The sequence below is a fragment of the Mauremys reevesii genome, linkage group 3 (assembly GCF_016161935.1).
Source record: "Mauremys reevesii isolate NIE-2019 linkage group 3, ASM1616193v1, whole genome shotgun sequence".
Taxonomy (NCBI): Eukaryota; Metazoa; Chordata; order Testudines; family Geoemydidae; genus Mauremys; species Mauremys reevesii.
The window spans coordinates 123,339,550-123,916,265 of record NC_052625.1 but is presented as its reverse complement, the minus strand read 5'-3'; the positions used below and the strand labels follow the sequence as shown (position 1 = coordinate 123,916,265).

The 576,716-nt window shown below is 42.1% G+C and overlaps 3 protein-coding genes and 1 long non-coding RNA gene across 6 annotated transcripts; 2 read left to right on the top strand and 2 right to left on the bottom strand.

Annotated features, from left to right (window-relative positions):
• Positions 1-74,132: 74,132 nt before the first annotated feature.
• Positions 74,133-79,316, top strand: MARCKS (myristoylated alanine rich protein kinase C substrate). Its single transcript, XM_039532473.1, has 2 exons — positions 74,133-74,611; positions 76,364-79,316. The coding sequence occupies exons 1-2, from the start codon at positions 74,513-74,515 to the stop codon at positions 77,105-77,107; spliced, it is 843 nt and encodes a 280-aa protein (XP_039388407.1). The 5' UTR covers positions 74,133-74,512; the 3' UTR covers positions 77,108-79,316.
• A 76,600-nt stretch (positions 79,317-155,916) lies between these two features.
• HDAC2 (histone deacetylase 2) lies at positions 155,917-201,657 on the bottom strand. The gene is made up of 14 exons (XM_039531993.1): positions 201,445-201,657; positions 188,258-188,370; positions 187,527-187,644; positions 185,774-185,848; positions 185,185-185,323; positions 179,896-180,037; positions 174,494-174,586; positions 174,296-174,404; positions 171,811-171,951; positions 163,253-163,361; positions 161,709-161,839; positions 160,586-160,741; positions 156,259-156,316; positions 155,917-155,997 (listed from the first exon to the last, which is right to left on the bottom strand). Exons 1-14 carry the CDS (start codon positions 201,494-201,496, stop codon positions 155,967-155,969), a joined length of 1,467 nt encoding a protein of 488 aa, XP_039387927.1. The 5' UTR covers positions 201,497-201,657; the 3' UTR covers positions 155,917-155,966.
• Positions 201,658-202,066: 409 nt separating this feature from the next.
• LOC120401770 lies at positions 202,067-204,803 on the top strand. The gene is made up of 2 exons (XR_005596719.1): positions 202,067-202,805; positions 204,115-204,803. It is a non-coding gene; the product is annotated as an uncharacterized LOC120401770 (long non-coding RNA).
• Positions 204,804-272,196: 67,393 nt separating this feature from the next.
• Positions 272,197-541,715, bottom strand: HS3ST5 (heparan sulfate-glucosamine 3-sulfotransferase 5). 3 transcript variants are annotated; one of them, XM_039531219.1, is made up of 6 exons: positions 541,607-541,715; positions 492,309-492,346; positions 489,214-489,262; positions 406,374-406,575; positions 276,308-276,446; positions 272,197-273,673 (listed from the first exon to the last, which is right to left on the bottom strand). In XM_039531219.1, exons 5-6 carry the CDS (start codon positions 276,412-276,414, stop codon positions 272,743-272,745), a joined length of 1,038 nt encoding a protein of 345 aa, XP_039387153.1. In that variant the 5' UTR covers positions 276,415-276,446; positions 406,374-406,575; positions 489,214-489,262; positions 492,309-492,346; positions 541,607-541,715; the 3' UTR covers positions 272,197-272,742. The 3 variants fall into 3 exon arrangements, 2 of the variants coding, with proteins under 2 accessions (XP_039387153.1, XP_039387154.1); XM_039531220.1 differs by lacking the exons at positions 406,374-406,575; positions 489,214-489,262; positions 492,309-492,346; positions 541,607-541,715 and adding an exon at positions 296,531-296,595; XR_005596388.1 differs by lacking the exons at positions 272,197-273,673; positions 276,308-276,446; positions 406,374-406,575; positions 489,214-489,262 and adding an exon at positions 489,521-490,094.
• Between the last annotated feature and the right edge of the window lie 35,001 nt (positions 541,716-576,716).

Below are 576,716 nucleotides of genomic sequence, written 5' to 3'. Positions count from 1 at the left end.
AACTTTTCGTTGTGACTACACTGGCAATGTGTGTTTTATCTGAAGCTGCTGCCCTTGCGGCTTTTAGGGGTACCCCCTCCACCCCCATGGAATGCCTGAGCTAGATAAGGAGGGGATAGAAGAGGACTCAATATGACATGTTCAATGAGATCCTGAATCAGACTGCGAGCGGAGGGCATGGAGGGTGAACACTGCAGACAGCCTGGAAAAGGAAAGAGTGGAGAGGAGAAAGGCCATGAGGAAAAGGAGAGGGAGATGCACCCAGGACACAATAGGGCCTCTCCAACAGCAAACACAGATGCTGCAGACTTCTGTGAACCTTCAGGTTCACCAATCCCAGGTCACCTCCCTTTGCAGTACATGGAGAACTCCATTACCGCACCTCCCTATGCCCACCCCCATCCAACATTCCACATGGCATCAGGGGCTATATCCCTACCTTGACCACTCCACCCTGGGGGAACATTAAGGACAACCACAGCTTCCCATACACAGACCTGTGAAAGCCACAGTTGCCGAACATGTAGCCAAAATGAACATGACTGTTCTTTCCCCTTGTAAAGTTCTGCTTTATTAATTTATTAAGTTTTTAATATAGTTGCTTTTAAATTGCACAGGTTTTTATTTACGTTCCTTTTGTTAATGAATAAAAGTCTATTATTTGGAAAACAATTTATCTTTATAAGTTCCACAGCATATGCTGCGGAGTGCCTAGCAGTTCTGAAAGCACCCACTTGTTACTGTGCAGTGTGACACAATTTAGGATCAGTGACAAAGTGTAATAATCAGAAATGTACATCAAACACCACAGAATTCTGAACAGGCCCCAAAACAGCAGGGCCAGGTAAAGCACAGTACATTCCTCAACCACTGTTTGTCATCCCAAGGCTGCATTATGCTGCAATCCCACCAATGAGTGCTTATTTCTCAGGGCCAGAAGTGACACTCCACCATCTGCAGCTGCTCTGTGAACACTACCAACACAGCAATCTGTTCTCCAAGAAATCCTCATGGTCCCCACTGATTTGGTTCTTCTACAAGTCTGCATATACTGGAGGATCATGCGCCATGTGCTTGCAACACTTACAACAATAGTGCAGAGCTGTACAGGCCCCATGCTTCCGTCAGAGAAGAGATTTTTTTTTTTAAAAGGGCCTGAAAATTATGGGAGATAGATGACATTATGGCTCAGGGACAGCTACACAGTGGTAAGTTGACACCCCTTCCTTCCAGTCACTCCTGCTTGTTTCTGCTCCACCATGCATTGTCTGAACTGTCCAAAAGACTGTATGCAGGACGGTGGTAGGTTGCTCACTGGGATATCTACCGACAGCACACTGCACTATGCCTTGACACGAGTGCTCCTGGTGAGTACCCGCAGCACCAGTGCAAGGATCCAAGAATGCACATGCACAAGCAATAAACTAACTGCAGCAGCTTTATGCCAATATAACTTGCATCAACCTACATTTATAGTGTAGACATGGCCTTCGTAAATAGAAACAATGAATACATCGATGAGTCAAGAATTAAAATGTAGAATATTAAGGAGACTTAAAGGATTTCACTTTCAAATAATCCTGTTATTCTTAAAGAAAGACATTTAAATTTCCACATGCAGAAGAACATCAAAGCAAAGCAAAACAGCTAGAGCTTAAAGCTTATTTGATCATTTTCCAGAATCAGAATTATATAATTTAATATGTAGGCACATGCACGGAGCCAAATTCTTTTCTATTCTATTTTTTTCTATTTTATAAAATAGAATAGTGGAATTGCATTATTTTGCCTTATTCTGCAAAGAATCAAACTTAGCAGAGTTTATGGTTTAACTACAGCATAAAAATAAAATTCAGCAAATGTCATGGCAGCATATCAAACATTTAATGCCAGGTTCCCTTATGTTCTCTGCTTTGCTAAAGTGACCCACCCATCAATTACACAATTTTGGAGTGATATTTTACTTTGTAATTAAAAATGAAATTCTTTATGCTTGGTATTTTGTGGAGCATATGTGTAGAGCAATTGCTCCTGGTGGATCAAATAGAGAGTGTGTCTACTTTCCAGTCCTCAGCAACATACACTCTCAATTTTATTCTATTAATACTATTCATCTAACACATGCAAATATTGTTTAAGGCCCCAGTCCTGCAGGAACTGCACAAGCGAACCCATACACCCAATGTTATGTCCCACCAAAGTCTGTGTGATTCCCCCCTGCACAGATTTAATTTCAGGACTGGGATCTTAAGGAATTTTGAGAGAACCACACCAGATAGCAGGAAAAACAAGCAGTGTGATAACATTAGATAGTGGGTCAATGGTTCAGGTGCAAAAGTGGGATGGCAAAGAGATCCCAATAAAATGAAAATTGATGGATGGAAAAATAGTGGTGGAATGCACTATATGAAAAATGTCACCACTGCTACAGTCTATGAAGGAGCATAAGGAATCGGAACATCTAGTCTCCATACTAGACTAAATTTATGTCAACCATTAAATAGGCATGAAACTATTTATGGCACTTTTGTTCTGAGCTTTTTAAAGCCTTGTCTACACAGAGGTCTTGTCTATATTAGAAAATTTGCACCAGTATAATTAAAATCAGTCTAGTTACAGTCAGGGCTGCCCAGAGGGGGGGAGGGCAAGTGGGGCAATTTGCCCCAGGCCCTGCAGGGTCCCCACACGAGATTTTTTGGGGCCCCTGGAGCGGGGTCCTTCACTCGCTTCGGGGACCCCAGAAAACTGTTGCGGGGCCCGGGCCCCCGGAGCTTCTTCCGCTCCGGGTCTTTGGTGGTAATTCAGCGGCGGGGGGTCCTTCCGTCCCAGGACCCGCCACCGAAGTGCCGGGTCTTCGGCGGCGGGGGGTCCCTGCCGCGGGTCTTCGGGGCACTTCAGCGGCGGGTCCCGGAGCGGAAGGACCCTCTGCTGCCAAATTACCACCAATGCCGGGGCCTCCCGCCGCCGAAGACCCCCTGAATCCTCTGAGCGGCCCTGGTTACAGTGGAGTAAAGCCCTAATATAGCTGCACTTAAATCAGTTAGTGTCTGTATTAGGAGTTTGCACTAGATCAAGTTGAGTTACACCAATGCAAGTTTTCTAATATACACATGGCCTAAGAAAACATATGAGTTTAAGTACATAGATGTAACTATGCCACTGCAAATGTCCAGTGTGCACAGTGGGGCTTACCTCAATATAGCTTGATTCAGTGCCCCTCCATATCTGCATTAGCACAACATGTTTTCTTAATAAAGACAAGCCCTTAGTTAGAAAAAATTGCTTTTATACAAACTGGCAAGTGTTATCTTGCATTTAATTAATTGTGTAAGTCATCATGACCATGTGTTCTCTTCACATTTTTTAGCCTGTTTCCTATAGCAATTCACCCATTGTTAAAATGGAGGAGAAAGCTATCAGCTAAATCAAGTCAATAAAACACAGGGTCATTATTTTTTTCATTTGCTTTTACAACTAATTGTGTGTTTTGAACACTCAGCACAGATTGTGTTTTTAATCTGCTTACCTCATCAATACAGTGTGATTTTGAGCTCTGTCACCTTGCACTCTTAAAATAAATAAATAATCAATGGTAAAGCCACAGTCTAGGCCTGTATATTCTATAGAATGATCTACGCCATAGAAAATGTCTTTTGCCAGATGTATTTATGCCTAAATTTTATAGTTGTACACTTCACACTTGGAAGCACAGCACTGGTACTGGAAAGATTAACAGCATGAAGTGTGAAAAACTGAAATACCACAGAAGAAATTGATCAGCTTAGAACTGTCTCTTTGACTCAAAAGCATATAGGTCATTTCATATGGAACAAAAAAACAGCAACCAAGAGATGTCCTATGGCTCAATAAGTTTTTGTTTAAGCTGTTCTGCAGTGAATTAAGCATTTATTAGATCGTCATGCACAGCTTCTGTGAAGGGCCCTCATTTGTTCAGTGTTGTCATCCGAGGTTTGATCCTGCAAGGTGCTGGGCACTCTGATCCTGATCCACTCTAGCCCTTAGTACATGCTTATCTTGGAACTACTCATGTCTTTACAATTAAGCATGTGCTCAAGTGTTTTGCTGGAACAGAGCCAGAGCACTCCACACCTTGTAGGATCAAGTCCCCACAACATGTCTGCAACTGGTAAGTTCCAAACTGCTAAAACCAGTGGTACACAGATAAGATTTCTGCTTCCAAACTCTTGTATGCTCTCTTTACCTTAAAGCTGTATAACTAGTTCATACTTCTCCCACATCTACATACGACATTTTGAATTGCTTGAACTATAATATTTAGTGATTAGTAGTAGTACTACTGTAGCATTTAGGAGCCCTAGTCATGGATTAGGACCCCATCGTGCTAGGTGCTGTACTAACACTGAACAAAGAGACAGTTCTAAGCTGATCAATTTCTTCTGTGGTATTTCAGTTTTTCACACTTCACTCAGTCCCGGAGAGATTACAATCTGAGTAGAGTACAAGACAAGAGACGACAACTCTTGGTTCAAGATTATCTCCTCCAGCTTCAGTTTATTTAAAATGCTCTCCCCTCCCCCAACAACATTCATGCTTCACTATTTTATCCATCCAGTCCAATGTTAACCAATTTGGATATACAACGTACTGTGTGGTCTCATACAGATACTAAGGCCACATAGTTTGTATACTCACTCACTTACTAGACACTTCAGTGAAAGGCATGACCTCTTCATAGAGAGAAGCTTGCTCTTAAATGTGGATTTAAACCCATTCTTTTTACCTTTGTTAATCAATATTCCATCTTAGCTCTAAAATATAATTCCACAAACATGCACAGTTTCAGGAATGGCCTTCATTTATATTCTGACTGTAAAGAAATGCTATCACATCAAGTGCATTTGTAGATTGCAATGAATACATGGTGCTAGCACACAAATGTACTTAAACTGCACAAGAAATCAGTCACGTTACAAAATGAACCACAGACATAATGCAGGTATGTACAATATTGGAAATGCAAAAAAATATTTATACTGACCAAATCCACTAGTTTTGACAGGAGATTTCAGTTTCTGTTGTTAATCTCCTGTTCTCATCCAAGAGAGATATGCTGCAGATTTCCCTACTTAGTTCATATACTGCTGCTGTCTTCCTTCTCTGTTCTCCAGACTGGTTGCTGAAGAGTAAAGAGCATCCTGCCTCCTACTGAATCTGAATCATGTATGAGTTAGCAGTGTCCTTAGCTGAAATTTCTTGAATTTTGTAAGTTTAAGTCACATGCTTCATGCTATTTAACATAGTTATGGCCAGATGCCCTCAGTCACATGCAAAACTCCTTAATTAATGCAGGCATGTTTCAACAGTTAGATGACCCTCCTTTTCATGCTCCAAGGCCAGAAAGGACCACTGTGATCAAGTAGAACACAGGCTATAGCACTTCCTCAAATAATTCCTAGAACAGAGTATATTTTGTATTTTTTTAAATAAGGGCAGTATAATTTCCTTTTATTCACAAAGCTTTTTACAAAACCAGATGCTTCCACTCCTTCAGTGTTTCCACTGACTTCAGAAGAGCCTTTTGTTTTTCTGAGACATTACAGAGTAAGTACCATGCAATGACAAGCAAATGGGACTTTTCAGCTTCTTCACAGGGCTATGGGATATTCATTGATATTGTACCATCTTATGATGACATCAAGGAAATTATTTAGTATCAGATAGGAAAGTAAAATATATGGGAGACTTCTATTCGTGTGTTTATAATGATAATCCTGTAATATCTCTGAAAGTAATGAAAGATGAATACCAAATGCCTAGTTTACACCTAAAACTTAGGTCAACCTGTTACACCCCTAATAGATGTAGTTAAAACAACCTAAGCTCTAGTGTAGACACAACTAGGTCAACAGAAGAATTCTTCCATAAACCTACATATTGGCTTCTCACGGGGAAAGATTGACTAGAGCCAAAAAAAAAAAAAAAAAACCCAGCTTCCATCACTGTAGCAAATTTCTATACTACAGCACTACTGTGGTGTAGCTACAGTGCAGCAGTTGTGCTGTTGTAGAGTAGATATACCTTAAAGGGCTGGTTTACACTCACAAGTTACAGTAGCATAGCTACTGCTAGACTAAATCCTAGTGTAACCAGTGCTAGGTTGACTGAAGAATTTTTCCATCAACCTATCTACTGCCTCTCAGGAAGGTACATTACCTATGCCAATGGGAGAACCCCTCCCATCTCCATAAGTAGTGACTACACTGAAGTGCTACAGCCGTGCTGCTGAAGTGTTTTAAGTGTAGACATAGGCCTGGTCTACACTACAAAAATAGGTCAACTTAAGCCACTTTGCATCAAACTTGTTTTGCATGTGTCTACACTTCAATTTGTTTCCCACCGATGTAAGCACCACATTACATCAATGCAGTAACACCACCTCCTTGAGTGGTGTTGAGCCATGATTGATGTACTGAGGGTGATGCAATGAGAGTATAGATACTACATTACCTATGTCATCCTAACAGTCCTCCAGCACCTGTGCAAGTGCTGGAGGACCCAACTAGGGGCAGCGCTCTTCTTGACCTGCTGCTCACAAACAGAGAAGAGTTAGTAGGGGAAGCAAAAGTGGATGGGAACCTGGGAGGCAGTGACCATGAGATGGTCAAGTTCAGGATCCTGACACAAGGAAGAAAGGAGAGCAGCAGAATACAGACCCTGGACTTCAGAAAAGCAGACTTTGACTCCCTCAGGGAGCTGATGGGCAGGATCCCCTGGGAAAGTAACATGAGGGGGAAAGGAGTCCAGGAGAGCTGGCTGTATTTTAAAGAATCCTTATTGAGGTTGCAGGAAAAAAACATCCTGATGCGTAGGAAGAATAGTAAATATGGCAGGCAACCAGCTTGGCTTAACAGTGAAATCCTTGCTAATCTTAAACGCAAAAAATAAACTTACAAGAAGTGAAAGATTGGACAAATGACCAGGGAGGAGTATAAAAATATTGCTTAGGCATGCAGAAGTGAAATCAGGAAGGCCAAATCACACTTGGAGTTGCAGCTAGCAAGAGATGTTAAGAGTAACAAGAAGGGTTTCTTCAGGTATGTTAGCAACAAGAAGAAAGTCAAGGAAAGTGTGGGACCCTTACTGAATGAGGGAGGCAACCTAGTGACAGAGGATGTGGAAAAAGCTAATGTACTCAATGATTTTTTTGCCTCTGTCTTCACAAACAAGGTCATCTCCCAGACTGCTGCACTGGGCAGCACAGTATGGGGAGGAGGTTACCAGCCCTTTGTGGAGAAAGAAGTGGTTCAGGACTATTTAGAAAAACTGGATGAGCACAAGTCCCTGGGGCCGGACGCGCTGCATCCGAGGGTGCTAAAGGAGTTGGCGGATGTGATTGCAGAGCCATTGGCCATTATCTTTGAAAACTCATGGCGAACGGGGAGGTCCCGGATGACTGGAAAAAGGCTACTGTAGTGCCCATCTTTAAAAAAGGGAAGGAGGAGGATCCAGGGAACTACAGGCCAGTCAGCCTCACCTCAGTCCCTGGCAAAATCATGGAGCAGGTCCTCAAGGAATCAATTCTGAAGCACTTAGAGGAGAGGAAAGTGATCAGGAACAGTCAGCATGGATTGATCAAGGGCAAGTCATGCCTGACTAACCTAATTGCCTTCTATGAGGAGATAACTGGGTCTGTGGATGAGGGGAAAGCAGTGGATGTGTTTTTCCTTGACTTTAGCAAAGCTTTTGATACGGTCTCCCACAGTATTCTTGCCAGCAAGTTAAAGAAGTATGGGCTGGATGATTGGACTATAAGGTGGATAGAAAGCTGGCTAGATCGTCGGGCTTAACGGGTAGTGATCAATGGCTCCATGTCTAGTTGGCAGCCAGTTTCAAGTGGAGTGCCCCAAGGGTCAGTCCTGGGGCCGGTTTTGTTCAATATCTTCATTAATGATCTGGAGGATGGCGTGGACTGCACTCTCAACAAGTTTGCAAATGACACTAAACTTGGAGAAGTGGTAGATACGCTGGAGGGTAGGGATAGGATACAGAGGGACCTAGACAAATTAGAGGACTGGGCCAAAAGAAACCTGATGAGGTTCAACAAGGACAAGTGCAGAGTCCTGCACTTAGGACGGAAGAATCCCATGCACTGTTACAGACTAGAGACCGAATGGCTAGAAAGCAGTTCTGCAGAAAAGGACCTAGGGGTTACAGTGGATGAGAAGCTGGATATGAGTCAGTGTGCCCTTGTTGCCAAGAAGGCTAATGGCATTTTGGGCTGTATAAGTAGGGGCATTGCCAGCAGATCGAGGGATGTGATCATTCCCCTCAATTCGACATTGGTGAGGCCTCATATCTGGAGTACTGTGACCAGTTTTGGGCACCACACTACAAGAAGGATGTGGAAAAATTGGAAAGAGTCCAGCGGAGGGCAACAAAAATGATTAGGGAGCTGGAGCACATGACTTATGAGGAGAGGCTGAGGGAACTGGGATTGTTTAGTCTGCAGAAGAGAAGAATGAAGGGGGATTTGATAGCTGCTTTCAACTACCTGAAAGGGGGTTCCAAAGAGGATGGATCTAGACTGTTCCCAGTGGTACCCGATGACAGAACAAGGAGTAATGGTCTCAAGTTGCAGTGGGGGAGGTTTAGGTTGGCTATTAGGAAAAACTTTTTCACTCAGAGAGTGGTGAAACACTGGAATGGGTTACCTAGGGAGGTGGTGGAATCTCCTTCCTTAGAGGTTTTTTAGGTCAGGCTTGACAAAGCCCTGGCTGGGATGATTTAGTTGGGAATTGGTCCTGCTTTGAGCAGGGGGTTGGACTAGATGACCTCCTGAGGTCCCTTCCAACCCTGATATTCTATGATTCTATGAAGGTCCTGTGGTGAGGACAAAGAAGGTGTTGGGAGGAGGCCATGGGGAAGTAGCCCAGGGAATTGTAGCTGTCATGTAGCTGTTCCAGAAGGCACTCTAGACAGCTGCAGTCCACAGGGCCCTGGGCTGGAACCCAGGGTAGAGGGCGGGCCCGGGTTCCCCCCAAAACCTCCCAACTCCTGATCTAACACAGGAAGATCTCTGAGGCTAGCAAAATCAACCAATAAGCGCAGGATCCACCAAGGTAGAGGAGGAACTTTATCACAGTATATATATTAACACACACATACATGCATAGCTCCAAAAAGTCCTTCAATGACTATATCTGTAATACACATATTATACATATTAAAAGTACTCAATAATGCCAGTAAGGTGGTCTACTGATAGCACTCTGGGCTGTATAAACAGATGGCATTTCGATCTTTTTTTCTAATAAAGTACCCAAACTTACCCCTTCCATGCTGTTTGCCTTTATTATTAACTTAAATGATAAACAATCCCTAGTCTTAGTTTCCTTCGTTTGATTGTCCCTAGGATTTCTGCCTGCCTGATTTTCCCCTCTGCCTCAGAAAGGGCCTCAAATACTTTTACACTCCTAGGTTATCACTAATAGGACCAACCTGATCTGGCTGCCGGGGTGAGTGAGCAGTATAGTTATATATCTCTGAGCAGGGTCCCAGGACCTGACATTCTGTCACAGTCTGAAATGTAGGAAATCTGTACTTTAATCATGAATTTTTGTTCTCTCCCTAGACATACATTATATATAAACTCATATTTGATTTGGCATGGATAAAATTTAAATAAAGCCACAATCATTTGTCATGCCTGAGTTATATAAATCCTTGGAAAATGGTGATCACAAAGGTACCTCTGACCCGACCTTAACATCTGCCATCTCAATAAGGTGCCTGTCACCTAAGTAGCATCTATCTTGGAGACGTATACTTTTAAGAAGACTTCTCTTTTAAGATACAGCCTAGTAAACTACTGCCATAGAGGGAGGCTGAGTTACCAGGGAGGTTAGAATAGTAAAGCAAACTACATTTGGGGCATAGCATAAACATCTGCTATGGCAAGGCTTCCATCATACTGGTCAGGTGAAGTACATTGTGCTCATCTTCATTCAAGTCAGAGCTCATGTCATAAGGTTAAAGCAGTTTCATGGGATTTCCCCATCAAAATCTCCCCACTCTCCCCCACCCCACCCCCAAAGGTGAAGGTAGTGGCAACATCTGACATTACAAGGATGAGAGGACACACATATATACGGGTGAGGGAGATGGACTGCCATGTTTGCACTTAAGACCTTCTTTTGTGTGTAATTTGTATGAGAGTTGAATGCTGGAGCCAGAAGTTAGGAAAGGCCTTGTATTCTAATATAGGCTAAATCAGCATGGTGTTTTATCCCTACTTGCATTCATTTGGCACAAAGGTAAATGACTACACAAGGTGGAAGCAGTGTAGAATCTTTTCTCACAGTAAAAAAAGTGACATTAGATTGTGCCTTTCTCAGACTAAAAGAGGGGGTTATAGATACGATAATGTCTAATAATCTAACAGAGACAAAATGAGTAAAGTAATATCTTGTATTGGACCAACTTCTCTTGGTGAGAGAGACAGAAGTTGGTCCAATAAAAAAATATTACCTCACCTATCTTGTGTGTCTAATATTCTGGGACCGACATGACTATAACAACACTGCATATCATAATCCAGGGATCGGCAACCTTTGGCCCGTGGCTCGCCAGGGTAAGCACCTTGGCGGGCCAGGCCGGTTTGTTTATCTGCCGCATCTGCAGGTTCAACCAATTGCAGCTCCAACTGGCTGTGGTTCGCTGCTCCAGGCTAATGGAGGCTGCGGGAAGCGGCGCGGGGCGAGGGATGTGCTGGCTGCCACTTCCTGCTGCCCCCATTGGCCTGGAGTGGTGAACAGCGGCCAGTGGGAGCCGCAATCACCGAACTTGTGCATGTGGCAGGTAAACAAACCGGCCTGGCCCGCCAGGGGGCTTACCCTGGCGGGCTGCGTGCCAAAGGTTGCCAATCCCTGTCATAATCCAACAGACATTTATCTTTCTCCTGGTCAATAGGCTAAATTTATTGAAATTACACGTGGGATGAAGTTGGCTCAGTATATCTTGCAAAGTAATCTTCAGCTTGCTAGAGGTACTGTGTTGGTGGAAGCTGTTACAGAACTTGGAACAGGGCACTTGGCTAGAAAATCTACCAGGAAGAGGGATTTGCAGTGGTATAAGGTGCCCTGAGCTTCCTCCTCATCAGAGAATCTATAAAAAAAGTCAGGACAGTCCTAAAGTGGACAACACTAGTCTGGAAGAGAACATAAAACTCAGTCCCCTTTCTGCCAGCCTCTACCAGGGAGCTTCTGTGAAATCACCAGCAGAGATTAAAACTGTTCTCTCTTGGTGGAAATGCAAGGAATTAATCCATCAGGGAGAAAAGGGTTGATTTGGTGCAGAGGGGTGCAATTTACAATTCCCTGCATTAGCAAATGTGAATTTAGCCCTACAATATTAAAGATTGTGGATTGCATTATGTTTTGCTTTCCCAGCATATTTTGGAGCTGAGCTATTAAAAACCCTAATATTTTTAAAGAAAGTACTACCGGAAGTAACATATTATAGTAATTCATGCACAAAAATTATTCTGTGGAGAATGGTATACTGGTAGTTGTGTTAAAATTGGAATGACAGGTACACTTGAATGTAATACCAAACTGCCTTAATACATTTACACACTACAATTAGGGCAGTACAGTACACTGAAAAGTATGTGTATGTAGATCAATACGTCATTCCTTTTAAAAGACTATATAACCAAAACAGTTAGTTTCACTATTGAGGCCATTAAACCTTCTATAATGACAGATCTATGCCAGCCAATTCATGTGGAATACTGGGGAACTATATAAAAATAATGATTTTTGTTATTAAAAATGGACTTGTTTGTTACGAAGAGTAACTAAAGCTTGCAGTGCCGAATTAGTAGTTAACATGAATAAATGTTATGTAGAAGGAGAAACTTATTTTTGTCCTGGCAAAAGCATCAGAAAACTATTAGAATCAGTAAAATATTTTATCCAGAACTGAGAAGGTTTTGCTGTTTCTTGTGGAAACTATTTTGCAGCTGCTGACCATTTGTCTGAATTAACAACAGACCTTTATTTCAACTTGGTTTGACAGAGTATATATGCTGGATTGCTCTGCAGGGTTTTCCTATGCATCGTGGCAGTACATGCAAATGTCAATTATTTTTTTTCCTTTTAGTAGAGCTGGTCAAATAGTATTTTTCAGATACTGAATTCAGTGAATTTTGAATGTTTTTAGCTTTACAAAACATTCACAAACCAGTTCCATTAATTTAAACTTTACTTGATATTTAACTATTGTGTGAACATCACAGGAAAACAATAGGCAACCTGTGAATTATTTGTGAAGTATCTGATATTGGCGACTGGTATTCAAGCTTTAAAAATAGTCCCAAGACTTTCCCACTTACCTTTTCTATTGACCAGCTGCACCACTGTTAGCAACATAGGGAGCTCTACAGCAGACCTCTCTCCAGCCATAGTTAGAAATGCGTCATTGAAATCTGCTCAGAACAGAGGAGGCTAATTGACACTGTTCTGAGAAAGGCTGATGGCACATGAGAGCAGTCTACTTTAGGATCCAATGTTGCTAACACTGGTTCAGCTGAAGTGGTTTTAGTGTCGGTGGGAATTTTGGGGAAATATTCTGTAGTGTAGATAAAGCTACTGTGACAAGGACACCCTTCTCCCATACTGCCACATGATCAATGCCCACTATATATAAGGGGACTGGCCTTATCAAAATTGGGTAGAACACACTGTAGAAGAGTCAACTCACCACTGACATGCCCCTTTGAGGTTGGGCATGGCATAGGAGAATTTCCTCATGGTGTACTCTTACTTACAGTTGCACTGGTCCTGCTGTGTTCCACCTCTTCCCATGACTCAGCCTTCCAGCCAGGTTGTGCTTCAGCCCCACTCCTTCCAGGGTAACAGAAGGTCCAACAGTCCATGGTCCTTTCAAAAGGTCTTTTGCCCTCGCTGTGCCTCCCCACCCGCCATGATCCTCTCACCCTTCTCTCAGGGCTCTAAGTCATCTTTATCCCTTCTATCATGGATCTTCACACCTCCTTCCCAGTGGCTGGTAGAGGGACCCAGGTCCTCCCACTCCACAGGGCTCCAGTCCAGGAACCCTATAACTAGGGGACAAAGTCCTCTCCTTCAGACTTCTTGCTGCTGCCAATTTGGTCTTCTTCTTACCATAAGCTGCCAGCAGGCCTCTCCCATGGCCTCTCTAAGTTAATTCTTCTTTCAGGGCCAGGACTCACAGGGCTCTTCCCTGGAATCCCCCCACTACATCTCAAACTACAAATACAAGCTTACATCAACTTCTGCTCTTCTTGGTCTTGACCCTTTGTGCTAGGGTGACCAGACAGCAAGTGTGAAAAATCAGGACAGAGGATGGAGGGTAATAGGAGCCTTTATAAGAAAAAGACACAAAAATCAGGACTAGCCCTATAAAATCAGGACATCTGGTCACCCTACTTTGTGCCTCTTAAGTTCCCCTTGCTCCATTCATCCACTTAATACCTCCCAGGGCTTGGAACTCCAGTTCTTGCCCTTTTATTAGGGTTCCTCATCACCAGAGCCTGCTCCATATCTCTCCAGGCCTCCTGCCAGACTCCTCTAATTAGGAGAGAATCTCAGGGCCAGCTTTTCCCTGGGCTTCCTCCTGAACCCTCCCACTCTCTCCATTCTTTGTGCCAAGAGAAGGACTGCAGCATTGTTCCCTCTCTCCTTGCAGCCCACTTCTAATTTGTGATTCCCTTCTTTAGTCACTACTCAGCTCCTTTGCAAGCTAGTCTTCATCTTTAATTCGGCCAAGCGCACCCTCCAGGTGCAGCTAAGGGGGTTAATTGGCCTCTCAGATCCACATTAACCCTTTCAGAACTAGCAAAGGGTATACACCACAACATGCACACATATTTACTCTTAACTCATGCACTCAAAACATCCAGGCCATCTCCAAAGTAGCACAACTGTACAGATACACATGAGCTCAAATACAGTGTCATAGCTCTGCAATATCAGATATAGAACCAGGGGCCAAATCCTAAGCATCCTGTTCTGTTTAAACAGCAGAGTATTCCCTCAGCCAGGGGAATTCCCAGGTGGCACAGAGGTGTGTGTATGGGGTGTGGCTGAGCTAAAGAAGTTGTCAATCCCTGGCTACAGAAGTAGCCACTTGGCTACTCTTAATTGTGCCCCAGCTGGCCAGAGGATCCACGAGACAGGCGTATAGCCACATTTAGGTCCATCGCCTCCAGGCTAGAAGGTGGAAAATTAAGTTGGTTTAACTAAGTTGGTCAGAGGTGTGAAAAATCAACACCCCTAAGCGGCACAGTTAAGCCAACCTAAGTCTCCATGTAGACAGAGTTAGGGCGACAGAAGAATTCTGTGCCACTGTAGCATTTAAAGTGTAGATAAGCCTTAAGTCTGAAGTTAAAGGTATCACCACTATTATGAAACATACAGATCAACCAGACCCATCTGTGTGCATAGCCAATGGCGCCTGGGCTCCTCAACATCATATGGGCCTACCTTGTGCAGTACCAACGTCATAGATTTCTTGAAAGAGAAGAAATAGAAGGGCCTGAGCATAGTAAGACACAAAGCCAGACCTCAAATAAATACTTTGGGCCTGTATCTTCATTCTCCACTGGTCAGCACCTTGTTTGATCATGTACAACTGTGCAAAGTGAGTGTTTAACACCGTTAAACAAAATTCTCTACTTACATGGATTTTAGCATTCTGTGACTACACAAGGGGCAGGGCATTGAAGAATCAGGCCCCTGGCCTCAGGCATTAAAATACATTAAACAAATACTGTCTGAAATGGCTCTTGTGCATATAGTATTTGTTATATAGACAAACAGCTAGTATTGCAGGCTAACAGGATTCCAACCAACCAACATTTTGTTGCAGTGTCTTTTTGACTAGTATAGACTGGACACAGACAGAGTCATGGTCTCTCTCACACCTATTTCCTATATTTACTTACTTTTTCACTCATCTTTCCTTTTTTCTTCCTCTACCCACCTTTGCCAAACTTTCTTATCTCCTTTTCTCTCTCTGAATTTGCTGTATGGAGCCATGCGGGTCCTGCAAGTAATGTCATGCTTTAGACTAAGAGTTGTCAGCGCAAACTAGTGTCTCGGCCCAAGTGATTCTGACAGCTCATCAGCAAACTATGTAACAGTCCAAGACGTAACTTGAAGGCTGCAAACACTACTTCTGAGGGGTGTGCCAAGGAGCCAGATGCTGCAGGAAAAACATCTGGAGCTTTTAATTGCATTTAAGAAAGAGGAGGAGGAGAAAATTATGATGCGGTAAAAAAATGGCCCACAGCATAGTTTTAGGAATAATGACAAACATTTAAAATATTTTCTTATTTAAAATACTATAAAAATGTATGGATCCAACACTTTTAACTCTTACACTCAGACATGATAGCTGATGGGTAAAAAAGATACACAATGGCCAGAGGAAGTATTGAAGACTCTGAAAACTTTCCAAGGATGACAGCTTAGACCTCTGTAAGAGTTTCTCAGAGATCCTTATTTAAAGAAGAAAATATTTTATATTTCAGCAAAGAATATGCTTCCACAAGGAGGGAGAGTAAAGGTTCAGTACAAGGTGAAGCAACCAACTGGAGTTGTCACTTTAGGTGACTCTCTCTCTCTCTCTCTCTCTCTCTATATATATATATATAAAATGACTTGGCTATTTGTCAATAGAAAGCAATTTGTCCCATGAACCAGAAAGAAACTTAGAATATCCTCTTCAGTATTATCAAATATATCTTCCTTCAAGAAATGAACTACAAGAGATTTGCCTTTCTAAAGTGTTTTTTTTTCATCTTCTTTGATCAGTTACAGTTAAATGGCAGTAAAGCATGTCATCACCAATCTATTCAGAATGGCAAACATATTTTTACTCTTAGGAATAAGTTTTCTCCAGCAGTCAAATTATCTACAGCACCTTTTTATTACTTTATTATTTCAGTAGCAACTCTCCTTGCTATTACAAACTGCATTACTGCCAATTTCTTTTCTTCTCTACACAACAATTTCATTTAAATGTAAACCTGTAAACAAATAGTTGATTGAACTGCCCAATTTTCTGTTCTAATACTGCTCCAGTAAACACTATATAATGCTTCTCAGATGGAAGCCTGCTCCTCAAATAAAAGACACCAAGCAAGAGTCAGATTTTTAAAGGTGTTCAGATGCCTAAAGAGTCTGAAAAACACCTATTGGGATCTCCAAAAGAGACTAGGTACTTTATCACCAATGAAATCAACAGCAAGTACCTAGGTGCTTTTGAAAATCCCACTAGGCACTTATCTGCATCTTCAGGCACCAAAAAGCTTTGAAAAATCTGGCCCAAAATTGCTCCACTGTAGTTCATAAACTGAATTAGTAGCTCCATCAAAAATATTAAGTTGTTGAAAAAAGTAGACAAAGGCCAGCTCCTCAGCTGGTGTAAATTCATGGAGCTACTCTGAATTAAGTGGAATTGAGCAAACTTACACCTTCTGAAGTTCTGACCTTTTATATGGATGTGGTGTCCATCTACATTTTAATTACACATAAAGTTAACAGTGGCTGTTATTTAAATTCATTTGTGACTCACCTGTGTTATAATTTGTTTTGGTCCAGTTATGCTTTAGAGGTTTAGATTAGGGTATCTTTTATAACCTTCTTGTAAAGTTGTTTTGTTCCATCCACAGAGACTGGGTCCACCAGTGCTTTAACATGGTTGAGCTGTACTCCAGTTTAAAAAAGTGTTAAGTTTTGTTATTTTCATAGTGTAGACAGGGCTTAACTGTCTCCTCAGACTGCCTGTGCTCAAACATTACAAAATTGAGATGACAAATGCTTAGAAAATGAAATTCAATGTCACAAATGTATTCCTTGACTAATAGATGTATCGTCGTCACTAGAACACTAGTGGTGACAGATTCACGTCTACTGAAAAATTCTGATGCAGCACTTTGTGCTTGCTGTACCTGCTCCCACTTTATAAGACCACTGCTATCAGTTTGGCTAGTACAGAAGAAGTGAAGTGCAAAAGGGTGTTTAAAGCTAGCCACACTTTTAAGGAGTTTATTTTTAAAAAATCAAGTTTGTTTGTATGGGTGTAGATGCAGTACCCCTGAAATGTGCATGATCGACAGACCTGCACTGAAATCCTCTGTTTATCTACAACAGGTACAGCCTGGCAGCAGCTACGTGAGCAGTGCCCTTCCAGTGTGCCCGAACCTTGATTTGAAGGGAGGCAGTAGCTGAATCTTCATAGCAATCATTGGCCAAGGGCACCAATTAATGCCAATGGTGAGTTTTGCAATGTTAATACATAGTCCATTTGGAACTGGACTGAGACCACCATGAGCTACTGAAGAGCTCCCAGATGGTACAAATCTTGCTAATTATTGATTTGAAACTGGGTACAACTAGTACAGTCCTATAGACCTTTTGCTTGTCTATATTTCTATTTCAGTGACTGTCGTCACTCTTTCCATGAAGAATACAAAAAATTAAACTGTTTTCCAACCACAATCGTCCTCCCCTACTGGCAAGAGTTTGTTTATTTCTGGTGACATGAGAAGGAATTACGGTTATCAAATATTTGTGAAAGTTGAGGCAAGTCTGCTAACATCCTGGTACTTCCTGGTTCATATTCAGTAGCAATTGCTATGTCAACATGCTCTTCTAATGCTCAGGACACCTGTGTGCTCCCTTGTATCGATTCATTAAAGGAACAGTGTTCAACAGACTCAAACAGCATCTGTGTGCTCAGAGAACTGAATGCAAATAAGTGTGTTATTTACTAATATCTGTATCAATGTTAACAAAAATGATGATTAAATGTCTTGACATTCCCTACTATTTTTATGTATCCTTCTTTCCACTGAAAGTCACTACCTCTCCCCTCCCATACTGCCCAGAAAATGCTTTGCAACCAAACAGCAGAATTCTAGTCCAGTTACCAGCCCCACAAGAACCCTTCTGCCAATATCTAGGCTAAAGACCCTCTTCCAATCCCACTCTATTTTCCCCCATACCCATCCAAAGCTTGCACTCCTGCATACGCTTGCTAACCTCACCTCTCTATCACTCCCATACCCAGATCTGTCGCCTTTATCACCTTCCCAGAAAACTAAAAAGTCATGATCAGTCTCCCTCCATCCCAGCTCATTTCTGAGGAACTTTCTCATCACGACGAGAAGATCTTCTTTTATGGGGATTGAGGGGAAATAAGGGTTGTGGGCAGGTCAAGGGCCTTCTCTTCCCTTCTGTCCCAACGGCATTGGAAGGTTAGTAGGACAACTCATACGCACAGTTGGTCCCAGCAGCAATTTTTTTGGTCCCCCAAGGGACCTATATGACCAGTAATTCAAGCATTCATGTCTCTACTTTCACTGCAGCAGAACAGGAAGTGCTTCTGATATGGACAGTCTGTGCGCAGTCACTACGTTCACACATGTATGAGAATGTGAGGGAGAATGTGTGTCCCCCTGCTGCAGCAGGGAAATGACAAGAGAAGATTTACTCTTTGCCTAAAAATATAAGAACGAACAAACTTGGTGAAATGAAAGGAAGATTAAAAAACAACAAAAACATACATTTACAACTAACCTTATTGACCGTGGCCCTTCAAATACCATGAAAAAAAAATGAATAAGCACCACTCTGATATTTCATTATGTGATTTAATCAAGATCAGGACCCTATTGTGCTAGGTGCAGTACAAACACATGCAAAGACACAATCCCTGTCCCGGAGAGCTTTCAATCAAAGCCTCCCCATTGAGGATAGCATCCCTATTCGGAAAAGTGTTTAGTCAGTAAGGGTACATCTACTCTACCCGCCAGGTCGGCAGGTAGCAATCGATCTATTGGGGATCGATTTATCACCTGTAGTGATCCCTGATCGCTCTCCCATCGACTGCTGAACTCCAGCAGTGCGAGGGGTGGAAGCAAAGTTAACGGTGGAGCTGCAGCCATCGATCCCGCGCTGCAAGGACGCAAAGTAAGTAATTTAAATTTGATCTAAGATACATCAGCTTCAGCTATGCTATTCTCATAGCTGAAGTTGCATATCTTAGATTGATCCCCCCCAGTGTAGATCAGGCCTAAGACTTTAAGCAAGTGCTTAATGTTCAGCACATACTGAGTGCTTTCATGGATTGGGGCCTGCAGATGAGTAAAATTTTGAAAAGCACCTTTTTTACTTAGGCTCCTAAATCACTTTGGGGCTTTTGAAAAAGAAATTGCCCTATATCTCTTGAAGTAAGGGCCAAATTCTGCTCTCAGTTATGCCTATTTGAATACAGAGTAAATCCACTCACTCGGGATTCATAGCAGCATAACTGAGAACAAAATCTGGCCCTTAGCATGGAACTTAGCTGTCTTTAGCACCGAAAGGTAGCCCACTCAAAATGTGTCATTCATTATAAAGCTATATAAGTGAACTAAAAGGAGTGTTGCTTATACCTTAGAGAAAAATATGCCTGAAATATTATACCAGTGTGTGAACATTAGCAATGTTTTGAATAACAAATTCAATAAATGTGAAATAGGTTTCAAAAACATTGTTACATCCATCTAATCCTTGTCAGAGGGAAAATGTGGGAACAGAAATCTGACATCCTGATTCTAATATGAAACCACTTCAAGACAGATAGCAGCAAATATATGTGCAGTTAATCTCCCATCTAGGAAAATGAAAGCATGAGAACAAACACTAACTTCTCTCATAGATAGCTGACATTGGTGTAAATCACTTGCACATTAGTATGTTATTTTCATTTAGAATTATGTACTAAGCTATTTATATAGCCTAGGATTCCTGCTCAAATCTATTTAACAGAAATATCCATGAGCTTTACCACTCTCCAGAAATACAGTACAATGGAATTATTCTAGTGCTGCAAAATGGCTCACTCTTGCTATACAAATCACTTCAGCAGGCACTAAATCTGACTGCAGAAGAAAAAGCTTGTGAAAAGAACTATCCTTTCAATAACTCAGGTTCACAAAGATTTATCAAATTAATGGAAGGAAGGAAGAAAAAGTGGATGAGCTTCTGGAACGAAGATAAAAATCTCTGGCTTTCACACAGTTAAAAATAAGTCAGCTGTTATTTGCAGTTATTAGGTGCCTTTGATTGATGCCCTGGAGTTCCCAGTTGTAAAGGGGAGCAGAATCTAGACAAGGAGAACAACTGGTCTCAGTTACACCAGTCACTAGTGTAAATCTGTTGAGATCAATGGAATTATCCCCAGATTTACAGCAGAGTCACATCAGTCTGACTCTGAATGTTTGTTACAAGTGAAGGTATTTCTTTCCCACTTATTGTAACGTACGTCTGTAAATGGCTGCTATGCTTAAAGAGATACTGACCGACTTATTTTGTTAAAGCAGAGTGGTTGGACAGCAGAGTTTTTAAAAAAGTTTTCAATTGCATCTGTATATTTAAATGTCCCTGAAACCACCAGCTAGCTGCATGTCTCAACACTACAGTCATTTGTGGAAGGAGGACAGTGGTCAAGTGCTCCACTGTACTGGCCTATCCCCACTACTCTGGGCCCTGCAGAGGTATCTCTTTAGGTACAGAGTTTGAGCTGGAGGAGGAGGAGAAGCAGGCAGGCCAAGGAGAACACTGAACTCCTCTAGCCCCGTGGAGACTCCTGGAAAGATGAGATAGACTGGACCTTTTCTCCTGAGGTCCCCCATCCGGGTGGTATGGGGCAGCTACAGGTAAGAAGTTGGGGAGGCACGGGGCTAGATCTGGTGGAGAGGCCCAGGACCTCTATGTCTGCCCTCTTGCAGATTCTCTAGGATTCATGCTGATCCCTAAAGATCCATGAGGCTTGGGTGTGCCTACGCTCACCTTATTCTAGGGTGAGCAGAAACTGGAGTGACTGGAAAGTCACTCAGAGGGGATCTTCACGCAGACTTCACAGCTTTGATACCCCTCCCAAAGGTATTGCCATGGGAAGGGATAATCCAGGCCAAAATTATGAGGAAGGATGTGGATCTGTTCCATTACAATGTCAGAGTTAGCCTCAAATGAAAATAACACCTGCTACAGAGCCTTGTCTTAACTAGGGAATTCACAATTATGTAAATGCCTCTGCACGTGACCTACTCAGTAACTTCCCCGAGGAAGACACAGGGAAGGCCCTGTCTTTCAGGAGTACAGCACAGCACATCTATAAATGAAGACTGGACATCTTTCCAAAGAGATGCTTTAGCTCAACCAGAAGTAGGGGTTTGATGCAGGAATCACTGGGTGAGATTCTATGGTTTGTGTCAAGCAACTAAGTGAACACAACAGTTCTTCTCTCTCTATTTTCTTTTATTTTTTTTTACTATTTGTTTTGGTGTGGTGGCCCCTTTCTGATGTGTGTATGTTAGAGATTGTGTTGCCCAGGCTTGAAGTTCCTCACTTGCTATAACCATCTGCTCTCACTTCCTTTCTGTGTTTCACTGTCTTCTATTCTCTTTGCTCCCTCCTCCTCTTCAGTTTTCATCTCCTACGGATTGATAAATTATTAACTAAACATTGTTTCATACAGTTTAATGGGACTTATAGGATCCTCTAATCTTCTCTCTTAACTCTAAGGATCTCAAAAATAATTATACCATTATATATAGCTCATTAGCTCAATAACTTTAACATTTCAAAACATTTCAGTCCTCAGGAGACTAAACATTCCAGAGAAGAGCAGAGGAGCTGGACTATGGTCCCTGGTGGCTGTGGTGATTGTAGTGGATTGGGTGAAGGTTTTTAAATGGCAATCTGGCATGTATCTGGAAGGAAAAAAAGGTGAAAAAATCCCAAGGTCTGACCTAATCCTGACTGAGGAACTCCTCTCAACGCCACACCTGACAACCCCTGACTGACCTGAACATGAGACCAAGCAACACCAGCCAAGCACTAATAAAAAGGGAAACCTCTAACTACTACTCCACCTCAGTCCACTGGTCCCCCACCCCCCAAGCCTAGTCCAATCTCCCAGGCCTGCCAATGAAGGGCAACTTTCACTTCTTCATCAATAGCTCAATTGCATATTGTAAATTCTTCCTGACCCCTTGACCTTCTTCAGACCCAGATGAGCCATGAGATGATATGATGACGATTTTTTAAACACAACTCAGCAAAGGACACAAACAAAGGCAAGGAGCAGATTCATTGATTGATTCACCAGATTCCAGGCCCAGAACCCCAACACAGACCCCAAACCATTGCTCACAACCTCCTGATTTCTCCCACCATAGAATGTCTCCAAGAACCTTTTTAAAGCAAGTTTTTTTCATTTTTTTTAAAAGCAGTCTTCCTCAGTTTAACACCTCCCTCCACCACCACTCCAATGTTTAATTACCTAATGTTTAATTACCTTCTTGCAGAAAATTGCATCGTATTTCAAGGTTGAATTAAAAAATACAATATAAAATAAGCGGTATTTTTCCATTTTTTTTTTTGTTTTTTTTTTAAATATTTAGCATTAAAAAAAGCAAATGTTTCATTTTAAATTAAATTATTCCAGTTTTGTTTTCAGTATTTTTATTTCAGTGTGTGCTCAAGGTTATTTTTGTTTAGCCTTGTGGCCTGGCCAGACTCTGCTGGCTTGCTGGCTGGTGGTTCATGGCCAATTTTGGCTTGCATTGAGCTACAGTTACAGTGATACACACAATACTTACTACAACTTGCCAGTACTCAGGTTCACTAGTGGGTTGGGCCAAAAGGTATATAGTGGTGTGGTTCATTGGGTGGGGGACATTGCACTGTCCAAAGTGAATCACAACATAAGGGAGGCTGGGGGGGGGGGCTGGGGGCCAAGCTGCCCAAGCTGCCCCCCAAAGCAGCCAGCCCAAGAGCCTGCCTGGGGCCCAAGTGCCAAATGCCAAAGCCCTGGGTGGTGGGTGGTGGGCTTCAGGCCCTACCTCTGGGGCTGGGGGCTGGGGGGTGGCCTTGGGCTCTTTGTGGGGGGGGGGTTGGGGGCTTGGCCAGGGCAGGGGCAATGGGGCTTGGGCAGGCTTTGGTTCTGGTCCCGGGTCTGTGGTAATTTTTGGGGGTGTAAGGGGTCAGATGGCAATGGGGTGTATGACGGACCTGGGGTATGGTACACCCTAATGTATGGCTGGGGCCACACCTATGGAACCAGGGGAAGGGACATGGGCAAACCTCTCCTCCAGGAGAAAAGGGGCCTGTGCCAGCCCAGCCATAGGAACTCCCTTCAAAACCCATGTACCTGTATGTACCTGGAGCTGGCCTGGAGGAACCAGCTCTGAAGGCCTGACAGAGGCCTGGCCTTAAGGCCTGAACTGGCCTGCCTGCCATGTGAGGGATGTGAGGGAGAGCTTAGCTGGGAGAGGAAGAATGGAGTATGGGACCTGCAGGCAGAAGCAAAGGGCAGAGAAGGAAGCTGCAGGCAAGAAAAAGAGAGTGGAGGTGGAGGAGGAGGGGAGAGAGAGAGAGTAAGAGAGGACAGGGGGAGAGGAAGGGAGGGAGGGGCCAGCAGGAGAGAAGGAAGGGAACAGAGGGAATTGACTGGAGTAAGTAAGTAGATGGCAGAAAGGAAGACCAGGGGAAAAACCAGCCAGGAAGAAACCAGGCCTGAGAACCCCCAAAGAGAAGGGATGGGGATTATGGGGGTTATGGTCAGAACTTTGTTTTGGATTTGGATTATTGTTTTTGTTTTAATAAATCCAGAGAGAAGGGAGATGAGAAAGAGAGTTTGGAGCAGGAGAGAGCCTGGAGAGGAGGGAAAGGAGGGGGGAGAGGGGGGCCTACAGGAGGGGCAGCAGAGGCCAGGAGAGGTGCTGAGGGCATCCATCCTGTTGTGGCTGTTGTGAGGTGAGTGATTGTGCTGGAAGGGCAGCTGAGTGGAGAGCCTAAAAATCTGTAGTGGAGGCTAGCTCAGCTAAATCTACACTGAGGAGGGACAACTGAGAGGGACCAGACAGAGACAGAGAGTGGGAGGAGGGAGGGGAGGGACTGAGGGATGAGAGCATCAGAGGCTGAGATGAGAAGAGAGGGCTGAGACACTGGGAACATCAGAGGACACTTTGACACCCTATCTTCAGCATTTTGTCCACTGTGAACAACTGGCAGAGTGATAAAACCTGAGTCACTCAGAGTCAGAGAATATTAGATTCAGTTATGACACAGCTGATCAAATACACACCTGATCTGGAGACTGGACAAGAGACGATTCAGAGGCTTTCAGCTTGTACTGCTGTACAGCTATTTGGTGCTGACACAGGAGCTGTCAAGCAAGATGAATTAAGTCAGAATTAGATTTAGGCTCAGATTTTCTGAGCCACCTAGGGAATGTGGACACCCAGTTCCTATTTATTTACTTAAAGTGCTTAGATAGCAATGAGATCTCAGTGTCAGGGTCCTGACTGAGCTCCCCTTTGTGGATGCTCATGAGGACTAATGTCCCTAGGTCTCCCCAATAGCGTAAATCCACCTTCCCCAGATCTCCATCTTTATGGCTGCTCCAGTTTACAGTTTTTCTCTTCAGGACAAGTGCTGGTTAAAGCAAGTAACAGACTTTGCAGAGGGATTTCTAAACCAAACACTTTACCTCATAGACAAATCACAAGAGACACACAGCTCTGGGCAAAATAATAAATATCTGTGCACAGTTCCTTCTCTGGGTATGTCTGCGGTGCAGTAAAAGACCTATGGAACAGCCACAGCTGGCCCAGGTCAAACGATTTAGGTTCGCAGGGCTTGGGCTACGGGGCTATAAAATTAAAGTTGTAAATGTTCAGGTCAGGCTGCAGCCTGGGCTCTGAGTCCGCATTCAGGGTGAAGGTCTCCAAGCCTAGGCTCCAGCCAGAGCCCAAGGATCTACACTACTATTTTAAGCTCTGCAGCCTGAGCCCTGTGAGCCTGAGTCAGCTGACCTGGGCTCTGAGACTTGGTGCAGTGGGTTTTTCAATTGCAATGTAGACATACCTTCTGAGTCCTCACCACGCTTGAGTAGCCTTTGGGTTTTAGTAAGTGCTTTCAGGGGTCCCTGGACCCTATTTCTCTTTCCTTCCTCCAACATAGTCTTGCCTTGTTCTATCTGGAGACCCAGCCACTAAGAGCAGACTTTGTCTTTTTACAACTTCCAGCCCCCTCTGGCAGGTAACCCTTTTGGACAGCCTCAAAACTGCCATCACGTGATCCATTGTTTGGTTACCACCGTTGTGATTTTTGGACCTAAAAGTTTACCCTAAGTTCAATTGTAAAAAGAGTGTGAACATTAATAAGCTGTTACAATAAACTATACCAACAAATGTTAATGGAAAATAGGTCAAGTTATTTTCAGTAGTAAGTGATACTGTTCAAGAAAACCAGACAAAAATTGAATTAATCCAAACAAAAAGGGCCTGCTTATATGGTTCAATGACTGTTGAAATCATTGTTGGTAAAAACAGAAAATGTGGAGCCACAAATTAATGAACCTAAATTGGTGTGGCAAATATTAGGCCTAACTGGTGGACAAAATAATGAGGGGATGAACTATGTTGCCCTCTTCTTCCCTTTTTGGGGTTCTTAAAAAGAGACTTGCATCCCTGTGACAAAGTGGGAATGTTCTTAATGTGTTCTTTGAATACTGAAGGGGGAGTATTGACCTGGGAAGGTTGCAAGGGAGTTTTGCTAGGACTGTCTGCATTGGAGGATGGGAGACTTTCCTTGAGGGAGGATACCTGAGCACGTAACAGGAAAACCCAGGAGGGGGGTTGAAGACTAGGTAACACCTCTGCCCGGGAAACTGGACAAAGGCTGGGGGAGGAGCCTGGGGGAGGCTGAGTGAGACGGCTGGAGGGAGTTTCAGTTTGGAGCTTGCTGGGACAATGGAGGGGAGCCCAGATGGGCTCTGGCCTCCCAACAGGGCTCTGGCCTCCCTTCCCACCCTCCCCCCCCCAAGAGGGACCTAACTGAGGGGGTCCAGTTGTCTGTATCTGCAAGACCTGTCTTGGACTGTGGTCCTGTCGTCTAAATAAACCTTCTGTTCTACTGGCTGGCTGAGAGTCACAGTGAATTGCAGGAAGCCGGGGGTGTAGGCCCTTGTTTCTCTCCACACTCCGTGACAATCCCAACTCAGCTCATCTTTCCTGACGCCAACACAGAAGGAGCAGACCAGACTGAAAGACTTTCTTACTGAGAGAAAAGCCATTAGACCTTGCTTTTGTTTAAGGAACTTTGTTTTTCTTAAAAAAATCATCATATCATGATAACATCCTCTCCTCAGCCTGTCAGTAGGGATGCCCAGTTGCCAGCACCACAGAGATATATAAGATCCTGTTCTGTCTGCCTTCCTTTTGTATTACTTTTATGCTTCCCCTATGCCTTCCTCCTATCCTCTCTCTCACTCTCTCCGCATTTGATCAGATTTTGAAATCAACTGCACTGCATCAGCATAGCATTGAGATGACCACAATCCTGCCCTGTCTAAGGAGAAAAGACCCAACCACATGATGATGTCCCTTACCAGAATGTGAAATAGGGTCCAAGCAACAGGTGTCATGGTTGACAAAGCATCCATTTGTAATGGACCCAGCCATTCCAAAAAGTGTTCCTAAAAGTCTTATTTCCCCCATCTTCTATATCCTGTTTCTCCTCCACCTTGTGTCTGTCTGCCTGCCTGTTAAAAACAGAAGTAACTGTCATACATCAGGACTCAGTGTAAAATTAACCATTTCCTTTTCACTAAAAAGGTTGCTTAAACAAAAAAGACTGATGGTTTGCCTCCAAAAAACCCTGACTTTAAAAAGTTCTAATTAAGTTTGCAATTCCAATTGCAGTACAAATACTTGTTTTAATTTCTTGTTCTCGCTTGTGTTTGATCAATAAACTTTCAACTTTTGAATGCTTTTGGGTGTTTGCCAAGAAACTGAGTAAACCATGCCTCTGTAGAATAAAAGCCTGAACTTAAGTACCATTGTTTTAATGTTGGACAGTGAAAGAGTTTATAAACACCTCTAACTCTTTCAGACGTTGAGATCAATATACCACCAGTCACCTCAAATCCAGACGGAGGGGGAAAAAAAAAAGATTTATTGCAGCTTTTGCCACACTTTAGCATCATTTAACTCACTACACTGAGACCACTAGATACATTCCAGAAGGTCAGAGTCCAATACATGTGAGGGGGCAAACTCACAGTCAAGTTACCACGAGATCAGTAGGAGCAGGTATTGCAGTGGGAGCACTCCTGAGCTGGGGGAACCCAGTTGCATAGACAACTTCCTTTTCCTGTGCTTGGGTTAAATAAAGGCTGGGGACCAATCAGGATTCTCAGGGTTTCACCAATCAGATCCCAGGACTGGAGTCTTCTGTCAGAGTTCAGCCGGTATTGTAGCACCTTTTAGCAGGTCACTGGGTGGCAGGTTGGGATTCTCTAGCTCCTAAGAGTGCCATGGACCAGCGTTCAAGACCTGCAGTCCCTGACACTTGGGTCATCCTGCAACTAATGTTACTGCAAGTCCCTAAAGCCAGAGATGTAGGTGGCAACCTAACAGGGATTTGTGGGTAAGTGAAACTATTTGAGGGAGAAACAGAATGTTATGGTAGAGCTAAGCAAGCTCAGAAGAAATGAGCTACTTCTCTGATCTATGTATATAACCCCCATCAGCCTTAACAGGAGATAGAATTACAGGATTAGAGCAAAATCTTGAATTGTAGTGGTCAGAGATGGAGAAAATCTGTCACATGTATCCATCCTCCTGGCAGTAAAGGGTAGGAGGTTTTTTTGGTAATAAATTAATGCGGAAGGCAAAAGAAACAGAGATCAAAGAAACTACACAGAGAAGCTGCTCAGAAAATATCCAGTAATAAAAAGACTACAAACAAATAAAAAAGTGAAATAAGATTATGACCAAAACCTAAAAAATCAGGAGGTTCAAAGTTAAATTGATCAGTCCAGCCTATTTATTAATGTCAAGCATTAGGGCAGGGGTTGGCAACCTCTGGCACACGGCTCACCAGGGTAAGCACCCTGGCGGGCCGGGCCAGTTTGTTTATCTGCCGTGTCAGCAGGTTTGGGGGACCGCAGCTCCCACTGGCCGTGGTTCGCCGTCCCAGGCCAATGTGGGAGGCGGGAAGCTACGGCCAGCACATCCCACGCTGCTTCCCACCGCCCCCATTGGCTTGAGGCGGCGAACCACAGCCAGTGGGAGCTGCGGTCCTCAGAACCTGCCGACGTGGCAGATAAACAAACTGGCCTGGCCTACCAGGGTGCTTACCCTGGTGAGCCGCGTGCCAGAGGTTGCTTACCCCTGCGTTAGGGCAACCAACTCTCAGTTAAGGATGGAGAGTAACTATGGACTTGTAAAATTCTGGCTTGTGTGTTACCAGTTTAATATTATTTAAACACAGCACTTTTTCATTGTTAATTCCATCTTTATTTCCATAGAAAGTTGGATTTGTATTAGTAGTAAATCTTTAATAGAACTGTGCATTTAGGCTTTCATTATAACACATTTACCGTGTTAAATATGTCTTTTGATATGCATCTTTGAAACACTGGTGTCATCCATATTAATTACACAATGCACTGCAATTACTGCACTGTATATTTCAGTCAAGCTATGACTGAATAGCTAATAGAAATATGGTAAAATGCAAAAATGGAAGCTGATTTTTCATTTCTTACTGGGCTTTAGGTTTTCATTTCTAAGTACAGAAAGCACACAGATTACATTTGAATAAGTTGCTTTTTTCATTTTTTACATTTTAAGACATTTTAAGTGAAAACTAGTTTATTCTCTAAGAGCCTAATCCCAAACCCTTTGAAATCAACAGAATGACTCTCACTGACTTCAAAGGGCTTCGAAACAGGCCCTAAGGCCCAAATTCTCCCTTTCAGCACACACCCTGAGTCCTGGGTTGTGCACTGGGAACCAACAGGAAGGATTCCTCTCCTATAAGCCATGAACTCACAGCTGTCACAGCTCAGTGATTGCAGCAGTCCTTGTGGTCCTAACATGCCCCCACACAGGGAGCCATCATGGAGTCAAGCACTGCACAAGAAGAGCTTAAGCTTAATTAGCATATATTTCACACACACACACACACTATACTGAAAGAACATTATTAATGTTGCAAAGTCAAGTTCATTCCTTGAATAGGGTGACCGGACAGCAAATGTGAAAAATCGGGACAGGGATTGGGGGGTAATAGGAGCCTATATAAGAAAAAGGTCCCAAAATCAGGACAGTCCCTATAAAATTGGGACATCTGGTCACCCTATTCCTTGAAGGCAGATATTTCTCATAATGCTCAGAGGCTACTCTAGGAGGTTTTTTTCCTATTTCATGCGACAAGCTGCTTTCCATTCACCATAGTCAATTCATAATATACATCATCTAGAAAAAGAGAAGTGCTTGAGGTGCTGGGATACTGTCAGGAACTCAGCTGCTTCTGGGCTTGGTTGCCTTGCTGGGCACTAAGTGACTTTGCTCCCTGATTAGTTAGAAAAGCCATCAGATCACCATTTTAGCCCTTTAGCAGCAGCAGAACAGTGGCTGCTCAATGCCCGCAGATGGGCCAGACCTGCTTCCTGTCCAGTGCTTGCTCTTCCCCTTGCCTGCTCCACTCCAGTCCTAGTCTCTGTATGCCTCTGAACTCCTGATTCCTAACTCCTGGTTCTGACCACTGGCTTGTTGTCTGACCACAATTCTGGCTCTGCCTTTTAGTTCTGTTCTGACTCCTGGCTCCAACCCGCATCTAACCACACCTCCATTTCTGCTCTCTGATTCTGCAACAACCAATAGGCCAGACTCCTTATCAGACCAATAGGTGCACCTCAGTGCGTGACAATACCACTCCCCAATTTTTGTGTCATATGCAAACTTTCCATGTGAATATTTCACGTTTTCTTACAGGTCATTGATAAAAATGTTAAATAGCGTAGAGCCAAGACTAATCCCTGCAGGACCCCACGAGACACTTACAAGTCCCCATTTACAATTACTTTTTGAGTCCTAACCACCAGGTTTTTTTCCCCCATTTTATGTGTGTCATGCTAACTTTATATCATTCTAATTTTTAATCCAAACGTTGTATGATACCAACTCAAACATTTTACAAAAGTCTAAGTATATTACATCAGATGTCTTACATTTATCAACCAAACGTAATCTCATAAAAAAAAATCTAGTTTGACAGGACCTATTTTCCATAAACCTATGTTGATTTCCATTAATTACATTACCCTCCTTTAATTCTGTATTAATCAAGTCCCGAATCATCCGCTCCTTATCTTGCCCAGGAACGATGTCAGGCTGACAAGCCTATAATTAGTCAAGTTATCCTGTTAACCCTTTTAAAAAAAATGGTACAACATTAGCTTTCTTCCAGTCTTCTGCAACTTCCCCAGTGCTCCAAGACTTATAGAAAATCAACATTCATGGTCCAGTGAGCTTGTCAGCCGGGTCTTTTAAAACTTTTGGAAGCAAGTTATCTGGACCTCCTGATTTAAAAATGTCTGTCTTCAGTGGCTTTTGTTTAACATCCTCCAGAAATACTAGTGGAATGAAAAGTGTGTTATCGTCACTATATGATGAGACCATATCATCTGTTTTTCCGCAAATATGGAACAGAAATATTTATTGAACAATTTCTGCCTTTCCATCTTGTAATGGACCAATAGCATTGTCAGTATTCTTTTTGTTCTTAATATATTTTAAAAACTCCTTTTTATTGTCCTTAATGCTGTTGGCCATCTCATTCTCCTTGTGTCCCTTTGCTTCCCTTATCAATTTCCTAGTTTCTGATTTATGTTCATTATTATCAACTTCCTCTTTCTTCTGTTTATTTTATACATAATTTTATATAGCTGCCTTCACTTCCCCACTGAACCAGGTCATATTTTTTAGCTAATATGGCCTTCTTTCTTGATTGTGGTATTATGGATATTTGGGCATCGGATACAGTGTTTTTTAAACTATTCCCAATTATCATTCACATTTTTCTGTTTTAAATTCTCTCTCAAACCATATTTGTCCATTTACATAGGATGGAATTTAAAATCTCTCTCAGTACTGAAGTCCATCTGGGAAAGGTTTCTGTAGAACACACACCAGCTACCTCAAAGACTTGATGCCTTGAGATACTAATGTATCAGTGCCTGTGGTGGTGGTCATGGTGGGGAAATGTTTGCCCCTCACTGAGAAAAGAGAAAGAAGGAAAAAAGTGCTCCTGAGTTGTACAATGCTCCCAGAATTCTGTGTTCAGTGAAGGGTTTATATAAGGTGCAATAAATAAGACCTAGGTCCACACATTCTAGTCTTTTTGGTTTCCATCTGTGGTATATGAAAGATGAGTATAAAAAGAAATATTGAACAGCTGCCTCATTTACTGAGACTTATCCCTCCTGTGCCTTTAATGAGGCAGGGGCACAATGGAAAAAAACAGTATGTGTTTAAAGGTAGCTGGGACCCCCCTGTGTCCTGAATATATTTCATCACAGGAGATGATGCAACAATGCTCTGATCTCAGCAGCTGATACCCCGTTGCTGCCTGGCAGCCCCCAACTCATTCTGACATCAGACAGCAGCAGAGGCAGGTGAGCCACAGGGAAAAATTATGGGTAAAAAGATCAGGACCAGGGAGAGACCTGACAAGGAGAAGAATAAAGGTAATCCCCAAAAAGAACTGTAAAAAGGAGGAGTGACCCATGAGGGGACTCCCCAAGAAGGAGTGGACTGAAAAGAAGTGGACAAATTTGTACACATTTTCACAGACGCAGCGAAAGGCACATCACAGGCGAAAGGCCTGACACAAAGGCCTGACACACAGGCCTTTCGCGAAAGGCAAAAGGCCTAACACAAAGGCCACGCAACCGCCAAACTTCAAGGGCCGGCTGCACAACATGGAAGCACTAGAGCTTCTCAGCTAAATGGTTGTAAGAATTTTGTTTACATTTTTTGTCTCTAATTTAATTCTTGGAAATGGCTTAACCATTTCAGCTTAAACCTTCAAAACAAGTCTGCCTGAGGCAGATGCCTGGCATGGAGAATTTCTTCCCAATCTGAACCATTCAGGCTAGGTTATAAGCAACTGAAAACAAGGTGTTATAAATGGAAGTGTTGGACAACCTTAACTAATGGCCACCAGCTCTGCCTATAATACACACGCACACAAGGACCTACCACTGAATTTACAAAACTCCATTGCAGAAAATAGCCCTGATGCATTGTTCAGTTCTATGGGCTTAAACTATATGGAGTAAAAATTGTGACATTTAGTCAAAAAAGAGAGAGAATAATACTGTGAGAGATTGATAATGTCTTAAAGACACAAACGTAAGTGTAAACTAAATAGATTTTGTAATAATCAAGTGCTCACACAGATTGCAAAGATGCAAGGGAACAGCATACGTATATATAATATGGGATGTAGTTGCGTCAACCGGGTTAAAAAGTCCATGGGGTAATTGAGGCTGTGTCTGCACTGAGCTTTTTAACCAAAGATTTCACATTATTTCTACTCCCAATTAAGCACCAACTACTGGATGCTGGGGTAGACTGGCTGCCAATATTTTTCCCACTGTGTCCCCTAACCCTGCTCAGAGAAAATCCACTTAGCACACATGTGAAAATGCCAGTAGCTCTTCCACTGTTCCTACCACTGATGGAGCTCAACCAGTGGTAATAGCCTTAAAAAAATGGCAAGTCTAGTCTAGACAAAGCTTTAGACACATAAACCTGGTTGTGGGGGAGTGTTGAAATATGGCTATGGTTGGAGAAGTCTAAAGAGCTGAAAAGAAATGCAGATTAGCTTTACAGAAGAGACCATTTAGAATGCACTGCAAGAGAGAAATGTACCAAAAAGAAAAACGTGAAAAAACTGTTATGTATCTCCAGGGCAGCCTGAAAGAATGTTTGTTCACATAAGGATCTATGTAAAAAGAGTAAAATATTATCCACAGGGGATTTTAACAGCCTAGACATAGCTAGAATTAGAGTGGGGATATGATCAAATAAGGGTGCATCCCTCTGAATATAATACGGGATTGTTTCCCTTTAACATTGTGCAAGCATCACAATCAGAATCTATTCTGGACTGAGTTCTAGGAAACAATCCAGATCCAATAAATCAGATAGAAGTGGCTGAATATCCAGGGAGTTGCTATCATAATATGATGGTATTTGAAAGACTCACTCTGGAGGATGATGCAAAAGATAACAGAAAAAATATTGGAGTTAAAAAGAAAGTCTTTGGACAGTAAAAAGATCAGGACCTTTTCCAGCCAGGCTTGCAATGAAATGGGACTTATCTCAGACAAAGGAAACAATCAATATTCAAATGATATTGTTCACTGCTTTCCAGCAGAATCTCACATGTAGTACCTGCAGCAGGAGGTAAGTCTCAAGTGATCATTTTACAGTCCCTCTATAGGGTTAAACACAACTGAAGATACCACGAGAGATAGTTCTGCTGTTGGGCTTTTGAAATTACAGAGATGAAGAATATTATCCAACAACTGTCCTTGAACAAGTCTCCAGGACCTGACAACTTCATTAGAACTCAGCCATAATGGCTGTACTTTGAGAAGGGCTGAATTTCTGAGTTCTCACGAGACAAACAACTATGTTAGTCATATATAATTCATTTACATAAGAAGGTCCCTGTGTTATATGTTTTATATCACTTCTTATTGTTGGCAATAAAATCCTCATCAAAATTTTGGCGAGGACGTAGGAAAATGTTCTGTCAGACTCCATTAATATAGATCAGTCTGGTTTGCTCTGCATAAACCAGAAGATTATCTTCTTCATGCAAATGGTGGGTTTTTTTACGTCTGTATACAGCATTGGTAAGACTGATACTGGAATACAGCATACAGGTCTGGCATCCACATTTAAGAAAAGATGTTGAAAAACTAGAGGTTGGAGAAAATAGCCATAAAAAGTGATGAGAGCTGGAGAAAATGCCTTACAGTGCCAAAGCAGTAAAGAGCCCAATCTGTTTAATTTATCAAAATGAAAATTGAGAGGTAACTTGATGGCAGTACCTTCTTGGGGAGAATATAATGAGTGCTAAAGTGTGCTCTAATCTAGCAGAGAAAGGCATAAAAAGAACAAATGGATGGAAGCTGTACTCATACAAATTCAAATTGGAAACAGCAAGGGTGCTTAACCATTGGCACAAACTACTGTGACAAAGTTCCTCCTCTACCTTAGTGAGCTCTGTACTTATTGGCAGATCTGCTCACCTCAGTGATCTTCCCCACACTCTGGGTCAACTTCTCCTGTGTCTGATCAGGAGTTGGGAGATTTGGGGGGAACCCAGGCCCACCCTCTACTCTGGGTTCCAGCCCAGGGCCCTGTGGATTGCAGCTGTCTATAGTGCCTCCTGTAACAGCTGCATGACAGCTACAACTCCCTGGGCTACTTTCCCATGGCCTCCTCCAAACACCTTCTTTATCCTCACCACAGGACCTTCCTCCTGGTGTCTGATAACGCTTGTACTCCTTAGTCCTCCAGCAGCACACCCTCTCACTCTCAGCTCCTTGTGCCTCTTGCTCCCAGCTCCTCACACGCACTTCCTCTCCTCTAGCTCCTCCCTTCCCTGACTGGAGTGAGCTCCTTTTTAAACCCAGGTGCCCTGATTAGCCTGCCTTGATTGGCTGCAGGTGTTCTAATCAGCCTGTCTGCCTTAATTGGTTCTAGCAGGTTCCTGATTATTCTAGTGCAGCTCCTGCTCTGGTCACTCAGGGAACAGAAAACTCTTTCTCCAGGGGCCAGAAGACCTCCCTTTGACTCCTCTGCTGTAGAGGGTAGGAAGGAGAGGGCTGCTGTTCCTGTTGCTGTTCCTGCTGGGCCCTCGCTGCTGCTGCTGCTACTGCTCCAGCTGCTCCCCTGGCTGGGCTAGACACCACCACCCACCCCCTTTCTCTGCTATCTGCTTGCTGGCTGGCTGGTAGATTCCCCCCACCACCACCTTAGTTGCTGCTGTTACTCCACCCACAGCCCCTTGGGGGGGGAGCTGCTGGCCTGCTCCCCAGAGGAGGGGAGTGAGGGACCCCAGCTCCAGCCCTTGTTGCTGAGGGCTCCACCACCACCATCTTCTGAGCGGGGTCCCTCCTGCCTGGCCACCAGACCACCACCTGGAGCTGCTGGGGCTGCTGTGTTTGCTGCTGGGGAGCTGCTGGAGCCCCGAGGAGGGAGAGGAGGAGGAGAGAGCTGCCTGCTGCTGGAGGACCTCATGGAGACTCTGCGGACCACCGTGGAGGGGGCACTAAAAGACTGAGTATTTTTCAGACTGTGCTCTTGTGGTGGGGGTTTGGACTGTGTCTGTTGGGACGCCGGGGGTGTGGTGTGGAGCCTGCCCCAGGTCCATCCGTGTCCCCCTTCGCCCCCACCACCATCGTTGCCCCCTCCACCACCCCCGCTGGCGTTTTTCCATCTACCTCATTCTCCTGCCTCTGGGACTGAGCTGCTCACCTGGCTTGCCACGCCCACTTCCACCATTTGGGCCTGCAACAGCAGCAGCCACCATTGACTTTTTTGCACAAGTGCCCGTGGGCGCACCCCCCACCCCCACCCCCTTGGCCTGGTCCCCTTTCCTTTGCCGCATTTGTCTGCCCCACCCATTTCCTCTGTGGCCCTGACTGTCCTGCCCCAGCCCTGCAGCTACCCCGTGGTCCCTCTGCTCCATTCCTAGCTCGACTTTCCCCCCCCAGCCCTGTGATCCCCCAGCCCTGATTGGCCCCTCCCCTCGTGCGCCCATGCCCCCTCCCATGCGCTTGTGCCCTTCCCCCATTTGAGTTTGCCCTTGTTCACTGCACCCCCCCTATGCTGTTAGCCCCCCTGATCCCCTAGTGCAACTAGAGGAGCCGGAATTCCCCTCTGGGTCGGTGGCCTGCCACCCTCCCGCCCCTTGGTCCTTGCTTGCTCCCCTCGGTCCTTTAGCCTTCCTTTTCTGGCACCCTCCTCCCCTGCCTGCAGCCTAGCGGGGAGGGGTGGTCGCCTCCTTTCCCTCCCCTCCCCTCGCTGTTTGTCCCCCTCCCCGCTCTCGTTATGGCGGGGGACACGGCGGGGGAGACCCCTCGCGATGCTCCCACCACCCCTCCTCCGGAAACCCCCATGTCCGTTCCCCGAGCCTCTACCTCGACCACCGCTGCCAGTCTATCTGTCACCGCCCCCGCTGGGGCACCTGCAGCGGCAAGTACCAGCGAGACGTCCGCTGCTGCCACGTCCCTCGCCCCTTCCGATTCGGGGGGGGCCCCCCCAGCCGGTGGGAAAGGTCGGGGTGGGAAGAAGGGTAAGGGCCCCGCTAAAAAGACCAAGCCCTCCATGGCAGGGACTACCCCCGCTGCCACGGCCCCACTACCGGTCGCGGCATCCCTCCCCGCTGTTCCCTCAACCAGCTCCGCGGGTGTCCCTCCCCCGGCCCCCAGGGTGTATGCCCAGGTGGCGGCGGCCCCCCCGCCTGCCGCTGCTCCTCCACCCGCCGCTTCCGCTTCCATCTATAGCGGCCGGGGCCCCTTCCCCACCTTGACCCGGAAGCACGGCGTCCGTTGCCTCCTGGTGCCCGCCTCGCCCCACGTGGAGAACTACGTGCGGGCGTTGGCGAGGGTGGTGGGGCCCACGGCCATCGTGGCGGCCTCCAAGATGTACGGGAAGGTAGTCTTCTTCCTGGCGTCGGAGGCCGCCGCCCAGGAGGCGGTAGAGACGGGTCTGGCGTTGGGGGGCGTGTTCGTGCCCCTTGAGCCCTTGGAAGACCTGGGAGTCCGCTTGCTCCTGACTTCCGTCCCTCCCTTCCTGCCCAATGCCGCCCTGCTGCCCGCCCTTTCTGCCCTGGGGCGCCCTATCTCCGTCATCAGCCCTCTCCCGTTGGGCTGCAAGGACCCTGCTCTCCGTCACGTCCTCTCGTTCCGCCGGCAAGTGCAGCTTCATCTGCCGCCGGCGGCGCGTGACGGAGAGGCGCTCGAGGGGTCCTTTGTGGTCCCCTACCAGGGAGCCCGCTACCGGGTGCATTATTCAACGGGGGAGGCCCGGTGCTACCTCTGCCGGGCGATGGGGCACGTCCGGAGGGACTGCCCCTTGGCCCGGCACGGAGGAGCGTCCGAGACCCCCGAGCCCCGGCAAAGCACCGGCCCTGTCACCGCCAGTGGCCCTGGCTGCCCAGCACCTGAAGCTGCCCCTCCTCCTTCTCGTTCCGCCGCTGTGGAGGAGGGTGTGGCGGAGATACCGCCGGGCATGGGAGAGGGCCCGCCCCAGAGAGACGCCTCCCTTGTTCCTGTTGCCCCTTCGTTGCCTCCCCGAGTCTCTGAGCCGTCGCCCTTGCCCCCAGACCTGACCCCTGTTAGCCAGCCCCCGGATGATGCCATGGAGGGCTGGTCCTTAGTACAGGGGAAGCGGGGCAAGCGGAAGGCTCAGGCCCCGTTACATCTTTCGGATTTGGAGACCCCCCGGAAGAGCAGGAAGGGGGTCTCTGATGACGAGCCTTCCGCCTTGCTCCCTGACGACGCCCGTTTTGTGGTGCCGGCTGGGCACGACGTGGCAGCACCGGACGGTGACGCTGCCCCTCCTCCGGGTCCTTCCGAAGAAGCCACCGAGGAGCCCCTCTGCCCCCTTGCCATCCAAGCCCCGCGAGTGCTGAGGTGGGCGTCGCCGGGTGTTGGCGGGAGGGCCCGGGGTGGCGGACGGCGATCTCCCCTCCATCTATGAGGAGATCGAGGCCCTGGGTCTGACCCCAGTTGCGCAGGGGGAGGACGACCCTTTGCTAGCGGGCCTCGATCTGAGCGACCTCACCTCGGTCCCCCTGTCCCCGGGTTCCCTACCCCTGACTGATGCTTCTGCTCCCGCCTCCGAGGGTCCCCTGGGGTCTTCCATCAGCCCATCTGCAGGTGGCACCTCACTGACGGCCGCCGTGCCCACTGAGGCGACGGCCGGTGCCCCGCTACCCAGACCCGATTCCCAGGGGTGTCCTCTGGGTGTGGGCCACCCGACCCCTGGCCCCACCCTTGTCCCCTCCACCTCCCGTGATGCCATTGCCGCCCCTGGGGATACTCCCCAGGGCACGACCTTAGTTGTTTTTCCCTGCCCTGACCCATCAGGGGCTGCTGTTCTCCTTCCGCCGCCCCCTGTTGAACTGGGGAGCGGGGCGGGCCGCGTGGCATCCGCCCATCAGGCGCCACATCGAGGGTCTGCCCCCTGCCTGCCCGCCTCGGTGGGCCACGGGGCTGTGACGGGGGCCCCGCTGGGGGACGGTCGTCGATCCGTTACCCCACCCCCCCATGCGCTGAGGGAGGAGCTGCGGGAGTTCCTTGAGGACATCCGTGGCTCCCGCAACAGTCCATCTTGCGCCCCAGCGGTGGGGGGATTTCCACCTGATCCTCCGGGCCGCGAGGGCCCTCATGGGGGAGGGTAAGGGGACCGGGAAGCAGGCCGCCGCGGCCTACCGGCGGGTCTGTTTTTTCCGTGACTCTCTGCTCACCTACGGGTTTGGTCACGGATTGCTGCGCGGCCCGACGGAGGCCGTGGGCATGTCTGCCGGCGAGGATCCCCCCCAGCACTCCTCATGGCGCCGATCATCTTTGCCACTTTGAACGCCCGGGGCTGTAGGATGGGTCTCCGCAGGAGCCAGGTGCTCTCCTTCCTTCGGGACGGGGGGTACTCTGTGGTTTTCCTGCAGGAGACCCATACGGATCCGGCCGCTGACGCTAGCTGGCGGCTGGAGTGGGGGGACACGATCTACTTTAGCCACCTCTCGGTTCGCTCGGCAGGAGTGGCGACCCTGTTCTCCCCCGACCTTCGGCCTGAGGTGCTGGGGGTCGCCGAGGCTGTGCCGGGCCGCCTGCTGCACCTCCGGGTCCGCATGGAGGGGCTTGTGGTTAATCTCGTCAATGTCTACGCCCCGACATTGGGCCCGGAGAGGTTGCGTTTTTACCAGCAGGCATCCGCCTTCCTCGGCTCCCTAGATCCTCATGAGTGCCTGGTCCTGGGCGGGGACTTTAACACCACCCTCGAGGAACGGGACCGCTCGGGGACCGAGCAGTGCCCGGCCGCCGCGGACGTCCTCCAGGAGATCATCGAACGGCACTTCCTGGTGGACGTCTGGCGCGACCACCACCCGGACGACGTCTCGATGTTCACCTTCGTCCGGGTGGAGGCCCATCGGTCGCGCCACTCCCGGCTGGACCGCATTTACTTGTCACGTTTCCACCTTTCACGAGCCCTCTCCTCCAGCGTCCGGCCGGCCCCTTTTTCGGATCACCACCTTGCCACCGTGAAGGCCTCTCTCTGCGCGGAGAGGCCGGGGCCGGCCTATTGGCACTTTAATAATAGTTTGCTGGAGGACGTGGGCTTCGTAGCGTCCTTCCGGGAGTTCTGGCTCGCCTGGCGAGGGCAGAGGCGCGCCTGTCCCTCGGCGCGGCGATGGTGGGACCTGGGGAAGGTGCGCGCCCGGCTCTTCTGCCGCGACTACACCCGGGGCGCCAGCCGACGGAGGGATGCGGCGATAGAGCAGTTGGAACGGGAGGTTTTGAAGCTATAGAGACGTCTGGCCGCCAGCCCCGAGGATCCATCCCTCTGCGGGGCGTGCCGGGAGAAGCGGGAGGAGCTCCGGGCCCTCGAGGATCATCGAGCCCGGGGTGCCTTTGTTCGATCCCGCATCCGCCTCCTTCGGGAGATGGATCGCGGCTCCCGCTTCTTCTACGCCCTGGAGAAAAGGAGGGGGGCCAAAAAGCACGTCACCTGCCTCCTGGCGGAGGACGGCACCCCCCTCACGGATCCGGTGGAGATATGCGGGAGGGCCAGGGCCTTCTACGCGGCTCTTTTCTCCCCGGATCCGACCGATCCTGCCGCTTGCAAAGTGCTCTGGGACGGACTCCTGACGGTCAGCGCGGGCGACCGGGACCGGCTAGAGCTGCCTCTCACTCTGGCCGAGTTCTCGGAAGCCCTCCGTCGCATGCCCACCAATAAATCTCCGGGCATGGACGGGCTGACCGTGGAGTTCTACCCCGTGTTCTGGGACGTCCTTGGCCCAGACCTAGTCACCATCTGGGCCGAGTCTTTGCGGGGCGGGGTCCTCCCTCTCTCGTGCAGGCGAGCCGTGCTCGCCTTATTGCCGAAGAGGGGGGACCTCCGCGATTTACGGAACTGGCGTCCCATCTCGCTCCTCAGCACGGACTACAAAATCGTTGCGAAGGCCATCTCGATGCGGCTAGGGTCCGTGCTGGCGGACGTGGTCCACCCGGACCAGACCTACACCGTCCTGGACCGCACAATCTTTGATAACTTGTATTTGGTCCGGGACCTTCTGGAATTAGGGTGTAGGGATGGTCTGTCGTTCGCCCTCTTGTCCCTGGATCAGGAGAAGGCGTTCGACAGGGTGGACCACGGGTATCTCCTGGGCACTCTGCAAGCGTTCGGCTTCGGACCCCAGTTTGTGGGTTTTCTCCAGGTGCTGTACGCTTCCGCGGAGTGTCTGGTCAGGCTCAACTGGACCCTGACCGAGCCGGTCAGCTTCGGGCGAGGAGTACGGCAGGGGTGTCCCCTCTCGGATCAGCTGTACGCTCTGGCGATCGAGCCCTTCCTCTGTCTCCTCCGTCGGAGGTTGACGGGGTTGGTGCTCCGGGAGCCGGAGCTGCGGCTGGTCCTGTCGGCGTACGCCGACGATGTGCTCCTCGTGGTCCAGGACCCGGGCGACTTGGTGCGGGTGGAGGCTTGCCAGGCCATTTATTCAGCGGCCTCCTCCGCCCGGGTCAACTGGGTCAAGAGCTCTGGCCTGGTGGTCGGGGACGGGTGGCAGACGAGCTCCCTCCCACCCGCGCTTCAGGCCATCCGGTGGAGCGCGGGTCCGCTGCTCTATCTTGGCGTTTACCTTTCTGCCACGCATCCGTCTCCGCCGGAGAACTGGCATGGTTTAGAGGGCGGGGTGAGGGCGCGGCTCCGGAAATGGACAGGACTACTCCGGTGCCTCTCTCTCCGGGGGAGGGCGCTGGTGCTGAATCAATTAGTCCTGTCCATGCTCTGGTACCGGCTCAACACCCTGGTCCCGGCCCCGGATTTCCTGGCCAACCTCCGGACGGCGGTTCTGGAGTTCTTCTGGCCAGGAACGCACTGGGTCTCTGCAGGGGTCCTTCATCTGCCCCTGGAGGAGGGGGGGCAGGGCCTGAAGTGCCTGCGCACTCAGGTCCGCGTCTTCCGCCTCCAGGCCCTGCAGAGACTCCTGTATGGTGCGGGTAGTCCGGCGTGGAGCGTATTGGCGCACGCCTTCCTCCGCCGCTTCCGAGGGCTCCGATACGACCGGCAGCTCCTTTATCTCGCTCCGAGGGGCCTTCCGTGAGACCTCTCTGGGCTGCCGGTCTTCTACCAAGACCTCCTCCGGACCTGGAAGCTCTTTTCAACGACCAGGTCCGTGGCGGCCACCGTGGGGGTCGATCTCCTCGCGGAGCCCCTGCTACACAACCCCCAGCTCCGTGTGCAGGTGGCGGAGTCCCCCGCGGTGCGCCAGAGGCTGGTCTTGGCAGGAGTCACCAGGGTCGGAGACCTCCTGGACTACGACCGGGGAGACTGGCTGGATCCCCTGACGCTCGCTCAGCGCATGGGGCTCTCCAGCCCTCGTACCCCCCGGCGCGTACTTCAGGAGGTGAAGGCCGCTTTACTGCCCGCTGCTCGAGTTTACCTCGACCGGGTCCTGCGAGAGGGCACGCCCCGCCCACCTTCCACCCCGGGCCCTGTGGACCTTTTTATCGGGCCCCTGCCCCATGGACCCAATCACCCCCCTCGCCCTTTCACAGCGAGCCGGCTGCCCGATCTGCAGCCGGTTCTGTTCCAGACCGTGCCACGAAAACATCTGTACATGCTTGTGCTCCACACGCTTCACTACCTCACCCTCGCATCCCGCCCCGATACGAAATGGCGGGACCTCCTGCCACCTCTCGAGGGTGAGGAGCCCCGGTGGGCCAGCCTGTATTCTGCCCTAGTCCCGAGGCCCGCCGGGGATGTCAGTTGGCGGCTCCTTCACGGGGCCGTGAGCACGGGCGTGTACTTGGCGCGGTTTACCCCTGTCCCCAACACCTGCCCCTTTTGCGGCGTGAAGGAGACCCTGGCACATGTTTATTTAGAGTGTGCCAGGTTGCAGCCCCTGTTCCGGCTCCTCTTGGATCTCCTATTGCGTTTTTGGTTGCACTTTTCCCCTCACCTGTTTATCTATGCACTCCCCATCCGTGGCCCCACGAAGTCGCGGGATCTCCTTATCAACCTCCTCTTGGCCCTGGCCAAACTGGCCATCTATAAAACCAGGGAGAGGAGGTTGGCCGACGGGATTTCCTGCGACTGTGGGGCCTATTTCCGCTCCTCTGTCCGTTCACGCATCCGGGCGGAGTTCCTCTGGGCGGCGTCCACTGGCTCCCTTGACGCCTTCGAGGAGCAGTGGGCGTTGTCCGGGGTTCTCTGCTCGGTGTCCCCATCTGGTTCCCTTCGTTTAGCCCTATGACCTCACTCCCGCTCCTGTTTTTTTCATTTGTTGTCCCACGTATTTACTTAGTGTCCCGGACCTGTGGATCCTCCCCTTAGGCTGGGGGGAGGTCCTTTAGCAGTGGGCGGGCTTCGCCCGCCCACTTCCTGGATACTAATAGGACCAGACTCCTGTACCCCACTGGTCTGGGTCTCTCACACTACCAAGGGACATGGTGGACTCTCCACCTCTTGAAGTCTTCAGATCAAGACTGGATGCCTTTCTGGATTATATGCTTTTGTCAAACACAAGTTATGATTTATGAGGAGCGGCTGAGGGAACTGGGCTTATTTAGTCTGCAGAAGAAAAGAGTGACGGAGGATTTGATAGCTACCTTCAACTATCTAAAGGGGGGTTCGAAAGAGGATTGAGCTAGGCTGTTCTCAGTGGTGGCAGATGACAGAACAAGGAGCAATGGTCTCAAGTTGCAGTGGAAGAGGTCTAGGTTGGATATTAGGAAAAACTATTTCACTAGGAGGGTGGTGAAGCACTGGAATGAGTTACCTAGGGAGGTGGTGGAATCTCCATCCTTAGAGGTTTTTAAGGCCGGCTTAACAAAGCCCTGGCTGGGATGATTTAGTTAGGGTTGGTCCTGCTTTCAGCAGGGGATTGAACTAGATGGCCTCCTGAGGTCTCTTCCCACCCTAATCTTCTATGATTACCGTGTTCATTACAGGGGTATCTGGATGAAATGTAATGGCCTGTGATATACAGGAGTTCAGACTGGATGATCCCTTCTGGCCTTAAATTCTGTGAATTTATGATAGTGTAAGCTACAAGGGTATGGGCAGCCTACCTACCGGTTGGAGCTGAACCTTGTTTAGCGGCTGTGGTGGAAGTTTCGAGTAGTGGTGGGCAGGACCAGATTTACACTTTATGCACTCCTAGGAGCAGCATCTTCGGTGCCTGCCCCCTCCCCTGCCTGTAGCTGACATTCATGTTTTCTGTAAAAAAATTAAACAAAAAGAAATATAAATGATAATTTAAATATTTATTTAATAATAAAAAATACATGTAATTAAAACAATCACATAGGCCCACTCCTGGTTTCAGCCTTGTGCGGGGGGTGCTGGCACTCAAGGCTTCAGCCCCACAGCCCTGTTCCCAACTTCAGCCTGTGGGGGGTGCCAGAGCTCAGGGCTTTAGCTTCAAGAGGAATGCTGGTTTCAGCACCAGCGTTCCCCCTATAGCTAGAGCCCCAAGGCCTGGCACTCCATTCCCCAAGCAGGGAGCGTAGCTGTGGGGAGCCCCAAGCTCCAGCGACCCCCACAGGGCTCAAACCGGAAATGAAGCTGCACTTCCCCCCAGGTCTAAAACGCTGAGCCCTGGTGCTCCCACGGGGCAGAAGCCCTGAGCCCCCTGCCTGGAGCCCCGGCACCCTGAGAGTCAGAAGCTCCAACTCTCACACACATACACACACCTAGAGCCCTGACCCTCCCCTGCAGCCCCAACCCCCCATGTGGCTGAAGTCTGTAATCTTTCCTTCAGAGTTACAAAATATTTCAGAGTTATGTACAACCTCCACTCCCAAGGTGTCTGTAACTCTGAGGTTCTATTGTATTAACTTTTTAACTTTTAACCCACTTTTAACTTTTAGGCACCCCTAGAATGCTGGCACGCCTAGGAACGTGCCTATTGTGCCTAATTGGAAATCCAGCCCTGGTGGTGAGCATATATCCAGGACTCAGGTACTAGACTGAGGGTAAAGCCAGAATGGGGGGTCAATGAGCCAAGCCCAGGGTCAGAACTGGAGTCAGGATCAGAACACCAAACCAAAGATAAGCCAAAGTCAGTGCTGAGAGAGCCAAGACAAAGGTCAGAACCAGAGGCAGGAGCAGGACAGAGAGGCAGACAAGACTGGAGCGGAAAGGGGTTAAGACTGGAACAAGGCCTTGAAGCAGGCGGGAACAAGGGCTGGAGGCGGGACCGGGGCAAGTGTAGCTGCGGGTGTGGTACACATTGAGCAGCACCTGTATTGCTACCACTGCAAGGGCTCAAGTAGAAGGCCGCAGGATCTCTTGCCCAATCAGGAAGTACAGCCATTTGGAGAAGGCTCATTGAGCCCAGCTGAGCTTGCGGGGTTGTCTAGTGACCAGGCTAGGAGCTGTGCTCCTAACAGATAGTTTGGACAGCCACATCAAAACTGGAACTCTTCAAGGAATATTGGAAGAGGTAGCAAGTGGCAGTCTTATTTCCCTTCCGTTAGCTCTGTTATTAGTACATTTAAGTGGCCACAAAAGGCAGATACATCTAGGATCTCTTCTGAACAGACAATGGTTGAGATTTTCAAAGCTGAGTGAGGGATATAGCCACACAATTCCCATTAGTTTCAATGGGAATTGTGTGTCTAAATCTCCTAGTCATTTTTGAAAATCTCAATCTTCTAAACTGGATATGTGCTGGAGAAATTTCCTAAAAGTTCCCACCAGAGTTAGGTGAGAACCACAGTGCGACAGGGATCTAGAAGCCTTCGTCATTTAAATATCTTTTGTTTGTTTGTTTGTTTACTGGATCTATCTAACTTTTCCCAAAATTCAGATGCATGCAGATCTGAGGCTTGAGGTCACAGAGATGGACCAGAGAATGTAAACAAGTGACATAAGGGCACAGACCTTAACTAGGAATGTTCTAAAATTTAGTAGAAATTAGAAAAGATTCTAAATGCTTTCTCATTTCCAGACAGATTCATGATGCTAGGAAAATTTGAAAAGGCAACATACTAGGAAATTAGTTTAAATCATAGGACAAGGTTAGAAGCTATTTTAGGGAATCGTGTAAGTGTAATAATAAATTATCACTTTCATCTTCAAAGTACTCTTTACACATTAACTGGTTATTCCTCAAAACACTCCTGTGAGCAAAGTAAATACACTCCAATGCAGACAAACCGAAGCCAGGTCTATGCCTGAAAATTAGACTGACCTAGGTACATCACTCAGTGCTATGAAATATTTTGCACCCTGTACCGTGTAGTTAGACCCCACTGTAGACGCAGCTACATGTAGACTAGAATTCTTCTGTTGACCTAGCTACAACCTCGTGAAGAGGTGTATTACCTACATCAGCAGAAGAACACCTTTCATCGATGTAGGAAGCATCTACATTACAATGCTACTGTAGCACAGCTACAGTGCTGTAGCTGTGCTGCTGTAGCTGCTGTAGTGTAGACAAACCCTGAGACAGAGATTGTCCTGCTGGCCAAAGGTTCTTCTCTGCTGTCTCCAGCCATGCACCCATCCTGAAATTCCACAAACCCCTATACATATGCCGTTCATCCAGTGAGGTTGTTGGCAATTTAGAGTGGGGTGGTTTTTCCTCCTGTTGGTCTGTGCTCACTCTCACAAATCCATTAGCATGCACACCATAAGAAGCAGAAAATCATTTGTCTTAAAGTTGTGTAAAACAGCTGTGGACCCAATGAATAGGTAATAGCACTGGTTGAAAATTTTCTCTCAATGTTTTTTTTCAGTGGAAAATTACTGTTCCACAAAATACAATGTTCAAGGAAATTTTTTCTTCAAGGTTTGTTTCTTATCCTTATGAAAACTGAAAAAGTTTGATGAAAATGAATAACTATTTGTTTTTGTCAAAAAAATTGTCAGAGGGAAAAGAATAATTTCCCAGCTAGATCTAATGGATATTCCTTGCTGTGAATATATTTCTTGGAGAGTGGAACCATATATGTTATTATGCCCATACTGCATTTTTACTTAGAGACTTGTCATCCTCTATTATTGTATCAAGGGTGAAAAAGACTACTCTAGGGGAAGGGGGAAGGGATCTGAATACCCTGTATATTTTTTAATCATAAAAAATGATGAAAGTACATGCCTGCTGTAATAGCATCACATTTTTGGCTTGTTGATTAGAACCTTGTATTTAGAGTTTGCTTGCAGGGAACAGGATAATGTTTAAAAAGGAAACTTTTTTTTTTCTGAAAAAGATAAAAGTCCTGTTGCTTAGATTTTACATATTTATCCTGGCTTGCAAACCAAAACTCCTGTGACATTGGTGCCAACTGGCAGAGAGCATAAGAGGTGCTTTGGAGTTTACATGGAACCCTAGGTCTGATGATTCCATAATAGTGTGTGTAGCAGGGTGGACCCTGCTCCGGGGTTTTAAGGGGTTAGAAACAGCTTGGCAGGGCTTGAGAGCTGCTGCTCTCAAGCTGAGCTGATTAGAGAAGTGGCTGCAGCTGGGGGCCATGCCCCAAACTGAGGAGCAGGGCCTTATAAAAGGCAGGGAAGCCAGGAGCCCAGACAGTCTCTCTCTGGTGATAGAGAGAGATGGGCCTAGCTGCTTGGTAGATGAGACAAGGTACCTAGGGTGAAGCAGGGCTGGGGACAGGCTAAGGAGCTGGGGAGCTCTGGCCTGGAAAGCCCCAGGCTGCGGCCTAGCGGAGGGCAGAAGGTACTGGGAGGTTGCAGAGGGCAACTTCAGGTTAGGCCAAGGCAGCAGGTCCAAACCCCCTTTGCCAATGATGAGTACTGGATACTGCAGTCTGCCCCAGAGTGTGGGGCTAGATAATGACTGGCAGTAGCCACTACTGAGGTGAAGTGGGGATAGTAGGGTGGGGGGTTCCCAAGGAAGGGGAAACCCAGACAGAGTAAGAAAGGGGTTATTGCTAGGGGGCAGCACCCCAGAGAAAGGGGCACCGGGTCTAGGAAGGGATACGGGGGCCAGAAGAACAGGTGGATCACGGGCCTGCAGAGGGCGCTCCGGAGCTGGACTGAGCTCTATTCGGAGAGCAACCAGTAGGAGGCGCCGCAGGGGTGAGTCCAACCCGTTTACAGTGTGCCAAAGGGTGGCATGGGAGATCTCTATCAACAGCCAGTAACGCACTTTTTGGTCTAATCCCTGCAAGATGTATGTACAGATGATATTGAAGGAGGTAAGTATCTATACTGGAAATTATGTTCGTAAAGCCTTGAAGTTAAAAGCAGGTCACCAGGAGGTGACAGGCCTTGGACAATTTATGTTCAGGCAGGCAATAGGAGATGCTTTTGTCTCTGTGTCTAGTCGGGTGTATATTGTGCATTGTGTGTCTCAGACTGGAAATCTGTTTGCATATGGAGACACCAACTAATCAAGATTGCAACATTGACAAAAGATTGCAAAATCTGCAAAAAGGAACATGCTGCGGAGGGGAGGGGGATTAAAAAAATCAAAGTACTATTTTGAAATTTCTGGGGTTCCAAGGAGCGAGCCAGTAAACTTCACCAAGGAGATGAACTGCCAGAGGGTTGTGTCGTATGAAAGGAGAGTCACAGCCTACCTGACTGGAAGATGCTACAAAGACTTTGGACGAGCTAAATTTCATTAGACAAGACAGAAAATCACAGGAACAACACTACGATCCACCAAGCTGAGTTAGGTGCCTAAATTCCCTATACAATGAATGGGGGGAAATAGCCATGTAAGAATATGACCTACAAAAGCCAGCATGCTAAGTGGCTCCCTGCCTAAGTTAGCCAATGGGAGATGCCAACCACAAAGGTGTGTGCTAAACCCTGCTCCTCTCTGAGATAGATGCCTCAGGCTTCAGGGGGGTGCCTATCTCAGCTAGCAATCCATGAACAGGAACCAGCCACCTCGAGTTAGACACCTTATGCACTTCTTGTGAGAATGAGTTACATGCCTGCCTCACTTCACACATATGGTCTGGAGGAGGAGGCAGTGCTCACTTTATAACTTTTACCCTAGTGGTTAGAGCACTCACCTGGGATGTGGGAGACCCAGGTTCAATTCCTCTCTTTGCCTGAGGGGGGGGAAAGGATGTACACAAGGATCTCCCACCACTCAGGAAGATGCTATCAGGATTGAGCTATGGGCTATTCTGATTCAGGGCTCTCTGAGTCTCTCCTTTTGAAGCTGTTCCACTGTGGATGAAGAATGAAAAAGACACTGGAGCAGAGGGAACGGACCTTGGGTCTCCCACTTCATAGGAGAGTGCCCTAATCACTGGATATAGAGTCATTCCCATTCCCTCACTCTCTCTCTCGCTGGCCCAATGATTGTTTTAGTATTTATCCTCAGTGGATTAGTCATTGGGCCAGAGAAAGAGAGAGCGTAAGACTCTGTAGTCCAGTAATTATGGCATCCCGCGTGCCTGGGGTGGCAAGCCGTGGGGGGCGGCGTGAGGGCAGTAATTCGGTGGTGGGTACGCCAAAGGCAGATCACCCACAGAAACGCCGCCGAATCCGCATGACCAGCGGACCGCCCACAGAAACGCCGCTGAAGCCGCCTGACTGTCGTGCTTGGGGTGGCAGAAAACATAGAGCCTCCCCTGTTGGTGTGGAATCCTTGGACTACCTGAGAGCAGAAACTGAGGGCACTCCCAGTCAGGGTCACCCTATTAAACTTATTTTTCCTCTATGTGGCTTGGTTTTGTTTGTTTGTTTTTAGCTATTTATTTAGGAAATTTGAACAGGTTTACAAATCCTTGCAAAGTAAACATCACAGTCAGAACTGAATCTAGCAATAAGCCAACGGAGAGGTCTCAAAATATAATTGCAAATAGGGAATCACCCTCCAGTGGGGTCTTGCAGGGATCAGTTCTTGGCCCTACACTATGTAACATTTCTATTAAGGACTTGGGAAAAAAGCATAAAATCATTGTTGATAAAGTTTGTGGATGCCACAAAAATCTGGGGAGTGGTAAATAAGGAAGAGGACAGGTCACTGACACAGCTAGGCATGAGCATGGGTGGTGGGTGAGCCCCGCCTTCGGGAAGGCTAGCACCCCAGCCCCACCCGAGGCCCCGGCCTGGCCCACCAGAACCTCAAGACACCCCTTCACCCCTCGGAGCCCCGAGCTCCTCCCACCCGCCACACCCCCCCACATGGCCGGAGGAGCCCTGGCTCGGCCAACCACAGCGCTGCCCCAGGCTGCTGGCCCGACCCACCCCCAGGCCGGACCCAGCACCACCCCGGGCCATCCCAGCCCTTAGTCACTGGCCAGAGCTGAGCCCCCACCAGCTTAAGGGGAGAGAAAGAGGGAGAGTGGGGCCTCAGCGCACAACATGGGTGGGTCCACAGCCTGGGTTAGGGTTGGCTTAGCCTGCCCTGACCTTTGATTCCCGCCACCCATGGGCACAAGTGAACAATATGCATTTTAATATGGCTTAACATAAATATATACATCTAGGATCAAGGAAGGTAGGCCACACTTACAAGATGGGAGACTCTATCCTGGGAAGCAAAGCCTCTGAAAAAGATTTGGGGGTCACAGTGAAGGATCTGCTGAACATGAGCTACCAGTACTATACTGTAGCCAGAAGAACTAATGGAATCCTTGGAGTAGAAAGGTTATTTTACCTCTGTATTTGGCTCTGGTTCAACCGCTGCTGGAGTACCGTCTCCAGTTCCAGTGTCCACAATTCAAGAAAGATAGTGATAAAATTGGAAAGGATTCAGAAAAGAGACACAAGAATGATTGAATTATAAGATAACATGCCTTATAGTGATAGATTTAAGGAGCTCAGTCTATTTAGCTTAACAAAAAGAAGAACACAGTCTATAAGTACCTACATGGGGAACAAATATTTAATAATGGGCTTGCAGGGAAAGATATAACATGATTTAATGGCTTGAAGCTGAACCTAGACAAATCCAGACTGGAACTACAGCATACATTTTTAACAGTGAGAGTAATTAACCATTGGAACAACTTATCAAGGTTTGCAGTGGATTCTCCACCACTTCCAATTTTTAAATGGAGATTGAAAATTTTTCTAAAAGATACTCTAGCAATTATTTAGGGAAATTTCTCTGGCCTATGTTACACAGGAGGTCAGAGTAGATGATCACAATGGTCCTTTCTGCCCCTGGAATCTATGACTTATTACAACAGTGAGGTTTTCTTTAGAGGAACATTATACACATAATTATCAGATCTCTTTATTTAACAGGGTGTTACCAGTTTACATAGTGAACATCTTTACACTGCCCATGACAGGACATTTCTAGTTATTTTATTAAATAGGGTGTAATCTCTGCTTATACATATTTAACAAGACAGGCATCTCTATCAAATGTTAATATTAAAAAAAATTGGACGAGTGTGCTGACTTTCTTGCAGGTATTCAAATGTACTTTTTGTGAGAATTAGATACTTAGTTACCATTTATTCAAGTATCTATCTGTCCCCTGACTATTTTGCTGGGTACATAATTAATGTTTTAACCTTTCCATAAGAAAAAATCTCCATTTTTTTTAGACATTTCATGTAGTTGGACTATTTTTCTATTTCCAATGAGAGGCTAGCAGCTTCTAGCAGATAAGAGATTAATTCCTCACTTTTGTGTGAGCATTTACACTAAGAAGCCCCAGGAGGATTACCAAAGAATCATTTGGTAATAAATATCCAACAATTTGTGACACTTGGTTCCAAATTGCATCCCAGTACTCTCTAATGTCTGGACACATCCACCATATATGCACAAAATCTCCTCTTTCATCACAACTTTTCTAGCATTTATCCCCATTCAATCTATTTGTTTTTTAACCTGACTTATGCTCTCATTTCTATGTATGACTCTCTTTGTGACTGCAAAGAAATAGAAACATCACCTAATTCCAATCCCATTCTTATCTGCCAGTAGGACCAACTACCTGAGTATAATTTATATTCAAAACCATTTCTCCACTGCAGTGAAAGGAATAACGTAGAACAACATCTTGCACTCCATGGAAAGAACCACAGAATGACACATTTTCAGTCTGTCGCCCATTGCAATTAAAACACACGGGACCCACAGTGGAAGATAGTTCATAAAACAGAGGATCCTTATAGAATAGAGCAGGAATCGGCAACCTTTGGCACACAGCCCATCAGGGAAATCCACTGGCGGGCCGGGACAGTTTGTTTACCTGCAGCTCCCACAGGCCGCGGTTTGCCATTCCAGGCCAAAAGGGGCTGCAGGAAGTGGCATGGGCCAAGGGATGTGCTGGAGGAAAGCGCCCCTCCCAACAAAAAACCAATGAAAGTGGCTGGTATGTTCCCCAAAATTGACTGGGAGTGGCCAGGAAAAACAAGAGGTTCCCCCCTCACATCCTGCAGATCATTGGGGTTCCACAGAATGCCAAGGCCAATAACACATAAGCTCTATGCCTCATCATTGACTTCTGTGCATCATGAATGCATAGGAACCACATTCCCCAGGCTACTTGCACTACCAGCTTTCCTAGAACAATCAATGAAGAAGAGGAGTGGTTCCATAATATGGAGGGAACCCACGGGAAAATTAATGCACCTCAGGTTGTATTATTTTTTGTGGATTATCTGAACGGCTTGAGGCTGGGAGTGGGGAACAATGCATATTCCTTCCAATTTCATCCTTGGTCTTCCTGCTGCTGCAACTGGCCTTCCTCACCCCAGTACTACTATAATATTTCCCTGATCCCGAAAAAGGACTCTTTGAAGGATCTCAGGAGAGGAGATGGTGCCACAGTGGTAGCTGAATGCCCACAAGTAGAGGGTGAGCTGCATGCAGAGGGCTCCATCCATTTCTACTCCATCCTTTTCCAAATAAAACTCCCATTGAGGACGGATGGTTTAGTAGTTGATAGGGCACTGAACTTTAACTCAGGAGAAAAGGGGTCAATTCCAGTGTGATCTTAGGCAAATCATTTATTCCAGCCCGGGCCTCTCCTCCTCTGTAAAATGGGGATAATACTTCCTACTTCACAGGGGATTTATGAGGCTAAATACATTAGTGATATAGAGGTAGTATGGTGGCAAAGGCCATAAAACTACCTAGACAGAGTAAAAACAGACTCAGGACTCTTTCCATCCATTTTTTTTTCAATCAAATATAACATCTATGCTTAAGCTGTTCATATCACCACAGTCTGTCATGTTGCAGAATTGCTATGTAGAAGTTGAGCTCTGATTAAAGAGCTTTTTATGAACTGTTCTGAGTGCAGTATGTCCTGGCTACATTAACCTCCCCCTTGCAAATTTTCCCAGTATTGGTACCACTGCTGCAGAGAGAAAGGATGCTTTTAAGCTTAAGGCACTTGACTGGGAGGACTCAGGAGATCTAGGTTCAGTTCCTATCTCTCCCAGAGAGATCTTGGGTAAGTTACTTTGTCTCTTTATGCCTCCGCTCCCTATTTTTAAAGTGAGAGTAACAATGCTTCCTTTGTCCATCTCACCTATTTACACTGTAAGCTCTTCACGATGGGACAGTCTGTCACTATATGTTGGCTGAGGACCGTGTCACCATAATGCTACTAATAAATACAAATAGTAATATTTGTAACCCAGTAAGAAGACAAGCAGCATTTAACTGGCTCACCAACATAATGAGAGTGGAAGTTTAGATGGGACCTTAGGTTCTCTATCAGGGTTTTATGGCATAGTTACAACACAGTTCTCAGAAAAGCACCTCCCTGACTACATAGGCCAGGTGTACTTTGCTAACTAACTACTCTCACAATTAATCAGAACTCAAAGCATTCCATCACTTGAGATACTAGCACTGTGAAGGACATTTGAAAAAGATAACAATACAAACCTACCTAACAACACTAATAGACCTGATAAAAGCACAGGGCTGTGGTCCAGCCCTCATTGATGAGTTTTGCCATTGGCTTCATTGTCAGCCGGGGCAGGACCTAGATCTATTAGGGGTTGATTTTCCATTTCTAATGCACCCACATACCAGTGGCAGCTTTGTAATGCAAGGAATGCAAGTTTTGGCTTTAATCTTACACATGTGCTGTTTCAATTGTTTATGATCTAGTAAATACCAAACTGTTTCTTCATGTATGTAAATGAAAGGAATAATCTAACAAATATTTAGTGATTGTTACCAAGAATGCATTTAAGAAACCTCATCTGCAGTAAAGATATGTAAATACACATGTTGAGTCATACAGATTTAGAGGCAGATCTTGTTTATTTGCCCTTATCACTTTTAGCTGCAGAAAGTTTGTATTACTTGGAAAATTATTTGTATAAGATAAATGGGTTAGTGGGTCAGCGCATAACAGATATACATGGGTATAGACATAGCCATACAAAATCCCTATTTTTGGATGTGCAAAGAAAATTCTTTTAAGGGAAAAGCTGGAAGTGCTTGAATGGCGTTCTGTATCTCCAAATTAACCTATAACCCATTAATTAAAAATTACATTAATTAAGAAATACAGCCCCAGGCAATGCTTCTAAATGATATATTGCTGTTAGCTTGCTTGAAGAACACAGTAACTGTTCAAATGGAATTGTCACTGTATGACAAGTATATAGCATTTTTATAGCTCTCCTAAAGGTGAATGTTATGTAATAAATAAAATTAAAGGGAGAAATGTTTATATGGAGAGATTTCTAAACTAAGAAAATTATAATAAAACCAAAGAAGTTCCTCTCACTGGTATGTGATCTTATCAAACATGAGTGGTCTATCTGTTGCCTCCCCCACTCTCTGCACCCACTCGTGCTGCTTTGGATTATCCACCACCAGAGCACCAGCATACTGCATCTGGTGAACAGAAATTAATGTCAATCAGCACCATATCTAGAGTACATCTTCCCTATGTCATGAACTGAGGACAGTTTCATTAGTCTCACTGTTAATTTTGGGATACATAGACTTGCAGAAATCACAGATCTTCACCCAACATTGTCTAGGCAAACTTTGAAAATTAGTTATATAGGGTGGACTTTGGCAGGCATCATTCTATGGGGAACCCTCCCAATGAGATCAGTTCACTGTGTATTATGCACTTGTGCAAATGACCAGAGAATCCATCTCCTACTGCAAATTGTGCTCCAGAATGTGAGGGTGTCTTTTTGTTTTGTGTGTCTTGTCCTTGTGTTTGTGAAGACATCCTTCCAACTTAGGCTATGTCTACACTACAGCCTAAGTCAGCATAACTTATGTCACACAGGGGAATGAATAAACCACCCCCTTTAGCAACATAAGTTACACAGACATGAGCGCTTCTGCAGTTCATGGAGGTTGTTTTACTATGCCGATGGGAGAGCTCTTCATCAGACACGCTGCAGCAGTGCAGCTGCATTGGTACAGCTGCGCCACAGCAGCACTGTACGTGTAGACATGGCCTAAACCAAGAATAACTAATGCAGTGTTGTCTTCCTGAGTCTGGAGACAACCTGAAACAATAGCTCAAAAAAAAGTGCAAACATTCCTCTTCTTCTCACTCATTTGTAGATTCTGAAGACTAATGAAGGCAATTTACATCTCTTAAAAGAAACATGATTATCCCACAGTCCCAAAAGAACTCTAATGCTGGTTTCCAAATCCCTCAGGCTCCCAGCCAATTCCGATAATTAAATTGTGTATTTACAATACAAAACAATACAATACAAAAATCTGCATCCCTTGGAAAAGTGAAAATTTAGAGCAGAGTAAAATAAACTGTGTTTACTATCAGCATAAACAATGCAAGGAAAACTTTTCTTACTGAATTCTTCATTTTCATATTTAATTCCATACAAATGTGCATTTTTTAATTGCCCTGAGGCTGAATTTCCAGCCGACTGTGCATCAGAGTATCACAGAAACTGTGGGGTTTGCAGCAGAATTTAGTTCCAGCATGTTGCCATATGTGTAGTGCCCTGGGAGGGATCTTAAAAACCATGGTTCTACCTGCTCTGTCTGGACATTGAAAATTCTACAGCACCTTTGGCAAGAGTTGTGATTTTCCTCAATGGCTTTGGCCAAAATTTCTCTTGCCATAATTAGTGTGCATATGCTGTAGGCTGGATGGTTGCAGCTTTCCATGCTATGGGCAGCTGCATCTCAATGCTTTTGCATATACAAGATGCACAGTGCTTGAGAATGCCAGGAACCGGAGTATATAAATGTAAGGAATTATTTATATGTTACTTGAAATTCATTTAAAAAAAATTTTTTGTTTAAATGTTGTTGTGTTTTTTCAACGTGTTTGTAATTTTAGATTTCAAAATATTTAAATGAGTCCGATCAAATGTTGGTCTGTTTCTGGGAATTTGTCATGGTAAGTACATTAAAGCTTTAAATGGAAATGTTTCTGAAACCAAAAAAATGTTACTGTAGGAGTGTAGCCATCTGCAAAGTAATCTAAAAATCATGAAAAAGAAGAAAATGTACATGAAGTATATTGGACTAAGAAAGAAATAGGGATTTTTGCCTGTGTCATGACAACCGTTTCAAGTTTCTCTCAAGGTTTTACGCATGCCAGCCAAATGATTTGGATACACTCCAAGCAAAGGCAATGAAGATTCAAAAAGAGGAGTACTGTCAAAGGAGCAAAAAGCAGACACATTGCCATTGCCTTCAATAGTATTACTATTACCATAGTGTTTTGCAGCCCTTGTTATGGGTCAGGACCCCATTGTGCTAGGTGCTGTACAAACGGAACAAAAATACAGTCTCTGCCCCGAAGAGCTTACAAGAGACGACTGTGGTATCAAAGCACCAATAAACTAACTGTTGTTAATGTTTCATGGCATCGCAGCAAAGGAGAGTTTGAAGGTGGATAAGGAGGTGGCTTTGCGGGAGCTTAGTGGAAGTTCCTCCTAAGTGTAAGAAGCAGCATAGGAGAAAGCACAAAGATGCTTGTTTGAAATCTTAACAAGTGGGCAATGGAGCCTGCACATTATTGGCTGACAGAAAGGGGGACCAGGATTTCACCATTTGTTTAACCTCAGCCTATTGCTGAATGCCCAAAAGATGGAAAGAGACTGGCTTAAACAAGCATGTGAATGTGGAAATAAGCAGCTTGTAGGCTAGACAAACAGCAAATATGAAAAAGGATATTTATATGGGTTAAAAAAAAGGATATAGATGATACAGATAATGAAAACTGATCTAAACAAAATGTGTAATAGCCAACAGCTATCCAGTACATTCATAGGCCAGGAAGGTGTAAGCTTTACCAAATCATTGGGGTACTAGTGAGGCTAGTAAGGTGCCCTGGTATATCCTTCAGTAGCATACCGAATGTTTTATATGTCATCTGGTGAAAAGAAAACTGACTGTAGGGGAAATTGCCATCTGTCTTTGTCAATAAAAGGCCACATTTGTTGCTTGAGCAGTAAGACTTAAGCAAGCCATTTGCAGCACAGTAGAAAGAAAGTGGGGGATCACATCTAAAGTGTGAGGAAAATATAATTAAAAAGGAATAAATAAAAATTACCATGACATATTCTATTCTATACAGATTTTTATACAGAGGGGATAAAAAAAATTAAGGCAGGTGTCCACATTAAACTTATGATTTTCATAGCTTCCTAGGGACTCCTTTCAACAAGATTATCTCAGGTATTGTTTTCTCACAGTTAAATGCCATTACTACTGTACACAAAAAACGACAGTGAAGATTTTTCCTTCCCAAATCGACCTTTAATACATCATCCTTTTTCCCCATAACAATCATCATAATGAATCTAGTCTACTAATGATTAGAAACTCTTTTCTTTCCTCCTTCCTTCCTTAATATAGATGCAGACACTGATTTAGTACTGGTATAAATCTCAGTGGTTCAGACACAATCCTGTTACTCTGTTAACCCAACAGAATTACTCTCTATCTATAATTGTAGCCTTGAGGTATGTCTACACTGCAATTAAAAAACTGGAGCTGGCCCATACCAGCTGACTGGGGCTCGCAGGGATCAGAGTAAGAGTCTGTTTAATTGAGGTGTAGACATGCAGGCTCAGGCTCTAGAAGGTCCCAGAGCTCAGGCTGCAGCCCGAGTCTGAACATCTACAGAGCAACTGAACAGCCCCATGAGCCCAAGAGCTAGCTACAGGTATTTAATTGCAATGTAGACATACCCTTGGAGACTGAATTCTTGGGCCGGATCTGAAACATACTGAAGTCAATGAAAAGGTTTCAGTTTATTTCAGTGGGCTCTGAATCAGGCCCCAGACCTCAATATTTTGGAATTGTGTAATTTGTGATTTTTTTTTAAAGGATAAAGACTTTTTTAATTATAAGGAGTGGATGTGCGTGCAGAAGAAAAATCTAGGATATATGTTTTAATAGTAATAAATCCCATTTATTTAATTGCTTGGCTAACATAACTAATTTATTATTAGAGAGATAAGGTGGGTGAGGTAATATCTTTTTAAGGACCAGCTACTATTGATGAGAGAAACAAGCTTTCAAGTTTACACAGAGTTCTTCTTCAGGTCTGGGAAATGTACTTAGCCCTGGTCTACACTATGAGTTTAGGTTGAATTTAGCAGTGTTACATCGATTTAACCCTGCACCCGTCCACACGACAAAGCCGGTTTTTTTCGACTTAAAGGGCTCTTAAAATTGATTTCTGTACTCCTCCCCGATGAAGGGTTTAGAGCTGAAATCGACATCGCCGGGTCAAATTTGGGGTAGTGTGGATGCAATTCAACGGTATTGGCCTCCAGGAGCTATCCCAAAGTGCTCCATTGTGACTGATCTGGACAGCACTTTGAACTTAGATGCACTAGCCAGGTACACAGGAAAAGCCCGGGGAACGTTTGGATTTCATTTCCTGTTTGGCCAGCATTGCAAACTCAGCAGCACTGGTGACCATGCAGTCCCCCCAGAATGTTTCTACATTCCCCCTATCATCTCTGTCCCTGAGGTTATCGCAGATTAGAAGGTGAAAAAACCACACTCGCGATGACATGTTTTCCAAGCTCATGCAGTCCTCCCGCACTGATAGGGCACAGCATAATGCATAGAGGCAAACAGTGACAGAGGCTAGGAAAGAATTGCTGTGTTTGCTTAACAGCAAAAGTATCATGCCTCGCTAGCGATACTGCCTGAGCCAGGTCACTGTGTCAGCCTTGGGCGGGAGCATGACCGCTTTGTGAGCAGGAAGGCCATAGATATAGACATTGCATTAGGTAGCTTCTGTAGCTAGAGAAAACATTCCTGTGCATTCAGCAAAGTCTATGGCAAAAAAAGAGAAGCCCCGTAGTGTAGTGGTTATCACATTCACCTAACACACAAGAGCCCTGTAGTGTAGTGCTGATCATGTTCACCTAATATATGAAATGGCCCGGTTCAAAACTGGGTGGAAACAGGTCACTGTTCCTTTTTCTGACTCCCCTCCTGCATTGTTAGTCTTAGAACAGACCGCGCTGTGAAATTTTATTTTGAATTATAGCAATTATGAGTTAAATAATATGGAAGCTCTCTCTCAGTTATAGTCCCGGGCTCCTTACCCTTTCAGCTGCTCTGATAAATTAACATTTTTTTAGGGGAAGGGGAAATTTTTCATGAAGCCTTTTATAGGGACTAATGCTATCTAGGACTCTGAAATAATCTTAACGTGGCCCATAGAATGCAATCCTTTGTTCTGGATTTGTCATTCCACAAGTTGAACTGCTCCTTACTACTGTCCAGGCTTCATGAGCCATGGGAGCAAGGGGCAGGCTAGGGTAGGTGCGACCGTGCGGTGCTGCCGGCTGGGCAAGCAGCCTGAGGCAGAAGCCTCCAGCTCACATGATATTCCAGGCAGGACTGAATCTCCATGAGACAAAACTTATAGAAGAGAATGACCTGGAGTCACTCCCAGGTCTGCCAGCTGAGTGGGGCTCACCCCACTGCTGGTCTGGGGCTCCATCCGCCGACCTGCTCAGCCCACTGCCTGCCTGGGGTTCCGATCATCCAGGCAGGCAGTGGGCTGAGTGGGTCCGGTGGACGGGACCCCTGAAAAAAGGCATGAAACGATTGTCTGCCGTTGCTTTCACAGGGTTGGGGGGGTGACGACATGTACCCAGAACCACCCGTGACAAAGTTTTTGCCCCATCAGGCATTGGGAGCTCAACCCAGAATTCCAGTGGATGGTGGAGACTGCGGGAACTGTGGGATAGGTACCCACAGTGCAACACTCCAAAAGTGGATGCTAGCCTTGGTACTGTGGACACACTCTGCTGAGTTAATGGTCTTAAGTGGGGACACACACAATCGACTGTATAAAATTGATTTATAAAAAATGGTCTTCTATAAATTCGATCTAATTTCATAGTGTAGCGATACCCTTAGGCCTGGCCTACACTAAAAAGTTAGGTCAACCAAGCTACATTGCTAGATTTGACAGGTGTCCAGTTTTCAATCAGAACGCCTGGTTGAAAAGGGTCCCTGGCGGCTCCGGTCAGCACCACTGACTAGGTCACTAAAAGTCCATTTGGCTGCAGCGTCCGGCATGTCCCTCTGACTTCTAGGCACAGAGGCAGCCAGGGGGCCAATGGGAGCTGCAGAGCTGCTTCCTGGGGCCGCCCGGACACCCCTTCTGCACCTCAATCCCCAGCCCTAGCCTTCAGCCCCCTCCTGCTCTCTGAACCCCTCAACCCCATCCCAGAGCCTCCTCCTGCACCCCAAACCCTTCATCCTCGGCCCCACCCCAGAGCCCTCACCCCCTCCACACCCCAACCTCGTGCCCCAGCCCTAAGCCCCTCCCAAACCCTGAAAATCCCTGGCCCCACCCCAGAGCCTGCACCCCCACCCGGAGCCCTCACCCCCTCCCAAACCCTTGCTCAGGGGTGTAAAAAATCCACATCCCCGGGCAACATAGTAAAGCAAACTTAACCCCCCATTGTAGACAGTGCTGGGTCGATGGAAGAATTTTTCCGTCATCTCTCAGGAGGTGGGATTACCTGCGCTAATGAGAGAGCCCCTCCCATCGGCGTAGCTAGTGTCTACAGTGAAGCAGTATGGCAGCGCAGCTGCTGTGCTGCTGTAGCGGTTCAAGTGTAGACAAGCCCTCAGAGCGCTGCAGCTAAATACAAGGTGGAACAGATTGTTTAGCATAAGTAGTTAACATATTTCAAGGGACTATTCAAGCCTGTTAACTCCTCTCCAGTCAGAAGGGGGAAAGGAGAAAGGAAAAAAATGTATTATTATTTACAGTTACACCTAGAGCAGTGTTTCTCAAACTTGGGACACCGCTTGTGTAGGGAGAGCCCCTGGCAGGCTGGGCCAGTTTGTTTACCTGCCCCAACCGCAGGTCCAGCCGATCGCGGCTCCCACGGGCCAATGGGAGCTGCTGGAAGCAGCACAGGCTGAGGGACATACTGGCTGCCACTTCCAGCAGCCCCCATTGGCAGGAGCGCTGCCAGCTTTTTTGTTGCCCTAGGCAGCGAAAGGTCCCACCCCTGAAATGGTGCCCCTGACAGAGGCGGCGGAAGGTCCCGCCCCCGAAATACCGACGAGGACCGGGGTGGCTGCCGCCCCCCCAAATGTTAGCGCCTTAGGCGACCGCCTAGGTCGCCTAATGGGTTGCGCCGACCCTGCCCATTGGCCCGGAGCAGCGAACCACAGCCAGTGGGAGCCACGATCGGCCGGACCTGCGGACGGGGCAGGTAAACAAACCAGCCCGGCCTGCCAGGGGCTTTCCCTACACAAGCGGCATCCCAAGTTTGGGAAACACTGACGTAGAGGCACCACCAAAGATCACAGCCCCCTTATGCTAGACACTCCACAAGCAAATGGTAAGAGACAGTCCTTGCTCCACAGAATTCAAAATGGCTGGCAAAGATAGTATTATCTCCATTTGACAGATGAGGAAATGAGGTACAGAGAGATTAAGGGACTTGTCCAAGGTTACACAAGTAATCTACATCAAAACCAGGAAGTGACCCCAGATCTCTTGAGTGCCAGTCCAGTGCCTTAACCACTGGCTCCTTCATCCTCTCGAATACTTTTAAAATGTCTTCACTTCATCACACACAAAAATAAATCCTCAATGAACTCTTAATTTACCAATCCCAGAGCGTTAGAGCATCTACATCTCTGTCACACATTTCTGACACAAAGAATTCTATTTGCTCCCCTGCCCCCCATTGCAGCCACAACACCCATTAATAATAATTGAATTTATTTGTGAATATGAGGGAGAACATTGTGAGCCTGGGCCTGCAAAAGCCATACTAACATGGCAACTGGACTTCTTACATACATAAGGATTACTCACCTAAGAGTTTGTAGGGTCAGATGCTACATAGATACTGACAAATAATAAATCTTGAAACCAGGACATGCAGGTGTTGTACAGTAACCTGAAAATATAATGCAATACAATAAAAACATTAAGATTTGAAAAGAGGCAAACAAATAGAGGAGAGAACAATTATAAGAGCCAGGTTCATTGGTATTCTCCAGCTGTTTCACATTGCTCCAACAATACAAAGGAGAGGTAAATCTGAATTACTTAGCATGAATTATGATGAGCCAAAGGCTGGTCTGCAAAACAAACAAAAAACTAACAAAACAAAAAAAAGCTTGGAACTAAATGGCCACTTCCATTTTAATTCTTTTGTTTTTCTTTTTTTTTTTTAATATTTCAGTGCAAGTCCGTGGGCAGACACTCTTTTTTTCAGATTTAGAGTCTCCTTAAGTGTTTTACTGACTTCAGCTAAGTAAAAAAAATAACTATAAGCTTTGAAATATATTTTAAATGTATAGATTATATTATATTGAGATATAGTTACAGATGTATTTCTCTACCCCAGCAGTAAGCTAAACTGATGTAAACCAATTGAAACCAATGTAAGAATGTCTACATAGGGTTTTGCACTGGTTTAACAAATCGCCATCCCTGAGTGACATAGTTATACCAACCTAACTCCCAATATAGACAGCACTATGTCAACAGGAGGGCTTCACTTCTCTTGGGAGGTGGATTAACTACGCCAGTTGGAGAAGCTCTCCCACACTGGCATAGTAGTGTCTTCATTGAAGTGCTGCATCTACACCTCTGCAGCGTTTTCAGTGTAGACCTGTCCTAAATCAGTTTAAAATTACACCTCTAGTTAAATCACTGCAACTCTGAATAAAGACAAGGCCATATAAGTGTTTCCCTTATGAGTAAAGTAGATAAAGTAAAAAGAATGAGGAGTACTTGTGGCACCTTAGAGACTAATAAATGTATTTGGGCATAAGCTTTCGTGGACTAAAATGCATCTGATGAAGTGGGTTTCAGCCCACAAAAGCTTATGCCCAAATAAATTTGTTAGTCTCTAAGGGCTTGGCTACACTTACAAGTTGCAGCGCTGGGAGTTACAGCGCTGCTCATGCAGCTGTGTAAATGTAAGGGCTGGGAGTGGGCCACACCACAGCTACCAGCTGCTGCAGTGTGGCCACACTTGCAGCACTCAGCGCTGTATTGAGAGAGTGTGCATTGCAGCAGCACAGCACACACACCTAAAACACGTTTTGGCGCCGCGCTTTGGCGCTTGAGGAAAGGGAAGGAAGGAAGGAAGCGCGGGGTCATTCTGTTCCCTGTTCGCCAGCCATGCATCGCATCACATTCATCCAGCATCCATTCATTCAGCGGCGTTTTGCGTTGTTGTGTTTCTGTCTGTTACTCTCTGTCAATGTTTCTGGCAAATGGGCAAATGGAGCCTGATCTGCTGAGACTCTGCTGATGACAGCACAAGCGTTTGCAGTCGAGCTATTCCTTCAGCTCCAGTGTGACAGTGAAGTCCGGCAGATGATATCAATGAATGGATTTGTGCGCGGTGCTGCTTGCAGGCTTGCGGCATTCCACGAAAAATCAGCGCCGTGAGCGCGCGCTTGCTGGCGCTGGACTCGGGAAACTGTGGGGATCACATCGGGATGAAGTCTGGGATGACTGGGGGTCTGTGTGAGCAGACTGCAGAGAAAGACTTTCGTTTGAGAAAAGCCACTTGTGTGCCCTCACTCTGGCTGAGCGGGCGCCAAGATTGGGAGCTGCCCTGCCCTGGGGAAAGCTGGTGTGGCTTGCAATCTGGAGATGGGGGCAGAGAGAGCTACCGACCGGTCGGGCCGGAGTTTGTCGTGGTTTTTGGGTGTGGTGGAAGATCGTTGATGCAAGTTTTTGAGGCAAGTTTGCAATTCCTGCTAAGAAAGACCGTAGACCTGGGGAGCGTGCAGGACATTGTGGATGGCTTTGCACAAATGGGTTTCCCCTAGTGTCCTAACTGTGGAGATGGGATGATATTCTTCGGCTATTCCTATTCCATCTGCCATCTTAACGCAGAGGGTAGTGAGGGTCTCTCTCTATCTCTCTGTGGGATCACTCACTTGTGGATCATTTTGTTATTTAGGCAGGCAGGCTGGAAGGGCATGCAGCATGAGGTGCACAGTGCAACAGTGGAGGAAGGAGGAAGATGGCAGGAGGACATTTTCAGGACAGACAGGGGGATGGAAGGATGACCCATGCAAATGCCCACTGTGCCCACCCCGAGCTGATCCCCCCCCCGCCAGAGCCAGGACCCTTGTTAGGACAGGGAAGCCCCTATACAGGCTGCAGAATGAGGATGAGGGGTGAGTGCAGAATGACGCGTTTAGGTGCTTTTGGAGTGTGCTGGAGATGCTTTTTGAAAAGGCTAGAAGGGAGAAGGGCAGCATAAGCAGCATCCCCCAAGGTTATAATCCCTAATGTAAGGAAGATAATATTTGTGAAGGGGTGGTGGAATTCAGGAAGGCTGAAGAAACATTCAGGGAGGCCTGGAGGATAGGAGGCCAGCACAGGAGAAGAGGGCAGCACAGGAGAGAGCAGGGCTGCTGAGGGGAGAGGGCTTCAAGATGAGGGAGTAATGTGCCAGAGGGGCCTTGCATGCTCTTGCATTTATTGGTTGCTGCCTTGTTATTTTATTATCCTTAATATATTATTTATTATATTGATTTTAATAATACTTTTTAATAGCTTCTTTCATTTCTTTCTTTTACTAGGCTATTTCAAAAAAAAATTTGCTAGAATAGAAAAAGAAATTTCAAAGCCACAAAAAAACAAAGACAGAACACACACAGACACACACACAGAACAACAGACACACAAGGGCAAGGTGTGTGGGTGTCACAACAGTAACAAGTTTGCATACAGTATGTCTGGTAATTTGTGCTGCAGAATGATGTTTGGTGCAGCTGCACTGTGTGTGGTGCAGGGTGTAGGGTGGTGGGGTTGGTAGGTAGGTTGGGGGGTGGGGGGTGGTGGTGGTAGGGTTGGGGGAGGCAGCTGGTGGTGGTGGTGAAGGGATGCTGGGGAAAGGTGGTTGAGCTGACATTGGGGCACAAGGCACAAAGGGCGGGGGGGGGGGTGGCAGTTGGCAGTAGTGCTGTGCTTGCACCTTGCAGCACTCTGACTGCACTCAGGCTCCAGCTCCAGGATGCTTCTTGCAGCTCCCAGCTTTTTCCTTTTTCTCTTTTCTTTCTCTCTCTTGGCCTCTCTTCTCTCTCTTCTTCTTTCTGCTTTCTCTCTCTACTCTCTCCTTTTTTCTTTTCTCTTTTGAAATGAGATCTTTTCTTTTTTTTTTTTCCTCTTTCTCTTTTTTTGAATTTTTTGAAAACAACATTGATGTGAAAGTCCACACATCAGTCCACACCAGTCATATCACACACAACACACACATTAACACGATCAGTTGACACTTCACACTTCTCACTTTTCTACAGACATTCTCACTTACACTGACTTGCAGGCTCTTCTCAAGTTCTCACTTGCAGAAAAAATGAAAAGAAGCAACGAAATGGTGAGGGGGAGAGGGAGAGAGGAGTGGGAGGGCAGATGAGAGGAGTGAAGTTGCTTCTGATCTTGAGAAGATAGAAGAATCTCTGAATCTCTATGCAATCTCCTATCTCTTACTCTTTACTAAAGAGTCTCCCAACATTTCAACAGAGTCAGACTTTGGAACAGGTTTCCCTACTGGGCTCACGAGTCCGCGGGGGGCCTGTGGGGCCTGTGTGAGCAATGTGGATGCGTGCCTCCCGTGCTGTGGCAGTGGCGACAGTGGCTGGCCTTGGCCACTGGGCGCGGACACACCTGTCCACTGCTCTGGGCTATACAGACACCTCTGCTAAGCAGCTGGGCTGAGCATAGCCGCTATGCTCTGGAGATGAAGCTCTGAGATAAGAAGCAGAGAACATCGCGACGTCATAGCACACATATCAACAGCATTCCATTCATCCACTTCCTCCAGCCCGCATTCAAACCCCCCTCTCTCCTTCCGAAACACAGTCCTTCTAATAAAAGCCGCTGCTTTACCTGTAACCTGTAACTGATTAACTGATTGCATGAGGCAAGAGCAGTAGAGTGCAAACTGATGTGCAGAGTGCTGAACAGGAATTCTAAGGTGCCACAAATACTCCTGGTTCTTTTTGCTGATACAGACTAACACAGTTACCATTTGAAACCTGTAGATAAAGTAAAACTCTCTTAGGGCAGGAACCTTGTCTTTGCTTTGTTCATACATTGCTTAGTGCAATGGCTCCCCAATCCTGACTTTTACTGCTAAAATATAAATAACAGTTAGAACTTCACTGCTTGAGCCATATACAGTAACTGGCATATGAAAAGGTATTTTACTAATATATATTTGTGCATGTTTATGCTTTCAGTCTGAGCAGTTGTTTGTTTTGGGGGTTGGGTTTTTTTGGGAAGGGGATTTTATTTTGGTTTGTTAGTATATTGCAAAACAAAAAAACTAAAGATAGTTACTGGAGAAGTTTTTGTTGGTTGGTCTAGAAAGACAAAACACTCTACAATGCCTACAAAAAAAATCTGAATCTTGTTTAGTTCCCATCTTTCTAGCACACTGGACATACACATAGTTTAGATCTGATTTAGCAAACATTGTTGGATTTATTTACTTAATAAAACGTTGGCAAATATTAGTAAAAGGATTGGCCCAGGCTGCAATAGCTGCAATAGAGATTGCACTGTATGAAGCTCAAAGAAAGCTTGAAGAAACAAACAACTGATAGATCATTAAGAAATCACAATGCTGAGAGTTGGGACATCATGATATGTGCATCTCTTGAAACCAGGAGCAAAATTTTGAAACCATTTTATAAATCTTAATTTAGTTTTAGAATTTGAGACTTGTATTATCCAGATTATAGTCCTGTTTCTCAGTATCGGAAAGTATGTATAGTTTAAAACATGACTGAAATTACTTTATCCTGTCAGACTGAATGTTCCCTGGGAAGGCAAGATGTTTTCATTCTTATGTATATGCTACATTGATACTGTGTAACAGTACAGGATAATAGAAGAAATGGCTTCAGGGGAGGCTGATGCACAGAGAACATTCTCTCTCAGTGTAAACTTTGATTATCTTTTTGTTTGTTTGTTGCTTTCTTTACATACAGCAAAGTTCTCTGTGCATCTCAAAACACAAGCAGACTTTTCAGTGTGTTCTCTGAGTTTAGATAACTATTGGAAGGGCATTCTGGGAAATGACATTCAACTGAGCACACCAAGCAGCCCACATTGGTTCACAGTTTCTGTAATGCTTTCCCCCTACTTTCAGCTTCCATAGTTTTCTTGAATTTGTGTTTTCTAAGGGCTTGTCTAGGCTGGAACAAAAGGTGTCTTTGAAAAATGTGTTAGTGAACTCTTTTAATTAACATGTTTTAAAACCCTAGTGTTGACAGGGTAAGTTGTATTTTAACACATTCATCTCAACCAGATAATGTGTTAAAATACAACTTGCTCTGTCTACATGTGACAAGTTGAAACATTAAAAAAAAAGTTAAGAAGTTTAACATCTTAATTAAATCATGTTCGCTGATATATTTTAAAAATATATATCTTTTATCCTGGTCTAACGCCAAAAGTCACTGCCATTTATGTGGTCTGCTGGAATTTTGAGAGCTAATTCTGGCTTTTTGCTTGTTGTGTGGGCTTGGACAAATTATTTATCCTTTCTCTCAGCGTCTCCATATGTCAAATGGAAATAAAAATATTAGATCCACTAACCACCCCAAGCACCTCAAGAAATCTGTTACCTACAGCCAGGCACTCAACTACCAGAATATGCTCTGAGGAGAAAGTGCAGGATACACCCTTTAACACACTTTAAAATGCCTTTAGCAAACAAGGACACTCTACCAGAGAAATAGATTGCATCATGGTACAGGCCTCCCAAATATTCCAAGAGAACCTGCTTCAATAAAGAAAAAACAATAACTCTCCAACCACACAGCCCCTGTTGTCACCTATCACCCCCTACTGGAACTCATATGGGGTATTATTAAACAATCACAACCCATACTCCATGAAGACTACGTCCTGAAAGAAATCTTTCCTGAACCCCCTCTTCTGGCCTTCAAACAACCCCCACAACCTCACCAAACTCATCATCAGAAGCAAGCTCCCCACAGATCAGGACACACCAACTCAAAGTGGCACCAGACCCTGCTGTAACAACAAATGCAAAACCTGCAGACATATCTCCACTGCTACAATGATCAACACCCCCACAACACATCTTTCAAGATCTGTGGTTACTACATGTCTATCACTACATGATCTACCTCATCCAGTGAGCTAAATGTCTCAACATGTGGGTGAAAAAAGACAATCACTATTCTCTCAAATGAACGCACACACAAAAAATGATATCACCTGTTGGTGAACATTTTTCACAAAACTATAACTCTGACTTCTCAGTCCTCATTCTTGAAGGAATGTGTACCTTCAAAAGACAAGCCTTGGAGCTTAAATTAATAACTTTGCTATACACCAGAACTCATGGACTTAATAAAGACACTGGATTTACTGTTTATTATAACAATCTGTAGCAACATGGACTAATTCATTATCTGTTCCAGCTTTTATTTAGCTGTGACACTCTGGTTACCTTTCCCAGACCTGAAGAAGAGCTCTGCCTAAGCTTGTGTCTCTCACCAGCAGAAGTTGGTCCTATAAGAGATATTACCTCACACACTTTGTCTCTCTAATAGCCTGGAAGCAATACGGCTACAACAACACTTGCAACATGTAAATATCAAGTATTACTGAGAAGGAAGATCACTGCTGGTTAGAGAATGAGACTGAAAGTCTATAGCTCAAAGTCTGGTGCACATATGATTTGTTCTGTGACCTTGGCCAAGTCATTTCACCTATCTCTGTCTCAGTTTCCATCTCTATGAAATGAAGATAATGAAAATAAATTCACAACAAGAGTGTTGTGAGACTATTTCTAAAGTGTTTTAGAAGAGGCAATGTGGTGGCTCCATGGATAGAGCATTGGACTGCAAGTCAGGAGACCCAGCTCTGCCATCGCTGGCTCTGCCTCTGACCTACTGTATGGGGTCTTGGGTAAGTCACCACTTCAGCTCTCTGCCTCCCCTTCCTGTCTTGTCTATTTTGTTTGTAGGCTCTGCAGCACAAGGATAGTCTCTAAATAGGGGCTGGTCTACACTTAAAAGTGTTACAAGTATAACTATGTTGGTTAGGGGTGTGATTTTATTTATTGCTGACATAGTTATACAAGTAAAAGACCTACTGTAGATGCAGTTATAACAATAACAGGTGTCAAAGAATGGTATAATTTATTTATGTACGCAAACCAGAACAGGCTATATCAGTGTAACTACTATATTACAGGTATAACTGCATCCACATTAAGGGTGGGAGCGTTTTGGTTGTTTTGGGGTGGGTTATTGTCACTTTTACTATACCAGTATACAAGCCCTATGTGTTTGTACCATGCTTAGCTCAACTGGACCCCAATCTCAATTGTGGCCTGTAGATGCTAATGTAATATTAATTTTCATATCCTTGAATGAAAAGCACTATATGCAGTGTGCTATTAGTGTGTAACTGTTTAAACCCACACTACGTAGTGTTGTCTCAACTGATCTCCCACGCTAAAGAAAGAAAAGCTAGCTCAGTATTCAGATGAGAGACCGCCAAGCAACAGAAACTGAGGCTAGGCCTACTCTACAAACTTTTGCTGAATAGCCATGTCAGTTAGGCGTATGATTTGTGACTCAAATAGCTGTGCCAACAAACCCCCTAGTATAGATGCAATTATACTAGCAAAACTGGCTTTTGCTAGCAGTATAGCTTACTTCACTTGAGATGGGGCTGAAAAAAAGGATGCCAGTTCAAGCACCGTTACGCTGACATAAGGGTCATACACACTAGGAGCGCTTTGCTGGTTTATCAGAAAAGCTTTTCTAATTTAGATTTGACCTAGGATGTTGCAGGAAGTGATGAGGTAGTCATAGTTGAGGTGAGATGAGATTCTGTGGCCTGCAATGTGCTGGCCAAGGGATGTGCTGGCCGCCACTTCCCGGAGCCCCCATTGGCTTGGGACGGTGAACCGCGGCCAGTGAGAGCTGCGATCGGCCGAACCTGTGGACGCGACAGGTAAACAAATCATCCCGGCCCGCCAGCAGATTTCCCTGATGGGCTGCGTGCCAAAGGTTGCCAATCCCTGGACTAGATGATCACAATGGGCCCTTTTGACCTTAAAGTCTATGAGAATACACTATGGTATATGTGTATTGTTGGGAGTGCTGTCTTTTAGATGAAACATAAAACTTGTAGGTTTTCATAAGAGTAACAGTCATAACCTTTGTGCCTGGCAAACTCCATACTTCGTTAATTACATGCTGCCTTCCCTGAATTTCTCTTTCAATTTCAATCTGATATTACAGCATCCTTATTCACTTTATCTCCTAAACTGTATATTAGTGCCATTAGATAGCCTAAATGATCCCTGTGTATAGTTTGTATATTGATTAGTGAAGCACTTTGGGATGCTTTAGGATGAAAGGGACTGTATATGAATTTAATTTATTGCACCTTTGAAGGTGATTAGTGCTGCTCATGTTAGAAGAATACAATTGTTGATCAATAGACTGGTGTATTTTATTTATTTTTCATTTAGTCATGTAAATTGCTAATTGCCAACAGTTTAGAAGAATAAAGATTCTACCCTAAAACATATGTGTGTGTTGGGGGCAGAAGAGGCAATGTGTGATGGTGGACAGCCAGAAGACTAGATGGAAGTGGTTTTGCTAAGGGGTTAAATTTCATTCTTCCAGCTCAGAATTTAGGTTATCTGCAGGGTTTGTTGGGAACTTGTGGGAGGGAGTGTATGTGTACTTTTGAGTTATTTAATTGGATTGTTGTACAACTGGTTGATCAGCACGTACCATCTGTACAGAAGAATTTGTATAAGTAATGCTGTCTTGTTTTACTGTAGAGCTATAAAATACTGAGATGACTGATGCCTGGAAAACATATTGGGATCACAATACATACTCCATCATGACTCCTACAATCATTCTGTAAAATACTTTTGTGATATTTCTCTAAAATTCAGATGAGCTGGCATATGGAATAAAGGTTTACCACTATGCCTGGACAAGGGAAAACATGGATTTTTACACTGATTTTGCAATTCTGGCTTACTCTCAGGCAATATGACATCAGGTAATATACTAATCCAAACAAATAAAAATGATCTAATTAAAATCAAAACAAAAAGGGATCTATAAAAGGCTAAAATTTCTTTGCAAACAGGACTAGCACCATAAGGAACCTGGCAAACTGCCCCGGCATCACATTGCTTTCACTGCAGGGATATAAGATTTAGTGGGAGACCTCCAAGGTTCTTTTTCATGACAAATTGTCTCTGTTGTGTATCAGTCAGTAGATATAGACGCCCAACAGGTTTTACTTCCCCAGTGATGACAATAAACACTCCTGAACAGCTTTCTCTTTGTCACTGTTATTCATTTGCTGTGTTAATGCTTAGGGACCTCAGCTGGACCAGGGCCCCTTTGTGCTAGGTGCTGTACAAACACACAACAAAGAAACAGCCCCCTGCCCCACAGAGCTTACAGTCTGATACCAGAGACAACAGGTGGCTGCAACAAATAGATGGGGGAGACAAAAGGAAACAAACAGAGAATTTTTTTTAAAGTTGATGTTTAAAACTAAATATACACAAGTTAAGAGGGAAGGTACTGTACATCTGGGGTCAGGCTTGAGTTATGAGGGATTACACATATCGGTTACAAGGATCACGAGATACATACATATCACATAACCAGCATAGACCCAGATTGGGGTGCGGGAGTTTTTAAAGCTTCAGTGGATAAGTGGGCTCTTGTACACCAGGCATGGAATGTATTAAGAGTCCAAGTCAGTATCAGTGTAGTGAATAAGTACATGGGTGGGGTTATACTAGTCAGCTTGATTATGGGGTCCCTTGTTCTTCCTATGCTCTGGAAAGCTCCTCTCTCACCATCAGAAGTTGATCCAATAAAAGATATTACCTCCCCCACCTTGTCTCTCTAATATCTTGAGACCAGCGCAGCTACAACAATACTGCAATAAACTCTCTCTTGCCTTTCTTTCCTGCCTGAGATGTAAGAGAAAAAAACTTCAACACCCCACTTCCCTGCCCCCCCCATTCCTTCCTCCCCTCCCCTGGTATTCACGTCTTTTCCTCTCATTCATTTGTTTTCCGTGTTGGAAATACCTCGTGTCTGTCCCCTGCATTCCCCCCTCCCCTCAGACTAGTCCAGCTGCCCTTTCACATGCTTCCTCTGGAAGCCCAGGCACGGAATCAGCCCACTCCCCCGCTCGCTTTTCCATGCCCCGGCTCCAAAACAGCCACACTACTAGGATCGCAATTCGGGTTAGCTGCAAAGGCATGGAAACTCCTTCCCGATCTCAGCTGTGGAATCCCGCCCCTGCAGCCACCACTCCCATCTCAACCCCCCCGCAGCTACAGCCACAGCGCCAACTACTTCTCCTTCCCCCCGTCCACCGCCCCCTCCATGGTAGGGGTCCATCTGCTCCGCTCTGTCTCTCGCTCCCTCCCCCCACCCGCTTTCTCACTCCTCCTCCGCGCCTCCCCCTCCCAAACGCTCCGAATCTTCGCCGGCCGTCGCTACGGAAACCAGCCGATACCCAGTAAATGGGCACCCTGCAAAAGCAATGCAGCCGGGTAACAAAGAAGCCCCCCCCCCCTCCATGGGGTTCTGCAGCAACATCTCAAGTCCTTTTGCTCTCTGTGCATATATTGGAGGAGACGCGTCTTGCCACATAGCTAGGATCCACAGCAATTTAACACAGCAACCACAAAAAGTGCAGATGGAGGGTATTTTTTTCCAGCTTTTCTGGTGAAGAAAATCAACAGCCTCCTCCAAAGTGCATTTCACAAACGCCTGGATGTTACTGGATTTGTCTAGATTACGTTTCTGTTTGGGACTTTCCCATTTACACAAAGGGGTTGGCTTCCTTCAACCATCACTGCCGATAGCCTGGCCAGCGTCTTTTCCCTTAAGGGCGATAAGATATGTTTGCTGGCACGATGCACTTCTGCAAAAAACTATTTACATCAGCTCTGGGGAAATATAACTTGGTGATTGAATAAGGCATCAAACCGAAGCAGGGTGTATAAAACCAAATCGTTACAGACGCTTTTCAGCTTGGTTTCGAAAAGAAAGATAATGATTAAACCAAATAAATCGAGGCTGGTACTAAGCGTTTTCCGCGACGCGATCCGTTTTCCTTGAAATGCAGGAGGGAAGTTGCATTTGAAATGCAGCACAAGGGAGAATAAGAGCTTGATCTAAAAAACAAATGCCCCTTCGTGTGTTTTGCCCCCAAGAAATGAAACATTCCCTTGACTGAGTCTCCTCTTGCTACAAATAAAGGATTGTTCATATTAGGGTTATTGAAATGCAGCGAACATACAAAGATCATCAGATTCTGCAGCACAATGCGATCTTTGGGGTCAGAAAGGTGGGCGGTTTGGACCGGTGTCTTGAAATCCTGAACCCTGGATTATTTTAATGGTTGTAACATTCTTGTTTATAAACAATTTGGACATTTTGAGATTTGATCTTTTTTTTAAAAGCAATTCCATCAGTTTTCCTCATTACTGCTCTTTCAACAGAGGTTTAGGCAGCCTTTCCCATCACTATAATTTATCCATTTCAACTGAAAAAAAAACAAATACCAGTCCATGTAGACCTAGGCTGTCAGACATGCAAAAAGCCACTCCTCCGCACCCCCTAAAAAGAGATTCGGATCCCTTGTATGTCACGCAAATCATTGCTGCTACTCATGTATTTAGCAGCAATATTATTTCAAGCGAATTAGTATCAAATTACCTCTTATAATTTGGGGAAATCACAAATATATCCCTGATAACGTCGCTTCATCCATTAATTTAATGCATGAAAAATCTAAGTGGTAGCCGCCTCAGAAAACAGTTTTTAAAAATGCAAATCAAGGATAATCAGACAGCAGAATTTAATTAGACCCGTAGGCTAATTACAGAATATTTTATTTCAAGCTAATACTGCTAGGGGGAGGGGTTTGATTCCGCTTTTTCGGCCGCGGCTGCTTTTGCCATTTTCAACATCTGGCCTACAGACCTACTAATTTCAACTCGTGATCTCGTTTGGCAAAACTCGAACTCGATCTACGTGATTTAAATACCTTCCAAATTGGAGCGATAGAACAATTGCAACCAATTAAATCAAAAACTCAAACCTCGCACAGTATCTGTTGATCTTCTACAGCAGAGGGTGGAGGGGGGCGGGTGGAGTAGGGGAAAGAGGATGAAATCACAAACACACAAGTCAAACCATTGTCTCTAATTTAACACAGAAGCAAATGGGGGAGAGAGACAGAGACACACAAACAGAGCCACTGCAAGTCAAATGAAATCCCATTACAGTGTTAATTCACCTCCGAAAAGAAAGGGCAATAAACCCATGCATCATCATTTTAAGTGAAGAAAAAAGAGTGCATGCATTTTTCCATTACTTTATTTATTTTCGGGGTATTAATTATCAGTCAAAGGCTGATTTCAAATTATTGCAATCGCGGCTCCATTGTTCGCTCCAATTGGAAGCCCCACCCCCTCCTTTGTCTGGCGGCGCCGTGATTGGTCGGCGACGGGCGGGGGGTTGCCGTCAGCGCTCGGAAAGCCCATTCATCTGTGCACTTGGGCGTTGGACTCCGCATCTTATTAGCAACCAGGGAGATTTCTCCATTTTCCCCTTGTCTACAGTACGGCTACAAATCTGGGATTTTTTTATTACTTCTTTTTACTAAACTTGGGCTCTTTTTTTTTTGCTCGACTTTTTTCCCTCCTTTTCCCCCCTTCCTCCTGTGCTGCTGCTTTTTGATCTCTTCAACTTACATTTTTAAAAAGGAGTGCATATAAATCGGTTCTGTTCTCTCTTCTCTTCCCCCCCCCCTCTGGTGTGTGTGTGTGTGTTGCCGCTGCTCGCCCAGTATTTATACCAATCCAACGCTCTTTGTTTCCCCTCCTTTTGGATCTCTTGAGTTTCTTTGTTGAATAAGACAGCATGGGTGCCCAGTTCTCCAAGACCGCTGCAAAAGGCGACGCCGCTGCTGAGAAACCTGGGGAAGCAGTGGCTGCATCTCCTTCCAAGGCGAATGGACAGGTAACCTACCCCCTTTTTTAAACGGCAAAACTTGCATGCTTTGCAGCCTGTTTAATTTTTCCTCCCCCCTCGAGGTGCCTTGAGCATATTAAATGGAGACTATGGCCAAAGCCTTTATCTTGAAAACTTAATGCAAAGGAATGGCTTTTTCTCTGTTTTATTGGGGGGGGAGAGGAAGGGTTCTATAGACCCGATTTTTTTTAATGGAGTGGAGTAGATAAAAATCACTGGTGCGTTATTTGAGTGGGGTGCAAGCTGCTCGTAAACTGAGGAATGTGATACTGGGTTGGCTTTTCTGTCCATTCAATCTCCGTGCATTAGCTTTATTCTCCTGAAGACGTTTGTCTGTGAGTAGCCAAAAACGCCCCTGATGGGGGGGGGGGGTGGATTGGTAGATAGTAGTATGAAATTTGCTGTCTGCAGTGCAAACTGGCAGTGGCGAGGTTAGGGAGGGAAGTGGCATGCCCGGGGGTACCCTGTTGGGGAGAGCGCTGTGCCTCTGGGCGATGGCTGGCTGGAGAAGGGAAGGGGCAGCGAAGCACGCTCTTCTCCATATTGTTGCATGCCTGCCTCGCCCCTACTCCTCTAAGGATCCGGGCTCAACCTACGATTTAAACCATGGGGGACTGACTTGCTCTGGGAGGCTTTTCGCGTCACTCTGCTTGTTTCAACACAGTCCGGACTTGGGGGATGGGGGTGACTCTTGGCGTTGCACTAACGTGACCCTCATCTCTGCCACCCCCCCTCCCCCCGGTGCAACAGGGGTAGCGGCGCTGGGCGCACCGCCTGGGCTGCGCTGGAGTCGAGTGGCGCCTGCCTCTAAACACCGGGCACCCCCGCCACGCCTCTGAGCAGCAGCTGCTGCTGGAGCCACTGGGGCTCCGTCGTCCTCCGGAGAGGCTTGAGACTCGTTAAAAATGCAAATGCAGCGAGAGGCGGGGGCGCGTCTTTTAACCAGCCAGCAGGGGGAGGGAAGCCACGTCTTTATTTTGATTTTATTGCTGGCTGAAGGGGGCGTGAAACGGACGCAAGGACCGAGGCGAGCTTTGTTCGCCTTTCTCCTCAGCTGCGCTGCTGCTGGACAAGGCGTGCGCGAGCCCCGCAGCCCGCCAGCTGCTCCCCTGCCCCCTCCTCTCCGGCCTTCTCCCGCCCGGCTCTGCAAGCTGGAGTCACAGTGCCCTCTGCCGGCGGAGAGCCGCTCTAGCCCGGCCTGCCTGAGTCCCGCCGGCGCTGCGGTGCTGGGAGGGCTCGCTGCCCTGCAGGGGCTTGCTGATGCGTTGGCTTTTTCAACCACACAGGAGTCCCCAGCGTGCCCTATGAAAGCAGGCGGGGGCGTGGCTTGTTGCTGCATTTCCAGTGCTTCTCCAATGGGCTGCGCTCCCGAAACCTGGGCTGGGGAGAAGGCAGGGATGTGAATTTTGAAAAAGCTCCGTGCTGCCTTCTTCTCTCCAGAGGAGCAATGGCGAGTCTGCCCATTGCAACTGCTGGCTTACGACCCCACTGTTTCTGTAGTTAATCACTTAATCTGATCAAATCCTCAGACTAGTATAATTGTTCAAATCATGCCTTAGTATTGGCATAACATGGCAAGTATTCTTAAAACAGTCCGTACTGTCTGATCCATCCAGTTTTGTCTAAGTGCAGACTCTGGTTAAGGGAAATGAGCTGTTACCTGTCAGATGACCCTGTTGAGCTTGGGATATGGCTGAGAAGCAGATCTTTCTCCAATAACACTGAGTTGTTTTCTTCCAGGAAAATGGCCATGTAAAGGTGAATGGTGATGCCTCTCCAGCAGCTGCTGAGGCAGGCAAGGAGGAGGTCCAAGCAAATGGCAGTGCACCTGCTGAAGAGACAGTGAAGGAAGAGCAAGCCTCTTCTGAGCCTGCCTCTGAGAAGGAGGGAACAGAAGCAGAGAGTACTGAGCCAGCCTCGCCTGCTGAGGGAGAGCCCTCCTTGAAGGCAGAGGAGGGGGCTACCCCTTCTTCCAGCAATGAGACCCCGAAAAAAAAAAAGAAGCGCTTTTCCTTCAAAAAGTCCTTTAAGCTAAGTGGCTTCTCCTTTAAAAAGAACAAAAAGGAGGCTGGGGAAGGAGCAGAGAATGAAGGTGCAGCTGCCTCTGCAGAGGGAGGGAAAGATGAAGCAGCTACTGCCCCAGAAGCAACAAGCAATGAGGAGGGTAAATCTGCCCAGGAGGAGTCCTGCGCTGCTGCAGCTAGCGGCACAGAGGAAACAAAGGAGGAGACTGGTGACTCTCAGGAAGCAAAATCAGAAGAGACAGCACCAGAGAAGCCTGCGGGAGAAGAGGCCAAGCCTGTTGAAGAGCAAAAGCCTGAGGATAAACCAGAAGAGGCACCAGCTGCCTCTGCCCCTAGTGCTACAACTGAGGCCACCTCAACTGAACAAGAGGCACCCAAAGTAGAAGAGGCAGCACTTCCTACACAGGAAGTCCCATCTGAGTCTAGTCCAGAAGCCCCACCAGCTGAATCGGCAGAGTAAACATGGCAATTTTGAGATAATCGAAGAACTTTTCTCCCCCTGTTTGTTTGTTGGAGTGGTGCCAGGTACTGGTTTTGGAGAACTTGTCTACAACCAGGGATTGATTTAAAAGATGTCTTTCTCTTTTTTTTCTCTCCCCACAGATCCCATCTCAAATAATTCTGTTACCACCATTCCAACAGGTAGAGGGGAGACTAAACACCTCCCTCTGCCTTGTTCCCTTTTTTTTTTTGCATCAGTATTAATGTTTTTGCATACTTTGCATCTTTTATTCAAAATGTAAACTTTCTTTGTCAATCTATGGACATGCCCATATATGAAGGAGATGGGTGGGGTCAATAAGGGATATCAAATGAAGTGATAGGGGCCACAATGAGGAATTAGTGATGCACATAATTGCCAAGAAAATGTGCCACAAGAAATGATGTAAGGGGTTAGTCTTTTTTAAAAGAAAGTTATTACAATGTATTTTGTGAGGCAGATGTTCTATAAGGTTTACAACACTACAAGTCTTGACTAAGAAGGAAAGGAAAAAAATCAATACCCAGAAAAAAAATCATAGTCTTAGGAATTCATTTAAACCATAGGAACTTTTCACTTATCTCATGTTAGCTGTACCAGTCAGTGATTAAGTAGAAATACAAGTTGTATAGGCTTTATTGTTTATTGCTGGTTTATGACCTTAATAAAGTGTAATTATGTATTACCAGCAGGGTGTTTTTAACTGTGACTATTGTATAAAAACAAATCTTGATATCCAGAAGCACATGAAGTTTGCAACTCTTTCCACCCTGCCCATTTTTGTAAAACTGCAGTCATCTTGGACCTTTTAAACACAAATTTTAAACTCAATCAAGCTGTGATAAGTGGAATGGTTACTGTTTATACTGTGGTATGTTTTTGATTACAGCAGACAATGCTTTCTTTTCCAGTTGTCTTTGAAAATAAAGGAAAACTCTTCAGATGCAATGGTTTTTGTGTAGCATCTTGTCTATCATGGTTTTTGTAAATACTGGAGAAGCTTTGACCAATTTGACTTAGAGATGGAATGTAACTTTGCTTACAAAAATTGCTATTAAACTCCTGCTTAAGGTGTTCTAATTTTCTGTGAGCACACTAAAAGCGAAAAATAAATGTGAATAAAATGTATAATTTGGTTGTGTTTCTTTTATGGATCCTCTGATAGCTATAAATGGACTACTAAGTATGGCTTAAACTTGCATAGAAAAGGATCTTGTGTGCCATTAATGCTATCTTTAGAAATGGTTTAGAATTTTGGATTCAGTAATATTCCAAGTCTTTATTATGAAGAAATTTATAAGCAATATCTCTAGATGGCCTCTACTTCTTTGAACAAAAGACTGGAAGCCAATCTGAGAACATGATGGCATATTAAGACTGCCATTGCCCAGGTTCCATCTTGGTTTAAGACCAGTTGTATACAGCAGACTCTATTCCTACCTCTTAAAGTTAATATTTGACTTGGATTTTATTGGGTAGGGTGTTTATTATATGGTCTTAGGCCAAATTTTTCTAAACTGGTTGCCTAGAGTTAGGCACTGAAATAAATGGTCCATTTGTTTTGTTATGCCACTTCTACTTGTCTGGTTTTAGACAACCAGTTTGAAATATGTAGCATAAAAACATGTTTTCTTGCAGTCTGCTCACATTTAAAAGCAATATTTTTCTCAAACATGTTACTCCCAACTACAAATGAGTTACAAAGGGGATTGCTAAATTTGTCTATAAAAATATTAACTTGGTGCTTGCCTTTAATTGTTCGAATGTTTGGCTAATTTCCAGCATATTGCTCAGGGCATGTTATGCCTTAATAAAACAGTAGGCTTATGTAAAAGTAGTAATGGTGTTCAGAGGGTGGAAATTGATTCAAGAAACTTTCTCCTAAGTTTATAGGAGAGAGTCTAGTATTACACTTGCTTCCATCAAAATTTTCAGCAGACTCTCTTTCTTTGGAAGTAATTATGATTCATTTTATGAGAAAATGGCACATTAGCACCTGGTTCCCAAAAGAACTGAATTAACTGCAATGGATTCCTGCTGAATGCATACTTATTTTTATTCAGCTGTCTACCATTTTAATTTTGGCTTGTATGTACTCTAGTCACCCTGGTATTTCTCTATAGTTTTAGATATGTATTGATTATGATGCTGTAATGGCCATGGGATGAAATAAATGGATGTAAAATGAGATCCTCCACACCAGTGTCATTCTTGGAGTACATCTATTGAAGGTGTTCATTTTATAACCATTTTACTCAAGGTTTTTATAATATGGTTTAAAAACAACAAAAAACTGTTCAAGACATTTGATGTCTTGGCCCTATAGTCAATGCCATTTTTTTAATACATTCCTTTATATTTAAATCCAAGTTCTTTGTTTTAAGAAAGGTCTGAGGTGGTGTGGTGTTTTTTTCCCTCCCTCTTGTCAAGTTGTCAGGAAGAACCAAATCACTGCGTTCCCTTCGCAGAACAATAGTCAATACTTGGTGAATGTGTTTTAAACTGCTTACCAAGAAAACATTTTATTACTATGTAACTATTGCAGTGTTTCAATAAAAATGCTAATATTGCTCTTCAGTAATAGCTACTGTAACTGTTTCTTTGCAGTTCAAATCCATTTGAAATTAGATACCTTTGTGACTTGCAAGAGCTGTTGGAAACCTTCTGACAGGATTAAACAGTTCTCTTAGGCTAAATCACAATGCTTTTTTCTTAGGCAAAATTCTTACTAAAATCAGCTTTGCCTGAATAAGGACTTCAAGATTCAGCCCCTTAAAATTTATTATTGGATTAAAATGAGGGGGCTTTCTTACTCATGGTTAAAACTCATTACCAAAACCCCCTTCAAATTCTAATGTCATGTCTAAGATGCATTTTAAAGTCTCCATAATAGCAACATTTCTAGTGAAGTGATCCATGTTGAGTATTTATCCCCAGTTCATGAATGGGAAAGTGTAATGACTTAATTCATTTGATTTCACATAAAACAGATGGGGGGGGGGAGGGAAGAAGTGTAATTTAAGCTATATCCTCCATTAGAGTAGGTCCATCTTCCTATGTAAGTGTATACAATGTTTTCTGGAAATCAGTAATGCTCTCAAACATTTCTGCTGGTGCACTTAGGCCCTCACTAAAAAAACCCTCCTCCTATAGGCTGTAAACATTCTCTTAAGTTTATGCCTTCATTCTGTGAGGGGGAGGATTTGTTTCCAAACAGTTTAAAGGCAAAAACTTTAATGACAAGCTCATTCTAAATGGGCGTTCCAGAAGTAAAACTCAGCATTCTAAGTTCAACAAAGGTTTTGTTTTTGAAGTGAGGTATTATGTATAACCCTGCTTTTAACTTGAGAATACAACTGTAGGTTTGACAGCTGCCCTTACCGTAACACCTCCCAGCAATAGTAACTAAATTCAGTGTTTAGTAACGTGTACTGCACAGTGAGGGTGGCAAAATGTCCTCTTTCAAGATCCACAGTTCAAATGTTGGTTGAAAGTCAATTTTTAAGAGGTTGAGTACTGTGTTTCATATACAAATATGCAGTCCTTGGAAGCAGCCTAGCTGTAGGTTATGACAATTATTCTTTACCACTATTAATTCACTAAGGTAGAATGGAGTATATTTTAGTTTCATGAAGTAGGGAGCAGGTGGAAATAGTATGTTTTTATAATGAACTTTAGGCAGAAGGGTTGACATGTTGGCCACCTACAGTTCAAAGGAGTTCACCTAATTAGTAATGAGAGTGAACTCTTGCAGCTATAAGTAGTCCAAATGGAACATGCTTGTTGGAATATGCAGCCCAGTGTACCTTGAAAAAGTAATTTAGGAGGTGGTGCTATAGGCTACTACAGGTGGTCCAACCTTTTGGTCCCAGGGGCCAGATGGTAGGGGTGGGGCACCTCTGGACCACATACAGAAATACATGTTCCAAAAAATGGCATCCTCCATGTAGTGTGATGACATGAGCACTGTGGAGGATGCTATTTTATAGAGCAGATCTGCTACTGGGGAGGGTGGATGTGTTTGGGGGCTACATGGAACTGGCTTGTAAGGCACCATTGGCCCACCCATAGTCATTGCTGCAGTTAATGTCATATCTGCATTAGCTAGCCTTTGGAGAAATTAAGGTTGCGCTGTGCTATGGATATCCAGTGGCTGTTCATATTTGAAGATCTGAAAAAGGCAGCTCTAGCACTGTGGTGTGCTTCATGAACAGTGTACCCAGACAACTGTTTCTTCATGGTCAAGTGGCAAAGCAGTTAGCCACAGATATCTGTGTGGTACAGCTGCAGGATAAAAAGGCACACAAAGTTTGAACAGAAGAGAGCCTGAAACCTGTTAAAGCACAGAACTGGGAGTCAGGAGATTTGGTTTTTTTCCATTTCCTGGGTCTGCTGTGTGAAAATGAGCAAGAGGCTTCACGTCAAAGTGACTGTGATAATATGATAATGATAACGAACAAGGGTGATGTGAAGGTTAATTAATCTTTTCAGAATGTGTTGAAATCCTCTTACAGAAGGCACTATAAATATTATCTATACAGTTTTTACTCCATCTTCATGTTAAAGGATAACATGACTGGCCAGAACAGAACTTTACTACATGATAGTTTAATAGAAAAGACACATATGATCCATAGAAGATCAGCTCCCTAAGCTTAAACAGAACTTAAAAGAGGTCAAATCATTACTCAGGCAAAATGGATATAGGAGATGACAATTTTGCCTAAGAAATGCAGATTCAGTGTAATTTTCCTAGAGGAAAGCGTAACAGTTTTAGCAAGAGAGGGGTTGCAACATGCAGAAGTGAGCTATTAAAGTTACCAGGGTTAGCTATTATATCATTAGTGTATAGGTAAGTATCCCATACCTCACTTAAGTTATCACATATCTCTGTGTATGAGTGGAGCTAACATGGAAACAGAAAATTCCTTTCCTTCTTTGAACCTACTGAGTGACATGGGCACCATTTTTTTCTTGCACTGTAGTGGGGTTGTGAATACATTCCACACCAATTTTTATTTATTTTCTTCCTCAGTCCCTTACACTCATTCATGTGGCTGTGCATGTCTTAGCCTCCACCTGAGAAGAGCTAGAAAAGTGGAGCCCATCAATACAGCTTCTTAAAGGCTTTTTTACACTACATCAGATACCTTGATAACAATACACTTTTAATACTTGTTGCTAGTGTGGATGTAGACACCAGGGTGAACTGAGGTTTGTTTTTGATAACTGTACTAGCCAAATGAAGCTATAGACAAAAAAGTTCATAGTTTAATTTTTATAACATAGTTCTCTGGAGGCGGGGTGGGGAATGTTAATACATTGGTCAGGAAAGTCATGCTAGATCAGTGGTTCCAATAACTGCAAAAAGTGATTCTTGCTAGCATAAACCAATTTAGTTAGCTCAGTGCAAATTGTGTGTAGACCAGCCTAAGCATTTACATTTGATCACTGAAAAGATACTCTGAAAAGGTGATTTAGAGTGCCCAGGAAACAAAGTCCATCCAGTAACTAACCGTTAATAGTAGGCTTCCCTTTGGAAGAGAGAGCACTTTGATACACAAAGGTAGAAGGGCAATGTACACAAAGCCTTTGAAGAAAACTAGATTTCCCTCTGCTACTAGAACCAGAGTAGAAAAGAGAAACCATAGTTTGTTAGGCATGAAGCCACCACTTTTTCTCTAGGAAAACTACAATTTTAATACAAGACACAGAGCCTCCTCTACAATGCTAATTTGAAGCCCATTAGAAAATCATTGTGGAAGCAAAATCCAAAATTGGCTAAGATTAAGAAAAATATTTGGACCAGACAGTTGTTTTCCCATTTATGTAATTCAGGAGCCTGTTCGAGCAGTTTTGATAAATACTGCCCTTTCAAGTAAATTGAGCACCAAATAAAGTCCACCTATGTATCTCTCCATAATCTTACACAGTGATATAACAATGGGATGGAAATTAGAAAAGATAAATGAACAAGAGTGTTTTTTCCCCCCACTAGTGACTAGAGGAACTGGGTCCCATTCTTATGTCTTTTCAACACTCTATATTTGAGTTCAGTTCCTAATCGAAGTCCAGGTGGAAAACTTGCAAAAATAGCAAAAATAACACTTCCTAAATCCTTTAAAACTATTTCTATGGATACTGCTTCAGATTAGTAGAATTTTGTTTTAACATCTCACCATCTGAGATTCTGGCTGTTTAATATCCCAGATTACTGAATGCCGGATAGAGAAAAGGTATTATTGGAATGTCAAATAAAGATACAATAATTTACAGGTAGGATTTTCCAAAGCACTCGTTGGCCTAATTCTTTTCTGCTTTTAAAAGTCCCACCCTAAATAGTTCTAGAGCTAAAATAAAAATTAAATGTGTTAATAGATATATACCAGTACATCCTGACATTCATATAATATGTGAGAAAATGATTCTTTGTGAGTAAATTGACAAACCATGACACACACAACCAAACTAGTGACATTAAAAATGGGCAATGCTGCTGTTACAAGGCCACTTGGTAATGAAAATGAAAATTTACACTAATTCCTACAATAGGACCAGGGGTGAAGGTTAGAATCGGCATCTGGGGTCACAAGACACTGCCAGATACTCCTATATTTTTCCCCTGTGTTAAATGAATTTGGTGCTTGACAACCCTGTAGACTAAAGTACAGTATCTTAAAAAAAAAACAAACAACCCGTTATAAGGTGCCTATCAGAGCAATTAGGTATATTTTACATAGAATAAGTTAAATTTTAATAAATCGCTGATATTTAATTGAATCTATCCCTCTAAAATAATATGTCTAGAAAATCCCTCCAAAAGTATATATTTTCTTGCCTATATGCTACCGGTGTAGAGAGAAGTGACACCATATCATTTCAGGATTATAGGTGAAACCACCAATTTTATTGTAAAGCTAGGAAAAGTCACCTTTCCAAAGACAGAGCAGGATCGTCAATACCCCCCTCCAGTCCAAGATGAAGGAGTTCAAGTCTATCCAGTCTGATGCTCAGAATCGCCAAAGTAAACATAATATAATCTAAAGAAGCTTGAAGAAGGACTTCTGACTTCATAACAGTTATGTTATACGAAAGCTATGATAGTCACTTACACCCAGATTTAGGCATTGCTCTACTCAACATTGCAATGCCTAAACTAATTAAAGAACCTAAGGCTCAGTCTACACTTAAAATTTAGGTTGATATAGCTACAGTGCTGAGGGGTGTGAAAAATCCACACACCTAGGCTAACATAGCTATGGCACCCAACACCCAGTATCGACACAGCAAGGTAAACAGAAGAATGCTTCTGTCAACCTAGCTACATCACTTAGGGAAGTGGAGCACCTACAATGAAAATCCGCTGCCATCAGTGTATGCTGCCTCTATACTATAAGCTTGCTACAGTGCCATAACTATGTTGTTGTTGCATCTATAGTGTAGACACACCCTAAGTCTCATTTTTGAAAATGTCTAAGGGTACGTCTACACAGCAGAAAAAAAACCCAACAAAAACCAACAAACCCACAGTGCAAATCTTGGAGCCTGGGCCAACTGACTTGGGCTCATGCAGCAAGGCTAAAAATAGCAGTGTAGACATTTGGGCTCAGGCTCTGAGACTCAGTGAAGGGGGAGGGTTTTAGTGCCTGGGCCCAAGCCCGAATGGCTACACTGCTATTTTTAGTTCTGCAGTGCTAGTTCAAGTCAGTTGACCCAGGTTCGGAGACTACTGCCATTTTTTTTTTTTTTTGTGCTGTGTAGGTGTATGCTTAGGCATGTAGGCGTGTAGATCCTATTGAAAATCATTCTTTAGAAGTTTGTCCCATAAAAAAATTCTCTATAATTCACTTACCATGTATAGCCCAGAGCAACCAAGTGCAGGAAGCATCATTTATGGCTCTAAATACAGGAGATGCCAAAAAGGTCCCTGGGATTTCAGGAGCAATAATATAGTTGTTTATATTTGTGGCATGGCTGGGATGAGGAGCACAGGTAGCTGGTGTTACTCCGTTTAAGAAGAAGCAACTGGTTCAAAGTTCACAGCTTAGTGCAAAGCATAACAATAAGGCTATCACCGGAGGAAGAGTTGAATGCTAGACATTACCCATGGCATGGAGCAAAGATGCAAAGTGGTGATGGGCGGACCAGTTGCAAGTGAGATTCTTACATCCTGCATCGACTCATTGGAACATTCACATTGTAATGATGAGATAGTTTAAAAATGAAGATAATAAATCAGTGAATGGTGGTCAGATCCCCACTTCTTAAAGCGGATTAATGCTGAGGGTGTGGTAATAGAAGGCAACTGAACACTGGCTCATCTGAAAGGGTTGGCTCTGAAACCAGCCTAGTCACCTCCACTCTCTTAAAAGTGATTATTCCAAAATACCTATATTATTGGAGTGTCTCAAGTCAGCTGTAAGGCCTTATTTTGCTGGCTTCTGCAGAAGCAGAAAACAGACAATCCCTGCCCTGGATGGCTTGTAATCTGAATGCCGAAAGGTCAGGCTATTTCACTTCCTACTATTGTTAAAGTCACCAGTTCCTGTTTGTGTTATAGCTTGATTGTGATTTAAAGAGGTTTCTTCTATCTATTTCCATTTTTTAAGCACTGTGAGACTGGCTTGTACCTTTCTTTTCATACCTAATGCTGCTTATCTTCATAAAGGTTGAACCATGATCCAAAAGACTGTATCATCAGAGTTACTCAGTGCATGGATAGCCCTGGATGTTTTCATAGATTCAACAGTGATGAACATGATAGAAACAGATAAGATTAAATTAGAATTGGCCATTGAGGGGAAACCCTTAAAATGAAGGGAGTGAAAAAAACACATTATTGAAAGCTCTTTAGTGACACTATGAGGCCACTTTGATGTAATGCAATTGAAATAAATTTCACTTTTAAATCTGTCTGTTTCACACACTATCAATCAGGAATTAATATGATCAGTGTTTTTTGTTTATTTTGGTTCAGAGGGGTTATTTTGTATGTAGAGATATAACCTTTCCTTTTTAGAAAAATGTTTTAGCTACCTGAGGATGATACAATCCGTTGATTGAAAGTTGTAGTATTAAAAGGTACAGGTTGGAAGTTGAGATTTTTCCTCTTTTTTTCCTGATTAAAAAGGCGTTTTAAGGATCTAATTGGTTCCCTGAAAAGTTTTCACCCTTAGCTGTAAACAGTGATAACTAGTCTGGTGAGTTCAAGTTATACTTTTTCTCTGACACATGCTTGCTTTAAATATCTGTTCTAACCAATATGTTATAAAAAGCAACAGAATTTGCTGGGGACTTGCTTCAGACACAACTACTCAACTCCTCTACAACTGAACTGAAGATCTAACATGATTTGGGGTTTTTAAAGGATACTATCAAGGCATTTTTCATGTTATAGATATCAAAGTCATCCCTGAGCTGCATTTGGCTTATCAGGCTGAAATTATTAAGGCACCTCAGTTTCCATAGCCAATGATACACAATGGAATGATGTGGCTAGCACCATCTTTGACTCCCTAACCTGATGGATCAGGTACTCATTTGCATCTAAGTGGCCTTTCTGTGTGAGATCGAGTGAAATGCAAACCCACGACCCTGGGATTGTAGATGAGCACCAAAACTATTCAGCCATGTGTGTATATATAGCTGTTGTAAAAGCTTCCTGGAAATATGAAAGTGAATTTTTTTATAAACATGCTTTCTCAGTTATTTATTATGCATACATGGCCTTTAGTTTGTTAGGCTGTTGCCACACTAGGCATTTCAGCCATATCTGATAAACAGGCATGGAACATAGCTATCCTCGCTGCTCCATTTCACGTGATATTGAAAATGATGGTCCCACCTGTTAAGACAATTAGCTGAGTTAGACACTGGTTCTAGCAAACCATACTGGACTCTGACAAAATGGTCTTATCCATAATAACAATTTTAATAAATTCTCCCAACTCTGCTCTTGCACCACTAATATAAAGCTCCTCTGATGCTAGCAATGGTAGGAGTGGTAGTGTAGGCTGTCTGATGGCATTTCTACCACCATGTTATCTAAGCCTGCTCTAGTGGTAAAAATGCTGGTGGCTGATGTATATTAATCCTTTCGATATTGTTAATATCATTGGAGAGCAATGGCAGAGCATTTTCCTAAAATTGTCAAGGTTGGCTGTGCCTATCAGCCCTTGAGGTATTTAGCACGCTTTGCTGCGAAGTGTGTTGGTGTTGTCTATCCACAACAGTGGGACATTTTTGTAGAGGGAGCATGAAGAGCTATGTTTGACACACATTGTTTAACAAAGCTGAAAATCCTAATGTAGACACAATATCAGGTCAGGGATTTTTAATAGTCTCCAGGTGACAGACATTTTTCCCCACCAGAAAAAGACAGACAGAAAGAATTTGCTTTGAAAACAAATCACATATATAAAGAATTATACAGACTTTGCAACAAAAAAAAAAGAACATACGAAAAATGTGGGCAACATGTAGGGCCTGTTTCTCTGAGGGGTAATTCTACATTTGGTGGAAGGAAGACATTTTTCTCTGACAGGTTGATTTTAAAAATAACCAGCAGCAGTTTAAAGCTGCTCCTAGGTTTGGAATCTAAGAGTAAATGCCAGGGAAATGGATTAGAAGGGAAAAGGCAGGTGAGGCAGTCAAAGGTACATTTATCACATGCCTGTGCAATTTATTGCATGGCTGTCACCTACACACATATTATATGCAGATAAGCCATATCTGCTTTATACCTCAACATTTTATTGTTTTTATATCTAAAGAAAGGGAGAAGAGCAGTGGAGAAGAAGTATAGATTGGTCTGGTGATTCAAAGTGGTTTGAACCATCTGTGTGTCTACACACACCCAGAGAGCAGATCAGGGCAACTGAGGCAGAAGGTCCCAGAAACATCCAATTGAAATTTTCCTGAAACTTTATAGAAAGCGAGTATTATGGGTAAGCAGTTTTGCATGTCTCACATAATCATAACTTGAGAGCTGAGCCAATCACAGCTGAAGGGTAAGGAGGCTATAAATAGAGGAGCTGAAGAAAGTTCTGTATTGGGTAATCAATGCAAGACCAAGGGAGGTGTTTGCTGTCAGCAGGATCTCAGCACCTGTAACATTTTGGCTACAGATTTCTCATCTGACTACAGGCTGATGAGAGCAAGTCACCTATTAACTAAACAACTGAATGTGGCCAGCATGAAGGAGCCATCAGACTTTTGCTGACAAGAGTAGCACTTAGATTTCTGACTGAGATGCTGTCATTTCCTTTCAAGCCCTGAAGAAATTCAGGTGACACATACTACATTTTAGGTCACATTACAGACTGAGAAATCATCTCAGAAAGAAGATCAGAGGGGAAAGAATGTGTTTAAATGTGTTCAATAAAATACCGAAGTGTTAGTGTTATGCTAAAACTCTGTTGTAATGCAGATGTTAAAATAAACAATCATGACTGTGTATAACAATTGCAACAGAGTTGTAGAATTCTGTATAGGAAGAAACATTAGTAGATTTACTATCTAATGGTTGTGGTTTTAAAAGTTACGTTTGTAAATAGTATTTGAAATATTTCTATGTGTTTATGTACATCAGATGTCAATGCTTGTATCCTAAGCAATTTTGTAGTGTTCTCTGACACCTCCCTTCAGGGTTCTGACTCTGTTATGCTTTCCAAGAAGTTCTGAAAGGACAGAAATTCTTCAGCAAAAGTTAAACTGTGGTGCAGGAAAGGATATATAATAGTAGTTGTACATAATTTACCTTATCACCTGTCCCATATACACATAACATTAATAGTGCCAGATTTGGTTCTTGGGTGTGCTCATTCATGTAGCTAACTTGGAACAATGAGGAACCCCAAACATACATCAAAGGATGAAATTTGGCAATAAGAAATTTGATTTTGGCATTATGAAATGTTAATATTATTTTAATATGGTCACAGGTAGAATCCCTGACCAAGACCGGGACCCCATTGTGCTAGGAACTGAATATGCGCATAGCACGAGCCAATCCCCGCTCTACAGAGCCTTCATCTAAGAAGACAAGATGGATAAAAGTACTGGAGAATGCAATGCTGTGAATATCACCTCAGTGATGTTCTTATGTTCTTATGTTCAGTCATTTACAGGTTGAGATCAAACCAAATGTCTCTCATTCAAACAAAAATGTCTGCCAGAAAGTCAACCATCTAGAATAGTCTACAGTCTATCAGTAGTAAAGGTGGTATATAGCTGAGTATTGTTACAGCCCATATTCACTAACATGCTGAACGTCAGAGTGGGCAAATCAGAGCTAGGAAACTCATGGGCAAAAACAAGCAAGTACTCAATCCCCTTTTGAGACCTCCCTTTCAGGAGGGTCCTCAACCACTGAAGAACAGTTCCATTCACCTCACAATCCTTAATCAGATGTACATGTGCAGCTCCATATGGAAAAAGTATTAACATACACATTAGACTGAGGAAGGTCTCTCTTTCTGAGGAACACTGTCTTACTGTTGTATTAGGTTCCACAGCATATATAACCATATATCTAGGAGGGCGTATAGTACTCAGTTTGGTGTTTTCCCTGTTGTGGAAAATCAATCGTGTGGTCGATTTTCCACAAAATCCCCTAATTAATAACTCAGTAGTCACCTATGCATAAATCTATCCTATTTGGGAAAGATGCGAACAATTATCTTTGTACATCACCTTTGATTAATTGCAGGAGTGTCAGCACTCTTGCCTTGGGTTTGGGGGAACTGCTGTGAATTTGCACATTCCACAAACTGTAGCACACTACTTATATCTGTTCAGTGCATGGATTAAAAATCCACTGGTCTCTGTTTTATGTCATCCTTATCAGTGGGCACGCGTACACTTTTGGATTGAACAGCTATGACTCTGTGTAAACATGAGCATTTCCACACAAAACCCCATAACTGAATAAGTAGTGTGTCCACAAACATTCATATGAACAGAAATTGGTCATCTGAATGAACACAAAACAACCAAAAGGAGCACAAATACTGCCAAATCCAATCACAAGTTAGATGAAGTCAGATGTAGCAAACGAGCTAATGAACATGTTTTCCCATTACTTGATCAGTTCTGTTTATTACAAAAACCTCTTAAAAACATACTTCAGGAGCGGATATTAGATACATGGGGTGGGGGGGCAGAAATCATCTACTTATAGTTTCATATAATTATTTTCATGTTTGAATTATTTACTTTAGTCAGCAAAAATTTCTCATGGAAATTTGCATAAAGCTATTTTGCCCCCACTGAGCTATTCAGCAGGAAACACCTTTGAGCCACAGAAATACATTTGCTTATATTTTCAGGGGTGTCAAATGAATAACTAGCTGATTCGGGTGAACACAACAATAATTCTGTCTTTTCAGTGGCTCAAAATTCTTAATTTATCCACCAACACCAGCTTCCACTTAAAGTAATGAGAGAGACCATAAGAATGGACATACTGGGTCAGACCAATAGTCCATCTAACTCAGTACTGTCTCTGATAGTGGCCAGTACTGGCACTAGAGTGATCCACCTTGTATTCTCTTCCTGGCTTCTGGCAGTCAGAAGTAGGGTTGCCCCAAATATGGAGATGCACCACTGACCATCTTGGCTAGTAGCCATAGGTGGACCTATCTCATTTTTTTTTTAGCCAGCACAAAATCCCATGGCAGTGAATTGTGCTTTGTGTGAGAAAAAATACTTCCTCTTGTTTGTATTAAACATGCTGCCTTAATTTTGTCAGGTGACCCCTAATTTTCCTATTGTTTGAAAAGGTAAATACTTCTCTATTTACTTTTCCCACACCATTCATGATTTTACAGCCCTATATCACATCCCTTCCCCCCACCCAAACCATCTCTTTTCTAAGCTGAACAGCTCTCTGGCTTCCTTGTATGGAAGCTGTTCCATACCCTGGATCATCTTTGTTGCCCTTCTCTGAACCTTTTCCAGTTTCACTATATCCTTTTAGAGACAGGATGACCAGAACTGCACACAGTATCCAAGGAGTGGGCACACTATGAATTTATATAGTGGCATATTAATATTTTCTGTCCCATTCCTAGTGGTTCCTAACCTTTGGTAGCCATTTTGGACCGCTGCTGAGCATTGAGCTGAAGTTTTCAGAGAAATATCCATGATGACTCCGAGATTTATTTCTTGGATGGTAACAGTAACAGTTAATTTAGAATCCATCATTTGTCCAGAACAAATCATATCAAACCAACCTAATAGCCTTCTTTGACAGGGTAACACAACTTGTGGATAAAGGGGAAGTGGTAGATGTGGTACATCTGGACTTTGGTAATACTTTTATTACTATCTCACATGACCTCATAAACAAACTAGGGAAATATGACCTAGATGGAGCTACTATAAGGTGGGTGCATAACTGGTTAGAAAACCAACCCCAGTAATTATCAGTGGTTCACAATCAAGCTGGAAGGGCACATTGAGTGGGGTCCCACAGGGATCAGTTTTGGGTCCAGTGCTGTTCAAAATCTTCATCAATGATTTAGATAATGGCATAGAGAGTACACTTATAAAGTCTGTGGATGATATCAAGCTGGGAGGAGTTGCAAGTGCTTTGGAGGGTAGGATTAAAATTCAAAATGATCTGGACAAACTGAAGAAATGGTCTGAAGAAAGTAGGATGAAAGTCAAGAAGGACAAATGCAAACTACTTCACTCAGGAAGGAAAAATTAGTTACACATGTACAAAATGGAAATGACTGCCAAGGAAGGAGTACTGCAGAAAGGGATCTGGGGGTCATAGTGGATCACAAGCTAAATATAAGTCAACAGTGTAACATTGTAGCAAAAAAAGCAAACATCATTCTAGGATATATTAGCAGGAGCATTGTAAGCAAGATATAAGAAGAAATTCTTTTCCTCCTTCTGCACTCATATGGCCTCAACTGGAGTATTGTGTCCAGTTCTGGATACCACATTTCAGGAAAGACATAAAGAAATTGGAGAAAGTCCAGAGAAGAGCAACAAAAATGATTAAAGGTCTAGAAAACATGACCTATAGGGAAGATTGAAAAAATTGGGTTTGTTTATTCTGGAGAAGAGAAGACTGGGAGAGGACATAACAGTTTTTCAAGTACTACATAAAAGGTTGTTACAAGGAGGAGGGAGAAAAAATATTCTCCTTAACCTCTGAGTATAGGACAAGAAGCAATGGGTTTAAATTGCAGTAAGGGCAGTTTAGTTTGGACATAAGGAAAAACTTTCTAACTGTTGGGGTAGTTAAACAGTGGAATAAATTGTCCAGGAAGGTCGTGGAATCTCCATCATTGGAGATTTTTAAGAGCAGGTTAGACAAACACCTGTGCAGGGATGGTCTAGATCAGGGTTTCTCAAACAGGGGTCGCAACTTGTGTAGGGAAAGCCCCTGGCAGGCCGGGCCGGTGTGTTTACCTGCCCTGTCTGCAGGTCTGGCCGATTGCAGCTCCCACTGGCCGTGGATCGCTGCTCCGGGCCAGTGGGGGCTGCCGGAAGCGGAGGCAGCTCCCATTGGCCAGGAGCAGCGGTCAGGGGCTTTTCCTACACAAGTGGCGACCCTGTTTGAAAAACTCTGGCCTAGATAATACTTAGTCCTGCCTTAAGTGCAGGGGACTGGATTAGATGACCTCTCAAGGTCCCTTCCTGTCCGACAATTCTTTGATTATGGATGGGTAGTTGGGATTATTTTTTCCATTGTACATTACTTATCAGTGTTGAATTTCATCTGCCATTTTGTTTCCCAGTCACCCAGTTTTGTAAGATCACCCTGTAACTCTCCACAGCCAACTTTGAACTTGAATAACTTTTGTTTGCAGTTAGTGTAGCCATATTGGTCCCAGGATATGAGAGAGGCAAGGTAGACGAGGTAATGTTTATTGGACCAACTTCAGCTGGTGGAATATACAAGCTTTCAAGCTACACAAAGTGCTTCAGGGTGCTTCCCCACTTCCTTCCCTAGACCAGAAGAAGAGTTCTGTGTAGTTCAACAGCTATTACTTTCCTCCAGCAGAATTTGGTCCAATAAACACTATTACTTCACCCACCTTGTGTCTCTTGTAATTTTCCATCATCTGCAAACTTTGCCACCTCACCATTAACCCCCTTTTCCATATCATTCCATCCATCCATCCAATTAATGAATGGAAATCTGTGCCTCAGAAATTAGGCCATCTGGGGCAGAGGACCAGGAAATGTTGATCAACACTGATCCCACTACAGACCCCTGGGGGACACCACTATTTATCGCTCTCCATACTGAAAACTGTCCATTTATTCCTACTCTTTCTTTCCCATCTTTTAACCAGTTACTGATCCACGAGAGGACCTTCCCTCCTATTCCATGACTACTTATATCAGGGGTAGGCAACCTATGGCACGGGTGCCGAAGGCGGCACGTGAGATAATTTTCAGTGGCACTCACACTGCCCACCTCTTGGCCACCAGTCTGGGGGCTCTGCATTTTAATTTAATTTTAAAGGAAGCTTCTTAAACAGTTTAAAAGCCTTATTTACTTTACATACAACAATAGTTTAGTTATATATTATAGACTTATGGAAAGAGACCTTCTAAAAACATTAAAATGTATTACTGGCACGTGAAACCTTAAATAAGAGTGAATAAATGAAAACTCAGCACATCACTTCTGAAAGGTTGCCGACCCCTGACTTATATCCTTAAGAGCAGTGGTGGTGATATTACGATATGATTATAGCATAATTATAATGTTTTTAAGGCAGGAAGTGACATCATTGGTTGTTCTTTACTCCTCACATAAGAAGACTTCTGGAAACACCTGAGGAACAAAGACTGGACTAGGGGAAGTGCTGGACCCAGATTAAAGGAATTTCTAGCCTGTGTATGAAACCTGGGGATTCCAAGCTGTAAAGCAAGTGCAGCATGTCCCTTAAGAATCTGCAGCCTGCTTGTATCATCAGCCAGGGTGAGAATTTGCTAATTCATATCCTATCTTGCTAGTATTTTAGGATTAGTTTGTGGTTTTTGTTTTACTGGGTAATCTGCTATCACTTAAAATCTAACTTATTTTTGCTTTATTTAAACCAGTGAGTTTGGAGTGAAGTGTGTGGGAATCTTAGCTCACATGGGCTGTTGCATATTCCTCTCCACACTGGGGGGAGAGGGGGGCCCATGAACTCTGAGCTTACATTATACTGTTCCCTGTGCAACGCAAGCTGGTATAATTTTGAGTTTATACTCCAGAAGGGGTGTATGCCTGGGGAACTGAGAGTTACCTTGGCTTTAGCCTTTCAACTGTTGGTTTGTTCAGTGGTTAGTCAGAGAGCCTGCATGTAACTGCAACTGGGTGCATCTCTACACCTGTGTGTATGCAGGTAGAAGTGTAAGACCAGGAGTGTGTCTGTAGCTTGTCACAGCAGCACAGTACTGAGAGGGAGCCCAGGCTGGTGGGTCAGAGGGCTCAGTAATACCCCAGTTCCAGGTGGCACCCCCCGGGGAACCCATCACACACATCCCATGCAATGCACTACAGCATTCAGGGCATGATTTTTAAAAAAAACAACCACAAATAAAAAACAAACAAAAACATAGCACTGAGTGAAGTAGCTAAGTCAATTTAATTTTTAAGTGTTCACCAGGCCTAAGTCTCGCAGCCTGTCTCTTTCCCCAAACAAACAATACCAGTGTCCTTGGCAGTAGTCATCCCTTTCCTTATCACAAAGTCTATGACAATGAAGAAGAGAAGCTGGAATAGAATGCCACTCCATGTCTCCGCTCTCTGTCCTGATGCAGCACACAAACTTTTCACACAAAGCTTTTTATCCAATTCACAATCTTTGCTGGAATCTTCTAGAGGGCTTTGCTGTGGATACTATCAAATGCTTTTGTAAAATCAAGGAAGTCGCTTCTCAAGAAGCAGAGCTGTGGAGTCCAGTGGGGTTAGGGTGCATTTTCAGAGCTGGGGGTGCCAGGCCTCCCTTACCTGAGCCCCCAACCTATGTATCCACCTCCTCATAACCTCCTCCCCTCACTCCAGCCCCAGACCCTCTCCTCCTATTCCTTACACACCTCTCTCCTCCCAGAGGCATTCACGTGTCTAATTTCCCTCCGAAGGACTTTTATTACATTCCACCCAAAATAAAATTGTCACTCACAAATTATACTGACCTCCACGACCTGAGTCCAAAACTCCTTTTTTCTTATGTGGTCATAGTGGGCAGAGGTTCGTGATTAACATAACTAAAGATAAGTTAAAGTGAAGGGCAAGTTCATGGCCATCCAGAAACCTGTGATCCATCCAATCATTAGTACCTCACAATTTAACAGTACAAAGCAGTAGAAGGAAACAGTTTGTGTGTGTGTATTTATATATACAGGCAGAGGTTGCAAGCCTGTAACTCAGGCCTGGTCTACACTACAGAGTAAGGCAGCTTATGTCGACTTAACTCTGTAAGGCCTTGTCTACACTACAAGACTATTTCGAATCAACTTAGTTCGAATTTGTGGATTCGACCTTATGAAGTCGAATTTGTGTATCCATACTAAATACACTAATTCGAATTTCTGAGTCCACATTCACGGGGCCAGCGTCGACTTTGGAAGCGGTGCACTGTGGGAAGCTATCCCACAGTTCCCGCAGTCCCCGCTGCCCATTGGAATGCTGGGTAGAGCTCACAATGCCTGCTGGGGGAAAAAATGTGTCGAGGGCGGTTTTGGGATTGGGATTGAACCGTCATTGAACCGTCAATCACGCCCTCCCTCCCTGAAAGCGCCGGCGGGAAATCTGATCGCGCCCTTCTCTGGTCAGTGACAGCGCGGACACCACAGCACTGCGAGCATGGAGCCCGCTGCGATCATCGCTGCACTTATGGCCGTTGTCAACTCCTCGCACCTTATCGTCCACCTCTTCCACAGTCAGCTGCTGAGAAATTGGGCGAGGAGGCTCCGGCAGCGCGGTGAGGACATGAAGTGTCAGAGTGGCACAGACCTCTCAGAAAGCAGGGTACGCCGCGCCGTGGAGATCATGGTGGCAATGGGTCAAGTTCATGGTGTGGAACGGCGATTCTGGGCCCGGGAAACAAGCACGGACTGGTGGGACCGCATAGTGCTGCAGGTCTGGGATGAAACAGAGTGGCTGCGAAACTTCAGGATGCGTAAGGGCACTTTCCTTGAACTCTGTGATTTGCTGGCCCCTGCCCTGAAGCGCCAGGACACCCGGATGCGAGCAGCCCTGAGTGTGCAGAAGCGAGTGGCCATAGCCCTCTGGAAACTTGCCACGCCAGACAGCTACCGGTCAGTAGCGAACCACTTTGGCGTGGGCAAATCTACCGTGGGGGTTGCTGTGATTCAAGTAGCCCACGCAATCGTTGAGCAACTGCTCTCAAAGGTAGTGACTCTCGGAAACGTCCAGGTCATCATAGATGGCTTCGCCGCGATGGGATTCCCAAACTGCGGTGGGGCTATAGATGGGACTCACATCCCTATCCTGGCACCAGCCCACCAGGCCAGCGAGTACATTAACCGAAAGGGCTACTTTTCAATGGTGCTGCAAGCACTGGTGGACCATAGGGGACGTTTTACCAACATCTTCGTCGGGTGGGCGGGCAAGGTTCATGACACGCGTGTGTTCAGGAACTCTGGTCTCTTCAAACGCCTCCAGGCAGGTACTTTCTTCCCGGACCACAAAATAATGGTTGGGGATGTGCAGATGCCTACAGTGATCCTCGGGGACCCGGCCTACCCGCTAATGCCCTGGCTCATGAAGCCCTATACAGGCGCCTTGGACAGTGAGAAGGAACTCTTCAACTACCGGCTGAGCAAGTGCAGAATGGTCGTGGAGTGTGCTTTCGGACGTCTCAAGGGGAGATGGCGGAGCTTACTGACTCGCTCGGACATCAGCGAAAAGAATATCCCCATAGTTATTGCTGCTTGCTGTGTGCTCCACAATCTCTGTGAGAGCAAGGGCGAGACCTTTTTGGCCGGATGGGAGGTTGAGGCAAATCGCCTGGCTGCTGTTTACGATCAGCCAGACACCCGTGCCGAGAGAATATCCCAGCGGGAAGCGCTGTGCATCCGGGAGGCTTTAAAAGCTAGTTTCCTCGCAGAGCAGGGTAACCTGTGACTGTCCACTTGATTTTAAGAGAGCCTGATCATGGGCCTGTGTCTGTATGTGTCGAGTTAGATCTGAGCTCACAAACCCGCTTCTCCAAGTTGCCCCCACTTCCAAAGCACGTTTTAAAACTAATGAAATGTAACAGTAATTAATAATAAATCTTTCGTTGACTTTGCATTTCTGTTCCTGGGTTGAAACATGGAAGCATACTGTGCTGGGTTCGATGTGCACTGATGTACAGACCGCTTGTCCAGTACAGGACGGACAGCCTCCTGCTCCTACATAGGTCTGTGGGGTGGGGGACGGTTTACAGTGATTGTGCATGTAGGGGTGGGTTTGCAGGAATGGGTGGGTTTGCAGGAAGGGGCGAGGGGTGCCGTCTTTGGATAGGGGTTTGCATGATGGCTGTGGGCTGTGGGTTTGGGCGTTGGAAGGGGTGCGGGGTGTGGGGGACGGGTGAGTATCTGTCCCTGGATGAGGGCTCTTTTTGGGGCTCGTGGCTACGGTCGAAGTGCATGGTAAGGGAAGCCTGCCTTTACATTCGGGGATGGCAGGCGCCAGGACCCTGGACAAGCATACAAATCAACGAATGACCCGGGGCAGCATACACCACACAGACTGACCCTGGTGCCTAGTGACTGCAGTCTGTGTGTGCCCTGCAGTTGACCCTGCCCCCAAGTCTGTACCCTGGTAATGTGGGCTATGCACTGCAATTAAAAATCTCCCCCCCACACACAAAGTCTTCTGACACGAGAAACGTGACGGAAACAGAGAGTAACAGCAAACCGCTTTTAATAATGTTATACACAGTGGGGGGTTGAAACTTGGATTTGGGACTGGGTGATCCTGTAAGGGAAGAACTTGTACAAATTTAGAGCGCGAGAGGTGTCTTGTACATTAGTGCTCTGCTGCGGTGCAGTGACAGTTCTCACGGCCCCTACCGCCCCTCCTTGTAACTTTGGGTGAGGGGGGGACAGGACTTCTTGGTGTTGGAGGGCGGATGCAGATGCAGTGCAGAGGGGCTCTCTCCTCCTGCCTGCGGTCCTGCAGAACATCTACAAGGCGCCGGAGCGTGTCCGTTTGCTCCCTCATTAGACCAAGCAGCGTTTGAGTCGCCTGCTGGTCTTCCTGCCGCCACCTATCCTCCCGTTCGATGTGTGTGCGATGCTGCTGACACAGGGTCTCCCTCCACTGTCTCTGCTCTGCCGCCTCGGCTGTGGAGCAGGCCATCAGTTCCTGGAACATCTCGTCCCTAGTCTTTTTCTTTCGCCGCCTAATGTTAGCCAGCCTCTGCGAGGTGGATGACGGGGCAGTCCGGGAAAGAGCCGAAGCTGTGTGATGGGAAAAAGTAAGTGATTTCCTTGAACAGATACATGTTTGCGAACAGTGAACACAGTCTAGTCAGTTTCTGTGAAGAAGACCATACAGGGCACCTAGTCTCACGAGATCTCAGGACAAGTTCGAGATTTCGGAATACGCTTTCAGTGGTTGCGGTCTTGCACAGGAGAGACGCCAAGCGGGGAGGGACAGCTGAATCCGTCTAGCAGCCAGTCCTGGTAAGCCTTACAGTAGAGTCTGCTTAACAGTTAATGGATAGCTGTGCCCTCCCGCTAAAGGCAATCTGGAAAGCATAAAGTCTGAGCCTTTTCCAGCCCCTCCCGGCAGTGCACGGGAAAGATCACTGTATGCTTTTCCTCTGTGGCCTCCAACACGTGGCTGTTAAGCGAGGGTCATTCTTATGCAAAGTAAAAGTCTACCATGCACAATAGTAACAGTACACTAATTGCCCTAATTAGATGCAGCACTTCCAGAACGACATTACCCTGAGGCGTGTCACTCGGAGTCAGAGAGAGCGGATGCTAAGAGAAGCCCTGCACAGACCAGGACCATATGCTGCCATGCTTGTCAAGGCGATGATTCCCCTTTACATTAGGATGGCCTGGCGTGGAAGAGTGTGCTTCCACGGAGCACCCAATAAGGCACCTCTCCCCAGGAACCTCCTGCTGAGGCTTTTCGAGATGCTCTCTGAGAGCTTTTTTGAACTGCCCAAGAGGATTATTGCTCTATTCCTATATGTGTCGACCTACTTTTTGTATAGTTTGAGATTTAAAATTTCTTATATAGTATTTCTATTTTTTATATACCTGTTTCTTAAAAAATAAATGTTTCCCTGTTTGTAGCACTTACCGCCTGATCCTTCCCCTGAGTCTGAGTCCGGGTTAACGGGCGGGGACGGTTGGTAGGGGATCTCTGTGAGGGTGATGAAGAGATCCTGGCTGTCAGGGAAAGTGGGAGTGGGTTCGCTGTCACCTGCGCCGTCCTCCAAAGACCATTCCTCATCTTCCCCATCGGCGAACATCGAGGAGGAACTGTCCCGGTACACTATTCCGTCCTCGGAGTCCACCGTCACTGGTGGGGCAGTGGTGGCAGACCCACCTAGAATGGCATGCAGTGCCTCGTAGAAGCGGCATGTCTGGGGCTTGGCTCCGGAGCGTCCGTTTGCCGCTCTGACTTTTTGATACCCTTGTCTTAGGTCCTTGACTTTCACGCGGCACTGCATCGCATCACGGCTGTATCCTTTGTCTTTCACGGCTTTCGAGACCTTCTCGAAGGTCTTCGCATTCCGCTTGCTGGAGCGCAGCTCTGAGAGCACAGACTCCTCGCCCCACACAGTGATCAGATCCATGACTTCCCGGTCAGTCCATGCTGGGGACCTCTTTCTATAATGGGATTGCCCGGACTCCTCTGCTGGAGAGCTCTGCATCGTTGCAGGTGCTGCGGAGCTCGCCCCGATGTCCAACCAGGACGTCAGATTCAAAGTGCCCAGACAGGAAAATGAATTCAAATTTTCCCGGGTCATTTCCTGTGTGGCTGGCCAGAGAATCCAAGTTCGGACTGCTGTCCAGAGCGTCAACAGAGTGGTGCAGTGTGGGATAGCTCCCGGAGCTACTAAGTTCGATTAGCATCCACACCAAGCCTAATTCGAGCTAGCCATGTCGAATTTAGCGTTACTCCACCTGCCGGGGTGGAGTACCAAATTCAAACTAAAGAGCCCTCTAGTTCGAATTAAATGGCTTCCTGGTGTGGACGGTTGAGCGGTTAGTTCGAATTAACGCTGCTAAATTCGAATTAAAGTCCTAGTGTAGACCAGGCCTAAGTGTCTACACTAAAATTAGCTCCCACCAATGTAAGTCGCCCATTACACCAACTTAATGAGATGCATAGCACTTAAGTCAATGTAGTTAGGTTGAGACAGTGTCAGTGTAGACACTGCATTGCTTACACTGAGGACAGGTTTCAACTACAGCCGGGATCGACGCTCTGAGATTGATCCACCGGCAGTCGATTTAGCGGTTCTAGAGAAGACCCACCTAATCAACAGCAGATCGCTCTCCACTTGACCCCTGTACTTTACGCCCGACGAGAAGAATAAGGTAAGTTGATGAGAGAGTTTCTCCCATCAACCCCCCATGGTGTAGACCCCGGGGTAACTTGACCTAAGGTATGTCGACTCCAGCTACATTATAGGTCGACTTACTGCAGCAGTGTAGACATAGCCTGACTTTGCTGCCTTTCAGAAACCATCCCACAATGCCCCACCTTGGTAGTTAAATTGGTGGAAGCACTCCTGGTGAGAATTTGCACCACCAACACAAGAAGTTAGTGTGTATGTGTAAAACTGATTCAATTACTGCGGTGGTTATTCATCGACGAAACTTAGATTGACTTAGTTTTATAGTGCAGACTTGCCCTCAGGAAACACTGGGTCAAATGACCCCAAATTTAGACTAACATTACCCCCACATCCCATAAGGCACACCAAATTTCAAAGCAATTTGATTAACCATTAGAGTTTTAGAGCATTTACAAGAGTCAAATTTGAAGCATATAAAATAGCTGGAATGGAAACCCTCTAGCCTTTTTCCTGTATTGGCACATGTGCTCTGTAGGAAATGTACATTTTCTTAAATGCAGTTCTCAGTTTGGGTCCTCCAAAGATTTAGTGGGTGCTGACCAATTTGAGACCATTTTGAGCCATATCACACCAATAGCTTGATCTCTAGCTCTGTGAAAAAAGAAAGCAAAACGAACAAACAACAACAAAAACACACACAAAAAACCCCCACACTCCACCAGAAACTTTTTTAAATGGCTATTTTCCCCAGCTTATTATCTCTGGAATCCTTAGTTCATATGACCTAAAATCTGGGTCACTAAACCTTACATGTACCCTCCCATGGCACACCAAATTTAAAAGAAATCCAACTACATGTGTCAATTTTAACCTTTAAACAGATGTCTTGATGCAGCCTTAATTATAGTGGCACTATCATTCTGCTATAAAGAAAACAATTGGACTGGACATTGTATGGATTAACAAGCTAATGATATAAAACAAACACCTTTCAAAGTGCAAAAGGATTCAGTGGATGTCTAGACTCCCTGATTTATCAGTAAAATTGACAAAAAATTTGCTTCATATTTGAGTCATTTATGGAAAAAAATAAATTGAGAATATATTTCAGTGATAACAACAACAGCCATAAGACCTTTCTATTGCTGTTTAATTCTTTAGCTCCTTTTGTTTTTAGTGTTGTCTAAATGAAGGCTTAGAGGGAATGTCTTGTCTATAAAGCATCCAGAAATCTTTACTAAGGCTTTTAACTTTTGTTGTGCTGATCACACAACACTATCTATGCGGAAGTGAAACTGTAGTATGGAAAATTCATATCATTCTCTCCGTACAGATTAGGAAGCATCAGCAGAAACTGATTTTAGTTCCTTTTTTAAATACATGGGTTTTTTCCCAAACCACACTTTCTACGCCCCCACTTAAAAACACTGAACTATTTTCTGCTGTCAGTTACATCCACTCAGCAAATGGGTTTATACACATGTAACAGCATGCAAGATATCTTATGGGGCTTGATTTTCCAAGAAGCCCTGAGCACCGTCCTCTGAAAATCAAGCCCCTTTAACATATCTCAAGCTGAGCACCCCAAAAATGGAGGCACTCAAAATCACTAGTTACCTTTGAAAATGTAAGCCAGATGGTCTGGCTTGTCCTCTGCATGGAGTTTACATCCTTGTAAATCAGGAATGCAAGGGTGAATCAGGCTCTTAGGACAAGGGAAAACAAAAACATCAAAATGGGATCTGTTGCTAAAGATGATATAACTGACATTTTTATTGTACAATAGTAAAATGTAGTGTCTAACAAATTTGAATATAAATTTATCCAATACAACTCTCTCTCTGGCCTAGATACTGTCATTCTTTCATTATGCTAAAATGAGTAAGTAATGTGCTTATGAGTTATTAGGTCTTGTGATACAGAAAATCTACTGAAGTAATTACCCTTCCCCAGAGAGGTATTGAATTTTATTAACATTTTAGATATTAAGGGAACAACACAGCAAAATAAATTTTATGTGATGCTTTGAAAACTGTGTTCATAAGAGACAAGCAATCAACAAATTAACAGATTTACTGATACAAATACTCACTGGGCTCCAACTCTATCAGTCTCCCCCATTGGCCATTCTAGAAGCGGGAGGGTCAAACCTTTCTGATTTCTAATTATGTAAAGCTTAACAATCCACAGTTGTCAAACTGTCTCCCTCCATACAGGATATAGGACAGCTCACAAAGTAATAAGGACTTCGCTCCATTATTTTGAAGAGCATACTTATAATTTATAAGCAACAAAATCTAAAGGGAGCTATATTGGTGTTCTTCTCACGTAAAAAATAACAACTAGAGCATAAATTATAAATGGGGGGTGTTTTAAAAAAAAAGAATTACAGATAAAAGGTGTTATCTAAGTCAGAAAAAAACCAGTGGATCAGATGTTTGGGTGCTCTATGATAGATTAGTACAGGGGTTGGCAACTTTTCAGAAGTGGTGTGCTGAGTCTTCATTTATTCACTCTGATGTAAGGTTTTGCGTGCCAGTAATACATTTTAACGTTTTTAGAAGGTCTCTTTCTATAAGTCTATAATATATAACTAAACTATTGTTGAATGTAAAGTAAATAAGGTTTTTTAAATGTTTAAGAAGCTTCATTTAAAAATAAATTAAAATGCAGAGCCCCCCGGACCGGTGGCCAGGACGTGGGCAGTGTGAGTGCCACTGAAAATCAGCTCGCGTGCCACCTTTGGCATGTGTGCCATAGGTTGCCTACCCCTGGATTAGTATCATTACCTTGTGCAATTACACCTAGTCTTGCCAGCCAATGGTGCCATCTAGGGGGAGCCTCATATATGGGTTTTATTCCACTAGTGTAGATGGCATAGAGCAGCTGGATCAACCCTGGTGAAATCCTGTTTCTGTAATGGCACCTTGAGACAGTTAGCCAATGTCACAATCTGTCAGAATCTGGCCTAATGGCTGGCTGGCCCAAGATGAGGGAAGTGGCACCTATAGAAGAGTGGTGTGCCCCATGGTGGCTGTGGGTGGCATAGCAGATCTTTCCTCTCTAGCACTCTCTATCAACAGTAGCTCTAGTTCTGTGGTGGCCTTTTGGCAACTTAGTCCTCTGGTCAGAGCTTATTTTAGTTCTACCCCTTCCAGGGTAACAGGAAGTCCAACAAATAATAATAGTTCTAATCCTTATATTTAGTCTTCAGCACCAACTCCTGGCCCCATGATCCTCCCACCCTTCTCTCCAGGTTTTAAGTCATCCTTATCCAACTACAACAGGGTGGCTTCATGCAACCTTCCCAGTGGCTGGCCAGGCATTCTTCAGACCTTTTTCCCAGACCTTTTGTAACAATCAGTGCCTCCCAGGGGCAGGGGGAAGTTTCCTTGTGCCACCCCCTGCCCCACACCAATATAAGACCAAGACACAATCAGGCCCTACTAACAAGGTTCACGTACACACAGGCATGTACATGAACACACATTTCAGTCCCACCTCATTTTTTCCTCCCAATAACTATACATGCACACCCTTTTTATGCCTATACTTTTTGGCAAAAGACCTTCTCAGCTTGTGAGCTGAAGGTCCAAATTCACTGATTTCCTATTAAGCTCATTAGGAGGATCTAGCCTGCAATTGCTTCTCTGCTGATTCTGCGCTGCCAAGCCAGCTAATTCCAAGCTTGGAAGCCAACAGAATTGCAAGGTTATATCTCAGTCAAGATTATTGTGCTCATAATCTCATTGGGAATATACTTTTGTTTGATATGTATGTCTAAAGGAGTACCTGAGGCCTAAGGGCAGGAGAGATAAAAAAAGATTTCCCTCATACATAACTTCAGAAGTATTACTTAATTACACTCATAACTTGTCAGGATCCTGAAAAGGGCAGTCATGACCAATGGTCAGAGCAGGGTCAAACCAGAGATTGAGAGTAGCAGAGGAGTCCATAGTCAGGTTCTAAGCCAGGTTGATACAAAAGATCTGAGTCCAAGCTAGATTTCACGATCCAGCTCAGAAGACGAGGTACAAATCAAGGCAAGGTTGAAACCAGGAGTTCAAGAGCATAAAGCAGGAATGGTCATGGCAGTTACAGAGGAGCCACACTGTTACTTGGATAATTCCTGGAACATCACTTGGATTTATATAGGGTGGGAAGCCAATCAGGAGCCATGCAGCTGCCTGTCAGACCCTGATTTTTTAAAAAAAGGCTTCAAAGGTGATCCTGGCAATTACAAGTCAGTAAGCCTAACTTCAGTACCAGGCAAATTGGTTGAAACTATAGGAAAGAATAGACTTATCAGACAAAGATGAACACAATATGTTGGTTGAAGAGTCAATACAGCATTGCTAGAGGGAAATCATGCCTCACCAATCTATTATAATTCTCTGAGGGGATGTAAGGGGGTCAACTCACTGCTAGGGTGCCTCCTTGTGGCTGTTCTTAGGATTAGCTCCTTCCAGGTCCAATGTCCCATTCTGTCACTTGCTAGTGCACCTTACCACCTCTCTCTCTCAGTGACTCAGGGTGCTCTTTCTTCATGGCTTGGCCTTCCAGCTCAGTCACTGTAGTCCTTCCCATCCAGCATATCAAAGTCTCTCCATACAAAACTTTGGTGAGGGAGTTTGCAGATGATACAAAATTACTCAAGATAGTTAAGTTAAAGCTGACTGCAAAGAGTTACAAAAGGATCTTATTAAACTGGGTGACTGGGCAACAAAATGGCAGATGAAATTCAATGTTTATAAATGCAAAGTAAGGTACATTTGAAAATATAATTCCAACTACACATACAAAATGATGGGATTTCAATTAGCTGTCACTACTCAAGAAAGAGATCTCAGAGTCATCATGGATAGCTCTCAGAAAACATTTGCTCAATGTGCAATGGCAGTCAAAAAAGCTAACAGAATGTTAGGAACCATTAGGAAAGAGACTGCTAATAAGACAGAAAATATCATAATGCCACTATATAAATCCATGGTGCATCCGCAACTTGAATACTGTGTGCAATTCTTATTGCCCATTTAAAAATATATGCATATATAGAACTGGAAAAAGTACAGAGAAGGGAAACAAAAACAATAAGATTAAAAAGACTGGGATTATTCATTTTAGAAAAGAGGTGACTGAGAGATGATATAATAGAGATCTATAGAATATTCCACTGCTGAATAACAGAGTGCCAAGGTTGAAGTGCATAACTATTGGGCGTTGGCATCCCATGTCATTCCAGCCAGTTTTCCAAGGAGGTGGCTGCACATTTTGACCTTGTAAGTTGGTCACAATATGTGAGAATTCTATTCAATGTAACGCCTAGATAGACAGGGTGACCATTGAGAACTATGTTCAGTCCTCTGCCTGTTTATGCATGATGTAAGTAGAAGACACTTGATACAGTCTTACTTCCACTTGGTATCAGGCGCCACTGATGATAATAATAATAATCAGCCATAGCTGCCATATCTGCATTCAGAACACTCTCAAGTATGTCAAGGGAGTGTGACTGAGTCCTGAGGCATGTCATCTGCATAAATAAACTTGCGAGACCCGGTATATGGTAGGTCATTTGAATATTAATTGAATAATGTTGGAGATAATACTGATCCTTGTGGGAGGCCATTCGATCAAGGACAGTCAAGTAGAAATACATAGAAAAACGTGGATTGGGAGGGATACCTGATGGGTCAGTTAGTGCATCCTGTATTGCATTGATCATGATTTCATTATTTCTGAACCATCTTCAATAGACAGATATCTTGTCTAAGCCTTACTGTTCTAATGACAGGTTTCAGAGTAGCAGCCGTGTTAGTCTGTATCTGCAAAAAGAACAGGAGTACTTGTGGTACCTTAGAGACTAACAAATTTATTTCAGCATGAGCTTTCGTGGGCTACAGCTCACTTCTTCGGATGCATAGAATGGAACACCTATGCATCTGAAGAAGTGAGCTGTAGCCCACGAAAGCTCATGCTGAAATAAATTTGTTAGTCTCTAAGGTGTCACAAGTACTCCTGTTCTTTGTCCTAATGAACGTGATTCCACAATTTCCAATGGAAATTTCTCTATTGTGTAACTGTTCTTATAAAGTTTCCCCTTAACATTTAACTTACTTTTCTCTGCTACAGTTTAAGTTCATTATTTCTTCTTTTGTTGTCATTGACTAATGAGAATGATTTGCTCTTGAACTATTCTCTGTCTAGTTCAAAAAAGAAGAACCTTCATTAAAAACCAGTTAAGGTTGCTCAAGCAAATATTACACCAAAACAATCATAAAAAGCAAGAAAATCTGTAGTTAAGTGCTCAACCACTCCTTGTAACCTGCAACTGTGATTTTGTCTTCTCCACATTACCTCATCCTCTTCTACAACCTATAGCTCACAAACTTCCTCTTTCCATCTCCACAAAAAAACAACAACAACAACAACCCACACCACCTTATAATTTTAACAATGTGGAGTGGATGTTTTTATTTGTCTGGCCTGTTGAATTAGTATTGTGTTGAAGTACATGATTCGTGCATGCAGTACAGTTTTACTCGATGGTTGTTGTTTAAGCCCGTTGTGCTAGCAGATGGCATTGGAAAATGGAAGTTGTTGATGGATCTGAACAGGTTTTTTTTCTCTCAGAAAAATTCAATTAAACTACCCCAAATAAAGGAATAACTCTTTAAGGAATATTCTAGTGTAAATCAGTGTTGCTTCAATACCAGTTTACACTAGACGGGGACTTGGCCATATGTATTTAATTTTGAAATTTCAAAAGTGACCTGTGTGCGTGATGTTATCAGAATGTCTGTGTATTTGAAGGTTGGGATGTGTGGAGCTTTGATTATGTAGCTAGAACAACCCAAAGTTATGCAAGAAAAAAGAGAAAATTTTCAAAATTGGACAACTGAAAAATGTTTCTTCTGCAAAAAGTTAGTAAACATGAGAAATTCAGTTGACCCTTTAAGAGTTATTAGGGTAAGTCTGTGGACTAAATTCAGTCAGCAAATTGTAAAAGTGGAAATCACAACATAACGCTAACAATCGAGTCACTATCTCTGTAACAGCAGCTAATGTGTTTACATACATTATATTTCCCTCCAGTCTTCCTTTCTTTAGACTGAACCCATCCAGTTCTCTTAAAGCTTCTTCACTGGTAAAAAAAACTTTTAAAAGTTCCCAATTTATTTATTTTTCTTCCCCTCCCCTCTTTCTTCTGAATTTGTGTCTAAATAGTGAATATCATTTTTTAAAAGACAGTGCCCAAAGCTGAATGTAGCACACTACTTCAAGTCTGACCAGTGCCACATAAGGGAATAATAGATGTTCCTATTCACACAGCCAAAATGTACTGTAGAGTTTGCCTCATATTCAACAGTGTTATACTACTGACTTACAGTCAAGGTAGCAGATGAAACTTTTCTTTCCAGTACAACTCCATTGAGGATCATCTAATCAGTTATCCACTGTAACTCCAGATCCTTCCATATGATACAGTACTCACCTTCTTTTGACCTTTGTGCATTTGACTATTCCTTCCTTTGTGAATACCTCTAGATTTGCCTATAACGGTTTTACATTTGACTGATTTCAGCTTATTTCTCCAGCTTATTAAGATCATGCTATATGATAAAAACATATTCCAAATCATTTGTGATCTTTCCATGTTTTTTAGATTCTTTGGAAGACAACCCTAGGCTTTCTGCAGGATTTTGGAGATGGAGCGAAGGGTGGAGCCTCTCTCTGCATGATTCTCCTCTTCCTAGCCAAATGTCTTAAAGTTGCCACGGTTTCAAGCTTTAATAATGCATGTCATATGCCTGAAATATCTCCTCATTCCCTAGGGTGACCAGAGGGGAAGTGTGAACAATCAGGACAGGGGGTGGGGGGTAATAGGTGCCTATATAAGAAAAAGCCCCCAAAATCATTCCCCTGGCCAGATTTTGTCACTTTTTCCTGTTGAGAGTAGCCAGTTGGAAGCTTCAGGAGGGTTTATGCATTGGGAAGTATTATCCCTCACATCATTCCCTGTTTGTAGGAGAACGACTGACGATGCTCTGCTCCCCAGCATGCCTGGCCAGCTCTACAGTCCACTAGAGTTGGTCAGGAATTTTTTGACAAAACATTTTTTTCTCTGGAAAATGCCCATTTGTCAAAATAGGGACTTTTTGAAGGACAGGGTCAGTTTTGACAATTTTTTCATCAACACATTTTTTGAAAAAAGGTGTGAAACAATTTGTGACATTTTTTTAAATGAAAAATTCCATTTTTCTCCAGAACTGGTGTATGCATTTGTGGAGAGAATTAGGATAAGAGTTTATGGAGGCTTTCTTCTTTACAGGAGAAGGAACCTGTGACATGCCGCCATATAGCTCATAGCACTGGAGCACAACCAGAAAACATTGCAGGAATGTTTTAACCAGAATAGGGCCCAGCTGTGTCTGTAGATTTGGCTCCATTGTCTAAATCAACCTTGCATTTCACTGAGACGAGTTTTGCATGGGAGCGGGTAGCCTATTCACTGACAGTATTGGCTCATGTTACCAGGAGTGAGGGGAAGTCCATCCAAAGAAGTGGACGTTCCATTCCCTGGAGATTCCCAGGTATCAATATAATTAGTAGGAAGCATCCCTCTACTCCCCAACAGCCCATTAACACTCCCATCCAAGAGGAGAATTTCCAGGATATTTTGCAAGATAAACCTTGTAGAATTTCTGGGCCCCATAAACAATGTCCATCAACAATACTTGAGAGTGGGGCAGTGACAAGATGGAGACAGAGACCTAGGCAGTTAAAAAGATGTTGGTAAAAGAGAGACTGTAGTATGGTAACTGCATAAAACAATTTCAAAACCAAAAATCTCACAGTCCGGAGAGGAAAGATACTGAGTTGTTTGTGGATACTGTAGAAAAGTCCATGCTATGTTGTGTCTGGATATCAGTGATGATACTGCATGTGTTGGAAGAGGCTATCGGCTTCTGCAAAACGCTTTAAAAAAGGAGGAAGTAAATCTGTTGCCAGAGATTCTTTGTTTGTCACTCTTTCTAGTCTCTAGGGTAAAGGGAAACAATTTATTCCTGTTTTGAGCCTTGCAACTTAGCAAAGGAGGATAATTTTCAGTGAGTTTAAATAAAAATGATTGTAGAAGGTACTTCCACCTCCAGCCTGTTTCCAAAGAAGCTCGGAGGCCTTTCTAGTTCATGTGCCCTCTGACCAGAAACGTCAGTAGTTCATTATTCTTGAAAAAAGGAAACTAAACACAGACTCTGGCCAGACCCATGTGGTGAAGATGAAACTGACCGATGTGCTTTCATTCTCTGTATGTGTTCTCTTTAGACCTACACTGTTAACAGCTTTGTCTTTTACATTCAGTATAATTGGTCACATCTTCTCTGTAAACAACGGACAAATGTTATTACTTCCCTTCCTTTTTTCCTTGTTGTATAGTCTGTTACTTATTGTTACAGGATGCTTCAGTCATTATTCTATGATGCTGGAAATTAATAAAACAGAGCATTCCACAACTAATGATTACATTATTGTTTCCTACATATCCAGTACAAGTTAAATCTGAATAGTCAGATACAATGAGGGGCATTTGGAACATTCAGATATTCAGAGTTTTGTATAAACAAAATCCCATTTAATACAGTTGTTCTTACATTAATTCAAGCATTCATGGATTATATATTTTGGGTTAACCTGCCCCTCTTTCTTTCTCCTTCTCTTTAGCTATAGATGTATTTACATAAAGTTTCTATCCCTTCTGGTTGTGAAGATAACCTTTAGAATGTAAATAATGGAATGCTGGGTTAAGTCTGGAGCCAAACATATGGAAACAATAACACTAGAAGTAAGCTGTCTTCATTCATCTCAGCGGGATGCTAGCAATGAAGTCTGGTTGTGACAATGTAAATGCTAAAATTATTAACCATTTCACTACTATGTTTGGTAAGAGAAAACTCAGATAAAGTATTTAATCTTATGTAGTTGGGTACGTATGTCATAGCCTGAGATTCTTCTCATTTGCAAGGATGTGCCACATAACTATGATTACACGTTTAAAATGCATAAATAGCTAATCTGTATTTTGATTTTGAACAGATTAATCTGTTTTTGACTGAGTTATTCTGCAGGGTGAGTATTTATACATATTTCAGAATTAAAACATTGCTCATGTAAGCTAGCTTTTCACAGACGATTTCTCATAGGAGATTTTTTTTTTCAAGCAAGCCATAGATTAAACTTAATCAACATATATATGGAGAGGAACATTCTGCTCAAATGCCCGTCTTCATGTTTTTCCCCTGATGGTAAGATGCCAGTTTATTTACAATGAATGAAATACTCTTTGTCAGCAAACACTGGCTCAGTCCAAGGAAGTTTAATGCACCATTCTGCCTCCTCAAAGGATTCACTAACCAGATATGCAGAATTCTCTGACTGATATTGGTCAAGCTATGCTGTCTTACTTCTCTACAGGGATTTTTGACGTGGATGTTCAATCACAGTTAACATTTAAAGCAGGGGGAATCTTGAAGTACAGTTTTATGGCAGTTACAGGGAGAAGCTATATTAGAAAAATGTCAATAGGACAACAGACTTTCAAAAGCAACTGGATGTTGTGTGCAATTTACTTTGCAATGCACTACATTGTATTGCCCAAATGCTCAAGACCACACTCAAGGAGTGGAGGACTGCATACTATCTGTCCCCACGCCCAGCGTCCCAAGCTGGAGTGGCGGCAGAAACTGAGTTAACTGGGAACAAGAGTGGTTTGCCCATTGTCCCCTCCAGTCACATGAGGAGTCCCAAGAGGAAAAAGAAAAGTCTGGCACTGTACTTTTTCCACCACCCCTCTTCCCCCACACTACTGACTTTCAGGGGAAGGTAAAGCCAGGGGGAATCACTGGTAGCGTTGCTCCAGAGATTAGGCTGTGTGCATGTGAGGGTAATAACTAGGCAACAATGCAGCTTGGAATTAATAAAATTACACCATTTTATACTAGGTGAGAATATGGCCCCTGATTCTGAATAGATACTTGCTCATTTGATGATAGAAATTCAATACTGAATAGTGCCCCCAAACGTATTTTTAAGGGTATGTCTATAGTACAAAATTAGATTGATTTTATAGACGTAGATCTTTAGAAAGCGATTTTATACAGTCAGTAGTGTATGTCCCCACTAAGTGCATTAAGTCAGCAGCACGTGTCCTCAATATCATGGCTAGCATCGACTCACAGAGCGGTGCACTGTGGGTAGCTATCCCACAGTCTCCGCTGCCCATTGGATTACTGGGTTAAGCCTGATGGGGCAAAAACATTGTTGCAGGTGGTTTGGGGTACATGTCAGTCTCCCCTCCCTGCATGAAAGCAAAGGCAGACAATCATTTCGCACCTTTTTTCCTGGGTTACCCGTGCAGACACCATAGCACAGCAAGCATGGAGCCGCTCAGCTCACCGCTGCTGTTGTGAGCATTGTAAACACCTTTCACATTATACTGCAGTATGTGCAGAACCTGGCTGGAAGTTGCCAGCACGAGGATGATTGTGAGGAGGACATGGACACAGACGTTCCTGAAACCCTGGGATGTGGCAATTGGGACATCATGGCAACAGTGGGGCAGGTTGATACAGTGGAACGCTGATTCTGGGCCTGGCAAACAAGCAAAGACTGGTGGGACCACATAATGTTGCAGTTATGGGATGATTCCCAGTGGCTGCAAAACTTTCGCATGAGTAAGGCCACTTTCCTGAAACTTTGTGATTTGCTTTCCCCCACCCTGAAGCACAGGAATAACAAGATGAGAGCTGCCCTGACAGTTGAGAAGTGAGTGGTGATAGCCCTGTGGAAGCTTGCAATGCCTGACTGCTACTGGTCAGTCAGGAATCAATTTGGAGTGGGCAAATCTACTGTGGGGGCTGCTGTGATCCAAATAGCCAAGGCAATCACTAACCTTCTGCTATCAAGGGAAGTGACTCTGGGAAATGTGCAGGTCATAGTGGATGGCTTTGCTGCAATGGGGTTCCCTAACTGTGGTGGGGCGATAGATGGAACACATATCCCTATCTTGGCACTGGACCACCTTGCCAACCAATATGTAAACCGCAAGGGGTACTTCTCAATGGTGCTGCAAGCACTGGTGGATCACAAGAGATGTTTCACCGACATCAACGTGGAATGGCTGGGAAAGGTGCATGACGCTCACATCTTTAGGAACTCCGGGCTATTTGAACAGCTGCAAGAAGGGACTTACTTCCCAGACCAGAAAATTACTGTTGGGGATGTTGAAATGCCAATAATTATCCTTGGAGACCCAGCCTACCCCTTTCTCCCATGGCTCATGAAGCCATATACAGGCAGCCTGGACAGTAGTAAGGAACAGTTCAACTATAGGCTGAGCAAGTGCAGAATGGTGGTAGAATGTGCCTTTGGACATTTAAAAGCTCGCTGGCGCTGATGGCTGACTAGGTTAGACCTCAGTGCAACCAACATTCCCATTGTTATTGCTGCTTGCTGTCTGCTCTATAATATCTGTGAGAGTAAGGGGGAGACATTTATGGTGGGGTGAGAGGTTGAGGCAAATCGTCTGGCAGCTGATTTTGAGCAGCCAGGCACCAGGGCAATTAGAAGAGCAAAGCTAGGTGCACTGCGCATCAGAGAGGCTTTGAAAACCAGTTTCATGACTGCCCAGGCTACCGTTTGGGAGTTGTGTGTGTTTCTCCTTGATGCAAACCCGCCCCCTTTGTTGATTTCAATTCCTTGTAAGTCAACCACCCTCCCCTCTTTGATCACAGCTGGCAAAGGAAATAAAGTCATTATTGTTTTGAAAGTATGCACTCTTTCTTTATTAATTAAAAAAAAGTAAGATAACTGACAAGGTAGCCCAGGTGGGGTTCGGGAGGAGGGAAGGACAAGGCCACATTGCTTATTGTAGCCACACTGCAAATCAAAACTGTTTGAATGGCAGCCTTCTGTTGCTTGGGCCATCCTCTGGAGTGGAGTGGCTGGGTGCCCAGAGCCTCCCTCCCTGTGTTCTTGGGCATCTGGGTGAGGAGGATATGGAACTTGGGGAGGAGGGCAGGTGGTTACACAGTGGATGCAGTGGCGTTCTGTGCTCTTGCTGCCTTTCCTGCAGCTCCACCAGATGCCTGAGCATGTCCATTTGCTCCCCCATTAGCCTCAGCATCACCTCCTGCCTCTTCTCACTGCACTCACTGCATGCTTTCCTGCTCTCTGTCATTGTTTGCCTCCATGCATTCAGCTGTGCCCTATCAGTGCAGGAGGACTGCATGAGCTCAGAAAACATGTCATCGCGAGTGTGGTTTTTTTGCCTTCTAATCTGTGATAACCTCAGGGATGGAGATGATAGGGGGAGCATGGAAACATTTGCACCTGTGGGGGGATAAAAAGGGAGAGTAGAATTTAAGAAGATACATTTCTGAGAACAAAAGGGAGACTCTTTCACAGTGAATCAAGCAATTCACAGCAGACAGCACATGTGCTTTAGGTACAAGGTTGCATTTTGCCTTTTATATTGAGCTCCTGCTGGTATAGTGACACATCACAGATGGCTGGGCAACAGAATTCAGTTTCCAGGCAGCCATGGTAAGCCAAAGGGTATGTGGGATTGGCTTCTAAGGCCTTCATAACATGTGGGAATGGTTTCAAACTGCAGCACCCACCTTTTCCATAGCAAGCAATGTCGGTTGGGTTTGCCATTTAAAAGGACAGGCTGCGGTTTTCAGGTGGACGTGCAGTACACCCCTCCCCCCATCCCACTACGTGGCTATTCTCTGGAATGATCCCTTCATCCCTCCCCCAACCGTGTGGCTATTCTCAGGGATGATCCTTTTTAGCCAAGCGCAAACAGCCCAGCATGAACAGGGTCATTTTACTGTTCCCTTACAAAAATTCCCCTATTTCAACTAGGTGACCATGAATGATATCACTCTCCTGAGGCTAACACAGAAAGATATAGACCAAATGTTGGCTGAATGCAACCAAAACCTAGGACCATTCGCTGCCATGCTTTGTGCTGCAATGATTCCAGACTACTTGCTACTGGCTTGACGCGGTAAAGTGTCCTACCGTGGGGGACGAAATAAAGCAGCTCTCCCCAGAAACCTTCTGCAAAGGCTTTCAGAGTACCTTGGGGAGAGCTTCATGGAGATGTCCCTGGAGGATTCTCACTCCATCCCCAGACATGTTAACAGACTTTTCCAGTAGCTGTACTGGCCGCAAATGTATCCCAAGTCTTCAGGGCAAATCAAACATTAAACACAATTGCTTTTAACCCCTGTAGTGTAGTTATGAATGTGTACTCACCAGAGGTGCCTTCTCTGGCTTCAGGGTCTGGGAACCCACTTTGGGAGGGTATTGGCTCCAGGGTGATGAAAAGGTCCTGGCTGCCAGGGAGAATGGATTCTCCGCTTGCCTGCTGCGCATTCTCCTCCTCCTTCTCTTTCTTATCCACAAAATTATCCTCCCTGTTGCGTGAAACTCCCCCCTTGAAGGTGTCCACGGACAGTGGTGGGGTAGTGGTAGGGTCCCCCCCTAGAATGCCATGCAGCTGATCATAGAAGCAACACGTATGGGGCTCTGACCCGGAGTGACCGTTTGCCTCCTTTGTCTTTTGGTAGGCTTGCCTGAGCTCCTTGACTTTCACACAGCACTGCTGTGTGTCCCTGTTGTAGCCTCTGTCCATCATGCCCTGTGAGATTTTGGCAATATATATATATATATATATATATAAAAATTTTCTTCTTTTTGATCGGAGTTTGGTCTTCTCCTCATACAGCAATCAGAGCCCATGTCTTCCATTTGGTCCATGCTGGAGCTCGCTTGCGATTCTGGGACTACATGGTCACCTGTGCTGCTGAGTTGGCCATGCTGACCAAACATAAGAACATAAGAACATAAGAAAGGCCGTACCAGGTCAGACCAAAGGTCCATCTAGCCCAGTATCTGTCTACCGACAGTGGCCAATGCCAGGTGCCCCTGAGGGAGTGAATCTAACAGGCAATGATCAAGTGATCTCTCTCCTGCCATCCATCTCCATCCTCTGACGAACAGAGGCTAGGGACACCATTCTTACCCATCCTGGCTAATAGCCATTTATGGACTTAGCCACCATGAATTTATCCAGTCCCCTTTTAAACATTGTTATAGTCCTAGCCTTCACAACCTCCTCAGGTAAGGAGTTCCACAAGTTGACTGTGCGCTGCATGAAGAAGAACTTCCTTTTATTTGTTTTAAACCTGCTGCCTATTAATTTCATTTGGTGACCCCTAGTTCTTGTATTATGGGAATAAGTAAATAACTTTTCCTTATCCACTTTCTCAACATCACTCATGATTTTATATACCTCTATCATGTCCCCCCTTAGTCTTCTCTTTTCCAAACTGAAGAGTCCTAGCCTCTTTAATCTTTCCTCATATGGGACCCTCTCTAAACCCCTAATCATTTTAGTTGCTCTTTTCTGAACCTTTTCTAGTGCTAGAATATCTTTTTTGAGGTGAGGAGACCACATCTGTACACAGTATTCGAGGTGTGGGCGTACCATGGATTTATATAAGGGCAATAATATATTCTCAGTCTTATTCTCTATCCCCTTTTTAATGATTCCTAACATCCTGTTTGCTTTTTTGACCGCCTCTGCACACTGCGTGGACATCTTCAGAGAACTATCCACGATAACTCCAAGATCTTTTTCCTGACTCATTGTAGCTAAATTAGCCCCCATCATGTTGTATGTATAGTTGGGGTTATTTTTTCCAATGTGCATTACTTTACATTTATCCACATTAAATTTCATTTGCCAGGAAATGAAATTCAAAAGTTCCTGGGGCTTTTCCTGTGTACCTTCCTAGTGCCTCGGAGTTGAAAGTGTTGTTCAGGGCGGACACACTGGAGCACTCTGGGATAGCTCCCAGTGGCCAATACTGTCGAATTGCATCTGCACTACCCCAAATTCAACCCAGCAAGGTTGATTTTAGTGCTACTTCCCTCACCAGGAAGGAGTACAGCAGTCAATTTTAAGAGCCCTTTAGGTCGACGGAACGGGGTTGGTTGTGTAGATGCATTGCTTATAAAATCGACCTAACGCAGGTAAATTCGACCTAACTTCATAGTGTAGACCAGGGCTAAGAAGCCCTTGATAATCTCTGGGTTCATTCTTGGACCTTGTTTACACTAGGCTGAAATTTCCAAGCATTGCTACATCCAGCTCCACTCCACTTACAATAGCAATAGTGGACCCACTAGTGTAGGCAGTGCTCTGGTTCTACCACTGCTTTAAGCAGCATGGTACAAAAAGCCTCCTGAGAAGAAATAGCTGATTTAGGGCCTGATCCAGAGCCCTCTGAAATCAGTGGGGGAGTCTTTCCATTGTCTTCAATAGGTTTTTCATAAGGCGCATAATTAAAATGCTGGCGGCTGCCTGCAGTCGTGTGTACACCAACGCAGGCTCTTGCTGGCACCAGTGAAGAAGAACCAGTTGTGGCAACTGTGGGGAAATTTGTACAGAACTGGCTATATAATGCAGTTTCTAATTACTGACCATGTATTTAGCCTAATGGTCTCCTCTAGCCTTCCTTAAGCTGAGAACTGCCATACATCAAAAATTTTTAGTTCTATGGTTAGTAATTTCTGAGATAAATTAACTTTGAGTTATAATAAATATTTCTGATTTAAAAAAATTGTTATATCATTGTAAGTGGTTAACATAACTGTGATCATTTCTCTGTACTGGCTTCTTGGGGAGAGATGGGGAGCTTGTGATTTCTCTCCACCTCCCCACCCCCTTTTTTTGGCTTTTTATCTTTTGTACTTTTCCCCAGGAGACAAACGCTTGCAGATCACTGGGGTGTGGACACTCAAGCCATTATCCCTTTCTCCTAAGAATGCTCCCTTCTCTGGGGGCAAGAGGAGAGGTGCAGTGCTGCTATGTGGGATCTATACTGCCTAGGGGTCCCTTTGCACAACTAGATGGGGAAATCCTTTAGAAGCTGGTGACCCCATTTTTTTGGAGCAGCAAAAAACACCTAAGAATTGGGCCCAGTCTCTTCAAATTAGAGTTCAGTGGCAATTGCGCCATGCTGTCCTATTTCTTTTATATATATTCTGTAGATAGACAGAGCATAGCAGCTTCCTTTCACAAGCACTAAATTCACATACCTATTTTCATAGGCATGTAAGGCTTTTGATACAGTCTCACATGACCTTCTCATAAACAAACTAGGGAAATAAAACCTAGATGGAGTAACTATAAGGTGGGTGCAAAACTGGTTGGAAAACCGTTACCAGGGAGTACTTATCAGCAGTTCACAGTCAAGCTGGAAAGGCATAATGACTGGGGTCTCACAGGGATCAGTTCTGGGTCCAGTTCTGTTCAAAATTTTCATCAATGTTTTAGATAATGGCATAAAGAGTATCCTTATAAAGTTTATGAATGATAATAAGTTGGGAGGGGTTGCAAGTGCTTTGGAGGATAGGATTAAAATTCAAAATGATCTGGACAAACTGGAGAAATGGTCTGAAGTAAGTAGGATGAAAGTCAATAAAGACAAATGCAAAGTACTCCACTTAGGAAAGAACAATCAGTTGCACACATACAAAATAGGAAATTGCAGCGATATAGGAAGAAGGGGACACACATCAGGGCCCAGATGGGGCTCTGGATGATCACTACTTCCCACCACCCAACACAGATGTAATGAGGTTAAGTGGTGTCTGTATAAAGAAATTAAAACTACTGATTGTTCCTCAAGACAGGCTTTTAATGACTTATGACTATAAATGCAACACAGACAGAATAGGAAAAGAAAAAGTAAAGACCAGCATTGAATAAGAATCAATATAGATGACAAATTATATTGCAAACAAGCACAAGTACAGGTAATGTTATGCATTAGCTACTTATTACTATAAAAGTATGTCCTGAACATTGGCAGTTTTTATTGATGACAGGCACGAGTACATTACTCATTAACTATTAACCTTACAAGTTCTATTCCTGCCCTCAATAACCACAAAGATACTATAAATTGATTAACAACTTTCTACTATTTCTAAACAACTTAATACTAGTATTAAACTTTTACTACTATTTTTAATACTGCAGCATTAATATAATCTGAGATCAAATTATCCCGACACTACCATTCTTAATACTATAGTGTCAGTACAACTTGAAATCAAATCAGCTCGAGCAACCCAGACTTCTTTACTCTGTTACCTTATTCTACATGCAACCAGACTATTTTACTTTAGAACCTTACCCTACTGAGAATATGTTACCTTTCAGTTGACCGCTCTTTGCACTGGCTAGATACAGATAGTCGGTGTGATTCAGGTTTCCTTGGTTCAGGGGGTGGGGGTTAGACCGATCAAGAGAATAACCTCTTAGACCAAGACACACACACATACACCTGAGGCTCTACACATTTAATCTCATCTGCCCGCCATGCTTTGAAGCAGGTCAGCCAATCAGGTTAGGCCAAATCTTCGCTTTAGCTGTATAATTTATGCTTACTTATTTTCTTGTAGCCAATTGTTGTTTTAGTTTTATAAGTTATGCACAAGGAGATAACTTACGTCCATATAGCCCATTATCTCGACTGTGGTTTTACTAATAGCCAAATGTTCTTTATTTTTTTAAAGTTACAAGGACATCACTTACCTCTAACTGGACTATTGTCTTGATTGTGGGTAAGTTTATTTTGATGACCTATGCCTGAAGGCCTAGTCCATCAAAACCACATAGAAATCAGTTCTTTGGCTGCAGCGTCTCTTAACCACAAGTTTCAAAGGTGGTCTTAATAAGCCATACCCCTGTGCATGACCTATTTTACCATATAGGAGTCAGCATAAAACGTCCGGTTGCCGGTGTCTTTTGACCACAAGTTGCAGCTTAATTTTACAAAGCTTGCTCTCTAAAGCTTCCGGAAGTTTTAGGCCTAACACTGGCAATACCATTGTCATTTTAAGCTTGACAACACTCTTGTTGAAATTAATCACATAAATGATTGTCTAGAAAGGAGTACCACAGAAAGGATCTGGAGGTCATAGTGGATCACAAGCAATTATGAGTCAACAGTGTAATACTGTTGCAAAAAAAAAAAAAAAGAACATTCTGGGATGTACTATTAGGAGCGTTGTAAGCAAGACATAAGAAATAATTCTTCTTCTGTACTCTGTACTGATTAGGCCTCAACTGGAGTAGTGTGTCCAGTTCTGAGTGCCACATTTCAGGAAAGATGTGGACAAATAGCAGAAAGTCCAGATAAGAGCAACAAAAATGATTAAAGGTCTAAAAAATATGACCTCTGAGGGAAGATTGAAAAAATTGGGTTTGTTTAGTGTGAAGAAGAGAAGACTGAGGGGTGACAGGTCAGTTTTCAAGTACAGTACATAAAAGGTTGTTACAAGGAGAGGGAGAAAAATTGTTCTCCTTAACTTCTGAGGATAGGACAAAAAGCATTGGGCTTAAAATGCAGCAAGGGTGGTTTAGGTTGGACATTAGGAAAGACTTCCTAACTGTCAGGGTGGTTAAGCACTGGAATAAATTGTCGAGGGAGGTTATGAAATCTCTATCATTGGAAATTTTTAAGAGCAGGTTAGACAAACACCTGTCAGGGATGGTCTAGATAATATTTAGTCCTGCCTGGAGTGCAGGAGACTGGACTAGATGACCTCTCAAGGCCCCTATCAGCCCTACACTTCTGTGATTCTATAAGAAATATCACCCCTAAAGGTACAGTCCTATGATCCAGCTCTATAACTGTATTCTCAAACTGGGAAATAAAAATACTATATTCTCAGAGCTCCAGCTTTAGCATTTCTATCACTGCTAGACAGTGGACAGAGTACTCAAACTAACCCTGTAGGAGAAGGTTCAATTTATGAGGTATAGCAGTTAGAAATATCAAATCAGCAAGAGATTTTCATGTTAATTTAGTGCTTGAGAAAGGTTCCAGACTGACATCTGATAATGTAATACTCTATTTCAGCTCCCCACCTGTGCTTTCTACTCCCAAAACATGAGCTTGCTCACCTAAAGGGTTTTCTCATAAAAATATAATGTTTTGAAGTTGACATTTACAATTCTACTGTGTTTAGATAGCATTAATTTGTAAATGCAGATGTCTAAAACCTCATCCATAATACAGAGTTTCTTATATGACTAGTGACGGAAATGACAAGAAGCTTAAGCTTTAATACATGTCATTAAATATGATAGAGGTCGCAGTACAGTGTTTTCATTCACAATCCTCACCTCACCTCTGAAAATTCCTGAATGCAGTTTGTCTTCAATAGTGAATACCAAGCGGGAGCATTGTGTCCCCAAAATACCTATTACTCATTCTTCATAACAGGCAGAATAAAAAGTTCAATATAATTTAGGGTTAGTATGCCTATGACGATTAAATATTCTGGTTTCCCCTAGAACGAGATTCCATGTCACCAGAGGGCAGTGAGAAAAGCACTCTGTCATCACATACAGTTGGGTTTTGACTAATTTCATTTTTTCTCCCCAGTCATTGGAACTCTATAATTTTTCCAGCTCTGGTGTTGACTCACTATTTTACCTTGGCCTCCAAGCTCCTGTTTGTCAACTGTCAGTCTGCCAGAGTTGTCAGCACACATCCATTAACAGACTGTTGATTGTGGCAACTATTTCTGCCAGTGATCGTTAATGCACATTAAAAAGAAAGCTCCATAATGTTCACTAACTATTGAAGTTTGACATTTACAACTTAGGCCTGTCTATATAGTGCTGGCAGCTACATTTAACAATAATACTTAAGCATGCTTCAAACATAGTTGTGTCCAAACAAGGTTCTAACCAAGTTCGGCCTACCGGCATAGATGGAGCCAAACTGTTGTTGCAGGGTTAATAATGTATGTTATCCCAAGGACCTGACTCTCCCACTCCACAGTACTAATAATTCACATTGACTTCAGTGCATTCTCTACAGCAGAGAATTTCATCATTATTTGAACCACTGTGACCTGTAGTGGGAAGTGCATCCACACTAGTCTTGCTGGCTAGTTTAATTCTTTTTGGCATGTCCACATATAGCACTCTCTCTGCATTGTGGATACCTATCCCATGAAATTACAGGCTGGACTTACTCAAAGACAGAAAATAATCGGTAAACGAGATGTTGCAAATTGCACAGAATAATTGTTGAAGGGTTGCAGGGTGGTAGTGTGCTGGGACGATCCCTTTCAACAGGGCTGCTGCAATTACCTCACTTTCTGTGCACTGGCACAGAATGATCTGAGGATACAATGGAGATGAGCCTTGCTCTGAGCAAGTGTTACTGCAACAGAGTTGGCAATGCTTGTGCGCTACTGCAGGAACTACTGCATGTGGAGGTATGTTACAAGCAGGGTAGATGCTTGCAAGGCTGCTTGCAATTTCAAGAGTCACTTCTATTCTGTATGCAGTGTTGTTGTAGCTGTGTCGGTCCCAGGATATTAGAGAGACAAAGTGGGGGACGTAATAGCTTTTACTGGACCAACTTCTGCTGATGAGAGAGACAAACTTTCAAGCTTACATATAGCTGAAGAAGAAATGTGTAAGCTTATCTCCCTCACCAGCAGAAATTGGTTCAGTAAAAGCTATTATCTCCCCACCTTGTCACTTTTATTCTGTAGCAGAATACACAAATTAAAGAGACATGTTATTTAACTAGTTATATATGTTGTCTCTCTCCATACTGCCCAGCTAAACTGAGTTAGAAACTGGTTCAGCCATATCCAAGTTTAAGCCATTCTTAAGCATGGCTGAATATGCTGAAAGCCCTGCATAAATGTCATTTTAAATCACATTTTCTAAAATCACAACATCCCTTCTCTTCCAGGGCATTCTTATATTTTATGTTTCAATAACAACATTTTTAAAAAACCCATGGTATTTTGATGTGCTTCTATGAGGATTTTTCTTTTAAGCTCTGGAACTCTGTGTTAGAGAGAAACCTCAAAAAAAAATCAATATTGCTTCACAAAATGGATGCCTAAATAAAAGATCCATGCTAGGGAATTTCTGTACTGTACTGGAGTGGAGCTAGAGGCCTTGAGAATGACCTGACATGGATGTTATCAGGACTTTGTCCAGATTGTTTTCCTCTGTGGGAGACATCATTTGCTGGGTGTTATTGTTATGGCTAATTACCATCCCTTTCTGGGAATTACAAACAGAAAGATATAAAAACAGGCTGAAATGTATGCAGTGGCAGTTTCTGACAACAAGCAGGCTTCTTATGGGCCTCTTGCAATAATGTAACTTCTTGAACTATGCCCGCTTTGGAACTAAGCCATTTCTTCAAGTAGAGGTGGCCCCACTGACCTCTATATGTGCACGGCTGGAATTAAAGAAAATAAAAGCCCTCTCAGAACTCTTTGGGCATGTAAACCTCAGTCTGTTGTTCATGTGGCTCCAAAGAGGAATGGTTTTAATCCAATAGGACATACTTCATGAAATATGAACGGCTTCAGTTTCTGAGTGAAAAAGCCAGAGGGAGGACACCAGTCTTTTGTCTCCTGCATGGAAGAACCATCCCTTTGTGTGTCCAGCCTCAACGATCTCAGCTTTCAGCCAGGTCAGGGAGTTCTGACATTCTAAAGACCACCACCGAGGGAAACTTAATAGTTACTGAAATCTCTGAAGTCTTACTCTGCTGTTTTTGCAGAGAGGGGGGAAGATTCCAGCCACCTATATCTGGAAATCTTTCCACAAAACACTCTGTTGTACTATTCTCACAATAGATGGTCTGTATGTGTAGTTTAAATGCTTAATTCTTGGTCACAAATATAAGGAGGATTCTTGAGACTAGCTGTTAGAATTTTAAGCGCTGTACACTATCTTAAGGAGTTGTTGAAGCCTTAAGCATAGGTTTCATTTTTTTAATCTCTGTGCTTATGGAGGCTCATGGAGGATGGCATTTCATTCTCTGAAGGAAAGAAGTATAGTGATCTATCCAATATCTTTGACAAGGGAGTAATGAGTCAGATCCAGGAACTCTTTTGAACCAGATCCTCAGCTGATCTAAATGGGTGCAGTTCAATGGAAGTCATTAGAGTTTGCCTATTTATATCATCCGAGAATTTGATCCATAGTTTTTAGTGGAGTTACTCTGCTTTTACACTAATATGAGAGTAGAATGTGGCTCATCCGCATTACTGGATAATCTATAACTCCCTCTCATTTTGTACCATATATATTCCCTAATTAAACAGTTTGAAGACCTTAAAGAGCAGTTTGGTCACTGAGCCCTTCATAAACTTTAATATTGTCTGCAAACTACTACTAATTCCTTATATACTGTTACGTAATTAAATCTTCACAATGCACTTGTGTAAGTATTACAATCTCTATTTCAGAGAAGGGGCAACTAAACAACATAGGGCTAGAATCCCAAAAGGACTCAGGCACCTAACTGCCGTATTAGTCACCTAAATCCCAGCATCAGGCCCCACTGGGATTCACAAGAGCCCTGCTCAGCTACCAGTGAACCTGTAGGTGCCTAAACTGACTCAGCATCTAAATTTTTGCAGAAAAATTCCCTAGTTGCCCATGTTTCTTCCTCTGCACACTGCAGCCTCAGGTAGGCATCTGGACACCTAAGCCCCAAGAGCAATGCACAAACCAGGGAAAGATAGGTATTTCTCCACCTAACTCGCCTGGGGAGGAGGCAGCCCAATCTGGAAAGCATGCTCAGAGTTTGCCTACTGGATTGGGCCTTTTAAAGCAAGCTAGCAGGTGCTATCTTGTAACTTTTAATCAAACAGTTATGGTATTCACCTGGCATGTGGGAGACCCCTGGTTCAAGTCCCCCTCATTGGAGCAAGGGGAGTGGATACTGGATCTCCCACATACTGGGTAAATACTCCAACCACCAGGCTGCAGCACCATTCTTATGCTCATGCTCTTGCTCTCTCACCCAAATGATTCTTTCAGAATGGAATAGCTTCAACAGCAGACACAGCGAACCCAACCTCACAATAGTCCAAAGCTCAGTAGCTAGGGCATGTACTTGAGATGTGACAGCTCCCTGTTCAAATCCCATTTCCCCCTTAGGTGAAGGGGAGACTTGAACTGGGGGGGGGGTCTCACATCCCAGGTGAGTACCCTAATCACTGGGCTAAAAGTTGTAAATGAGGTCATTGTCCTCCTCCTTCCACCCCTAACCACTTCCTTACTAAAATGTCATAGGCGCCTAATGCCAAGAGAGGGTTTGCAGCTGTGAATCGCTAGCAGAGAAGGTTTCTCTCTACAGCTGGGTCTTAGGCACTGAACTCCCTGAGAGGATCAGGGCTTAGGACAAACCCCTCACTTGGGCACATCCCATTGCCTAGTTTAGGCAGGGAGCCACCTTGCATGTTGGCATTTGTGTATCTCTCCCCATTCATTGTATAGGGAGCCTAGGCAACTAACTCAGGCTTTGTGAATCCCAGTGATTTCCAAGGCACCTAAAAATTAGTGTGGTGATGCTCAACATTAACAGTGTTCATTTTAGCAGTGAATAGACTAAAATATGTCTAGACTATTAGGCAGACATTTTGGACCAGAAGGCCTCTCTTTGTTACTAATACTACTTAGGTTCCTATATTCATAATCAGAAATGTACAGCACTGGGATGCTATTGAATCAGCATCACCACTGCCTCTTTTGCCGAGTTATGGCTCTTACAGGCTCTCTCAACACTGCAGGTAAAAAACAGTTGATGGCCATCATTGTTATGGCGGTTTTATAATAGTTGTAATATGGTTACAAGGAACAAAACAATGTTCACATCAATTTGCAGCAGGAGAGGATGCGGCCTATGGCCTTTACAAAGAATCATACAGTGACAAATATTAATACATGGCTCCACTTTCCCATATGGCTGTCTTTTGGTTGCATCATCCAGCATGTTCATGAAGCCCAGGGATGCTCTCCCTTGTTCACTGTGGCACTAGGTAACTTTCACAGAGAGTCAACTATAATCCAGGCCAGAATGACAATCATTCATCTTCACCATCTCCATTGCCCTTTCCCATTCTTGGTTATGTGCACAGGCAGGTCCTGAGGATCTATTGATTAATCAATCATTACTTTTCTAATTATTGTATATCGCCCTCCTGCCTGCACTCTCCTGATAACATGACATGAGCAGAAAGCCGTTTCATTCCTCGTTAGAATGTAGCTTTGGTAATTGAATTGTTTTATGGAGAGGGCTGGAGTTCTGGTTGCAGCCATAGGGCCCAAGCCATTTTTGATACTTCCGTCACCACTGCCTTATGTTAGTTAGGCATGCTTTGCTCCACTGAACTCCTCCAGCATCTCCACTGTACAGCCATTGTACCTCCAGCAGTGGCTTCGTCAGTTGAAGGGTACAATAGCATACAAAGTAGTGCTTCTCCTTCTGTGTTAAGCTTGTCATGCAACTATTTTCCAGATACTTGTTCTTCAGTGTGCAGCAGGAAGATAGAAAAAGCTTCTGTATTTATATTTAGCCTGTCACTTCCATTGGAGAGGTTGCAACCCAGTAGGAAAATGTTATTTCTACTGCAAATCTCACTTCCCTCGGAAATCCCATATTATTCTAATGAATCACCATAAAGATAAACGAAAAATGTCCGAGCAGGTATTGTGTCTTAAAAATACACATCTTCTTTACTAAGCGTGCAGTGTTCTCCAATAGATACCATATCAAATCATATGCACATTTTACCAGTGATAAAGTTCTTATTTTTCTCCAAGATGTTTGTCTTCAACATGTAAATGTAAAGATTGCACTGGAAATTTTTGTGCAAACATTTCTTCTCCACATCACCTCTCTCTATCCCTCATCTCCAGTGCAAAAGTCTGCAGCAGATATTGAGCCAAATCTCAACGGGTGTAAATTGTTGCAGATCCACTTACTTCGATGGAACTCTGCTGATTTACGCAAACAGACAATCTTCTTCACAGACTTCTTTCCAGTGTGCATTTAACCTTATGTCCTGAACTGATGCACTTCCTCATGTTAATAAAGGTTCCAATCTTCAAAGTGAGATCCGCTTTGTTGTAGTTTATTTATTACTCTTCTGTTTTATTTTGAACTGATTGTTCACAGTGAATAGTCCAGAAAAAGACAGTCAAATTATTTCAAAAGTGATCAGTTAAGTTAGGCATATTGAAAATTGTATATAGCCTGTATGGGTGGATTTAACTTCTAAATGTAGCATAACTATGTCCCTGTCTAAACTAGGAAAATAGATCGAGTTAAAACATCAATGCAGATAGGGTTTAACACCTTTAAAAATATGTTAGCCACTCATGATTAACCCTAGAAGGAGTCTAGGGTTGACCTCAACCGACTAACAGGATTTAGCATCTTTAAAATCTATCAACTTAGTAGTCAGATGCACATTAGTTGGATTGTGTTAGCTAACACATTTTTAAACATTCCCTTTTTTCCTGGTCTAGACATGACTTAATAGATTGTTGACTTATATCTTGATGTGAGAGGGTTCACTCACCACTCTGGCACCTCTTGTTGGCTGTCTTGGGAATTAGCTCTGTGTGTTAGTGCGCCCTCTTTGGGTGGTGCTTCACCACTGTCACTCCTGCTCTAGGACCATGTCTCTCCAAGGACTGCAGCATCCTCTTCACTGACACAGCCCTCCAGCTGTGCCACATACTGTGCTCCTCCCTTCCTGGGGAGCTGCAGTCTGCTGTGCAGCCACTCCCCTTAGTGGCTACTGCAGTGAATTGTCTGGCCACTTCCTCATGGCCCCAGGATCCTCTTTGCCCATGCCTCAAGGCCTCAGCCTGCAAACTCCAGCAGCCATCCAAGAGCTATCTCCCACTCCCCAGGTTCCTGCTAGCAGCACTGCTCCGTCCAGGGTGCTGGCAGTTCACTCAGCCCTCCAGAGACATGGTTCTTCCTCCCAGGGCTCCCAGCAGTGAACTGACTTCCTCTGCCCCGCAGCTCCCTTTTTATATGGGTTTGCTTGGCCCTGATTGGCTGCCTCCTGCACTGCCTCCTTAGGGCTGCTTTTAACTTCTTTTCTGCCAGTGAGGGGCAACCGCCCCATCACACTTGATTTAAGGATCCTTCCAGAATCCTCACACATACCCAAATCCTGTCCCTTCCCAACTTCTCTGTGGATAGAGTGGCCACTGTTGTTGGATAGAAATAAGGGAAATCCACATGAAAAATATAATACAAGGCTTTATTTGAAGGGACATTTTAGGAGAACACCATTTCCCTTAGCGTATCGTGTATTTTTCTCGCAGATATACAATGCAATCACCATACGCTTTAATTTAATATTTTAAATGGTCAAGGGACATCCCTTTAAATAAGGGACAGGTGATCACCTATGTGTGGACTCAGAATCTGAAATTCAGCAGGATCAGTCTGATCTGATCTAGCCCTGACCCCACACAAAAAGGAAAGTCCATGCAGAGTGGGGTGTTTTTGTGTGTGTGGGGCGGGGAGAGATAAATAGCCCTGCACACTGTGCACAGCTGTGTTCTTTGAGGGCTTCATCTGTATGGACCTGTGATTATGCAGTTCCACCAGACAAAACCCACATACGACTGAAAGAGTTCCCAGTGGCAACAGAGGCTATTTCCAAACGCGGAGTGCAGAAGCAGCCACTCACCACTCTGCTTCCCTTCTCCAAATAACACTTGACCAAAACCCATTTACTTGAGCTGTGCATAGGGAGGGAGAATTTCACGTATGGAAAAGACTTATAGAATTGAGCAGAGAATTATATCCTTTCTATAGGATTTTAAACCATCCTTTTGATTTTAATAGAGAATTACATCTGTGCTATAGAATTCTATAATATGGTTCAAAAACACATACAGAGAGAATTATATTCTCTATTATAGTCTATGGGTTGTTAGGGTGATTTCTATCGAACTGTATTGTTTTCATCCCTATTAATTTGCAGAAGACTTTTCCGTAAAGGTTAATGCCTATCATGATCTGTTTCCTAAGATGTTCAAACCAAGTGTTTTTTTTTTAGGTCTTCAAACTCTCTCTTTAGCGGTCTGTGTCATTGAAGTGTCTTACTTCCATTTCAAGATCACAACATGCTATGCTGTATCTGACTTATTTGCTTTCAGGGAGTGAGACTGGCAGAAATTATTGAGCCTCATGTTGAGGCGTTAAAAATAATTTTCAAAAATGTAAAGAAAGAACCTCAGCGTAAATGTATCAGTTGTTAATATTTTGTCCCACATTGTGCATTGTCTTTCAGTATCTGGAATTTAATATCTTGGCCAAAACCATTTTCTTTAGGATCTTTTTCTGTGGACTGCTTTTAACTGTGAATGAGAATCACAGTGGTGCCGTGAAGAACAAGTTAGAAAAAGAGTGTCACTGTTAAAATACTGAATTTGATAGAAAAAATCAAGAGATTTGCTTTAATGAGTATTGGATCAGGCTTTTAAACTTTATGCCTCACTTTGCCCATTGGGAAACTTATCTAACTCACAGAGATTTTGTAAAAATTCATTGTTTGCAAAGAGGTTTGAAGATTCAAGTACTAGGTCTTATCACTAGATCTAGTAAATCGGCAATGCAACTAAAGATAAGGTGTGTATAGAGAAGAGGAAGCAGGTATAATAAAATAATAATAATAACTGCACACTTCTCTGTTATATTGGAGAAACAATAAAGATTCAGGAAAGGACATTACATGATGGGAAAGAAAAAAGAGAGGATGGAAAATTCATAAATAAGCAAACATGCCACAGAATCACCACTGCAAAGTCTGAGACAATAGGACATTTGGAAAACATCTCCGTTTCTGGCAAAGGAAAACACTGAAGGAAACCAACTATAGACCTCACCAACATGAGAAAATCAAAGAATATACAATGATGGAAAATTACATAGAAACAAAAAAAACTGAATCAACCCTCTTCCCACAAAAAATGTACAGGCAGAAGTGAGACCAGAGGTAATGAGCAGAACCACGCATAGTAACTAGATCACAACAACAGCTAACAGCAACTAATGTTTCTCTGCCTGCAACAAAAGCAACCTGAAACTAATACCCTAGTTACTCTGTAAGGAATCTACAACAACATATCAACAGCCCCACCATCCGGTATCAAATCTGTAGACAGCGCTCTAAGCAGGATGGCTGCAATACTGAAGGTACCGCAAAACTGGGGATTCTATAAAACAGGGCAGATTCCCAAACTTTATTGGTTTGCATACCACTTCCTTAAAAATAACAAAACATAATGTTTGAAGTACCACACACAATTTTTTCTCCTTTTTGCACACATTTATTTTAGAATGTAATAGGATTAGGTATTTATGGATTCATAGTAAAATAAGTTTTGAATCTGGCTGCTGGAGATCTGCCTGGGTGGGAAATTAAAAGAGAAGGGAGTTTGACTGAGGGAGTCTGAGTAAGAAAGTTAGAGGATATGAGGTTTAGAGCTGGTCAGGAATTTATCAACAAAATGTTTCATCAGCAAATGCCAATTTGTTAAAAACCACAACTTTTTGTGGGAACACATGGTTTTGATTAAACGTTGTCAGGAGAGGATTCTCAGGTCCAGGATGGAACTTCTGGTCTAAATCATAGAGACATGAACCCCAAAACTGCCTGGTGGTCAAGATGCTCACTTGGAATGTGTCACAGGTGTGCCCAATTCCAAGCAGGTACTTGAAGCTGCCATATGGTTTTCCATATGCCAGGTGAGTGCCCTAACTACCAAGCTATTGGCTACTGTGGGGTGAGTGGGTCTCTTTCTGATTTTTTTGTGAAAAACTTCAGAGGGTCTCTGTTTCATCTTGGTTCAGAATGGGAAAATTTCAAAAAAAAAAAATCACAGAAAGTTTCACAAGGTGGAAAAACTGTCCCCTCCCACCCATCTCTAGTGAGGTTAGACTAGGAACTTATCTACACTTCCGCTTAAGCCTATGTAAGTTACGTTGCTCAGGGGTGTGAGAAAAACCATCCCCCTGAGTGGCGTAACTTACATTGACTTAAAGCAGTGTCTAAACCATGCTGTGTCAGCAGGAGACACTCTCCCGCTGAAATAGCTTCTGCTTCTTGTTGCGGTGGAGCAATCATGTTGATGGGAGAGCGCTCTCCTGTTGACATAATACTTCATCACCAGGCATGATACATTGGCAGCAGCGCCGAATTAGCATGGTACTGAAGACAAGCCCTGAGGGAAGTGGTTCTGGCTGGAGTGCAGGGGCCTGTGGTGGTGTGTAGAAGGGCAGTGGGATTCAGCGGGGAGGTGCAGGAAAGTGGAGGAGTCTTGGGTGGAAGTGGGCGGCTTTACCGGGACATCAGGCAGCTTCAGGATCCCAATTCCCTCTGTGCCAGGGAGCTCTGCCAGTCCCACTGCAGCCCCTAACCTCTCTGGAGAGTCTTTCCCACAGGTCTCCTCCTGCAGTGGTCCCTGGATTCACAACTCCTTCCTTTTGGTTAAGGGATTCCACAACCGTTCTTCATGGGGCTGGGCTGTGATTCAGACAGGCTTCACCACGCCACCAGCATCATGGAGCCCTTCTTGGACTCACACACTTCTTCTCCTTGGTTTGAGGGCCTCCCAGTCGTCCTTCTGGGGGCTGTGATTCAATCAAAATCCTAGTTTAGACAAGGCAGTTAGAAACAAGTGTTAGCTTGTCGAGTAAACACTACGATGGGTTTATTAGCTATGTGCCCACCTTTGTTCCCAAATTAGGATTGTCCTGTTCAAATATTGTTTAATGGTGCGTTTGGTTTTAGTTGCATGATGTTATTTGGTGACTAATTTTAGAGAGGTCTTATAAATCTTTTGTATTAGCCATTGTTTATCAATATCAACTGTAATTGCTGACAGGCCCTGGACTATGGTCTTTCATAGCCACAAAATACTGTTGTATGGCCTTTTGGTCTCTATATTGGTGGACTAACACAGCAGGCAGAATCCTTGGAATGACCACACTGGCATGAACACAGAGCATATATTAAAAGTGGGTACAGAGCCTGCTCCTCACTGCTGCTGCTGATTCAAAACCCATTTCCACCTTCTCTGCCAGGCAGGAAGCACATCCACACCCTGAAGCTCTTTTCAGAGTTACTTCCTGAGAGGGGAAACTTTCCCATCTAGGGAGCCAGATCCAAAGTTTAGGGGCTGTTTGTGGATGTGTCACATGCAGAAAAAGCCAGCATGGTAACTCTCTTATAATACTCTAAGTTTGAGGTCTGGCCCCCACCCTCACTCTGCACCAATAACTGTGGTTATTTTTAGGCTTGGTAGAATTCGATTTTTAATTTTTTATAGTATCACTGGAAATCAAAGGTGACAAGGAGGAGGCAAAGGAAGGAGAGGATGACAGAGACAGTGCCAATGGTGAAGATGACTCCTAAACCACTGGCGCAACCCCCCCAGCAAGGCGCCCACCTGAGATTGAGCCTGTCACCGGCCCCTCCCCAGCCTCCTTCTCACTGCCCACCCACGTGTTCAGTGTTGTCTCCTGCCGAATCCCTGGCTTGCCCATAGTTCTGTTAAATGCCTTGTAATTTTACTCTTTTAATTTTGATACCTCTATGATTTAACAATTAAAAAAAAGTATGGTTTTTACCTGATGCATCTACCTGTATCTGTCCACCTGGGAGTACCCTCTGGCCCAGCATATGCAGTGGCATCTGCCACAATGGAGGGAGATAATGACAGAGCAGTTGGTGAAGGGGACAAGAAGTTTTTGGTGCAAGATGCATGTCTCATAGTGCACTATAGGGTTTGTGCACTAGCAGATATTCTACTCCTGGAGCTGAGAGTATAATTTCTCCAAATGTATTATCAGCTGGGCTCAGTGGGAGGAGCATTAGCCTGCTAAACCCAGGGTTGTGAGTTCAATCCTCAAGGGAGCTACTTAGGCATCTGGGGCAAAATCAGTACTTGGTCCTGCTAGTGAAGGCAGGGGGCTGGACTCAATGAGCTTTCAGGGTTCCTTCCAGTTCAGGGGGGACAGGGAGGGATAGCTCAGTGGCTTGAGCATTGGCCTGCTAAACCCAGGGTTGTGAGTTCAATCCTTGACAAAGGCCATTTAGGGAACTGGGATAAAAATCTGTCTGGGGATTGGTCCTGCTTTGTTTGAGCAGGGAGTTGGACTAGATGACCTCCTGAGGTTCTTCCAACCTTGATTTTCTATGATTCTAAATACCAATGTTTATTTCAAGTATTTTTCTAATTTTTATCAATTTCCACTTTCACTGTTGCTCAAAATGATGGGTTTAAAACATTTTTTATTGATTGATTTAAATTTCCACAGTTGTGGGAAATCATGGGAGGCGATCAGTCAATTTTTTAATGATAATAGGCACTGAGATTTAAAAAGTTAAAGCTTTATAATTGTTAAACAATTATTACAACAATTAAACAAATTGTCAAGATCACATGTCAAAATATATAAACATGCTTACATCAAATTCTAACAAGCTTTCAGGCAGCATTTTTCTTGCGTCACCTAGCTGTAAATTTCAATTATTATTTATGGAAACATTTTTAGTTGGTTTGTGTGTCAATAGTGAAGTCAACATTTACCAATTTACCAATTTATCAATAAATATCTAATATTTTTATGCCTAATTATTATTGGTGAAAATATTTTTGTATGGCTTTGTGTGTATACAGTGAAATTGATATTTACCAACATTTAACAATAAAAAAAATTTAATACTGCCAAGCCTAGTTATTTTAGACTCTCTCCATCCCTAACTTAACAGTTGAACATACTTTAAGTACTGTTTTATGCAATAATTGAATTTGAAACTACATGGGCACGTTCTTCAATTTCCGTAACTATTTCAGTCTCCACAACACAATTAGTGGTGGAAATGATCTTGACAATAGTATCACAGACAAGGTGAATGTCACAGTAGGAAATCAAAGGTGTTGTTAAGTAACATACTTATGTGAACAGTTGTGTAACCTTTCAGTGGGCTCGAGTTTACTTCATTGCCCTTCTGCTAGTGCCTAAAAACTACTCCCATAGAAAAGCACATGGAGACCCAGCATACAAGCATTGAGCATTTTCAACAAGGATTGCACAGGGTTAGTCTCCCCACAATCAAGTCCAAAACAAAAAGAATTAACTTAATTCTTAAGTACCAACTTTATAAAATCTTATATTGATGAAGATACATCATAACCTAATGTCTACAATAGCAAGGCTGCAACAATAACTTCCCTCCCCTTGCTTGCAGAAATCTCCAACTGGATTCCTTACAGACTCTTTTTCCTCCTCTGCTGAAATCACTCAGTTAACTAGTCAACTAATTAAACCACTCAGATTAAGTATATAAATAAAAAACCCCATTACAAGAAAAATACAAGTCTGAAAATGATAGAATCGTAAGACTGGAAGGGACCTTGAAAGGTCATCTAGTCCAGTCCCCTGCACTCATGGCAGGACTAAATATTAGCTAGATCATTCCTGACAGGTGTTTGTCTAACCTGCTCTTAAAAATCTCCAGTGATAGAGAATCCACAACCTCCCTAGGCAATTTATCCCAGTGCTTAACCACCCTGACAGTTAGGAAGCTTTTCCTATTGTCCAACCTAACCCCCGCTTGCTGCAATTTAAGCCCATTGCTTCTTGTCCTATTCTCAGAGGTTAAGAAAAAAAATTTTTCTCCCTCCTCCTTGTAACAACCTTTTATGTATTTGAAAACTGCTATCATGTCCCCTCTCAGTCTTCTCTTTACCAGATTAAACATTTTAATCTGGAAAAGAGAAGACTGAGAGGGGATATGATAGCAGTTTTCAAATACAGAAAAGGTTGTTACAAAAACCCAATTTTTTCAATCTTCCCTCATATGTCATGTTTTCTAGACCTTTAATCATTTTTGTCGCTTTTCTCTGGACTCTTTCCAATTTGTCCACATCCTTCCTGAAATGTCTCTCCCTGAACTGGACACAATACTCCAGTTGAGGCCTAATCAATGTGGAGTAGAGCAGAAGAATTACTTCTCATGTCTTGCTTACAACACTCCTGCTAATACAACAGCATTACACTGTTGACTCATGGTCCACTATGACCCCTAGATCCCACATTGCTTGTGGCCCTACGCAGTTGTTTCCCATTTTGTATATGTGCAATGGATTGTTCCTTCCTAAGTGGAGTACTTTGCATTTGCCCCTATTGAATTTCATCCTTTTTACTTCAGACCATTTCTCCAGTTTGTCCAGATCATTTTGAATTTTAATCCTATCCTCCAAAATACTTGCAACCCCTCCCAGCTTGGTAGCAGCTGCAAACTTTATAAGTGTAGTTTCTATGCTGTTATGTAAAATTATTAATGAAGATTTGAACAGAACTGGACCCAGAACTGATCCCTGCGGGACCCCATTCAATGTGCCCTTCCAGCTTGACTGTGAACCACTGATTACTCTCTGGGAACAGTTTTCCAACCAGTTATGCACCCACCTTACAGTAGCTCCATCTAGGTAGTATTTCCCTAACAGCAAAATATAAATGGACTTTTTCCCCATCATCAGATTTAAATAAGAAAAGAGTTGGTGAACCATACTGGTTGAAACAATTTAACTAAAACAGTTTGGCTAAAATCAAACAATATTCAAAGTATATGATTAAAATTAAATAAAATAGTTTTCCCTCCCAATTTTCCCTTTCTATAATTAACACTGCTAGGGCACCCCTGTTGAAAGGTTAATAATATTATTAACCTGCTGCAAAATGCTTCAGAGTTAGGGGGAAACAACCTGGTTTCTGTTCCTGTGCCTCAGCTTCTCCCAACCCACATGTCCTTTTGTAAAGCAGCTGCTCTGACTACTTGCCCTCAGTAGAGTCTGAGTCCAGTTAAAGGAAACCTATTTGCCCAAAACTACCACACCCAATTATAAAAACTTCTGGATATGGAGCACTAATTGTGCATCTGTCTAGCAACAATGACCCAGACAACTCATTCCTACCCCCTCCCCACTTCTCAATAGACCTCTTAAAGAGAGATCTCCCCATTAGTCACATTAGCAGCCAGCTTTAATTTATCCCTTTCTCTGCATTATCTGATTTGTTCTGCTAGGGTTGCCTTGGCATAGTGGCCTTCTTGGAGTCCTGCATCATAGACTATCAGGGTTGGAAGGGACCTCAGGAGGTTATTGAGTCCAAGCCCCTGCTCAATGCAGGACCAATCCCCAACTAAATCCCCAAACGGTCCCCTCAAGGATTGAACTCAGAACCCTGGGTTTAGCAGGCCAATGCTCAAACCACTGATCTATCCTTCCCCCCTATAGAAGGTCAGGGCTGGAAGGGACCTCAGGAGGTCATGTAGTCCAACCCCCTGCTCAAAGCAGGACTAATCCCCAGATGGCCTCCTCAGGGATTGAATTTACAACCCTGGGTTTAGTAGGCCAATGCTCAAACCACTGAGCTAGCCCTCCCCCTATCATCCAAAGAGCAGTGTTGGTGTGATGTGGGAAGGAGAAGGGCGTCTTTTTAAAATACAGGGGAAGATTTTCATTCATTCTCTCTCTCTCTCACTAAATGATTTTTGGGTTCTCCAATTTTAGATACCCATACCTGTAACTTCATTGTGATGCTTTCCAGGTGTACCCAGGGTTGTGAGGTGCCTTGCTACCACCTGTCCTTATTGGGAAGAAGCCTTGTGTGCGCAAGCCCTGGTCAGCTCCCTAACACCCCACAAGCTCGATACTCCTCTCTGTGTACATAGGCTTAGAGCATCCTGTGGTGTTCAGCCCTTTATCCACTGGACACTCACAGAATCACCAGAGACGCTGTCCCCAAAGCAACACTACACCACAGTTTACTAGTTACCCTTTAGACTCGAGCACTGCTTAACATGCAGCACTTAGGGCAGGTCTTCACTACCCACCAGATCGGCGGGTAGAGATCGATCTATCAGGAACTGATTTATTGCGTCTCATCTAGACACGGATAAATCGATCCCCGAACGCACTCCCCATCGACTCCGGAACTCCAGCTCATAAGAGGCAGAAGCGGAGTTGACGGGGGAGTGGCAGCGGTCGACTTGCCACTGTCCTCATGGCCAGGTAAGTCGACCTAAGATACCCCTATTTGCGTAAATGAAGTTGCGTATCTTCGGTCGACCTCCCCACCCCCTAGTGTAGACCAGGGCTGAGATTTGTTTATGGAGAAAACAAGTATAAGTTTATTTAATGAAAAACAGATTCATGTGATAGGAAGCAGCAATATTGGAAAGAAAGGTTACATATAAAAATAAAATCATTACATGCATTCTAGAGCCTAGACTCAACTAACAAGATGACTCAGCATGCTAATAGACTTCCAATGTAAGACATATACAATGGTCAGCTAGGGACATAAATGTCTTGAACCTCCTGTCCGGTGGAACCTGTCTTAAAGGCAGGTCATCCAGGGATGGCATATCTTAACTTTAACTTCAAGGCTTTAAGAACATAATTTCGACTCTCTCTCGCTATTATATATATATCTCCTTACATATTATCTGCATATACATTTCCAAAGATTAAGATGATCAGTGTGACATAGGTTTTCATTAGACACCTTATATGACACTTTTGGCACCAAGAGGTCCTTGGGTCGCACCCATCCAATAGGCCTAGGTCTTGAATAGCTATATCATATTACATAAAATATATGTTAAAAACACTAAGATTGTAATGTTAAGCACTCAGGAGCCTGGAAAATTTCAGCCTGAATTATTCAAATTTGACAAAGTTATAAGAAACTGAAAACAGTTATAGGCATTGCTACCTGTGCCACCTATAATATATGTGAAAAGTGTCATTTGTCCCATTTTGGTCGGTATCCCATCTACACTCTCTTATGAATTGTACTATTTACAAATAGCCATATTTACAATTGGAGAGCAATTCTCAGTTCTGTGTTTAAAAGAGTGTTCTTAATGAGGTCCTCTGAATTTCATTTCTAAGTTTGGCCCTGTACAGCCCAATTATGTTCACATAGGGAATGTCTACACTACATTGTAAACCGGGGTCTGTGGGTTCCTCCTTGTGGATTCAGTGTTTCTAAGCCCATGCTGCACCACATTGTAAAACTTGTGTTTATGATTGCTGGACCCAGGTCTCATAACCATGGTAATGCATCCATACTGCACTACCCAGAATTTCTGACTTAGATTTCAGCGTAGCAGCCGTGTTAGTCTGTATCCATAAAAAGAACAGGAGTACTTGGCACCATAAAGACTAACAAATTTATTTCAGTACCCCCATAGACGTTCCTCCATGCGGGGATGGGGGCACAGTTTTGGGACCTCTGGTTTATTCTCTGGGAAGGAAAGGGGTTAACTAAAAAAAAGGAAAGGGAACTTGTAAAGGTCTCCCAACTAATCTTGCAACAACACCTGAAAGCCTGCAATAAGAAAGCCCCCACCTCTTCCCAGAGGCTCCTCATAGGCAGTGTTCATTCACACAGAGCACTAGCTAAACACATTTTTTTAAACAAATAAAAATATACGGATTTTTTAATGTAAACAAACAACTTTGTTTTTAGAAAACCTTTCATGGTCTCCTTATGCAGATTAAGGAAGCAACAAGGAGCTAGAATAGACTAAGGAGCTAGAATAGACTAAGGCTGGCCACATCACCTACCTCCCTTCAGCCCCTTTGTAGATCTCATTCTAGATTTTCAAGAGTGACTTGTGATCTGGGTTGTCCAAGCTGAGAGACCAGGGGGACCTGATTTTCAGAACAGCTGAGCATCCAACTCTCTAAAAATCAGGCCCCTTTAAAACAATTTCAGGATGAGCATCCAAGGTCACAAGTCTCTTCTGAAGAAGTAGGCTACACTAGGCTTTGCTGTTGACTTGGGAATGAAAAACATCCAGCAAGGCAAGGCAGAATAGAAAGCTGATGTTTTAAGGGTTTGCTCACAAATGGATTGATTCATTTATTTATACTCGAGATGTACAGTGTTTGCTGCTGGTGTAGTTAGCCCTTGAGCAGTCCACATAAGAGGCAGGGCACAGGTGCAAAATGCATCTACTATTTTTATTGTTGCCAGTCGCTAGAATCCATCTTGTGGCACGTTCATAATTTTTTCTGAAACCTCTCTCAATTTAGATATAAGAAATGTGTGAAAAGCAAACAAATTCCTCATGCTCTTCTCTCGATGCTGTTTTTCTTTTTTAAACAACAGCCAGTGTTTTTGACATTTGTGTCTATATCACATTCTGTTATGCTGATAACGGGGTCTATCTGCAATTTAGTGTCCGCACAATCCCAGCAGCACTGTCCTTTCAAGGATTCTTTAAGCCTGTTACCATTCACTGACCATGGAATAAAACTGCCAGAAACAGAACATACCTACACAGTCATGTCCATTTCAGCTTAACAGTTTTTCCACTCACATCCTGAAAGGTTAAAAAGCATATCAGTACCTGAAAATAATAATAATAAAAAAAGGCTGGCATTTTAAAATCCAAGGTGCTGGAGTCTTTTGTGCTTCTATTTGAGCTGTTGGCAGACTTTTGAGTCACGATTTCAATCACCAGCCAAACACATGCTAATGAAAAAAGAATGAAAATTGCTGATTCATAACATTTTAAAATGTTGCTACGGTGCTTGTTAATATTCAAAATCTGTGAAATTTCCATGATTTCTCAATCTATCACACCACAGCAGAGTGTTTGCCTGGCCAGGGCCGCCCACAGGATTCAGGGGGCCTGGGGTCTTCGGCAGCAGGAGGCCCCCGGCGCCGAATTGCCGCTGAAGACCCAGCACTTCGGCAGCCGGTCCTGGGGCGGAAGGACCCCTCGCCGTGGGTCTTCGGGGCACTTCGGTGGTGGGTCCTGGGGCGGAAGGACCCCCCGCTCTGCTGCCGAATTGCCGCCGAAGACCCAGAGCGGAAGAAGCTCCGGGGGCCCGGACCCCACAAGAGTTTTCCAGGGACCCTGGAGCGAGTGAAGGACCCCGCTCCAGGGCCCCCAAAATAACTCTCATGGGGGCCCTTGCGCGGCCTGGTGCAAATTGCCCCACTTCCCTGCGCCCCAGGTGGCCCTGCGCCTGGCTCATCATCTCTTTTTCTCTGAGCTGTTTCTTTACTCCCAGAATGGTGATTTTTCTGCCTTCAGTTGGTTGCCAACATGAAAAAAAGTCTGGGCTTAAAGTACTGGCTCTATTTTGTAGTAGGCATAATAAAGCAGCGCTGTACAATACAATCCATAGTGATATAGAATCCTTTCATCTACCAAGTCAGTCCTGGGGGACATTTTATAGAATCAAACACTGAAAAAACCAGCATCACGTACAAAAAGCCTTTAAAGTAGATTTAAAATCAGGGAGCAATGCAGCATATGAATGATCCATGTAGAGATGGTTTGGTGAATGTGACATGGAATTACTAGAAGCTTGCCCATAGCTCACTCACATTTTGGTTTTTTGGCAGTGCAATCATGGACTATTAGGCCTAGACTATTATTAATTCATATTTCCAATCTGGGAAGTTTTATTTTTATTGCTGCCCACTGTTGGCCAGCTCAGCTATCTAGTTCTGCCAGCACATCAATGTACAGTGAATGCCATTTAAAATATATAGCATTCCCTAGAGTTAAACTAAAAATTTGTCAAGTGCTGCAGTAAATTTAAGTACCGCAGGTAGTAAATATCCAGTTTTTAATGGTGCCATCTGCACTTGTCTTCTCATCTGCACATACAATTAAGCCAATGTAATTAAGCAGGAGTGAAAATTAAATAAAAAACCATTGATTAATAATTATTATTATTAGAAATGCTTTCCAGTAAAATAGTGAAATTGTCATAGCAGGTTGTAACTGAATGCAGCCCTATATTCACACCCTGCATACAACTGTAATAATCTTAGTACAAAATATGCCTTGTGAAATATCATTTGAAAACTAACTCACTGGTTAATATCATGGTGAAATGTGTGTAACAACACTATACATAAAGTTATGAACATGAACAGAAATCATGACTGAGGTGTGTTTACCAGGTAAGTCTGGGGAGTGGGTAAACCTGTTTGTCAAAGGCAAAGGACAAGCTGACATCTCTAGCCAGGTGTCAGCAAAACTGATAGGCAATCACTTGTCAAGTGGCCATTCTTTGGCAAGGAAGGGAGGCAGGAACAATCAGCAATCATCTTAGCAAACAGCTCTGTCCTCACAGCAAGAATGAACTTTATCTAGAGGTAATCTTCAGGAAAATGCATTTCAAAGGGTGACTGAACTATAAAAGTGAGGGGCAAACACATCCCAAGTTCTCTCTCCCTATCCACCTCCCTCTCTCCTTCAACTCAGAAAACAAAAGAGAGCCTCTGGACTTTGGGAGCAGACTCTAACATGAAAATTTGGTCAGTAATGTTACTGGGAATGTGATAACGGCTTTCACCTTGAACCAAAGCTAGTTCAAGTTAAGTACAAAGAAAAAATTTATCTTTATTTCTCCTATAACCATTTCTGACTTTAGTGGCTTGTATTGGTACTCACTTAAAAGCTCGCTCTCTCTCTCCGAGGTTAAATACACTTGTTTTATTCTCTAATCAAAACTAATCCAGAGTTGTGTTTAAACTGAATTGTGTGGGTTGTAGGCTGTGCTAACAGCATAGGGCCAGTATAGCAAGTGCAGCCTAGGGGCTGTCAATCAAGGTGTCCATTGGGTTACCTTTGCCTATCTGCACATATGTAGAAGGGACTCCTGGCCGGAGGAGCGCGGCTCCCCAGGTCCTGTTGTGATTGTGATTCAGGGAAAGGTTACTAGTACTACTCTGCCTAGCACCAGTTTCTTATCTTACCCAGTAACAGTTTCTGATTTGATAACCTGTTTCTCTGTATTGCTTGGTCAATTGATAATCTGTATATATTGTACATTGTTACCAGTTCTTTGGGAAGCAGGCAGGCAATCTAGCTAAGGATGTGTGTGTGTGTTTGTCTCACAGTGACTCTGCCTGACCAACAGAGCTCAAGGGCTTATGGTTTTACTTTCATTTATTATTTAAAATACTTACTGAGGACTCAAGAATTTTGTTATCAAACCAGGTGGGTAGCAGGAGGAACTCGCAAAGGGGCACTATTGCTTTGACAGGGAAAGGCTTAGAAGTGCGCTCCAACATGAGTAACTCCATTTAAAGTAGTAAACTCTTGCATATTGATCCCCTTAGAGGGGCAATGGACCTAAAATCTCTGAACTGTCCAGGAGAGTGGTTGACAAGTGCGGAACACATGTTTTTGTGGAAAATTTGGGACAGGGAGTGTGTTAGGGTCACCCTGTAAGTGGTAACCCAGGCTGGTAGAAACTAGAATGTGACCAGAGTGTTTTGGCAGGCTGCAGCTATATACAGACACTCAGGGTATGACGGCCGTGCTTTTTGTGAGGGGCCCAGGTTGGCACCTACAGTAGCAAAGCATTATGAGACACTCCAAGTTGAAAGACAAGTGGTGACACAGCCACTCACAGGTCTGGATTGTACCCCAGAATGTCAGAGGTCATCAGTAGTGACATCCCTAGCCCTAACTAGACAAGAGTTTTTGGCTGTATTGTAACTCAATGCGATTGCCAGTTAACTCAAACTAACACACTTGTAAATGCAAACATAGACCGTCTACAGATGTTTGTTTCTGATTGTGTTTCAGCCAGAACCAGTAACAAATGTGTGTGTCTTGAAAGAAATGTTAGTGGAATGTCTACATTTACATTTACAATTGTGTTAAGTCAAGTCAAGTCAAGGCAAGGCAAACACTTGAATTATGATATGACCAAAAATAGTCACAATTTATATTGGTTCTGTTTATAAAGGATTAATAAATGGCTGGGTTTTTTTTTAAATAAATGGTTAATCAGTTGTAATAATTTGTTATACAGTTCAACAGGTTACTTATAATTATGGCTTATAACCATCAACACCACCTTTTATTGATGTGCTTATAGCCATCTGTAACACGTTTGCAACATGCTTGTAACAGCTCTTAACCATTTATTAACCCTTTAGAATCTTTTATAAATATAAAGTTAATATAAAGTGTGACTCCAAAAAACTAAACTAGATATGGCCCTTTGGTGCAGATTCAAATAACCTATCACTCTTTTCAAGCACTAACAATTGTGAACACTGATTTTAAAACCTGTGCAAAAAAGCACTGGGGTTTGTGCCTGTAAATTCTACCTGGTCTAAGTTAGTTTTGGTGTGTACTAATTCTATTATGTGTTCATTAAAGTATTATAGTATTTATAGCATTCCAGTTTTTACAGATTTTCTCTGATAAATTACCAGGTTTTTTTTTAATTAAAGAAGTGTTTTGTTTTTTTTAACTGATTAACACTTGTTTATCAGTCCACTCAATTTTTTTTCCCCGAGTACTTATTTTTGTTAAACATTAATGCTTTATGCTATTGTTGTGTCCGGCAGCTCTGAGACTGAAGCAGTTCTGCATTGTAAAACAAAGAATGCACACATGGTGGAGATTGAAAAATGAAACAACATTAATATCGCGCTATGATTGGCTCACAAGGAGATGCTGCCTGCCTATTTCTTTGAGCCTATTTAGTGCGTCACTGAATTTAAACAATCAATGCTCCACAGATAAAGATAAGGTAAAAAGAAATCTATGTCTGAATGCCAACAAAAAAAATCAGTGCTTAGAAATTTTCAAGAAAAATAAAGATGGGAATGAAGAGGATGCATTGCCCTGCAAGTACTGCAGCATTGAGGTCAGGGCTCGCACTGACAGAATCAAAGCGCATGTCGAAAGCAAGCGACACAAGAATCTGAAAGAGCAAAGTGAGCTTTGGGATAAACAGTTAGGAACTTGCACCAGGGCTTTAGCAAAAGAGAGGTCACAGCACGATTGTGTCAATGAATTTGTGGGTGCTCTTTGTTTTGCCAGACCACCACTGTTAATTGCGGAGGGGTGTATTGGTGACTTTGTGTGACAATACTATCCAGCAGTAAAAACCCTTCCTAATGCAGACAACCTCACTCGTAAGCATCTGGAAGAAAATGGCAATGCTTTAGTATTTAAACTGATAGAATGAATTGATGGAAATGTGGTGTCTAGTCTGACAAGTCTCCTGATGCTTTGGACCGCCCAATTCTTGGCCTTTTGTTTTCATTTTTTTATTTCAAAGTGAATAAACCCGTATTGTTTTGGGCTGATGGGACATTCATTCCCTCTGCTGACACCTGTTTTGTCAACACAGTAATGACTGATATGTTTGAGATGTACCAACTAACTTGGGAAAATGTGGCCACAACTAACACAGATTCTGTTGCCTATATAGCTAAGTTTGCACAGGAGGTTAAACTCAGTCAGAAACCAGAGCTGCTATGTACTACCTGTCCTGGTCATTTGACTAACATTGTGTTGCCAGCAGAAGAAATGGAAGATGTGAAATCTTGCATCATTGGATTCAGGGCCATTTTCAAGCATGCAAACAAGTTGAAGGCTTTGTGCATGAAGAGTGCAGAGCTGACTGCTGACTATTTACATGTGAAGTACAAGCTCAACCACCGGTGTGCCACAACAGGGGTAGATAACGTGTGGACTGTGCTAAAGTGTCTTTTAGATCATCCGGAGCTTGTTGGTTCTAAAACAGAAACTCTGAAGAGAATGGCAAATAACCAAAATGACCACCAGATTCTGCACACCAAAGTAATGTTCATTGTTGGAAACTTGGAATCACTATATGACACACAGAAAACACTGGAGTTTCTCCAACTACTGCCAACACATATCCCAATACAGATGTTTCCTGAAAGCCAAAATCTCAGATGAATTGAGCACAAAAGCTGCAGGAGAAACATGACAAGAAAGCCCAGCTGTTTCTGGAAATTCTTCGAACCCCAGAAATCAAGAGAACCAAAAAAAGCATTCCAAAACCTTCAACACAATGCTCAGTGAAAAATGGGAGATGACCGTAGTCCGTAATCTAAACCCTGAAGTGTTTGGTGCCAAAGATTCTTTTTGGAATATCATCCAGGTATTGCACCTGTTCCTCAAATAACATCAAATATATGGAGATATACTGATCTCATAGAACTGGAAGGGACCCAGAAAGGTTATCAAGTCCAGCCCCCTGCCTTCACTATCAGGACCAAGTACTGATTTTGCCCCAGATCCCTAAGTGGCCCCCTCAAGGATTGAACTCTCAACCCTGGGTTTAGCAGGCTCAAACCACTGAGCTATCCCTCCCCTGTCCTAAAGGTGAATTTTTGCAGCAGACTACAACCATTATGCCAGGAGTGTTTCAACCATTTGCCACTAAAAATGAAATTTCAAATCTGAAAGGGGAATTTACTACTTATATGAATATGCCTACCCTGACAATGTGAAACTGGATATGCTTGCTTTTTGGAACAGTCATCAAGACACACTTCCCAACTTCAGCAAAGTGACACAATGATCTTTGAGTATATCCCCTGGATCTATTGATGCAAAGCACTTATTTTCAAAGTTGGACTACTTCCAAGACATCAAGAGGCTCAACATGACTGATGATACTTTGAAAATCTGGCCCTTAGTTTAACAATAAGACTGGTTATCTGTATGCACATTAACAACACTGACAGTTTCATCAATCTTAAACAATAATGAACTAAATAAAACTGTGCGCTTTTGGACACAAACTGTTCACCTAGAAAGGTGAGGAAGGAGTTTTTCTCCCCATGACACTGAATCATAAAAATGTAGGGCTGGAAAGGATGAGAAGTCATCAAATTGAGCTCCCTGCACTGAGGCAGGACCAAGTTAACCTAGACCATCCCTGACAGGTGTTTGTGCACCCTGTTCAAATACCTCCAATGATGGAGCTTCCACAACCTACCTTGGAAGCCTATTCCAGAACTGAACTATCCTTATAATAAGAAAGTTTTCCCCAATATCTAACCTAAATCTCCTTTGCTACAGATTAAGACCATTATTTCTTGTGTTACCTTCAGTGAACCTGGAGAACAATTGATTCCTATTCTCTTTATAACAGGCCTTAACATATTTGAAGACTATTACCCATTGCCACCTTAGTCCCTTCTCTCAAGACTAAACATTCCTCTAAAGATTTTCTAAACCTTTAATCATTTTATTGCTCTCCTCTGGATGCTCTAGTTTGCCCATTTCTTTCCTAAAGCCACAATACTCCAGCTGAGGCCTCATCAGTGCCAAGTAGAGTGGGACAATTACTTCCCAGGTCTGATATACAACACTCATGTTAATACGTCCCAGAATATTAGCCTCTCTCACCACTGCATCAAACTGTTGACTTGTATTCAATTTGTGATCCACTGTAACCCCCAGATCCTTTTCAGTACTACTGTCTAGCTAATTATTCCCCATTTTGTAGTTGTACATTTGATTTTTTCTTACTAAGTGAAGCACCTTGCCCTTGTCTTTACTAAATTTCATCTTGTTGTTTTCAGAACAATTCTCCAATTTTTCTAGGTCATTTTGAATTATAATCCTGTCCTTCAGAGTGCTAGCAACTGCTTCCAGCTTGGTGTCATCTGCAAATTTTATAAGCATGCTCTCCACTCTATTCCCTAGACATTAATGAAAATATTGACTAGTACTGCACCCACAACTGACCCTTGCAGGACCCCACTAGCTACATCATCCAATTTGACAATGAACCATTAATAACTACTCTGAGTGTCTTTTAACAAGCTGTGCACCCACTTTACAGCAATTTCATTTAGACCACCTTTCCCTAGTTTGCTTCTGAGAATGCCATGTGGGACTGTGTCAAGAATCTTACTAAAAATCAAGATATATCACATCTACTGCTTGCCCCCTATCCACGAGGCCAGTAACCCTGTCAAAAGAGGAAATTAGGTTGTTCTTGACAAATCCATGTCGACTCTTCCTTATAATGCTATTATCCTCTATGTGCTTAGAAACGGATTGTTTAATACTTTGTTCCAGTATTTTTCTAGGCATCAAAGTTAGGCTGACAGACCTATAATTGCCCAGGTGCTCTTTGTTTCCCTTTTTAAAGCTAGGTACTGTGTTTGCCCTTCCCTAATCCTTTGGAACATCCCCATCCTCCAAGAATTCCCACAGATAATTGCTAACTGTTCTGAGATTGCTTCAATTAGTTCCTTAAATACCCTAGGATGAATTTCAATCTGAATACATCAAAATTATCTGAATATTTCTTTAACCTGTTCTTTCCCTATTTTGGCTTGCATTCCTTCCCCCTTGTTGTTAATATTGTGGAAGCCAGTAAATAATTAACAAGGGTTTGAAGGGATCTTAATGAATGTCAGTTACTTAGCATGAGTTAGGCTAGCTGTGACCCTAATGACGTGAGATTTGTAGAAGCAAGATAATGTGAGACAGAGTGAACTGTGTGAAAAGTTATTACGACCTTGCAAATATGCAGGCTTGCTTTTCTTAGTAGTGAGATAAATAAGATAGCAGAAAGGCTTATGTATAAACAAATGCAATTGTTTTCTCTTTACTGTCTCCATGATTGCTAGAAATTGTCTGTAACAAAGGTATAAAGGCTTGATGTAATTGTTTACCAGTTGAGAGACCTGTCCGGGACTGGGGCGACCCTGTGTCCTATGGCACTCTCTCCCTCCATTGTAATTACTGGAGAAATAATAAAGTATTTGATTTTGCTGCACCCAAACAAAAAGCGAGAACTGAGTTTTTCTCCGACAATATTAATTGTGTTGAGTATCTGATTACCATTAACTCTGTTAGTGAAAACTGAAGCAAATAGGCATTAAACACCTTAGACTTCTTGATGTCATTAGTTATTAGCTCTCCTTCCCTACTAAGTAGCAGTCCTACACCTTCCTTCATCTTTTTCTTGCTCTTTATGTACTTAAAAGGCAAAGAGAGATTCTTTATGTCCCTTTCTAGGTGCAACTCATTTTGTGCCTTAACCATTTTGATTTTGTCCTTACCTGTTTGTGCTATTCTTTTGTACTCCTCCTCAACAATTCATAGAATATCAGGGTTGGAAGGGACTCAGGAGGTCATTTAGTCCAACTCGCTGCTCAAAGCAGGACCAATCCCAACTAAATCATTCCAGCCAGGGCTTTGTCAAGCCTGACCTTAAAAACCTCTAAGGAAGGAAATTCCACCACCTCCCTAGGTAACCCATTCCAGTGCTTCACCATCCTCCTAGTGAAAACGTTTTTCCTAATAGCCAACCTAAACCTCCCCACTGCAACTGGAGACCATTACTCCTTGTTCTGTCATCTGGTACCAGGGCCGGCTTTAGGCCGATTCAGCCCAAAATGCCATTAGCCTTGTTGGCAACAAGGGCACACTATTGTCTCATATCCAGCTTCATGTCCACTGTAACCCCTAGGTCCTTTTCTGCAGAACTGCTGCCTAGCCATTCAGTCCCTAGTCTGTAACTGTGAATGAGATTCTTCCGTCCTAAGTGCAGGACTCTGCACTTGTCCTTGTTGACCCTCATCAGATTTCTTTTGGCCCAATCCTCCAATTTGTCTAGGTCACTCTGTAACCTATCCCTACCCTCCAGCGTATCTACCACTCCTCCCAGTTTAGTGTCATCTGCAAACTTGCTGAAAGTGCAGTCCACGCCATCCTCCAGATCATTAATGAAAATAGTGAACAAAACTAGCCCCAGGACCGACCCTTGGGGCACTCTGCTTGATACTGGCTGCCAACTAGACATGGAGCCATTAATCACTACCCGTTGAGCCTGACGATCTAGCTAGCTTTCTATCCACCTTATAGTCCATTCATCCAGCCCATACTTTAACTTGCTGGCAAGAATACTGTGGGAGACGGTATCAAAAGCTTTACTAAAGTCAAGGAATCACACATCCACTGCTTTCCCCTCATCCACAGAGCCAGTTATCTAGTCATAGAAGGCAATTAGGTTAGACAGGCATGACTTGCCCTTGGTGAATCCATGCTGACTGTTCCTGATCACTTTCCTGTTCTCTAAGTGCTTCAGAATTGATTCCTTGAGGACCTGCTCCATGATTTTTCCAGGGACTGAGGAGAGGCTGACTGGCCTGTAGTTCCCCGGATCCTCTTTTTCCCCTTTTTTAAAGATGGGCACTTCATTAGCTATTTTCCAGTCATCTGGGACCTCCCTGATAGCCATGAGTTTTAAAAAATAATGGCCAATGGCTCTGCAATCACATCCGCCAACTCCTTTAGCACCCTCGGATGCAGCACATTCGGCCCCATGGATTTGTGCTCATCCAGCTTTTCTAAATAGTCCTGAACCACTTCTTTCACCACAGAGGGCTGGTCACCTCCTCCCCATGCTGTGCTGCCCAGTGCAGTAGTCTGGGAGCTGACCTTGTTTGTGAAGACAGAGGCAAAAAAAGCATTGGGTACATTAGCTTTTTCCACATCCTCTGTCACTAGGTTACTCCCTCATTCAGTAAGGGGCCCACACTTTCCTTGACTTTCTTCTTGTTGCTAACACCTGTAGAAACCCTTGTTACTCTTAACATCCCTTGGTAGCTGCAACTTCAAGTGTCATTTGGCCTTCCTGATTTCACTCTTGTATGCCTGAGCAGTATTTTTATACTCCTCCCTGGTGATTTGTCTGCTTTTCTGAAGTTCAGGGTCCGTATTCTGCTGCTCTCCTTTCTTCCTTGTGTCAGGATCCTGAACTCGACCATCTCATGGTCACTGCCTCCCAGGTTCCCATCCACTTTGTTCTAGAAATGCTTCAGCCACCTGCTCTTCCTGATTTGGTGGTCTATAGTAGACACCTAACAAGACATCATCCCAATTCTCCTCCTTTTATCTTTACCCAGAGTCTTTCAGCCTCCCACCTCCTTCTGAACCTCAGAACAAGTCTACATATATTCTTGACATATAATGCAACACCTCCTTCCCTTTTTTCTGCCTGTCCTTTTTGAACAAGCTATACCCCTCTATACCAATATTTCAGCCATGAGATTTATGACACCAAGTCTCTGTGATACCAATTAAGACATAATTTAGCTTATGTAAAAATACTTCCAGTTCTTCCTGTTTATAGTCCACATACTCCTTGCCTTTATGTAGAGGCATTTAAGATGCTGTGTAGATTCCCACACAGATTTCCTTCTTGTTGCTTCTATGACCATATTGCAATTTCCAGGTCTCCCCTCCCTCCTGCCCCTCTCCAAGTTCTAGCCCTTTATTAAGGTTATCTTTTTTAATGCTTACGTCTGAGCTTTGGTCACCTGCCCCCTTTGAACCTAGTTTAAAACCCTCTTCACTAGGTTGGTGAGTCGGTGCATGAAGATGCCTTCCCCCTTCTTGGGCCCTTACACTCAACTGGAAGGATGGATGAGAACACAACCTGCCCCCACAAGCCTTTCACCCTCATTTCCAGAGCATTGTAATCACTGGTGATCTGCTCAGGCAGTATCATTAGTGCTCAAGTGGATGAACATCATGGAGTAATCAGAGTGACCGATGAGCCTTGGCAACTTTTAACATCTCAGATGCAGGCTCCAGGAAGCATACCACCTGGAACATCATGTCAGGTCAGTAGATGGATGCCTTCATTCCCCTCAGAAGGGAGTCCTCGACCACCACTACCCTTCACTGCCTCTTCTTGGGTGTGGTGACTGACAGCCTCCCAGCCTTAGGGGCTGGTAGCTCCTTCTCACTTCCTGCAACCAGTACACAGCATGCTTGTTCTTGACCTCATGAACGGGGCACTGGGTGGGGGTGTAGCACTGTCTACTTCCCGAGGTGGTTAGCAACCAATCTTCTCCCTGAAAAGAAGCCAGTTCTCCATCCTCTTCTGGTACTGCTGTAGTCATCTGTAATCTAGCATCCTCCTCCCAGATGTTGCCATGTGTGTCCTCTTGAAAACATCTGCATGCTATGCAGATCCACCTCCACCTCTTACCTGTTTTCTAAGAGACGTCACTAGCAGACACCTTTCATACTGGGTGGTTCCCCATTTGGCTTTCATTGGTGAGGACGTGCAGGCCGCATTTCCAGCAAGTCAAGACCAGTGCCTAAGTGGAAGCCTCCAGGGTCAGGATGCTTGTCTGGTGTGTGGCACTAAAGGCGCAGGGAGCTAGCAGTGTGGTTGGCAATGTGCTGGTTTCCCTCCCATTATGGGTTCCCCTTGTAGAGTACCTGCAAGTTAAGTAAAGTTAAACACAAAAAACACCCCCCACTGCCCTATCTCCATTGTACAATTAAGATTTTTTGGGTTTGGTCTTCTAAAAAAAATACTAAAATAAATAAAAAAAAAATCAGGTATTAGCTATCACCAGAAACAGAATACTGAACTTGATGGGCATTATTTCCCCTGTACTATTTAAAAGAATTGTTTTTCCTACTGATGAAGTCGGATTTTTCTTCCGAAATATGTGCTGTTCTTCCTTGGGCTTAAGTTAGGGTGGTATATGACAGCTAAAGGGGAACTATTTAATTTGTCTGGTCATACAAAACAAATGTAAAGCAATGTAAATGCAAAACATTAGCAAGAACACTGGTTTCAATTGCTGTGTCATCAGCAGGATCTATCAAAAAAACAGAAAACATGCTAGAATTTTACAACTAAATAGAGCTGTAGCAGAAAACTGAACTTCAGAGGGTGTTCAGTTGTAGGATCTGATGTTTACAACATAGAAATATTTTATATTTTACATGCATAACAATCTGTCCACACTAATGCCATAAAAAATTGTGTAGTGCTTTTTGCAAAATATTAATCATCCTCAGCTCCTATTAGAACTGAGGACAATCCTCACAATCAGACTTTCAAATTCTTTACTAACTAAGTAGGGTTTAAAATATACCACCTGAGTTGTAGCAGAGAAGCTAAGAGAGAAATCACCGTAAGCACTGGCTTGGAGTTAGTGAAAGTATAACATCAGCCATATTAGTTGTATGGTTTTGGGGTTGGTTTTTTCCTTTCTTTTTTTTTTTTTAAAGAAATTAATCTTTTTTTGGGGGCGGGGGTAATTGGTATTTTGTGAAAATATTTTTAGGAATTTTTAGGATTTAGGTATTTAGGAAAAACAGTAATTATTTCTCAGTCAGGTAGAATTAAAAGCCAAATTGAGCAAATCATGAATTAGTCTGAATCTCTGAAAGCTAAAGGGGTGGGGAAGTTTCCTTTTTCCTTTAGGCATAAACATTATGAATGAGATTAAACCTTTGGGCAATGCCTTTATAGATGAGACAAGAGACTCTAGCAAAGCACTAAAATGTATAGTTGGGCAAGCTACAGAAATCTGAGCAAGAGGCAACAGCTCTTAAAAGAAAATTTTTCAAGTTCCCAATGCTTGCAGAACTAGAGTAAAATTTCGAACAAATACAGAAGCATTACAGAAGACAAGCCACAGGACACTCCTCATTCATTATATTTAATCTTTAAATAACTTTTCAGACATTAATCTTCACTAGACGAGTATGACTAACAAATGGGGACATTGAGGCAGAAAGATGAAGCAATTCGCTCTAGGCCACAAAAGAAGAGCCATGATTAGAATTCAGAATGCCTGGCTTTCACTCATGTGCATAGATCACTAGACCATGCTTCTGAAGTCTAAAGATGGGCCTATGCCAAAAAGTTTGATTTTTTTCCATGATTGTGTTTGTGAAACCCATGCTGGCTAAGAGTGGGCCTTCTACAGGCTAGAAGGCAAAAGTTTGTATGTCTGCTTTAGAGCTGGTCGAAACTCAGAATTTCCATTCTGCAGGAAATTCCAAAATAGTTAGTTCTTTTTTAGAACAAAAAATAGAATTTTTGAAACTTCCACAGGAAGGGAAATTTGAAAAAAAAAGTTTCAAAATATTTCAAAAATTAAATTGAACCTGGGGATCCAAGCGCATCTGTAGTTCCCTGATCTTTTAGGCTCCCTACCAGACTGATGGAAGCCTTGGCAGCCCCCAGGGTTTCCACTCTCCTGGCTCCACAGGAAGCTTGGAAGTCGTGAGAGCCTCGTGTTGTGTTTGCTTGACTGCCACTGTCATTGCCTAACTGTGCTGTCTACAGCAATAACCTGTTTTCCCCCAAGTGGGGACAGTTAATTTAGAACCCAGCAATATATACAAATCATTCTTGTTCTTCTATCTACTGTGTATTCTAATTGTATTTATGCACATATTGCAACCATTTCACAAATTCAGCACATTTTAATTCTGGGGGTGTATGTGACCAGTATGTCTACAGTAGGAAGACTGAGTATAGTATCTATCTGTATATACTGTTTAGATAGCAAACTTGCTTATGGCATGTTGAGGGTTGAGTGATCCTAATAGTATCTTTTAGTGCCAAATAGCGGCATTTTCACATGAGGGAGCTCTAATTGCTAATTTACTCAACATGGTTCTCCAACAGAGACAAGACAGATATATATTATACAGGTGAGCAAAAACGGATGTTCAGCACAAGACAGCCTATGCTCTCAGGAGAGCTATTTATACATTTATAGCTTTCTTGAACTGCTTCCCGTATTGGATCACTTCCATCTGCAGTTTGTATATTAAAAATAGAATCTCCTTTACTCTCATCCCAAGGTAAAAATGAATAGCATTTGCTGACACTTGGTGAGTTGATCAATGTATTGCTGTCATTATCTCCAGCAACTTCTGTTATACAAGTGGGTATAAAAGGTTGGACAGATGAGGAACAAATAAACTTTGCACCCTGCGACACACAAAGAATATCATCTCAGTCTACACTCTTGGAGCAGTTTTGTGTAAGACTACTGTCAGCACTAGACTTCCAGGTACCACAAGTGACTTCCTCTTGGCCAGCATAGCTCCCATCACTGGTGGTACATGAAGATGGATTTGACACACTTTGCAAAAGTGGATGTAATACTGACCTAGGAGGTAGCATCCTAGATTTTTAATCACTGTCCCTGACTTTTTGGCAATATTACCGCAGTTCACTATTTCTTCCACTGATTGATGCTTTACTTTCGTAGTTAAATGACAGATTGGAAATTTACAGTAAATTTGGCTCCGTTTTAATGGCTTTGCTGCCTGTATATTTTAGCAAAGACAATTACACTGAACTTCCTCGGTTTCACTAACCAAGTTTATCTGATAAACCTCAGGGACCAGATCCTCAGCTGGCGTAACTTGTCTTAGCTCCATTAGTCATAAGAGCACTGGTTCTGAGCTGAAGCCGTGATGAATGTGGCCACAGGAAAACCCTTGGGTGAATGTGGCCACAAGAAAACCTCAAACTAGAGCCCTTACTGAAGTCAGGGGGTAATCTCTGATAAGTTTGTTAGCATGGGTGTAGGTTCTTTATTGTTTTAACATGTTTTCTCTGTACAGCTTTTACTTTAAGAATAAATGTGCTTGCTTAGAAAGCACTGTTTGGTAATTTAACTGTGGCAGTTACACTGTGTACAATCTCTGAGGAGAAAAGTTAAGCAGATTGTCTTAGGCAGCGTGCCTTTGCTGTGGAGATCACAATATAAACAGGGAGCTATGCAACCTGGAAACCTCCCCCCAGGACAGAGAGATGCTGGTATCCACCCAAGAGGTGATGACTGAGGAGCTGGGACCCTAGAATGGCTGCCCTTGCTGGACCACAAGGGGGACAACCAGTCTCCAGAACTTGGATAATGGGGTCCCTTTGAAAACAAAGATGAGACCAAACCCATTATACTTATTATGCCAAGTTCTACATAAAATAGAATCTAGGAACAAAGTATCAAGTTATCATCTATAGATTAATTTGTCCACTTAATACAAGCATCCTGGTAACATTGTTATAGTATTTTTTTTAAACTACAATAGGTCCAGAAGTTAATAGAAAATAATTGACAAATATCTAGAAATTCACCGTCTTGTAGCTAAATGCAAGAAAGCATTTACAAATACCAGTAAAAACAGTAAACCAGTTTCTCTGAGTTCTCCCATATAAAGGCTCATCCTATTTGCAAAACTATACTTACACATTTTAATTTTTTTTCAACTATACAAATATTTTTTCTGCAGTCTGTGGCAACGTATGTTTCATCTCCATGTCATTAGGTTAAATTTTGGCCCACTGTGTCCAAATGCTCAAAGTGGAATTACTAACTACAGTACTAAGCTGAAGAGTTTTTTAGGACCATACAGATTAACATAAATCCTTTTATTATAGTACTCCAGTCTTGGAGACAGACAGCCTCAAACCTTTTAGCCTCAAACCTTCAAAAATTCTCAGCTTTCTCCTTAGTGACAAGGAAAGGAGATAAATTACTTGGTCTTGTTGTCTTTACTACAAACTTTCTAAAGATGCCATGAATATGAAGAGGGATTAATGCACAATAATTCTTATTAGTGGAAATCCTTGAACTATAAATCAACAGGAAAAAGACCACACAGTTAAACTGCACATTTCCCAGGAGAGGGAAGAAATGGGGAAAGGGAAAGAAAAGAACAGTATTAATGAGTATTTCCTTGCAAGAAAGGATAACGCTACTCTTAGTGAATAAAGTGTCCATACAGTTTCACCACATTTCTCTCAAGCTGGCTGGTATGGAGATTATTCATCTAGAATGAGGAACCTATAAAAAAGGATCTAAAATTCAGGTGCCGGCATTGACTAATTGTTCAAAAGGAGAAAAAAAGGAAAAACAAATTAAAAGGTTTTGTTCAAAAAAAGGGATATGGTTCTTTGCAGCTTGAAGTTCAAAGGGTCAAAATGGATTTTGCAGTACACCCAATCCTATCTGCAGGACTTAGTTGCTGGTTAAAAAATTAATCCATAACAAGACAAATACTTTATATACTCTGCTGCTAGAGTATAAGGTATTTGTCCTGTTATACAATTCAACCAGGAGGTTCAGAGTTTTAACCTTCTGCTTCCAAATATCATGCTCGTACATCCAGGCACAATGTCCTCATACCTACTTTTCCATTATTTACTGTAAGTATAATAGGTACATCAGTCACTGTTTCATAATCCATGTACTATGAGTCATTACAACGTGTGCAGATCAGCGTATGTACATACAGATTGTCCTCTTAAATCCCCCAGCAACTGACTGTTTATCTTTACTTTAGATGGAAGTGCTTTCTAGATAATGCAATGATGGACAAAAGAGAAACAAGTACAATTTTTTTTTTTAATAAAGATATAATTACAAAAAGGTAAAATCAGCTCAGGAAAGGCAAATTAATAGATCAGTTTAGACATTTAACATAATAACTCACATCCATTTTAAATACTATTACATAAAGCATGGTGAAGAAAGGAATTTCTGCTTCATAATTAGAAAACTCACAATACAACTTGCCAAAAACCAAAACAAAGCCGAATGAAAATAAATACAGTCCATGCCAAATAGTACAAAATGAAATCAGCAGTCTCTCTCAACAGGAAAAAAAACTCTTCTTCTTTTAGTATTTTCCCACTTGGTATTGTGTTCTGGAATTGGTGCAAGGCCATCTTTAATTCAAGGATTGCTGAGCAGTTCTGATTTCGCTCTGTTCAAAGGCAAAAAATATAAACTATTAAACAGGGCATAATTTCATTTTGAGACTAGCTGTTGATAAAGATGCAATTAGAACTACCCACCACACATTTTAAGCCTTTGAAGTATTTTAGTAACTCCAGACACTGATTTATAACTCACATTGATATAGAACATATCTTCTGTACAGATGGCTAACTGAGGAAAAGCCTTGAAAGTTAATGAATGTTCTCCAAAGCACAAACATTTTATAGTTTAATACTGAGGGGTTTACCCTTTGGTGTCTGTCTTTTCACCGCTGCTGTCCTTGGATTTATCTTCCTCCTTTACATCTAAAAACAATTAAGGAGGAAAAACACTGTCACACTTGAAATATTTGAAGACTCCAGAAACACAATCTAATTTTTTTTTAAGACGGGGGAGGGGAGAGGGGGGGAGGAAGAGGAAATCAGGAACCTAGGCTGCTTATTTGCAAATTACATCTTATTAAATGAACAATATACCATAGCTTATGCCATCAGCTACACAGAACTTTTTTCATTCACACTTCATTAGACCTATACAAATTACTAGCTTCAGGATCTGAAACCACAGTGGGCAAAGATCTTCATTTAGAACAACACTCCTGGACTGTAAGTACTGTTTCAGCATCTATACAAACATGCACTTTAGATTTTATTAGTTTTTCTTCTTCAGTGTGACGGGAAAGAAAAAACGGTTGTGAGATGTGTTGCTCACCATTCTAGGTGTACGCACGTTCATGTGTGTGGCCGGAGATTTTTGCCTTAGTGATACCCGTAGGGCCAGCTGTGGCGCCCGCTGGAGTATCGCACTCAGGTGCCGCCGGCTCTACACCCTTTCAGTTCCTTCTTGCCAACAACTCTGACAGAGGGGCAGGATGGGGGGTAAGGTTATGGACATGAGGAACACATCTTGAAGAACAAGAGTTATGAAAGGTAGGTAGCCGTTTTTTCTTCGAGTACTTGCTCATGTCAATTTCATTATAGGTGACTCACCAGCAGAATCAACGTAGGTGGGCTCGGAGTTCACAGTCTTGCAGCTTGCAGCACTGCTCTGCCAAAGCCAGCATCGGTTCGAGCCTGCTGGGTCAGCACGTAGTGAGACGCAAATGCATGGACGGACAACCAGGGGGAGAGCCTGATAGATCTCTTGGATCAGCACCTGCACCAGGAAGGCTGATGATGATGCCTGCGCCCTAGTCGAATGAGCCATCACGATTGCTGGCAGGGGCACCTTTGCAAGCTCATAGCAGTAATGGATGCAGGCTGTGACGCAAGACGAGTCTCTCTGGGCTGACACCACACAACATTTCATCCTGTCTACGACAGCAACAAACAACTGCGTTGACTTATGGAACGGCTTTGTTCTATCAATGTAGAAGGCCAGAGCCTGTCTGACATCCAGGGTTTGCAGCCTGCATTCCTCATCTGTCGCATGAGGCTTTGGGCAAAGGACTGGTAAGTAAATGTCTTGACCAGTGTGGAACTAAGAAATGATCTTGGGCAGAAAAGCTGGGTGTGGACACCGCTGGACCTTGTCCTCATAGAAGACTGTTTAAAGCAGCTCCGACGTGAACACCCTGATCTCAGACACCCTATGAGCCCAAGTTATAGCAACCAAGAAGGAGACCTTCCAGGAGAGAAGCAGGAGGGAGCAGGAAAGCCCAGGGTTTGAAGGGGGGGACGCATATGCCACAACAGCACAAGATTCAAGTCCCAAGGGAGAACTGGATCTTTGACATGCGGGTAAAGGTGCTCCAGGCCTTTCAAGAACCATGTCGTCATGGGATGGGCAAAGATCGACCAGCCTTGAAACAGAGGGCGGAATGCCGAAATGGCCGCCAGGTGTACCTTGGCTGAAGATAGCAACAGGCTCTGGAGTTTAAGGTGCAGTTAATAGTCCAGGATGTCCTGCAGCGGGACCTCTTCTGCACACAATGTGTCAGTCCGAGGCCCAACATATGAACCGCTTCCACTTTGCCACATAGGTAGCCCTGGTGGAAGGTTTTCTGCTGGACACCAGTGGAGCACTCCTGTTTGTCCACGCAGCAGCGAAGCTGTCAAGTGCAGCGATGACAGGTTTGGGTGTAGCAGGTTGCTGTAGTTCTGGGATAGCAGATCCAGCCAAAGAGGTAGCTGCAACGGGATGGCTGCCGAAAGACTCAGCAGCATACTGAATCAGTGTTGACTAGGCCATGCTGGGGCAATGAGAACAACAGATGCTTGGTCTTGCTTCACCTTTAGCAGTATCCTGTGGATCAATGGTACCAGCAGGAAGGCGTACATCAGCACTCCTGACCACGGGATCAGAAAGGCGTTGGACAGGGAGCCCGTGTCCCTGTTCTGCAGAGAACAGAACACATGGCACTTTCTGTTCTGCAAACAGGTCAACCTGGGGAGTCCCCCATCTGTGGAAGATTAGGCTGACCACCTCTGGATGAAGAGATCATTCAAGGCGAGACGAGAAGGTCCTGCTGACGTGATCTGCCAGGACGATCCTGGTTCCAGGCAGGTGGGTGGCTACCAGATGAACGGCATGCCGCACACAAAAGTCCCAGAGGCTGAGTGCCTCCCAACAAAGGGCCGAAGATCTGACGCTGCCCTGCCTGTTGATGTACTACATCGCGGCTGTATTGTCCATCGGAACCTGCACCACCTTTCAGGTGGGGCAAGAAGCCTGGCAGGCCAGGCGAACCACTCTGAGCTCCTGGATGTTGATATGAAGGGCTAGATAATTTTGTAGTCAGCGGCCCTGAGTGCTGAGCTTGCCCAAGTGGGCTCCCCAGCCCAGGTCCGAAGTGTCCGAGACCAGGGGTGGGAGACAGGGTCACGAAGGGAATCCCCTCCAGCATTGACTTGGGATCCAGCCACCAGTCCAAGGATGAGAGGACGTGGCTTAGTACTGTGATCACTCAGTCCAGGGCATGCCTGCTGGGGATATAGACTGAGGCCAGCCACGCCTGCAGAGGCCGCAGATGAAATTGGGCATGACTGACCAGGTATGTGCACGCAGCCATGTGGCCCAGTTGCAGGCATGTGTGGGTCGTGGTGAGCGGATGGCTCTTTATGTGGGCAATCAAGTCTGACATGGCCTGAAAACGTGCTTCTGGAAGGAAGGCCCTGGCCTGTGTGGAGTCGAGAACCACTCCGATAAACTATATGCGTTGAACTGGAATTAACATGCAATTCTCTCTGTTTATTAACAGGCCCAGATTGTTGCAGATGGACTGCATCAGATTGAGGCTCCTCTGGAGACCTGCCCTTGATGAGCCAGTCGTCGAGATATGGGAAGGTCCGGATCCCTCGACGTCTCAGGAAAACTGCTACAGTGCCACACATTTTGTGAACACCCTGGGAGCTGAGGACAGTCCAAAGGTTAGCGCCATGAACCAGAAGTGGTGCCTGGCCACTATGAAATGCAGGAAATGCCTGTGCCCTGGGAATATGGAGACATGAACGTAAGCATCCTTTAAGTCCAGAACGGCGTACCAGTCCCCTGGATCCAGGGAAGGAATGATGGAGGCCAGGGAGATCATGCGGAACCTCAACTTCTTGAAGACTTGTTGAGGCAATGCAGGTCCAGGATGGGTCTGAAGCCCCTTTTGGCCTTCGGGATTAGGAAGTAATGGAAGTAGAATCTTCTTCCTTCCATGTCCTGAGGAACCTCCTCCACAGCCCCCAAGACCAGAAGCTACTCAACCTCCTGAACCAGAAGTTGCTTGTGAGAAGGGTCCCTAAGTTGGTGACGGACCTTTAAGGGGGCTGGGAGCCCCAACTGGGGAGGCACATTCGCGTGGCTCCGGAGTAGCTTGGCGGGCAGGCCCAGGTCCCTTGGTAGATGATTCCTGGGCCTTCTTGCTTGGTGCTGAGGAACGCTTCTTGGCTTTCTTTGGCCCTCGGTGTGACCTGCCCGGAAGGCTCGGAGGCCGGGCAGCAGGCAGACTCCATCAGGAGAGCCCTGAGGTGGATAGCCTGCTCTTTTTGGTTGTGGGGCCAAAAGTTTTTGCAGATCCAGCACCGCTCCTTAACATGGGACCCCTCCAAGCACTTAAGGCAGCTGTTACAGGGTCGCTGACAGGTATAGGCCTGTTGCAGTCCGAGCAGGACTTAATCCCCCGAGACTGGGGCATGCCCTGCCTGGGGCAAAGTCCACACTGGGACTCTAACACTTAACACTATTATATGCAAATTATTTACAAAGGCCCTAAGGCATGAAGTCCCAGGCGGAGAAACCGCTAGCTCTTGCTAATCAAGAAAGGCGCTCTGACTGACCACCATGGGCGGTAAGAAGGAACTGAGAGGGCATAGGGCCGGCGGAGCCTGATTTAGAGGGCACCACAGCCAGCCCTACGGGTACCGCTAAGACAAAAATCTCTGATGGCCGTGCACATGGACGCGCGAACGTCTAGAATGGAATCGACATAAGCAAACACTTGAAGAATGAATGTTTCAAAAGCACATTAACTCTTTGTGCTAATGGTTGTAGGGCATCTTACCGCTAACAAAATTCACTTTAAGAAAGGTGCAATCCTATAATGGGTTAAAGGGAGAACACAGTTATATACGAAATTATGCTCTTACCAGTTTTTTTGTCCTCTGTCTCTTTCTTGTCTTCTTCTATTCTGGCTTTCTTTGCGCCTTTCTTATGATCTGCAACATTTCGTCGTCCACCCTCGCCTTCATCCTCAGAATCAGAGAATTCTTCATCACAGGCTATTCGCTTATCAGATGCTCGAACTAGTATTAAAAAAAAAAAAGACTAAAGGGATTCAGTTTTACTGCAATAGGTCTTTCATAAAGGAATCACAATGAAATTGGTTTTGAGCAACTGATTAGGAGACCAACAGCACTTTGCCCTCTAATCAAAGGGAAATAGAACTATGCCCAAAACATATGAGGAGACTCTGGGGTTACTTTCTAAAATATAATTATAAAGAAATGTTACACAGACAAGTGAAAATCCAGTTATTTGGTATTGCTTAGTAAGTACTGAACAAATTCAGAAGCAAGGGGATTAACTGCAGCAGGGAAAAGTGTTCTGATTACAACAGTTAGGCAACAGATTAAGATGCCAAGAAGAAGCTGTGCAGCTACCACTACTGATATCATGCAAGGTTAAGTGAAGCAGTTGTTTCTTAGGTATGGTTTAGAAATAATAAATATCAGTCCTTACAATCATATGATCCATACAACTTAAACCTTATAATAAAAAAACAAGTTAAACCTGTTGTGATTAATTAAGAAAGTGCTCTCACCACCCATGTCATATCGACCAAGTATTCAAGAATTGTTTTTAGATTTTTGAAAAATGATCTCTCATTTAATGCAGGACCTATGTTGATTCACTTAATACTGTTTCTGAAGGGACATGGCATTCAAATTTTTAAGAGGCTGTCATCCGTGTTTCCTTTGGGTTTGCTGTTGTTTTGGGAAGACTTCTGGGGCCAGATGTCTCAGCCTGGTCAAACTGTTCTTATGGCAAATTTAGAATAAAAGGGAGCCTCCTCGATGCTCCAGATTGTTGATCCAGCTAGAAGCCAGGTTAGCCTAGGCTCTGGCATACATCAGAACAGCCTATTGAGCTCAACTCAACTGGAGTGGCAGAAAACAGCTAACCAGAGGTGAGAATCTGGCCCATTATGTTTAAAGTGGCCTTATTCCGGGGGCATATTCTAACACGACACCTAAAGATAACATTTCCTACTAGAAATGCGTTTGTCTGGATCTTCTCCATCCTCATCTCCACTATCTTCATGAACAGCATCCTCAGGAATGGCTTGCATCTGTACTCCAGGTGCATGAGGCAACATACGCAAGTTCTCAAATAAGCGTTGTCTGCAAGTGAAGTAGCAGATGGAAAAGTTGTTAAATATAGGGAGAGATGTAGCCTTTGCTGCAGTTTCTGGATATTTAATCATAAATGCAACAATTTTAAAGTTGACATTTTTCTATAATTCTTCTGCTTAAACCAGTTCTATTGTGGAAAGAGTGAGATTTCTCTTTTAAGAGGGGAGCAAGGCTCCACTTATTACAGGCTGGCCAGAAAAGTGGTAAATTCATACCATACTGTTTACTAATTGCAACAAAGGATGTTTTACACAAAAGTTTAATGCTTGAAACTATGGCCACGACCAGACAGATTTCAGATGTTAACATGATAACTAAACATCATAACCACCTGCTCTGTGGAGTGGTCATAAGACACATGTTCTCATGTCCACAGTTATTAGTTTGTCCCAACAACATACACCAAAAGTTTAGCTCAACGACCTTTCAAGAAGGAAAACCAACACTTACTGATTTCTTATACAGAATGGAAGTGACTTTTTCATTCTTACAGATATTTAAATTGTTTTGACATTATTGCTGAATTAAGAACAAAACATTAATGACGCATAAATCCTTACACATAACATGAATTATTTGAATGACACAAAAAGAAACTTCTGCAGGTTTGTTATTCAGAATAAAATGCTGGATGTTTCCCATGAATACAAATATAAGCCCTTTAACACTGACCTAAGGTGATTTACAACTCCTTTAACATCCCAAATGATTTGCAGACCATGACTAGACTTAAAATTACAAATACATTTTAGAATAATATTTGAAAATATTTCTCTTCCTATTCTGTGATTAATTCAGTGTTCTGGATTTCTTCTGCTAGAATGGACATTATAAATTCCTAAAGCAGTTCTACTTTACTCTGCTTACACTTGTTTGGCATCATAGAAACAGAACCCTGAATTCAGGTCACGGCAGATAAGCTTTTCCTACATTTTTATACTTTTCACAGCAAATCTTCCCTCTATGTTCAAGCATGAAAGACCTCATGTTAACGGAAATAAAACAACTCTGCACCAGAAGTGGAGAGCAATAGGATTTGAATGCAGTTCTCAGCAGAGTCTGCAACTCATGTTTCGTGCTGGCACAAGTCTTGTCAAAAACAATCAAGACTAATGGTGCTTACTCTTTAAAATCAGTATCTTATTGATAAAGACTACTCACACTACTTTATGACTTTAAACTGAATCTATGCTTCAAAAAGAAGGCAAAGCAAATCTATTTCCCCCTAAGTCATTAAAACCACCATCACTGCAAACGCTGTGATCCTAAAACAGTACACTATATAAATAAAAGGAGCTCAAGATGAGGTTTGATTAGGTACGAAATTTATAAAGTATTTCCACCAACAAAAGACTATGATTTTTAGAGTTTCTATTCTCAAGGTAGGGAACAACTACTTACTTGATCTTCTCCATATACTCTGGTGTGTTCTGGTTGGTCATATTTGATGGACTAATATGCAGTTTGAAGTCTGGTCCGAAATACTCAAAGTAGTCATTGTATGGTAACTCTATTAAAAAAAATATTTTTTTTTCAGCCACCTAAAAAATCTCGTTTTTAGACAGCTTTTTATACAACTCAGACTGCATAACTGGACTTTAAATAACATACTGGCAAACTTTCAGGTATTGGATGAATATACAACTTAGAACGCTTTTAAGTATAGTAGAAAACCACTGTATAGTGTTTTCCCTTCAAGTTGCTCAACAAAGACGACGGATGAACTAATGTTTGCTGGTGGAGAATCCAAGATTGAATCTGCATCTCAGGCATAAGAAACACGGATATCTGGGTAATGAGACTCAGCAGAGAATGATTTCAATCCCAGTGAATGCAGTATAGGAAATCTCAATGGACAAAATTAGATTTGATTTCTTTAGCCATAAGATAGGAAACAAATACTGGAACATTGCAACATGAGGTAACCTTTTACAGAAAAAAAATGCCTAAAATTCCCATTGTTGGGAGGAAAGATGTGATTAACTGAGGACAACTTGCCATTAGTCATCTTCACTATAGTTGAAGTCAAAGGTGAACTGTCAGGCTGGAGGGAAGTTACTAGTGGAGTTCCTCAGGGATCGGTTTTGGGACCAAATCTTATTTAATCTTTTTATTACTGACCTTAGCACAAAAAGTGGAAATGTGCTAATAAAGTTTGCGGATGACACAAAGCTGGGAGGTATTGCCAATACAGAGAAGGACCGGGATATCATACAGGAAGATCTGGATGACCTTGTAAACTGGAGTAATAGTAATAGGATGAAATTTAATAGTGAAAAGTGCAAGGTCATGCATTTAGGGATTAACAACAAGATTTTTTGTTATAAGCTGGGGACGTATCAGTTGGAAGTAACAGAGGAGGAGAAGGACCTCAGAGTATTGGTTGATCACAGGATGACTATGAGCCGCCAATGTGATATGGCTGTGAAAAAAGCTAATGCGGTTTTGGGATGCATCAGGTGAGGTATTTCCAGTAGAGATAAGGAGGTGTTATACAAGGCACTGGTGAGACCTCATCTGGAATACTGTGTGCAGTTCTGGTCTCCCATGTTTAAGAAGGATGAATTCAAACTGGAACCGGTACAGAGAAGGGCTACTAAGATGATCTGAGGAATAGAAAACCTGTCTTATGAAAGGAGACTCAAAGAGTTTGGCTTTTTTAGCCTAACCACAAGAAGGCTGAGAGGAGATATGACTGATCTCTATAAATATATCAGAGGAATAAATACCAGGGAGGGAGAGGAATTATTTAAGCTCAGTACCAATGTGGACACAGGAACAAATGGATATAGATTGACCATCAGGAAGTTTAGACTTGGAATTAGATGAAAGTTTCTAACCATCAGAGGAGTGAAGTTCTGGAACAGCCTTCCAAGGGGAGCAATGGGGACAAAAGACCTATCTGACTTAGACTCAGCTTGATAAGTTTATGGAGGGGATGGTATGATGGGATAGACTCATTTTCGCAATTAATTGGTCTTTGACTATTAGCGGTAAATATGCCCAATGGCCTGTGATGGGATGTTAGGTGAGGTGGGATCTGAGTTACTAAAGAGAATTCTTTCCTGGGTGTCTGGCTGGTGAGTCTTGCCCACATGCTCAGGGTTTAGCTGATCGCCATATTTGGGGTCGGGAAGGAATTTTCCTCCAGGGGAGATTGGCAGAGGCCCTGGGTTTTTTTTGCCTTCCTCTGCAGTGTGGGACATGGTTCACTTGCTGGTGGATTCTCTGCACCCTGAAGTCATTAAATCACAATTTGAGGACTTCAATAGCTCAGACACAGGTTAGGGGTTTGATACAGGAGTGGGTGGATGAGATTCTGTGGCCTGCATTGTGCAGGAGGTCAGACTAGACAATCAGAATGGTCCCTTCTGACCTTAAAGTCTATGATTCTATATCAGAGAGTGCTCTCAACCAAGCACATAGAGATTTTTCTGCTCGTAAGATCACAACTTGATTAACATGGGTATCAACCCACAGCATCAGTAACAGGGAATGGTTTACTGTGAAAACTAAAAAGTCTCCTGATGGGTAATTTAATTCATATTCTTGAGAACTTATTGCCCATGCACCTCCGTAGAAGCACGTGAAGTCTTGAATACCAAGAAAGTATGATGCATTCTATTTGCTATATACAATGGCCACATTTTCTTGTATAAGTACGTAAGAGACCTATTTAGGGATGAAGCAGTATGCTATCTCCCAATGCCCTTGATTGCTTCATGAGAATCAAATCATTGGGACCGACTCTTGGAAGAAAGCTCTAGGTAAAGAACCCCTCAGATTGATTCCAGGCATCAGGCTAGCAGTAGGAGCTACTGAAATAAGTGGGCCAGCAGATTTTGCCACAAGGCTCGGGGGGGGGATGGCGTGGGGGGTAAGATATCTGCTTTTTTGGGGGGGACGGGTCCAGTGTAAACATGTGTACACCATAGGTCAACTGCTTTACACAACTGTTGCAGGTTAACTTCAGTTGTTACAGAAGTTGGGGGCTTCTGGTAGAGGTGGTCTCAGTTACCTGGCATAGGTTTAGCTTTGGGATACAGAAGATGATCAGATAGTGCACACCGCATGCAATGGGGTAGGAGTCATTAATGTGGGGGAGTGGGGACATGAAAAATACAACCTCCTCCCAACCCCCCGACAGAGAATGTAAATTCATCGGATAGGAACAGCATCCAGAGGTATCCAGGTGGCCTCAGGACATTGAAGATTCCACAGTAGTTAGTCCAGAGTCTGATTATGCAGGAGTGTGGGACCCCATGGGAGTTCATCTTCTCTGGACTACTAAAGAAAAGATATTGAGTGCTGAATATACTGACACATCATCACTGCTATACAGGGAAGCTCTGACAGAAAGTAAGTAGGGACAGGACAAGCATGGCAATGAGAAATCTGAATGGCCAAGGGAAAACTAGTACCTGTGAAAATTGGGAAGTCGCTTTTTTAATCTATGCAAGCTCTATTTAGGAGACATATCTGGAAAAAGCCTAGTGTTATTCAAATATATGGACTTAATCTGAAAGGCATTTAATACATTTGGGGGTATAGCTTGTTTTAACTGGGATAAGCAGCTTGGACTGAGGGCTGCAATGCAGACAGGAATCTGGTCGTACATACCACATCATACACTGTGGTTAGAGGGGATGACACCACAGAGCTTAGGTGTTCAAACTGACAGTGGCCTATTTAGTCCTCTGAAAGCCCAACAGAGACCCCAGCCTCGTAATAACATTTGCTGGGCATTTAACGAAAACAGTTGTTTTTGGAACATCTGCAAATTTAGACATGCTTGCAAGATGTGCTTCAGGCCCCCAAGGCCTGTAACTGGTACAAGTTGCAGGGAAATTCTGGCAAAAGACTGGGGGTAAATCAGGTTCACCTTACATACCTCTGGGTCCAGGAAGAGGGCAAAGGTGATGGACCAGGAAAGGAGCAGAGCAGATGGCAGTGGGGTGTTGGAAACAGCTTTGTTTCCAGTTAGGCTTGAAGCATTAAGGGTACTCACCTTGGGGATTACCTTAACAGGACAGATGGAAGAGTATTTGCTGTTTAACATTCCCTATAGGGGCTAAGAAGTCATGTAATGTCCAAAAATTTGAAGTCCACAGATGAGTTGGGTCACATTGTAAAGAAAAAGACCACAAAGCAAATAAGTTCTAACAGAGTAGCAGGGCCATTCATTCATCTGAGAAACCCTTAGGGTCTTCCCCTGGGCTTGGTTCCCAAGAAGGTACCTAGAGAATATCATTTGATTCATCACCTGTCACATCCATAGGGTAGTTCAGTTAATGAAGTGATAGATTATGTTCAGTACACTATTTCCCTCATGATGAGGCTGTGCACATGGTTAGGGCTTGTGGCGCAGGAGTTGCTGTCAGCAAACTGACATCAAGTCACCTTTTCTATTGCTACTAGTTATAATAGGAAAAATGCACCTTTTGGATTTTGTTCTGAGTAAGTTTTATTTTGGTAAGTAGCTCCCTATGGGATGTTCCAGGCTTGGCATTTGAAAAATTTCAGCACAATACTGGAATGGGTGATTGCACAGGAGCCTGATAAATTACTTAGATAACTTTTTGTTTGCAGGCAGGGCAAATTCTGAGTGTGCACTAGCCTGCTGACCACATTCTAGACCCTGGCTAATAAACCGGGGGTACCTCTGGAACTGAAAAAAGAGGGACCCCTCTACTAAGCTGACCCACCTGGGGCCTGAGTTAGATATGTGGACTATGGTGTATGCAGACTCGCCTAAGATAAGTGGGGGGAACTTCTGGGATTGATTGTCAAGGCAAGAGTAGCCAGGAAGGTTACACTGTGAGAGCTGCAATCTATTAATAGGCATCTTAACTTTGCATGCTGAGCGGTGGCCCCAGGGCAGGCATTTTGCATCTGTTAGTGGCCACCGTAAGAATATCAAAAGCCAACCGTTTTATAAGAGTTAATAAAATAATGGAGTATTTAGTAGTGTGGGAACAGCTTGAGTAATTTTAACAGAGTGTCTCTTTGGAGGGAGGAACAGATAATAGGGGCAGATTTAAAAGGTTCACTCAGATGCACTGGGAGGAACAGACTTCAGGGTATTTTACCAACGCAGGTGCTGTGCCCACAAACAGCCCCCCAGTTGGACACAAACTGGAATAATAAAGGGTACAACATTCCTTGAATTCTTTTCCATTTCAGTGGCAGTGCTCTTTGGGGAATGGATTTTACAAAGTTTCTCCAAAAGTGGAGTGGCAACATGGCAGAAGTACATATCAATCACTAGTCCCCTACGTCGTCCAGGGTTATGAGTCTAAAGGTTATACTAGTGTTTAAACTTTAACGTGCTGCAAAACACGTAACTGTGATTGACAACGGTATAGCAGATTCGCTGTCCTAACTTTCGGACCTGCCACTGGGAGCCCACAAGGTACCCGCACAGATGCTAGTAGCACTCTGGTACTGTGGTGTACGATAGCTCTTGGGGTTGTATGAAGATCGGTAGTGCAACAAACATTTAGGGCTTTATGACAGGTGTTTTAGCAATTTTGTGCAATTTCAGAGGAGGGAGGGCTTGTCTAGGATATGGCACATTCCAGAGGACCAGATACTTCAGTACATGGGGTCATTGGCAATCTGTGGTTTGACATCATCTACCATCTCCAGTTACCTCTCAGGGCTTACATTTGCCAGTAGAATTAGGGATTACCCAAATCTTTGTGATGGATTTTTATTTCACAGGTTTTTAATGGGGTGGTCTCAAGACAGCACTATTCAGACTCTGAAGAGCTTTGGGGCAAGTTCTCAACAAAATATGCAAAAATGGACAGGAGGTGGCCTTGTTCAAGGTTGAATTCCTAGTGATGGGTTGTTGCATTTTTGAGCTTTTAGAGTCAGAAAATTAGTGCCTGAGTCAGTAAGGGATATTCCAGGAAGGACTTTGAATGGAAGGATTTACAGTAAGAGGTGTGAAAGGTCATTCAAACCTTGAGGATGTCAAAAATAGATTTGAGCAGGCAAGGAGAGTCCATAATGCTACAGGAGGGTAGTGAGGCAAAGATTTGCCTAGTAGAAGCACTGAAGGAATTATATAGCAATGAGACCAGGTGGAGACAGGCTCCTCTTTATTCATGGGGATGGAAGGCCCCGCATAACATACCAATTTGTTATAGTTTTAAGAAATGGGCTTACGAAGTTGGGGCTATTGATGCATGAATTCCCACCCATTCTGGATGGGGGCTGTGACAGCTGCGGCTCACTTAGGGCTAGAGTGATTCAGGCAACTGGACAATGGCATTCAAATGCATATAGGTCACATGTGAGACCCAAAGCAGAGAATCAAAGCTAGTTTTTCTGTGTTTCCAATTCCAGAACCATGCAAACAGACCAAGTGAGCAGTGGTGTGATCTGCAGGCATAGGCAGGCTTCTGGGTCATCTGGAGGATCACATCTGGGTCTAGGCAGTGAGACAATCCTGAGCTGGCATGGAAGGAGGGGCATTCTCAGGGATCAGCCAATGCCCCGGCACACTCTTTGGCAGCTCAGGAGCAGGAACCAGATGTGATTATTGTTCACCTCTGTGAAACCGATTTAGGATGGCAAAAGGGGGTTGACTTAATAGAACAAAGAGGGGTTTTGGGCAGACAAAAGATCCCGCCCCCCCGGGGTGATGATTATTTGGTCTGACATATTGGGTGCAGGGCATAATAGGGAGCAGTGAAGCCTCCAAGGGTGAATAAGACCAGGAGGAGTGCAAGTAGGAAGGTGGCTAAATTCATACATCACAAGCCCCTTTGGTTATTCCACATCTAGACATACCTTACTAAGCACCCATGTGATTCAGGGAGGATGGGGTACACCTATCCAATTGGAAGGCAGATTTATTTTTGTCCAATATTAAGAAAGGAATCAGTGAGTATCTAGGAACCTGCCAGAAGTTGGAGGAGGTAGCCAAGCATAACTTGCACATGTCCAGTGCAGGAACTTGTTATGGAAGGGGTACAATCATTGCATAAAAAGGAATGGAAAAGGATGTAAAGGGAAGCATCCTTTAAGAGAGCTGAGGTGGGGGTTGGAGCTCCTACATGTTACAGCAGAGATCCAATCCCCTCTCCTGCTCTCACCCCTTTAACCTCTTTCAAGGGAGGACAGCTGGGACCAGGCTGAGGCTTATGCAGCAATGATTAGGAAAACGATTATGACCCTGCACTGTACAATTTATTTTTGAGTACTCCCAGATATTTTAAGTGAATAAAGTTGCAGCCTAATTAAACCACATCCCTTGCCTTCTGCTTTTCTTCCAGCATGGCCAGACAATGAATCTACAACCCCGCAGCGTAAGAATCACTGTTGTCTGGGCAACGAGAATCAGCACAGAATGAAACACAGAACACTTAAGAATGAAAAGCATTGAAATCAATTGTTCCTGTTTGTGTAGAAAGGGGACAAAGGGGCATGAGTGTGTTTGGGAAGCTTGAGGGGAGAAAGCAAGTCTTTTTAAGGACAAGGTTGAAGGAGATCGTGGATAGGATGCGTTTTGGGCTTGTTAGCCTCTTAAGAGTCTGTGAAAAGGGAACTCAGAGCTGTGTACACATGCATCATTCCTTTAACTCTTCCGATAGTGTGGGTAAGGTTGATTCACTATTACAGCATTTAGAAAAGCATTAACCTGCAAAGAAAAATTTGAGGTGAAAAGAACCTGAGGACTACAAATACCAAAAAAAACCCTAAGAGCAATGTGAAGGAAGAATGCATTGCCTATACTGGCTGAATGGGATCACTTCACACGTGAGACAATGCAACAAAAAAATCTTAAAAGGTAGAGAACAGTAATCATTCTGTTCCTTCAATTGCTTTTGAGTAACAGGATGACGCAGAGGAAGAGTAGGATGTAAAGTGCGTTTCCTAGAGGCTTCAGAAGACACAGGGCAGAATCTGCTTTCAGGAATAACTAAGTCAAGAGTAATTCTACTGAAGTCAGTGAACAGAGATGAGAGAATCTAATGTCTAGTAAGAAAAATGTTGGAATTAACAAAACCTTTTAAAAACAGAGGAAAAAGGCAAACGACCAAGCCAACAAATAATTTTGAAATTTTACTATAAGCCATTTCAAATGTGGTCTGAAAGATATATTGTCCCAAGTCAAGACTGTTGAAACTTCTGGGGTGTGTATCTCAGGGTTTTATACTGCTGCCCATCACCACAGTATCTGAGTGCCTTCCATGAAAAATCAATACCAACAGTAAAGTCCCTAATATGGATTTATGTATTAAAAAATTGGGTACAATGGAAGAGATGCAATCAAGAAATTTATGGTTAAGATCAAAGGTAGCTTAATTTAACAAAAGTGAAAAACAGCATATTTGTTTACACCAGTGGCTCTCAACCTTTCCAGATTACTGTACCCTTTTTAGGAGTCTGATTTGTCTTGGGTACCCCCAAGTGTAACTTAAGAATTACTTGCTTACAAAATCAGACATGAAAATACAAGTGTCAGCACACTATTATTGAAAAATTACTGACTTTCTCATTTTTACCATATAATCAATTGAATATAAATATAGTACTTACATTTTAGTGTATAGGGCAGTATGAGCTCATTGCCTATATGCACTTTTAGTTTGTACTGAATTCACTAGTGATTTGTATGTAGCCTGTTGTAAAAATAGGCAGATATCTAGATGAGTTGATGTACCCCCGGAAGACCACTGCATATCCCCAGGGGTATGCATACACCCTGTTGACAAAGTACCAGACTCAAGGTCTAAGAGATTAAAACAAAGTTGCACATACCAGAACTATATTAAGTTCCTGAGGGATGCTGGATTTTAGGTGATGACAAATTTATTTGCTACCCATCATGAACTGGACTAATAAGTTTAAGAGTAAGTTTGGTTCTGATAACATGTGACAGAAAGCAACTTCACAATCCTTATGAGAGTTTAGACAGAAGAATATATTTCAGAATTAATATTTACCATTAGGAATTTCACAATCTAAGGCAACAGCAGTCTCATATGTCCAACATCGAGCAACATTACGAATAGTATATCCTCCTCCTCCTAGCATCAGCAGTGGTAAGTTAAACGTCTTTACAACCTCCACACATTTAGCATGACCTACCAAAAAGATTTAAAAGCAAATTAAAAAAAACAACTATTAATTTCTATTAGAAAAGTCAGATGAACCTAATTAAAATGAAAGTTCTAGAATTAAGCTTCAGCACAGCACTTTTAGTTCTTAACTGAATTAATGTCATTGAACAAAAATAGATGTCAGGATTGGTAAATGAGAAATGGACAGAACCCGAGGCACAATATTTCCATCTTAACATTTTCTCCTACTTTGCATTAGCACCGTTGCAATTCTCTCTTTTCCAAAATGTTGTCTTTTTTATAACTTACATAGGCATGCAAGGACAAATACAGGGCCAGATTCTTGGATCAGCGCAGTGCAGGAGCCAGAAAGGAGTAGGCTGCAGCTACCCGATCCTCCCTGGTTCCATGTTGACCCCAGCACACTTTTGAGCAGACCTTGAGCTGCTCTGGAGTATACTAGCTGATTAGATCCCCAGTGAGCCATATGGCAGTGAGAGAGCATTATTTATGGGGACAAAATCTCCATCTAGGGAGAGAGAGCTACTTTCTACATCTTTTGTGCTGCTGGAATGTCACAGAATGGACCACAGCACAGTTCAGGATCTGGCCTTCACTCAATGATTATTTTGAGAACAGTCTTGTGGTTAGGGTATTGGACTGGGAATTGGGAGATGTGGTCTCAGTTTTCAGAGAGCTGAAAACTTCATGTATGACCTTAGGGTACGTCTTCACTACTACTCTGGCAGGTGCTATGGAGTGGGCAGCCATGATGGTCCCCTGTCTCCTGGTGCCTGGGGTTGTGGCCACTCCTCAGCTCCTTTTGACTGCTCAGGCAGCCAGTAATAGCCAGCCAGGTGTGGGGGACCCAGCTCCAGGGCTGACAGAGTCCTCATAGAGCAGCGACCACAAGTGGGGGGACCCTGCCAGCACACAGCCCCTAGCAACCACCCTGCCTACACACAGTCCCAGCTACCCCTCTCCCTGCACCATGCCTGCACACGGCACTTAGGTACCTCCTGCCTGCACCCTAAGCAGTTTTCAAACTCTTTGAGATGCACACCCCCCATCTGAGTTATAATTTTTGGTTGCTTTCCCCCCACTCCTGCCAAAACCCGAATGGGCGGGGTGGCCTGCTGAGGTGAGTCAGGGGTTGGAGGTGCTGTTCCTTACCTAAGCTCTGTCCCCGCCCCCAAAATAGTCAAACTATGCCTATGCCCGAGGGGTTCCCCCCTCACAACCACACCCCTGAGTTCCCCCATCCCCCGCTGGGCCATGGAGTTTTTACAGCATGTTGGGGGGCCTCAGGAAGAGAAGGTTAAGAACTCCCGATCTAAGAGACTTACATCTTTCAGGGAAACTTGTGTTCCTAAGTATGTATCTAGCTAAACCTTTAAGAATTGTCATCTTAAAGAAAACTGTGATGATTCAAATAAGTTTGAAGAATATGTTAGTGACTACTATTACAATGAAACAAGAGTCGATGTAATTTTTTTTCTTTCTTTAGAAAAGTGTACTAACAGAATTCAGTAAGTATCAAAAGAATGTTACTTCTCCTCCCCATTTTGCTAATACTAACATATAACTTTAGTTGTACAGATTGAGAAAGTTTTTTTTATTAATTATTAAAAATCAAGAGAGTTCTGGGAAATTTAATAACGTGGACAAATATTAAAGTAAGACACAGCACATCTTCGTTTACTAGCAAATTCAGTGCTGCAACTAATATTCTCAATTCAAGAAGATAGCTAATTTGGCATACCGAAAAAGTATTCACAGTTAAATATAGCTAGTCACATCACAAAGTGAACCCACGGTTGTAGCCTATGTACATTACAGAAATTTAAATCCAGCATAAGATTGTGGAAATCATACATTTGGTGCATTACCCCACAATCTAAAACTGAGTTGCACAGATATGGAATAAAGAGGGAAGCCCAAGGAGTTCCAAACCAAAATGAACTAAAGAGATAATGAAAAAAACAAAAATGGAGTAAGAAATGAGACTAGGAATAATAAGATAATACATAAAATCTAAAGAAGAAATGGTTATGGAAAAGGTGGAAATACAAGTTGCTTATTTTAGTAAATGGATGTTGATGGGAGAGAAAAAACAACTGTTTCTTGACTGGTAACTCTTTGGCTACCAGTCTCATTCACGATGACAGGCGGTAAATTGGACTGGTGGCCAGAAGAGAATGAATATCTGACTTAACTTGCCAACTTCAACCTCTCCCCCTCAAACATATTATTTGATAGCGACTTGGAGAATGAAGGCTCCCTTCTCCTAAATAAAAATTAATCAAACCCATGCATTCTACCTAACAGGCATTATTGTGCATCTGTGAGCATTTTCTCTATTGTTTACCTTTGACAGTAAGATTAAAACACCCCAACCTGTCACCAGATAACGAGTCGGCTCCACACTGCAATACCACAGCACTGGGCTGGTACATCTCCATCACTTTGGATATGATCTATATATAAACAATATAAAATAGCAAATCTTAAATTCAACCTCACAACAACCAGGCAGTTTTTCAAATAGGGTTTAGACAATACTCACTGGCTTGAATATCTGCCCATATGATTCATCATCTATACCATCTCTCATTGGAAAATTAACCGCATAGTATTTGCCTTTCCCAGCTCCAATGTCCTACAAAGGAAGTTGAAAAATACAGTACTACTAAAGAAGATAATGCTTACCAAATCATAGTAAACCATGTGTCTTAAAATATGTGCTATTATTAAAAAAAAAGCAGCTTGCTTAATTCCCTATTCTTCTACAAGATCATTCTGAAGCATGAAATGTATGTGCCAAAACTAAAATGAAGAAAGTGTACCATCCCCAATATATTGATTTTTTAAAAAAAATTAATGATTAAGAGAGCAAAAATACCTTTATATGTTCCTCCATAAAAATGGAAGCTTTTAAAATAGAAGAGAAACTGTACTTGCAGAATGGAAGGGAGTAACCAGCCATATGGCCAGTAATCCCCGCCCTCCCTGCACCAATCCCCTGGTTGACTGATGCATGGAGTAACAATGAAACCTTTAAAAATAAGCCATACCTTCACATCGATATAAAATGTGCCATAACGGTCTATTAAGTGACTGATATGAACAACAAGAAATAGATGCTTCCTTTCCCCTAAACAAATGCTTCCAATTAATTAAGGAGGTAAAAGCTTCCAAAATAAAAGTAAGTTTACTAATAGGTCTGAAAACCATAAGCCAGAGGATTTTTGTAACTGGCTTGACACTGGTCAATTACTGGAGAGCAGAATACAGCAATCAGTTATTATTTTAAGTATGTTGACCCAGGTGCAAATTTTACTGGGTTAATTGAAAAACACTGTTGCCGCAAATTTTACAGTAAGCCAATTTGGGTATTTTCCAGTTTTTGGTAATTGAGCAGTTTTATTGGTAGTACAATCTGTCACCTGGAGAAACTGCCTATTTTTTTAAGAAAGAGCCAAAAACGACAAGGTGAACTCATAGAATACTAAGTGGTGAATGATTCTCAACCCCTCCCCCACTCTCATTCACTATCAGCATGCATTTCCCTTTTGATTTCCCCGAGCTTTAATTACAGTATTAAATTTGAAATGATAATCATGCACATAAGATGCTTACTTAAGTCACAAGAACAAATCATCTAAAAAAGCAGGTTAAAAAAAGTCTGAAAAAAAATCAACAGTTCAACTACTTATATAAATACTGAGGTTCTGAGTACACAGACATCTGGACAATATTGACCATAGCACCCAAGACACACATTTTCATTTTGATGACTGTCAGACTAACATTTTCAGAGGGCTATGTTGGTATACACTGAACTAAAAGCTACCATCTTTTTCAACTGCATCAGCCTAGGTCACAAATATGCGCATCTGTGTATGCAGCACTAGGTAGATTCTCAACTGATTTATCAAGGCACACTGTGAAACAAGAGGGTCTCTGCAGGCATCCTCCAAGCTGAACAGAAGCCCCAGTAGGCTTAACCCCAAGGGAGCTGATGTGGCTGAACTAGAACCCTCAGGAATTCAAAAAGCTGGATAACAGAGCTGAGAGGAGTTTTCTGCATAGAAAGTTTATTCATCAAAACATGCAGTTTTGGGTCAATCTGAACAGGAGGTACTGATTTTACCCAATAGCCAAGTGGTTAGAGAATTCACCCAAGCTATGGGAGACCAGTTCAAATCCCCATTTTGCCTGATGGGGAACTTGAGTCTTTCATAGTGCAGGTAAATTACCCAACCACTGAGCTATAGGTAGGGCCTTTAGTTTTTCCCAGGAATTTATCAGTGTTTATTACCACAACAACAAAAACAGGTGAAAAATGAGTGCAAAAAACCTTAATTTTTCTGGGTAAATATCGCGGTTTATTTTGGTGGATGAAAAGACAGGGGAAAAAAGCATTCAGTAGATTAATGCTTTGAATTCCATTCATCAATGTGGTTTGCCGCAGAACTAAAACAGAACTAAAAACATAATGCCACCTCTGAGTTTAAGAAAACAATCTCTCTCTAATCCCCAAATAAAACTTTTCATTTGAATAAACAGTTTACTGTTGTAGACTCAGAACTATTAGCTTATAAATATTTAATAATTGGGCCACATCACTTGCAGCACGTACACTCAGCTTCATCTTTTTCTCCTGTTTTTGTTTCTTTAACACTTTCAAATATTTCCTCAGGTTCTGAAACATATTCTGATACAAATTTTCATTTTCTTCCCATTTTAGTGTATCAAATCTTTAAACCGTTATCTGCTAACAGCTTGAAACGTGTATGTGGTGGGCATGAGATTCATCAGTCCATTCAGATGCGCATGCACTTCAGAGCTTGCACAGGTGTGTTTATTGTGTATATCTTCTAGACTAATACATAGCCTTCCTTCATTGCATATACAGACTAATGTATTATCGCAATCTCTCTCTCTATATATATAGAGAGAGATACATATCGATTAATCTCATGCAATGTATTTTCCTAATAAAATAAGTTATTTTGTATATATTTGAATGATACAGAAGTAGGGTGAAAACTGGAAAAAAGGGAAAAAAAAACCTTTGTAACACCTGGGAATTTTTTGGTAAAAATTAGTTTAAACTGAAAACGAAGGGGCTTAGCTTTAGGATATTCTGGGATGAGTCTCTCTCAGTCTACCCTTAAAGCCGTTCAACCAGTAGTGGTTAAAGCACTCACTTGGGAGCTGGGAGACCGGGGTTCAAGTCCCTGTCCCACATCAGGCAGAATAAAGATTGGAACCTGAGCCTCTTACATCTTAGGTAAGTGCCCTAACTACTGGGTATAAAGGGGGCAACACCTCCTTCAGTGGTTTTGTGAATGGCATTTTCAAGCTTCCTTTGCTTTTAATAAAAAAAGCAGTTAAAAATGCCAGCAATCAAAATGAAATATTTTGTGTTGAACAAAGTGTTTTGGTCAACCTGAAATGTCTTTTTTCCAGTTTTTTGTTCAGTTGAGTAAACTGAAATTTTTGTTTTGGATGAACCAAATTTCTCTTCAATATTTTCGTTCAGATATCAGACAACAACAAAAAATCAATTATTTGCACAGCTCTACAGAGAGGACATCTAAAGTAGAAAGATGTTCTTTCTGATGGACACAAGCGTTGTTCTACGTTTCAATGGAGACACCACCTCAATTTTGGAAATTAACTAGAGAGAATATGTCAGAGGGAATTAAAACCTGAGCAGAGCCCATGGACATTGACAAACAGAAGCTGATGGTTTTGATGCAGTCTGTGGGAGCTAAGAGAAATACTATACTAAGCAGCCAGCTGCAGCACAGAATCCTGACTCAAGGGGGAATGTTTGTTAATGCTTACTTTAAAGGGCTTCCTTAAGCCTTCCTTCTGTGTTAGCCTTATATGCTCTTTTAACAGAAAAAGTGAAAGCCTGACATTCTTTTCTAATTGGGATCTGATAGCTAGAGGAGAACTCTTAAGAAAACATCTGCATCCATATACATTACAGTTCATTCCAAAGGACTATTTACAACCAGTGATTATGATTGTGTGGGATGGAAGTCTATCACAGTTGAGGTATCATTTGTCATTCTGAAGGTCCACCATGAAAAAAATACTACGAACAGAGAAGATACTTTTCTGTTTTATTTCAGCCATCTAAAGCATTTAAATCCTTTTGTCTTCAAGGTGGCTAGCTAAAGAATACAGAAAACTTTATCAGAAGTGACTTCTCACTGACAACTGCAAACTACCCAAGCCTTCAGAAGAAATATGCCTTCGTTAAATAATGATAACATTTTGCCATTACAATAATCTTGTTTTAGCTGCTTTTTATTTGAATCAACAGTACCACCTTGTGGCCAGTCAAGTTATGTCACAAAAATACGCACCTCTGATTTCTAGAACAAGAGATATAGAAAGAATTTAACAAAACCAAGCAACTCTAGAACTGTGGAATTGCCGCCAATAGCCAGACTGAGATGGACAGTCAGCGCATTAGTGACAACATTTAACTATTAGTCTCCACAATATCCACTGTGAATCATCAACTCTTACTCCCAGCTCCACCCTGGGATACTGGTGATGTTGCATCACATAAGATCTCCTGGAGGCATCGCAAAGGTGGCAAGAAAATAATGGTGCCTACCTACCTTTCACAACAACGTTTCGTGCAGTTCTGAAAACTTTAAGAACAAGTTTATGCCCTTTTGAAAGTTACAATTAACTCCCCAAACACAGCTGATGTCCCTGACATAGCACACACTGGGGTGTCAGAGCAAGACTCTGATCCATAATGAATCTGCATATTAAAGAGTTTACAGCCAATAACATACTATAGTCTTACTACTGTAGGTATTCAGCATACATTTCTAGAGTTAAAAAGGGACACCTTTTCAGATCACTCACAATTCTAACAAGTTTAGGGGTATGTCTACACTTAAGACTAAAGTGTAGAAACCACTTCTGCAGATGGGAAGGATTCTCCCATCAGCACAGGTAATCCTACCTCCCTGAGAGGTTGTAGCTAGGTCACCAGAGGAATTAAGTGTTAATACTTGCATTTTTACAGTATATAGTTTACATTAGAAACCAGACAGAAATTCTTCCGTCAACCTAGCGTACATGGGTACGCTGGTCGACTTAACTATGCTACTAAAGGGTGTGTATTTTTCACACTCTTGACTGACATAGTTAAACAGACCTAATTTTCTAGACTAGACCAAGCCTAGAAAGATTTTTGTTTTTTTGTTAAGTAAGTGAACATGCAGGGCCAGGAGATCAGGTTCCTAATCCCAGCTCTGCAATAGACCCTGTAATCTCTTGGGCAATATACAATCTCTGTGCCTGTGTTCTCTAGGTCTATTTACCAACCTCACAGGAGTTGCAAGGCTTAATATGTTAATATCTATGAAGTGTTTTGGTATCCTTAGATGGAGGGCACTATAAAAATGCAAAGCATTAACACTAAACAACATGAGACATGTCTTCCAACACATTTGGCATTTTTCAGATACACATAGTATTGTACTGTAAATATCAAATTTTGATTGTGACAGATAAAATGTTCACATGTCAAAAAACGTTATCTGCAAAGAGCACCTATTTTTCCTACTATATGTAACATGGTTGAAAATTCAGAGATCAAATACACTACATCTTTTTCCTAAAGAAGTGCCAAAGTCTAACTGATGTAAATCATCTATATTTGAAACTGAACTATTTAGTAAGCAGCTTGTCCATTTCCATATGGGTTGAGTTAATTTGCTAAAAAAGTCCTGAAGATTTCCCAGGCGAACTCTGAAGATTTGTCAGGGAGCTGAGAAATCCACAGAATATGGCCCTTCCCCCCCACCCCCAATTTAATTATTGTGAGAAGAAGGAATTATGACCAAACACTAAAAATGAACATTTGCAAGAAAAGGAGAAGTAAAGGCTAGTTTAATCAAGTCGTAAATTCACATTTGACCTTACCCTTAAGTCCCCTGTGCCAGGAAAATATTCACCATATTTATGGAATGATACTGTCATGACACGGTCCGTTGTATAAAATGCTTCTTCAACACCATCACCATGATGGATATCAATGTCAATGTATAACACTCTTTGGTGATATCTGGAAAAACCATACATATACATGTGAAAAAAGGATGCAAGAGAAAATGGCGTGATTTGAGATAAGTCAGTGCTATGACATTCAGCAGTCAGAATGTAAATATAGCACAGGAAAATGAAATCTTATCTAACCAAAAGCATGATAATAACTGAAGCTACCATATCCATTCAAAAGAAAATAAATGAAAAAACAAAGATCAATTGATTCATTTCTTCAACACCAAAAGCATTCGACATTTAACCTCACTCTGTCACCCAGTAAGAATCTACATTTTGCATCCTCTTCCCACATTCTGCCCCCCCCCCCCCCGGCCCAATCACCACCACTGTTGTGATAACTGGGCCTACAAATTTACCCAAATTGTGAGCTCAACTGTAAAGAGAGAATAAATGTCACAATAACGGATAACGAATGTTGATGGGAAAAGGTGCAAAAGCAAGATAGAAAGACTGAATTAGTACAAACAGAAAAAGCTTGTTAATGTAACTCAAGTATTGGTAAGCCAGAAAAGTTTGAGACCAGAAATCAGTGAACAAAAATTGGTATCTTGGAAACCAGGCTTAGCTGGTGAACAGAATGAGAGGACACCCACTACTCCCTTCTGGAGTCCTCAAAAAGAGACTTTGGCTGGGGTAGGCTTTGAAGCACACTATTGTAATACTAACTGAAAAACAAGAGGAGAAGGAGCAAGTTCCACCATCATGGCTGCCTCCCCCACAATCTCCTGAGACCCTGGACCTCCTTTGGCATAATCCTGAAAAATGGCGTGATAAGACTGGGACTGAGACAGGGACCCAGACATCATCACTACCTCTGGTGGAATCCTGGCCACCACCTGGGAAGGGAGACTGTCTCTTGCATGCTGTCCCTCCAGGTCCTTTTCCTTTCCCACCTTATTTCTTTTCTTTCTTATCCCTCTAATAAAAGTCTGGATTAGCTGGGCAAGACTATAATGTTGCAACACCACTGTACACTTGTGACCAGAAAAAGGCAAATAAATGCAAAGCCGAAAAAATGTGATGCTAGCACAAAATTGCCATGGCTTGGAGTGGCTGATAAGACTGCGTGCCATGCCTGTTTTCTAGCAGTGAGGTTGTACATAAAAGTAAACACCAGAGACAACAGCTGCATTTCCTTCTTTCCTGTTCTCCATCCCGCCCCCTTTTGTATGCACTTGTCTAGGTTAGTCTTCTTTGGAAATGGGATTGGGCTTTAATAGTAGCAGCAGCGACAACTTGAGGCCATCCCAAGTAACTACTTCTCTTTCCCCAAAAAGACAGTTATTAATGTCTTTAATACCATCTAACAGACTGTGAGACAAAAGTTTTTTTTCTTTCTAAAAACTCTCCTGCTAAAAGGAAAGGGAACAAGGGATGTTGCTAACATGAAAGTGAGACGCTCTTAACCCCCATGTTCATCCTTGTAAAATGATCGTGTGGTATTCAACGCAAAGTTTGTCACGTTGGGTGTCTTCAGAAGGCTCATGATGTATTGAGCATTGTTATTCTAGTGATGTTATAGGTTATAATTTCATGTATATAGTTATGATGCTGAAAATGTATCCTCATGCTTAAAGCAAAGTCAGACAAAAACTCTCCAGAAGCAGAGGGGCAGTTCACACCTCATCAGGGCGTGGATGGGACAAACCCAGTCCAGCTTCACAAAACAAAAGGGCACTGGCCTAGGCAGCAACAAAACAATCTGTTAGACTCTCAAGGGAGTATCCCCCATACTCTGGTCAGTTTGGAACTGTGATGTGGTATGCTCACCTGACTCTGAAGGGGCGACAAAGCAAAGAGGGAAGAAAGGACATGAAAAAAGGGAAAGACATTTGCCATGCTCTCTCTCTCTTCCACCTATATCTACAGAGACCACCACCACCAAGCAACTGAAGCACTTATTAAAGGGGAGAGCCTGGCTGAAGAGCAACCACCCAGCCTGTGGTGAGACACATCTACGTTTGTAAGGGCATTGAAAGTGTTAAGATCAGCTTAAAATGCGTTTTGCTTTTATTTCATTTGACCAAATCTGACTCATGTTTTGATTTATAATCTATTAACTATAAAGATAGATTTTAAGTAATTTGTTTACTCTACCTGAAGCAGTATACCTGAAGCATAACTGGACACTGCAAGACGGAGGTTCCTAGGGCTGTGTCTGGGACCGGAGATATTGGCTAGTGTCATTTGGTTGCACAATCCAAGGAGCAGCTTACATGCCAGAGGCTGTGTGAACAGCCCAGGAGTGGGGGTTCTCACAGCAGAGCCGGGTAAGGCTGGTTCCCAGAGTCAAGGATTGTAGTGACCTAGCAGATTACCGGCCCAGATAACACCAGAGGGGACCGTCACAGAAAGCCTTACTTAAATGTTTTACATTTCAAATGCTTTAACTTTTTCCTTCTTTTCTGTATTTTTAATAAAAGGTTAAAATTATGTTTAATGGTGTATTTGCCATGATACTAAGCAGGCGGAGTCTCTGTATACCAAACCCTGAACCTTGCTTAACACTGTTTAATGTTGGACAATAACAGGGTCATATGGGTTATGTTAACATCCTTGACTCTTTGGGCCCATATATTCCATCTAAATTAATACACTCATCTTCCCTTTCCCCTACTTTTTTCTTTTTCTCTCTCTTACTGAGATCTGTTCCAGCCCCTTCTCTCCCTTTCCTTTTCATAGTCAATCTGTTTTGTTCACTCTGTCAACTTCAGACATTTTCTTTCAATCACCTCCATAAGCATGGATTTTACAATAGAAAGCTTCCCACTCATGCTGCATGTGCTAAAGGAATTTTCCAAGAACACACTGCCAGTAAATGTAGAGAATTACTTTAATTCAAACGATATAGTTCCTGTGAATTCCTAATCTTATAGTTTGTCTCCCTTTCACCACATCCTCAAATATGAAGTGTTTATGCTTCCAAGTTCATTTAACTTAATACATAAAATATTATACAACCGGAAACCTGTTTAAACCTACTAATAAAGTTTCAAATAATCTAATATTTCTCAATCCTTGGAGACATGACTTTTTATAATATTGTGGAATAATGTAAAATAGTGAGGTCTGAGAAGCTATATACTGAAGCTTCTCATGAATAGGCACAAAGCAAAGTTTCCTTTCATTATGGTTATAATGAACAAGATTACTTTGCTCAGTCACATGAGATGATGATTGGAGCCCTGGTTATTGCTGGGGCTGGAATGCAGGGCTCATGTCCTGGGTGCACGTGAAGTATTCAGCAGAGTGGGAGGTTTGGATTGTGGAAGCCAATTAATAATTAACAAGGATTTGAAGGGATCTTAAATGTATGTTAGTTAAGTTAGCATGAGTTGGCTAGCTGTGACCCTAATGATGTGAGATTTGTAGAAGCAAGAGAATGTAAGACAGAGTGAACTGTGTGAAAGTTATTACGACCTTGCAATGTGCAGTCTTGTTTTTTTCTAGTAGTAAGACAAATAAGATAGCAAAGAAGCTTATGTATAAACAAATGCAAATGTTTTCTTTTTACTGTCTCCAGGATTGCTAGCTATTGTCTGTAACAAAGGTATAAATGCTTGTAGTGATTGTTTACTAATGGAGAGAGACCTGTCCGGGACAAGGGGCAACCCTGTTTCCTAGGACACTCTCTCCCTCTATTGTAATTACTAGAGAAAGAATAAAGTATTTGATTTTGCTGCACCCAAACAGAAAGCGAGAACTGAGTTTTTCTTCGACAGGATATTGACAGACGTTCTTCTCTTTGCATTCTCCTTAATTTTTTTAAACACTCTTTTACTTGTGTTCTCACAGATTACGGCAGGGATCTCAAACATGCGGCCTGCGGAGTTATTTGCTGCAGCCCGCCAAGCTCCCCGCCCACCTGGAGTTATTTCCTGCGGTTGCTGAGCTCCCTTCACCAGCCACCCCCTCCCCATGCTGCATCCCCGCTCCTCTGCCTACCTTCGGGTGCTTCCTGCCGCCAAACAGCTGTTTGGAGGTGCTTAGTGCTTTCCAGGAGGGAGGGGGGAAGAAGCGCGGAACCGCGCGCTCAAGGTAGGAGGCAGAGAAGAGCGGGTCAGGGGTGGGGATTTGGGGAAGGGGTTGGAATGGGGAAGAGGTGGAAAAAGGCGGGGCCTCATGGAAGGGGTGTAGTGGGGGCGGGGGCTTTTGTATCTTTACATGAAAAGGTGTCAGTGATGCGGCCCTCGGGCCAATGTACTTTTGTGGCCCTCGTGGTGATTTGAGTTTGAAATCTCTGGATTACGGCTTTCCCTTTCCATCTCAACTTGATGTGCTTGGCAGATTGGGGCCCTCTGAGTTGAAGAAAGAGACAATCAAGTACCTAGAGGTTAACTTTCCTAAGAGATGTTGTTTACATTTTAAATAAAAGAACAGAGTCAACTTAAAAATATACCTATATACTTCCATCTGAAAATTCTGTACTTAAGTGTTGTTACAAGTAACCCCAAAGGCTACTGGTAATTGAAAGGTAATTTTTCTTTTTTTTCCAGTCTGTTTATTTGTATGTTGGACAGCACTCTGCGTAATCACTTTCGCTGTTTTGTTAATGGTCACTTCCATCACTCCTGTACTGTTGTAGGGGATTAACTGTGTGATCTTCTCCAAGAGTGCCCACCAATAACAGCAGCAGCAAAGCTAGAACCAAAGAGGCAGCAGGCAGGTGTGCAGAGAGAAAGAGAACTCAAAGGAGTGGGGGGGGGGGTCCTGATTATGTGTACTGGTGTTGCCCTCATGCTCCCACAAAAGATCTTTATTTTAAAAAGGATCATGGAAGAAGAACCTTGTATTTTTTTTTAAATCTCAGAAAATATGCTCTAATAGGAAAATTTTATTTTTTTAAAATATGGACAACTTCAAACTGAGAAAGTCACTTTACAGGAAAAGGTAGGTGTCCCTGTCGGCTTAGTAGCTCTAAATTAAGCCCTGCTTAAACTTTTATTTTCCTTGCTTGTATGTGCTTTAGTACGGATTTCTTGTTTAAACCCTAAATGGGGATAGATTTTTTTTTTTAATTCACATTGTGCTGGTTCAATGTATGCTATGAAAATTCAAGCCACCTTGATTATTGTGAATTTCATAGTAACCTTTAAACGTTTTAACACCAAGTTTTCTGACATCTTTAGATCACAAGGAGAAACTTACTTCAGCAGCTCTAGGATAGCAAGCACAATATCATTGACGTAACAGAAACCAGATGCCTCTGACTTCTTAGCATGATGGAGTCCTCCAGCCCAATTAACAGCCATGTCAGTCTGTTGTCTATTTAATTTTACTGCCCCAGCTAAAATCATTAAGAAAAAAAAGTTAAATGTCTTTGAAAGTACTGGAAAGAAAATTGATAACATTTCTTGTAACAAGATTATCTCTTCATGCCACTTCTTTCAAGTCCATTTTGGACTTGCAGTTTTTAGAAAAAACTTTATATTACTATCATATTTGGTATTAAACCATCTGACAGATCTGATGCTTCACACAAAGCCACATACCACACACATTACTATGATCAAGTGCTCAAAAGCTTGTTTCTCTCATCAACAGACTATGATCCAATAAAAGATATTACCTCACCCACCTGGTCTCTCTACTATCCTGGGACCGACATGGCTACAACAACGCTGCTTACGACTAATAAAGCATTGTACTGATTGGTTTTAATTGCTACTGCCATATTAATATATTAAAAAACAAAATTAAGAAAACCACAAAGCCCAGGTAAACACCATATACTTACCAACAGAGCCTCCTGTTGACAGCTGGCAGAACTCAAACAGTCCATCAAACACAGGACAATCTTCTCCAACATTAACTGTGTAAGAAAAATGTTGTTAGTTTTCAAGTGCATAGTCCTAATATGTGCAGAGGTATTATAAACATATTACTCAAAAACACTCAAATATAACCAGTAGTATGGCTATTGTTCAAGTTCAGTTGACATTTTCATTGCATTCCATATTTCTAGCAGTTTAGTGATTCAACTGTACATTATACATTATGTACATTGACATTTTCAGCATATAGATGTACTTTTTAGGGACCAGAATTGCTTGTAGATGAATGAATGAACCTGAATTGTTGCTTAAGGTATTTAAAATTTTACACACAAGTCAGATGGAGTAATCTCTTTTACTTCTAGGAAGAGCTTTGACTAAATGTGTGTGTAACAAGTTTTGCAATCCCATGTAATATAACCTCTTTGTAAAGAATCATAAATGACACCTTCAAGTATTGTAGTTTATTTATTGAACAATTTCATATGCACTTGTGACATGCCTATTATTTCCCTCAAATTAATTCTTAATTTTAGCCAACTTCCCTCCAGCTAATAAAGGCCAATTCTAATATTCAGCTCAGTCTTCTTTTCACCCAATAGTTTTTACTTCTCCCACTCATTTCTGTAATGCTTCTTCAAAGTCAGGGGAAGTAACATTTCTCTAATCCAGTGGTTCTCAAACCCATTTTTTTTCCCCCCCGCAGACCACTTGAAAATTGCTCAGGGGCTCGGCAGGCCACTTAATGATCTTTCCAAATGTTGTTTGTATTGTTAGCTAACTATTGTAAAGCGCTTTGGATAAAAGCGCTATATCTAAAAAACCCTCAATAATAAACGGGTTTTGGTTCTACAAAGAAAAAGCACACAACTCATATTTTAATATCACTAGTCTTACCTTTCTAATGCGATGGATGTTCCCTCTCTCCCCCACCACAGCAACCACAGAGCTGAGGCTGGGAAAGAGGGCTGTCTCTCCCTTGCAGCCACAGCCCTGGAGCGAGGGAAAGTTGCCTCTTTCTCTGGCCACCGCAGTCTTGCATGTCCCAAATTTTCCCCATCCCCTCTTCTCACCCCAATGCCCCCTCCCACCTACCCTCTATTCCCCCCAAGGCCACCACCTCACCTTACATGTGCGTCTTCTCCAGGGTCCAGGCACCTAATTAGCGGAGCCATGCCTGCGTGGCTCCACTAATTAGGTGGACGGCCCTTCATTTTCTTGTGTGCAGCTGCCCAGGCACGCACCTTAGAGGGAACTATTCGCAGATCACCTAAATGGAGCTCTTGGACGACCACAGTTGGAGAACCTCTGCTCTATTCATAAAGCTCTTATCTTAGAAGATGTTTTAATTTTTACAAGCAACTAAGAACCAACAATCGTTAGGAGTGAAATCTGCCAGAGTACAATGGACCTACACGTAGCATTTACCTCACACTTAAGTTCTCAGAATGGTGTGTAGGCCTTCCTCAGGCTTTGTATTGGGGAAAATTTGACCCCATACTAATAACTGTATACTTGAAGAGCATTTGATGTTCTGAGTAGTCTTGAGACAAAAGCTAGAAGCTCTTTATAGATTGACGTAAAGGAGAAACAATGTCATGAACTCATTGTTAAATATTTAGACAACCAATGCATGTTCACTTTATATATAATGGAGTACTTAACAATCCAGTACATGAATAAATAATGTAGACTTAGTCCAATTTGGAGACTTACATCTCTGCATCTGCTTGCTATATTCAGACATATTGTCTGGCCTTATTGATCGAAGAAATTTGATGTATTCATCACTGTGGTACTTGGTCATTTCTTCAGCCGTAGCTTTATGGGGTCGCTGTAAACAAGAAAGTACAATTAATTTTACCATAACAAAAAACAATGTTGCAACAAATCTCAGTTTTAACAAATCAGATTAAATCAGAGACAAAATTCATGCAACCAATCTGATCTACCTTAAAGGGGTTATAAACAGACACTGGAAAAACTCGGTATTCTAAGCATACTTGGGTAGAGAGTAAAAGTGGCTACAACTCCTTTAATAAAATTAACATGCAAAATATTTTTAGTGCGGCCTCCATTATATTTTGCCAATTGTTGTGCTGACATAATTAATGATGGCAGAAATATTATATATTACCTTGAAACAAAAACATAAAAAAAACAAACTACCCACCCTACCCGCACGGGCCTATCACAGCTTTTCTGCCACATATGGGTAGAAAGCTGTGGCTCCTGTGTAAGTTGAAAGGTTCTGCTTCATTTTAAGTTACCAAAGACTGGGAGAAAAGAATGAAGATTAATTAATGTTTCCCAAATAGAAGAGGAAAATATCAGCTTCTAGAAATAATTCCTCATGTGTAACGGGGGGAAAAAGAAGGTTAAAAATGGCTGTATCTTTTAAAAGTAGTTTCAACATTTTCAGTGTCCAGACTGCTGCTTATACTCACATAAATTTCCATTTTTCTGTACAAGCCATAATTTAGCAACAAGTTGTGAGTCATACGGATCCTATGAGGTTTCATGGGATGGCCCTGCCCATAATAATAGTTTCCAATATCACCTATAAATGATAAACAATTATATTTAATTAATATTATGAGATATAACTTTTCACAGCATTCCCATCCCCCATATTTATTTGTTAATTATTTCTTCTAGTTGCAGACCTGCATACAGAGATAGACATAAAAGGGTTCATTTTTTAAATTTCTCCAACCAGGTTTGGGAGGGGTCACTGTGTATGAGATGTGTCAGAATCTTCAATTATCTTTAACACAGTGGTTTTACAGCATGACACGCAGAAGAGCTGGGCAGCCACATGATGTTACTGGGTCCACTGGAAAAGATGGATATGGAGCTTTATCAGGGGAACTGTTCCATAAAAGGGTCTGCCTCCTCCCAGAAGCAGCCACTCCCAAAGCAACTACCAAGGAAACCCACCAGAGGCAGCTCCGACCTGAGACACCCACTACCACTCCAGATAGGCTTCTATGGTGGCAACTATCTAGAAGCTACTGGTGCTGTCAAGAGAGACTACCACCAGCACTGCCAAGGTCAGCAGCCAGAGGAATCCTCATAGAACCAGCCACAGGAGGCAGTCAAAGGCAACCAGGTAGATAAAAATCAGTTTTGGGGGGGGGGGGGGTGTATTTTTTATTCTGTTTAAATTATTTTAAGTTTTTCTTTTAAAAAATAAGCCTGCTTAAATTTAAATCTGAATTTAATACAAAATATGTTAAGGCTTTATCATATAACCTCTTAAAACATCTAAATAAAAATATCAATATACTGAATCCACAAGCCTATCAAAAACTTTTGAGTTAAAGGCTGCTTTTATATATAAAGAAAGAATTAGGGGAAACTAACTTTTAAGCTCAAGCTTTATAAATATGGCATAATGGGCCATGTACTGTATTAAGGGCTTGTTTTGTTTAACAACAACATTTCTATGTTATTTTGTGCATTTAATTGAATTCCAGTTAACATCCTAATGCAGCTTGACACAAATTATGAGCAAAAAGTTTATTTCATAAACAAGCAATACATCATTTACCATTTTCTAACGTACTAAAATACACAATTCATATAAATCTGAAAATATTAAAGATATATAATTGCTAAAATAAATGTATATTGCTGTAGTGTACCCTCCTGGGTAGCAAAAAGATGTACCAAATCTAGTGTAAAGGCTCTATTTAGCTGAAAATGAACATGTTTTAATGGTCATACCAATCAATAAGAACATACATTTGTTTAGACAATACTGAAATACAAATGGAAAAGTTGATTAAAATCAATTACTTACATCTAGGATTTCTACTTGGTGATTTAAATCAATCCACCCCACAAAGAACTAGAGTGACCAGATGACAAGAACGAAATATTGGGACACATGGGGGGGGATGGGCGGGTGGGGGGGTGGGGGGGAGGCAGAGCCGAAGCAATAAATAAATAAAAATGCCCCAAGCCAACATATCGGGACAAAGGGACAAAAGGTGTCCCGACCATACATCCGTCAGGATGTGGGACAAACAACTGAATATCAGGACATCTGGTCACCCTACAAAGAACCAAGGGAACTACTTCAGAAGCAAAGGGAGAAAGGAAGCCAGAACCAGGAACCCTCAAGTGAAAGAGGTGTGTGAGGAAAGAAGGTGGCTACAGCTGTGGACTGAAACAGAATAGGAAGAAACTAACAAGCCCAAATGGAGGAATAAGATAACGGGAGACAGGAAACTTTGAAGAGGACTAACAAGTGGACTCCACTGGTGATTAATCTTCCTATTATGTTGTGATCAATTACTGTAACTCAGCTAAGCCAAACAGGCAAGATCATTTTACATGAACTTGTTGCTTGAATTAGAAAGAGATACACAGTCAGTTACTGTCTGAAACAGGAAGTGAGTTGGATCTAAAAGGCACCTTTTTAATTGCCAGATGACTTGCAGTTCCTGAGAATTCCAAATTTAAGCTTTATTCAAGTTTTCTTTTCTTTGTAACCTTGCTATCATAAGGTAATAAACCCGATAGTTCTGCGTAATGAATTTTCTGTATCACCTATTTTTGCCTTGTCCATTGTGTAAAATAAATGTTATGCCTATAACCTTGGATTCCATTTTATTTTTGAGGCTTTTGATTCTCAGTGACAGAAGATAGAGCAAATGTTACAAATGTCAGAAACTAGTTTTGATTTAATTTATTCAGTCCTAATGTCTAGAGAGCTCCTTTGTCAAATATTTAAGACAACCTTAAGTGAATAGCTTTGGGGTGCCAATTAGAAGTTTCAGAGTGCATCCTAAAAATCATTCCTGAAAAGACATGAGATAGAGGTATTTAAGAAAAAAAAGTCCGTCACAAACTGCCCCTTAGGATGCATATTTTACATATGTTTTGTTTCATTCAGAAACATTCCCCTGCACATTGCCCATTTTTTCAGAAGCTTATTTCTTTAAAAAAGTAAAATTAATCTTTTTATTCTCTCTAATTAACGTGTCATTTCACCTTCAGAATCAAGCTTCTTTTGGACTTCTCAGCTGTATGAACTTTCACCTTAATATAAGCACGTGAGCAGCTCACTGACTGGATATGATTACCCTTTGTGTTACCACCTTCCTTTATTTCAATACACAGAGCAGATCAGCTTTCGACAATACAGAAGCTCCCCCACTTACGCAAGGTGTTCTGGAATGGAGCGCTTGCGTAAGTCAAATTTTGCATAAATCGGGAACGTATCTCCGACAATTACGCAAAAAAAAAAAGCAGCTTATGGAACTTATGGAACTTTTTCCATAAATCCAGATTTCCGTAAGTGGGGTTTGCATAACCCGGGGAGCATCTGTATAAGCATACTACCGCTACTTAGGTAACTAGGGCATTACATAAAATTAATAGGGTTTTTACTCAACAAGTTTAATGGATAAAGAAAAAAGTTAGATAATTTCTTTAGTTCTTAAGGATCTAGATAGATAATTCTCTTATATGAAGGTCACCACCTTAGTTCTTACTGCATATCAGACTAACATTGGACAGAAGTTAAGATCAATAATTTTCCCACTTTCACATTTCACAGGCCACTTAGTAAGAAAGAACCCCATGGACCCATCTCCCCTCTCAAAACTTTCTGTACTGTGGACCATCGACTCCCTCAACCGTTTTGAGACCACTGACTAATGAAAATTCAAATTTAATGGTTATAGTAGGCACTCTATTATGTGTATTTTTAGTTCTCATATTTTGGCATTTAGCACAAAAAAGGTATGCTACTTTATTATCAGGGACATGAAACCTATTTGATGGTCTACAGGCATTTTTTTTTGGCAGGAATAGGTGACGACTGGGTGGAAAACTATTTACACTTAACCTGAAAAAGAGCTGGCTTGTCTCTTGTACAGCTGTTGCCAGTTGTGAACCTTAGAAAGTAGCCTGTGGGAGCAACTGCAAAAGCAATAACAATCCACAGTGGAGAACGGCTTGCTTCCAATGGCACCAGATTTTTTTTAGTAATTGACAATTTGTGCACCTGCAGACTAGAGACCATGGCAGGGCATAGAGAAAATTCTCATCTTGAACATAACTGCATTATAAACCATATATTGCTTACCAGATGACAGCCAAGACTTTGAACTTTTACCAAAGAGAAGAGCCACTGCAACTATGGAGTGCCAAAATAACAAGCTCAGACTATTCCACTGAGGAGGAGGCAGACACATTCTATGCCAGGTCAGTCCTTCAGTGGCTCTCAGCCAGCCCCCAGGTAAAGAACACCCCCATAGCTGATAGGTGACAAACTCAGATATTATTGTGGCTAGGTCCGTACTGGAGACAGGAATCATTTTCAGGAAATTGTACCAAACTGGCATTGCTGTCTTGGTGTCCATGAGCGAAGATGAACAGAGTAAAAACCTCAAATTAAACTAACTTGAGCAGACACAAGCATTTTAATGAGCCAAATTTATCTACCCTGAAAAAAGTGCATCATCTCTGTTTTATTCTGATATAGCTTGACCCAGGTTGTTTTTGCTCAAGTCCTAATATTTTAATATAAAAAGACCCAACCCAACACCCTGAAATCAACAGAAAGACTCACCAACTTCTGCTGGAGTTGGATCAACCTGTAAGGGTACACTTACACTACTGTGAAAGATAGGCAGAATGGCCATAGCTAGCCTGGGTCAGCTGACTTGGGCTCACAGGCTTTAACTACAGAGCTATAAAACTGCAGCACAGATGTTCAGGCTTAGGCTGAAGCCCGGGGTCTGAGATCTTGAAAGAGGGAAGGGTCCCAGAGCCCACGCTCCAGCCTGAGTCTAACAGCTACACAGCAATTTTATGGTCCCATGAGCTTGAATTAGTTGACCCCAGCTCTGAGACTCGATGCTACAGGTTTTTTATTGCAATGTTGGCATACATTAAGTGAACAGGAATCCACTCTGTTTGGGCCTGATGAAGAGGGCACTATAACCTTGTCTACACTTGCGGTGGTGTGTAGGATACACATATTTAAACAGACTCAGACTTTAAGGTCAGAAGGGACCATTATGATCATCTAGTCTGACGTCCTGCACAATGCAGGCCACAGAATCTCACCCACCCACTCCTGTATCAAACCTGTGTCTGAGCCATTGAAGTCCTCAAATCATGGTTTAAAGACTTCAAGGTGCAGAGAACCTTCCAGCAAATGACCCGTGCCCCATGCTGCAGAGGAAGGTGAAAACCCTCCAGGCCTTCTGCCAATCTGCCCTGGAGGAAAATTCCTTCCCGACCCCAAATATGGTGATCAGCTAAATCCTGAGCAGAAAGGCTCCAGGAGCTTGGAGGCAGCGGGGAAAGACTCTGGCAGCTCAATGATGTCTTTCACTACAATAAGGAAAGGCTCTGGCAGGGGGAGGCAGAGGAACACTACACTGCTAAATATAGCAGTGTAGACATGGGAGACACTATTTGTACATGTAGAGTCGTGTAGGATATATACCCTAGGGTTCAGGCATGGAGAGCACAGTACTTGCTTAAGTCTCACTGTCTAAACTGATATTTATACATGAACTAACTGGGCGTGCAGTGTCTGTACTCTACATGCCACAGTATGTGTTGATGTACATACAGACAAATACACAAGTATTGGGATGGCTCGGTGAACTGCCTAAGTGTGTTACTACCATATTGATGACATAACCGTGTACCAGAGAATTATGCTAGCAAGAGCCCCAAGGGAAAATAAACAGTTGCACATCACAACACTATAGGTTGTCTGAGAAGACTGAATACAATCACCTTAAAGCAAACCATTACACTTATACTAGGTCCTACAACTAAACAGCCCATTATAATCAGTGTCAAAAAGTCTACTAACAACAATGCAATATTTTAATTAAAAAATTCCCCTGGTAAGAGATCAACCACCACTGCAATCATATCCAGGCCTGAAGCTTGATTGGGTTATAAGATACTTTAGACAGTAACATGTTGCTGGAATTGGCTAACACACCTTACCAAATGTTACCATATTTGGTAATCAGGCAAGCATCCTCCAGAGTAATATATGCTGCTGAAAGTATAGGTGAAAGACCCAAGCAGGTAAGCATTTAGTTTTATGAAACTACTGCTGAACCACTAAATCATAAGGCTTTGGGCCAGAAATACAGTCTGGCACTTAAGGAGCCAAATTATTGCACAATAAAGCCTTTGAATAGTATATTTTCTCCAGGTGTTAAAAAATGCATCTTGGAATGCTATTTATGCTTAATAAAAAGAGTTTACATTTCCTACTAATCTTCTAACTTAAAAACAACATTTTGGAGATTAGTAACTAGGGCAGTGTTTGAAATAGAGACCGTATTACTGATTTTTTCCCCCTCAAAAGGTTAATGGATAAAGAGACAAACAGAATTAAAAGCAGCATTCCAGATCATTGAGTAAAATTAAGTATTTCTACTCAGTCCACCTAATTTATTTTTTAAAGCCTCTAACAGAAAGAACTTATAAATATATATTTCAGTGTTCAAGTCCTTCTGAGAAGGATGTGTTTAAGAAACCTGGGATATTTCAGAAATGCACAACAACATGGCAAGCAGAAACACCTTTTCGATCACACATCACCCTTCATGAAACTTAGGCTGTGGCTACACTTGCATTTCAAAGCGCTGCTTTGAAGCGCTAAGTGTAGTCAAAGCGCCAGCGCTGGGAGAAAACTCTCCCAGCGCTGTCCGTACTCCACCTCCCTGTGGGGAATAACGGACAGCGCTGGGAGCGCTGGGGCTTTGACTACACTGGCGCTTTGTAGCGCCGCAATTTGCAGCGCTGCAGAGGGTGTGTTTTCACACCCTGCTGCAGCGCTGCAAATTTGTAAGTGTAGCCAAGCCCTTAGTCAAGATAAGTATATGTTTTCATTTAAAAAACTTGTCCTGGTATCCTCCATAGATGTATTCATCACATCTATGAACCTTTACTTCAATTTGCAAGGAAGTCCTCCTTTCCAGAAAAATATTTATAATAAATTTTACAAAGTCAGTTTAAGCACCTATATGTGAAATGTAAGCAGTTTGCACATTTGGCTAATAGGAATATAATGGCATTTTCCTTTTAGAGGTAAAAGAACAGCATTAGAAACTGTAAGGGGACAAATACCTCAGGCCTTGTCTACATTTACGGTAGCATCTAGAGCAGTGGTTCTCAAGGCCGGTCCGCCGCTTGTTCAGGAAAAGCCCTTGGCGGGCCAGGCCGGTTTGTTTAGCTGCCATGTCCGCAGGTTTGGCCGATCGCGGCTCCCACTGGCCGTGGTTCGCAGCTCCAGGCCAATGGGGGCTGTGGGAAGCAGCAGGGTCGAGGGATGTGCTGGCCGCCCTTCCCGCAGCCCCCGGAGCGGCAAAACACGGCCAGTGGGAGCCACGATCGGCCGAATCTGCGGACACGGCAGGTAAACAAACCAGCCCGGCCCACCAGGGGCTTTCCCTGAACAAGCGGTGGACCGGCTTCGTCAATTACTGATCTAGAGTACAGGCATTACATGTGTAGCTCCATGCCTGCAGTAAGTCAGCTGCATTTACACATTTCAAGTGACAAACGTGGCTACCTGTGGCAGCAAAAGATTGTAGAAATGTGGGTAGCAGTGTGGAAAGGCTCCAGAGCAGCGAGGAACTGCTTGGCACGGGCAGGCAGCAGGACACTACGCTGCTGAAAATAGCAGTGTAGAAATGGGAGCCACTGCTTAGGTGTGTAGAGAGAGTGTAAGGTATTTACCTTAGCATTTAGGTGTGCAGGGCATTTTACTCATCTAAGCCATGCTGCACCCAGCGGGCCGGGCCGGGCTGGTTTGTTTACCCTCGACCCTTACTGCAGGCTATTTATACCCATCATAGCTGGGCGTAAAAGTGTCTGTACTCAACACGCTGCTGTAAATGTACACATAACTTGATGACTACCCTAAGACCACATATTCTATCACAACTACTCTGGTGACTTCTGCACATCTGATTTTTGCCAGTGTAGGTGAGTCTCTAGTAAGCTGGAGAAAACTATAGAGGGGAAGGAAAGAGAGTAAGAAAATCAAGAGGAGGAAAAATGTAAGTGAAAAAAATTAGAGACAGTAAAATAAGAGAGAATAGACAAAAAATAAGATAGCAATTTCTGGGACAAGGCATAAGGGACTCAAGGGGGAAATCTACCAGTTTGTCACAAAAGCGTTTCAGCAAAGAAAGATACAGAGCAATTGCTTCCAAGTCTGGCCAATATCAATTATATGGTTGTCAGTCACAAATAACTGCACTAACAGTGCGACACTGTCATGCACAAGAGTTCTTCCAAGCATAAATTGCGACAAACCAAATAGAAATTAAAAAATAAGGTTTGTTTTCTGCCCCTGCATTGTCCTCATGTTATGCTATAAAAATGGAATACCAATGGAGACTAGATGTCCTAGCAACTTTTTTTTCCGCTTCTCCCAATTTGTCTCACAGCATTAACTGAAATTAAAATATTTCAAACTTACAAAATTACTATGCCACATTCTGAACTCTGAAGTACTTACTTTAAACTGCATATTATACTTGCCTACAACAATGCTCTCTTTGGAGTAGATATGATCCTGAATTTAGAAGAACAGTTAGCAAGAACTAACAGGTATGCACAGGTTTTGGGGGGCTTTTCCAGATTAACTCTTTCACAGTAAGTGCTAAATACCCATAGTTCCCCATTGAATTCAATGGGATCTACTACCGTTAACTATTAAAAAAAAAAAGCTTGCATATTCAGTAGCTACAAGCAAGCTTACAAAGCAGCCAAGTCTGTAGAAGCACTTCAATAGGCTGCATCTTTAGTAAGCATTTTTATAGCAGTAGCATAAAGTTTCTCAAGTCAGTTCAGTAACAAGTACAATTAAGAAGTCAGTCTTACACTAGTAGGATCAGAGCCAAAAAGAGTATACCACATTTTGTAAATTAAGCTACATATAAAAAAAGTTATGTATGCACAAGACATAAGGCAATACATGTCTGCTCAACTGAAATAAAATGTGGCTACTACATTACCATAACATACTTCCAAAACATTACACTTGAAGTAACTGTGCAATTATTTCGACTCTTTTTTCCAAGTGATAATTTACTCCCACATATTCAATTCCATATGAAAATTCTATGGTTTCTACTAAAGTCATTACAAATGTATCTAGAAAGCAGTGGATAAATTCATGGTGCAATATTTGGAAAGGTAGTCAGCCAATCCTGGGATCTGCACATTCACTTCAGTCTTTTCTATTAGTTGTGCATCCAAAGATTTTTCTTAGCATGTCTTAAACTTGCCAGCATAGTCACAACTACAATCGAAGACCAGCCTAGTACCACTATAGGAACACAGCACGAAGGCTGATGTATGGGTTTCCAGACTATTAGGCACAGGACTTGGAAACATGTATGAAATAGTTTTCAGTTTTAGAATACTTTACATATGCATATAACATGCTGAACTGTGGCTGATTTACTTTACAAATGTTCTTGTATCAAACGGGTTTAGTCTTGCCTACATGGAACATATTCCAGCCTAGATCTCTACAATATCAGTGCAGAAGGGACCTTTTAAACATCCATATTAAATTACGCAAGAAAGATAATCTAAAAATACTTGTAATATGTTTGCCTATGATACATCAATGACCTGGAAGAAAACAAAATCAACTCTGATAAAGTTTGAAGCTGACAAAAGAATTGGGGGACTGGTAAATAGTAAAGAGGACAGGTCACTGACACAGAGTGATCGGATTGCTTGGTAAACTGGGAGGCAAGTCAACAATGTATGTTTTAATATGGCTAAATGTAAATCTAAACCTAAGTATGGGATATAATCCTTGTTCCTGAGTGTGTACAAGATGGGGGACTCTATTCTGGGAAGCAGTGACTCAAATTTTTTTGGGAATAATCAGCTGAATGTGCGCTCCCAGTGCAATGCTGTGGCCAAAAAGGCTAACACAAGTAGGATTAGAGAGGCTATTTTACTCTTGTATGTGGCACTGGTGCAACAGCTGCTGGAGTACTGCAACCTGTTCTAGTATCTACATTTCAGGAAGGATGTTAATAAATTGGAAAGGGTTCAGAGAAGAACCAAAGAATCATAGGATTAGAAAACATATCATACCTACAGTAAGAGACTCAATGAGCTCAATTTATTTAGGTTAACAAAGAGAAGGTTAAAGAGTGACTTCATTGTAGTCTATAGGTACCTACATGGGGAACAAATATGCTAAAGGGCTCTTCAATCTAGCAAAGATATAACAAGATCCAATGGCTGGAAGTTGAAGCTAGACAAATTCAAAAAGAAAATAAGATGTGAATTTTTAACAGTAAGGGTCATTAACCACTGGAGCAGTTTACCAAGGGTCACATGAAATTCTTCATCTCTGGCAATTTTAAATCAAGACTGGATGTTTTTCTAAACTATGCTCTAGGAATTATTTTGGGGAAGTTCTAGGACCTGGATTATGCAGGTCAGACTGCATGATCACCATGGTCCCCTCTTACCTTGGATTCTATGAATCTACTCATCAGCTGCAACTGTGCTAGTTACAGTATTGTTAGAAACTGTACAGTATGGTTCTACAAAACTGTGCTTAACCACTTTAATAGTTCATTGTATCTAAGCACTGTTCTAGTCAACCTGAACAAGGACCTAAGAGACACTTGTAAAACAACAAAATACCATTTTAATATACTATATTGTCTACATCACACACTATGCCCAAGCTTCGATTCAGGTTTGAGCCCTCCACCTCCCTTCCCTCCACACACAAATCAGTCTGACTCAGGTCAGCAAGCACTCAGGACCATGCTGGAGTGAGTCAGAGCCCAAGTCTCACCGTATTTGCACTGTGGATGCAGCTGAACCCACAGAACCAAGTCTAAAGGTCTGCATGGGGCAGCATGGACACGTTAGCATGGCTGTGAGATCCAGGTCCAGCAACTGTCAGGCCAAGTTTACAATACAACCTATATGCTTAAACACAGGCTTGGGAACATTGAACAAGAACAGGTCCCATAGACCTGAGTTTACAATGCAGTGTGCACATACCCTTAAAGCCAATTCTGAAGGCTGGCAATAGAATGAATTTACTCTAAAAATAGCATCAGTTCAAGTAAAATAATGGTCCCTTCACTGCAGTTAGCCTACAATTTGAAAGACAAACTAGGGTTCTTTCTAGCTCAACACATCACCACCAGCAATAAAAATTTTGCAACATGGACTTAGTTAACAACTCTGTTACAAGCGTAAGCTGGAGTAAAATCAAGCTAGTTCTCCCATTGCTGAGTTTTGCCATACTAATGAGACTTAAAGGTACCAAGACTGTCAATAAGACAGGCAGATGTTAATTTCAATTCATACAGTAAGCAGATTTTCAAAGTGAAATGCTGATTTGAAATAGTAACTTTTCTCTGCCAATAGCCATACTAAAATTATTACAAAGCAGGGAAGGTACTATATTACATCTTAAAACACACTACATTGAATTGCAGTGCCTTTTTTATACCGTAATTTTTAGTGTACACTTCTTGACTTCTACATATTTTCAGAGAAACAAAGTGAAAATTAGAAGCAAAACTTAAATGAAGGAGCCATGTTTCTATACAAAAGTCTTTGACACAACAAACTGCAAAGAAATCTTTAATGAACTCCAGTTTGATGTTGTCAGTTACGTGTAAGTTTGCATCCACCCACAGATGTACTTCCCTATCTGTTGTTGTATTTTCATATTACAACTTTTATATCATTTAAGGTTGTGAGCCCTTTTCCCATTACATACAGTAGGAAGAATATTTACAAACCTCTGTAGGTACAACACAGCATAGAAATTAGAAGAAATGCTGAATGAACTGTAAGTGAATTAGGAACTTTTCCCAGAGGTACTAGAATTAGTTTAAAAAAATTTCTCTGATGAGCTTTGCTAATTTCTAAGTGTGCAGTTTTGACTTATTACATTTGGAAAGAAAGTCAAAAACAACCATTGACTTTGGCACTTTTTTTTTTAAAACATGAAACCAACATTGAATAAAGTCTTCTGAAAGGTTCTAACCCAGATGAATACCAGGAATATTGATGATCACAGTAGACAATGGGAAAGATACTCTGACAGAGCCAGAAAAATGTTAAAAAATTAGGAGTCTGAACAGTCATGAAGGAAAATACTGAGTCTCCAACTGATCACAGGAACATCCATTTTCCTGGAAATCTGAGGTGGTGGTGATCAATTTGATCACTAGTTCATCACCCTGCCAACACAGAACTGTCCCTTAACCCAGTGCTTTTTTCTTCCCCCTCCCCCGTGTAGTTTTTCAGCTGTGTAGGGATCCAAGCAATGGTGCTTACAATTCTTATGCTACTATTAAAACGCCAGAGTATTGCACTCTAATGAAACGGTATCTATATTTATCAAGTAGACTTTGTTTTTTCTGATACATTGACACAACTGTGTACCTACATTTTTAGTTGCAAGACAGGCAAATATAAACAAATATCAATGCAATCTTTCCTTGAGCAAGACTAACAGTGCCTACTCTTCTACCAGAGAAGTCAGATCCCAGTTTGAGCAAAATGCTCCTTAATAGGGGCCTCCTTTCCCCCTTATGCTGAACAAAGAAGCAGAGTGAAGGACAAAGAGAAGGGGGCGGCAACCACACAACTCTGCCTGACTTGGCAGCATGTTAGAAACCCTGACTAGGCCCCAACAAATCTGCCATTTTTCTGAATAGACAAGGTAGGTGAGGAAATCTCTTTTGTTGGACCAACTTCTACTGGTGAAAGAGAGCTTTTGAGCCACACAGAGCTCTTCTTCAGGTCTGGGATTTCTGACCAACCTGATCTACCACAACAGCAGCACCTAGGCTGGAGACACTCCTCTCCATATCTCAAATTATGACAACGTATGTAATGCAAAGCAATCTCATCACCTTTCTTCGCTACCTCAAACACCAAAATTCCCAACTGTCAAGAATAAAACCTACCCCATGCATCTTTATTTATGCAGAAATGTAGCCACAAGCAAGTAATCTGACCAATAACTTTAGCCTAACGCTGCGAGCAGAAAATCAGCGAGCAAAGGGAACTTTCCTGCTCTGTGTAGAGTGGGGATTTTTGCGGGGTGGGAGGCAGGGAGGTTTCCACCTTACGGGGTGCTGCAAATACATGAAACTCAATGCAAAGCATCCCACGTTTCAAACAAGGCTTAGCTATGTATTATTGGTCAGACCAGTCACAAGACGTAGTTTGCGGAATCGATGAGCAGGGGAGCACCCCGAGCCCAGACGCGCAGACACATTCAACAAACCGTCGTGCGCGCAATTGTGTTTTTCCCCGGCCGGGAGGCTGCCACAACACAAGGGGCAGCCGCCGCGGTTCAGCGCCCTCAGCCACCCGCTTCTCCGTAGGAGACACGGAGGCCGCCAGCGGGAGGCTCCCCAGCCGCTACTCTGATAACGGGGGCTGCGATCGGCCCCAGCAGCCCGCAGCCGCCGTCCCCCGGCGGAGCCGCCACCCGCCGCGCCTGGAACCAGACACCCCGCGCCGGGGCGGCCTGCGCGGGGCGGGGGGGAGGCGGGAGAGCTCCCGGGGGGCTGCGATCGAGACGGGGAACCCGGGCCCCGGCCCCGCCGCTCACCGTCATAGTAGTAACAGACTTTCTTCTTGCCGCCGCCCTGACTGTACGCCATGGGGCCGCCGGGAGGCCGAGGCCGAGCCGGGCGGGAGGGAGCTGAGCGAGCGTGAACTCGCGACGCCGGGGGCAGCGGCAGCAGCAACGCACCGGCCCGACCATCAACAGCGGGGAAGGGGGACGCGCCCACTCTGCGGCCGAGCCGGGGGGAGGAGGTTGGTGCGCGTCCCCCCCGCCCCGCGTCCCTCGCCCCGTTCGCCCGCCGCCCTCCAGCGCTGGACGCGAAGCCGCGCGGAGAGACTCCCCCCCCGGCCCGAGCGGGAGGCGATGGAAGGCGCCCCCGTTACAAAGGAAATGGGTGTGGGCCCCACCCTCCGCGTTACACAGTGGTACAGCCCGCCTGCCCGCGCGAGGTAGCGGGCGACGTGCGCTCTCCCCCTCCCCACAATGAGGCTGGCCTCTGGGCTGGCGCATGCGCGAAGCCCCCCCCCCCCCCGGACTATCGGTCTGAATCCCGTCGCGTGTTCCAGGGGGAGGCGGGGTTCGGGAGGGGGCTGCGGAGCGCCCGCCGGCTGCGCGCGTCTGACCCTCCAGCCCCGGGGGAAACCAGCTCCCGCAGCACGCAGAGCTCCGCGCCCACGGGCTGCGGTCCAGCTCCCTGCCTTCCCCGCCCTGGCAGGCAGAGCCACCCCTCGGGGTGCAGGGGGCCCCGCTACACGGGCTGCGGTCCAGCTCCCTGCCTTCCCCGCCCTGGCAGGCAGAGCCACCCCCTGAGAGCTGGGCTGGCACCAGCAAAACACGGTCGCTGGGTTGGGATGGGGTGAAGCGGGGCCGCCCCCAGGATGGGTGTGCTAAGCTAAAGCCAAAGAGTTCAGCCCTAGGGGGGAGGGGGGAACCTATAACCTGAGCTCCACTGCCCAGGGCTGAAGCCTTTGGGCATCGCCTTTCGGCCTGGGCGGTGGGGCATGGCCTTCAGGCCTAGGCCCTAGCAAGTCTAATGCCAGCCCTGGCAACTCCATTAAAATGGGGTCATGATCCACTTTGGAGTCCTAACCGAGTTTGAGAACTGCTGCACTAGGGATACCCAACATTTGCTATCTCTAAAACAGCTGTGCATGCACCACTGCATTTACTTCAGAGTGACGTGTTGTACAGACTGGTCAATAAGTCTGGCAAAAGGTTTACAGCTGTGCTACAGGCACTGACTTTCCAATGTGTTGGAGGGTGCTTGACCCCGCCACCTCTACCCTCAGCTCCACCCTCCCGTCTTTCCACCCCATTCCACCCCCCAAGCACACCTTGTACTTTCTCCTCCCTCTTTTCCCCCCAGAGCCTCCTGCATGCCACGAAACAGCTGATTGCAGCAGGTGAGAGGGGAAAGCACTGATCAGCTGGGCCTGCTGGTGGGTGGAAGGCACTGTAGGGGAAGAAGCGAGCTGATAGGTTGCCAGTGAGTGCTCAGCACCCGCCACTTTGTTCCCCGTGAGTGCTACTGGGCTGGAGCATGCACGGATTTGGCGCCTATGAGCTGTGCTCAGCTTTACTCAGATGGCCTTAGCGTATAATATCAGCCATCAATAGATTGATACATCTGTAAAATGCACACAAGCGGTAAAGGATACTCTAGGGAATTAACAAAGAAAGAAAATAAAAATCTCAGTATAGGTTTACTTCAGTGACTGTCACAAGCAGTATCTGCAGTGTCTCTTTCCAAAATGCATGAGTGGTTCTCTTTTGAACTATACTGTTACTGTGAATTCATGAAAACACTTCCATTTCAACATGTGAATATTTTTCATTTTCACGAATGTCACTATTTTACATGTTTTTCAGCAAGAATAATTACTCATGAGGGTGCCTTACTTATACCATGCCACATGAAATTACATCAGATGATTTTATATGAGAAAGCATTAAGCGGTTCTTTCATTCAGAGTAGTGTATTAGCTAACATTTTTCCAGGTATGATAACTGCACGTAGGCAGAGGGGTGCTTTATGCTTTTCCATTCAGAGTGCATTTAACGCTATCATAAAGGCTGTATATGATAATTGTAATTATTGACACTGCTGTTATTCCTATGTAAGATCATATAAATGTCTCTTATACCTAGGAAAAGCACGATCCCTACTTCTTGTATGTACAGTAGCCATGATTTTACAAAGTAAACCATGTTGCACAGCCAAGATTGAAACAGGGCCAAATTTTCCATTTCTGGAGCTTTGTGATCAACTTGCCCCACCCCTCTGGTGACAGGACACACAGTACGGTGGCCATAGAGGTCCAGAAGCAGATTGCTATAGCCATCTAGAAGCTTAACACTCCTGACCGCTACAGGTCTGTTGCTAACCAGCTTGGTGTTGGCAAATTGAGGGTGGGAGCTGTGATGGTGGAGGTTTCTGAGGTGTTCAGACATGTGGGTTACTCAAAGGTGGTGAACATAGACAATGTCCCTGAAATAACTGATGGTTTTGAGTAAATGGAGTTTCTTACCTGCGCCAATGCCATGGATATAGGACTCATGTTCCCTGGACTGAGAGTTAAGCAGAATGCACAGCCTTCACACATAATGCTAAGATGAAATTTACAAGTGATATTGTTTAAAAATTCAGACCATTTTAGCTTGGGGCGATGCAGTTACTGTGGTTTACTACCCTTGGTTTCTTAATCTTTTCAGGCATGCCACTGGAGGACATAACAATCCTGGAGGTTCCTGTCTGCAAAGGGACATAGGAGCAACCCACCCATGTATACCAAAGATGTTTTCAAGTTTATGGTAACTGAGCAACACATCTACAAATGGAATGGCTGGTGACTTACAGATGGAGGCCCGGAAGACATGCCCTTTCCCAAAATGTTACTACCCATCTGGAGTGCCTACTCTGGGAAAAAGTTTGCAGCTATCAGCACCATGCATTGGTCAAAATTCTTGGTGGGATTAACAGGGTGTTGTGCTAGCATCCACTTGGCTTACTGCCTCCCTGTAAGCTGCTGAAGTCTCTCTGCATTCATGCAGTTACCCGGGTGCAGCTATGGCTTATGATATCACCTGCTCAGACTATATCTACCTATGGACCACAAACAAACACACGGGACAATACAGACTCTCAGAGAACTGCACAGCCATCACCGCCCCCTCCCCCCCTTTGCCAGCACATTTCTGGACTGCATACAAACCCCCTCCCCGCCACATACACACCATATTTCAGACAGGATTTCCCATCCCCCATACAGTTTACAGTTTAGCTTGATCAATTTGTACAGTGTGGCTTACTATAAAAGAAAGCAATATAAAAGTTCTTATTTTTAATACCAAAAGCACATCTTTGTAAGAATGTGAGAGTATCTAGTAAAAATGTCATTGTATATGCTTGTGTTATTGCTGTTTGCGCTTTCCCGTCTCCATTTTGAATTCTACATGGTGTTGGGAGTGGGTGGGAGATGTCAAGGCGCTAGCATGCATTCTGCCATGAGCAGCTACACGCTGCTATGGTGGTATGTAAACAAAATTGCATTGGGTCATAAACCGGAAATCCTTCTTATTCATGTATTAATAACACGGGACATGGAGCCAGAAACTTATCAGATTCCAGGACTACTACTGATTTTTCTGTTTCTTCTGGTGGTTTTGCGATGGGCTTCTCTTCTGGAGGGGGATGGTCATCAAACAGCTCCTCCATGTATGGACCTAGGATGTGCTGCAGCTGCTCCAGTGGTAAAGCCTCATAGGTCATTGGCATCAGCACCAGTCACTTTGCTAGCCTGATCCAGCAGCTGCTGGCTCCACTGTGGTGTATTAAATTTGGGGGTTAGAAGGTTGATCAGGCCACTGTGAACTGCTGTTGGCTCAGTGCAGTACCCAGACCCTGGGCAAAGTCCTCGTAAAAGAGGCAGGATGACAGGGAGTTCCCAGAGGTGCGGTTCTCATCCCTGGCTTTCCGATTGTCACTCTTGAGCCACATAATTTGCTCCCTGCACTGATCACCAGTCCATTTAATCCCCAATGCTGCTAGCTTGTCGGCTATTTCTTGTTACACAGGTAATTTCTGCTGCTCTTACCAAAGTTGGACATTTTGCTCACCTCACACCAAAGATTTACCGGTATCTGACTAGTCCCATGACCAGGTAGCAGCATGCTTTGCAAAGAACTTCTTGTTGGTGGACATAGTCAGCTCAGGAGAAGGTTCACTCTGCTTGCACTTCAGTGGTCAGAATAAAATGGAAAGGTTACACACTGAGCAGCTGAAGTTGAACCAGGGGGCTGCTTCCATTTCCTGGGAGTTGACTGGCCAGTATTGGGATAGAAATGGCAAGGAACATTGGCTCCTTGGAATAGCATTGACAGACTCTCAGGACACAAGTCTCGGGACCTGGGCCCAAGCTACATCCACATTGTAACATGGATTTTGGCCTGAGTCCCAGTGGGATTTGGGCTCAGACCTCTCCCCACCGGGTCCTGAGGGCATATTGGCATGAGTCTGACAGACTTGTGTGTACACGGAAGGGGAATCCGGGCTTGAGCCTGGGATGACATTGCAATGTAGGCCTACCTTTAGGAGCCTATCTCCAGGAGAGGGACTGGACTTAAGATACTCCACTTTGTGAATCACAATGATTCACAAAGCCTGAGTTAGGTGCCCCAGGCTTCCTATACAATAAATGGTGAGAGATAAGTGCCTAAGAACGAGAGCCATAAAAGCCATTCTCTGCCTAAGCAAGCCAATAGAAGATAATAACAAGGTGTGTCTTAAGCCCTGTCCCTCTCCCAGAGATAGGCTCCTAAAAGTTTGTCTATACTTCAATGTAAGCCAGATTCAGGCTCAAGCCTAAATCCCCCTTCTAGATACCAAAAGTTAGGTGTCGTGACACTGAGTCCCTTTGTAGATCTGAGTATTGGTGACTACATTTAAGACTCCAAACTTAAGAGTTCATATTAGTCACCAAAATGAGAAGCCTAAATTTCAGAAGTGCTGAACACCCATTGATGTCAATAGGAGCTGTTGAGTACTCAGCACTTTTGAAAATTTGGCCATTGATCTTGAGCCTAAATAAGGATTTAAGATCCTAAATTTAGGCATCTGGTTTTAGTTATTTGTCAGGGTTTCTTGATTTATTTATTTATTAGACACAGAACAGGCACCAGAAATATTCTGTAATCCAAATGAATACAATGTAATTCTCAGAGGCCAACAACAGTACCTAAAAAGGCACCTCTTTGGATACTTAGATGACATACATCACTCACCAAAATGTATAGCTTTTCAAATAGAAATAAGGTCTTAGTGCTACCCCAGTTAAATCTCATTTATCCATACAGAGACCTACTTAGGTCTTGTTCACCAAAAGATAGCTGTCCACCATGTATGTGAATCGGATACAACAGAAAAATATTATGAACCACCAGCCATGTTATATAAACAGCATTCTCTAACAAAGTTCCTCACTGTAAATGTATGTTAAATAAACCTAAGGCACACTGGGTGAGGCCTGGATTTTTTTACTTCATGCTGTAGAAAAAGGAAACACAATGTGTCATTCCATGGTCAAATGTTGTATGCTACATATTTGCCATAAAAACAATGTATGGCCCTATATCTATTTAAATGTGATCTGGGTAGAGTATTCTCTACCCAGGTTTTCCTCATGCATGGTGTGAAGGAAGTAAAATTGGGAATTACCGTGTCGGAAGATAATTGTTACAGCCACTTCATAGGTGTGGCAGTGGTGCCATATTGTAAAATAACAATCATAGAATCATAGGGTTGGAAGGGACCTCAAGAGGTCATCTAGTCCAACCCCCGCTTGAAGCGGTATCACTGAGCTCTTTGACCCACCAGCCTGGGCTCCCTCTCACACTGTGCTGCTGTGACAAGTTGCAAATTGCTCCAGGTTTGCTCTTTCACCAGCATTCACACAGGTAGGGACACATCCAGCTGCAGTCACATGCAGGTTCTCTAACCACCAGCCTCCCAGTCTAGGACCCCAGAGCAATACTGTCCTGTCCTGGTCCAATCTGGCCAGTACAGTATATGAATTTAACACCCGGTCTGCCTCTCCCTCAATGTGAAGAGGACCATGCACACTTGTAGTAACCAACCTGAGATTTTCCCCAGACCCCTTAGTCAAACAAACCGTGATTGAGATTAAAACATAAAATAAGTTTATTAACTACAAAAAGATAGATTTTAAGTAACTATAAGTGATAGCAAACAGATCAAAGCTGATTACTAATAAATAAACAAAACCACAAACTAAGCTTAACATACTAGATAGGTAAGATATGAATTAGCAAATTCTCACCCTGGGTGATAAACAGGCTGGCAGATTCTTGAGGCACAAGCTGCCTTGGCTTTGCAGCTTGGGTTTCCCAGGTTTTCATACACAGGCTAGCAATCTCTTAGCCTGGGACCATCACTTTCCCCCCTGTTCAGTCCTTATTCCTCAGGTGTTTCCAGGTGTGTTGTTGTAGGGAGAGTGAGTTCCTGGGGGAATCCTTGTGCTTGTGTGCATTTCCTCAATTTCCTCAATAAGCCATTAACATTGTTTGGCCTGTTGACTGTTGTACCTGAAAGGCTGCTTGTGGGTGTTTTCAGCCTCACAACATGTTTCAGTAACGCATACATAGACAAATTTCATAACATCACATATAACGATAGCACATACAATCCAATGAGATATTAATGTCTAACAGATCAAGACTTTTAGAATGATACCTCACAAGGCATACTTTGTTCAAAACATATCCTAATTACATGACAGTGGTGAATATTGGGGTGCCAGGATGTCACATTCACCACTACTCTGCAAACCACTGTGAATACCAAGCCACAGGCCATAGGCAAAAACAGTGAGGGCAAGGAGGAGGAGGAGGATGGAGGACAGAAGGTCCAGCTATGCTGTGAGCCAGGACCTGTATGATACTCCACCACAGTCCAGTCAGTTGCAGCAGTCGAGCATGGATGAGCCTGATGCAGGGAAAGGATCCTCATAAGTGTTTACATTTCCCATTACAGTGATGGCACCCCCCAACTCAACAGGACACAACAATTGACTTTTCATTAATTTACTCATACTAGAAGAGGTAGCAGTACAACACAGAGAAGTAGAGTTAACTGCTTTTCATTGCACCGTGGAGTTAGGCAAAGGGGGCCATGTGGAGCAGTTTTTTTATGTACACTGGGATGTCCCTTGAATCCTCCTGAGAGATCTCAAGAGACTTCCCTGGAGGTACTCTGCAATCCTTTCCTGAAGGTTTCTAGGGATGGCAGTCTTATTTCTTTCTCCATGGTAGGACACTTTCCCATGTCAGTCAGTGATAACTTTGCAGGCACCATGATAGTACACAGACACCAGCAGAAGCTGTGCTCTCTATGCCTTTCTTACCCTCAGGAGTCAGATTTTAGGTAAAATCACTATTGCCTATGGCACCAGTATTCCATGCCATTGCCCTATACTCGTTTCACACAACCGAGCAATTCCCTCCTCATTTCCCTCACCCTGGCAGCCCATACTCATCATGGCTTATGCTGTGACTGATGCTGTGCTCAAACACTCTGCAGTGGAAGTGTCAATAAGCATGTCTTGTTTAAAACTTTAGGGGAGCAAGGGAAGGAGATTCTGAATCTTAACTTTTACTTTGTGATGTGACTATACAGGCAATGGTACCTCTGTTTGTTTTATATACAGCTTCTGCCATTGTGGCCTTGTGGGATTCCCACTCCACACCTGTGCCAGATAAGGAGAAAGAAAAGGACCTGAGATGACCTGTTCAATGAAATCCTGCAAACTAGTGCTGCATCAAACCATGAGCAAAGGGCCTGGAGAGTGAATATTGCAGATAGCCTGGAGAAGGAAAGAGCAGAGAGGAGAAAGGCCCAGGAGTCCCAGCAGGAAAAGGAGAGGGAGATGCATCAGAACATAATGTGACTTTTCCAGCAGTCAACAGATGTTACAGACTCTTGTGGACCTAGTGGTTGAACAATCCAGGATTGACTTCCCTCTGCAGTCCAAGGAGAACTCCATTGCGGGACTTCCCTACATTCCTGCTCAACATTCCACATGGCATCAGGGTTCACTGCCCTGCCCCTACACCCCAGGGGACATTAAACACAACCACAGCTTCACAGACATCAACCATGGTTTTCACGTCAGTGTATGTGTAGCTAAAATGGACATAAATGTCCTTTTCCTTTCATAAGTTCTGTTCTATTATTTTATTGAATTTGTAATGTATTAGCTTAAAATTGCATGAATTTTTCTTTTCACTGATTTTGTTACAGAATAAAATTCTATTGTTTGGAACATAATTAATCTTTGTTAGTTCACAACATATGCTGTAGAGTGCCTAGCCATTCTGAAATTACCCACTTTACTTGTTGCTGTACAGTGTGACAACTCATAGGATCAGTGACAGAGAAATAATCATAAATGTGCAGCAAGTTCCACAAAATTATTAGCTACATTGACAGTGTTATAGTGATGCATGTACACCAAACATTACACAGTTCCTAACAGGCCTCAAAGCATCAGGGCTAGATAGAGCACAGTAGCTTCTCTGAGCTGTATTGCTCCATGTTGAACTCTTGCGTTTGGCTGTTCAAACTGAAACAGCCTTTCCACCTCCATCCTAGCAGCAACTTTTCCCCCTTTGTTTCATGATATTATGCATGATACAGCAGGCAGCTATAACAGTTGTAATATTTTTCTGAGATCCAGTCTTGTGAGTGAACAATGCCACCATCCCTTCTAATCACGAAAAGCATGTTAAATGGTCATTCTGCACTTGCTGAGCTGGCAGATGAATCTCTCCTTGGTGCTATCGAGGTGTCTGGTGTATGGCTTCTAGAGCAAGGGGAGCAAGAGGTAGGCTGACACACTATTGGCATTTCAACATTCCCAATGATAATCCACCGGTCAGGAAAGAAAGTCCCTACTTGTAGCTTTCTGAAAAGTTCTGTGTTCTTAATGATGTAAGCATCATGCATCTTCCCTGATCAGCCCACATTGATATTGATGAAGCATCCCCAGTGATCCATCAATACTTCCGTAACCACAGAAAAATAACCCTTTTTGTTGACATACTCTGTGGCAAGGTGGTCTGGTGCCAAAATAGGGATGTGCGTGCACCATCTATTGCTCCCCCACTGTTCAGGAACCCCACTGCTGAAAGTCCATCCATTATGTCCTGCACATTGCTGAGAGTCACAGTCCTGTGTAGCAGAAGACAATTAAGAGCCCTGCATACTTGCATTACAACAGTCCCAACAGTGAACATAAGAACATAAGAACAGCCGTACCAGGTCAGACCAAAGGTCCATCTAGCCCAATATCTGTCTACCGACAGTGGCCAATGCCAGGTACCCCAGACGCAGTGAACCTAACAGGCAATGATCAAGTGATCTCTCTCCTGCTATCCATCTCCATCCTCTGACGAACAGAGGCTAGGGACACCATTCTTACCCATCCTAGCTAATAGCCATTTATGGACTTCGCCACCATGAATTTATCCAGTCCCCTTAAACATTGTTATAGTCCTAGCCTTCACAACCTCCTCAGGTAAGGAGTTCCACAAGTTGACTGTGCGCTGCGTGAAGAAGAACTTCCTTTTATTTGTTTTAAACCTGCTGCCTATTAATTTCATTTGGTGACCCCCTAGTTCTTGTATTATGGGAATAAGTAAATAACTTTTCCTTATCCACTTTCTCAACGTCACTCATGATTTTATATACCTCTATCATATCCCCCCTTAGTCTTCTCTTTTCCAAGCTGAAGAGTCCTAGCCTCTTTAATCTTTCCTCGTATGGGACCCTCTCCAAACCCCTAATCATTTTAGTTGCCCTTTTCTGAACCTTTTCTAGTGCTAGAATATCTTTTTTTGAGGTGAGGAGACCACATCTGTACACAGTATTCGAGATGTGGGCGTACCATGGATTTATATAAGGGCAATAATATATTCTCAGTCTTATTCTCTATCCCCTTTTTAATGATTCCTAACATCCAGTTTGCTTTTTTGACCGCTTCTGCACACTGCGTGGACATCTTCAGAGAACTATCCACGATGACTCCAAGATCTTTTTCCTGACTCGTTGTAGCTAAATTAGCCCCCATCATGTTGTATGTATAGTTGGGGTTATTTTTTCCAATGAGTATTACTTTACATTTATCCACATTAAATTTCATTTGCCATTTTGTTGCCCAATCACTTAGTTTTGTGAGATCTTTTTGAAGTTCTTCACAATCTGCTTTGGTCTTAACTGTCTTGAGTAGTTTAGTATCATCTGCAAACTTTGCCACCTCACTGTTTACCCCTTTCTCCAGATCATTTATGTGGATTTTCAAACTCCAAAATGATTTTCCACTGACCGGTAGCAATCTGGTGTTTCACCTTTCCACAGTGCGATCACCGTTCGCTTCTCCACTGTAAGTGCAGCTCTCATTTCGGTGTCCCTGCACTGGAGAGCTGGGGTGAGCTCAATGCACAGATCCAGGAATGTGGCCTTGTGCACCTGGAAGGTCTGCAGCCACTACTCATCATCCTAAGCCTGCATTATGATGCAATCCCACCAGTCAGTACTCCTTCCTTGGGACCAGAATTAGTGCTCCATCATCTGCAGCTGCTCCATGAAAGCCACCTTGAATTGGTACTCACTATGTCCCACAGCATTCTGTCCTCCGTCCTTCCGTTCCCTTGCTGATTCGAGTCTTCTTGCAGTTCTGCAAATATCTGAGGATCGTGAATCCTATGCTTGCAACCCTTATGACAAATAGTGCAGAGCTTTGCAGGCACCACACTTCTATCAGAGGAGGGCAGCGAGGAGGGCCGCACGGGTTTGTGGGATTTTGAAAAAAAGGTGCAACAAATGATGTGCTAGAGATGACATTATGGAATGGAGATTGTTGCACACTGGGAAGATGACCCCTTGCTCCCTGTCATCCCTGTTTGATTCCTTTCATTCCCGCCATTGTAGGAGCTGAATTCTATAATGTACTATGAGAATTAATGTATGATTTGATTTCATCCTGTCAGCCACCCTTTTTGAATAGCAGAAAAGAATGACAGACCAGAACAATCCTTCTGACTGATTATGGTCACCTTTTGTTTTAGGATAAGTTATAATGTCTACTATGGTTTCCTATATGTATTACAAATTAGGCACTCTAGTTAAATATACATTTCTTTGTTTTAAGGTTTAGTAAGTAAAAGACAGGATTCTCTATTGTGTCTATGTTAAGTAGATTAGAGAAACATTGAAGGCAAGGTTTAATTTGCAATGCCTTTCTGCTTGATATAAAATACTACTGTTTGTATTCTCAATCTGTTTGTGTGAATGAGGATGTATGCATCAGGAAAAGATAAGGTGTAAAGGCCATTGTTATAGCCAGAGTCAAGGAAGAAGAAGTAAAGAGACATCAAAAAATCATCAATGTGCATCCATAATGAAGGGCAGATTGATGACCCTGAGGTAAAGGCTGGCACCCCTGAGAACAGTTGATTAAATACCCTCTTGGAGGTGTATTGGAATGTTTACACCAATTAAGAAGTAACTGGTCCATAGACTTCAACAAAGGAAAAAAACCTATAAGAACCAGGGAACTTGGGTTCGTCTTGCCACACTCCAGGAGCATCGGATCGTGACCGACAAGAGCCCAGCTCCACACTCGTGCTCAATCTAACTGGCCATTAGATTGACTCGAGCTACAACAGACTGGTAACTATGAACATCACTGGCAGGACTCTGTGTGTATGTGTGTGTGTGTATGTGTGTGTGACTAAAAAGCATATGCTAACTGATGTATTCTCAATAAATGCTGTGTATTTACCTTCCTCTATAAAAATCCTGTGTGCTTTGTATGAGCATAACACCATGCACTACCCAAAAAGACTTGATGGGAATACCTATCCATCATGAACTGCACTGTGCATTGATACAAGCACTCCTGGTGAGTATGTGCACCACCAACACCAGAAGCCAAGTATGCACATGTACTAACTGCAGCAGCTTTATGCAGATGCAACTTGCATGGACCAAAGTTTGTAGTGTAGCCAGGACCTGAGACCACAGTGTTGTCAACCTTCTTCCAGGGCAGGGGACAGACTGGCAGCAAAGCAAATGGGAAGTAACAATGCCTAGATCGGACTGTAGGAGAGCACTGGAAAACAAATGGTCCTCTTTTAATAGGACTATTGGGCCAGTGATAACAGAAACTGGTCCCATGAAGAGGAAGTGAGGCCTTCATTGTACAGCCATTTCCCCAATGAAGTCATTACATACTGAATATCAAATGTCAGAAGAACAGTCATTAGAAAAATTATAAAGGATAAAGTCCTGCATGTTAGTTTTGTCTTTTCTGTAAATACAGTACTTTCTACCATTTTTACTGGATTAATAAGGGAGTAGTTTGTTGGGCCTTACCCCTTAGTCACAATCTGAAAGTATGTCTTACGTTATTTTAATACTGCAACAATAGCTTAGTGCAAATGCAGGCGCTAACAGAACACAATTTTTGTGTTAATGGTGAGGATTTCAATGATTTCTCTTTGAGGGTAGGCTAGTATATTCCCTTACATATCTAATATTTCCTGGTGGTTCTTGCTTATGTATGGCAACATGATACATCAACAGTATATTTTGCTAGGGGCCACAATAACTGCCCCTTGAATTGTTCCTGTAATTGCCTGAAGCCAGTTCCCTGTACATTTGTGTGTCTGACAGCCTTGATGGCCTAGAAAAGTCTGTGTGCAGTGTACAGCACAGTTCAGAGATTGTGTTTATACAGAGCAGTGAAATAGTTTCCAAGAGCTCTGATGCATCTTTTTTTTGCTCTTTCAGCATAAGTGTTTTAAAAAGCATAGTGATAACTCATAAATACCATTTTAAAATTAATATTAAAGTGAATAGACAAGAGATCCAACCGGCAGGTGGGATTTGAAAAAACAAGATGATAAAGTTACACTATAGTAATAATCAGGTTATTGTAATTTGTCTCCTCAAATGACTTTAGAAAACTTCAGCAGTCCATTAGGAAATGGGGCACAGTCACCTTCATAAGGACTTATATGGGTCTTGCTGGCTTTTGGAATTGAAAATAAAGGCTCTCAATAACTATCTGAGTGTTCCATATTTTAAATCTTCCAAGATGGTTTACTTGATTGCAAAAGAAGATGGCTATAAATTATGCTGGCTTTCAACAAGATGAATGGATGATATTATGTCTGAAGATGCCTCAGGGAAAAGGTAGGCATGTTTTTAAATTAGAAAGCCTTGCAGATGGGTGTGATTTGAAAGATCTACAAAAAGTAACTATCCATCAGATAACATCTCTTTCCCAGAGCCTGAGATCATCATGTAAAGCTTGTTATATTTTCTATTATTTCTGTTTATGCTTTGTTTTATTCATTTTCAAGCTATACACCAGATTTGGGGAAAAATAGACTAAGGGACATGAACGTGTGGAAAAACGGCCAGACTGATCATCTCAATGTAAAAACCAAATTTCCAGAAATCCACTACCTGACAATCACTTGTGTTAGTTGATAGTTTTCTGAGCCGCCAGCTAACTTTCTGAAAGAGGTTGAAAGGCAGGCAAGTAAGACTAGACATGGGAAGTTTCGATTTTTGATGGGAGGCAATGTTTTGAACCATTAACTATCTCCATTCAGTTTGTCTGGATTTGTATTTGGCATTCCTGTTTCTAACTAAATGGAGTCTGATTTGGCCATTAGGAAAGACATACAAGTTCAATTCCTTACTAATAACCATCATGAAGCACAGAAGTCCATTGTGAGCAGACAATACTTTTATTTGCTTTCAACCCTATCTTCTAAATCCCATCAGATTTATGAACACAAAGGCAGAACCTTGGCGTCTGCTTTGACCGCACTACAAAGGGGCCACAATATGTCTTAACAAGGCAGTTGGGGATATGTCAGCTCTACAGCCTCTGTTCTCAGCCCCACAGTGAAAGAGATTTGTCACTGGTTGGAGCACCTTGTGTTCAACAATCTCCAATTGATTAACAGCCCCAAGGGGTCATTACAGCTGGTAAAAGTTAGAGCAGCTCTTAGGCTGCTGAAACCTGTACTAGCAGATGAACCGGCCCTCAGGATTGACTAGACCTTGGGTGTTGTGCCATGCACAGCTTTGCTGAACCCAAAGTTCTGGCCCATGGACTAAAATTCTGATCTGTTATTTCCCCTTCATTTTAGGTGTTATTACTGAGGTCTGGTCTACACAGTTAGGTTGACATAGACTACACAGTTAGGTTGACATAAACTGCCATATGTGGACCTAATAATGAATATGTCTATACTACCAGGTCCCTCCGCCAACATAACTCACCTGCTATGTTGATTGAGTTACTTCACCTCTGCGAGAGGCACAGTGCTTAATTTGATGTTGTTAGGTCAACATAGAGGCAGCAGAGACACTGCACTGATTACTTCAACTTTACTGGCCTCCAGATTTTGTCCCACAATGCTTCACTGTGACTGTTCTTGTAAATGTTTTCAATTCTGCTGCACAGCAGCCAGATACACAATAAACAGCCCCTCCTCTGTTAAAGGACCGTGAACTTTTGAATTTCCATTTCCTGATTTTTCATCATGGAGAGCTCGCTTGCCCAGTTGATCATGGCGGCTCCATGCTCCAAATGTGCTCCAACCTGGAGTACACAGGAGGTGGTGGATCTCACTGGTCTGTGAGGAGAAGAGGCTGGGCAGGCACAGCTCCAATCCAGCTGTAAAAACATAGACATCTATGCCAGGGACATGCAGCAGTGCTGCATGGAAAATCAAGGAACTTCGGCAGGTGTACCAGAAGGCAAGAGAGGTGAACAGCCCTATAAGAAGTTGCATGGAATTTTTCACTGACAACCCCACCAGAATCCCCAAGAGCAGTGTGGATACCTCTGAGTATTCGGAGTCCTGGACTAGCACAAGCAATGCTGAGGAGGTGGTCTTGGACAAGAAAGAGGAGGAGAAGGAGAATGGGAGACAGGTGAGCAGGGGTCCATTGTCCCAGAGAGCAAGGAGCTGTTTGTAATACTGGAGCAGCCGAGTGTGATTCCGGGGAAGGAACATCTTGTGAGTATGCAATTCCAAGTAATATTTTGGGGTCATGTGTCCTTATATTCTATTTTTAAATTAAAATTAACAAGGTCAGGTGCTGTGGCTATTTGCTCCCCAGTGGCCACACCAGCTAGGCAGAGGGTGCCCCACAAAAAAGACTGTTTACGTAAACTGGGATGGCCTGGGAATCATCCAGAGAGATCTTCAGGAAACGTTCCTGGAGATACTCTGGAATCCATTGCAAAAGGTTTCTGGGGAGGGCTGCCTTCTTTCTTCCACCATGGTAGGACACTTTCCTATGCCACTCCCGTATTAATTCTGCTGGCATCCTTGCAGTACACAGCATAACAACTTGGCCTGTACCTGGATTCTTGCAGCATCTATTCCAGGGGTCGGCAACCTTTCAGACGTGGTGTGTCAAATCTTCATTTATTCACTCTAATTTAAGGTTTCGCGTGTCAGTAATACATTTTAACAAGGTCTCTTTCTATAAGTCTATAATATATAAATAAACTATTGTTTTATGTAAAGTAAATAAGGTTTTTAAAATGTTAAAGAAGCTTCATTTAAAATTAAATTAAACTGCAGAGCCCCCCGGACCGGTGGCCAGGACCGTGTGAGTGCCACTGAAAATCAGCTCACGTGCCATAAGTTGCCTACCCCGATCTATTCCCTTGCCCCCTCTGTTACCCTTAGGACAGTGATATCAGTTAGGGTCACCTAGGGGAGACGGTGGTAGTTTTCATTTCAACTGCTCAGATCTCAAAAAATAGTGCCATTGTGATTTTCTGCCCCTTCACCCATGGTTTCTAAAACATGGCTGTAGTTTAGGTGGGAGGGGTCACCATTGACCTTTGTAACTGCAAGCCTCAAGTGACAGCTAGCAGCAGTGACACTGGGATGGGGGGGCGGGGCGAGAAAGGGAAATTTTGTGGTGCCCACTTACTGGTGCAAGCAACTCTGCCTCTCTGGCGCAGCCTCTGCCAAGGCTTGCAGTTTGAGATGGTCAATGCTGATCCCTGATCTCCAGACAATATCCATGTTACAGCTGTGGGCTGCCCACCCAATGTTGCTGATGGTCTGGCACCCATCCTCCAGGGCCATACTTACGATGCCTGGTACAGCAAACCAGTTCAATGAATACCTTGTGTAAATGAAAATGTTCTACCTTGTACTTCTGTGAAACAAGGGGAGTGATTTTTATATAGCAACTCTGCACTAGACCCTGGGTCTGCACTGACAATGGTTGCTTTGTGCTTTCCATGGCTTACAGCTGAAAGCGTGGCCTTCAGCTCTTCCTCCACACCAGCAGAGAGGCTGTCCTAGATTAAAAGAAGGCATGAGAGAACATGTGATGATAAATTTAATGAGATTATGAACACCTCTGGGGCAGCGGACACTGAGCAGAGAGCATGGAGGACTTCTCTCTCTGAAAAACAGGACATGGACATTGTGAGGAGAAGAGCAGCCCAGGATCATGAGTGTGGCAGGCAGCAGGAGATGCTGGGGATTCTGAAGGAACAAATAGACATATTGAGGCTGCTGGCTGACCTTCAGGAGAAACATCTTGAGGCATGACTCCCTCTGCTGCCCCTGCAGAATGACATTCCAACATCACCGTATTCCCTCTCTCCCAAACATTCCAGGAGGTGAGGTGGGGGTGGAGGGGAATGCAATGTCTCTTCCACTCAACTCCAGGGGAGGGTCCTAAGAATAAAAGCCACACCTATGATGAAATGTGACAGGCAAGGCCACTGTGCTTTTAAAGACAAGATTAATGTGTTTTTCCTCTCCCAATTTTATTCCATCATATGTCCAAGGTTAAATTCTATTTGTGCTTTTTAAATTTCAGTATATTTGTGTGATAAAAGTCCATGTCTTGAGACTTAAATTATTATTAATTTAAAATGGGAGGGGAGAGAGGATGGACAGAGACACAGGCAATGAAGGAGATGTGCTGGAGACAAAAACCCAGCAGGCACAGCAAGGTGCACACGATGGGAAGGTACAATACAGAGAAGTGGTGCACTTTATATAGGTCATTACTAAAACAGGTTTTCAAAGCCTCCCTGAGATGCACTGCGCCATGCTGAGTTCTTATTATAGCCCTGGTATTTCATTGCTCAAAATTAGCAGACAGCTTATCCACCTCTATGCCCCACCCCTGTGGAAACTTCTCTCCCTTTCCCTCACAGATATTATGGAGCACACAGAGGCAGTGATAACAATGGGGATATTGCTTTAACTGTGGTCTAACATAGTGAGCAAACTGCGCTAGTGACCATTCAAATTGCCAAAAGCAAATTAACCACCATTCTGCACTTGCTGAGCCTATTATTGAACTGCTTCTTGCTGCTGTCCAGGCAGTTGCTGTATGGCTTCATGAGCCATGGGAGTAAGGGGTAGGCTGGGTCTCCCAGGATCACTACTGGCATTTCAACATCACCAGTAGTTATTTTGCATTCTGGAAAGAAGTCCTCGCTTGAAGCTTTCTGAACAGACCTGTGTTCTTAAAGATGCAGGCATCATGTACCTTCCTGGATCATCCCATGCTGATGTCAGTAAAATAGCCCTGGTAATCCACCAGCGCTTGCAACACCATTGAAAATTATTTATTTCTGTACTCTTTGGCAAGGTGGTCTGGTGCCAAGATAGAATGCATGTATATCCCTATCTCCCCATCACAATTAGGAAATCCCATTGCAGCAAAACCATCTGCTATGTCCTGCAGCTTGCCCGGAGTGACAGCCCTTCTTAGCGAAAGGCAATTAATGGCCCTGCATACTTGGATCACAGCAGCCCCCAGGGTGGATTTACCAACTACAGATTGCTACCAGTGTGGGATCAATCTGGCATTGCAAGCTTCCATGGAGCGATCGCCACTCACTTCTCCACTGTCAGAGCAGGTCTCATTTTAGTATCACTGTGCTGCAGGGCTAGGGAGAGCTCCGCACACTGTTCCTGGAAAGTGGCCTTGCGCATTTGAAAGTTCTGCAACCACTGATCGTCATCCCATAACAGCATAATGACGCGGTTCCACCAGTCAGTGCTTGTTTCTTGGGACCAGAAATGGTGCTCCACCATGTTCAGCTGCTGCGCGACTGCCAGCAGCAACCGGGAATTGTTTCATTCTATGGCTTCCAGCAGGGCTGTTTGAAGGACACTGACTTGTTACGCGTGGCAGCTCCTTTCATGGCTCTGGAAATACTGCAGGATAAGGTGTGTGGTGTTTGTGATGCTCACAACAATAGTGCACAGCTTAGCAGGGTCCACGCTTCTTGGGGTATGGAATACGTGCAGCTGTGCCAGCCTTTTGAAAAAAGGGACAACATGTTATGGGTTGCAGCAGTTGAAAGCAGGAGAGGGAGGGAAAAAACTGCATCATAGGACGTTGAAGTCGTGTTCCCAGTCCCCCCTGCAAGAATGTTTTGGTCCCATGAGGCATTGCAAGCCCTTTCCCAAGCCCCCTGCAGTGAGTTGCACTGTGGGATAGCTACACATGGTGCACTACTGTCTTCATCGATGCAAGTGCTGCTAGTGAGGATGTGCTCCATTGATACAAGGAGTGTGCTGTGGACATGCGCTACTCACTTAATTATTGCAGCAGCTGATATTGACTTAACTGAAGTCGACTTAAGTTTGTAGTGTAGACATACCCATAGATGTAAAAGCCGAGCAATTAGAAATAACTTGATTTTAAACCACTATGAAACAGAGGACCAGATTCTCTCCCCAGATCAGACCCCTTTACACAAAGCTGCTAGACACTGGCTATGTTTGTCTAGCACAGTGGTTTTCAAACAATGGGGTGGGCCTCCCAAGGGAGGTGCAGGAATGTGTCCAGGGGAGGCATGAGCTGTGTGCTGTCAGCCCCAGGTGGCTGGGGATCATGCACACCTGCAAGGTGGGCATAAAGGGGACAGCTGGAGCCCCGCTTCCCCAGGGCTGACAACCAGAGCGCCACCACTCATGCTTTCTTCCCCCTGACCCAATCCCTCTCCAGGAGGCAGCCCGGGCTGTCTTTTCCCTCTCCAGTCCTTCACCTGGAGGTGACAGGGTTCTGGCTGTCAGCACTGGGGTGGCAGCACCAGCACAGAAGTAAGAGTGACAATGGGATGCTAAGTCTGCTGTGAACAGTGATATTGACAAATACAACTTTTCACATTGCCATCCTTACTTCTGCACTGCTGCTGGCATGGCACTGCCTTCAGAGCTGGGCATCTGGCCAGCTGCTCTATGCTCTGCCTTCAGAGCTGGGTGGTGGTATATGTACTTGTGCGTGTGGGTGGTGGTGGGGGGGGGCGGATAGATGACTACAGACACAAAGGGGTGGGGATGATCATATAAGTTTGAGAACCACTGTTGTAGCAGGTAACTTTTCCAGTGGCAGAAAGCAACCAGTGGGCATAAAGCTAGTGTGGTTGTTCCCATGCCCCTTACACAGGATCCTGGACTGTAAGGGGCATGCCAGGGATACGAGGGGAGAATAGCCAGAGCACCACTCTCCAGCAATTCTCAGCTGGAGGATAGTCCTTTGGGGAACATTGCCAGTAGTAACAGCTGCTCTAATCTTTGCAAGGTCTGGAACTAACAGATGAGCCTAGAGAATAAGGTAGCATGGCCTGCCCTGCGCTCTTGCACTGAGCAAATATCAGCACAGGAAACACTATGGGCCTGACTCTGTGTTTGACTGACAGCATGATCTTAAGAAAGCCACTTTTCCTCCTGATTCCTGATCAGCTGTTGGTTCCTTGACCAATCAACAGTGGGTTAAATGTAAAATGAAATAAATCGGAAACTCATTAGCCAGTTTAACTTATCAGTTTTTAAATCAATGTAATTAAATTGGTGCGAACCCCAGTGTGGACACTTATTTCCATTCCAGAATCCCAGGGGGCCACACTGAGGTTGCTCAGTCAGGGCAAACTGCAAAGAATGGCACAGACAATCCCCCAAACTGGTGGTTATTCTAATATTTAGATTCACCAATCCAGCAACAAAACAGCTTCTACAATACCTTATTGGTTACCCAGAAAAAAACAAAACACAGCTCCCTTAAAGCAACCCAGCCTTGAGCTCCCACCCAGACAGCCAAGTCAAATACGATGAGTATTACTGAAAATCTTGTTCATCATATACAAAGTTATACCAATCCTAAAGGATCAGACATATTACCCACGAGGTTAACGAATATTTTACATCTTACCCAAATACACCTTTTACAGCCAATTCTTATTAACCAAACTAAAATGTATTAAAAAAGAAGAGTATTGGTTAAAAGATCATTATACAAACAGATATGAATAAAGTTCTTAGGTCAGTTTCATAGTAGCGATGGTGAGCTTCAGAGTTGCAAAAAATCCTTTCAGAATTAGTCCAATAGCCAATATCAGGGTGATCCAGAATGGAACTGAACTTGTGACTCAAACGTCCCCGATGAAGCAAAAGCATATCTGAGGTAACAGGATCAGAGCCCAAGAGTTTCTTTTATAGATCACTGGCAGGCTATGGTAGCCTCTTGACAGCAGGTATTCCTTGGGTGAAGAATAGTGCCTTTGAAGTAGAATTACCTATTTCCTATGTATACACAAATAACTAGCTGCATTCATTAGCATAAGAAGCTCATAGACCATTTACTACAATCTTCAAAGAGAAATATAAGCAATGACACTATTACACCCAAGTTTCATCTAAGTGTTAATATTCCCTTTTGATCTCTGAATCAATAGATATAGTAACAGACAGGAATCATCTGGTTACATTGTTAATCTCTAACAAGCTATAGGTAAACACAGACCAATACAGTCACTAACTTCTAACAATACAAGTTTACATTTCCAAGCTCTAGCCTATCTAACATGAAATTGCCCTAACTACCATTTACATACTTTTCTAACATGTCTCCAAAGGTTGAATTTGGGTCATGTAGCCTGCTAGTTGTTTAACCCTTCCTGGCTTAATATCAGAGAGTGGCATATTTAGCTTTAATATGAACTGATTCTCAAGTGACTTAAGCTAAACTGAAATAAGAGACTGTCCACAGAGTCATTTGCATCAGTTGTAAAACTGGTTTAAATTAAACTGATGCAGCTCACTCATGTAGGCAATTGAAGTATATCAGTTCAAATTTCCTATGTGATTCAGTAAATTGCCACTACAAGGTAAACTAAAATACATGAATCCCTTGAGTCTGTAGATAGTTCACAGTGGGGAGGGCAAGACTGCTGCCCTCTAATTTAATTGTATTAGAGCAAGGTAAAAGAGGAGAGTGGGCAGAGAACAGGTGTGTCCCAAGAGATGTTCAGCATGCAAATGAGATGCCTAGATAAGCTCTTTGGCCTTATGAGCTGTGCAGCTGCGGGTAATAATTTATGAACACTGTATCTTGATTTGGTTATTGTACTGTGTACCATATGCAGATATTGTGATAATTTATTAGCAATATTGTCAGGATACGTACTCCAGGACGAGGAGGTGAATCCTGATTTGCTCCTCTCCTCCAACACTTGAAGCACAATGCTGGAGCCATGGGTTGTGAAGTGCTGGCTCAACCTCCTATTCGACTTGCTAAATAGGTTTCTGCAGGAACAGCTCAGCCTTGTGAAGGGGGAAGGGAGAGGAAGAACAAAGCTCCAGAAGGGTTTGAAGACAAAGACACTCTTTCAAGGAGGCCAGGAGGAGACAGAGGCAAAGAATATTGGGGATAATCTGACTCCCAGACTGGCCGTGGGGACCCTGGGTAAGATAGGCATACCAAAGTCTTTAGGTCAGATGGATACACGTATGGACTGTTTTGTGCTTTTAGAACCCTTTTCTCTAATTCTATGCTGTGTTTCTATGGCATGATTAAACAATACTTTGTTTTATAAAGGCTGTTGAAGGGTCAGAGCATCTGAACTGAAGAACTGCATGTAGCCAAGCCCTGTCAGACCTGATGATGTGGTGTACTGAAAACTATATGAAAATTACAAGCTCTCACTTTAAGTGGCAACAGGTTTCCTGGTCTTGGTTGCAGGCTGGGGGGGGGGGGGGGCTGTGTAGGGAAGTGATCTGGGTCCTTCAGAATATATAATTTCTAACTCTGTATATCTGCCGTGAACCTAATGGCTGAGAAATCACAGCTGGTACACATGGGATTCTGACTCAGAGGGGTGACAGCTTAAAGCCTAAGACCTGAAGGAGGTCCACTCAGAAGAGGGGACAGAGGTACAGCCATCCCTGAACTGTGACAGGGTCAGTCACAAATCTGGTTGAGTGCTTCCTCTCTACCACTCACCAGATTACTGTGGGAGGTCCCAGCTTCTGGATTCCCAGGTGTTTTAAGCTTGTAGAATCTATACAGTCCAGCCACTGCCTCATCTTGGAGTCTCTAGGCACTTTCCCACGACACACCCAGAATCTAGCATCCCCAATCCGAGAGCTGGAACACACAGTCCAATTTCTTATCCTTTCCTCAGACTGACCCATAGCTTCAACACACTCTCTCTCATACTTCTCTTGCCAGGCATGAGCCTTATGAGTTACATTTTAACTCTCTCAGGAGCATGTGGTAAGTGTGGCATACAACACACAGAGAGACACTTTGCTCAGAAGACTAACACCATTGCTCTCTTACTTAAGACATAAAGAACAAAAAGAGTAGACCATTTAGAAAACAACAAGCAGCCTAAATGCAATGCCCCTCACTTGCTCCTTCACTTGGGGGTCCATCTATGTTCAGGGAAGCAAGGCCTCTACATGCAGCTCTTTTCAGCTTGAGCTGGTGAAAAAAGGCCAAAGAAAGGAGAGCAAATGGATCAGCTTCTGCCCTATTATAGCCATCTAGCCCCTCTGTCCAGTGACCTCCTGATCAGTCTCCTTTGTTGACCAAAGAAAGACCTCCTATCAGATGTCTTAATTGCCAGGCAGCCCCTCCCCTGATAAACTATTTCTCCTGGTTGGAAGACAGTCAGTTGTTTAGGTTGATGGCAAAGCAATAACAGAAGAGGACCCTTGTTTGTTATCTCTTTGACACCAGCCTTTGGAACTTCAGTCCAACATGGAGGCAAACAGACAACAGAGAAGGCAGAGGAGTTGCACATGCAAAATGGAGTTTACAGCTTGATAAAGATATCTACAGAGAGTTCATAATCTCACACAGAATTAATAAATTGTATACCGAGATTCCCCAAATTATTCTAGGGCCCCAGGCATTCAAGCACCAGTCTGAGGTAATATATCCTCCCCCTCACAACAGAGATCCCATTCCAAACATCCAGTACATTTCTCCCAGGTCTCAGCTGCAACTGCAGAAGAATCCCCTTTCCCCCCAGGCCCTCCCTCCTCATCACACACTACATACTTTCTGATGTCTTCTGAGAGTGAACCTAGAGGCCTCTCACTTCATTCCAATCTTCTAGAGCAGTGGTCTCCAACCTTTTTAGGCCCAATATCACTTTTTGAATTTAAGGATAACCCAGGATCTACCTTGCCCCTTCCACAAGGCCCTACCCCTTCCCCAAAGCCCTGCCCCACTCACTCCATCCCCCCCTTCTCCATCGCTCACTCTCCCTCCCTCACTTTCACCGATCTGGGATAGGGGGTTGGGATACGGGAAGGGGTGCGGACTCTGGGCTGAAACCAAGGGGTTCACAGTGTGGGAGAAGGCTTTGGGCTGAGCCTGGAGCAGGGGTATAGGAGGGGGTGAGGGGTGCAAGCTCTGGGAGAGTGTTTGGGTGCAGGAGGGGACTCTGGACTGGGGCAGAGTGTTGGGGTACACAAGGGAGTATGGGGTGCTTGCTCTGGGAGGGGGCTTAGGGCTGGGGCTTGGGGTGCAGGAGGGGGTTTGGGGTGCTGGCTCCTGGAGGGGGCTCAGTGCTGGGGGTTGGCATGCATCCTTCCCCCAGGCGGGACTTACCGTGGGCGGCTCCCAGTTGGTGGTGCAGTAAGGTTAAGGCAGGCTCCCTGCCTGCCCTGGCCCCACGCCCCTTCTGAAAGGGGCCAATGTGGGAGGGGAGGCAGTGGGCACGAGGCTCTGCATGCTGCTCCTCTCTGCAGGCACTGCCCTCAAAACTCCCATTGGCTACAGTTCCCCATTCCCTGCCAATGGGAGCTGTGAGGGTGGTGCTTGCAGGCAGAAGCAGCACCTGGAGACTCCTGCCCCCCCACCCCCCAGGGCCGCAGGTATGTGCTGGCCACTTCTGGGTGCGGTGTGGGGCTCCCTTAGCGACAGCCCTGCTATACCACTGGAGATTGCGATCGATTGGGTAAGTCCCCAGGATCGACCCCACACTGCCTGACCAACCTGATTGCCTTCTATGATGAGATAACTGGCTTTATGGATATGGGGAAAGTGGTGGACCTGATATACCTTGACTTTAGCAAAGCTTTTGATATGGTCTACCACAGTATTCCTGCCAGCGAGTTAAAGAATTATGAATTGGATAAATGGACTATAAGGTGGATAGAAAGCTGGCTAGATTGTCGGGTTCAACGGGTAGTGATCAACGGCTCGATGTCTAGTTGGAAGCCGTATCAAGTGGAGTGCTCCAGGGGTCTGTCCTGGGGCTGGTTTTGTTCAACATCTTTATTATTTGTTCAACATCTGTATGATGGGCTGGATTGCACCCTCAGCAAGTTTGCAGATGACACTAAGCTGCAGGGAGAGGTAGATATGCTGGAGGGTAGGGATAGGGTCCAGAGTGACCTAGACAAATTAGAGGACTGGGCCAAAAGAAATCCGATGAGGTTCAACAAGGACAAGTGCAGAGTCCTGCACTTAGGAAGGAAGAATCCCAGGCACTGCTACAGGCCGGGGACCGACTGGCTAAGCAGCAGTTCTGCAGAAAAGAACCTGGAAATTGCAGTGGATGAGAAGCTGAATATGAGTCTGGTGAGACCACATCTGGAGTATTGTGTCCACTTTTGGGTCCTCCGCTACAGAAAGGTTGTGGACAAATTGGAGAGAGTCCAGTGGAGGGCAGCAAAAATGATTAGGGGGCTGGGGCACATGACTTATGCGGAGCGGCTGAAGGAACTGGGCTTATTTAGTTTGCAGAAAAGAAGAGTGAGGAGGGATTTGATAGCAGCCTTCAACTAGAATCATAGAATCATAGAATCATAGAATTCAAGATCAGAAGGGACCATTATGATCATCTAGTCTGACCTCCTGCAAGATGCAGGCCACATAAGCCGATCCACCCACTCCTTAGCAAGTGAACCCTGCCCCATGCTTGGAGGGAAAAAAAAAAAGGGCCATAGCCAATCATTCCCTGGAGAAAAAAATTCCTTCCCCCCAAATATGGTCAGCTGTCAGCTGAACCCGGGCATGCGGGCAAGACTCTCCACTCTGGAAAACAAAATATACACATCATACCATAACATAATTGACTATATGACGTATATCGTTATCCTATCCCCCATCCCCCCTCATAACTTTTCTAATCTTAATCTGGTGGTCGTCCTTGTCCTTCCTTCCTCCCTCCCTCAGTATTTCACAGTATTGCACTCCCCTGATGGTTAGACCTAACCGTCTAATTTCAAGCCTGAATTTCCTGACTGACAGTTTATATCCGTTACTCCACTCGTGTCACCGAGCTGAAATGCTTCTTGAGTTCTCCTTCCTATTCCTTATTATATTTATATCTCTATTTATCCTCTCTAATCTCTCTCTTCCTTCTTCTATATTTCTTTTACAGCTCCAAAAAAAAAACTCTCCACTCAATCCTCCTTCCATTCCTCATTCCCTTCTTTCTTCTTCTACCCCTTCTAGCCTTCTTTGAATTCATCCTTCTTAAACATCTTCAAACTTAAACAACACAAAAACTGCACAATACACTTACCAGCTCTGTCTTACCCTTATATAGCAGGACACTATAACCCTTATAGCTACTCCTATACCTACGCCTTACTAATGCAAACCAAGACCGCATTAGCTTTTACATCCACATCACACTTCTGCATCATCATAGTCATCTTCAGGACTTTCCAGGACCTTCTCCTCCTCCCTTCCTCCACCTCCTCCTCCAAGTCTCCCCCAGCTATAACTAAAAGTTTCTGTTACATATCTAAATACACTTCTAATACTCCAGTTCTCACTATTCATAATCATCCTGTTACTAATATTTACAATTACATCCAAATCTTCCTGGAGAATATCCCTCCCCTCTTCTTTATCTTCCCCACTCCCCCCCATCTCATAAACTTTATCAGCCTTTCCTCTCTTGGTCTAAATAGATTACATAAAATAGACCCAATAAATCGGACCCAAAACGGAGCTTGAACCCCTTCCACTGGTAACTCCACAACCGCCCCCAACCCCTCTTCAATACCCTTCTCTCCTTCCTTACCTCTTAACCAGCTCCTTTCCACCCTCTCTCTTTCTTTTATTCTCCATCTTTTCCAATTTAACCAGTAATTCTTCATGCGGTACGTATCAGCACGTTACTGAGATCCAGATATAATCTTCCATCTAAAAAGGTTGTCTAAAAAAAGAATTCTTCTCTCAAAAAGTTCTCTCAAAGAAGGAGATTCTATCCAGTTGTTAATCTAATCCCCTATAACCCAAACTCCATTCTCTTTCTGCTCTTTTTGCCATCTTTTATTCTTTTTTTTTTCATTCTCTTTTACTTTTACCTTTACCTGAACTACCTGAAGGGGGGTTCCAAAGAGGATGGAGCTAGGCTGTTTTCAGTGGTGGCAGATGATGGAACAAAGAGTAATGGTTTCAAGTTGCAGTGGGGGAGGTCTACATTGGATATTAGGAAAAACTATTTCACTAGGAGGGTGGTGAAGCACTGGGATGAATTACCTAGGGAGGTGGTGGAATCTCCATCCTTAGAGGTTTTTAAGGCCCGGTTTGTCAAAGCCTTGTCTGGGATGATTTAGTTGGAGTTGGTCCTGCTTTGAGCAGGGGGTGGGACTAGATGACCTCCTGAGGTCTCTTCCACCCCTGATATTCTATGATTCTATGACCAGTCGATTATGATTGATGGGTTGGTGACCCCTGTTCAAAAGATTACCAGTCTTTTCCTTTTTTTTTTCTTGAGTGGAGGTTAAAAAAACCCATAAATCTGTAAGGGAAAGACTGTTACCCTCTTTTACCCCACAGAATTGTACCTTCGCTGGCTATTCTGCAACAGAGGGAAGAATTACTGTTGCACAGGCCTTTTAGAGGCCTAGTTCTGAGAAATTCTACACCTCAACCTGGGGTTCCCAACCCAAATCGTCTCTCTTTGTTCCCAAATAATACACAGACATTTAGGATCACATCCTCAGCTGAGTTAGGAGCCAAGCCAATTTACACCGGCCAAAGATCTGTCCCAGTAACATTACATCAGATTCCCAGACCAGTTTTAGCTAACTCCACTTTGGTTTGCTCCCAAGTCCCAAACAGGTATGGCTATTCAGTCACTATCCTCTTTGAGTGCCTGCTTCCACTATTGCATACAAATCCAAAGTTTTAATAATTCTAAATACCACATCACTCGCAACTCAGGCCTGTGCCTTTGAAACACAATAGAAGTTGATGGTGAGTGTAAATGGTGCCTCCTCCTGGCCTCTCTGAGGATTAGTTCACAAGATTGACACCACTTCCCGCTGTTGCATACCATCTCTCTACCTTTCTATCTGGTTTGCCGCCCCTCTCACTCCATGAGCTGCTGCTGTTACCTAAGTTCCCCTAAAAACCAACCCAGGGTCACACTTGTATTAGTTTTATTACAATGCCGCTGTTAGGTCAGATAGAAAAGAGATGGAGCTTATTCATACATGCACACATTCACGGCATTCATACCCTCATGCACCCACACGCTTACACAGGCAGAGAGTTATCGGAGACAGCATGGAGGCCGAGAAGCCAAAGCATGGTAGATCTGGTGTGTCTGTCTGCGGTCACGAATCCAGGCTGCTGAGAGGGTCAAGAAATAGGGGCTTGTGTCCATGCCTTCTTCCTCTTATTTTTGGAACTGGGCGGTTCCTGTCACGTACACTGAGTTTCCTTTCTGTATCCCTCACAGAGAAGCATTCCCAGACCAGTTCCTTTCATGCATACCAGGTTCTTTTTTTCTTTTCAGCACTTCATGACTGCCTTCTCAGGGCAGATTATATCAGACACACCTGTCTCCTGTCTCTTGTCTCTGGGCTCCTCTCTCCTTGCAGTTCCTCTCCGCCCAGTCCCACATACACTTCCTTGTTCACACTCTCGTTCACATTCTCTCTGAGGGATGCAATATTACAAAGCTTGGAAGTTCATACAAGTGGCAACCTGAAAAGGCCACAGAGCTTGCAAAGGTTACAAAACTTAAAAGGCTATGCTAACAATAACTGAAGTTACAAAGTCTGCAGAACTTAATGATACAAGTTACAGATCTTACAATTGCATTTGAGCGGAGGCTTTACATAACAGCTGCTACCTCTCCATGACTCAGCCCTCCAGCCAGGTCACCACATGCATTTTCCTTTTCTGGGGTACCAAAGGGTTTCTCCAGCAATCTTGGGCAGTCTTCCTATTTATTGCCTGATGGTGACACTCCCTTTGAGGCTGGCAGGGGAACCCAGGCCTGCCCTCTTCTCCAGGTTCCAGCTCAGGGACCCTCTAGCCAGCAGTCAAGGTCTGTTTCTTTCTGGACCTCACCACTTTTCTGTGAGCTCCATTCTACCTTCCTGGTTTCCTTCTGGGTTTGCCAGTCCAAACACATCTCCCTTCTCCAAGGGAGTGATGCAGATTTTCCCAGCATTCCCATTTCTGCTGCCAATTTCCTATTTGTAGTCCCAGCCCTGCTTGTTCCTCCTCAGCTAAGTTTCCCCATTCAGTCAGGGATTACTTAGCCACCTGATTCCTATTGAGTTAATTAGCTTCCTTCTTAATCTTTATTAACCCTTCCACGGCAAGTGTGGGGTGAACACCCCATCATAATAACCCATCAGAAAGACTTTACCTTTGACCTAAACTGTAAACTCCAAAAATTATCTCATATCTATTTTCAACATTGCCACTAAACACTTTCTTGATGACAGCATAACTAAGTCTCTTTTTATTCCACCATACATAGCCAGAGGGCCAAAATCTGCACTGATTTATACGCTAAGTAGTCCTAGTCAGAGCAGAATTTGACATAGACTGCTTAGTATGTAATGTGACAATGCTACATCACAGTGTGGTAATACTATGATTTCACATCACAAAAGGACACATTTTTGAACCAGAGAAGACAAACATTTGATGGAACAATTCTGGCCACTCCTCATTACACGGCTGAGGGAGAAATACCAACAGATTTGTTTAATAAGTGGCTAATGACAAAATCTGTAGGGAAAGAAATATTTTCAAACTGCTAACTTATCTTATAATATTATAGAGAACAGAGAGTTAATTTAACAGCTATGTATAGCAAATGGCACATCTATGCTACTCTAAACAGTGTTCAGATTCTCTACATTGTCCAACTTTTGATGGTTGACAGCGATGGGCAGATTCTTGTACCAGAATGTTGTTTTACCTTTTGTGAAAGAAGAGAAAAAAACAGCAAAGCACTTTTCCTTGAAGGGTTTTTAGAGAAAATTCCATTTCTTTCACATTCAATTGGTACATAAAGACAGGGTCAGTCTTGTTTCAAGCAGCTATTCTAAGCTTTGAAGTGACTCTCCATGTGGAATGTTTTCTACATCAAGTGGATAGAGACAATGGAAATTTAAATAATGAACAGGATGGGTTTTTTGTTTTGTTTTAAGCCCCATTTTAGTATGCAGACTGTATTCTGGACTACAGGAAGAACTCTGTGTACATCTGTCCCTGATAAAACACAAAGCAGAAACACTTCAGAAGTGTCAGAGGAACATAGATAATTAGCTGATTCACCTTCTTAAAAGTACAGAACATAAAGACAACATTCAGCATGTTAACTGGTTGAAGCTACTCATTGAGCCCAATAGTGCAATCCTTATTCAGGGTCCCATGCATCCCTTCAGGTCTGCACACAAAGAATATGCTGCACCTTAAAAAGAAGAGGGTTCTATCTGAACATGATGCTGTCTCATCCCTGATGCCTCCCCCCGAACCCTTTAGAAACCACTCCTGGAGACTCTAGACATTGCAGTGTCACACAGTTGTAAGAAATGACAGGCCGCCACAAACCCTTGGGGGAAATCAACTTTCCCATCTGTACCGTATACCCCCTTTTAGGGGTTGTCAATACTGGAAAATATCATTGTGTTAGAATGCAACCAACAATAATACACCTAGGGCCCAATTCCAATGTACACTAAGGCCCTGGCTTACTGGTCTGGCATGTAAAGGGCTCTTAATGTGGATGTAAAATAGTGGGTGAAAATTACACTTCACTTGCTTTATATCATGTCATCTGGTCATGGTTAAACTATGATCAGATACAATGTTAAATAAACCAAGTGTTAAGTCATATTCATGATCGCATTAGTCACAAGGACTCCTCAGGATCATGTTCCAATGCAGTGTGACTTGTTAGTGTAGACAAAGCCTTGGGGCAGGGTACTGGGGTAAGCTGTGTGTCAGGGAATCGCTACACAGTTCCTGCAGCTGCCATGCTGTTCAAGGGTAGGCAGGCTGAACAGAGGCAACATGTATTTGTGTGGATGGCTTCTGGGGGGAGGGATAGCTCAGTGGTTTGAGCATTAGCCTGCTAAACCCAGGGTTGTGAGCTTAATCCTTGAGGGGGGCCATTTAGGGATTTGGGGCAAAAATCTGTCGGGGGATTGGTCCTGCTTTGAGCAGAGGGTTGAACTAGTTGATATTCTGAGGTCCCTTCCAACCCTGATATTCTGTGCAGGTCCTGAGGGAATCGGCAAGTTAATTGGATGGAACCCCTAGCTTCTTCTGAGGGAGATGAGGTCAAACTGGAGCTCCCAAGGAAGGATTCTAAAGAAATTCTGTGCTTCTTCCCTCTTCAACAGCAGTGAGGCTCAGTTATATCTGTACAACCCTAGTGACTTCAATGAGGTTGGATGGGTGCAAATGAAAGCAGAATTTTGCCCTGGGAGTTTTGTTTGCATTAAACCTGGAGGATTTGTCCTTAAAGTGAGTAAAAGTTGTTGTAATAGTTGGTGGAAGTGGGCAACTAGAGCAAAAATAGCATTCATGAACATTTGTTAGCTTTTTAAATATCTGTTTGGTTAGATCTTTCTCTTACCAGGGGGTTACATTGGACAAAAGAAAGGTAGTGATAGTCCTTTAAATTCAACTCATCTGAGATGCTACTCCCATTAGATTTTACATATGATCATGTATGCTCTTGTGGGTCAACTCTCCCACAAGGGAGTCTGAATACACATATATATGGTATTGCCAACCCCAAATAGTTAAAAAAACAATCAGGAGTAAGGTCCCAAAAAACCCCATGAGATTGGCTTAAATTTAAAAACAAATAAATAAATAAATATTGGGTCCTTTTTATTTATCTGCTGGTTTTTATGTCTTAAGGATGCACTCAGGTCAAATTTTCAAACTTTTCTCTGCTACTATGAGGACAAGAAGCTTACTTTTTATTAAAAAATGAAAGCTGAGGTTCTCACATAATCACTTGTCTCCAGGAACCGGGGCTTAAAATAAAACATCTAATATTCAGAAGGTTGGTGATATTGTATGCTTTCAGCCATTGGCCACGCTTCTCTCTTTGCAGTGTGGGGAGTCACCATACAGCTCTGCCCTCCCATTAAATAAGGATGTGTGGAACTCCTCTATTCAAGCTTTCTGCTTCCTATGTAGGCACACAAAAACTGCCTCATGTGGTCAGGGCCGCCCGGGGGGTGGGGGGGGGAAAGAGGGGCAATTTGCCCCGGGCCCCACAGGGGCCCCCACGAGAGTTTTTTGGGGGCCCTGGAGCGGGGTCTTTCACTCGCTCCAGGGGGCCCGGAAAACTCTTGCGGGGCCGGGCCCAGGAGCTTCTTCTGCTCCCGGTCTTCGCCTGCGGGGGGTTCTTCCACTCCGGGGCGGAAGGACCCCCCACTGACGAATTACCGCCGAAGCGGGACCCGCCGCCGAAGTTCAGCTCGGTCTTCAGTGGTAATTTGGCGGCGGGGGGGCCCTTCCCATTCCGGGACCCGCCGCCGAAGTGCCCCGAAGAACCGCGGTGGGGGCCCCCCGTCGCCGAATTACCGCCGAAGACTGCACTTCGGCGGCGGGTCCCACTTCGGCGGTAATTTGGCGGCAGGGGGGTCCCCGCCGCGGGTCTTTGGGGCACTTCGGCAGCAGGTCCCGGAATGGAAGGGCCCCCCGCTGCCGAAGGCCCCCGGAATCCTCTGGGCGGCCCTGCATGTGGTCACTGCAGGACCAATTTTTAAAGTAAAATCTACTCCACTTTGGGCATTCTGTGATAACACAGGATAGTTTAGGATTTGACTCTAACAGAACAAAATCCAAACAAAGGCCCTCACTCTTAGTTTATCTTCTTCTAACTCCTTTTGTCTGGGGAACAGATGAGCCACAATTTTATTCGTTTTCAGCCTTACACTCACATAATATCATAAGTGGGTTTTTTGCTGCTGTGGAAGTAGAGAAAGAACTGACAGGGATTTGGAGGGGATTTCATATTCAAACAGTCTCCTTGTGTGAGCAAGAGTCAGGCTAGCTGTAACCCTAATAACGTGAGATTTGTAGATGTAAGGAGTGTGTGAGGCGAGTGGGAAAGAACTGTATGAGAAGTTGTTGTGACCTTGTGTTAGATAAGTATGGAATGTAGACTATAGTCTAAAAATTGTTGAGGAAAATAAGATATCAGGAGGACATATGTATAAACAAAATGCAGCTGTGGCGCATTATTGTATGTAACAAAAGGTATAAATGCTTGCTGTAATTGTTTACCTGGAGAGAGACCTGTTCTGCTGTCTCCCTCCACACAATTGCTAGAGAAAATTCTCCGACACTGCCTTGACAATGTAATCAGACTGAGATACAATGTGATAGTTCTGGTGCTTCTGAAAGTGGAAATGTCATAGATGCAAGACCACATATTCTTAGAGTTTCTGAAAGCCATTTTAAGAAGAAAATTCTAAAGTTCTCTTGCCTTCCTTTTCATCTGGAGGAAGAAAAACTACTCCATTATTTTTTATTCTCTTTGTTGTCCTTAATGTCAAATCTGACTCTAAAAGTTTAGTTTTCTATTGAGATCCCAGTGCCTGATAAGCATTTGCATGACAGCAGAGATGGTTACTAGCCATATTGCACCCATCACCCTTCCTTCCATAAATTGGAGAGATGATGATGGGCAGTCCTTTTTTTTACCATTTTGCTTGCTGCCCCTGCTGGTCAATCAGCCAGGTTACTAGCCATATTGTACCTTCCATCGTTTTGTACCATTGGCTGAAAATAGAATCTGTGCTCATTGTCCCCACTTTGTGTGATGAATTAATAAGAATGCAGGAATAAGACACACACTGACTAGTGAGAAATGAGTGGGGAGGCAGCCAGCAGCTGCTAGATGATATGACACAGACACAGGACAGTGTGGTGTGTGAGAGAAGCCCAGCATCTGCTAGTCAGGGGCACTGAATCTGGAGCTCAGCCCCTGTTGCTATGATGAGGATGGTTACCAGCATATTGCACCATCCATCCACCAGAAAAAAATTAGCAATAGGGCTGATTTGTCCCATCAGCTGAAGCTGATCATGAGATAGATTTTCCATCATTTTCGATCAGCTTATGCTGATGATGAGGATGGATTTCCATCTTTTGTACCATCAGGTGGGGAGCAAGGATGTTGGTGTTGAGTGCTGCACTATATCGCTCTGCTGCAGCATTTCAGTAAGATAGGTAGTGACATGTAAGAGAGAGGATTGAAGCATTTGGAAACCGTTTAAAGAGCCATTAAAATCGATATAAGTGCCTGCTACTATGAGACTTCTGTAACAGTCTTTCCCTGGGCAGTCAGCTCTTTCTGTATATCACAAACCTTTTCTTATAACCCACTAAGTCCTGTTCCAAAATGTTCCCTTTTCCCCCCTTTTATTTTGGAATTCAGGGTAATGAAGGCAATCTGAACTGAATTGAGTCTGTGGTAGACTTTGGAATGATGCCAAGGGCAGTGATGCGACTGAAACAGCTGGCAAAGTTGATTGTTTTAAAGCTTCAGCATTTGTTTTAGGCATTTTTGAGCATGATAATAAAAGGACTTCAGAGGATGTATTATTGGTCCAAATAGGAAACTACCTTACAATGTATTATAAATAAATAAATATCCTATGACTTTGATAGATGGTGTCATAGGGACAATGGTGTCTTCAAAAGAATGGTCAAATTAATAAAGCACCAGATTCTGCTCCCATTTACACCAGTCCAAATCTGTAGTAATTTAATTGACATCAGTGGAGTTACTCTGTATTTTGTCTGGTATAACTGGAAGCCGAATTTGGCACTAAATGAAAAGGCCCAATAATGCAGACCAAGAGCCTAATTCTTTTTTTATGTATACCAGTTTTACACCAGATTAATCCCTATGAAGTTGCACCTGATATTAGTGAAAGAAGAACAGGTCCAAGCCTTTAGCAAGATAAAAGCAGAGGATTTGATTCGCCACTACATCGCAGTTCTATGCTAGTGTAACTCTACTGTCATGAATGTAATTACAGCAGCAGTAAATTGGTGTATAATGGTAGTGAATCAGGTCCAGATTCTCTTCCATTATCACACTGTATACTGAAGCAACCACTATGAACCCTACAGAATTTTACAGTAGTTACCCAAAGCATTCTGGGACAAATCTTGCCATTCTGTTCAGCCCCACTGTGAGTTTTGCCCAAATGAGGAAAGAGTAAGGAATGCATGATGGAACCTAAGACTATAGTAAGTTGTAGCATTTAAAATAATTGCAGAAGACTATTGTAATTTATATTTTTGTAAGGGTAACCATAGGAAACATTTCCACTTCCTATCAATGATTTTTTTCAGTGGTGCAGTACATCCTGTTTGTTCATGCACAATATTTCACTATACGTTTCCAAGAAAAATGAACACAAACACAAAATGCTATTAGTTTATATTTTCTACTTAATGAAAGCATGATAGAATATGTATTTGAAAATTTGGTAAATTGGAGCATTGTAAACATAATGGGCTAAGTTTACCCCTAGTGTAACACCCTTAATTCCTTATGCCAGAGCTGAATTTGGCCCTATGAATCAGCAAACCTTAACCAACAGAATAAGTTACTGAATGTCTATTAGTAGAGGCTTAGCCTACTCAATATCAGAAGTGAGAATGTGATCAGTTGTCAATGAACCTAATTTTCTTTTGACCTTTTTTTAAGTCCCTTTTTCATGCAAAATGTATAGAGGGAATATGCTTGAGCATTCCAGTGCTGCCGTTTTACTTTTATATTTATTTTTATCATTGTATAGTTATCAGCTCTTTTTCTTTCTGTCTTTGACCCCAAATGATTCCCTCTTACTTTACATTTTCCTTTATTCTCACACGATAAAACAAGTGTTTGATTTACAGTAGCTGAAGCAGCAATCATAGCCTAATTTTTTCTTCTGACTGAGTAACCCTGTACTTGCACTCACATTTCTAAGTAAAAAAAACCCCCAAAATAAAAAAAACCAACAACCCACAGAGAGCAAGATAATATAAAGGCAGCATTTCCCCCTCACCTGGGAGAAGGGCAGCATTTACTATTTTCTTGGCTTTGTCCTTTGTCCTCATTGTTCATCTATTTAAGAGCTTTTTGCCTGTCATCTTTCATGGGATGTGAGCTTGGCAGGATCCAAATGCCACATGCTACTATTTTTACCAACAGAACTCCTTGGCTTGTGTATGGCTTTCTAGAGAAACTGCAGTTTGTGATCTTTTGGCTCAGCTGGCTTTAAAGCAGGGGCCTGTAAGAATTGTTTGGAGAGTCTGTAATGAGGCGGTGCAGAGAATAGTAGTGGGCTCTCTCACCCTTCCGGATGGCACATGGGATAGCTAGGAATACTATTAAAATGTCTCAAAGTATCATTCAGTGGGTGAAATTCTCTCACAGTAAACTAGTGCATACATGCTTCAGATCTTAAAATGTACAGTTTCTTAATTCATTTATTTACTCCACCAATATTTTTTTCTTGCAACTCCTTCAAGAGGAAACTTGAAATTTTTCCCTGCCACATACTGGATCCCCAAATTTGATTTAATAGAGTATGCACTTCTGTCTGATGTGTATGAGTGCTGGGCTAGTAGGTGGATGGGACTGGGTGGTGATGGTGTACACAGGTCTCCCTGCTGTACCACAGCACAGCTGCTTTGAGGTGAACTGAGTATCCCTCCACAGTGCTGCTGGAGTTGCCCAAATGCATTGTTTTGGATGACTTCTGTGTCCATATAGTCAATGACTCGTTTTGGTTAGTTCAGGATTTCCAAACCGCCTAGGATGACCAGATAGCAAGTGTGAAAAATTGGAACAGAGGGTGGGGGGTAATAGGCACCTATGTAAGAAAAAGCCCCAAAGATCTGGACTGTCCCTATAAAATAGGGACATCTGGTCACCCTAAAGCTGCCATAGCAACCATGACTTCCTAGCTGGTTTATGGATTGGACCATAAAGATGGCTACATTCCAAATTTTGGGGCAAATCCTCAGCAGATATAAACTGGCATGGCTCCGTTGACTTCAACAGAGATATGCAAATTTACTCTAGTCCCTTGCTTTTTGGCCAAAATTGGACATACCGGGGTGGAGTGGAGATTACACTCTTGTTTTGGACTGACCACTGCCTTCAAGTCACACGCGGCTTCTGCTTTTGTAAACTGCCAAACTGCTCACAAGTAAGCCACAATCACATGTCACCATAACCACAGGATTTCAGCTGCCTCCCTTGCTCCAGATTGCTTTTCAGTCCAGCTTAGAGAGTCATTTGTAGAGCTGAGTGAAATACTGAATTTTCAGTTTTCAAATAAATAAATAATTGGAAAAATACCCGACACAAATGAAAATGGTAGCTTTTTGCCACCACCTCACAGACAAAACTAAAAGGAGGTGAAGAACATTCCAAATACAGAATAAAATACCATGACCATTGGCCACCATATTGGCAGTTCAGCTCACAGACCAGGCATTGAATCAGCATGGAAAATGACCCACTCTTTCCTGATGAGAGATGGTCCATCTAGGTCAGGTCCAAGAGATTTTGTCACTGCAATATAGAGAGTGCGTTTATGTTGTACTGTAGCAAAACAATTCAAAACAACTTTATGGCAAGGAAGGTGCTTGATAACATGTTGATGTAGATCGGCAAAGCGAAGTACTATGCCATAATGGACTGCTCTTCCAACATTAGGCACAGTGAAAAGGTGTCATTTATATTAAGATTTGCTGATGACAAGGATGACTGTATCCAAGCAAAGGAACACTTTACCTGGTTCCAATCTGTGAACGACTTTACTGGAAAAGGTCTAAAATAACTGTTTATGAATGTTTTGAATGAGAGTAAAATAAAGCTTCAGGACTGTTGTAGCCAAAGCTACGACAATGGTGCAAACACGAAGGGAAGAAACAATGACGTTCAGGCAAGGATCCTTGTACTAAATCCAAGAGCTTTCTTCATGCCTTGTGGCTGCCATTCCCTCAACCTGGTTGTGTCAGATGCAACGTCATCTTCTTTAGAGTCAGTATCTGTCTTCGGAGTACTGCAGAGGACAGATGCCCGGTTTTCAGCATCACCTATCAGGTGGAAGATCCTCATGGACAGCATTACAAATCTGACCATGAAGCCACTAAGTGACATTCACTGGGAGAGCTGGATTGACAGTGTAAAGCCAATGAGGTACCAAGTGACTGAGGTTTACAACTCCCTGATGGAATTGGTTAAGTTATTCTTAAAATTTAAGAAGTTTCTATAAGCTTAGAGGAAACTAATTTTTATTTGCTTATATATGGCATGAATAAATACAAATTTACAGATCCTATCATGCACATTTATCACCTTATATGACAGGGATAAATTATGCATGAAAATCATACATCAAAGTTGTGAAATGAGCTACAAATGCAATAAAAATAAGGTATTCAAAAGTTTAACACATGGAGGGGGGCAGGTGCTGAAGACACTCTTCGCCTGGGGCCATTTGGTCTAGGGCCAGCCCTGCAGCCCTTACCATATTGGAAGATTGTTATCAGGTGCCTTCTCAGTCTTCTTTCCTCAAGACTAAACACATTCAGGTTTTTAACCTTTCCCCAGAGGTCAGGTTTTCTGAACTTTTTATCATTTTTAATCACTCTCCTCTGGACTCTCTTCAATTTGTCCATATCTTTCTTTAAAATATGGGGCCAGAACTGGACACACTACTCCAATTGAGGGCTCATCAGGGGCGGCTCCAGGCACCAGCACGCCAAGTGCGTGCCTGGGGTGGCAAGCCATGGGGGGCGCTCTTCCGGTCGCCGCGAGGGCGGCAGGCAGGTTGCCTTTGGTGGCATGCCTGCGGAGGGTCCGCTGGTCCTGCGGCTTCGGCGGACCTCCCGCAGGCGTGCCGCCGAATCCGCGGGACCGGGGACCTCCCGCAGGCGCGCCGCCAAAGGCAGCCTGCCTACGGTGCTTGGGGCGGCAAAATACCTAGAGCCGCCCCTAGGCCTCACCAGTACCAACTAGACCGGGACAATTACGTCCCATGTCTTACATACAACACTGCTATAAATGCATCCCAGAATATTAGCCTTGTTCACAACTGCATCACATTGTAGGCTCATGTTCAATTTGTGATTCACTATAACCCCCAGATCCTTTTCAGCAGTACTACCATGTAGTTAGTTATTTTCTATTTTGTAGTTGCATATATGACTTTTCCTTTCTAAATGTCTTTATTTGCACTTGTCTTTATTGAATTTCATCTTGTTGATTTCAGACCAATTCTTTAATTTGTTAAGGTCATTTTGAATTCTAATCCTGCCTTTGAAAGTGCTTGCAGTCCTCCCAGATTGGGGTCATCTGCAAATTGTATAAGCATAGTCTTCACTCTATTATCCATTAATTAAAAATATTGACTAGTACCAGACTGAAGACACACCCCAGCAGGACCCCACTAAATATGTCCCCCCAGTTAACTTAGTTATGCATATGCTTACATGCTGTCCTTAATACCAATATGGATGCTTTCCTGAATTGACCCTAAATACTGCAGCCTTTTAAAGGATGTTGCACTACAGGAGGCATTGTATATCTGCTTGTAGTACAAGCCTTGCAGAAGCTTCTGCTCAGCTCATGCACCCTGCACAGTCCCCCATGTGGCTCCTTCCATCCATAAATAATGCTTTGTACTTTATCATGTAGTAAAATATAGGAAAAGACGTTCTTTGGGTATTTACAATCCCCTTGGTCAGCCACCATGCCAGAGCCATAACTACAACTTTCTTTATTGTTTGCTAGCTTTAACTGATTATCCTTTTTATTACTGGCTGCACTTGAAACCTTTAGAAAATAGAACAAAAAATATTCACAGTATTAAAAATTTCTCCAATCTTCATTGTTTGCTCTTTTTAGTGTTGTTTATTGAATGATTACATTACCATTAGCAGATAGTAATTGAAGTATTGAAAATGCAAATGCCTGCAATATCAAACAAGCATATTTGACTGACAAAATTTAATTTAAATGCATGTAATGATTGCTCTTTTTGTGTGCATAGAATGGAGGATAATAGGGATACATAACGTGTCCTACTTAGATTAATTAATCTATTTATTCAACAAATCAAAATGATGTCAGTAGTTTAGTTACCAATATGGAAAGATAGGTGACAGCCGAGCATATGGTCTGCAGTTAAAATAAGCTTTTCTGTTGTCTGTAGAGTCTCTCTCTGTTGTTTGTTAGTTTACAATACACCAACAGCAGCTTCTGGGATATTAGAGAAAAGATTATGAATTGTTCTGAACAGAATAGATGATCCTGTTTCTAGAACAGACTCACAAACATAAGACAAACATAAGGCTTAAAAATAAAATGAACACTGTGTTCTGTGTCCCTTTTTTTTTTTTTTTTTTTTGCAGTGAGTTAGATTCTGGACGCAAAATTCCCTTTTACTACTGAATAACTCCCACTGAAGTCAAGTTTCAGACAGTTTTCTTTATGATCTCCAACATAAAGGTAACCAGAATCATATGGAATAGCTCCCTTGCCCCATTTATGGATTCAGCAGAAATCATCCATCCCTCATCAGGAGAGATCTGGAGAGAGGTGAAAGCTCTAATCACCATTCAGGGACCCTCCCTTGCACATATTCCTTCAGAATCCTCACTGTAATTACAAAGACAAATGAAAAGTGCTCATTTCAGCTGGGTGCAGTTGTGGCAGAAGTACATGTTGTGTTCCTTCTTTCTTTTCTAAACAGTCCATGATAACAAAACCACCTTCCTAAACCACAAAGCTAATTGAATTGGAGTGTGTACAGTACATACCATGATATGTCTAGGCATGAATAGGAACGCCAGATGGAGATCAGTATTACATGTTTACTTTGGCTTAGTCATTGCATTATTAGTGACCAATCAAATGGAGGCAATCAGTAATGAGAAAATGGTGGCAGCAGTGTCAAGATAATGAAACAAAAGTGTTTGAGAATTCTAGATTACATATCCCCAGGGACTAAATCTATTGTTGAGACAGGAGAAAGTTTTCACTTAAACTTTGCCAATAAGGAGAAAGGAGAAAAAATAAATATCAATTTTTTTGTTGCAAATGTTAAGAAAACAAGGTTTTTAAAATGTTGGTATGTGCTGGTTATGCTACTGTATTAAGGCCAGATTCTGATACCCTTTTGCTGGGGAGTACGTTACATCATAAAAAATACTTCTCAATATGAGTAAAGGTGAATTTGACCCTTAGGGTATGGCTTCACTTCAGATTTAACTCAGGTCTGAGACCCTGGGTTGGCCTACCTCAGGCATGAGCAGCCATACTCCAATGCCAGACTTAAATTACTGCACCAACACTAGTGCTGTACTTACCCTTGTGAGGTGCTAGAACTTCTGTAATCATATCCCAGGGATCTTAACACAGCAACTTTTCCACTGAATTGTGGGAGAACCTGTCTGTCCTTCAGGGCACCTGGGGGGAATTGTGGGAAGGCATTTTGAGATTAAGTGGTTTAGCCTACACACACACTGCAATGTGAGCAGGTTAACAGCCTGAGTGTCTGTAGCATTCTGACTTTAGCCTATAGGCCATGGTGGGCCAGCTAGACTGGTTGTAAATCTCCAGCACATGCAGGCTGGAGGGTTTTGTGTTTGGATGGGAGCCAGGTTAGAGGCAAAACCCGAAGAAGAGCTCAAGTTAATTCCGCAGCGAAGACAAGCCCTTGCTTTGTTAAGTGCGTGTAGTAAGCTAATCCTTGGGAGAAACAGAAAAGCAGAGTATTTCTTTATTGTTATAAGTACTGTATTGTAGTAACAAAGCACATTTAAGCCTTATCTACACAAGAAAGTTGCACTGGTTTAACTCAAATTTGTGTGGACACTCATATCAGGTTAGGAGTGGCTTATTTTGGTTTAGCTTAAACCAGTTCCCAATTGACTTAAACTAAACCAAGGAAAAGACACTCCTATATGTAAATAAGAGTGTTTACACATAGGTTTGCAGCAATTTAACTCTCTAGGTTTATATTCACACCTTAGGTTACATCTGTGTGGCTTTCTTGTGCAAATCACAAGTCACTGTAGATACAGGACTCAAGCACTGGAGAGTGTGGGACCAAATCCTAAGGGGCATGGAGACCTTCTACTCCTTTAAAAGGTAGCTACACGGCAGCCTGACCAATCCTGAGGACAGTCAAGTAGGCGTAAGAGAGTGAGGTTTGGACCTGGAGGCCCCCAAAAAGGATGAGGAAGCCCATGAAAGAGAGTTTGCATCTTCCTTCACCATGTCTCTGTTGGTCCTGACTTTCTTTCTCTCATACCCAGCGGTCCTGGTGTATTGCCTGGTGATGCTCACATTAGTGGCTGCTCCTGACTGGGGATTCACACTGTCTATTCTACTCTGTATCGACTCTTATAGACTACCTTTGGGAGCTCTAACCATGAATATTGCACTCCCCCACAACACATAATAAAAAGTGCTTAGGGGGCCCCCTGGAGCTGCTCGGGGCCATAAGCAATTGTTTACTCTGCTTATGTCTAGTGCCAGCTCTGTATTCTCCCCTCATTACCACAGTATCTGAATGCCTTCCAGTAGTGCATTAGGCAATGTGACTAGCATCTGTCACGTGTGGCTTGTTCTTCTAGTATCTTCTAATGAGGAGACTGGTTTCAATATAAACCCATTATTATGAACAGAAACAATGCACAGACAAAGGTACCAAAACTTTCCACTCTTCTGTGCAGCTGCAGTTTGTGTCTGCCCTGTCCTGGGCTGCTTTGTTTCTCTCCAGCAGGAAGTGTGTCCAAGGAAACCAAAGACTGTATCTAGAGCAGGGATCGGCAACCTTTGGCATGTGGCCTGTCAGGGAAATCCTCTGGTGGGCAGGGACAGTTTGTTTACCTGCAGCGTCCACAGGTTCAGCCGATCGCGGCTCTCACTGGCCGCGGTTCGCCGTTCCAGGCCAATGGGGGCTGCGGAAAGCAGAGTGGGCCGAGGGATGTGCTGGCTGCCACTTCCCGCAGCCCCCATTGGCCTGGAGTGGCGAACTGCAGCCAGTGGGAGCGGCAATTGGCTGAACCTGTGAACACTGCAGGTAAACACACTGTCCTGGCCTGCCAGCGGATTTCCCTGATGGGCCGTGTGCCAAAGTTGCCGATCCCTGATCTAGAGGGTACTGCAAGTGTGGCATCTTTACGCTTCTTGAAGAACTTTGTAGCATTGTTCTTTCTCTCATCTCCTACCCAGGGGGAGAATTGTGTATGCCGTGTAGCATTTTATTTTGGTAGGGGCATTTGTTTTCTTTTGATGTTTTAAAATGTACTCACAGCTATGTGTTTAGGTGACAGAAGGCAGGTCAAAGAAATGTGCCTTGCACTTGAAGTGGAAAGTGATTAGGTTTGTGATGAGCCTTAGATCCTGTGGGAGTTCATTCCACAGTCTTGGAACAACTTCTATGAAAGTTTCTTGCTCAGAGAAGGAAGAATGTAAGTTCACTAAAGGAGGGAAGATTTAAGTTCACTGAACCAGCACCTCTTCCAGCCAACCCCACTTGCTCTAGACTCCCTGACAGAATGGTGGGTGCAGGTGGCTTGTGCCACTGTACTCCCCTCTCCTGAAAAACTTTGCTACTGATGGCCCAGAGCCTGGGTTCTGCTGCAGCCCCATATCTCCTTTGCTTGGGATACATTAACCTAAATACATTAGTGCTAGTCTAAAACTAAGGTCAATGAGGAGGTATCAGAATATTAAAAGTTTCTGATAGTAGCGCCCAATCTTGTGAGTCCCATTCAGGCAAAATTCCATTTGAAGTCAATGGGAGATTTGCTCAAGCAAGAAGGGCAGCATTGGACCCAAAAGAAGGAGTCCGTGTGCTGGAGCAGATCAGTGCACATATGATACAGTAATTATTTTTCTTCTTACCCTAAAATTCCTGAAGCAACATTACATTCATGCATAGAAAGCTACTCAGATCAATGCAGTAATCCTCTCCAGCCTAGCTTTCTTTACTCAGGTACAGCTTCCCACTTCTGAGTGTAAGTATGACACCGACAGACCCCAGTGGACAGGATCAAACTTGGGATCTCTGAAGGTAAATGCATGAGCCATGTGGCTCTTAGCTAAGGCTGTAGAGCAAACTCATTAATCTCTAAGTGGTCTCAGTACCACTAGAGGGGACAGAACACCAGACCCAGGAGGTGTGTGGGATACATAAGCACTCATCATGTTTGGAAATCAGCCAAAAATGAGTGAATGCCTTGCAGAAAATCTGAGATTTCTATATAAAGAAACGGGTATTGTCCAACTCAAAATGGGAAATCTGTTTTGTTTATCATAAAGCTAACTTTACATTGTTTTCCTTGTGGGGGAGCTCCAGTAAAAGAAAAGTGCCAGGGGGAAGTCCACTGAAAAAGAAGCATGCAGAAAAAGAATATTCTCTAAAAATGTCAATGAGTAAGAGAGTTGCTTCGAAAAACCTCTAGCTTGCATGTAACAAGTCAACTTTCCTTAGCTTATATACTGTCTTTCCAAATATGACTTCTAAATAAATATGCACAAAAATAATATGCAATCCGAATCTCTGTACTGCCTTTAGTGTGTCTAGTGGCTCTGTCATTCTGTGTTCTTTGCAAGTGTAGAATTTATTTGAACCCATGTTGTCCACTCTTTCCAATTTAAAGTAAGTACATAAACAATAGCTCTTCAGTTAACCCAGTGTGAGTTCCCTGCTACTGTCCAGTGAAAATAAAGGTTTAATTGATTTAAATTGCTGAAGATCTTTATGGTTATGTGACACAGAAATCATTTTAGTATTTTTTAAAAAATTGCTGCTGGGCTTTTTTTAGCACTGGACACAGCTCATCAAAGCTTTACACATGTTGTATATAAGAATAAGCCCACATTTCTGAATGTGTCACTGCATTTTGAGCTGTAGGTTTTAAAGATTTTGATAGTAGGTTAGTATCTCCCAAATCTCACTGTTCTTGTTAGTATGTTGGAACATCTTTTACTTTTAGTATTAGAGAGAGTTTCTCTTTCTCTCTTTATTTCTTCACTTCAAGAAACATTTTTACATTTATCTACTCTGAATAATAATTGCCATCTATGAGCCCAGCTACTGGAGAATTTTTAAATCTGAGATCAATCTTTCTTAAAGTATTGCCACCCCTTTCCCAAGAGGAAGTAGATTTCAACACCTTGCAGGTCAGTTTCCCATTTGGAGAAGAAATTGGTGACATGGAATCAGGGAATTTTCTTAGCTTAGTTTGTTCACTTACAAAATGTACATAAATCCTGTTTCCTTGACCACAGATGGGCGCATGCTGCACTCAGACAACTCTCTTTTGGAGGAACCTCAGGTCAGGCAACTCTGCTCTTTCCCAATCAGAAGGAGCTGTCTTCAGCCTCTGTCTCTCTTGTGATCTCACTCTAATCTCACAGTTTAACATGCATCACACTGCTCCAGCCCCAGACCCAGCCTATCGTCTTTACTCATGTGAAATCCTATAGCCCCAAACTTCTCTGCTAGGACCATGTGGACTTCATAGATGAGTCTGAGCATCAGCTCACCTTTGGGGCAGCTGCTTTGCAAAACTGGGAAGGTACCAGCAGAGTGGAAAGAAGGGATAGTTATCCTGCTCTATAAGGGGAAAGGCCCACTGAGTGTGGTAGCTTTAGGCTATAGGCCAATAACTCTGCTATCTGTCCCTGGAAAAGTCTTCACACATGTCCTACTCACCTGTCTCCAGCCTCTCTTTGTGAAATACCATCACCCAGAGCAATTGGTTTCCACTGGCAGGTGATCTATAATGGATGTTATACTTGCTCTGTCTTTTATCTGTGATCCACGGTGAATTTAATCAGCCTTTGACAGAAGCATATATAGACCTAAAGGCAGCCTTCAATTCTGTCAATAGAGCTGTTCTGTAGAAGGCCCTACATTATCACTACAAAAGTTTTTTTTTCTCCTTTGATAATAACTCATCTTAAATAATTAGCCTCTTAGAGTTGGTATGGCAACTTCCACCTTTTTATGTTCTCTGTATGTATATATATCTTCTTACTATATGTTCCATTCTATGCATCCGATGAAGTGGGATGTAGCCCACGAAAGCTTATGCTCAAATAAATTTGTTAGTCTCTAAGGTGTCACAAGTATTCCTGTTCTTTTTACAGGGCATTGGTGTTTCCAACACCCTTCTGAGACTAATTCCAGATCTATAAGACTCATGGGCAGGGGCACACTGGTGGACCTAGAGGTCTGACAGACTTCATACTAGATACGGGGTAAAGTAGGGATGTATCCTGACCCCAACCAGTAAAACAGCTCTCTGCAAATATCAGTATAACTGTAAATTCAACCTCTTTTACCAACATGGGTTTTGTGGATAATGTTGTCCTCTTTGGTTAGGATGCACTGGAGAGTGTCCAACATGAAACAGTTGTCTTTGGACTAAGAGTTTCTTGGGCAAAAACAAATATCCAGAGTGTTGGTGCAAAAGTTGTGATACAAGACATCTGTATGTAGTGGATAGCTAAATCTACCTATGCAGTAAGCTGCCAAATGTGTGCTGCCAGTCAGACATCTTAAGGAGAATTGTTTAGCAGTCTCAGCAACGAAGGACCATGGAGCCAGAAGGGAAGAGTATATACAAAAGTGCAAATTTATCAAACCTGCATACTTCTGATACTCTTCTATGGAGGTGGAAGTTACTTAAACAACACATCATGTGATTAGTATCAGTGGGGTAGCCGTGTTAGTCTGGATCTGTAAAAGCAGCAAAGAGTCCTGTGGCACCTTATAGACTAACAGACGTTTTGGAGCATGAGCTTTTGTGGGTGAATACCCACTTCGTCAGATGCAATGACGAAGTGGGTATTCACCCACGAAAGCTCATGCTCCAAAACGTCTGTTAGTCTATAAGGTGCTATAGGACTCTTTGCTGCTTTTATCATGTGATTAGACACGTGGTGCTGCAGACCTTTGCTAAGCATACTGTTGTTGTTTGCAATACAAACGGGTTTAACTGCTGGACAGAGAAGAGTACTTTAACCCACTCAATCTCCTTAACAAGTTTGTGGTGCTTATATCTCAATGAACCCTATTGTGCAAGCCATTTGCACCTTTCACTATAACAGTGTAAGTGCAAGGCCAATTTTATAGTCAGTTTCAGTGTCACCATATGTCAATTTCTTGCTTGCCAGAAGACCCATATAAACATCAACAGGAGAGAAAAATCTTTTAAATGTATTTTTTAAAACGAACAATCAATTCAGGACATACCATTTAAAGTGTGCTCTACCAGGCCCCAATCCTGCAGACAATTAAGTGTGCGAGTTAAAGTGAATTTAGTTAATTTACTATTTTAAGTAATTTTGTATTAAACCACCATGGATCTGGCTCTGGTGGCTACAGTTTCAAGCTCAGAATGGAAGTGACCTCTGTCATTTGTCTCAGATCTAGTGTCTCTAGGAACACATGAAGACCAAGGATAGTAACACAGACATTCACAATGTCTAATCTGCTTTATGAATTTTATTACAGTCACCAACAAGGTTATGATTATCCAAGCATATAAATACCCATGCACAAGTTATAGCTATAGCTATACTCACATCCCCCTAGATAGTCTTATGGTCTGATGGGTTCTTCACAAATTGATCATCAATAAAGAGATGGTTCCTGCTGGAGTTTTCCCGATGGTAACTCATTTTTCCCAGTCTGGGCATTCTCTTTTATAATGTGATTCTGACTATCCCTAATACCTAGCATATGTGCGTGAAAGGGGCAACCCTCTTTTTTCTTATCTGTGTTGTGTCCCCCAAGAATATTGGGGTACTCTGTTTTTCATAGGTTTTTGTAGTTCCTTTTATTCTCATTAGCATTTACGCACATCATGCACCTGCAGTTAGAGCACAAGTTAGAGAAATGTGACAACCGGGTATCTTGTAATAAAAAAATAATCTTGCAGTTAATTTTTCACAACACCCCTCCATTGGCCTGGAGGTGGAACAGGTTTTACCAATCAAAAATCCATGAACGAGGTCAGGAAAGAATGTAAAGCAAGGGGAAGTTGGGGACCAGAACACTAAGATCCAACAGAAAGATGATGAAGGTCTATGGAGAAAACTCAGTTACAGGTCAGCAAGTAACCTCTTAAGTCACTCAGTCTTCTGCTTCTTAAATTGTGCGGCCTGATATTCAACTACTCAAAAAACTACCAGGGTTTCAGAAGTGATATATGGATGTTCCAGTTTAACTGTGTCAAATTTCCTTCAGCTGCTGTGTCATGCGGTCCCTATTGAATGTCTTTGTATTTTTCAGTGAACAGCTACTGTACCTCACCTTTGAAGAGTTTATTTATAGTCAGATCTAAAGGATGGCAGCATTTTAGGTCCATGAGAGGAAAGCAAATTATGTCTACAGTTTCAGATTACAACTTTAGATTCTCTGGCCAAGACATTCTAAACAGATACAAAGTGTAAATTCTTCACTGTTATACAGGTTACATATACTAGACTAGAAATTAATGTCTGTGACCTACAGCTCCAAAACTAAATTAATATGGTGTCACTCTTAGCTTAGTTGTTGCTTGAAATGAAGGAGCTGAGTGGGTGGAGCTTATTGGGATAGCACCTAATTTTCTTTATTCAGTAAAAATTTCTGATTTTCAAAAACCAGAACTGAACATTATTACTAAAATTTGAAAAGTTTAACCAAAAATGGATTTTTACCAAAACTTTCAGTTCCCAATATTTCATCAAAAAACCAGGAAATATAAAAAATGAAAATTTGCTAATTTTTTTTGTTTGTTTTTGATTAAAAGCCATTGGTCATCAAAATTACTTTACAATAAAACCTTCTAACTAGCTCTAATATTGCATATATTTCCTCGAGCCGGAGTGACTTTGGGATTTTCCTATGCTTTTGACAGCACTGATCTTCTATAATCTTATGTTTACTGCAGGTTGGTCATTTTGACTCTGATTCCTTCCATCCCTTCCATTGATAAAGGAGGAAATTCTAAGCTCTAGACCTGCAGTGGAAATGTATAAAACATAATTGCTAAATCTGGCAAGACTTCATGTCCTGCAAATTCTTCTGTTTGAATGTCTCTATTCTGCTCACATTGATAGTTTTCTAGATTTTCCTCTTCATCCCAACTCATGGCCTTTATATATCACAGTGCTCAACACCACATTGGTTTGTTGCAAATTAGCTGTCTGGAATGTACCACACACGTCCAAATCCTCTTCAGTTGGAATGATCCATAGAATCCTTGCTTTCACAAAGTGTCCTTCTCATGGTCTGATATAAAATATTTACATTCCTCTTCTCTTCCTTTGGCAGCCACTGGCATCTTTTTGGAGTTAACACAGAAGAAAAACGATTGCATTTTCGGAACCTCCATAATGGATTTCTAATGGGAATACAACCCACAACCTCCTGCACTAAGGTAGTCTTTCTATTGACTTCAGTGAGCTCTGGATTAGGCCCTTAAAAACACAGACCACTGCCACTTGAACTAAAGGAGTAGCTTCATTAAGTCATAGCAGTAATAAGCCTTTATTCTTTATGAGGACCCACCATTATAGGGAAATATGACACACTAAGCTGGTGTGTTGCAGTTATGGGGGATCTAGACACATGTTTGACAGACATATGGTCAAAAGGCTGAAAAGGTTTAATTGCAAAAGAGTTAAAAAGATGGAAAGCTGACCCCACTGAAAAGGCAGCAGAAAGGTATCTGCTGGCTCAGAGAAGAGGGAGGAGAGGTAGCATGCCACTACAAAGTATTTTGTGTAAAGTCATTCTGATTTGCAAAATAAACTCTATACCAGGAGTGGCCAAACTTACTGCCCCTCTGAGCTGCATACAAAAATCTTCTAAAGTTCTAGAGTCAGAGCGCATCTGTCGGGGCTCAGGGCTTCAGCCCTGTGGGAGGCACCTGATGGGGCTTGGGTTTTAGCCCTGATTCTGCTGAAGCCCAGAGCCCTGGCAGGTGCACCCCGTGGGGCTGAAGCCCCGAGACTCCCCTCCCCGCTGGGCAGAAGCCTCTACCTCACCAGCCTGCTGCAAGGAGAGGTCCTGAACTCCGCCCCCGCCCCCACACTCTGATAGGTGGACAACAGGGTGGGGGGACTCCACAAGCCGCACTTTAATGTTGAAAGAGCTGCATGTGGCTCACGGGCCACAGTTTGGCCACCCCTGCTCTATACTTAATCCACATACAATTCTGGATCTGCAAGAAGGGAAAGAAGCTTCTATCTTGGTTTCTAGTTTGCTAATGGGTCATTATCACCTTCCTCAACCTTTTCTGAACTAGCAGAAACACTCATATCTGCTTTTTGGTGATACCAGTTTCTGGCTTACATGACTTTTTAGCCTTTCAGCTATATGTTTGCCTGTCTGACCTTGTGACCTCTTGAATTTATGAGATTTAACAATATGACCCCAATCCATTGTGCGGAAATGCAATATAGCCGTCCAAATTATCAGATGATATATTAGTAAGGAAGATAGAATTAATATAAGTTTAATTTGGTAGAGAAGATGCACTTAGAAGTGAATGAAATTCAACTGATTCACTGCCACAGTTAGGTCAAGATGTTGACAGAGGTGATGGTTTGACTTTTGGATTGTATGAGTTTTATTACAAATAATTACCTGATGCAGAACAGGTGCCATCTCTAACATGCCATCTGCTACCTTATCAGGATAAATGTAACACTTTGAAGCTTACAGACATTTTGCCATTTGGTATAAGTGCAGTAATTCTAAATTTCAGGGAAAGAAAGTACTTATGAAAGTGCTTTTCTCTTAAACTAACACAGACTTTTATAACCACTAGCAAATTTCTCTGATATCTGTCTAGTTTGTTACATGCTTCTCATTACTTCAGTATTCAAATGTAAATATTAACGAATTTACCTTGGCAAACCCCCAATATGTATGAAAGTGTTATCCCCATTTTTCAGATGGGGAGCTAAGGCACAGAGAGATTAAATGACTTGCCCAAGGTCACCTAGGCAGAATATGGCAGAGCCAGGAATTTAATCCACATCTCCTGAGTCTCCATGCAGAGCCTTAACTGCAAGACAGGCCTAACTTAGGTGTCTAAAATTAGAAACGTCCATATTTAGGTACTTATCTAAGCAGTTTGATGTTGAGATGAGACCCTGCCAGTGAGACTTCATTGATTTTTTGAATGTAATATTATGTAATAATGTAATATTACATTCTTAGTGCACTAACTAGGAAAGCCACCTATCAAAATAGTGTTACAACTTTATTTATCGTTTAAAAAATAGCTGTGGTACTAATACTGATTTTGTACTCCCCTGCTAGTTTTCCAGACTGTAAAAAACAACAAACCACTGACAGCTGTGCATTTGTCACATGTTAATACATCATTCATTGCAAGACATATTTCTCTGCCTGCCCTTTAGACCTTCACCACTAATGTGAAACTTCCTTCTATACTTCATGAGAATTTAATTGTAATGCATCCCTTTTGTCCGCCCCAGCTTTAATATCTTCAAATGACCTCTCTTATTATCTCCATTAGTGAAACATGACCATGCTTCTCTGCAACATGGCTACCAATCCTTAATCAAGACTCCCCTCCTCTCTTTTTTTGCAAGTGTTCCCAAATGATCTCTAAAAAACCCAGTACCTAATATTTTTTCTAAAATTAAAGTTGAACTAATTGGGCTATAATCTTCTGGAGTACCCACAGGACTTCTTTTAATTATGACATTTAGCTAGCCAATTTCCTATCTTCGGGGTCTCTGTTGAACTTACATTAAGTGATCCTTTTCAAATTGTAGCTATTTTTTCCCCCAGTTAATAACATCCTTCACAATCAGAATCCTTGGATATGGAGGTAGGTTAGGTCCTTACGCCAGATTTATTTGATAAAATAAAACTGTTCACAGGTGTCGACATCACACAAATCAGCAGGGAAGCAAAAGAATGAACGGGTGCGGAGGTCAAAATAGCCTCTTGCCCTAATTGGATCTGGGCCAGGTTTGATTCCTACCAGTTGGCTATGGGGACACCTGTATTGCTGCTGCACATTCTATGTCTATTTTGCAGCTTAACAGAGGCTTTCAGTCTCTGGGGCTGCCAAGCCAGTGTCTTTCATGAACACTAAGAGACAAATCCTAAGGTCTATTTATGAAGCACTATGGGAAGTACTAGCCCCAGCCAATCATAAAAACTAGCTTTGCATCAGGCTCACTGATTGTGCAGATGATTGGTTTGGTGTATAACGTACTCAAACGCAGTCATGGGTGGATGGTACAGCAGTGCTCATTGGTGGAGTGGGGTGGGGTGGGGTGAGGGGAATCAAGAAATAATGGAAATGGGTTCCTGGTTCACTGATCAGACCTATGCACCTCATGGTCTTGTCTCTGTTATGTCTCCAGGTTCAAATAAACCAATGTACTGTGACAAAGTTCCTCCTCTACCTTGGTGGGTCCTGCACTTATTGGCAGATTTGCTCACCTCAGTGATCTTCTCCACAGTCTGGGTCAACTCCTCCTGTGTCTGATCAGGAGTTGGGAGGTTTGGGGGGAACCCGGGCCCACCCTCTACTCCAGGGCCCTGTGGATTGCAACTGTCTATAGTGCCTCTTGTAACAGCTGCATGACAGCTACAACTCCCTGGACTACTTCCCCATGGCCTCTTCCAAACACCTTCTTTATCCTCACTACAGGACCTTCCTCCTGGTGTCTGATAACGCTTGTACTCCTTAGTCCTCCAGCAGCACACCCTCTCACTCTCAGCTCCTTGTGCCTCTTGCTCCCAGCTCCTCTCACACACTTCCTCTCCTCTGGCTCCCGCCCACCTGACTGGAGTGAGCTCCTTTTTAAACCCAGGTGCCCTGATTAGCCTGCCTTGATTGGCTGCAGGTGATCTAATCAGCCTGTCTGCCTTAATTGGTTCTAGCAGGTTCCTGATTACTCTAGTGCAGCCCCTGCTCTGGTCACTCAGGGAACAGAAAACTACTCATCCAGTGACCAGTATATTTGCCCTCTACCAGACTCCTGTATCCTCTGGGTGGCGTCCACTGGCTCCCTTGATGCCTTCGAGGAGCAGTGGGCGTTGTCCGGGGTTCTCTGCTCGGTGTCCCCATCAGGTTCCCTTCGTTTAGCCCTATGACCTCACTCCCGCTCCTGTTTTTTTTCATTAGTTGTCCCACGTACTTAGTTAGTGTCCCGGACCTGTGGATCCTCTCCCTAGGCTGGGGGGAGGTCCTTTAGCAGTGGGCGGGCTTCGCCCGCCCACTTCCTGGATACTAATAGGACCAGACTCCTGTATCCTCTGGGTGGCGTCCACTGGCTCCCTTGATGCCTTCGAGGAGCAGTGGGCGTTGTCCGGGGTTCTCTGCTCGGTGTCCCCATCAGGTTCCCTTCGTTTAGCCCTATGACCTCACTCCCGCTCCTGTTTTTTTTTCATTGGTTGTCCCACGTAATTAGTTAGTGTCCCGGCCCTGTGGGTCCTCCCCTTAGGCTGGGGAGAGGTCCTTTAGCAGTGGGCGGGCTTCACCCGCCCACTTCCTGGATACTAATAGGACCAGACTCCTGTACACCACTGGCCTGGGTCTGTCACAGTACCCTCTTCTTTTCTACAGGGGGTAAAAGAGAAAATGAAGGTGCACATTTTCCCAGAATTTCAAAAATTTGAAAACACAAAAAATATTTCATTTTCTCAGTCAACATTTGAAAAATTAAAATATTAAATTAAAAATTAAGATATATTAATTGAAAAAAAATCTGGAAAAGGAGTAATTTTTATAAAAATCAATTTTTCAATAATAAACTTCAGATTTTTGATGAGCACTAATATAAATATGATTATTTTCTCTAAAGTTTTATAGGACATTTCCATAATAGAGTTTTGGGGATGAGGTCCTATTTAATTATTTAGGTGGGGCTCGGTCCTATTTCCTCATAGATCCCCTTTTGCTAAAGTGTCTTCATCCTAGTTACATTCCTAGTCTCGCATCTCTACCTGACTTCTCTGTTTCAGACATATCAGTTGAGAAATCTCTGTGGGCCGTGCTGGTTCATTCAATACAAACATCAGACCATAACAACAGCCATACTCAGTCAGACCAATGGTCCATCTAGCCCAGTATCCTGTCTTCCAACAGTGGCCAATGTCCAGTGCTCCAAAGGGAATGAACAGAACAGGTAATCATCAAGTGATCCATCCCCTGTCGCCCAGTCCCAGCTTCTGGCAAACAGAGGCTAGGGGCACTAACTAATGCATGGTTTTGCATTCCTGCCCACCCTGGATAATAGCTATTGATGGACCTATCCTCCATGAGCTAATCTAGTTCTTTTTTTGAATCCGTTATAGTCTTGGGCTTCATAACATCTTCTGGCAAAGAGTTACACAGGTTGACTGTGCATTGTGTGAATAAATACTTCCTTTTGTTTGTTTAAACCTTCTGCCTATTAATTTCACTTGGTGACCAATCTTTCAAGCTATCCTTGGAATTCTGCCTGATTGCTGGGATGTCAAGAAGCAGGGACTATTTCTCCTAATGTCATCTCCAGAGACCTGGTCGTGGTGGGGGTAGTGCAGAGTGAAGACAGACACTATCCCTTGAGAAGCTATGGGGTGGGTGGGCAGGTGGGGTAAGAAAGAGAAGAGAGACAGAGGCAGGGGGTTGCAAGTGTAGGGAGAGGCAGGGTTTCTTTTCTCTCAGGCTCAGAGAAGGCCTCCATGGCTGTGAAGCACAAGTGAACTATGGAGGTCCTAACATGCCAGGGCCAAGGATTGGCCTTAAACTCACATGAAAAAAAAATCACAGTTTGGGCGCACTTGGTGATTCCCTGTCTGTAAAAGTATTTTCTGATCTAGGGAAAAACACTTCCTATCATCTCTGCTTGCACAAATGGATGTAACTACCCTTTCAATGTCACAATAATTAACATTTTACTTCTAACTTTCACCCTTGAGATTGCGATTACTTCATTTTTTTGGATCAGCTAGGGCCTTTCATCATGACAATTCTATTTGCCTGGGAAGCACCTAGATTCCATAGCGATGTTCACTATAGAAAACCCTAAGCTAGAGAAATAGAATGAATAATTTACACAATACTCCCATTTTCCATGTTTTCCCTAACCATATACAATTTCTCTCTATATATATTCTGTTGTGTGGATATGGATATACATATATAAATATTTACACACCCGCTCATAATATGAATTTATTTTTACATAGCATCCTTCATACGACGTATCAGAAAATGCTGCACACTGCAAGGTAGAATAGTGAGAGAAAGCACTTTACAAAGGTTGGTGCAGCCACTCTCATAACAACAGAACTGGAAACACGTCACTCACAGATGGATTAGAGGAAAAGAAAATAATTTATTACAATCCATTTTCTTCATCTGACTTCACATTCCTTCAATATGTGCTTTTTAAAATTCATTACTTTTTCCGCTACCTTTGGAACCATGCTTAATGCCCTCCATCGCCTTATATTATGATTATGGCTGGGTAGTAGGCACAGGTGGCTCAGAAGATTCATTCTTCATATTTTGAGCCCATATCCAAGAGTGAAAATAGCACCAAAGCTGTCAAACCTCACTAAAAAATAAACAAGTGTTTTGTCCAGTAATTCATGCTTGTCAATTAAAGGATGCTCTATGCAAATGGAATGTGCAGAGTGATTTTACCCTCTAAAAAGATTTACTGGACATGTTCAGCTGACAATTTTTCAGATGTTTATAAATTATCCAAATATTGGTTCATTTTTATAGGGGTAGTAACAGGCCTCTTTCATCCAAAAACTATCTGCTGGAAAATTTGGAGTTCCTGCTTCAAATTCTGGAGGCACTACTGCTCTTCAAAGAAACAGCTAAGGGAAAAACTAACATTGGCAAAACTACCTATTTGCCCCTACATTTCACTCTTAGATAAGTGGCTGAACCATTTTTGCTGAAATGTTGTGGAAAAATTCACCTGAGGCGCAGAGCAAGCATGGAAAACAGAAGCAGAATTGGCTGCAGATGGAAATTATGATTGAAGATGTCGGAATAGTGCAAACAAAAGAAATTATTTAGCTGGCTACTTTTGAAACTTCCCCAAAAATCTAATCAGAGCAAACTATGACTTCTTTGCAGAACATGTTATCTGCTGGGAATAACTTCAGAATTTGTATTCATGTCTGTATTCTCAAGCTGATTTCATAAAACCCCACTGCCTGAGAGAAGTTGGAAAAGGCAAATTACATTGTTTTAAGTGATTTTTCACATAAGATTTCCCTGTGCTCTTTCCTGTGGTTTCAAACATTATAAATGTTATTAACAAGACTTTTTGCGTCCTGACAGTTTGCCTAAATTTCCCCTCTCTTTTTTTAAAGTAACATGCTAAATGCTTCTTTTCTCTCCTCCTTTTGTTTTACAGTCTTTAAATATTTGTAGAACATCATGTCCCATGCCTCCATCACTTAGTACACACTTTGGCTTTTAAATAGATCGGTGGCATATACTCACCACCATTTACTTTGGTCCGTGTAATGATTGTCACTCCTATCTAAGTTACTTATATGTATTACTGTAGTACCCAAACACCTGCCAATCTTTAGTGTATTTGTCCTCACAACTCCCTGTGAGGTAAGGAAGTATAGTTATCTCATTATACAGATAGGAAAGTGAGGCTAGCAGACTTGCCCAAGGTCACACAGCAACAGGAACTACTGTCTCCCAAATCCTAAGCTAGCGTCTTAACCATTGGACCATCCTTCCTCTCTGTAAGCCTGCAAGGATGGTTACATTGAGGAGGTTAATCCTACGACATCAGAATCAATGGGGATGTAAACAGTTCTATTAGTTATAATTGGGCCCAATTCTCCTTTCACACCAACATAGCTCCATCAGCGTCAATGGAGTTAATTCTGATTTACGCAGCTGCAAGTGAGAGAACGCTCAGGCTCTTTAGGTGCAAACTAAGGGCTGGGGGAAAGCTGACAGGTGCAGAGGGGCACATGGTTACATACATAACATAAGAACATAAGAAAGGCCATACCGGGTCAGACCAAAGGTCCATCTAGCCCAGTATCTGTCTACCGACAGTGGCCAATGCCTGGTGCCCCTGAGGGAGTGAACCTAACAGGCAATGATCAAGTGATCTCTCTCCTGCCATCCATCTCCATCCTCTGACGAACAGAGGCTAGGGACACCATTCTTACCCATCCTGGCTAATAGCCATTTATGGACTTAGCCACCATGAATTTATCCAGTCCCCTTTTAAACATTGTTATAGTCCTAGCCTTCACAACCTCCTCAGGTAAGGAGTTCCACAAGTTGACTGTGCGCTGCGTGAAGAAGAACTTCCTTTTATTTGTTTTAAACCTGCTGCCTATTAATTTTATTTGGTGACCCCTAGTTCTTGTATTATGGGAATAAGTAAATAACTTTTCCTTATCCACTTTCTCAACATCACTCATGATTTTATATACCTCTATCATGTCCCCCCTTAGTCTTCTCTTTTCCAAACTGAAGAGTCCTAGCCTCTTTAATCTTTCCTCATATGGGACCCTCTCTAAACCCCTAATCATTTTAGTTGCTCTTTTCTGAACCTTTTCTAGTGCTAGAATATCTTTTTTGAGGTGAGGAGACCACATCTGTACACAGTATTCGAGATGTGGGCGTACCATGGATTTATATAAGGGCAATAATATATTCTCAGTCTTATTCTCTATCCCCTTTTTAATGATTCCTAACATCCTGTTTGCTTTTTTGACCGCCTCTGCACACTGCGTGGACATCTTTAGAGAACTATCCATGATAACTCCAAGATCTTTTTCCTGACTCGTTGTAGCTAAATTAGCCCCCATCATGTTGTATGTATAGTTGGGGTTATTTTTTCCAATGTGCACTACTTTACATTTATCCACATTAAATTTCATTTGCCAATTTCGGTTCGGACAAAGACATCCCTTAGTGGAGGATCTATTAACTGGGATTCTCTATAGAGAGGACAGAAGTTGTTAAAGAAGAGGTAGAAACTGAAGAGAACAGTCAAATGAAAAAGAATACAATTCAATTACATCTGTAAAGGCAGACAGCTAAAAAGGTGACAAATTTTATAAGTGCTTGTATACAAATGCAAGAAATCTAAATACTAAGATGGATGAACCTGGTATTAAATGAGGATACTGATATAATAGGCATCACAGAAACTTGGCAGAATGATGCTAATCAATGGGACATGGTAATAACAGGGTACACAATATATAGGAATGACAGAATAGGTTGTGCTGGTGGGGGAGTGGCACTGTATGTGAAAGAAAGCATAGAGTCAAATATAGTAAAAACCTTAAATGAATCAAAGTGTACCATAGAATCTCTATGATAGAAATTCCATTCCTGAATAATAAGAATATAGAATACACTACTGACCACCTGGCTAGAAAGATGATGGTGATTGTGAAATGCTCCAGGAGATGAGAGCGGCTATAAAAATAGGAAACTCCATAATAATGGGGGATTTCAACTATCCCCATATTGACTGGGTACATGTCACCTCAAGACAGGATGCTAAGATCAAGTTTCTAGACACCATTAATGACTGCTTCTTGGAGCAGCTAGTCCTGGAATCCACAGGACAATTTGTGACTTAGTCCAAGGTGGAAGACAGGATTTGATCCAAGAGGTGAATTTAGCTGAACCGCTCGATAGTAGTGACCATAATATAATTAAATTTAACACCCTTGTAAGGGGAAAAACACCGAAGACGCACACCACAGTAGCATTAAACTTCAAAAAGGGAAATGATACAAAAATAAAGAAGCTAGTTAAATGGAAATTAAAAACAGAGTGAAATGCCTGCAAGCTGCATGGAAATTTTTTAAAAACACCATAAGAGTTTCAAATAAAATGTATACGCCAAATTAAAGACCACAGTAAGAGGACCAAAGAAGTGCTGCAATGATTAAAAAAACAATGTAAAAGAAGTAGTTAAAGGCATCCTTTAAAAATTGGAAGTTAAATCTTACGGAGGAAAATGGAGAGGAGCATAAACTCTGGTAAGTCAAATGTAAAAGTATAATTAAGCAGGACAAAAAAGAATTTGAACAGCAACTAGCAGAAGACTCAAACTAACAGCAAAAATTTTTTTTAAAAACATCAGAAGCAGGAAGCCTGCCAAATCAGTGGGGCCACTGGATGATCCAAGTGCTAAAGGAGCACCAAGGGAAGACAGGGATGTTGAGATGAAGCTAAATGAATTCTTTGAATTGGTCATCACTGCAGAGGATGTGAGAGAGATTCCCACACTTGAACCATTCTTTGAAATGACAGATCTGTCCCAGATTGAGGCTTGCAGTGCACACTGCAGCACCATGTACACAAGCCCAGAGAAATTAGCCTACATCCATTTGGTATTCAGGCTGGGCCTTATGTAGTCATTTACACCAGTGCAATGTTAGTATCAAATGCTACCAATCAAATTTGACAGCATTTTGCATTCACTGCACTATGTACACTAGTGGTGGGCAACCTGCAGCCCACGGGCTGCACGCGGCCTGTCAGGTACTCCGCTCGTGGGCCGCGAGACAGTGTTTACACTGACTGTCTGCAGGCACAGCTGCCCCCAGCTCCCAGTGGCTGCAGTTCGCTGTTCCCAGCCAATGGGATCTGTGGGAAGCAGCAGCCAGAATGTCCCTGTGGCCTGCGCCGCTTCCCGCAGCTCCCATTGCCCAGGAATGGTAAACTGCAGCTACTGGGAGCTGCGGGCGGCCGTGATTGCAGATGGTCAATGTAAACACTGTATCACGGCCTGCAAGTGGATTACCATGATGGGCCTGGCAGAGGATTACCCGTGGGTTGCAGGTTGCCCACCACTGGTGTACATAGAAGTAGAGAGTCAGACCTGTATAAGTTACATGGCAACAGGGAGGAAGGGGAGTGCAGAAGGAAGAGCAGCTAACAGAAACATACAGACTAAAATGTGTGTGTGCGTGTGAACACGTGTACTTTATCATATTTTTATGGTTCTCATTAAAGACAGATTTAAAAAAAGTTCAACACCTCATCAATATAAAAGTCATTATGAGTCTTTTTTTTTTTTGTATTTCCTTCCCCCCTGACATATCTGTAAAAGCCTGTTGTCTTCTTCTTAGTCCCTTTGGCTAGTATTAACTTGTTCTACTGTCCTTATATTTTCCCTACAAGTACTAACTGACTGTATATTCTTATTTGGTCCCCACCTCACTTTTGCTGTTTCCATTACATATTTTTTATTTTATTCCCATTTCTCTTCAGGATCTTATTTTTGTTGCACTACTATGCTCAGGTGCAGAAGTGTTTGACACCTGAGGGTTATAGCTGCAGGATGAAACTGATCAATCCAATTCAGTTTCCTTCTGCAACTGGCTTGACATGTAAAGTGGTTTGGAGCCTATGAGTAGCACAATCACAACCTATTCCCATCCTGCCTATCATCGCTCCTTCAGCATTGAAAAGTTGATGTGTGCCTCCAATTACCCCTGGGCTTATTAATAGCAAAGTTGCAAGCAAAACTCAAAGTCCCAAGCTAAAGCCCACAGAAGCCAATTCAATCCTCTGATTTTGACAGACCACTCCTAGCCATAGCTGCCTGGAGTCTGCTTCCGCTGTAGCCTTCTGTTTTCTGAGCAGCCTTCTAAGTCCCTCCACCAAAGCTTCTTCTCTGGCTCTTTCTGGAGACCAGCTGCCCTCTATCTGGCTCCATCACACAGGGGCGGCTTTAGGCATTTTGCCGCCCCAAGCACGGCAGGCAGGCTGCCTTCGGCGGTTTGCCTGCGGAGGATCCGCTGGTCCCGCGGCTTTGGCGGACCTTCCGCAGGCATGCCTGTGGGAGGTCCGCCAAAGCCGCGGGACCAGCGGACCCTCCGCAGGCATGCCTGCAGAGCCCCGCAGCAGCTTGCCACCCCAAGCACGCGCTTGGTGTGCTGAGGCCTGGAGCTGCCCCTGCCATCACAAAGCTGTTAATGAGGCAGAGGTGAGCTGGACCTGTTCCCCCTTAAAAGGCCCATTCTACCCTGTGACAACCTCCTTTTAGTAAACAGTTCCTAGCAATGGCTCAGATCCACTTAGTTCCCTAATCCCTGGATTTAGGAGCCTCCTCTGCTGCCTGAAAAGGAGGGATTTGAACAGGGATCTACCACCTTTCAGGTGAGTGCCCTTAACCACTAGGCTATGAGATAGTCTGGTAGGGGATTGCCTTAATAATAATAGCATCACAACACCTAAGACTCTTTATGGATCCAATCCAATGTGCATATCATACAACCTGATCCTTCTTAGCTAACCCTTGTTCAGTTCTAGGAACCTTTTGCCATGCCCCCAGCTTCTCTAATAATTTTGGCATGGATTATCACCCCAAGATCTGTGCAGACCTCCACCCACATGAATAGAATGGGGCTCAGCCCCCTCTGTGGCACCATCCCTCCCCTTTGTACAGATCCTGTGGAGGCTTCTTCCTAAGTCTAGGAACCAAGCTAGGGGCAGAATTGGTGAGTGAACTGGAGAGAGGAATGAGCAGACTGGATGCGAGGCTGGCAGGGATGCAGCGTGTTAGTACCCACTGTAGCCCTATGCAGATTCCATGGAGAAGATTATTATTAGAGAACACTTTTCAGTGGCACCTCCTTCCACCATAGCCTCTGTTAAGTTAAGAACACTGTATTTTATTCCCATGGGCTCTACTTCCATCCCACAGGGAAATTTTTTATTTACCGGGGGAGGGGAGAGAAATCTATTTCAATATTTTGAAATGGGTTTCCCAGTAATGACTGCAAAATCTATGGAATTAATTGAACACAAAGTGCTACTGCATCTCCAACTTGATTACATGAAAAGCTGTGTGAGTTAAAAAGGGCATCACGTCTGCTGAGTTGTAACTAATAAAGAGCAGTTAAGAAAATGAAATGAGAGCACCAGGGTGACTTGAATAAGCACTAATGCTTATTTTATAATGCATTATCAGTGAGCAATCTTCAGCCCCGGTAACATGGCAGTTCTGCCTCTTGACCAGCAGGTCCAAAGCAGTCAGGTTTCACGGTAGGATCCAGGATCTTACACAGTGCTGACACTGCAGTTAAATACAGACAGATACTGTACTGCAGAAGCGTACCTGGTCCACACACCCTCCCTGAAATAAAAGCAGCTAGATTTCCTGGCACGGCTGCTGCACATAGTTGTATTCAGGATGTTCTTCAGTTCATACTGTCTGCCAACTTCTACTGACCATGCTTACTCTTCTTAAAGGCACAGACTTTGGTTTCCTATTACATTCATATACTCCAGGGGTTTGATAGTTAATTATTAGTACTGGAAGCAAATGTGGCAGCTACTATGTACTCAACAATAGCTTGCTATAGCCTGGATCAGCTTAAGGTATGTCCACACTGCAAAAAACCTGGCGTGTTCTTAATTCGGGTTAACTAGCCTGAGTTAAAACAGCAGTGAAGACACAGCAACTTGGCTTTTAAACTTGGGTTAGCAGCTCGAGTTAAAACCTATAGGGGAGTTTGGGACTGAATTTGAGCTGCTAACCTTAGTTAAAAGCTGAGTTGCTGGATCTTCGCTGCTCTTTTAACCGAGGTTAGCTAATAAGGGTTAAGAACACATCTTTTTTGGCAGCATAGACATATGCTTAGACAAAAGCATTGGTATGAAGATTTACAAAGGAAGTATTACCAGTACCTCAGACATAGTGTGAATCTAGGAAATAATTTGAATGGTTTATCTTCTGTTTCACAAATAGACAGTCTGATGGGGCCAATCATACAAGCCAGGGGAGGTTACCTCACAAGTACTGCTCTTGGCAATTCTACTATCCTCCAGGATGGAAAATTTTCAACATTTTTACCAGAATCTGAAGACAATGGTAGTTGTTTCTCTCGTTAATCTGGTGGACCTTCAGATTAAATGGCTTTGAGAAAGTAAAATTAATGTCCCATGAGATGGAATTCATAAATGTTACTATTTCTGTGTAACCAAGTGTAGCCAATGTATGAGTGTGTCATATTGTGTGCCAGCTCAGTGGACTTTTAGAAAAGTGAATATTAAATGTTTCGTTCTGAAAGCGGCTATACAATTAATAGCATCAAGCAGGCTAACCTGATTCACCTAAGTAGGAATCCTTCCCTCAGAATTCCTTAGCCCCAATTCCCTATTATCATTGGATAACTCCATTCTTAGGAGGTTGATTAGATAGAAGAATATGTAAGCAAAAGAATGTACCATTAACATTCAAGATTAAAATAATATTTTGTTTCCCTATCTTGGTAGTGACAAACTTTTTTATTATTAAAATGGAAAGAATTAAAATAAATCTAATTTACCTTTCACTATTGAAGCTGATTATTAACTTTTGCACTTCACCCGCTTTGGACAATGAAACTGAACAGGTCTGTTTTATTTCTGTTTATAATCATTTTCCCTTTCCCATAGTTATACATTAGCACGGTGCTGCTGTGTTTGTGTTTCCAACATTGCAGAGGAATTGAAAACAAAATAATCTACATTAAAAAAGGGAAACGTCCTTTTCTTTTTTTCTTTTTTGTTTTGGTAACAAAACTTGCATTTTGGTCCTAAGCTTCAACAAATAGTTTTATTTTTTTCTGGCTTTTCTCATTTTTGGTCATGACCTCAAAAAGAGGGCTGTGTCTTTAGATATGCATCCACAACTCATACTGATGTCAATGAGAATTACACATCTTTGGGCAGAATTTTAACATTTTGTATTTTTTTTTAAAGAAAATAAAAAAAACCTATAAAATAAAAGATTATTTCCCAGCTAGATCCCAGCCATTTCAATCACTGTGGTAAATCTGAAACTACCATTTCTCCTCGAAAATAAAAATCTGTGTATCATTTCCCTATTAGAGTGGAATGGTTCTTTATGAGCAACTGCAGTCTACCAGAGACATTCCATGTGAATAATGTTTTGCTTCCTCCTGCTGCATTATTAGTGGCCTGCACAGAAGGTCTTATGTCAGCTGGATTGTTTTTTGAAGATGAAGTTACAGACACTGTCATGGCTAGTCCCACCCATTGTGACACTTCTATTTCCTTTTTCATATACTGAAGTTATTGCACGTTAATTCTTATATTTCTCCAAGGGCTAGGGATAGAGATGGTACCTTCACAGTTCAATGAAGGGGAAAGTCTCTCATCTTTAGAAAATCAGTCAAGGAATTGAATGTCAAGAGTTTCATACATTAAAACACAGTTGTTTGGAATTCAGGCCAGAAATAAGATGTGTGTGAGTCTCTGTCACCTTTAATTTTGCTTATCTAATCAGCTTTAGGAATAAAATGAAAAGATTTGAAGTTTTATTGTTTTACTGTTATGTAATCTGATATTCCGTACTGCATTTCTCGGACCTGATCCAAATCTAGATATTTGGATCAGGTCCGAGAATACCCACTTGCATCTGAAGAAGTGGGTATTCACCCACGAAAGCTCATGCTGCAGAACGTCTGTTAGTCTATAAGGTGCCACAGGATTCTTTGTTGCTTTTACAGATCCAGACTAACACGGCTACCCCTCTGATACTAGATATTTTAGACATTGCCTGAATCCTGATTGATATCTATACACCATTCAGACAGGTGTTAGTAACAGGCCAGCGGACACACTGACCAGTGTTGAGTGCATGTATTTTTAAAACATGGAATCAATAAAATATAAAGCCATTCAAAAGGCAAAAAATATTACTCTATTCCATGGCATCAGGATCTGAACCCAAGACTCAAGCAGAGAGTCTGGCTATTTAAACCACTGCCTCCTTTGTTGTCTCAGAGGGTGTACATTTCAAAGAAAGCTCTGGTCAGCTGGAGAAAATTTTCATTAAAACAAAATTAAATAGAATTAATTGATAAAATGAAATTGAGCTTGACATTATGACAACTCTCTGTCCCAAAGTCATGCCACTGGGCCAACTTTAGCAGGGGTCTCTGAACACCAGGTGATCTTACTTACCATATGTTAAGCAGAGTGCAGCAGATGGATGTTGGAAGTTCTGCCTTTCCTGCATTTTTTCTTGCTCTTGTCAATCTAACCCTTAGGAAAAAGGCAGGTACCCAGACTGATAACACGTGCATGTTCTCTAATGGGTTTACTTTTATGAGCGTAATACTGCAGAAGGTCATAGAAGGTTTCCCCCTATAAAAAATAAATACACTCAGCAATGGTTGGTATTTCCTAAAGCTGGTTGCAAATGCTTGTCTGAAAGGGGTCATGATATTGATCAGAATTCAGGCAACATACAAAACAGCAAGATGTTGATCAGGTCATAGAAATGCAGAATGATTTATAATATGGATAGAACTTCTATGTAAAGGAAAAATCTAACAATAGCTAGCAATAATAGTTAGGGACTCCCATTGCAATGCCCACACCTTAACATGTAATAACATGCTTGGATCTTCAGTAGCATCATGAAGATCATTATATGACCCCCTGAGACACATTACTGCTGGAGCAGCTATTTTATATAATGATTTCATTCTATTTTCTCCATTATGAAGCAGGTCTCCCTACACTGATCTCTAATATTTTAGGGCATAATGGTGAAAATGTGTAATTTTTCTGCTATAAAAAGTACACCATTGTTGCAGTCACAACAGCAGCTTGACTTTACAAGTCAGAACTTTCCTGGTGCATAGTTCTTACTGCAGAACTAGCTTCCAAGCCAATTTGCAAGAAACAGAAGAAAAAATATGGTATTCAGCCAGCTGAAGTCTATTTTGCATGTATGAAGTATGACAGCATAATTGGACTGGGACCATGAACTCATTTTACATTGACCACTGAACACACAGCCATCAGAACATAACTTTCAGTCATTGCTGACCTGGGCTGGCTTTGAACGAGTGACATAGAAGAAAAAGACACCGCAGCCCACTACCCAGTCCATGAGCCAGTCATTCTCATTTAAATAAACATTCAAAAGGCTAAAAAATACTTGTGCTACTACAGTGCAGTTATAATAGAAGCCCTTAAAAGTCAGAGGCAGGGCCTGTGGGAGTAAAAACAACTCTACAAGGCCCAAGCTTCGGTGAATTTAAATTCTAAATGTAATTAAAAAGTTACATCTTTTGTTATAACTAGCCTCATTGAGTGGCCAGTTGAAGCCTCTTTCCCTTTATACATTAACACTAAACAAACTCTTTATTAAAGAAGATTAAAAACAGACACATACCAATTATTTTACATTCATGCTTCCATTTATCAACATTCTTAGCTAGCAGAGATAGTTGGGTCAGTCAGTTGCATTCAGAGTGTTGCAGTTTGAAGGGCTAAAGATGTTGCTAGAGTCTTTGAAAGGAAGAAACCACCATCTTGGGAAGGAACTACCCAAGCAGAGCTATCCTTAGCATTTTTTAGTGGGTTGTGAAAAAAGCTTCACCTTGCTAAAAACCAGGTCCTGTTCATGATTATCACACCACAATATTCAACACTGGTTTTGGGGAGAGTGACTGAGATGATTCCTCGGGGACACAACCCAAACTCAATTGGCTCATTTTACATGCAAATTGTTTGTGAGCTGATGTAGTGGCTCGTTAGTGCCTCCAAACTCTAGCTGTAAAAGCCCAGCTGCCTACCCCCTCACTGGCTTGGCAATCAGTTTAAATCAGCTTTTACTAGTTAACATTTGCATGGCTATTTTCACAAGGAAAAGGGACAGAAATGTATTATATTTAAAAAATGAAAGCTGCGATTCATCTGTACAGAACTCAGAATCTGACTCTGTTAACAAGAGACCTCCTTCAGCTCATCAGAGCTACGGGAAAGTTCAAGACAGGGCAATAATTTGTGAGACTGTCATTGTCAAAAGATGGGTTCTTGGTACTCACTTCTCCAACAGTCACTGTGTGAAGAGAAGCTGGGGTCTTGCCCTTTTTCAAGGCAGTATTGATCAGGGTCAGCTCCAGGCACCAGCCGACCAAGCACGTGCTTTGGGCGGCACCTTGGGGAGGGGCCGTGCTTGGGTTTTTTTTTTTGGTTCGGCCGGGCGGCGCTGGAGGTTTTTTTTGTTTGTTTCGGGCGGGCGGCGCTCGGGGGGCGTGTTTCAGCGGCGCTTGGGGGGGCTTGTGTGGCGCAGCGCTCGGGGGGTCGGAGGGCTTGGGTGGTGCAGTGCTCGAAGGGGTGGGAGCTTGGGCGGTGCAGCAATCAGGAGGGGGGGGGGTGTCAGCGGCACTCGGGGGTGGGGGCTTGGGTGGTGCGGCGCTCGGGGATGGGGGCTTGGGCGACACTCAGGGGTGGGGGCTTGGGCGGCGCAGTGCTTGGGGGCAGGGGCTTGGGTGGCGTGGTGCTCGGGGGGGAGGGGCGGCACAGTGCTCACGGGGGAGGGGAGGTGTTATGGGGGGCGGCACTCTTTTTTTTTGCTTGGGGCAGCAAAAAAGTTAGAGCCGGCTCTGGTATTGACAATACACTCCAATAATGGATCCAAGACCCACTGGCATTAATAAGCCAAGCAATGCATTAATTTATTTGATATATTACAGCTGGCACAACTCCCAGCCCTACCAAAACATCAGTGCGTGACCTCAGCAAAAACTCACACAGCGTGGGACTCTGTTTTTGTTCTCTCTAACTTTCAGCTCTGCTACCACCGAGACAAACCACTCAAATCTGAGCAATCTTGCCTGTGAAATAATTTGATATATTGATCTGGGTGTGTGATTTAGCCACCCAAGTTTGAAAATTGGGTGTATAGCATCGATTTAAAATGTTTGGGTACAGGTGAGTGGATTCACAATCTTACAATTCACAAACTTCCTGGGCCCTAAAACTGAACTCCTAAATGCATGAAAATTTAAGAAATAAAATTATGTAGACCACAAAAATTTGGGGAGAAAAATCCATAAAAAATCCCCCAAACCTCCAACCTACATTTTTAGAGGAGCCTTGCACTTTCCCTACTTGAGCCTCAGTACCGCTGGGTGTCCAGGATGATAGAGAGATGACTCATTATCAATTGTCAATATCAACCAGGTAAATTTGGGGCTCCTAGACTTGTACTGAGGATAGAGAAAAGGAGAGAGGCACAAGGGCCTCCTGAAGATTTATTTTAGTAGTGATTATCAGACCATGATCGACAACTTACCTCAGACATACCTATCATTCAGCTGAAAAGGGTGCAACAGCCAAGCTAAACATGAACGGTGTGTCTTCAGTCTGGTGAGTTGAGAGATTGCTTTTGCGTCCCCCCACCACCCAAAAGATGCAAATATATAATGTTAAATGACTCAATGGATTCAAAGTGTTAAAATGTTTAATTTACACTTTCAGACAGGGATATATACATAGTTAAAAGTCTTTTTTTATGTTGCAGATTGTTGTGCCGGGTAGAGTCAATAGGAGCTGGGACAATCTTGTTAAAAGTGCACAACTACGTTAGAGGATTTAATCTGAATTTTTGTTTTATGGATTGTTTAGCCTTCATTTTTACAGCCTTTTAGAAAATAGGAACTATACAGTGTCTCTAGGGGACTCCAGTGCAGTGAGTTAGCAGCTGCAGCTTCATTTAACTGTACATCACGTTGCAATCATAAGCTAAAACAAAAAGCGCTCTTTCCAGGATGAGCACTCATGATCAATTTGAATAGAAATGATTCACCCAGAACTTTGGAAACAGATCGAAGTGGCCAAAATGAATTATTCACACGTTGGTCCTGAAGAGGTAAATACCATAAGGTCAGAGCTGCTCAAACCAGTTATGAATATTTCAGCACAATCTTCAATTAAAATAGGGGTTTGAGTTATGGATTTTTTTTTTTTTAAAGAATGAGTTCTGCTGTTTTACTTTTAACCAGCCAATGTCAACAATTCAGTTGTGTTAATGTTCTCAGCTGGGCTTTGGGTGCTGTACTCTTTCAGGCTTCTTTGGACAGCAGAGCCCTCATCCATGCATGCTCTTTTGAACCAGTTTTGCCCAAGAACTTGTTCTAGATTTGTAAATGAGGGGCCTGATCCAAAGTTCATTGAAGTTAAGTGTCTTAGTAGCCCAAGGTAAGTAGCCAACCCTGTCTGTGAGCTTCCTGGGGAATGCAACCACAAGAATGCTCTATATTTCAAGAGTGTATTTCCTGTTCAGCAGAGGCCATGTAGGACTAGTTTGGGGGTGACAAGCTGCTTCATTACATGATCATCCCAGCCCTCCAGCAGAGCAGTAACTCCCAGGCACAAATGGATCTCTTCTCTTTGCCTTTGTGCATCAGGGCAACAGCAACCTGCCTCCTGACTAGGCCAGGCCAATGAGCAGCCCCCATACGAGGCCTTCTGGGACCTGCTTGCACCTCCAAAAAGGCCTTGTCAGTTTTAAAATGGATAGAGCATTATGTATCTAATCTGCATTGGCCTGCTAAACCCAAGGTTATGAATTCAATCCTTGAGGGGGCCATTTAGGGAACTGGGGTAAAGATCTATCTGGGGATTGGTCCTGCTTTGAACAGGGGGTTGGATTAGATGACCGCCTGAGGTCCCTTCCACCAAATAAATTAAAAAAAAAAATTACTATTGCAGGCACAGTGGCCAAGTGGTAAGGTGTCGGTCTTGTAAACTGAAAATCATGGGTTTGATCCCTGTCCGTGCCTGACCCACTTAAGGTGGGTGGGTTTCCCAGGAAGAATTGCTAGGATAATTTTCAGGAGGAAGGATAGCTCAGCAGTTTGAGCATTGGCTTGCTAAACCCAGGATTGTGAGTTCAATCCTTGAGGGGGCCATTTAGGGATCTGGGGCAAAAATCTGTCTCAGCAGGGGGTTGGACTAGCTGCCCTCCTGAGGTCCCTTCTAACTCTGATATTCTATGCTGGATTGTTTAAATGCCCCTAATTCTGCTTCAGTACCTGGGCAAGTGAGATAGTTCATTAGATAAAGCATTGAGTGCTTTTGCTGTTTAAACCCATCACCCATCCGGCCTTCTCAGAAGACTGCCCAATCAGCTTGGGAAGAAAGTGTGTGTTGTTTACAACACTAGCGCATATGATTAAAGGTATGGTGAGACAGTTAGCAATCGCACACAGAAGACTTAAAAATCACTTGTTTAGAAAACAGATTCATTCAAATCACTGAGCAGGATAAACAGCCCATGGGGAAAACTTTAGCTTATTATGAACTGAGCTACCAAATACACCACTACCGGAACTCACAAGATTTGAAACTCTGGATACCTTCCAAAATAGCTGTCTCTACACATCATTCACACAATGGTTCTAAAAAGCTCTCTTTTTAAAAAAAATACAATTTTTAATTGCCTTCATTTTTTTCTTATAAATGCTTAAGAGCAGTACAGTATATATAATATGAAGATACCCAATTCAGAGCTAATTTTCCTTCATTTCCTGAATGAACACTTGAGCTATATGTGTATGTCAGTGGTAGCAGCTCTATGGCTTGTTTGTTTCTAGGCAAACCTCTATATTTTCACTTAAAAGCAGAAATACCACAAATGTTTTCTTTGATTTCTTCTAAGTCTGTTTGTCTCTCTGTCATTTCATTTTTTAATGACTGCTTTGCTCTTCTGATATACCTGGTTATAGACATCTTTCACCCTCATGGGCAACTGCAACTGAATTAATTATTGCAAAGTGTTGTAACTGAACAGCAATAATGTTCTTTGAGGTGTGTATTACACCAGATTTCCAGATGGTTGAGTTTTTTAATAAACTCAACTTCAACTCATATATCAGTTTTCTCAACTGTCCAGAAATCAGGTTTACAAGTGCAAGTCTCTCTCTCTCTCTCTCTCTCTCTCTCTCACACACACACACACACACACACTTTTGCCTCTGGGATCACACCAATATACATCAGACAGCAGAAGGTGGAAAATAGTTGCACATATAGTAATTTTAATCCATTCCATTTTTAAATACCACAATAAATTTAATTTTCACAATAAATTAAATAGCCATATTCAGTTTACAAAATAGAATTACTTAGTGTGAAACCAGTATTTACAAACAATATACACTATATACATGATGTTTCTCTTTGTTGACACACAAGCATAGAAGAAAAAATTATTTGATTTTTTTGACACATGATTGACATGCTACAAGTGACACCATGGTCCATACAATAAAACAATAGTGCAAACTCACTACAGAAACTTTGAACCAATGTTGTTTGTACGAGATAGGATATTCTTTTCAAATAATAAGAAAATAGTATTATCCAGTTTCACTGTAACAATTCATCATTGTATTTAAAGTGTCAGTATTCCTTTAGCAAGGTGCATACTTAATATAGCCTGCATGTTATACTTTCCAATATACCCTCACAGCTACACACAATTCCAAGGTGAATTTGCATGTTCTAAACTAACATTCTGTCTGGGTCTATAAATGTGTCACATAAGAAATGTTATTGAACAAGAGGAACACTGACCCTTTTGCACAGTATCTGAATTTATTCCCCTAAATACTAACTTGTCCTTTATTTGTATAGCTTAAAATGATGCAACTATGTAGAGAGTAAAGTTATGTTAGTTACTACTCTGTAGAAAAATTGATCCCACCTTATATTTGGTCACACACTGCATATGTACACGTATGCATGAAAAAAAGTTAGTTTGATAGTTGTGTCTATGAAAAGTGCATATTTTTACTCTAGAAGAGACATTACTGCTTGTCTCCAGGTGCAACACATAGTGTTGTACGAAATTTAGTTTAGGGCCAGTTAAATGTCCTCCCAGTGATCTGGTAAAATTTTTGATTAAAAGGGTGAAAGAATTTGCGCAATTTGGTAATGACAGAGGAATCCACCTCTGGATGAATGCGTCCCTTGCTACCCGCCAGGCACTTGTTAAAGACAATGTTAAATCGCAAGCAGTAAAATCCTCTGGTGGCATTGAAGTATAAATTGTACTGACTTATCCTTGGAGGAAGATTTAGGAACTTCTCCACCAGCTGCAGTTCTGGCAGTGGTTCTGTAATGAGCCGATCTCCATCTACAATATGAAACTGCTCGATTGGAAAGTATTTTAACCATCTCTCCAGATGTTTTGTGTAGATGCTGGTTCTCACTGCCTTATACTTAGTGTTCACTTCGCAGGTATTAGGATCAATAGCCAGCTTCTCAAATTTGTAGTAGGTTTTATTCTTTCTTTCTTTCCCCTCCAGCACCTGAGTGTAATCAGAAATAGCTCTTGTTGTGGGTTCCCTGACAATGATCAGTAATTTGATGGATGAGTTCATTTTATAAATCCTTTCAGGTACCTCCTCTGTGATAAAATATGCAGGGCTTTTCTCAATTGTTATTTGATGAGGGTAAGAAAAAGGCATTTTTTTCCTGTACCATTCAATACCCTTGGCATAGTTCTCGTCGTTATCAAAGAAGTGAATTTCTTGAGAAGCTTTGACCACTGCAGGATGGAGGTTCAGCATCTCAAGCAGTGCACGGGTGCCTCCTTTCCTCACCCCAATTATAATGGCCTTAGGGAGCTGCTGAACCAAATTGTGAAGTCGGATTTGCTCTTTACTGGCATTGCCCTTACGGAACTCATGTAGCAGCCCACGCTTGAACTGCAGAGCTCGGAGTGGGATCTCATCTTGGCCATGGGGTCGAAATCGACCATCAATGGGACAAATGGGCTGCAGCCTGAAATCAACAAAACAGATGAGATTTTGTCCTGTTGTAAACCATAATGAACATATGTTTGCAAATTATATTTTAATCCACCTTTTATTAAATGGGGCAGACAGTCTGTGGCATTTTTAATTTTCTTCCAAATTCCTATTCATCAAGCTCTTAATTGATAGCAGCATGTTCACAGCACAAGAAAAACAAGTGGCCTGGGTCATATTAGCACCTGCTTTACAACTAGATATTTGACAGATCTGGGCAATGTGCTTTTAGTAGAAAATCCTGAAACAAACAAACTGATTCCAGAATCCTGATGTGTAGTACTATTTTTGGAAATAATATCTTGTCATTTAAGGTATTTATGCTTTCAAAATGCTATTAATAACCTAAGATATGGAATAATGAGACAATTGTCAGGATTCCATGCTACAGAATACATCACAATCCCTGAAAACACTAATGTTCAAATTTGCACATAATATCTATCTATAGCTATATCTATAGATGAGCATTACACAACCCCCCCACCATATTAATAGAGCATTATTAAGGTTGAAAAGTCAAGCACTGAAAAGTTAGAAAATGTCAGAATTAAGTGTGTGCGCATTGTGATAGTCATTATTTATATGTTTATATAATATTTTACACATTGCTCATAATGGGGGAGTGTGATTTACTAGGTTTTTATTAAAAAGCAAACTGAAAAAGCAGAATTTCCATCATGTGGCATCAAATTGACACCCATGTGGTTCATCTGCAGACTAGGAACCTTTAGAATCACTGCAGAGACTTCTGTCACTTGAAGTAATAGTGGGTCTAATAGCAGTAGTATGTTGTCATGTGGATCAGCACTTGAGGATGAGACAGCACAGTTTGCCTGCAGCACAGTTTGCCTGCAGATTTCACAGCTATTTGCTGACAGCAGAGGAATAGTAAAACTCAATAATCCTGGGTTCTAGTCCAGCCTCTGGAGGGATATGTGCTCTAATGAGCAGACTCTTGTGTTTTTGCCCCAAGCAAATTTGACCAGTACTGAAGTGAGGCTTACTGGCCTTTAGTTGCCAGGTCACGTCGGGAGCCCTTTTTAAAAATTGGCATCACATTAGCTATCCTCCAGTCATTTGGTACAGAAGCTGATATAAATGATAGGTTACAAATGATAGTTAGTAGTCCTGAAATTTCACATTTGAGTTCCTTCAGAACTCTTGGGTGAATACCATCAGGTCCTGGAGACTTATTACTGTTTAGTTTATCAATTTGTTTCAAAACCTCCTGTAATGATTCCTCAATTTGGGACAGTTCCTCAGATCTGTCACCCAGAAAGAATGGCTCAGGTTTGTTAATTACATTTCATGCCTCAGGGCATAAGATAAACTCCTGAAGGAGTCAAGAAGGAATTTTTACCCCACCTACAGAATCACATAATTGGCTATCTATAGTTTTAACCTCCTCTGAAACATCAAGCATTGGTCACAGCTGAAGGCAAGATACGTGCTTAGGGGTCTGATCCTGTGAGGCACTGAGTCCACCTGATAGCACTGAATGCCTTCCTCAATAGTGGGACTGAAGTGAATGGAAGAGGAAGGGACCTAATCACCTTGGAAAGCATCAACACCACATAGGGATGGGGCCCAGGTTGGCCAGTAGTCTGATTTGATATTGCAGTTCCCATGTTGTTCCTATGCAGTTTTACATGCTCTAGCTATTTTGAATAGAAGCATGTCACAGTTTTACACTTCGGCCATATTTTTCCAGGGTAAGGGGTGAGTAGGGTCATTGGCATAGACCTGTGTACACAACCCCAATCTGTTCAGACCTAGGCCTTACCCACAGGGAACTCCAAGCTCTGTTTTCAGTCATGCTTCCAAAGCTGGCATATATCAAAGCAATCCCACGTCGTTCTTAGGTCTCAAAGACATTATCTGTTAGGGATAGGTCTGTTACATCCCAAATAGTTTCTCAGGAGTGTGCCTGGTCAAGAGTGCCAAATACTCTCTAAATTCCTCTCTGTGAATTTTCCACTGCTCTCAAAGAAATCACTTGCAGACACAACCTCCTTGTCTGGTGCATTCAGCTCCAGAACATCATGGCTAATTAACATAGTTAAAATTCTCAAACCCTGCAGCAATCTTTCACGTGCAATAGGATTCAAAACTCGATAAGCAACTCTGCAGGCTCATACATAATTTTAACTACCACTGTCGCACATTAATTGCTTTTCTGTAAATTTAGAAAAGAAGATACATAAATACATCATAACTGTTTTGCTGAGACTAGAGGTCAATGCACAGATGCACACATACAAAAATGAGCTACTGTAATGACATTTGTACTGTATGCAGCTTTATTCCTCCTCTGAAAACAAGCACCAATGCACACAAAATACAAATAGACAGATAAAAATACTTTGACTTGGACAAGCAGCACCTCTCTCCCTTTTCCCATTCCCTCCCCACAAAAAGGAGGAAGAAATAATGAAAATCAATATTAAGGTGGATAGTCTTTCTATACATCAGTAGGAAGATCTATACATTTGGAGATCTATACATTTTAAGCAAAAGAGGAGAAAAAACCCCCAGTTATAATTAATAAATCCAGATCCATTTATAATTAAGACTGTGACTTATGCCTGGTTGTTTAATTACTTACCTATCCAAGCTCCCAACTCTGGCAACTAGATATAGGAGACTTCCAATAGCAAGGCTGCCTAGCACAAAGAGCTTCTGTCTCAGCAACGCCTGCTGTTTGAATAGCATGGCCCTCCATCAATCTTCAGGACTTCTTCAGTCTGCAGGGACCAGAACACATAAACCACTCATCAGCAAGTGGCAATACACTGGCTAATGTTTATTAACAGGCAGGCAATCAATTCTTACAAGTGATTAAGCCTCACTTGCAAAAATCTTTTCAAGCGGCATTGGTATTAGAAAAAACTTGTTTATTTTGCTCTTTTTCTGCCACTCATAATAAAGCCAAGCAACATATCTAGGAAGTGGAACTTGCTATTTAATAGCCAGTTTAACTATGTTCACCATTACTCGGAGAGGCAGTGTCCAGTGGCTAGAACCTGGGGATTGGGAGTAGGGGTGGCTCCAGGCACCGGCACAGCAATCACGTGCCTGGAGCGGCAAGCCGTGGGGGGTGGCATGTCGGTCACCATGAGGGTGGCAGTCATGCAGCCTTCGGCGGCGTTTCTGCGGGAGGCCCGCCGGTCCCGCGGCTTCAGTGACGAATCGGCAGCGGGTACGCCGAAGGTGCGGGACCGGCAGATCACCCGCAGAAACGCCACCGAATCAGCTTGACCAGAGGACCGCCCACAGGCATGCCACCAAAGGCCACCTGACTGGTGTGCTTGGAGCGGCAAAAAACATAGAGCCGCCCCTGATTGGGAGTCAGGAAAGCAAGTCACTTCTCCCTATGTATCTTGTTTCCCTTCCCACTCTTTGCCTGTCTCGTCTGTTTAGCTGGTAAACCCTTTGGGGGCACAGACTGTCTCTCATTAAGTGTCTGTACATAGCCTATTACAATAGGAACCTGATCCTGATTGAAGTGTCTACTGGACATCTGCACAGCTTGTGGCAGCCAGCATCCCAATCTGGGCTGACAGACTTGGGGCCGCAAGGTTTGCACTACCACTCTTAAATAGACAGCGCTTTGAAGTTTTGGCTCAGGCTGGAGCTCGGGCTTTGAATGCTAGGGAAGGGGGTGGGCTTCAAGCCCCAACCTCCAGCCCAAGCAGTATGTTCAAAGTGCTGCCTATAGAGCTATACTTAGTGTGCTGGAGCAAGTCCCGCTGCCCCGAGTCTGTCAGCCCAGGCTGGGCGGTTCGCTGACGTGGGCTTTGTAGACATACCTTAAGGTGCTTCTGTAATGCTAATAAATAATAATAATAATGTCTGGTAAAGATATAGGAGCAGATCATGGCTCCAAGCCTTCATTTAGCCTGTAGTACTGAATTCTTTCTTATTTATATGACAGGAGCCCCACAATAATAGTCCTAAGATCATGGCTGTATAGTGCTAGGCACGGCACAAACACAGAGTAAGAGCGAGTCCCTGCCCTGAAGAATTTACAAAGGAAATATTATTGTTCTCTTAGGGAAAAAAGAGATGGGGAACGACAATACAGAGAGATTCACTGATTTGCCCAAGGTCACAGAAGAAATCTATAGCACAGATGGGAATTGAACTTAAGTTTGAGTTGCTGCCTAGTGTCGTAACCACAAAACCATCTTTCCTCTTTCCTTTTTTTTTATTATTATATTTTTTCCTAGCCTTTCAAAGTTAAACACAAAAATGCTCCCAAAATAACGAATTTTAGATTTTAAGCAGTGCAGACAATCCATAGCTTGAGCTTAATATGTGAACAATTTAAAAGTGAGGAAAAAATATACAGATACTACATCTCTGTGTAGATTCATTATTACTAATTACTACTTTAATTAAATTCCTTTAATAAGGAATAGGTGAGGGGCAAGAAATAATGATGATAATGAGAGCAAATTTCCATAGGTTTGCAGTCTTAAATCCTACACTGCTGCTTTCTGTAGATAAAATAAAGGTTTCAGTCTTACAGTAATTGGTTCTGAATTTCAGCTCTCAAGAAACATACACGATCCTCCCCATATGAGAATAAGACATAGTCCAAATGTCCTCCCTTGTCTAGCCACTTGGATCCCAATGGATTAGTCATGTTAAGTCATATCTGCAGGCCTTTCCGTGATTATGGAGCTATGCAGGACATAGGAAAATTAAATTACAGATAACTTGGCTCCTGAACATAGATTCCATAGGGTCTCATTCTTTCAGTAATCATGTTGTCCTTAACACACACACACATCTATCTATCTATCTATCTAATGTGTGTATGAGTGTGTATGTTAAGAGGCTTATTGGGATTCACAATTTCTTTAAAATGTTTGTACCAGTTTTGTGTGTTTGTGCAAGAGAGAGTTATAGAGGAAACAGTTGCATCCATTACCAACCAGGATGAAATATAATGGCAGCTTACGTATTTACATTTCACACATACATCCCATTCCCATTCCACCACTTATGAATTACTCATAATGTTTGCAAACATATTCATTTGGGGTGAATTTCTTTCAGCTCAGAGGTGATTTATTTTTAAAGTTTTCATGAAAATTTGTCCAGCCAGTTTTGAGTTTTGCATGTATTAAAACAAAAATCCCACTTTCTCCATATATTTCTATCAGAAATGTGGTGCATGCCTATCTAAAGAGTAGAATGAGTTTTGCTCATACTTGATTTGTTTTTTGCAGATCTCCTTGAGACCAAAGGAACCAGCCAAATTTGAAGGAAATTGGTTCAGTAGTTTTGAAGTTATAAGAGCTGACCTTTTTTGCGCACAAGTAACAGTTTCGTCTTTTATGTTTCTTTGCTCAATCGGCAGCTTAGAAACTTGCAGGGGGAGGAGAGAACACAAGCATAACAGTCTTTGTTATTAGGTTTTTATGCTCAGCGTACTGTAGCTTTGAATGTTAGGAGCACTGTGAAGAAATCAGGCATAATATAAATTTTCAAAAACGTTGAAGGCCAAATTAATTCCTGCTGTAACTCCCTTGACATCAGTAGAGTTAGAGCAGAGAACATTTGCCCCTTAAAGCCCTAAAATCCCGCTTCTAGCAATGCCTGAAAATGCTAATTCACATGACACCATCAGAACTCCAATTTAGTTTTAAAAATCATTTCAAAGTGATTTCCTTCCTCTGAATGGTACACTGCTGTCTAATCTTTGTCTGCCTTTTGGCTCACAAATTCATTTGAACAGGAAGCACGTCTTTATTTATTTATTTTTTTAACAGTGTGAAGACCATTGTTGGTATGGAAAACAGAATGAATAATTAATTTATACACCTCGTCTTGTAAGTACATCAGGAAGCCCTGGATAGTGATGGTGATGAAAGCACTTGTAGCTCCGTAAACCTCATGTAGCTCAGAAGCATAGACCTAGAAACCCAAGAGTTCTATTCCCCCTCTGCTGGTGACTAGTTCAGCAGTATGTTAGCACTTTCTGAGCCTCATTCAAAGCCTACTGATGCTGACTTGAATGCAGTGAGTTTTGGATTAGGCTTCTAAAACCCTCTCCATAAAATTACAGTTACACCTGAAAAAAGTACGGGGAAGTAGTTAAATAAATATCACCACCATGATTTTTACAATGGAACACGGTTTAGAGAAGTAATTTCTTGACATCTGAAATGACTGCATCTTGGAATAACTAGTTGTAAAGCATATAAAAGTTATTTGTAGTCCTATGCAACAGAGGAATGGGTTCAAGAATTAGTTATAGTTAAACCACTAAGTAATACCAACCGAAATACAATTGAGGTAAAAAATCCTTCAGACAGGAATGTTACAAAAACTTAATATAGCAGCACTTAACTTTTGAAAGTAAAGAAATTAAAACCCTCAGATTCCATGGAAGCTGTATAGTCTCTAAAAGTATGCACACCCTCAACTAAAAAGAAAACAGGAAGATAAGAAAGGAGATATGGCAAAGTGGAAAGACACAAGAGGCTATTTGAACCAAACAAGTGTCTTTCAGAATTTGTTATTGGAAGCTACAGAAAGAAGCATAAATTGTGACAATTAAAATATAAATTTGCACGGCTCAGCAGGATCTTTAAGAGTAACCAACTGACGTCATAAAAACAACTAACAATAAGTGGGTTAAATATATCAGAAGCAGAAAACCTGCAAGAAAAGTGGCGGTTCCCCCAGGAAATAAAGGGAACAAATAAGAACTCTGTAGAGAAGTTAAATGATTTTTCTACATCGGTTTTTATCACAGAGGATGTTGGGGAAATACCTTTATAATCAAAGCCCTCCCTGTCCATGTCCACCTGAAGGAGCACTCTCCCATTGTGACCACAAAATCCCATGACAGCTACATTACAATGAGAGAATGGAACTGTTTACAACTAGGAGAATGAATGTAGCAGACAGAATTGTCCCAGCAACTGGACCATGAGTGGGGAACTTCCTATCACAAGAGAGAACCTCAGCAGTTTCAGACCTAAATGCAAATCCCATTGCTGCAGATTAGCCTTTCTCAATAATTTTGAGGAAATTAAAATCCAAGCAAACTACTCCTACCTATTGGGAATGGAAGAGAGAGATTTTGTGTTTAGTATTTAAAATCTTGTGAGGTCTTAGATATTATGTTGATGGCACGGTGTAAGGCCTTAGATAAAACTGAGCTCAAGAATTTGTGCCAAAGGCAAATTTGAACGTCACAAAATTATATTTACAGACCAAGCCCTTACCCTTCTATATGATATTATTGCATATATTCATATAGGCTATTATAGTATAGACATACCCATATATTTAGATAGATATGCAGAGAGATGGATTTAATCACAATGAAATAAGCAAAGGCACTCACTGGATTTTCATGAAACAGTCATGACACACATAAAAAGTGGTATAAAATTTCAAAAAATGTAATGAAAAAACATCAGCATTTTTCATGATGAAAGAAGGAAAGAAATTTAACTATTATTGTTAAAAAGGATTTCTTTGTATCAAATTTATAAATTAGCTAAAACAGATATTTTGCACACCAGCAGGGGTCATCTGTTGACCAATAAATATCTGCCTACATATATTACAGAGACAAGGTGGGTGAGGTAGTATCCTGGGACCAACATGGCTATATTACAGACAGATCTTTGAATCTATTGATAGTTTAAAATGTGGTTAATAAGAAATGGAACAAAGTCCTTAATACCTTTTTCTCTCTCCTTTCACTTTCTGTGTTCTTTTAATTATAAAGACACACAGCTCCGCGAGTTGTTCACGGTGAGTAAAATTCATACACCTCAAGTAGATTGGTTTTGTGGGAGGAGCTATATGGTGGCCGGAAAGGGAAAGAATCCACTCCCCCCATAAGTGCACATGCTGTAGAACAGTTTTTGATCCCCTTCATTGCCTGGGTTGGAATAATGGCTGCAACCCCTCCTATATGAGGGTGTGTGGTCCCTGGATGCACATAATGGCAGACACACTAGCTATGACCTGCCCCTCCCTTGGCCTACTCTAAACACCCACTTTGTGCTGAGTGGCTGGTAAGCAGACCTAGTATGGAATCAAGCTGAGCAGCAAGTGTAGCATTCTCCTTGCACCCATTCCACAGGTGCCCATGTCTGAGCAATTAAACTATAGCAACATTACTGAAGCTGGTGAATTGCATTAACAGAGAACTACTACACATATGATGAGTAGTAACAGTATTTTTCATCAAAGGGCAGTTGATAAGAACATAAGAACGGCCATACTGGGTCAGAAAAATGGTCCATCTAGCCCAGTATCTTGTCTTCTGACAGTGGCCAGATGCGCCAGAGAGAATGAACAGAATAGGACAATTATTGAGTTATCCATCCCCTGTTGTCCACTCCCAGCTTCTGGCAGTCAGAGGTTTAAGGACACCCAGAGCATGAGGTTGCATCCCTGACTATCTTGGCTAATAGTCATTGATGGACCTAGCCTCCATGAACATCATTCATCAATATATTAGAAGGAGTGATGTAAGCAAGACATGAAAAATATTTTTTCCACTCTACTCAGCACCTATAAGGCCTCAGCTACACTTCAGGAAAGATGTAGACAATTTGGAAAAAGTCCAGAAGAGAACCACAAAATGATTAAAGTCCAGAGAACGTGGCCTATGAGGAAAGACTGAAAAAAATAGTTTAGTCTGGACAACAGAAGACTGTATGTAAAAAGTTGTTATAAAGAGGGGGGTGATAAATCTCTTTATTCACTGAGGACAGGACAAGAAGTAATGGATTTAAATTGCAGAAATGAAGATTTAGGTTAGACATTAGGAAAAACTTCCTAATTGTAAGGATAATTAAACACTGGAAGAAATTACCTACAGAAATTGTGGAATCTCCATCACTGTGGATTTTTAAGAACAGGTTAGGCAAACACCTGTAAGTGATGGACTAGGAAATTCTTAGTCCTCCCTGAATGCAGGGGATTGGAGTAGATAACTTGTCATGGTCCTTTCCAGTCCCACTTTTGTATGATTCTATGTTGATAGTTACTTCATGAATGGTCTCGATAGGGACTACTCGCTGAATAAGGTACTACTTAGTGTGATTAAAGGTGTCAGAACATAGCACCTCATTAGCAATTTTTAAAATTAAAAAAATTGTTTTCTCCCACTGCTTTGAACAATGTGCATAGATAACTGCTCTAAAATGATTATTTTTCTGTCAAAACTGCCTATCCCTGAATAATATTTTCATATCTTAAATAAGACTTCTTAGCTGAAACTTGGATGCTCTTCTATTAATAAAATCTTTGGAAAATATTTAAACTAATCACCCTCTTAGCTATTTTGAAGACAGTGAAGCCCATTTTATCTAAATAAGGAGAGAGCTTGGCATTCACTGGAATTCAAAATATTAAAAGCAGTTAGAAGCATTGATGTAGAAACCATCAGCAAAGAGCCATTCATGCTGGAAATATGTTTTGCCAGTAGACTACACTCCCAGTTGAAATTTACAAGTAGATTTTCCCTGTGCTGCTTTATCAATGTGTAAAAATTCCAGGCTATGGGATTATTTATTTATTTATTTACACAGACTCATGCATGTAGAAGCATGCTGCTCAAAAGAAGGTTGGTAAATCTCACGCTGTCTTTGCAACCTAATCTCAGACCTTGTTTACACTGGGCTTTTTGCACTGGCATAGCTACAGTAATGTAGCTGCACTGCTGAGAACCCTTGTTGTAGATGTACTGCAACAGTATAAAAAGTGACTTGCACCGGTGGGGCTTTAACCCAGTTTTTAAACCAGGGTAAGCCACATTGGTGCAAACCACTTTTTTGGAGCAGTGCAGCACATGTACAAGTTGGGGTTTGCATCGGTGCAGTTATACCAGTGTAGCTGCCCTGTGCAAAAACCCAGTGCAGACAAGTCTTTACCATGCTCTTCTTGAAATCTTATTCTTCCTTGGCTTGACTCTGTCCTCTCCTGGCTCTCCTCTTACCTCTCTAATTGCACCTTCAGTATGTCCTTTGGAGGATCCTCCTCACACTCCTTCAGCTTCCTGTAGGAGTTCCCTTTCTCTTCCTTGGTTCTCTTCTGTTCTTCCTCTTATCTTTATTCTTTACACCTTATCTTTGGGTAATCTCACCCATAATCACAAATTTAACTATTATTTATATGCTGACGACTCACAGATCTACCTCTGTACTCCAGACCTGTCTCCTGTCCAAACTAAGATCTCAGCCTGTCTCTCTGACATCTCCTCATGGATGTCTAGCCATCAGCTCAAACTCAACATGGTTAAAACAGAGCTCTTAATCTCACCCCACCTCGCCTGCTTCCTTGACTACTATGGACAACACCACCATGCTGTCTGTCACTCAGACCCATAACCCGTAAGCTTCATCTTCAACTTGGACCTCCATCTAGGTTCTCATATCCAGGCTATGTTTAAATCTTGCTGTTCCTTTCTACATAACATGGCTAAGACATAGCCTTTCCTACCCAGATCCAGACAGCTAAAACTCTCATCCATGCTCTCATCATTTCGCATCTCAATTACTACAGCATCCTGCTCTCTGGCCTTGACAAACGCAATCTTGCATCTCATATCCATTTAGAATGCTGCTGCAAAGATAATTCTACTAGCCCATCGTTTTGACCATGGCACCCTTCCTTGCACTGCCCCCTTCTCTATGTTATCAAACATAAACTTCTTGTCTTCTTTTTCAAGGCTCTTCCCGGCCTATCTCCATCCAGCCTATCATCTCTCATTCACTCATTCAAGATGTCAACACTTGCTTCCCATTTACCAATGATGCCAACCTCCGTTGTCCACTTGTTAAATTTTCAAACAAGAATCTTTGTGCTTTCTCCCATGCTGCCCCTCACACTTGAGAGGAGCTATCTGTAAGCACCTGCAAATCTACCTCGTTATCCACCTTCAAATCTCTCCTTCAAACTGTCTTTTGCTGTGATGCCTACAAAAAAGTTGACAGTAGCTAGGCTGCTGCTGTGCTGACACCACCACCTACCCTGCTGACCAATGTTGTCTCACTGCTTCCTTGTGTTCCCCCATCTGTCTGTATCCATCTGTTGTCTCGTGTCTTATATTTACATTGTAAGTCCTCTGGGGGCAGGGACCATTTGTTTGTTCTGTGTCTATCCTGCACCTAGTATAATGGGGTCTTGATCTAGGGTGACCAGACAGCAAATGTGAAAAACTGGGACAGGGGGTGGGAGGGGGGTAATAGGAGCCTCTATAAGAAAAAGACCCAAAAATCGGGACTGTCCCTATAAAATCGGAACATCTGGTCACCCGAGTCCTGATCTATGACTGGGACTCCAAGGCACTACAATGAGGAGGAAGTGGCCTCTTTTTCTGTCAACACAAACCAGTAAATACTTCTGCTCAGTCAGGGTGGATTTGAAGTGTGGAATCAGCTTTAACCTGCACATAATCTTTCAGTATGACCCTTTCACTGCTCGCATGGTGCATTTAAAGAAATATATCTGCCAAACATGGAAAAATGAAGGCATGACAAGGCAAATAAAGTATTTCTGTCTATAAATAACTTGCTCACTCACTTACACACTCTTTTTTGCAGAAAAATATAATTATTTCTCGAGGCTAAATGTGTTTTCCCCTCATTAAAAATTATAAATGAGCAAAACACAGGAAATAAATATCACCTATGGATCAGACAAAGAAAAACAGCATGCGACAAGACATGTTCACTCTGCTTCTGCAGGGATGGGCAAAGTTAGGCTGGGATTTGCAGTGGTGCCAGGGGATTTAGATGCCCAATTCCCATTTAGAATCCTGTGGCACCTTATAGACTAACAGACGTTTTGCAGCATGAGCTTTCGTGGGTGAATACCCACTTTGTCGGATGCATGTAGTGGAAATTTCCAGACGCAGGTATAAATATGCAGGCAAGAATCAGGCTAGAGATAATGAGGTTAGTTCAATCAGGGAGGATGAGCAATGCCCCTCTGCTATGTACATCGGCCAAACTGGACAGTCTCTACGGAAAAGGATAAATGGACACAAATCATATATTAGGAATGGCAATATACAAAAACCTGTAGGAGAACACTTCAACCTCCCTGGCCACACAATAGCAGATCTTTAGGTGGCCATCCTGCAGCAAAAAAACTTCAGGACCAGACTTCAAAGAGAAACTGCTGAGCTTCAGTTCATCTGCAAATTTGACACCATCAGCTCAGGATTAAACAAAGACTGTGAATGGCTTGCCAACTACAAAACCAGTTTCTCCTCTCTTGGTTTTCACACCTCAGCTGCTAGAGAGGGCCTCATCCTCCCTGATTGAGCTAACCTCGTTATCTCTAGCCTGCTTCTTACTTGCATATATATATCTGCCCCTGGTAATTTCCACTACATGCATCCGACCAAGTGGGTATTCACCCACAAAAGCTCATGCTCCAAAACGTCTGTTAGTCTATAAGGTGCCACAGGACTCTTTGCTGCTTTTACAGATCCAGACTAACACGGCTACCCCTCTGATACTTGACACCAGTGGGTGGGAGGCACTGGGGGGGGAGGGGGAGCACCCACTATTTTTTTCCCGTGGGTGCTCCAGCCCCAGAGTACCCATGAAGTTGGCGCCTATGGAGAAGACCTCTTAAGAGCGCTATTTGAAACTTAAAGATCTGTGACATTCTGTGGTGTATAAGCTCTGAAAGCCAGGAACACACTCATACACTGGGCCAGACTGTTCAAGTGACAGCTCTCAGGCCCCATACAAGAGGAAAACAACGGGGAGCGGGGGAAAGAGGGGGAGCTCATCTCTGCAGCTTGGTGTTACAGAACTGCATGGTGCCCAAGAGCTCTTACAAATGAGCTCTCTGTTCCCTGAGCAGTACTCCGTCCCATTCTTGAGCCATTTGTCCTTCTCCCATTGCGGTAGAGCAAGCTGCCAAAGTTACTACAGCCTTGGGGCTTTATCATCTCTCTTACACGGCCCCAGCTTGGAGGAGAGACAGATGTGTTCCTGCGCCCGTGTTAAATAAAAAAGCGAACAAACTTGTTGGCAAGAAAGGCCAAAAGGGGTAATTTCTTCTGCTCCTGATCAACTGTGATAGTGGGAGCCGCACTTGAAAAACCATTAGGGGATATACCCCCATTGGAAGAAAGCATCCTTCTCCTGTCATCAGCATGTGACACCTTTAAATTAACTGGACCTGATTCGTCTCTCACACCAGTTTTACACTGATTTCAATGGCATTACTCCCAATTGATGCTGGTGGAATTAGGAGAATTGCTAGCTTGTGACACAACTTGATTTACACAGTGATTTGTTATATTTAATTTCTTCAGCTTGGTTTAGTTCCTTCATCCTCTTTCCTGCTGACAGTTGCCACTGTGGCATATGATACCATGCTCAATGGTCATCAAACACAAGATGCATGAGTTAGCAGTGAGCCAGTTAAAAGAAAAAGATAGAGTGGCTCTAGCTGTAAAACTTGTATAATTTATGCAGGAACTTGGAATAACCTTGGAGCTATGCAGTCTGTGTTTGCAGTGGACATCAGTCAAGTTATCCATCTGGTCTGGCTTTGTCTGCTCTTGGCTCAGGTGCATTACAGAACCCACATCCTAGTTCCTTTGGGGATTATGGGATGGCCTTAGTAATGACTATGTTGTAAGAGAGAGGAGTGTGGATGAAAATCGGAATCAACACAAAATTAATTAAAAGTTTAATTTTCATTGGCTTTGAGCTATATGCAGACATCTTTATATAATACTCATATCCAAACAGACACTTGTACTTTCAGTAAATATGGAATAAAAGCACAATCCTAAATCCTAAATTAGGGCCAAACCCTGTTTCCCCTGAAAAAGTAGGTTTGTGCAAGGGTTCTAGATATGTGGTGTTTAGATACCATGCTGATCAATACCCTGTACATGTCTCAACAGCTGGAAGAGCTGGTCTAGAAATGATAAAAGAACATTCACAAATAATTTATTTGCCAGTTGAGGGGGGAAAAGAATTGTGAATTATTTATCAGGTCAATATTATTCAACCATCAATAGAGCTGGGAGAATAATTTATCAGTTTACTTGGGAATAATTTATTCATCATTTGATGACAGCAGGGAGAGGGCTGGAAATTAATGAAATTAACTATATTCAGTCAGAGACAGCTAAACAGGGCACTGACACAGGAGCTGAGGACATGGAATCCTCTCCCCAGCTTGGTGGCAGGCTGTGGAGCAACAGACTGAGCAGCCGTTTTTCAGTTTCTACTATAGCTTATGGTTAGTACAATATCATCCATTCCTTTTGTTTCAGCATGTGAGGGTTTGGGTCAATGGATCTATGTAGCTGTTGGGAAGTTATGTGGCCACACCACCTCTTCCAGTTCCCCCATTACCTATGCAAGGTTGGCACCTGAGCCAACACCCATTTAAGTGAATAGCAGGACTCACTGATTTCAGTGTCATTGCATCAGGCCCCTGGAGCATGCTAGCACGTAGCTGTATTCCACAGAACACTATAGTTACAGAGGCCCCTGTGCAGCTTCCCAGGGCACAACTGGACAGCATTTTGAGCAAGCTTCCTAGCCCAAGTTGACAGACTCGGGTTAGTGGGCTCACGCTAGCACTGTAAAAATAGCTGTATGGACACGGCTTTGAAGTTGTGGCTCAGGCTAGAGCTCAGGCTTCGGAGACCAACCCCCCTCCCTAGGCAAGAGCCCAAGCTCCAGCCTGAGCCGCAACTTCAAAGTGCTGTCTATGCAGATATTTTTGGAGCACTAGCACAAGCCCCGCTAGCCTGAGTCTGTCGACCTGGGCTGGGAGCCTCGCTCCAATTGCTATGTAGATGTACACTCAGTGCCTTAACATCTTTTGTCGGGGGCCTACCCTGCAGCAGAGTCAGACCTGGTCTACGCTATACATTTAAATCAACATAAGGCAGCTTACATCAACCTAATTATGTCAGTGAACACACTACAGCCTTGTCCAGCCGATGTAAGTGCCCTACTACACCGACATAATAACCCCACCTCCACAAGGGGCATAGGGCTTGTGTCGGTGTAGTTAGGGTGAGGCAGTGACTGTGCAGACACTGCATTACTTACTATGGCTGTTGGCTGTCTTGTCAATTTCAGGGCTCCATGCTGGAATCCTGAAATTGACAAGAAAGCTGGGCCGCTAGAGCCTGCCTGTCCCTAGCTTCCTGCTCCCTGCCAGGCTGCACCTGCCTGGCTCCTTACTCAGGGAGGCAAGAAGCCCAGGCGGCTGCTTCCTTCTCCCAGCAGGGAGGTGAGACGCCTAGATGGCTGCCCTCACCCCACTCCTGGGTGCAGCAAGCTGAGCCTAGCTGAGAGCCCTGGCTCTCAGCCCCACACACTGCCCCGCTTTAGTCGTGGAAGTGTTCCTGGTGAGGACACGCACCACCAAGAGAAGGAGAGTAGTGTGGACATCAGCCACGGTGGTAATTACAGCTGGGGCTGTAAGTCAGCCTAACCTAGGTAGACTTAAGTCTGTAGTGTAGACATGCCCTCAGTGCAGTTGGCCCTGATAGAAACAGTTCTGTGGGCCTGCACCACCTGCTTGATTGCAGGAGTTAGCAGGCTGATAGTAGAAGCAGCAGTTGAGAGACTTCTCAATGCACTCCTACTTTAGAGCGGTGCTTGGTCCTGTCTCTGCCTACACCGTTGCCAGCCTTGCCCCACCCTGTAACTGCTCCTGCTCCAGCCCCCAGCTTCTTCCTAATTTCTTACTCCCACCTTCAAACCTCCGCTACACCTCCTGACTGTGAATCCAGTTTACCCTTCAGCTTAGGCTTTGGTTTCTGACACCAAGCTATGATCCTCGGTTTTGCTCCTGGACCCATCTGGATTCAGCTCTAATTGATAGCTGGAATCTTGCTCCAACTAGTACATCAGCCCGCCCATGACTCAGTCGCCAACACTTCAGTCACAGAATCCTAGGAACATAGGGCTGGAAGTGACCTCAAGAGTTCATCTAGTTTACCCCCTGTGCCTAGTCAGAATCAAATACACCTAGATTATCCCTGACAGGTGTTTGTCTAACCTGTTCTTAAAAGCCTTCAATGACAGGGATTCCACAACCTCCCTTGGTATCCTATTCCAGTGTTTAACTACTCTTACCGTTAGAAAGTTTTTCCTGATAGCTAACCTAAATCTCCCTTTCTGCAAATTAAGCCCATTACTTCTTGTCCTTCCTTCAGTGGACATGGAGAACAATTAATCACCATCCTCTTTATAAGTTTCTTAACATATTTGAAGACTGTTATCAGTTCCCCACTCCTGTTAATAAACCCCAGAACGACATTTTTTTTAACTGCATCACACTGTTGATTCACATTCATTTTGTGATCCACTATAACCCCCAGATACTTTTCTGCAGTACTCCTGTCTAGCCAGTTACTACCCATTTTATATTTGTGCATTTAATTTTTCTTCCCTAAGTGCAGTAATTTGCACTTGTCTTTGTTGAATTTAATCTTACGGATTTCAGACCTTCTCCAATTTATCAGGATCACCTTGAATTCTACTCCTGTCCTCCAGTACAGCTGAGCTGAGGTTGGTCACTGCATTTTGGGTCTTAGATACCCATGAAGGGTGGGGCGTTATGAGGCAAAGGTTTTGGTCCCATATTTCTAGGCAAGTAAAGCAAAATCCTCTCTGAAAAATATCTTTGATAAGAAGTTGCTGTACATGAAAATGAAAACACATTTCAAAAGAGAAACCATTTCATTTTGCAGCTGTAGAAATTAAAGTCTTCAATGGGTAGATAAACAAGCTAATAAGATCTACAACATATCTTGCAAGTTCGGTTATGAAATTGATTCTTGTAGTGGTTAGAAAGCACCCATATTCAAAGGTAAATAAATCCTTGCCACCCTCTCCTCTCATTGCACGTGTTCTCAGGTTTGTTAGTGTGCACCAATTCCAATGACAATCTTTTTTAAAAATAATGTTTAGGTTTGTTTAATTTAACAGCATCTTCTTTAAACGTGGCTGTGGAGGGGAAAAATTCACTTGCATTCTGAGATGTGTAAAAATATGCCACAGCTGTAGAAAATATTCCACTGGTTTGCTTTCAGTTTGCCTTGCCACCACTCAACAAAGCCATAGCAAATCCAACCTGAACAATAACCATCAGCAACAGCAGACTGCCATTAATAAAAATCAAAGGAATTGCTTATGTTGTATTATTATCTCAGAGTATAACAGCTGTCATAAAAAAATAAGGAGGCCGGTGGATGTGAGCACTGGAGTCTGTTCTCCCTTCAGTGTGCTAGGTTTAATGGAAGATATGTTTGTAATTTTGGGAGAGCTAGACACCCTTTATAAAAAGACTCAGTGGAAAGAAAACTACTAGCTTATCTACTTCTATCTATCAGGATTGTTTTGCTCTTTGTTCCTTTGTTAACCACAAAGTGTAAGTGCTGAAAATAAAACAGAAGGAAAGTTTATGAATTATACACAGTCGCAGAGTTTATTACTGATCTCTACTCATCCTCTTGGGAATCATTGCAGGAACAGCTCTGAGCAAATTCCAAATTTTCAAATGGGCTCTCCATTTCTTTATCTCATTCTGCTTGTGATATTGTGCATAAATTATTTATCATAGCTACCATTATTTCGTTAGCTTGAGTTGTCCTCTGGCACCGTGTCTGCAGAATGATATTCACTCTGCATTTGCAATTACGAAACTTAAAAGAAATCAGTTAATTCTTCCTCTGTTCAGCGCTCTCATTTAGCAGAATGATGTGTTAAGGACTGAGATGTGAACTGAATTTCATTCTGACCCTGAATCTTAATTACTCTTTTAATCTTGCCGTTTCATTGGAATATGTAACTAAAGTTTATATAAGAAATATATATTTCTTATATCTCTTTTCCTTCTTTTTTAAAAGAGGGATCGGGTGGGAAATAGGTTTTTTCCACATCATAAAATTGTCATTAGTGCTTCACTGAATGATATGCTGGTAAATTTAGAACAGGCTTCTCTCTTACACATTTTAAGCCAAATTCCTTGAAGGTAATTTTTGAAGCAGTTCCAATCAGAGCACCCCAATCTCAAGAGTATCTGAACAGAACTGTTTCTCAATTACTTCCTCTTAAAGTGTGTGAAAGAGGCACCTCGTTGTTTCTCACTCCAATAAATAAAAAATATTCTTGAGAAAATCTTGTTTATTCTGGTTGATTTCCTCTCCTATTACTCTCATGCTATAGCTATGGCTCTTCCCTCTTCCTCTTACACTGCTCTATCACTGACACAGATATAATTTCTAGTTACCAGTGGCTGCTGGAGATTTCCATTTAAAAAACATGCATTTGTAGTTTTGCATCTAAAATAACAAGCTGATGTATTGCAGCAGCAGCCTGATTCAGCTTTGTCTTGTATGCTGCAGAAAGGGGCTCAGAGTTCTGCTGATGCAGACCAGACTCCTCACACTTGAGGAAGTGCCCACCTGGGGACACAGGCATTCCACTCCTGCCCCCGGCACACACCAATCTGGAGTCCTCCTGTGAAAGAGAGAAAGGTTGGTAGCTGGAGAGCAGGTGATCTGTGTCTGATTCAGGTTTACCTATAGAAAGCACTCATGATGAGGCAACGAGGCCCAGATCCAACGAAGCACTAAAGCATGTGCTTTAACTTTAACTTTAAATGTGTGTGAAATCTCATTGACTTGAAAGAGACTCTTCATGTTTGAAGTTACAAACATGCTTAAGAGCTTTGCTGGAATGGAATGTGCTGGAGAGAGTTACTTCTGCCCCATAGCAGCAGCGGACTGTGTTTCTCACCGGAGGCAGCTGTCAGTACACATTATAGGCAGCAATGCCTTCTACTCAGATGGGCCATTTACCTTACATCTCCACAGCAGACCTCATTTTCTGCAAGTGCAGCATCATGACCTAGATATAGCAGCAATAATTACTACACTGCCTGAAACTTTGTTAATACTAATGGCCTCTGGTAAATTATTTCCTTTGTCTTCCATACAGATCTTTAGATCATCTTAATCTTTCAGTCTCTGAAGTTGTTTCTCTCCTCACCTCTCCATGCAAATTGTGGCTATTTCCTATCTATCTTATTTTTCCATTAGAAATAATGATGTTTTCTGGGTACAGAGATAAGGCAAAGCCCACTTGCACATCCTTTACTCATGACACGTTGTACTTACTTTTGTGAGTAACACCACTAAAATCAATACAGTTATTTTTGACTGAGTGCTACTCGTCATGAGTAAGAGGTTAAGAACCTAAGGTGAAATCCTGGCACCACTAAAGTCAATGGCAACACTCCCACTGTCATCAATGGAATCTGGCCTCTAGAGAATTGCTAATGGCATAGGGAGTCTTTCACCTCCAGGTTACCGGTCTTTAGGCTGGCCATTAATATTCAGCTCTCGGAATACATTATAGTGACACCATGGCAATGTTTTAGGTGTGCTAATGGAGTTGTCATCTTGTGTTTAAAAATGAATGCACATGTAATATATAAGCTGGCAGAAAGGTAGGACTGAGTTGGGATTTTAAGCACAGAAAACACAAATTGCATTTTTTAAGGCTCACTCTACATCTTTAAATATGCCTTTCCTTTCATTTTGCTTCCCGCCACCCTTATTGGGTTTTTTTTTTGGTGGTGGGGGGTTACTGCTTGTGAAAGATGTAGATATCGTATCCCTGGCCACACACAAGGTACAATCCAGACAGCTCCAGTACAAGCTTCCCCAAACTACCTCACCAGTGTACCTCAAACCTACCCTAAAAGCACTGCCTGTAAAAGTGAGAGACCTGTGACTATGTTAGGCAAACTCACCGGCCTCTACTGTTATTTTGTCCTGCCACTGCCCTTTCCACCATCTTTCTCTTGACTCACTTGCTACATTTTGTCTAGATCTTAGAATGTGAGATCTCTGGATCAGGTGCTGTCTGTGTTATTTGTTTCTACAGTGTTTAGGGTAACTGGGCTCTGATCAGTGTGTACAGTTCATAGGCAGTAATGTAATTATAAATTATAGTTCAATAGCTGAGACTGCTAACAAACGGCACCAATTCTGATTGTGCCCTGCCTCTCACTTTATGCACACCCAGATCTGCAAGCCTGGGGAACTAGACTTATTTAAAAACAAAACAAACCATTTTTCAACACACACATGCAAAAGCAGCCATACAGCTAGCAGTCAGTTTGTACTTCTTGATGCACCAGGCAAGAAAATTATCGGACTCTTTCATCTCTTAGAACCTTAACAGCTTCTTTCCATCTCCAACAATCACAGAATGCTTGCCTTTGAAATAGACTGTCTGAGCTGAATATTTACAGGCAGCATTTCTGAAGAGTAATATTTTGTTTATAGCATAAAGGTAAAAAAAGTAGTGATTTTGTTGCACATTTCTGTGCATTGTTATTGTAGAAGTTACAGAAAGGGGGCTATTCCCACCAGAGTAAGACAACCATTGTTATTATTTTCTTTTGTAAAGGATTGACTATAAATGTTACATAACAGTAACAGCTGTTACGCTGATCCTTTGAACAAACAGAAGATAATGCAATTGAGCTTGCTTTTGGCAAAGGATGGTCAGTTCAGAGAGACGTCTAATGCTTTAAATTAAAATGTGGATGAGTATATTTGATACCAGTTCACTATTGTGAATTTTAATGCATTCATTATCCGTTATAATATTATTTCCTGTACATTTCCCCCAAAGTTTGCCACTTTCAGTGCCTTGTGCCAATGGCTGTTTCTCAGCCTACACACATATCAGCTTGGATAACAAAATCACGCCAATAACATTTCTTTCCTCTTGTCAGGGGTAACTGCCATCTCACCACCAAGAAAAATAGACCACCCCACCTCCCTCCCACCCAGACAACACAAGTTGAATCCTTAGCTAGGACCCGCAGTCCACTGAGCGATGCCAACCAGCAGTGATATTTCCACTCCCTGGTAGCAGATCTGATTGAAATTCATAGGGAAAGTGTAATTCTGTTTCTTTTACTGTTTTGGGGAACAGTACACAAAGCAAACAACAAAACAAAACCCAAACATGATGTATAATTTACTTTTTAAAAAAATCAAGTGACGTGTATATTTTGTCATAAAATCTATATGTTTACCAATACCTGACCTTCAGGGGCAGGGGGAGACTTTGAAAATAAACAGTTTTTTTCATCACATTTTTGTTTTTTAAAAAAGGAATTTCAGTGGTAGAGTCATGATCCCATAGAAGTTTATTGCAACGCTGTGCTGAAAGAAAGATTCTCAATGAGTTTATTGGCTCTCCAAGGACCTTGTGGGCCTCCTAAATTCCAGCTCTGCAAAGGCTATTCCATATTGTAAAGAGGAAGAACCATCTCCTCTCTGCAGAATGACAGATTAACTTCTTCTGGTTCCCCTTTTTTAGCTCTGCAATATTGTAAGTGGATGTCAAAGAGTCCAAATTTGCTAATTCAGCTTTTAATTTATACAAAGGTGCTCCACGCAGACAGGAAAAGAATAAGGTTCATTTATTTATTCATCCCCAGCCATTTTGTTTGCTTGTGTTAATCTAATAGGTTAGCTTGTTGCAGCTGACTCTCTCAGCCCCCAAGTTGTTTGCAGCATTGGTAAACAACAGGTGCCTGTATGGAGGAAATGGCAATTAGGCTCTTGGGAAGATGACACTGGTAACATTGAGGCTGATTCCTTTACAGCTGCATAGAAGACTTTTAAAAAAGTCTGAGACTCCAAATTACCAGGCCTTTGCTAGCTCAAATCTGTTTCAGAGGTGGATTAGGGAGAAGAAAGTTATGACTATGTGACCTCAAAATTATGTGTTTCCAGACAGTAGTGAGCAGAGAAAGGCCAGATCCTCACAGATTATACCACAATAAATAAAGAAATCCCAAACACAATGACAATGGGTCCATGGGGAGCTGTCTTTGACAGTAATGATTATGAGAAAGGCAAGAGTGGTACAGAAAAGATCACCCCTAAACTATTAGGTATTTTTTCGCTTTTAGGACAGCCTCTCTGAAACCCTGCCTGACTTCCTAATATTGGAAAATAAAATAAACCACCAAACCAAACAGTAATTAGTCATAATCAGTAGGAAGTAGCTCTGAAATTAATTAGGTATGTGCATGCTCAGCATTTCTCAGGATCAGGCTGTAGGTGACTTTGGACAAGTTACTTGCCCTTGTGAGTTAAAAAGAAAAGGCAGAATTCCATTATAAAACAGATACTGCAGCTGAGCTCTGCTATCCTGAGTAAGCAATTTTTAAAAAATATGGTTGGAGCATTAATTTCTTTCTACTCTACAGGAACTCCTTAGGTTCCCAGCAAACTGTGAAAAACCTCTGGTGAATGATACCACATATAGCTCCCTCTTGCCACCGCCTTCAGAATTCTGAAGCAGAGATAAATCAGCTTCAGTGCTTACTAATGTTTCCCCGCTCTTATTCAAGCTCACTGGTGTGAGTCTGAGTTGAAGGAGGTGATTCTCAGCCACTGTAAATTGTTGTAGCACCATTGCCATCAGTGGAGCTGTGGTGATTTACATTTACCAAAGAGCTGGCCATTAGGGTTGTTGGGTTTTTTTGCACCCAAGACCATGTATATCTGTCATTAGTGCATTCCCCCACCCTTCCTTGTGAATGAGGTAAATAATTCATTATAATCTTTCTTCATAGCCTACATCTTCTTTGACTGAATTATCCCTACTGCCTTAAAAGCCCTATTGATTAATTTAATGGACCTTTTATTCTTTCTGTAGCTGAAATATGTCTTATCTTCTTGTGTTATCTTCACTTTCTATTTTAGATATTCTTAGACTCATTCTGCACTTTCCTGCTCTTTTTGTACCTTGTATACCAGCTGAGACTTTGGTGATGACATCACAAGAGGTTCTCAGCGATGTTCAATCACAGGCAGGTCCCTCCCCAGCTGGTAGCTGCCAGTCACTGAATGCACTGTATAGCCTGAAGATATCTGCCTTATGACAACTGTGAACTGCAGTTGTCACTCAGGAAGCAAATTTGGGACCACTGGGCAAAACATTCTACCCCAAATATCAAAGCTGAGGGAGAGGATTCCTCAGTGATATCTGGTGTAAAATTAACCTTTATCATTATTAGAAAAAACCTGAACTGAGTTGGTCCCTTTTCCTGCCTCTCCCCTTTGTTGGAGACTTATGGAAGTCACTCCTACCTTTAGGCTGCAATAACTCCAGTGGGCACTAGCAAAGGGAATAGGGAGAGGACTGAGATGCATGTATGGTGGTTTGGTTATGGATGAAGGTGGTGAGAGAGAGCCAGGAGCTAATGTTTAAAAGTTAGGGCTTCTCCTTCCTCAACTCCCCACATGTTGAAGTTTCTTTAAAACTATTTTAATATTGTAGGTGATCCAACTTCATAGCAAACTGTGGGAGACCACAACAGATTCTCCTTAATAACAGTGCTAAATCAATAAGTCATACTGTGTGCTGTTTACACTATATTGACTATCTGGGCTTTTTACAAGTTTCCCATCTGCCTAAGGCAATTTGTGTGTTGATGTTTAGACATGACTGACATAATGCAATAATCTTGCTTATTTGTTTGCTTTGTAACTATGTAAGATGCTGACAATGATTATCCCAATTGATTGAGGGTATGCGTTTGTTTACTGTGTCATAGAAAGTAATAAAGATGCTTTTTTCCCCTTCAAATTATTGCTCCAACCCCTTAATGAGAATGTTAACGTATTTCATGAGCTCTGCTCTTTACCAAGATACTAATGAATCCTCAAATCCTATTTGGTCAGTTTTGGAGTACTGACTACAGTATCTGGAATGGAAAGCCTCTTCTCCATTCTTTAGCAGCGTGCTGCAATATAATGGATTGATTTATTAAACTGTCTGTGAAAAGAAATCCCCTTCAAAAGAATATATTTCCAATATTTGAATTCAAAACCTATCAAACTCATTAAATAAACCCTCCTTGTTGGAAATTGGTGCCTCCTGATGGAGAGAGTGTGATGAAAAAGTGGTCTAAAACAAGTAAATACTAAGAATAAATCAACATGTACACAAACCTGGTGGCAGACTAAATTATCTGTGCACTGAAGCTCAGAATTTAAGACAATTCCTCTAAATCAAGGGATTCTTTCTGATGAATCCTATTCCCAGTTCCCTCATGTTAGTAATTTGGCTATTCATTGGCTATTTATACTGGATTGTTTTAGTTGTTCACAGATATCAACTTTGGGTTATTTAGAGAAAATGACATATGCTTTTCCTAGTGGAAAAAAAAGTCATTGCTTTAGTTTTGGTGTGTCTAATTACAATAACAATCTCTATCATATGCACCATCTACTCTAATTACCCAGAGAGTTGGCAGTATTTAACAATGAAGCAAGGAGTGTGCTCCAGTGGCCAATTAAAGTTTTCTTTGCGGATTACTAAATCATGTCTCATCAGCTCCACTGACCCAGAGGTGTTAATCTTCACCTTGTCGTTCTAATCTTAAAACAAAATTCTGCGGATCAAGAGTTGCAGAACGGTTGAGTTAATTGTTCCATTAGACTGATGCCGTCCTCAGACCCATGTCCAATAATAGACTATTCCTTGAGTTTCATTACACACCATGCCATAGATCACAAGAAGCAGTGAAAAGCCACTGCTGCAGACATTTGCAGTAGGTTGCCAGTAGTTTGGATTCTGCTCCGTGCTTAGCTGTAAGTCATTTTGCTGTAATTATTTATGCTGCATGTTCATATGGAAAGTGCCTTATGCTTATTATACATGGTCAAGAGAAATTTTAGCACATAAAAAAGCAACCACAACAGTAATATAATCTATAAAGTAAATAAACCAATTAGCTACCCTAGTACTCTTTGAGTAGAAGGCATTCAGTGTTCCATGGGTAAAGGACAATAAGACATAGATATTTACATTGCTTAGATTCTTACCAATTCACAAGATTACAAGAATCATGTAGAGCAAGATGAATGGGGTTAATAAATGTTCCTCAACATTTTAGTGATTTAGAAACCAAATTTTAACCATGGTCACTCTATGTTTCTATTTGTCTTTTTCCAAATAGTCACACAGGTGAAATTTTGTTTGTATGAATGTTAACAGAAAACTATTCCTGTATTTGTAGCTCAAATACATTTCATGAACGCTCTTCCCAAGCAGCTTCTCGTTATGATATGAGCTGGATAGGGGAGGAAATGGGGACTGGTCCTGGACCAATTCTTTCATGGGCTACGTATTTCTATTGCTGAGCACACACACAGAGAAGGATGGGATCAAAGACATAACAATTTTACGAGGGAGAACAGTTTCTGGTGGGTTACTCAACTGAATAATCTTTCCTTCCCCCACAATATCTCCTTTCCTATCCATCACCACCTCTATAGTTTCTTTCTCTTTCTCCTTTACCAATCAGATACATTTCTCCCTCCTCTCCAGTCACTCCTGCCAATGCCCCCAAGATGATAGGTCTGACACTCATTTTTCCCTCCTCCCAAGTATGGATGGAACAGGTGAAGACTCAGTGGTGTTTTATGCTTTGTTGTGTCTGGATCACCTGCCATGTAAGGTCTCACTCTAGTGACACAGGGTTAATTAACAACCTCCAGCATTATTGTGGGTGCTTTTACAACATGGTTTCTCAGGCTGCTCCCCAAATGTCTCAAATAGTTACCTCAGGAAACTGAATATATCTGCTAGCACTTTCATATTGTTACAAGTGGCACATTGACTTCAATAGCTCTTTGGCATGTGCTGAAAAGCTTTGCTGACTCGGGGCCTGAAAAGTATATTTTTCTTCATCACCTCTCCCCAGTGTCAGCCACCTTTTCTTTTTAGTTCCTCCAAGTCAGATGGCTGCTCCTTTTTTGCCCCACTGCATTCTCTCCTGAACATAACCTGAAAGATGTTAAACATTAAGAGGCACAATTGTTCTTGTTTTTACCAAAGATTTTGCTTAACAAAATGAAGCTGCTGGGCAGTTTCCTCAAGACAACTGATACCTCATTCATATGTATATGATACCTCATTCATATATATATATATATATATATATATATATATATATATATATATATATATATATATATATAATATATATATATATATTGTATCTTGAAGACTTTTTAAATAGTTTGTGTTTGAAATAAAAGCAGATAGACTATTATGTTTGCTCTCTTTGCCTTGTGCCTACAGAAGGCACAAACCATTGTCCGGGATTCAAAGCCTTTCCTTTTCAAAAGGGACAAGTTACTGGCACATAAAGATGTGTTGCCTAGAAAAGTGGCCATGCTGGATCATTTGAATGATTAATTTAAACAAGACACCTCAGAGATAACTTGGTTTCCCCCATTACTTATTTGGGGTCCAACACCACACTACCGGCCACAGGTCTGCCTCACTGTCTTCCTTCAAGACACTCCTTAAAACTCTTCTCAGTGGGTGAGCAGCTGGGATGCTGTGACCAGTATCACCTCACTGTTTCCTTGTGCTCCCTCATCTGTTTATTGTATCCACTGGTTGTCTTCCATCTTAGACTGTGAACTCTTGATATCAGGCACCATTTTTGTGTTCTATGTTTGTACAGCACCTAGCACAATGGGACCCTGATGCGTGACTGGGGCCCTTAGATGCTACTGCAAGACAAATAATAATAATTAATAAGTTACAAATGGTGCTTATTGTCATGAGCAATTTCACTGAAATCACTGGGACTACACCTGGTATTACCCTTGGGCAAATTTTGGGGTGGCTATATATCCTGTAAGCCTCCGCCCAACACTGTACCTGATCATCAGGTATATAAGCAGAATGTTTTTTGTTCCTAGCTTGACTCAAGTCATTTCTATGACTCCCCGTTATTGTTCCCAGAGAGGAGAAGTATGAGACAGTGCTGGAAACTGGGGTAGACAAACTAAAATTGCGTATGCAAAAACATTATTGTGAGGCAAGTAAAGTGCACGATAAGTAGTTAATGTCTTTTGTACATTTTTTTTTTGCCATTTATGTATTTTTCAGCAGACTTATAAAATGCATCAGTTGTAAGGGTTTTGTATTTCATATTTCTTGATAATTTCTTTTATTGTAGCACTTCACTGAATGAGTATCTCTGAGGATTATGTACAGAAGCTAGTGGTGGAGTAGTTTTAGCTTTTCCCTCTATAAGAAACTCTGAATTTTAATAATATTAATGCTGCAAAGTTGTGATACAAAGTTAAAAAAAAGGCAGGATATTAAGATAGCAAGGTACATTTTCACCTTAACTGTGCTTTCCTTTCCTTTGTTCAGATTGCATGAGAACCACAATGGTATTTAAGTCTCATTCATGTCTGAGATGTCCTTGTTTTGCTTTTTTCCCTCTTTAAAAAGGAAATAACTATGTTTACAGTTCCCACTATGGCAGCAGCTGCTCTTTACAAACATGGGGATTGATCCAAATCCCAATGAAGTTAACATGAGTCTTTTCATTTACTTTAATAAGTTGAGGATCAGGCTCCTGGATTGTCCCAGCAAGTTTCTTAGAGGGACAAGCTTTGCAGTAGGCACCATGGCACTAGAAGTAGGAGTGCTGCCAGGCTGATGTAATGTTCTGGGTGCCAGGCCTGCTACAGCGATATTTTTAATATTTTCATTTCTACGTTTTTGTATGTGAAATGAAATAACTCATTCCTCTCCCCCAGGAAACTCCAGCTGGGGTTGAGGAGTATTTCCCAGCCCACATGGAGACAGGAGGACATCAGGGGTTTTCTGCTGTTCACGGAGAACAAGTAACAGATAGTGGTAGAAGGGCACAGTGATTGTGTGTAGGGATCTGAAACAGAGAAGCCATTCTCACAGAAGGAGTGATGTCACTCTCACAGCTAGCAGTCTGTGGATGCACAGCTCTAGTGACTCTAACAGGGAGCAAAAAAGATGTGAAAATAAATGAAGCCTTTAAGAAAGTGCTCACAAAAAGTCTTCCACAGAGATGTTTTAATGAAACCAGATCTAAGATAAGAACCTTCCTGAACCCTTCACCCAGCTTTCAGGCTAAATATAAACCTTATTTGTCGTCCAGGAAAGTTCATCCCATTCTCTTCTTATCTTGAGGGTCTGAGCTACAATACTCTCTTCCACTATTCCATTAAGTCCTATTGCCATTTTTAACGAAGGGACACGAGATGACATAGTGCAGATCGGGGCCTCTGTTAGTCTTTTAGAGATTATAAGTAATGGTATGGGTCTTTGTCAGAGTCTGGGATGATTGCATTATCCACAGTAGCAGAGAGAGGAAGAGAATGAGTCAAAGAGCCCTCATGATGTTTGGAATCAGAAAGAGAGATGAAGAGTTAAATTGAGTCTGAGCTTGAAAAATAGTTCAGGTTTGGATTTAATTCCATGATGGAAGAAAGTTTAGGCCCGTTCTTGTATTCTTCTGAACTGTCTTCCACGTTACTAGTTACTAACTATTCAAACACAATAAATAGCATATGCAGAGTAGCCCCCAAGATGCTATGATTTCTATTCTGCTAGCCCTTTCCTTGCTCTCAAAGCTTGTTTCATGCCCATCTTCCTTTTGGTGGAGGAACTCCTTTGACCCCATCAATGGTACTTCTTTATGGGCAGCAGGGATTGATCCCCTCCATACTCTTCCCTCCCTCCTCCCACCCCATGCCCAGGTTCTTGTAGAATTGAGCTTGTATTGTAACAGAGCTTTGTTGTGCTTGAAGTTTTTTTAAATACATTTAAGAATACAAGCTCAGTTCTGCAAATTTGTCTTCTTTAACGTTTGATTCCCTTTCTCTACCATGGCCTTTTCCCACTGACCAATTTTCTCAAAGAAGAAATTGTGAACATCAGCTGCACGCAGCATGGTGTCCATATTACCTCAGTTAAAGAAGGAAATTTTATGTCTGGACATGTGTAGCCTTGTGGAAAAAGGTCTTATTTCACTCACTGACAAGCACAGCCGTATGGCTAGCAGTATTTCCCACGGGACGGCCTTTTTTTTTTTTTTTTTTTTTTAAATCAATACTGACTCTTGACACATTTTCATTTACATCAGCGCCTGGCTTTCAGTCTGGGCACAAATCAATAGCCAGCTTTTAACACTGCTCAACTAGTTTGTTCTATGTAAAAGATGAGAGATTTGCCTTAAGTGGCTTGTTTTTTCCACTGGGCTGCAGGCGGACTATCCACCATTAGCACACTGTGATTCTTGGGAAGGAAGTTTGAATTTACTTAACTGTTCTTTCTGTGACTGATCAGAGGAGCTTGAACTGTAGCATTAATCACATGATATTTTCTTCATCACTACTTACAGTCAATTGACTTTGTACTTAGTGAAAGTGTTTGAAGCAGTCGACTCAATGTTCTAGAGGGCAAGAAGTCAATAGGAAGAAGAAAGATTTAGTTTCAAAACATACAGTACATGGCCTTTAAAGCTGAAACCATGCCAGATATTCATTGGGTGCTTTATCATGCTGCTGATGTGCTGTTAGTGAATTTTTGTTGCTTGCATGCTGGACAGAACATGGTGGTATCTTTACTGAAGTTCCACCAAAGAGGTATGACATCCACATAATCGCACATCTGTTACTTTCACTGAAGGTGCAAATGCACTCAAATCTACAGATGGGGTCAAGGGGTCAGGTAGTTTCTCCAACTTGTGCTGCTTTAGCAACTGTTTAGTTTCATTTAACTTGTCTTAGTTCAGTTGGGGACAGACATGTTCAGCTGACACCTTGTGTTCCAGATACACTGACGAACCTTACTCAGATACAAAACAAGTACCAAGCCTATAATGTTATCCAAATGCTAAACAAGTATGCATTTGCTCAATAAATCATTAATTTTTTAACAAGTACTTAAATATGCTGTCAATACCTTTGTAGTTCATGAAGCCACCACAGGGATTTTTCACACTAAAGGAGTGTATGAACCATTGGATACAAGAGTCCAGACTATCGATTAGTTGAATGTGATATCTTACAATTGCTTTTCACTAAGAGTAAACTTCTAGTGAAGCCTGATACATGAAATGGTCCATCATGACTACTTATTTAAAGTACATTTTAGAGATGCCTGACCAGATTCTAGCCCCATCTTTTGACTGCTCTGCACTACTCAGGTGGTATAAAGCAGCGTAAAGCCTGGCTTTATGGCCTCGTTGGGGATTCTCCTTGCACAAAGGGAATCCCTGGATGGCACAGAGCCAAGTGTAGCAGCTTAATGCCTCCTCTGCCCCAGCTCCAGATGAAGGGAGAATTCTCAGTGGAAAAGAGATCTGGGATGTGGCAGAGTAACTCACTGCTCTGCCTATCTCTGGCTGATGGAGCAGCCCTGGGGTCTGTGGGCAGCTGGGTGTAAGACAGAACAGCTTTGGGACTTTTTCTGAATTTCACTGGGGACCAGACTTACCCCAGGATATGGGAGCCAGAAGGATGGCATAGAGTCATTTTGGCCCCCATTGTCCTTTTTTGGTCCTGTGCCAAGCACAACTCAGCACTCACAAGATCAGGCCCATAAGTGGCTAGATCTTAACTATCTAAATGGATACATTAAATAAAGGTTAAGATTTTGTCACAGTTATTTTTAGTAAAAGTCAGGGACAGGTCGTGGGCAATAAACAAAAATTTACAGAAGCCTGTGACTTGTCTGTGACTTTTACTAAAAATAACAGGGGGGAAGGGAGCAGGGCTGACCTCCTGGTGTGGGGACTGGCAGCTGCAGGGCCCCCGCTGTCCTGGGGCTGAAGCTGAAGCTGAAAATGTCACAGAGGTCTCTCTGTGACAAAATCTTATCCTTACATATAATCTTAGAACTATGCATAATAACACAAAGTGCCCAATGGTGAGCATGGAGCCATTGTTTCCCCTGTCATATTATTAAACAAAAGAATTACACTTTTCACAGTCTAAGCCAAGGTTCATGTCACGACTTAAGGAGTTTATTACTTTCAAAGGATAAAATTAGCATCCCATAGAAGGAAGGCATTTATAAAATGTGAGCATTTTCCTCTATAGACAGATGTAGTTGTCTGTGGCTCTAGCAAAATTTCAATTGATTGGCCCATATTATATGAAGCAGCTCTCAGTCTCACACTGTGCAAATCAATTTTATTTAATAGTTCAAGTTTTCTTGACCTTTGTCTTTCAGGAGTTTAGAGTTACAGGACAACATGTTTTTTTTCCCATTGGAAGACATAAAAGCGGTAAAAATGATAAAGATGTGCTTTCAAGGAAATTCATAAGGAAAATTTGCCAAAGCTTTCCAGAAATTCACATTCTGTTGTTTTTTTAAACCAGACTAAACACACTGAAGTGGAAGAAAGTGAATATAAGTGTCCATTCAAAAGTGCCTACTACTAATATCTTTTTATAGATAATAATATTAGTATGTTTGAGTCAGAATGAAGAGGAAATATTACCTACATTCAAAAACAAAAGTTTATCAAAAAAGATTTCAACTAGACAGTATCTTTCAGCTAACACCTTCCCACATTTACTCTCTGTCCAAAAAATAAACTCACTTTCAAAAAATGTACTCACCTTCAAAAAATAAACCAAACCCTAAACATTCGAGAGTCTGGAAAGAGATTCAGTCATTTCCTCTGTGCCATACAATCCTTCGCCACTCAGTCACCTGGCCTGTTTTACAACACCCACCCCACTAAGCTTTGTTTTCTAAAACTTGCAAAAATGTATGAAAATCTCAAATTATAAGTAAATTCAGAGATTTTAAAATCAGATTCCCTGTGCAAGGTACCCATTCCCAAAAGAGTATAACATTTACACACACAGTACAGCATACCTCACTACAAAACCACCAACAGTCAGATTTACGAGGACATTCCAGCTGTTTCATGCTGCTCAGACAATACCAGGTAAAATGGGTTTACTGATGCTTTATGTCATATTGTGAATCTGGCCCACAAGAAGTTAGCTGCTATCCAATATAGTTAAAAACACAAAGTTAAAGCTATATACAGCCAAACATAATTGTACAACACCATGTTATCAATATATTTGCTTCTATCAAATAAATAAAACATTCACTTTCCATTAATAAAAATACTTTTCAGCGCCACCAACACTATAAGAAAAAAATATTCTGATGTACTGTACCCCAAACTATACCTTTTAAAAATCTTTAGTCTATTTTTACTAAACACTTAAAAATTTGAACAGTACACATCCACCAGCAGATTTCTATTATAGAACAAAACAAAGTTAAGGTTCAAAATTTGATTCTACTGTTGGCCAGCCCAGTCTTCCTTGAGATTTTATACAACTATTGGAAATATATTAGAATATAAAATAAGAACATAAGACTCGCCCATACTGGGTCAGACCAAAAGTCCATCTAGCTCAGTATCCTGTCTTCGGACAGTGGCCAATGCCAGGTGCTCCAGAGGGGATGAAGAGAACAGGTAATCATCAAATGATCCATTCCCTGTCCTCCCCATTTCCAGCTTCTGGCAAACAGAGGCTAGGGACATCATCCCTGCCCATCCTGGCTAATAGCCATTGATGGAGCTATCCTCCGTGAATTTACCTAGTTCTTTTTTGAACCCTGTTATAGTCTTGGCCTTCACAGTATCTTCTGGCAAAGAGTTCCACAGGTTGACTGTGCATTGGGTGAAGAAATACTTCCTTTTGCTTGTTTTAAACCTGCTGACTATTAATTTCATTTGGTGAGCCCTAATTCTTGTGTTATGAGAAGGAGTAAATAACACTTCCTTATTTACTTTCTCCATACCACTCATGATATTATAGACACCAATCTTATCTCTCTCTCCCCTCCCTCCGTCATCTCTCTTCCAAGACAAAAACTCCCAGTCTTATTAATCTCTCCTCATATGGAAGTCATTCCATACCCCTAATCATTTCTGTTGCCCTTTTCTGAATCTTTTCCAAGTCCAATATATACTTTTAGAGATGGGGCGACCACATCTGCATGCAGTATTCAAGATGTGGGTGTACCATGGATTTATATAGAAGCAATATGCTATTTTCTGTCTTATTATCTATTCCTTTCTTAATTACTCCTGCTTGCTTTTTTGACTGCCTCTGCACATTGAGTGGATGTTTTCAGAGAACTATCCACAATGATGCCAAGATCTCTTTCTTGAGTGGTAACAAGTAATTTAGACCCCATCATTTTATATGTATATTTGGGATTATATTTTCCAATGAGCATTACTTTGCATTTATCAGCATTGAATTTCATCTGCCATTTTGTTGCTCAGTCACCCAATTTTGTGAGATCCTTTTGTAGCTCTTCGCAGTCTGCCTGGGACTTAACTGTCTTGAGAAGTTTTGTATCAGCTGCAAATTTTGTTACCTCACAGTTTACCCCTTTTTCCAGATCATTTATGAATATGTTGAATAGGACTGGGCCCAGTACATACCCTTGGGGGACATCACTATGTACCTATCTCAATTCTGAAAACTGACCATTTATTCCACCCTTTGTTTGCTATCTTTTAACCAGTTACCAATTCAGGAGAGGACCTTCCCTCTTATCCCATGACAGCTTACTTTGCTTAAGAGCCTTTGGTGAGGGACCTTGTCAAAGATTTCTGAAAATCTAAGTACACTATATCCACTGGATCCCCTTGTCCACATGCTTGTTGATCCTCTCATCATTTTCTGTGCATGTTTGCAGTGTTGTTGTTGGTCCCAGGATATGAGAGAGACAAGATAGGTGACATATTTTATTGGACCATCTTCTGTTGGTGAAATACAAGCTTTCGAGCTACACTAAGCTCCTCTGCAGGTCTGCAAAAGATAACCAGCTAAATACAAGGTGGAACATATTGTTAAACAGAAGGGATAACACATGTCGCAAAAAATCACTTAAATTGAAGTGGGCAATTAATATTTGAAGTCACTGGACAAAGAAGAGTTAATAGGTTATAAGGTTTGTAATGAGACACAAAAAACAGTGTCTCTAGTCTCTGATTTTTGGTGTCTGACAGTCATGAATTTAAGCTCCCAGGCACGCCTTTTGAAGGTGTTGGGAAGGTTTCCTTGAAGGATGAGAACTGAGAGATCAGATACAGAGTGATCATTTTGTGAAAAGTGTTCACCGCAGGTGATAAGGTGTTTTTATCTTTTATCATTTTTCTGTGTGAGTTCATGCAAGAGTGTAGTGATTGTCTAATTTCATCCATACAGCTGCTGTTGGGGCATTTGATGCACTGGGTGAGGTACACAACATGTGATAAGCATGCGTCATATTCATGATCTTGAAAAGTCTCAAGAAGAGTTCTGTGCAGCTCAAATGCTTGTCTCTTTCACCAACATTTCCTATGAATATGCTTTACAATCATTATTAGATATATATATGAATTAACTTGTGCAGCATTTGCTGATCACTGACTTTGGAATTAGGTTCTGTTTAATGTGAACTGTTTAAAATAATAGTAATAATAAAAATGGACCATCTTGTTCTTTTGCTTACACCAGTTTTACATGGATATAACTCCATTAACTTAAAAAATGTTACTCCAAATTTGTACTGGCATAAGTGAGAGAAGAATCAGGATTATTATTAAAATTCTTCATATTTTTAAAAAAATCATATTTGACAGGAACAGAGAAAGTGCAATACTGGTTCAGACTAGTGATCTACCTAATCCAGTATCCTGGTTCTAAAAATAGCAAATAGCAGTTGCTTGTAATAAGGTATATCTGAAGTGGACAGTTATGGAATAACCTACCCTAACCCCTTCAGTTAGTTGCTGGATTATGACCTGGAGTATGAAGGTTTAATCCCTATTGTGCTTTAAAATCCTATTTAATGTAATATTAACAGTTCTCGAATTATTATTAGAAATGTCTGTTTTTTTTAAATCCTACTCAGCTCTTGACCTCAATGTATATTGTGACAGAGAGTTCCATAGGCTAATTATTTACTTCTGATTCAGCTGATAAAACATCCTACAATAACAGTAGGATTAAGTCAGCTTTTGCTTTCATTAGCATGCAACTGAAATAGAAGAGAATGATCTCATCTCAGAAGATATACATGGCAGCCAAACTGACCCTGGCACAAAAGCAGAAATGGGCCAAACCGAAAACACCTTTTTGAACACCCCTGAATTTTGGTCAAGTTGAACTTGGAATGAAATTTTGCATTTGGCTCCATCTCTCTAGTGAGTCAACTGAAGCACTGGATTTGAACAACTCAGAAGTTTAGGCCATCTGAGGCCTAAGGAGGGAGAGATCATGGTTGTAATAGCAAGGAAGGCTACTTTTCTGAGGCAATTTTTTTTTTAAATATTGTATATATTATGGTCACCCTTAAAAACTTGCCAATTGGCTGTATAACTTTCCCTTGGTATTTGCAGCTCAAAGTATTTCTTATAGTAAGGACAAGGGATTGACAGAACCAGATTTTAAAGGTATTTAGGCACCTAAAGATACAGATAAGTGCCTACTGTGATGTTCAAAAGCACCTAGGTGCCTAAATACCACTGATTTCACCTAAATAGCTTTAAAAATATGTCCCTGAGACACTATGATGGGAGGGGAAGATAGATAGATTCAAATGAATATTGCAGGTGCTCTGTCTGATGAGGTAACTACATCTGCTTATTGAAGGTAAAATTGGTAAGTTTTAAAGCTTAAAGAAAGGTAACAAGTACATTTACATACTATTTACATAATAGTGTCTATCTAATCTATCTATGTATCTATTGGGATCTCAGGGGACATATTGCAGGATTTATAGGGGTCTCAGGCTAATTTAAGAGACAGGAAAAGCCTTTAAAAGCCACACAGTGTGATGAACTCTAGGTTGGACATCAACAATCAAGAAACCAACTGAGTAATAGGTCCCTGCGGAGTACAGGAGAGAGTGCATCTGACATCCTCTTTTCAGAGTCCAAGCACTGGCTTTAAATTCCTTCCTTTTTCCACAAGTGGGAGTGGATTAGGGAAAACACAATTTCCTTTGCCATAGACGAATTGGTTTATGTGTATGTGGTGGTCGGAAGTTCGGGTACGCTCTCCACCTCTGCACAACTCTCTGCTGTCAAAACCCAGGGACTGAACATTTTTTAAAAAAAAGAGGTTTCTGTGAGCCTGCATTTGATGATGAATTGGTCGGCCGACTGTGGAACTGACACTGGACCTGCAACTTGTTGCAGCTCAAAAGGTCACTGATCATTCTGACTTTTTTAAGGTTACTATAATTTATTTACTAATATGCCCTCTGCTGTAGAAAACAGATGACATGTCCTCTGCCCCTTTCCACTCACGCTGATGGAGAGGCGCACAAGTGTGCCAGGTGTAAGGCAGCCGCTCTGCAAGATGTTGCCAACTCACTCAGAGTTCACAAAGCCCCACATCAGGCATACTGTGGGGTAACAGGGTCACGCCTGTCTTTTTGTCCCACAGAAACTGCACAGACTCTACCAGTCGTGCTTTCACAATGCCATTTATTTTGAGTTCCCTCTACCACTACAGTCCCCATGCAACAGTCTGTTTATAATATCCTTGCTGCTTTAGGCCCTCTTATCAGGACCTGAGGCAAACAGATGTCTTCCTTCCCTGAGGCCTCTGTGGGTATGTCTATACTGCAATTAGACCCTGCAGCTGGCCCATGCCAATTGATGCAGGCTCATGGGGCTTGGGCTGCAGGGCTGTTTCATTGCAGTGTAAACATTCAGGCATGGGCTGAAGCCCGAGCTCTGGGAGTCCAAACTCGCGGGTCCTAGAGCCTAGGCTCTAGCCCAAGCCCAAACATCTACACTGCAGTTAGACAGCCCCTTAGCCAGAGCCCTACAAGCCTAGGGTTTTTAATTGCAGTGTAGACCTACCCTGTGTGACTGGGCTCAGCTGATGAACTAATTAATTCTTTATCCCACCCAGCCCGCTAGCCTGATTATCTGATTACCTCAATCAGCTTTCTCTGGGGAAATAATTGGCCTCTAAGTGATCAGAGTGCAGCTCACCTGTTTGCTCCCTGCACTCTGTCACACATGGATTGTGGTTTAATTTTTTTGCTCTCAAAAGCATATGCATGTATCTGTAAAGGCTGCTTCTGAAAGCACATTATCCCCAAATACACATAATAATAAACTCTGATGTAGTGGGCTTAATCAATATATTTAATTAATAAAACTGCTGTGATAATTATTATATCTATTAAATAACCCAAGAACAGAGCTCCTTTATTTGATTTTAGGTGAGGGACTCTATTCAAGTCCTGCTAGAAGATTTCAACCTGTGACATTTGCATCTTCATATTTTAAGTGATTTAAAAAGCCACACATTTAAAAAAACATCTCATTAGAAGGGATATAGTAGGCCAAATTCTTGGCTTTTGCTAACACCATGACAAGAAGTGCATTCTATTTTCCTTAAATTTTTCAGCATTGTACCTCCTGTCCACTTTTTCCTTCTGCCTCTCCAGCAATTATCTTTCCTTGTACTTTCTGACATGACACATACTCACCCTAATTGAACATCCAAATTACAGTGAAGAATATGCATTTTCTGGACTCTAGCTTTCATGCATTATTAACTGCACTGACAAAAGACGTCCATATAACAAGCGAGACATAATGGGGTTCTACTAACATGACGTGGAAACCATGTTCTGTGCCATTTGTTTTGTGCTTATTTTGATAGAACAGAACTGATGGAGTGTCTTTGGATACAATGCAGCAGAAAACCTGCTCTTTGTCAATTATCAATTGTACAGAGAATTTGTGTGTCCAAAATAAAGGCTACAGCAGTTTTAAAAAGTAAGATCACATCCCAGAATTAGGGATATGCCTACATAGGCCTGATCCCACAGCCCTTATAGGGACAAAACTCCCATGAACTCCAATAAGGACTGCCTGTTACAGTGTAGCCAACTCTCATGATTTTATCATGAGTCTCATGATATTTGGCACTTTTCTTAAAGCCACAGCTCTCAGATTCATAGGATCTTGAGAGAATCTCAACTTCCATTAAATAAAGGAAGGAAGGAGGATCCTAGCCTTCATGGTTGTGGAGAAAAACTTGCAAACCTGACTCAAGTGCACCCTAAAGGTTCAAAAACAGCTTGCAATTAAAAAGCCCTTCCCAAATTTATTTTAAAAATAGCTTATGATTTTTAAGCCACTCATGATTTGGGGGGCCTGACTCATGATTTCTGAACCCTTGTGGTTGGCTGCACTGGTTTCAAGCAAATCCTCTGGCATGAGAAAGCCATGCAGATGGCCAAAACAATGACAGAATTGGCATATTTCTGCCATGGGGAAAGCAGCAGAGTGGGGACCTGTTATACAGAGGGCCCCCTAACCTCTGTATGACACAAAGGACAGCTCCAATCTGCAGACTGAGAATGGGAGCGGAGTAACGCAGAACGGTCAGTGTATGCACAACTATACTGATCCACTGGCAACACCCAGCATAGCAGGGTGGGGGGCTATGGACAACCACTGAGGAATGGCTCTGTAGCCTCAGGACAGCATTTAATCCTACCTGATGCCCATAGAACACTCCAAATTTAAGCCTGGTTTGGGCCTGTATGAGTATTGTCTAGTTTCCTGTTGACAGACATTTTAAGGTGAATAGTTTAATATTAGTGTCTGTCCTCCTCTGATTTCTTAATGAAGACTTTATCCTCTGGTACCAATGTCTGGCCATTGTATACCTGGCCTGAATAAATGATGTACAGCACTGCATAAAAATGAGCCACAATGGGAAATATCAGAACCAAAAGGATGTTTTTTGGGATAGGATGGCGATGTGGAGAAGGCACTGCAATAGGACTCGGGAGAGCTGAGTTCAATTTCCCATTTTTCAGCAGACTTCCTCTGTGATTTTGGGCAAGTCGGTTAATCTCTCTGTGCCTATTTTACCCATCAAGAAAGTGAGGATAATAAAAGTACTTTCTTTCTTCCCCTCATGTATTTAAATTGTAAGATTTTCAGGACAGGGGCTTTGGTATCATGTACAGTGTTGAGCATGACCAGGCCCTGATCTGAGGAGGAGGCACTAAATATTGCTATTAGTAATAAGTATAATGCTTAATATACAGTAATGTTGACAGCGTACATATATACTAAAGTGTTTGAAACCAACCAAATACTATATATAGTCTTCTCTTTCCTATTAAAGACATGGGCCGGATCCTCAGCTGGTGTAAACTTACCCAGTACCATTGTCTGCAATGGAGTGATGCTGATTTACCTCAATTGAGGATCTGGTCCATGGTATTTACTGGATGTTCTGAGTAGTTCTTAGTATTTAAAAACACAGGCTTCCTTGACCCTCATCTATATTATTTGATTAACATAATGTTTTAAATGTTAATGATCACCATTTCTTACCACAAGGCAAAACCCATAGTGCTCTGAGTCAAAAGGATAGTACTGCGGGGGGAGTGGGTGAAGAGAGGGAGAGCATAGCATGGTTGTTATTTAAATAATTATTTTCATTATGTAAGGACACATATGTCATGAAATTTAGAGCATCTGCTATGCATTAATTCCTATCCACAAAGTCTGAGGTAGCATACTGTAGGACCTCCATGTCAACATTTTGAGATCAACATTGTGCAATCATTTGGGGAAAGAGTAGGAGTGATTTTCTTCTCAGTAAAAGCAACAATAGCTACTTATGGGAAAGGCTAGAGATTGGGTTGGATTTGATTAACCTATTCCTTGTCTTCTGATTCAGAGAGAGGATAATGAATGTATAATCAGTCCAGGCTATTTTTTATATTCAGGGGCTGTTTCAAAACCAATTAAATAAAGCAGGTCATAAATTATATAGACGTGATTAGATTGTTATGCTGATACAAGGAAATTGTGTACTGCAATCATTCTGCTGTACAAATAATTACAGGAAAAGCTCAGTATAAGGAGACATTGACAACCTAAAAATCACACTTCTCTGAATTTCTTTTACCTACTATCATTAAAAATCACACTTAATCATTGTAATGTAAGGCGATTAAAGGAACAAAGACTGGCCCAGATTCTCTGCTGCACTCCGTACAACGAAATGGGGAGTATCATAGTGTTGGTGATAGCTTCTTGATCTGTGGTGTGTTCCTGTACCAACCACATCAAGAACAGAGCTTAGAATGACTTGGGAGCTGCTCTAATCTCCACTAGCTTGTATCAGTCTCCTAGGAACTACACGAGTACTGAATGTTTAACAGCTGCCATCTGGGCTGACACAAGGGCTTGAACCAGGGACCTCCAGAACTAAAAATGTATGCCCTTCTAGTGTGAGCTAAACGGTAAGGCTCATACTATTCCTACACTTATGGCAGCATGTAGAGTAGAGGAACTACATATGAAGCTACATGTGGCAGTGAAGGTCAGGCTGCCTCTACACTTGTCACTGTGGTGTGTAGCTACATGCGGGGTAGTGAAATGCAGTTTGCATCCACACCTGTCACTGTGATGTGTAGTTACATGTGGCAGTGAAAAACTCCTGCAGCAGGGAGGCAACCAGGACAGTCTCCATTGCCAGACCCTTTCCCCATTGCCTCTCTGCTGCTGGAGCCTTGCCCCACTGCTGGAGCCTTTCACTGGGGGCAGGGAAGGCTCTGGTGGGAGGAAGCAGCAGGACACTACACAGCTACAAATGGCAGCGTATACAGGGGAGGCACTGCTTGGGTGTGCAGAAAGCCATGTAGGGTTCAGGCATGTAAAGCATTCTACTTGTGTAAGCTGTTACTCTTTGCCTATACTTCTACTGATACCTGTGCTAGCGGGGCGAGCAGTATATGCACTCTGCACGCTGCCCTACGTGTAGTACCCTACGAGCAGTAACAAAATCACATCAGAGCAGGCATAGAGAGGCATGTGACCACTTTCATGACACATGTTCCAGCCGTGGGTGACCAGACAGCAAGTGTGAAAAATTGGAACGGGGGTGGTGGGTAATAGGAGCCTCTATAAGAAAAAGACCCAAAAATCCGGACTGTCCCTATAAAATCGGGACATCTGGTCACCCTAGTTCCAGCTGTGCTTCTAGCAGAGGATGGCGAAGGTGAAGATAGAGCTAGCTATGCTGTGTGAATGGCCCTGGGGAACTCCCCTTTGTCAGAAGAATTCCCAACCAGCTGGTTGCTGCTGGTTTTTGTTCCTTTTGCACTGCCTGAATTTCACTGTTTCCATTTTATGGTCAATTAATTAGCCATTTAATCCTTTCTTTGTGTGGGTCTATTCCACAGCAACAGGGCAGAGAAAACCATTTCTCACTTTTATTTTCACATATGCTCACTAACTGCTCCATTTATTTTGGGATCCAGTTCAAAATTGCTTTCCGTGTTTATATAACTCTCCCCTCACTTCTTCCAGCCTGCTGTGTCTCTCACATCTTCTCTCTCTGTGCTCGCCTCTCCAGTCATTCTTCTGAGGTACCAGTCTTCTCTGCAGCTTCATCTGGAACAGTTTTCCATATCTCTTTTGCCACTACTCAGATCCCATCTCAAAACATGTCTTTTCTCCCTTGTCTAGTTCTCTTAATGAACTCATCTCTCCCCCATTACTGGCATCATGACTCAATGCCTTATTTGCTTTTTACATCAAACAATATTTTTTCTCTTCTGTTTTCCATAATTTATACCACAGACTCTCCACTGTCTCGTATTATTCAGTTTGGCAGTACAAATTGTATGAAAGCAGCTTCTTACAATCATATGGCTCCCTTTTTCTGTGCAGTCCCCTATTCATGACATGACCTCCCTGACAATATCTACAAGCCTCCATTCTATCCTGTCCCTCTTAAAAATCCACTTCTGCTGTGCTATTTACCAGGAATTGAGTTGGCTTTATATATAAATTGCCCATTGTTGTTGTTCTTCCCTTGGCCTCTGTTTTCTTGTCTGTCTCTGTGTCACAGAGGCCCCTTGGCAAAGGATCCACTCTTCTTTGCAAACAACTCTTGTTTCAGACCCAACAAACTCATTAGACCAAAAACCTGTCTTGCAGGGTATTTATCCATAAAGGGTAACATGTAAGGTATCTACAGAAAGCTTATATCTTATCAAGGCTCAATCATTGGGAGATGCATGTACAGGTAATATTTAAGAAATAATGTCAGTATATTGGAAGTATACTTTATGAACTTGGAGTAATAATTAGTCACCGGGGCGAATATGTCTCGGTTATAGCCTATTCAAGCAGGAGGAAGTTGTCACCCCTCTCTGGTGAGCCAGTGACATTATGCAAGGCTCAATTGTCTAGCCTTACTCCATCCCTAGACTATCAATGAAAAACCATCAGAGACAACTACAAACAACTGAAACCATGTGGAGGTAAAAATGGTACATTGTAACAGACAGGGGATCACCCATCTATCAGAGAAGACAAAGGGCTGTTTCAGTATAACACAGAGAAAGGAGAAGCACTCTGGATGCATTCGCTGAGGAAACATCTTGTGGAGTGTTTCCATCACTCTCTCTTGTTTCTTGTGGAATATTCTCTCTTAAATAAACCTACTTTTGTTTTATTGTAATACTCACAAGTGCTATATGGTTCACAGGAGCGGTGGTTTAATATAAAACTAGTAAACTGGCGTACACTGTCCCTTTGGGTGCAGAGTGTTGGGGATTTCTGTGAGGAGCCAGTGTTAGGGACTGGATATCAAAGGGGAATGCTGCAAAGGGACATGGGGATTGGGGTATGCCTATTGTTAACCTGCGAGGTGAAGAAAAGCTGGCATAGCCCAGAGGAGAGTGCTTGCATGGCTGTAAGGTTTATGGCATTAGGGAGATAAACACCCAGCCACCATGAGCAAGGTTATCTCTTGCTAGCAGCAGGGGGTAAAAACGTGACTCACTGTCACTGTTGTAGGTGCCCTAAGAAATGTTACAGTCTCCTTAGACTGTCTGCTTCTCAGAGCAGACACTATCCTTCATGAGTGTTTGGAACGTGCCTACCACACCATGAGCACCATTGAAATAATAACATCAACTATATTTTACTGAAGCATATAAGGTCCCATCCACAATATCTGGTACATTCTGAAATAGGTTTGGACATTACTTCTTGAAGGCTTTTAGGTTCCAGCAGCTGCTGTCTTGTGTGGAAAAAAAAACGTTTAGAACTATTTGCTGAAAACCATTAACAAAGCTAGGGAAGGAAAACCAAACCAAACCCTCTCATCCATCAGACCAGCACCACAGCCATGTTACCTTATGTTGTGTCTTGAAATGATCAACTTGAAATCCAGAATCCAAGAAACTGCAGTTTGAATGTAACCTAAAGGTGAAACTTCTAGTTGCAATATAAAATACTTCAGCAACATAAAACATTCTAAGAAAGTTGCATACTGAACTCTTCCTAAGGTCACCTAAAAAAAATTCTAAACAATTAACCTTTGATTTGACCTGTTTCGTGGACATTATCTTTCACCAAATTTTACAATCCTAATTAGTATTTAGCATTTGTGCAAGTCTCTGTGATTTAGGATGCTAAATGATATATGGGTTCAACAGAGTCCTCATCTGAAGGACAAGTATTTTAGTGCATATGTGACCTGACCCAAAGGCTATTTCCAGCAGTTTGTCATTTAGTACAGGGAAGGTTAGATAGGTTAGGATGATTTATGATCTTTCATGCTCTGAACCTAACAGCACTGTTGAGCCAATCCTATGCCTTTCATTAACTGTAAGCAGCTATCTTTTGTTAGTAAGTTAAAATGCATGGCATTTTCCTACCTGTTACTGAAGAAAAAGTGAAAGCTTTTAATAAGATAGAACAATAAATCAAACCTTTATTGTTCAGTCAGTGTAAGTCTTGATGCAATTTTTATTTGTTGTATTTACACACACACACACACACACACACACACACACACACACACACACACACAGAGAAATGGGGCCAAATTTTGGAAGGAACTTCAGATAGATATCTGACAACACACCAGAAAACTACTACATACCAAACAATTACTGTGATGTGACTGGGAAAAAGGCAACAGAAACCAACATCTGCAAGTGAGATTGAGGCATAAAGGGGGAAAAATGTATGGGGTGGACATAATTTGGTGAAAAGGGGCTAAAATCCACGTGCAAAGCATGAGCAGATCCTCATTATCACTCTATGCTAAATGCATTGCTCACAGAACAAAAGCAAACTATTTCAAATATGAGATGAAATAACTTATTTGCATAAGTACTTGGGTGCACTTATCTGCTTTGTGGGACAGGGAAGTGTATTTTTGAGCAATATCTCCTACATCCTTGTACATAGATAGATATTTGGACTAGAACATGAGAAAAAAAATCATTCAATTTTTTTGATGAAAAATGGCCTTTTTTCTAAATGAAAAGTTTTACAGAAAATTTTTGTTTCATTTGAAATTTACTGCTTTTTTTGATGAAAACCAATACCCTTTTATTTATTTGTTTATTTATTTACTTATTTATTGAGTTTTTCTTCAGAAAACTGGAAAAAAAATCTATGGAAATTTTTGAAAAAAACCCACATTTTTCAAAATGGAATTTAAAAAAAAATTTTTTTTACCAGCTCTTGTCTAAATAAGAGCAGAGAGAAAGTGTAAATAAACATGACAAGACCAAGTTTATATGAAAAACAATCATGAACATTTTTACCGGTAACTTCCCCCTTTTTATTGAAAACGTGTTTAGATACAATTTTTACAAAAAGGCATAAACATAATGTTAGGTACCTGATTCAGCTCTAACACAGAACTCGGTTGAAATCAATGAAGTTAGCTTTGTTAAAAACCAATGTGAGAGGAGAATCAGTACCTTTGTGTGTATTCTGGAGCCATCTTTTGGGGGAATGCATGGGGTTTTCCAGGGGAAAAGCTTTTTAGAGGAGATTCTAGTATCTACAGGCAAGCAGAAAAAGTATATATAAGTTTGAAAGCCACCGGAAAAGAATTATTCACCTGATGCTAACATGTTTTATCAAGGTCATTTTAGATCCCCAGTGACATTGCTGGGGAAAGATTGAAATTTTCCAATCAAAAAAGCTCAAGGCAGAAAACTTATTAAAAAAAAAAAAGGAAGCAGCTATGAAAATTGACACACATGCTACTAAGGACAGTGAGGAATCCCCAGGCCTAATGAAATAAAACTTACTACCAAATCACACAGGGCTAAATTTGCACCGTGCAATCTACTGTGCTATCCCTTCACGCCACAGGGGAAGTAAGTTCCAGCAGCCCTTTCCTTGGCCCACCATACTTCTCCCTGACCCCGCCTCAGCTAAGCTGTGCTGCCAGTGTGTTTGGGGGAATGAAGCCAAGGCTCCACCCACTTCCTGCCCCTACCCACCCACCCACCCACTCCTTGCTCACCAGTGCAGGAGAGGGAGTAATGGTCCTCTGGGAGCCATTCTCCCCACCCATCCTGGCAATGTGACTCACACTGAGGGTTTCCAGAAATCAGTGTGAAGGACACCTTTTGCCCCCTTACATCTCTGCATGAGTGTATATGCCAGCTCACAAATAAGTTCATTATCTCCAACAATCTTCATACTAACCACTGATACTAAAAATACACTGTGCTTCATTTTGACTTCTATATTATAACACAGGTCCTTTGCAAAAGCCTTCTAGTTCTTGACTCTATTGTGTCCAGGGCATGACCTAATACTTTCCTGTGGAGGCCACTCTGGTATCGGAACAGTATTGTGCCCTTGAAGATGAAGGTCACTTTTATGGCAATCGTACTTCCTATTAGCTGAGGAATTAAAAAAAAAATCACTATGAATATTTGACGGTATGTTCTCTTTTTGCATTGAGAGAAAGAATGGCATTGAGAGGTAAAGGCATTGACGTGTGACTCACAGATACTCTGTTGAATTCCTGGCTCTGTCACAGTCTTTCTGTGTTAGCTTGGGTAAATTATTCCTTATCTGTAAAATGGGGATAGACTGATCGTGCAAAGGCTTTTGCATGTGAACAGTTTCACTGAAGTCAATAGTTAATTACATGTGTAAGTTTTTGCAGGATACAGCAGGACCTTAGACCGTAAATTACTGAGGGCAAGAACTACCTTTTACTATGATTTCGTACAGCATCTTGCATGTTGGGGTCTTGACGGTGTTTGGGGCCTCTATGTGCTACTTACTACAAATAAATAGTAATAATGGTATTCCTATGCCCCACTATCAGTGATGAATCCAGGGCTTTACTTATTATATTCAGAACAAAAAAACAATCCCCTGAACGGAAAAACCTCCTTATCAACATTTAGAAGATGCTTGATTAAGGGAAAATGTACTGGAGCTCACAAGAATAGAGAATCTAAAATCAAAATTAAATGTGTTACATTTTATGTTAAAAAAAGTGGTATTTGAAGCTTTAAAGTCACCTTGCCTTACACTGATATTTTATAAGGACCACTTCTGAATTAAAATTGTGATTGACAGACCTTTCTTAGACTTCAAAGACAATACAATAGTTCAAATCTCTGATATATTTTTGAAGTCTACAGAAATTAAAGTCTGTCTTTGTTTATTGCAACTGATCTCCACCATTTTTCCCCACCAGCCCAGAATCCTCTGACTTTCCCATATCAATTTCTTCAGTTTTTACAATTTGTGTAATATTTTTAACAAATCCATAAGACTGTGGCATTGAGAAAATTCCTGCAAACAGCACGGAATCCTGAAATATGTGAAATTAGAATGGCCTTAGGAAGCAACAAATCTATAAAACTTTAAATAATAGACGCAACTTTCTGTTTCAAATGACCTTTTACAGCTGAGTGATAAGTCAGACTATTTGGTCTGTAAAACTCCTTCACATTTTTCAAAATTTCAGCTGCCTGAGCTTATGAAAATTTAGAATATTTAAATTTTTTTTCTACCAAAAAGAAAGTAATCTAGTATTTGTCAGAGGAATAAACTCTGCATTATAACTTATGTTTGTTAGCAAAATGCAAAGAAGGGGACTAGAAAATAAATGATATCCTAAACCTATCAGAATAAGGTATATAGTACAGTCATATGATGTATTTGTATTGTAGGAGAGAAAGAACTGGATCCACTTGTGCACACACAAAATTGCAGTTTCACATACATATGGGAACATGATTCAGGCTGACGAAGAGTGAAATGCTTTGCTGTGCCCACAGGTAAGGTAGCTATACGCCAGTAGTTCTCAGACTTTTGTCCTGGTGACCCCTTTCACATAGCAAACCCCTGAGTGCGACCTCCCCCCCCTTATAAATAAAAACACATTTTTATATATTTAACATCACTATAAATGCTGGATGCAAAGCGGGGTTTGAGGTGGAGACTGACAGCTCGCGACCCCCCATGTAATAACCTCGCAACCCCCTGAGGGGTCCCGACCCCCAGTTTCAGAACCCCTCCTATATGCCATCTTTATACCCTCCTGATTCTGGGCTGTTTCCCCTGGGGTGGAGATGCCTCAGGATAAGTTAGACATCCCTGGGGGTCTCTCCCTATGGGCTGCCACACTGACTGGAGTCTCCTCAGTGTTATATGTTATGATACCTCTTGCCCCCAGCCCCACTCTTGGCATACCCCCTACATCAGGTCTTGCAAAGGTGTCTGTGAGAGGCAGACTTACAGCTGTCTTCCACCATGCCCACACCCAGGGGCTCCTTCCTCTGGTTGGATAAGAGGCGTTTTATCCCTTCAGCTCCTACTGAAGTCAGTGGGACTAGAGATCACTCAGCATCTTTCAGGAGCCCGTGATCTCTCTGAGAGAAATCCTGACACCATGGAAATCAAAAGGAGTTTTGTCTTTGACTTCAATGCAGCCAGGATTTTATCCTTGGTTTCCTTCCTGAAAAATGTATGTGTGTTGGGGGGTGGGGAGCAGGGTGAGAAGGGGATGCAGAAGCCAGTGGGTAGGATAAGTGGAGGAGGAGGATCTGTGAGGGAGGGGGTGAATAGATGCACAGGAGGAGGAAGGCAAGAACTGGGATGGGAGTTGTACAGATTGGAGCAAATGGGAGAGAGACAGTCTAGGTGCATGGGCAGGAGAGTCTATAATCTCGAGAGAGCACTCCCTTACAGAATGTATTAGTCCTCAGTCTCTACATTCCTTTGCTGTCAGCAAATAGCTGTGAAATCAGCTGGCAAAATATGTATGTCATCTCTTCTCTAGTGAATGGTCAACATACAGGATAACAGCCTTCTGCAACCACCAATTACTGCGTTAGTACAAGTGGTAGACATAAGTGTCTGAATTAGGCTGATGACCCAAGTTGAGGGTTGATATAGTTCCAGGTGAACAAAATTAAATTTTTATTTATTTTTTTAAAATTAGGAAACTGCATTAATATAACTGTTGAAAGAACATTAAGGTTGCAAAGGACTCTAGAGCTGGGATTCAAGCACTTCAAAGTTAGGATATGCCAGAATTAAGGTTGACCATACAACCTTAATTTGACCTCCTTGTGCGTATGCATTATGATATAGTCTTTAATTACATGATTACTTGCTATTTTTTCCACAGGATCCCTTCCTCATTCAGTGCACAGGATAGATGGTGCTCATAGAATGAATCAGTGTTGTGCACAGAGCTGGATGGGAAACGTTTTTCTTATCCTGCCAGAATGTTCAATATTAAAAAACAAACAAACAAAAATAACACACCATCCCAAACTGGGATGAAAAGTTGAAATCTTGAAAATGTTCATGAACAGATAATCTGAAATTTTTTTGGGATCAGTTCAATCAAAATGTTTTAGTTTAATACTTTCAAAGCTTTGCATTTTGATTTCAACATTTAAAAAAAACAATTTTGAAACAAAAAGTCATGTTGAAGCAAAACACAAAACTTTTTGTTTTGAAAATGAAAAAATGGAATGTTTTGACAATTTCAAAACTGATTTATTTATTTTGAATAAGGAGATCATCAAAACCAACCCTTTCCCATGAACAGTTTTGGTTTAGATGAATTTGCATTTTTTTGATGTAAAAACTCTTTACTAGAAAATTCTTGACCGCCTCTAGTTGTGTAATGAATGTGGCTATTGTCTGTAGGCCTTCTGCGTCATTTGTTGCAAAAGTTGGAAAGTGTGCAGTGAATGTGACAGAGGACTGTAGGAAAAGAAACAGTAGTCTGGTTAAGAAGCTGAATGCCACTCTGGAGAATTGGATTAAATCACAGGCAACCTCAGTTCTGGCACTTCCTAACTTGAGTTTGCAACCTTAACATTCTTTTAACATAGTTTTAATGGATGCAATATTATTTATTTATATCTGCCATTGAAAAGTGCTTTGTAAGCAGAGACTGTCTTAGTTGTTAGTTTCTCAGGCTCTAAACTTTCATGGCAGTGTCAGTTCAATATGGGAAAAGAGCAGAAAAAAAATCTCTCTACATGTTTCTCCCATGTACGGTATTACCCCTCTGGTCCTGCACCTAATCCTGGACACGTGTAGATTTTGCCTAATATTAATAATAGAGCTGGTCTGAAACAGAATTTAAATTTTCACAAAAGACTGTTCCCTAATTTTATTTAAAATTTTCATGAAAAAAATTAAATTTCAACGTTTTTGTAAACATTTTATTGAAAATGTTGAACATTTTAACACTTTCCTCATCAAAATATGAATTTTCTCCAAAAGAGTTGTTGAAGTGAATTTCAAAAATCTTTGACCAGCTAGTTAATGTTTGTAGGATTACCTGAAGACATTAAGTTCAGACATTAACAGAGATCTTTCTTTTGCCCTTCTCCAGGGCTTGCCTATCCAGTTTTTGTACTATTATAACTATATTGGATTCTAACTGATAGAGTTATAGCAGTAAAAAAAGGGTATGTATACTAACCTAAGATTTCTTGTTTTATGTTCATTACATTTTTCTGGTATAGCATTACAACTGATCCAAAAATATGGGAAAAATGTAGACATTTTCAGCAAAAATGTCCTGCTTTTAATATTAATTTTTAATTTAATTTCTGACCATCTCTAGTGAACATCTAGTCTTCCATGAACAGTATATTGAAATTACCGCATCACAAATCTAACTAAGACATGGATGGGGCATACTTAACATCTAGTCTTGCTTTCCAACACATGTTCACTGTGCCAAACACAAGTCTTTTGTTAATCTGATTGCATCTTATTGTACCAGATAAATTTTTAAAATGTTGTCTATCTTAAGAGGGCAGACAATTATAGAGTAGAGATTTAGATTCAGGTGCAATTTGGAATTTATGGACTGGTAGAAGCATTTGTGAATTCAAAAATATTTTTTGTTAATCTACAGGGTTTGTATAACTTGTATCAATTGGTCCCTTAAACACATACACCACAGATATTGGTGAAATGCAGGAAGCTCTAATTCAGAAAAGATAACAAGAAGCAAATTGAAATTTTTTAAAATTTACAAAATTGTATCTCAAAAGAAACGAAGCCTTCTTCCTAACTGGTAATAATTGAGCCTTTGAGTTGAAAAAGAAGCTTCCCAGAGAGCATTCACATTGACTTAAAAACTATTTAATTTGCTAAATTTTCACGTTGAGAACTAATGTTCATGAATAAACTGCTCTTCCCTTTTCAGACAAATATTAGGGCTTGTTAAAAGAGAAATTGTTAGCCACAACAGCTGCTTAAACAGAGCTGCCTGTGAATGTTTTAATAATTGAAAGCTGTGTGCTTTGGAAAGACAATTTAGGTAACAATGAATTTGAAATCTATCCTCAGTTATAAATAGGAAAAAAATATCTACACTGAATCTAGAATGACAGTTCTGTGAACTCAAAAAATGAATATTAACGGATGGTGTTATGGCTGCCATCACTATGATGCAATATGAGGCTGGTAAATGAATCCATGCAGGCATAGTCTTTTATCAGATCGGTACCACAGGTGACATACAGCTACAAAAGGGGGAAAAAAACCCAACAGGGTGTAATTATCTTATTATTTTTAATTCAATTTGAGACAATGCAATCAAATTGTTTCTTCTGTCATGGAAAAAACACATTGGGTGAAATTCATTGCTGGGGTAAATCTCATGGAGACCTTCTGCTTTATTATTAACTATATTGTGAGAGTGCCTAGACACCCTGCTCCGGAATGCAGCCTCCATTATGCGAGGCAATGGACACACACATCATTAAAACACAGTTCCTGCCCCAAAGAGCTTACTTTTGCTCTTTATTGTTTTTGTTGGTGTTTTAACTTGAGTCATTCAGCCTAAAGGTATATGGTTACTTTTTTTATGTGTGGAGAATATGACGACGTATTTTTCAGGTTATAGGACAAAGTGAACCTAGGTATTATGCATTAGGAACACAGGGACATACAGGGTTGCCAACCCTCCAGGATTTCCCTGGAGTCTCCAAGAATTAAAAATTAATCTTCATTAAATAAAGATTGATGAAACCTCCAGGAATACATCCAACCAAAACTGGTAACCCAGGTACTGCAATAATGGCTCATACCAGTGGTCTATCCAATCCAGTATTTTGTCTGGGTTGCAGTGAAGGTGCAGAAATGCTGAATTCATCAATTATTAGATACCATGTCCCTCCGGGAAGTGGAGTGACCCAGACCCAGCCTGCTCTGCTTCTCTGGCTCCCTGCGGAGCAGGCTGAGGATGAGTCGCTCTACTTACCACCACCAGTGAGTGCAGGGAGCCCGACCCCTCCTGCAGTCCTCAGGGGAAGAGCTGGATGGAGTGGGGATGGGGTTGGGGTGGAGAAGGGGCAGGAAGAGGCAGGTCAGGGGGCAGAGCAGGGGTGGGGCTTTGGGGAAGGGGTGGAGTGGAGGCAGGGCTGGAGAGGAGCAGGGTGGGAAGAGGCGGGACTGGGGCGGAGTAGGGCGGGGGCCATGTGGAAGAGGCGGAGCAGGGGCTGAAGCAGCAAGCAGCTGCATAGGGCACCAGGAAATTTGGTGCCCCAGGTTTTCTGGTGCCCTACGCAGCTGCATACTTTGCGTATGGGTAGGGAAGGCCCTGCTATGCCCCCAGGAAAGTTTCTTCCTAACCAACAAGAATTAGATGTTGGTTTACATCCTTAAGCATGAGTCAGTTCTTTCGGAATGATGCCTAATATGTGGCAACTCGATAAAATATTCTTTGCTTTTTCATTGACAGATATTAAGTTTTACAAATTTTTGAATTTGTGCAACTATATGACTCATATAGCTATAAGGAGAATTATTTCATTTTACTTCAAAACATACACACACACACAACCTTGCAATATTTACCAAGAAAACCGGAGCCATTTTCAGTTGTGTCTATTAGCTTTGCTTGTGTTTCATAGTTTGTATGTGAGACAAGGAATAAGAATCTTCAAAAGAAGTCACTATAAAGTGAGTTGAATACATACATTACATACAAAGAAGTGGAACATTCCATTTAATATTATTTTAAAGTTACTAATATGAAAATGTTTTCTTAGTATTAAAGTTTCTTCTTGATTAATGTTCTAAAACACTGAAATCACGGGAGCTACACCAGCGATACTTTGAAATATTTTTTTTAAACACTGGCTGCCACTACCTATAAGGAGTTGGGATCGCCATTAGGCATGACACACAATGCAAACCTATGACTTGTCAAAAGAGGGGAAGAATAGAAATGTCACTGCAGACTTGGGACTTCCTGAGCATTTTAAAATGTACACATTTTTCAAACGAGAGACTACCGAACGCTCCACCTGCACTGTGCTTGCCATCTGTTCATCTTTGTGGCACAGAGAGATTTGATTTGAAAAAGGTTTCAGATGTACTGTTGCAGCCCAAGAACTATCATTCTAAAGAGGATTAAAATCACAACTAAACTTTGACTTTCTCATTATCACTGCTGCGTCTAATTACTTTTATTTTAAGCCAGGCATATAATGGCGTGAGACATTATTTTAAAAATATGAAAATATTAATTTTATATATAAAATAGCATAAATAAATTCAAACAATTCAAATATTTTCTGATTTTATTTTCCGTTAGACAATTACTTCAAAGCATTCCTCAACACACCAGCAGATACATGAAATGTATTATATTATTTATTATGGATTATTTCTACAATGCCATCATTGTGCATGGAATTTTATACTAGAGTTCACTCTCTAAGGCAGGGGTCCCCAACGCGGTGCGCCCGCAGGGTCATCTAAATGCGCCTGCATCCTGGCCGGTGGTGGAGCATCCACCAAAATGCCACCGAATTTCGGCAGTGATGCCTCTCGATGATGCCGCTTGCCGCTGACAAGCGATGTCATCGAGAGGCATCGCCGCCGAAATGCTGCAGAAATTCGATGGCATTTCGGCGGATGCTCTACCACCACCACGGTCCTTCGTCTGGTGCCCTCCAGACAAAAAAGTTGGGGACCACTGCTCTAAGTGGTCAATCCTGCCATGTGCTGCCCCCATGAGGTCAGTAACATCAATGGGAACTCAGAGCACTCATCACTTTGAAGTATCACACCCTATATTAGGTTAATAACAGATGACAGAGTCATGTTGCAGGGAAAGGACTGGATATGGAATACAGTAATAGTTCATGAGATATGCTTTTGTTACACATTTTTGTTTTTTCTTAATGATTTGTGTCACAGTTCAGCAAAGGTACCCACTCTAGACTCCTGGCTCCATAGTCCAGCAAAGGTACCCACTCTAGACTCCTGGCTCCTCAGCTACATCTCTGTCCCCTTCCTGACCATGGCTTTTTGAGGCTGCATAGTTCCCCAGCAAGCCAGACTGCCTAACAGCCAGCACCTGCACTTTGCTTACTCTTGAAAGTCTATGAACAATGTAAGCCAACAGTTACAAGTTACCACCCAGATCTTTCAAAGCAAGCACATTTATTCCTAAAGTGAAAACATTTCACAGAAAACATATTAAAAACAATACAAGAACCTACACACATACTAAAAAACACAACCCACTTTCAGCAGGGGCTCTGGCAGGAGTCAGTCCTTCCAACCCTTCCCTAAGGTTCTGTCCATTTGCTGGATCAGAAAGAAGACCCCGAATCAGTTTAAACTCGGGCTGTTTATCCAAACGACCTTTCTTTGTCTGTTGGTCCCCAGAGAATCCAGTTTGAATATATAAGAGCCTCTCCACGTGGTGGTACTTCTCTGAGTCTGCAAGTGTTACAACCTGAATAAATTTACCTAATCATGCCCCCCCCCCACATTGTTCTTAGTTCTTAGAGGGCTGTGGTCACCCTCCCTCATGGAATTGCATACAATCCCTGGCCACAATGAAACTTAATTCAGTAAGATCTCCCAAAGATATTGCAGGAAATTGCAGTATCGTCACAATTTGCACCGGTCATTTTTTAATGATCGTGAATATATTATATTAAAGGAGAAATGTCTGGGAGGAAAGATGAAGTTGCAGGTGCAAAAGCTGTAGTTTTGGTGGGTTAACTGAATGTAGAGTTTACAGACCCATGAAAGCATTCCAGGTATATGGACAGCAGAAGAGAAGGCTTAAAATTGCTTATGGGAGGAGACCAAAGGATTGTCAAGATGTGTCAAGTTGGCAGTGTTGGTAGGGAAAGTGGGGAAGTATTAGGAGATGAGATGCAGGCATAGACAGCACTGTAAAGATAAGGTGAAATCAGGGTCCAATTGAAGACAATGGTAGGTTTGCTGTGGATTACAGTGGAGATAGGATTTTACCCAGAGCCCTGAAAATGAGATATTTGAATCTGAAGCACAGGGATATTGGAAACCAATGCAAGGACTCAAGGAGAGGGTGATGTGAGCAGAATATGACAAAGTAGCCAGTTACCACAGCAATGTGTGAAACAAACCACCTACATGAAATAGCAGGGCAGTAACAGAGGGCAAGGAACATGATTTTGGCTCGTGAACTTTAAGTAAAATCAGAATAAATAATTTTATGTGATCTATGTTAATATGTTTCAGTGATGTACAAAGCAAAGTATTTCACTATTCTATGGACATGGATGGCTAATGCTTATTGACAGTGTAGAGACAGATAAGCTAGTACTACAGTATTATTTGACTCTAATAAGCAAATGTGTAAGATTCCAAACTTTCAGATGCAGATCTAAACTGAAACAAATCTCGACACCTTTTGAGGTTAGTCCACCATGATTGCTCAGTTCCTGCAGGGAAGGTTCTCTTGTTCTGCAGTAAGCTGGCAGGGCATATTTCTCATATTACAGACAAGAGCATTTAAGCATATTTTATTTATTTACTTGACTGCTTGAAAGAAAAAAATAGATTAATCACAGCAATGGTGGAAGAAGCATCCTAAGGTTCACAGTGCTTTTGATTAAAGTCTGCTAGATTGAATTGTAACTTGAAGAGTTTTGTTGTTGTAATGGCTTCCTGCAGGGACCCACCTGAGTGGTCTGTGTGCTTTTTCAGTAACTAATGTATTATTCCCTATGTTAGCTCCCTTGCTGTTATCTTTCTTTTTTTTTTTAAAACAACAACTTGATCATTTGGATTTTTTATCCAAAAGTTTTCAAACACGTTGGGAGCCCTGACACAGGCTTTACCCTTTCACCCCATAATCCCCAACAAAGCCAGCTCTTTAATTCCTCTTGTGACATTGTCTGATTAAAATATAATCATGCAAAGCATTATTGCTACCACTGCTATATAATTGCAGCAAATCTTATACAAAATATAACTCATGGCCAGAAAGGGTTAAGCAGCTTGCAGGCTAACTAACCCAAAGTGACCTTTAAAGACATGGTAGAAAGGTATGTGAATGGTAATTAGGGCCATTCATGCTAAGTAGGCTAAAACTTTGAAATGCAAACCCATATTGTTAGAAGTTAGAAGTGATACTAATTGTGTGTATCTTTGATGCTAGCATGTAAACAGACAGTTCCTGTCTGTCCCTATAACTATTAATTCAAAAATCAAAAGGGAATATTAAAGAAAGAAAGAAATAATTGGAGATATACCAATCTCCTAGAACTGGAAGGGACCTTGAAAGGTCATCAAGTCCATCAAGTCCAGCCCCCTGCCTTCACTAGCAGGACTAATTTTTGCCCCCAGATCCCTACGTGGCCCCCTCAAGGATTGAACTCACAACCCTGGGTTTAGCAGGCCAATGCTCAAACCACTGAGCTATCCCTCCCATCATTTAGATGAATCTTGGATAAAACAATGTCATTGTCTATATGTCTCTTTGAAGTTTGTAATAGACTGCCTAAAGGATAAAGTGCCCTATGTTAATTTGTGTAACTAATTACTGGTGGTGTTTAGAAAGCAAAAGGTAACATCAAAAACCTATTATTTACCCAGGACTGTATGGGCTAGAAGTGAAGGCTAGAACACTGTATAAAAGACCTTTGCATCCTGATTCTGTCATCTCAGATCTGCTTAAGGTTTCATTCAGTGGATACCTAAGCCACAAGGACTGAGATCCCAGTTCTAACTGGATCACCCTGAAATATAAACATTGGCCTATAACCTATGGACTATTTCTGAAAGAACTCTTTGCAATTCCCTCTGCCATGTACGTTGGCCAAACCAGACAGCCTCTATGCAAAAGAATAAATGGACACAAATCAGACATCAAGAATTGTAACATTCAAAAACCAGTAGGAGAGTACTTCAATCTCCCTGGACACTCAATAACAGACTTAAAAGTCTCCATTCTTCAACAACAAAACTTCAAAAACAGACTTCAACGAGAAACTGCAGAACTGGAATTAATTTGCAAACTTGACACCATCAAATTAGACCTGAATAAAGACTGAGAATGACTGGGTCACTACAAAAAATAATTTTCCCTCTGTTGATATTCACCCCTTCTTGTCAACTGTTGGGAATGGGCTACATCCACCCTAATTGAATTGGCCTCGTTAGCACTGACCCCTCACTTGGTAAGGCAACTCCTATCTTTTCATGTGCTGTATATTTATACCTGCTTTCTGTATTTTCCAGTCCATGCATCTGATGAAGTGGGTTTTAGCCCACGAAAGCTTATGCCCAAATAAATTTGTTAGTCTCTAAGATGCCACAAGGACGCCTTGTTGTTTTTAAGGGAACTGTGTTGTTTGGTCTTCTGAGCAACCAGTAAGGTAATAAGCTATTTTTTGCTGGCTTGGTAAATCTAAGTGTATGTCTACACTACCCACCAGATCGGTGGGCAGCGATCAATCCAGCGGGGGTCGATTTATCGCATCTAGTCTAGACGCGATAAATTGACTCCTGAGCGCTCTCCCTTCAACTCCTGTACTCCACCGCCATGATAGGTGCAGGCAGAGTCGATGGGGGAGTGGCAGCAGTTGACTCACTGCAGTGAAGACACTGTGGTGAGTAGGTCTAAGTACATCGACTTCAGCTACTTTATTCACATAGCTAAAGTTGTGGAACTTAGATCGACCCCCCTCCCCCCAGTTAGACCAGGCCTAAGTATTGGAATATCCACCAGCTTTTTGAGGATTGTCTGCCCCATTCTTTGCAGTTCACCCTAATTGAGTGACCACAGCTGGGACCCCAGTCAGACCTCTGTTATCTTGTTAGAGAGAGAAGGGAAGGTAGTTTGCTCCCCACCCAAAAACAGCAGGGCCCAATCCCCCCAATATTGTGTCCACCTCTCCCACTACTTTCAAATTTCACAATACTCTGAGGTAGGAGAACTCACAGCTATGGATATGTCTACACTTACAGCAGTGTGTGGAGTACAGACACTGCATGCCCAGCTAGCATGGCTATACATAGCAGCATAGACAGTGAAGTACAGCTTAGGGGGGTAGAGTGCCCCAAATGCTTAAGCCCCTAGGTTACATACTCTACATGTCTCTCTACAAGGCCAAGGCCTGCCACACCTGCACTGCTATTTTTAGTAGTGCAGTGTCCTGCTGTCTTTCTGCTGCCAGAGCCTTTCACTGCCATGTGTAGCTACACACCACAGTGACAAGTGGGACACAGCCTGCTTTTCACTGTGGCGTGTAGCTACACGTGTTGAACCTGTAACCTATACGATGCCGTGAATGTAGACATAACCACGGAGGCCACATATTTTGGTATAATTTAAGGTGTGAATTCAAATTGATATAGTTATATGGATGTAACACCCTGGGTGGGCAATCTTGTTTCTGTATAAGAGGGACTTTTTCAGTTTAGCTTATGCCACTTGGTAAGGGGCTTTAGCTAAACAGAAAAAAGCCTCTTTTATAATGTATCAGAGGGGTAGCCGTGTTAGTCTGGATCTGTAAAAGCAGCAAAGAGTCCTGTGGCACCTTATAGACTAACAGAGGGGACTGGCATACACTAGCACTCACAGCCACACCCTGACGGGGGGTTAGTTACAGTATAGGAAAGCCATCAAGTACTTTTCGGATGTTAAAGCCCGTGTGATCTGAATGTCCAATTGAGAGACGTTTGTGTCCTGTTTCACTTGAAAGGGGTGAGTTAGCCACCTGGCTGCCCCTGGAAGAAGCAAGATTGCAGTGTACAGAGCACAATGCTCCTGAAGACCCAAGATTTGGGTGTGAAGAAATAGGCACTGGCCCAACCTGTAAATACAAGAGTGAGGGGAAACTTCCTGCTGGAGGCAGATGGGTACGATGCATGCATACATCTCCCCTTCCACAGAGGATTTGCTTCTGGAGGTAAAAAGAGATAGATAGCTGGGGTTCATAATTAAACTTCTTCCAACCTTCCAAAAATTTATTAATCAGTGCAAGGGTGAAGTCAAAGTTCAGGGCTGGTTCCCTTTTAAGGAACATGTTCTCCCCTCCCTAGTGAGCAATACATCTTTTTGTTGATTTTTAGTGCACATTACATAGATTCTACATATTGCTCCTGTATAACACAGGCCATAGAACTTCCTCAAAATAATTACCAGAGGAGATCTTTTAGGAAATCATCCAAACTCGATTTAAAAATCCACCATAACCCTTGGTAAATTGTTCCAATGGTTAATTACCCTCACTGTTAGAAATGTGTGTCATATTTCCATCCAGCCATTGGATCGTGTTAGATTGAAGAGCCCATTATTAAATATTTGTTCCCGCTTAGAGACTGTAATCAAGGCACCACTCAACCTTTTCTTTATTAAGATAATTCGGTCAAGTAATATATGCAAGTTCTCCCCTGGAACCAAGCACCCACCAGCACAACAAAGGGGCAGGGGAAAAGTCATCAATGAGACAGTTATGGCTCCTTGATTCTGCAATGACCTGGCATCTATTTGAGCGGCCAAGAGACAGAGGGCTCTGTGTAGTGAAGCTCTGCTGTCTCTGTGGTGGAGGTGGGGAAGGGCAGGTAGTGCAGAGTACCACCTGTTCCAGGTTTATGTCAATGGGGAGTTGTTCTCTGCAATGGGAATTCTCTGATGGCCCCTTATGGTCAGATTCCAGAGACTTTTTGCTGCCTGAGTGGTACAAAGAGGCCAGATTGTACTGGAGATTCTGGCCCAGAATGTACACATGCAGACTTCAACCTATCTGCCTAGGTTGTTATATGGTGCCCATTACCTATATATAAACAATCAGGATTGATCTACAACAAATGAACCATAAATAAAAACTAATTAAAATAAAACAAGAGATGGATCACAGAATGAAGTGTAACGTACAGTTAAGTCACACAGTCTTTAATATTGTGATCTTGTATGTGTACAGGAAATATTGAGTTACTTTCAATATGATCCATAAAAGTGCTGCCAAATCACAGGTACTCTGGCTGAAATATATTAGTGTTTATGTATATAATGTTCACATATGAAAACTAGTGTACCATCTTTTACACTGATAGAAGAACCAAGGCATTTAGGCTATGTAATTCTTATAACTGTAAATTCTGATAGATTTATTGTGAATTACATTTTGGCATTTTTTCTTTCAGGAAATGTTATATTGATTTGCTAACTGAGAATATATGCCCTGATCCAGCTTCCTCCTAAGTCAATGGACTTTAATAGTTGCTGAATTAGGCCCTTGGAGAGAACCATCCTTTCAATGTCTTGTTTTGCCAAGATATCAACTCACTGGCTCCAACTAAAAAACAGAAGTGCTAGATTGCTTATCATGAATCTAAAACCCAAAAGACAAAATTGCCCCTGCCCACCTGTACATGGAGTGTGACTGCAGTATAAAACTGGAGTGATTTCATAAACCTATTGCTTTATGATTCAGTTGGTTCTCACTATACGGTATTTGCCAGGCTGACGGGTTTTGCTCTCTCAGGTAGTAGTTGCTCTGGTTACATAACTGTTCCCTCGAGCTTGCAAGTTTCAAAGTCAATTTGAGGTCAATCTATATTTTTATGGAATTAAGATGTCAACAGCTATGGCTAAACTATGTGATATGACACCCCCACCTCCACCCACACCTCTCCTCCCCCCAAAAAATTATTTGGTTTCTTGGGATGGAGGCTGGAGTGCAAAATTAGATCAATACTATTTGATTTTATTTCCTTTCAGAGATGTTCTGCAAACACTTGAATTACACTCATGTTAACAAATAAACCAGACTAAAAACTTCATCAAGATAATAAAGAGATTAAGCCATGGGGTAGTACTTGTCTTAGTTACATTACTGATGAGAGATTTTACTATCCAGACAAAGTCTACTATGTATTAAAGGATTAGTAACAGGTACGTTACACACACAAAAACAAAATGTTTACACAGCCTAATAGTACCAAAAATGCTTTCTTATAATCTTCATTTTCATTTCAAGGAAAATAATTGTGTGTGCACATACACATTTCCCAGCTGTTTCTCCAGTCCAACAAGCAGTGCAGAATTGTGCTTGTGCGTAAGAGCCATTAGGCAAGATCTTTGTGTTTGCACAGTGCCAAGCACAATGGGGCCCTGGCATCTAAAAACGACTGCAACAAAAATAAATAATAATAATTGACTAGAAACAAAACTGAAGCTGACACATCTATTTTCATGTTTCGTGCTGGATGAAGTACAAAACCTAAAGAGCACATATATGAAGGAATTAAACATGCGGTGAATTACATTAAACTTCACAAAGGCACATGTGGACAGGGAGTTGGATGAACATATTTTGGGGTCCAAGATCTGCCCAGGAGGAGGCAACAGGAGGGAGTAGTGGCTGTGTTGGGGGTGGGGATATGCAGCATCACTCATCCAATCTCCACACACTATAGAACACACACACACCCTTCCTTCACTCAGGAGAACTCCTATTTAAAGATGTGTTTCAGGGGCTCTGGCTAAAAGGATGCCCCTGCTAGCACACTTGCAATGGAGCCATACTGTCAGGGGGAAGGTGTAGAAGCGCTTGGAATTGGTGGGGAAGGAAAGGGCCTTTTCCCATTTCTCTCTGCTTGGACAATAAAAATATATTGTTTAGTTTTATGTTTATTAATGGTCAGGTTTGAGTCAGTTTCACTGTCTGGTTTTCATGCACTAGCGTAATGCAAGAAAGTTCTGTGAGTTATTTTAAACTGTTTCCTTTGGAATTATACAAATAAATCATGAAACTAAAACTGGTTGGAAAATACCAGTTATTTTTCTAGGAGAAATGTATGTATTGATATATAATCTATAGAACAAAACTTAAAAAAGGGCGGCTCCCAGGAGCGGCCAGCATGTCTGGCTCCTAGGCGGACAGACCAGGGGGCTCTGCGCACTGCCCGCACCCACAGGTGCACCCCCACAGCTCCCAATGGCCACAGTTCCCAGCCAATGGGAGCTGTGGAGCTCGCGCTTGGGGTGCGGGCAGTGTGCAGAGCCCCTGTGAGCGCCCCTGTGCCTAGAAGCCAGACATGCCAGCCGCTTCTGGGAGTCTTGCAAAGCCAGGGGAGGCAGGGAGCCTGCCTGCCTTAGCCCTGCTGTGCCACCAACCGGACTTTTAGCGGCCCGGTCAGAGGTGCTGACTGAAGCCTCCAGGGACCCTTTTCAACCAGGCGTTTTGGTCAAAAACCAGACACCTGCAACCCTAACAGTATTATACTGTTGACTCATATTTAGCTTGTGACCGACTATGACCCTCAAATCCCTTTTCACACTACTCCTTTCTAGGCAATCATTTTACATTTTGTATGTGTGCAGTTGATTGTTCCTTCCTAAGTGGAGTACTTTGCATTTGTCCTTATTAAATTTTATCCTATTTACTTCAGACCATTTCTCCAGTTTGTCCAGATCATTTTGAATTTTAATCCTATCCTCCAAAGCACTTGCAACCCCTCCCAACTTGTCATCATCCACAAACTTTGTAAATGTACTCTCTAAGCCATTATCTAAATGATTCATGAAGATATTGAACTGGATTCAGAACTGATCCCTGCGGGACCCCACTCGTTATGCCCTTCCAGCCTGACTGTGAACCACTGATAACTACTCTGTGGGAATGGGTTTCTAAGCAATTATGCACCCACCTGATAGTAGCTTCATCTAGGTTGTATGTTCATAGTTTGTTTATGAGACGATCATGCAAGACAGTATCAACAGCCTTACTAAAGCCATGATATACCACATCTACCACTTACCCCCATTCACAAGACTTATTACCCTGTCAAAGAAAGCTATTAAGTTGGTTTGACACAATTTATTCTTGACAAATCCATTCTGACTGTTACTTATCACCTTATCATCTTCTGGGTGACAGCAAACTGATTGCATAATTATTTGTTCCATTATATTTCAGGGTACTGAAGTTAAGATGACCGGTTTGTAATTCCTTGGGTTATCCTTATTTCCCTTTTTATAGATGGGCACTATATTTGCCATTTTTCCCGTTCTCTCATCTTCCATGACTTCTAGAAAATAATCACTACTGGCACTGATACCTCCTCAGTCAACTCCTTGAGTATTCTAGGATGGATTTCATCTGATCCTACAACATTTTCACTGGCATTCACTATGTTAGATATCCAATCACCACTAACTTTTCTGATGAAAACTGAAACAAAAACGTCATTTAACACTTCTGTAACTTCCACATTTTCTGTTATTGTTCCCCTACCCCATCCTTGGTCTTCCTCTTTTTCTAGGATGTTTTCTTGTTGCCCTTTATGTCTCTAGCTAATTTAATATCAATTCTTGTGCCTTAGCCTTTCTAATTTTATCCCTACATACTTATGTTATTTGTCTGTAGTCATACTTTGTAATTTGACTGAGTTTCTACTTTTTGTAGGACTCTTTTTTGAGTTTCAGATAATTGAAGTTCTCCTGGGTGGTTGCTTGTCATACTTCCTATCTTTCCTGTGCAGTGGGATAGTTTGCTCTTGTGCCTTTAATAAGGTCTCTTTGAAAAACTGCCAACTCTCTTGAACTGTTTTCCCCCCTAGACTTGTTTCCCATGGGATCCTACCTACCTATGCATCTGAGAGCTTGGGGGCAGGCTGGCCAGGAGAAATACTGATTTACAGCCTCTCCCCTCCTTGGGCAGCTTCTATTTGTGGAGCTCTTATTATAAACAGTGAATTCTCCCTCCAGTGTAGCTGCCCACTGTGGGTCAGGGTTGTGCCTAAATCGTATATCTTGAACCTGCTATGGAATTTCATCCACAGAAAAGAGTTACAATTTAATGAATGCAAATACATTTTAAACAAATCTGTGTACTTTCTAACTATCTGTCAAGGTGCTGATATGACTCTCTTCACCATAGTTATATGAAGCATATTCATAATCTTAGCTTAACCCCCTCTTCCTCATAGACTAATGTAATGATAACTGTGAGAAATACTTACATATGAAAACTGCCCATATTTCACTAATGGAATATGCCTCTCTCTCACAGTCATACTGTGATGCTGTATGATTGAAATATGACCATTTATATCAATGATATTGCCACTGTTAGACAATTGCAACAAATCTTGTTCAAAATATATCATGTACAATGTCAATGGAAAAGTTATGATCTGCTAAGTATGATTATCATATTTATATACATGTATCATTTTTGTATCTAAAGTTATGAATTTTGACTGTATACCTGTATCACCATTGTGTTTGTTCCTGGGGTAACACCCACAAGGTAGTTTATATCCAGTCTAGCCTACTCATTGTGAATAGACTATTCAAGTTGATGGCCCATCAAAGACACAGCTCTCACAATGATCCATAGAAGAAACTCATTCTGCCCAGATAGCTCTTCTTGCAGACGCCTTAGCCTCCAAGTGACCAATGGCTGCCCCAGTGTCTCAGCAAGCCACATATGGGCATGTGATATGCTCATATGACTCTGGAGTCCATCTTGTACCAGTAATTTTCTACAAACTGTGCTGTGAGCTTTGTTTGGGACAGTAGAATTCCAAGTTCATGGCAGACAATATAAAAGACCCTTGCTGCCTCTTTCCTGCTCTGATTCTCTGTACTGTGGATTTACAACTAAAAGGACCAGATTGAATTAAGGACTGAGGACCTTCCAATCATTGGGAAGTTACCAGAGACTTTACAAGCCAGCAGTCTATAACATCAGTGCTACAAACCTCATATAAGAACACTGCCATTATTGTATGTATAGGGTCTATTAACCATTTTAACTCTCCTCTTTTCTTTATTAATAAATCTTTAGATTTTAGTTACTAACGGATTGACAGCAGTATGATTATTAGGTAAAACCAGAGTTATATATTGACCTGGATATGTGGCTGATCTCTTGAGATCAGAACCCTTTGTTTGATGAAATTGGTTTTCAATAACCACTCATCATAAAGTCTAGTGTCTGGGTGGTGAAACAAGTGCTGGAATGCCTAAGGAGATTGCATTTTTGATCTCTTGCTAACTAGTGTGGTGAGACAGATATTTACTTTAGTTACTGGCTTGTGTAAATCTGCCCTATTTCTCAGCAGTTGAGGCACAGTGACACACACACAAAAATGTTTTATACAGAAAATTAATACGATGAGATATTGTGCGATACAAACAATCCTAACACTTCTAGTTGAAAAAAAACCCCAACAGAATAAAAATAAAGCTATATAAGTATAAAACCCCTGCCTTTGCCACTAATGGTGAATTATAACATACCTTCTTAACTCCGGAGAAGGAATCCTTTATCTCACCCTAAGGAGGGGATGTAGTCTTTTTATATCAAACAGAATTCTTAAATAGAACTCATGCATGTGTACAAACACAGTTCTTTAATTCAGTATATGTGCAAGGCTATAAATCCATGCTACTTCATACCAGTAACAGACCTCGCCAGCCATGAAGACAGACTGTAAATCTTGTGCTCTGATGCATCAATATGCAAGTATCTTATTGGCGGCTGGATTAGTGCACAGCATGCATTTTCTTCTTTGTAAGTAATTTTTTTTAATTCAAGGGTAAATGTCAAAACAATGCTGTAAAACCAATTAAGAAGAAAGCAAACAAGATTAGAGGTGCTACTTGAATTATTTATTGTTGTTCACTTTTGCCAAGCCTTGAAATAAGTACTTAATAGACCTTATTGTAACTCTCTTAGCAATACAGTCATTTATTTAATGCACTACACAGCAATATCCTAACGTTAATATGTACTAATTATGATATGAAACCTTTTTGTAGAACCCCAATAACCTGGACTTGTTTGCCACTTATGAAAATCTCCAAAAGGAAATTAATGTATTAATTATACTCAGTAATATTATATATTAAGCAGGGATTGATTTATGTAGACAAGAACACCAGGATTTATTAAACAGAGAGATTAATACTGACCCAGTTAAAGCTCAGGTCAATATTTATCTTGAGGGACAATAAACCTTGATGTTCACCAAAACAAAAGCATGGTTACATACACTGTGAATGTTTTTATCAAAAATATCTGGAAATCATTCCATTATGAGAATGAATTACAGAAGTGTGACAGTTTTTCCTTTAAGAGTAAAGGCATATATGGTGGAGAAAATATCCGAAGTCCAGAAAAAACAAAATTGCTTCCACGGAATACAGTACAGCCAATCAGACTTATTTGTACGTGTGATCAGATTGGTTAACATTGTTGCAAGCCTTACTATTACTGACCTCTCATTTAGTAAATAATAGAATTTTACTGACTTAAACCATGAGTCAGGATTGTTCACAAAACTTTAGTGATTAGTCCAAGGTCACAAAATAAGCCTGTTCCAGAGTCAGCAACTGTACTCAGATCTCCTAAATCCTAATTCTCTGCCTTATCCACATAACCAACCTATTGCATCATACAGGTCTTGTGATTAAGACATGGAACTGGGAGTCAAAGAAGTATGTGCCTTGAAAATCAGTATGTTATTACCCTGTCTCACAAGTGGTGTTCTGAGGGTAAGCTCATGAGGGCCTGTTTCTCCAGCATAATGGAATGAAGGGTTAAATGCAGTAATGTTTGTGAGGTACTCAGATACTTTGATGATAGGGTGCTGACAGAAAATTTTAAGGATTTTTTGCTCTGAGGAGAGAACATTTTAAAGTGCCTTTATCTCTACTTTCCAGCTTTAGTCACTTAAAAACATGTTTAAAACATTTGGGCTTAATGCCAAATCTTTATTCCTGCCTCTGCTTGTTTGAAAAATAGTGTCAAGCACTCATTAGCACTAACCTGCTATTTTTGAAATAAACACCATTTACCCACAGGAAATTGTCTTTTTGAAATAATACCAGATACTAAACTATTTTAAGATAACTGCTCCAGTTAAAAACTATACAGGGCACTGCTGTGCACCTGAGGTTGGAAGCGGTATTATTCTCTAATGCTGCAAAAGAAGTCAATGTGAATTGAGGGTAGTTAACCACCTGCAGGACTGATGTCAGAGTGCCAGAAGTGCAGAAGCTATGTTAAAACTATGTTAGAGTAGACCACTATACTACTATGCAGAGCTCACGAAATAGGCAAAACTCATATTTTCCCTTTGTTTCTTGGCAAGCCACTTTCTGTTAGCCAGAGATACTCCGATATCCTGCAATAGACAGCATGATGGTAGACAACTGCTGTGCCCAAAGGGAGCATCACTGACTTCAATGCAGCTTTGCCTGGGCACAGCGATCCCTGCCATGCAGTACTGCAGGACCAGAGTCTTAATCTGATTGCCCCTAAAAATGAAATGAAACATTCAGTGCCTTATGTCTCTTAGTTGAACTACACACAAATAGAAGGAATATGCTCACTGTAGGCAAACATTCAACTATTTCCATTAAAATGCTAATTACTGTCCTTTTATAGATCAGCTGGAGAAGACTTTGGGAACAAAATTAACATCCAGAGATTATTCCAGAAAAATTTCATAGAAAAAAACATGCTGAGTATTAGAGAACCGTTTTTTTTTTTCTTGCTTCTAAATTTAGGTGTGTGTGGCGGGGGGGGAAGTAAGGTTGACTTTTATTCTCCCTGGAATTGCTGCATATATTAAACTGATATTGAGAAAGCCACAGAAATTCTTTGCTTTTAGAAAGCATCATTCACAATTTACAGTATTGTACTTTTAACGAATATATTCTTAGCATATTGCACTAAAATCTGTCCACGCTATCCAGTAACATTTTAAAAGAAAGTTCTCTGGCCCTTACTACACAGAAATAAATAATGTGTGACAACAGCATTAGGGAACATAAACATAAAATTACCTGTTATTAAAAACAGAGCACACTTTTCTAGAGGATATATATTACTCAGTTGTAAAATAATATGTTTGGCATTCACTCTAATGTTTCAACATTATGGTTCAATCTTCTAAAAAGCTGACATAGAAAATAACTGCATAATAAACCAATTCATCATAATGTGCAAAATAACTCCCTGGAATAAATTGTAATAACCTTTCAAAAACTAGCAGCTTTTAAAAGTATTAATTTCTACTCCAGATAATTGGAAAAGACACCTGGGCGGCCAGGCAATATTTTTTATGGGATTGCCCTGTCAGGACTCAGATTGTCTTCAGAGTCTGGAACAATCGTTTAGCGCTAAATGACAGTGAATCTTGCAAATGGGTGTTCCTAGATGGGGTTTGCCATAAATTACCAAACTGAACTCCCCTCAAGGTCAGCCATAAATGAGGGTGCTGGTATCAAACGGCCTTCACAGAGACCTGAAGTAGTCTTCAGGTTTCACATAAATGGGCAATGGTTGTGTTGGCTGTCATAAAATAAACTTAATGGACTGACAACATAAATTACTATCAAACTTTGAAGATATTCCTGTGTGCCAAATAGCTGAAGAACATAATAAGGAATTCTGTTTCAAAGCAGCAGGAATTGTATAACACAACTTGCTGTGTGTTCTATATTATAAATAGTTTTACTAATTGATAACGGACTAAAATTGGAGACTACAGTATGCTTCAAGTAACGCAATGAAAGAATAGTTTTAGTAACATTAGGGTGGGACATTCAGATTGAAGAAAACTGATATAGGATACTAATACTATAGGATATCAGTTTCTATTTCCCTTATTTGTTTCATAACATTCATTGACATTTCCACTAGATATATATCAAGGACATTTGTGTTTAAACAACTGTTGTCTTTACTCCCATTGTTCCTGCTTTGAAGTCACGGTTTATGATAGATTGAGTCACTGTTGTCCATGAGAACAGCCCATGGTGTTATAAACACAGGCTCAGACTTCAGCTCTCATTCCAGGAGAAAGAGAGATTAGGGCTGTGTGGCAGAATGCTCTCATTTAAACACCAATATCTTAACATGGGAATAGGAATTCAGAAAGTTGCTGCTGAATGTTCATCTTCACCTTTCCCCCAATATGAAAGTCCTTCTTTAAGACTGTGGCAAAAACTGGAGAAAAAAAAAACACCACCCCCAAACCAACACCAACAAAACAAAAACAAGAAAATTCAAGGTGAAGACTGAAACTCTGGGCCATATTGTTCCATCTATATTGAAGTGGAACTCCTCATTGAACTCAGTGGGAAGTTTAGAAGTATCTGCCTAGAAACAGATGATGTGATACAGCACTCTGCCTTTAACTTGCTCACTTGTGCCAGCATAATTAGTTACTTGGGATAAAACTTTGGGTGCTATTGCATGTGTGCACAAAGGAGAGAGAAGGGACCATAAGCAAGGAAGGAACAAGGAGTCTCCTCCCGGCCCACTGCACAGGGACTGGTCACAAAGGAGTTGTGGCTAGAGCACTGTGGTGCTCCAAAAAGTCCCAGCTGCCATTCTGGCCCCCAGGATCATATCCTGGTGGCAGAGTTTAGAGGAGCACTGAGGTTGCTCTGTACTATGCTGGAGATTGGGCCAGAATGCATCCCGGATTTAGGGAGCTACAAATACCTCCTTTGCAGCCCCTCCTCCTCCTTAGCCTCTTCTTATCATTTATTGAGGACCTGCTGGGTCTTAAAATCTATTATGTTAATGTGTATTTGGACACTTTTATCAAAATGTATTGGCATGCAGCATGCTGAAAATCATTAAGCAGTTACTGTGTGCATATGTATCAGCCATTTCCCCGTCAACTGATGCAAAGGGAGGACACAATTTTTAAAAGCAACTTAAAGTGAGAAACACCTCCTGTGTTTGTTTTAAATGTTTATCCTTAAACCAGCCTACCAGATTTTATATTTAAAAAAATCAAAATGGGTTTGCAGTGCAAAATGCCTAACTGCGTCACCTGAATCTCTTAAACATTATGGAGAGCACCAATATCTTAACCACAGAGTACACCCATGTAGCAAATGACATTAGGATTCCTTTTCTAGGCAAATTCTTGCTAGTTTCATAATAACTCAGTAATTCCAAAGCACAGCAGAGTCTCTAAGAAAGGACAGAGATTTTACCTGGACAAAGAGTAGTATTCTGAATTCCTATGGTTACACACACATGAATAACATGCCTTTTAAAGTTTCATGCTGTTTGCATGCCTTTGTTCTGCAGGTGCTGCCTATCTCCTTATTCTCCTCCTTTTGTGAACCAACCCTTTCTATGCAATGATAATCCTTTTGTGTACTTAACAACCTAAATAGATGAGCACCTATTTTATATAATTGCCAAGCTATGCCTGCTCTTCCCCACCACATTCACCCCGAGTTGCCCTGAAAAACATAACAAAAGGAGATGCTTCTCACATCCTCCCTTAGTGGGCTTTCTTTTCTGAGCCACTGCCAAGAACTAGGTCAACCAGCCCATTTCCAAATATCACACTGATCTCTCAACAATTTTGCACCGTTATGCTTCTAGTGCATCTCAGCACAGATATGTAAAAGAAATAATAGAGAAATAAAATCCTGTTGGACATTCTTTTAATTTTAAAATAAATCTGTCATACCATTTGAAGTTCAGTCTAATGACTTAATAATTATACAGCTCTGAAGAAATCAGATTAGGTGAGCTAGGAAATCCATAGCAACTATTGTCACTCACATTCTTGTAGGAAAAAGTTGTCATTCTGGTAATCACTGAAGCATATGTTTAATGACTGATTGAACTCAAACTCTTTTTCCATCAAAAACCTGCAAAGTTAAAACTGGATATCAGCTATGGCAACTATCGAATCTGACATACTGTATTGTATGAAGATATACACATTACCCTTTCAAAAGAAAACCCAAACTTCACTTTAGCTACTTGTATGTGGACTGTTTTGAAACAGACTCAAAATGATGCTATCTGCTAATGAAAAAGGCCTGGGATGTTATACAATGTCCCAGATCCTTAAAATCCCATTGTTCCATAGAGCATGTCCTGCCTGGCTGAGTGCATTCCATTGAATAACACTGAGTCACTGTTAAGAAAATAGAAAAATCCATTTTCGCAGGAGAGGTGGATTTTTAGAGCTCCAAAGAGAACAGCTGGCCAGGATTATGGGATCTGCTGAAGTCTAGTTGCCCAGACTGAACTGGGAAAGCACGAACTTTCCTGAGGAGTGGAAGAGCTTCAAGCAGTACACAGAGCTCATTTTCAAGGGCCCCCTAAAATACAAAGATGAGGAAGAAAAATGCTGTTGTCTGCTAATCTGCATGGAAAAGAAGGTGCAGGCACTTACAATATTTGATAGATGTGTCAGATGAAGATGAGAAAGAGCTGAGGGCATATTTTAATAAGTTTGAGGTGTATGTCCCCCAAAAGCTAGCCTCGTGGGTTGCATACTATCAATTTTACAAAGAGGTGCAGGTGAACAGTTTGTGACAGAGTTGCTGGCTAAAGACTGTGCACTTAATGATATGAGCAAACTGATTATGGCCAGCATAGTGTTTGCAGCAAACTCACCAAAAATCCATGAAAGGTTGATAAATGTGGGAGGCTATATTGAAATAAAACATTTCCCATTGTTAGAACATATGAAATGGCAAGCTCAGCCAAAATGCGTGTAGAAAAAGGAGGCAGTCAGTGCAGTAGTAAATGATTTCAGACAGCCACAAAGACAAAAAAAATTGCAGTGCACACAAGCAGGCAGGATACAAACCTGTAAATAGAAGGAGAGTCTGTGGCAAAAGTGGGAGCAGAGAAAAGTCATATAACGCCAACAAAGGGCAGCTCTGTCACAAATGTAAAAAAATCATTATGCAAAATTATGCAACTTCAAAAGAATGGAGGGAGTGGTTAAGCAGCCACAATACAGCATAGATGACAGGTTAGTGGGAGCCTTCATCCATGCAAAATAAGGAGCAGTAGTGAATTATGATTCAGTGGCCCAACTATACCAAGTGTTCACAAAGGTTATCTTTGGGGAAAAATATCAGCACACTGGAGATTAGTGCACAAGACAGTGTAATACTCTCAAAACCATCTCTTGCACACACCAACCAGAAAAGAAAGGAGACAAGCCACTGGGTGTACAAAGTACATACTCTGCAATGTATAAGCGCAACAGAGAATGAACCTTGTAAACATTAAAAGATCCAGACTTTAAATTCAGTCTCTGAACATATCTGGATCTTATTTTAATCAAATCAGTAATGTCTGAAGGAGACATCCCAATTCCATTTCCACAAAGACAAAACAAGACAGATGACCTAATAAAGGAACACAAAGCTATAGTTAATGGACTAAGGCAGTTTTCTGGACAATAAAATATTAAAGATGGTAGCACTCAATACCCAAAAATACATACTCCACAGAAAATCTCATTTGCAGTGCAAGGCTGATTGGCTAAAGAGATTTTGTGATTAGAAAATCTAGACACAATTGTCAAAGAGATGGTCCTATGAAGTAAATAAACCTCACAGTGGTAGCAAAGAAACCACAAACTAGAGAGCTACAGCTGTGCCTAGATCCCATATAAAAGCTGCAGTGACTTCACTGGGAATGTTTGCATAGAGGGAGGCATGCACAAGGTCTGGGTTTAGCATGACAGATTCCCAGTTGTTCAGAGTCTTTGATGCCAGACCCTAGTGGCCTGTGAGATAAAAATGGACACAGAAATTTTACTGATAACCACATTCAATACCTCACAAAGGAGGTACAGATTCACCCATGTAGCCTTTAAGAATATATTCAGCCCAGCAAGTGTTTCAAATTAAAGTGGATGAAACATATTGCCGGCTATGTGAAATTACGGATTTTGTGGATGATTATATATATGCATATTTAGAACTTCATGTAAGATAATGATGCCAATCTATATGACATGCTCCAGAAGGAGAAGTTAAACCTGGTCAATTGAATCTTCATGGCAGCCAAAGTAAAGTATTTTGGCTATATTCTATCAGGCTTATCAAGCCCAACTCTGCTAAAGTGGCAGCAATCGCTAAGATGGGATTTCCAGATCATGATGCTGAGCTAGAAAAGATATCACAGATTATGCTTATATCACACCTTTCAGAAGTTTTGGAACCACTGAGCGTTATAAAGAAAGACTCTGTATTTTAATGGGCTGTCTGGCAATAGTCTACCTTCACCAAAACAAAGCAGCTATTAGTCAGTGTAGACTTATTGGCATACAGTGATATAAATAAAGAGGTAAAAGTTCATACAGATTCATCCAAGTAAGGACTTAGGACTGTGTCACTGCAAGAAAGGAATTCAGTCGTTTATACACTGAAGTTTCTCACATCCATGGAAATTAACAATACGTGGACTGAAAAAGTGACGTATGCAATCGTATTTGACGGTAAGCACTTCTATTAATATGCATATGGGAGGAAAGCCACTGACACATAAGCCTTTGGAGGCAATCAGAAAAAAAAATCTTGTGGCAGCATCACCAAGGCTACAAAGAACTATATTGTACTGGCAGAAATGCAATATTGTGGTCAAATGCAGCCAGAAAAGGATGTACCAGTCACTGATACCTTAAGCAGATTATACCTGGCAGAGATGACAGTATCCCAGAGTCATTTGAGGCACAAGTTCATTTAGTCATGACCAGTTTACATGTGTCAGACAAGAAACTGACAGAACTAAGTTCTGGAAATAAATAGGATCCTAAGTTATCCATCTTGCTGGGAACAATCACTGCTCATTGGCCAAAAGAAAAATGTTTGTGTCTTCCCCCAATGGCAGAGTCACGGTCATTCATGAGGAACTAACAGTTATAGATGACCTAATTTTGAAGTTGAAAGATGTGGTGCCATAATCACTAAGATCAGAAATGACAGAGTTAATTCATTTGGGATGCCTGGGAAGAGAGAAGTGCAAACATTGGGCTAAAGACTTGTTATTTTGGGCTGGAATGAATGTGCAAATTGAAAAAGAGGTTCTAAACTGTCTGATTTGCTCATAGCATCACATGTCAAACTCTAAGGAGCCCATGATCCCATATGACATGCAGCTTGCCCTTGACAAAAGGTAACATCAGACTTTTCACACTGAATAACAAAAAACATGCTTGTAATGGACCATTACAATCATTCTTTAGAAAAGGAGAGATTGAGAAACACAAAACCCTCCACAATAATTGGTAAGCATAAAGGCATCTTTGCATGAAAGAATACTTGAAAAGATGGTATCATACTATGATTCCCAGTACAATTCCCATCTAGCATATGATATCCACTATTAAGTGGGCAAATAAGTATAAAAAACCAAAACAGTAGAGAGTGTGAAATGTGAGCTAGTAAATAAGTCAACAAGCATAAAGGAGACCCATATTTTACTATGATGGAATACAGGAATACAGAATGGATGACTTGGGATCAGCTACTCAGCTTCTAAAGTTTCATTATCTACTTTCAGTGTTGGCTTCTACCAATCATCCATAAAAGCCAAAAATCATCAGACAAGCTAAAACTCAGGAAAAGCTTAAATCTAAACAGGTTTACCAGTCTTCATCTTATAGCTGGAGCACTACACCTTTGCTTACTGTCTGAGACTCTTTGACTGGAATCGTTTCTTTAGGTGCAGAGCTGCTGCCTATGAATTACAGCTTCCTGAATCAATTTTCACTTTGTAGTCTCCAATAACCTGACCATGGTAACACTGGTATGTCTTCCTTCCAGTACTGTCAGTTATACCACATCCTTCTCCCCCTCCCCACCTCAAACAGATTAGTCTTTTGGTCACTTATTTAAAATATTTACATGCAACTAGCTAAATTCACTCACTTTCTAAGATGTGTGTGTGTTTTCCAGGTTGTGCCCTACAGGACTCTAAGAAGATTATCAACATCAATCATTCTTACCAATCCTACTTGAGTGTAGAAAGCAGCTGTTGTGTCTTTCTAAGTAGCATAAAGGTCACTAGAAGACCTGACACACCCACCAGCGGTAGTGGTACTTATTTTGTTTTAAATTAGTAGAGGGAGTGAGAGTTTCTGTCTGTCTGTGGTGGGAAAGCAGATAAAATAGAAGATAAGCATGGGGTTTCTAGTAGAAATGTAGTGAAATCCCAGATGTATGTCTACATTAATATTTAGCATCTGTGCTTTTAGGGACTTAAACAGATAAATAGCTAGCTTGTCGTCACTATCACCATATGTATTCTCTGATCATATATCTTGTAGAAGGCTTCATCTTTTTGTGTTCCAACTGTTTTTGGAACAGAATCTTAGATGTACTTTCTCTAGAGGAAAAGGAGACCCACTGAGTAATCTCCCCCTCATAATAATTCTCAGTGCTTTGCCATCTTAATTTTTGGCTAGAATGGTACTTTTAAATGCTGATTGAGATACACTGTGCCACAGAAAGTTACCAGCTGTGTGGTATAACTATGACAAGATATATAGGAGTATATAAAACAACTCAAATAATATATAGAATAGTAACCCTATTTATTCCCTGGCACAACTGACAATAAAGGCCAACATCCTTGATGTTCTTCTATGTAAAATACTTTTGAATAACTTAGACCTCTTATGGACAAATTTTAGCTAAAAAGTAGGGAAAGTGGCAACACCTTCCTTCCTCACCCCTCAGAAAGGGCACATGCATTTGAGGTAAAAATAGCCTTATGAGATCATACGTTGCCTGAGATCAGCCTCATGCACAGCTGCCTCAACCATTTTACTTCCAACAATAGTAAAAATAATTTCTGCAGGTGCTCTGAGTAGAACAGTGCTTGGCCAGGTCAACTGCTTGTGCATTTCCACATATAGGCAGACCACAGACCACACTCAGTTTCTGTAGTTATGCCCCCATTATGCCCTTCTGTGGTCTCATTCACAAAGGAAATGGAGAGCCATCTGTTTATTACACAATTGTGGTAGTCAGCTTCAGTCATGTACTCCTCCTGTTGTGGTCCACAGGTTCTCAGGGCAGCCAGACTTGTGTATGAGGAAAAATCTAGTCCAAACATATTCTCATGGCACATCTCCTCAAATTACTGGCAACACTAAAGTTTACTAGTTGGCAGATACTTCAGATAAAAAAGGAACTTCACTGGAGTCCCAAATGTATTTGACTCATTCCTATTATTAGGATTATTTGGTCGCGCACACACAATGTGTGAAGCACTTTCTAAACAGATAAGAAGGTATGGTCCTTACCTAAACAGCTCACAATAAAGACACACAGTCAGCAGGTAGGAAAAAGGGATCTAATATATAAGAAGAATGGTCAAGATAGAGATTGGCTACATCTAAATTATGTTGACACAATTATGTTATTAGGTATATTAATTATGTCAGGTAGTGTCTTTTAGCTATCATGGCAGAAGTGGTCTTTAGGAACATGGAAAGGAACATAAAGGTAGTGACAAGAAGACTGAACTTCATGCAGGGGAAGAAGGAAGACAGTTGAGTGATTCAAAGGGGCTGACATGGAAAGATGATCTTAGTGACAGCATTTTGTATGAACTTGAGGGGGAAGATGTGGGTGTCAGGGAGGCCAGCAATGAGTAGGTCACAGTATCTAAAGGGGAAAAATGAATAGAGCCTGAACAAGAGTTTTAGCCATAGGAATCAAAAGAATATGACCTTTTTATGAACAGTTAAAATGCTAGGCTCATGAGGGTGCTTCAACATTCATTATATGGTAACACTTATTCCCAGAAAGTATAGCTTCAATTTGCTCAGGTCTTACCACTGCAGAAAAATGTGCTAAAGAGCATTTCTAGTCAGTTTCAAGCTAAGTTGCATTTAACAAATCTCTCTCTCTCTTTGATTATGCCAAGAGAATCAAATAGCCAGCAGATAACATGTAGTCATATTCCATCCTTGTTCTTTTGTGTCAATAGATTTGCACAAAGGTCAACAATAGGATATGGTTCCTGGTTTTAATCCCATCTTGAAATATAGGCTTGTATTTTAATTATAGCTTAATTTAATGTTCCTCAATAAGTTAAAGTTGACATATAAAAGTTGTTTATTCATTTGCCCGTAGGAAAAGCTATAATGTTTTTAGTTTCAAATCTGAACCAGTTGCAAATAGAAAATACATTTTGTCAATTTAAGAAGATTCCACTATAATTTATTGTTTTTATAACGTACCTATTCATCATGTTATCTTCTAAAAGATAAAGACATTGACAGTGTCATCGTACTGCAAGAATCAGATCAATATGCTCTTGAGAGGTCCAATAATTCTTGCAGGTTTAAGTTTCAACTGACACTACTGAATGCATAGTATATAAAATACAGATGATTTGAGTATTAATTTCTCATTACTGAGGCAGGGATGATTAACTGAACCTTCACATGCAGTTTTTTTTGCAACACATTGAAAATCCTAATTTTCTTTCCTTTTCAGGTAAAGACAAAGTGGATAACTTGAGTATGCAATCTTAGATGTCATATGTACATTTAAAATTTCAGTTTATCTAACTTGTTTATATTAATGTGAACACAAGTTATGTGATTTAAAAAACCCCAAACATATACTCTAATAAGACAACAACATTTTAAAAAAGATGCTTTGAACTGCTGATAACATTGTAGTCAACAGAATCTCTTTGGTTTTCGCAGGGCTGCTGGAGTACAGTTTAAGTAAGACCAGCAAAAAACTAAATCCAAGCAAAAAATTCTGGTGCTAGCAGATTCCTTCTGAAGCTCAGCAGCAAATTGGAAATGATGACCTGAGAAATAGTTATCTTTTACTAAGTGCCACTTTTATGAGATACTTTTAGCCCTTTATTTTAGTGCAGGAAAGGACTTAGTACAAATCTAGTACAAATGACTTAAGGATGATAAATCTCATCCTAGCTATTTCTACTCTTTGTGGTTGGCTGCCTGGGCTTTGTACTTAACGAAAATAGTTATTTTAAATATGCTTGTTTATATTTAATTTTAAAATAATCATTATGTAAGGCTTGATATTACTACCACAGCCATTTCACATTCATTATTTATTAAGTCAACATATACAGTATATTAAAGCTTTGATCATCAAAAGGCTTAGATAGAAATCTGGCCTCTGCTGTTTTCATCTAGTGATTTTCTGCAATAATCTGTTTATATTAGACACTATCATAATGCTCCAAGAAGCTAATATGCAGCAGAATTAGACAACTACAATGATTGCGATATGGAAATTTCCATTTGCTTTGGAAATGTTAATTAACTGTGAATTGAGAAAAAAACTATAATGATTATAATTTGGCTGCTCAATCTACACTGCATCTAGGCTCAACATTCTTGGTAGGATTGTCACGAGTCCTCCAGACACTAGCCACAAGTATTTTTTTTTCCTTTCTCAAAATTCTTCCTTCCTCTAGTACTTTTATGAGAATGTTTTAAAAGTAACTGCTCCCTGTGTTTAAGGTAGTAGATTTTCTCTTTGCCAAAACTGGCTAATTTATAATAAATCTGGATTCATTGCCTCATTGTTGTAGATTATGATTTTACAAAATAATCTGAATGTTGGTATTTTGTGGTTCTGGTGGGTTAGCAGCTGCTCCATTACTACTGTAATAGCCTCATATTGGGCCTAATGCAAAGCCCACTGAAGCCAGGGGAAACATTCCCATTGGCTTTTGTGGTGTCAGGACTAGGACCTTGGGGTCTAATCAAACTGATACTGATGTCAACGGCAATAATGTCATTGATTTTAATGGGAGTATGGCTATGTCTCTGTTGATTTACCAATAATACTTGAAAGCTAACGTGTATGCCTGGGTGTTGAAGGCTGATGGAACTGAAAAATGTGACTGAGTCCATCATTTAAAAATGGTTCATCTGTTTTTTAATGTCTGAAAATATGGTGATGAGTGTCATATTAGAACCTGAATATAACAGAAAGTAAGCAGGACTAGAGCAGAACCCTTCTGAAGAAGTAAACAATATTTAAAATGAGCATATGACATGCCTTTGGCAATAACAATTCAAAGACCCCAAAACATCACCTGCTCCTGGTCTATTTTAGCAGATTTTAGAATGTGTGAAAACTACTTCTGGAAAAACTAAGTTTATATTTTAATTCTCTGCTTCAATCTTCAACACGCTGAAATGCAGTTAAGCAGCAAGTGTTCATAATAGATAAGGAAATTGTGACTACTCTCATAATTATGCTGTTTCTATAGTTGAGTCTAGCAGAGAGTCAGCCATATCATCACATTATTAGGACAGTTAGCAAAACCCCATTTTTCCAATGGTTAGAGGTACTTGTTACTTCTTTTGTCCAAGCTCGGAGCACAGTGAAACAAATTTCTTTATTTTTTTCAAAGTAACTTCATTTCAAATCAGCTTCACAATGTTTTTTTTTAAATATGCTTTTAGAAAGACTGCTTTCTGGGTAAAATAACAAGGAGATGTGTTGGAGATCAAGGAAAAGTGCAAACAAACAAATGTCTTTAATATGTATCTGTAATAAGGACTGGCACAGTGAGTGATCTCACTCTGCGTGTGTGTGATCTCCCCCCTCTCCTTTTAAAATATTAAATATTCAGTTTGTATAATTTTTGTTTAAGCTTTTGTTCAGAGACAGGCAGAGTGTGGGGTCTGAACTTAGGAGGTGGAGCCAGGAACTCTTGAGTTCTAATGCTGGCTTGGAATTCACTCCATAGGCAAATCATTTTCAAATGTGTCCACTAGTTTGGGGGAACTTCTGTGTTAGTGTGCCCAACTTCAGACTCCTATGAACTGACTTTCAGAGGTGCTGAGTGTTGAGTTACATAAAAAAAGTTTCACCCAGTGTGTCATTTGCAACACATAATGAAGTTTTCTTGGTGCTACAAAATCCAGGAGCAACTGCATATTCTCATGTGCCGTCTACTAGTACATAATCTATTAATGTATATGCAGACATCTCTCTATATAGAACACTCTTATAATGCTGAGCGCTCACAACTCTGGTTGGACTCAATAGTAGCTGCAGTTGCTCAGGTTTTCTGAAAAGCAGTCTTACGGGATCTAAAGTTGGGCACCCAAATACTGAGATGTTAAAAATTAATGGACAGGTTTAAAAAATGTGTGTGCCTCAATTTCCAAACATATAAAGTATGTGCTATAATAATCATCACCTACTGATCTCATGCGTCTGTGGTGGGGAATAATGTTTGAAAAATGCTAGTTAGTATTAACATATTCCATGAAAGACTTTTTGATTTATTGTCATTTTTAATATATTAGCATATATCTGTCTGACCACCTAGATATTTACAGTATCCAGAGTATGTCAGTTGTTATTTCAAAATGTGATCACAGTAAATATAATAAAAAATGATGATCGAATGGATAACTATATTTTCAGACAGAAGTCTCTTTTGATGCCATGTTTCAATTTACATTTTTACATTTTACATTATTTGTGCATTCCTAATCACTCCACTAGGCTGACAGAGCATTAAAGTTTGAATTTTACTAACTTCCAGTTGGAAAGTTTTATATATGGAACAGACACAGGTAAACATGTAAGAACACAGCAGAGCAGCAATAACAGTTTCTTATATTTATATAATTGTGAAACTGCAGTAGGAATCTCTTTAGGTTGAAGGTGGCTGAGTTATACCTAACAACCATTTCAAATAATTTGCTACTCAAGTCTCCCAAATAAAATGCAACCAGCCAGTAGTCTTCAGAAAGAGCCAGAAACCTGCCTGATGTATTTGCTAAACAGTCACAATAATCTCAGGATCAAAAGAACAGTTAAAGGTCCAGGGTAGTAATCTAGAGAGAAGTACTATCTAGTGAAAGACCCTGATCCATATCTTGGGGTCAGAGAGACAAATTTACCCATGATAAGGGCAGTGATCCTGCACTGACTTACATCAGGGCTGAACTGAACCCACTGTTTTGCTTCTGTAGCTGGCAAGGGGTGGGAAAGTTCATGTTTGTTGGCTGATCAGGAGTGGTATTAAATAACAGAGCCCCAAAGACAGCTCAACTGAGCCGAGAACTGGAGGAGAGTCATGGTGACATGATACCCATATTTCTGCCTCTGGATTTCCTAGTGCATCCTGTCTTCTCTGTATCTGCCTTTTAGAGCAGGAGCTGTGATTATTTTTCTGTCTACTAAAGTGCCGAGCACTTTGTCAGTACTGAACAAAAGTTAAATAAAAACTTGCAGCAAAAATAAGGTTATGCAAAGAAAACATTATAACATTCACAATGGTACAAGTCTGACCCATCTTCCCAGATAACCAGGGCTCAGATTCCTGACCCAAACCAATTATCCCAATCCTGAGGGGTGTCAGCCTGTATGAGGCATAAAGCTGACATGGTGGCTATGCAGAGTTCAGGGAAATCTAATCCTGGAAGGGCTGTGCAAAAATTTATATAAACAAAATCCCTTCAACTGTTAGTATGTGAGAAATCAATCTTTTATAAGTCCTACAACATGCGGGGGGAGGGGGGGGTGAGAAAAGGTAAAAGGAAAATACCCTCTAGTTAGTGTCTGTCTGTCTCTCTCTCTCTCTCTCTCTCTCTCTCTCTCACACACACACACACACACACACACACACACACACACACAACTTACAATAATTTCAAATATAATCAATTATTCTGTCAATAAAATCCTCACTTTTATGATCTGCTTGATCCACTTAGCTTATCTCTGAAATGGAATAGTGTCTCACCCACAGCTGTATGGCTGATTATGAAAATGAATACATTATATGTTTGTAAGAAACAGCTTGCTAATATTATGAAACTTTTCAAGGTGCTAAACTATTAACCATAAACCTCTACTTAAAGGCCCTATTCAGAAAAATGTCATAGCAGCACGTTTCCTGGAATTATGATTAAGAGAAAACAGGCTGCCACAGAAGACATTTTCCTTCACAAAGGAATGTGAAACAATTTTTCTGTTACTTAAATAAATCATTTAATACAACTATCCCTCTGTTTAAGGATTAGCACTGGCACTTTAGAGTGATAATATATAAAATAAATTCTTTTGTTTTTTTTTAATCTTCTGTCTTCATTGTTCCTTCATCTTCTTGGAAATCTATTGCTTTTAAAACTTTTTGAAATATTTCACCAGGAAAGCTCATGGACATACATTTTCTCACCTTCACAGGTATACAGGAGCTATCATGTAAGACAAAGACAGAAAACAGATTTAAGAGCAACATAATAATTGAGTACCCACTTCTTGCATCTGAAGAAGTGGGTATTCACCCACGAAAGCTCATGCTGCAGAACGTCTGTTAGTCTATAATAATTGAGATAGAACAAATTAAGGAGTGTTTCTAGAGACAACACTGAAAACAGGAAAGTTTATACTTTAGTTCAGAAATGGTTTCCTCTTGTTCTATAGTATTTTAGTCAATAAAAAAAAAGTTTTGGAGGGGAAATATGCCTCTAGAAAACATGTGACCTTTTAAAGTGCTGTTACAGTTTAATTCAGGGAGATCTCTGTTTGTGGGAAAGTTTTCTAGCATTGTCCATTTAGCAAGCTGCCTGTAAAGTATACATAATTTGAGAACATCTATTACGGTAACCAGCATTTTACCCAAGCTTAAATCATGTTAGCAATAATCTCTTCTTAATCAGGTGGAACTACTAGGGATTAACTTAATATGGCTTTTGTTGAAGTATAGAAAAATCCCTTCATATTTTGTTTAGAATAAAGCTATTTGTCTATGTAACAAAAGAGTTGGAGGACATGAACCAGGAAGTACATAAAACAGACTAGGTTAGTTAAATAATCTTCCTCTTTGTATCAAGCTCAGTGGATAATAGAAACTGGATTTTCCACATTATGTGTTATATAGCTAAGCAGAATGTGCTGGGCAAGGTCGGGATGGGTAGTTATTTTGTCCTCTGAAAGAAGAGGCAGTTGAATACATCAAATGAACAGCTGTTAGACTGCACAATTTTGTTTTTAAATGGTGGGATCCTCTTCTGGTTAAAAAAAGCAGACTGTTCCAGGCTATGTAAACAAAAGCCTCCTCATCTCCTCCTCTACCTTCATACCTTATCATGTATAACTCCTGCTACATACATCCTCTTTCTATGGACCTGCTAACATTTGGAGGAAGGAAGCTCTGGTTTCATGGCCAAAGCAGGGGTCTACAGACTTTATATATTTCCTCCAAGTCTGTTGCACATACCCTATATACCTTCTTCAGCTCCCTCTCCCCTAACCTATTCCTTGCCCGTCAGTGCCCCCTCTTGTATGTTCCTTGGGTCCCTCTACCCCCTTCATCCCTCCATGCATGTTTCACCAGTGTTCTACCACTTCCCTGTGATCCACCTGCCTCTCTCAGAAGTCACTATCATTCCAAAACTGGGAAGCATGTCTTCACGCTGTCCTTCCACATGCACTCCAATCTCTTTCCCTCCAATCTACGTCCCACTTGGCCCATGTCCCTCTCTTCCACAGTCCTTTGCAAATTCCTACCAGGCAACATTTATCCCAGGGCTCCTATGCCTCACCCTTAACCTACCCCAACAGCTGGAACAAGAAGGTCAGTTTATGTTCAAAATGTTTGTGATATAAATGTTGTTGTCAATACATTTCAAACCAACACTGTGGCCAACCTTCCTCAGAATTCTAGAAGGCCCATCATTTCAGCAAGGCCTCCAAACCAAAGCAAATTCGGAGTTTCAGAAGTATGGTCAGCTCAAAAATGCATTCAAATCATTTACAAAAAGTAAACTACAACTGCAACTTCTAAGTGCCTTAATTTAAAAACTCTTTGTTTTTGTTTTTTTACCAAACTTCCAAGAATAACTAGACTGGGATGAAAGTGGTATGAAAATTTTCAGGAAGATCAGTTTCTTCTTTGAGAAGATGATGATTTGGCTTCAGTCTCAATTATCGAGTGATAGCAGCTGCTTCATAAGAAGCAATTCAATATTAAATAATTACCAAAAAAGTATGTGTTCTTTCCCTTACAACCCACCTCCTCTCCTCATTCTCTAAATTATCCTGCACTTTAAAACCCAGCTATCCTTTATTCCTCCATTAGTGACCCATACAATAACAGCAAACCCAATACCACATCCTAACAGTTTGTATTATGAGTATAGATAATGACTGAGAGAACAGCACATATTATGGAAAAAAAACCAGAATTTTCTGTCAATTTTTTGATCAAAAAGTCATTTGAGTCATCATCATTTTCTGACCAGCACTATGATTAGTTATATTATTGTCTTTTATAAGACAATGATATAAAATGAGATTTTCAAAGGAACTTAAGGGAGTGAGGTGCTCAATCCCTATTGAAATTCAGTGTCAGATCAGTACTTAATTTCTTAAGGCTCCTTCGGAAAATATCAACCATGATGAATATTTTGCATGTCAATAGGTGAAATGATTCATTTTACTCATGTAAAAACTAATAATGCTTACGCCTAAATTATCAAATGTGACTAATGATTTTGGGTGCCTAACTTCATACTCTTTAAAAGAGCCTGATCTTGAAAGGATCATTAACTCTGCACATTTTGAAAATGATGCCCCTTGAAGGTATCTCAGATTGAGTAACCAAAAATAGAGACCCTAGAAATCATTAGTCACTTTTGAAAATTTAAGCCTCTCTCTTTCAATACACTGACTTACTCGAAAAATACTAAAAAGCACTTCTCTTCAGCATGGTCAAAAGACCAAAACATATCTGACGTTCCTAGACCAGGTCATTTTGGAAATATCATGAGCCAAAAAATGCAGTGGAAAAAAATACATCCATAGACACAATACATCCATAGTTTCAGAACACCATAGCTTTAAAGGTTTTTGGCTTATTTTTACCAAACAACTCTGGAAAAATTACTCTTGGATAAGACGTAACAAGCAAATTTTCAGAAAGACAGTTTTGTTCTTGGAAAAGTTGGAGGTGTGGTAGGGGAGAGGTTGGAAATCAGTTTCATACTTCAGAGACAGCTTAAATTTTAACTACGGAGTCACTACAGCAGCTCTGTAGTCATTACATCAAGTGTTCTGTCATACTCAGAATTATAACCCCATAAGCTTTTGCTTGTTCTACATGGATCACAACCATTATATTTATTTCATGACTTTCTCATTAACCGCCTATTAAAAAGGTCTTTATGCATTTTGCACAAATGCTGTTCAATATGTTTTTTTAAATTAATCACCTACAAGACTGCGTTTTCTTTGGATTCCATGAGATGATGACTGCCCCCACTTCGCATTAATTGCTTATTATTACTAGGCTTATAGGCTCAACATTTTGTTAACATGGATCACAATAAAATTGAGCTTTCTCGGGTCACATCAGAGACTCACATTTGCCCAGAGATCTTTCCGTGCTTATTGCCTTTTATCTCAGTGAAATCCTCCTCGCTAAGCAATAAAATTGTTAAACATACATCCAATGTGCATATGCTTCAAATCTGGGGGCAGATTTCAACCTATTTACTTCCTCCTCTTTGGTTTCTATTGCTCATAAATGTCACTTTCTAGTCTCCTTATGTGAATGATAGCTCATTGGCTGGGAGGAAAAAACAGCTTCTTTCCCATCCACCAGAGAATTTGTGGCAAATTCAGTTTCTCCATTTTCAACTCCATGCATGTCTTCAGCTTACAACCCCCCCCCAGTCTAGATCCTGCTAAATCCAAGTGTACTGGCATGTTTTACAATACAAATACCATTCTTAGCACTCCATCCTCTGAAATCTTGTAGAGTTTTTGTGCTTAAGAATGGAAATTTCTGAAAGATAACACAGGCTGAAACTTGATGAGCCTGTGATGCTTCCTGGGGGTACCCAGGGCTATGAGGGACCTATCTACCATCTGCCCTTAGTGTGAGGAAGCCTTGTCTGTGCCTGCCTTGGTTCAGCTCCTCAACTCCACAGGCAACATAAACACAATCCTCTAGTCCTCACAGTGGCCAGCCCTTAGTCTACTGGACAGTCACAGTATTCACAGATTTGCTGCTTCTAAAAAAACAGTATATCCCAGCTTGCCAGTTCCTCCTCAGATCACCACTACAGTTAACACACAGCACTTAAATATGTTTATAGTGAAATCAAATACAAGTTTATTTAACAGAACATAGGTTGCAATTCCCATCGTCTCTCGCAGACAAAAGGATGCCAACAGCCAGGGGCGGCTCTACAAATTTGGCCGCCCCAAGCAATGATGCCCGGGAGGCGCCCCCGAGCCGCGGGAGCAGCGGACCTGCCGCGGGCATGACTGCGGAGGGTCCGCTGGTCGCGCGGCTCAGCTGGACCTCCCGCAGCTGCGGACGGTTCGCTGATCCGGCGGCTCCGGTTGAGCTGCCGCAGCCATGCCTGCGGGAGGTCCAGCCGAGCCGCGGGACCAGCGAACCGTCCGCAGTCATGCCTGCGGCAGGTCCCGTAGTCCCGGGGCTCCGGTGGACCTCCCGCAGGCATGACTGTGGCAGGTCCACCGGCCCAGCCTGCCGCCCCCCTGGGAAAGGGCCGCCCCAGGCAGCTGCTTGCCCCGCTGGGCTCTAGAGCCGCCCCAGCATATCAATAGGAGATATTTAGTAGTACGGCTTCTTCATCACAAACATAGAGCCACTTCTTAGAAGAGCACACAAGAATGGCCAAATTGATGGTACTTGTTTTTTTCACTGTATTGATTTTGGGTCACACGAACGTAAATAACTATGATGACTCTTTTAGGCACTAAAAAGTAAATTTCCAAAATATAAATTAACTGTGTGTTATTACATCATCAGCTCAATGTGTACCCAGAAAAATGTGTCTCAATGACTGGATTCTTGCATGTGAAATATGGCTTGTTAGTAACTATATCAATTTCCTAATCAACACTACATATGGCTGACAAAATAATGATAAGCAGCGCAGGGAACACAACTGACAGTGAAAAGCACTCTGGAATATTGAGGAAAAACAATTTCTGAGAGAATGAAAGACAGACCTTTCTGTCCTTTCATTCACATACTGAGAGAGAGTGAAGCATGGGGGAGGGGTCGCTTGCTTAAGGAGTGGGTGGATCGGCTTATGTGGCCTGCATCTTGCAGGAGGTCAGACTAGATGATCATAATGGTCCCTTCTGATCTTGAATTCTATGATTCTATGATTCTATGAAAATGTGACAAGGATAATTCCTATTCAAGAGTCGAGTTATAATGGGTGGCTGGTTTTAAACCTTATTTTTAGTCATGGTGAAGGATTTCACAAGTACAAGAGAGAAAGATAAAATCAAGCAATGTGGCATGATAGTTCAAATGTATTCCATGCTGTATCTCTAAAAGAAGGGGAAAGTTATCTTAAACTTATTTTATCTATTAGACTGCAAAAAATGATGAAAGAGAACATTAACGTTTCAAAATCAAGCACTCAAAAGTTAGAAAATGGCAGGATTAAGATTGCCTGTGCCCTTGTGCATATGCATTATGATAATCTTTAATTACTTGATCATATACTATTTTTTCCAGGGGGCCATGCCTCACTCGGTGCACAGGATGGACAGTGCTCACTGAATGGGTAGATATTCTGTATTTCTTTTTGTCCTTGTCACTCAATGTGTGGCCCCAGCCCTTATTTACATCCAACATCCAAACCCTGCACTGAATACAGAATAATTAATTTCTTCATGGGCCTTTCTATTGTATTTGCATCATAGTATCTTTGTTCTTTACAAACATTAATAAATTTATCTCCACAACAACCCTGGGAGGCAAGGTGGTGGTATTAACCCCATTTTAAGCATGGGAAACTGAATCACAGAGATTAAACCCAAAATTGTCATCAGGGCTAACTAATTTTGGGTGCTCAATTTGAGACTAGGATCTAATTTTTCTTTATGGTATTTAGCATTTTATTACAATTTATATGTTCAGAGCTGAGCTCCCACTAATGTCAGCTGCAGTTGCAACTTCTGCAAGTCTGACCCCAATCAAGTATCTCAAATCGGTAATCTAGGAAACCAGGGACATAGTTAGTGGCTACCTATGAAACTGTTGGTACATGTGACCTGCACGGCGTCACATAGGAACTCTTTGGCACAGGCGGGGATACAATAAAGTAACTTAACCATGAGAGCAACCTTTGTCTTCCTGCAGTTCCCTTCCTCACCACACACCTTCCAGCTTCTACCACAGAAGAAGCCTTGGTTCTACAGACAACAACAGCCTTCACTACACTAACCTCATTAATTCTGAGAGCACTGCCCATCCTGTGCAGTGAATGAGGCAGGGGCCTTGTGGTAAAAATATTATGTGTTCATGTAATTGAAAACTGTATTATAATGCTTATTCACAAGAGACTTGAATTAAGGTTGCATGACAACCTTATTTCTAGCATTTCCTAGATTTGAGTGCTTGGCTTTGCAACCTTAATTTTCTTTTAACATAGTTTTTTTTATATAATTTGTAAATTGTAAACATCAAAAAAAAATTGCATCACATGGAACCATACAGACCATCCACGTGGTTCATCTGCAGGATTCAGACCTCTAGCTCCACAGGACAGTCCTCTAAGCACTTGGGTGAATGGAGTAACCAATAGTAATAGAAGGCTCTAATCTTCTTTGTGGACTTGTCAATAGGGGGTGGGGGCGTGAGACACACACTTTGTAAGGGGGTTTCACAACTAGCTGCTGAAGAGCAAAAAATGTTGAGACTGAGGAATAATGGATGCAGTTCCTGGTTCTCTAGGGGAGTGTGCTGTGAACCCTTATGCCTCTGTTCCCCATTGCTTCCCTGTCCCCCCTCTTCCCCTATCCCTCTATCCTAGCTTCTGACCCTGTCCCCTCTCCTGCTGCTATCCCACCAACTCTCTCCCACCCCAAATCCTACTCCTATCCCCCCCTTGGCTTCCAGCCTTGCCCTTATCTTTTCCCTCAGTTATTTCTGTCCAGTATGTTGAACTTCAATCCCTAGTAATATAATGGAACAAATATTAAGGTGGGGAGAAACCTGTAAGCGCATACCAATTTTCTATAGTCTCTCATATAAGCCATTCTCAGTTTTGTGTGTGTCTTGAAACTTAAAAATGCACATTATGATCATAACCATGCCACTACAAAAATACTAAAAATATAGGTGTCTAAAAGTGTTATTCACTTTCATTGACACACTGTGCAGAGTCAGAAGGCCAGAGGCAATAGAATTAGAAAGGGGAGTAGTGTCTGCAGTTCAGTCTGCCCTTGTCTTCTCAAAGGAATAAATTATTATTACTCCCTCATACAGCAGTCTTACTGTCCTCTAAGGATTTGTTTGTGTTTTGAATGTTGAGTTTCCTAATTATAGCTTTTCCACAACTTTTTCATTCTCCATAGTTATCATGGTTACAAAGTCTGATTGTAAAGCATACGCATACTTCCTGTATGGAGCAATTGAAGTACATATTTAATATTATGAACATGATCCCATAAAATATCTGGTGGTACACTGCTATATTACATTGTTACCACTTTGTAGGGGAAGGCCTTTTAGACACAAAGGACATTATCACAACTTGGACAAGGGACGTGCTAATGACACCTGCAAAAGTAAATAGCTCTGGATTAAAAGTGTGTTCTAGATTTGTATACTAGATTGCACGTGGCTTATTTTATCAGACAAAAGGCATCCAAATTATCCAGATATAGTTTCTGATCTTACAAAGACCAACTCATATGCTGCATTTTACTTACTGTGAATAGCCACACTGAAGTTAATGGAGCTATTCACACTGTACAAAATGAAGCATGCAAGTTTTTGCAGAATTGGGTCTTAAGATGAACCAGGAGAATTGACTTGAAATTTAGGGCTTTAGGTAATGAAATAATATCCACAAAACACAGCTTTCTGTGGAAAAGACCATAAGTACCGTGGTGAGTCACTGACATAAAATCATAGAATCATAGAATCATAGAACTTAAGATCAGAAGGGACCATTATGATCATCTTGTCTGACCTCCCGCAAGATGCAGGCCACAAAAGCTGACCCACCCACTCCTGAAATAATTCTCTCCCTTGACTCAGCTGTTGAAGTCCCCAAATCCTGATTTAAAGACTTCAAGTAGCAGATAATCCTCCAGCAAGTGACCCGTGCCCCATGCTGCGGAGGAAGGCGAAAAACCTCCAGGGCCACTGCCAATCTACCCTGGAGGAAAATTCCTTCCCAACCCCAAATATGGCGATCAGCTGAACCCCGAGCATGCGGGCAAGACTCTCCAGCCAGACACTCGGGAAAAAGACTTTCAATATCCCAACATTGACCCTCGGTACTAATTACCAGTGGTCGCATGTTATTGACCTATTGACTAAATCACGTTATCCTATCAAACCATTCCCTCCATAAACTTATCAAGCTTAATCTTAAAGCCAGAGAGGTCCTTCGCCCCTACTGTTTCCCTCAGTAGGCTGTTCCAGAATTTCACTCCCCTGATGGTTAGAAACCTTCATCTAATTTCAAGCCTAAACTTCCTGACTGCCAATTTATATCCATTTGTTCTCGTGTCCACATTAGTACTGAGCTGAAATAATTCCTCTCCCTCCCTGGTATTTATCCCTCTGATATATTTAAAGAGAGCAATCATATCTCCTCTCAACCTTCTTTTGGTTAAGGAAAACAAACCGAGCTCCTCAAGTCTCCTTTCATACGACAGGCTTTCCATTCCTCGGATCATTCTAGTGGCCCTTCTTTGTACTATGTTAATGATTGCATCAGGGATGTAACAAATCTTGTGAATATCTGAATCCTGGTAGCAATTATCACTTCAGTGATGAGCTAAAAAAAAAGAAAAAACAAAAAGGTCTGTGGATCTGAATACAATTCATTTGGAATGAAGCCCGGGAGAGATCCTTACTTCTTATTAATATTATGCATTTCATATTATTTCTATGTAGTATAATACTATTCCATAGTGTTATGAATTTGATACTTTTTAAATATTTACTGTAAGTTCCTAGTTACCATTTATTTAACGGCTGTTAGTGAAAAATATTAAGTGAAGTAATATGTAGCAAAGTTTTCTATATACTCCAGCTTCCTTGTTACCACCCAGTTACAAGCAGCACAGGTAGTGATGGCTATGGTTAGGGTAGCCTGACACTTTCCATTTTAAGACCCTTATTTCAGTTGCTTATAACTTTCCAAAACTTTAACTCTTCCAGTCCAAGTTTTCCATGCCAGATGTCTGACTTAGGCTGCACTATTGTTTGGAAATTTTCACGTAACACAGTTCAGCCATTTCTGAGAATGTGGTTACAGAAAAAATGTTATACCCAGATTTAAAAAAAAAATGTCACAACCATTTCTTTGTGAATCTTAGTGTTTCTGGAGTAGGATTTGAAATTTGGCATCAGAGATGTGCCTGTTGCTGTGCGTATGAAAAATTGACCCAAATTTGGCCACATTATAAGTTTCTAACACATTTAAGTTCCCACATGCTCAGTAATGACTTGCTAGCAATTGGCAGCTAAATTCTCCAAAGGGTCCGTCTACACTTAGCATGCTCCAGCCCCTCACAGCTCCTACATGTGACTAGACTGTGCACATGCTGTCCCTGCACACCAAATGAACATGCTCCAACTCTGAGCTGCACAGGCTGTGCAGGACTTTCCTGAAATTGTGCTTCCTAAGTGTCAGGGGCAGCTGTGTTACCAGGCACAGGAACGGAGAGTGGGGAAACAGTCTCCCCTGGGCTCTCAATGTTCCCCATAATGGTGCCCAGGCAGCTTAGAGGAGGAGGAAGAAGCTCCCTGACTAGAATGGGGTGAGGAACTGTTTGTGTGTGTGGGCAGAGAGAAAAGATGGGGAGGACAAGGGCAGGAGCCCAGAGGAAGAGGAAAGCAGTGAGGGGAAGAGAGAGGATAGGAGTGGGAGCCATAGGGGCAGAACAGAGGTATGTGCAGGTGGGGATACAGAAGTCTAGGGAGCAGGTATAGGAACAAAAGGAGAGGAGAAAAAGAGAAGTAAGGGAGTCGGAAGGATGGACATGAAAGGATCTTTATAAATGAAAATGTTACTTATTAATTATTATTATGTATTAATTTGATATGCCACTCCCAGTCTCCACACTGATGGTGAGCACAACCAGATAACAGGGCCTGTCTCAGTGTGATGAGATGTGTACCTCATACAGACAATGTGAGGCAAACCCACAGCCAAACCAGGGCTGCTGGCTCAGCTGCTCCTTCAACAGAACCCTTTCCCTATCCCTGATTTTGTCCCTGTGACCTTCACTCCCATCCCTGTTTTTCTTTTTTCATTTGAGACTGGGTCTGGTAGCTCCTCCCTTTAGGCTGAAGGGCTTTAGCTGTGGGCAGGCTTTCACCCACCCACCCCCAGAGCCTCAATACATGCTACTCTAACAAAGCTGAGGTGTGTTCCCACTCAAGCACGCAGCAACAACTCAGCTGCACTGACTTATCCTTCCAACAGAGCCTGCAGTGACTCAGCCCTCAGGCATGTGGCAGCAGCCTATCTCTGAACTGAGCCTGGGTCAGATGACCCCCAGGTTCAGGTATTTCCCCAACCCCACCAGAGCTGGAGATCAGTCTGTGCAACAAAACTACCCAGCCAGGAACTCTTCTGCTGCCTCACAGTGTGATCAGGTCCTCAGACTCCCAACTTGCTCTTGATCCAGTTCCTGCCCCAGCCATGCCCAAACCGCGTCTTGTCCTTGCCCTACTCCAGGGATCAGCAATCTTTGGCACGTGGCCCATCAGGGAAATCTGCTGGTGTGCTGGGATGGTTTGTTTACGTGCAGCGTCCACAGGTTCGGCCGAATGCAGCTCACACTGGCCGTGGTTCGCCATTCCAGGCCAATGGGGGCTGCAGGAAGCGGCAGCCAGCACATCCCTTGGCCCACACAGCTTCCCACAGCCCCCATTGGCCTGGAACGGCGAACCATGGCCAGTGGGAGCTGCGATTGGCCAAACCTGTGGACGCTGCAGGTAAACAAACTGTCCCGGCCCACCAGTGGATTTCCCTGATAGGCCGTGTGCCAAAGGTTCCCGATCCCTGCCCTACCCTAATCTTGCTCCAGCCCTGTGACTGACGTGCTCCTGGCCTGCCTCTGCTTCCTGACCCTCTGATTCTGACCACCCAGCTTCAACCCCTGGCTTCTCTATGTATTCTGATCTTGTTTCTGACCCTGACCTGTCCCCAGATCTTGATTCCAGCACTAATTGTGACTCTACATCCAGCTTTGACCTCCATTCCAACCAGTAGGCCTGATTACTGGGAGGCATTGCCTGAGAGACAAGGAGTGGGTTAATGTGAGCCTGAGAGGCTAACTAACATACTTGGCTGCGCTTGTAGGGCGGGCCAGCCCCGATTAAAGAGGAGTCCCAGCGGAGGGAGGAGCTGGGTGGCTTCTATGAAGGCAGGAAGTCGAGAGCAGAAGGGAGGGGGGCCAGGCCAGAGAGCTGGGCTGGTGGGAGATGGAGGATTTTCTGACCCTGAAATGAAGTCACTCTAGAAACTGAAGAAGGGTCTATGAGAGAGGTAGAATGGATACCAAGGGAGGCGGGGAAAGCAGAATCAGAACCAGTAGATGTTGATGATGATGATATATAAGCAAAAAGCAAAGCTGAGGAAGGAAAGAAACCAAAATGTTGTAAGATCCCTAGCCAAAGAGATAAGATTAGGTGATGTTAACCCAGTGAAAGTAGCTGACTGGATTAAAAGAAACCACAGGGGACAATGTAAGAGCCAGGAGGCTGCAAGATGGTGATCTTTTAGTTGAATGTAAAAACAAAGAGCAAGCTGATATACTGCTAAAAATTAAAATGCTAAGGAAGGTTAAAATAAGTTGCCAGCTATTAAAGTATTTGACTGAAATAAGGGGGTAATATATGGTGTTCCATTAGAACTGACTCATGACAAGATAACCAAAAGCATAGGCAAAGATAAAATGTTAATAAGTAAGCAACTAATTAATAAATGAGGAGGAGAAAGCAAGTCATCAAGAACTGTACTGGAGGACACTACCTGAGAAAGTAACATTAGGATTTCAAATATTCAGAACCAAGACATATATCCCTCCCTCCCTTAAGGTATTGTAAGTGCCAAAGGTATGGGCATATAGCACCTGTTTCTAAAAGGAAAACAAGATGCAGTAAATGTGGGGGAGAACATCCCTATGAAAATTGTATAGAAGGGACGGAGGTCAAATGTAGTAACTGCGGTGGTAATCATAATCTGGCATATAGAGGGTTAACAAAATATCTTATGTGGAAGCTGTAAGGAGATTCTCAAAGCATCGGGTGGGGAAGGAAGGGACAATCAGCCCAGGAAAAGGGGAACTGGAGACACAGCCTCATTCTATGAAGAGTATGATAAATACTGAGGAAGGAATAGATGGTGATATACTAGTAATGGTATAAAAGGTTTATTGCATTTATGAAAAAAGTGAAATTGTACATTACAAACTGGGAAAAAAATCAGAAAAAATGAAAATTATAGCAAGGACATTTAGACAAATACTTGTATATTACCAACTTCTCAATGCACTGTATTCATGCAATTTTGAATAAAGTTACTGGTGAGATATGACTGGTATGGAGATCTCAATTTTTTTTGAAATGCACACAGTCTAATAGCACATAGTTAAGAACAAAAGGAAAATATCCTGGAAGTGAAAACTAAACCAGATGTCATATGTATCCAGGAAACATGGTTGGTTCAAAAGCTTGCTTTCAAAATTCCAGAGTATATTGGCTTTAGAAAAGACCAAAAACTTGGAAGAGGAGGAGGTATTTGTACTTTCATATGAGAAAGATTAAACTACATAGCAGTAGAGAATGAAGAAGTAAGCCTAGAACATAATGCTGTTGAGATCCCAGTGCAGAAGAGTAATATTTCTTTAAGGATTTATAATATCTATAACCCATGTGGGAAATTACAAAGTTTGGAGATACAAGAAATAGTAAAGAATGCTAAAAGACAATATATTATATGTGCTGACCTAAACAGTCATAAGAAATTGTGGCAATTAAGACGACTGATAAAAATGGTACATATTTAGAAAAGTTCATTGACGAAGACAATCTAGTGGTTTTAAATGATGGCACTCCAGGTAGATTTTATACAGCAGAAGGTTTTTCCTGCTTAGACCTGGGAATTATAACAGCAGATATTGCAAGTAAATGCAACTGGGAAATATATAAAGAAGAAGGAATGGAGAGTGATCATTTCCCTATCCTTATTACTTTTCAAGGGCAAAGTAAGGTTGAAGGTAATGGAAAATTACCCACCTGAAATTTGAAGAAAGCTAGCTGGCTATTTACAAGTAAATGTACCAAATTTGTGAATAATCATTGTGTGAGTGATGACAGAGAGAATTTCAATGAGAATATAATAAAGGGATTCATAGCATACTGAAGTACCCCAAAACTAAAAACTCACCTCCATGATGGAATTAGGAGTGCAAAATAGCAATTACAGAAATGAATAAAGCCTACAAAAAGCAAAAAATACCATGAATAGTGAAGATTTATAGAAGTAAGGCAATAACACAAAGAATTATATATATAAAAAAAAGTTGGAGGAAATACCGTGAGTGGACAAACAAAGATACAAAGACATCAGAAATACACAGGCCAATTAGAAGAATTAATAGAATTCAGACTAAGAGTAGCCACATCCCAGGTCTTACATAGTTAGAAATTCGGATGAAGAGAAAGAAGTTTTAGCAGCATCTTTCTGATGGGTGAGTAATGATGAAAACTTAAGTGAAGTTTTCCACCAGATTAAAAAACAATTAGTTGAAGAGAATCATGATCTATTATGCAGTTGGGGTAAACATGAAGATACTATACTGAATGGTTTTGTATGTGAAAACTTGAGAAAGCTATTGATATCAGCAAGAATACATCTCCAGGTAAAGACAATACATGTAATAATGTTTAAATAACCCTCAAACTTCTTTCAGAGAGATATCGTCGAATTATCCCTGTTTGGAAAAAAGGAATGATACCGGTAGGGTGGAAACATGCAGTAGTAATTCAAATACAAAAACCAGGCAAACTATCCACAAAAGCGGATTCCTGTAAAGACATCCTTATGTCCTGTCTGGGTAAAATTATGGAGAGAATGAAAAATTGGTTGCCTATTTAGAAAATAGTGGAATTACAGATAAAGTGCAGAGAAGCTTTAGGTGGGGAAGATGCACCGTTGATTATGTTGCTAAATTAGAAACAAATAAAAAATGTGAGATGCAAGGGTTTCATGTTAATAGCTGTCTTTCTAGATACTGAAAAGGTGTATGACATATTATGGATGGAAGCCTTATTGTAGAAAGTAGACACACTAGGGATAAGGGGAAGAATCTATGGGTGGATTAGAGAATTTTCGAGTAAAAAGGACTGTACAGGTCAGAATTGGAAAAGTTATACATATTTCACATAATATTAAAAATGGTACACCAGAGGGAAGTGTTACCAGCCCAACCTTATTTAATATTATGATAAATGATCTCTCAAAACAAGTAAGTGCCCGGGTAGGTGTTACTAATTGCAGATGATTGTGCTCTGTGGGTTATGAGCAGGAATATTGAGATGGCAGAAAAAAGAATTGACAAAGTGTTATGAGAGACCTCTGACTGGGGAAATGCATGGGGTTTCAAGTTCTCCATAGCTAAAGCCAAAGGACTGCTCTTTACAAAAAGGAAAATTATAAAGGAATGTAAACGGAATCTGTAAGGAGAACAAATAGATATAGTTAAAAGGTTGAAATTCTTAGGGGTAAATTACTTTGGAAAAATCATATAAAGTAGGTTAAAGAGAAATGTACAGGAAGAATTAACCTGCTTAAGTCTTCCTGGGACTAATTGGGCGGGGGCAGATAAGAAAACATTGCTGATGGTATACAGGGCCATAATCAGACCAGTTATGGACTTGGCTGGCCAGCTTTTGGGTCAAAATCAGAATTTACAAAATTACATTTAATACAAGCCCAGGCACTACGAAGTGCATGTGGTGCATTTATTGCAACACCTCTGTGCACACTACAAGTAGCTTCTAGTGAAATGCCAATTATATTACACATGAAACTATTGGACCTAACATTCTGGGCCAAAGTTAATGGGAACTGCAATGATGAAAGTACCAGATAAATTTCTGGGGATTTCTGTTGGGAATTTGATAGGCGAACTCTAGCACACAATGTTAGAACTCCACATACCGTTCGAGTTAAAGTTTTGACTTCAGTCAAAGTCACATGTCCAAACATGGATTTAGATTCATTTTATAAACTTAAGGATTAAAAAAACGTACATATTAAAAATGAAGTGTACCAGTATACAGGTGAAAAGTGGAGTCAGTTTTGTCAAGTATATACAGATGGATTCAAAAAAGAAAAAAAAAAAGAAAAACAAGAAGAATAAGGGTGGCATATAGTACACCAAAATTGGGAATCAGTACATCAAAGAATATCTGACTATACAGCTGTCATGACAGCCGAACTAATAGGAATTATGCTAGCATTAGACTGAATCTGGGATATACACCCAGCAGAAGCAGTCATTTTTGCAGATTCAATCTCAGGCCTCATGGTGATAAAAAAGGGTGTCTCGGTAAGTAGAAGTGATTTAATCAATGAAATTATATTTCTAATCAGTTAGTACAGATGAGGATACATGTAGCATTAGCCTGGATCCCAGAGCATATTGGGATAATAGGGAACGAAATGGTGGACAAAGCACCTGAAAACACTGTAAAAATTGGAAGGATTGACATAGAAATACCCTTAAGTAAACAGGAATTCAAAAGCCTAGTACAGAAAAAATTTAAAAGAGGAATGGCAGAAAATGTGGATGACAAAATGAGGAAGAAGATTTTTTGAATTGTGCCCTACAGTTGAGGATTATCACACACTTCAGGGCCTGGATAGGACAAATGAAGTGCCTTTGTTTAGAGTACTTACGGGTCATTGTGGCTTAAGCAAAAATCTTTTTCAAATCAATAGACACAAAGATGGCCTATGTACACTGTAAGATGGAAGAAACAATTGATTATCTTTTATGGGTACTTAAGGGCTTTGATAAAGAAAGAATTTTTTTTGATTAATTCAAATGTCTTTAACATAATGTAATTTGTTTTACCTTATTTAGCAAAAACATCAGGGAAATGGGGTATTATTAAAAAGGTGCCGTTACATTACTTGAAAGACACAGGGCAGAGTGAGAGGATAAAAACAGCTAAATATTGAAGAATTACACTTGGTGGCAGCTATAGAGTACCCAGCCAAGTCTGGTTTGCCATTAAAAAAAAAGAAGGAGGCTGGGCTGGGGCTGGCTAACTAACCGAGCTGGTCAGGCTGTGGTATGAAGGCTGGGAGAGGCATAGAGCTGGGGCTTGGAACTCAGAGGCAGCTTTGGCTGGCAGCTGGTTGGCTGAACAGAGCTGGAAATACAGGCTGAGAGAGAGAGACTGGAAGTTATGTTGGCAAATGAGAGAGAAGGAGCAAGGGATAAGGAATGGCTTCAGAGTAGAAAGACGAAGAAGAAAAAAAACCAACAAAACATAGAAATATCTGTATCCAAAGAAGAGGGAGCGGACAAGGATGGAAAAAAATAGTATGGAAAAGTCTAATAATGATCAAATCACTAGCTGACGATGTAAAGATAGGAGATGTTAATCCCTTGAAAACAATGGAATGGATTAGGTGAATTATCACAGATATATTAGGAGCTAAAAGAATTCAGGGTGGAGATTTATTAGTAGAATATACACATAAAGGACAGGATGGGAAACGTCTTAAACAACTGTAAGAAAAATAAAAGTAATTTGCCATTTCCTAAATTTATGACAGAAGCAAGATGGGTAACATATGGGGTTCCACTAGGCATGACTGAGGATGAAATTTAAAAGGGGTATAGGTGAGAACCAAGTGCTGTTTGTTAAGCAACTGATTAGCAGGAGTGGGGGAGAAACACCACCCACAGCCATCTGAGTAACATTTAACGATACAATGCTACCCAGTAGGATTAATAAAGGATATCAGCTCTTCTGGGTTATACCATATATACTAGCACCTTTGAGATGCTATAGATGTTAAAGATTTGAGCATGTGATGGCTGTCTGTAAGCGGAAAATGAATGTAAGTGGTGAATGTGGAGAAGAACACTCATATGAGGACTGTTCTGAAGGAAGAGAACTAAAATGCAGCAATTGTGGGGACAAGCATAGTGCAGGGTGTGTGACAGCAGAACGAGCTGGAGAGATGCAGACAATTAAAGCTATCCATAAAATTTCCTATGCAGAACCAAAAGATATTCACAGCAGAATGTAGAGAAGACGAAAAATGCCACTAAGGGAAAAGAACCATTGGTACATCACCACACAGTTAAAGGCAGGAAAGATAATATAAGGGGAATAGATGAAGATGTACAGCTTGTAGGCAAAGAGAAATGTACCGTATTTATCATACAAGTAATTCATTGCACTTTACAGACAGGGAAGCAAAAGAATAAAAATTATAACAAAAGGATCAGAAAAATATTTGTATATAGGCAATTTCTCTATAGACCACATTCATGCAATTTTAAATGTATGTAATAATGCAGCTTAAACAACATGGTTCTAATATTTTTTGCTGGAATGCACTTTGTTTAATAACACATGGTCAGGAATTAGAGAAAACTGTTTTTGAAGTGGAAAACAAACCTGATGTGATGGGTACAAGAAACATGGTTAGCAAGAAATTTATGTTTAGACTTCCTGGATATGATGTAATCGGGCATGATAGAAATAACAAGAGGAGGAGGGGTCTGTATATTTATAAAAGACTGTCTTAGTTATGTTGAAATAGATGTACAGAACTTAAGTTTTAAGTACAACACTGTTGAGATTCCTTTGCAGAATAACAGCACCTTTAGATGGATCTATAATTTTACAACCCATGTAAAAATCTAGACAATCTAGAGTTGGAAGAGTTAGCTAAGGGTGTCAAAGGCCTGTGTATTTGTGGAGACCTTTACAGCCACAATGAATTATGGGGAAGCAGGAAAAGGGATTATAATGGCAAACATTTGGAACAGTTCACTGACATGCACAACCTATTATTGCTCAATACTGGAGCACCTACTGGGTTGAATTGGTGGGTGAAACCTTTTCATGTTTAGATCTGGAAGTTGCAACAAGTAATATAGCAAGTGCAGTAAAAGCTTTGTTATCTGGCATGTTGGAGGAATGGGGGGTGCCGGTAAGTAAAAAATTCCGGTTAACTAAGAGGGAGGGAATTTGGGTGTGGGAGGGAGCTTAGGGCTGGAGCGTGGTTGCAGGCTGCCGGATCTGGATGGCACTCACCTCGGGCAGCTCCCCACAAGCAGTAACATGTCCCTGTTACTCCTAGGCAGAGGCACAGCTAGGTGGCTCTATGTGCTGCCCCTGCCCTGCGTGCTGGCTCCACAGCTCCCATTGGCCAGGAACTGTGGCCAATGGGAGTTGCAGGGGCAGCATCTGCAGGAGAAGGCAGTGTGCAGAGTCACCTGCTGCACCTCCACCTAGGAGAAGCTGGGACATGTCGCCACTTGTGGGGAGCCTTCCGAGGTGACCGCCACCTGGATCCGGCACCCCACACCCCCTCCTGTGCCATAACCCCCTGCCCCGAGTCTCTTCCTGCACCCAAACTCCCTCCCAGAGCCCACACCCTGCTCCCCCTCCTGCATGTTGAACCCTTGTTCCACCGCCTACGAGCAGCAGGGACCTGTTGCCACTTCCAGGGAGCCATGAGGAGCCAGAAAGGGAGCCTGCCAGCCCTGCGCCAACCAGACTATAAACCAGACTTTCAATGAAGATCAGAAATGCCAGTTTATAGAGCTTTCCGGTTGGTAAAATGCCGGATAACACAGCTTTTACTGTAAATGCAGTTGGGAAATCTATAAAGAAGATGGAATTAGAAGTGATCACCTGAAAACACTGAAGGAATTCCTACCATGAGCCTTAGAAAAGCACAATGCGGAATCTTTAAGAGTAAATGTGCTGAGTATCTAACTACCAATTGCATAAGTGATAAACCAGAGGAATTTCATGATAATATAATAAAGGGAGTGATAGCTAGATTGGCTGCTGCTGCACTTAGAACGTCAAATGGCCACAAACTCAAAAATCCAGTTTCCTGGTGGAATGAAAATTGTTAAGCATACAAATAAGCAAAACGTACAATACATAGCATCAACTCAATGAACGATAAGAAATATAAAGCAGTGGCACAAAGAATTATTAAAAAGGCAAAGAGAGAGAGAAAGTATTATGGGAAAATGAACACAGATTCTAAAGATTTAGAGACATATAAACAAGTTAAAAATCAATGGGATACAAAGTAAAAATAAAAATTATACCTGGTCTTATAGTGGAATGATAAAGTAGAAAGTTCTAATTTAGGAAAAGCATACACTTTAGCAAAAGAGCTCCAAAAAATTAGTAGGAGCAATACAAATCAAAGTAAATGTTTTGTGAACAAAAAATGAATGTTTGCTGAAGAAAATTGTGAGTTCTTATATGGCTAGGTAGAATATAAAGATGATTTATTAAATGAAAATTTTAGCATACAAGAACTCAAATGCAATGCTCAAGCATCTACCAGAGGGGAGTTTAAGAGATTTGTTGAAATTATATAATAATAAATGGGGAAAAGGAATACTACAGGCAGAATGAAACCAAGACCAGATGCATGGAGGCTTATTGCCCTCACGTTGTGTGTGAGCAAAATTATGGAAAGACTGATAAATGAGGGATTAGTAGCACACTTGGAAAAGTGAAATTATAAACTGTGTACAAAGTGGTTTCAGAAAAGGAAGATGCACAGCTGATCATATTGTAATACAAAAACCCTGGGGAAGAGGGAGTTTATGATAGCTGTCTTTTTGGACATTGAAAAAGCAAATGACATGCACTGTAGGTCTTACTGTATAAAATAGCTACAATTGGACTAAGAGACTCTTAAGGCATACAAGGCACGGTGCTGGGGGCGGCTTTGTTGAATATTTTAAAATATACTTATGGCACTGCAAATGGGAGAGTTCTCAGCCGAGCCGTGTTTAATATTATGATTAATAATCTCCCAGAGACTATATGGGCAGGAATAGGTATTACCCTATTTGCGGATGACGGTGCAATATGGGCCAAACACCGAAGACTTAAGATAGCCATGGAGAGAACCAATGAGGCACTTTGGAGGATTTCAGAAAGGGGAGATGGTGACATACCACCCCTGCCCTGCAACCTTGGGTGCCTTACAATGCCTTGCTGAAGTAGCTCCCACCTGGGCCGCTCACAAACAGCCTTCCAGCATGCAAGCTATACCCTGAGTGTCTGTAGCCTGCCAGCTTGCCAACCACATTTGGGTTACACTCTGGCTCCCACCAGCCTTAGTTATATAGCGAGGTGACCCCAATACACCCCCCAGTCTTAGATTTACCCCCAGAAATGTATGTCCTTTGCTGCCCAGCCCTCTCCTGGTCAATACAAGTTACATTACATCAGTTATTTCTTTAAAAGCAATAATATGTTCTGATAGGGTGCCTACCCCACACAGGATTAAAAGTGCTTAATTATGCCCTGTCCTGGAAGGAGAAATTGAGGGGAGTCCTCCAAGCATCCCAGAGAGGCTGAGTGAAGCACAGCCAATCAGGAAGGAGTTGCAGGGAGCAACCAATCCAGGCCCAGCAGGCCCAGATAAAAAGGATCTGCAGGGCAGAGTAGGATCACTCACTGATAAGAGCCCAAGGATTAAGAACTGTATCCCTGCAGGGCTGCGAGAACTGTAAACACCTTGAACAGAGCAGTGGCTGGCTCCTGGCACTGAGCAACTGAGGCCCTGAGATAAGGTGAAGAAGGTGCTGGGGCCAACGGGGAGTGGTCCAGAGAAATAGAGCAGCATTGACAGAGGTGACAGAGGGGCACCAGGATGCTGCTATTTACAGGGTCCTTGGATGGGGCCCAGGGTAGTGGGTGGGCTTGGGTGACTTCCCCACACTCACTCTTGCCACTGGGGAAGTGGTTGGATTGTTGGACAGAGATACCCTCCCTCAGAAGAGGGAAATACAGATGATGACCTAGCCAGAGGGCTGAGTTGAGAAGAGGACACTGCGGTTCTGCGAGCTAAGAGAAGAGCAATGGCCCGTGCCAGTGTGCAGACCCTGGACATAGGCGTCTGCCTTGAGCTAATCCACAGAATGACCAGGAGGAAGCACCAGTCTGGTGAAGAGGGCTGCACGCCATGACTTATGCACACACCTTGTCACACCAAATGGAGTTTCTCAGACACTTCGATTTAAACACACTGGATTAGATAAAACAATTACAAAGAGATTCTAAGTGAGTACAAATAATGAGAGATAAAGGCCAGAAATGGTTACAAGAAAAAAAGATGTCTACTAACACCCAACTTAAACTATATCAGATTCAAGCAAAATTTTTCATCACATGCTTTCAGCAGTCTTACTGAACAAACCCTGTAGGTCAGGACCCTTTCTCCCAGAGTCCAACAACTGTTTCCTTTGTCGCTTCAGGGGCTGTGAATACAATGGGCAAGGAGGTGGAGGGAGCTTTGGGGTGTTTATCCCTCCTTTTCATAGTTTCGGTTCCTCTCTCAGAAAACCTTTCCAGCTGGGCACCAGAAGACAAAGAGTCCATGTGGAAAGATGTTTCCTGCTGCTTTTTTCTCACTCATTTGAACTTTTTTTGTTTCCCTCCCTGCTTGATGACTCTGTTTACTTCTTAAATGCAAATTAAGCAGCACATACATTCCTTGATTAGGACAGACCTCTTTGCCAACCTCAGTTTTGTCAGGGCTTTGGGGTTTGGAACGTGTGTTAATAGCATCATACAGGGAAATATTAACTTCACATACAGTATTGCCACACATTTTATCAGCACAACACTGACCAGCAAATTCTGAGTTTTCATATCTTACAAGGCATAACTTAAATCAAGATTATTACAATAGTGTATAGGGTGTGAGCACAAGGGTCTATCCTATCACAGATAGTGGGGGATTTAAGTTCTCACTAGCTAAAAAAAAAGGGAATGATCTTCACAATAAGGAAGAATGGAACCTATAGCTCTCTATACACAAAAAAAATGCAGATAGTTCAAAGATTTTACATTTTTAGGAGTTATGTTTGATAAACTAACTTTGAAGGGTCATATAGATATCAAGACTAAATGTAAAGATAGGTTGAAGCTGCTTAAAAGGATTGCTAGCAACAATTGGGGTGCAGATAAAAACACATTGCTGATACTTGATAGCAGGAATCGGCAACCTTTGGCATGCCACCCGCTAGGGTAAGGACCCTGGAAGGCCAGGCCAGTTTGTTTACCTGCTGCATCTGCAGGTTTGGCTGATCACGGCACCCACTGGCCGCAGTTCACTACTCCAGGTCATTGGGGATGGTGGGCAGAGGCACAGGCTGAGGGATGTGCTGGCCACTGCTTCCTGCAGTCCCCATTGGCCTGGAGCAGTGAACCGTGGCCAGTGGGAGCCACGATTGGCCAAACCTGTGGACGTGGTAGATAAACAAACGTGCCAAAAGTTGCCAATCCCTGCTATATAGGATACTAATCAGACCAGCTATACATTATTGATGCCACATCGTTAATTCAGCTTCTAAATCAACATTTAAAAAATTAGAGCTGATCGAAGCCAAGTTCTGTGACTCGCATGTGGTGCAAGTACACCACTACCTTGATATAACACCACCTGATATAACACGAATTCAGATATAATGCAGTAAAGCAGTGCTCCGGGGGGGGGGGGGGCTGCGCACTCCAGTGGATCAAAGCAAGTTCAATATAACACGGTTTCACCTTTATCCCTCCTTTTCATAGTTTCGGTTCCTCTCTCAGAAAACATTTCCAGCTGGGCACCAGAAGACAAAGAGTCCATGTGGAAAGATGTTTCCTGCTGCTTTTTTCTCACTCATTTGAACTTTTTTTGTTTCCCTCCCTGCTTGATGACTCTGTTTACTGCTTAAATGCAAATTAAGCAGCACATACATTCCTTGTTTAGGACAGACCTCTTTGCGGTAAGATTTTTTGGCTCCCAAGGACAGCGTTATATCGAGGTAGAAGTGTATTACGACTCTTATGTATGCTGCAGGTAGCAACCAGAAAAATGCCAATAAATTTGAGGAAATTGTTAGATCTATCTTCTTGGGCTAAGTAATGGAAATTGTGAAGAGAAGAGTACTAAACAAATATACGAGGACTGCTGGAAATTAAGTAGACAAAAAGTAACTGGATGCCACAAACTCCCACATGTTAACAGGATCAAAAAGTGGGTAAGAGGATTGGGTGAAAAGGAAAGTTGGAAGAAATTAAAATCTTTAGTCATGGAAAATCAGACTATAACTGGATGGATGTCTCTCTAGTTGTGGATTTGAAATTATATAATAAAACAGAGGGAAGAGCGGGACCATCAAATATGACAACTAAGATTTATGAGTTTATACAGGGTACATTTTGTCAGCATTACCAAATCTATACTGATAGCCCTAGAGATAACAACACAGGCACAGTGGGAATGACCTTTTGTATCCCTGAATTTGGAATTAAGACATCTATGAGTATCCAGTTTTGCAGCCATTATGACAGCAGAATTGATGGGCATACTGTTGGCATTGACCTGGATAAGGGATGTATGTGCCCAATTCTGACAGCTAGCTCATCTGATTCTTTACCAGGTATAACAGGAATTAGAAAGAGAGCCTAGGAAAGCAGGAATGACTTAATAAATTAAATGTTGTTCTTAATTATACGAATAGTACAATTAGGTATACATATAACAATAGTGTGGATTCTGGTGCATGTCAGGATACCAGGCAATGAAATGGCAGACAAAGCAGTGAAAAATGCAATAGAAAATGAGGAGGTTGATATAAAGATCCCTCTGAATAGGAAGGACTTCAAAAGTTTGGCTGACAGATCTTAAGAAGAATGGCAAGAACTATGGACAAAAGAGAAAAGGACAAAAGTTCTCTGAAATGTGTCCTAAACTTGGAGGATAATGGTATACTTAATAGCTATGATAGAAGAAGCAGAGTAATTATATTTAGAAGGATAGCAGGTCACTGTGACCTGAATGGTAGTGTGTGTTTACTAGAAAAGCACAAAGACAGATTGTGCACCACACACAAAGTCCATGAAACTGTTGAGCATCTGCAGTGGCAATGCAGAGAGAATTACAGAGAAAGAAAGATTCTTTATGAAGAACTGAGATGCCTCAAGGTGAAAGAATATAGGCTGAAAGGATTGGTGAGAGTACCAGGAAAGTGTGGTAGCATTAAAAAGCATTTTTTTTGAGGCTACAGGACTGGGTGAGAGGATGAATATTTTTGCTTATATGAAAACTGCGATAGGTGCTTGTTATAGACCACATGCTGAGGCTGCTGCATCATAAAATAAGAGGAAAAGAAACAAAAAGGAGGCCATAGGGAGGAGAGGAAGGAACTCTGCAGTTCCTCTCTGGGAGTACAGAGTAGAGAAATTGAGAAGATCAAGGAGGAAGCTAAAGAGGAAAACAAGCCCTGGGATCCTCTCATGAGCAAAGAAGACTGGCAAGCAACCAGAAGAGAGACAGATTAGCCACTAAGGTGGAGCAATCTCTGTTGATGTGCCCCGAAAGAAGGGCAAGAACTGTACTTCCAGGGAAAGAGAGCGCTGGGAGGCATTTAACTGGGGCCAAATCTGGGGAAAGGTGAGAAGGATATAAAGTCAAGCCCAAGGAGGGTGGAAGTGTGTTTAGGTTCATATTTGTTGGGGATTCCAGGGGAGTGCCCTGGCTCTGAAAGAATGGTGGGGAGAAGGCCTGAGAAGGCAGGGTAAGAAGACGACCAGGGAGGCAGCAGCAAGGAGTTGTGCAGAGCAGACCATGTCTGCTGGTTATAGGGTTCCTGGGCTGGAACCTAGTGTAGCAGGAAAGCTTGGGTTCTACTACTAGACCCCCCCAAAAGATGGTGTGAAGCCCATTTCTCACCAAAAGAATAATGACAACAGAAGCTCTGAGAGAAGGGTGAGGACCCTGGGGCCCAGAGATGAGGTCAAAGATCTTTTGTGAGGACAATGGTACTTTGTTTTATTTGACTTTGTTACTCCCAGACCTTTTGTGAGGACAATGGTACTTTGTTTTATTTGACTTTGTTACTCCCAGAAGGGGTGGAAACAAAGCATGACCTGGATGGAAGACTGAGCTCTGGGATGAGACACCATGCCACGGCCAGAGTGGCTATTCAAATGGGGAGCCAGATGGGGAATGAGCCTGCTATGCCATGCCCAGACGCAAGTACACTCCTTCAGACTCAACATTGGCAATCTCACTTCTCCCTTTGATATTTTGTTCCCTGGTGTCTTACACTGTAATTAATGCTGGCTGCTGTGTGCATCAGCAGATGAATTTGGTTTGTGAAAATAATCCAAAATGGAGAACAATCCATTTATATAGTGGGGGAGGAGCTGCTTCTAATTAGGGAAGAGCAGTGCTAGGGAACTGCATACACCACTGAGTGCAGTCAGTCTGGTTTAACCACGAGTATTTCCATGGCCCCCCAAACGATATCTATATACAAAAATCATATCTATACACAAATAATAAATGTTCATTCCTTTTGTTTGCATTTTAGTTTCTGAGTCTTTAGTATTCACTTGCTTGGTGTTTTCAAGCATTTCTCTGCAAGGGATAGACGTGTACTAAATGAAAGCTGAGATTTGCATCCAGCTATCCCAAATATCATGAGACTTGAGATAAAATCATGGGACTCAGCAACACTGAGCTATCAAGGAGTTGGAGTGACTCAAGGTTCTTTCAAAAGGCATGCTTCTCTCTAAATATATTACTTACATACACACACACAGAGTCTATCTTGTTAATTTTATTCATTCTTACCTGCAGGCTGTAACCACATTTATTTTTTTTAAAAAGTGTGAAGCCCCTGAAACCTGGCTTCAGGACTTATCACCCTCAACCCCTCCTCACACAAGGCAATGTGGCATTTATTATTAGTAGATGACAGATGAAAGAGAGAGAAAACAGAATGAAGTTAGGCAAAAGCAGACAAAAGAAACTAGAGATAGGGTGGGGCGGGGGGGATAGAGGACAAAGAAAAGGGGAAGGAGACACAGACAGAGCAGAATGAGACAATCCAACAATAGGCTTCTTTTATTACATATTTTACTGGCTCACTATTTTTATTGTAATGAGGTTTGATTTTTTTTAAATTTAGTTTTGAATAGTGCAGTGGTAGTGATTATCAGAACAGGTTCTGAGTACTTTTAACCAGCTAGTCTTCAGAAGTTCCTGAGCCCATTTTATAAAAATTCAGTTAGCATTATAATTGACTATTAGACTACAGCACCACACAATAAAAATCACCACTGCACTGTTGCAGAAATAGTCAACAAAGCTGCAGTCCCAAGAAAGGGCCGTTCTCTTCTATGGATTTGTGAGAATTATTACAACAGAGCAAATATCCTAGAGCAGTAGTCATGGAGGAATGAGAGGAGCCTTCTGTACATGATGTTTTTTCTCATCTAAATAAGCAAAGCTGAGCAAAAATCCACTGAATTGGTCATGTGACAATCGTTTTTTCCCCCTATTTTGTACACATCTACAGATAGGGTTGCCAATTTTTTATTGTTAGAAAACCAAAATGGAACACCCTTCCCCCACCCTGCTCTGTCTCTTGCTCTGAGGCCACGCCCCTGCTCCTCCCTTCTCTGAGGCCCTGCCCCCACTCACTCCATCCTGCTTCCTTCCATCGCTAGTTCTCCCCCACCCTAGCTCACTTGCCCATTGTAACTGCACTAACCGGGCTGGGGCAGGGAGTTGCGGTGTGAGAGGGGGTGAGAGCGCTGAGGTGGGGCTGGAGATGAATGGTTTGGGCTGCAGGAGGGAGCTTCGGGCTGGGGCAGCGGGTTGGAGTATGGGAGGGGGTATAGGCCCTGGGCTGAGAGTACAGGCTCTGGGGTGGGGCCACAAATGAGGGGTTCAGAGTGCAGGAGAAGGCTCTGGGCTGGGGGCTTCGGACTGGGGCATGGGAGGGGGCTCCAGACCAACGGGAGCTGTGGAACTGGTGCTCAGGGCGGTGGCAGCGCATGGAGCCCCCATGGCCGCCCTAACACCTAGGAGCCAGAGGGTGATGCTGTCAGGTTCCTGCTGCAGGCAGACAACCAGACTTTTAACAGCCCAGTCAGCAGTGCTGACCGAAGCCACCAGGATCCCTTTTCAACCAGGTGTTCTGGTCAAAAACCAAACACCTGGCAACCCCATCTGCAGATCGTAATTTGCAGAAGATTTTAGCTCCTGGTCTGCTTTCTTAGAGGGTTTCTTGTATATAATGAAGAGTAAAAGTTACACCCTGTATCTTTAAGAACAATTACCTTATCTTCAGAACAGATTGCATAGCACTCCAGGATCTTAGGGCTTGCTCTTGCTCTGAAGTGAAAGACAAATCTCCCACTAACTTCCCTGACGCGGGGTTAGGCCCCTTGGCCTGGATCCTGTAAGCTCACATGTGGGTAGAAACCTGCACCAACATTGGGCCCTAGAATTAGGATCACAGTTTCATGTGCAGTGAGTGTTGCAGAAGACAAAGCATTATGTAGAAATCAGATAATTCTCTAGAACTCTCTAAGAATACAGAAAGGCAGAGAAATGGTGCAAACAAATAGAGTTCATTCTGGGCAAAAATTTAGCTCAGATATATCTATTTAAGCTAGAAGTAAGTCCATTGTTCTCAGAGAAAATCACTGTTATTCCGTATTTGTTATATTTGTTATGTTGTACTGTAACAGAGCACAATTTTGGCTTTTTGTTGTTGTTGTTAGCTATAAATTCAAAACCACAATTAGTTTGCAAATGTACCACATGCATTTTGCAGAAATGAAGTATTTAGTGCAAAATACATATTTTGCACATGCCTAAACAGCTGAAGTCACTGTACCAGAATACATTAAAATTAAAATAAAAACAGCATTTACAATAAACTACATTTGTACTGAAGTACCAGAGTTAGGTGACCCTCCACTTATGATTGGCAACCTGACAGTAAATCCTAAAGGAGAAAGTATGACAAGCGAGATAGAAGGTGACACAAACTCTGTTGATGAAGCTGTGTAGGTACTGTACGCTGGCCAACAACAGATTAATACAGTAAGTTGTTCTTTGTCTCAAAGGACTTAATTAAAAACAAAAGCACATAAAGTGGTTGCTGAATTAATGATGTTTGATCATGCAGTCTTCCCAAGAGGACACAAGGCAAGCTCCCTTGGCTTCTCTGTAATCTCTAGAGAGCTAGCAGGCTCTCAACCATTTCCCTTAGGCTTGGGCAAGCTGCTGCAGAGTTGCTGGTCTTTGCTACAGTGTTAAGAACATAAGAATGGCCATGCTGGGTCAGACCAATGATCTATATAGCCCAATATCCTGTCTTCTGACAGTGGCCTGTGCCAGAGGCTTCAGAGGGAATGAACAGAACAGGGCAATTATCAAATAATCCATTACCTATTGTCCAATCCCTGTTTCTGGCAGCCAGAGATTTAGGGACACCCAGAGCATGGGGTTGCATCTCTGACCATCTTGGTTAATAACCATTGATGGACCTATCCTCCATGTGCTTATTTAATTCTTTCTTGAACCCAGCTATACCTTTGGCCTTCACAACATCCTCTGGCAATGAGTTCCACAGGTTGACTGTGCATTGTGGGAAGAAGTACTTCCGTATGCTTGTTTTCAACTTGCTGCTTATTAATTTGATTGGGTGACCCCAGTTCCAGTTACGTGAAAGGGTAAATAACACTTTTTTATTCACCCCCACCATTCATTATTTTATTGATGTCTATTATATTCCCTCTTGATCTTTCTTTCCAAGCTGAACACTCCCAGTCTTTTTAATCTCTTCTTAAGGAAGCTGTTCCATACCCCTAATCATTTTTGTTGCCTTCTCTGTACTTTTCCCAATTCTACTATATCTTTTTTGGAGATGGGGGGGGGGGACCAGAACAGTGAATGTTAAATTGTGCTCAAATAGAGATGGGGCAAGTACGTGCTTCCTAATTAAATTTTTTGTGTCCTTTTAAATATTGAAAAAAAATCAAGAAAAAAAACAAAATTGTGATTGCTTCTTTGCATCCCACTTAATTATTAGTGTGAGCCTAAGACAGACTTGGCTAGAAAAATTACAAATAATAGCTGTAAAACAGCAGAATCATTGCATGAATCATTGATATGCAAAAGAGCTAGGTTTGGAAGAATTATTATAATTTTGATGGTTAATATAGAGCTTTATTTTAAGCATATTTTTCAGTTTTATCAATTTAAACTTTCATGTGTGTTGGGGTACCATTAAAATTGCCCAAAACCCAAGGCCTAAAAACCAGAGCACCTCAAGTTTTGTAATAGGAAAAACAACAAGATTTGGCTATACAAAAGTACAGTGTTTGGACTTTGAATAAAATAAAAATCCGCTTGCAGAAGATAAGAAATGTTGACATTAAGGAATCATAGTATGCACTCTAAAATTCCCCTTCTAATAGATTAAGGATGAGGAAAATATACTTATGATATACACATTCTGATCTATAACATTGAAATGAAGGATTGCTAGTGATAACATTAACGGCTTTTATTAGCTATATTTTTAATAAATTGCAATTATGGATATTGAGGAAGTATTAGATAAGGTAACACGCAGGCCAAGACTTTGCCTGGCATGAGAGTATTTTTGTTAATTTCTTTGATATAGTTTTCTGCTTTGTTTAAAAAGATATTGTTGGCAAGATAAGTAATGTTTTGTGTTTGAAAATATAAGTAAGAAGTAAAAACGTAACGATAAACAAAAATTCTGTTTTTCTGGGAAACTTAAAAACAGGGTGACTCAGGGTAACATGACCCAGAAACTGTAAATTCAGGAAGAAAATTGTACAGATTGAGTGATTAAAGCTTGTGCATGTGTAATATTTTGGTTATGTAAAATTCAGTAGATAATGTATTAAATTCTGATTTGAGGAAAATTAAGTACTGGAAAATGTAGAAGAATACATGTAAAAAATGGCTCCAAAGCTGGAGAAATGCCAGATCAGAAACTGACAAATGAGACTAGACCAAGAGATTGGGGAGGGGACGACCACCATGGAGGAAGGACTGACTTCTTGGAACCCTGGAATGCAGTAACGTGGGCCCATTTACTGTTCTGTCTTGATTGGCATAAATGTATGTCCAGACACTATAAATGACAATAATTATGTCTGAAATTGTATTAAATAACAGCAAAACTGATTAAGCCTAAATTGAATAGATGTGACTCAGTTTCCCACTCTAAACTCCCACCTATTGGGGGGAGGTGCCAGACAATTTCTTAATGACAGACATTGAGATTCAAAAAGCTAAAGTTTATTAATTGTTAGAAAACTAACATCACATGTCAAAACATACAAAGTAAATGTCCTTAAATCAATCCATCAGACCTGTTTTTACTATTCATTCACTAATCCATTTGTAACAAGCCTTAATGCAGAAATCTTGGATTTTGAACTCCAAGTTCCAGATAGGCAACTTGATTATCATCAATACAATTTGTGTGCGAGTGTGTGTGTGTTGAAATTGACATTTACCATTAAAAATTGAATCCTTCCAAGCCTAAAGACAAAGCACTGTGATCAGCGACAGTTCTGTATCACTTTATGGGCCAGATACTGCTTCCATTGAAGTCAGTGGAAAACTCTCTTTGGGAGTTCATACAATCTTATGGACCCTATACCTTAGATTTACCATCCCTAGTCAAAGGCATTTAGAGAGAAAAAAAAGTCAGATAGTAAAATAAGGTAACATCTTTTATGGCTGCAAGTCTCTGAGATAGATCCTCAGCTGGAGTAACTCAGCATGGTTCTACTGTAGTCAATTGAACTACACTTATCTACACCAGCTAAGGATCTGGCCCTCCAATTATTTATGTTCATTGTGACATGATGCCTGTACAATATGGTCCTCAGCCATTTCATTGCCTCTGATTGATCTGTCAAATGTTGAGAAGTGGGATGAAAGAGGCAAGATGAAAGAAAATGGAAAGGCTGAAAAACAAGCTGAGATAAAATATTCATTACTGATAGTAATTATAAACAGAAAATAGGAAAGAGAAATTCCATATTAGCAGAAGGAATTATGAAGCACCAAAGCCATCCATCTGCAACACCCACCAAGTATTTTTCTGCATGGATTTTTGTTGCAATAGTTTGGATGGGGTGGAAAAAAATCCTTTGGACCTTAATTATTGGCCAGATTCTGTCTGCCACCTTTGTCAGTACTACTCAATGTAAGTAATTGCCTGAGTAGTCTTATTGAAGTCAAATGGGACTACCATGTGACTAAGCACTAATCAACATGAGTCAAGGTTGAAGAATTTGCCCCTCTGTGAACAAAAACTGTTTTTTTTTTTGTTTTTAAAGCTGGTAACTTCATTGCTGTTTATAGAGACTATTGTTCACATTAGGCTATTCTAGCATCTGGTTTCAAGGTTAGGCTGGGAAAAACCTGTGGATGAAGAAACCTTTATTATCTAACTAGTCAATACTAAAAAGCCCAGAAAAACCAATAAACATAGACTCATGTGATGAAATATTGTTAAGGGAACTGATTGTCGGTCCACTTCTGCTTCCACTGAAGCTAATGACAAAACTTCTTCTGACTTCAGTGGGAGCACGATTAAGTCCAAAATGCCTCAGCCTGTAAACTGTAAAAGTTAAATTGCTGGTGCAGCTATTTGCCAGATGGTGAATATGCTCCTTCATATACTCACAAAGTGAGCTGACTTGTACCCAAGTTAAACTGTTTCTGATCCTTACAGAACTACATGCATTTGTTATGATGAATCAAGCCATTCTGATCGGCCATTTTCAGGCCTGGTACTGGAAATCCTTTCATTATAGCACACATTTTCAAACACAAAACATAAGCAGATATCAAACTAGCCATTTAGACATGCCTCCCATTTTTGTAAATATTACTAGGACTAATTGGTTCAGTGCGCAAAGCCAGGGAAAACATTAATTCCATAGAATATTAGATATTTTTCCACTGAATAAAATAAAGTATTGAATTCATTGTCATTGTTTTTGTGATGTTAAAGCTAGCATCACTGAGGCACAGTTGAAAACCTAATAGACTCAAAAGCATATCAGAGCAAACTCTACAGCCTAGAAACTGCCCAAGAATGAATGGATTTGAATTACATGTCAATGCCAGAGAGAGACTGTTCAGTCAGATCACTGGTGAAGTTTATTGAACTCCAGTATTGGTTTCCTGAGCAACATTAGCTCTATTGAGTAACAGAAAATTGCAGTTAATGCCTTGTGTTACCACATTCAATCATTTTAATGTTCTCACACAGAAACTTCCCTCCCCATTATAAAAGAGCAGTGTGAAAAAAAAAGCATGAATTATACTTCCATGCCAAACTTGTCAGGCTTTGCCATCTGAGCATTCCACTCAGCTTTTTGAGACCAGAGTAGCCTTCTTAGGTTTCTAAGGCACCCTAATTATGTGCATTTGAGAGTGCAGAATTCTTTAATTGAAGCCAGCACACAATCAGATGCTGCTCTTTCACAAATATTCAGAAACATCATCTGCCAAGATCAAGAGTAATTGAACTGATATCTTCTGGGTTTTATCTGCAGCTTTGCTGCATATTTTTTCATTTTCTTTAGAAGGCTTTAACACAAAGAGAGAACATGCCTAGAGTCCCACAGAGGTGTTTTGACATTAGGCTTAATAAAGCATGAAGAACTCATTAATAAATAATGTTCTGCTAGGTTAACAAATAAAGCTGAATGCATCGGCTAGGCCCAGGAGTAAATCACATCGTGCATGCAGCCAAGCGACTTGTTAAAATGATTGCAATGGTCCCTTCTTTGCACTGCATTTGGCACAGCCCAACACAATGCTGCGCACATAAAAACACCACATGGTGTGAGCCTGAAGTGTTTGTAAACAAGCCTTTGTGACACTGACAAAGAGTTATGTATACAATATTGTTAATCTTTGCTGAGAGAGCATCCTCTGAAGTTTCAAAGAAAAAGACCTCTCCTGTACTCACTGAGTAATGCATCATTCCGTTCTTACGGCAAAGCTGCAAGCCTGATACATGTTACATGGACACATTTGAACTGTTGCAGTTATGACTGTCTTGGTATTTCCATATGTCCTTATTTTCAAACATTACAAATCCTGCCATGAAATTTAGTTCTGAACCAAGGCTTAGGGTGAAATTTTGGCTCCACTGAAGTCAATGGCAAAAATCTCATGGACTCCAGTAGGGCCAGGATTTCATCAAAAGTATAATAGACCTTGGGAAGTCACATTGTGCTGTCCTGTCCTCCAGCTCTTCCAGGGTCCATATGCCCTATATTATATTGTTCTCTGTATTATTCAAATTGGGCCTGCAAGATTTGGCAGAAGGGCAGTTTTTCATGGTGGAAAAATTCCTGCTTCTATTCTTGGTTTATGTTTGAGTTATATTAATATTCTAAACCAAATGGAAAGAGCCTTGATCTTTAACTCTAAAAATAACATGCTAAAACCAATCTATGTCCAGGACTGAAAAACCACCTGCAGTTTCTGGTTAGGGCCACAATCCCACAATTCTTTTTGTTAGTTCATGGCTTTGCCATCCCTGAGTAATGCTGTCAGAGACTGGGATGTCGGCAGTTGTGCTAAGAGTTAGAGCAGGCTTCAGGCAGCCAGGAATAGGAGCCTATTGTTAGAGACAGAGGCCAGATGCCAGATCCGGAGTCAGAAACGAGAGCCATGGGTCAGAGGTAGGAGCAGGACTAGAACAAGAAGGCACAGGAGCTATCACAGCCATAGGCAAATGCTTTGAGCCAGACCCCAAGGTGCTGCTGGGCTTTGGTGGGAAGAGTTAACAGATCAGCTCCTCCCACCAATCAGGCAGTGTAGCCAGTCAGGCAGCCCACTAGCGGCTAGCTGCACTTGCTAGGTTGCTTGGAAACTGGCTATGCTGTACGCCCTGATTCAATGCCACATATACTACAGAAAAACAATTCCACAATGTTTTTGAGATTATAAAAAGTTAATGAGACTATTTTTCAAAGCCCTCTGCATGTAATGCCAGGTCCCTTACTTAACATGAGTCCAAATATAAAGGGCTTGGCTGAAGCCATAAAATCTTCTAAAACTGACCTGAAACATCTTTCATATGCTTTATAGATTCAGATATCTTGGAAAAATACAATTGGGTAGGTGAGAATTGTCCTTTTCTGTTCACATAAAACTCCCACTTCTAGCGCTGCTGGCCTGCAGGTTAACAGACTTCAAATTCATGACATTTTTAGGCTACAAGACAAACTAAACGGTGAATCCTGCCCACGTGGGTTAAGTATAGGAGTGATTTTGATGTAAAAATCCTCTGATTTTGGGAAAGAAGAATTTTCCCACATAATTTTTTTTTCTTTTGAATGGCAGCTGGTTGAACCTTTACAGGGAATTGTAATGTTAGAATAAGCACCTGGGGAGATGAATTAGTGGACAGAGGACAAATGGAATGATCAAAAGGAGCATGCTACATTTATCTATCACATAGCTCTTCAATTTATTTATAGTTATCACATCCACATATATGGTGAATGTATGTCCATATATGTGTGTGTCTACAAATAATTATATAGAAATACATATAATGCAGTATCACTTCTCACTATAGTTTAAAAGTTCATCAGGAATTATTTTCAGAGGTGTTGCACATGCATAACTCCAACAGATTTAATTGGGAAGCTGAAAATCAGATCTAGCGTTGACCTTGCAAACATATATGCAGAAATTCTTCTAGTATCCTATATCTTAAAATATATAAATGTAGTCTTCATAACTTGCAACAGACATGGATCCCAAGGGCACTGTTTTCATGGTATAGACACTTGCCGTGAAAAGTATATTATATGATATTGGATATCACATGAGTTGCTATCCTATTTCTTTGCATTGTGTTTATTTACATAATGTTAGAAGCAGAAGTCTAGAGACTGCTAAAAGGAAGAGAATTCAACTTCTCAAACCATAAGTTGTTTATAATAATCCTTATTTCATGTGAGGCCAGATCAGATACCTTTTCAATAGGCTGTAATGGCTGTTATAATAGTAATAAGCACATATCACAATATGATGGAGCTACATACAGTCATTCCTTTTACAGTTGAAATAATTGTATGAAAAAGGTATTGTTTCCTCAGTTCCATGTATAGTCACCTGGGGGGAGGGAGGGAGAAAAAAATCACAAAATGAGATGTGACACAGAATATTAACTTGAACCGCTACAATCAATCAAAAATGGTAAGCAAAAAGTGCTATTTTAATTTTTCTCTTTAATTACTAATTTAAGAGATATTTGCAATTAAATGGCTTTAAGGAATAGTGGGGTATAATTTTGCAACATCTGAAGTGTAAACATTTGTGTTGGAAGTACTATATAATAGTTATAAGAGTTAGAGATTACTTTACCAAGCTGCTGGCCCCTTTAAACATTATTTTTCCTGGCTGACTGATATCAGTCAACTAGGGAAAATGCCACTCCCACATTAGAATCTAGGGGGAGCACACTGAGCATTCGGTGTCACCAAATGCTATTTAAATATGGCAGCTGAGATGGTCTAAGTTTGTAACGTCATCTCTGGGAAGGAGGCAGATTTAGATTTAAAACTTAAAAAAAACCCAACAAACAAACAAAACCAAGAACCCCACCATTTTAGAGCAATGTCCAAGAGTTAAGAATCATCCCAGAGTAGAGAATGGCTTCTGCAACTTTCCAGCAAACCAAAGCAAGCTATTGCCAAGTAAACCAACCAAAAAGTGTAGGAGTGGATGCTCACCTTCCAACCCCTGCAGATCTCTGACAGCAATAGAATGGCTGCATTACAGATTGGGGAGCCAACATTCTATGATGTTCACTCCCCCCTCATTTCATGGAACTATGCTCTGCTTGAGACTCCTTGTGGCCTCATGCAGAGGCTCTCTGGAACTAGAGACAACCAAGGCTGAGGCAAGCAGATACAGAACTACGTGGATTAGCCAGCGAGTCCATCCCATGGAGGCAAGGTGGGGAGAAATACTCAAAACACTGAAGTCCTTGTACATGGTGACAGTGCCTTTCAGCTACAAGCTATGTATAAGGATTAGGATAGGATTTAAGTACAAAAGGTAAAATTGTGGAAATTCTATATTGTTTTCCTGCATTACATAACAAGCCCTCTTCAGGAAAACTTTCTCCCTTAAATACACATCCTAGGAATAGACATGCAACTGGGAAAGCAAATGTTTTATTCCTGACTCTCACAACAACATTACCACAGCACACATACCAACTGTTTAAAACAGTTTATAACAAGACCCAAACCATTCCTCCCAATAGCTACATCTTCCTAACTCCACCTCACAAACGGATGCTGTTCAGAACTAGGCCCTGCTTTTAATGGAAGTAGTTTTTTTTAAAACCTTTCATAAAAGGAGAATTGCTAACATAGTTCCTATCTTTAAGAAAGGGAGAAAAAAGTGATCCGGGCAACCACAAGCCTGTCAATTTGACATCTGTAGTATGCAAGATCTTGGAAAAAAATTTGAAGGAAAAAGTAGTCAAGGACATTGAGGTTAATGGTAATTGGGACAAAATACAATATGCTCTACAAAAGATAGATCATGCCAAACCAACCTGATCTCCTTCTTTGAGAAGGTAACAGATTTTTTAGACAAAGGAAATGCAGTGGATCCAGAGCTGGCGCAACCCATTAGGCGACCTAGACGGTCACCTAGGTCACTAACATTTGGGGGGTGGCAACCGGCGCGGCCAGATCTTCAGCCGCCCCGGTCGTTGGCAGTATTTTGGGGGTGGGACCTTCCGCCACCTCTTTTGGGGGTGGCATTTCAGGGGTGGGACCTTCCGCTGCCTCTGTTGGGGACGGCATTTTGGGGGCGGGACCTTCTGCCACCAAGGGCGGCAAAAAAGCTGGCGGTGCTCCTGAGTGGATCTCATTTACCTCAATTTCAGTAAGGCATTTGATACGGTTCTACATGGGGAATTATTAGCTAAATTGGAAAAGATGAGGATCAATATGAAAATTGAAAGGTGAATAAGGAACTGATTAAAGGGGAGACTACAATGGGTCATACTGAAAGGTGAATTGTCAGACTGGAGGGAGGTTACTAGTGGAGTTCCTCAGGGACTGGTTTTGGGACCAATCTTATTTAATCTTTTTATTACTGACCTTGGCACAAAAAGTGGGACTGTGCTAATAAAGTTTGCAGATGACACAAAGCTGGGAGGTATTGCCAATACAGAGAAGGACCGGGATATCATACAGGAAGATCTGGATGACCTTGTAAACTGGAGTAATAGTAATAGGATGAAATTTAATAGTGAAAAGTGCAAGGTCATGCATTTAGGGATTAATAACAAGAATTATTGTTATAAGGTGGGGAGGCATCAGTTGGAAGTAACAGGAGGAGAAGGACCTTGGCCTATTGGTTGATCACAGGATGACTATGAGCTGCCAATATGATATGGCCATTAAAAAAGCTAATGTGGTCTTGGGATGCAACAGGCGAGCTATTTACAGTAGAGATAAGGAGGTGTTAGTACCGTTATACAAGGCACTGGTGAGACCTTATCTGGAATACTGTGTGCAGTTGTGGTCTCCCATGTTTAAGAAGGATGAATTCAAACTGGAACAGGTTCAGAGAAGGGCTACTAGGATGATCCGAGGAAAGGAAAACCTGTCATATGAAAGGAGACTCAAAGAGCTTGGCTTGTTTGGCCTAACCAAAAGAAGGCTAAGGGGAGATATGATTGCTCTCTATAAATATATCAGAGGAATAAATACCAGGGATATAAACTGGCTATCAGTAAGTTTAGACTTGAAATTAGATGAAGGTTTCTAATGATTAGAGGAGTGAAGTTCTGGAACAGCCTTCCAAGGGGAGTAGTGGGGGCAAAAGACATATCTGGCTTCAAGACTAAGCTTGATACATTTATGGAGGGGATGGTATAATGGGATAGCCTAATTTTGGCAATTAATTCATCTTTGACTACTAACAGTAAATATGCTCAATTGCTTGTGATGGGATGTTAGATGGGGTGGGATCTGAGTTACTACAGAGAATTCTTTGTCTGGCTGGTGAGTCTTGCCCACATGCTCAGGGTTTAGCTGATTGCCATATTTGGGGTTGGGAAGGAATTTTCCTCTAGGATTGGCAGAAGCCCTGGGGTTTTTTTTTGCCTTCCTCTGAAGCATGGGGCATGGGTCACTTGTCGGAAGATTCTCTGCACCTTGAAGTATTTAAACCATGATTTCAGGACTTCAATAGCTCAGACACAGGTTTGATACAGGAGTGGGTAGGTGAGATTCTGTGGCCTGCGTTTAGCGGGTCAGACTAGATGATCATAATGGTCCCTTCTGACCTTGATTCTATGATTCTAAAAGGGTGAGATGCTGCTATGAACAGTATCTGAGAAGATGCAGAGAAGTTAGGATGGAACAGGAATAAAAGATAAACTGGTAGATGTGTGGCTCCAATCAAGGAGAATGAGCTGCACATGGTGAAATAAATGTAATACCTCTACATCATCCTGAAAATACCTACCTTTGGGACAGAAGGTTTTCTAATAAATACCAAAATCTACAGTATTCAATCATTTGTAAGCCAAGCAGGGCAGGTAATGATAGAAATTCAATTTTTCCTGAGACATTCTTAAAATGTAAATGGCAGATAGTACAGATACAGAAATGTAGATGTCCTACTGAGTTCACATTCTGGTCTGCGGAACCATCTAGAAGTGCTCCAAGGGATTGTGTATGTGCTCTATATGGAGAGTCCATTTAGAAGATCATTTAATTCTAGGGCTGGTCTACACTACAAAGTTAGGTCAATGTAAGCTACCTTGCATCAACCTAGCTGTGCATGTGTCTACCCTTAAATTGGACTTCCACCAATGTAAGGACCCTGTTACAGCAATGCAGTAGCACCACCTCTCTGAATGGCATTGAGCCATGGTCAATATACTGAGGTCAACACAGCGCAAGTGTAGACTCTGCATTACTTATGTTGACCCTAATAGTCAACCTGAAGGTCCCCACCCTGTTAAAGCTCCATGAATTTCTGAAATGCCTTTTCCTGAATGTCCATCTTGGTGAGCACATCTAACAGATCTCCACTGGTGTGTGCAAGTGCCCAGCTGATCATGCTGGATCCAGGCTCCAGGCATGCTCCAGCTTGGAACAAACCAGAGGTATTGCATCTCCCTGAGCCTGTAGGGAGAATAGGCTGTGCAAGCAAGCTACTAACCAGCCATAGAAATGCAGATTGCATCGGGGAATGCAGAAGAGGGATCATGAAAGAGACTAGCAGCAGTGCTGCATGAAAATGAAAGAACTATGTCAGGCATACCAGAGTGCCAGGAGGCCAACAATTGATCCAGTGCCAAGCCACAGACCTGCTGCTTTTACAATGAGCTGCACTTCATACTTGGTGGAGACCCCCGCACCCCCATGCCACCGTGTATACCTCTGAGTAGCCTGAGCCACCGGGTGTGAACAGTGAAGATGAATGGGAGGAGTATGGGAGACATGTGGCAGGAAGGGGGGTCCAGCTATGGCATGAGCCAGACCAATTTGAGACTCCATCATAGTCCAGACAGTCGAGACTGGGTGAGCCCAACAGAGAGGAAGGAACCTTGGGTAAGTGTGTAATTGTATTTCTCATTACGATGATGTACTGATGGTATCCCAAATAGGACACGGTTATTAGCTTTTCATTAGTTTACTTGTACTAGAAGAGGTAGAGGTACATCAAGGAGATTAGTATTATCTGCTTTTCATTCCCTTGTAGAGTTAGGCAGGTGGAGCCACGTGGAGCAATTTGTTTATGTACATAGGGCTGTCCCTTGAATTCTCCAGAAAGATCTCGATGAAACTTCCATGGAGGTCCTCTGCAATCCTCTCCCAAAGGTTTCGAAGGCTGCCATTCCTATTTCTTCCTCCATGGTAGGACACTTTCCCATGTCAGTTGGTGATAACTTCGGCAGGCACTATTGCAGTACACAGCCTACTGGCATATGGGTCTGGGCGGCTTTGGGATGCCAGCAGCAGCTGTGCTTTCTCTGCCTTTGCTACCCTCAGGAGTGAGATATCCTGTAGAAACTAGTGCCAGTATCCAGTGCCATTGCCCTACATCCATAGTTTCATGCAACTGAGCAATTCTCTGATTTCCCTCACCCCAGGTGGGCATATTCACCATGGCTGGTGCTGTGCACAAGCACTCCAAAGCAGAAATGTCAATAAGCATGTCTTAATTAAAACTTTAAGGGAGCAAGGGAAGGGAATTCTGCATCTTAAGTTCTGCTTTCCATTGTGAATATACTGGCAATAGTATCTCTGTGTTTTATCAGCAGTCACTGCAGCCTTGAGGAGTTCCCTCTCCACACCTGTGGAATGCCTAAGGAGGAAAAAGAAAAGGACTCGGGACATAGGTGCTGGAACTATGGGTGCAGGGGATGCTACCACACCCCCTGGCTTGAAATGGTTTCCATCATATACAGGATTTACAGTTTGGTTCAATAGCTCTCAGCACCCCCACTATACAAATTGTTCCGGCACCACTGACTCAGGATGACATGCTCCATGAAATCTGCAAGCCAGTGCTGCAGATGCTGCAGTGAATATTGCAGACTATCTGGAGAAGGAAAGAACAGAGAGGAGAAAGGCCCAGGAGTCCCAGTAGGAAAAGGAGAGTGAGATGCACCCAGGATACAATGGGGCTTCTCTAGTAGCCAAAACAGATGCTGCAGACTCTTGTGGACCTACAGATTCAACAATCACAGGCTTGCCTCCATTTGCAGTCCATGAAGAACTCAATTGCAGTACCTTCCTACACCCTACCTCAACATACCACATGGCAACAGGGGCTGGCATCCCTACCTCTACCACTCCACTCCATAGAACATTAAGGACAACCGTAGCTTCACAGACACTGATCTGTGAGAGCCATGGTTGCTGTATGTGCTGGTAAATGGACATGAATATTCTTTCCCCTTGTTAAGTTCTGTTCCATAAATATATGTTAGTGTTTAATGTAGTTGCTTTTAAATTGCACAGGTGATTTCCCCTCACAGGTTACTGAATAAAATTATTTTATCTGGAAAATAATTCTTCTTTATTAGTTCACAAAATATGCTGCAAAGTGCCTAGCATTTAGAAAGCACCCACTTGTTACCATACAGTGTAACAACTCATAGGACCAGTGACAAACACACTGTAATAATCATAAAAGTAGAGCAAGCACCACAAAATTAATATGTGCATTGACAGTATTATATTTATAGACATACACCAAGCACCACACAATTCCTAACAGCCTCGAAACCATAAGGTCAGGTACAGCACAGTACACCACAATGCACTACTGTGGCTCACTGTTAAAGTGCTCTCTCAGATAGCTCCATGTTGAGCTCTTCTAATAGCCTCTGTGTCTGGCTGTTCAAACTCAACAGACAGCTTCTTGCCCTCTACCCCGGTGGCATCTTTTCTCCATTTGCTTCAGAGATATTATGCAGGATGCAGCAGGCAGCTATAAGCATTAGGATGTTTTTTTTTCACTGAGATCCAATCTTAAAATCATAGACTCATAGGACTGGAAAGGACCTTTCATCTAGTCCAGTCCCCTGCACTCAAGGCAGGACTAAGTATCATCTAGATCATCTCTGACAGATATTTGTCTAACCTGCTCTTAAAGATCTCCAATGATGCCAGAACCTCCCTAGGCAATATATTTCAGTGCTTAACCACTTTGACAGTTAGGAAATTTTTCCTAATGTCCAACCTAAATCACCCTTGCTGGAACTTTAAGCCCATTGTTTCTTGTCTTATCCTCAAAGGTTAATGAGAATTTTTTTTCTCTCTTTTCCTTGTAACAACCTTTTATGCATTTGAAAACTGTTATGTCCCCTCTCAGTTTTCTCTTCTCCAGACTAAACAAACCCAGTTTTTTCAATCTTCCCTTATAGGTCATGTTTTCTAGATCTTTCATCATTTTTGTTGCAGTTCTCTGGACATTCTCCAATTTGTTCACATCTTTCCTGATATGTGGTGCCCAGAACTGGACACAATACTTCAGTTGAGGCCGTGTCAGTGTGAAGTACAGTGGAGAAATTGCTTCTCATGTCTTGCTTACAACACTCCTGCTAATACCTCCCAGAATGCTTTTTTTTTGCAACGGTGTTACACTGTTCAGTCATATTTGCCTGCGATCCACTATGACTCCCAGATCCCTTTCTGCAGAACTCCTTCCTAGGCAGTCATTTCCCATTTTGTAGGTGAGCAATTGATTATTCCTTACTAAGAGGAGTACTTTGCATTTATCTTTATTGAATTTAATCCTATTTACTTCAGACCATTTCTCCAGATAATCTTGAATTTTAATCCTATCCTCCAAAGCACTTGCAACCCCTCTCAGCTTGGTATCATCTACAAACTTTATAAGTGTACTCTCTATGCTATTATCTAAATCATTGATGAAGGTATTGAACAGAACCAGATCCAAAACTGATCCTTGCAGGACCCCATTCCATATGCTCTTCCAGATTGACTGTGAACTACTGATAACTCTCTGGGAACGGGTTTCCAACCAGTTATGCACCCACCTTATAATAGCTCCATCTAGGTTGTATTTACCTAGTTTGTTTATGAGAAGGTCATGCAAGACAGTATCAAAAGCCTTACTAAAGTCAAATTATACCATATCTACCACTTCCCCACATCCACAAGGCTTGTTACCCTGTCAAAGAAAGCTACTAGGTTGTTTTGAGATGATTTGTTCTTGACAAATCCATGCTGACTGTTACTTTAGACATTATATTCTAGGTGTTTGCAAATTGATTGCTTAATTATTTGCTCCATTATCTTTCTGGGTACTGAAATTAAGCTACTAGTCTGTAATTCCCAGGTTGTCCTTATTTCCTTTTTTATAGATTGGCACTGTTTTTGCCCTTTTTCAGTCTTCTGGAATCTCTCCCATCTTTCATGACTTTTCAAAGATAATCGCTAATGGCTCAGATATCTCCTCAGTCAGTTCTTTGAGTGTTCTAGGATGTATTTCATCAGGCCCTGGTGACTTGAAGATATCTAACTTTTCTAGATATTTTTCAACGTGTTCCTTCCCTATTTTAGCCTCAGATCCTGCCTCATTTTCACTGGCATTCATTATGTTAGAGGTCCAATCACTACTAAACTGCTAATCTTCAGAGTAAACACCACCAGCATCCCTTCAATCTGACAAAAGGGTATTCAACTGTCATTCTACACCTGCTGAGCTAGTAATTGAATCTTTCCTTGGTGCTGTCGAGGTGGCTGGTGTATGGCTGCATGAGCCAGTGGACCAACGGGTAGGTGGGGTCTCCCACAATCACTTATTGGCATTTCAACTTTGCCAATGGTAATCCATAGTTGGGAAAGGAAGTCTCTACTTATAGCTTTCTGAATAGCCATGTGTTATTAAAGATCCAAGCCTCATGCTCCTTTCCTGACCAGACAACATGGATGTTGGTGAAGCATCCCTAATGATCCACCATCATGTGCATAACCACAGAATAGTAACCCTTTCTGTGGATGTACTGTGTAGCAAGGCAGTCTGGTGCCAAAAGAGGGCCATCCATCGCTCCACCACAGTTCAAGAACCCCATTTATGCAAATCCTGCATGTTGCTGAGAGTCACAGTCCTGCGTAGTAGGAGACGATTGATGGCCCTGAACACTTGCATAACAATGGCCACACAGTGGCTTTTCTTATTCCAAAAGCTTTTCCCACTGACCAGTAGCAATCGAGAATTGCAAGTTTCCACAGTGCAATCACCACTTGCTTCTCCACTGTCAGTGCAGCTTTAATTTTGGTGTCCCTGAGCGCGAGAGCCTGGGTGAGTCCAGCACACAGATCCAGCCTCATGCCTTGTGCATCCAGAAGTTCTGCAGCCACTGCTAGTCATCCCAAGCCTGCATTATGATGCAATCCTACAAGTCAGTGCTTGTTTGTTGAGCCAGAGTTAGTGCTCCACCATCTGCAGCTGCTCCGTGAGCATCAGCAACAATCTTGGATTTGTTTTCACTATGTCCCACAGCAATCCATCCACCAAGAAATCATCATGTTCTGCACTAATCTGGTTCTTCTTATGGCTCTGCAAATACCAGAGGATCATGCATCCTGTGTTTGCAATGCTTATGACAATAGTACAGAGCTGTACAGGCTCCATGCTTCCATCAGAGGTGGCAGACAATGAGGAGGGCCACATGGATTCATGGGATATTTAAAAAAACATGCAAAAATTATGGCTATAAATGATATTATGGGTTTAAGATAGTTGAATGTTGGGAAGTTGACACCTTGCTCCCAGTCACCCCTGCAGGACTCATTTCTGCCCACCCTGCATTACCAAAACTACTCAAAAACAGTGCGCTGGACAGTGACAGTTTGCATACTGCGATACCAATCCATGGAGCACTGTACTGTGCATCAACATCAGCACTTCTGGTGAGTACATGCAGCACCAAAGCAAGTAGCCAAGTATGCATGTGCACAAGTGATCTACTAACTACAGCAGTTTTATGCTGACATAACCTGCATCGGCTGAAGCTTGCAGTGTAGACATGGCCTTATTCTGTACAGGCCTCTTGGACACTATCAGAGAGATAGCTGTGTCTGCAAAATGTCCTTCACTCATTCACTCCAAGGGGTCTGGAGGTATTCTTGTGTTCAGTGTAGCCACTCTGCCAGGGACTGTGGACAGGATGAGAGCCAGAACAGCTGTGTAGATACTGGTCCTCCGTGAAGATGGTTTCTTATTAGAGTTTGCAGGCAGGATATACAGTCTGTTCCTCAAAAAGGGGCAAACCCTGGCTCCCCCAAAAGTATGATATGGCAAGATCTAAGTCCTTATGCATACTCAATCCAACTTTCCTAACCATGCATCAATTTTCTACAGCATTCGTCACTATAGCTAAGACTTCCTGGGTAAATTACATCTGTATGGTGAGGTCTCTAAATGACTTCATTGAGTCACCTGCTCTTCTCCTCCCAGGTAAAGAAGGCTCTGCTTGGGGTACATACATATCAATATAGGTGCAAATCAGCGTCATGCCAGTTATGTCAAAATACCTTATGAAAGGGGGCTCTGGTACTGTACTCAGAAGGTGGTCAGACTCTGCATTAGTCTGATTTCCCCTGGAAGCTTCTTTTATAACCAACCCCCAACAGAGAATGTTCTTACATCTCTAGTTGTCACATGCTTCATCCTGGCTCTGTAAGATATGTTGTCTCAGGAGCGCTGCTGCCTATGCATGTGACAAATAAGGATATAGATAGTTGAGATCCATTCAGGCTCAGTGAATAAATGGCAACTGGACATTGGTCCTGTTCTCCAAAACCAATCATCAGGAACTAATCAACAATATCCTGTCTTATGGAGAGGGTGGGGTCTGATGTGTAAAAGCTGGAGTCGCTACCTTGCATCCACCTTCAGCTCTAGTTATAGTGAATTGCAATGATCCCGTGTGGAGAACGCATAATTCACTGGGGCTAGATCCTCCTCTGGGAGAAAATGATGAAACTGCCTAGTGAGCTATAGTGGAAGAAGGCTTTATTCACCACTGTTGCTACCTCATTGTCTAGGCTTAATGAAAAGCTGAAAAGACTGCAAGACTTCACATTACTTTGCTGAACAAGGCTCAGATGCCTTTAGTGGAAGGGAATTCAGCCATAGCTGTCTGGAGCGGAGCTCTGGTAAATATTTTTAACCCCCTAGCGGGGACCACGAGCTGGTTTCAGGGGATCTGCGGGGTCCCATGGGGCTGAAACTCCAAGTCCCATCACACCCCTCCTCATGGAGTGAAAGGCCGGAGACCCCCCACTGCAGCTGAAGCCTTGAATTGGTATGTGTGTATTGGGAGAGGTGGTGGGGAGGGGGACTCTGGGATATAATCTATAAGAATTTAAGCCCTGGGGACAAGAGTTCTAGTGCTCATTCTGAGGCCACAATTCAGCAAGGTTCTTAAGCATGTACCCAATTTTATGTATGCGCATAGTATAATTGAGGATATGTGCTTAAAGCTAGGCACATACCTAAGCCTTGCTGAATCAAGAAACAAGCATTTCTCTAACTAATATGATCAGGGTCTTGCCCAGATTCAGTTTGAGCTAGAGGTTCTTCCAGGAGCTGTTCTCCTCTACATATTGTGACGGCTCTGATTTAATCTGTGGGAAATTACATACACAGTAATCTACAGAAGTATTCACCATCTTTCCAAGCAGTCTCCTGTAAGGATTGAAAAAAAAAATGAAGGGGAGGGGGGCAAAATCGTGGATCACCTGTGGGATGCTGCAGGTAGAAGCTAATGGAGAGGAGGAGCAATTTACCCACCACTGTTCTCTGGGTTCTGTTGGAATCAGTTTTTGTGTGGAAGGACTGAAAGACAAGGCCAGATGCATTCAGTGTTGGGAGAAAAACAAAAACAAAAAAATATTCTCCTCAGTGACTGAAAGAACAAAAAATCCTTGTGAACTAGTATATCCAAGAACAACCTGAATTAATGGTACTAGTAAGTGGAAACTTAATGCACAATAAAGCAGTCTTAGCACTACCACTATCCCACATCTCAGTACAGATAACAGGGAAATAAAAATTGTTTCTTTCTCCAGTGAATTTTGGCCAACTGACATTTTTAAACATTTTCATTTTACTTACATGGAAAGGACAATATTCAGAGTATAACTTCTCTATTTAATAATTTTCTTGTGGTGTGTTAGAAAGGTTAATGTATTAAATTTGCATTTTTCTAGACAGATTATTTCTCTCTTTGCTTTTTTCTATGTTCTGCTTCTTTAAATAGAAGTGGTATAAAATGACTCCTTCTTGAGAGGTTGTCCGAAAACCAAGTTTCCCCCTTCCCACCAATTTTCATGCTCTACAAGCTTTGCCATAATAAACCACTTTGCATGTATTGAAAACGAGTATTACATTAGATGAGGTAATTTAAGTGTATCCCATTTCACTTGGTGAAACTAAGCAGCTTTGCATTATAACTAAGTTGAGCTAATGAGAATCTGCTTGAAGTGTGTGTTACCTGGAAGTGAAGTTAGCTAGTTATATTGCGCTGCAACTTATGAGTCTGCAAAATGATGGCAGGAATCCTGCTGTGAGGGAGATAGGAAAATTATTATAATCTGCATTCCTAAATTGAATGAGCATTTTGCTCAGCAGTAACCTCTTGACAGCAAATAGTCTGAAATTGTGTCCTGCTGTTTAAAATGCTGTTTTTTTTAAACCAAGTGAAAATTTCCACATTTCTTTAAATCAAAGAACTTTAAAATCATATATGGTTAAATTACCAAGACAGTGAAAGCTGCTTATCATTTCTTTTTAAGTGAAAACTGTTTGATGTCCACATTTTATTGACAGTTAGGGACAAATGACTAGAATTTGTTTGAGGCACAAAGTGGGTGAGGTAAAAATCTTTTATTGGACCAACTTCTGCTGGTGAGAGAGACAAGTTTTAGAGCTTACAGAGGGGTCTTTTTCAGAGACCTGGCTGTTCACCAGTTCATGGTCCTTTTCTTTATTTATATGATCTTTTTAATACACTATTGTCTGAAGAAGAGATCTACGTAAGCTCAAAAGCTTGTCTCTCTCTCACTAACAGAAGTTGGTCCAATAAAAGAGATTACCTCGTCCACCTTACCTCTGTAATATTCTGGGATCTACACAGCTACAACAACACTACATAGAATTTGTTTGGGATTCCCCCCTATGGTCTTCATTATTTAATAGGTGATACATGTGAAGCTTATCATAAACTTCCTTGTTAAATTATTGCCTTGACATTGAAATAAGTTGAATGTTTGCAAGAGTGTTTTAGTCTATATAAAGGGAAAATGTAATCCGAATAGATACCCTGAAGTGGTTAGCAGTTATAATACAGCACACATCAGTAAACCCAAATATATATATAGCAATAGTGTATTGAAAAGATCATATAAATAAAGAAAAAGACCATGAACTGGCGAACAGAAAGAAAATGAACTTCACCAACAAAAGAGTGGAAAATAGTTTTATCCATTCAAATCCTTTAGCTAAGAGAATAATGGGAGAGGGTACAAGTAAAAAAGCCTGAGGATTAGTAAGCTTTGGAGAGAATTGAAATTGTCTAACAATTGTTTTCTGTTACTTTCTTCAAGTAATACGTGTGGTGGGGCAAACTGCAGTGATTTCTGCATTGGTGTGCAAGGGAAGGGGAGGCAAACATAGAGATCATCTTCCTGCCCATCCTTTGTTCATGCGGGTACAGACCAAGGCAAATGCTTTGTAGGTTGAATAGGAAAGGGGACAATTGATGTGGACAGTAGTGCTCGAGTCCCTAAAAAAAAAAGAAAAAAGAGATGTGTCCAGCCTTGGAGTGGCACCTCTCACAAGCCTGCTGTTCACTGACATCATAGAAGGTTGTGCACTACACCTTTTCACAGGAGAGGTAGTGGTTGGGTGCTCGGGATCATGCTGGCCCCAACACTCTAGGGATTTTGCCTGTGTCTGCACCCTGCACACTGTAGAATGCCTCGGACTAATGCCATTTGGCTTTTTTCCCTCCCCTCTTCTGTGCAGGTATTGAACGAAGAGAGACCATTTCACCATGCAAATACCTAATCAGATTAATTTGGTGGTTCCTGATACTGGGTCAAATCTTAAAGTCCTTACCCATTCCTTACTTAGGGAAGATTCTCATTCACTTCAGTGAGATTTTTGCCTGAGAGAGGACACCAGGATTAAACAAAAAAATGAATAGTTTGAGAGATATGAAAGACTGGAGGTTAGAAATGCCAGGGCACCACATACTACAGAATGGAGCTGGGCAAATACTACACACAAAAGTATTCACAAACCTCTTGTTTGAATAGAAACTGCAATTTCATTTGGATGTTCTCCACAATCCTTTATTAGTTTTCCGCAAACATTCATATGAGTGTGATAGACTCTATGAAAAAAATATCTAAGGCTGAACAGACTGCTGCTCTTTCCTTCTGTCTCCAGAATGGACCCCAACAGACTCCAGAGTTTAGATTCTGGCCTCACAACCTGATATAAAGTTTGGGACAACTAGGAACAAGTCTCTATGACAAGGAACTCAGATTCCCTCATCTTTAGTCCCCTTTAGCATGAGAGAATTCTCATGGGAGACTACAATCATTTACTGGTATTCATGTTGTTTTGCAAAACAATCTGCCAGTCAACAAGCTATGATAGTCATCATGAATATTTGTATCAAATTATCAGCTTTAAAGTTCTATATTAGAGCTTGTGGAACATTAAAATTCAACCCCCCCATTTTAACTATGATATTTTTAATGGTTGTTTTTATGACCAGTTATAGAACTAGGCAACATCAAATTTAACAAAATTGACAAAATCTTAATTTAAAAGGGTAGGGAAGGAAGAGGAGGACTTTTGCAAAATGTTGCAATCCTCTCCCTTCTCTTCCCGAAACTGATACTAATATTTATATACACACTTCATCCTGCTGCCATTGAACACAATAACAAAACTCTGACTTCATTAGAACAGGACTGGAAGTATACTTTGAACTTGGTTGAATTTTTATATTTCTCCATTTATTTTTATATTTGGAATAGGCAATTAGTGCCAATGGGATGCACTCTCTTTTGACAAAGGATTGCTTGTTTTCCGTCTCCTATTTTCTGCACATCTTTAAATACAGAGCATGGATATGCAGTATGCATGCAGTAGTCACAGACAAAGTAACAGACAGAAAGATTGATTACAAGGCTGTAATTCAGTTGAGGTAGCCTGGTGATATCATCTGCAATGAAAGGAAAGCTCAATCCATAGTTTACAATGTCATCACAATGCTAAGTTTGAGCTATATCTTTATTAATCAATATGCCTCCCCCTAACCATTGTAACAGCATATGGAGAAGACGAAGAACAGATATTATTTACAAAAATTATTTATTTAGAAAAATAGCCAGGGTAAATAGATTGTGGTCCATCGAGTATTTTTATCTGAAGTTGGAGAAAACAATTTTGCCGAAAATTCCTACAGAACTTTCTGCAAAAGAAGGAAAAATGGTGATGGCAATCATAGACACAGTCAAGGTCAGAATCATCTACTCCTTCTCTCTGTTCCGTTCAGCAGTGTTTCCAATTCAGTGGAAAACTGCTGTGGAATTTAATTGTCCTTTATTTATGACATTATGACTTGTGCTGGGAGCACCATGAAAGATTTAAGTAGCTCATTACTGTTTGGCCCTGCAAGGATGCATATGTACCTATTGCTACTGCAGGATCCCACAAATAGTCATTTTCATGCACACATGAAGAGCTAACTGGTTAGTGTTCACAACCACATATATTTCATACTGTTACTTACAAATTAGATAGCAGCTGAACCGACTGAATAGGTAGGAATGTGTCTGTGATGGTTTGCTCAAACCCTGCCAATACACTTTCATCCTGACCTACCTCAATTGTTCTCCAAGAGAAGAAATGGAAGCTCCATTGTTTGGAATACTTAAACTAGACTGGACAAGGCACTTGTATGGACCAGTCCTGCACAGGCAGGGAGATGGAATACTTGACCAAATAGGACTTTTTTATTTCTATGATTCTCTGCAGCTGGGTTGGAAAAAAGCTAAATTGAATTGTTCTAAGCAACTAAGGGTCCTATTCAGAAAGGCACTTAAACACGTACTTAATTCCATCTGTAATCACAATTGCATTTGAACATGAGTTAAAGTGCTGTCCAGAATAGGGATGATTTCCTGAATTGGGTGTTAATCATCTAGAATTCATGTATTGTACAAATATTTAATTAAATTCTGATCATCATCAAAGAGCTTCCAGAGAAATGAATAAATGAAATTCATAATGAATTCAGTTCTTCTACCACATTTAATTGTTTTCTCTGTACTTTGGCTAGCTTATTGTACAGATAACGTACTTCCATTTGGGAGAAGTGTGGCCAATTTTTCATTTAAGTGTGATATCTCACATTATCTAGATGGACCAAATTCATTGCTCAGTGAGTATGTGGAGTCCCATTTAATCTAATGAAGGAATACCTGCTTAACCTAGTGGTAAATTTGGTTCACTGTGTTTTGTGGCAACATAAATCTAGCTAGATTTTTCAATGTTCTCAAATATTTACTTGCTGAATATTAATCACCATTGTATATAACTAATATACTCTATATTAGTAATGGTTACATTAAATTCGGAAACTTCAGACTTTTAAAGAGTTCACCAACCTTTGTGTCCTTATGCACATCCAGAGAATCCAATACATCTACCTTAGATCAAGAACATTCAAAGAGGATTTAATTCATCTGTCTTCAATACCCAGAAGTCTTCAGTGCTTACTAATGAGACTAACGAAGTGATAAAGCGATTCTAGATATGCAGATGGGAAAATCAGACATCTCTGCTGCAATTGTATGCAACTTGTTGACTCTGGAAAACAGAGAAAAGCCATTTGCAAAATTCTGAAAAGAAAGATTACTGTTCAAATACTTTACAAACAGAGCCCACTCCATCACAGGGTTACTACTTAGAACAACCTCATCCCCGCTTAAAAAAAATCTCAGATGCTCTATTGAAACACAGAAGGCTAAGCTCCACAAAAGCAATTTAAGCACCTAGCTGCCACTTCAGGTGCCTAAGTCCAAACTTTAGCTCCTCAAAAAACCTGCTCAGCTGCTAGCTAACCCTGTATGTGCCTGCATTCCCTGGGCACCTAAGTTTCCAACTAATAAAGTGTCCTAAAAATCTAAGTGTGCGCAGCACAAAGCCAATTAAGTCAAGCTGCTTAGTGCCTAACTCTGCCTAAACTCTGGTAGCCTTCACAAACTAGGCACCCTCAGATTCTCACCTATGAAGCCCAGACTGGCAGGCATTTTCAGAGGCAGCCTAAAAGCGTGCCTACTGGATCAGGCCCTGCACTGAGATGGCAGCGCCCTCTTTTACACAATAGGCCACTATTTAGAATACTCATCTGGGATGTGAGGCACTGAGGTTCAAATGCTTCCTCTGCCTAATGGGGAAATAGAACTTGAACCCAAGTCTCCCCCATGTCAGGGGCACGCCCTAGCCACTAGGCTATAAAGTATTCAGGGAGCAGGTTGTTCTCAGTCTCTGCTGTAGGAGCTGTTGCACTTTGTATGAAATACTTAAATAGTAACTAAGCCAGAGAGAGCGAGAATGACTCCACTGCCTAGTGGTTAGAGCACTCACCTTGGGGGGTAGGAAAGAGGTGAACTGGGTTGCAGTCCCTGATCCATGTAATATTTCAGTACTTTACACAAAGTAGAACAGCTCTAACAGAAGACATTGAGAGAGCTTCCCCCCTCCCCCCTCCAATACCACATAGCCCAGCAGCTAGGACACTCTCCTGGGATACAGGAGGCTTGTGTACAAGTCCCTGCTCCAAACCAGGCAGAGCCGGGGATCTAAACCCAGGTCTCACACATCCCGATTGAGTGTTCTAACCACAGGCTATAGGATACAGTGAGGGAGGAGGGGAAGCTCCACTTTTTTTTTTTTTTTTTGGCTTAGGCACCCAGCTCCAGGAGAGGGCTCATGACTCTGAATCCAATGCGGAGGGAGGCACCTCCTTCTGACTATGCCTGCATGTATTGCCTTCTGCACTGAACACTAGCCAGAAAGAGTGTTTTTTTAGCCATTTTATAACTCCTAGAAAAGAACCCAGCATTTATAATGGGATTACCATGTCAGATGCTTATCTAGAGTAAAGGCTGATAAAACATACAGGGGGTTGTTTGACTATCCTTGTCTTTTTCTGTTCTCTCCTCAATAAATCATGCATATTTATAAACGTAGCCAGGCATCCATATCCAAGAACTGTAACACAGATGTGATTATGAATATGGTATCTAATTGCAACCCCTATATTACCATTCCTAGCTTTGGGCATGAACAGAGCCACTTTCTTTCAAAGCAAATCAAGCCCCATGTGCTCTGGAATACAGCAAAGCCCTCAAAAACCATCAATGCCAATGTCAGCTGCCAAAACAATGAGCTTGTCAGGGAAGAAAAAGTTCTGAGTTCAGAACGAAAGTTAAATTGAAAGGCATTGCTTCAGCAACATCAAGAAGTGTGTGTCTGCTAGAGTTCCTTTCATCCTTCTGGGCAGAGGAACCTAACAGCACCCAAGAAATACCATTGGCTTTTGTCACTACAAACAAAAAATAATAGACTAGTTGATTTTATGTAAACTGTCTTCAGTTGGTGCAACACAGAAATCCCTGAATCTGATACTGGAAAAATACAGATTAGAACCCATGAAGCAATGGACAATAGAACACCACTCAGTGAGCTATTCCCCATCTTTTATTTGCAATGAAAAGTGTTTATTAAAATCCTTTTATCTACGCTACATAAATCACTTACACATGGATCTATAATAGTTTATTTCTGGCTGTTATGCTATTGTTTATTTGATATATGGCTTACAATACTGAATGTCTTTTTTCATCAGAAACATTTATTTATTAATAATTCAGCAGATAAATGGTTTTAGATTGAGCATTTTAAAAATGTAGGCAAATCAATGAAAAAGGACACAAGGCCATATATTATATGGATATAATAATTGAATCTCATGCATTAGACTGTTAATGTCCCAAAAGCTCTGTTTTTTTCCACACTGTAAATGTTTCAGAATAAACATCTAATAAAACCCATTCCATTTATTGCTTTGTGGAGACTTATTGCTTTTGTGAAAACTTGTTATTGAACACTAATGGAAGTTAATACACATGTTCACATCTAGAAATGGGCTAGAAGAAAAGAGGTAAATTCATCTCAGACTAATGAAGATTACTCCAGAAATAATTATTCACATTGATTTCAACAATAGTTATACACAGACTACAGGTAAAGAGCACAGGATCAGACCCAAAACAGTATTTGAACTAGCATACATGTAGGGTCCTGGCAAATTCATGGCTATGAAAAATGCATCACAGACCATGAAATCTGATCTCCCCCATGAAATCTGGCTATTTAGGGGAGACCAGATTTCACAGAGTTGGGCTGCTGGAGAGCGGCAGCTGCTGGCCGGATCCCACCTCTGAAGGCAGGGTCACTGCCAGCAGCAGTGCAGAAGTGAGGGTGACATGGTATGGTATTGCCATCTTTACTTCTGTGCTGCTGCTGGCAGTGGTGCTGCCTTCAGATCTGGGTGCCCAGCCAGCAGCCGCCATTTTCCAGCCGCCCAGCTCTGAAGGCAGCAGCACAGAAGTAAGGGTGGCAGTACTGCAAGCCCCAACAATAGCTTTGCAACCTCCCATCTACAATCCCATTTTGGGTCAGGACTCCCCCCCCCTAGTTACAATACCATGAAATTTCAGATTTAAGTATCTAAAACCATGAAATTTATTATTTAAAAAATCCTATTACCATGAAATTGACCAAAATGGACCATGAATTTGGTAGGGCCCTACACATATGTGAGACAAGGGGATGATAAGAGAACCGGATGTGCTAAACCATAGGATGTGGCCCTGAGGGTCTCATCTCATCACATACAAGGCATATGTTGAGAGACAAAAAAGGACAAGGTTCTATGTAAACTGGTAGCAAAGAATACAAAAGGTTGTGTTGTTATTCTTTCATCACGGAGATGGAGAAGGGAATGGAAAGCACTGAACGAAGGGTATTCACATCTCATGTGATATGTGGGAAAACTGGACATGCAGTTCTGAAATAGTGAAATTTAGAGACATACTATCATGACAATATATTACATCAATAAAAGCCACAATTCAGCATCTGAAAGGTATGCAGAAGCATATCGATATATGTAAGTAAAAATAAACAACGTATTTGTAACAATCAAAATGAGTACCTATTACATGAAAAAAATAAGCTTCCTGTTAATGAAGAATGAAGGCTGTATATTTAATTTATTTTTAAATTCAAGAAATACAAAAGATATGAGTGACCAACCACATGGATTCCACTCTTGCACCCCAGGTGCATGATTTTGGCCAGCAGTGTCCTTTGGTATCACACCTGTGCCCTAGATGCCCTCACACCCAACCTAACCAAGGAACACGAAAGGTAGAGCGGCCCCAACCATCCCTCAATTCTTTCTTACAGCAGTGAGATGGAACCTGCCTCTCCACATGGTATTAGCATTAATGTTACTTTGTTACTAGTTAGCTTTCCTACGTAACACCCACTCCTGGGGACAGGGTCACTGGAATAAGGGACCAGAGTGACTGTGACATGGTATAAAATTTCCAAGTGCAAAGCTTAGTAGTGGCAGTATTTACCTGAGCCCAGGGTATAGGAAGCCTGGGTTGTGCTGAAGCTGTTCTGCTGAAGTTCATGACAGCTCTCAAAACAGAAAAATCTCTATTAGATTGATTTACAAAGCTGACAGGACAAAACCATTCCGGAGTACACCTGGGCTATTCATGACATTTGCAGAGAGGGTTAAGCTTCAGGCAGTAGCCTCAGATATTATCAGAATTGGTCTCCCACTGCATAAGAACATGTTACCAGCCAGCCAGGTTAGAACCAACTAGCCACATTAGAGCTCATTGCAGTAGTGCATAGGCAGCCTCTGCTGCCTGTTTGAAGAATGTCCCTATTTCTGAAATTTGTAGGGCAGCCATGTAGAGCTCAGTCTACACATTTATACAATCATCGCTAGAGTCTTCCAGATGGAATGTCCATTTTGGTAGGGCTGTCCTGCTGTCATTGTTTAAGTTGGACTCCTAGTACCCATTTCCAAGGAAACAGACCATTACTTGCTCATTTCCAAAACTGGAGTCCATATGGACAATCACTCAAAGAAGAAAGAATGGCTACTTACCCTACAAGAAGTGTGATTCTTTGATCTGTTCACATGAATTCCACAACTCACCCTTGTTCTCTGCTACAACAGAGTTTTCTGGGATTCGATACAGGCAAAAGAATTGAGGGATGGTTGGGCTCACTTCACCTTTTATGCCCTTAGATGGGGAGGTGCAAGGACATCTATGGGGCCACGTCTTCACCCTACACACTGCTGGCCAAAGAAAGATCTTGTGCACATAGGTCCATGTGTGTACACCAAGGGTGGAATATATGTGGATAACACATCTCAAAGAATCACATTTACTGTATGGTAAGTGAAATAGTGTCCCATTAAGAACATCACATATGCTGTGTATGCTATGTATTATGTACAGGTAAACTGATTATCCATATGTCGCAGGAACATGTGAAAACTTTTGCTAATCTGAGGTTTGGATAAATTAATTTCAGTTTCTAAATTTAATTTTGATTCAAGGGCCAAAGTGAATTTCAAACAATCCAAAATTCAAGCAAGCAGGAGACTGATGACTGAACTGTACTTACATATTTAGAAATACAAGGCCCAATCTTGTCCCACTAAAGTTAGTTTTGCCACTGATTTCAGTGGGTCAAATGGAAGATCAGGCCTAGTTACAGCAATATACAATAAAAGTTTGCTAACTGCACTTTGCTAATCTATATACTTTATAATTCATACAAATGGGGCAGTCTTCCTCATGTTCTCATAAAATAAACACAAGCAGAGTCCCACAGTGAGTTACTATATTACTAAGAATATCTTAATATAGAATATGTGCTAGTACATTATAAAATATCAGAAATTGAAACTACAATAATTGTCCAAATAAATGAACATTACGTATGTTTGTTCGCTTACAGATTGCCGAGAGTCTCCAAGTCAGTGTGAATTAGTGAGGTTCTACTGTCCTAAAGTATGCATTTAAGAAAAAAACAAGACTAGACTAGACATGGGCTGGATTTTGCCATCCTTCGTTATGCTGAATGGCACCTGGATTATTTCACTATTAGTCCCACTCATTTCAATAGGATGGCTCGTTCTGTAGGGTACTGCTTAGTGCAAGTAAGGATCTCAGAATCTGTCCCTGTGTACGTACAACATAGCTATGTTAAAGCTCCTACAGAAAATTTAACTTTTGCATTTCCTAACTTCCTTGATTTAAGTGTGTAACCTGAATATTGTATAAGTGGAAGAAGCCTAATTTTCTCATTTTTGTAAAGAAACAGAGAAAGGAAAATGAAAATGAAAAAACTAAAACAAAACACTGTCTCTTACATGTGGGGGGAAGCATGTGCCATAGGGCTGCTATGTGTTCCTCTCATGCAGGCAGGGGGAGGGAGGAAGCAGCAGGACAGACAGGGAGTGAGTGGAATCTTGACTCCACTCCCCACAACATGCCTGGCAGCCTAGTTACACCAATGTGTTGACATTACACTGCAGCAAATACAGAACTTTTTCAGTTTACTCCCTCCCTGGAGCAATGGGGAGATCAGAGGGACAGTGACTCGCCCACGCACACTACCACACTGCCCCTTACTGAGGCTCGATTGCAAACTGACAATCTGGCCCAAAGTATTTTGAGAATGCAATTTACATTTAAAAATGTAGTCCTTATTGTAGGATCCATAACAAGTGATTTCATCCATATAGTCATACTTCCTAAATGCTTTCTAGGCTGTGCACAGAGGATAATATTTGTATTTACTGTTATATGCATGGGCTGTTCACATTTTGCCTCTGGAGACACATAAAGATAAATATCAGCTACCCATTCAACCCAGCCCATCTTACCAAATCTTACAGTCTGGAGGCTAAAAAGATAAGCTACAGAACTTGTATAGGCGAACCTCTTTGCCCCCATGCCATGAGCATCCAGGTTCCTGCAGCCCCAAACCCTGAACCTGAGCAGTATAGGCAAGCCTAAAAGAAATAACTTTTTTTTATGTTTCTGTTTGAGAACTCAGGGGCAGCTTTATGTTAACCTTCACCTCCTGTTCCTATCTCTTTCATAGACTGAATGTTTCGTAGACTGAAGGAAACATTTAAAAAATTACCTTACGGAAGACTCTAATACTGATGAAATACTCCTTTTCCAACTCTAATTTCTCTGTTTATTGTATTATTTCTTTTAGCCTTCATTTCCGCAGCTTCACATCTGGTCAGAGTGAAGAAAGGCTTCACTGAGAAAGGCTGACTGAGAAAGGCTTTGCTACATTTCTCATGCAGGCAGATAGTAGAACCTAATCCTATCTAGAACCTCATGGGGTCAGACAATTCTATTCGCTCTAAAGCAAAACTCCATCTTTTGAGCTCAACCACTTATGTATTAACTACTCTCCTATTGACTGCTACAGAAAACCTTTGCGATAGTAATACTTGTTGGTGGCATTGGCGTTTTCCATTGGCATGTCAGGAATTTCAAAGAAGAACTACCAGGTACATGAGGTAGCATTGTGGGTACATTATGTACTTTTTGCTTAGTACATTAACAGATTGAATTAGTTTATCACTAACTACTCAGCGTCCTCAGCATTCTAAACAAAATTTTCTGAACTGCAATATGAACGAAAACCTCCTGTATGTAGTTTGATGTAGCCATGTCAGTCCCAGGATATTAGAGAGACAAGGTGGGTGAAGTAATACCTTTTATTGGATCTGTTGGTGAGAGAGACCGGCTTTGGAGCTTACACAGAAGAAGAGTTCCAAAGTTTGTCTCCCTCGCACCAGCAGAAGTTGATCCAATAAAAGATATTGCCTCACCTGTCTTGTGTCTCTAAAAAACTCCTGATCACTGTAACACAAATAAGTTACACCGATGGTAACAAAATTAACTAGCCGTTTCCAGGGCCGGTGCAACCATTTAGGCGACCTAGGCGGTCACCTAGGGCACTAGGATTTGAGGGGTGCCATTTTCTATGGCAGCGACCGTGGCGGCTGGATCTTCAGCCGCCCCTGTAACCACCTAGGGAGCTGGGCAGGGGAGTGCGGGGAGGGCCGCCTACAGCAAGTGTGTGGGGGGGCGCCTCAGGGTGGGGATTCGGGGGGAGGGCGCAAGGTGGAAGTTTCGCCTAGGGCATGAAACATCCTTGCACCGGCCCTGGCCGTTTCCTGTTTTTTTCCCCAAAAGTATTGCGCTGTACTGTGTAACAGCCGTGTTTGAGTCAGCACAATCATTTCTACCTCCAATTTGCTTTTGTTGTGATCTCATATCTGCCCAAATACTGCCAACCATAATTACTCTAACCGCAGATTGGGAAAACTTAGTTCCTTTCTGGAGCCAAAGTATCTATTCCAGTTGCAGACAGACAGGCTGAAGTTTCATAGCATTCTCCTGTCACGTTACATTCATTAACCCAGCACTGGCTAATTAAAGTTGGACACCATTTCTTGTATTCATCTACCTAAAATTTCAGCTTTGATTTATTTCTTGCAGAGATACGAAGGCATGACAATCCCTCTTGAAATGTTTCACTATTGCTTTATAGAGATACCGTGCCTTATTCTGATCTCCTACCAGATTTACAGAGGTGTAACTGCACTGACTTCAATAGAATTACTCTCAATTCATCCAGGTGTATGTGAGTTCAAAATCAGGCTTAGGGTACGTCTACACTACGGGACTATTCCGAATTTGCATAAACCGGTTTTGTAAAACAGATTGTATAAAATCGAGTGCGCGCGGCCACACTAAACACATTAAATCGGTGGTGTGCGTCCACGGTCCGAGGCTAGCATCGACTTCTGGAGCGTTGCACTGTGGGTAGCTATTCCATAGCTATCCCATAGTTCCCGCAGCCTCCCCCGCCCCTTGGAATTTCTGGGTTGAGATCCCAGTGCCTGATGGGGCAAAAATAATTGTCGCGGGTGGTTCTGGGTAAATGTTGTCAGTCACTCCTTCCTCTGGGAAAGCAACGGCAGACAAGCATTTCACACCTTTTTTCCCTGGATTGCCCTGGCAGATGCCATAGCATGGCAATCATGGAGCCTGTTTTGCCTTTTGTGACTGTCACCGTATGTGTACTAGATGCCGCTGACAGAGGCGATTCAGCAGCGCTACACAGCAGCATGCTTTTGCTTTTGCATGACAGCAGAGATGACAGCAGAGATGGTTACCAGCCATACTGCACCATCTACCAATCCATAAATTGGTAAAAAGATGATCATGGCTACCAGTCGTTTTGCACCATTTGCTGCTGTCATAAGTGCCCCTGGCTGCTCTTAGCCAGGGGCGCAAAAGCCAAAATTGGGAATGACTCCCAGAGTCAATCCCTCCTTTTTGGTATCTAAAAATAGAATCAGTCCTGCCTAGAATATGGGCAAGTGTACTAGAGAACCACTAAGAGCAACAAAGAATCCTGTGGCACCTTATAGACTAACAGACGTTCTGCAGCATGAGCTTTCGTGGGTGAATACCCACTTCTTCAGATGCAAGTGGTGGAAATTTCCAGGGGCAGGTTTATATATGCAAGCAAGAAGCAAGCTAGAGATAACGAGGTTAGTTCAATCAGGGAGGATGAGGCCTCACCGATGCTAGTCTGCATGGTTACCAGTCCTTTTGCACTGCCCCATGTGCCAATAGGCTGATGACGAGGACGGATACCAGTCATATTGCACCATCAGCCACCCATGGCGGGGGGGAGCAAGGATGTTGGTGTTGAGTGCTGCAGCATCGGGTCTATCTGCAGCATTCAGTAAAGATAGGGTGACATGTTAAAGAGTCAAGAGAGGATTGTTTTCCCTTTCACTTCTGGGGGTGGGTGGGGGGGTGCGTAAATTGCCGAGCTATGCCCTGACCCACCGCGGACACTGTGTTTGACCCTAGAAGCATTTGGAGCTCAGCCAAGAATGCAAATACTTTTCGGAGACTGCAGAAACTGTGGGATAGCTTGAGTCCTCCAGTCCATGAGCGTCCATTTGATTCTTTGGCTTTCCGTTACGTTTGTCATGCAGCAGTGCGCTGAGCCCGTGCTATGGCGTCTGTCTGGAGATTTTTTAAAAATGATTTTGAATTTCATCTTCTGTAACGGAGTGCTGATAGAACAGATTTGCCTGCCCTTACAGCGATCACATCCGCATGGTCCATGCGGGAGCTCTTTCTTTATTTTGATTTTTAACTGCATCGCCACACGTGCTGATCTGAGCTCCACGCTAGGCAAACAGGAAATATTCAAAAGTTCTCAGGGCTTTTCCTGTCTACCTGGCCACTGCATCCAAGTTCAGATTGCTGTCCAAAGTGGTCAGTGGTGCACTGTGGGATACCGCCCGGAGGCCAATACCGTCGATCTGCGGCCACACTAACCCTAATCCGATATGGTAATTCCAATACTAGCGCTACTCCTCTCGTTAGGGAGGAGTACAGAAACCGGTTTAAAGAGCCCTTTATACCGATATAAAGGGCGTCAGTGTGGACGGGTGTGGCGTTAAATCGGTTTTACGCTCCTAAAACCGGTTTAAATGCCTAGTGTAGACCAGGCCTCAGTCAACTATACAGGCTACTCCCAAGAGCATTTTTTACTTAAGCCCATTAAAGAGACATTGCTAATGAATTTTTCATATAACATCCTATGTCCAGAGTAGGCCTGATTCTGCTTTCAACTATTTCAGTGTACAACCACTGTGTTCAGTAGAATGAGATCACTTTAAAACCAGTGAGATGTCAGAATTAGTCCCAAATATTACTTTTACAGTTCTGATCAGGAACTAGAGACAAAACTAGAGCTGGTCAGTTTCCCCCCCCCCCCCAAGTAAAAAAGTTTTTTCCATTGAAAAAAAAACTTTTTTGATAGAGGAAAGTTTTCATGAAAAACTATTTAACATCCAGTTTTTTATTTTTATGACTTCTTAAAATGATAAAATAAATATTTATGAATAATCATTAAAATTCTGGGAATTAAAATTTTCAGCTCTTAAAAAAGTAGGTAATGTTCTTATCTAAGAAAAATGAAGATTTAAAAAAAGAAAGTCAGTTTGAAACCCTGGAAAATGGGAATATCTTTAAAATTTTGGATTTTTTTCCATGATCTCCTCCTCCCCCCATTTTTTTTGACCTGTGCTAGTCAGAACAAAGGGATTTGAAAATAATCTGTCCACAACTTGACATCTCCTACCTGTGGCATTCTGTCAGCCTGAAGACTTCTGGAATTGAAAGGGAAGCAATTGTTTTTTTCATAGGAAGACAATAAAAGGAATGAGAACTGTCAGAGTGTCATGTGAAGGTACATGAGTGACAGAAGCCTCCTTGTTGAGGAAGGAAGATGGATAACTGAAGAAACAGTTGCCTTCCCCTTGACAAATGTTATTTGCATTCTTCCCTTGAAAATAGTCAAGGCCAGCATTACCTGGAGAAGTTTCTGGGTTAATGGAACTTCTATTTGGTGCTAATGAATTGCCATATTATTTTTCATATATGTCAGATTTGTAATTTAATTTAATACACTACTGGAATGTGCTCAACTACCATGGTGATCATCACAATATAAAAGCCTGACTAGAACTGAGCTGGACTGTAAGTACACTGAATTAACAGTGGATAGGAATATTGCATTGGTGTACGGTGTACAAGACCTCCCCAGCAAAAAAACTCTGTTCATAAGTCTGTTCCTACAGCTCTGGATCTCAGCTGTCGGAAAACTGTCAATTATTATGCCAAACTGTGGAGCATATTGTGGGCTTGATACTCTTGGAGCCCAATTCTACAGAGGTTCTTCAGGTACAGGACTTGCATTGAAATAAATGGGAATTCTTCACACAGAGAGCTTGCAGACTAAAACATAAAAAGTTTAATAGGGACCAGGATGCAAGACAAAAAAAAAATCAGTATTTCCAGCACTAAGTGTTCAAACATGATTTTATATGAGTTCTTTTATTTGTCTTCTGGTTTCTGACCCTTACGGTGCATTCAGGGCAAGCTATTCTCTGCAATTCCAAGGTTTAGAAATTCACTTTTTTTAAAATGAAAGCTGAGTATCTCAATGCAATCATTTCATTCCACAGTTTTAAGAAAAAACAAATGTCATGAGTCTCACAATAAAATCACGAGAGTGACAATGCACCAGCAGGCAGTAAGCTAGACAACACTCATATTCTCTTACAATTCCCTCTTAACCCTCTTCTCCTCTGTATCAGATATGAATTGACAGATTAGGGTAAATCTGTCACAACAGGTGCCCTGGAAAAACATCTCACTGGCTATTCCCCAAATCCTAAAGCCCACAGTACACACTGGCATAATAAATACAGGAGCAGGGCTGGCTTTAGGGCAATTCCCAGAAATCGGGCCCCGCACCTCCTAAGAAGGACCCGCAGCGTCCAGAAGAGGGGCCCCGCACCCTCTGCCAAAGTGCTACTGGAAACAGCGGCAACTGACTGAGCTGCCGCCAAATTGCCGCCATCTTCGACGGCATTTCGGCAGCAGCTCTTTCGAATTGGGCCCTGCACTTCCTAAAGCCAGCCCTGTACAGGAGTAGTGACATTTAGGGTGGCCACTCACATATTCCCCGAATAGCAGGCATTCTAGTACTTCCAGGAATGGCATGGGCATGCTCTCATTGGTGTGACCCCACCCGCACTGACATGACATGGTGCGTATGAGATTGTGACACATGGAGGACACCATTTTGAAGAACACCTTGCAGGGACCATGCCAGCATGATCTTACACATACTCCACATGCAATGTTGCAGGGGTGGAGTGGCACACTCTACAAAATGGCATCCCCTGTCTGAAACCAGCCAAAACCACTTCCCACTTTTGTCTCAGTACTGGATGAGGAACATTCCCCCAAAAGAGGACTGTTCCCATCTTTGCTAGCAACTGATAGAGCTACACTGGTGTTATCAATGCCTCACCAATCTACTAAAAATTCTTTGAGGAAGGTCAACGAACACGTGGACAAGGGTGATCCAGTGCATATAATGTACTTGGACTTTCAGAAAGCCTTTGACAAGGTCCCACACCAAAGGCTCTTAAGCAAAGTAAGCAGTCACGGGATAAGAGGCAAGGTCCTCTCATAGATCAATAACTAGTTAAAAGACAGGAAGCAAAGGATAGGAATAAAGGTCAGTTTTCACAATGGAGAGTGGTAAACAGCAGAGTCCCCCATGGATCTGTACTGAGACCAGTGCTGTTCAACATATTCATAAATCATCTGGACAAGAGGGTAAACTGTGAGGTGGTAAAGTTTGCATACAATATTACATTACTCAAGATAAAGTCCAAAGCTGACTGTGCAGAGTTACAAAGGGATCTCACAAAACTGGGTGACCGGGAAAGAAAATGGCAGACAAAATTCAATGTTGATAATTGCAAAGTAATGAACACTGGAAAATATAAGTCCAACTAGATATACACAACAGCGGGGTCTAATTTAGCTGTTACCACTCAAGACGGAGATCTGGGAGTCATTATGGATAGTTCTCTGAAAACATCTGCTCAATGTGCAGCAGCAGTCAAAAAAAGCTAACAGAATGTTAGAAACCATTAGGAAAGGGATAGATAAGACAGAAAAAAATCCCATAATGCCACAATATAAATCTATGATACGCCCACACCTTGAATATTGTGTGCAATTCAGGTCATCCCATCTCAAAAAAAGATACATAACAATTGGGGAAAAGTACAGAGAACAGCAAGAAAAATGATTAGGGGTATGGAACAGCTTCCATATGAGGAGACATTAAAAAGATTGGCATTGTTCAGTTTGGAAAAGAGACTACTCAGGAGAGATATAATAGAGACCTATAAAATCACAAATGGCATGGAAAAAAAAGTGTTATTTACCCCTTCACTTAATACAAGAACCAGGGATCACCCAATGAAATTAATAGGTAGTAAATTTGAAAGAGACATAAGGAAGAAATTCTTCATACAATGCACAGTTAATCTGTGGAACTGGTGCCAGGGAATGTAGTGAAGGCCAGAAGTATAACTGGGTTAAAAAAGAATTAAATAAGTTTCTGGAAGCTAGGTCCAGCAGTGGCTATTACCAAGATGGTCAGATTGCAACCCCATGCTCTGAGTGTCTCTAAACCTCTGACAGACAGAAGTGAAGACTGAACAACTAAGGGGGGTGGGGCAGGAGGAGGTGGGGCAGGAGGAGGTGGGGCAACTCAATAAATTCCCTGTTCGTTCCTTCTGAAACATCTGACAATATCTGCTGTCGGAAGACAGGATACTGGGCTTGATGGACTACTGGTCTGACCCAGGAAGACCATTCTTATGTCTATGGCAGTGTTCCCTATAAGTCTATAGAAAGGGAAAATTAAGAAAAATCTTATGATATATAAGGCTACATTTGGCTTCATCTTGCAAAGCCTAGGTGGAGACTCATGCACATCTAAGAAAATGGCTAAAAAGTAATCAGCTGCCAAGATATTCCTGCCTAGTTGCAAAAAAGTTAGCCAAGTACTCTCAGCTGCATGATGAAGATCACACTTAAACAATGCCTGCCAGACATGCCCATGCTCTCTCAATAGTTAAGGGAGAGGGTGTGCAAGGGGCGAGAGAATGATTTCTACTTGGTGCAGACGCCGCCTACACTCATGCTTGCAGCAGAGCACAACAACTTTGCTCTCCTGCTGCAAAACCACACCATGACTTACAGGCTCAAGAATGATCACCATTGAAATAAATTTAAAAGCAGAGCTGATGAAAGAGAGGACAAGCTTTTCAGAAGTTTTTTTCCATTTGTCAAAATTTCAGGTTTGTTCAAGTTTGTCCAACTAGCCTTGCTTAAAAGCCAGAAGAATAACCTTCATTGTAAATATACTAAAACGAAAATGTGCTAAACAGACTTTCAAATCCCAACATTCACATGGAACAGATGTGGTCATTTAATTATTTTTTTACATATATTCACTTAAAAACGTGCAAAGTGGTTGTGAGTGAAACAGTTTCCCCTCTGTGTTTAAATCAGTTTTTGCTTAGTAATGCTAATTAAGCAATCCAAACAGAACAACCATAATAAAACATACTGTAGAAAAGCTGTACAAGAAAGAGTATGCTATTAATATATTCAGTGACTAAGACTTATGAATGCAAATATCAGCAGTACAGCTAGGGACAGATCCTCAGCTGGAGTCAATAGAAAGATGTTGATTTACACGAGCTGGAGATCCAGAATGTGGCAGGAGGACACAAAGTAATTGAATATTTGATTGCCAAGGCTATTTATTCTCTTTTCTCTTCATTTATATGTGGTGCCAGAGAAATCAAATTTGTCTTTAAATTAACTCAAAATACAAGCATTGGTCCAGACTGTGCACAGACAGGAAGGAGAGCATAGGGCCTTGGGGAGCAAACTACGGCCCGTGGGCCACATCCAGCCTGTGGGACCCTCCTGCCCAGCCCCTAAGCTCGTGGCACGGGAGGCTCGCCCCGGCCTCTCCCCCACAGCCTCAGCTCACTGCGCAGCCAGTGCAATGCTCTGGGCTGCGGGGCAGCGAGCTCCTGGGGCAGCGCAGATAGAGAGCCCATCCTGACCCGGTGCTCTGTGCTGCACTGTGATGTGGCTGGCTCCAGCTGGGCAGCGCAGCTGCAGCGCTGCCACCGGTGCTTCAAGAAGTGTGGTAAGGGGGCAGGGAGTAGGTGGGGTTGGATAGAAGGCAGGGGAATTCGGGGTGTCGGGGGGAAGGGGTGTGGATAGAGGTTGGGGTTGTCGGGGGGAACAGGGGGCTTGAAGGGGGGCAGGGGTCCCGGGACGGCAGTCAGGAAGGAGAGAAGGAGTTGGATGGGGCAGCGCAGGGCAGTTAGGTTCAGGGGTTCGGGGGGGGGGCAGGGGACAGGGAGGGTGGATGAAGCAGGGATCCCAGGGGGGCTGTCAGGGAACAGGGGGTGTTGGATGGGCCAGGAGTCTAGGGGGCTATCAGGGGGCCAGAAGCAGGCTGGGGGGGGTGGATGGAGGAACCACACACCCCCTCCCCTAACCATCCCTCCATATAATTTCCAAAACCCGATGCGGACCTCAGGCCAAAAAGTTTGCTTGCCCCTGACATAGGGCGTCTTCCCTTGTGCATCCCAACTAGGGAAAAGAACAGTCTGAGTCCCTGAGATGGGGGAGAGCTATGGAGAAGCTGCTCTGGCTGATTTCCTGTTGGGCAACAAGGTCTAGGAAAAGAGGATAGGTCAGGGGTAGGCAACCTACAGTACACGTGCTGAAGGTAGCACGCAAGCTGATTTTCAGTGGCACTCACACTGCCCAGGTCCTGGGCACCAGTCGGGGGGGCTCTGCATTTTAATTTAATTTTAAATGAAGCTTTTTAAACATTTTAAAAACCTTATTTACTTTTCATACAACAATAGTTTAGTTATATATTATAGATCAGTGGTTCTCAAACTTTTTTACTGGTGACCCCTTTCACATAGCAAGCCTCTGAGTGAGACCCCCCTTATACATTTTTATATATTTAACACCATTATAAATGCTGGAGGTAAAGCAGGGTTTGGGGTGGAGGTTGACAGCTCGTGACCCCCCATGTAATAACATCACAACCCCCTGAGGGGTCCCAACCCCCAGTCTGAGAACCCCTGTTTTAGACTTATAGAAAGAGACCTTCTAAAAATGGTAAAATGTATGACTGGCCTACAAAACCTTAAATTAGAGTGAATAAATGAAGACTTGGCACACCACTTCTGAAAGGTTGCCGACCCCTGGGATAGGTGCTTTTTTGACTCTGCCAGGGTACAAGCAGAAGAGCTATCAATGGATTTTACTCCCTCTCATAGAAAGCCCTGTGGATGGGAATAAACTGGCCCCTGGCTAGAAGAACTTTCACATTAATGCCCAGATTTGCCAGAGAATAAAGGTTGCTTTTAGGAGAAAATGTTTTATGTATCAGGAGATGGGAACAATTAACACAATTTTATAACATAACTTGCAGCTCTAGCATTGATATTTTGCTTCTTTCAAACCTACAAATATGCTTCTGATAGAAGATTAGAGGCATGGCGTACACATTTTTTTAAACCGAGTGGCTGGTGTCCCAGTTTCTGAAGTAGTATTCATATCATTATCCTCTGGGCTTTATGTTTAAAAGATTAGTTTAACATTAGGAAAGAGGCTTTTCTGTGGGTTTTTTTTCTGCCCTATAAAATTTTGAACTCTGTATTTAAGGGGAAAATCAAGCTGGTTTTGAGAAACAGGTTTAAGACAAGATTTCCATAAAGAGAACTTTTTAGGGGGTGTAATTTTCTTCTTAACTAGCATTTTTTTCAAATTCTGTTTTACAAACAAATGGCTCATTGTCTACATGATGTCAAATAAGTTACTTAAAATTATATAATTGATGATTATCCTGTATCCAGAAGCCCTTGCAGAGTATACAGCAGAGTTCACCAGGTTATAGCAATAAGTTTAAATACCAGGCATAGTCCCCCAGACTCAGCAGAGCAAAGTCTCCATCCCTTTGTGCTCTTTTTCCTTTATTCTCAAAGACACAGGGTAAAAAAGGGTGAGAAACTAGCCTTCTTATAAATCACAGGATTAAGTGTGATCCTCGGTATTCACAAGACATTTCACTACACACTTCACCCTTTAGACTTACTCCTGCTCCTTGGCTAATTTGGGGCCCCACACAGTTTTTACTAGCATCAAGCCCTGCAGTTAAATCCAGTGAGTCACTATTTAATTAAGGTTCTTTGTCTCAATATCACAGGTGCCTGAACTTTATAACAGCAAAGGGCACATTGACAACTTGCCAGAAGTGCAAAAGCTGATTTAGTTAGTATATACAGTACATGTAACACTTCAAAAGTACAGAATAAATGCACACAAATATAGCATTTGCTTATGCTTGTGCCTTTCTTGATTAATGCTGAAAAGGTGCTGCTTGTTTGAATCCATTAGCAGGTGGTCAGATCTGACCTCATCTTGTAGTACTAGGGATGTGGATTAGGACAAATTTTAGTGTTCCAGATGTTAGATTTGGGCATTTATTTCGAACTCTTCATAGAAGGAGCTCACATCCCAATTATTGTTATTTTCATTCCAGTTCTGTCCTTAGATTAACCCCATGTGTTATGTACATAGATACTGAAGGGTTTGTCAGAGGCCAGGTGGTTGGGATCATGCCTAGTGGAATGAAGCAAAGCAGGAACAAACCAGTGCAGGAGCTAACACACCCAAGGACAAATGCTTTGAGCAGCTGTTGGCTTACTGCTGCTTCTGGACTTGAGAGCCTGCCTGTTGGCTCCTCCAATCAGGTGATTCAGCTGCGAGTCCTCTGTTGCTCACTAGGGAGATGGAGCTACCTGGTCCTAGACTCAGCTGCAAGCCCCTGACATGGTTTAAGTGGCTGATCTTACATGTTCCACAAACAACCAGACACACAGTAGGCAGAATTAAGGTCAGAAACGTAGTCTTAAACCCTTAAAGCAAACTGGGGGTAATTCAGACATATAACATTACTATTATATTTTTTATAATTTTAAAACATAAAAAGGCCACCATATAATTTTCACTTTCTTTTCTATGTAATTATAGCCATTTTCTAAAGTAGCCCGAATGTAAACACAGAAGAAGTGTAATTGTCGTTTTCAGTGATAGCTAGCCAAAAGTACTATTTTAAAGCTAAAAGCCACTGAACGATTGTCATTTCCCACACTAACAGTGTCTGAAACTCCACAAACTCATCTTGAAGCATTTATTGGTTTATGAAATGTATCGATGACACAAATGACTGGAGCTAGGAATGTTCTAAGCTCACAAGGCGCAGCATCCTCAAAGTCGGGTAACAGGGTCTTCACACATTGTCAAGGAGCACAGGAGAATGGTTTTGATATCAATGGACTGAATAGTCAAAGCTATGAATCATCCCGAAACCCCTTGTAATGAGCAATACAATAGGTTTTTGTGTTGATTCGTAGCTTTTCAGGAGAGCTGTTTCACTTCCTTAAACAGTTTTGGGGGGGATTTAGTTTTGTATTTTGTTTGTTTTTTAATATCAAAATTATATTACTCAGAAGAGAAAAGACCTCATCTCTACAACTTTTTCAGTGTCCTTTTATATCTAACCTCCTTCAGAGGACAAAGTTTTTAAGGCTACGATGAATCTTTCTGGGACAGTTAAAGGCTAGAAAAGTTAAAACTTTCTTCAAAGCTGTTTGCTGGCCTGATCGGGTGGGCAGATAACATTTACTGATTTACTCTCTTCCCTTTCTTATGATACTTCTATAACAACATTCTCACTTTTATCTACTTCTATTATGTATTCTCTGGACAAACATCCATCTTTTTAGAAGGTAGATAAGCACTGAAGAAACAGTATTCTAGTTTGCACAGCTCCTTGCATCATGAAGAATACTGACCTCTTATCTGGAAGAGCTTATGATCTGGGAATTCATGATATCAGGATTACAGTTGTGAAATGCTACTGGTAGTGAGATACCAGCTAATGCCCATGGTACCTTCTGTTAACACATTCATGGGCTCTATCAGACACTTAAGCTGGCCTAAATTAGAAACCATTTCATCCGTATCACCAATAAGAGCAAATTCTGGGTGAAATCCTGGTTTTCGTCAATGAAATATTGCCACAGAATTCTATAGGGCCAGGAATTCACCTCCGCTGTGTCTGAGGTCTTAAGGCTAGTTCTACAGCACAAAATAAAACAGGATTTAAGAAGCTGGGCAGGGGTTGGACACCCAGCTGCATGGCGGGATGCAAAGCTACACAGGGGCTCAAACACAAGGTAGGGCTGGGGGATGAGGGGATGAAGCACGGGTAGAGCAGGTGCATTCATAATAACATTCTGTGCCCAAAGATACAGGCTACTTTCCCCAGAGGAAACGCATAGTTCAGAACACAGCTGCTGGTGCAATGTGCTGATTTTACAGGCTCGGTCTTTGCTCGATTACACTTTTGTAAGCAGGACAAAAACTGAGTAATAAAATAATTCATATCTTCTATGATCAAATCTTTTCTTTTTCCCCCTCCAAACAAACCAGAAGCAACTTTTCTCATAAATAAATAAATAGCATAACCCAAGTTTTATTTATTTATGTATCTATTCATTTATTTGATTTGAACAGTATGGTCTAATTGTACACAGAAACCCTTTAATAGGCAGACTTAATAGTACTAGGTAGTAGACAGCTTCTTCTATCTTTCCTTTCCTTTGTTTGTCTATCAATAATGCATATAAAGGAATGCATAGATTTTCATGCCAGAAGGAACCTTTATGATCATCTAGTCTGACCTCTAAGCATTTCCAAATGCAATGCTCAAAGCATTTCTATGGAATTGACAGCTTAGTATCTTATACAAAGAAACCTGAAAAATCTTTGGTGACAGTTAATAATCTAAGCAGTATGACCTCCTTGACATATTCAGCTTTCTCAAACCTGAGAGCTTTGAGAGCTACCCAGACAAAATTCAAAACAAAACAAAACAAGACTTCCATGAGAATTTTGCTTTTTATGAGGACTCCAGGATAAGGCCTCTGGGGTAGCCCTCCGTGGATTATACTTTAACGGTTGATACATGTTTAGAAAACAATAAATATAGCATGAAAAGCTAGCAGAGGATGTACTTAACTGAAAGTATACAATACTTCATATACTTCTCTGGTTCATTCCAAAAGAGCAGATCACTTACCATTGTGCCGACACTGTGTGTGTGTGTCTGTGTGTGTATATAAGTTCATGTTAGAAGTTGGATAAAATTAAATTAATATATTTGGGGATCATCTTTTCTGATCATCTTTTTTCTCCAAGTAACAGTGAAGCTACTCATCTCTATAATTTGAACATGTGAGCAATATTCCTCTGACATACAGTGCTGACTTTGGGGTTAAATGGGGGGATCTGAAAGGAAAACAAAACTACAGGTTCAACCCTACAGGTGTTTGAGTGCTGCTGAAAGAAATGCAGAGTCAGAGTGCTAACAATGCTAATGCAGTGACTGCTCAGTATCTGCAAAAAGAACAGGAGTACTTGTGGCACCTTAGAGACTAACACATTTATTTCAGCATGAGCTTTCGTGAGCTACAGCTCACTTCTTCAGATGCATAGAGTGAGCTGTAGCTCACGAAAGCTCATGCTGAAAATACATTTGTTAGTCTCTAAGGTGCCACAAGTACTCCTGTTCTTTTTGCAGATACAGACTAACACGGCTGCTACTCTGAAACCTGCTCAGTATCTGTTCAGAGAGGATACTACACAGTGCAGATAAAATGTCTACAGTGGTGCTCAGCAATTTAAGCAAACCTCCAGACCTTCAATGAGCTGAGTACTGAGAAGAGGCTAAAGCAGAGGTGAAAGTAAGCTGGTACAGTCTGATACGACATACCAGCAAGAGCCGGTACGCCGTGCCAGACCGGCTTCCCCAGGCTGGCAATTTAAAGGGCCCAGGGCTCCCCACAGCAGCTGGAGCCAAGGGCCCTTTAAATTGCCTCTCAAGTCCCGCTGCTGGAGCCCTGGGGTAGCAGCGACAGGGCTCTATCAGTGATTTAAAGGGCCCAGAGCCTCTGCAGCTGCTAGCTCCAGGGGTGATTGAAAGGCCCCGCCTCTTCCAGTTGAGGTCACACCCCTGCTCAGGACTCCGGCGTACCAGTAAGTCCTTTAACTTACTTTCACCCCTGGGGAAAAGTGAGTGTGACCAATAAAAACAGAGGGTAGTAATGGCATCAGTGCTTTAATTCCAATCCAGAGAACGCAAGTGTTATGCATAGTGGCCATTTTAAAGATTTTCAGCTATTCCTGCCAAACAGGAGTCATGGTTTGCTCCAGAGTGCTTGCCCACTATAGGGGCTATTCCCAAGAGATTTTTTATCTCATGGAGTTTCCTCTTTGTACTTATATTGTTGGTTGGTTTGCCCACATAAGGAAGAAGGAAGTTCAACCCACTAAACCAGTAATTCTCTTAGACCTGTGGGGCTCCCATGTTTCCACGTGCCTTAACCCTTTCTGGTTTCCTAGCAATGCGGCTCTCCTTTAAGAGCCTCATTGCTAGGGATACCCCAGCCTCAGGCAAGTTTCCACAGCACAGCAGAGAAGTGGATAAATTAAGGTTAGGCTTGGCAAAATTCAAAGTTCATTTTTTATAATTTCAACAGATAATATCAATGTTTATTTTCAAGCATTTTTTCCTATTTAAATGTTCAAAATTGTGGGAAATCATGGTGCGGGGGTCAGACAAAATTATTCAATGACAGTAAACACTGAGATTCAAAAAGTGAAAGCTTTATAGCCACTAAAACACAAACTCTACTAAGTTGTCAAGCAGCATTTTCCTTACTTAGCCTATCCGTAAATGTTTATTATTGTTGATGGAAATATTTTTTCATCAGTTTGTGTGTACAGTGAAATTGACATTTACCAATAAAAATGTAATCCATCCAAGCCTAATTAAAGTTGACTGTGTCAATATTAACTGGATCCCATGACAGCATGTTACCTGGGCCTGGTCCCCTCTTAGCTCTGGTCCCCACCTTTCAATAATTTGAGTCCTATGGAATCCCCATGGAGGACTTTCTGTGGGATCAAGGAAAGGGGCCAATGATGCAGCAGAGACAGTACTTCCCCATCTCATGCCTTCCCATGCAATGTCTCCCAGGATTTTGTTTGCTCTGCCAATGGAAGGTGAAGGACTACAGGGATCTTAGAATAAACGGATAGCAACAATGAGGGTCAGTCAATGACAGTTATATGTAGTAAGATAAGGCTTTGAAACATAAACCCTTGTATCAGAGGCCCGGTATGAGGCCTAAGACCCGAATTAAAGTAATGGTCAAGACATTGCTAACATAAAGCAAAGTTAAGCTGTGAGCCAGAGGCAGGCCCTGCTCACAGAAGCTGGCAAGGAAAAGGCTGATGCTGCAAGAAGATACATACCTAAAAGGTACTGAACACTAGATATCAAAACACTCCAATACTTGCACATTCCACACACGCAACAAGGAACAAGCTGACCCATCCTAAAGACAGGGGCAAAAGGGTAATATGATGGATACAGTTGTTTTGTTCGAGCCAACATGTACAAGGTGAGAGGCGGCACCTTGCTACATAGAGGGGTTGCACCTTGCTGCGTAGAGGGGTTGCACCTCAATACATCAGGAGTGATGTGTAACTTCTTTGTAACTGTGTATAAGAATGCATCCCTGGGGCGGTGTCTTTGTCCGGCCTAGGGGGCAGTGGAAAGCCCCGCCACTGACTGAGCTGTGTGCATTGTCAGGGGGCACATATTCGTAGTATGTCCTGTAGAGTCTGCTGGAAACTATTACTGTGCTTCGTTTGACAATAAACCTGGCCGGGTGCCTTTGTACCTTATCGGAGTCTGTGGTCACTGGGGGTTCTCTCGGGGTCTGCTGTGTCAGCTATCTGCGCAGAGGGAACACACGCACGCAGCCGACTGTTATCAACTTTGAACAGAGCAGAGCAGCACACCAGTAGCGTCTGGCAACATTATGTTTCTAATAAGGAAGAAGCTGGCTATGAGGGAGAGAGTCCAATGGTTCATGAGTTCACACGTACTAGGCATAGTATTCTTGCTGAGCACCAGACTCAAGCACCTGCTCCCTTCAATTTGCTTTACCTTACTGGATTGTAACAAAGCACCATGCTCAGCAGCGGTACCATTGGCTCAACTCTACTTGCTTGGAAAGCCCAATATTGTTCCATTGAATTTAATAGTAAATTTACTGATGGTTTCTAGGGCACCAGTACTGGGACTTCACAACCATCATCCACACACCTGTCTGAAGGTTTTACACTGCTGCTCTTGTCCACGGTATCTGACCCTGCCAGACTGGGCCCAATCTTTTAAATTCCAGTGAAGTTTCCATGAAGGCAAAGCTGCATAAAGGTAAACACATTAAATTGCCATTTAGGACACTCAAATACCATAGTTTTAACTTTCATTGTCTATGTGTTTCATTTAGAAGTATTTTTAGCTGGAGTAATGATTGAGTCTCACATCATTGTCAATGAACAAGAATTCAGCAAACACCAAGATAGGGCCCTACCAAATTCCTGGTTGATTTTGGTCAATTTCACAGTCATAGGATTTTTAAAATTGTAAATTTCACAGTTTCAGATATTTAAATCTGAAATTTCACGGTGTTGTAACTGGGGGGGTCCCAACTCAAAAGGATGTCATGGGGGGTCTCAAGGATATTGTAGTGGGGGTTGCAGTATTGTCACCCTTACTTGTGCACTGTTGCTGGCGGTGGCGCTGCCTTTAGAGCTGGGTGGCTGGAGAGCAGCAGTTGCTGGCCAGGAGCCCAGCTCTGAAGGCAGCAGCACCGCCAGTGGCAGCACAGAAGTGAGGGTGGCATGGTATGGGAAGGGTCCTCACTTTTGGGGGGAATGGCTGGCCCTACAGGTGGGTGACCACCCAGGGTGCATGGTTGGGGTGGGGGTGTTCCATGGTACAACCTCCCACACACACACACACAGCCAGCCTAAGGCCCTCACCCAAGCACAGGGGTGGGGAAGGGCTCCTACCGTATGCCAGGCTCCATGTTTGTCCTGGCCGGGCTGGTGAGGGAAAGGACTTCCTCTTGTCCTGCAGAAGCCACTCCTGGGGCTGGGTCAGACCCAGGTCCAGGAACCTCTCCCAATTGCAGGAAGCTCTATGGCTGCTGGCTGGGATCCCAGCTCTGAGGACAGCACCACTGCCAGCAGCAGGGCAGAAATAAGGGTGTCATGGTATTTCCACCTTTACTTCTGTGCTGCTGCTGGCTGCAGCACTGCCTTCAGAGCTGGGTGGGGGGCCAGCTCTGCCATTCTCCAGCTGCCTTGTTCTGAAGGCAGCACAGAAGTAAAGGTGGTAATACCACGACTCCTTACAATAGCCTTGCGACCCTCCCCACCCCCAACTGGCCCCCCAGTTTGAGAAATGCTGGTCTCCCCTATTAAAATCTGTATAGTATAGGGTTAAAGTACACAAAAGACCAGATTTCATGGGGGAGACCAGGTTTCACAGTCTGTGACATGTTTTTCATGACCATGAATTTGGTAGGGCCCTAACCATAAGTGAACACATATTTGTGAGGTCAGACCAATACACAACCAGTTACATGTGAAACAGACAAGATTGTCCATGACCATTACACGCTGTTGTATCCTTGCTTTGCGTTGTTTACATTGTTCAGGTAAGGTGTAGTCTTGCTTCAAAGTGGTTAAAAGCAACATGATAAAAATACCACCAACTTGCTTTGTCATCGTCTGTTGCTCCCCAGTTTCTGGGGTCAACCTAACATGCATTCAAGTGTCGCTTCAGTGTCTCTTTATATTGTTTGTACTGGCCACCAGGAGAATGGGTGTCTTGCTTTCACTGACCATAAAAGATGGCCTTAGGTATTTTTGAGTTTACCATACAAACAAGATGCCCAGACCAAAACACCTGAGCTTTTGTGAGCATGCTTTGAATGTCAGACATCCAACAACTATTAAGGATTTCAATATTGAGAATCCGGTCCCCGTGTTGATTCTTCAAATAGACCGAAAACTGTGCCTATGGAACTGATCAAGTTGCCTAATGTGGCAGCGATATGTTGTCCATGTCTTACAACCTTAGAGAAACATTGTAAACATGACTGTCTGATAAATATTTAGCTTAGTGCTTATTTTGACACCCCTATCATTCCATAGGTGTTGTGACAGCATTCCAAAGACAGAACTGGCCTTGGCCGTGTGATGGGTAATCTCATAATCAATTTTGGCATTCTGTGAAAGCATATTCCCTCGTTAGCAAAACTTCTCCATGGACTTGAGAGGATCATTGTTGATCTTAATATTTGGTTAGAGATGAGCATGTACTGGCACAGGTTGGAACAGCATTTCAGTTTTCGGTACTTCCATTTTTTTAGGCTGACTATGAAACCAAAACAATTGACGGCATGAGCAAAGTGATCAGTTATAAATTGAATGTCATCAATCAAGTGAGCAACCAGTGCACAGTCATCAGCAAATGAGTAAATCTGCCACTTTTGCGCGAGCATGGAAGTGTTGCAGATTGATCAACTTCCTTTCAGTGAGGAATTGGATAAATACTACTCTGTCAATGTCATGAAATGCATCCATAAGCATAGATGAAAAAAAAAAAGATGAAAAAGAGCATGGGAGCCAGCACGTAACCTTGTTTGGTTCCATAGATGACCGGAGGGGGTCCAATATCCCACCATTTAACATTGCACTGGCTATCATCCCATGGAAAGAGCAAATCATAGAAATAAACTTTGCAGGGCATCCAAAGTTTCCAGAATCCTTCACAAAAATCTTTGCCAAGTCAACAAATATCATACAGAGGCCTTGCTTTTACTCCCAGCACTTTTCCTGGTGCTGATGTGCTACAAAGATCACGTCTATAAGGTCCTGTCTAGATTGAATTTCACATTGAGACTCAGGGAGGACAGTTTCCATAAGACAGACTTAATACCTATTCAGTATGACCTGTTCAAGAACTTTCCCAGCAACAGAGAGCAGGGAGATGCTGTGGTGATTATTATACTTTGCTCTATCACCCATACATTTATAGAGGTGAACAATGTTAGCATCCTTGAAATCCTGTGGCACTGATTCTTGCTCTCAGATAATGGAGATGAGCCAGGTGAGGCACCTTGTGGTGTGGTAGCCACCATACTTATAGATCTCTGCTGGAATGCCATCTGGTCCAGGTGCTTTCCCTTGTTACATCTACCTGATTGCTGTTATGGTCTCACATAAGAAAGGGGCTAGTGCAAGTTTTCTTTTTAAACAATGTTATGAAAGAACATTAACTGATTTCTCAGAAATGTAAGAGTGATTAAGAAGCAAACTAAAATGTTCCATCCATCAGTCAAATATTTATTTTTTGTCAATTAAGAATCAATTGCTGTCCAGTATGCATACAGGGATTATCCTATACACACATGGAGACCAGCAAAAAAAGCTTTTGGTCTCTTTGCAGTCTGCTGTCAGTAGTAATCTGCTACTTTCTTTTCCCATCACTATTTTTCATTTGCTGAAGTCTGGTTTGCTTGATGATATGAAGCCTTCCTAGCTGCTGAATCCTTGTCTGCTATGTAGGCTCGATGAATAGCATGAAGTGAGTTCAACTGCTAACATATTTCAGGATCATTCTCACCAAACCAGTCCTGATGTTTCCTCTTAACGAAGCTGAGAGCTTCAGCAGACCTGTTATATGTTGTGTCCTGAAAATGTTTTGAGGCTGTCTCAATACCTGCATATTGCATCTGAAGAAGCGGGGTTTTTACCCACGAAAGCTTATGCCCAAATAAATCCGTTAGTCTTTAAGGTGCCACTGGACTGCTTGTTGTTTTTGTGGATACAGACTAACACGGCTACCCCCCAATACTCAACACCTACTGAGACTTCTGTAACTGCTGTAAATGCTTCCCTGAGTTTCTGTTAGAATTCAGATTATTTGTCACAATTTGCTAGGCTTAAAATATTGATTTTTTTCACTCGCTTGAGTCATTGTCTATGTTGCTTGAAAGCAGTATAGAGGGACACTTGACTTCTCACAAGTCTATGGTCTGACCTCTCATGATGTGAGTGAGCTTGATATTGCAGAGATCTTAAATACCCAATTCCTGAAAAACCAATGAATACTTAAAAATGGTCATGAAGAGAAGATAAAATGACACAAGGAACACACATTTTAAACATTGGTAATGTAATAAAATATCAGAATCCCTCATCTGGATGCCCAGCTATGTGTTTAGACATATAAGTGCCAACATGAATGCCCATATGTTGACTAGAACCCCCAGTTTGACACATACATAGGTTCCATATGCATTCAGAGTGCCCTACTTTGGATCAAAATAAAGAACATCTTGAAACTTGCGTTTTGCTCTTTCTTCCCTCCCCTCCCCACATCATATCAATATCTCTGTAATAAAACAAGGTTCTATTTGTTTCAGATAACTTCCACTGGCATTATGATGCTGCTGCCATAAAATGTACTGCTAATAATTTCACTATATTTTGTATCTCACTTAATTATTCACTAATAATCTGTCATTAAAGAATTTTAATAAACCCATGCTAATTAGTCTCATAGAGCTACCTAGTAAATTTGAGTTTTTTCCAATATATCAGCTTAGTATGCCAGATTCTCTCGTATGCTCTGGCCGTGTTGCACTGCATCACCAGCAGAACCTGTCCCTAAACCCAACATAACTGGTCTGGAGAATATTATTCCCAGGTAAGGAAGGTCTTCTGGTGGTACAGAGCCAGTGTAAGAGCTCTTATGCCACTCCTCCTCCTTGCTACTGGCATAGCAGGAAAAAACACAGTGTGGCTAGAAGGGGACATAACTGGGATGCCTGTGCCATGCCTCTGACCTTTGATTGCATTTTGCTCCAGGGGGAATAGCCCTGTACAGTCTGCACCAGGATCAGGGGACTGCAAAGGTATGCTGTAAGCCTCCCTTGTACACGCACCTCTGACCTGCACTGTGTGAAGGTCAGCTGCCTGCATCCAAGCACCTAGTCATTCCACAGCACATTTTCTCTTTTACCTACAGCAGAGTATATTATTTTTATGCTGTATCTTTTTTTTTTTTTTTTAGCTCCCTCAGTGCATATGCTGACATTTAGCAGTTCTGTTCACAGGACTGAACTGGTATTCAACCTGCCAGACCACAAACAAGGGATGTACCAATTTCAAAATCTTCCAGCTCACTGATAGCTCTTCTTTCTTGACAGATACATTTATTCCAGATTCCCCTTTTCTCAGCTTCTCCCTCAGGCAGCATATGACAACTTCTGTGATATTGAGTACGATCCTTGATGATAACAGCAGGATTTTTACGCTGCCCTTCAACAGATCTCCACTGGTGTTAGCTTACTTAGCTAGTGAAACATGCAAGGACATTCTCTCCTGCTACACTTTTTTCTTCTTCCAGAGAAACTTTGCAGCAAATTCTATTATTCCTCAAACACATTAATCAATGATTAAAACTTTTACATACCTGATGTTTATTTTATTCTATCAACTACAATAGATGACTTACACTTGTATTTTATCAACACTTAACTATTACTTTACTCAGTTATGAATTAGTCCAAATGGCAGACAATATGTGAGGTGATGCGGCAGTGTTTAGCACTCCTTAGCTATGTGCTTGTCATTATTGCTCTCCTCAAAAAGCTTTTTCTCCCTGGGGGAGCCCCTAATACGATATTTAGCTTGAATCCTAATGTAGCTAGTTCCATTATAACTATGCACACAGACTCAAAGGCAACTGTAAGCAATGCAAAAATAGATCAATACTAATCTAAAATGTTGGTGTGTAATTCTAACAGAGTTGTTACTTATCATTTCAGTTGTATCATCCGTCTTATGTTCTGATTGGCTGCTGTTACTGAATCATGCTAGTGACTTCAAGAGTGCTAAGGGCTACCATTCTTAAAGACAGAATAATGTTAACAACTGTAAATAAGTAATATCACTTCAGTGTTGCTTACTCTTGTGGTTCTTAACTTTCAGATCCCATTTAGTTATTTATCACTGATTTTTTTTTAAATCCACTTTGGGCCTCAGATTCTACTATATTAAGAAAAAATAAAAATCTGAGACTAAAAATCTTGGTATTTCTCTCTAAAATTTAGATTTTGCCATTTGAACAAGCCCTGTGATCCATTTTAAAGGATTTTTTAAAAAAGAAATTGGTGGATAGTTAAAATTCTTTAACATTCCCTCCACCCCATTTTTCCCCCTAAGCACAGGCCTCCAAACACCCTCCAAGTTATTTGGAATCATTTCAGCTCATCCCTACCGAAGTGAAATGTTAAAGAGCAAGCTGGTTTTGAACACTTAAATAAATGTTAATTTGGGGAACATAGTTCATTTAAAGGTTCCATCAATAAATTTTGCTTATGAAAAATAGACAGATTACTGATGAAACTTGTAATAAGAAATATTAATTCACCAATACCATCAGCTCACGGTTTTGTATAACATAGAAGATCTTATGCTTCAGAGTTAGGGATCTCTTTCCAGCTGTCAAATGATGGACTCCCTGGATTCTTGCTAATTGGCTATACACCAAGGTAAACAAGTCAGCTAATTCCAGAACACTGAACTGATTAACATCGGGTTGTATATATATATTTATACAGACAGAATAGTTTTCAATGCTGTTTTTGCTTCACTGACCAACAATGGGTTTGATTTTAAAAATTAAAGCTGCTAGGCTGCAGAACCATTGAAGGCATGTAGAAAAAGTGGAAGTGTCCAAAAAGTATACTTAAAGCTGTATTATTTTGAAAAACAAAACTATGGTGTAATTGAGACTAGCAGTATGGACATTTTGTCCTCTTTGTTCACTCAGAACTTGAGGCATCAGAACTCACTCTCCATTACAGCTAGTCAAAAAAAACATAGAAAGATTATTCACAAAAAAGAATCAAGATGTTTTCCCTGTTTTATTAAATCAAAAACATTGTTAATGAAAATTTTCTGACCAGAACTAATTTCACTCTTTGCCTCTTCAAACTCATGTCCTTTCACCATGAAGAAGTCTAGTTTTAAACATACTGAGCCAAATTTTCCTCTCACTTACACCAGCGTAAACCTGGAGTAATTATTTTGATGTTGATGGCTTTTCTTCAGATTTGCACTGACTGGTATAAAAAGAGGAGAATTTGATTAATTAGATCCCACTTTCCACTATTACATTTGTGGTATGCTCCCTTGTTTGCCTATAAATATGTTTTTAAAGTTTTTTTTTTAAGTGTTCAGAGCCATATTCTCTGCTGGTATAAAAAGACATCAATGGAGCAGTGCCAGTTTAAAATTATGATCCAAATTATTTGCTGCTGTAAACACCCCAAAAAATCTCTCACAATCTTACATTTGTTCACAATGCAGGTGTCCTAGAATGATCATATTAGCACTGTACCTTTAAAAAAAGGAGCAGAGGATCTGAGCCGGGAGGCAGGGAGTGAAGTAGCAAGGAAAGGTGCAAGGTCACTGCACTGGGAGCTGTAGATGATGAAGAATAACTTACTGTGAGAAGTTTTTTGGATGTCTTTTGCTCCAATACATGGGCAGGATCAACAGAACAGAACTGTGATTTGAAATAAAAAAGTGTGTTTGCTTTGATTCTTTGATTCAATCTGACCAGATATCAGTAAAATCACATTATTTGGACCCTCCACTCTGAGACCCAAGAAATAGAAAGTATGGATTTATATATTGGATCCAATTCTGCCCTCAGCTACATCTATGAATTCCCACTGAAGTCAACTGGAGCTGGGTATGCAAATCTCACTGCTGAATTTGCCCTCTGTTGTATATTAAGGTTCTGCATATATTTAGCAGTATAACTGGCCACCAAAAAATATTTCATGGGCTCAGTCTTCAAATGTGCTCAATATGCTGAGTGGGTCGGGGGACACCAAAAGGGCTCATGCAAGAACCTTCTCCTGGTGCCAGTTCTACACCAACTCTGGCATATTTTACAGCAGCCTTACGTTGACTGACCATGGCACTACAGCTGGGAACAGCCACAGCACAGTGGAGCGCGCCCCTTTGTTCCCAACCCAACACATTCCAGTTGCATTGGCTTTCCAGACATTTTTCAGTGTTATATGGGCCCTTTGTGTCTAATATGGCAAATTGAGGTTACGATGAGACTTTTGCATTTCCTTACTTGGGAGTATTTAAAACTGCAACCTTAACCTTACCTAATAGAGGTCATTTTGTCCTATCCAAATACTGACCCAGCCCAATCTGGCTTAGCTAGTCAGATATAACAGCATGGGTTGCTATTTCTGTGTGTATAAACTGTTGAAGTCCTTAAAGATATAAAAAAATTAAAATGGCGTGCAGTGTCTTCTAGTTCCTGAATTAGCAAATCAACAGAGGAAAGACTTATGCTTATGTACAGCAATTCAGCTTGAGTATGAAAACATTAATTATTTACTGTAATATGCTGATTTATAATTATGAAATCAGTAATTTAATTGGCATCTAGTGCAATAAAAACATTCCCAATGTCATTATCTAAGTGCTGATGCTTGATGCTTTCAAACTCAGCTGAACTGTCAAAAAACACTTTTGTTAAATCTTTGTACCTGCTAAACTGACAACTATTACGGAAAAAAAGCTGAAAAAGTGCCATTATACAACAGCTGGAGATGATGTCTTTACATTTCAACCAAACTGATGCAGTTCACTGTTGGTCACCAGGCATACGTCTCACTGCTGACAGAAATAGTGACTGCACCTATAATAAAAACACATATTCCTGGCAAAGAGAAACTGCCATCATGAATTACATTAAAAGTGATTTGTATGGTGGTTACTGATTATGTCAGTCTGACTGACACAGCTTTATCCCTAGATGCAAGAACAGGATTGTATGCTGGTGAGCATGTTTGTGTGTGCGCAGGTGCATGATGGGAGGTGTGAGTTACAGTTTAATGTAATGCTACCCAGGAGAAGATGAGGCAAAGCTATTTAACAGAATCAGAGATAAGCAGTACAAAAGATAGGATCAGCAGAGCCAACTCAATCTATTTGGGTTAGTGTAAAAAGTGTGCTGCAAGCAGGGCTCTAGCTTTATGCCTGCTGTTGCCCAAGCTCCAAATTACAGCTGGAACAGCAGGAAGTTCTTAGATCTTCTAGCCCCAGGTGAAGAGGTCTGATCTTCAAAGTAGTAGCCATGCAAAGGGAGGTGTATCAGAATAACCTTACAGCTGTTAGTTGAACAATAATCAGCATGAGTAAAACTTCATTTTGAAAGATCATTCGATGCAAGGAGGTGAGTTATAAACTGATAAACTGGCTTAGACTGAGGGAAAGAAAAACAAAAATACTGAATTTAATAATCACTCTAGTTTATTAAGCCTGGTCTACTCAGATTTTGTACTAGTATAATTATTTTGAATAAGAGTTGGATAGCATGAACACAGTAATAGAAGTACAAAAGTGCCTTCTACGCTACATAAATTAGCTACTTGGATAGTAAAAGTAGTACAAATTATGGGTATTAGCAAGGCCTTAGTCTTTGATGACAGAGAGAAAATCAATTTAACATGCAAAAGAAAGTCTAAATTTGATACCAAAACAGTTTCTGTTAGAAACTATTAATTCAAGTTAACCCTGGAAATTCAAATGAATGAAAGTGATATTAAGAGCTCCTCAGCCTTAGTTCAGAAGTCCCTGGAGCCATACTTGAGGCTTGTCTACACTTAAAATGCTTCACTGGCACAGCTGCGCCGGTGTAGCACTTCAGTGTAGACACTACCTATGCCAACGGGAGGGCTTCTCCCACCGGCATAGATACTATACTTCCCTAAGAGGCTGTAGATAGGTCAACGGAAGGATTTCCATCCACACCGTTGACCTTGAGGTGTACCCAAGTAAATTCCTAGTGTAGACCAGGCCTCAGTTTCTTACTATCACATATTAACTGTATGAACATATGTCAATATCATGCATTATGTAGCAACCTAAATATCATTGGACTGTTAGGTACTGTTGAGCTGAGAAGAGCTAATATGAGCCCAAGCTTGTTAACATGCCTGATTTTTGGTTATTTCTAGCCTTTTTCCCTGTGCGCAGCACAAGCTCACTGCTGTGTTTCTCTTCCATCCTCTCTAATCCCTCCCCATTGGAGCTGGGTGAAATTTTTGACAGATAGTTTATTTGCCAAAAATTGCAGTTTTGGGGTGACCAAAACTATTCACAAATTGACCAAATAGTTTTGGATGATTTTTTGGGTGGGGCTAAATACACAAAACTGTACTAGTGACAGCAACCCACCTTACTCTCTATAGCAGAGTGGTGAGGGTACCAGAGTTAAATCCTCACAGTGGAAAAGGGCTTGAACTTGGGTCTTCCTCCTCCCCAGTGAGTGCGCTGACCCCCCAGGCTATAGGGTGTTCTGGGATGAGTCTCTCTCAATCTCTCCTGCTGAAGCTGTTCCATGTTGTATAAGTAATTAAACAGTAATAGGAGGCACTTCTACTTGGGTCTCCCTCTCCCAGGACAGTGCCCTAGCCACTGGGCTCTAGGGGGAACACCACCTGTCTAGAGAATCTGGCCCTTGGATTTTATACCTGGCCACAAAATGTTTTGTTTGATCCCAAACTTTCCCCTCCAACCTTCTTGATTCAATGATTTTTTTTTAAAAGGTCAGTTTTGATTTGCACCATATATATAGATAGATAGATAGATAGATAGATAGATATAGATATAGATATATTTGGAACTAGCAGCAAACCAACAAAGCAAAAAAATCAGTTATTCACCCAGCTCCGGCTTTTGTCACTCCTTTGTTGCATTTAGTCTGAAATTAGGCCCTGACCTGCAAAGACTTTGAAATCAATGGGACTATTACAATGGGTAAAGCTAAGCACATGTGTAAATCATTGCAGGATCTGAGCCCCAGACTAGAAACTATCCATTTTCATATTTGTAATCGAAGATGCTTAGCACAGCTTGAACATTATAAAACAAATTAGCAGCAACATCAAACAGGGAAATTAATATGAAAAATGCTGTTGGAAGTTTCAGGTTATGAATTTAAGTGTTCAAAAATCAGGAAATATGAAAGGTTAGGCTAAATGCCTAAGCTTAACTCCTCCTCGTGACTATTCATGACCACTAGTCCTTAATTACATGATCACGTATATTTCTCAATTAATACAATATACTGTACAGGGTTTTTTTCCTGCAACTTTAAGTATAGGTGTGTGCAATATCATATCATTGTCTTTTCTTCTGTGTATACATATGGTATAACATATACTGCACTATACATTTAAGGCAAGATATTGCAGTGGTGGGTCTGAGGATTGTGAGATAGCAGCAAGATATTAGCCATTTGTTAGGCTGCTGACCATGGTGATTTTTCACCCATTTTAAAATAAAAGTGAAGCAAACTTAGGGTACTGCAGGAGCATGCTGCAGTAGTATGTAAACAGACCCTCTTTGAGCTCCATTAAAGACATGCTTTGGGTTACTGAATTTTACAATTTGAATATACTCCAGGTTCACTGCATTCAAACCTCTCTAATTTGTACTAATGGAAGATTCAGGAAGCCTAGAACAGTTTGGTGAGAATAGTATGTTTAATTAAAAGTAGCACATGGGAAACATTCACTTGTTCACTGTGCTATTAGACTTGGCCCCAGTGCAGCTATAAGTACTTCCCTCAAATTACATAGTGGGACTGTGTTGACAACTCTTGATTTTATTGTGAGTCTCATTTTATTTGGTATTTTCCTTAAAGCTCCCATGCCTGGAGGCATGTGATAACAAGCGAATCTGAACTTTCTCCACAACCACGAGGGCTAGAAACATACTGAAATAGCTGAGACAGTATGCTCAGTATATCCAGGAGCGGCTCTAGCCATTTCGCCGCCCCATGCACGGCGGCATGCTGCGGGGGGCGCTCTGCCGGTCGCCGGTCCCGCAACTCTGGTGGACCTCCCGCAGACGTGCCTGCGGAGGGTCCGCTGGTCCCACGGCTCTGGTCGACCTCCTGCAGGCGTGCCTGCGGATGCTCCACCGAAGCCGCGGGACCAGCGGACCCTCCATAGGAACACCTGCGGGAGGTCCACCGGAGCCGCCTGCTGCCCTCCTGGCGACCGGCAGAGCGCCCCCCGCAGCATGCCGCCCCAAGCACGCGCTTGGCTTGCTGGGGCCTGGAGCCGTCCCTGAGTATATCCTAAAGGTTCAGAAGCAAAAAGACATAAAGAACCTCAAATTTATTTGTTTGTTTTAATCTTATGATTTTTGTGAGCCTGACTAATGAGTTTTTGAACACGCAGGGCTGACAATATTGCAGACTTGGGCAATGCCTAAAGTTAAGCACATGCTTAAGTGCTTTGCTGAATTGGGGTCAAAGTCTAAAAGAATCCTGAAAAGCAAACCAAAGTCAATGAAACTTGAGTACATGCTTAAAATTAAGCTCATTCTCAAGGACTTTGTTGAATTGGAGCTCAATCTTGTTTCTGTCCAAGCTAATTTGGATCTTGTCCATGTAAAAATTTTAATTCAAATGAAATTTAATTCCTTCCCACCTTGAATGACTAACTATGAAATGAGAAGGAAAATGTGGTAAAAAATTAACCTGGATCTGAACAATAAAGAGCTAAAAAGAATAAGCTACAAAATATATAAACATCTTTCTAACTCTTTATTTTATAGAAAAGTTGACTCAGAAACAGAGAAAGCATGTGCTTTGTGCATTAGTGCCAAGGGAAACTCTCCTCCATGTTCAACAACATTAAAATTGACATAACATGACTGAATGTCAAAGGTTGGTGGAATCTGGCAGGGTTAGAAATATTAAATAGGTAGAAATTTTGTATAATGTTCTTCCATTTTTGATAGTTTATATACCTGTGAAGAAGGTTCATTATTAGTTATGAAATGCAACCTGCGGTATTCAATTTTTTAATAGACATAACAGCAGTGAGGAAAAGATGATTTGCAGTGGAGTAAGTGCTTTTGGAACACCTGTCAATTTTACCCAATACTGTTCCCAATGTATTCTGCACAGGATGTTTTTGGCAATGCATTTAATATAAGCCAAAATAAAGAAAGGAAAATCAAAAATAAGAGAAATAAACAAGAAACCTGAAGTTCAAATTGCTGCTCTCAAAACATAGTGTTAGCAATGTTTGATTCTATGAAAGAAGTCCATACACTGTTTTTCTGCATTTCAGCTCCTACGGATTGAAAATCATTCATTTTATTATTACAGATTTCATTTGGGCAAATGGATGCTTTAGTGGATTAGCCCATGGGCTGTCACAGCCGGTTTCTAAAATAGAAAGCAAAGACTATTAGACTGTTGTAAAGTGTTCTGAGTGATATACATTGGTTGATTTAAGTATGACATTTTCTGCTTTGTTCTCTACAGCACAAATTTAATAAAAATGGTGTAATTTTCACTTCCAGGCTTACAGATGAACAGATAAGCAGGTCCCATTTGCAAAAAAATACTTTTGCTTCATTTTTCCCTTTCAGTCTCCTTGCTAACTTCTATTCTACAATAAAATTGACAGAGAGGAAGGAAGCTGTGGCCAGCATAACATTAGCTATGTCCTATAAATTATTTGCTTTTTCCTTTATTTGTATATATTGGGACCAAATCCCTTACTAGCTGAGGCAGCTAAAGATGTACAACACATCTGTGAGCAGACATGTTTGACACACACAAAAAAGTTGGACTAACTCCTGATAATGTATTTGTACTTTTTACCCCTTCCTATAGCCTTTGGACATAAAGTTTCATCAGTAATCACTGTGAAAGATGAAAAAAATAAATTAAAACACGTGTCTCAGAAACAGCTATATTCCACTTATGTTTCCATAATGGTACATGAGGTTTTATGCTTTGGCTGCAGAAGACAAAAATATCTTTTTTCATAATCCAAAAATTTATCTTTGCTCCAAAGCATAGATTTTTCAGGAATGCTTACATTGTAAAAAATTGGAGCGAGAAAACAGTTAGACTTTTACATCAATCAATTTTAGGTCATGTGGAGCAATTGCTCCTGTTGTCAGCATAAGTAAAGTTTTCTACCTTCCTTAGAGGCTGCTTTTTCAGACTCTGCAGCACCACTAGCCCCTGCTGACCCAGCAAAAGAAGAATCAATTTCAAGACCTGAAGCTTAAATTGCCCTGTTTGGAAGTATGCTGTATATCAGCTAGGTTCCTGGGTTAGTCCCCCTCAGATACTTCATTAGATTAAATATCCAGTTCTAAATTAGGTATAAGTTATGTACTGTGCTTTGGAGATAATCATCGCAAAAAATAGCATTTATGTTATTATTTGAGAGCAATGATCTGTCATTCAAGCCAAAGTCTGAGGAAACAACTTATTGCAGTGATGAATTGTGTGGCATGAAACCTCATGCTGCTACATAACAAAGAATACAGTGAAATGTGAAGAAATATCTTTAACTACACTCCAGTGTAAACTTGTGGAATATTTATTTAGGCTCTTCTTTACCCAAGCAAAACGCTTTCTAAAGTGAACGGGAGTTCTGAGCCAGTGTTGAGACCTTGGGAGATTTTCACCTGCCTCTGCAGCATGGGGCACAGGTCTCTTGCAGGTTTAAACTAGTGTTTAAATGGTGGATTCTCTGTATTTTGAAGTATTTAAATCATGATTTGAGGACTTTGGTAACTTAGCCAGAGGTCAGGAGTCTATTACAGGAGTGGGTGGGTGAGGCTTTTTGGCCTGCACTGTGCATGAGGTCAGACTAGATCAGGGGTCAGCAACCTTCGGCACGCGGCCCATCAGGGTAATCCACTGGTGGGCTGCAAGACATTTTATTTACGTTGACCATCTGCAGACATGGCCCACTGCTGCTTCCAGTGGCTGAGGTTTGCTGTTCCCGGCCAATGGGAGCTGCAGGAAGCAGCGGCCAGCACATCCCTGTGGCCCGCACCACTTCCCGCAGCTCCCATTGGCCGGGAACGGCAAACCATGGCCACTGGGAACTGCGGGGGGCTGTGCCTGCGGACGGTCAATGTAAACAAACTGTCTTGTGGCCCACCAGCAGATTACCGTGATGGGCCACGTGCAGAAGGTTGTCAATCCCTGGACTAGATTATCATGGTGGTCTCTTCTAGCCTTAAAGTCTATGAGCAAGAGAGTTGATGTGTAGGTGCAGAGTGGGACTGCGAAGCACAATCTTTCCCAGTGCTGCTCCTTTCATAGGGGTAGAGGTGGGTGCAATCTACAGCATCTGTTCAATAAAGCATATTGCTCCCCCTGGTATGTGCTGGCCTCACTCCAGAGGCCAGTTCAGCGAGAGGCAGATCCATGACCCTACCTCCTTCCAATGTCCTTTAGGAGAACTTTCTGCATTGCCAATCTCAAGTGTTCAAAAAATCATGAGTCAGGCCCCCAAAATCCTGAGACAGGATTAAAAATTGTGACATTTAAAAAAAAATTATTTACCTCCTGGAGTTTGAGCCTTTAGGGTGAACTCAGGCTTTTTCAAGCTTTTCTTTGAAACCCTGAGGGCTACAAACTTTTTTTTTTTTTAAGTGAAAACTGAGAAACTCACTTAATTCTATATTCAGGAACTTTAGTGAAAAAAAATACCCACACCAAATATCATAAATGAGACTTGCTGTGACAAAATCAGGGGGTATGGCAACATTCCTTGTGTGGGGCAGGAGAAAGCAGCCCTTTTGTTCCAGGGGACATAGGAGCTGTTATATACAGCCAAGCAAGGAGGTTGGAGCTTGCTGCTCATCCCTGTAAAGCTGCATGTAGGCCTATATGAAGATCACAGAATTGAGTGCTATGAGGTATTCTACTAGTTACTGATACACTGATCAGCAGTGTGCAAAGGCACACAGGAAGTGCCATACCATCTATTTTGATATCCTATCTCTGACAGTGGGAAGTACTGAATGATACAGAGGGAGATGCAAAAAATAAATTCCCGATAAGGGACAATTATGGGATAACCTTCTCATACGGTCAATTTTCTTTCTAACCATTGTCAATTAGCATTTAGTTTATGCCCTGAAGCATAAAAGCTCATATCTGCAACTGTATTATGCACCTTGCAGAAAAAAAAAAACATGATCCCTGCCCTGAGGTGCTAACAGTCTAATCTGTAGACATTACCCAGTGAGTGAGAATAAGTTTCTAACATGCCCATCCGGGGCCTGTCTTGTTTTCTGTACAAAATGTAAAATAATAATTAAGACTAAATTGGCCTAGTAGCCCTTAAAAAGAAAAAAAAGGTCACTCTAATTCCTAAAACTAGACAAAAAGAAAATAATCCAAAAGGAAAGAATTTATGAAAACAAACAGATAAATGTTGACAAACGTGCAGACCCAAATAGAAGTGCCTGGCATCAAGCCGTAAAGTGTCTTCTCTGCAGAGTTAATCCAGGGTTTGAGGATACGTCTAAACTGCAGCTGGGAGGTATAATTTCCAGCTCATATAGATGTACACATGGTAACTCTGATAGAACTAGGGTGCTAAAAATAGCAGTGTGGCCATGTCTATTTTGAGTATGCTAACTCAATCAGAGTTAGCACATGTATGTCTACCCGAGCTGGGAGTTGCACCTCCCAGCTGCAGTGTAGACACATCCTTAGTCAGGTATTGTCCCTAGCCCCGCATGTGTCCACACAAAACCATCTCACCCAAAGTGGTGTGCTTTAAACCAGACTAGTTAGCTCTTCTGGTGATATAAGCCAAAGCCCGAATGAGGTTTTCACTCAGGATGGTAATGCACCTACTTTGCAATGAGGATGTAGACTAAACCATAGAAATGCTGATAAACCCTCCAATGACTTCCCACAATTCCCTCATGTGCCCAGAAGGACAGAGAAGTTTTCCCATAGTTCACTAGGAAAAGTCATAGGACAGCTCAGCTTACTGCAGCACAAAGTAACATGGGATATGGCCCCAGAAATCCTAGCAACACACGTGGGTGAGTACAGCACCAAGGAGCAGGGGCGGCTCCAGGCCCCAGCACGCCAAGCGCGTGCTTGGGGTGGCATGCCGTGGGGGGCGCTCTGCCGGTCGCCAGGAGGGTGGCTGGCAGGTAGCCTTCGGTGGCATGCCTGCGGAGGGTCCGCTGGTCCCGCGGGACCAGCGGACCCTCTGCAGGCATGCCTGCAGGAAGTCCACCGGAGCTGCGGGACCGGTGACCGGCAGAGTGCCCCCCGTGGCATGCTGCCGTGCTTGGGGCGGCGAAATGTCTAGAGCCGCCCCTGCCAGGGAGGACACGATAACTCGGATATGGCTTGGCAGGGAGGCTGCTCAAACCTGAGGCAGGAGAACCTGGATAATCAGACCTGGGTGCTGACCACCTGAGTTAACATATACCCTAAGACAGCCTCAGAGGGAATTTGGCAGACAAGCCCAGAGTGGGAATTCCATGGACAGGGTCCCTGAACTAAGAAGATCTTGTCTCAGACTCAATTCAGAACCTCACTGTGCAGAAAAATAATAAAAAAAAAGAGAATCAAGCTAATCTCAGTCTGGGGGGATACAGAGGGAGAGAGAACAGCAAAAAGATTTTCTAAGCAGCATATTTCTGGAGTGATATATGGGGAGGTTAGACTTGAATTTCCTGAGTTTTAAAATAACAGTCTTCAGTTTCCTATCTCACATACTACCTGATAGGGCCATTTAATAATCACCCAGCCAGTCACTTTCTGCTGTGGTGAATTGCTTTAATATTACTGAAAGGCCATCAGCTGAACAAAGAATCATATAAATATCTATAGATTTGACTTTTAGGAATTTTTGTTTGTTTATTGTCAATGGCAAAAACAATCTTGAAAAGTTGAAAGTAGAATTAATGATAAATTTAGTAGTTCATGTGGAATAATCTGCCTTTCAAATAAACCAGTACTGCAATTGCCTTAAAGGCAGAAACATCTGCTATGGAGTCTTGCCTTGGTTGAATACAGCAACCTGAGATTTTACTGTTGATCAGTTCTGCTCTCACTAGTGCGTAACATTGCTGTCAACTGGAATTATAAACATTATAGAATCATCATGATTTCATCGAGTGGCACCAACCCCCCCCCCCCCCAAAAAAACACTATGTTCAGGTAGGATGAATATATGGAGGTAGAGAGTTAATGTCAAAACACATTTACATAAAAAAGGCATGGTCTTGGGAAACATGCCTCTTCGGCATGAAAGCTCATGCATACATACCTCTCAGAAGGATTCTGTTCAAGAAACAGATGGAAGTTTTCATATTTCTCAAAATGAAAGGTGAAGAAATAGGAAACAGCCTGCAGAGAACAAGGCAATCCAAATAGCTCACCAGTAGCTTAGCAGTTGTGGAAAAAGCTCACAGCTTGTGACAAAGCCAAAAGTTATTGCAAAAATATATTGTGTTTGACATTTAATTTGCTTCTTTTACCCATAAGAAGAAGAGGAGAAAGAGAGTTATGAAATGGGAGAGTACCACAACCTGACTGTGTTTGGGATAATGAACAGTTAATTACAATGAAACCTGTATCAGAGACCAAGCTTATTTATATGGCCCCTTGTCCTGTAACACCATCCTAAAGTATTTTGAGAATATACCACCTCATAAAATTCTGGCGATCAGCAAAAGCAGTCACATGTCACAAACAAACAGCAGCAAATGCACAGATGTACTAACCGAGCGAATCTAGTGTCACTGGGCAGTGCCACGGCATTGGGCAGGCTCAGTGGGGCACAGGTTGCTGTTGCTCTCTTCTGGAACACATCAGTGCTGCTGAGCCTGACTAGCACATGAGCTGGGAGAAATTTTTTCAGGCAAACCATTCTCCCCTGTCCCCCCGTGAAAAATGCAGGTTCAGGTTGACTGAAACACTTTGTGAATTCATGCTGATTTCAGCCAATTGTCTCCGCCAAAATGAAAAAAGAAAGAAATGTTGAATCAAACCATTTGGACATTACTAAAATGAAATATTTTGATTTTTCAGCCTAGGGTCCCAAGGGGGATTTAGGCACCATCACAAAACCACTGGCAGAGCAGGAAGTGGTGACCCCCTTATAATCTTTGGTTCACTGGTTAGGTTGCTCACTGGGGTGGAGATGACCTGCGTTTGAATCCCTCTTCTGGAGCAGGGACTTGAACCAGTCTACTCTTTTCTGGGTGACTGCCTGTAGTGAGGCGGCATGGGTCCCCACCGCCCCAGAGAGAGACTAGTCCCTCCGGACACCAGAGTGGGCAGAGCCAGGGAGCTTTGAACCCACCCCCAGTGGGTCAGGCATGGCACAGGAAGTATAAAGGCCCAACCCCAGAGCTCACTGAGAGCGCAGCCACCAGGGAGACAAGATGCCTTCGGCCTACCTCCTGGTTGGGAAGCCCCAGTGACCAGTGGCAGACCCAAGGGCTGGCCGGGCCTACCCCAGCCCAGCTACCCAGAGGAGTTGCTGAGCTTGCCCTGCACCAGCTATCCCGAGGAACCCATGGTGTTGGAGCCCCCTGAGGACACCACCCTGATCCAGGTACTTCAAGAGGGGGAGTCAAAGTAGCCAGGGGCAGCCGACTCTAGTCTGGCTGCAGCATTGCCAGAACCCTTGTCAGTGTGTTGCGGCCAGGATCCCCACTGATACCGCAGCAGGTCTGCTGCTGCTGCTATGGCCCCGGGCTGGGATGGAGTGAAGTGCGTCCCCGCCTACTACCCAACTCACAGGTGACAGTCTCCCCCTCTCCCAGGCCTTCAGACCCAGGGCCTGGGCCCACTGTGTATATACTGTTCTTGCTCCACCCCTGCCTGAGGGCCTGACTCACAATTGCCCCACGCTGACCGAGGGCCTGGGCTGATGACTAACTGTGTTGTTTCTGCCCTCACAAAGGCCATGGAGGAAGACTCCTGTGGCTGGAATAATTCCCTGCTAGACCTCCTCCTGAACTTAGTGAGCAGTGGGGATCCCTGCCGCCCCAGAGAGGGATGAGCTCCAGCTAACCTCATTACACTGTCCTAACCACTAGGTTATAGGGTATTCCAAGGTGGGTGTCTTGCAGCCTGTTCAAGCTGTTCCACTTTGTATACAATACTACAGTATTCATTGGGCCCCAGAGACCATGAGAATGACTCATGTGATTAGGGTACTGATCTGGGATACCTCATATACCTCTCTAGGTTCCAGTCCTTGAGCCACTTAATATTTAAATTATTCATTATTGACCCAAACCAATTTTTCCCCAATTTTTCAGAACTGGCAAAGAGTTGAAAAATCAGTTACTCACAAACCTCTAATTAGTATTGCTCTGAGTGGTGGCATGCACCCTTGCTACTTTCAAAATCAATTATGCCCCTTTTAAACTAGCACCCTCCAATTCAGGGCAAAATGCATGTGTTGCCATGGTGGAGACTTGCTACCAATTTTGTCCCCTCATTTTGCGTACTGCAGCTTTAGTTGCAGCTACATTGAGGCTAGCTTCCAGTGAAATAAAAAAAATGGAACATCATTGACAGAATTATCCACTGCCTGTGACATGGTATAGAGATATGGGCTATTACTCAAGGCATCAAATGTGGTAGCACTACATGACTTCTGGCCACAATGCTGAGCAACCAAACAGACACAGAATCTTTGAATGGGCAGATCAGCAAAGCACATATGTTCAATTATTTTTCTCAAGGATCTGTGCTGGCTTTTTCATTATTCAACACCTGCATTAGTGACTCATCTGACACAATTTTGCTTGTCATTGATAACATTGCTTTTGCAGTACAAAGCACAGACTTTGACCATCAGCAACATCCTCTCCACCAACATGAAGGTAATGGTGAAATACAGATGCTCCCCGACTTATGCAAGCATTCTGTTCTGGAACACCTTGCGTAAGTTGAATTTTGCATAAGTCGGGAACGTATACCCAACAATTACGCAAAAAATAAAAAAAAAAGCTTACCGAACTTTTTCCATAAGTACAGATTTGTGTAAATCAGGTTTGCGTAACCTGGGGAGTGTCTGTACTTACATTTTTGGAGGCATTGGGATGGTGCTTCCAATATTGAATGATGACATAAGAACATAAAAATGTCCATAAGGGCTCAGACCAATGGTCCGTTTAGCCCAGTATCCTGTGTCCCAACAATGGCCAGTGCCAGATGCTTCAGAGGGAATGAACCTAATGGGGCAATTATCAAGTAATCCATCCCCTTTCATCCAGTCCTAGCTTCTGGCATTCAGAGGCTTAGAGACACCCAGAGCATAGGGTTTTGTCCCAGACCATCTTGGAAAATAGCCATTGATGTACTTATCCTTCATTAACTTACCTAATTCTTTTCTGAACACAGTTATACTCTTGGCCTTCAGACATCCCCTGGAAAAGAGTTCTACAGGTTGACTGTGCATTGTGTGAAGAAGAAATTTTGTATTTTTTTTAAACCTGCTGCCTATTAATGTCATTGTGTGATCCCAGGTTGTGCTATGTGAAGAGGTAAACAACAGTTCCTTATTCACTTTCTCCACACTATTCATGATTTTAGAGCTCTCCATCATATCTCTCTCCTCCCCTCCCACCTCCAACTAGGGTGACCAGATGTCACGATTTTTGGGGCTTTTCCTTATATAGGCTCCCATTACCCTCCACCCGCACCCTGATTTTTCACACTTGCTGTCTGGTCACCCTACCCCCAACTTAGTCATCTCTTTTCTAAGATGAACAGTTCCAATCTTTTTAATCTCTTCACATTTGGAGGCTGTTCCATTCCCCTAATCATTTTTCTTGCCCTTCTCGCTACCTTTTCCAATTCTAATAAATCTCTTCTGAGATGGGCAACCAGAACTGCATGCAATATTGAAGATGTGGGCATACCATGCATTTATATAGTGGCATTATGATATTTTTAGTCTTATTAGCTACCCCTTTCCTAATGGTTTCTAACATTTGGTTAGCTTTTTTGACTGCCGCTGAACATTGAGCGGATATTTTCAGAGAACTATCTGTGATGACTCCAAGATCTTTCCTGAGTGGTAACAGAGAAATTAAATCCATCATTTTATATATATATATATCATTGGGATAATTTTTTTCCCCCAACATGCATTAATTACTTTGCATTTATCAGCACTGAATTTCATCTGCCATTTTTTTGTTCAGTCCACTAGTTTTGTGAGATCCCTTGTGAGAACTCTGCAGTCAGCTTTGGACTTTATCTTGAGTAAGGTAATATTGTCTGCAAACTTTGCCACCTCACAGTTTACCCCCGTGTCCAGATGATTTATGAATATGTTGAACAGCACTGGTCCCAGTACAGATCCATAGGGGACCCTGCTGTTTACCACTCTCCATTGTGAAAACTGACCTTTATTCATATCCTTTGTTTCCTATCTTTTAACTAGGTATTGATCCATGAGAGGATCTTCCCTCTTATCCCATGACTGCTTACTTTGCCTAAGAGCCTTTGACATGGGACCCTGTCAAAAGCTTTCTGAAAGTCCAAGTACACTATCATCCTCCAATTATCACCCTCATCCACATGCTTGTTGACACCCTCAAAGGATTCTAATAGATTGTTGAGGCATGATTTCATTTGCCAGTGGCATCTCAGGTTTATGCCAAGACACTTCCAAAACTACCCATTATTTTACTAACCTGGACTTGACTATTTGAACGTTGCTCATCACCTCTCTTGCCATATGAAAGAAGAAGTTGCAGTTTTCCTCTCTGTAGGAATTTTTTTACCATAATTGGGGTTAGATTGTAGTTGAGTTACAGATCCATACAAGGGAGGAAGAACTAACCTCTCAAGGAGGAAGCAGAAATGCCTCTCAGGAGGAGCAGCTTATGAATCACCCCATCTAGGGTCAAAATCTAGCCCTAGTCTTTACTGCAGAGTATGTAGTGTTGTGTATAATGATGATGAGGAGTATGGAATGGTTATATCCCCTTGCTAGTTTTCACACATTACTATCAGGTGAAATAGAAATCAGATTGCATATGCTATAATGTTAGAATATGAAGCTGCTCATTTAGGAAATACACAAAAGCAACTATTCCCCTTATTCTTACATTGCAAAACTCAGAGGACCAAGGCATGAGAAAAATCATACATGGAGAGTCTGAATAGTAATGGGATCTCAGGTTTAGCTAGGGCAGCGTTTACCAAACTTTTTTGGCCAAGGAACACTTTTTAGCCTATTACGGAACACTTATAATATTATTTTGTAGTTGTTTGGTTTTCAAGTAAAAATTGTGTTATTTAGGCTCAAATATTTTATTTTATAAAACAAAGCAAAAATACAAATTTAAAATAACTTGAACAATTTCTAACTGGAAAGCGCATATAAAGTAGTACAAAAATCAAGTGCAAGAGTCTTTCACGGAACACCTGTTCACATCATGCGGAACACCAGAGTTCTGCAGAACACAGTTTGGGAAACACTGAGCTAGGGGGATCAGATTTCTAACATTTGGCAAAACAAACAGCACAGAGACTCTGCTTTGACCCTGTGTTAACTGCTAAACTGGCAAGAGTGCAAAGGATAAATCCCAGATTTGTAGCTGTGTTGAGCTAGGGTTTTGATGATACCGAGATTGTCAAATATTGTAAAAGACATCCAGGGCCATATTTATTGTCCCTTCCCCTTCACTCTCTTTGCACCACTACTGCTGGACAACATGAATGGAAAGCCCCCGCTGAGGATTTCCCCAGTAACACAGAGCTAACTCCTACACCTTCTCCCAAATCCTTCTGCAGCCACTGGTTTAAGGGTGCATGCTGGAGGAAAGGGGATGTGGTCACAGTACTTTGGCAGTCTCCGGCTTGCATACAATTCCGTGGAGACTGTAGCCAGATGGCACAGGTTAGAGTGGCTGGCTCAAATCAGTCTCTGGACCGATTTCTGCAAATCACAGCCATAATTCTGATGGATCATCTTCTCCTGGAGTAGGCAGATTTAGACACAGGAGAGATTCTGAGGCCCAGTTTTTTCACAGAGATTATCTTGTGTCCCCCAGTTGGAGTGTTAAAGTTATTTCAGTTTTACCCTGCTGTCATACCCATCACTCTCTGCCAAGGCTGATTCCCCACTCTGGCACTTTGAGTACAGCAGGTGGGGGCCCGCAAGGATTTTAAAAATTAATGCTGGCCACTCCAGGCTTGTATTAAACTCCCAAGGTTACATCTTCTCTCTGACCTTGGCTGGTAAAAGCTGCCACCACCCAAATGCAAAAACCCTTTTAGAACCCAGGAAGACACACTTGGGAATTCCTTCCTGTGGGGTACCCTTAAGTCCCTTCATGCCCCACTTCGGGGAAGAGCTGAGAAAGAAAACAAAATAAATTAGCTGTTGTCACCAGGTAATTAAACATATGCACAAACCTCTTAGGACACCAAAAATCCAATCCTATTCTTAAAAAAAAAAGTTAAACTTTCTTAAAAATTAAAAGAAAAAATACACCTGGAATTTAGGCTTTTGCTAGATTTTAAAAGAGCAATTCCAAAAATTAAGCACCCAAAATAACTTTCTTGGGGGGTTAGCTTAAAGGTTACAAGCAAACAAAAGCATCTGGGGATAGCACAGAGAAGTCCACAAGTCAATAAGAAATAAAAGAAATAACCCTAATTGCATCTTTCTAGGCATTCCTTGATTACTTACATATTTGGGGTTTCAGATAAGTTCGGCTGAGGTATGATTTGATGCTTTTTCATACCTGTTTTAAAGCTGCTTACAGCATTGCTCTTCTGTCTCTCCTCTCTTTCCCGGAGAACCACAACACACAGACAAAGGGAAATTTCCCCCCCCCCAATTTTAAAAAGTTCTAGCCCTCCCATTGGCTCTTTTGATCAGGTGCCCACTTTTCCTTTACCTGGGGGAATTTACCTGCAAAGGGTTAACAAAGCAAGCAGAGAACAGCCACCAAAATGGACTTTATAGTTAACTGCCTGGCTGGGTGTCTATAAAAGGGAGCTACCCGCTCATTCATTTATCGCGCTCTCAATACCTGCCCTCTTTTTAATCCTTCCAGCTAAGAGGGACTATATTGAAATTTCTTCAGAGCCTGGTAACTCATCATCTTAAACAGTTGAAAAGGGTATTGTTAAAAGCATAATTCATTATGTATGGGATGAGGATACCACCAAACTCTGTTGGTACAAGGACTGAGTGCCCAGGAAAGAAAATCACATCTGGTATCCTGCAGGCAATACAGAGGACTACCAATGGGTCAGATCAATTTATAAGGATTCCTTTTGGATTGAACATAATGAGGATGAGGTTATGTTCCTACCTGTAGAATTTACGCTATGCCTTACTTAATAGCGGAAGAGAAAATGCACTGGGAACAAGGACTGTTTGTCTCCTGTCTCTTTCCCCATGTATTCAATGAACATATTTTCAAATTAAATAATGTTCTTTATAAATTGGGTGAATCATAGTGGGGAAAAAGTCAAAGAATGTATTTGAAAAATATTGCCATGTGGGTCAAATAAACTATTGGTTGCAAGCTATTAGTCCAGCTCTATTTAAGTCAGTGTACAATTAGGCAGAATTGCCTACAAATGTTACTTCTGAAACACAGAATTTTATCAGTATGCTGAAATCAGGCAACTATAGCAGACTTCCTTCACAATCCTACCTCAAGAGTAGACTGTCACCCCACTCCTGAAAACCTCTGTGGATGTGAGGAGTCCCACTGAGTTTAGAAGCTTCAAATGTTCTCTTTTCTTTATATTCAAAGAGCTTTTTTAGAAATAACACTGAAGATATTCTAGTTTCAAAGCTGGTTCAGAGGACAATCACAGCTGCCGCAGTAGATTTCCTCTATCAGAAGAGGGACTTTTCAGAGTTCCTTTTTGAAGTTCTTAAAGCCTTAATTCATATTAAATTTGGCAATAACCGAAATAATGTTGAGAGTAGTTTGCAACTGCTTCTAATATAAGTGTCAGTGTCACCTCCATGCTAAGTTTAAAAACGCAACAGCATTAATATTTACTGATCATCAGTAGAACATTATCTGAGCATAAGCTCCAGTTCTGTTCATTTTATTACTCAGATACTTATTATGAAATTAGTAGGTCTGTCAAACGATTAAAAAAATTGCATGACTAATCGCACTGTTAAACAATAATAGAATACCATTTATTTAAATATTTTTGGATGTTTTCTACATTTTCAAATCTATTGATTTCAATTAGAAAACAGAATATAAAGTGTACATTGCTCATTTTATATTTATTTTTATTACAAACTAATACAAGTACTGTAGTGCAATTTCTTTATAATGAAAGTTGAACTTACAAATGTAGAATTATGTACAAAAAATAACTGCTTTCAAAAAATAAAAGAATGTAACATTTCAGAACCTACAAGTCCACTCAGTCCTCCTTCAGCCGATAGCTCAGACAAACAAGTTTGGTTACAATTTGCAGGAGATAATCCTGCCCACATTTTGTTTAAAATGTCACCTGAAAGTGAGAAGAGGCTTTCACCTGGCACTGTTGTAGCCGGCATCGTAAGATATTTATGTGCCAGATGCGCTAAAGATTCATATGTCTCTTCATGCTTCAACCACCATTGCACAAGACATGTGTCCATACTGATGACGAGTTCTGCTCAATAATGATCCAAAGCTGAGCAGATCGATGCACGTTCATTTTCATCATCTGAGTCAGATGCCACCAGCAGAAGGTTGATTTTTTTTTTGGTGGTTTGAATTCTGTAGTTTCCGCATCGGAATGTTGCTTTATTAAGACATCTGAAAGCATTCTTCACACCTCGTCCCTCTCAGATTTTGGATGGCACTTCAGATTCTTAAACCTTGGTTCGAGTGCTGTCTCTATCCTTAGAAATCTGACATTGGTATCTTCTTTGCATTTTGTCGAACCTGCTGTGAAAGTGTTCTTAAAACAAACGTGCTGGATCATCATCCGAGACTGCTATAACATTAAATATATGGCAGAAAGTGAGTAAACAGGAACAGGAGACATGCAATTCTCCCCCAAGAAGTTCAGTCAAATTTAATTAACACTTTTTTTTAAAACGAGCATCATCAGCATGGAAGCATGTCCTCTGGAATGTTGGCCGAAGCATGAAGAGGCATATGAATGTATAGCATATCTGGCATGTAAATACCTTGAAATGCCAGCTAAAAGAGTGCCATGTGAATGCCTGTCATTGTAAATAAGAAGCAGTCAGCATTATCTCCCGTAAATGTAAACAAACGTGTTTGTCTTAGCAATAGGCTGAACAAGAAGTAGGACTGAGTGGACTTGTAGGCTCTAAAGATTTAGATTGTTTTGTTTCCGAGTGCAGTTATATAACAAAAAAAAGGTACATTTTAAAGTTACACTTTCACGATAAAGAGATTGCACTACAGTACTTGTATGAGGTGAATTGAAAAATAGTATTTCTTTTATCATTTTTACAGTGCAAATATTAGTAATCAAATATAAAGTGAATACTGTACACATTTTATTCTGTTATAATAGAAATCAGTATTTTAAAATGTAGAAAAAAATCCAAAAATAATTGAATAAACTTCAATTGATATTTCATTGTTTAACAGTGCAATTAATCACGATTATTTTTTTAATCACAGTTAATTTTCTTGATTTAATCATGTAAGTTAATTGCAATCAATAGACAGCCGTAGAAATTAGTCCCAAACCTTTATATTATATACAAAATACAACCACATTTCATAAGTGGCACTATGGCTAGCTTTTATATTGCACTTTTATCATTTAATGTGTTTTTAAAAGTTGTCAACAAAAGGGTAAATAGTCTCCCTGAAAGACCAAAGCAGAGGTCTAGGCAGCCTTTAAACAGCCCAGTGCAATAAACCCTTTCCCCTGACTCCCTGCCCTTTCCAGGAGGGAAGGGGATAGGGCAGGCTTTTAACTCTGTTGTCAGTAGAAGGGCAAGATGGATGTAGAAAGAACTGGGCTTATTATGTGAGGTCTCTCCCACAATCCATATCCCAGGCAGGATGGGAAATCCCCCAGGGAGCCTTATGCTTTATTTTCCTCCCAGTGAGACACAGCTATGTATTACCAATGTGCCATGTTGCTGAAAACACAGCAAACAAAAAAAAAGTATATCAATTAGCATCTTCATTGAAGAAACTGGAGAAGTTGTCAACAAAATACTGGCACAGTATTAGACAGAAAGGAAAAAACAGGCATTTTCTATTAAAATGGTGACCAGAAAAGTAACAAGGTTTGAGTAAGGTGATACCAACATTTTGAAGACTAGGTGAGGACATTTGAGGAAGTCTAACAGATTTTACATCAGCTTATATATTTGTATGTCTATCAGCAGCATCTCTTTGTACATCCTAGAACCTGGTATATTTCCAAACAAAAACCTTCATTATGAGAGAGTTATGATTTGAATTGTAGTGTAGATAACTTAAATATGAAGGGTCTGATCCAAAGCACATTGCAGGCAACAGCTAAACATTCCGAGACTTCAGTGAGCTCTGGATGAGGCACAAAGAATATTATTAAAATATTGTGATTCAAAATTTCCCCCCAAATATTTGACACTCAGACTTAGAGAGGCAGATCCTCAGCACCACTGACTCCGAAGGAGCCACAACCATTTGCACCAGCTAAGGATGATCTCAAATCTCTACAAAAACCTTAACTCTGCCCACTACTACTTTTCCACACTGCACAATCCACAAAAGGGACAGTATTATGACTTTCAGTTGTTTATTAACAGAAGTCAAAAGAGCGATATTTTGTTTTCATATCAATTTCTCTCTGTTCTGTATGTGGCACAGACAAGTTCATAACCTATCTATCCTGCTTTGAAGAAGGAAATACTCTGGGATTTGAAGATCATAATTGTCAAATGGGCTGGCTCAATGTGGATAGATGACTTGCCTTTAACTGATGACCCACCTGCCTGTAGTCTGAGAATTGCTTTGGAAGTGTGATTAAGATGAGAATAGTTTGTAGACATTTTTAGTCTGTAGACACAGTGAGATAAATAGGACTTTGTGGCTTGTAATAACATAGTTGGTAGGGGAGAGTGTTGTTTGTGGATTATATGTAGTGGGTAAGCTGTGAAAATGCTATGGTGTATTGACTGCTGGGGATATTGCAATAAGAAAGGAGTAGATCTTCCATAGGTGTATGGAGAATCAGAGGTGATGTTAGTGTAGCTAACTTATAAAGGGAAAGTAAATCAGAAGAAGGTCTGTGGTTCTGTACATTAGTATGTGGAATTGTGTTCGAGTATGTAGCTTATATTGGAAATGCAGAAGAGGTACAGGAGCATGGATATAAAAATATTTTAGGGATATAGATGAAGGGTGTCTTAACAATATGGTAAAATCAACCTTAACTATAAATTGAGTTTCCGTCCTGTTCAAACTAATTATATATATATATATATATATATGCGCATGCAGGGGTGCTGGAACAGTTTATAGTGGGGATACTGAGAGCCACTGACTCAAACTGTAAACCCTGTATATAATGGAAACCACTTCAAGTTAAGGGGTGCTGCAGCATCCCCTGCACTCTTAGTTCTAGCAGCTATGTAAATGAGGTTTCTCGAAGTGCTGGATTCTAAAATATAAAGTAGTTTAATGTTGCAGTTTTCCAGAAAGGGTATTTTATGTTTTTATCTAATTTCTCTGTTTGTATGCTGTGACCATAAAATGGATGATGACCTAGTGATTCTGGAAATTGAGTCTTGAATGAAGGCTAGCCTGAAGTAATGTTGGTAGAATGGAGGAAGCAACAGGAAGAGTCGACTAACATTATATCTGCACTCTGGTTGTGCAGCTGTGATATATAACATAGATTTGCAACTCAGGGGATCTTTTTAGACCTTTTACTACTTCTAAGTGCTCAGGTGGCAGCAAAGGTAACTAGCTGAGAACACTTTTTTCTATCTTTGCCTGGTGAGGAAAGGGCAAAATTTTCTTTCAAATGTGAGCTCTGCTGCAGTTATCCATACCTTTGTCATCTTGAGAGCAGCCTGCCACAATGTACTCTATGTGGGACTACATCTTGAGAACAGTTGGAAGCTGAACTAAGTGCATAATGTTGCTTCCCTCATTTTATGTGATGATGCAGTGTCATTACATAACAGTGATAGTCTGCACTGGCTGCCTGTTAGTTTTTGCATGGAATTTGAAGATGTTGGTTTTAACTCTCAAAGCTAGAGAAACTGCCTCTCTCTCTCCATAACAGCTGTGATCAGCTAAGACGGGGTGGGCAAACTACGGCCCATGGCTGGCCCATCAGGGTTTTGGATCCGACCTGCAGGATTGCCACCCCTGTAGTGCCGTGGGCCCCGCACCATTGTCGGAAGTGACCGGCACCACGTCCCTTCAGCTCCAGGGGATGGGGGGGGGAAGGACCGCGGGCAATGGGAGCTTCGGGGGAGGTACCCACAGGGGAGGGCAGCGCATGCAGCCCTTTGCCCCCCCCCAGGGGCCACAGGGATGTGGCGCAAGGCCAGGGCAAGCAGGGAGCCTGCCTTAGCCTTGCTGTGTGCCACTGCCATCCCGGAGCCACTCCAGGTAAGCGGTGCCAGGCCAGAGCCCACCCCCCCAAATCCCTCCTGCACCCCACACCCCAATCCCCTGCCCTGAGCCCTCTGCTGCACTCCTCCTGCACCCCTCCTGTACCCCAACCCCCTGCCCCACTCCTCCTGCACCTCAACTCCCTGCCCTGAGCCCCTCCCACAACCTGCACCCCTACCCCCCACCCTGAGCCCCTTCATATACCCCTCACACCTTCTCTGTCCCAATCTCTTGCCCTGAGCCCCTTCCTGCACACCTCACCCCTCCCATACCCTACACTCCCTCCCACACCCCAACCCCCTGCCCCAACTCTACATTCATGGCCCTGCATGCAATTTCCCCACCCAGATGTGGCCCTCGGGCCCAAAAGTTTGCCCACCCTTGAGCTAAGATGTTCAGTTCTCCTCAGTTTATGGTGAAAGGGCCTGCTGGCACAGTGTTCTATATTAGGGGTCCTCAACTCCTTCCTCCTTTCACACCACCCAAGACCAGATTTTTCCAGCGGAGGGAATTATTCTTCCCTACTATTCAAGTGAACATGATCAAGCTCAATAACTTGAGATAGAGTACATATTTTAGAGAGATATTCAATATTGGTCCAATGCTCAACTACCCACTTATCTTGGTAATATGGTCTAACACTTAATTACCTTTTCAAAAGTTGTGGCTTATTTTCTGTTTGAATCTTTGTAACTGCTACTTTCAGGCATTGCATCTTGATTCTCTGACACAAACATCTGAGGAATTTTAGTTATATAAAATAATCCATGAAGACTTTCACAAACTAATTGCACCATTGGGACCTCTGAGGCAAGGCTTCTTGGCTCCTTAGGTGTTTGATTTACATATTTTACAAAGTCTGCAAGCGTATAGAAAAAAGACATATCATAAGATCCATTCCCTGTCGCTCAATCCCAGCTTCTTGCAAACATATGCTAGGGACACCATCCCTGCCTACCCTGGCTGATAGCCATTGATGGACCTATCCTCCACGAACTTATCTAGTTCTTTTTTGAGCCTTATTAAAGTCTTGCCCTTCAGAACATATCTGCTCAGACATGCTGGAGCTCTATCGTGAAGTTTAGGTTGCTCACTATCTTAGTAGAATACTGAGAACCTACAGCATTCTGTCCAGGGGTTACTGGACGAGAAGCTGGATACGAGTCGACAGTGTGCCCTTGTTGCCAAGAAGGCTAATGGCATTTTGGACTGTATAAGTAGGGGCATTGCCAGCAGATTGAGGGACGTGATCATTCCCCTCTATTTGACATTGGTGAGACCTCATCTGGAGTACTGTGTCCAGTTTTGGGCCTCACACTACAAGAAGGATGTTGAAAAATTGGAAAGAGTCCAGCAGAGGGCAACAAAAATCATTAGGGGGCTGGAGCACATGACTTATGAGGAGAGGCTGAGGGAACTGGGATTGTTTAGTCTGCAGAAGAGAAGAATGAGGGGGGATTTGATAGCTGCTTTCAGCTACCTGAAAGGGGGTTCCAAAGAGGATGGATCTAGACTGTTCTCAGTGGTAGCAGATGACAGAACAAGGAGTAATGGTCTCAAGTTGCAGTGGGAGAGGTTTAGGTTGGATATTAGGAAAAACGTTTTCACTAGGAGGATGGTGAAGCACTGGAATGGGCTACCTAGGGAGGTGGTGGAATCTCCTTCCTTAGAGGTTTTTAAGGTCAGGCTTGACAAAGCCCTGGCTGGGATTATTTAGTTGGGGGTTGGACTAGATGACCTCCTGAGGTCCCTTCCAACCCTGATATTCTATGTCACAACAATAGCTCTAGTCTCTCTTTCACTGGAACAAATATGCAACTTTACTTCTGTATTACTGCCTCCTTGGACGGTAATATACTGTTGCTTTCTATTCCAAAATGAAGTAAATCATGTCCACATCAATCCAAATTCCTGACAGTTGCAAACTAGACTTCTCTAGTGTAATTGGGATTTAGCTTGTAGAAACTAAATTGCAAAGCAAATCACCAATAGGCAATTTTCTATATGCAGCTAGCGAACACTGAACCATAGATTAGATTTTAAAAACAAGGTAAATTGATTGATATTATTTTAGCTCTAGTCAGGTTAGAAGGGGGAAGCTGGGGACCTGCAGTAAAGAAAAGGGATGGAAGGGGGAGGACTAAAATGGATTGAAATGCTTTCATCAGTCAATACTTTACCAAAAATCAGATAATACAGCACTAAGCAGACAGCCAAATATGGTTTACCCTTTTACTAATTAAAATAAATGCTTATTGCTTCAGGCTACAGATAATTTAATTTAAATCTCATTTGTATATACCAAATTAAATAAATTGTAACAAGTGAACAGGATCAACAAGGAAGTCAAATTGCTTCTCCTGGGGTTTCTTATTATTCCAGCCCCTTTTCCCTACAACTCCTTCCAACATAAATACTACACAGAACTGTTTGCATTCCACATTCCACTCTGACTCATCTCTGTAAGTTATATGAGTATTGAGCAGTGGTAAAGTGCGGTTTGTTAATGAATATCCAAGTAACAGGAAAATCAAAAAGAAAATTCTATTTTTTAGTTGTTTTGCTTTTTTTCCTGGATTGTGATCTGAATGTGCAGGGGGAAGGAAAAAAAGGAAAATGTACCTCCAAAAGCACCACCCTCCAAGAACTGTTTTCCTGGTATTGAAAGAAATTTCCACCATGGCTAGTACTACAGCACAACTTACTATTCTGTCAAATATTACAAATGATTTTTTATTTTCTTTCTTGTTTTGTAACCTGTCACAGATATCTAAAAATCAGAATAATGACCTGAGAGGGCAGCCAAAAACAAAGAGGAACAAAACTAGACTTTGATAGCTAGACTTTAACCAACAAAGAACAAATAAATTATATGGTCTAATGTAGAAAGAAAGTCTTAGAAGTCCTGATCTCAACTCCTTGCATCTTACTTCTGGAGACTGGCGTAAGAACCTAAGACAGAAAAAGAGATCAAGATGTTTGTCTGGAGAGGATGTTAGGGGTCATTAATGACTGGAGTTATACACCATCAGTCAAGTCTCAAGTGGTCCCTATTGTCTTTTCAGTAGAAAAAGATAGCAGTATTTGGACTGCTCTACCCTCTATAGTAATACTTAGGAAGTGAACACAAACAACAGAAATCATCCAACTCAAATCATCAATGTGATTTCTAAGAACATACTGATAGGAGCTGCTATACTGGAACAGATCAGTATTCTAGATAGTGACCAATCCCAGATACTTAGGAGAAAGATATTAGACTTCAACAATGCATTCGTGTGTAATAATACAGGCGTACATTTCCTCTTCACACCTTGAGCTTTGGATTACTTTATGCCTAAAATCATCAGAATGATAGCCCTGGTAATTTTAATTTAGCTGGTGCAAATAGATATTATTTTGTTTATTTTGGGATTCTCATTAGGGTATTTGCTTCAGTAAAATCCTGTAGCAGTGAGTTGCCAGATTTTCTATCTTTAAAAGAGTATTCTGCTTCCCACTCAAAATTTGTTGCCTTTTGATTTTACCAATTGCCCTCTTCTTCTTTTAATATTGCAACAAAGTTCATCCTCTACCTTGGTGGGTCCTGTGCTTATTGGCGGATTTGCTCGCCTCACAGATTTACTCTGAGGGTCGGGAAACAGCCCAGAGACCTTCCCCTCTGGTAGAAGCCACAGTCCAGGTCAATTCCTCCTGTATTTGATCAAGAGTTGGGAGGTTTGGGGGGAAACCCAGGCCCACCCTCTACTCCGGGTTCCAGCCCTGGGCCCTGTGGACTGCAGCTGTCTAGAGTGCCTCCTGGTACAGTTGTGCAACAGCTACAACTCCCTGGGCTACTTCCCCATGGCCTCCTCCCAACACCTTCTCTGTCCTCACCACCAGACCTTCCTCCTGATGTCTGATAATGCTTGTATTTCTCAGTCCTCCAGCAGTACGCCTACTCACTCTCAACTTCTTGCACGCCTTTTGCTTCCAGTTCCTCGCACGCACTTCCTCTCCCCTGGCTCCCTTTGGCCTGACTGGAGTGAGCCCTTTTATACCATCAGAGGGGCCTTAGAGTCAGCTGCTTAACAGCCTCACCTGACTCTTAGCAGGTTAATTTGAGTCAGGTGTTCTCATTAGCCTGGAGCAGCCCCTGCTCTGGTCACTCAGGGAACAGAAAACTGCTAATCCAGTGGCCAGTATATCTCCCTTCTACTACTCTGCTGTTCCCAACTGGCCTGGGTCTATCACAATATGGAAAACTGTAACTAGGAGCGTCCAAATGGGCATGCCTGTATCATCTAACATTATGCACACCTCTATTATAGCTCCTCCTACACTTCCCCCCAAAATAAAATAGTCCTGAACTTTTAAATATTTCATATAGAGGCTCACCCCTACCTACCCTCCACCTACCCCTACTACCATTAATTTGTGCTGCTCTTCTCAGAAAATTTTACATTTCCACTCTCTTATAGTGTGTTAGTTCTGAGATAAGATGATCAAAACTGAACATGAATCAAGGTTATAAGATATCACAAATTATATATAGTGTCATTTGAATGCATTTATGGGTGGGATGCTCCCATACCCTTCACCCATGCAAAGAAAGCAAACAAGTGTCTATGTTGTACTGCCTCTAATTATACTGTCAATCTTTTTGACTGGTGTTCATCACAATCTCCTGTCAAAAAATTCAGTATCAACTCCCTGTTCATCAGGTCATTAATAAACATATTGACCAATACTATTTGTCTTAGTATTGACAACCTGAAATATTAAAATAGACCCACATTCTTGTACTAACAAACAATACAGTCATAAAATATGATGGATACCACAGGAAAGCGGTATGAAGAGTTTTGAAGACTTTAACATATGTGCTGTCACACATTAAAAACATTAGTATAGTATTATCAAACAGCAACATCAGACAACCACCTGTAGTGATGATTTGTTTCACGAACCATGGACCAGATTTGGAAGTCTTACTTAGTTTTCATTCAGGCGAAACTCATGCTGAAGCCCATAGGAATTTTGCGTAACTAAAGACTGAGAGGGGAGTTCAGGATTTGACCCAACTATAAACCAGTGATCTTCAATACAATGAAATCATGCCTTTACGTCCTTCTCCTAATATGTTCAACAGAAACAGAACTGGAATTTAAAGGGAAAGTTAGTCCTTGAATGGGTATTAATAATTAATAGATGACACTCCTCTTTTTTCTTTATTCTAGTGTCTTCCAAACCCTTTACTTCTACAGTTTCATAATTCCCTGAATATCCCTGTAGATATCCTTCTTACTCAGACTGCTGAGACTTTTTTTTTTTTTTAATTTCAGCTATATTGGAGAGTGGTAATAATAATCAAGCCTAGCATTCTGTCTGAATGAGCCAAAAAAGTGTCAAAGACTTTTGAAACTTTAATTGCATTTGATTCAAATGAAATTCTCTAGCCTGAATTATTGTAATGTGCCCCAACACTGGGCTACAGGGCCGGCTCCAGGCACCAGCAAACCAAGCATGTGCTTGTGGCGGCACTTTTTCAAGGGTGGCATTCTGGCCTTTTTTTGTGTGCTTCCGGCAGTAAAAGCCTAGAGCCGACCCAGGCAGCAGCAGCGTGTCTGCGCGGGGGGCACCCTGGGACCACTGCAGTTTGCAGGGTCCCTCCGGCCGGTCCTGGAGGCAGGATCCCTAGCTGGAGGGACCCCTGCTGCTTACCCCGACCCTGCCAGCGCTGGACCGGCTGGAGGCGAGGGGGGAGCGGGTGGAGTCAGCACTGGTGGCGGGGAGCCCAGGGCTGGGGTGGCAGGGGATGCGGGTTGGGGGGGGGGGAGCCCAGGGCTGGGGTGGCGGGCAACCAAAAATTTTTTTGCTTGGGGCGGCAAAAAACCTAGAGCCGGCCCTGCTGGGCTATATCTTAAAATAACTCAGAAAATGCAGGCAGTCTAAATGTCAGCAAGTGGCTGACAGTCTCTTAAGTGGTACTTCCTGTAGGAACCATAATATTTCCAGGCGCCATAAATTTTGCAAGCTACTAGTTGACTTCTGGGTGAAGTTCAAGGGGCTTAGTTTGGACTTTAAGGAAATAAGTAGTTTGGGTCCTGGCTACTTCAAGACCACTACTTTCTTGTGAAATACTGCAACAGTTGGAATTAGCTGAAAGAAAGAGTGAAAAGCAGCAAGAAATTCTTGGCTAGGGGCCCTTAACCATGGAAAGCATTTCCTCCTTAGTCCACCACAGTCTAGTCATGCTGCTGAGCTCACTGTACTAGAACAAAATGACCTCCTTTGCAAGTAGTAACTAGCCAAGAGCTAGCTGAATTAAATATGAGCATTAGACTAAATGGACTACAACTGAAATTTCCTGTTCTTCTCCAGAGCTTTTGAAAAACTCAAAATTTGCTATTTTCATTAGTTTGTACTCAGAACAGACAGACTTTTGGCTATTACTCTGAAGTTGCAAAGATCTCTCTGTACTTGTGTTAAAAAAGATAAATGATAAACTTCTTGATAAAGTCACTATGATTACATAATTTCAGCGTAGCAGAGTGTGGCTTCTGATTTTATTAAAAAAACCTTTGTTACTGAAATACAATAGTTAATGCAAATCATCCTTCACTTTACCATTCCTGCCCTTCTCTCTTGCATACATGTGTACACTCTCAACATGATGAAAAAATGCATAATTTCTCCTGATATTTGCTATTACTAGTAAATTTTAGATTCACACTAATTATCATACAAAAAATGTCCTGAAAGATGCACTAACCACAGCATGAATCAGCTTTTAAAAGTGTCCAATGTACCAAATACAATCACTGCTGCATACAGTACTGCAGGCTTAAAAAGACAAATAGTTCAATCCATTGTTCTTTTTGCAGCCTCAGAATAATGAGCAGTTGATTACATTTAAAAAGGAGGATTCAGAGTTTTTTCCAGACATTATAAAAGAACTATTATGTGAATAAAGTCACATTCTAAGTAACTTCTACGAATTATACATTTCACCTCAATAGCAGTGGAAAATTGGACCAACGTGCTCCTTTTACTAGAATGTATCAGATAGGAGACAGTAAGCATGAAAAGATTTCTTTTAAGCCAATCTGCTGAATACCTCACTGATATATATGGTTGTACATCTATAAACCTATGAAAAATGTACACGGTACTTCATTTTAATAATTAAAGGTATTCACAGTGCCAGATGGCATCCCTTAACTAATGCCATATGGTGTATCTTAACAAATGTGAAAGCTTTTTGTTGTACAGGCTCATTGGTAATCCATTTTTATTTCTAAACCAGCTAGTCAGAATTACTGAGTATCATTACTTTTTCCACTTCTCAATAATCTTCTAGAAAAAAAGAGTTACAGCATGAAACACAAAGTCAAATTTCCTTTGAAAGATATTAATAGTAGTTTAAATCTTATGGAGCAAACAGAGGCATGCATTGATGTCCTGTTGGGTACTCATATTAAATGAACCTATAAATTAACACTATTCCCAGTAAGATGATCTTCCATCGATTAATGTTTTTGTGCATTTTAAAGTAGATTAAATAAATGGAACAATCCTTTGATTAATGAATGGCGTACTTTAGACACATAGTAAAACTTGGCCCTTGGATGTAGATGGGTAGCTCCCTTTGAATTCAGTGGGAGCCATATTAGCATCCATGGGTAGAGTTTCGCTTTTGGACTTCAGTTCATGAAATTGATAAACAACATGGGGCTTGGTGAGCAATTCACACATCCGAGACAGATTTTAATCTTTTCAGTATAAAAAAGCTTAATAAAATAATGATAAATGAATACATGTATGAACTGAATCTTTAAATCTTTAAATTGTAATGACATTTGTCACATTATATATTTCCCCTGAGGATTTAAGCAACAAACAAAACAATCACTAATAAAGCCTGGCTCATCATATTGTGAGAAAATGCCTCAAGTGCAATTTCCCCATGATCACCAGTCTCTCATTTTATCTATATAAATGTATCATGCCATTCACATAGTATCTTGGCACCACATACAGGAATTCTCAGCCTGGCTGTGGTTAGAATTAAGTTCTCACCCTTTGGTGACTGCTCACGAAGATTTTTTTTTGTTTCAGAGTCTGTGTGGCCACCTTTGCTAAGGAATTGTTAGTGCAAGAAAGTGACTCTTGTTCTGCACCTTGAAGCAGACATACGATCATTCTGATTTTCCCTGTCAGAATTCCAGTAACATACCCTTCAGCAATTAAACCTGGTCTCTAGTGCCATCAGTTTCCCTGGCACTAACAGCTTTATTATACCAGTTGGTCATAATATTCTAGAGACAGTGGAAAGGAGGCACCATTTTTTGATGGTTTGGAAAAGAAGGAGAAAGAATTGGATCCTTGACTGAATGAGGATCCTTGACTGAATGAGGTATTTTCATCTACCTGTTCTGGATGGAGGTCGATTCAGTCTGGAATGGATCCAACTTCTAGGTATGTTCTGTCAGCCTTATCTACTATATATACACTCGATCATAAGCCAGTTCATTTATAAGCCAACCCCACCCCCCCAAGATGGTTAAGTAAAAATGGAAAATTTTTATAATCCATTCATAAGCTGACCCTATAATTCAGGGGTCAGCAAACTTTGGCTGTCTGAGGATGTCTGTGGCCTGGCTGGAGCTGATCCGGCAGGCTGGGCAGCGCATCCGCAGCCTGCGCCGGCGGGCCAGACCAGGTGGCGCGGCCGCATGTTCCAGCGAGCTGGGCCGGCAGGCCGGGCAGTGTGGCACGACCACAGCCTGCTCTGGGGGGCAGGGCTGAGCAGCACAGTTGCAGCCTCCCAGCCCCGTAGCTGCAGCTGCTTTGGAGGCTGGGGGGAGAGCAGCGTGGCCAGAAGAGGAGAGACTCTGGCCCTGCCTCTTCCCTTCTGGCTCTGCTGCCTCTACTTGCTCCCTCTGTTTGGGGGGAGGGGCTGCGTCCCACCTCTCCCTCTCTATACCCGTTCATAAGCTGATCCCCTTCTCTGGTGCTTCCCTTTTTTACTAAAAATATTTGGCTTATGAATGAGTATATATGTAATATTACTAGCCTAGTGGATGGGGAGGCGGGGAACAGTAGACATGAATTATCTTGAGTTTAGTAAGGCTTTTGTTCCCTCTAATTTTTTCCATCCATGTGCGGAATTAATTTTGTTATGTGCACCATATGGAAGTAATATTCGGACGTGCACCACCAGTGGAAACCACAAACCTAGATATAATACATTTTTTAAAAGTTACCATAGGGATAATTACTCCAGCCAAGACAGGTTAGGCATTTTAGAACTCACTACTCAAATAATAAAATTTAAGCATAAGAGAGAAATAAAAATTATGAAATGCATAGACCAGTCAAAAAAACTAAAACTTTGAAAGAAGTATCAAGAAGTAACAAAAACAAACAACAGCACAAGTATGTGTTGGGAGGTGAATGTGAAAGACAATTTGTGTGTATGTGTGTGAGAGACAGAGATGCACATTTCCCCTTTAAGTACACTGATCCCACTTTAAGTATGCTAGCCTTTTAAGTAGATCAGCAAATTCAGACATAGCAGCAGCTACCAGCTGTAGAGCAGTATCAACAAGACATTGTCTGTATGAAATTTTAGTTTGTTCTGACTTGGCTAGTGCTTTTTATGTAGCCTGCTGTAAACCTAGCCAAATATCTAGATAAGCTGATGTATCTCCTGGAAGACCTCTGCATACCCCATAGGTACACATACCCCTGGTTGAGAACCACTGGTCTAGATGAAATTAGTATAAAGGCGGGTTCAGGACTGGTTGAAAGACCATACTCCATGCGTAGTTCTCAACGATTCCCTGTCAAACTGTGAGGAGGTATCTAGTGGGGTCCTGCAGTGTTCTGTGTTGGTTCCAGTACTATTTAACATTTTCATTAATGACCTGGATAATGGTGTTAGTACCTGTTTAGTAAATATTAACCCTTTTAGTTCTTTACTTTCTGTATATTTGATTCATTTATATATTAACTATTCTTTAGGATATTAACAAAGAGTATGTTGAATTCTAAGGCCCCAAAGAGTGGTCCTTGACCACTAAGAACCCTATTCAGAAATTGTGTTTGACTGTATTTAATAATCCAGGGTGGCTCTATGTCCATAGAACTCCAGAGAATCTGGGAAACCATTCCCAGAAAAAAAAATATATTTATATATATATATATATATATATATATATATATAGAGAGAGAGAGAGAGAGAGAGAGAGAGAGAGCTTACATATGCATATATAAACCTGGGAAACTGATAAGGGATAATTGTTACAGCAGGTAGAAAATTATGGGGGAAGAAAGACCCACTGAAATATATCTTGTTATTCCTCTCAGTTGTAGATAATCATGCCTTCACATATAAATCAGGTAAACTGAGAATGTATAGAAATGACATCATAACATATTTCTTGTGGGAAAGAGGTTCTTTGTTTGAAAACCCTATATGTATGTGCATGCACGTATACACACACAGAGCTAGCTCTTTATAATCATAATCACCACCACATCAAAATGTAGTAATATATCTATTCTTTCTGTATAGTGATGTACTAATCTCTGATTGAAAATCTTTGATTAAATAACTCCAATTGAGCCTGTTATTTGACAATCTTGAGACATAATTAATTCAGACATGCAGCAATGGAGTTGAGATGAAGAGCATGCTTGTGAACAGGCACAGCAAACAGGAGTTTTGTAAGGGAGTTCTTCAGGTTAAGGATGAGCGACTAAGTGATCGTTGGGGTGAGGAGTTTGTTGTGTACTTGCTTGCCTGTCAAATTTATAGTGTGGTCTGTTCTGGGGGCTGTGCGCTGACCCACCTGGCCTGCTAGGCTAGGCTGACAGCTTCCTAGCAAGAATCTAGCCTGCTATCCTTTGATTCCTAATGCCTTTAGGATTCCTTGACAAAAGGGCGAGGCTAAATCAGGTAGAACATGTGATTAAAGAGTCAGCTCTTAAGCAACCAGAGGAGCTAGCAAACAGTGAAGTGTTACAAGGAAGTTTAGAGAGGGACTGGGAGAGTCAGATACATCTAACAAATTCTAAACTTAGCCCCGCTGACCATAGGCGCCGACTCCATCGGTGCTCCAGGGCTGGAGCATCCACCAAAAACAAAAATTAATAGTGGGTGCTCAGCACCCATCAGCTACAGCTGTTCAGTGGGGCCCTGCCAGAACTGTTCAGCGGCTGCGGGAGGAGCTTGGGGGAGGTTGGAGAACAGTGAGGGGCATGTGGGTGGGGGCCTTGTGTAGGAAGTGGAGTGAAGGCAGAGCCTCAGTGGAGGGTGCAGAGTGGGGGCAGGGCGCACCCTCAGGTAAAAATAAAAGTCGGCACCTATGCCCCTGCTCCCCAAAATAAACAAACAAAAACAATGCAAAAGGGTATGTTTAGCCCTGAGAAAAGATGATTGAGGGGAGACCCGATAACATGTTCAGGGCTGTTATAAAGATGATGGTGATCAATTGTTTTCCATGTCCACTGAAGGTACAATAAGAAGTAACAGGCTAAATCTGCAGCAAGGGAGATTAGGTTAGATGTTAGGGAAAAAAACTATAACACTAAACATTAGAATAGGTTGGCAGTGGTTGTAGAATTCCCAGCACTGGAGGTTTTTAAAAACAGATTACACAAACACTTGTCAGGGATGGTTAGGTAGACTTAATCATTCTTGCCTCAGGACAGGGGGCTAGATTAAATAACCTCTTGAGGTGCCTTCCAGTGCTTCATTTCTATGATTACATATACATTAACAATTTGTTAGAATTTTGTATGAACAAACTAGAAAAATATCTGATATGATTTTTAGTGCTACAATTTTCTGCCATTCTGGTTAGTCCTTTGTTTTTATTTAGATTTCTACTAACTTTTACCAACCATTGGATAACAGAATCATAATTCATTTCTACCTCATCTTTAAGAAAAAAGAATCCAAAATATTTGATCCTGATTCTTCAATGGATTTACTCCAGTTTGACTCTACTCACTGGAGTTTCACTGGTATAAGACAAGTGTAATGGAGTGGACAACATATGCCTTCAGATGTTAAAAAAAGTCAGTCTAGAAGAACTATTCATTCTAATAAAGATGAAGGCTAAGAGCATTAAAAGAGACTGATTTGGGGCACCAATGGTACACCCTGCACAGGGCCTGAGTTTCAGAAAGTAAGGCGGTTAGCAATTCCAACAATTGAGGTACTCAACATGATTATAGGCTGGAAAAGTTAAACAACCAGCCAGATTATGAAAGAGAGTTAGATTTTAGATGTTTAAGCTAAAGATGATGAAATCAGTACTAATTTGATCACCCACTCTCCAATTCATAGCTCTTGCATGTGGGTTGATGAACTATAGAAGAACCTCCAATTTAGCCTTAATTGCGTCTTGCTTAAATAGCGAATCCATTTCTAACTTACCTGTTTCTCTAGATAGCAAATCTTTATATGACTGACTTATTTTGCAGGTGAAACAAATTTGATCACTTAATGATACTTTGAATACTGAAGGCATTATTTTAGCAGTACTGTATATCTAAAAGTCATTTCTGAATGCCAAATTGGTCATGCAGCTATGAAAAAGTGGTCCTCATATATAAACATTAATGGATGCAGTTTCGTGTCTTTTGGCTATTAAGAATGTCACCAAAAGGACAAGCAATAAGGTATTATTGATCAGCCAGGAGATAATAAATCATGTCCATTTATATTTTATAAATCATTTGTAATCAATATATATTATATAATATACATACACACACACATATATATATTTTCAGTCTTGGAAAGAGAGACACTTTTGTTCTCTGTTGCTATTGCTTATCTTTTGCCTGAAATCACAGCTCTTCATTTGTGATATCATACTCATTTTTATGGCAACAAATTACACTGCGATATTCCAAACATAGGATTATTCATTAAGTTAGAGAGTGAAGAAAGAGACCAGGAACAGATGAATTCTTAAAAACAAAAGTTTTCACAGATATCCTTGTTGTGGATGGGGGGAGCTAGGAGAAAAATAAAGAATATGTGATTTCTCTTCTAGAAGAACATTGTAAGAGGGTCACAGGGCTGTCTAATTGTGTGTGTGGGGGGCACATCCAGTGAGGCCCTAAAGAACATGACTCCTCCCAGATGAGGACAACTCCAGACTTAGGAAGTAACCCGACAGGAAGATCAGAGGAAGTGCTTCCTGGCTGGGGGAGAGAAGGGCTTGGTCAGCAGCACCTGTAGCCAGAGGGGAGCTGCCTCTATCCTTTGACAGTAGTAAGAGGTCACACAACAATATTATAAGCAGGGTTGGTAGCACCACCTATTTATTAAGGGTGTCTGACATTTCCCATTATAATACCATTTAGTTTTCCATCCAGGGCATGTGTTTCAGGCTGAATTGTTTTGGTTAATTTCTGCCACAATGGTTCAGTCATTTCCATAAACAAGACTAGGGAAAAATACACTGTTTTGCCCATGTTAAAAAATTCTGGTGACCTTTTCTTTGAAAACTCTAGTGCCCCCATGCTTTGGAACAGGAACTTGAAATTTGGCAGACGCATGGTTTTTGTGTCAAGGGTTTGCCTTTTCCTGACCCCAGGGAAATCTGTTCAAATTTGGGCAAGTTATAAGCTTTTGGAAAAGTCTCAATTCACACATGCTCAGTAGAGATATTAGATGTTAGCAGCTAAATTCTCCAAAGATTACTCCAGTTCCTGGCTGCTGAGAGCCATGTTGGAGCTGGGCTGCACTCCTGAACTGAGAGCAGGGAGACTATCTTCTGTGTCTCAAAACACTCCTGTTGCACCCAAGTAGCATGGAGGAGGAAGCTGCCTAATTCAAATGCAGAAGGGGACAAGAACCAGACCAGGAGGGTGAGACTGGGTGAAAAAGGAAACTGGGTCTGGGAGCCACGAGGGAGACCAAGGACTGACTGGGCAAGGAGACTGGCAGGCACAGGGCAAATGGGTGGGGAGACAACTGGGAGTCAGTAGGTGTAGTGGAGACTGAGCTTGGATGAGTAGCTGGAGGGGTGGGGACTGGGACTGTCTAGGCAAGGAGTCTGAGTACCAATAGGGCGGGGGAAAACAATGAGGGTGGAGGGGAAACAGATCTAATAGTTGGAGAACTGGGATTGGCTGGACAAAGGGACTGGGACAAGGAGCCTGGGACAGGCAGAGATGGAAGAGGAGCCCAGGATGGCAACTGGAAATCTGTTGGAAATTATTTTCCTAATAAGTTTAAGATTTACAATGACTCAGTTTCCACACAAGCATTCCCTTATTAATTCAAAGGCCTCTTGGTGATAATTACACACAATGTACAAACATGAGCATATATACCTATATTCTATACCCTATAGCAATACATTTACTAGTACTGACCAGAATATTAACAACAGGATCATGCCCATGAGGTATCTTACTATCATGGCATTCTCCAGAGGGGTAAGGAAGAGCTCTGACAAAGACCACCTAGGAAACCTTGCTTTCTCCTACACTGTAACAATGACATCACCTGTTTGTAGGGTGACCAGATGTCCCAATTTTATAGGGACAGTCCCGATTTTTTAGTCTTCTTAAATAGGCGCCTATTACCCCCCACCCTGTCCTGATTTTTCACATTTGCTGTCTGGTAACCCTACCTATTTGTTGTCAGACCTTAGCTAAGGCCAGATGAAGCAGCCAGGGTTGAACCATGTCCTCTGCCCGGGTCAAGACAAGACAAGGAAACCTTGAAGAAAGGCCTAGTCACTGATCTTATTTGGCCATATTTCTCTCAACTATCTAACTACACATTTAAAAAAACAATTATTTATTGCACCTGGTGCCCAATTAACCATATTTTCTTTATTTCTGTTTCTTAAACCCAAACCTAAAATAAGATAACACTGATATTTCCAGGTTCACCACATGTTTAAAACAAACAATCCCCCTTTCTAATGATCTCATTCTTTTTGGTCACATGCTTTGGGCCTATCACTCATATTAACATCCAAACTCAGTTTAAAATCATAATTCATCTAGGTCTAATGTGGGCCTATACTCCTACAATGCTAGTAGCCAGGAAATGTGGGCACAGAGAGAGAGAGTGTGAGAGAGTGATTGTGAGAGAGAGGCAGATAGGATGAAGAACTGGGAGTGGGGGGACTGGGACTGGGCAAGGAAACTGGTAACAAGGAGCTAGGAGTTTGTGAAAGAGGGAGCACTGGGACTGTCTAAGGCTTGGTCTACACTGGGGGGAGGAGGGTGTCGACCTAAGATACACAACTTCAGCTATGAGAATAGCATAACTGAAGTCGACGTATCTTAGGTCGACTTACCTCGCATCCTCATGGTGCAGGGTCGACTGCCGCCGCTCCCCCGTGAACTCCACTTCCGCCTCTCGCCGTGGTGGAGTACAGGAGTTGACGGCAGAGTGATCAGGGATTGATTTATCATGTCTACACTAGACACGATAAGTTGATCCCTGATAGATTGATCGCTACCGCCGATCCGGCGGGTAGTGTAGCTGTACCTTAAGTGAGGAGAATCAGACTGGAGGAGCTGCCACAGGTGGGGAAGTGATAGGACCAGAGGGAATGGGACAAAAGGGGTCAAGCTTGTGGGAGGGAGGGGAGGTGGAATGGGCAGAAGTATTTGTGCCCCTAGAGCACATGCCCCTTCAGAGCCTGAAAAGGAACCCAGGATTCCTGAGTCATCATTCTTCTGCTATCAGCAAATATCTGTGAAACCCACTGACAAACTGTGTCCTATTCCCCCTCTAGTGCTGGTCCACAGAGGATGACAACCTACTACTGCTATCAATTACTCTGTTAGCGCGAGTGGCAAAAATCTGTATGAGGGATCTAAAGGTTCCTGCCCTGCTGATGAACCATGTGAGTGTCAATATAATACTATGTGATAGAATTAAAAATTCAGGAAAAAAACTGCAAAATCTGTAAAATTACAAAAAACTACATTATAAGAACATTAAGTTTGTAAAGTATATATATTTCAAAACTTCAAGGCATCAGGTATTTAATTGTAGCCCACAGCAGAAATCAGAAAAACATTTCATAGATTCATAGACTCTAGGACTGAAAGGGACCTCAAGAGGTCATCGAGTCCAGTCCCCTGCCCTCATGGCAGGACCAAATACTGTCTAGACCATCCCTGATAGACATTTATCTAACCTACTCTTAAATATCTCCAGAGATGGAGATTGCCTAGGGAGGTTGTGGAATCTGTTCCAGTGTTTAACCACCCTGACAGTTAAGAACTTTTTCCTAATGTCCAACCTAAATCTCCCTTGCTGCAGTTTAAGCCCATTGCTTCTTGTTCTATCATTAGAGGCTAAGGTGAACAAGTTCTCTCCCTCCTCCTGAGGACACCCTTTTAGATACCTGAAAATTGCTCTCATGTCCCCTCTCAGTCTTCTCTCTTCCAAACTAAACAAACCCAATTCTTTCAGCCTTCTTTCATAGGTCATGTTCTCAAAACCTTTAATCATTCTTGTTGCTCTTCTCTGGACCCTCTCCAATTTCTCCACATCTTTCTTGAAATGTGGTGCCCAGAACTGGACACAATACTCCAGTTGAGGCCTAACCAGCACAGAGTAGAGCGGAAGAATGACTTCTCGTGTCTTGCTCACAACACATCCGTTAATGCATCCCAGAATCACGTTTGCTTTTTTTGCAACAGCATCACACTGTTGACTCATATTTAGCTTGTGGTCCACTATAAACCCTAGATCCCTTTCTGCCCTTTCCTTCCTAGACAGTCTCTTCCCATTCTGTGTGTGAAACCGATTGTTCCTTCCTAAGTGGAGCACTTTGCATTTGTCTTTATTAAACTTCATCTGGTTTACCTCAGACTATTTCTCCAATTTGTCCAGATCATTTTGAATTATGACCCTGTCCTCCAAAGCAGTTGCAATCCCTCCCAGTTTGGTATCATCTGCAAACTTAATAAGCGTACTTTCTATGCCAATATCTAAGGGTACGTCCATACTTACGGCCGGGTCGATGGGTAGCGTTCGACTTCTCGGAGTTCGAACTATCGCATCTAATCTAGACGTGATAGTTCGAACTCCAAACGCGCTCCCGTTGACTCCGGAACTCCACCACCGTGAACAGTGGTGGCGGAGTCGACGGGGGAGCCGCGGACTTCGATCCCATGGCGTCTGGACAGGTAAGAAGTTCGAACTAAGGTAGTTCGACTTCAGCTATGCTATTCGCGTAGCTGAAGTCGCGTACCTTAGTTCGACCCCCCACCCTAGTGTAGACCAGGCCTAAGTCGTTGATGAAGATATTGAACAGAGCCGGTCCCTGCGGAACCCCACTTGTTATACCTTTCCAGCAGGATTGGGAACCATTAATAACTACTCTCTGAGTATGGTTATCCAGCCAGTTATGCACACACCTTATGGTAGCCCCGTCTAAATTGTATTTGCCTAGTTTATCGATAAGAAAATCATGTGCGACCGTATCAAATGCCTTACTAAAGTCTAGGTATACCACATCCACCGCTTCTCCCTTATCCACAAGACTTGTTATCCTATCAAAGAAAGCTATCAGATTAGTTTGACATGATTTGTTCTTTACAAATCCATGCTGGCTATTCCCTGTCACCTTACCATCTTCCAAGTGTTTGCAGATGATTTCCTTAATTACTTGCTCCATTATCTTCCCTGGCACAGAAGTTAAACTAACTGGTCTGTAGTTTCCTGGGTTGTTTTTATTTCCCTTTTTATAGATGGGCACTATATTTGCCCTTTTCCAGCCTTCTGGAATCTCTCCCATGATTTTCCAAAGATAATAGCTAGAGGCTCAGATACCTCCTCTATTAGCTCCTTGAGTATTCTAGGATGCATTTCATCAGGCCCTGGTGACTTGCAGGCATCTAGCTTTTCTAAGTGATTTTTAACTTGTTCTTTTTTTATTTTATCTTCTAAACCTACCCCCTTCCCATTAGCATTCACTATGTTAGGCATTCCTTCAGACTTCTCGATGAAGACCGAAACAAAGAAGTCATTAAGCATCTCTACCATTTCCAAGTTTCCTGTTACTGTTTCTCCCTCCTCACTGAGCAGTGGGCCTACCCTGTCCTTGGTCTTCCTCTTGCTTTTAATGTATTGATAAAAAGTCTTCTTGTTTCCCTTTATTCCCTTAGCTAGTTTGAGCTCATTTTGTGCCTTTGCCTTTCTAATCTTGCCCCTGCACTCCTGTGTTCTATAATCATCCTTTGTAATCTGACCTAGTTTCCATTTTTTATATGGCTCCTTTTTATTTTTTAGATCATGCAAGATCTCGTGGTTAAGCCAAGCTGGTCTTTTGCCACATTTTCTATCTTTCCTACCCAGCGGAATAGCTTGCTTTTGGGCCCTTAATAGTGTCCCTTTGAAAAACTGCCAACTCTCCTCAGTTGTTTTTCCCCTCAGTCTTGATTCCCATGGGACCTTACCTATCAGCTCTCTGAGCTTAGAAAAATCCTCCTTCCTGAAATCCATTGTCTCTATTTTGCTGTACTCCCTTCTACCCTTCCTTAGAATTGCAAACTCTATGATTTCATGATCACTTTCACCCAAGCTGCCTTCTACTTTCAAATTCTCAACGAGTTCCTCCCTATTTGTTAAAATCAAGTCTAGAACAGCTTCCCTCAAGTAGCTTTTTCAACCTTCTGAAATAAAAAGTTGTCTGCAATGCAGTCCAAAAACTTATTGGATAGTCTGTGCCCCGTGGTGTTATTTTCCCAACATAACTGGATAGTTGAAGTCCCCCATCACCACCAAGTCTTGGGCTTTGGATGATTTTGTTAGTTGTTTAAAAAAAGCCTCATCCACCTGGTTAGGTGGCCTGTAGTAGACTCCTAGCACAACATCAACCTTGTTTTTTACCCCTTTTAGCCTAACCCAGAGACTCAACACTTCAGTTTCCTATGTCCAACTCCACCTCAGTCCAAGTGGTTACATTTTTAATATATAAGGCAACACCTCCTCCCTTTTCCCCTTGTCTATCCTTCCTGAGCAAGCTGTACCCATCTGTAAACGGGTCGGACTCACCCCTGCGACGCCTCCTGCTGGTGACTCCGGGAATTAGCTCAGTCCAGTGTTCGGAGCGCCCTCTGCAGGCTGGTGATCCACCTGTCCTCAGGCCCCCCGTGTCCCTCCCTGGACCCGGTGCCCTTTTATTGGGGGTGCTGCCCCCTGGCAGTAACCCCTTTCTCTCTGGGTTTCCCCTCCTTGGGGAACCCCCACCCTCTAGCCCCACCTTGCCTCAGTATTGGCTACTGCCAGTCATTGTCTAGCCCCACACTCTGGGGCAGACTGCAGTATCAGCCTACTCACCACAGGCAAAGGGGTTTGGACCTGCTGTCTTGGCCTACCCCTGGGCTGCCCTCTGCAACCCCCAGTACCAGTTGGCCCTTTGCTAGGCCGCAGCCTGGGGCTTTCTAGGCTGGAGCTCCCCAGCTCCTCAGCCTTTCCCCAGCCCTGCTTCACCCTAGGTACCTTGCCTATCACTCCTACAGCCAGGCCCTTCTTCCTCTTCAGGCAGAGGAAGAGACTGTCTTTCCTTCTGGCTTCCCTGGCCTTTTTATAAGGCCTGTGGCTCAGTTTGGGGCGTGGCCCCAGCTGCAGCCACTTCCTCAATCAGCCCAGCCTTGAGAGCAGACGCTCTCAAGCCCTGCCAAGCCACTTTTAAACCCCTCACAGCAGGAGCAGGGTTTCACATCCACACCAACATTCCAATCATGTGTATTATCCCACCAAGTTTCAGTGATGCCAACAATGTCATAGTTGTATTTATTTATTAGAACTTCCAGTTCTTCCTGCTTATTACCCATACTTCTCGCATTTGTATATAGGCATCTAAGATACTGGTTTGATCTTGCCTCCCAGTTTTGCCCTGACCCTCCTTTCTCTCTGCCATTATAGCCCACACTCCCTCTTGTTTCTGACCCATCTCCCAGGTCTCCATGTTCCCCACTTACCTGTGGGCTTTGCTCACCTGTCCCCATCGAACCTGTCCCTGTCAAAAGGAATGGGCACCTTGTCCTAATTATGTCCCTCCTTTCCATACCTGGCAGGGATACATTTCCAGTTATTTACTAACTAATGCAGTCTAGTGACTAATCAGCTTTAGGGAAGTTTTTTAGCATGTGGTAAACTGGCCAATCCCAAGAGCATAACTTCCAAGTTATTTCAGAATATGATACACAATATCGTGTATCATATTCTGTGCAATGCCCATTCAGTAAATTGAAGTAACAGATATGTCGTGATGTCTCATATCACATTGGTGTCTTGAAAGTCAACTGATCTCACCACTATGTGAGCTACAGGAATTTTTACACTTACATAAATTGGAAAGTAAGAAACCAAAAGCAGTGGTGCCATAAATCAGATGATTTCTTACAAAATCAGCCTGCCTCCTCTGAAACTAATGATCTGCCCCATTACCCAGTAATATCACGGTTAAAAGTTGAGAAATATTTAAGTATTTTGCAATGACAGACTTTACTGCCTTTGAACAGTAAAAAGAGGTTACAATAAATTGAGTACTCCATGAGAAAAAGGTTCAACTGGTGCATTGTATCCTTCCAAATTATGGCTGTCTGATCACAAAAGTCCTATTGACCTCTATATAAGACCTTTTTTCTTGTCATCTCAAAAACTGTAGTTGCTTTGAAGAGGTTGAGCTTGTGACTTCTTTTCCACTTCTTTGGTCTAAGATGACTGATCTTAAAAGATGGTCAGCAGTTCACTTCTGCATGTTTATATCTGAGCATTTTTTTCCTGGTGATGCAACCTGCCAAAAATAATTTCTGAGTACCATATTATATGAAAAGTACATCAATATGATTTAAGAAAAGACTTTCTATAATAGTGGCATCTTGGCTTTTTACAAGACTAATAGCTCAGTACCCAACAATAAAAAGGACATTTACCCCCCTCCCCTCCTCCGCCATTACCATTATTATAAAATTGACTAATATGGCCAAAAAGCAGGTTAAGTATTTGGATGAGCAGAAATAGTAGAGGGCAGAATATACCATTAAACTGTTGAAAACATTCTTAAGAGATTAAGGGTTATGTTTTACCTTTACTTGTGCTCACATAAAATATCTTGCAGTTAAATTTTATGTAATTTGAATCAAAGAGGGCATAATTCTCACGTTTTAAAAATCTATACTTTCCTTGAATTCTATCACTGGACAATGGGGACATTTTTTGTATTACTTTTATTAAAAGTGAGACTCCGGTTACCCACTCACTGTTATGTTGCTACCTATTTGGTCTCAGATTTTATATAGTTTAAAGCCAGAGGGGACAATTAGACCAATTTGACTTTCTGTATAGCAGGTCATTACACTTCACCCTATGTTGAGCCCAATAACTTGTGTTAGATTAAAGTATTTCAGTCATCTGAAGACGAAGCTTGTGTGTGCTACAGGAAGAGAACAGGAGAGAGTGTGCTTCCACTAATGTTCGAGGTCCCTTAAGGGGATGCAGAAGAACATTCACGGGTGGTGCAACTGGGACCTAGGCTAGCCCCCAGTGGGGGCAGGGAGGGAGCGCCGCCCAGCTCCATGGCCCCCGGCTACCTATCACATGCCTGGGGGCCCCAGCCGAGGCTCCATTCCCACCCCCAGCTATGGCCCCAGCCTCAGCTCCCTTGCCCCTGTGCCATTTATCACCCCACCACAGGTTGCATATCCATCCACTACATTCTGCACATTACTGAGTGTCACAGTCCTGCGGAGCAGGAGGCGATTAATGGCCCTGCACACTTGCATGACAATGCCCCCCCACAGTGGATTTCTCCAAAATGATTCCTGACTGACTGGTAGCAATCTGGCACTGAAAGTTTCCACAGTGCAATTGCCACTTCTCCACTGCCAGTGCAGCTCTCATTTGCTGTCCCTACACTGGAGGGCTTGGACGAGTTTGGTATGGATTCAGGAATGTAGCCTCGTGCATCCGAAACTTCTGCAGACACTGTTCATCCTTCCAAACGTGAATCATGCCGTGATGCCACCAGTCACTGCTGGTTTCTCATGCCCAGAACCAGTGCTCCACCATCTCCAGCTGTTCTGTGAACAACAGCAGCCATGAATAGCTTCTTTCTATGCCTCACAGCAATATGGCTTCCAAGGAATCCTCATGTTGCCTGCAGCTCCTCTTGTGCCTCTGCCAGTACTGCAGGATCATTCACTCTGTGCTTGCAACGCTCATGACAATAGTGCTGAGCTATATAGGCTCCATGCTTCTGTCACAGATGGCAAACAGCAAGGAGGAGTGTGTGGGTTTGTGGGATTTTAAAAAGGAGTGAAAATTATGGGATGCAGATGAAATTATGGGATGGAGATCACTGTATTATGGGAAATGGACCACATGCTCCCAGTCACCCTTGTGACACTTGTTTTGGCCCTGTCAGGCATTGCAAAGAAGCTTCCCAAAAGAGACTGTGCTGGATAGTGGTGAGTTGCACAGTGGGATACCTACCCATGATGCACTGCGCTCTGCATCATGCAAGTGATCCTGGTGAGTATGCACACCACCAACACAAGGAGCCAAGTATGCACATGCACAAGTGATGTACTAACTGTGGTGGCTGTTTGCCAACATAACTTAGGTCAATGTACATTTACAGTGTGAACATGGCCTTACATCTAAGTAAGAGCAGCTTATTTTAGTTTGACTTAAAACCTGGTCCAAACTGACTTCAGCTAAGCTGAAAAAAAGCCACTCAAACTTGAAATCATAAATGCCTATGTAGACACTATCAGTTTAACTATATCAGTTCAAATTCACACTAAGTTACATCGGTGCAACTTTCCTGCACAGACGAAGACAACAGGTGGTAGAAGGCTTGTAGGTAACAATCATGTGTAAGTTGCCCTCTTTTTGGAAAGGTAAGTGGAAAGAAGGAATTTGCATTTATATTTAAAAACAAAAATGAATTTGCATTTTACCAAGAACTGCAGTTTATTTTAAATGCCTTATAAAAGATTGGTACTTAAACAATGAAGACACTGAACAAACAAAATTTTAATCAGTGCTACTATTTAGAATCCCTACAAATACTGTCCATTGAATTCAATAAAATTCAGGCTTTTGACTATCAAGTCTAGAACATTATAACAGCCTAAGCAACTGAAAATGGAAACAAACAAATTAGCTTGTCTGCTGCTATGGAGCAGAGAGGAGTCTGAGCTGCAAAGGTCACAAAGAGACAGCATATCCAGAATGTCAAAGTGAAAAACAAAACTCAGTGGGAAGGGTGACAAGGGTTGGAATGGGGTAAGGGTTCAGAAACATGCACAAGGAAGCGTTCTGGCAAATGAGAAGGAGGGGAAATGGATATCTTTACCTTCTCCTTATCATCTAGGTGGTATTATTTATTTAATTATCCAAATTTATAATGGATTTTGGTTGAAAGGGGGTTAACTGATGGATTTGTTTGTATGTATATTAGGTAAATCCCTTATTAAAGATGAAACTGTGGTGAACAGGAAAAATCACGAGTCAGATCCTCAGCTGGTGTAAATTGGCCTGGCTCCATTGAATGGAGCTACTTTACAGTTCTGGAGTTGGGCCCATATTTGTGATCAGCAAGAAAAGGTGGAGAAGACCCCCTTTAGAGAAGAGATTGCTGTATTCAAGTTAATACACTAGAGACATGAATTCTCAGGCTGATGGGGGAACATTGAACAGAAGAGAAGTGGAGTGGCTTAAGTAATGAAATATGCAATAACTTCTGTAGGGATTCAGAAAGAACTGTCACAGCTAGTACAGCACAACATGTACATCTTCACTTTAAATTAATAAACACTGTTATAAAAATAAGTCTTTACATCAATAAATAAATGAATAAAGCAGGCATTTTAAAGCATATGATATGCTCTTAATGTCCCCTTGGCGCACCAGCTGCACACTTCATGCATTGTACATGTCAAAAGGAAAGGGAAGTTTGCTCATGCTAGTAGTTCTGTAGTTTTCAAAAGTAGATAAGATTGCAGTATTTTTAATATTGAAGAAGGGACTTCTTTTCAGGGATGTTAAAAGCCCTGAACCAAGATTGAATTTATGACCATAAGTTGGAGCACTTTAAACTTTGCATGACAAAAAAGCAGAAATATATTCTCCTTTATTTGGGACAAACTCTTTTTGCATTTATAGCCCCAGATTTTCAAAAGTGAGAAATGATTTTAGGTGCCTAAACTGAAACACCTTAAAGGAGCTTGATTTTTAGAAGGTGAATACTTGGCATTTTCTGAAATGTCACACTCTGAATGATATTTCAAGGTGGGCATGCAAAAAGTGAGTAGTGTATTTTTTAAGGTGCTTCACTTTTGAAAATCTTGAGGGACTTACCCTTCCAGTAGAGCCTGTGTAACACTGCTGTGGGTGGGATCATAGGCGCCGACTCCGTGGGTGCTCCAGGGCTGGAGCACCCACATGGAAAAATTGGTGCTCTGAACCCACTGGCAGCTCCCCGCCCCAGCTCACCTCTGCCTCCTCCCCTGAGCATGCTTCTGCGTCCTGCTTTTCCCCTCTCCCTCCCAGCACTTGTGCCGTGAAACAGCTGTTTCATGCAGCAAGCCTGGGAGGGAGGGGGGAGGAGGGGGAATGTCGCATGCTTGGGGGAGGAGGCAGGGCCAAGGCAGGGATTTGGGGAGGGGTCCAATAGGGACAGGGAGGGGTGGAGTTAGGGCGGGGACTTTGGAGCAGAGGTGGAGTCAGGGCAGGGCGGGGAGGCGCGAGCACCCACCGGCGCAGGAAAAAAGTTGAAGCCTGTGGGTGGGATTTGAACCTGGGACCTCCAGCATAGTGTATGAGCTGTTACTGCATGAGTTAAAAGCCCCAGGGCTGCTAGCTAAAGGCTGCTGCAGACTCAATCTCTCTAGCTTGGCTAAGTGCCACTAGAAGGAGACAGAGCACCACACCAAGCAGGCATGTGTTACAGCTGCAGTGACTCAGACTTTAGCCATGTGGCAGAAGCCTATCCCCAAGCAGAGCCTGGATCAAATGACCCCTAAGCTCAGTATCTCCTCAACTTCAGCAGAGCTGCAAGTCAGTCTCTGCATCAGCACTTTGAAGCCAGGAACCCTCCTACTGCCTCACTGCATATCGACTCTCGAGACTCCTAGCCTGCTCTTGATCTGGTTCCTGCTCCAGGCTTGTCCTACTCTGACCTTGCTCCAGCCCAATTACAGACATGCTCCTCCCCTGCCTCCCAAACCCCTGGGCCCTCAGATTCTGACCACCTGGCTTCAACCTGCACCTGGACTCCAGCTACAGTATTGATTTGGCTCACCTACAAACTGATCTTGGTTCTGACCCCAGCCTGTCCCCAGATCCTGGCTTCAGTGCTTCCCTCAGCCCAGTCCCAACCCTGCATCCAGCTTAGACTTCCACTCCAACCATTAGGCATAACTACCAGGAGCCAGCATCTGACATATTAACCATCTAGTAATGTTCCTCAAAAAAACAAACAACCCCCCCCCACACACAACTGAAAATATTTTCTGCAATAAGATTAAAGAGTTGAACTATAACAAATTTCTGCTTTAACTCTCCATTCATCAGTGGGTAATGATATATGTAATACTTACATGTGCACTTTTACAGATAAACATTTGCTCTCATTCCATAGGATGCCCAAAAGAAATAAGATGAATTTAATAGATTCATAGATTCCAAGGCCAGGAGGGACCATTGCAATCATCTAGTCTGTCCTCCTGCTTAACAGGCCATAGAACTTCCACAGAATAACTCCTGGAGGTTTTTCAAAGAGATGCTCTAATCTTGATTTAAAAACTGCCAGTAATGAATTGCCAGAGAATCCACCATGACCCTTGGTAAACTATTCCAATTCTATTTAAAATTTTATGGCTTATTTCATGTCATTTTGTCTAACTTCAATTTACATCCATTGGATCATGTTATACCTTTCTCTGCTAGATTGAAGAGCCCATCTAATATTTGTTCTGCATCTAGGTACTTATAAAACTGTAATCAAGACCCTCTTAACCTTCTCTTTCTTATGCTAAATAGACTCAAGGAGCTCAGTCTATCACTATAAGGCAGTGGTTCTCAAACTATGGGGTGGGCCTCCCAAGAGACGTTTGGGAATGTGTCAAGGGAGGCACAAGCTATATGGGGAGGGGTTGACTTTTTGTTGTTTGTTTTTTTTAAAGAGTCTGGCCATGTACAAACCTGGAGGTGGGATAAAGGGGACAGCTGGATCCCTGTAGCCCTGGAGCTGAAAGCAAAGCCCACTCTCAGGCTCTCCCCCCACACCAATTCCTCACCAGGGGGAGGCAGCAGGGCTCCAGCTGTCAGCCCCAGGATGGCAGCAGCAGCACAGAAGTAAGGGTGGCAATGAGGTGCATGCTAAATCTGCAAATTTCACTTTTCACATTGTTACCTTTACTTCTGCGCTGTTGCTGGTGGTGCTAGAGTTGCCAGGTGTTGAAAAGGGACCTTGGTAGTTCTCGGCAGCACCACTGACCGGACTGTTAAAAGTCCAGTCGGCAGCACGGTGGGGCTAAGGCAGGCTCCCTGCCTGCCATGGCTCTGCGCGGCTCCCTGGAAGCAGTGACATGTCCCTTGGACAATGGGAGCTGTGGGGGCTGTGCCTGTGGGCAGAGGCAGTGCGCACTGCACAGAGCTGCCTGGCAATGACTCCACCTGGGAGCCGAGCGACATGTTGCCACTTCCAGGGAGCCACCTGAGGTAAGCGTAACCCGGAATCCATACCCCTCACCACCTCCCATGCCCCAACCCCCTGCCCCAGCCCGGAGGCCCCTCCTGCCCCCCAAACCCCTCATCTTTGGCCCCACCCTAGAGCTGGCCCCCCCAGCTAAAGCCCTCATCCTTCCCACATGCCAACTCCCTGCCCCAGTCCGGTGAAACTGAGCAAGTGAGTGAGGGTGGGGGAGAATGAGCAACTGAGGGAGGGACTGAGCAGGGGGGCGAGGCCTCCAGGAAGGAGCGGGGCAGGGGCAGAGCCTCAAGGAAGGGGCAGGGCGAGGATGTTTGGTTTTGTGTGATTAGAAAATTGGCAACCCTACATGACACAGACTTCAGAGCTGGGCACCCAGCCAGCAGCTGCTTCTGCTCTCTGCTCTGCCCACTATTATGGTCCTCATGGCCATTAGACCTGAATGGACACTTATCCATTTATGTGAAAATGAAAGTAATATGAGTAAGCATAATAAGTCAATCAGTGCAAAGAAAACTAATAGTTTACAATACTTTTTCCCTCTAAAAATTGAGGCTTATGGCATTATTCTTGACTAAACTGTTAATTTACAGAGTAATTTTACCATACTACACATCTATGAATGTAAGAAAGTAGATAGCAAATTTGGGCAAACTCACCCTGGGATCTGAAAGCCAAGCTGTGCTTCCTTTTCACACATCACCACCAATAGCAGATATTCTGAAGGCCAAATGAAGCCCTCAGTTAATAGTGTGGCACCCCACCGTCTTTAAATTAAGCCCTCAATGGGACTGCTCAGGTGCAATTGACTGGAACTTAAATAAACAGTTCTGTTAGTGATGAACAAAGTAGACAGAATCCAGCTAATTCAATATAGGCTGTTGACTCTGAAGAACTAGCAGAAGTAAAAAGTAGTTGAAACTTAATTTTGTTAATCAAGTAAACTGATGTGACTCTGAATGCTCACAAAGAGAGTCTGTTGAGTTTAGAGACATTATTTATACAGTCACTATTCAAAATAGGATCACACTTACTTAGTCTCCATTACAACTTGGTGAACAAAAAAATCTTTTCTAGCAAAAAACAAAAAAGCAAATAAATGATTAGGAATGGGCCAGATTCACTGGTATGCTTCAACTGCTTTGTGTCACTCTGGTGAAGCAAAGCAGCCACAAATAAATATCTTAAACAAGAAGTTAATCTGGCCCAACATTCTTAATTCACACCTAAATTGTCACCATTCTAACCAACAGAAGAAATAACAGATGCTGGATAAAATGTTCAAAGAATCTTTTCCACGCAAACAGTGAGTGGAGGAAGCATGGCTTTCTGGAGCTGGCACAGCAAGTTATGCTGCATCAGTTAAAGTTTTTCATAAGCACTTCAACATGCTGAATGAAGGAGGCTGAAGTTTGTACAGACATGTGCAAGTTGCTGGATAAACTCAACAGCAGCTGCGTACACACCACCACTAAATGAGGAAAAGTCCAAACCAGTGAGAATGCACATTTCAGGAGGAGAAAGTGCATAAGACACCAAGAACTACTGGGAGACAAACAGAAACCCTGTGGAGCTTGAGGTCTGCATGGCACTGGGGACCAGGAGAAGAAGAGAAGAAAGGAACCCTCCTGAGTTCATATAGCCTGATTTTCAAAGATACTGAGCACCCACAGTCCCCATTGACCTCAGTGGCTTAGCTCTACTGAAAATCAAGACATAGGCCTGCAAAGTCCCTTGCCCCTTAGCTCCCAATTGGTCTTTCCAATTTCCCAGCTTCCCACTTTATTTCTAGCCTCATGGCTTGTCATTCCTGCAGGGCCGGTGCAAGGATGTTTCGCGCCCTAGGCAAAACTTCCACCTTGCGCCCTCCCCCCTTGCGCCTCCCTTGTGGTAGCTCCCCACCCCCCACTCTCTGCCCTGAGGCACCCCCCCGCCCCAGCTCAACCCTGCTCCGTGCACGAGCACCCCGAGCACGCTGTGTCTGCTTCACTTCTCCCACCTCCCAGGCTTGCAGCGCCTAAGCTGATTGGCGCCGCAAGCCTGGGAGGCGGGAGAAGTGAAGCAGCCACGCATCCTTGGGGAGGAGGTGGGGCAGGGGTGAGCTGGGGCAGGGAATTCCCCTGCGTGCCACCCCCACCCCTTACTTGCTGCAGGCGGCCCTCCCAGTGCTCCCTTGCCCCAGCTCCCTCCGTCTAAATTCTGGCGGCGACCGGGGCTGCCAAAGATCCGGCCGCCGCGGTCACTGACGAAGAAAATGGCGCCCCCCCCAAATCCTAGTGCCCTAGGCAACCGCCTAGGTCACCTAAATGGTTGCACTGGCCCTGCATTCCTGATTCTCCTAAACAAATTGCCATCCTGGTGGATTTCTTAAAGTTCACAGTTATAATGACCAATCATGCTCACTTTATAAAAAGTGACAGTTTTGCTGGACCCAGTTCAGACTGGAAGCATTGTTTTACAGACTTCAGTATGTACACAGGTGTGCTAATTAAAGGGAGCAGGAATGAAATAAGAGGATCATGCAGAGAGCTTTAACTCCAAAGGGCACTGGGAAGCAGGGAGCCCTGTAGGTGTGTTTGTTCCTTAGCTCCAAAGCAGTCTTCCCCAACTTAGTTCTACAGCCTCACCACTTCACGTCTTGCCTCTCAGGTGTGCACTCTTCAAAGTCTTCAGAAACTACCAAAGGAACAATACACACTTTATAAACAGCACCACTGGCCATGCATAATTTATTATAAGCTCATTGGAAGCAGCATTCATTTGAACCTTCAAAGATCTGCAGTACCTCCAGCAGACTTTGTAATATAATGCACTGAAAACAAATACAGCTATATCCCGTTATTTAAAAAATAATGGATTTTCACCAACACAAAAAAACCTTTGATAGGTATTAAGTTTCAGCTAAGTTTGCTAGTTAAACTTAACATTCCTTGCTATATCTATAATATGGCATTACCAAAGCACCTAGAGCTAAGATAGGGACCCCATTGTGCCAAGCACTGTACAAACACACAGCCAGAGACAGTCACTGCCCTGAAGACCTTAAAAATCTAAATACACAAGACAAAGGGAAAGAGAAAAGTATTTTCCCAGGGTCAAACAGGAAGTCTGTGGTACAGCTGGGAACTAAACTCAGGTTTCTTTCACTCCAATCCTATGCATTGTTGTTAAAAAAAATCAGTCTTCAGAACAGCAATAATATAAAGCAATTTCTAGTGATTCTGATGTATCAAGATATTAGAGACCAACTTTTGAGAAAGAAAATGTTTTTCACATCTAGCGTGTGAAGATCCATACTTGGGATGTTAGATAGCAGGATCGAACAGGTATTTGGTCAAGAAGCCAAGTCAAGAAATAACTTTGTAATTGTGTGAATAAAGTCCCAGACAGCAGCTCTGCATATCTCAATAATGCAAACATTCCCGAAACACACTGTAGAAGCTACTTTGAAGATGGTAGGCTGTGCTCAATCTTCAAGTACTGTGATACCAGCAAGGTTACAACAGATCTGTAAAGAAAGTTTGATTCACTCAGGCTATCATCCTAGAATGCAGATCTGTTCTGACAGTATTTAAAGGATACTTGTCAGTAAGTCTAGCTCTTGTACATTGCCAATACAGATCCACATGCTTCACTACTCATCCTCACTTCTTAGTGTCTAAACAGCGGAAGAACTAGAGTGCTTTCCTTTTTACACTCTATAATTATACAAGAGAAGATGGAGAGCTAATGACATCACTCTACATGGTAACAAATTCTGACCTTACTATGGCTTTAAACCAATCTGCTCCTGTTCATTACAAAATGGAAGAGCTTGCTTTTCTATTGATCAATGCAGAGTACAGTGTTAAGTTTCAAACAGTCATTGTACCCATTCAGAAAGAGGAGGAACTTCTCTGCCCACTTTTAAAATTCATATTTGGATAGAGAGGCCATTATACAGCAGGGTTTTTGGTTTTGAAATGGGGGGAAATTCTATAAAAACAAAGATCCAAACTTTACATAGGTGTAAGAAGTGAAGTAATATACCGGTACTCAAATTTGTCCAGTGTCTTAGAATTATTTTGTAGATTACTCTGTCACAGATTAACCTGAAAGGGTACATGAGTGCATCTACAATTTTATTTACTTCATATTAGGTACTTTCATAATGCATCATTTGGGTTTAAAGTTATTCAGCACACAATAATCCACAAGCTACTGAATACATAATGCAATAAAGTCATCCTAGTTACTATTAAAACTACTTATGAGATTCCTATAAACTAGGCATAATTTGAAAAAGGACATTATAAATGTGTATGTTATTAACCTTCAAAATGGCAGTCAGTTTTTCTGGGTCTTGATGGAATAAAAACAGCTGAGGAGAGATTATAGAGGTCTATAAAATCATGAATGATGCGGAGAAAAATCAATAAGGAAGGCTTATTTACCCTGTAGTAGGGTCCTCAGTGGGCTGGGTCAGGCTGTAAGTGTTGGCTATATTATACTGAATTTCTTTTACTACTACTCCCATAGATAAGGCCCTGAGTTCCGAACTAGACAACGAGACATGAGCACTGCTTTGGAGGCTATTCCCAGTCAGCTGTTGCAGGCAATGGGTATGTAAAATGCTGGGCCCCTTGCACCCTGTTAACTGTATCATGACTAGAACAAATATGGCGGTGCTCAGTGAGGCCAGTTTTGCTGCACTAGTATGGCTTCCCCACCCTCCCAGAGCAACACAAAAATATTAAAAACCCAGAGCTGTTCTATGAAACAACCTATACCTCTCCCAACTGACTTTATTTGCCTCTAGGTTCCATTTTCCAATAAGAACAGCAATTAGCTCCTGGTGAGCTTTGGTACCATGCCATGTCCTGTTCTCCTTACCCTTCTTTCTTTCTCCAGCAAGCCGTTGTCCTGCAAATTTCTTTAGGGGATGTTTAGTGAAAGGAGTAAGACTAAAACTGACGGGGGTTTGGGGTGGTTCTGAGGGGAGCTGGAGGATGAGTTGGAGGCCATGGAGGTAATTGTTTGTGCTAACATAGGTGAGCTGGAAGGACCCTGGGCTTGCATAATGATAATTTAAAAATAATCTTTTTGCATTTGGGGATGAATCAGACAAACCAATAGGGCCGCTTGAGAAAATAATTCTCAAAACCAAGAATCAGGAAGCCCTAGGCTCCATGGCCACACCATCTGCTCTCATATTAGGATATTCTAATTGGTCCTACAGGCACAAAAACACCCACTAAAAAACAAAACAGGCTGCAACAGCATGACTTGACTATAAAAAGTGACAGGATGTCCTTATCCTCTGCTAAAAAGCTGAGAACGCCACCCTGACTGGTGAGGGTACCCCAATCTGATCCCCATCCAAACCCACTAGACACGGGTGAGGCCAGTGCCCCCACTATCTTACTCTTCACACCACCTCGCTCTCACTCGGGATGGCCTTGACTATTGGGGCATGGTTGCACTTTGCACAATTCTGAAAATAGGCTGAAAGCACCTATCCCTTAGCACTACAACCAGAACCTAACCCATTTGTATGCTCAATCACATTTTGCCAGTGCCCCTCTAAAGCTCCCATGGATGCCTACGTCCCACTTGCATCCCAGAATAAGTGCCAATAACTGAAAATACACTTTTGGTCCGACAACAACCGTAAAATTTATCACAATTAAATAAATGCATATTTACATTGAACAATTATGTGTAAAAAAAGAGGACCACTTACTTTTTTTTTTTGAAGGGGCACCTATTCTTTGTTGTCTCCTACAATACAAAATAAAATAAATCTGTTTTTTTTTCTTTTAAATCTGAGCTCTACTTGTACATTGGTAACTAACAGGCTCCTTTAACTGTAAAGCAATAAGAAGTATATCGGCCTAGCTCATGGGTTTGGCTTGTATCGTGGAATTGCTGCCCTGCCTTGGGGCAGTCCAAAGGTACACTAACCAAGTGCCAGCTCTGGGAAGCATTGTGTGTCAGACATAATGCCTCTCACACAGACACAAAGTGGCTATTGTGACACCCTTTCAGAGAAAGTAGCATGTGTTCATCTGCACTGGCCAGCTTTGCAGTTTCCTTCAGTTGTGCTCTCCACCTAATATCACTAACTTCATCAGTACTCAAGTACTGTGATTGTTCCTGGCTCTAACGTGGGGTCAGTATAGGCTGGAGTGTCTTTCTAATGGAAATTATTTATACATTTCCACCATACTGACATTTTGGCTTTTTACATCAAATACCATTTTATTTATCTTCTTCAAGACAGTGGCAACCAAAAAAATGCCAAAATAAATTTTTAGCATGATTTTTAGTCATCTCTTGCTTGCGTACTTCAGTAATTGAAGACACTAATCATAGCAACCCACACATCTTAGCTCTGTGAGGGTGCAATTCACACCTGCACTGATCATGCACTACTGCACCCTACGCATCTTCCAACTGGCCAATATTACTCAACAAATTGCCCCAGTCTTGTGACCAAATAATATGATGTTTATACAGTTGCTTTCATCCCCAAAGACCATGAAGTGCTACAGATAGTACAAAGTACAGGATCAAGCTCCCAGCACACAAATATATCTTCTGTGGGGTGCCATGAAGCACTCATTCTGTGCCTACAACACTGTACAACAGTTCTTAGGAGGGGAAGTAAAGCAATAATTTCTTCATTTGAAACTTCAGCAGGAATTGTAGGCAGAATATATTTATCCAAAATGAAATTTGGCCAGGACACCAGAATTAACATCCCTACCCTTGCCAAGAGTGCCATACCATCTTTTTTCCAACGAAATGAAGAGGTCAGAACCTTAGTTTCAATTTAGTGCCCCAACCAAAAGCCAGCACCTCAGGCTAAGCAGTGACATAAAGTACCGTACAACTACTGTATATTGATTCAATGCCCATTTAAAACAAAAACCAAAACCAAAAAATGCCACATATTGAACCATCACCATTGAACTTTTTGCAGCATCTATTTTTGAATTCTGTATTAGAAGAAAAGCAAGTAATAACTGGAAATTAAAATAGTATGATAAAATGCTCCATGTACGCCAAGTACGTTTTAGGGTAGAAAGGATTAATACAATAGCTGTTTCATTGAAACAACATATGGAGACAAAAATTATAAAATGTTTATTGTAATCATGAATTGCATCAAGGAGATACTCCTTTAACATATGAAGAATGAAAAAAAAGTGTTGCAAACATTTTAAAGAACATTGAGATTGTAACATTTTATACCATGGAGTGACCAGGTGGGCTGGATGAAGGAAGTGGAACCTGGGAAACTAATTATATTCCATACATGACAGGAGTTAATTTACTCTCAGCCAGGTTTCTTTGGTGGCATTGTATCTGAAACAGTCACTCATGTGCCTCTTAATTTGAATAATAAAAATGTAATGCTATTTTATTGTTAGGAGTAGAAATACTTGTTACTTATGACATGACAAAGGATAATGGGGGAGTAAGGAAAGCTGAGGGAAACAGGCTAAAGACCACTCTCACTGACAAGGAAGTTTGCTGCAGTAGAGAGATCAGAAGCTAGCTTCAGCCTCCATCGAGACACCAAATTTTGGAAAGAAATTTGAATACTCAAGGTGCCTAAAGAATGTCAGAGAATGGAGAAGTATAGCTCTCTTAATATCTAGGCTGTCGCTAGTGTAAACCAAGAGGGACACTCCTTGCAAACTGGATGACTAATAAGAGACCAATGAATCTAGACAGAAGTGAGAAAGAGATAAGAAACAGTGGGACCTGGGCTCCTTGGTAGCAGATAAGTGATTACATCTACTCCATAGGTAACCTCTAAGCCATGTCACTAATATGAAAATACAACATGACAAAGATTGGTGATGGACATATTTGCTCTGAGATATACTTTATCATGGCAAGTTCTTTAGTTATGACTTTTATGGACTTGCAGTAAGTCACAAAATTAAATGACTCAATCCATATTTTAAAAACATTATGCTACCATTTCTTAGATTCATACATTCCAAGGTCAGAAGGGACCACTGGGATCATCTAGTGTGACTGTGACGAGTTGGATCACAGAACCTCCCCTGGGAGCTGTCAACTGATGTGCCAAGACTACCTCTGCTCCTGCCTTCCCTGCCAGCTCAGGACTCCAGCACCCTGTCTTGCTGAACCAGACACTCCCGCCTGCTCAAACAAAGACCTGGGGTCTGAATTACTTGCCTCAAAGCTACAGGTTTACCTGAAAGCAGCTCACTGAAGTGTGCTGGTCTTTAACACTCAGATGCCCAACTCCCAATGGGGTCTAAACCCAAATAAATCTGTTTTACCCTGTATAAAGCTTATGCAGGGTAAACTCATAAATTGTTCACCCTCTATAACACTGATAGAGAGAGAGATGCACGTCTGTTTGCTCCCCTAGGTATTAATACATACTCTGTGTCAATTAATAAGTAAAAAGTGATTTTATTAAATACAGAAAGTAGGATTTAAGTGGTTCCAAGTAGTAACAGACAGAACAAAGTAAATCACCAAGCAAAATAAAATAAAATGTGCAAATTTATGTCTAATCAAACTGAATACAGATAATCTCACCCTTAGAGATGCTTCAGTAAGCTTTTCCTCAGAATGGACACCTTCCAGGCCTGGGCACAATTCTTTCCCCTGGTACAGCTCTTGTTCCAGCTCAGGTGGCAGCTAGGGGATTCTTCATGATGGCTCCTCTCTACTCCTTGTTCTGTTCCACCCCTTTATATATCTTTTGCATAAGGCGGGAATCCTTTGTCCCTCTCTGGGTTTCCACCCCCTCCTTCTCAATGGAGGTTAAAGATGGATTCCAGTTCAAGTGGCATGATCACATGTCACTGCAAAACTTCATTGCCCACTTGCCAGCACACAAATATAGAGGAAAACTTACAGGTAAAACACACCCATCTGCAGACAAATTGTCCTCATTAATGGGAGTCATCAAGATTCCAAACCACCATTAATGGCCCACACCTTGCATAATTACAATAGGCCTCAGAGTTATATTTCATATTTCTAGTTTCAGATACAAGAGTGGTACGTTTATACAAATAGAATGATCACACTCAGTAGATTATAAGTTTTGTAATGATATCTTACAAGAGACCTTTTGTATGAAGCATATTCCAGTTACATTATATTCACTCATTAGCATATTTTATAAAACCATATAGACTGCAACTGTCACAGTGTCCTCCTTTGTAACACAGGCAATAGGACTTCCCCAAAACGTTTCCCAGAGCACATCTTTTAGAAAGAGGTCCGATCTCTATTTTAAAATGGTTAGAGATGAAGAATCCACCAGGACTCTTGGTAAGTTGTTCTAATGGTTAATTACCCTCACTGCTAAAAATGTAGAGCTTATTGCCAGCCTGAATTTGCTTCACTTCAACTTCCAACTATTGGATCATGTTATATCTTTCTCTACTAAATTAAACATCCCATTATTGAATATTTGCTCCCCATATGGATACTTCTAGACTAATCAAGTTACCCCTTAGCCTTCTTTTTGTTAAGCTAAAATAGCTTGAGATCTTCAATCTACTCTATAAGGCATGTTTTTAAATCCTTTAAATCATTCTCACAGCTCTTCTCTGCCCCCCTCTACAATATATCAACATCCTTCTTGATTTGTGGGCACCAGAACTGGACACAGTACTCCAGCAGCAGTTGCACCAGTACCAAATAAAGCAGTAAAATAACCTCTCTACTACTACTTGAGATTCCCATGTATGCATCCCAGTAGCTCTTTTGGCCAAAGTGTTCCACCAGGAGCTCATATTCTGCTGATTATTCACCATGATTCCCAAACCTTTTTCAGACTCACTGCTTCCCAGGATAGAGCCCCCCATCCTATAAGTATGGGGTGTATACATTTAGCCATATTAAAACCACAGTTGGTTGCTTGTGCCCAGTTTACCAAGTGATTCAGATTGCTCTCAGTGAACTTTCCTTTTCATTATCTACCATTCGCCCAATTTCTATGTCATCTGCAAGCTTTCAGTGATTATTTTATGTCTTCCTCCAGGTCATTGACAAAATGTTAAATAGCATAGGGCCAAGAATCAATCCCCGCTGGAAACACATGCTTGATGACAATTCCCCATTTACAGTTATATTTTGAGATCAGGGAAGGACAGCTCAGTGGTTTGAGCATTGGCCTGCTAATCCCAGGGTTGTGAGCCCAATCCTTGAGGGGGCCACTTAGGGATCTGGGACAAAATCAGTACTTGGTCCTGCTAGTGAAGGCAGGGGGCTGGACTCAGTGACCTTCCAGGTCTATGAGATAGGTATATCATATAGCCAGTTTTTAAATCATGTAATGTGTACAATGTTAATTTCATATTCTAATTTATTCATCAAAATATAGTGCAGGGGTAGGCAACCTATGGCACGTGTGCTGAAGGTGGCACGCAAGCTGATTTTCAGTGGCACTCACACTGCCCGTGGTCTGGGGGGCTCTGCATTTCAATTTCATTTAAAATGAAGCTTCTTAAACATTTTAAAAACCTTATTTACTTTACATACAACAATAATTTAGTTATATATTATAGACTTATAGAAAGAGACCTAAAAATGTTAAAATGTATTACTGGCACATGAAATCTTAAATTAGAGTGAATAAATGAAGACTTGGCACACCACTTCTGAAAGGTTGCCAACCCCTGATGTAGTGCCTTACCTAGTCAAATGCTTTACAGAAGTTTAAGTATAACTAACAGGATATATATTATAGAACTAGAAGGAACTATGATTCTCTCTGGCAGGGTGTGAATGGCAGAAAAGTTGATTTTATATATATATATAAAATCAACTTTTCTGCCATTCACACCCTGCCAGAGAGAATGTCACAACTAGTCCACTAAATGTAAATATATATATATATATATACACACACATATACATAGAGAGAGAGAGAGAGATTTAGTGGACTAGTTGTGACATTATGAAAAAAGTACCCTTCAACTTTTCTGCCATTCACACCCTGCCAGAGAGAGTCATAGTTCATTCTTGGTTTGTGGCAAAGATAGGCAAATCAGTTATTTGCTTTTGTTCTTAATAAAGAATCATCAGCTTGAAAGTGAGCCCCATCACTGCACTGGACCTGAATTTACAAAACTATGGAATGGTTCTGGTAATGGACTTCCTCCTTCTTACATAAACCAACAGGCTCAAATCACCCTTCTCCAACTTCCTCTTCTGTGACCCTCTAATAGGTATTCAAATTAGGCACCCAAAATCAGTGGGTACTTTTGAACTTAATATCCCTCTGCCTCAGTTCCAAACTGTAAGAACAGGGATAATAAGCACCCCCACATCTCACAGGTTCTGTGAAAATAAATTCATTAATTTTCATGAAGCACTGAAATACTATTGTGAGAAGTGCCACAGAGACGCTCATGAGGAAATTAATAATTCTGTCTTCACAGCTTAGAATAGTGTGAAGTAAATAAGGCATGGGGCCACCAACTCAAAGAAGAAAACAAAATACTGAAGAGATGCTCATTAATAGAGCACTGTCCATTCTATGCACTGAACAAGGCAGTATGTGATTAAAAACTGTATAATGATGCATGTGCACTGGGGGGGGGGGCGGCAAATTAATGTTGCACAGGTAACCTATATGTTGGCATTTCCTAACTTTTGAGGTCTTTACTTAGCAACCTTCACTATTTTCTTTTAATGTAGCTATATTTCCCCTATACAATATGGATTACATAAACACTTTCTTCCAGTTTAGTTAAAAAGACAAGTCAAGAATTTCAAATAATGGACACTGATCTTGGTTGCCTCAATTTTTGGGTGCCTAACTGAGGTTTGAGCACTTACAAAGTGCTTCTGAAAATTTGGCTGAAATGCTTAAATTACGGAGACAAGCAGGTAGCACAACTGGCAAAGTATTTCATAAAATGTTTTGCACTTCACATCACTGTAAAAAATAAAAACATTTATTTATATACAATACAAAAAAAGATTAAGAGAACCAAAATTAGTATACTAAATGATTCAACTGACAGCTTCAGAACTCCCTTTAAATTACTCCTGTTATGCTGTGAAGAAGACCACTAAACCAAAATGTAATGTGATGGTTTATGATCTCTCCTAATAAATTTATCATGGTTAATATGTAAGTAGGCATGTATACTTCTTCTTTATACAGAATGACAGGGACAATATTTTGATATAATTATATTTCATGGGTTGGTCATAGTTAAAATATCAAATTTAATGGTATGTCAGATTATTAGAACAGGATTTTCTCTGCCCCATGCTGATTGGCTGTTTGTTCCAACTTTTCCCTTCCCCCTTCCTCAATCTCTTTAGTCCACATCTGCCCCTTTTATCCTCATCTCCCCTGACCTGTCCCCCTTCCCTCTCCATTTAGCTGATCCTCTCCAAACTAAACCAGGAAATCAATTAAATCATGAAATTAACATGAAGTTTACCACCATCACATTCTTCATTCTGCTGGTATATTTATCCCTTCACCTACCCTTTGTCTGTCTTGCCTATTTAGATTGTACGCTTTTGGGACCATCTACTACTGTTTGTACAGTGCCTAGCACAATGGGATCCCATCCTTGGGTGCTGCTTAGGCACTATCATAACAAATTACTATTTATTAATAGTCATGTTTAATTACAAATATACATTTAAATGATAATCAGAAGTCATACATGTATTACAAAATTAGTCCCTGACACTGCAAACGCTCACCCAAGTGACTAAGAGGGACTACCCACATGTGAGAAGAGTTACTTCAAGTATGCTTATAGACCCTTAAAGAGTCAGTTGGTGGATCTGTCAGGGAAATATTACACACACAAAAGAACCTATTTCCTATAAACAAAAGCTTCATTTTAAAAGAAATAAGATTGGCTAAGTGTGACAAAGTCAAATGCAAAGTCTAAAATGGCAAAGAAATGCCAAGCTATGGGACACTTCTAGACCGTACTCTCCTCCAAAAGCTAGGAATAGGACCCGCCACCTTGCTATAACCACTATACCACACTCCTCCCCCAGAGCTGGAAAACAAACATGAAACCTGGTGTCCTACTGTTGTCTAGTAAATAACTAAGTGTGCATCCCACTCTAAAGGCAAGTCTACAGGAGGGTTAATGGTTATTTCTTGATGGTTATGCCTGGGCTGAGGAGCCCTGTGGATGACCTGGGGAATATGGGGACCTTAATGTTGGATGATAAAGTCCCTGATCTTCCAATTTTCTTTAATAAAAAAAGATTTAATTCACATTGTGAACAAAATCCTTAACATTTTATACTTTGTCAATGACTATGCCATGCACAACAGAAAAAGAAGTTTCCACATTTCAGTCACTGCTCACACATTTCAATCACTTGTGTCACATGTTGTTAGGTTTAAGGATGGCTGTGTGACTTGGTATCCATCTTCTCAGAGGGAAGCCTGTGGCTTCAGTCCCACTAAAAACAACAGAAGACAGCAGACATCTCTAGTAGGGATTTCTCCTTCCTACTATTGATGTAATGGTGATTTTTTTTACCCAAGACATGAACACCTTCAATCCCACTAGGCAACTTATGTCCCATTGCAAATCATGGGAAATGGTAGACATTCCAAATAAAGGAAAGTTATGGACATAAAGGACAGGAAAAAAACAAATAACATTCTTAGATTACAACCTAGATTCTTCATATAAACACTAAAAAGTAACATAAAATTCAATAAGTTTTAACCAGATGGAAACGTTGAAAGATAACAAACCAGCCATTAGTTAGCAAAAGGGTTCCAAAGAAAAGGTCATAGACTGGGAATACTTAAAGTTCCTATTTTAAAGTCAAACTAATTAACAGACTCAGCGACTCTGAAGATATATTGACAGGCTCCAGCTAGTTGCATTCATGCATCATTGCCAGAAAGTGAGGTAGGCTTGATGAATGGCATTTAAATAAGGGAAAAGGTGGGAAGATCCCAGCCATTCCACATACTAAATTATTTTCCGGATTAAATTTAGAGAGCACTTTATAAAGTTGTATCATGGCTCTTAGTACAAAATCTGAATTATTATACCGAAGATTTTGCCCCAGTTCATCTGCAGAAGTTTCCAGACCTGGGAAATATTTCTACATTATACTTGACCTAAGGAACTGTCCCTAAAGAGTTCCTCTTCCAAGTATCAGTCCTTTCAGATGCACAAATATGAAACTAATCAGTTAAAAAAAAATTTAAAAAACCAATCAGGTGTTTCCTGCCATCGCCCTTTTTTCTTTAACATTATATAGTTTTATTGTGGTCCAGATCAGGGCTTCCCAAAAAACTTTATTTTAACATTCCTTCTAGACAGGCTCAGGACTGGGGGCAGAGGAAAGGTGGTAGTCCTCTTCCAAGTTCCATCTCCAAAATAAGCACCACCCACATTTCTAACACCATACACCACTCGCTGTAAATTTGATTATTTGCACAAAGATCATCATCCATGTTCTGAGCTTCACTGGACTTCCCCTTGGTGGGACCTGAATATATCCATGGGCTCTGCTATGTTCTCTGGACTCGACTCCTTGGTTGGGGAAGAGACAAGTGATTAAGCTCACCCAATCACCACCTACTCTTGACACTTAAAAAAAAAAAGAGAGACCTCGCAGTAAACAGTGTAGAAGTGTGACTTACCCTTTCCTTTATTACACAAAGAATGAAACTGTTAAAGTGTCAACATGTAAGTCATCACTGGGCATCTGAAACAACACCTCACTGTGATGAATGGTGCAATTCTCACCTCTCCAAGCTATTGCTGTAGGCTCCTGTCAGAGTCACATAGATATCCCCGTATTGGCTACACTCAGGGTTTACCTTCACTTCAGTCAACCCAGATTATGCTGCTAAACTGACTCCCATCCACAAACAAAGCCTCTCCCAGATGCATCAGTGCTTTCAACCTAGGCTAACTCGCCTGTCCTGGCCTACATGTTAAAGCCCAAGTGCAGTAACCCACCCCCTTTGTGAGGACACATGTAAATCACTCCAATGAGGACATCCCTCCAGTGCCTTCCCACAGTTCCCTTGCATGCCCAGGACAGACAAGTTCTCCCACAATCCACTGGGAAAAACATGGAAGAACGATGGGACATGCTTGCTAAAGTCCTACCACCTCACACAGATGAGTCCAGACACAATGTGAAAGCAGTCAGGGGTGGCTCTACACTGCAGCTGCTTACATCTGAGCTGGGCTAGCCCAAGTGCCTATCACACTGCAGTAAAAACATACCTTTCATTCATATTTGAGGTTTTTGTCAAAACCATAATGGCTAGAGATTTACTTTTTCTATTTAAAAAAAAGATGAAATTCTGGAGAACAAAATAGTAGTTTCAGAGAGGTGGTGGAGAGAAGCCAGGTGCTGGATTTCAGTGGGGATTCCTCATGTGCTGAAAGCTAAATACATAGATTAATAGATTCTAAGGACAGAAGAAAGGACCATAATCTAGTCTGACCTCTGCATAACAAAGACTGCATATTTCAGATAGTAATTCCTTCAGTAGAGGGAATTATTCTTCCTATGCATAAGTCTTTGCAAGATCAAGATCAAGACCTTAACCTTCTAACAGATTTTATATGGGATTTCCTAGGTGTTTTTTGTTTGTTTGAAAAAGAAAAAAAATACGGGGAAAAGGAATGAAATGACAAGAAGCTTCACCTCTTTAGAGCTCTGGAGATTTGTCAAGCTGAAACAAGGTTGTGATAGAGTATGTGAACTCCATGATTTGGAGCTATTGAATTACAAACCACTGAAATGTACTGTCCCATTTTCCTTAGGAGACCCACAGAATACCCATCTCCAATGAAGAGCTGATAAGGTACATCAGAGCATCATGCATATTGTACAAATTGTGAGCAGCCTTATCTAATCCCTTTGCATACTCAGTAAACGTATAAATTAGTCACACAGCATGTGCAACACCGCCTTCATTTAGATACACAAAAAGATATACAAAACACAGACAGATGCCCAGCATACAATTTTTTACAGGTCATAACTCATTCAAACCAAAACTAAGATTTCACTAGACTACTCAAAAGCACTTCAAGTGAGGATTATTTGGATACCAAATTTCAGCTTTCTATACCCAGACATTCTGGTTACATGCCTATTCAAAAAAAATGGGTTGCTACTTATCCAGATTTCCCCAGGATTGTCCCTTTTTTGAGGTAGCTCTCCTGGGAAATTTGTAAGGGTGCTGTCATAAACAGATAGTTAAGGGTTAATGCCTCTTTTACCTGTAAAGGGTTAAGAAGTTCACCTAGCCTAGCTGACACCTGACCAGAAGAACCAATGGGGGGACAAGATGTTTCAAAAGGAAGGAGGGAAGTTTTCCTTTGTTTAGTCAGTTTCAGTTTCAGCCGGAGTGAAAAAGATCAAGGAACCAGCCTCTTATCAGAGTAGTAAGTTTTAGAAAGGAATAAATAGGTTTATGTTTATTTCTTTGTAACCTGTCTTGTGCAATTAGAGGAAGAATCAAATGGGGTATTTGGGTATTTTTTTGGTGTAACTAAGGTTTTGTCCAGGGGAACATCCTCTGTGTTTGGAATCTGTTGTCTGTGAGAGTAGCTGGTATGCTAATCTCTCCCAGAGGGTTTTCTTTTACCTTTCTTTTCTTTAATTAAAAGCCTTCTTTTTAAAAACCTGATTGATTTTTCCTTGTTTTAAGACCCAAGGGGATTGGATCTGGACTCACCAGGAATTGGTGGGGGGGGGGGGAAAGGAGGAGGGCTGGTTAAATTCTCCTTGTTTTAAGATCTCAAGTCTCTCAAGGCTACCCAGGGAAGGGAGTGCTTGGGGGTGGTGGCAGCCAGACCAGATCTAAGCTGTTAATTGAGCGTAGAGCTTCTCATGCAGGTCCCCCACATCTGTACCCTAAAGTTCAGAGTGGGGAAGGAACCTTGACAGGTGCTCATTAAACACTGCCAGCTGGCTAGTTTTATGGGCTCAGGATCATTCCAGATGTCCTAGTTTTTTGTGCCTCAGAGATGGCAATCCTATTAAAAAAGATTGGAAGTATTTTATTTTTATAGTGAGCAAAAACATTTTAAATTCTCCTTATACTAAAAGTAATGGACTTGATCATTTTTCTTCAAACTTTCTACCCAAGTTCTCCTTCAGGCAGAGACCAAGCTTGGAAAATTTCAGTCCAGCAGGTAAATGTTTCAGAAAGTTACAAACCATGGAAGACAGAGTTAGAACATATATATTTGAATGTAGCTGAACCAATCACTGCCACTATAATATTATGGCAGGTGTTATCAGATGGCATTGTGACACAGCATTCCATGGTCTCTTAGCATGTATGTTCTGTCTTGAGAAGACATGGCCTTATACAGCAAAAACTATGTAGAGGCAGTGGTCCTTGAAAGGAGTAGCTGCATGAGTAGCAGGAGAGTTTGCTGTCTGATTAGAGTCAATTCTCAAGGCAGAGTTGCTCATTGTGACCCAGGCATTGTTGTGCTGAGACTCCCAAAAGGATATATTGCCATGAATGCTGTTTGACCATCTCTGTTCTAGGATTGATATACACACGTAAATAAAAACAAGTTACTTAGAATACACTGTGGCTCAGCGACACTCATTTCTTTACAATTGGGATGCTAACCTGCAATGTCCTAGTCATTTGCTACTGCTTAGCAGAGGGGCAACAGTGGTGTCAGAATGGCTTCTCTGTCTGTCAAGCAACAATTTTAAATTTTGTACTCAAGTGCATTTTATGTGAGGTTCGAGTGGATTTGAGTTAATTAGCCAAACTCAGTCAGAATTCTAACAGACTCAGTGACACTGCAACATCTCTCTAAATACATGCTAAAAACCATAAACAGTTGTTAATTAATTGACAGTACAATTATATAATCTCATTAGTATTTGCAAATTTCAGTCACAAAAAGGGCAATATTTCACTTTGTTAATTAGTCAGGGTTTCCCCACTACAAATGGAACAAATATCAAGTTGCTGGTGTATCTAATTTTGAGATGGGTGATTGTATGCTGTAACAGACCATTTGTGATAGGGTGGATTTTTTGGCATGGAGTTACATTTTGTTATTTTCTTCTTATGAAATTCCAAGTGAAACTGGGGAGAGAGAGTTTGCAGCATGGCTTATGCTTTATCTTTATCCTTGAGAGGCTGGACTAAGCAAAGAATTGAGAGGGATCACTCAAAGTGAGGAGAGCTAGTAATATAGTCCTTCATTAAGGCAAGGCCTTAATCTATTAAACAACAACATTTGCAGTCACTGCAAGAGTGATACAGTCCACATGCAACTCCCAAAAGGAATGAAGAGCCCTTCTTTCCAATTAAGTGTCACTTTGATCCTTATTGCATCAAGAGTGGGTCTCAAGGCAAGGTAATGGACAACAAATTAAACAGAATAGACTTAAAGCGTGTCTTTATGTAGATTCCCATATGAAGGACCTGATCTCTGGAAACAGTGGTCTGGATGTGATCTCAAAAGAAACTAAGTTTAATAAAAACAACAAAGAGTCCATCTCCACTGGACTCGTTGTTTTTGTGGATACAGACTAACACGGCTACCTCCTGATACTTGACACCATATAAGTTTAATAAATACATCTTTACTTATCTTTTAGGAAAACATTTGTGGAATTAACAAAACCTTTTAATACATTCATTCAAATCAAACAAATTTACACGTCAATTAATTATCTTCAGGTTTCCACTAATATTTTGGCCTGCAATTAATGTAAACTAATCATTTATTTTTTGTACTGCGATAGCACTTGGAAGCCTTTCCCCACCCCCATCATAGACCAGGGCCTGACTGTGCAATGCACTGTACAAGAACAAAAAAGCCCCTGGTCCAAAGAGCTAACAATGTAAGATTGTACAATAAAATAAATTCTAATGACAACATTCTGCCATTATTTTAGTCAAAGAGTGGAGTCAGAGGGTTATCCAACATGCATCTAGCATAGAAGCTATCCTACAGCTGCAAGATCGACTAGCTCACGGTTGAGAAAATACTGCCAGGCACATTTGGCTGCTTATTTTAAAAGGAGCAGTGATGTTAACAGGAGCAGCAGTAGCATGTGCTAGCTGGCTAAAGGGCTGGATACACACCCTAGGTAGCAGACTATGCCTCTTCTACAGTGTGATGGGAGCGTTGGTGATAGACCCTCTTCCGACTGCTTACTAGCATGCTATGCAGAGACCCTTCCCTTCTGCTTACATGGGAGAGAGAGAAGAGGCTGCTTCTTCACCCTGCAGTACTCACACATAGCATAGCGTAGGATTTCACTCTATGACTGTACTGTAGTGTTCTTTGCCTATAGTGTACATCTCTTAAAAATAAGTTCCCGAAACATGTCAGTTATATCAGCCTTCATAGGTGGGATAAAAAGAACAGTGTTTGTATCAGAGCACCATCAACCTATGCCAATCTCTTCATTTTAAGTTCAAGTGAAGCAAAAGCATTTTGCACCATTTGATGAAACATGTCAGGCTGTCTCAATAGGGTGAATGCTGAAATGGCATGGATTTGTGGTGCCCAAGAGAGAAGTGATACATTCTCTAGTCCACCAGCTGCCACTAAGTGTATTCCCCACATACACCCTGCTCCCTGACATACATACAAAAAGAGCAGTCAGACTGAACCAGAAGGTGTTCAATGAACAAAGAACTGTTTAGTTCCTTTCAAAGTCTAGTTTCAAGATAAGAAAGGTTAAATTCAGAGTGGCACGATGCCCATTAATTGCAGGGAGTTTAGGAAAGCTCTGTTAATAAGGCTGTGTGAAGACAGAGGTAAGGATGTTAAAGGCCTCGCTAAGGACTAGTTCAGGGCAGCTTTTATTCATAATGATCAGGCAAACAGATGGCTAATGGGTTGCAATCCATGCCCAGAAGCAGTGGGGTATATTCTGTGCCCAGAAGCTGGTTTCATTCCATGGCTGGGTGCCCACTGCAATCTGTAGGTTGGAGAGAATCAGAGGGTAAAGACAACATCAAATTAGATGACAAGGCAGAGGGCCTGAGGAGGAGACAGACAGGTCAGGCCAGGCAACCCAGTATCACACTGAATCCTGGAATGGAAGAAGCTGAAGTATGAGAAGCAGCCAAAGCAGGGAGTGTAGCACGAAGAGCAGGGGCAGCACAATGAGAAGCATCATCGTGATCAAACTAAAGCAGCAGGAGAAGCAACAAAAGCTATAACCAAAGCAGCTGTACCATTGGTATTATGCAAAGGGTAGTGAGAATATTCTAAATTATTTTCCTTGTGCTAGAGGGAGGTAACCTTGCTTCCTTCCTGAATGCCTATGAACAAATGAGGAAGTACCATTGTGTGGGAATATGGGTCTGCACTTTTCACTTTTTCCCCTTACAGTCTGAAGTGGGACATTTTCTATAATGGCTTCCAAACACCCTAGGATATTGGGTCAGCAGTCAAATGAAAGTCCAGTTAAAGGAATACTTAATATGTCCAAGAAGTCATAGTTAGCACATCTAACTAGCAGACTGAGCCCAAACGTCAGATAGCTTGTTAACCACTGGCCAGATCTGTAGTTGGTAGAAATCAGCGTAGCTCCATTGACTTAAATGCAAGTATGCCATTTTCCTATCATTTGAAAGGATCTGGCCCCTAGATTTCACCGTTTAGTGCAGACTCAAGTTATAAACACAATTGTGACTGACTCCAAAATTGTGGGTGCAAAATTAGGTTTTATGAGGATGCACCATTTAAAATGCAGATGATTGTCCATAATATCAGGGAGTAAATTGATCTTTACTGTATCATTTTACCTGACACCAGGGACCAACAGACTAAAATACTAGTAGAGTAAGAAACATATTGAAGTGGACATTGATATGGTGGAGCAGAGAGATAGTAGATGGAAAGGGTTAATGCTACCGCTTTTCAACACTCCATAATTTCATAAAGTTGAAAGCCAGAAGAAACCATCAGATCATCAAGTCTGACCTCCTGTATACCACAGATCCATTAAATTTAATCCAGATACCTCTGACTTGAGCTAGACTAAAGCATTTCAGTCTTCAGGATAAACTGTGCTACAGGGACACCAAGGTGCCACTGATGCCCAAGACTCCTGCCACACATTTGAAACATGCAGGCTGAAGCAACTTTGCAAAGTTGTTCCCAGATTATTTTAGAATTTGGCTAATAGCTGCTACAGCAGAAGCCACAAGATTAGTTAACTGAGGTCACTGTCAGGCCTACGGCACATGGAAAGCAGTAGAGAGAGGAAGATGAAACAGTGGCCAGGACATTAACATAACATGAATGCTCAACTGGTTGAAAAACCCATGCTCAGAGTTGTTAATGGTTTGCTGTCAGACTGGAGGGCATATGTAATGGGGTCCTGCAGGGGTCAGTCCTGCATCCGGTATTATTCAACATTTTCATTAGTGACTTAGATAACGGACGGAATAGTATGCTTATAACACTCTGTAGATGACATCAAGCTGGAAGGGTTTGCAAGCACTTTGGAAGGACAAGATTGTAATTCAAAATGACCTGGACAAGTTAGAGTTAGTCTGAAATCTTTACTGAAGTATTTTATGTAAGACACAGGATGTAATTGTCCTGATTTACTTGGCAGTGGTGAGGCTTCAGCTGGAGTAGTATGTCCAAGTCTGGGTGCCACACCTTAGGAAAGATGTGGACAAATTGGAGAGAGTCCAGAGAAGAGCAACAAAAGTGAGAAGGTTTAGAAAATCTGATTTCATGAGGAAAGGTTTAAAAAGGGGCATGTTTAGTCTTGAGAAAAGAAGAGTGAGGAGGGACCTGATAATAGTCCTCAAATATGTTAAGGGCTGCTGTAAAGAGAACTGTGATCAATTGTTCTCCACATCTACTGAAGGTAGGACAAGTAGTAATGGGTTTAATCTGTAGCAAGGGAGATTTAGGTTAGTTATTGGGAAAAACGTTCTAACTATAAGGATAGCTAAGGTCTGGAATAGGCTTCCAAAGATGGTTGTGGCATCACCATCATTGAAGGTTTTTAAGAATAAGTTGGACAAATGTCTGTTGGGATGGTCTTGGTTTACTTGGTCCTGCCTCAGGGCAGAGGTTGGACTTGATGACTTTGAAGTCCCTTCTAGCCCTACATTTCTATGATTTAATTGATGTGCATAGTTACACCACAATGGACAATGTTTTAAAATCAAGACAAACTGCAGAGAGTTTTGCAGCACTATGACATAACTTGGAGACCTATTAAAGATTTAGTCTGCATATGGCTAACTCTTGACCGGATAGTAAGTTCAGGCCATCTGAGACTTGAGTCTGTGACGGAAGGCTTGTAAACCATGGGAAGAACACTCACTATCCCAGTATGTGTGAATAGTGCAGCAGTCACCAGATATGAGGCTGGCCACAAGTTTACAGCGGCTGAGCAACTTCTGGATAGCATGCCCTGTAATGGACTCATGGCATCAAAAGATACTAGTAAATCTAACAAAACAGTCAGGAACAGAGGGAAGGATGATGGGGCAGAGGCATGCACGATTCCAGAGTAGGAATAAGATTCTCCCCCACCCCAACCCCAATCGTGTAACTTGTTAGTTAATATGCTTCCCTCACATGAAAGGAACTAGGACAGGTTCAGAGTTACTTATTTTTATATATAGTTATTTATATTAATACAGTGTTCAGCTTTGCAGCATAATTTTTCCTTATGTTTATACTTTTAAAAATTAGCTCAAATATACTCTATGCAGAAAGTGCATGCAATATAAAATTAATAGAACAAATTAGAAATCTATACATGGAGGTATATAATATATTGATCACTCAATACCATTCTCAGATTATTCTCAAGTGTCTTGCAACATCTATTATACATTACTATGGTCTAGCACACTGCACATTATTTTGCAAACATGATGAGTTATAAGAGGCAATGCTCAGTTTTACAAGAATGGGTCTGATTGAACTGCTTTTATGTCAGCCTTCATCTCAGCCTTCACTATCTTCTAGAGGAAACTCCAGACACCCCTGTACTGAATAAAGCCTGGACTTTACCAACAAACACTTCCCTCTACCACAGCCAGGCTTCACAGTCAATCCAAATTTGGGGAAGTTCAGAGTCAGATCTAAATTTTGCACCTTGGGCCTATCCTAGTTCTTTCCATGTGTGTATAAACAGTGGCACGGTCAGAAAGTAGAGTGCAAAGGAAGGTAGGGCAAAGGTTCCTGCTAAAGGGGCTGAACCCAGTCTAACTTAAAGGGATTGCTCTAAGAAGGGCAGCCACCCCAGCATTCTCTATGGCCCCACTCCTGCCCCTCCCAGAACCCAATCCGCATGCTGGTTTGTGAAGATGGACAGTGCAGGGCTTCTTAAGACAACCCAGCATAAGGCCTGTGCCAGGGGAATTCTCCCCAATCATTTTGCCATCTTTTTTTACAAACCTTATAAGTCACTAGAGCAGTGTACAAGGATCAGAGTGGGAAGGAGAACCATTCCTATAGTTTATATACATTTCATACATAACATGAGTTTGTAAATGTTCTTATTAACCAAATCCTAGGTACCCATTCATTTTCACTTGTAGAGTGTTTCTGGCAGTCTGAATGGGATGATTAAAGACCATGTTAATTGTTCACCATTAGAATTTGTAGATAAGCTCCAAAGAGAAATAGAAGCTACAAGTTCATTGATGCTAACTTTAAACAATACCCAAAATTGAGACCTCATATATAGTAACATCATAATTGAACACATTTTCTTCTTCCCCATGATGATGAGCTGAAAGATCTTTGTGTAATATAAACAATCAGCCCAGTGCTATGTATATTCCCATTACGAGTCCATTCTGCCAACCTTATAAAAGCTGAATTTCTAATAATCTCAGTGGAGATTTATGTACCTGGAAAGTTTGCAGGAGTATGAACTAAGACAAAACGCTGACATGTTCAGTACCATGCATGTCAAAATACATTTCACCATATAAGATTATGTATGTACATGTTTGCATTCTATCTAAGCACATATGTTGGAACTCATGCCCTTTATTTTAATACAGATTTCAATTATTTATAAACCCTTGAAAATGAACTTGTAAATAAACAGTCCTAGGATTTTAACATTTAGTGCAAACTGACCTTTGTTGCAATCACTGAGCAAAGTAACTGTAGGTACTGAAAAAATGGGCAAGAAATGACTACTGCTTTTGTATATCTTCATCAGCAATCCTCTAGTAATGGCTCACATTTTCAGAATGCTGTTTGGTTTCAGACAATTAGCGATGGTCTACCCGCAAGAGTTGTACTGCTTTAATGGTAGCAGCATAGTTATAGTAGTACTACCCCACAACTAGTGTGGACCCAGTTATAATATTATGAAGGTGCTTATACAGGTAACGCTTAATCCTGTACAAGAAGCGGAATAAGTGATCCCAGTATACGGCACCTTTACACTAGTAGAACTGCATCCACTGTAATGGGTTTTATTGGTTAAAAAAAAAATCACATCCCTAATCAATATATTTATACCAGTACAGAACTTCAGTGAAGATCAGGCCTTAGAATTAGGGCACACATTAAGCTATGATTATCTGTTGAAATAAGAAAACAATTCCTGCAGGTCCTCTTTCTTGCAGATTTTATCCCCAATGGCTAGAGTCACCAGCAATGACTGGCCAGCTACAGTTTTCCAGCATATTTGGATATTATTATAACTCGATTCTTAACTTTCCATATTGATCCAATGCACTGATTGTGGGGCATATACCATGTCTTATGGATTTTAGGTAACAGAATCCAGAAGGCAAGATGTCTAGTTCATAGACAGCTCTTATTGGTACACACTAAGGACAGAGACAAACAAAGAACAAATATTACATCTCATACTGCTGGAAGCAGGGCCGGCTCCAGCTTTTTTGCTGTCCCAAGTGGCGGGGGAAAAAAAAAGCAGCCGCGATTGGATGCACTTCAGCCGCAGGTCCTTCCCTTCGAGAGGGACTGAGAGACCTGCCACCGAATTGCTGCCAAAGAGCCGGACGTGCTCCATTCAAGCTACCTTCCAATTACCATTTAGCATCAGGTCTTGATTAAATCCAGTTCAGCAATAAGAAGTCCACTCACCCTCTGGCTTGGTCAGAAACAGAGCCAAGTGAAAGATTAATCAACTCATATCCAGCCAAAAAACAACCTAAAGGTATCATTTAGTTATTCCTCTTTCCCCAGCTGTTGTGTGGGGCCCAAGCATCCACTTCTTCCCTTCTGTTATGGAGGAAGACTTAGGATAAAATTACACCTCAGTAAGGAATTGGGAAGAGCTCATATGCTCTGTCATTAGGTAGAGCTTGGTGGGAAACATTTTCCCCATCCCATGACAATTTTCCCATCATGAATCGAAACAAAAAGTTTCTCTCAAATGTTCATGGATTATAATCTGGAAAAAAATAAATTAGATCAGGTCATTTTGTTTTCATAACTTTAAAATGAAACATTCATATTTTACTATACATTGATTTTAAATTTAAAGTGTTGTTGTTTTTTTTAACAAAAACAACATTTTCTTTAAAAAAAACCAAACTCACTCAAACAGGATATGGCAAAAATTTTCAACATGGGAACAGTTTTGGTTTTGACAACCAGCACTTTCCAACAAAGAAATGTTTAGTCAAAAATTCCTGTTCAACTTTAATGTATGCAATTATATCTGGTCAAAAGTTTATCAAAAGACTAGTTTTATTTCAAAAAGCAACCTAAAATATATGGAACATTTCATTCAAAGCTTCAGTTTTTCAAGTAAACTAAATGTTTGTAATGAAAAAACAAAAATATTCCTTTTTCCCCCCCATTGGATTTTTTCTTCCAGTTTAGAAAATGAGCTTGGGTTTAAACAGCAGCGTCACATTCTGATCCAGGGTTGGAGGTAGAGTAGATTTAATCTGCCCAAGCACTCTGCACTCCTCCCACATGGAGCCTGGACATTGTACTTCATGCCAATGGAGTGAATTCCTCCCTTGGAGAAGAAGCAAACCAATTAATAGTTTTTAAATGTGGGCTAGTCACCTGCTATGTAGAGTTTATTACAACAGTTATCTGGCCCCACTGAAGTCAATAGAAGTTTTGCCACTGACTTCAATGAGGCAGAATTTCATTCAAAGTCTCTTCTGCTTAGGTGTAACCTCTTTGCAATATTTGAAAGCCACACTCAGACTTTTCGTTCAGAATAAATTTGCAAAGTTCACAACAGCAGGTATTTTAATATTTGCTTTGAAATTAGATTTTGAATCATAATTCTGGAATGGACGCTTCTGCCTAGAGTATAAATAAAAGCATGTTTGTTGTCTGGATAGATGGAAATGTAGAGTGTCAATTACAAATTTGATTTTGCACTTGATATCAATCCTTTTGCTACAGGCACTAATATGAAATTAAGTGGTAGAAAATGCTTACCACCCCACCTTCTACCATGCTTAATAATTTTATAGCAGCACATAGATGAGAATGCATGGCAATGATTCAGCTAAAATAAATTCCAAGTAAATTCCATTTTGGACATCATGCCAAAGAAAGGATCCACTCGATCCAGTCAACTACCTTTTCAGCATCAAGAGGCTATATTAGATGCAGTTTATCTGATGTTTGCATTAAACGGCTCACTCCTAATGCTCTATGGACATTACCCCTGGGCATGGGACCTGACTCAACCCCACTGAATTCAGTAAGAGTCTTTTCACTGAGTTCACTAATCTTTGGATCAGGCCCCTGGTGCTTAGGTATAAGATATGGGGTTGCTGATCCAAGTCTTACTGGCAGGATTTTAAAAAGTCAGTATATGATAGTGACATTGGTTTGTTGCTGACAAAACAACCTTCAGGCTTCTCTTCTTCAGGATATAATACAATGTTTACCTCAAACTCTGAGGTGAAGGATTTTTTTTCCCGCTTTTGTCAATCTACAGTTTGTCAGTACAGGAGCTAATTTCTGGCTATAGGTTTAAAACATTCTTCAGGAAAACCATTGGGCTCTGCTGTTTTGTTTTACCTTCAGGAAACAGTTATAGTAAATTATTTATTGTGCTGGCATATCTTCCTTTATCTTCATTGTGTTTCCTGTCTGACAATAAGCAGATCCCTACTAGTGACAGGGAAGCCAGAAGGGGTCAAAGTAGAAATCATTTTAGATTTTGATACAAAAAATACTTTAAAAATGTAATCTATATTAATTACTGTCCATTTGGATTTTTAATCCACTAAATTGTCCCTTCTAGCTTTTTCCCTTTTAAGCATTCATTTCAGCAATGCATCAGATTTGTTGTTTACTTAACAGTAGAAACATTTTAGATAACTTGTGTATTGTTTTGTTGATCTCAGTTAAACTTATTTCATCCTGATTATTCTCATTTTTATATAGACAAATGCTTTTTCTAGTTTATGCTGTAGTAGCAAAGCTCTTAACTATAATCTTAGCTGTTCTTAAAGTGTTGGGTTTTTTTAATGCAAGACAAGACAATTGATATTAATTTGCCTTTTGATACAGGTTTCATTGTGTCCCATGGATTAACATCAGTATTAGGGAGTTCATTTGTTAGTAAGAAAATATCAGATTCATTTAATCTTCTGCATCTCTCAGGTTTACAATCTCAGAATCATGTTTGACTCGTTCCTCTCATGCTTGCCTCATACCCAGGCCATTGCTACCTTTTCACTTCTTTTCTACAAGATTAAAAAACAAAACAAAAAACCAAGCCCCTCCTCATCCCCCATGAAGCCTTCTTTTGTCCTGGAAGCAAAACTCTTGTCCATGCCCTTATTATTTGCCATCTCTACTATTTAACTTCAGGTCTTCCCAAAACCTGTAATCAAAATCCTTCCCCAAAACCTTTTCCTGCTAATCCAGAGTGTCACAGCCAAAGTTATCTTCCTTGGTAGTCAAACAATATCAAATGTTCTTTGAATAGCTCTATTAGCTCTAATGGCTTCCCATCACTATCATTTTTTAAATTCTTGGTCTCACCTTTGAGGCCCAGTACAATTTACCTATGGCCTATATACATCATGTTCCACTCACCCTCTTGGTCTACCAGTGTTGCTAGCATCAACACCTCCTTTGTTTCCTTCTCCCAAACTCCTTTCTCCAAACCTTCTGCAGTGCTGATCCCTAAGTAAAGATCTACCTCCAAAGCTGAGTTTGCTAGGTCACCAATCTTCTCCTCCTCTACATAATTCCTAAAGGAGTGTGAAATCCTGGCCCCATCAATGCTAGTGGCTAAATTCCCATTGACTTCAAGGGGGCCAGGATTTCACCATCACTTCTGTGGGGTCTACACTCAACACAACTGAAAAATAATTAGTTCAGAAATTTATATATAGATATTTAAGGTAACCATTTTCTGTCTCTCCCGGTGCATCTTGCCTTTCTCTCTAATCTAGACTGTACTCTGAAATGCCCAGCACATCTATTATATATTATTAAATGAGTGTCTAGGGGTTTAATCATGGACCAGAGCCCCATTGTGCTGTATAAACACATAAATGATTCCTTCCAGAACAATCTTATAATCTGTGTATAAAATCAGAGGCACCTGGTGGACAGAACAGACCGACCCAGGGAGCACAAGGAAACAGTACGGTCATACTTGCCAGGGTAATAAGTGTGTGTGTGGGAGGGGGTGTCTCAGAAAAGCAACTGCCGAACCATTGTCAGGATGTTGTAGGCATCATGGCAGAGGAGAATTTTAAGTAGAACGAAGAAGGTGGCTATGCACATGTTTATGAGGTACTCCATAATGGGCAGCATGGGACAAAGGATGAAGATGCTTGTTTGAAAGTTTACCACATACTGTAGGCAATAAAGTTTGGCATTGTTGTCAACGTGTCAATTAAATGTTTTAGAGATGATACGTAGGATGACTCTGAAAATGCCTTGAAAATGAAGACAAGGAGTTTGTTTGATGCAATGGCAAAAAGGAGACGATGGAGGGACACAAAGAGAGGGGTGACTTGGCTCAAGTGGTGAGCTAGTAAAAAGGATCCTTGCAGCAACTTTTTGGATGGATTCAGTGGGACAAGATGAGATTTGTCAGAGCCAGAGAGGAGGATGTTGCAGTAGTTGAGACACAGGATGAGAGTTTTAGATGTGTGGATGGAGGGGAAAGATAGATCTTAGTTGTAATGTAGGAAGCAACAGCAGCAAGGTATAGACACAGACTGGATCTTATTGTTAAATAAATACAAACAAAACAAAAATCAATGTATTGGTCTGATGTTTTGTGAATTCACAAAACAAAAAGTATAGTCACTGATGCATGCTCAGAAAGTGTTATCTATCCAATGAAACAGTGAGAGTTCTCCAAAATTGTATCTAAGAAGGCCCTGATCCTGAAATGACTTAAGCAAATGCATAATTCTATACATGTGAAAAGTCCTATCGAGATTTAAGAGTACAAACTTTATCTCTGTCTGAAAAGAAAGTGCATCCTCATACATTTCTGCTTATTTTTCCTGTGTCAGTCAATCCCAAATCTGTTGTAAATTTAATTCTCAGAAGCAGGAGTAAGAGAGTAGTAGACTAAAGTGGCCTGTTCTGTTGTCTCATGTTATTCCACTAAGTAAACTTCTATTAAAACAGCATCTGTCTCAAGTGGAAAAATACTGGTGAATGGTTTGGGTTTGTTTAGTTAAACAAATTCGGTGGTATTTGTTTTTATGTATTATGTATAACATAATAGCCATAAGACCAAAAAACAAAAGTTGCCCATTTGCACAAGACCCAGGATGCTGTACAAGGCTATTGCCATTAAGACAAGCCCAGTGTACTTGTGAGAGATGTCACTTTTTAAGGTATCGTCATAGTAGCAAAGCTAGTTAGTGGAGTGGGAGGCATTGTGGATGTACACTAAATCCAGCTTGTGCAGAAAGCTTATATATCTGTTGAGCAACTTTAAGCACCTGCTTTGGAGGACAAACCCCTATTCTTCAACTCATGTCACAGTTAATTCTATTCAGGATTAAACCAATATTGGCATTGCCTTTATGACTTTTAAAAAAAAGAGTAAATACCCTTTGTTTATACATTGAGTCAAAGACCATAAAGACCTCTAACCAATCATTTTTGGTATTTAGTTTTCTTTTTTAAATAAGTTTGCCTAAATGTAATATTCAATTATCCCTTGGTAGTCTCCAAATGTCTCTACTATAATGCAGACTAACGGTTTTATTTATGATAGTCCTTTGGAGACTCCAACAAATGCACACAATCAAGATTATTCAAGACATAATAATACAAGATACTAATACAGCAATGTGAATAGATAAACTTGATATCATGCAGAAAAGAAAATGGATTGGACACTACTATTATATACCACACCACGACAGACATGTTATCTTAATCCCTCTGCATAGAAAGTCAGATCTTCTCAAGAAGCATCCCATTGCTAGCAACAAGATGCATCATGACCACAGGTACCAGTGAGCTAACATTATCAGTTTTTGCAATGTGAAGCATAGTGTCACCTCAAATATCTTAAAGTTCTCTGGGTTATTAAATAGTTTAACTGTGGAAACTTTTCTTAATTTACCTATTCAATAATAGCTGAATCTTATAATCTTTAAAAAAGAGATTGTTTTGTATTATGTTAAATTGGTGTCTGTCAGTATTACTAAAGTTTATCTTGTGTTACTTTAATTATAAAGTTTGTTCTTTCATACTTCATCTTTGAAAATTTGCTTGGGTCTGAGCATAAGATGTCTCAGCTCTACAGAATCATTATATGGTTTTATGCAATTAAAATGCATTTGAACATTTAAGAAAGAAAAAAAAAAGATTCACAACTAAAAAAAAAAAAGATTTTTGTTTAAGGTGCTTCCCCCCCACCTCACCCCCAAAAAAGTTAATAAAATTTATCAAGCAGTCATTACATAGTATAGTCCAATCACTGTCGATATTTGTGGCCCTGCTTCAAGAAAACATCCCTATCCAGCAAAGCTCTTAAGAACATGCCTAAATCCCAGTGACTTCAATGGAACTTAAGTACAGGCTTAAAGATATGTATGGGCTTAGTGTTTTCGTGAATGTGAGTTCTTCTGCTATAACCTTTTTATTTGATTTTAAAATTATGCAAAATAGTGCTTGTTACAAAAACTCTTGATTCAGGGCCAAATCCTGCAGTCTTTACTGAGGCAAAACTCCCAATGCCTGAGAAAGAAAGCTAGGATTTGGTACTAGCACAGTATTTACACAGACCAAAATGACTTCATTAGTCATCCATTGCCAGCTACTTTGTTAGGTAAACAGTATGGATGAGTAACGAAATTCAGGAAAACAGTATCTGGGTTGCAATATTTCAGGGGCAGTTTATTTGGTTAAAAAACTGTTGTTGTTTTTTAAATACGCAAGAATGTTCTATTAATCTTTAATTTTGTGAAAGCTTGTCTTTACATAATTTACCAAAGTTGATATAACAGTATTTCCCTTGATGTATGTTTTCATGTTATTTAGACACTAGACTCTATTGTGTGGTAAACTCATGCATTTCTAAGAGAGAATGTTCTCTCTAAAAAAACAACAGGGAGTCCAGTGGCACCTTCAAGACTAACAGATTTATTTGGGCATAAGTTTTCATGAGTAAAAAACCACTTCAAGTGGACCCATGAAAGCTTATGCCCAAATAAATCTGTTAGTCTTTAGGTGCCACTGGACTCCCTGTTATTTTTGTGGATACAGACTAACACGGCTACCCCGATTGTTTTCTCTAGAAAGTCATGATTAAAACAAAGGAAAACAAAATTCATGAATTAAACCAGTAATAAACACTAAGCCAGGACACACATGCCATAAAACATTAAGTTACATATGACAGTCCTTCCTTGTTCTGTTGCACTGAATTTAGATATGGTGGATCTCCAGCCATGCTATGCATAATTTTATATACCATCTGTTTTACATGTCATATTCCATATGTAGAATGCGTAACCTGAATACAATATTTTGATGGTTTTGAGCTACTATGGATGGTTTTGTTCTTAAATTGATGGGTTATGAGTTAAGAACTATATTCTTCTATTTCTAAGAATTTGCTCTACAGACTAAGATATGACACCATACAATTGATTTTAAAATATAAACATGACAAGAAGTCAGAAAAAAGTCAAGGGTCTGTTTGCTGGAATCCTGGTGAGAATGTTTACAGTCTAATTATATGAGCCCAGTAATCTGTCAGTATCATTGGTATGATAAACACACTGGAAGATTACAAGACTTTATAAATATGTTTCAAATTAACATACTTTAGAGTACATTTTCAGAAGCCTAAGTGAAAAATTTAGACAAGAATGATATCTGGATCAAGCAACACTTTTTCCTCAGCAGATTATACTGACAAGAAGGTTAAAAGTGATTAAAAGGAGGTTCAAATGTAGATTCTTCATTTGCTAATTTCCTTTCCCACTCCCTACAACCTCTGATCTAGGAACCCCTGTCCCCCCCAACCCTGCTCCCCAAATCATGCACACTTCATTTATAGATAAATGCCAACAATGAGTATACACTTTCTAATTTCAGAATACACAAATGTTTCAAGTATCACTTGGATTTCTTAATGTATATGTGAGCAGTCATTGGGACAAAATCTAAAAAGGTGTACAGCACTGCATAGCTGACAGCTTACAGGGCTTATGCTAAAATTTGTGCAAATAAATGTCCTTGTTTTCAGAGTTGCGGAATGTCCACAACTCCAGATGAAGTCAACAGGACCTGCAGTTGCTTAGCGGCTTTGGAGAAAAAAATCAGGCCAAAGTTTTTAATATGGAAAAATATTCATTATCTAAATGAAAAGTATAATAGTAAAAATAGCTTATTATGATGCCTGTCAGTAACTACTAGATTAAGACAAGAAAAACCTCAACAAAATTCTGTCTGAGCCCCAAATTTATAGTACCTGATTTAAAACAATTTAAATTCAGGATGTTACAGTAAAGTTAGGGATAGAAACTGCAGTGTGACATTTAAGTCTGACCCTTCTCCTCGTAATATGAAGGTTGCAAGAGAAAAGAGAAAGTGATAAAAAGAAAAGCATTTATCTGCTTTAAAGCTTTGTTTCCCCCCCCCCCCACCCCTCAGCTCTAATAGGAACATCTGTCCATAAATAAATATTATGGACACATTCAATTTAACAGCAATTCTTCTGGAAGCATAGAAAAATTCTGTCAGCTAGGTCCAGTACCTTGAATTGCATGTACAGCATATATTAACTTGACTTTTTTATTATTATTATTATTCTTTGCTATGAAGCATCCTAGTTCTAACAATTAAATATCTGTAGGCATATTGGATTACCACCATGACCCTAATGGTAGTTAGATATTTGTATAAGGATATTAAGTGTTTTGGAGTTCTTTTAACACTTGTAGAAAAGTTAGTAAGGTCACTATTTATAGAGCTTACGCAAATTATTCTTTTGGATGAGAATTGACAAATACACCTATAAAGTACAAATAACATTCTATCCTTTTAGAGTAGGTGGAGAGGATAAAAAAGTAGTCAGAATATGCAAATGAGAGGGTTTTTTCTTAAAAGGTTTATTAAAGATTTGGGGTCCCATTAATATATTGAACTGCTTCTAACCCTGATACTCCACTATGCAGACAACATTCTATGAGCTAAAACTTCCATCTACTATTTTCTGCATAAAATATGCTTTGTAATCTATATGATGTTCATTTTAAATTACTAAAATGCATTTTTCTTTGTGTGTATGTTGTGCAGGAGTTCTTAAAATGGAAGAAGAAATAAAAATTATACAACATGTACTATGTTTTCCCAAGGGGAAGGGGGAAACTGTTCATGAATTGAATATGATGCAACACCTTTCCTTAGGGATATTACATTTCTCTTGTTAATCTCCTGTTCCCGCTGCTTACTCCTAGGGGCTGATCCATAGGCTACTGAAGTCAATGGGAGCCTTTGCATTGAGCTCAGTGGGCTTTGGATCAGGCCCCTCTCTGGTTAACAGCTTTATAGTAGGGGAGGGGCAGGGGAAAGTAGAGCACCAGAAAAAACAACAACACGTTATTCTGACCCCTTGGATATTTTGTGGAAGTCTGTGTATTATGACTCAGTCTTCCTTTTGTTAGCAAACATTTGAAGAGAAGACAATCGTTTAGATTTTTCTTCGCTCAGTCCGAATGGAAATCTACAAGATAATTCTGACACAATGCAGCTAAAAATCTCTTTGGTAACAGCTATTCTTATCTTCTTAGAATGAACTTCTTTCACTAATCTCTGCTGCTGTACCTCTTTCCGCCTGCTCTCTCTGATCCTTTTCCTTTGAACAGTATTCAGTATGAGCCCTACCCTTCTTTCACTGAAGTCAATGGGAGTTTTGACATTGACTTCAGTGGGAGCAGGATCAGACCCAGCATTTCAAATAAACGGAGACAAGATATGCTCGTCAGAGTGCTGCTTCTAAAACCAGGAGAAATGTTGAAATCGTGTAGCAAAAATCCATTTAAAAGTCTCCAGCAATCACCAGCTTTATCTGTTTCCCACTGCTTTGCCTGATTTGTGGGAAAGAACAAACAACCCCCTTGCTCTAGAGAGTCTGACATCTGACAGCCGGAGGTACCAGCCATCTGAGAGGAGTCACCAGGCACAAATCTCTAGTTCAATGCAGCCATGCACTAATTTTATATCAACCATTTTGCAAATATTAAGCCTCCCCTACGGGAACAATATTTTGCAGCCAGAACCCGCTATGAAGCACATGATGAAGAGAGATGGGCTGGCAGGAAGAAGGGATAGTAGTTGATGAACTCCGTAGGCGGCTTCCCTGGACAAGAGCTGAATTGCCCGTGGTGGTAGTGGGGAAGACCCAAGCTGGGACCCAGGCGACAGGAGGCGCGATACCACCTACCCCATTAGCGGAGCTCTCCCACCGCAGGTTACAGCAGCTGGCGGGAGAACAGACCCTCTCACTCCTCTTCTACAGACCTGAATCGCATCATCACTAAATAGGGGTCACTCTAACAGTAACGTATAAACGACAAGCCTCTGGCAGCCAGATATGGGCTAATTCCTAACAGCAACTCCGGCGTGCGCTCAGCAATACAGAACCCCGTGCCCAGCAGCTCCAGCCTTATCCCCAGCAAGGCACAGAACCAACCCTTCAGCAATGCACGGAACCAACCCCATCCCCCTGATGCACAGGACCATGCCCACAACTGTACCAAAGCAATGCACAGAACCAACCCCTCCAAAAAAACTGCACCTCGGCCAACTCCCACGGTACCCAGAACAAGCCAGGGAAGCCCCTCGGCAATGAACGGAGTAGCCCCCACACTGCACTCACTGTGGCGTGGCAGGTAGGACGCTCACAGAAACCCCAAAGTGTCCCCAAAGAAATGCACAACCCCCAGCGCAGGAGCCCCAGCAATGCACAGGAAAACCCTCCTACTGTACCCGGAGCGAGATCACAGCGATCCAGCCCAGCGGCTGAAAGTCCTTCTCTACGGCTTCACCTTAGCATCACATCAGCCGCCTCCTCGCCCCTCCGCCTTGCCGCGCGTGCGGGAAGCCCGGGCACCGCTCTCGCCAGCCCTGCAGCTGATGGCACGGGCAGACTTCCCGACTGTCACCACCACTTACCGGGCATCCTGAGCAGCAGGAGGGGTGAGGCGGGGGCAGCGGGTCGGGTTCCGCCGTGCAGCAGCCAGGGCACACAGGGCGGCTCAGCCCCGCGCCGGAGACCCTAGCGTGAGTGGCTCTGCTGCGTGCGGGAGAGCGAGACACTCACGCACTGCAGGAGACGGGGAGAAGTCGCGGAGTTCAGGACGCGTTTTCTGCACATCCCAGAGAGGCTGGGGCCAGGTGCAGCAGGGCGCGCTCCCGCGGCGCGGGCACAGCAGCAGCAGCAGCCCCAGTCCCTGCACTGCCAGTCCCCTGTGCCCGGGAGCGGCAGCAGCAGATGCCCCCCCCCGCCCCCCAGTCTCTCGCACACAAACTCTCTCGCGCTCCCCAGCTGCGAGCCAGGAATCGTTTCCCACAGAAGAGCCCCTCTCCCCGGCCTTCCCCGGCTGCTGCTGCTGCGGGAGGCCGGAGGAGCAGAGCAGGTCCGGCCTCGGTGGCTGCGAGGGAGACACGGCGCCGCTCCCGCTCCCGCTCCCGGAGCGCCCCGCAGCTGCTGCCGCCGCCGGTGGATGTGCCCAGCTGCGCGCGAGAGTGGCTCTGGCTGGAGCACGGAGCAGCCCCCCGCCCCCCGCCGGCCACCGCCGCGCGGGCTGGGAAGCGCAGCGCAGGTGCCCCCCGCGCAGACACGCAGCCTAAGGGCAGCAGGGTCCCCCTGAGCAGCGGGCCGACACCGCGGGGCCCCGGCCTGGCTCAGCCACGCACGGGGCAGCAGGTGGCAGGTGCAAGCAAGCCCCGGGGACCCGAGCGGGGCGGGGAGCGCGGCTCAGCAGGCGGGAAGCAGCGGCCGGGGCGCTGCTGCTTGCTTCTCCGAACTCGTGTCGGATATTTCCGCCGCGGAGTAAGGAAGCAGCAGTGGCATCGCCGAGGCAGCTTTGCAACACCTGATTTGATGCCCGCACCGTCCCCCTCACCCCCAGCTCACCTTCTTCCCAAACGGAATGATCGGCTCAGCAGTTAGGTGCCATGGTTTACTTACTGGCACATGAAAATATTTCCCCCATGGTGGGGGGAATTGTTTAAAAACCCCAGACACCCCAGTTCTCAGGAGAGGAAAAAATAGCCACCGTCAAGTTGTTTCCTTGTTGATTTGCATTTTAAGCTCGACTGCTGCTGCCTGTCCTATTATGGAGTCTCACTAGTGTTCCCCAGCGGACATACGAGGATGGAGAGAGACAGCTAGACCTGGGCTAACGAGTTTTCGCTAGAAGACCTGCTCGAAAGGTGTCCCACTCCCACCGTTGAGATTGGGAAGGGGTTGGGCTTTTGAATGCAAGTTTCAGAGTGAATTGCTGAGCTTTTTTTCTTTAAATACTACAACATTTAGGAGCTTCAAGTATTGTCTCTGAATGTACACCTTTTCGTTTTAGTCATTGAGGGAAGGTGAAGGGAACTAGGGTAAACTGGATAATTGCAAATGAGAAGTTGGAACTAGCCTTAATAAGACCACTTTCCAGGTATGAACTGGTTCATACATGTGAGCAGGCTGGTGGCCAATCACTTCACTGAGGAAAGGATTGGGCCCAAAGTATCTCAAGTAGAGGAAAATACCAACTGAGGGCCTGATTCTTCCTGGTCCTTTACTTGTATAGTTATTTGCACCAGTACAAAGTGAGCGTAAAATGCTACCAGTCTGCTACAATGCAAATATATTTGCCATTCATAGTGACATGAGTCCCAGAGTATGAAGAACGATAAATGCAAAACAGCAAGAGGCTGCTACCATTCAGATTTATAACAATTTATATCCACTTTACACAAGCGTAAGACTACACAAGGCACTGGGCACAAGAGAATCAGGAGCCTGCTATTTTTCATTCCTTACCCATTCTACTATAGGACTCAAATGTTCACCATGAATGACTGAAAAAGCTGCAGGATTTCTGGGGAAAATTGTATAAAAATCCAATTTCTATTTACCAACAACTCCTTCAATGCTGAAAGTTAAACAAAATTATGTTGTTAAATGTATTGAGCAGGAGGAAGTGTGGCTGTTTGCCAAATCTATGATCCATTGACCTCTTTAGCTCATTGTTGGCAGGCAACAATAGCACACAATCAAATTCTTATATTTTAAAGTTGGGGGGGGGGGTTTCATAAACTAAAATCCACTCACAACAGATTAAGAGAAGCCTTTAACAATACAAGCAATAAGGAAGGAATACACTATTTTTCTGAAGAAGTGATGCTAGTAGTTTGCACTGTTTCCCAGGGATAAAAAAATATTGCTTGTCCAATATGATAATATATTCAGCAAAGGTGAATGACAGTGTATGAAAAATTCATACTTTACATCAAACCTTTTAACTAATTTAATATTCAGCACTAACTTATATTTATGTTATCAGTTTTATTTGTAGTTTTCTTTATACACAGAAATGAAATGAAGTCCAACGTGATAGAAAACATTTTGCTAATTAAAATATGCAAATAGAACATGTATCTATTTTTCCCTCACTACCTTTTTTATTCCATATCTATTATATTGCGCACAGAGAATGTTATGTATATACTTCAAAGATTTTCTCCCCCTGAATAAGTAAGAATAATCAGTACTAGAAGTGCAGCACTCAACACAAAAGTAACAAATTTGGTGCCTGGACTTAAGGAAAAATCATTGATAGGGATACAGGTAGAAGTTGTGTCTTATAAAAGTAAGTCTTTTAAAAGCAAATATAGAAACACTATAAGCTTCCTTTGTTTTGTTTAGTTTGCTTTGTGTTATAGGAGCAGTCATTTGAGATACTATGTCTCCATCCAAACATGTCTGTCATAGACTGAAGTGTCCATTCTAACAGGCAAATTCCATCTCTCTCAGTGGAGACAGCTGGAGTCTTTTCTGAACATTTGATCAAATCCTAAGAGAGGTGCTTTTCCCAGGCTTAGCCATGTACTGCCAAACCCCTCCCACTACTCAGCAGGTGCTACAGATGTGTGAATAATCTTCCTCCCTTACAGGACCCTCAGGATTGCATTTAAGTAAAACATGAGAAAAAAATATGAGCAAGAACATTGAACACTGCAGAGTGTTACCAGATTTGCCCATTATTTGAGGTACACTCATTTATTAGGGTTACTCTTCTGGGGGGAAGGGTCTGTAATTCTATCAATGTACTGCTTGTGTCACTTGTGTTTTCATACAGAGCTCTACTTCTCCCTTCTGCAAGTTCCCTCCCAATGGAGCTATCCTGCAGGACCTAGGTTCCCCAGGGCTGGGTTCCTCCAGCCCCAGAATCACTCAAACACACACACACACACACACACAGCGTGTCTGAGTGGACAGGGTCAATCAGCACGCCCAAGCTGTCACCCTTATACTCAGCAGGCTGGGTCAAATAGCACTTCCCACCTGCCATCCTGATATGCCATGGGCACCACACTGGAATAGAGAACACCTGAGCAGGCTGTGTCAAGCACTTCCAAGCTGCCACCCTGGACTCAGAAGACTGGGTCAAGCAGAAAACTCCTATGCCACAGGTTCAACATGTCCCTATCCCCACTTTCACGTTATAATTGTTCTGGTAGTAACCCACTTGATGAGCAAACTCCACAGGATTTTTGGGCGCTACAGGGATCTTTAGCTTAGGTAAGAGGAGCGTTGCTGCAGAGCAAATGGGTAAGCCAAAAAACACAAGAGAAAGGGAGGGAGGGAAGCAACCAGCTTAACCATTAAAAAGTTATTTATTGCCAGGTAACCACAAAAGGAGAAACAAAAAAGTTACAATATTAAATCTAGCTTAAATTTGATTACAAAAGTCAGGTTTAGAAAACTATATCTGATCACCCAAGTCAGGGTTAGAAAGCTATACAGGTCTGTCGTATCTTACGCTGGGGTTACGTTCCGCGGTCAGCGTGTAAAGCGAAAACTGCGTATAGTCAAAGTGACCCTTGAAAATCCCTTAAATCACCCATAAAGTACAATTTTGTGTATACAACCTATACAGTACTATGTATTGTATACAGCAATGTACAGTAAATAAAGACTACATATGCAAGATATAATTTTACAGTATTTTTAACATAACAGACAATGAAAGAATAAAAAATGTAAACAGTACAGTACTGTAAACCTGAACAGTCACCAGTCATCCTGGATATTCTTGCAAGTCTTGTACTGTACACATTCCAATGATTAGTCTTCCTCTTCCCCTGACAACACTATTATTGAGTCATCAGGCCTTGATGTCAATCCAGGAGACGAAGAGCCAGGCTTGAGTGACGGAGAGCGAGTCGTAGACAAAGTGGTTGGCTCTGGTTCAGCCCGAGAATTTGATTGTGTAGGCTCTGCTACTGGTGGTGGTTTTTTCTTTAAAAACATGGTGATTGGCAACTGTCGCTGGTGTCTCTTGAGCTCCTCAAACATTTCTTGGTATGGTCTCAATCATCCATAATACTACGTATGATTTTGAGGCTTCATTCCATAGAGGGATCATATTCAGAAGTTAAATCATTCAAGTGTTTCACTTGAAACACTTCAGAAAATTTATGAAGATTCCAAGTTGCTGGCTCTTCCTGTTCGTCATCATCTTCGTCTTCTGTAGATGATTTTATCAGTTCCTTTAACTCTTCGTTAGTCAATGTTTCTCTATGGCCCTCAATTAATTCCTCAATTTCTTTCTTCGAGGATGTTGACGAAGCCATCACCATCCACTTGCCTGGCCACCTGAACAATGAGTTGCACTTCTTTATCAATGGTCAGGAAACACTTAAAATCACTCACACAGTCTTCCCATAGGTTTCGCCAACATGCATTGACTGTTTCAGGCTTGATTGCATTCATTGCCTGTTTAATATTAGTGATGCAATCAGCAATGTTGAAGGACTTCCAACACTATCACATTAACATTGGGATCAGCATCCATAGCAAGAAGGATCCGTGAGACTGTAAGCCTCGTGTACGTGGCTTTGAAACAGCTAATGATGCATTGGTCGAGAGGTTGGAGGTGGTATTTGGGGGCGGGGGGAGAAAAACGACTTCAACGTCATTATGCGCAAACCGGAGTGCAGCAGGGTGGCCAGGAGCATTGTCTACGATCAGCAACACTTTAAAGTCAAGTCCTTTTTCTTCAAGGTACTGCTTGACCTCCAGAATGAAACACTTGTGGAACCAATCCAGAAATAATGCTGCCATCACTCAAGCCTTTTTATTTGATTGCCAGAACACAGGCAGGACATTTTTCTTCTTGCCTTATAGGGCACGGGGATTTGCAGCCCTGTAGAGCAAGCCCAGCTTTATTAAATGCCCAGCCGCATTGCCACAAAGCAACAGAGTCACACGGTCTTTAGCTGCTTTGAAGCCAGGGGCTTGTCTTTGATTTCAAAATGTAAGTGCGGGTGGGCATTTTTTTCCAGAAGAGCCCAGTCTCGTCAGCATTAAAAACTTGTTCTGGAAGATAGCCCTTTTCTTCTATGACTTTCTTTAATTGTTCGGGGTAGGCTTTTGCTGCATCCTCATTGGCAGATGCAGCTTCACCAGTAGTCTGCACGTTTTTGAGGTTGAAGTGGTTCCTAAAACTGTTAAGCCAACCTTGACTGGCTTTGAATTCCTTCTTATCAGAAGGCTGTTCCTCTTCGGCGGGAGGTTTGAACAGCGAATAGATGCTAAGAGCCTTTTCTCGCAACATGTTGCCATTGACAGGCACATGTTTATGGTTCATGTCTTCCAGCCATAAGTTTAATGCCTTTTCAGTCTTCACTAAAGTCTTATCATGCACTTGGCTCGTCACCTTAGCAGTTACTGGAGCACTTGATACCACGGCTTGACGAATTTCTGTCTCTCGAAACTTGATGGCACAGATGCTAGATTCATTGTGGCCGTATTTACGTGCCACGTTGGCAATGGACATACCGTCTCTCAATAAGTCCAACACAGCCAGTTTTTCCTCCAGCGTTGGAACACATTGCTGTTTCTTTAGTTGAGCACCAGATGAAGTAGGTGCCTTGCGTTTAGGGGCCATGTTATACAGTACGAAAGATATGTACTGTCTCTTTAAACGGTACAGGCACAGTAGAGTCTCACTCAGCCCAGCGAGATGCACACAGTATGAGAGGCACAGAGGGACTGAGTACTGTAGAGGGAACAGCAGATTCGCTTCTCCCATCTCACACTCACTCCGGGGCAGACACACTTAAAACTTTTTTTTTGCCAACCCTCCAGGGTTATTATAGGGGAGAACCTTATCAGAGGCCTAAAGACATGCTGTTGCTGTCAAGTCCCCCCAAAAAATATTTTAGTGGGAACAGCAGATTCATGTCTCATGCTGGTGGAATCACTTTTTTTTTTCCTTTCTCCCGACCGCACAAAGCTGAAATCGCGCATGTTAAATGCGCGTAAGATGTAACAAACCTGTACCTAGAGTAGAAAAAAAAAAGAAGAGAAAGTTGGGTTCTCACAACCCTGTGAAGCTTGAGCCGGTCAGGGTTCCCAGGTGGTGGTGGTAGCTGAGGGTCCAGAGTGCTGGAGACAGGTAGAGCCCTGAGCACTGTCAGGAGAAGATGAAGTCCCAGGGGAACTGATGCAGATTTTGGATCCAGGCATCAGAACACTTACTTGAGCGTGGGTAGGGGCTTTTTGTAGAGAAACAACAATGGTTAAAGGGACAACACTAGATTTGTTTATGGGTAAACTGATGGCTCAAGGGAGTATACCAAAGTTGTTTTGTTCAGGCTAGACAATAGGAACTGATCATTCCTGGCTATGGGCGGTGTTCCTTCAAGGGAGCTGCCTAATTGCATTGTGAGTGTCATAGGTTTCTCCCCAACTTGGAGCTTTTGGGTTCACAAGATGGGGACCTGCATGGACTCCTCTAAACTAAAATCCTAGTTTAGATCTGGTTCTCGCTGCCACCAGTTACGTTTTAAGTGAGTAACACACTGCCTGTTCCCCCAAACTTTCCCTGGGAAACCCAGATTCAATCTCCCTGAATCTCAACACAAAGGGAAACAGCCCACTTCCCCCCTCCCTCTCTCCTAGCCACTCTGGAGAGATACACACCGATTCAACTTTGTGAATCAACCTCAGGAGGAACTCACTCTTCCCCCCTCCCCTTCCCTTGAATCTCCACACGAGAAGGAATTAACCAAGTCCAAAGAAAAGAAAAGAATTTATTAAAAAGAACAAAAAAGAAAGTACACTATCTCTGTATTACCAGGATGCAAAAATACAGGGTTTAACTTATAAAAACTGGAGAGACTTCCCCTTCCTCCTCCTCAGAATAATCAGAGTAACAGCAAACAGAAATAAAGAATTTCCTTCAGCAAACACACAATTGCAAATGTAGAAATCAAATTATAAGACTAATTCGCCTTTCTAATACTCACTATACTGGATAGTAGGAAATACTCCAGGAGAACTTGGAGACATGTCTGGCCTCTCTTAGATCCAAAGAGAGCACACAGAGCAAACAAGGAACACAGACAAAGGCTTCCCTGGGCAGAGATTTGAAATTATCCTGTCCCTTGATTGGTCCTCTGGTCAGGTGTTTCTCGGGTTACTGAGCTTGTTAACCCTTTCCAGGTAAAAGAGACCTTAACCCTGATCTGTTTATTTATGACAGTGAGCTTCAGTATTTTGGATACCAATAAAGGATTTTTACTAGAATTGATCTGATAACTACTGAGCTGGGTGTGTGCAGGTGTGGGTTCATTAACATCTTGAGCAGAGATCCCCCATCATGCAATGCTTCCCTGCTTTTCTGGTCCCAGGGTTCAGTGTAGTTCTTGCCTTGGAATCCCTGTTCTCCATTCTGTATGTTAATAGAGACGCCTCCCTGTCCCATCTTTGATGCAAATGAGGCTAGGGGAGTTGCCTTAATCCTGTCACTCTTGTCCGGACAGGCTTAAGTGTGTCTCTCCCTGCCTTTTCATTGCTTTTTGTAAGTCTTTCTTCTGATTGGTTTTGGTTCAAGCAGAGGCTGGGAGGGCGGGGAGGGGGAAGAGGGTGTCCTTCGTGAGTCAGACAGGCTGAATACTTCACCCTGGTTCCCCAAGAACACAGAGCTGACAGGTAACAGGAGGCATGACAATGACGACATCCATCAAAATCTCTGGGATGTCTGCCTGCAAAAGTATTTTCTAGTTTTGGAAAATTCTTAGGGACATGTCTTCACTCCTTGACCTGCCATTCCCTAACACCTTTCCAAAAGGATTAATGCAGCTTTAAAACTGCAATTAACTTGGTGGCCTTTGCCCAGAGGGAGAGATGGACCAAAGTCCATGGATGGCCAGTGATCTGATTTGCATAAGTTTCTTGTGTCAGAGCACAGTTCTACGGGGTCCAGGTACTATACTGAATGTCCTCAGGATCGCTCAAACTAGTGAAAAAGCTGGAACAAAAACAGGAATAAGGATGCATCTTATCCCTATGCAACATCAGTCCAGGATTTAGCCTTCAATTTGAAAGACAACTCTAAATACGAATGGGAGTTTTACTGACATTATATTGCAATTAGAGAGGAAAGGAAAGAACCCGGGAATGCAACAGAGTAGAAATAGTGCACACATCTGCAAGAATGGCTATAAATTGTTTTGACTCTACTGACAGGAAGCCTAAGAAAACCACAAAGCTTCTACAAAGATTAAGATGGTCACATGGCTCAGGCACTGTTATTGTTTATTATTTGTACTAGAGTAGCACCTTGAGTCCAGAGTTTATTTGTGCTAGACATTGCATAAAAGAGATGGTGGTCCTTGCCTGGGAGATTTTATAGTCCATTTACATGATAGACTGGGGCCTGGTCTACACTAGGACTTTAATTCGAATTTATCAGCGTTAATTCGAACTAACCGCTCAACCGTCCACACCAGGAAGCCATTTAATTCGAACTAGAGGGCTCTTTAGTTCGAATTTGGTACTCCACCCCGGCAGGTGGAGTAACGCGCTTGGTGTGGATGCTAATCGAACTTAGCAGCGAGCTATCCCACAGTTCACCACTCTGTTGACGCTCTGGACAGCATTCCGAGCTTGGATTCTCTGGCCAGCCACACAGGAAATGACCATTTGAATTCATTTTCCTGTCTGGGCGGTTTGAATCTGACGCTCTGGTTGCACATCGCACCTGCAACGATGCAGAGCTCTCCAGCAGAGGAGTCCGGGCAATCCCAGAATAGAAAGAGGTCCCCAGCATGGAGTGACCGGGAAGTCCAGGATCTGATCGCTGTGTGGGGCGAGGAGTCTGTGCTCGGAGCTGCGCTCCAACAAGCGGAACGCGAAGACCTTCGAGAAGGTCTCTAAAGCCATGAAAGACAAAGGATACAGCCGGGATGCGATGCAGTGCCGCGTGAAAGTGAAGGACCTAAGACAAGGGTATCAAAAGTCAGAGCGGCAAACGGACGCCCGGAGCCCAGCCCCAGACATGCTGCTTCTACGAGGCACTGCATGCCATTCTAGGTGGGTCTGCCACCAGTGCCCCACCAGTGACGGTGGACTCCGAGGACGGAATAGTGTACTGGGACAGTTCCTCCCTGTTCGCCGATGGGGAAGATGAGGAAGGGTCTTTAGAGGACGGCGCAGGCGACATCGAACCCACTCCCGCTTTCCCTGACAGCCAGGATCTCTTCATCACCCTCACAGAGATCCCCTACCAACCGAACCAGGACTCGGAATCAGGGAAGGATCAGGCGTAAGTGCTACAAACAGGGAAACATTTATTTTTTAAGAAACAGGGATTTATATAAAAATAGAAATACTATATAAACATTTTTAAATATGAAACTAAACAAACAGCAGGTCTACACAAACAGCAATGGAGCAATAGTCCTCTGGGGATATTTCAAAAAGCTCTCAGAGAGCAGCTGGAAAAGCCTCAGCAAGAGGTTTCTTGGGAGAGGTGCTTTATTGGGTGCTCCGTTGAAGCACACTCTTCCGCGCCATGCCATCCTCAGGTAGAGGGGGACCATCGCCTCTACGAGCATGGCAGCGTAGGGTCCTGGTCTGTGCAGGGCTTCTATTAACATCCGCTCTCTGTGTGTGCCTGACACGCCTCAGGGTGATGTCGTTGTGGAAGTGCTGCATCTAATTAGTGGAATTAGTGTACTGTTACTATTGTGCATGGTAGACTTTTACTTTGCATAAGAATGACCTCGCTTAACAGAGTTTTACTTTGCATAAGAATGACCTCGCTTAACAGCCACGTGTTGCAGGCCTCAGAGGAAAAGCATACAGGGTCTTTGGCGGTCACTGGCGGGAGATGCCGCATAACGCTCATCTTTTCTGCTTTGCACATTGCCTCCAGCAGGAGAGCACAGCTAAGCACTATCTGATAAGCAGTCTGTACTGTAAGGCTTACCAGGACTTTGTGCAAGAGGGATGCAGCTGTCTCTCTCGCCGCTATCCAGTGCAATCGCGCCAATGAGAGCGTATTCAAATCTCGGACTAGTTCCGAGATCTCCTGAGACTTGGTTCCCTGTTTGGTCTTCTTAACTGAAAATGACTAGACTGTGTTTACTGTTGGCAAACATGTATTTGTTCAAGGAAATCACCTACTTTTTCGCATCACACAGCTTCGCTCCTTCACGGACTGCCCCGCCATCCTCGCAGAGGCTGGCTCAGATTAGACGAAAGAAAAGACAAGGGACGACATGTTCCAGGAACTGATGGCCAGCTCCAGAGCGGAGGCGGCAGAGCAGAGACAGTCGAGGAGAGCCTGTGTCAGCAGCATCGCACACACCTGGAACGGGAGGATAGGTGGCGGCAGGAAGACCAGCAGGCGACTCAAACGCTGCTTGGTCTAATGAGGAGCAAACGGACACGCTCCGGCGCCTTGTAGATGTTCTGCAAGACCACAGGCAGGAGGAGAGAGCCCCCTGCAGTGCATCTGCAACCGCCTCCAACGCCAAGAAGTCCTGTCCCCTCACCCAAAGTGACAAGAAGGAGGGGCGGTAGGGGCCGTGAGAACTGTCACTGCACCGCAGCAGAGCGCTAATGTACAAGACACCTCTCGCGCTGTAAATTTGTAGAAGTTCTTCCCTTACAGGATCACCCAGTCCCAAATCCAAGTTTCAACCCCCCACTGTGTATAACATTATTAAAAGCGGTTTGCTGTTACTCTCTGTTTCTCGTGTCAGAAGACTTTGTGTGTGGGGGGGGATTTTTAATTACAGTGCATAGCCCACATTACCAGGGTACAGACTTGGGGGCAGGGTCAACTGCAGGGCACACACAGACTGCAGTCACTAGGCACCAGGGACAGTCTGTGTGGTGTATGCTGCCCCGGGTCTTTCCTTGATGTGTAGGGTCCTGGTGCCTGACATCCCCGAATGTAAAGGCAAGCTTCCCTTCACATGCATTTGGACCGTAGTCACGATCCTCCCCGGTGCCCCGAGCCCCAAAAAGAGACCTCATCCAGGGGCAGATACTCACCCTTCCCCCACACCCCTCACCCCTTCCAACGCCCAAACCCACAGCCGTCATGGTAACCCCTATCCAAGGACGGCACCCTCGCCTTCCTGCAAACCCACCCATCAGTGCACACCTTAACCAGCACAGAATGCTTCCATGTTTCAACGAAGAAACAGAAATGCAAAGTCAACGAAAGATTTATTATTAATTACTAAAACATGTCCTTAGTTTTAAAACGTCCTTGGGAAGTGGGGAAAACTTGGTTTATGATCAGGCTCTCTTAAAATCAAGTGGACAGTCACAGGTTACCCTGCTCTGCGAGGAAACTCGCTTTCAAAGCCTCCCTGATGCATATCGCTTCCGCTGGGATATTCTCTCAGCACGGGTGTCTGGCTGATCATAAACAGCAGCCAGGCGATTTGCCTCAACCTCCAAAGGTCTCGCCCTTGCTCTCACAGAGATTGTGGAGCACACAGCAAGCAACAATAACTACGGGATATTCTTTTCGCTGATGTCCGAGCGAGTCAGTAAGGTCCGCCATCTCCCTTGAGACGTCAGCACACTCCACCACCATTCTGCACTTGCTCAGCCGGTAGTTGAAGAGTTCCTTTTCAGTGTCCAAGGCGCCTGTATAGGGCTTCATGAGCCAGGGCATTAGCGGGTAGGCCGGGTCCCCGAGGATCACTGTAGGCATCTGCACATCCCCAACCGTTATTTTGTGGTCCGGGAAGAAAGTGCCTGCCTGGAGGCGTCTAAACAGACCAGAGTTCCTGAACACTGAACCTTGCCCGCCCACCCGACGTTGATGTTGGTAAAACGTCCCCTATGGTCCACCACAGCTTGCAGCACCATTGAAAAGTAGCCCTTTCGGTTAATGTACTCGCTGGCCTGGTGGGCTGGTGCCAGGATAGGGATGTGAGTCCCATCTATAGCCCCACCGCAGTTTGGGAATCCCATCGTGGCGGCCATCTATGATGACCTGGACATTTCCGACAGTCACTACCTTTGAGAGCAGTTGCTCAACGATTGCGTGGGCTACTTGAATGACAGCAATCCCCACGGTAGATTTGCCCACGCCAAAGTGGTTCGCTACTGACCGGTAGCTGTCTGGTGTGGCAAGTTTCCAGAGGGCTATGGCCACTCGCTTCTGCACAGTCAGGGCTGCTCGCATCCTTGTGTCCTGGCGCTTCAGGGCAGGGGACAGCAAGTCACACAGTTCAAGGAAAGTGTCCTTCGCATCCTGAAGTTTCGCAGCCACTCTGTGTCATCCCAGACCTGCAGCACTATGCGGTCCCACCAGTCTGTGCTTGTTTCCGGCCCAGAATCGCCGTTCCACACCATGAACTTGACCCATTGCCACCATGATCTCCACTGCCCGGCGTGCTTTCTGAGAGGTCTGCGCCACTCTCCTCACCGTGCTGCCGGAGCCTCCTCGCCCGGTTTCTCAGCATCTGACTGTGGAAGAGGTGGACGATAACGTGCGAGGAGTTGACAACGGCCATAAGTGCAGCGATGATCGCAGCGGGCTCCATGCTCGCAGTGCTGTGGCGTCCGCACTGTAACCGACCAGAGAAGGGCGCGAACAGATTTCAAGGAAGAGAGGGAGGCGGGATTGACGGTTCAATGACGACACATTTTTCCCAGCATGCATTGGGGAAATCCCAATGGGCAGCGAACTGTGGGATAGCTTCCCACAGTGCACCGGCTGGCCCGTGAATGTGGAAGTTCGAATTTGTGTATTTAGTATGGATACACAAATTCGACTTATTAAGGTCGAATCCACAAATTCGACTTAAGTAGATTCGAAATAGTCCTGTAGTGTAGACAAGCCCTGGGATTCAGGAGAACTGAATTCAGTTATGGCTCTGTCCTGGTCAAACCAGGACGTGTCACAGGGGAGACTCCCTCACCCTAGATTTCTCTTTGAAAGCAGTGCTCTCGCACTCTTATGTATGTTTACAGTGTACTTTATTTACAAAGTCTTATGCAAGCTTCATGTCCCCTCAACATAAGGCTTTCCCCAAGCTTCAGTGTACCTCCTTGCCACAGGGTGGGGAGCAAATGGGAAGGAGAAAAAGGTCCAACCTCTGAGATCCTAAGCCTCTTTGTCCTTCCTCTCTCCCATTTAACAGTCCCCAGCTGACAAGCTGAATCCACTTGTTAATTGGTTAACTACCCAGTCTTATTTCCCAGTTTGACCAATGCTTACAAAGCCTTAGGGTACTCCCATTATCATACACCTCCTCCCTTTTTCTCCTGTTTTGCTTCCTTCCAGGACCTTTTCTCTCCTGCTTTGCATGGTGTCTTTCCTCTAGGGACTGCCATCCCCTTCCACTAGCAAGGTGTCTTTAAACTGGCTCTCTAAAATCCCTGTTGGAGCCTTCATCGAAATGCACCATTTGGTGGAAAATGGAGGAGGGGATAACTCCCACATTTGTTTCTGCCCACCTATCTTCACACCAGGGCAACCTTTTACATGATTGGACTTCTTCCATGCCTTTAGTCTCTCTTTCTACTATCTCACTCAGGTGACCTTGGATTTCAGTACACTGTTATCCTTGCTCTGGCTCTCTCAACTTTTTTACATACCTTCTTCGCCTTCCTCCTCTGTCAAAGCTTATTCTACTTCTGCCCCCTTTTCCATTTCCCTATACCTTTGGGTTCTTTGTCTCTTGTCTAGTCTGTCCCATTTCTCCCTTTTCTAACCCCCCTTTGACTCTAGGTCTTTTTCCTTGTGGCCTCATCTGCTCTGGTCCTTCCCTCTCTAGAGGTTTGGTTCGGTGGCCATTTCTCAGTATCCTCAAACGAAAAAGGCTCCAATCCATCAGTTAATACAGGTTGGGGCAATGACCTGACTACCTCAACCCACTTTTACCAAGTGTTCCCCAAATTTCTAGAAGCACCTGGGCCACTGGGAAGATTTTTCTTTCCCCATGGATATGCCTTAGCCTTAGTCTTGACACACAACTCTGTCTTGCCCCACTGTAGTAGGGCTTCACCCAGTCTCAATCAATGACAGCCCACGGTAGAGTCAACAAAGGCACATCCCTTGTTTCCACCCAACCTTCAGAGACCAAGCTTGTCTGCTTTAACTGCTTCCCAAAGGTTTTTGTCCACCCACAGACCTCAGCAAGATTACAGCCCATATAAGGACAATCTCTTTTCAGATGTTCTAAGCACCCACACTGATGAGCTATTTGACAGTTCATGCAGCAATAATAATAGACAAAGCAATGGGACACTTAAGTAGGCATGGCATACCAGATTGTGTCATCTCAGATAATGGAATTTGCACACTTTGCCAAAGATTGGGAATTAAACCATATCACAGCCCCCACCTACAAGAGGTCAATCCAATGGCAAAGCTAAATCAGCCATTATTAAACAAAAAAACCAAACACATGGCAAGCCATCCTACTGTGGAGAAATACACCCACCACCACCACCACTAAAGGCCTGACCAGCAGCCCTGTGCAGCCTCTAATGTTCAGACACTCACACATGGGTTCAACCAATGTGCTATTAAAACCTGAAGTAGTGAAAGGAATCACAGATCAATTAGAAAGGTGCAACAAAGCTACAACCAACGATGGCAGACAGTCCAAAGACTACCCAGATACACTTTACTGGCTATCCAGGTTGTGTGATTATTTCTTCAAGATAAATCCTATACTTGGAAAGGGGCAACATGATGGAGCAGATAAACCTCCTCTCCCATACTGTTGTGGTTGATGGACCTACACATCTCCAGCACCATAAATTAATTCATTCAAATACAATATCTTACACCCAATGGAAACCCAGTGCAGGGTGAGGAACTGCAAGATCCCTCTGAATAAGGATCAATGGAATGCAATGAATTCACTCCTTAACACATATGACCGACATGGAACCAATAGAACATGTCACCCAACAATGGGAAAGGAAAGCAAAACCAAGACCAATAATAAGCCAAACAGTAGCCTTTCCTGGCACCATGAAAGAACACTTGCACATGAAAGGACATCAAACCATCATCCAGATGCAAACTTAGTCAACAATAAATCATTGACCCTCCCAAACTACAACAATTTATGTAACAACAGTTGATAAGTACTGTTCTAGTACTGTGCTGTGACATTACAGAACCACATTTTGTTACTCAGGTATACTGTCTTAAACAAACATAATAAAGGGGATGTTATGAGCAACAGCTTCTCACCCACAAGAGGGAGCTGCAGCTAGAACCTCCAAGGGCCTGAGCTATGCAATATCTTGAACAATAGGATATAGAACAGTTAGCACCAGGTCACAGGCAGGTCACAGTGACAAGGAAGCAATCAGTGCTGCAGCCCTGTTTGTAATGTCACATATGAAAGATATGTTATTGAAAAGCCTCAGGGATTTCTGTGTCTTATTGACAAACTAAAACAGCACCAAAACTCTACTAACCTTGGGACACTCTGCAACAACTGTTCCAAAATAATGGAGTCCATGATCTCCCACAACTCTTTGCATCTGAGCTCAGCCACCTAGTGGCTCAGTGTGATAACTTTTGTGCAAAGGCCCTAACTCATGCCCCTCCAACCACCTTGATGCTTGAATTTTTTTTCCTATTGTTCTATGACAGACACATCTGATCTAAAATGGCTGTCACTATGGGATCAATCCATGGCTTGTTCATCGCTCAGTGCCATACAAGCAGCTTAAGCTTCTCCTGAGATAAAGGGGGGAAAAATCAGAGGGCCCATACCCTCTTTTCAAGCCATCCTCTCAAACATCAACAAAAGAGCATCAGGGTCATCTGTCAGGCCCATTTTGCCCAGCACACCCCAGTTATGACTTCTTATCAAGGAGAAGCGGATGAGTCCCATGGGCAGTTGCTGCACCTGGCCTGCAATAAATTGCTGTAGGCATTGTTGTTCTTTTTGCCAGGATAACAAGGATTGGCTGTGTGTGTGCAGTGTCTGTCATATCTCCTGGAGGGCTTTTCTATAACTCCTTTTTCTGCTCAACCACCCAGCACAGGAGTTCTTCCATATTGTTCAGTCCACCAGATCATGTCAGCAGCTCCCCTCTCTGATCATTTGCCTACACTGGAATGGGAAATCCCAGCTGAGACCCCACATGTCACAGGGTAGGCTCTCACCCTGGATTTCTCTTTGCAAGCAGTCCTCCCACACATGTAAATTCACCTCAATGTACTATATTTACAGTATCTTATGCAGGCTTCATGTCCCACCACCTTAAGGCTTTTCCCAAGGTCTAATGTACCTCCTCAGCACAGAGTGATGAAGGAGAGGGGTCTTACTTGTCTTATATCCTGAGCTTCTTTGCCCTTCCCTCCAGCCTTCCACTTCTCCCTTCCTGTCTCCCATTTAAAAGCTCCCAGCTGACAAGCTGAATCCCCCTGTTAGCTGGGTAATACCCCAGTTTGTAAGTGTGTTCCAGTGGGCCAAAGTGCATAGAGTAGAGAGTCATCCTTAGGCTGCTCTCACTGATTGCACATGTGCAGTCATGCCTAGTGGCAGGAGCTGGAGTCATAGTAGAGGAACAGCCTTGAAGGTCAGCTGGCATCAGGTTGGAGAAAAGCTAGGAACAAGGAAGGCACAGGAGAGATCACAGCTGTAGGTGTGTGAGTTGAGCAGCCAGAGATCAGTTTTTATTGTTGGGTCTAAAAAGAGGCTCGCTGATTTCCTCAGCCAATCAGACCAACTGGTCAGTTAGGTGGCTCCGCTGTGCTCATAGGCTTCCCAGAGACACATTCCTGACACTACCACAGATTTCTCATGTGATCTTGAGTAAGTCACTTATTCTCACTATGCCTCAGTTCCCCTTCTGTGAAAGGGGGCTAAAAAGCCAGTCTAACCCCCCGCCCCCTGCATCTGTTTTCTTTTTTTGAATTTAAGGTCTAGTCATATGGGGACTATCTTTTACTATGTGTTAGTACAACAGCCAGCACAATGGGGCCTCAGTCTCAGTTGTGGCCTCCAGTTGCAAACATAACACAATAAATAAATATTCTACATTACTGTAGTGTACAGATAGAAGTAGGATCAAGGTCCAGGGAGAGCATTAGTTGGTTAAAGGTGGGACATTTGGTTGAATGGTAGACAGTTGGGATGTGATAATAGGTGCAAATCTTCATTGGGAGAAAGTTACCTTGTTATCTATTGATCTTTCCAGAGAAAAACAGCCATTAGTAATAAAGGAAGGAAGAGCTTGTAGTTTATAGAAATACATCACACCATTTTCAAATGGACACTAGCAAATTTCACTTGGCTGATTTCTTTATCATAAGACCTTAAATAAGTCATGAGTATTTCTGCACTTGAAGAGGCTTCAAGTCAGTTGACTTTCCTCCTGTACTCTGGCATCCTTGTTTACTGGTAGAAGTGTAACCCACACACCTCCTGGGTTTGGTGTTCTGTCCTATCTAGTGGCACCGAGACCACTTAGAGAGAGAGTTAAATGAGTCTGCTCTACAGCCTTAGCTAACAGACAGCTTTTAGCTCATGCTATAGAGCCGGGGTCGGCAACCTTTCAGAAGTGGTGTGCCAAGTCTTCATTTATTCACTCTAATTTAAGGTTTCGCGTGCCAGTAATACATTTTAATGTTTTTAAAAGGTCTCTTTCTATAAGTCTATAATATATATAACTAAATTATTGTTGTATGTAAAGTAAATAAGGTTTTTAAAGTGTTTAAGAAGCTTCATTTAAAATTAAATTAAAATGCAGAGCCCCCCAGACTGGTGGCCAGGACCCAGGCAGTATGAGTGCCACTGAAAATCAGCTCATGCGCCACCTTTGTCACACATGCCATAAGTTGCCTACCCCCGCTATAGCGGCTCATACACTAAACTCCAGAGGTCCCCGGTTCAATCCTGCCTGCTGACGACTGGGGTCTGTCAGCATTACAGAAGCAAGTGTTCTGTATGGCATCACATTGTTACTTGGTAATGCAAGATTGTGATGGCAGATAAAGAATCTGAATAGCTAGTGACATCTGGTAAAACAAAAAATAGCTGGTATTTGGTAGCCTTTGATTGTTTTAAGAAAATAAAATGTTGAATTTTAAGTTTTCCTCTGAATATCTTCATATTGGAGCATTCCATTTTATAAAGATTTGTACTGGTTACTCATTTCTAACCATTTCACCTAAAAATCTTGCACCCCCCACACAAATACTACATGCCTATAGAATTTTTTTTGTTTAAAGTAACTATATTTAAAACCACGTATTTTGATAATGTCTGCAACAAAGCTATCTTGGCTTACAAACACATTGGCTCTTTCAAGCTAAGAAGGGTTGAGCTGTATTTGATAGGAGAGTCAGGAAATGGGGCTGGTCACTAAGCAGTTGCTACTGTTGCCTCTGAAACAGTAAGGAACTGTCCCCCTCCCCCATGGTGAGAAGACAGGCACACAGTTACCTGAATAATGGCATCTGGGGTGAAATTGAAGTCATTATGGCCCAGAACCACAAAGGGACTTAGGCACTGACACACTGAATATTGTAACACCTAACTTTTTAGGCACCTAGAAAAAAAATCAGACACAATGTGATCTACAAAGCCTGAGTTAGGCACCTAAGCTTCCTATACAAAGCATGGAAAGAGATAGATGCCTAAGAATGTAATCCACAAAAGCCAGCATGCAAGATGGCTCCCCATCTGAGCTAGTCAATAGGAGCTGCTGCCAAAAGGGATGTGGCCTAAGCCCCATCCTTCTCACAGAGTTAGCACTTAAGTGCCAGCTACAGGGAGGAGCCTAATTCTGCTTAGCAATCCACAACCAGAAAGCCTCTCCTGGAACTAGTGCTAAGATGCCTAAATCAGGTTTTGGCTCACACCACACAGAATAGCCCCAGGAGAAGTGGTGCCATATATGTAACTTTTAGCACAGGAGTTAGAGAACTCACTTACAATGCAGGAGACCCAGGTTCAATTCCCACCTGCACTTCTCACCAGCTCTAAAGTATGCACTAACACACCCAGTTTCTTTCAAGGAGAAATATTTTCTTTATAAAAAACAAGTAAACATACACAAAAAAAGTCTTAACTCAGTCCTTACTTTCAGGCTCCAGCTTTATCCGTCTAAGGAGCCTCTAGTAGGCTTCCAGTTCTGCTCCTTCTATGGGGCAACAGCCTCAGGGCCATCTCCTTGAGCACCTTGCCCCTTGTGACCCACTGCAGAAGTTAGCTCTACTCCTATTGGGCTTTCCCTCCCCAGCACACAGCCTATCTCAATCAATTCCTCCTCTAGCTGCCCACTCACAGCCCATTCTAGGCCCAGGTGCAGCCCAGTCCGATTTAATTGGCTGTATTGGACTCATCTGCTGTGGTCCAGGGGTGATGGGTTTGTGTATCCACAGGGAGCAGCTACCCTGTGACATGTCCTTTGCTTGTGGAAGAGCAAGGATTTAAATAAACATCTCTCTCTTGGGAAAGTGTGTTAACCGTGGCACTATGGGATTTTCTGATATAGCATTCCTTCAGTCTCTCCTGTTGAAGCTGTTCCACTGTGGATAAATAATTAAATAGCAATTGTAGGAGGGAGATTGGACCCTGGGTCTCCCAATAGGTGCCCTAACCACAAAGGTACAGAATCATTCTCACTCATACACTCTTTCTTTCTGGCCCAATGACTTTAAGTATTTAATCCAAAGTGGAATCACTTCCGTAGGAGAGATTGAGGGACTCCCCTACCTACAACATGGTTCTGTTGTTGGTGCATGCTCATGAGAGGTGAGAGACCCCTGTTCAAATTCCCATCAGGCGGGGGGAGAATTGAACCTGGGTTTGCAACCCAGTGAGTACTCTAATCAGTGGTTTTAAAAGCTATAAGTGGACCTCACCTCCTATGCATGCTGGATGTGAGCTTGTTGACAACCTCTGAGCATGCCAGCTGGACTGGGCCCTGTAGGCAAGATAGGTGGGCAAATGCCTATCCCTGTTTGTGGATTGCGCTGGATGTGTTTGTGGATTGTGTCTGGATGCCTAGAGCGAGACACCAGTGCACAAGTCCATAGGCAAAAACACAAGGAGCTTTTACATAGGCACCTACAGGGTTTGGCTGGAGTTCTGTGGATCCTAAAGCTGGGACTTAGGCACCTAAACCCCAGACTTAGGTGCCTGTTTACCTTTATAAATCTGGGTGTATCTGAACTATGATCTTTAAAGATTCAAGACACTTTTTGCACAAGTAGAAGTGATAGCTCCTCTGTATTGGCAAAAAGGTCTGTGTGGGTAATTACATTGCCTACTTTAAAGATTTCCTGAATTTTCAGTTTGACATTGTATTTTTCTTAACAGTTTTGGTGACTGCTGTGCAGTATTGCTGTATTCTGTTAAACACCTTCTCCATCACAGAGGTGGGTTTTTATACATCAATATTACAAACTCCAGTTTTGTGAAATTCTGTTTAATCCAAAACGCCTCCATGCACCCAGCCCTGATATCAGTCTATTGTATGCTATCTCTATTTTAAAAGTTTTGGGTGTCCCTAAAGAACAAAAATCAGTATTTATTTCTATTTGTTTAGCAAGGTGCTTTATGATCCTAAAGGATTCTTTAAGCTATTATATAAAATTAGCTATAATTCATAATTAACCTAGGTAATATACTTCTGTTTGGTTAGAGCTTGCCGTCATAACCGGCTAACAACATGTTTCAGTGAAACTGTTAAATATTATATTTTTGAGCTGTCTGTATATTATCGACTTTTCTGGCTTCTCCCTTATTTTTTGTTTGGGTACAAGAAAAAAATCAATTCAAATCCTAGACATACAATAAAGCAAAAAGGGTAATCTTACATTCATACATTTTACAGCATGTATTTCTTTATCCTTTTGAGACCGTGCTTTCCATGTTTATCTACAACACCTGGGAGTTCTGAAAACTCTTTTTAAAAATATAGGAAAACAACTATCTTACACTATAATAGGTGGAGGACTAGTTAATTTAAAACCATGGTGAAATGTGACTAGCATGTTAAAGTGAGTTTCATATTGGGTCGGGGTGGGGGGGAACTTTTAAAGGTATTAGACTTTGGACCAAATTCTGCCCTCAGGTGTCCATAAATGGCTCCGACTTGGGGAAAAAGCAGATGTGCAGAGACTTAATGCTGATTTTAATGGGATCCCCCAGCTGTGTGTACCCAATGGCAAAATTTGGCCATTAAACACAGATCCACTTGCCCTTTACATGTATTTATGATTTTCTAAATTCTTTACTAAATGTCAAACTGTTGTCTGAAGCCTACAAACTCTAGTCCTTTCCTCAAATAAGTATAGAAAAATAGCTTATGTGTGTGTATATCTAACAAGATGTACGTAAAATTTCAGTGTATTTCACTTCCTTATGAATGATACAGATAGCACCTATATTGAAGACTGCCTGACATTCCCATGATAAGACCCCAGTTGCTTATATTTTTGCTACACATACGATGTTTGGACTTAAATTTTCCATGCCAGGTGTTTGCCTCAGGCTGAATTTTTTTGGAAAGCTCAGCATAAATGATCCAACAGCTTCTTAGAACAAGATTAGGGGGAAATACATTGCTTTGCTCATGTTAAATTGGTTCTGTTTTTTTTAAAGCTCTAGGAACTCCATGCATTGAGGCACATACTGAATCTGACAGGGTGGTGGCCTTTGCATCAAGGAAGGGCCTTTTACCATCCTCATGAAAATTCACCCAAACATAAGCCTTTGAAAGATCTCAGTTCTCACATGCTCTGAGACTGGTTGGAGTTTTATAGAATTCTCCAAAGATTCCAGTATGCTCCAGTCTGGGGCTGCAGGGGCTTTAAGCAAGTTTTTCCCTGCAATTGTTACTCCAGGTTGCTGCTAGCCTCTGTGGAGCATGGGAACTGAGAAGATGGAGCCTGTCTTTCCTATGCTTTCAGTGCTTCACCAGCTGTCATCCAGGCAGCTGCCTGACTCGAATGCAGTGGGGACAAGAACAAGACCTGGGTGTGTGTGGGGAGAAAGACTGGGACAAGGAAGTGGTGAAGGATCATGGAGAGAGAGACAGGGACCAGGAGCTGTGGTGGTAGAGAGAGACTAGGATGGACCAGGCAAAGAGACTGGGACTGGGAATTGGGGTGGAGAGAGAGCATGCTGAGATTGGATGAGGAATTGAGGGAATGGACTGAGAGTGATTGAGCAAGGAGACTGGGAGGGAGAGTGGGACTGGGAGGGCAGAGTGGTCAAGGATACGAAGGCAGAGACTGGGATGAGGAGGTTGACCTGGCCTGGAAGCCAAGGTTGAGGGAAGACTAGAACTCAGCTGAGAAGCCACAAGAGGGAGACTAGGAATGGCTGGGCAAAGAGACGTGGACTAGGATGAGGCATCTGATGGGTGGAGACTGGGACTGGCTTGGTGCGGAGAGTGGGACTGAGATGAGAAGCTGATAGAGAGGCCATTACTGGGCTGAGCCCTGGTTGGGAAAAGACAAGACTGGGACAGAAACAAGCTGGAAAAGATGGGACAGAAATGGTCATGATTGTGAGGCATGGGAAAAGAAGAGTCTGTACTCACAGAGCACATTCACTTCCAGAATCTCGAATTTAACCTATGCAACCATTCCTCTGCTGCCAGCAAATATCTGTGAAACCAGTTGTCAAAGTGTGTGTCTCATTCCCCTCAACTACTGGTCCACACAGCGTGTGACACCTGCAACTTCTCTAAATTACTCTGTTAGCTCAAGTGGCAGGGGTATGTGCTGTGGATCTAATGATGTCAACTCTGCGGATGACCCATGTGAGTGTCAATAGGATGACACATGATGGAACTTCTGTTTTTTCCAGTCTTCTTTATTAAAAACCTAGAAAATTACACATAAAACACAACATTAAAAGAACATTATTAAGGTTACAAAGTCAAGCACTCAAAAGTTAGGAAATGCCAGAATTCAGGTTGTCTGTGCATCTGCATTATGATAAAGTCTTTAATTACATGATCACTACTATTTTCTCCTATGTCATTCAATGCTCAGGATGGATGGTGATCTGTGGATGAATCAGGATTGTGTAATAAAGGACACTTTTCTGTAGGACCCCTGTATCATTTGTTACAGAATTGTGGAATGTAGCAGGACTGAGGCAGGAGGGTCTAGGCTAACCCAGAACTTAACTTACGCCCCCTCAATTTCAGGGGAGGAACCACTAAGCCCACGGCTCCTCAATTGAGTATGCAGGACACTGAAAGAGAAAACAGGAATGGGAATGAGGTCAAAGGTTAAAAATAAGGAAGGCAGAGGGGGACATTGAGCAGAGAACCCCCAGCAACACCCATGACTCCTCAAAGGTGTCTAAGGAATCACTGGATGCTGCCCAGAAAGCGTGATCAGATGAGGGACTGGAAATAAGCCCTACGGTTGCAGAGCTATCCCCATCCAGCTTCCTCCTGATATGATGGATGCCCATCGTGGCCAGCACCAGGAGGAGGTTGACAAGGGGGTTCTGTGACTTTCTGTGGCTATGGATGGGGTGTGTGTGCAAGAATTAGGGGGTGGGGAAGAAGTGCAGTCAAAATCTCAGTAAGAGGTCCTGGAGGAGCTAGAAAAGGCACACCCATGTCTCCTCACTTCAAAAGGGAGAGGTGTTGGAGGAGTTCATGAACTGCACCAGGTATGTGCCTGTGCTAACAGCTCCACGGAGGAGCCGCCAACTAATATTCCCGGTGGGCCATGGAACCAGCATAGAGTACAGACTGGCCCACCAGGTTTCCTCACCCTCCACAGATAGTGACAGATCCCAGCACTTGGTGTTGGGGCAGGTCACAAGGATGAGAAGGTAGATGGTATGAAGCACCAATGCATACAGATGTTCTTGGCATGCAGTTCAGAGGCTGACTGGTTGGATGTTATGCAGCTGGCTCAGGTGTCATGTTGTGGGTGGTCAGTGAGGCTCATGGGGCAGGGTCCGATGAAGAGTTGTGGAGGGCCGGGGTGAGGAGTGGGTGGGAAGTATCACCCTGCAGGGTCTGCTCAAGGAAAGCAAGAGAAGCAGGAGGCAAGGCTGCCCTCAACTCCTGGAGAACACAAAAGGGGATGTTCAAGGTGGGCATGAGATCATTTAATTAAAGACTGTATCATAATACAGTCAAGCTGACCTGCACTGGCTCAAGAGCATGAGTGCCATCCTCAGGGCAGACTGTCACGAAGCAGGGCACAAATCCCAAACTGCTTGTGAATTATATACTAATATTTCACCAACCAAGTATCAAGTGTGAACTCCTTGAGAACTATAACAGCCTTAACATGGAGTCACCAACAGTTCCCTTGTTTACTTGGGTCTATCTTGCCACCCAAGTAACTTTGCTTTTGTGATAGTTGATCCCTTACACCAAAAATCACAACAATATTCAGGTTACTCCCAATCCCAAAGGACCAGTCACTTACCCCAGGTCAATTGCACCTTAGATCTCATGCCAAAGACATATCCTATAATATATAGCCAATCCTATAATAAACTATCTAAAGATGTATTAACTAGGAAAAAGAAATGAGTTATTTATAAGGTTAAAGCAGGTGAACATACACACACAAATGAGTTATTTTCTTACCCTTCAACAGGTGATAGAAGCTGCTGTAATATACAAGTTCTATCTGTCCTTTATGGCTAAGCCAACCAAGGCAACGGGGGGCCCCTTGCTTATGCTTAAAAATTTTGCCCTCCCGAAGTCCAAGCAGCATAGAGATACAGTTTTGTCCTGTTAGGGATTTTTATCCCTTTCCCCCTAGAATTCAAGCTGATGAGATGAATTCTCTCTCTCACTCACAGACACACACTCCTCCCTCTTTGTGGGCCAGGAAGAAGTGCAATTAACAAAGTTTTTGTTCTTTGATGTTTCACATCTCATTTGATTTCCATGGGACTTCTTGGTGGGCAAGACCTAATACTTTCTGTAGGAAGTCAGCATTTTGCATTAACTAATGGTTCTTTCCTGTTTGATGACTTACACAATTATAGAGGATTACAATGCTGACAATATCACCTTATAACACAGGGTACAGATGTTAAAAGTAAGATCAATACATGCAGCATCCTACAAGTTTTTCATAAAGTCTAAACACTAAACGTATTTTTATAACTTTAATTCCTCTTAACAATGCTAACTCACAGGTGAGCCAGACTGGTCTCCAGCTATGTATTTGTTAGTGTTCAGTTGAGACCTAGGAGCCTTGGCATGAGCTCGTACTTGGTCTGCTAGTGTCACAAATCCATATGCACAAATGGGGTTGAATTAAGGTTAATCTTAATTCTGGCATTTCCTAACTGCAGTGTGCTTGACTTTGCAACCTTAATGTTCTTTTAACTTAGTTTTCAGTGTATACCATATATACTCGATCATAAGCTGGTTCATTTATAAGCTGAACCCCGCCCCCAAGATGGATAAGTAAAAATGGAAAAATTTTATAATCCGTTCATAAAACGACCCTATAATTCAGGGGTCAGCAAACTTTGGCTCCTGGGCCATCAGGATAAGCCACTGGTGGGCTGAGATGGTTTGTTTACCTCGAGCGTCTGCAGGCACAGAGGTAAACCTAAGTAAACAGTGTCCGAGCGTGCCAGCTGCTTACACTGATGGGTTGGGACAGCAACTGGTGGGGACGTTTTTTTGGGGGGGAGAACCTGGGGGTCAGGGGAGTAACCCATGTGACCGCCCCCCCACATGACCCCACCCCTAGAGCAGGACCCCCACACTCTCCCCATCCCATCCTTTCCCACCTTATCTGGGGAGGGCCAGGGGAGGATGCCTCTGGCCTGGCTGAGCTGATCCGGCAGGCTGGGCAGCGCGGCCGCAGCCTGATCCGGCGGGCCAGACCAGGCGGTGTGGCCACAGCATGTTCCAGTGGGCTGGGCCAGCGAGCCGGGCAATGTGGCACAGCCGCAGCCTGCTCTGGGGGGTGGGGCCGAGCGGCAAGGCTGCAGCTGCTTCGGAGGCTGTGGGGAGAGCAGCGTGGCCAGAAGCGGAGAGACTCTGGCCCTGCCTCTTCCCTTCTGGCTCTGCTGGCTGTGCTGCCTCTCCTTGTTCCTTCTGTTGAGGGGAGGGGCCTTGTCCCACCTCTCCCTCTCTATACCCGTTCCTAAGCCGAACCCCTTCTCTGGTGCTTCCCTTTTTTACTAAAAAAAATTCTGCTTATGAATGAGTATATATGGTAATTTATAAAGTGTCTGTTATTTGAAGCTTACTTCTGTGAGTTACTCTGTGCTCTCAACTCCCATTGACTTCCATGGGATTTGAAGATGCTGAGCAGCATGCAGAAAACAGTCTTCATCTTGTAGGATTATAAACTTTTCAGGGCATTCCTATTGGTTTGCAAAGCACCAGGCACACTTTTGAAGCTATGTAAATACGAATTAGTATTTGTGCTTTAAAGTAAGCACCTACTTCACAGCCCTATTTTCTATTTGATATGTCAGTAGAAGCATGTTGGTGGAACTACAACATCATCAAAACTTTCATAGCAACAGTTTTATCTCATAAATTTAAGATTAGGAGTTAACTGCAGACAAAGCTGAGAAAGCCCATACGAAACATAAAGGCCTTGAAGAATAGCAAAAGAGGAATGTGAAAATATTGGTGAAGTGTTGGGGGTTTTTATACCCGTCTTTTCTCTTCAAGTTTATCAAACCTCTGTGTTACTTCTACTAAAGTCAAAAGAGTATTTAAGTAAATAGAAACTATCTTGCAGATTTCCTCTCCCTTTCAAGATTAGGAGATTTATTGATCAAGCTTCCATGAGTATTAAGTGGGAGTTATACACACACTGTAATGATCTTAGTGGACATATATATTTTGTAATTATATTACCAATGAGCTCTTGGCTTTGAGAGCTGACTTTCTGGAAAATCAGGCTTTAAATCTAGGCCTATCTGTACTTTAGACCTAGACCCCTAATTGGTTGCTAGAGCTTCAAGGGATGGTGAAAGATCTAAATTCTGGAGTGGTCTGCTCCTCAGAAGTTTGTTGAGGGTTCATTTTATAATGAGCTCTGCCAGGCTCACTATTCGCTGCAAAGATCTGTAAAATCTCCACTCTTGACAAATCTGAAATCACTTCTTCACTCTTGATAGTTGCCAAATTATTATTTTTATGTATTTAAAAATATTCAGGGGGAGGATAGACATCTCTGTTTTCAGATACCAGTGGAGGGGGGGAGAGTTTAAATCTTTGTTTATAACTGCTAGGGTAGAAGGTTTTCCTTGTGTCTGTAACCTTTTTAATAGACAGTTTCACCAGTGACCTTTCCTATTTTCTGACTCAGAAAAAATACTGAAGAAATAGAAAAGTGTGACTATTCTCGCTAAATGGATCAAGAAACTTCTTTTGCTAGATTAAGTGTTCAGAGGCTTTCAAAGGAACAACATCAACAAAAAATGGTCCAGTTATTTGCAGACTCATTTTCCACTGAACCTGAAAAAGCAGACTCCACAATGGGATCTACAGACCAAGGCTTTGTGAAGAAAACATTGAATTTCTATACATGCATGCTGAGTTATACATCTCGCAATGGTACATCTCGTAATCTATTTACCATTGTGGGACGCATATTCAGTCTCTATGTATTATGTGGGCCTCATCCACACAATATATATACTAACTGTGTGGCTCTCATGATGTCACATGGGCTGCAACTGTGTGCTGATTGGCAACAAGTGGCCTGCAGGCCCTGGGTTGAAAATCACGGATAGAGTTACATAAGAGGGCTGCTATTTGTTCCCATGTATTAAAAAGCACTTATGGGATATTTTTAGTAGACCTTTTCTATATAATGAATCCAAACAAGTCAAAACACCCACAATCACCTAGTATACTCAAACCTATGCTCTATTATGTATGCGGACACATCAGAGATAAAACTGGACTGACGTTATATCTGCCCTGAGAAAAAAATGTGTGCTCTTAACTCAGGGTTAGCTAACTCAAGTACAACTACAAACAGAGCGGTTCACATTTTAACTTGAGTTAAAGCCCATAGGAGAGCCTGGAGTTGAACTTGAGCAGCTAACCTGAGTTAAAAGCCGAGTTGTCCTGTCTTCACTGCTATTTTAACACAAGTTTGTGAATGCTTCTAGAATTAACAGCACAACCTGTATTTGCAGTGTAGACATACCCATAGAGAAGCTGGCCTCTGGAAAACAGTGCCTGTCTTCGAGTGATATTATTTTGCCGAAGCCCTTAAAACATATTCTGTCCTTCTGTATATTTTGTATTGTACTGTATGTAGTCATAGCGCTGTATAGATAAAATAAGAGTCCATATTTATCTCTAATTAAAATTGTCTATAGTTAACATGTACATGTGCAAATTAGACTCAGGCCTTAGGTTTCATGCTTGCCAATCTGGCCCTTGGATCCACAAAGGATCTACTACTAGTATATAAATCTTCACAAGCATAAGTTGGCTGTTGATTATAATTTGAATGAGGAGAAGAATAGATCACCTTAGTTAATATTAATAACCTTTGCACAGAATCGGAAACATTTCTATTTTCTACAAGTATTCTTATCTAATAGTACAGAGACACATTTTATATCCTTGATATATCCTTGTGGTGTTGTCACTCAAATACAACATTTAATGCCCTATTCTTTAAAGCAGCTATGGTAGGATCCTATTATCTTGAACATGTGGGAAATTGAATTGCTTTTACAGTGACGCCACAGATGAGACATGAACATCTAATACAATTCAAACACTTAAAATATGCATTCTCTAGAAATAATAAATAGTTTAGTACTATGCCAATATTTCAGATAATTGTCTGGATAAAAATAGTAGAGACCCTATAGAAACGAGGAAATTTTATTCAAGCAAATGTCAAAATATTTATGTAACAAATTATTTTTTCAAAATTGCTAACAAATATAGGCATGGTTTTCCTAATGATGAAAACATACAGGGTCTATGAGCATAAAGAGCTTTCTGTTAGCAACCTGATCCCCTGCTTGAAAAAAATTATTTGGCTCTTTTCAGTATAGAGAAGATTCTCTCTCTTTCCTGAATTTGTAGTTTGAATTAAGATTTTAATAACATCTGTGACTTTTCCCCTCTGAACTCATTAACTGTTATTCTGAACACAATGTCGTCACATTGTATTATACTGTAATTTCAGAGTAGTTACGTGTTTTTGCTTTTCATGATATAATTACCACTAACTCATACACTAGGAAGATTAACTCCATGACTGATTTAGTTATTGGTGCTTTAATATTCTTCTTCTCATATATGCTTTTGGAACCCAATATATATTAACTGCATTCTATTTACACTAGAATTATTCTCAGTCATGTAGTGAACTTTCTGGTTACATGAATTAGCAGTTGTCACAGGTATAAAAAATAAAGCCACAATCACAGTTTAATTACAATGTAACTACGCTGTAATCACAGTACCCTTATTATAAAGTGTGATCTAACATGCAGTGTAAAGTGATCTTCTGCAACGTTGAATCTTAACAGATTCACCCTGCATCCCCCTCGAATTGATCCCTATAGGCTAGGCATTCAATCTTCCCCTTCACATATGTAAATACATCACCGAGGATCTGGGTTCAGTTCCTTAATATTCAGGACAAAGCAGTACCCTAAACTTGTAATTAAGAATCACTGATAACTTCATGAACTCTCCAATTTAGAACCCTGTAGAACATTTTGAAGATTAAATTCAATTTCTGGATGAGAAAAAGCCTTAGAATAATATCCCATGGAGACACAATGGTAACCAATGTTTTCACATGGGCTTTATTATAATGAGAATGCCATCACAACTACAGTTAAGAACTGAACTAAAAGTTGTTAGTTATTTATATGCTCTAGCACAAGTATATTGCCTGTGTTATACAGCAGTTCAAATTAGATGATCCTAATGATCTCTTCTTGCCTTAAAATCTGTGAATCTAAGATTGCCTAAACTTGTCCATTCTAAAGCCCCATCTTCAGCTGTTCGTAATTTATTGAAAATGTTACCTTTCAGGGCTGAAATTTTCCAGATCTAGGGTGAAATCTGAACATCTGTTTAAGTCAATGGCAACCACGATTTCACTCATGGTTTCTACTCAAAGAGGAAATTTTGTTTTTGAAAATGTGAACAAAAACAATCCAGCCATTCCTGGCTATGAAGAGAGAGGAACGAGGGAAGAAAAAGCCATTTACCCCATATTATTTAATAAACAAACAAACAAAAATCTTGCCTTTTTTAAAGAGTTCTATCACTGAAGCGTCTGTAGGTAGCTGTAATCTTGCATGGAAATAGATTGTTGCCTCTCTAAAGCTCTCATATAATATGTATTCATCTCATAAAACTTTTCTCTAAAGTTCTGTGCGATGCATTGGCAAGTGAATCAGGCAAGACTTACATGGTTTCCTTTCACTAAGTAATTATGCATTTTGTTATTAGCTGGCTTTTATGAAATGTGTGGTAGATACAATACTACAAAATTGTATTTGAAAAATAATAGTGGACATGCTTTTGAAGACTATCATAATGGATATTCACATGCTGGCAGGATTAAGATTACACCTGCAAAGGATCAATCACATAACCTTAGCATTGGCTTAAAATACTCTTTCTTTTCTTTGATGGAATAATTTTTTCATATCCTATATTGAATACAAGAAAAATATCAACCTAATTAAAATCAATGTTTATTGTGGGAATGGACTTGTTTGTAAACAAAAGCAACCAGTGCCAAAGTTTTGGAATGGTTTATTAAAACAATTGTGTATGTTGGACTCTTGCTTTTGTATACAATAATATAAATTAACTAAATCACAAAGTTTATTTTTTGTTTAGTTCAAAATTTCTTTTGTAGCTTAACATACTTGTGTTTCACAATGCGATAAATATTTTCACGCCTAACCTAAATATGCCTTTTTACAGGTGTAAATTTTGCTGATTCATTTCAAAACAAAATTGCATATTAGTCCCATCCCAAACAAAGCTGACATGAAGATGAGTCAGATCACTGCCACTATGGCACCAGATTGCAAAGTGCTTTTAAGTATTCCCACATTAGACACACCATTTCCCTAAAGAGCACCATCTCTCAATATGCTAGTTGTAGAGCTAAAGTGTGGGAGTTCTGGACAGTATAGTGGAAATATGGAAAATACTCCATCCTTGTTAATTTATTCTGTCTGAATTGACATAATGAATGATGACAAATAGGTCTTTTTCATCCACACAACACTTACCATTAAAATTTGAATGGGTTCTGCATGAGTGTCAAGAGTAGCAAGTTTAATTACACAAAAGCGATCAGAGTCGTGTTTTGTGAATTTAATATGGAACATAGTAGAAAATGTGCAAGAAGACGACCCTAATCCTGCATGTGAATGAGTAAAATATCAAAGGGGAAGCACAAGACTGCATTTTAAGAGTAAATCTATGCAAAAGTTGATGTGTTCTCTGAAAAGAAATTAAAATTAACTTTTGCTGAAAAAGGGAATGGACAAAAATGGAGACACTGTCTTTCCTTTTCCCTGGGATCAGCCTTATTGCTGCCATTATAAATGTGTAGAGAATTCATTTTGTACAATGGGCAAAAGTCATAATTGATGCAACTCCACTGAAATCAAAGGAGTTAATCTAGGGATGAATTTGGCCCAGGGTGCTTTATGTTTTCATTTATGGCTGCCTACAATGAAGCTTCTGATCACATATTTAGTACAATGTCACTTTGTTGAAAGAAAAGTGACAATTATTAACACTATCCATTCAGTAGTAAAATATTTATATATAGCTTTAAATTTATAAATTATGGTAAATAATATGTATAATTATTAGCACTGGACATGCACTTAGGGGTACTTGATATCTGTCATACATCAATAAGTCTAAATTGAACTGGATCAAAGGTGCATAAAAGATTTCCTTTGGTAAAGCATGCTGTCTATACATTTATCTGATCTGATTGAGTGTGATACAACTCTTACAGTAGTGCATCCCAGAAAGAAGTAAAAATTAACATTAGTAATGCAATGAAGCCATCTGAGAAAATAAAATTACACTGAGATGGACTATGGAACAATAAATAAATAAAACTCAATTAAGTTTATGTGAAATATAATTACAGATTGTGTATTCATACTCAGCAACATTTCTTCATATTTTAACTATCTGTATAGCTGTTTCCATGAAACTGAAATGTTTCATGGGAACATGTTGATTTTGAAATAAAAGTTTTGAAATGATTTAATTCAGTTTTCTCCTTATATTTCATACTACAGTATATTATTATTAATAATATTAAAGTATCTGTATATGCTAGTTAATGTTTTATATTTATCAATTTAATATTATGTTTCAACATTATTGAACCAAAATATTTTGATGATTGCTTTGATGTTTCTGAATTGAAATATTTCAGAATTTCTATTCTGTTAAATATTGTGACATTTGTCCTGATTTAGGATGAAAAGAAATTTTGAAATGTCTGAATTTCCTGTGGGACAGAAATTCCATTTTCCAACAAGTTCTACTGACAAGCGATAAAACTACAAAGGGAAAATTAAATGCTAAGAGGATAGTTAATCGACATTTTAATATTAAAAAGTCATGTTCCCCAAAACACTTGAAATTACTTATGAGAACCAACACACGTTCATGTGGTGCAATTATCCATGCATCGACTAGATGGATTTTGTTGTATTTACAATCAAGACAATGGTCTAGAATCTTCCTTCCATTTATTTGCCACAGAGTGTATGAAAGGACCAAGAAACGAGCTTCTTTGCCGCAAATATTGTTCAAAGCGAGTGAGTAAAAGGATATTAAGTCAACAGGGCATACTTTGCCTTCTTCTGTTTTCACCAAAACCCCTGTGCAGAATCTTTGCACATCTCATGCTTTGCAAATCTGGGAATCGCTTTCTTAAGCATTATTCTCCTGCAAGGTTTCCCCACATCCAGACAATGCTGACAAAGTCAGCATTGGCTTATTCAGACTTCCGATCTGTGTTCTCCTTCCTCCTCTCCTTCTACACCCTGCCAAAGTGAGTGTAACAAAAGAGAAGTTGGCCCAAAAACTTGCCAGGAACGAATGGAATTTAAACTGCAAACTTGTTGCAGTAGAGACAGTTGAAGTCTTGTGGGTTGAAATTCATGACATTTCACAGTTCTTCCTTAGGAAAATGTGTGGCCTTACATCTAAACTAGCGGTATGGGACAATTGGTGTTGTGATGCTTTGGACTAGTGTTTTACTCAAATCACTTTAAAGTTTCAGTTCAGCATCCTCTGAGTACTGCACTTTTAACTGATTGCATACACACAAAAAATGAATTACTATTGTGTCTGTTTCTCAGGTACATAAACACTGGAAATGTTATAATCAAATCATAATACTATTACTATGATGAATATGGGGTGCAGTCTCACCCTTTTTCCCTCTTTGATTTTGTCCACATGGTGCTTCAAGTATGAATCAGCCTTTCCCTCGTGGTATGAGGAGGAAAGTGGTCCTACATCCCTTCATTCCTGACACTATTCCATTTCAAACGTCAGTCTGTGTAGTATCTTCCTGTCTCTTACTCAGCTAGAGAGTTCTCATCTCCTCAGCTGGGACTTCAGAAGAAACACTCTCTTACTCATCAGCATCCACTGACACCATGACTGCTGTACACAGAGAAGGGGCGGCTGCGTTTTAAGTAGTCACATAACAATTGCTGAAGGGACAGCGGGTCACTTAAAATTCCTAATCTTCTCCAGTCCTGCAAAAGGCAGGAGGCCTGCAGATATCACAAAGAGTGTCACACTTTGGAGAGAGCATGGGCCCTAAATAAACAATAGTATTTTAAACCCCCACAATTCACAAAGGCCACTTAGAAAGTACAACTAAAGTTATAAAGGAATTGATTGACAATTACATCATTACATCGCTTGTATGGTAGAGGTGGCTGAGTGTTAAGTAAAATGGGCATTGTCCTGACCACTTAACGGCCATTAAAGATCCCATGACAGTTTTTTCAAGGATGGAGAAGTGATCTTCAAGATACTGGCCAAAATGCATTTTGGGCAACTATTCTGTCTACCTTAATTCCCCCTGCTATTTCAGTTGGTTGCAGTATTCTTCTTTACTCTAAGCTGCTGTTTAGTATTCCTGTGCAATTCCAGCCAGTGGGTATGTTCCATCCCTGAAGCTGTATGTTAGTGGTGAATGTAAGGCAAGTGAGGCTTTTTATGAGACAGTGTTTCTGGATTTTTACAAACCTCTGCCAGACCAGCTGTGCCAGCAGAGCCCACAACCTCCTAGCAACTGAGTGATTCAGCAGATAAGGTTTGTGATGCTGGCACACCAGGTCCATTCAGGGCCACAGGCCAATTCACTTGTGTTAATGACAGGTTTCAGAGTAGCAGCCGTGTTACTCTGTATCCGCAAAAAGAACAGGAGTACTTGTGGCACCTTAGAGACTAACAAATTTATTTCAGCATGAGCTTTCGTGAGCTGTGTTAATGTAGATCAAAGTGATTGTTAATGTATAAGCGTGTATTCAGATGTTTAAAGTTCATTAAAACTAATGGGTTATTACTTGCATTGTTATTACATATCTATTCATATTATAATGTAACAGCAAACATGCATATTGTGCATAGCCTGTAACTAAATTACCCATCAAAGAACTCCTGTGACATGCTAATGAAGGATTTTAACAGAACATGCTAATTTCAAAGCAAATGGTCATTGTGTGTGATGATCAAGGTCAAAGATTCTAAGTGCATTCCTCACTATCCATCATGAGAGAATAGAATTGGCTGCCAGCATTGTCCCAATTGATCTGGCATAAATGGCTGGTCCTTTAGGATTAGCAGCAACCCAATGTGGTGTGATTTTTGGTTTATGTGACCATAATTGCTAAGTCCAGTTTGTCTGAGTGGCAAGATAGGCTGGAGCCTAAGGGGCCTCTCTGACTCCATGCTAAGATTGATATAGTGATCCAGGAGTTCATATTTATTACTGGCTTGGTAAAATCTAATTAATGAATATGCCACCAGTTTGGGGTTTCTGCCCTGTTTTCTGACAATCTGACCTGAGATTGGTTTCAGAGTGGTAGTCATGTTAGTCTGTATCAGCAAAAGGAACAAGGAGTACTTGGGGCACTTTAGAGACTAACAAATTTATTTGAGCATAAGCTTTTGTGGGCTTAAACCCACTTCATCAGATGCTTGCAGTGGAAATTACAGTAGGAAGATATCTATACAGAGAACATGAAAAATGGGTGTTGCCATACCAACTGTAATGAGAGTAATCAATTAAGGTGGACTATTATCAGCAGGAGGAAAAAACTTTTGTAGTGATAATCAGGATGGCCCATTTCCATCAGTTGACAAGAAGGTGTGAGTAACAGTAGGGGAAAACAATTAGCATGGGGAAATTGTTTTTACTTTGTGTAATGACCCATCCACTCCCAGTCTTTATTCAAGCCTAATTTAATGGAGTCCAGTTTGCAAATTAATTCCAATTCTGCAGTTTCTCCTTGGAGTCTGTTTTGAAGGGTTTTTTTTGAGTATTGCAACTTTGAGGTCTGTAATTGAGTGACCAGGGAGGCTGACATGTTTTCCAACTGGTTTTTGAATGTTATAATTCTTGACGTCTGATTTGTGTCCATTTATTCTTTTGCGTAGAGACTGTCCGGTTTGGCCAATGTACGTGGCAGTGGGGCATTGCTGACACATGATGGTATATATCACATTGGTAGATGTGCAGGTGAACAAGCCTCTGATAGTGTGGCTGATGTGATTAGGTCCCATGATGGTGTCCCCTGAATAGCTATCTGGACAGAGTTGGCAACAGGCTTTGCTGCAAAGATAGGTTCCTGGGTTAGTGTTTTTGTTGTGTGGTGTGTGGTTGCTGCTGAGTATTTGCTTCAGGTTGGGGGGCTGTCTGTAAGCAAGGACTGGCCTGTCTCCCAAGATCTGTGAGAGTGAGGGATCATCCTTCAGGATAGGTTGTAGATCCTTGATGATGCGCTGGAAAGGTTTTAGTTGGGGGTTGAAGGTGATGGCTAGTGGCTTCTGTTACTTTCTTTGTTGGGCCTGTTCTGTAGTAGATGACTTCTGGGTACTCTTCTGGCTCTGTCAATCTGTTTCTTCACTTCAGCAGGTGGGTATTGCAGTTGTATGAATGTTTGATAGAGATCTTGTAGGTGTTTGTCTCTGTCTGAGGGATTGGAGCAAATGTGGTTGTATCTTAGAGCTTGGCTGTAGACAGTGGATCATGTTGTGTCATCTGGATGAAAGCTGGAGGTCAACTGTCGGAAATGGGCCATCCTGATTATCACTACAAACGGTTTTTTTTTCCTCCTGCTGATAATAGCCCACCTTAATTGATTACTCTTGTTACAGTTGGTATGGCAACACCCATTTTTCATGTTCTCTGTGTATATATAATTTTCCTACTGTATTTTCTACTGCATGAATCCAATGAAGTATGTTTAAGCCCATGAAAGTTTATGCTCAAATAAATGTGTTAGTCTCTAAGGTGCCACAAGTACTCCTCGTTCTTTTTGACCTGAAATTGGCACTCTCAGTTGTGAGCCACTCCAGAAAGCGTGACCAGGTTTACAAGTGCAGTTAGAATAATCATATGCAAGCAGAGCTTCTAAATGTCTCTAAATGTTTGGCAAACTGTGTAAATTGTGCCTAGTCTTGATACAGCGTTTTGGGATTAAAGTATCAGATAATTCCTAATATATGATGCCTATCTTTCAAAATAGTATCCTTATAAAGGACTCATGTACCAAACAAGTCTAAGAGTTCAAGATGAACTCTTTTTGAAATGCCAATTTGTGAAAATAATGTTAGAAGGCTTTTTCAAAATAAATTAATGGTACCTCATATTTCAAAGTCTATTCTCTAGGATATTTATTATCTGTGATTGTATCCTAATTAGAGACCAGAGTCCCAACTTGCCAGATTTCAGGCAGAAAGAAATATTTTGAGGAAGTTGGAGGAGAGGAAATCAAAATAGGACTTAAAATGAAAAGGCACTATAGAATCTCTGCCATGTTCCCAGTATGTTAAGTTGATAATACAATATGGGACCCATGAAATGGCATGTACATTTATAATAAATATATATTATTATAAAATGGATTCTAAAAATTTGGGTAATCCAAAATATGGAGATTGCTACCTATCCAGGTTTATCTTGCTGCATAGCACCACTGCTGCTGACAGGTCAGACACAATACCTTTCTCTTCTAGAGTGAGCTAATAATCAAATGTCTCTTTGAAATTAAGGACTATAATAATTTAAGTGGCATTTTTCTCAAAAAAAGAGTGCTTCTTAATAATTTTTGAAAGCTCTCAGTATATTAGGTTTACATTGCATAATACAATTCCCTTTTTTTGCCTGGCTCTCCATCATTTTACCCCTATGCACTCTTTGGGTGGTTCATAGAGGTCAGACACTTGTGTTATAGGAATTGAAGGCTTTAGATACAAGAAGAAGGTATTTGAAGCATAATTGGAGGCCCAGTAATTACATACTTTACATATAAAGGTACAGGATGTCTTCCATAGTGAATTATACACAGATTTTTCAACATAGGATTTGATATTGTGCTGCTGGGAAAAAATCTGCTGCAGCTTACTGTGAATGATATTGGTGGCTTATTTTTTTGGCCCAGATCTTTGTCATTCTGCACTTGATTTAGAAAGAGATTCATGTAAAGCCATAATTATTTAAAGAAGGGAGCTGGGGAAGTGTTCTTTTGCCATGTCTATAAATCTTTACTTATGCTCTACAGAGAACTCTGCTCTCCCTGTCTGCTTTAACAGTGTAAGAGGAGTATATCATAATGTCATGAATTGTTAGAGCTGCAGAACGCTTTACAATGTGAGATCACAAGTGGAGACAATTTCATTGTAACAGTCCTGGCTCTAAAGAATGAATACTGTTCAGCTGGCACACTGACACCATGTCAAGGATATTTTCTTCAGTGTTAGAATGTTCGAAATAACTAAATCTATGAGGTTAGAAAGCTATTAAGAATAAGAAATATGCAATTAGTAAATGCACAATGCTACTGGAACTGTAATAATTCATTTTGGTTGTTGGGTTAGTGTACGGGTACTGGGTGTGTTGTTGGCATGAGCGATACAGGTGGTCAATTTAGAAGATTTAGCGGTACCTTCTGGCCTTTAACTCTGTGACTGTTTCTGGAAGAGGAAGGTAAAATAGATAAATGGATCCAAAAAGATTGGAGATAAGTTTCTTTTTAAAGAAAAAAGCAGTTTCTGATGATAACACTCCCCCGTGAACGGCAGTGATTACTTATCACTAAACCTGAAAATGCCTTTTTACACTCATTTGCTTCTCTTCCTCTTGCAGGTTCCCCCTAGAATATTATCCTGCCCAAAATCTGTGAGGGCAAAAAGCACAGCTTCATGCCATGACATGTATGGACCAACAGGCGAAGCTGAAAGATTGGAGTGGTCAGAACGTCTTGTACCAAACAGGTTGTGCTTTAATAACTCCACCATGTGCCTGCTCTCCACTGATATGATATCTTGTCATTTGTAAAGAACCCATTGACCGTGTGTGTACATTTTTAGGAGACTCACAGCAGCCTTACTGGGATATTGAATTCTGCACTTTGAGGTGAAAAAAAAAAACAGGTAAAGGCCAAGATTTACAAAAGTGAGTAGTGATTTTGGATGCCTCAATTTTTGGGTGCCCAACTTGAAATATGGGCTTGATTTTCAGAGGGTGAACATTCATCTTTCCTTGACTAGGCTTGGGATTTGTGCAACTGCGTGAGTAACTACAATTGCTGGAACTGGGGCAAATTCCCAGTGTGGACAAGTTCTTCAGCTAACAGAGAGTTTCATTTCCAACAACAGTCCTGATCTGATTCTGCAAACCTTGAGAAGCAGTTCAAAACAAAACTTATGTTTAAGATAGTCATTTTGAATTTTTCAAAGTACTTTATTTTCCAAACTTTTTTGTTTTCATTTTCCAGCTTTGAGAGTTCTTTTGGGTTGGTTGTTCCTATTACTAATTTTGATTTCTCAGGTTTAGCCAGTGGGTAGGATTTTTCCAAATGAAAAAATGTCAGAGGTTAGATTCTGAAATGGAAAAATTCTGTTTTCAAAGATGATGATCAAAAGTAGGAAAACAAATTTAAAAATCTATAGAAAGTTTAGAAAAATAGAAAATTGGTCAGTTTAAAAAAGCCAGCAGAGCAAAAGTAATTTAATTTAATTTACTTATTTATTAGACCAGTTCTCATCACTATTATTTGGTTATGTGAAACTTTATAGTGTATATCAATGGTGAAGTAAAAAAGGTTTCTTCCATTGTGTAACTGGGCCAGCTGCCTCCTATGGTCGACCTCATAGTCCAGGTTCACACTACAGCCTGCCTCAATTTCCCCTTTGGACTGTTCAAATAAACTTTAATTCAAGTTTTTTCTGGTCTCTCCTTGGAGACTAGGTTTATTAATATAAATAAATTGTAAATGAAACTTAAAACACCAAAACAAAGTCCATTCATAAATCCACACAATGCAAGGTTTCTCCTTCTCCTCCTTGGCCTCCATGCCTGGGGCCTTTGCTGTCTCCTGTGCAGACAGGGTCTCTCCCAAGCCTCCCTGCCCAGAGAGCTTTCCTCAGGCCTGGTCTACACTATGCGTTTAAACTGGTTTTAGGAGCATTAAACCGATTTAACGCCACACCCGTCCACACTAAGAGGCCCTTTATATCAGTATAAAGGGCTCTTTAAACCGGTTTCTGTACTCCTCCCTAACGAGAGGAGTAGCGCTAATATCGGTATTACCATATCGGATTAGGGTTAGTGTGGCCGCAGATCGACGGTATTGGCCTCCGGGCGGTATCCCACAGTGCACCACTGACCGCTCTGGACAGCAATCTGAACTCGGATGCAGTGGCCAGGTAGACAGGAAAAGCCCCGCGAACTTTTGAATATTTCCTGTTTGTCCAGCGTGGAGCTCCGATCAGCACAGGTGGTGATGCAGTTAAAAATCAAAATAAAGAAAGAGCTCCCGCATGGACCATGCGGACGTGATCGCTGTAAGGGCAGGCAAATCTGTTCTATCAGCGCTCCGTTACAGAAGACATAAGAACATAAGAACATAAGACGAATTAAAAAACATTTTTAAAAAATCTCCAGACAGACGCCATAGCAGGGACTCAGCGCACTGCTGCGTGACAAGCGTAATGGAAAGCCAAGGAATCAAATGGACGCTCATGGACTTGAGGACTCAAGCTATCCCACAGTTCCTGCAGTCTCTCTGAAAAGCATTTGCATTCTTGGCTGAGCTCCAAATGCTTCTAGGGTCAAACACAGTGTCCGCGGTGGGTCAGGGCATAGCTCAGAAATTTACGCACCCCCCCACCCACCCCCAGAAGTGAAAGGGAAAACAATCCTCTCTTGACTCTTTTACATGTCACCCTATCTTTACTGAATGCTGCAGATAGACGCGATGCTGCAGCACTCAACACCAACATCCTTGCTCCCCCCTGCCATGGGTGGCTGATGGTGCAAAATGACTGGTACCCGTCCTCATCATCAGCCTATTGGCACATGGGGCAGTGCAAAAGGGCTGGTAACCATGCTGACTAGCATCCATCAGGTCGATCAAGGGCGCCTGGCCCTAATTTTTCCTGGTAGATGGTACAGTATGGCTGATAACCATCGTCATCATAGAAACAGGGGGCTGAGCTCCGTCAGCCCCCACCCTTCATGTGTAAAAAAAAGATTCAATTGCCCCTGGACTAGCAGAGGGATGCTGGGCTCCTCTCCTCCACACTCCTTACTGTCCTGTCTGGTCTATCATAGCAGCTGGAGGCTGCCTTCCACTCATTTCTCACTAACAAGTCACTGTGTCTTATTCCTGCATTTTTTATTACTTCATCACACAAGTGGGGGGACAATGCTACGGTAGCCCAGGAAGGCTGGGGGAAGAACGGAATCATCAGGTGGGGTTGTTGCAGGAGCATCTCCTGTGAATAGCATACAGCTCATAATTTCTGCAGGATCTGACACAGAGCAGCTGTGCTCTCTGATACAGGGGTTCTCTAGTACACTTGCCCATATTCTAGGCAGGACTGATTCTATTTTTAGATACCAAAAAGGAGAGATTGACTCAGTGAGTCATTCCCAATTTTGGCTTTTGCGCCCCTGGCTGATCTTAGCCAGGGGCACTTATGACAGCAGCAAATGGTGCAAAAGGACTGGTAACCATGATCATCTTATTACCAATTTATGGTATGGTAGATGGTACAGTATGGCTGGTAACCATCTCTGCTGTCATGCAAAAGCAAAAGCATGCTTCTGTGTAGCGCTGCTGAATCGCCTCTGTGAGAGGCATCTAGTACACATACGGTGACAGTCACAAAAGGCAAAACAGGCTCCATGATTGCCATGCTATGGCATCTGCCAGGGCAATCCAGGGAAAAAAGGCGTGAAATGCTTGTCTGCCGTTGCTTTCCCAGAGGAAGGAGTGACTGACGACATTTACCCAGAACCACCTGCGACAATGATTTTTGCCCCATCAGGCACTGGGATCTCAACCCGGAAATTCCAAGGGGCGGGGTAGGCTGCGGGAACTATGGGATAGCTACGGAATAGCTACCCACAGTGCAACGCTCCAGAAATCGACGCTAGCCTCGGACCGTGGACGCACACCACTGATTTAATGTGTTTAGTGTGGCCGCACGCACTTGATTTTATACAATCTGTTTTGCTAAACCGGTTTATGTAAATTCGGAATAATCCCGTAGTGTAGACGTACCCTCACTCTCTGCAGACTCTGCCACAACTTCCTGAGCTTTCCGCCTTCACTGCAACTTCCTCCTCTTTTTATAGTGCTTCCTCTTAGGTGAGGCTCAAAGTTGGTAAAACCACCAGACCAGGGGGATGAGGTGGATGAAGCTTTCTTCAGGCAACTAACAGAAGTTACTAGATCATAGGCCCTGGTTCTCATGGGGGACTTCAGTCACCCTGATATCTGCTGGGAGAGCAATACAGCAGTGCACAGACAATCCAGGAAGTTTTTGGAAAGCGTAGGGGACAATTTCCTGGTGCAAGTGATGGAGGAACCAGCTAGGGGCAGAACTCTTCTAGACCTGCTGCTCACAAACAGGGAAGAATTAGTAAGGGAGCAAAAGTGGATGGGAACCTGGGAGGCAGTGACCATGAGATGGTTGAGTTCAGAATCCTGACAAAAGGAAGACAGGAGAGGAGCAGAATATGGACCCTTCACTTCAGAAAAGGCTAACAGCATTTTGGGCTGCATAAGTAGGAGCATCTGCCAGCAGATTGAGGGACGTGATCATTCCCCTCTATTTGGCATTGGTGAAGCCTCATCTGGAGTACTGTGTCCAGTTTTGGGCCCCACACTACAAGAAGGATGTGGAAAAACTGGAAAGAGTCCAGCAGAGGCTGGCAACAACAATGATTAGGGGACTGGAGCACCTGACTTATGAGTAGAGGCTGAGGGAACTGTGATTATTTAGTCTGCAGAAGAGAAGAATGAGGGATGGGGGGGGTTGATAGCTGCTTTCAACTACTTGAAAGGGGGTTCCAAAGAGGATGGATCTAAACTGTTCTCAGCGGTAGCAGATGACAGAACAAGAAGTAATGGTATCAAGTTGCAGTGGGGGAGATTTAGGCTGGGTATTAGGAAAACCTTTTTCACCAGGAGGGTGGTGAAGTACTGGAATGGGCTACTTAGGGAGGTGGTGGAATTTCTCCCCTTATCGGTTTTTAAGGTCAGGCTTGACAAAGCCTAGGCTGGGATGATTTAGTTGGGGATTGGTCCTGCTTTGAGCAGAGGGTTGGACTAGATGACCCCCTGAGGTCCCTTCCAATCCTGATATTCAATGATTCTATTGTTTAGACTCAGGATCTCGAGGCCATGGGGCAAGTCACCCTGTCACACATAGCTAAAGAGAATACTTTAGGCATAACCACCACCAAACTTACTCTCTCATCTTTCTTTCTTCTCTCCTCACCCTTCCCATATTTTCCCCAAACTACCAAGGTTGCAGGGTGACTTATAAAAGTTTCTGCCAATGATGCTATTTATTTTCTTCTCTATTTTAAGTGTGAAAAGACACATTACGTGTAGATAGGCAACTTTCCTGTGTGAAAAAATTGTTAAAAGTGAAAGATGACACATTTACAGAAAGGCATAGTCCAGAAACATGACTTCTTGTTATTAGCAGTTTATATATGGGCACTCAATAGAAGCGAATATCATTTTGCATATAAAATATTAACTGCGCTCCTGATTAAGACTCATCTGATTGGTATGACTCTTCTCCTATTTTTCATCAAAATGTACAATTGAGTAATAATTTTGTGAAGTACAGTATATTGAACCTGGCATCTTAGAAAGGTTGACAGCCTGCTAGCTATTAAAATACGGTGTATTTACAGTATGCAGTCATATCTGTTGCCTTACTGAAAAGGTCATTTTGATCCACAGAAAAATAGCCTTTACATAGAAGATATTGGAAGGCACCCTACATTTTGTTTTTCTAACAAAGCAATGAATAGGAAGATCAATAAATAAAGCTTTCCTAGAATGTGGTGCAAGAACAATGTATGTTCTATTAATAGTTATTTAAAATATATATTCTAAAGTGGATGAGAAAACATTCAATTAAAGCTGAATATGAAAATGAAGGCACAGTGTGAAATTTCCTAACTTTTTCTGTTTTCCCATGCATTTTGTTTCAATTTAGCATCCTGCTAAGAGGAGGGAAGGGATGTTTTAGTAACAGAAAAAATATATATATTTTTGCAAGTAGAGAGAGTTAGCAAAAGACTAAGGCTCTGAGCAGGCAGACTTTGCAACCATGTGGAGCCTCTGTGAAGTCAATAGGAACATGTAGAAGTCAGCTTATGTGTCGCTCATTGTAGGACTGGGACATGAGAGGCTTTCCTCTGGGTATCTAATTATGCAGCAGGGGAAGGGGGGTAATTATAGTTCCTCTATAAACAAAAACATAGCAATTAGCATAGTGAGCCATGGGGTACACTTAAGGTGGAAAACTGTCTCCACCCTTTGAACTGTATTTCTTAAACAGAGACATGAGACAATCATTGATTGATAGACAGGGGAAGAAGTGTGGGGCGAAGAACCGCCTCCCCCAACCAACAAAAAGTCATTCAATAAGAAGAGAAATGTGTTCTTTTATTTTACTACCAATAATTTCCAAATTCTTCTGGATCTAACATGTATATGTGAAAGAGAGAGGTTGTGCCCCACTCTAACCACTGAGCAATTTAATACACGAAATCCAAACTGGCTTCTCACACATTAGATGATGATGCCCAAGTGTCATCCAACCAAGCCTCCAAACGCTTGTGATTGATGCTGTGTTAGTAGACAAATAAATAATGTGAGGAGGAGGTATTAGGCATCACAGTTAGCGCACAAATCCATTTTGATATGGACTATAAAGCCCTGAAATAGAACTCTGTTGTGGGCATGGAACACAGTTATTAACAGCTGCTGTTCGCTGAAAACTGTAGATGGGTACTGCTGGTACTTTTCTTACCAGGGCACGACATTTTAATATCTAGCCCTGTCTATGTTTGTCTTACTTATTGGAATCTACTTTTGAAAGGGGGCTACTGCTCCTACTTTTGCTTCATTGGCAGGTGACAATGGTAAATAATAGGTACTTGTGATTAGCCATGACTAATCATGTGATCTCCTCTTTACCTACTATAGTAACTGACCAGAGTCAGAAGGGGCTACTTTGAGATTATGAACATACTCTCCCATGCTACACAAAGCATTATGCCATAGTAGTTGCTGGTATAGGAAATATTCTGGGAAAGGCCTACTTCTGGGTCATTAATGTTTAGTTACACTGAAAAGTTACTCTAAAACACAGTACTATGGGGTTCTGTGTTTGTCTGTCATTGAGAACAACTCCCATATCAAAGTGGCTGAGTTTATAAATAGATAACTTTTCTATCTACAAGACCTGTGTGGAACAGGAAATTGATCACAGCAACTGGAAAACTTGTAGACCCAACCCCATGAGCATTTCTCATGCTAAGGGCTGGAGCCACTGGCTGTGCAGTGCAAGCAGGAGTAAAAACCTGTCAAAAACCATGTCCCCTCATTCATTAGAAGTCATAAATAAGAAATTGGTCTAGATCCACAACTGATGGAAAGCACAACAGATCTGTTGAAATGGATAAGCTACCTCAAATTATACCAGCTGAGTATCTGGCCCATTATGTTTACTTGTAACCTTGATTTACTTAGTTCATAGCACTTCCCAAATTGTGGTTAAAAATAACCCCTACATGTTCATTATGGAGCAAATTTTGCAGTCTTTACTCAAGTGCATCTCTTGTTGAAGAGAATGAGAGTTTTATTTGACTAAGGACCACAGAATCTGGCCCCATGAATTTAACATATACCAGGTTGAGGTACTTCTATTTGAACTCACCTTTCAGCATTTGACTGGTTTATAAAGAGACTCAATCTTTGCAACATGTTTTCCTTAATATCTATGTGATGAATAGGTTTCTTAATTAAACAAGAACAACCTGATAATTTTCTGCATGTAGGTGGTGGAATATATAAACAGTGGGGAAAAAACTGGTATTCTAGAATAAAAGTCTTTCAAAGTAGTTTGAAAGCAATAAAACATCATATGTCATGCATTTTTTAAAAAAGTGATGTGCCAGGCTATTCAGTTTTTGTCCCATTATTAAGCTAGCTACTATGTTAGCTAGCTCACACATGCAGATGATTTAGGCAAAGCTTCTGTTTGGTGCATTCAATATGGAATGGAATCTGCTACCAAAACTGAGAGTGGGTATCTAATATGAAAAATTGTTTTCTTTCTCAAAATTTACCACTCATGTCATGTTACATTAGACAGAGTAATAGAACATTAACTGTGTAATAAGACATGACTGCTAAAATGTAAAGGAGAACACATTTTCAGATTGGCTACCCTTGTCTAATGTGATAGCTTGTATCTAATCTGAAATGCTGGTAGATAGTATGCAAGCCAGCTGTTTGTGAATTCTGAATCATTGGGAAAGTAAAGTATTGACAGGAATGTTATAAACTTTTCAAAACATTGCTAGAACTGAGACATCCTTACTTTTCGAGGACTTAGTCTTAAAACAATTTCAATTCATGATAATTAAATATGAAACTCTTCTTTTTATGGAGGCTCTGAGCACAAGACCTTCAGCTGGTCTGAATGGGTATAGCACCATTGAAGTCATGGAACCACACCACTCTACACCAATAGAAGATTTGGTCTTTGGCCAGGTTTATTCTGGTTTTATAATGGTCTAACACTTCTGTAATCAATACAGTTACCCTGGCATAAAAATGGAATAAGTAATGATGTATCAGGCCATCTGTTTTGATGCCATATCTGGTTATTTAATTTACTATATAAAACCAGTACTTGTCACAGTGTTGTGTTGCATTGCACAGAGAGCATCTAGAACTTGATTATATGCATAAATTGCAGTTTGAGTCTGAAAAGGGAGGACAAAATGTTTACATCACATAATGGACCTTTACAAACACAACATTAGATTCATGTTTTGGTTGTGTTGAGAACAGTGCCACCATAAATGATGAAAAGAATTCTAGAAGTAGGAATGTTGGATTGATTTGCCCAGCAAAAGAAGATTAAAAAAAGGAAAGATCACATATATGGAAATGCACATTTAGAGAATTCCACCAGACATGAGCTCCTAAAACTATCAAATCAATCTGCACATTCTGTCCCTTGCATTTAATATTTAGAAAACTGATTCTACTTTCAAGCACTCAGGTTGTTCAGAGTGGTGCTGCCGTATTATTAAAATGTATGTGTTAAATCCCTCTGAAATCACCAAGATCATCCAATCCAATGAACAGCAATTTATAAACTGAACGGGACAAACAAAAAAGATTGGGGAAATCAACCGTGACCTTTAATTGAAGCTGAATATTTAGAAAGAAAATAGAACTGACTGAGTGTATATACTGCTATATATGTAGCCTTTGTGTAAAGTTTTCCATATATTACTACTCTGCAACTACAATCTTCAGTTTCTATAACCAACTGTAATTTAGTGTCAGTATAGATGAATTGCCAATACTTGGCTTCTCTGCAACAGAAAGAAACTGCTGAACTGAATTATGTTATTAAAGCAACACACAGAGATTTAGACACTCTGAATATTTCTACACTGCAATTAGATACCCGTGGCTGGCCTGTGCCAGCTGCCTCAGGCTCGCAGGGCTCAGGCTAAGGGGCTGTTTAACTGCAGTGTAGACATTCAAGCTCAGGCTGGATCCCAGGCTCTAGGACCCTGCAACATGGGCTGCAGCCCAAGCCCAAACATCTACACTGCCCTTAGCCCAAATCCTGTGAGCCCAAGTCAGCTGGCAGGGGCCAGTCGCAGGATTTTAATTGCAGTGTAGACCCACTTTCTGCCTCTATTCACATGATGGGACTCACATAGCTAAATTGCTGCACAGTACTTGGAAAGAGCACCCCTTAGTGATTTTACTCTTCAAAGGATGCACTTTTCATTTAACCTGAAGATATCACTGTTTAATTTACCTTACTAATGACAGTAAAAACCTGACTCTTTTGGATTCTTATTAGATGGTATATAAGCACAAAATTCTCTCAGCTGATCCATGGTGCAGACTCTTACGTGCAGTGCCACATTCTCCTCTTAGACCTGCACTGTGGTTATAAACGGATACTCTGCTCTTCCTACATTGCTAGAGTGCCCACGTTTTACACACGCAATTAAGAGAGAGCATTATTTTGAAGTCAAGATACCATGGGTCAAAATGAGAGGAGAATTCTGCCCTTGGTCTCTTTGGATCCTTGTTTAGAGCAAAAATCTCTGCTTATATCCTCTAGTGGAACTCTTATCTGCAGAATGGATCACTACTAAATACTCTGAACTCATTGTGTATGTGTTTTCCACTGATCTTAATAGATGTTTTATATAGGGAACAAATCTAGTATGGAATAGAGATCTAGACTGTGATTCAGAAATCCTCAGTGGCTGTGAAGAAAATTTTACCCTAAACAAGAATCCCAAAAGACATAGGACTGCATAGCAGAACTTAACTGAAGTGAGACACATTTTGTTCTTATTTACACCTGTTCGGCTTTGACTTCAGTGGGGATGCACAGATGCACGTGAAAGCAAATTTTGTTAACATATCTGCTGTACAGGTCCAGAATCAGAGTTTTTCACCAAAAAAGGAAAGCCATTATGCATTAGCAACATAGCATGAAGGCCAACCTGCATAGTCTCTTGACCTGTGGCACCCACAAATAATTGACCACTAATGACTCTGGGCTAAATGGGAGTCAGAGACAACTGACATTTGTTTATAAAAGTAAAAAAATACCTTAAAAATAATTCAGAACCATCAAACTATATAGACTGTTAGGCTACATACCGGCATGACTTTATAATCTTCCTTCCTATTGCTTGGTACATTGTCTTGTTAAGTCTTATTTCAGATTAGACTGAAAGCTCTTTAGGACAGTAACCATGTCCTCCCATAGATTAGAATAGGATCTAGCACAAAGGGACCCTGAAACCGATGGGGGCCTTTGGCTGCCACTGCAATACAAATACATAATTTAATACTAATAAAAGCAACAACAGCAATCTAGATATGAGATTTTTCTTTCTAAAAACACACACACGCTTTCATAGGAAACATTTCCATTCCAGCAGTACAACTGAAACATGCAAAGGGATTTTTACTTGCTGCAACATTTTACAAGTCAATATTCTAATGTTTAGATTCACAGGCTCCCTCAATGCAGGGACCAACAAGCAAACAAACAGAAAAACATTCTAACTGTAATGGAAGTTCCTCTTTATTATCCCAACATTAGCTACCCTCAGGCTTTAGAATCTGTGCAATTGTAATGACTCATTAAGATTTCACTTGGACCAAGGAGAAGAAAACACCTCATGGTCCTTTGTTGTCTGCAAGATTTTAACTAAATAACATCTGCTATCTTAGATTGTGGTTGATTTAATTTTTAAACACGAGCTTCTACCCTTTAATTTTCTGTAAAGCAACCACATACATTATTAATTCATCTATATTTCCTCAAGGCAAGGTAGACTTAAGATTTGTCATAAATATTTAAAAACACTGCTGCAAAATAAACAAAAACTTTCACTTAACATTTAATTGCAAGTCCTGGTATCCAACAACAGCAAAAGCAGAAGCAACAAAATAAGACATCTCCTTTAAATTATTGACAATGAAATCAAAAGATCATTTACATTAAATGAGTAGCCTCTTTTTATCCTGTCATACTATTATCGGCATTCTACTACATTTACAATTTGTAATTTCATTATTGGTGCAGGTCCATAGATCCTGTTAGTGATCAACATAAGAAGAAAAGACCCATTCTCAAATTTAATCTGGCCTTGACATGAAGTAATATCTAGTAATTCCCAATAGCTTTGTTTGTCAGAACATATGTGCACAGCTTTGTACGCATCTTTATCCATGAAGAAATCTGTTAATAGTAATACTGTCTGTTGAACTGCATAGGCCCAATTCATGGGTCCAGATGAGATGTGTTTGGCACAAGATCTGAGAGGAGCAAAGGTGATCATATGCTTTAGGGCTTCTCCAGCCATGGATCACCACACCTGCCACAATGTATCCCTCCATGTGAAGAGAATCTTCAACTGGCTGGTTAAAGCAGTTTTTCAGCCCCTTTGTACATCCAGAGCGATACAAAGAGACTGACATGGACTGAAAAAGTGGGCCCTACCAATGAAAATAAGTCCAGATTGAATTTCATTTTAGACAATTTCATATTTGCAAAAACATGAATTTTCATAAAATTTCAGAGGTATCTTCCCACTCCCATCAAAAATGTGGAAATCCTCAGTTTTTGCATGTTTCATTGCAAAGCTGCCTTTGCTTTTGCATGGGTCTAAGATTTTTTTCAAAATAGAATCAAAGTGAATTCTACGCTTTTTGCCACAAAATAAATACACTTTCCCTGAAAAAAACCCACAACTATTTTCCAGTGAAAAAATCCGTGAATTGTTTTTGAAAGGCCAATTTATGCATTTCTATTCTGTTTTTATTCAGGCGGAACTTCAACAGAAGTCAATGACTGAGAGAATGCTTCAGGAGCTGGTCCAAAAGCTGGGCAAATTTGGATTCTGTAATGAAATGCAAACACTCTCACATTGTCAGTATTTTCAGTTTTGTGGTAAAATTTTTACACATGTCTGTCCTGAAAGGTACAATTGTGGATCCCTGTTAGAAATCCAACAAAATGCAGGAAAGGGGAGGACTAGAATTCTTCCCATCATAGGATACAGAGTACCAGTTCAGATGCTACTACCTCTGTATCGATTGCCATCCCCCACTGTCTCTTCCCACCCCAGATAGGGTATTTTAGCTAGTGGATCCACATAGTCATGGACTCATTAGGCCCGAATATGCTCTCACATAGACTGGCATAATTCAGGAGTAACTCCACTGAAGTAAATGTAATTATGCTTTTTTTTTAATATTCGTGTAAAGCAGATTAGAATCAGACCCAGAGGAGTGTTGCTTCTTCCCTATCATGTGGAAATTGATTTCCCTCCCCTAGGCTGAATATAATTGCCTACTTTCACTTCAGCATTGCTGTACCTACCTGTTCCTGGAATTCCCATTCCCAAGTTTCTTAATGTGCAATATAGATATCAGTTAACTTGTTCTTAATATCACTCTTCTGAAGTAAGGTAACTATTATTATCCACACTTAGCAAATGGGGGAAGGAGGTAGACACTGGAAGTGACTAGTCCAAAGCTATGCAATGAAGCAAGACAGATTTAGAACACAATTGAGTCCCAACTTTAGAACACAATTGAGTCCCAACTATATGCTCCTTTTCTCATTTCATCCTTGTTCATCTAACCACTAGAGACACTGTTGAAATGTACTTGACTGGGCAGTGTGTGTGCCAGGACTGCTGCTTTCCGTACCAGATGTGATCATTTCACTGTTTGCCTCTTCTGGCTGATGCATTTCTCTACCTGTTTTTTTTTCCTCTCATCATATGTTTACAATGTAAGCTCGGTGGGGTTGTGTCTGACTTTTTAATTATGTGTCTGTACAGTGCCTAGCACACTGAGGCCCTGATTAGAGACTTAAGAGAACGTCTACATTGCAGCTGGGAGCGTGCCTCCGAGGGTGGACAGACAGACACAAGTTAGCTCTGCTCGAGCTAGAGCACTAAAAATAGCAGTGTGGCTGCTGCAGCACAGGTGGTGGCATGGGCTAACTGGCTGAGTACTGACCCAGGGGGTCAGGCGAGCTCGTACCTGGGCAGCTAGCCCGTGCCTCTACCCAGGCCGCAACATCCACATTGCTATTTTTAGTATGCTAGTTCCAGCAGAGTGAGTGTGTGTGTCTATGTGGGCTGGGTGGTACACTACCAGCAGCAGTGTAATCATACCTCTTAGGCATTACCACATATTACTACTACAACAACTTGAGATATGATATCATTGGGAACAAGAAGAATGGTCCTGTCCCTCCACTTCCTGGTGTGATTATGTTTAGCAGCTCAAGAGAAATGGGCCAGGGGTGTTGGCAGTGTGCAATATTTACAGTAGTCCTTATCACGGCACAAAAATACTACAAATACCATCTGAATGGTCAGGATGATGGGAAGTACTTGAGTATCTGCTGAGGGAAAGCCCTCGCTGAAGCAACGTACAAACGAGTCAGATAGTCCTTCAGATCAGATAACAGCAATATGCCAGAGTTGGGTTGGATATGAGCTTGAACTCTGGCTGGCTCCTCTGTACAATATGTGACTTGTATTCAATGAGGGGGGGAAAAAGCCCACTTATTACAAGGCTGCCAGTCCCATAACCTGCTCAAGTGCAAATATTTACTGATAAGTTCAAATGTAAGGTAGATACAACCTTTAACATGCTGACTGAGCAGAAAAAGGGAAATCATATTGATATTGGAAAGCTGTACAATATGTACAAACTTTAATTACCAGCTCCTGTGAGCTACCCAGTACTTACTCAGAGAAACCACTGAAAGGTCAATATCAGTTCTCAGCATTATTTGACCTTATTTTATTACAGTGCTTGACTTGAATCATGCATATCCTTGCATTTTTTACCAGGAATCTCCTATTTCAAAGACTCCCCTCTGAACATCAGTTTGGTTTTAAGAGTTTACTGGATTAACTCTAAGCGGTTAGATAGCGTGAGTACTCAATAGCCAGGGCATTTTGCTGCAGCACTCTTAATATCATTGGAACTCATGAATGTATAGATATACACTTTACACCCCTTCTTTTCTCAGCATACATCATATAAGACACAGAAGAGGGTAATGACCCTCTCCTTCCCTCCATATAGAAGCTCAGTAATGGAAAGTAAGCAATACTTCCCATGATGTGTCCAAGCTAAGAATTTACATGTAAAGCATATTTGATTACTTCATATAAAATAATGAGGTTGGGGGACACAGCTTTCTTTTAAAGATTGTTGGATGAAAGAAGGGTTTTTTTTTTGGTCTGGCTGGGGTCTTCAGAGCCTGGTGGGATCACACTGCTCCATTAGCAACATTATTTTTACACCATTGCCCCAAACTGATGGGACTGATGTGTGCCACTGAAGAAAGAAAACCTCAGCATACAGTGGCATAGGGGGCAGCTCCTTCCTCTATGTTCATTCAGAGTCTGCCATATTTTGAGCACTACTGGAGGAAAACAACAGTAACATAGTCCTCAGCTGTGGAGTTACCACAAGACCTTGGTAAGAGGTGGTGAATAGTTGTGCTGCCCCAAGAGCAGGCAAGGTTGCTGGTTTCTCCCTGGCTGCTATGGGAAGTAATCTGTGTTAGCCCTTTGTCTGGCATAGATTACTTTTTCCTCTGTACTGCTGCAGCTGTGCTTACCCTACCCATTCCCTTGCCCTGCTTGTTCACCTGGCCATACGGGCAGATAGAGGCCTCACACAGCCCATTTTCTCTCCCACGCTGTAATCTGTGAAGTGGGTATCTCATGCAAGGGTGAAAGGGAACGCTTATTACTGATACAGATTGAAAGAATCATTGGACTCAGTGAAGTTATATACATGTAGCATGACGGCAGAGTATATTGCACTGCCTTTGGTCTGGAGCTCTATGAAAAAATGTGCTAATCAGAATGGTTCATTTTGGCAAATAAGCATGGCCAAGAGCCTGATCCTGAACTTATGCTTGTATAAATCAAGTATGAATCCACTAGCATCATGGGGGTCATCTAGTGTAACCAGTGTCAGAGACAGTAAAGTCAGGCTGCTAGCTTGTGCTCCACTACCAGTTCAGGTTTTTAAAGAACCTCTTATTATTCCCTTTTATGTCCCTTGCTAGGTGCAACTCATTTTGTGCCTTACCTGTTCTAATTTTGTCCCTACATGTTTGTGCTATTTTTTGTACTCCTCCTTAGCAATGCATCAGTCCACAATAGCCATTATAAATCCCATTTTTCTTGCAATGCTACTATTTCAAATTGCATAGGGCTGAAACTTAGCAATTCCCAAAATTTAGCAATTCCTATCTGCTGAAGAAAGTGCAATTTATTTAATGGCGAATCAACAGACTCCAACTAACCTATTTACACGAGAACTGATACTCACCAGACCCTAAGTCAGGGTTCTTTCTTATTTTGTTTTGCCTGTGTTGCATAATCTTTGTATCCCTCCTCTACAACCTGAGAAAACAAAAACAACAACAAAGCTTAAATAGCTTAGTTTGTTGGCTATTAAATTTAAGATGAGGTATTTTTCTTAGACCTTTTCATCTGCAAACAAAAGATGGACACAATCTCGTTTGTAGTTGTTTTATATTGTCAGACTACTTAAAAGCCATCAGAGCATACTGGTGAATTTGGCCCTGTATATTCTCTCTAAATTAACCAATGCATCTGTTGCAGCTCCATAGTTAATGCTGAGTTGAATGTTGTACTTTTCATATATTACACACACATATTTATGAATAGTTATATATGCTTGCTTGTTTGAAAAAACAAATTAAAATTGTTTTAAAATAGCACACTGGATCATCTGATGATGTATGAGTTTTTGCTGCAGTTTGTATTATAGTAATATGCTTTCATGTGTGATAATCTGTCACAAAACAATGT

Bases quoted from the DNA above. Each gene is read 5' to 3' on its own strand.
- MARCKS (XM_039532473.1), top strand. From the start codon at position 74,513: ATGGGTGCCCAGTTCTCCAAGACCGCTGCAAAAGGCGACGCCGCTGCT. The intron at 74,612-76,363 runs GTAACCTACCCC...GTTTTCTTCCAG, and splicing joins CTTCCAAGGCGAATGGACAG to GAAAATGGCCATGTAAAGGT.
- HDAC2 (XM_039531993.1), bottom strand. From the start codon at position 201,496: ATGGCGTACAGTCAGGGCGGCGGCAAGAAGAAAGTCTGTTACTACTAT. The intron at 185,849-187,526 runs GTAAGTCTCCAA...TTTCTTACACAG, and splicing joins TAGCAAGCAGATGCAGAGAT to TTAATGTTGGAGAAGATTGT. The intron at 156,317-160,585 runs GTAAGAGCATAA...AATTGTTTTTAG, and splicing joins GACAGAGGACAAAAAAACTG to ATGTAAAGGAGGAAGATAAA.
- HS3ST5 (XM_039531219.1), bottom strand. From the start codon at position 276,414: ATGCTATTCAAACAGCAGGCGTTGCTGAGACAGAAGCTCTTTGTGCTA. The intron at 273,674-276,307 runs GTAAGTAATTAA...TGTTGATTTCAG, and splicing joins AGAGTTGGGAGCTTGGATAG to GCTGCAGCCCATTTGTCCCA.